The 504,597-nt window shown below is 42.5% G+C and overlaps 3 protein-coding genes and 2 pseudogenes across 5 annotated transcripts; 2 read left to right on the forward strand and 3 right to left on the reverse strand.

The window, feature by feature from the left end:
- Positions 1–89,331: 89,331 nt before the first annotated feature.
- SPRY4 (sprouty RTK signaling antagonist 4) lies at positions 89,332–103,878 on the reverse strand. 2 transcript variants are annotated; one of them, XM_037801461.1, is made up of 2 exons: positions 102,750–103,623; positions 89,332–94,478 (listed from the first exon to the last, which is right to left on the reverse strand). In XM_037801461.1, exon 2 carries the CDS (start codon positions 94,429–94,431, stop codon positions 93,529–93,531), a length of 903 nt encoding a protein of 300 aa, XP_037657389.1. In that variant the 5' UTR covers positions 94,432–94,478; positions 102,750–103,623; the 3' UTR covers positions 89,332–93,528. The 2 variants fall into 2 exon arrangements, with proteins under 2 accessions (XP_037657389.1, XP_037657388.1); XM_037801460.1 differs by lacking the exon at positions 102,750–103,623 and adding an exon at positions 103,703–103,878 and having other exon boundaries at positions 89,333–94,478.
- On the forward strand, positions 98,305–485,815 carry LOC119507776. The gene is made up of 12 exons (XM_037800927.1): positions 98,305–98,314; positions 102,893–103,063; positions 103,228–103,840; positions 127,334–127,526; positions 148,444–148,503; positions 327,704–327,876; positions 378,637–378,715; positions 384,300–384,541; positions 417,699–418,064; positions 466,961–467,093; positions 481,347–481,444; positions 485,223–485,815. The coding sequence occupies exons 1-6, from the start codon at positions 98,305–98,307 to the stop codon at positions 327,779–327,781; spliced, it is 1,125 nt and encodes a 374-aa protein (XP_037656855.1). The 3' UTR covers positions 327,782–327,876; positions 378,637–378,715; positions 384,300–384,541; positions 417,699–418,064; positions 466,961–467,093; positions 481,347–481,444; positions 485,223–485,815.
- Positions 218,312–224,523, reverse strand: LOC119508032 (annotated as a pseudogene).
- FGF1 (fibroblast growth factor 1) lies at positions 368,846–470,365 on the reverse strand. 2 transcript variants are annotated; one of them, XM_037801462.1, is made up of 6 exons: positions 470,347–470,365; positions 469,983–470,069; positions 461,502–461,684; positions 386,888–387,090; positions 376,525–376,628; positions 368,846–372,125 (listed from the first exon to the last, which is right to left on the reverse strand). In XM_037801462.1, the coding sequence occupies exons 4-6, from the start codon at positions 387,054–387,056 to the stop codon at positions 371,931–371,933; spliced, it is 468 nt and encodes a 155-aa protein (XP_037657390.1). In that variant the 5' UTR covers positions 387,057–387,090; positions 461,502–461,684; positions 469,983–470,069; positions 470,347–470,365; the 3' UTR covers positions 368,846–371,930. The 2 variants fall into 2 exon arrangements, with proteins under 2 accessions (XP_037657390.1, XP_037657391.1); XM_037801463.1 differs by lacking the exons at positions 461,502–461,684; positions 469,983–470,069; positions 470,347–470,365 and adding an exon at positions 412,336–412,602.
- LOC119507777 lies at positions 468,427–482,264 on the forward strand (annotated as a pseudogene).
- Positions 485,816–504,597: the final 18,782 nt, after the last annotated feature.

Here is a 504,597-nt window from a genome sequence, read left to right on the forward strand (position 1 = left end):
CCAAGCGCCTTGGCCCTGGCACTCTGGGAATGTGGCCCGCCAGTAATTCAGCCCTGCGGTCACCTTGGTTATGCAGGGGGAAGCTCAGGGATCCCAGTTACCCATCACCCCTCCCTGGGCTTTGGCCTGACACAAGCAGGCAGCCTCGCCTCCTGGCGTCTGGCCTGCCCACTCGGACTCACCCCTCTGGGGGGTGGGCCCCCACCTCTGTCCACAGCCCCAGGGAAAGCCCATCCCAGCTGGAACGGAACCCAGTCTGTTCTTGCACTTGACACCTCCCTCAGACTTGACTTCTGTTCCCCAACGTCTCCTAGTTTTATTTGGACTTGAAGGCTGGTCCCTCTCCTCATTGCAAACTAGAGACACGAGATCCCTTCAAAGGCCTTTGATGTGGCCCTCAAGTCGCCCACTGTGTTCACCCATGGCCACCTCATCTGTCCACTTCCACTTAGCCTCTCACTACAGGGCCTCTGACCACCAGGGCCCTGTACTGTTGTACCTCCCAGGGGTCCAGGTAATACTCCAAGCCTCAAATATGCTTCAGAGCTCTGCCCTTAGCTCCAGTCTACCTGGGTTCCAATCCTGACACCATTACTTACCTGCTCTGTGATCTTAGGCAAGTCACATAACCTCTCTGAGGCTTGGTCTCCTATAAAATGGGAATTATAACATTCCGACTCCAAAGGGCTGTTATGGAGATTAGATGGAGTAATATATGTTATAAATCATTTAGCTCCGTGCCTGGTGCACAGTAAATATTTGTTAAATGGTAATGTTTGTTTTTGTTGTCGTTGTCATTGAATAATAGTATATCCTTACATAGCATTTGCTATGGGCCAGAAACTTTTATAAGCACTTTGCATATATTTTTTATTTAATTCCCCCAGCTACCCTCTAAGATAGGCACTATTATCATCCCCATTTAAATTGAGGAAACTGAGACCAGAGAAGTCAAGTGACTTGCCCAAAGACACACAGCTATTGAGTGGCAGCTCCCAGACTAGGAAGTCTGGCTCCCGAATCCATGGTCTTAACCATGACACACTTGATTTACTTCTCCCATATAACAGGGCAGTGAAAGGACCTGCCTCAGATGTGCATTGAGTGATGGTCCAGCTGAGCTTCTAGTGCTTTTCCTATCACCACATCTCTGCTTCTAGTCTGGTATGCCTGCAACATCTCACTGTTTGCAAAGGGTTTCACAATTATAAAGGATTTTTCACGTACCTATAGTTTAATCTATCTGCCCTTTCCAACAATTAGGTGGGGTAGGCAGAAGACAGTACTTGTTTCTGTTTTCTCAGGCCTCAAAGAGGTGAAGCAACTTATACAAGGTCACCCAGATGGGAAATACTGGAGCTAGCACAAAATAATGGGTCTTTAGGCTCTAGGTGCAAGTTCTTTCTCTATAAATTCTTTCTCATCCTGCCTTTTGCTGATGTCAGGGGTAAGTTATAACACCTGACAACTGTAATAGAATAATAAAGCCCTGGAACTAGAAGGTCCCTTAAAGCCACACAATTTATGCTTGATTTTGCTTGAACACCTACAGTGATGGGGAGCTCACTACTTCCAAGAGGCACCTAGGAAATGGATCCTAATGGTGTAAAAGGAGAGGGTGGTCCAGGGCCTTGGAGATGTCTGCTTGGTAAGGGAGGCCACAGGACTGAGCCTCTGAAGAATGCCCCAGAAGTCAGGCCCAAGGCCTCCTTCCTGGGCCAGCCCCCTAAGCCTTCTCAGTCCTTCCTCTCTAAAACCACAGCACCTCCCTCGGATGGGAGCCCTCTCTGCACAGACTGGTTAAGGTTTATTAGCCCTTAAAATTCCTTCGAGATGAGTTGGTATTTATTTCCCTGCAAAGCTTATGTAACTGTAAGAGGATACTGGGGCTGCCAAAGCTGTCTGTGGTTTGGATGGGACTTGCAGTGGTTTCTTCTGGGAGCTAAATATTATAATGAATGATCTCATACTGTCATTTTCTTTGGAACTGAGTTGTGATTGTCCCAGTGGTACCTGGAGGACCATTTGGAGCTACCTTTCAGGCCCTTGCTGTTTTGATTTTGGAAGACACCTCAGGCCAGAACCAGAGGGTAGGGTGAAGGAGACAGGGAGAAGAATCAAACTGAGTCTCTGAAGGCATCTTGGCCATTCACCTTCTCCAAGGAGGCCCAGATCTGGGTTTTCAGCCAGGGCTGAGATCTGGGTGGCCCACAGTGACTGGGCTGAGGGGAGATTATGGGGAAAGACCAGCCACCATCTGTTTCCATCTGAGCTTCTTGTAAGGACACAGATTTGGGACTTGGAACACTAACTGATTGGGGAGGGTCTGACTGCTGGGAGATCACAGGCCAGCCTGAAGTACTGCCAGAGCTGGGGCAGCCTTGGGCTGGGAGCCACCAGCTATTAACTAAGAAGTACCATTTATAGATCACTTACTGCATACCAGACACCTTGCTAGGCACTTAGTCTGCATTCGCAGGGACACCATGTAACCCAACGGGTTGGAATATAGGCTGCAGTGCAGAATGTCTGGGTCTGTGTTCCAGCTCTACCACTGGCTAGCTATGCAACACTGGACAATGATGTAACCTCTCAATCCTCATTTCTAAAAATGGGAGTGCTAGCTGTCATGGGGTTGTTGGGAGATCAAATGCGAAACTGCATACAAATCACTTAGCAGTGGGTAGCACTAGATGGGCTCAGAAAATGTTAGCAATTATTAGTATCATTTAGTTTAATCCCTATAACAACCCTGTGCGGTGGGGACTTGATCTCCAGTTTGCAGGTGAAGAAGTGAGTCTTAGAGAGGTCACTTGCTCAAGGTCATACAATTAATGAGCCATAGTACTGGGTCATGAAAACTTCATTTCTAATGTCCCCTTGGTTGGAGTTGGTGGAGGATGGGCCTTACTGCATCGATTCCCTCCTTGGGGTAGGGAAGGGAGAGAGCTGGATTTCCTGGCTATCCAGCTCTACCCTGGGGTTCAAATTGTTCTTCGAAAAGACTTTGAGGAGCCCACTAGATCAGGAGCACCAAGAGGGACCAGGGACCATGTTGGTCTTGACCACTGCCATGTCCCAGCTCCTGGCACAGTGCCTGGGGTGCCCAGAGTCATTGAATGAGCAAACAATACCTACAGCGATTCTTTTGGGCACCATCATTTTAAAATGCCTGGCTTCTGGGCCTGGCCACTTTTTCCATTACTGGTAACTTCTTTGGCTTCAGTGAAATGAGACACATGACAGCCACTGGGGCTGATATGTCCCCCTGGGAACCAAGTGCCAGTGGCAGGTGAGGGAAGAGGAGGAACCAGGGCTGGGAGCAGAAGTCTGAGTGGCAGTCAGAGTTCCGGTACCTGAGAGAGGTCACACGAAAGAGGGAAGGGTTGGCTAGAGTTCTCAAAGCCCAGGTCTAGTACCTTTAATTTAGTTGACAATTATTTTATAAAGCACGTACCAGGATCCTGCAGGGTGCTTAGGTGCTAAGGATCCAATAGTGAACAAGACAGACCTGTTCCCTGTGCTGGGGGCCTCCAAGCCTGGTGGGGAAGGGATGAGCAATTGTTCATTGATTGTGATAACTGCTATGAATAAGTTGTGGATACCAAGATGGCAGAATTCCTATTTTAGTGTACTCAGGCTGGCCTCACAGAGGAGGTGACAGTTAATGTCTCTTTGGAAAACATTGTGTGATCTCAAATGTGACTCAGTTTTCCTTCCTTATGGTCACAGGGAAACATAAAGGAAAGCACTCGAGGCTCTGAGGGCTGGGTCTGTCTCTGAGGCCTAAGTAAAGCCATGCTAAATGCATTTCTGACGACAGCACAGGGCTGGAATTAGCAGTGAAGGGGCTTCCAGAGGGGCCTAATTAAAGAAAGAAGTGGAGTCTCTTTAGCCAATCAGGTTAGAGGCACCTTATGTCCCTGGTCCCTGAGGGCATGAATGAGACTTGTTTTCAAGAGTTTTTCATGTTTATCCCCTTGGTTCAGGGTCTTCTTAAAATTTTAAAGTGTCTCCCGGGAAGGTGGCTCTGGATTTCTGCTTTACCGCTTTGCAAAGCACTTCAGCCTCGAGTCCTCCCTTAGGCAGCACACCCGCATCCAACAGGTCCTGTTCTCTCCCCTCCAGCTCCACCTTCATCCAGCCCCAGCCCCAGCCCCAGCCCCATCTCCTTCACTTCCCAGCAGAGGGGATTTCAGTGCTTTTCTATTGTAACTTAGAACCAAATAGTGAAAACCCCTTTCCACGGCCTTGGAGCCCCCATGATCTGGCCCCTGCCCCATCTCCATCTTCATCTTGCTCCCCAACCCCTTCAACCCACTGCTCTTCACCCACTTTCAGGGCCTTCACTTTTGCTGTTTCCCTTCCCCTAGATTGTTGCCTGACTGAGTCATCTCTGATCTCAAGTGTCATGTTCTTATCAGACTAAGAACCGGGTTCTGCCCAGCTGGATAAATCCAGTGTAGAGAATGTTTGCAATCTCAGCTTTAGTGCTTAGTAGCCCATGGGAACTCACTCTGGGAGCCTCAGTTTCTTTATCTGTCAAATGGGTAGGAAACTCTACCTTTGACAGGAGATGGTTAATGAACGTTAAAGCCTCTTTCCTTCTTAGACTGAAACAAAAGTATCCCCTAGTGTACTTATACTTCATACCTTCTGGGGCATTTTCCCCTTATCTTCTTTAAATCTTTTTGAAACCCCGCACATTTGGCAGGGTGGGTATGTGGTCTCCTTCTTATCAGTTAGGAAGTGGCCTCCCCCAAGTGGTTAAAGCCCTACTTGAGGTCACACAGGGAATGGATGATAGTGAAACTGCAACTATGATGGCAGCGGCACGTGACATTCTCCTGGGTGTGATAATGTGGAAGGTACCAGATAGAAACACTGAGGCCCAAAGTCAGCTCACCTCAAAGGGACAGAGGCAGGGGGATAGCCATGCTTCCACCTCAGCCCACCCCCACAAATCCCACCCCACCACCTGGCAACAGGGAGATATTCAGCGAGTCTGCTTCTCTGCAGCCCAAAGCTGGGGCTCTGCACCCACTTTTTCACAATTAGCGTCCTCTCCCAATCCTCTCTCACAGGCACCGCTCCCACCACTATCCTGGCTTGCCCTCTGCTTTCCCTTTCCTGTTGACTCCCTGGCCTGGGGTAAGGCCCAGGAGACCCCAACCCCACCCACCCACCAGGGCAGTGTGAGGAGCTCGGGGCAGGGGTGGGATTTGACTCTGGGTGGGGTGGGAGTCATTGGGTAGCTTAATCTTCTCAAAACAGCTTTTCTGAGGGCTCCACAGTTCAGGGCAGGGAATGGATTTCTTGAGAGGAGCCCAGTTCATTACCCTAAATCCTTCCACGTGGGGAGCCAGAGGAAGAGGGATCTTAAGGTCTTTAAGTTCCAGAATTTGTGTTTTTGGAATAAGGACCTTGCCCAGCTGAGAAGAAAGGATGGAGGGAGTTTAAGCAGGAACAGATTTTGCTCTGGTGCTGTGGTTTTAATGCTCTCCCAGATGGCTGGATGGGCTCCTGCTTCTTGGGGATGGGTAGGGAGAAAGGGAGCCTTCTCAGAAAAAATCCAAAGAGCTATGTAGTGTAGCTACACAGGAGAAAGCTATATTTGAATCCCAGCTCTGCCATTTACCAGCTGCTTGACCTTGTCAAGTGGCTTAACTTCCCTGAACCTCAATTTCCACATCTACATAAAAATGGTACTAATACTTCAGTTATGAAGCAAATATCTTCTGACTGCCTGCTGCATGCCTGGCCCAGGGCAATGAATAAGACAAACAGGGCCTCTGCTCTCAGGGAGCTTACATTCGGGGTGGGTTGGGGTACAAACAAGAAGCACATCAGTGCTAAACAAAAAAAGTAATTTCAAATAGTGCCAAGTATTAGGTCAAAAGCCAAAAGGGGGTGGGACAGAGAAGACCTTTCTGCAGAGGTGATATTTGACCTGAGATCTGAAGGGGGATGAAGGGAAGGTGTTCCAGGCAGAGGGACCAGCATATGCAAAGGCTTAAGGTAGGAACAAGCTGGATATGTTTGAGGAACAGGAAAATGGCCACAATATATAAACTCTAGTGAGTAAGTGGGAGAGTGGTTTGAGTAGAGAAGGGAGAAGCAAGCAAGAGACAGAACAGGCAGGGTTTTGGAGGCCACGATAAAAAGTTTGGGAGCCTTTGGAGGGTTTTAAGTTTAACGGGAATGATATGATTGTACTTGTGTTTGGGAAGTTCACTTCCTTGAACTTTCTGAGCCTCATTTTCCTCACCTCTTAAAATGGGCATAATATACATATCTCGTAGGATCACTGAGGGGATTAAAATGCATGGGAGTAAATGGAACAGGCAAATTGATTAACGTATTAAACGCACAACAAATGTTAGGGACACTGTGAAGAACTTGCAGGAGATACAAAGCCATCTGCTTGGTTGTGGCAGTGGTTCCTAAATGGTTAATCAAGCCTATTTTTAGGAAAAGTAATCCCATTCTGCTAATATAATGTTAAGGGATGCAGTTCAGGCTGTTTATTTTTTAGAGATTCAGTACTTCTGTTAAGCAATCACCCTGTTTATGGCACTGCTAATTGAAGAAAATTGCTTTCTGCAATCAAATTGGGAAGTTCCCTCTTCCGATCATGAACGGACTTGGACTCCGGCTCCTGATTTCCAGTATTTAGTCTGCCTTGAGACTCGCCCTTTAATTAATTGCATACATTCCACTGATTTCCTTAAAGGTGCAGTTGGTTTGCTGTTGGGCTGGCAATGCGTTGATTTTGAAATTGCCTCTGGGATGGGAAGGCTCTCTCTCTCCTCCCCACTCCTCTGTCTTCCGGCTGTTGGGGAGTGGGCTTCAGAACAGATGTGAGAGGCCGAGGTGAGCAGCAGGTGTGACCTCTGTCACTGGGGAATCCGGTGCCCCATCCATGGAGAACATCTGTGCTTTGGAGCCAAAGCCCGTAAATCAGACTGGAAGCATTTCTGGGCCGTGGTGCAGGCTTCCGCTGATTCACTGTCTGCTCTTCCTCCACTTCTGTGAGCAACATGGGAGGAAAGTGAGGGGAAGGAAGGCAGAGAGTAACATAACACTGCAGGCATAGAGAGAGCAGCACCCTCCATCCCCCACCCCATGAACCCTGATTCTCCCAGCTGCCCTGCCACTGCCAACACACACATGTGCACATACACACTCCATTGGGAACATCTGCAGATTTTTTTTAAAAAGCCAGAAGACAGTGAATGGGGCAGTGGCTTGGCATGGAGGATGGGTGGGAAGGAGCTAGAAGGGTATCCCAGGGAGGAGGGAGCCCCAACTCTAAGACCTGGGGCCCAGCTCCATGGTGCAGGACCCCAGTGCCTGCTCCTGGCCCTGGAGGGCAAGGGTAAGGAAGGGGGAGGGAGGAGGGAGGCCTTTGATGCTGGATAGAGCTTCAGGTCATGGTGCCCCCTCACAAGGCCTTTTCCCAAGTTTCTTCCAGACAACTGAAGAAGCAGGCAAGGATTGTCCCCCATCATCCTTCTTTGGCACTGAAAAGTAGCAAAAGGAATTCAGTGCTAGCTGAAGCATCCTATCCTGCAGTATGGCGAAGCATTTCTTTTACGGATCAATCCTGTGTCCCTGCAGAGGGCAGCTCTCCAGGGCCAGATCAACCGCTGCCTCCTCCGTGAAGTCCTCCTTGATGCACTCAGCTGGGATTTCACCCTTCCATGATTCCCATGCCTCTGGGATAGCCCTGTGCCCTTTCTGCCCTGGGATCAGCCCTGGATTGAGTTTCATGAGGAATACATGAGACATTGACAAAGCACTTACCATGAGTGAGAGGCTCTGCTAGGTCTGGGGGTAAAGACAAGAATAAGACACAATCCCTCCCTTTAAAGAGCTGACAGTGAGGTGGAAGAGTTGGACAAGAAATCAGAAGCTAATTATACCAACTATAGTAAGCTCCATTTCTTGAGCTCTTAGAGCAAGCCAGGCACTGTGCTAAGTGCTTTACATGCACTGATTCAGTCAGGCCTCACTGCAGCCAGGAGAGGTGGGGCCTCTTAATATTCTGAGTTTGCAAACGATAAAGTTGAGGCCACTTTGGGAAACACTTTGGCAGTTTCTTAAAGAGTCAGACATAAATTAAACCACATGACTCAGCAATTCCACTCCTAGATATCTACCCAAGAGAATTGGAAACATATGTCCATGCAAAAATTTGAACACAAATGTTCATAGTGGCATTATTTATAATAGCCACAAAGTAGAAACAATTTAAATGATCATTTGCTGACGAATGGATAAATAAAAAGTGGTTTCTTTGTACAATGGAATATTATTTGGCAATAAAAATGAATGCTACAATGTGGATGAACCTCAAAAACATGCTAAGTGAAAGAAACCAGGCACAAAAGTCCACATATCATATGATTCCATTTGTAGGAAATGTCCAGAAAAGCCAAATCAATGAAGACAGAAAGTAGATTAGTGGTTGCCTGGGGCTGGGTGTGGAAATGGGAATTAACTGTATATGGGCAGAAGGGATCTTATTTGAGGTGATAGAAATATTCTAAAACTGGATTATGACAGTGGTTGCATAACTCAGCAAATTTACTAAAATTATTGAATTGTACACTTAAAATGCATGAATTTTATGTTATATATGTTATAGCTCAAGAAAGGTGTTTTTTATTGTTATTTGTTTTGTTTTGTTTTAATTGAGGCTGAATAAGACCAAGTAACTTGAAGTGACTGGCTGTTAAGTGGTGAAGCTGGAAATCAGACCCAGGCAGCTTGGGTCCAGAGACCACATTCTTTAACCATTATGCAGTCTTGCCTCTCTGAGATAGCATTTATCTCAGCCAACTGGCCTGGAAGGAAGAAGGCATTCTTGGAATGTTTCTGGAAAAGGTAACACTTGGGTTGAGTCTTGACATCTTGGGTACAAGTTTGAAAGTCTTCTCCACCAGGAAGCTTTCTGGGCTCTCATCTTTGACCTCACAGCCTTTTTAAGATCTGGATCTCGTTGAGCAAACAGAGGAGGGAATGCCGGCAGAGAAAGCAGGAGGATGCCAATTCCTGGTCTTCCTACAGCAAGCAAAATCCATGATCTGGTGATCTTGGCAGAGCTGGAGACCGGGGCCTGCTGATGTCCAGGGCTGTGAGTCCACCGGCAGAGACTGTCCTCTGCCACTCTTCAGGCTGGCAGGAAGGAACACTTTTCTTCTTTAGGGCCCTTGGGAACTCTTAGCTCTCTTGGGTCTCCTTCAGGAAGCACCTCTGAATTAGTGCTTGGAAGGCAGACGGAAACAAAAGTTTTTTAGAAAACATTTTCCAAAATCCTTCTGGGTTGGTTCCAGGGTGTGCTGAGAGCAGGGTGGTGGCAGCAGTCTGCCCTGGTGCTGGCAACAAGGGGGGGTACGCTGTCTTCAGAGAATGAAGAGTCAAGAATAAAACCAACTGAACGGACTGCTTGCCATACACCAGCTGTTCTAAACAATGTCAGTGATAAAATTCTCTTCCCCACTGGGGCAGATGGCTCCTTGGCCCTGTCCTTGGAATGCCAGTTTGGTCAACACGCTTTCAGTGGCAGGTTAACAGACCCACATTACAAACTGGCGTAAGCCAGAAAGGTAATATATCATAAGGAACTGGGGTCTCTTGTGGAGCAGCCCACAGGCAGTGCCTTTTTCCTGAGCCCTGTGACATGCCTCTGGCTTTCTCTGTGTGTCAGCCTTGATGTCAGTAGGCTGGCTTTCTCGGCTTTACTGAGACAACACATCCTCAGTTCAAGCAACCAGCAGAGACTAATCCTCAGCCCTTAGTTCCAATTCCAAATTCCTGAGAGGCAGCGTCTAACTGGACCAGCTGGGTCAAGTGACTAATCCTAATCCAATCAGCAACCTACCGAAGTTAGGTATGCTGAGGACCAGGGCTGGCCAGACACACCAAATCAGGTCTACTGCATCCATCTGGGTGTCCTTTAAGAGGAACTCGACGGGTCTTATTTCAGGAACCCCATGAGTCTGTTTCTTTATGGTGCATCCTTTTTTACTTAAGTTAGTTAGAGTGGATTTTTATTTCTTGGACCAGGACAATTCTTGACTTAAAAAATAGAGCATAAATTGCTGGCAGAAAGGGACCACATGAGAAAGGCAAGCATCCTTGGTTGTGTGTGCATGTAGAGTAGGGGTTTGCTCACAGGGGTGGGCTTCCCCTCTGCATGATAGATGCCTGCATGTCACAGCAGGGAGTGGTCCTTTTCCGTGGAATGGTTAGATGCTGAGATAAGGTGTAATTATGTGGAAATGACTTAGTGCTCTCCTGAAGGCAGTGTCACCTGTCTCTCTCCCCTCATGTCTTATTCCTTCTTTCCCATGGATTTTCCATTATTTCATCCAGGCAGTGCTCAGTAAGGAACACCCCAGTCTGGGATGCAGACCATTGAGAATCTATCCGTCAGCAAACTTGTCTGCAGCCCTTCCTCTACCCTCAGCCGGGCTGAGGAGCTAAGCCGGGCTGACTGGCAGCTAAGCCTGCAGGCTCTGTGGCCCAGGTGAGAGCCAAGCCCTCCCCATACCAGCATCACTTGTGAAGCCTTCTTGCCGTGTTTAACCTGTATCTAATCAAACCTCTACACCAAGTTTACACAAAATGAGAGGAATAGAGGAGCAAGTTAAATGACACTCTAAGGAAACAAACAGGCAAACTGAGACTATGGATTCCACAGGACGGCCAGCCTGGACTCGTCAAGAAGCCAAGTCCATTAAAAAAAGTTGGAGAGATAGTTCTAGGTTAAAAGATCTAAAAAGACATAACACCCACATGCAGTGCATGAACTTTTGGTTTTTTAAAATCTTTAAAAGGTATTTTGGGGAATATTAGAGAAATTTGACTGTGAACTGGTCATTAATTGATATTAGGGAATTGGTGCTAATGGTCTTAAGTGTGATAAATAGTAAAGTGATTAGGAGAATGACATTATTCTTGGAAGCTATATGCAGAAGCATTTGAATGGTGTGATAATGCAACTTATTTTACATTTTTTTCCAAATATCTATATATTTATATATCCAGATAGATAAAGTAAATATGACAAAGTATTTACAATTATTGAATCTAGGTGGTAGATATTAGAATGCTCATTGTTTTGTTCTTTCAGTTTTTTTCTGTTTGAAAATTGCATAATGAAAAGTTGGGAAATAAATATACAGCAGTGATATTAAGTTGAATTTCTACTCTTCCATTTAATAAGTGGTGGATCTCAGGCCAACTACGTAAACCTCTTGAGGCTCAGTTTTCTTATCTATAAAATGGGGTTAATAACAGTGCCCACCTCAGGGGGATATTGTGGAGATTAAACAGGATAATTTATGTAATGCTCTTAATACAGTGCTTGGTGCATAAAATGAGTTGATTTTATCTATAAACAGCAAAAACATAGAGAAACACCAGTAGCTACTTTCCCTATTAGCTTCATGCTTGGTCGAAGGCCCGCTTCTCAATCACTCAGCCAGTAAATCATTATCAAGGGCTTGGCTGGATATCTTCTGTTGGCCCCTCCAGATCCAATCTCTACCCTTCCCTACCCGGCTTTGTGCTCTGGGAGGCTCACCAGTGTGGACTGCTTCCTTGGGCTCATTCGCTTTCTGGAGTCTGGTTGGGTTGGGCCAACATAAAGCCCCAGCAGGGACTAGAGGGAGGAAGAGTGAGTTTCCTCCCTTCTGGGTTGCCCTAGGTGGGCTGAATTGCTCTACTCTGTCTCTCTGGATTTTGATAACCATTCCCTCCTCTTGCCCCTTCAGGCCTAGGAATGTAAAGGCTCCTTCACGATTGTTAGCCCTGGGACACTGCACCATCCCTTGTTGCTTTCCTTAAACCTTTGCAACTCTGCTCAGTTTGAGTGTGCCACCTATTCCCTACCAGGACCCCAACTGGCACAAGGGCCTACTATGTGCCAAGCATTGTGCCAGGCACTGAGGGATATCACAGTTAGTAAAACAGACATGGTTGTATCACTTCTGCAGTTTATAATGTCTTTACCTCGGTCCAGTTTCCTTGGGAGTTTCCAAGCTGATACTGAGTTCCCTATTCCAATGAACTAGTACATATGGAAGAGCCAGCCTTCACCTGTCCCGTCTCTACCTTCAACACACACATGGAGGAATCTAACTTGGATCCTGGGACATCTTGATCCATCTCAAATCTTCATATCCAATAAAGGGAGAGAGATGTTTGCTACACCCCCATTCTCTCTACTCTGTGTGTCTAGGAGCCTAAGAGCTCAATGGAACATTGACAACAGGCAAACAAATGTGGTAACACTTAGCAGGATGCTATGCACAGCGTGAGGTTTCATTAAGTCAAGTTTGTGGTGAGATGAACTCAGAAAACACATTTGCCTAAGACAATAGGGTTAGATCTTGTTCTTCTCAGATATTTCCTAGATTCTTCAATATCTGAATAAATGACCACCAAATGAGACTAAGATTTACATCCTTGGGGGAGGTAAGGTTCAAGAACTCAGAGTCTTGTTTTATATCTACTCTGTGAATGGATTTACTATTCACACAGCAATTGAAAAGTTGGACATCGTTCGTGGGCTGGATTTCTTTGCAACAATTCCCCACCCTGGTCCTGCCAGACTGTACACAGTAAATTATTTCAAACATCCTTGTGTTCTCCCTGTTGCAAAGGCACCCACCTGTCTTTCTGCCCCAACACCAAAAAGATAGTTGATGAGACTTGAGTCAACTTCTCTGGGTTGGGTGGTTCAAAAAGTGTCCTATCTGAGAGCGCTGCTTTCTCTTAATATTCCAGGGATCCCAGAAACTGAACCATAGGGAGAGTTTGCTTGCGCTTAGGTCCCCTCCCCTAGTTCCATCCATTGGCTGCAAGGTTGTGATTATAGCTCCTAAGTAGAAACCTCACCCAGAGGCTCCTCTGCATTGGCATTGAGCATATGGACAAATGGAAAATTAACAGCTCAAGGAATTTCTGCCTTGGGGGCTGGCTCATGATAAGATGTTGCAGAAAAGGGAGCATTCAGGGTAAGTGGAACTTTTGCACAAAGCCAGAACATAGATTCCTTCCTGCAGACATCTCCCCCCAAGAGGCGCGATCCCATAATGACACCTAATGTTTAGGGAGCAATTATTCATTACATGACTGGCAGTGGGCCAAGCCCTTGACATTCATCTTCTCATTGAGTTCTCACAACCCCTGTGATAGTTTATTATTCCCCTTAACTATAATGCTTATTTCAGTAACAAAGCACCACTTTACAGATGAGGAAACTGAGGCTTAGATAGCTAGGATTAATTTCCCTAAGGGCATACAATTTGCAAATGGGTAGAAGCAGGCCATGAACCCAGCCAGGTTGAGTTGGCTTCAAAAACCCTGCTCCTAACCTCTGGGCCACACTGCCAGACTCCTGGCCATGCAGCAAAGGAGACATCTTCTTGCCATGTAGACCTGACACACAGGTGAGAGCAGAAAAACAAGGGATGTTCCTCTGACAAAGACGTAAGCTTCCTAAGAACAGGAATCTTGGTTTAATTCACTATGTGTTGGGGGTAGGAGGGTGGGCCGACTATAATGGAAGGGTTTGGTTCGTACTAGCAAGCTCCAGTCTGCAGGGCTTTGGCTATGGGAATGGTCATCTTGGGTTTACAGGACTGCGGCTGTGTTCAGGTTTAAATGCTCTGGGTCCTGGCTGCAGATATGCAAGAAGGAAAGCCGCAGACAGCCCCCCAAGGCAACAGGTGACAGGTATCAGAGCTGGGCCCCCTCACCCTGAGCTTCCCGTAGACTGAATGGGGGGATGGGTGAAAGTAAGAAGAGGAGGAGGCGTGGGAAAGCCAGGGGAGGGAGGGAGGGAGGGAGGAAGGCCCCAGTTACTGCGGATCCAGCAGGTCAGACATAGCTGGGCACCTCCTTCCTCCTGCCCCTTCTCCCATTGTCGGGCAGTCTGAGTGAGAACAATGGCAATGGAATCTGTCTGCCCCTCCCGCCTGGCAGGGCCCAGCCCACTTCCTCCTGCCCCTCTGAAAGGAATGCTTTCTTGTCCCAGCTGTGTGGTACCCCCAGGGAAGAACAGCTCTTTGGGCTCCCCAGGGAAAGAAGGCTTTGTGGCTTGAGCCGTAGACAATTGGGGTTGGGGATGGGGGTGGGGGATCTTTTCAAAATTCCTCTACGGTTTCTAATGAGCATTTCTGTTCTTTTTCCTGACTCATTATGGGGTAACTGCAACAAGGCACTGAGTCGTCCCCGAGCCTTTGCTGACTTCTAGAGCCAGCCACTCAGGCAGATCCGTGAGCCCCATGGGCAGCGTCAACCACCCTTTGGAGCGAAGCCCTTTGCGGCAGGTTAGCTTGCTTGGGCGCCTCCCATCCTGGGCGGGATGGCGGAACTTCTCCAGGGCTCGTCTGAGCCCAATGATTCCTGGCTTCCCAATAGCACAGAAGCCGCCGCATTTTGTGTGGAAACGACAGCTCTGGGCTTCATTGCCATGCCCTAGAGGACCCTTGGGCAGACATGATGTACCCCAACCTCTGGGGCACTGGGGTTTTCATTTCAGGTTTGGAAGACACAGAGTTGCTTCTTTCCCCCCTGCCCCCATGCAATGGTCTCGAAGCAGTTGTTTAACTTCCCCCCTTAGTGGAGCAGAGCTTACCCACCACTCTCAACGTCCCTTAAGTGTGTGATTGGCGAGGGCTCAACAAATGCCTGGAAGGGCTGCACAGAGTGGGGGAAGCTTTCAGCCCTTTCTCGGGTTCTGAAGCTCCACCTTCACCACCCCCCCCACCCCACCCCCCCCAGCTAGAGATGCTTGGTGTGGTCAATTCCTGGGCCCTTCCTTGGGCTCTGCTGTGGCTGCCAGGATCTGCTCAGCTTTCTGGGCTGTTGGCTTAGGCGTCGCGTTGTTGGGTCTGATGAGTTAGTGATCACCCTGCATCTGCATTCCACCTTCTTTTTTCTTGTTGTGTTTTTGTTTGTTTTGTTTTGCATTTTGCTGTTGTCTCTTCTCCAGTTCACTTTGTCCTTCTGTCCTTCTGGGTTTATATTTTTAAAAATATCCCTTCATCTTATTTTAATGGCATTTGGAGAATTAAATGCATGTGTTCAATCTTCCGTCTTTGCATGTTTTTTCATTTATTGATCATCTAAAGCTTTCAGGTTTTGGGTAACAAAAACTTTATAAGTTGGAGCTTTTAAAATACATTTCTGGATTTAAAAATTCATTTTGTAAATAAGTAAGTGTGCTTTCTTTCTTCTCTCTCTGTTCCCAAGAGCTTTCCCAACACAATTTTCGCCTCGTTCATGTACTCACAGCCTAGCACAGTACAAGCCCACCCTAGTTCTGAGCTTGGCACCTGTGTTGACTTCAGTCCTAAGTAGCCCATATGTTAGAGAATCTTTTACCTGAGAAGAGACACTCAGCACCCTGTCAAGGGTCAAGGTTAATTTTCATATGCTTATACTTTCTTTGTCAATTACTTTTTGTCATAAACTATTACAAAGATATCAAAAAGTATAAAAAATGTACATGTAGAGCATAAAGAGGACTAATAAACGAAACTGTACCCACCACCCTGCTGAAACACCAGTGTCATAGAGGCCCCGAGGGCCCCTTGCGGGTCACATGTTCCTCCCTCCGTCATCACTGTTTTGTGTTAATAGGCCACTTGCTTTTCGTTGTAGCTGTACCACTGTGCAAGTAAACCCAAACATTGGATTGTTTCCTTTTAGCTATTTTTGAAATTTATATAAACATAATCATACTATTTGTATTCTTTTCTGATTTGCTTATTTTACTCAACATTGTTTTTGAGGTTCATCCAAATTGATCCGGTAACATCAGTTCATTCATTCTGCTACAATATTCCATTGTACAGGAAGATACTATTACTATCTTGATTTGGAAGACTGTTCCCTTCTGGGTTGATCAGCAAAGCCTGAAAAAAATTGAGCCCTTCTTGTAAAGTTTGTAGGGCGTGATTATAAACATTTTCTAAAATGAAAAAAAAAAAATTCCATTGTAAGATCACACCACAATTTATTTGTGTTTTACTGTTGAAGGACATTATATTGTTCAGGTTTTTACTATTCTGACCAACAGAGCTGGGGTTAGGGTGAAGCAAGAGAGATGCTGTATTAGTTTCCTAGGGTTGCTGTAACAAATCGCCACAACCTTAGTGGCTTAAGACAATAGAAGTTAATTTGCTCACAGTTCTGAAGGCTGGAGGTCTGAAATCAGTGTGTCCTGTGTCCTGTGCTCCCTCCACAGGCTCTAGGGGAGAATCGTCCTTGCCTCTTGCAGGAGATCCTTGGCTTGTGGCTGCATCACTCCATCCCTGCCTCAGGCTGCTTACCCTTTTCTCTGTCTCTCCGCTGTGGGTCTCTTATAAGGACACTTTTCCTTGGATTTAGGGCCCCCCTACAGTATTCTCTCATCTCAAAATCCTTAACCTAATTATCTGCAAAATCCCTTTTTCCAAATAAATCACATTCACAGGTTCAGAGATGCAGACCTACCTTGTTGGGTGCCAGCATTCAACCCGCTACAGTGCCTAGGGTGCAAAATTAGAGACCACTCCCTGCAACAATCCTGAGGGTGAGGCCGCCTTAAATTCAGTGCCTCCCTCCAGACCCAGCCCTGCTGAACAGGCATTTGCCTCCTAGTGCCTTTGGGCAGGAGTCTTTCTGGGCTCCAGAACCTAGGAGTGGGATTGCTGGGGGGTAGAGAATGTGCATTTTAATCTTTATTAGGGAAGCTCAAATGCTTTTCCAAAGTGGTTGTACCAATTTATTCCACACCAGCAGTGCCTGGCACATGCTGTTGCTCCACATCTTCTCCAGCACCTGGGGTTGTCCAGCTGTCTAGTTGTAGTTGGGTAGTTAGTCTGCTGGATGGGAGTGTCTCATCAAAATTTTAATTTGTTTTTCTCTGATTACCAACGAGGTTGAGCATATTTTCACATGTCGATGGGTGACTTGTGTTTCCTTTTCTGTGACATGCTTTCTCAAGGCTTTGCCTGTATATATATAAAATCTTTTTCTTTTTGATTTATAATAGTGCTTTATATATTTTGTTTACTAATCCTTTGTTTGTTAAATGTCTTCCAAATATCTTCTCCCAATAAGTTGTCTTTTTATTCCCTCTCTCCCTTAAATGTAGTTGAATTTATCACTTATTTCCTTTACAATTCGTGATTTTTGTTTTTTGCTCGTTTAGAAGTTCTCCTCATCCCTGAGTGTGTAAAAATATTTCTCTATCACCTTCTGAAGTTATAGTTTTGCCTTTCACATTTGTCTGTAATGTCCCCAGAATGGATATATATATAAAAATATATATGTAAAGCAGTGATGCAATTTCACTTTTTTCTATATGGGCAACCAATTGTCCCAGCACCATTTATTAAACAGTCTAGGCTCTAGCCACTGATCTGAAATGCCCACTTGGTCAGAAATCAATTTTCCTTATATACACAGATATCTTTCTAGATTCTCTGTTCTGTTCCGTGGTCTGTCTATCCTGTTCCAATTCCACACTGTTTCTGTTACTGTAGATTAAATATCAGTCATGCTCTCTGGAAGGACAGGTCCTCCCAACTTATTCTTTTTCAGGGGTGTCTTGGCTTTCTTAGAAAGTTTCTCTTCCATATCCATTTGTGAAACAGTCTTTTAAAAATATCTATTGGGATTTTTTATAGGAATTCCATAGATCAATTTGGTTAGAATTGACATAATTATGATACTGAGTCTTCTTATTTAAGAATGTATTTCCATCCATTTATTTAGATCTTTTAAAATGTCATTCAAAGTATGATCATTTTTCCACAAAGTGTTTACCTGCCTTTTATTAGATTTATTCCTAGGTCCTTTAAACTTTTTTGGTGGATACTAGGACTGAATCTTTTTTTAAAATGTGCAATTCTGATTATTGCTGATGTATAGAAATTCTGTAGGAACACAAATAATTCTTTCATCCAGCAATCTTGCACAACTCTCTTGTTAATTCAAATGCAGTATCTGCAGATTATTTTGAGGTTTCTATGTAGCTAGTCAATCGTGTACGAATGAAAGTTTTGTTGCACCCATCCTTTGTTGATTGTGTGGAGGTGCTAACTAAACTTCATCAGAATTAGCTGTTTCTGGTTCCTTGCAGTGGCACAGCTAGGGAGAAGGATAGCTAGGGTGTCGGAGTGCTTCTCGTTCACAGAAGCTAAGGCCCCTTCCTTCCCCAGGCCCTCACCACACCAAGTGGGGGTGAGATAAAACCAGCCCCTTCTTTCCTTCCCCATACCCTGAAGTCCAGCCACAGGAGACTGGGACTGTGTATGTGAAAACATTTTAAATGACTTAAAATATCGCTAGGTTTAATGCGACATGTTAGTCCAGCAGACACAGTAACAAAACAGAAAACTTACTGAATTCAAAATGATCTTTGACTCATTTTGTAAAATTCACATTAGTGCTTAAGAGGTCCTAATCCAAATAGGTAGCTTAACATGTAAAAATAAGTTGGAGCTGAAGCTTCGTTTTTGAGTGCACAGAATTCCGTGGAGATGGATCCTGAGATTGCAGGAGCAGATGCCTCACTATTCTTGGCAGGTCTCTGGCTGCACTGAGGCTGAGGGTGACACTGGCACTAATGTCTTCCTCTCCTTCCTTCTAGGATATTAGACGTCATGGGCTTTAGAGTCAAACAGGTCACTCTCTGTGCCCCTGAGCATGTGGCTTAACCTCTCTGAGCCATAATTTCCTCATCTATAAAATGGTGATGACAGGCACACCTACCTCATTGGTTTTTTTTTTTTTTAAAGTAGACTTTTCTTCTTTAGAGCAGTTTTTGGTTTATAGAAAATTGCACAGAAAGTACAGAGTTCTTGTATATGCCCTGTTCCCCACCCCCACACAGTTTCTCTTAGTATTACCCTGCATTATTGTGGTACATTTGTTACAATTGATAAACCAATACTCATATGTTATTATTAACTGAAGTCCATAGTTTACACTAGGGTTCTGTGTTGTATAGTTCTGTGGATTTTGACACATGCATATTGTCATGTACCCACCATTATGCTATCATAGTTTCACTACCCTGAAAACACCCTGGGCTCCACTTATTCATCCTTCTCTCCTGCTGAACCCCTGGCAACCACTGATGTTTTTACTGTATAGTTTTGCCTCCTCATAGGGTTTTTTGAGAGGATTGAAGGGTCTAATATATGCAAAGCACATAAGACAGAGCCTGGGACATAGTAAGTGCACCATTAATGTTGGCAACCAGAGTTGCTCTGAAACACGGACTCTTAATGATGGAAGGGTCCTTGAGTCCTGTGACTTCATAAGGTAAGGAGTTCGAATCCTTCAGCACAGGTAATAGGATACTGTTAGGATGGCAGGCACGGGCTTTCAGACATCCTTCAGTCCTATGGTTTCAAAAAAAAATTTTCAGCAGTGGAAATTTGGAGGAAAAAAAAAGTGCTTAAAGCCCAATATACAAAACAGCTAAAATAGGTGGTAGTTCCAACGAAGTGAGGCATGAAAGAGCAAGGGAACCACCTCCCCACCCTGCCCCAGCCACTCTGCCCAATCCCTCTGCTCTGGCTCGCTGTGCTCTGGCTTCCACACCTCCCAGCCTCCGAGGCACCTGTATGTAGTCTCTTACTCCACAGCACACGGATTCAGTCCCCTCCTCCCTCATTTTCCAGATGGAGAAACTGAGGCTCTAAGAAGGCAGGTGACTCTTCTCAACACACTTTTGAAAATAGGGACTGAAGCTAGCCCGGTGCCAGTAGAGAGACTGCAGCTCTGGGCATCAGCACAGCTGCTCTGGTGAGCCAGTGGCTGAGCGATGCCCGGAGCTGGGCACAACCTCTGTGCAGAAGCCAGCACTACCCTGGTGCCCTGAATGGTGGGAAGATCCAGGATCACTGTGGGAAGCACTGCAGGCATGGACACTGGTGAGCTGGAGCAGAAGATCTGAACAGACCCCACGTGGTGACTGTGGTCTGTATGCACTTGAGACTGGGGAACACTCATGGAGGGGGGGGGGTGTCTGTGCAGTGAGGTTCCCTTACTACAGGGCTGGGAAGTCTCAGATAGCAGACCATTGGGCTGATTGCAGCAGCCCACATTTGTGAAGCTCTTACTATGTGCCCCACGCTGCGTCAAGTGCTTCATGCCTACATCATGGAATCCTCACAACCACCATATAAGGCAGGAGCTGTTATCATCACAGAGGTCATGTAACCTCCCAACACGACACAGCTAGGAAGTGGTAGACATGACGTGGATGGAGGTCTGTCTGACCCCAAATTCCGTGCCCTTAATGCCGATTGACCCTACTGCCCGGGGCCTCTCAAAACCCTCCCTTTAACTCCTTTTTTCTCCGATGCTAATGATTCTGGTGATTCTGCTGCTGGTAAGGCCTCTTCTCACAGCTTTGTCAGACTTGGATGTTTCTCATCTCCAGGAGGAAAAATAGAGAAGGGAAATGTATGTTGTTCTCCAAGCCCCATCCAGGAGCTAAACAGATCAAAGGCGGGGGGAGGGGGGGCGGGGGGGGGCAAGGCTGGAGCAAAGCTGGAATGTCCCAGGCCGTCTTTTCCCAAGTTGAGGAGCGGAAGCCATGACAGCTAAGGGGATTTGTGGAAATTCCTCGGAGCATTGTTAGCAGGCAAAGGAAGTGGTTTAGTGTGTTGAGCTCTCAGTTTCTGCCCTGGGGAGCCAGGGCCAGTTTCCGCTTCTGAAACTTGTTTGTGGAAATCTATGGGGGCTGTGTCAGGTCCTGGGGAGTGGGGGTGGGGGTGGCTCCAGATAACCCCACCATTCTCCTTCCCAGAAGCAAAGAGGGCAGACAGGTCCAGTGAGCCAGACAAAACAACCCTAGAATATCTGCTCCTCTTCTTCTTCCTTCCACTTTGGGTCGAGGATGGCTCAGAGCCGAGGCAAATGAACAGAAACTTTTTTTCCAGGTCTGCTGGTATTTGTTTCTGGCACAATCGGCACAAGCAGATTAGAGAAGTAAGTTGCATTTTTCAGTCTGTGTTTGCCTTCTGGACTGGCCCTCATCACACTTCATCTGTGTGGTTCCCGTAACCTCGAGTCCACTCTGGAGGGATTGCTGGGCCTAATATCCCTGGCACAGCCACCCGAGCTCTGCCAGCTGGTGAGTCATCTCCCAGTCTTTTGGGAAGGTCGTAATTAACTCACCAGGAAAGGTATACATGCATCTATGCATGTGTCGACATATGGATGCACCCACTTGTGTGCGTTTGGTTAAACGTGTCAAAGGCTGCACGCTTCCTTTCTATTGCTGTCCTTCCGGTGGTCAGATATCCTGTGGTTCCTCCGGCTCTGCTCTCTGATACAGAGTCTGAGACTGGATCCTGGAGGAAGGGGAGTCTGGCATTTCAGAGGCTAACACAGTCCCCTTCCTCCCCCCCAAAACACACACACTGGAAACTCTTGCTGGAAGCCAGATACTGAGGGCTGTACCAGGCTGCTCCACCCAGACCCTGCCAGGAAAAACCTTACCCCGAAAATCACCTTTGAGGTGTGACAGAAATCTGGCAGGGGAAGGAGGGCATGTAGGCCCACAGCATCTGTCTCTTGCTCCTGTGCTCTCTGGCTGGAAAGTGACGGTGTATCCCCTTGGTTTAACTAATCCAGTAGGAGTAACCAACCCGTGAAAGAACATTTACAAGATGAACTAACTGAGCAGGGAGCAGATCCCTCTCTCCATTCCTCCCTTCCTCCCTCCCTCTTTCTTTCCCCTTCCCTCTCCCTCCCTCCGTCCTTCTTTCCATCTTTCCTTTCTCTCTCTCCTCCCCTTGCCTTCTTGGAATGAGCAGAGCTCCAATCATCCCTCCCCTTTAATCTCTGGGTATATCCGGCTCAATTTAAGCAAGCAGGTTGAAGAATGTAACAAGCTGCAGCCCCTGGTCCAAGGGATTACAAAATATCTTTATCCTCCACAAACTTCACCTCTGAGCAAGACTTCAGGATGGTGGGAGTTAAACCTGTTTCATCTTAACTCCAAACACTTTCCTTCTCCAAGAGTGAAGAGAAAGGTGTTTGTGGAGACCAAACAGGCTAAGGATGAGACTGCCTAAGAAAAACGGAATTTGGGGTCATATGTCAAGCAGCATATTCTATCTGGAAAAATTATTGTTTCAGAGTTTAAGAATTTTTTTTTTTTGTAAGTGGTTTACGTCCATAAGACTTCTGGGAAAGGAACAGATTCCCAACATGTAAAATATGAATTTTTCAAAGTCAACATTCCTAATGCCCAAATACACTTTAGGACTATGAAAACTTCATGTACAATGATATGTTGTTATGAACTAAATCGTACTGAACAGTTAGTTGTAAGAGGGCATTTTATGTTTTATTTTTATTTCCATGCACGGTTTATTTTTGCTCTGACATTTTATTATAATTTCTTCCTACAGTAGGTGAAGTGCTTGGGAAGTTAATTTAAACCAGCCTGACTTTCTGTGTGTTTTTAAATATTTGTTTAAGCTTTTATTGAGCTTGTCAGGCAAGTCACTGTGCAAAAATGCAGCCGAAAACCCCTTTTTCCTCCTGTGGTGCCCGCTCATTAATACTAGGTGGTGACAACAAGATTCGCGCACACTTCAAATGGGGGATTATTCTGGGTTTTCAAGGAAATTTGAGCCACCTGTTTCAGAAACCTCTTAGTGACTTACAGGATGATGAAGGTGTCTCTCCTCGCAGCTGTCACTCAGAGTTGCAGCTCCTCTGGCTCCCTCAGACCTTGCTGGAACCTGGAGGGGCAATTTGCAGCGCCAGCTGGAGGCCCTGGGCTCCACGTTGTCCTCCCAGCTTGTGGCTTGGCCTCAGCCTGGGCGGAGAAACCGCTGCCATCTATCTGCCTGTGGGGAACTTTCCAGATCCACAGCAGGCTGGCTTTCCCAGGGGTTGAGGCTGCCCAGTTTGGAGCTGTTTATCATGGACAGCAGAACAACATGGGATCACCTTTGAGGAAGTGGGTTGAGAGAGCCGATTGTGTGGCCTACGTGTCAGGGAGCCACGCTACCCACAAAATTTGTCCAAGGGAGAAATAGAAAGTCAACATTTTCCAGCAGGCTGGGAAGGCAGCTGGATGGTTCTGGAGCCCAGGACTCTGGTAAAACAGTCCTTGTGGTGGTGAGAGGCAGAAAAGGTGGAGGGAGGAGGTGCAGTCTGGTCAGTGGGAGGCTTAGGGCAGGCCCCCTCATCCAAGAGGAGAGACTGGTCCCCAGTCCAAGCTCCCCTGCTAGCCAGGAATCTCATCAGACCTAATCCTAGGAGCAGACTCACAGCATGTTAGGACAGGAAGGGGTCTTGGTGATGATTTAGATCAACATTTCTCAAAGTGTGGACCTGATCATCAGCAGCAGCAGCATCACCTGAGAATGTGTTAGAAGCATCAATTCTTGGACCTCTTCCTCAGGCCCCCTGAATCCTCTATGGGTGGGACCCGGCGGTCTTGGTTTTAATAAGCCCTTCTGGTGATTTTTTTATGCAGAATACAGTTTGAGAACCACTGGTCTTGTTCAACCTAATCATTTGACCAAATGGGAAACTGATGCCTGGTATAGGATGGGAAGAAGGAACGTCACATGCTCATCGTCGCTTGCTTGTGGCAGAATCAGGACAGATTCTGCCAGGCTAGATTTCCTTCTGCCTCTTCTCCTGCCAGCCCAGATAGGACAAGGCTCTAAGTTCTGAAATCCCACCCATGGCCACAGCTGATCTGGCTGGGCTCGTCCTCAGATGATGCTGCTCTCACAGCCATCTGCAAACATCACCTGGGTTCTACTCCCCTTCTCATAGGGGGCATGTTGATAATTCACACTTTGGCTTTTTGGTCAATGTTGTGATAAGAGAGCTAGAGGAGTCCTTTTTGACTTTAAGAAAATAGCAGGTTGAGTTAGCTAAGTTTTGGCATTCACCCTGCCTCATTCTCTTCTAAGGGAGACCTTCATGCCAATGCCCCTGCTGAGCATACAAAACCTTCCACTCCAAGTGACAATGTCCGTGGCCACTGATAAAGATCCGGGATGGGCTCCTGACTGACGGGAGGGGGGTAGCCACAGGCTGGCCATCAATCTTCAAGACACATGAGGCTTGAAAAGACGGGCTGGACCAATCAACTTCTTCCCCTGGGAGTTTATAGAATTAGGCAACTGAGAGGCTGGGGCTGTTAGCAATGGGGACCAAGGCTGAAAGACTTGAATTGCCATGATGTAGAAGGGGTAAGGGAGGCCCTGAGGAGCCAGGTGCAAACTGAGGGAAGGCATGGCAAGTTGAGGAAAGCAGACACTGGAGACAGAACAGAGAAGAAACAGAGAAAAACAGAAACCCCACAGGAAAGACCTGCAGTTATAGTTTTAGGATTCACAGAGTCTAATTTCTCTGTGGCTCAAGTCCTTGTCATCTAAGACCTTCCCTTTTATGTTCTGAGCACAAACATCCTTTGCTTGAGCTATCTTGGGTCAACCTCTGTTCTTTGCAATTGAAAGTGCTGGGTCAGGGGTTGCTAACTTTTTTCTATGAAGGGGGATTAGTAAATATTTTAAGCTTGCCAGCCACATGTTCTCTGTTGAAACTCTTCAACTCTGCCTTGGTAGGGCAAAAGCAGCCATAGACAATATGTAAATAAATTAGTGTGGCCTGCATTCCAGTAAAACTTTATTTTCAGTAAAGGTTATCAGTTCACGAGCTGAGGTTTGCTGGCTACTGTTCTAGATTAAAATATTTGTGTTGCCTAAACCGTGGAAGGAAGATCCTAATTCTTTAGGGCATCTGAAGACAGCTCCCTCCATTCCCTTGAGTCTGGTCCAGCTCTCATTTGACTGTCGATTAGGGGTGGGTGGAATATGCACCACACATGCCCTCCAAACCCTATTTTCTTGTAGAGCTCTTCCATTTCCCCAGGCTCACCACACCCCACTGGCCAGCTACCCTCAAGTCATGGCAGGAGCCCCAACCCCAAAAGTTTATAGGAGCCAGGATTACCCAATAGGTAGGCTAAATGTCCACACAAGGCATCTGCAGAGCAAGGCCACCTCCTAAACTCAGATTTGATGAACAGATTAAAATTTTGCAAAAAGGAAATCTAGAAGGGAACCCTGTAACTTTGACATATGTGTAAGTGCTGTAATATTTTGAAAAAATCAATTAGTGTTTACATTTTTTTCCTTTTTTAAATTTTAAAACTTTTTATTTTGAAATACTTTCAGACTTATGGGACAGTTACAATAATAATACATACCCCATACAGAGAACTCCAACGTACCCCTACTCCCCCAGATATCTAGGTCCACCAATGTTACCATTTTGCCACATTTGCCGTATCATTCTATCATGTATCCATCTATCTGTCTATTTATCAATCCATTTTGTGAACATTTGAGTATATAGGTTGTACACATCATGCTCCTTGAACACTTAATACTGCAATGTACATAACCTAAGAACAAAGATATTCACTTATGTATCCACCTGAAGTGCAGTTATCAACTCAAAAGATTTAACATTGTTATTATAAAGCTTACAGTCCATATTCCAAATTTTTCTTATATTCCAATATTGTCCTTTTGAGCCTTCTGTCCTCCCTTGTTAGATCCTGTCCAGGATCATGTATTGGTTTTAATTGTCATTATCACTTTAGTTGCTCTTTCTTTTTCTTTTTTTTTATTGTGGAAACATATATACAGCACAAACTTTCCCAACTTACCCCCTCCCAAACATACCATTCAGTGGGATTCATCACATTCACAATGCTGCTCACCACTTTCCCTCACTAAAACTTTCCTGTCTCCCCAAACTCAAGCACCCATTAGCATTAATGCCCCATTCCTCCTGACCCCTGCCCCTGACAACTGTACTCAAATTTCCAGCTCTATGAGCTTACATATTCCCCAATATTTTCTTTGTGGTTACCATGGTGCTTATATTTAACATGCTAAATCCATAACAGTCTCATTGGCTTTGACTTCAGTAGTATACACAAACTATGTTCCTATACCCTTCCATCCCTTTATCTAGTTCTTGTCACAAATCACATGTTTATATGTTATGAGTTCAAAACCACTGATTTCTCATTACATTTTATACATTTGCCTTTTAGATCTGTAGGAAGTAAAAAGTGAAGTTACAAACCAAAAGTACAATAGTACTGGCATTTATATTTACCCTGTCATTATCCTTACCTTTTAGAGATCTTTATTTCTTCATACATCTTTGATACACTTTCTATTGTCCTTTCCTTTCAATCTGCAGAACTCTCTTTAGCGTCTTTTGTAGGGCTGGCCTAGCAATGACCAACTCCCTCAGTTTTTGTTAATCTGGGAGTGTCTTAATCTCTACTTCATTTATGAAAGGCAGTTTTGCTAGATAGAGAATTCTTGGTTGGCAGTTTTTTGCTTTCTGCACTTTAAATATGTCATCCCACTGTCTTCTTGCCTCCCTGGTTTCTGATGAGAAATCAGCTCTTAATCTTATTGAGCCACCCTTGCATGTGAGATTTTGCTTCTCTCTCACAGCTTTCAGAATTCTCTATTTTTGTCATTTGATAGCTCAATTATAGTATAGAAAGCTTGATTATAGTATGTTACAGTGTGGGTCTATTTGGGTTTATCCTGCTTGGAGTTTGTTGAACATCTAGGATGTGTATATTCATGTCTGTCATTAAATTGGGAGGTTTTAATCATTGTTTCTTTGAATATTCTCCCTGCCCCTTTTTCTTTTTTTTTTTTCCTTTTGGGATTCCCATAATGCATATATTGGTGTGCTGGATGGTGTCCCACAGATTTCTTAGGCTTTTTTCACTTTTCTTCATCCTTTCTTCTTTCTGTCCACTAGTCTGGATGATTTCAGTTGTCTTCAAGTTCACTGGTTCTTTCTTCTGCCAGCTCCAATGTGCTGTTGAACCCCTCTTGGGAATTTTTCATTTATTACTATGGTCTTCAACTCTGTTTGGTTACTTTTCAAAATCTCCATCTCTCTGTTTGTAGTCTCTTTGTGTTATCTATCACTCATTTTCCTGATTTCCTTTAGTTCTTTGTCCATGTTTTTTTGCTTTGTTTTGTTTTGTTCTTAAGCTCTGTAAACATATTTAGGGACTTAAAAAAAAAAAAAAAGTCCTTGTCTGGAATGTCCCAGGTCTGATCCTTCTTACTGATAGTTCCTAATGTTTTAATCTTCTTTGTCTGGGTCATCACTTTCTATTTCTTTGTATGTTTTGTAATCTTTTGTTGAAACCTGAACATTCTGATATTTTAATGTGTTATCACTAGAATTTAGATTCTGAGACATCTGCTTCTTAAGCTTATATCCAGCTAGTGCTAGTGTTATGACAGAGCTTTCCTTGAATCTTAAATTACATTTTCACCTAGGCTGGTATTATAAACAAGTGGGACAAGGCTGCAATAGGGAGTGGTGGAGACCAGCAAACTGTCAAAGGTCAGTGACAGCTGTTGCCTACCTCTGGTTCTTTGTACACTGTGGGGATCCAGCCTATCTTATGTTGTTAGATTTTCCAATTCTTGGAAATCTGAATTTTTAAAAATATAAAACCTCTGATCTTTTAAAAAATTTTTAATTGTGGTAACATACATACTGTATCACATTTCCCACAGATACTATTTCTTCCTGATTTTTTAATGTTAGAAACTAATTTAAATTTAGGAAAAAAATCTGTTTTCTTTTTCTTCTTTTGGTTGTCAATGGTCCTTTACTGAAATATTTTCCTTTGTAGTTCTCACCTAGCTGGGCATTTCACTGCAGCACTGCTGATATCATCTATGATGTCATGAGGGTGGCATCTATCAACAACGCAGCCCACAGACTGGTAAGTCCCCCAAATGTCATTAATGGTTCCAAAGGGCTCTCTGGCTACAGATTGGCATTTGTCAGGCAATGCTGACAATCTCATCAAAAGTGATATTTCCACTATGCTTAATGTTTTTCTGCTTCTTTCCATCTCTGGGTGGCTCCTTGAGGACTTTGATGATCAGACAGTCAGGGCATGTCTGTTCTGAATAGTCAGTTTCACCATAGTCCTTAGACACTTTCAGCCACTAGTTGCCTTGGTGATATCATAACCAGCCTGTTTTGGAGCAGACCCAGGGGGTTGATCTTGGTGCCAGTGCAGACGTGACACTGACTCCCCCACTGGTGCATCTCATGAATGCAACTCTGATCTTGTTGGGGTCAAACTTGGATGGTGTGGTGGAGGTGGCTGGTGTCAGATGAACCCAGATGCAGGATAACTGAAGAAAGTTGCACCTTGGCTTCCTCTAAGCTGAAAGCTGAAAGCAAGTTTGTTCTTTTAAAATATAGAATGCCCACAAGTCAGATCCAACTGATGGGACTCTCAGGGCCAATTTACCCTTTCATCTGTGCCCACATTGGACTGGACTACCTTTGACACATTCACCTCGCCCATTGGAGAAGAAAGTCCCTGCATTTATGTCGGAGCTCTTAAGAAGGAAACCGAGTCCAGAAAGAGTGAATAACTTGTTTATTACTCACTGAGTCAGGACCAGAGCTGAGCTAAAGCCATACAGGCTCCAGGTTTCCACTTGAAACCAGCCCTGGGCTCAAGCTTAAACTAGCCTTACCAGCATTTCTTTCCAATCCCTCATGCACCCACATCTGGGCTATGTTCACCGTGGTATCCGCTTGTGGTTGCTTAGTATCCGCTTCTGGCTCTGAGAAACCAGAAGAGTTGGATATATTGAATAAATCAGAATACAAGCTGGGACCTCATGCTGCAGGGTGAACAGCTCTTGGCTTTGCCGTTCTAGCACATATTGGGGAACACTCCTTTCCCTAGCCCTCATGCAGACTTGCCCCAAGTCATAGATTATTTCTTTCAAATGAAGAAATATGTTTTCCTCCTAAGGGCACAGCAGGAGGAAATATGTTATTTGCAAAGCTAAAGTTGAAAGTGAGACTTCAGGCAGAAAAGAGACTGAAAAACATCCAGAAGTGTTGTTGACGCTCTTCTAGAGAACCTTAGAGATGTGCTAGCTTGGGGGAGCTTGGAGGGCAGGGGCTGGATCCTTTCAGGATCCTTTCCAGAAAATGTCAGCCCTGGGTGCAGAGAGGGGCAAGTCCAGCTGGTTTAAAGGTAGCTGCTCCTCTGAGAGTATGTCTCTGGCTATATTCCCAAGCCAAATGAAAATGGTTTTTGGATTATCGAGTGTTTTGTTTCAATTCAAGCCTCGTCCTCCTTTCATTAGTCCAAGCCAACCAGTCATTACCAGCATTGTTTCTGTAATTACCAGTTGTCAATCTATTTCTCTATGGCCAGTGGGGGGTAGGTGAGGGTGGGGTGGGGGTGGGGAAATGGGCAGTGGAGGTGTTTAGAATCAAATAGCTGGGGCTCTAATACTAATCTACCATTATTACCCCGTCACTTTGGCAAATTACCTAATCTTCCTATGCTCCAGTTTTCCCGCCTCTAAAATGGGACCAATATAGATAAAGAATGATATGGTAAATGTGTCAAAATGTTAAAAGTTGGTGAAGCTAGATATTGGAGGGGGGGGGGTGCAGATGCCGCGAAATGGGTTGGCTTTTAACAACGGGAATTTGTTAGCTCATAAGCTCACAGTTTTGAGGCCATGAAATGTACAAATCAAGTCATCCTCAAGATGATGCCTTCTTCCTGTACACCAGCTACTGGCGATCCTGGATTCCCCTGGCACATGGCAAGGCTCATGGTGGCATCTGCTGGTCTCTCCCTTCTCTTCCAGGTTTTATTGATTTCAGCTTCTTGCTTCTGCTGCTTTTTTTTACTCCCTCTTATTTATCCCATCTATAAAGGACTCCAGTAAGAGGATTAAGACCCATCTTGAATGAGGTGGGCCACACCTTATCTGAAGTAGCCTCATCAAATGTCCCTCACCCACAGGAATGGATTCTTTAAGAACATTTTTTTTGAGGGTACATGAAGTTTTAAACCACCACATAGGGTATCTGGGGGTTCTCTGTATGGGTTTTGTATGATTTTTGCAACTGTCCTGTAAGTTTGAAATTATTTCAGAATAGAAACTTTTAAAGAACAGGAACAATAATAGTCCCTAGCTCATAAGGTTCTTCTGAGATTAAAATGAGAAATGCATTCATCCATTTCTAAACTTTTAAAGAGCACCTGCTTCTAGGTGCTGGAAATATAGTAGAGAACCAGACAGGCAACACTGAACCTCTCAAGGTGCTAACATTCTTGTGTGTGCTCAGCAGATTTTATGTGTTATTCTTGCTGTTTTTGTTGATGATGTTGCTATTTATTTTCTCACCACCCAACTCATGGAAATGAGGGAGAAGTAATGCTAAGCTTTGCATCTTTAGATTTCCAGAATAAGCGTGGTCTGAAAGATCCATCCTTCGCTGTATCACAGCCACTCTCAGAACTTGTTAGGTGTCAGGGACAAATTCCCACAGGACCTGGGCATTTAAAATATGTGATGCTCCTCCCTTTAAGAGGTGAAGCTTAATCCCCCACCCCTTGAGTGTGAGCTATACTTGGTAATTCTCTTCTAATGAATAAAATGTGGTGGAAATAATGTGTGACATTATTAATCGAGGGCAGATTGTAAAGACATGGTCACTTCCTCCTTGCTGGTTCCCTGGAATCAGTTGTTCTGGGGGAAGCCAGCTCCCAACTTGTGAGGGTGTTCAAACGCCCTGCGGAAAGGCTCAACAGGCAAGGGATTTAGGTCTCCTTGCAACGGCCAGCAAGGCACCAAGACCAGCTGATGACAGCGTGTGAGTGAGCCGTCTGGGAAGAGGTGCCTCAGCCTTCAGATGGCGGTTGCTCCTGCCAGTTCCTGAGGCGACCTAGGGAGAGGCCCTGAGCAGGACCACACCATAGAGCTACTTCTGGATCCTGACCCATAGCAGCCATGGGAGAGTGAGTGTTTATTTTTAAGCCACTCGGTTCTTTTCTGTTTTTCTTTTTAGGTGGCCATAAAGGGGACTTTATTCATTAATTCACCAAACATTGACTTGCCATTCCTGCTGTCACATGTTCCTGTTCTCTTTCCCAGCTGGTGAGACCAAAGCTAGTCCATTGCAGCTTCTAAGTCCTTGAAGGCAGGGAGCATCGCTTATTTATTCATTTATTTATTTATTTATTTATTTATTTATTTATTTATTTTAAGTTGTAGTAACATGTTTAACATAAAATTTGCCATTATAACCATTTTAAGACTACAATCCAGTGTCATTAATTACTTTTAAAATGTTGTGCTACCATCACCACCTTTCATTACTAAAACTTTCTCATCAAGCAAAACAGAAACTCTTTGCCTATTAAGCAATAATTTTCCATCTCCTCCTCCACCCCCACCAGCCCCTGGTAACCTTCAATCTACTTCTGTCGCTATGAATTTGCTTTATCTGATATTTCATATAAGTGGAATCATATCATATTTGTCCTTTTGTGTCTGGCTTATTTCACTTAGCATAATGTTTTCAAAATCCATCCATGTTGTAGCATGTATTAGAACTTCATTCCTTTTCACAGCTGAATAATATTCCATTGTATGACTATAACCACATTTTGTTTATCCATTCATCTGCTGATGGACAGTGTTTTGCTTCCATCTTTTGGCAATTTTGAATAATGCTGCTATGAACATTGCTAAATATTTGAGTTGAATTGTTGGACCATGTGGTAATCATATGTTTAACTTTTTGAGGAGTTTTCCACAATGACTATACCATTTTACATTCCCACCAGCAATATATAAGAGTTCCAATTTGTCTTCACATCCTCTCTAACACATGTTTTCTATTTTCAAAATAATGGCCATTCTAGTGGGCATGAAGTGGTATCTTATTGTGGTTTTGAGTTTCATTTCCTAATGGCTAATGAGGTTGATCATCTTTTCATGTGCTTATTGGCCATTTATATATCTTCTTTGGAGACATGTCTATTCAAGCACATTTTAAAAATTGGGTTGTTTATCTTTTTGCTGTTGAATTGTAGGGGTTCTTTATATATTCTGGATATTAAATCCTTGTCAGATATATGATTTGCAAGTGTTTTCTTGCATTCTGTAGGCTGTTTTTTCACTTTCTTGATAATGTCCTTAGATGCACAAAAGTTTTAAATTTTGATGAAGTCCAATTTATCTGTTTTTTGTTGTTGTTGCTCATACTTTTGGTGTCACATCTAAGAATCCATTGCCTAATACATCTTGATAATTTTCCCCTATGTTTTCTTCTCTATGGTTTTAGCTCTTATATTTAGGTTATTGGTCCATTTTGAGTTAATTTTTGTATCTAATATGAGGTAGGGGTCCAATTTCATTCTTTTGCATGTAAATATCCGGTTTCCCTAGCACCATTTGTTGAAGAGTCTATTCTTTCCCCACTGAGTGGTCTTGGCACCCCTGTTGAGAATCAGTTGGCCATAGATGTATGGGTTTATTTCTGATCTCTCAGTTCTAGTCCACTTATCTATTTGTCTGTACTTATGCCAGTACCACACCATTCTGATTACTATAGTTTTGTAGTAAGTTTTGGAATTGGGAAGTGTAAGTCCTCCAACTTTATTCTTTTCTTGATTTTAAGCCTCTGAGTTTTGAGTTAATTTGCTTTGCAGTAATAGATAACAATACAATGACTTTATCTAGAATACCCCTGGGGGGAAGAGTCTTTTTAAATATTGGAATGAAAATCTGTAGAGTATATTTATACATCAAAATTTCAGTAGATAAGAAAAAAATAATAAAGTGGGGGCTGCTGGAAGATCTGAGTGTAGCCACAGGTCTTATAATGTTGCAGGTATGGAAAATATCCACCTAGTTAGAAATCAGAACTCTAAAGGATTGATGCAGCACAATAGATTGATATTAATTATATATTTCACTGATATATAATGGGTGAAGGTACGAAGAAGGGTTTTTTAAAACTTCCATTTCTGTGTCAGAAGATGGCTTTGCACTGATCCATGTACTCGGTGGCAATGCCAGCAGAACCAAAGAACTTCCTGAGAATGGGGGCAATTTACCTCAGTGATTGGCAGGTAAACATTTTTCCAGGGAAGTGGGAAGAAAGCTATAAGAAGTGATTAGTGCTGAGGTAGTGACTTGGCCTTCTTTTCCAGCAGGGCAGCATCCACTCATCTCTGGCTTCTCCCAGGCCTTCTCTCTCCACTTCTGCCTTTTAGCCCTGAGTTGGGCTATTCAGTGTATTTCTCCTCCTAGATGATGATGCTTTTATTCCTCCTTCTCTCCTTTACCCCCATCCATTCAACCCATCCACTTTTCTGCATCTCTGTGGTCACTCCTCCCTACTCTAATTCACCACTGTCTTTCACCTGCATGACTGCATTAATCTCCTCATTGGTCTCCCTTCTTCTACTCCCCACCCCACCCTACCACCCACCCCCACCTTTTTTTTTTTAACACACTAGACTTATTCTTTCAGTCAAAGCCGTGTGAATCTGTGAATGTCCATCCATGGCAGATGTGGCAGCTCCATGGTGTCATAAGCGGTCCAGCCACCAGTTTTTCTTTTTCAATGTTCTTAGTGGGTAGCTTCATCTTCAAGATCCCAAGATGACTACTGGAGCTCCAGCCATCACATCAGAGTTCCAAACATTGGGAATAGTGAAAACAGGGAATGCAAAAAGGTTTTCCCTCCAACTATCCCTGATTTTATGAAGCCTTTCCAGGAGTCTCACACAATTTTTCCCTACATCCTATGACTAAGTCCTAATACATGAGCTGCAAGGGACACTGGCTTTATCATAAATTTGCAAGGTACAGTGCCTTCCCAAATTAAACAACAACAACAACAACAACACAGGGTTCTGATACTAAGAAAGAAGAGAACAAATATTGGGTAGTCAACTAGTATTCTCTGACACAGAAGTCTTATCTTCATTTTGTATTCATGAAAGTAGGGATCAGTACATTATCCAAAGTCACATGACTGATAAATAGCGATATAGGAATTAGAACACAGGCCTGTCTGACTTCATAGCCAATTCTTCTTTCAATATGTGGTACTGACTCTCAGTAGATGTGCTTCCATTCTTGCTGTGCTGTGATCCATTCTCCCACTCGATAGCCAAAGTGATCTTTAAGAAATGCAAATATGATCATAACTTCTGCTAAATAGCAAATAATGGCCTTTTACCACATTTAGGCACCCACCACCCTCACTCAGCACATGCCAGGCCCAGTGAAAGCTTTGAGTCATTGTCTGAAATGCAACAAGCATTCTCCTGCCTCAGAGTCTTTGCAATTGCTGTTCCCTCTGCCTAGGACACTCTTCCTCCACTCTTTAGGGGGTTGGCCCTTTGTCATCCCTCAGGTCTCTGCTTAAATGTTGCATCACAGAGAGGACTCCTCTGCCCTATCTAATATGCTGTCAAACCAACCCCTGTACTAACTCTGCCATTGCCATGTTCATTCCCTTCATACTATCTGTCACATTGCTTATTTACTTCTGTTCCCACAGAAGAGCAGGGACTGCGTTTGTTTTTTTCCTACTATATCCCCAACATCTAGAACAATGCAGAGTAGCATTGGACAAATGATTGTTAAATGCATGCTTGCATGAACTGCTTCTTTCCATTCACTCATTCATTCAACAATTTTTATTAAGCACTTATTTTATGTTGTGCGTATATCACAGGCCAAGCTCAGTGATAACTGTCAGGTTTTCTTTTTTAATTTAAACTTTATGTATTTTTAAAAATCAGGTAATACTTTCAGTGGAATAAAATCCAAAAGGTAAAATAGTTATTCAGTAAAAGCCTCTGTGCCAGATATTGTTATTATCTCTCAGCTCCAAACCCCTTCTATACTCAACTTTTTTGCTGCTGCGGCTGGACTTTGCCAGCTATTTCATGTCAGACTTTCTCAATAAGGGTGCCAGGCAGATTGAGAGGCCAGAGGAGGAAGAAGGAACTTCCCCTTCCCTGGGCTTCCTGTGTGCTTCCTGCACTGTGAGCATCACCCAGCGACGCGCTGTCACCCGGCGCCAGCACCTTCCTGTAGCAGCAGCTGAATCCAGTTTGTAGTTTTTCCAACAGCAGCTTCTTGCGCCTCCCCTTGAAAACACCAGCCATCTGGTGCCCCTTCTCAGAGGTCTCCACCCCAGCACATGATAGGAGGCCCCCTGCCCAGGCTTCTAAACTCGAATAATTAATTTAATTCCAACTCCTGTCTCTGTTTTCTCCCATTCTAGGGGCAGTGGTTGCTTCCTGCAATTGCTACTCCTGTGAAACCTTGGAGTTTTTCTTTTTACCCATTCAGTTACCTAGTAAGTGACTTTATGTCAATTTAGCAATTCTGTATATTAAATTCTCTTTGTTCAAAAGACTGGTGGGGATTCTGCTCCTGAGTAGACATGGACAGATTCCGGCTTCTGCCCACAGCTCTCCCTACTACTCTCCAAAGGCAACCACAGAAAGAGTTTCTTGTGTGTGCTCTAGAGACAAAATGCGATTGTTGTTTTTTTTAGTCAAACAGCTTCCTCATTTATAGAATGAAGTAGAAATCACCAAACTTTTTCAAGAATTAAAGTATTAATACCAACTTTGTTGTTACTGCTAAGCACCAGGCAGTGTGAAGTGGAAGATATTATTCTCCTGGTTTTACAGATGAGGAAACTGAGAGTGATTGAGGAACTCACTCACGGGCATGCCCTTAGTGTCAGGGCCAGGGTTTGAATCCAGGCAGACCCGCTCCAGCATCTTCACACTTCCCTGCTTTGCGATACTGGCTCCCTGTGGTGCTGAGGTTAAGAGCTTGGGCTTTAAATCTAAGACATGAGGTTTGATTCCCATTTACTGGTTTGTATTCTTGAGCAAACAACCTAATCTCTTTGGGCCCCAGTTTCAGTGTATGTAAATGGGGAAAACTAAATATCTACTTCATAGGACTTTAACAATTTTTAATGAGACAGTATATCGAAGCATCCAATCCAGTGTGTGACATACAGTACATGCTCCATGAATGTTAGCTCTCGTAATTAACAATATCAAGGAAGTGAATCTTCCCTGATCACTCGTATTCTCTGCTTATTTTCCCCTCTTTTGACACATGCAGGCAATGGTGTGCTGGTAAATGTTCAACAACTGGCTTTCTGAAATTAAAACTAGTTTTGATTTGCAGTATTAGATGATTTCTGTGGTGTTAATACTCCCACCGTGGCCAATTTCAGGGTACCAACTTGATGACAACTGGCTTGCAAATTTCCTGAGAACTGAACCTTTGACTTTTGAAAGCTGGCCCGAGCGGCTCTGGCTCACCACCACAGGTGGGTGTTGGTGAGAAGCCCGCGCTCATAAACATTCTTTGTGTGATGTAGGCTTCAAAAACCATCCACCTTAACACTGCCAGGGGTCCGGGAAGGGGAGCCTGAACCCGATGTTCACACATGCATTCCATAGATATTTGCGGAGCTCCCACTACTTGCTCTCTCTGGGAGCACTTATTCCCAAAAACCTGTAATTATAATAATAGTGGTTTATCAGTTGTAAAAAATGTACCACACTATTGCAAAGTGTTAGTAATAAGGAAAACTGTGTGTGTGTGTGTGTGTGTGTGTGTGTGTGTATCTTCTGCAAGATTTTTTCTGTAAACCTACAACTGGTCTGACAAGCCAGTAAACAAATGTTAAATAACTGAAATAAATGGAAATGCAAACCTGGCACATCCTGGTCCCTGTTCCTGCTCCTGTCCAGGGAGACGCCTCTTCCCTCCCCAGCCCGCCCTTCCTTCCTCTCCTCCCACCAGCATCTTTACAGATGTTTGGGCTCCTCTTTCTCTGGGCTCCAAACCAGCACCCAAGCAGCGCTCTCCCCCCAACTCCCCCAGTGCTGGAGGAAGCTCGGTTCAGATGACCCCCTCGTTCATCTGATTCCATGTTTGTTGCTGCAGACCACCTTTTTTCTCTGTCTGACAAGCTTTCACGAACATGCCTTTGGCCCTGCTCCCTGCCTAAGGTACAGTATCGCCCACCAGACATTTGGAAGGGCTTGAGGAGCTGGTGTGGAGTTGTGTACTGGTTTAGAGTGTTGTGGAGTCAGGTGAACCTCGGCTCAAAGCTCAGCTCCTTCATTCACCTGCCATGAGAACTTGGGGCAGGCTATTTAACTATTTAAAAACCTCGTTCCCTTCCTGTTCCAGTTTGCTAACGCTGCCTTTAAGCAAAACACCAGAAATGGACTGGCTTTTATAAAGGGGGTTTATTTGGTTACAAAGTTACCGTCTTAAGGCCATAAAGTGTTCAAGGTACGGGGATACCTTCACTGAAGAATGGCCAATGGTATCCAGAAAACCTCTGTTAGCTGGGAAGGCACGTGGCCGGCGTCTGCTCCAGAGTTCTGGTTTCAAAATGACTTTCTCCCAGACGTTCCTCCCTAGGCTGCAGCTCCTCAAAAATGTCACTTTAGTTGCTCTTGGGGCATTTGTCCTCTCTTAGCTTTTCTGGAGCAGGAGTCTGCTTTCAAAGGCTGTCTCCAAAATGTCTCTGTAAGCTACAGCTCCTCTCTCAGCTCCTGTGTGTTCTTCAAAGTATCCCTCTTGGCTGTAACAAGCTTGCTCCTTCTGTCTGAGCTTATATAGTGCTCTGGTGAACTAATCAAGGCCCATGCTGAATGGGCAGGGCCACATGCCCATGGAAATTACCTAATCAGAGTTATCACCTACAGTTCGGTGGGTTGCATCTCCATGGAAATACTCAATCAAAGAATTACAATCTAATCAACACTGATAGGTCTGCCTTCACAAGATTGCATCAAAGATAATGGCGTTTTAGGGGATATAATACATTCAAACTGGCACACTTCCTTTCTCCCTTTTTTCTTCCTTCTCTGCCCCCCATCCCCCCACTAAGAGTTGGTGGCTACAAAAGGACATTATTGGGACAACTGAAAAAATTGGATTCTGGACTGTATGCTTTATAACAATGTTAAATTTCCTGACTTAGGTTGCTTACGTGGTGAGTGTCTTTGTTCTCATGTCCCTGGAAGTGTTGAGTGTTAGAGGAGCATGATGTTCATATCTACTCTCAAATGTTTAGATAATAGACAGACAGACAGATAGATAAATACATAGATAGAAAGATACAACAAATTTCACAAAATGCTAAAAGTTGGTGAATCTGGGTATCTGTGTGGAGTTCTATGTATTGTTTTTGCACTATTTTTTTTGCAATTTTCCTGTTATTTCAAAATAAAAAGTCAAAAAAAAGAGTTGATGGCGGTATCTTTTTTTTTCTTTTTTTTTAATCAAAGTACCACATGCATATAGTTTAGAGTCAAACACGTCTACAAAAGTTGTTTAAAAATGGCAGGTCCTGCTCCACCACATTTTCTCCTCCCCAGAGGTAATCACTTACAAATCTTTTAGCTATTTCTTTTGGTAGTTACTTCTGAATATCTAAATTACATAATTAGATTACTACTTTTTGATTTTCCATTTTACAGCATTATCTTTGGCTTTCCACTATGAAACATGAGCACATATATCATAATATAAATTTTATATATTTTGTTAGCAATACTTTAACATGGAATAAAATTCAAAAGGTACAATATTTATTTTTGAATTCTAGGTTGGAACATGAGGTTTGAGCTCCCTTAGCCTTAGCATCTCCATTTCTGTCCCCCTATCCCCCTTCCCATCACCCAAAATAGTTACTTCTAATATTTATTAGATCTGCACTCAGCATTTATATTATTTTGACTGGAATACTATTCATAACTGAGCCACGTAGTATTCTTTGAATATTCTTTCTTTTCTTGTAGAATTTTTTTGTTTCCCCTGAAGGTAATGTCTTATTTTTTGTTTGTTACATATTTTACGTGCTTATCATAAATTCAACCTGAAGAATACTTAATTGTGAGTCTCCTCTCAAGGCATTAAAATTCATTAGACATTCTTTCATTTTCACTTCAGAGGAATCTGTGCAGATCCTCTGACCATTCCAGCCTGGCCTGGTTTTGCCCTCGGCCTCAGGCATAGCTACTCTCTTGGGATTTCTCTATACTGTCCAGTGTTGCTGGAATCTCATATCTTTTGGTGGATTCCATCATTCAGTAGCTTCTTCAAGGCTTGCATGTCTGAAAATGCCTTATACCATCCTCCTCTTTAAGTGATAATTTGGGTGACAAATTCTATGGTGGAAGTTGTTTCTGTTCAGAATTTTAAAGACATGGTTCCATCTTCCTCTAACTTTCAGAGTTACTGTTGAGGGATATGATGCGGTTATGAGTCTTTGTATGAAACCTGGTTTGCCACTCTTGAAACCTTTTTTCTCTCTATCCCCAGTTTTCTGAAATTTTACAATGATGTGCCTCGATGTGAATCTATTTTCTTACATTATTCAGGGTACTCTATGGGCCCTTTTAATTGAAAATGTCTTTGTGTTCTGATAAATGTTACTGACTTCTTATGGTAGATTTGTACTATGTCTACTTAGCTAAGCCAGCACCACGTCTTCCAGAATTCCATCCTCTGTATTGTGTCAGGCTAGCATTGGCCACAAAAGACATTTTGTACCAGATTCAGAAGGCAGAAATAAAGCAGCAGACATGTTTTTGTGCTCTGAAGGTTGGTGTCCAACACTAGGCACTGAGGCAGCTTGCCAGGTTGGTGATCTGCTAGCTCACCTAGTTGGTTTGAGGCAGCACCCAGACTTGCAGCTTCGTTAGCTCCCATATGTCCATTCCTTCAGCTTCTCTGAGCTCTTGACCTGTGTGTGTGTTGTTCTATGGTGGTGAAAGGAGCCAGATTCTCCTGTAGGTCGCCCATGGCATTGAGGCTGGAAGTAGTGAGAGAAAGACATGGGTCTCAGTTTGTCCTCATGGATTTCAGCTGTCCTCGGGGGTCCTCTTGGGTTCTAACTCTTCCTTGCTCTTATCCACATCAAGCTTTCCTTCCCAACTGCCAATCTATGGGGACTTCAGGCTCAACATTAATTGAAAAGACCACAGCCTGCACAGAATGCCCTGCCAGCTCTCACAACTGGGTCAGGCCTAACCCCTATAATAAAACCTTAGGCTGTAGCACCTGTAGTAGTTTTGCTTCTCTGTTCAAACCCTGAATGGTTCATTTCTTTAATAATTTATTCTTCCTGGAATCCTTATGAATTGAAGGTTGGACCTCCTGACTAGGTCCTCTAATTTTCTTATCATTTCTTTCTTGTTTTCCACTCTTTGTCTTTTTAATTTAACTTCTAGGAGAGTTCCTCAGTTTTATCTTCCAATAATTCTATTCAGATTTGAATTTTTGGTATGTTTATAATTCCCAGGGGTTCATTTTTGTTTCTGTATATTCCTTTGTTATAGCATACTGTTCTTTTTTTTTTTTTAATTTTACTTTGAAATAAATTCAAACTTACAGGAACAGTTGCAAAAACAATACAAAACCCATACACAGAACTCCAGCATACCCCGACCCTCTCCCCCGATACCCCGATCCTCCAACTTTAACATCCTGTCACACCACCATTTCTTTCTTTCCCTCCCTCCCTGCCTACCTCCCTATTTATCATCTATCATCTATTGCTCTGTCTTCTGAACATATGAGAGCTAGCTGCACACATTCTTGAACAAACACTATAATTCACATATACCTTTCCCATGAACAAGAACATTCTTTTATGCAATCCCATTAAGCACAGCTAAGAGGTTCAAGAAATTCAACATTGATACAAAGCTTACATTCTTTATTTCCTTTTTTTTTTTTTTCCTATGTCCCAAATGTGTCCCTTAGAGCCTCCTCTCCTCCATCCTCAGATCCCATCCAGGATCATCCTTGACATTTAATTGTCATTGCCTATTTAGACTTTTTCTTTTCTTTTCTTTTCTTTTTTCAACTGTGGAAACATATATACAGCCTAAATCTTCCCATTCCACCCTCTCCCTAGCATTCCATTAGTGGGATTAATCACATTTAGAATGTTGCAATGCTATCACCTTCCCACCATCCATTACTAGAAATTTCTCTTCACCCCAAACAGCAACCCTACACTCATTTCTTAACTCCCCATTGCCCCTTCCCCCACTTCTCATAACCCATTCTCTACTTTTCATCTCTATGGTCATATTCTCTGATAATATTTTTGTGTTTACCGTGGGGCTTAAATTTAACCTCTTAAATCTATAACAATCTTGTTTTTCTTTGATACCAAATTAACTTCAATAGGACACATAAACTATGTTCCTATACTCCTTCATTCCACCACCTTTATGTAGTTCTTGTCAAAAATTACATATTTTACATTGAGTCCAAAACCACTGATTTGTCATTAGAGTTTACGTATTTTATATCCTGTAAGAAGTAAATAGTGGAGTTACAAATCAAAAATTATTGACTTCTATTTGTATTCCATTGTTGTCAGAGAATGTGCTTTGAATATATTCAATTTTTTTTTTTTTAATTTATTGAGGCTTGTTTTATGTCCCAGCATATGGTGTATTCTGGAGAAAGATCCATGATCACTAGAAAAGAATGTTTGTCCTGGTGAATTGGGATGTAATGTTCTATATATGTCTGTTAAATTTCTCTATATCTCTCTCTCCTTTCTTTGTTTCTCTGTTGGTAGGGCTCCCTTTAGTATCTGAAGTAGCGCAGGTCTTTTATTAGCAAAATCTCTCAGCATTTGTTTGTCTGTGAAAAATTTAAGCTCTCCCTCAAATTTGAAGGAGAGTTTTGCTGGATAAAGTATTCTTGGTCGGAAATTTTTCTCTCTCAGAGTTTTAAATATGTCATGCCACTGCCTTCTCGCCTCCATGGTGGCCGCTGAGTAGTCACAACTTAGTCTCATGTTGTTTCCTTTGTATGTGGTGAATTGCTTTTCTCTTGCTGCTCTCAGAACTTGCTTCTTCTCTTCAGTATTTGACAGTCTGATCAGAATATGTCTTGGAGTGGGTTTATTTGGATTTATTCTATTTGGAGTTCGCTGGGCATTTATGCTTTGTGTATTTATATTGTGTAGAAGGTTTGGGAAGTTCTCCCCAACAATTTCTTTGAATACTCTTTCTAGACCTTTACCCTTGTCTTCCCCTTCTGGGGCACCAATGAATCTTAAATTTGGACATATTATTTTATCTATCATATCCCTGAGGTCCATTTTGATTTTTTCGATTTTTTTCCCCATTCTTTCTTTTGTTCTTTCTTTCTCTGTTCTGTGGTCCTCAAGGAGGCTGAGTCATTGTTCAGCTTCCTCTAATCTTGTATTATGAGTATCCAGAGTCTTTTTAATTTGGCCGACAGTTTCTTTTATTTCCATAAGATCTTCAATTGTTTTTATTTCCTCTTGCAATTTCTTTGTTATGCTCTTCTAGGGTCTTCTTTATGTCCTTTATATCCTGTGCCAGGCTCTTCTTCATGTCCTTTATGTCCTGTGCCATGCTCTCGTTGTTTGATTTTAGGTCTTTGATTGTGCCAAGTACTGTGTCTCTTCTGATCTTTTGATTTGGGTATTTGGGTTTGGGTTCTCCATATTGTCTGGTTTTATCATATGCTTTAAGATTTTCTGTTGTTTTTGGCCTCTTGGCATTTGCTTTACTTGATAGGGTTCTTTCTGGATATAAAAAATACCAATCTCTAATTTGTCAGATCTGCTGCTTGGTGGCATACACGTTCTCTAACTAGCCAGTAGATGGCATCTGCGAATCACCTATTCCCCTCAAGTCAGTTCTCCACAACTTTGTCTTTGTGGTGTGTGGGGATCTGATTCTTGTGGGGTTCAACTGGTGCACTAAGTTTGGGTGTGTTGTTGGAGCTGTCCACCCTGAATGTGGGGCGTGTGTCTGGGTGGTTAGGGAGGCAAGGGCAGCTTTAATAATCAAACCTCCCAGGTGCTCCTGGAGATTTAAGCCTGTTGTAAGAGTCTAAGCCTTCATTTCAGTTTTGCCACAGATTGTCTCTGCCACTGACTCACAAGTCCTTGGTATTGGCGTAGGGTCCCTGGGATTTCCAAGTGGGTCTCCCTTCCCAGCTGTGCTCTTCCAGGACCTCTGCTGAGGGAAGGCTGTCCCACGTCACAAGTGCATGCTGGCCCCCAGGGAAGCTCTGGGCTGCAGGGCCGTGCAGGGGCGTTCCCAGCCTGCTTTAAAGATGGTTGAATGGGGCGTGTTAATTTCCCCCTTTTTGCACAGCTCCACCTTCCCAGCTCCGGGACAACTAGCTGTGGGTGCACTAAAGGCCACTGTCCATGGCCAATATTGTGGTGTGTGCACGATGCTGTGGGAAACACTCTTGGTGCATCTCTGGGCTATGGCTCTGTCCCCGGGCAGGATTATCTCCAGCCCGCCAGGGAGATGGCTGCAAGGGGCGCAGTTTCTTTCTCCTTTTGGCTCTCCCCTCTGTCCCTCTGTCCCCAAGACAATCAGCAGCGGGTGTGGGAAGGGCTATCCTCCATGCCAGACACTGAGGCATTGGCTACAGCCCGCTCCTGCAGTGCTTCACTGCACAGTTCTCAGTAACATATCTGCAGCTGCTCCTGGAATTTTTTTTTTTTTTAAAGAACTAGTTCGTCTCCAAATGCCAACCCGCGGTTTCCCCACACCGCAGTGCGGCCACCAGACTTCCAGTTAGCTTACTCATTTCAGAATGCAGACTCCCAGTTTCACCAAATGCACAGTCTCTGTGGATTTAGCAGAACTTGTCTGGCTGGAGCATTGCTGGAACTGGTGTTCTGGGTCACTCTCTGGCTTTTATCTAGTATTTTTCACGGAGGTGTTTTTTTTTTGCCCTGTCTCACCTAGCTGCCATCTTAGGTTCTCTAGCATACTGTTCTTATTTCATGGATGCAAAAATCTCTTATCACTCTGAAGCTAGTAATGATAGTTTTTTAGAAAGATTGATCTTATTATGCACTGTTTCCACTACCTTGAAGATACTTTTTAATGTTTGTTTTTGTCTCTGTCTTTCATTGAAAAGGCTTTCCTTGGATGTCTAGTGACCTGTGTTTCTCAATATTTAAGAATAAGGTACTGGTTGGAAGCCTCAAGTGTATGTAGCTGTTGACTGTGATCTGTGCTGTATGTTGATTTGGAGGGAGGGGGCTCATCATTGGGGAACTCCTGATTTTAGTATTTTAGATCTTGGGCTAGTCAGAGTCTCTAGAGAGAGCCTGGCACTGCTGCAACCTTGATTTTGGACTTCTGGCCTCCAGAATTGTGAAACAATACACTTCTGTTGTTTTAAGCCACCTGGTTTGTAATAATTTGTTACGACATCCCTAGGAAATTTTACAGAGCAATAATAATTTTTACCCATGGGCTTGGGAAAAGATTGATTGAGATAATGCGTGTAAAGTACATAGCACATAGTAAGTGCCCAATAAATTGTAACCACTATGGTTATTATTTTAGTTTTTATTGGTCTAAGATAGACACAATCTGGATCTTGGAATTATTGAGACGTTTTGAGGATAGTTATTTTTCATGTGGATTATGTACTTAGTGGATCATGTGGCAGAAGTGTTAATTCTTATTTCGCCTCTCCACAAGGTCATTAGAAGTATGCCCAGTGGGCACACTTTCAGCATGAAGAGAGTTTGCATTCAATTTGGATGAAGATTTGGGCAGGGGAGGAAATGAAGTCAAATAGACATCACTTTAAGATTTTTCACTACTAGTTTCCTCCATTAATATGACACTTGAAATTTGTTCACAAGTGACAGTTTACAAAGCACTGCCACAGTTATTCTCATGTCATCCCTGATATATGGGTAGAGTTGTGGCACTGTTCCTTTTTTTTTTTTTTTTTTTTTTAACTTATTAGAGAAGTTTTGGGTTTATAGAACAATCATGCATAAAATGTAGGATGCCCCATATACCACTTCACCACCAGAACCTTGCATTGGTGTGGAAAATTTGTTACAATTGATGGTAACACTTTTTAAAATAATCTTACTATTTTTTTTAACAGTTGTAGCCAGCACTTATTGAGACACTATGTTCTAGGCACTGTGTGAAGCAATTTACATGGATTCCCACATTTAAAACACCTAATTTACAGGCCTGTGAAATATGTCTTATAATTATTTAAAACAATTTTTTTTTAAATTAGACAAATTGTAGGTTTACAGAAAAATCATGTAAAAAATACAGCATTCCTATATAACTCCCTATTGTTGGCACTTTGCATTACTGTTGTTTTGTTACAACTGATGAAAAATTATTAAAATAATCCTGACTTTAAAGCCTACTATTAGGCCACAGTGGTCAAAATGCTGGCACAAAGATAGACATATTGATCAATGGAATCAAATCAAGAGTTTGGAAATAGACCTTCAGATCTATGGTTGACCAATTTTTGAGAAGGCCCCCAAATCCACTGAACTGGGACAGAACAGTCTCTTCGACAAATGGAGCTGGCAGAACTGGATATCCATATCCAAAAGAATGAAAGAGGATCCCTACCTCACACCCTATACAAAAATTAACTCAAAGTGGATCAAAGACCTCAATTTAAGAGACAGTACCATAAAACTCTTAGAAGATAATGTGGGGAAACATAATCATGACCTTGTAATAAGATGCAGCTTCTTAGACCGTATGCCCAAAGCACAAACAATGAAAGAAAAAGTAAATAAATGGGAGCTCCTCAAAATCAAAAGCTTCGATACCTCGAAGGACTTTGTCAAAAATGTGAAGAGGTTGCCAACTCAAGGGGACAAAATGTTGGAAAACATACATCTGATAAGAGACTGATATCCAGCATATATGAAGAAATCCTGCAACTCAATGACAATAGTACAAAAAGTCCAATTAGAAAATGGGTAAAAGATATGAAGATATTTTTCCAAAGAGGAAATACAAATGGCTAAAAAGCACATGAAAAAATGTTCATCTATGCTAGCTATTAGGGAAATGCAAATCAAAACCACAATGAGATATCATCTCACAGCAATAAGAATGGCTGCCATTAAACAAACAGGAAACTACAGATGCTGGAGAGGATATGGAGAAATTGGAATACGTATTCATTGCTGGTGGGAATGTATAATGGTGGAGCCACTGTGGAAGTCAGTTTAGTGGTTGGTCAGAAAACCAAATATTGACTTACCTTATGATCTGACAATTTCACTTCTCAGTATATACCCAGAAGATCTGAAAGCAGTGACATGAACAGACATTTGCACACTGATGTTCATAGTGGCATTGTTCACAATTGCCAAAGGATGGAAAAAACTCAAGTGTTCTTTAACAGATGAGTGGATAAACAAAATGTGGTATATAACTACTATGGAATACTATGTAGCAGTAAGAAGGAATGAGGTCCTGAAACATAACAACATGGATGATCCTTGAAGACATAATGCTGAGTGAAATAAGTCAGACACAAAAGGAGAGATATTGTATGTTATCACTGATATGGACTCCCTGAACAATGTAATAACAGTGTCTTATGATGTAGAATACGGGGGAATTAGAGATAGACAGAAGCTAGTGAGTGGGGAATGATTACCTAATATGTACAGACATGTTAATGAGGATGAACTTAAAGGTATGGAGTCGACAGAGGTGATGATAGCTCATTAATGGGATTATAAGTATCGGTGCCACATTGAAGGCAAACATGATTGAAAGGGGTTGTTTAAATGTATGTATTCCACAGATTAGTACTAAATATATAAATAAATGCTTGCATGATCTACTTCTAAGGTATGACGCTGGTACAAAGAGTTAACAACAGAAGGTATATGGAAAAAACTACCTATTTGTATTATAGACTATATTTAATAGGAATACCTTACCAGTAGTACCACACTAATACTAGGGGCCGATAAGAGCTTTGGGGTGTTTTGGGTTATGGTAGTTTAAAATTGAGAGTGATGATGATTGTACAATTAAGTGAGGATAATGTGAGACATTGATTGTTTATCTTGGACAGAATATATGCTATGTGAAATTAGGAATCCCCTATTTAATAAGTCAAACCCTCAACTTTGAGGCTTGCTCTAGTGAGACTTATGGCTATAAAGGGGAAGATAAGCCTACCTATAATTGCATCTAGAAGTCACCTCCATAGAACCTCTTTTGTTTCTCAGATGTGGCCTCTTTCTCTCTGTAAGTCCAAATCTGCAAATAAATTCATTAACCTCCCTGCTACGTGGGACATGACTCCCAGGGGAGAGAATCTCCCTGGTGACATGGGACACAACTCCCAGGAGTGAGCCTGGCTCTGGCATCGAGGGATTGGGCATGCCTTTTTGACCAAAAGGGGCAAAAGAAAAGGTAACAAAATAAGGTTTCAGTGGATAAGAGATTTCAAATAGTTGAGAGGCTGTCCTGGAGGTTACTCTTATGCAAACTCCAGTTAGAGATTTCAAATGCCCACAATATGCCAAGCCGTAATCAACAGTAGTCCCCCAAATACTAAAGAATACCTAGGTACCTATCTGAGACTCTATAAAAGTGTGTCACGAAGTTTACTTTTCAGAAACTTAAATCTCCCAGTGTTCCTATGCCAGATAAATACCAAAACCCAGAGGCAACAGCATCTCCAAGAACATCAACCAGATGTAACCCCCTTTCCCATAATGTCGACACCCCTTTACAATATGAACAAATTAGGGTGGTCACTGTCCAGATATCCCTGAAGATTGAGAAAGTGATCAAATGAGAACGAGGAGTAGCAACTGACAAGAGAGGATTTAACAAAGGATTACAAATACTGAATCTTTATATAAAATATGTATTTTTTAGTTTCTATGGTACTAGAATAGCTAGAAGGAATTAACTGACTTGGTGAAACTGTAGAATATAACATGCTACAAAATTTGCTCTATAGCTACTTGTTAAATCGTACTTTGAAAGTTGTCACATTTATGTATATATGTTATATTTCACAATAAGGAAATAACTGCAGTGATGGAACTGTAACCCATAACATTCTTTGAAATTTGCTCTCTAACTGTTTGTTAAATTGTACTTTGAAAGTTATCACTTTTCTGTATATATGTTGTATTTCACAATAAAAAATGTAAAAAGTATAGTACTATTAACTATCATTCATAGTTACCATTAGGTGTATTTTTTTCCAATATTCCACCCTATTATTAACAACTTGTATTAGTGTCATGTATTTGTTATAATTTATGAAGGAACATTCTTATACTGTCAACTATAGTCCTTCATCTATAATGGGGCTCACAGTGGTATACAGTCCTATGTTTTATCTTTTAATTTTTATTCTAGTAACAAATATATGACCTAAACTTTCCCCTTTTAGCCACATTCACATATATAATTGTGTTGTTAATTACACTAACAAAAATGTGCTACCATCACCACTATCCATTTCCAAACATTTAAAATCAACCTAAATAGAAATTCTGTACAAATTAAGCATCAATTCCCCTTTCTCTACCCCCAATCTATTCCCTGGTAACCTGTATTCTAGATTCTAGCTCTAAGAGTTTGCTTATTCTAATTAGTTCATATCACTGAGATCATACAACATTTATCCTTTTGTGTTAGGTTTATTTCACTCAGCGTAATGTCCTCAAGGTTCTTCCATGTTGTCATATGCATCAGGACTTTACTCCTTTTTATGGCTGAATAATATCCTATTGTATACATTTACCACATCTTGTTTATCTACTCATCAGTTGATGGACACTTGGGCTGGTTTCCATCTTTTGGCAATCAAGAATAATGCTGCTATGAACACTGGTGTGCAAATGTCTGTTTACATCCCTTCTTTCAGTTTTTCTGAGTATATAGCCAATATCTTATAGCAGTTCCATACTTAGATTCCTGAGGAACCACCAAACTGCGTTCCAAAGCAACCACACCATTCTACATTCTACATTCTAGATTCTCACCAGCATTCCTATTTCTCCACATCCTCTCAAACACTTGTAGTTTTTTGTTTTTTAAATAGTAGCCATTTTAGCTGGTGTGAAATGACCTCATTGTGGTTTTGGTTTGCATTTCCCCAATAGCTAATGAAGCTGAGCATCTTTTCATGTGCTTTTTAGCCATGTGTATCTCTCTTTGGAGAAATGTCTATTCAAGTCTTTTGCCCATTTTTAATTGGGTTGTTTGTCTTTTTATTGTTGTATTGTAGAATTTCTTTATATATTCTGGATATTAAACTTTTATTGGATATGTGGTTTCCAAATATTTTACCCCATTGAGTAGAATGTCTTTTCACTTTCATAATAAAGTCTTTTGATGAAGTTTTTAATTTTGAGGAGGTCCCATTTATCTATTTTTTCTTTTATTGCTTGTACTTTTTGGTTGTCAAGTCTAAGAAACCATGGCCCAACACAAGATCCAGATGTTTCCCTACAGTTCTTTCTAGGAGTTTTATAGTCCTGGTTCTAATATTTAGGTCTTTGATCCATTTTGAGTTAATTTTTATATGTGATATATATATATATATATCATTCTTTTGCATATGGATATCCAATTCTCCCAGCATCATTTGCTGAAGAAACTATTCTTTCCCAATTGAGTGGACTTGGCAGCCTTGTCAAAAATCAATTGGCCATAGATGTGGGGGTCTATTTTTGAACTCTTATTTTGATTCCATTGGCCTTGTACTAGTACCATGCTATTTTGACCACTATAGCTTTGTAATATGCTTTAAGGTCAGGAAGTGTGAGTCCTCCAAATCCAAGATGATTTTGGCTATTCAGGGCCTTTTACCTTTCCAAATAAATTTGATAATTGGCTTTTCCGTTTCTGCAAAGTAGGCTATTGGAATTTTGATTGGATTGCACTGAATCTGTAAATCATTTTGGGTAGAATTGACATATAGAGATATTTAGTGTTACAATCCATGAATATGGAATGCCCTTCCATTTATTTAGGTCTTATTTGATTTCTTTTAGCAATGTTTTGTAGATTTCTGCATACAAGTTCTTTACATCCTTGGTTAAGTTTATTCCTAGATAATTGATTCTTTTAGTTGCTATTGTAAATGGAATATTTTTCTTGATTTCCTCTTTGGATTGCTCATTACTAGTGTATGGAAACACTACCAATTTTTGCATGTTGATCTTGTACCCTGCCACTTTGCTGAATTAGTTTATTGGCTCTAGTAGCTTTGTTGTCAATGTTTTGGGACTTTGTCTATAGAGGATCATGTCATCTGCAAATAGTGAACCTTTTACTTCTTTCTTCCAATTTGGATGCCTTTTATTTCTTTTTCTTGCCAAACTGCTCTGGCTAGATCTTCCACTACAATGTTGAATAATAGTGTTGACAGTGGACATCCTTGTCTTATTCCAGAAAGCTTTCAGTTTTTCACCATTGAGTATGATGCTAGCTGTGGGTTTTTAAAATATTCCCTTTATCATTTTGAGGAAGTTTTCTTCTATTGCTATTATTTCTAAGTGTTTGTATTAAGAAAGGATGCTGGATTTCATCAAATACCTTTTCTGCATCAATAGATTTTCTGTGTCAAAAATTCCTTCACTTTGTTAATGTGGTGTATTACATTGATTTTCTTATACTGAACTACTCTTGCATACCTGGGACATACCCAACTTGATCATTGTGCTGGTTTGAATGTATTATGTCCCCCAGAAAAAGCCATATTCTTTGGGGCAATCTTGTGGGGCAGACATATTAGTGGGGATTAAGTTGGAATGTTTAGATTAGGTTGTTTGCATGGAAATGTGCCCCACCCAACTGTAGGTGATAACTCTGATTAGATAATTTCCATGGAGGCGTGGCCCCACCCATTCAGGGTGGGCCTTGATCAGTGGAGCCATATAAATGAGCTGACAAACAGAAGGAACTCAGTGCAGCTGTGAGTGACATTTTGAAGAGGAGCTACAGCCAAGAGGGACACTTTGAAGAAAGCATAGGAGCTGCAGATGAGAGACATTTTGAAGATGGCCATTGAAAGCAGACTCTTGCTCCAGAGGAGCTGAGAGAGGACAAATATCCCAAGTGCAACTAAGAGTGACATTTTTGAGGAACTGCAGCCTAGAGAGGGACGTCCTGGAAGAAAGCCATTTTGAAACCAGAACTTTGGAGCAGATACCAGCCACGTGCCTTCCCAGCTAACAGAGGTTTTCTAGACACCGCTGGCCATCCTCTAGTGAAGGTACCCAATTGCTGATGTGTTACCTTGGACACTTTATGGCCTTAAGACTGTAACTGTGTAACCAAATAAACCCCCTTTTATAAAAGCCAATCCATCTCTGGTGTTTTGCATTCCCACAGCATTAGCAAACTAGAACAATCATGATGTATAATTCTTTTAAAGTGCTGTTGGATTGAATTGCAAGTATTTTGTTGAGGATTTTTGCATCTATATTCATAAGAGAAATTGATCTATAATTTTCTTTTCTCATAGCATCTTTATCTGGCTTTGGTATTAGGGTGTTGTTGGCTCCATAGAATGAATAAGGTAGTGTTCCCTCCTCTTCAATTTTTTGGAAGAATTTGAGGATTGGTTTTAATTCTTCTTGGAATGATTGGTAGAATTCTACTGTGAAGCCCTCTGGTTCTGGGCTTTTTGTTGTTGGGACGTTTTGGATGATTGAGTCAATCTCTTTACTTGTAATTGGTCTGGCTTCTATTTCTTCTAGAGTCAGTGAAGGTTGTTTGTATGTTTCTAGGAATTTGTCCATTTCATCTAGGTTATTTAATTTGTTGGCATACATTTGTTCATAGTATCCTCTTATGATCCTTTTTATTTCTGTGGGGTCAGTAGTAATCTCCCCCTCTCATTTCTGATTTTATTTATTTGCATCTTCTCCCTCTTTTTCTTTGTCAGTCTAGCTAAGGGTTTGTTAATTTTATTAATGTTTTGAAAGAACCAACTTTTGGTTTTGTAAATTCTCTCTGTATTTTTTAAATCTCAATTTCATTTATTTCTGCTGTAATCCTTTTTATTTCTTTCCTTCTGTTGCTTTGGCGTTGGTTTGCTGTTCTTTTTCTAGCCCTTTCTTATTTTTAAATGTCAATGTTCAGGGCTAATAAATTCCCCCCTCAGCACAGACTTCACTTGTGCCGGTTTGAATGTATTGTGTCCCCCAAATGCCATTACCTTTGTGGTCTTGTGTGGGGCAGACGTTTTGGTGATGGTTGGATTTGCTTGGAGTGTGCCCCACCCAGCTGTCGGTGATGATTTCAATGAGATGCTCCCATGGAGGCGTGGCCCCGCCCATTTGGGGTGGGCCTTGATCAGTGGAGCTATATAAATGAGCTGACTCAAAGAGAGGGAACTAACTGAGTGCAGCTGGGAGTGATGTTTTGAAGAGAAGCAAGCTTGCTGGAAAGGAACGTCCTGGGAGAAAGCCGTTTTGAGGTCAGAGCTTTGGAGCAGACGCCAGCTGCCTTCCTAGCTGGCAGAGGTTTTCCGGACGCCATTGGCCATCCTCCGGTGAAGGTACCTGATTGCTGAGGTGTTGCCTTGGACGTTTTGTGGCCTTAAGACTGTAACTGTGTAGTGAAATAAACCCCCGTTTTATAAAAGCCTGTCCATCTCTGGTGTTTTGCATTCTGCAGCATTAGCAAACTAAGACATCACTGCATCCCATAAGTTTGGCATGTTGTGTTCTTGTTTTCATTTGTCTCAAGATATTTCCATGCAGTTTCTTCTTTGACCCATGGATTATTTAAGAATGTGTTATTCAACTTCCATATATTTGTGGATTTTCCAGTTCTCTGCCTGTTACTGATTTCCAGCTTCATTCCATTATGGTCAGAGAAGATGCTTTGTATAAATTCAATCTTTTTACATTTATTGAGACTTGTTTTGTGACACAATATGTCATCTATCCTGAAGAATGATCCACAGGGCACTTAAGAAGAATGTATATACTGCTGTTTCTGGGTGCAGCTTTCTGTATATGTCTGTTAAGTCTAGTTCATTTATCATATTGTTCAAGTTCTCTGCTTCCTTGTTGATCTGTCTAGATGTTGTATCTATTGATGAAGCTAGTGCACTGAAGTCTCCAACTATTATTGGAGTGGTGTCTATTTCTCCCTTCAGTTTTGCCAGTGTTTGCCTGATGTATTTAGGGGTACCATAGTGAGGTGCATGAATATTTATGATTATTATTTCTTCTTGGTGAATTGCCCCTTTTATTAAAATATAGTGTCCTTTGTCTCTTTTTCTTAAATTCAATTTTATTGAGATATATTCATATACCATACAATCATCCATGGTATGCAATCAATTGTGCACAGTACCATTAAATAGTTGTGCATTCATCACCACAATTTTTGAACATTTTCATTACCATACACAAAAAAGAATAAGAATAAAAGTTAAAGTAAAAAGAACACCCCAAACATCCCATTCTCCCCATCCCTCCCTATTATTCATTTACTTTTTGTCCTCATTTTTCTATCCATCTGTCCATACACTGGATAAAGGGAGCATGAACCACAAGGTTTTCATAATCACACAGTCACACAGTATAAGCTAAATAGTTACACAATCATCTTCAAGAATCAAGGCTACTGGGTTGCAGTTCAACAGTTTCAGGTATTTCCTTCTAGCTATTCCAATACACTAAAAACTAAAAAGCGATATCTATATAATGCATGAGAATAACCTCTAGAATGACCTCTCGACTCTATTTGAGATATCTCAGCCACTGGAACTTTATTTTGTTTCATTTCTCTATCCTCTTTTGGTCCAAGAAGGCTTTCTCAATCCTACAATGCCAGGGCCAAGCTCATCCCCACAAATCATGTCCCACATTGCCAGGGAGATTTACACCCCTGGGAGGGCAGTGAGTTTACCTCCAGAATTGACAGAGAGAGAGGCCACATCTGAGCAACAAAAGAAGTTCTCTGGGGGTGACTCCTGGGCACAATTTTAAGTAGGCTTAGCCTCTCCTTTGTAGTAACAAACTTCATAAGGGCAAGCCCCAAGATTGAGGGCTCGGCCTTCTAAATTGGTAGCTCCCAATGCCTGTGAGAATATCACTAATTCCCCAGGTGGGGAAATTTAATATCCTTTGTCTCCTATAACAGTTTTGACTTAAATTCTATTTTGTCTGATATTAGTATAGCTATCCCAACTCTTTTTTGGTTACTATTTGCATGGAATATCTTTTTCCAACCTTTCACTTTCAACAAATTTGTATATTTGGGTCTAAGGTGAGTCTCCTGTAAACAACATATAGTTGAATCCTGCTTTTTTATCCATTCTGCCAATCTGTGTCTTTTGACTGGGGAGTTTAATCTATTAACATTCAATATTATTATCATAAAGGCAGTATTTACTTCAGTCATTTTGTCCTTTGGTTTTTATATGCCATGTCTTTTTTTTTTAATCCCTCTTTTCCTTTATTGCAAACTCCTTTTCTGTGTAGTTGATCTTTTCTGATGTGTTTGACTGATCCCTTTCTCATTTCTGTTTCTGTATATATTTAAAATATTTTCTTTGTGATTATCTTGGGGTTTGTATTACACAACCTACATCTATAACCTACTAATTTGAAAAGATATCAAACTAGCTTCAATAGCATACACATTCTCTGCTCCCCTACCCATTTTTCCCCTTTATGTTGTTTTTGTACCACTTTACCATTTTATATCTTGCACATCTGTTATTAGGATATATAATAACAGATACATCCTTTTCTTTTCAATGTTTTCTGATTCTTTTATGAATTAAAAAGTAGAGTTGTATATAGGGGATATGGTACTATTGGGTTTTGCAATTACCCTTTTAGTTATCCTCACTGATGATCTTCATCTCTTCACACTACTCCAGACCACTCTCTCCTTTCTTTTCCCTTCAACCTGCAGAGCTCCCTTTAGTAATTCTTGCAGGGTCTGTCTCTTATTGACCAACACTCTCAGTTTCTGTTTATTTGTGAATAGTTTAAACTCACTCTCATTTTTGAAGGACAGTTTTGCTGGATAAGGATTTTTTGGCTGGCAGTTTTTCTCTTTCAATTCCTTAAGTGTATCAGAGCCCTGCCTTCTTGCCTCCATGATTTCTGATGAGAAATCAGCACTTAGTCTTATTGAAGATCCCTTGTATGTGACATATTGCTTTTCTCTTGCTGCTTTCAGAATTCTCTACATCTTTGGCAGTTGACATTCTGATGTTAGTTTGTGTCTCAGAGCAAGTCTGTTAGGATGTATTCTGTTTGGAGTACATTGTCCTTCTTGGACATTTATATTTGTGTCTTTCATAAGAATTGGGAAATTTGGGGCCATTATTTCCTCAAAAATTCTTTCTGCCCCCTTTCCCTTTTCTTCTCCTTCTGGAACACCTATGGTATATATGTTTGTGTGCTTCATGATGTCACTCAAATCCCTGGGACACTGATCATGTTTTTCTATTCTTTTCTCTATCTGTTCTTCTGACTACCTGTATGATTTTGATTGTCCTGTCTTCTAGTTTGCTGATTCTTTCTTCTGCTTGTTCAAAAATGCTGTCATATGCCTCTAGTGTATTTTTAATCTCTTTTATTTTGCCTTTTACCCCCATAATTTCTGTTATATTTCTTTTTTACTTTCAAATTCTTCTTTATGCTCACATATTGTCTTCTTAATATCCTTTAGGTGTTTATCCATATTTGTGTTCATCTCCTTGAACTGATTTAGGAGATTAATTTGAACTTCTTTGACTAGATTTTCCAAATTCTGTGTCTCCTTTGAAGTTTTAAAGGAGACATATCTTCCTTGACTGAGCCATATCTTCCTGTTTCTTAGTATAGCTTCTAATTTTCTGCTGATGTGTAGGCATCTAATTAACCTGATGAGTTAACTCTGAAGTTCTGTTTCTCCCTCTTGTTTAGGGTTTTATTGTTGATTTGCTTTGTGTTAAGGCTCTTCTTTGATGCTTGGTCCAACTTATTCTAGACCTTTAGAATGGCCCATGTTTATCTGTTAAGATTTTCTCAGCTCTTCTTCATCCGATCCTTGCCCTGGATATGCAGTGTAATTTTTAAGATTGTACTTTTTGTGCAGTTGTTTCACCTCCAGGAGAGTTTCCTTTCCTTTGTTCCTTCTCTGGGAATCTTGATCTGTTCTGCTTGTTTTTGTGCAGAATTTTTCCCCAGCTCCTATGATTTGTTTAAATTCTCTCCCTCACTCAGTGCTGTGTTTCCTTATACTTTTCAGTTCTGGGAACTTCCTGTTTTACCGCAGTACAGTTTATTCCCCACTTTTTTTTCTTTGTGAGTCTCTTATGCCTCCAATTTCTTCTCTGTTAGGGTATCCTGCCATGGGGAGCTGGATGGGGCCTCTTCAGAAAGTTGAGTCACTCCAGAAAAATTTGTTTTGCATTTAGGTGGTCCAGCCAACAGCAACCAGACTGAGCGCACCACTTGCCAGCCATTCTACTGTGTTCCCTTCTCCCCACCCTCCATTTCCCTTTTGTATGCAGCACTCCTCAGCAGCTTGTGCTCTGCCCTGGGTTTCTGCAGACTTGGGTCCCAGTTCTTGGGTATGTGTGGACTTCTAACTTGCTGCTGTGAGTGGCTCTGTGGTCTGTGTTGGTGGTGGGAGGACTGCTGGCTCTGTATGACTCCCAAGCTGAGTGCAAGTGAGTGAGGGGGAGGGGGATGCACTGGTGGGTCCACGACAGGAATTTCCTACCCTATATTTTTCTTTTTCTTTGATTCAGTGTTTGCGGAGTCCTTCTCCAGTCTCTGTTGTCCTCCAGAGTTCTAAGCAAGTGAATTTGTCCTTTTACTTGCTAAGTCTCTGGGCAGTTTTTTTCAGTGGCTGTCTTAAGGTGCCATGTTGATGACATCACTCCTGTTCCATTTTATAACTCAGGAAACTGAGGCTCTGAAAAATGAGGGGCTTGTCTACTGATGAGCAGCCAGCAAGCAAGAACGCCAAGATTAGAACACATTGCTGTTCCTTTTTTTATCTCCTCAACTCTACTAAATTAGAAGAATTTGAGTCCTGATGTTTCATTAGGTAGTCGCAATGAGGTATGGAAATAAATTATTTCTGTGGGTGAGGAATCAGGTAAGCCCTGGATGGGCAATTCTCACTTCAGGTCTCTTATACAATTGCAGGCATCCAAAGGCTTGATGGGGGTGGAGGATCCACTTCCAAGGGGAAAACATATGCCTTCCAAGTTGGTGTTGGCTGATGGTGGGGTGATATATAGCTTCTGTATCAGGTATCTAATACTGCATTAAAAATTACCCTTAAATTTTGAGATTTCAACAATAATCTTTCTTAAAGAAAAAAAAAAGGGATGGAGGCATGGGGTGGCTTAGTTATAAGAAAAAACCTTTATAGGAAATATAGCCTGGATGCCCTTGAAGGCCTTGTGTCACATCTTCTCTGAACAAATCAATCTTGAGGTGAGGCTGCTCTGAAGATAGTGATATATTTCGGATAATATCTGGACTGTTCTGAAATGAAGGCCTTGCTTGGATGACTTTGAGTTTGCTTGGAGATCTGTATTTTTAATATGTTTGAGCCAGAGGAAAGAAGAGAAGCCATTCATGTTCATAAATTTTATCACTCTCTCTCTTTTTCCTCCTCTTATTAGCATTATTATAATGCTTTGCTCTGATCCTGTGCCATGATGCCCTACTGACCAAAGGAGATTGGAAGCCCATTTAAAAAGATGGAGTGAGTCACACTCAATGAATGGGGATTTTTCGACAGAGGAGCATTGTTCAAAAAAGCATTGATATCCTGGTCCCCACACCCACCTTGGTGACTCATTCTGTCACCTCCAGATTAGAAGTGCAGCTGAGGGCACCCAGTCCACAGGTATTCCTGAGAAGGCAGATGACACCTCAAACCTAACGGGCCACTGACAGTTGGCACTGCCCCTTGTAAACCTCAGGGAGGACCTATGCCGGGCAGTAGCAATAGAATCAGTCCTTGGCTGAGGCAAATTTAAAGACCTCTCTCTAGACATGTTGGTCAGTGGTTTATGAATCTTATATTAAATGGACTCATTTAAAATTTTGTTCTGACTTGCTGACAGCTTTTTCATTACACAGACATACTATGTGTATATGTGTCCAGTGTTGTACTGGATATTAGGATACAAAGATGAATATGAGATAGTCATTATCACCAAGGGCTTCCTGATGTACTTAGAGATAAATGGATTCACAGAGATGGCATGTGAATAGCATAGAACAAGTGTGGTAGGCATTTGTTGATTGTTTCTATAGCATCCATTCTACCAATAGTTCCCAAAAAGTCCTTTGGGCATGTCACTCCTCACACATGCTCAGGTTTGGGTGAGATTGGTTTCCAAGTCTTGCTCCAGGGCTGGGTCCTGATTGACCTGAATCAATCAGGGAATCCCATCCCCTGACTACAGTCATTGGTTTGGAGAAGTGCATGTATCCCCAATTCAAGCCAAAAACAGAGAGGGGATATCAACTTCTATAGGAGACACTGATAAACACCCTCTGTATTAGTTTGGGTTCTCCAGGGAAACAGAACCAACAGGAGACATCTGTAAATATTACGAGGTTTTATAAAATTGTCTCATGCAACTGTGGAGATGAATGAGTCCAAATTTCATAGGGCAGGCTGCAAGCTGGGAACTCCGATGAATATTTTTGAAGAAATCCCCAGGAGAATCTGGCCGGCTGAAGTAGAGATGAAAATTCTCTCTTCTGAATGCTGAAATCATCACTTCTCCTTTTAAAGCCTTCAATTGATATAATGAACATCTCATTGCTGAAGACAATCTCCTTAGTTGATTGTAGATGTAATCGGCCATAGATGCAATCAAATTAGTGATGATTTAAGTCCATGAAATGTCCTCACAGTAACTATTGGGCCAGTTCTTGTTTGACCAAATAGTTGGGCACCATTTGCTCGCCAAGTTGACATAAACTTAACCACCATACCCTCTTTCTTCTCCTAGACTGGTTGGTGTAAGAGTGTGTAATTTGGAAGTGTTATAACCTTTTGACAAGAGGAAGAAGCTGACAGAGCAGATAGACAAGAAAGAAATAAACTCCTCCCTGATTTCACTTGAAATGCTGGATCAAACCTCAGCTGAAGGCAGATGCCTCCATGCCTTTCTCAGTTATATCAGCCATTTTATTGTTTGAGCTGGGTTTTTCCATCATTTGTAACTGAAAGTATCCTAACTTTTGGTGAAGAAAGAAATATAAGGAATGGGGTAATAAAAGTGATGAATGAGATTCTAAGCAGGGCAAGTTGATTCTGCATAGACAGCAAGAGTCTAGGGCAAACCATGTATGAATGCAATAGAGCTCTCTGAGGCTATCCAGTATCTAAACCCACTCCTATGCTTAGGTATCTCCCTGCTGATCTCTCCCATGATGAAAGGATCTACCACTGTAGAAGTAAACCCCAGCCCCCTAGATGCTAGGGTAAGGCAGAGTATTGACTCTCAGCCAATCACATGTTCCCTCTGGGACACTGGATCCAACAGGTGATTCAGAGAAGTAGGAAAGAGAATTCATCTCAGGAAGTGGCAACTACATCCAGTTTCCAGCAAAAGCAAAGCTGGTGCCATTGTCCAGTGTGCAGTGTTGGTAGTAACAGCCCTGGTATCCTCACCAGGTGGGAGCTGGGGCCTGGTCTCCCTTGATTCATGCTTATTTTCCAAGCTTGATTCTTTACCTTTCCTGAGATTCTGTGAGCACCCAGTGACCTCTATATAAATGCCTTTTCTGCTAAATCAGTCAGAGTTTTTTTTCCTTAAACTTTTTATGTTGAAATAATCTCAAACTTACAGGAAATTTGTAAACATAATGCAAAAATAATGCAGAGAACTCCAATATAGCCTTTACGTTTTGACACATTTGTTTCCTCTTTTCTTTCTTTCTTTCTTTCTCTCTTTCTTTCTTTCGTTTTCTTTCTTTCTCTCTCTCTCTCTTTCTTTCTTTCTTTCTCTCTCTTTCTTCTTTTATCTCTCTGTCTATCTATCTATCTAATTATCTTTCTAAACATTTGAGAGCAGGTTTCATACATTATACTCCTTTACTATTTAATACTTCCAAGTATGTTTCCAAGGACAAGAATATATACTTACGTAACCACCTTAAGTACAGTTAAGTTCAGGAAATTTAACACTGATATAAAGCTTACAGTTTATATTTCAATTTTTTCATGCTCCAATGATATCCTTTTGGGTCTTTTCTCCTCTATTATTAGATTTAGTTAGAGATCATGTGTTGTATTTAGTTGTCATTGTTTCTTTATTCTTTCTTTTTTTAAAAAATTGTAGTAACATATATACAACTGAAACTTTTCCATTTCAACCACTTCCAAGCATACAATGTTGTGCTGCCATCACCGCCATCCATTACCGAAACTTTTCCATCACCCCAAACAGAAATCCTGCACCCATTGTGCATTAATTCCCCAGATCTCCTCTGCCCCACAACCCCATAACCTGTACCCTACTTTCTGTCTATGAATTTGCATACCTTAGCTATTTCTTATAAGTGAAATCATGCAATATCTATCCATTTGTGTTTGGCTTATTTCACACAACATGATGTCTTTAAAGTTCATCCATGTTGTAGCATGTATCAGAACTTCATTTCCTTGTACGGCTGAGTGGTATTCCATTGTATGGATATCCTGATATATTATGTTTTGTTTATCCATTCACCAGAGCTGGTTTTTGCTGTTTGCAGGTAAGGACCCCAACTGACTAGTGAAGGTGGCTGTCAGTACTGCTACAAAGAGAGGGACTGGTCAGGAAAGAAGGCTGTGAAGATCTCCTGGAAAGGAACAGTCCAGGTGTAAAGTGCAAGGGCTCTGGGGACAGACTGCCTGAATGGCTGTGGGCAAGGGACTAAATCTCTCTGAGCCTTGGTTTTCTCATCTGTAAAATGGGTGTACAATAGGACCTGCCTTACAGATGTTTTAGGATGGTTAAAAGAGATGATACAAATGTACTTAGTCCAGATTCTGGCACAGAGCTGGCATTCAAGGAATTGTACCTATTGTAATTACCTTTAGCCTGAGATGGGTGAGTTTGCTCACATGAGGCTCCTTTTTCTATTTTATTCATACTCCTCCTTTACTCTTCACTCATAGCAGAAAGGGAGAAAATGTTCCTGATGTAGAATGGGAAAAATTTAAGTTGAATCCAGCCAGATGTGTGCTGGTAAATGTTTAATAACTGGCTCTCCAGTGAAATAAAACACTGATTTGTAGCATTTGCCCATTTCCATGGTGTAAATACTCCCACCATGGCTAATTCCAAGCAACCGTGATATTCCTACATGTAAAGGTGGGAAGGGATGTTCACAATCAGCTGCTATGATTGTGATCTGGCTCCAGCATACCATTGGACCCAGAAAAAGACACCTTTAAAATAGTGGGAAGTGGGGAAAAAGTGGTTGCTAAGCTCAGGGGCAGATTGTTAAGTACTGTCAGCAAGATGTGGGTTGGACTCATATTAAACTTTGGCTTAAAACTCCAGAGTTCTCTTTCAGTGAGTCCCTTTGATCCCCCACAGCCAACTACCAAGTGCTGTCTATTGTCTTTAAAATCTTCCCTGCATTTGTCCTTTCCTTCCTCTTCATGTCGGCTGTGGCCACCCCAGCCTATGGGTTCAGATTGTCAACTGCGAGATACTGTCCCCATGCGCTATCCCTTCCCATCCAATCTGTATTAGAATGTAACAGGTGCACCATCCCTAAACCAACTTTCCTTGCATCTTCCCCACTCAAGGTTTGCTGTCATCTGTGGCTCCAGTTTTACTGCCACATCTACTGTTAAGTCTTGCTGCTTGGCTGACCTGACCTTCCACGTGGATCCACTGAGTCTGGAAGGGGTCTGAGTGTGAGTCTCAGACCTACTTTCTAACTATGAGCGCTTGAGCAAATTACAGCACATTCTCTGAGCCTTAACTTCCTTACCCTCTAAAATGATGATAATAAAGAACTTTCTTAGGGTTGTTTTGAAGATTAAATAATTCTGTAAGGCTTGGTATAGTACCCTGCCCCATTATAAATGTTGAATTGGATATTGGCTCTGGGGTGATGATGATGATTGTCTTAGTTTGCCAGGGCTGCTATAACAAATACCACAGACTCGGATCAAACAACAGGAATTTATTTTTCTCACAGTTTTGGAAGCTAGAAGTCAAAAGTCAAGATGTTGGGAGAATCATGCCTTTTCTGGAGTCTGTAGCATTCTGGTGGTATCTTGCTGGCAATCCATAACTCAGTCTCTACCTCCGTCACACAGCTATGTGTCTCCTTCTGCTCCTACTCCTATGTCCAAATTTCCTCTGCTTATAAGGACTGCAGACATTGTTACATTAGGTCCACCTTGATCTTTGAAGATCCTATTTACAAATGAGTTCACATCCCCAGGACTGAGGGGAGGACTTGAGCATGTCTCTGTAGGAGACCTGATTCAATCCATAATGATTGTCACTGCTGCTATTGATGGAAAATGGTAGCTAGTAGAAGGACTATTTTCCTCTCCTGGAATTCTACCGACTCTCTTTGCTATTGCACTTTTCCATCACCTTTAGCTCTATTTTTTCTGATATACTTTTTCTCTGTAATGAATACAGAGCTTCTGAGCTTCTGAGGCAATTATACCACACAATGGAATATTTAATTGAATACTATCCCTTACTGTTCCTTGGCGATGTTGATCTTGTCTTTCTGGCTTGTCTATAATCAGCTTGTAGAGAGCCTCCTGTCTTCTTCATTTTCTCCCCTGAAGGGTCTTGGATGAGCAGCCTCAGACCAGCAGCCAAAGTGGCTGAGGCTGCTAGAGGGCCCGTGCTGTGCTGAGTATTTTACCTGCACCATCTCATTTTATTTTTTCAATCAACCAACATTTATTTGAACACAAGCTATGTGCTAGGTATAGTGAATAAGACATGTGCCTCCATCTTCCGAGAGCTTACAGTGGCTTGAGTGGGGAGGCCTCAAACACACCATAGCCCAAACCAATGTCCAATGACGGAGGGCGCCAAGGGTGGGGAGGCAAAAGAAGAGAGCATGGCTGGAGATTAAATCAGAGGCCTGGTGTGAAGGGGAGGGGAAGTCAAGCCAGGAATATTTCAGCTGGACCTGGAAGGAGTTACTCAAAGGTAGAGGTTTTCCAGGCAGCTGGTACACTGGGTGCTGATGAAATGGCTCAGGGTGCTGGGGACCCCACACAAGCTTGAATAGCTGTGGTCAGGACAGGAGGGAGGGAGCAGCCTGGGATGAAGGGTAGGCAGGCAGGGCTGGGACCGCTGGATCTCCTGGGCCAAGGGGAGCATTTTGGTCTCTATCCTAAGAGTGGGAAGCATTTAGTCTTTTCAGAAATCCTAAGCCGTGGCTGCTATTGTCAGTCCCATTTACAACAGAGTAAACCGAGGCTCAGAGTGATTAAGTAACTTGCCCAAGGTCCCACAGCTAGTCAGCAGGAGAGCCAGGACCCTGCAGACTTTCAGCGGCCACCCCACCAAGTGATTGCTGGCAGTACCGAGCAAAGCAAGTTGCTGGGGCCCTATCCTTTCCACAAGACTGTTTGGAAAGTGTCCTCTAATTGGGGCTTTTCTCCGGGGAGGGCCCGCCTGAGGCCCTCTCGGAAGCACTAAACCAGTTTGGTGGGAGTAAGGATGTCAGCAATCCCGATGTCATAACCGGGTGTTTACAACGCACCTGGCTTCCAAGGGCTTCAGATGCCACGGTTGTAGCCGTTCCCTGGCCCTGGAGACCTAGAGTGAAACTCTGTTTTTTTTTTTTCTTGTTTCGGTTTGTTTACCCCAAAAGCCTGGGGCAGTGATCTTCAGCAGTTTAGCAGTGCTCCCGGCTGGGATGGTCTTGGCAGAGAAGCCAAAGCACAAAGGACCCTGAGAAAGTGCCACATCCTGGTTCTCGTGGAGACAGGATGTGCTTGGGAATCTGTGAAATAGGCAGCATTTATCTTCTTAACTCCTCTGAGTCCCTTTTAGTATAAGACGGCCTTTATTTCACCCCCTACCCCCCAGTGCAGGGAGATTTGGTCTGGAGCCCCCTTCTGTGAGTCTCCTTCAGCACCCTGCCTTCCAGCTGGGCCTCCAGGAACGGTCCCCAAACATTAAAACCTACTTAAGATGCTAACAGGTGATACCTCCCAGGGCCTGGAACCCAGGCTGTAGTTAAGGGTGGGAATTGCAGACACCAAATGGAGGAGGCCTTTTGGCCCGCTTCAAGTCACCCTGGGGAGGTGGCTCCTGCACCTTTTACTTCCAGAGTAGTAAGGGAAATTTCTTTTCATTCATTGTTGAAACCCTCATTTTTGTGGAGAGGAAGAAGCTGGAAGCTTGAAGAGGCAGAGGGGCCACTGGACCAGTGAGATGCGGGAAGAAAACGAAGAGATCAACCCTGTTACCCGGCTTCCTGCCAAGGCAGGCCCCTTTGTTCACCCTGAGCTTGGCTCTTCTGCCCTGACATGACCAGAGGCCCTGGGGTCGGGAGGCTTGCCCCCTTCATGGCCTCCTAATGGACCTTCCTTCCTTCCAGCCACTTGACCAAACACCCCTGCGGGGAAGGGGAGGCCTGCAGCTCTCTGATTGGTTTGCCCAAGCACCCTCCTCCACCACACCCCGTGAAGAAACTAGCACCTCCCGGGCTGCAAGGGGAAAAGGTGCCATACATTCCCACCGGCTCTTTTGTCTGAAGGGACAAGAACATCCCCTGACTCACCAGCCCTAAGGAGATGCTCTCGGAGCCTTTCTCTTTGTAGTTGGGGAGCTTTCAGTTCACAGCTTCCTCTCGGTTGTGCCATGTTGTGGATTTTAAGTCCCACCAATCATTTTGTCCCGATGAGTTGGCACAGAGTTTCCATAAAGCAAAAATGGCATCAACAGGTCCTGGGAGCCACTGATTTGGGCCCTACACACACATGCACACACACATACAACAATGCCTTCAACTCATCTTGATACCCCCGCCTCCTTCTTTGCCTCTACTCAGCCCCTAACATGCCTTTTATATCCTTCCCACCTTTTTTGTCCTCTCTGCCACGTTCTAGCTCAGTGCCTACTCCTTTGCTTATATCAGACCTTCTGTCTTCTGTCTCTCCGATCCAAACTATAAGCAGCTAGCACATTAATTTTCCTAATAATGCTGTATTCATGAGAGTTTAATAATAACAGATAACATTTACTGAGCATGCCCTGTGAGTGATGAAATGTACCAGGTACTTACATAGATTGTCTACTATTACCCCATTTTACAGTCAAGGAAACAGATAGGTATAGTAACTTGCCCAATGTCACACAGCTGATAAGTGGAGGATAAGAGCCAGAATTTGAACCCAGTCAGCCTGGATGCAGAGCCTGTACTCCTAAACACCATGAACACTCAATTAAATTTTTTTTCTAAGTGTTTATTATGAAGAAAATATTAGGCCAGGCACTGAAGGCATTTAAACACAAAACAAACTTGCTCCTACAGTTCCTGCCTCAGGGACTTGATGATGGATATGTGTCGGCTGGGAGGATGAGTAAGACAAGTCCAGAAATGACGTACAGCCGGAGAGGGCACAGGACATGCCACGGAGAATATACACACAAAGGGCCCGGCGTAGAGAGGACAGAGAGACATGTCCGCTTTGGGGAAATCAGGAAGTCGGGAAGCATTCCAGGGAGGTGGTTGGGTGGGGGTGGTTTGGAAGGCTAGGTTGGGTTTGCTGGTGGGGTCGTGGGGTGAGAGGACCAAATGGGAGCGATGAGGGTGGGTCTGATGCCTGGGAACTGCAGAAGGAAGGATGAATCAAACCGAGGGGAAGACACCTAGATCATAAGACATAAATCCCTGCAAATTGAGCCCAGTAGTCGAAGGCAATGGGTTCTAATTTCTGCTCTACCACTTACCAGCTGTGCAATCATATCAATTTCCTCATCTGGAAAATGGGCATAATTCAGGGGTAGGACCACGGTGAAGTGAGATGAGCGAGGCACTCACAGTAATTGAGAGAAATAACACTTTAATGCAATATTTTAGAAACTCAAAATCAATGCAAAAAACCCACAATGAACAAAATAACAAAAATTTAAATGAAGAACAAACCTACCAAGCCATATTGGATGGAGCCTCAGGCAAAAGAAAAAATCAGTTAGTACTGAGTCTCTCTTCATGCAGATAAAGGCACTTACCTCACCCTTTTCCAGGCCCTGATAACAGAGCTGGGTGATGTGTGGCTGAAAGGATTAAATGAGATAATGCATGGTGTCTGACAGGAGTGTCTTGCAGAGTTTTGAGGGCGAGCTGGAGCTGTGTTTTAATAACAGCTCCACCGCTTTGCAGGTGTAAGTCTTGGGTATTTGGCCTGGATCAGGGTCTGCACTCCTAAACACCACAGACACTCGATTTAAAAAAACAGATAATTTTTCTAAGTGTTTATTACAAAGAAAGCACTAGACCAGGCACTAAGGTTTAAACATGAGTAAGACAAACTTCATTTTTGCTTTCTCATCTATAAATGGCGATAGCATCTTGCTCATTGGGCTGTTGGGCAGCATGGCACAGAAGATGCAAAGGGCTTTGTGCAGTTCCTGGCATGCAGCTGTCAAAAAATTGTGCTTTATAGCAGTTACCAGTGTTAACCAGCAAGTGTATACTTAAATCTACGCTTGCTGATTGTTCCTGGTGAATTCTTATGTTCATTGGCTATTTTAATCAACTATTTTCCATTTGATTAGACATTGGGGTGAGAGTTTTATTGAGCGTGCTGCTGCTCCTGACCTGGGGTCCCAGGCATCCCCCTCCTCATGGAGTCCTGGCTGCTCCCCACCTGGCTGTCCTGCCCGGACCCCTTCCCTGTCTGGGTGCTGGGGTGGAGTTTTGGCGGTGATATCTCTTGAATGATAGGAGGCACTGGTCTGGCATTCACAAGCCCAGAGAGCCCTGTTTATTCCTTCCTGACCTCTCCCCACCACCCCACCCACCTTGCTGCTTCCCACAGTTGCTGGCGGCCCACCCTTGATTACCTGTGGCACCCACCTGCGTGTAGTGAGACCAGGACAGCCATTTTTCCATGGCCCTCAAGGCCACTTCCGAAACGTGGCCAGAGCCGGGACGGGAAGGTAACAAACGTGGCCCTGCCCTTCGCTGCTGTTCTCAATGCCCAGCCTGCCTGGGCTGGAATCCTGGCCCCACTTCTCACTCTGTGTGACCCTGAGCACATCACTGAGTGTCCCTAGGCCTCAGTTCCCTCATCTGCAAAAAAAGTGCTTGTCTCCTGGCTTGCTATGAGGATGACGTGAGAAATCAAAGCTCCGTACCCATGTCAGTTATTTAGATTAACTCATTTGATTAGAACATGAACTGTATTAATTGATTCACTCATGCAACAAACACATACTGGGCATGTACTATGTGCAAAGCAACTTTCTAGGTTCTCCGTGGAGATACAAAGAGAAGAAACAATCCCTGCACATAACCAGTGGGCAAAGAGAAAGGGAAACAAACAGGAGCAAAAGACTGCACTACAAGATAGAATTGTAAAGTGCCTGGCACTTAGGGGGCACTCCATAAATATTTTTTGATTGAATCAAAGAATGAAAACCAGTCAGACATTATAGTTTAGAACATAGTTCCATCTGGAACAGTCAGACATGTCTTCATGGAAGCAGCTGAGTTTAAGCTGTCAGCATGCCATCATTTTTTTTTAAATTCATTTTTATTGAGATATATTCACATACCATGCAGTCAATCATTGTTAATAATAGATATTTTATATTATGCTGAGTGAAATAACAAGGCACATAAGGACAAACACTGTAAGGGTTCACTTATATGAACTATCTAGAAATAACAAATCCACAGAGACAGAAAGTAGATTAGAGATTACAAGGGATAGGAGGAGGGGGAAAGGGGAGATGTTACTTGGGAAAAAAACAAAGTTAGTTTGGATTTAAAAAAGGGATCTTTTTAGCAGGCACTGGGCTCTGTACCAGAGATACAGCAACACATATGACAGACGCTACCCATGCTTTTGAGGAGCTTACACTTTAACAGAAAAGATGGGTAAAAGTAAATACAAATAACTCATTAAGCATCGTATACAGGGGCTGGGGGACTATAATCTCCTCAATGGTAGGAACTATACCCTGGATTTTTCTTTCCTGCTGTACTTTTAAGCTAGACTGCAGGACAAAAGGTTTTTAAAGTACACATAAATTTTAAACTCTGTATAATTTTTGAATAGGTGTTACTTGCATATCGCACAAAGTAAGAAGGTACAAAAGGGTATACAGTGAAAAGTCCCCTCTGATCCCTTCCCAGAGGTGAGCAATGTTGCATCTCCTTGTGTATCCTCCTAGAGATAATCTAGCCATAGTCAGGCAAACTCATATATAACTATATTAACTATATACACGGGAGCATACTATACTCACTGTTCAGCACTTTTTCTTAGAGATTGTTTCATATTGGAACATAATTTTTATGGCTACATAATAATTGTGTGGTTCTACCATGATCTATTTAAGAACATCCTACTGGTGGACATGTAGTTTTATCCAATCAGTTATTAGTGGTTCAGCTTTCAAAGCCTTTCACAACCTGGCTGGGATCTTCCTTTATAGCTTCGTCTCCTGCCTCCTGGATCCTGGCCACACTGCGTTGCTTCTGGTCTCTGAAATACAACACACAGCTTCCCACCTCCCAGCCTCTGTCCCAGCCAGTCCCTCCTTCTGGAGCCACTTCAGGGCTTCTCCTTCTGCAGGGGACACTGATTGTTGCTTTAGGCCCAGTTCAAATGTCACCTTCTCTTTGATGCCTTTCACATTCCAATGCCCCCCTGCACCCACAGATTCAAGGCCCCCTCCTCTGTGCTGTTGTTATGTTTTCTTATTCATCTGCGCAACAAATACTGAGGGAGCAACTTCCACAAGTCTAGCATGGAGCACACGAAGTTCAGGTCTCAGGTGGCTAGAAGTTCCAAGAAGAAAATAAAACAGTAATGCAATGAAAATTGCCAGGGTGGACAAGAAAGGGCTCTTGGAGGAGGTGACATTTAAGAAGGGACTGGGGGGGTGGGGTGGGGGGAAGGGTGTTGAAGGTGGGAAAAACAGCAAGTGCTCAGTCACACAGCATTTTATGCCAATCTTGAGGGACCACTTACCAAGGCTCACATAGCCTCCTATCCTACTTTTTGAGGGACGTGAACAATCCTTGGCATGAGCTAACCCAGGTGTGCTCAGTGCCCCGCCCCGGAGCCTGGTACGTAGGGCAGCTCTGGAATGAACAGTGGGCCTGCCTGCTCCAGGGGCCAGGCCCGCCTCTGGGACCCCCATCCTCCTGGCAGCCCACTCTTCAACCTCACTCTCCCCAGCTGGGTGTTGGCGGCTTTGTTTGCTGAAAACATTTGAGGCCTTGAAGCCAAACTCTGATTACCCAAGAGAAGGCTATTGCCTCTTTAAAGAGTTCAAAAGCCCAAGACTTTTTATAAATAGCTTATATCCTTTCACCAGCCTTTAAGACAGCGATTTATAGCCCACTTCCCCAGAAGCAGACAGACAGACAGACAGGTTACTTCCCGTGGAATCCAGATTCCTACAATTGTGGGATGCTCCCCCTTCCTCTTTGCATTTTATGACCTCCTGATTGGCTAATCCTGAGATGAGTTACAGGGGAAGGAGGTGAATTGTGTGGAGCTGCAGCTGCTTCGGAAACCAGAGGCTGCGCAGGAAGGGGCTGGCTGGCAGTGGGGCAGGCCGGGGTTCCCAGGGCCTTTCCCCAGCAAGACACCCAAGGTGGACGCTTCGATGCGACAGGTGCACGGTGGAGTCTAACGCAGAGGGACCCAGACCAAAAAAAAGGTGGTGAAATGAATGAGTTGTCTCTCTTTGCACATAACATCCCTCTTTAACTTTAGAACATATTCCTTGTCACCTTTATTTATTTTATTAGAGAAATTGCTGGTTTACAGTAAAACCAAGCAAAGATTACAGAGTTCCCACCTCACACACACAGTTTTCCCTATTATTAACACTTTGCATTAGTGTGGTACTTTTGTTAAAGCTGATGAAACAATGTTATAATTGCACTATTAACTGTAGTCCAGTTTACATTAGGGTTCACTGTGTTGTATGGTTTTATAGTTTTTAAGATTTTTATTCTGGTTATGTATATACAACCTAAAATTTCCCTTTTTAACCACTTGGAAAGATACAGTTCCGTGGTGTTAATTACATTCACAATGTTGTACTCTCATTACCATCATCTATTACCAAAACTTTTCCACCTCCCCAAACACTAACTCTGTACCTATTACACCTTAACTTTCCATTCCCTACCTTGGTCCCTGGTAGCCTATATTCTAGTTTTTGACTATTGATTTGCATATTCTAGTAATTTCATATAAGTGAGCTCATACAATATTTGTCCTTTTGTGTCTGGCTTATTCCACTCAACTTGATGACTTCAGAGTTCATCTATGTTGTCTCATGTATCAGAACTTCATTCCTTTTAACTACTGAATAATAGTCCATTGTATGGTTATACTACATTTTGCTCACCCATTCATGTGTTGATGGACATTTGGTTGCTTCCATCTTTTGGTAATTGTGAGTAATGCCACCACTATGAACATCAATGTGCAAAATCTGTTTGAGTCTCTGCTTTCAGTTCTTTTGGGAATAAACCTAGAGGTGGGGGTGCTGGGTCATATGGCAGTTCTATACTTAACTTTCTGAGGAACTGACAAACTGTCTTCCACAGTGGCTGTACCATTTTATATTCCTAGCAACAAGGTACAAGCGTTCCTATTTCTCCACATTCTCTCCAACACGTTATTTTCCATTTTTTGAATGGTAGACATTCTATGGGGTGTGAAATGGTATCTCATTACAGTTTTGATTTACATTTCCCTAATGGCTAATGATAGCAAGCATCTTTTCATGTGCTTTTTGGCCATTCATATATCCTCTTTAATAGGGTTGTTTGTCTTTCTGTTGTTAAATTAATTTTTATAGATCTACAATGAGATAGGTCTTATAACATCCTATGGCTTATGAGGAAACTGAGGCCCAGAGACTAGTGCAGGTTGCACAGCCAAAGCGTGACAGGTGCAGATCCTGGCTTCAAATGTGTGATCACATGCTGGGGGACAGTCAGAGCAGTGGGAGGTCAAGAAAGAGAGAGACCTTTTGATGGGTGGGTCAGCTTTAACTAGACTACAAGGAGGGAAAGGGCCTTTAAGGAGGGGACACAGCATAAGAAAAGGTCTGTATGAATAAGCAAAGCCGCCACAGGACATGACCAGACTGGCCTGGACCAGGGTTTGGAGAGGCACAAGCCTCTTTCTGATATTTCCTCCACAAGTCTCTTATGTTCAGCAACTTCCCTCCTTTCCCATAGATTTTCCTCTAATTTATTATCTTTCACCCAAGTTGGGGAGGCAGCAGTTAGGAGCATAAACTATGACTTCAAATTTGTTCTACCAGCCATATGGCTTTGGACAAATGGCTTAACTCTTTAGTGGTCCTTTTTCTCATCTGTAAAAGGAGCTTGATAACAGTAGGATTGGGTGAGCACATGTCTTAACAAATAGTACCTAATATTAGTATTATTTCTATTATTGGTGACACTGGTCACTGCTTCTCTTTCTCAAGTACAGCTCTTAATGTGTCATTTGCCCTGATCATAAAACCAAGACTGAATGTATTACTTTGGCACTGAAGTCCTCTTTTTCCAGTTTGTTAATACTGCCATTTTGCAAAACACCAGAAATGGATTGGCTTTTATAAAGGGGGTTTATTTGGTCACAAAGTTACAGTCTTAAGGCCATAAAGTGTCCAAGGTAAGGCATCAACAACAGGGTACCTTCACTGAAGGATGGCTGATGGTGTCCAGAAAACCTCTGTTAGCTGGGAAGGCATGTGGCTGGCATCTGCTTGCACCCAGGTTGTGTTTCAAAATGGCGTTCTCCAAAATGTCAGTGTCAGCTTCTAACAGCTGTCTTCAAAATGTCCCTCTAAGCTGCAGCAGCAAGCTCCTTCTGTCTGAGCTCTTATTTAGGGCTCTAGTAAACTAATCAAGGCCCACACTGAATGGGCGAGGCCATGCTTCCACAGAAATTATCTAATCAGAGTTATCACCTACAGTTGGGTGGGTCATATCTCCATGGAAACAACCTAATCCAAAAGTTCCAACCTAATCAACACTAATGTATCTGCCCCCACAAGATTGCATCAAAGAACATGGCATTTTGGGGGACATAACACATCCAAACTGGCACACCCCTTAAGGTCTGATTGCAAATGTCCCCTTCCAGCCCTCAGCTACCTTGTTCAGTTGATGTCTGAAATCCTTAGAGATAGGGGACATGCTGTTATTGATTCCCTGTGACACAGTGGAAAGAACACCAGCTTGGGAGTCAAGGAAAACCAGTGTTCAAACCCTGCCTCTTCCTGCAATCCTGGGGTGAGGGCATCTGCCTCCCCGAGCCTCAGCCCCATCATCAGTAGGGAGGCATCCTTCTCCTGTGTGCTGCTCTGGGGGCCGGTACCATGACAGGCTTCATGTTCTGGGGTGCTCTTTCAACATGAGTTCTGCTTTTTTTCCGTAGAGTACTGATTTCATGCCATCCGTTTACAAGGGGCTCTGCTAAAAACCCATAACCGAGGGGCTCATCTGTAGAACCTAATATTCAAATCTGGCATTCAACTATCCCCCCCCATGCTTGTGCCTTGTCTCCCCAACCAGACGGCAAAGCTTCCAGTGGGGGACGTTCCACGTTTGTCTTGTTCACCCCAACTCGTGGGCTTGACAAATAGCTGATGCTCAGTAAATATTTATTGAAATGAATGAATGATTGACGTAAAGCCTTGAGCACTGTGCTGAGCGCCCAGGGGGTGTGTTTGAAATATGTGCTATGAATCTCAAAGGCCTCTGAAAGTAAAGTCTTGCTCTTAATAGTGTACCGTGACCTGGATAACGATGATGAAAAAGCATGTTTGCTTGTGGGGGGCTGGGGTGGGGTGGGTATTCCTTGTTTGAGCAGTTCTCCTCAGCTCTGCTCTGGCCTTCCTGGTTTAGGAGACCCCTCTCCCTCTGAGCAAACAGGACAGTCACTTGACAGTGTGCCTACTGGACCGTCTGTCTTGGCATTTAAGAGTCACCACCCCTCTTTATCCTGATAGCAACCATGTAAGGGAGAATCATGATTCCCATTTTATAGAGGAGGAAACCGAAACAAAGCAGGGACATATCCCTGCCCAAGCTTTCCCTCTCAGCGGGGAGTGGAGCTGGGACTTGAACCCCAGTCGTCCCTGAAACACACTCTGCCTGCATCAGCCAGGTTAGCCCACTGTGGCTTTCTAAATGCACATTTATAACTTTTCTCCCGATGCCCGTTCCCCAGGCTCACAGGACCACTTTGGAAGACCAGCCCAGCCTCGGACAAGCCCAAACGGCTCTGTGGGCCAGGTGCCGGCAGCGCTCTGCCGTGTTTCCGGCAGTCACTGAAGGGGGTTGAAACTCAGGGCAAGTGGAAACTTCCCCCAATGTGGTGTTCAGAGATGGAATTTTTTTCTCTGTCCCGATTTTGAAACAGCCGGATAGGGTCAGGGCTGCAGTCTGGCCCAGGCTCCTCGGGGCTTGAAGATTTATTCATCAGGTGCCTTTGCTACAGACATACTTTCCGCAGGAATTTGTCATAGAGAGAAGTGGAGATGCAAGGGAATCGGTGGAGCTCACCTCCCCCAGCCTCCCTTCCAGAAGTGAACAATAATTCTCCAGAGGAAAATGAGCTCTGCATCCCTACCCCCACCCCAAGCAGGGTGCTTGATTGCCAGAGAGATAGCATCTGGGCAGCAGGAAACAATTAGCTGCCATTGTAGTATTTAGGCTGGAGCCAGAAGGTGGTTAGGGACTGAAGTGGGAGATTTGCAAGTTTATTAGCTCTCTTCTTCCCTTTTACACACGAGTGTACATAATTCCCTTGAGCCCTGGGTTGGCTAAGCCAATAGCAAGGTCAAGTTGATTTCCTTCCTTCCTTCCTTCCTTCCTTCCTTCCTTTTTTCCTTCCTTCCTCTCTCCCTCCCTCCATTCCTTCTTGTTTGAATGCCAGCCCTACCACTTACTATCTGGGTGGTAAATTGATTAAGCTTTGCAAACCTCAGTTTCCTTATCTGCAAAATGGTAAAAATAATAGCATCTCATGGGTTTGTTGTGAGGTGTGGATGAGTGAATCTGTTTCATGTTTGGCACATGGCTGGGCACATGAAAAGGACACTCTCAGTACAAACCTTTGCTATTGCTACTTGGCAGACAGTGATCGCTGACCCACTGGGTTCCAGGCACTGTGCTGGGTGCTAGGTATGGTCCCTGCTTGCGGTAACACCCAGTCTAGAGGGAGGAGACGGACTGTTAAAGAACAATCAGCCTGGGAAGTGAAATGACAGACAGATCATATAGACTCACTCTCTTAAGGTCTTTACCTGTTTCACTTATCTTTGCAATGGTCTCATGATTTTCTCCTCTTCAGATGTGGAGCCTGAAGTGCAGAGGGTGAAGTGACCTGCCCGAGGCCCCCTGTCTGGTGGGTGGTGGAGGTGGGATGTGCTGTGCTGGTGCCAGCGGGGCCCCTGGCTACCTGGGGCAGGGAGGCTGCCTGGAGAAAAAGATGTCTGAGCGGAACTTGAAGGCCAAGAAGGCCCAGGAGGAGTGAGCAGGGGACAGGGAGGGTCCCTCTGCTTGTGGCTCACCCTTCTGTGGAAGGTAGAGGCTTGACCCAATTTCCTTTGACTTTAAAATGGGGATCACTAATGATGCTAACGATGGTGAGGTATGAACAAAAGCATGTGCAAAATGCCTTTGATCTTCACCGATGGTCTCCTGAGGTAGGTATTATTATTTTTTTTAGAGAGAAGGGCAGGGGCGGGGTGCAGTCACTGGCCCACGGCCACCCAGTTCCCTTTGGCTTCAGTGTGGTGACTTCACTACAGGTGGCGAAGGGAGGGCACTGAGATAAGCCAGGTGAGAGAGGGGATGGTGGGGGACTCGGGTGATGGTGGTGAGAATAGACTACATTCTGGATCTGTCTTGAATGTAAAACAGTAAGATTTGCTGGTGGATCAGATGTGAGGTGGGAATGAAAGCGAGGAGCCAAGAATGAGTCCAAGATTTTTGGCCTGAGCTACTGGGCAAATCAGTCCTGAGATGGAGAAAGCTGTGGCAGAGCAGATTGGGAGGGAAAAGTCAAGACCTTGGTTTGTCTTTAAAAATACATGTTTAACAAGCAAAGCTATAGAAACAGTGAAAAGACCAGGGTTTGCCAGGGGCTCGGGGAAAGGAATGAAGAGAGAGAGCACAGGGTGTTTTTAGGGCAGTGACCCTCTCCTGTATGATTCTGTATTGGTGGATTCATGACAGTACGTGTTTGTCAAAGCCCATAGAACTGTCCAACACAAAGAGTGAACCCTCAGGTAAATTATGGATTTGCAATAATATATCAATATCAGTTCATCAATGGTGACAAATGTACCATACTAATGTAAGATAATAATAAGGGAAGCTGTTTGCAGTGGGGAGAAGGGAATTCTCTGTACTTCCGGAGTCATTTTTCCATAAACCTAAAACTGCTCTAAAAAAATAAACTCTTTTATTTAAAAAAAAAAGGAACCTGCTTACTGCATGGATGAAACTGGCTGCTGAACGCCACCCATCCTTCCCATGCTCTTTGATTGTGATTGAGGGGCATCTGTGGTTAAAATGGCTGAAAAGTTCTTTTTAGTGGAGTCCTTTTCACATCCCACCTCACCCCTGGGTGAGAGAGGCCCATAGCTGTGTGACTTCTTCACTTTGTTTTTACACCTTAACTTTGTTTTCGCAGCTTTGACCCAGAGAGGGGAGTTTCAACTCAACTTGTGCTCTGGGGTCAAGTGTGGCATCCACCCTTGAACCCTTTCCCTGGCTGCCCCCACTCCCCACCCCCACCCCTAAGCATTTCTTTGTATGCAGATGATGGTCCTTGATGGCCCCTGGGAAGGCAGAGGTGGGTTGGGGGCTGGCAGTGGGCTGGGAAGTGTGAAGATTCCCTGCTGTCACAGGAAGCCCAGTGTTTCAGTGAGCTGAGTCCCAACCATTAGGAAGGAAAATAGCACACAGCAGGGGAGATCTCTATCTGAGCCATTTGGCTGCTGCCTCCACAGAGTGGAGGGGGGCTTCTGGGGGGGGGGGCAACCCCTCCCAGCTCAGGTCTTGGCGTAGGGGAGGAAGGTGTCAGAGTTCTGAAAAACGTTGGGCCTGCCAATCCATTTCATCCCAGTTATGTCTTATTTGGGCAGCTCCTGCAGAAAGGTCCTCAATTGCTTTTTATGGTGCACGCATGTGTGCATATGTGCGTGTAAGTACCAGGTTCTGGAGGCGCTGCTAAGGAAGACCATTTTTTTATCTTGAAGTTCTGACCTCAAACTTCTCACAGGGGTTCAGCTCAAATGTCACCTCCTCAGAGGCTATCCCTGACCACTCAGTCTAAATTAACTGAGTCACTATTATGTCATCCAGATTCATTTTCCCTGAAGCACTCATCATTCTCTACAATTATCCTCTACACGTATTTCTGGTGTATTGTTGTCTGCTTCTTTCCCTCTAGAACGTACGGGCTGTGGGGTCTTGTGCATTATTGTAGCCCCAGAGGCTAGGACTGTGGCTGACACATCTTAGGTGCTTGGTCAATTTTGGGTGAGGGGAGGGAGCTCATAAAATGCAGCAGTGGAGTGCTCAGGGAGAAGGCCAGTCAGCAGACAATGCCTTTGCTTTTTTGAATCTCTGTTTGCTTTATGAGGACCCCAAGTTATTATTTTTTTCTTTTTGGATGGTGGAATCTCCATCACTCTATCAGCAAGCAAAGGGGACTGTCAGTTGAACATCTGGCCCAATCTCAGTACGAGACCTGGGCAGTCCTGGGCGCTTGAGGACCCCATACCAGGAGAGGAAGCACATGTCCTTCCTTTTCCCCTAAGTAGCTGTTCTAGTTTGCTAATGCTGCCAGAATGCAAAACACCAGAGATGGACTGGCTTTTATAAAAGGGGTTTATTTGGTTACACAGTTACAGTCTTAAGGCCATAAAGTGTCCAAGGTAACACATCAGCAATCAGGTACCTTCACTGGAGGATGGCCAATGGTGTCCGGAAAACCTCTGTTAGTTGGGAAGAAATGTGGCTGGTGTCTGCTCCAAAGTTCTGGTTTCAAAATGGCTTTCTCCCAGGACGTTCCTCTCTAGGCTGCAGCTCCTCAAAAATGTCACTCTTGGTTGCACTTGGGGTATTTGTCCTCTCTCAGCTTCTCCAGAGCAAGAGTCTGCTTTCAACAGCCGTCTTCAAACTGTCTCTCATCCGCAGCTCCTGTGCTTTCTTCAAAGTGTCCCTCTTGGCTGTAGCTCCTCTTCAAAAGTTCACTCACAGCTGCACTGAGTTCCCTCTGCCTGTCGGCTCATTTATATGGCTCCACTGATCAAGGCCCACCCTGAATGGGTGGGGCCATGCCTCCATGGAAATATCTCATCAGAGTTATTACCTACAGTTGGGTGGGGCATATTTCCATGCAAATCTAATCAGCACCAAAACATCTGCCCCACAAGACTGCATCAAAGAATATGACTTTTTCTGGGGGACATAATACATTCAAACCAGCACAGTAGCTTCTCACATCCTCTCAGACTTGCACCTCCCTGACTTCCCTTGGATCTGTGCCCTCTCTGTTTGTCTCTCTCTTCTCTTACCTCCCTCCATCTCTCAGTGTTTTTCTCTCTCTGCTTCTCTATTTCTATCTCCCTCTGTCTCTTTCTTCTCTTTCCCTCTCTTCTTTCACTTACTGATTGCTCACCTCGTGGTAAATGCTGTACACACAGGTCCTTGCTGACTCCTAACAGGGATCCATGTGAAGTAGGCATTATTGTCCCTGTTTTTCAGCTGGGGAAACAGAGGCTCAGGGAAACTTTGTGACTTTTCTGTTCACACAGCCAGTGAGTGGCCCAGCTGGGACTTGAACCCAGATCTTCTGAAGCTCTGTGTTGAGCCATGGATCTCATGAAAACAAATGCTCTCTTGTGAGGGCTTGATGATCTCAAGTCCACTAATCCAATAGCTTCTTAGCAGCATGAAAGAGGAGGTAGAGACAAGGCTGGGAAGGCTGAGGGGCTCTGGCTAGGTGGGCTGGGGAGGTCCTCTGTGCAGGCACCCTCCATGCACACTCGGCCTCTCGAGGTTCTCTCAGCCGGGTGGGAAAACAGGGCACCCTTCTGGGCTCAGTTCAGGTCCTGCCTTCCAGGCCTATGCAGTTTCTTTTTAACTCCAAGTCCAGAGAAACTTGGGTAAGTCCGAGCTGGAAGTGGAAAGGCAGCTACCACCTGCCCCCACCAGCACATCTGTGACAGATGCAAGTTGAAGTCTAACTCTGGAAGATCCTTTTTTGGGAAGAAGTGGTGAGGAGGTCAGGAAGAAACATGCTTATCAAGCTAACAGAAAAATGAGCTCTTCAAACTGTAACATGGGGGTGAGAGGGCCAGGATGAAACCACCTAAATCACCATCTCCCAGACTTCATTTCTAAGAGAAGCCTTGGAAATAGCTACTCCCCAGCTTGCCTGGCATATAAAAAGTCATTGTTAGAGAGTAGGAGGAAAATGCATTTAATGCATTATGCTACTAGCCTCCTGCAGTGAGTGGGCTGGTAGTCCTTATTTACAAGGTTGGCTTATTCATGGCCACTGAAGCCAGGAGAGGCAGGATGGAGACAGAATCTAACAAACGAGTTATTTATATCTACATCCCAGACCTCAGAAGGAAAATTCCCATACTTAGACATTCCTAGATGGCGTGCGACACAGGATATTTAAAGTAACAATGGGCACAAATTCTTGCTCACATTTTTGGCAGTGCTCCAGTCTGCAAGTCCGCAAGAGAAAGGCTTGTTGGGCTGTGTAGCTTTAGGAGAAAAAAAAAAAGAAGACTGTTTCTAATTTGGGACCTATTTAAGATCTGATTTCCCCCGCTCCTTCCTGGAATTACAAGAAAAACATGATTTTGATTTTAAAGACAACATTCCGTGTAATCAACTTCGGAAGATTTTAGGAGTTGTGGCTCTGGGGGTCCACCCTTGAGAAAGAGAGGGTTGTTAATAAACTAAGAGGATACACTTTGAAAAACTCTAGCACTCCTCCATTTCTTCTACCTGGGAGTGGAAATAACCACCACCTATGGACTGTCTGGTAGCCAAATCCCTCCAAATGGGGCAGACAACTGTATAAAGCTGGACATGGCTGTCTACAGGGCATTCATTGCCCTTTAAGACACGGCTTTTTGCCATTAGCTCCAAGGAAAATCTCACAAAGTTGTGAAAATGGTGACATTGTATTAGAGCAGTTATAGTCTAGATGACTTCCTAAGGCCAATTCCAACCCTATGATATTTTTAAACAGTACTTTTCTAAAGAAGGAGAAAATGTACCAGCTTTGGGCTGGAAGTAACAAAAATTACGTGGCTAAAACTGGCTTAAATTATAAGAAAGATTTATTCTCTTATATAACAAGAAGTGTCAGGTATAATGGCTTCAGGATTGGCTAGTATGGCAGCTCAGCAATGTTAAAGATACCTGGGGTCTTTCCATCTTTTCTTTCTGCCATCTGACTCTGGCCTTTATCCTCAGGCTAGCTCCTGTGACAGTGCTAAGATGGTTGCCGTTCCAGTGTGCAAAGAAGACTCTACAACATCCAGTGGAACAAGAGGCACCACCTCTTCCTTGTTTCTCATTTTAAAGATGAAGAAACTTTTTCCAGAAGCCTTCTGGTAGGTTTCTCCTCACATCCCACTGGCCAGGATTTCACCACATGTCCATGCATGACCCAATCACTAACAAGGGGAATGGGACCAATATGATTTGATTAGACCAATCAGGATTTATCCCTGGAGTTCGGACTTGGTTTGGTACCAGAAGTGGGGTGCTGGTGCTGCTGAGTTTGCAAATATCAAACATGTTGGAATGGCTTTTTAAATGGATAAGGGGAAGATTCTGGAAGAATTGTGATGAGCTTGATAGAAAAGGCCTAAACTGCTTTGAAGAACTGTTTGTGGAAATATGGACTCTAAAGATACTTCTGATGAGGCCTTGAACAGAAATGATGAATATGTTGTTGCAAACTGGAAGAGAGACGATCCTTGTTTTAAAGTGGCAGAAAATTTGGCAAAATTGAGTCCTGGTGTCAGACGGAAGGAAGAATTTGAAAGCGACAACCTGGAATACTTAGCTGAGGAGATCTCCAGACTACATGTGGAGGATGTCCCCTGGCTTCTCCTTGCAGCTTATAGTAAAATGCGAGCGGAGAGAGATAAACTTAGAACTGAACTCTTGGGTTCAAAGAAACCATAAGCTGATGGCTTGGAAAATTATGGGCTTCCAGGGGATGGAATCCCAGAAGCTACAGCCCAAAGTGAGGATGTAACCAAACATGGAACCCAGCTGCCATTTCAGTACAAGCCAAGATTGGAAAAGGAGTTAAGCAGAAAGGATCTGTGGAAAGTCCTATTGTCTGACGGCTTTGACCCCTGTGTGCTTCATGCGAAGCCAACAGAATTTTTGCTAGATCTTTATAGACAGAGCTGTTGCTGGTCTGGACTGGAGGAGACAGACAAGAAACAAATTGAAGGAAAAATTTCTTGAAAGACAGAGCCATGGAGGTTGACGTCTGGAGTCAAGAGGTGTCAGGCTGGAAGAGCGGAGCAGCCCACATGCGTGGAAAGGGTGAGTTTGCCCTGGAGGTCGAGGGCGGGCCTTCCACCTCAATGCTCAGGAAATGTTCTGCCACTCCAGGCCCCAAAGAGGGTGGAGCACATTCCCAGGGAACTGGGGAGAGCCTGGCTGCCACCACACTGTTCTGAAGGGGTTGAGCGTGTGCCCCGGAGATGGAAGGGAATCTGGGTGCTGCCCCGATGTCTGAGGAGGGTGGGGCCAAGAAGGTGGTCTCCCCAATGTGTGGGTATGTTGGAGCACTCACCCAAGAGTTCGGAGAGGAAAGGGCTGCCACAAAGGCCCTTAGGAAGGGTTAGACTCCCGCTCTGTCAAGCCCCAAGGATGCAACATCGTTCTGTTAATGACTCTTAGACTTTGAAATCTAATGGAGTTTGTCCTGCGGGTTTAGGAACTGTTTTGGTCCTGTTAACCCTGTTTTCCTTATGGCAATGGCAATGTTTATCCTATGAATGTCCCTCCTTTGTATATTGGAAGCACGTAACTTGTTCTAAGTTCACAGATCCACAGCTAAAGGAGAATTACGCCTTAGAACTGACCATGGCTATAATTGATTTTGATGGGATCTTGTACTTAACTATTGTTACTGAAATGATTTAAGTTTCTATAATATTGTTATGGGATGAATATGTTTTTCTGGGGTTTGGGGGGTGTAATGTGTTGGTTTGAATGTATTATGTCCCCCAGAAAAGGCCGTATTCTTTGATGTAATCTTGTATGGGCAGACATATCAGTGTTGATTGGATTGTAATTTGAGTGTTCCATGGAGATGTGACCCACCCAACTGTAGGTGATAACTCTGATGAGAAAATTTCCATGGAGGTGTGGCCCCGCCCATTCAGTGTGGGTCTTGATTACTGGAGCACTATATAAGAGCTCAGACAGAAGGAGCAAGCTACTACAGCCAAAAGGGACACTTTGAAGAACGCACAGGAACTAAGAGAGGAGCTGCAGATGAGGACGGCCATCAAAAGCAGACTTTTGCTCCGGAGAAGCTGAGAGAGGAAAAATGCCCCAACAGCAACTAAGAGTGACATTTTTGAGGAACTGCAGCCTAGAGAGGAAAGTCCTGGGAGAAAGCCATTTTGAAACCAGGACTTGGAGCAGACGCTAGCCACGTGCCTTCTCAGCTAAGAGAGGTTTTCCAGACCCCATTGGCCATCCTCCAGTGCAGGTACCTGATTGTTAATGCATTACCTTGGACACTTGATGGCCTTCAGACTGTAACTGTGTAACCAAATAAACCCCTTTTATAAAAGCCAATCCATCTCTGGTGTTTTGCATTCCGGCAGCATTAGCAAATTAGAACACTCATGGCAAAGGATAAACTCAGGAACAAACTTGGGGTAGTAAAAAAAAAAGGGCAGAATGGATGTTGGGTATTCAACTGGATTGTCTGTCACTATGCCAGCAAAATATTTGGTAGCAACTTAAATGTCTACCAATGGGGGATGTATTCATCTATTTTAAAAATAAATATATTGATAGCCAATGTGTCAGGTAATGTCTAGACCCTGCAGATACAGCAGGGAAAAAAATGGACAAGATGCCTGGCCTTGATGGGGTAGAGACAGGGAATAAGTAAATGAACGCATGTATATATAATTGCAAATTGAAATAAGTGCAGTGATGGGAGAGACCAGGGTTATAGGAGGGAATATCAGGCAGCCCAGGGAGGCCTCTGTGAGCAGGCAACACTTCAGCTGGGAGATGGAGGATGGAGTTAGCTGAGTCTAAGGGAGGGAAAGAGTAGCAAGAGCCCTTGCAAGGACTCAGAAGCAGGAAAGGGCTTTATAGCCTTTTGGGAGACGGAGGAGTGGGGGCAAGCACAAGACCAGGGTGGGAAAGGTAGCAGGGCCGTCTCTGGCAGGGTCTTGTGGACTGCCATAAGGAGGTTGGCTTTCATTTTAAGTTCTATGGGGAGAAACTGAAGTGTTTTGTTTTTAATTATTTAATGTCTTTTTATTTTGAAATAATTTTAGATTTACAGGAGAGTTGCAAAGAGAGTACAGAGAGTTCCCAGCTCTCCTAATGTTTACCTCTTAAGTAATCATGGTACATTTATCAAAACTAAGAAAAGCAACATTGGTAATATTGCCAAACAGACTTAATTCAGATTTCACCAGTGTTTCCACTAATATCTTTTTCTGCTCCGGGATCCCATGTCACATTTAGTTGTTAACTCTCTTCAGTCTATCCCAATTGGTGACAGTTTCTCAGGCATTCCTTGTTTGTCATGACCTTGACGCTTTTGAAGAGTACTTAGGTATTTTGTAGACTGTCCCTCGATTTGGGTTTGTCTGCTGTTTGCTCATGATTAGACTGGGTTATGAATTTTTGGGAAGAATATCAGAGATGAAGTGTCCTCATCACATGATATCGGGGTTACATATCAACATGACTTATCACTGGTGAGGTTAACCTTGATTGCTCGGTTAAGACAGTGTCTGCCAGGACTCTCCACTGTAGAATTATGAATTTCCCTTTTCCAAACTCTATACTTTGGAAGTGAGTCAGTGAGTCCAGCCCACACTCAAGGGGAGGGAGAAACTGGGGGGTTTTAAGAAGGGTAGTGATGAGAAAGGATTGGATAAACAAATGATGGTCACTGTGGAATACCCTAAGTTGTGCGGACTCAGGGCTCATAGCCCAGTCAAGGCTGTCTATTTTAAAAGAATAGACTTTTACGTTTCCTCCTGTTTATTTTCTTGGTTATCTTTAATGTGAATCCCATAACACATAGGATTTTGCCCTAACTCAGGGATGTCCCACTTGGTGGGGCTTCTGGGGAGGGAGGAATGTCCTGTGCCCCTGGTGATGGCCCCGACAGGTGCTCTGTGTGTCCCCCACACTCAGGGGCCTGAGAAGGCTCCTGTCACTTTTGACCACTGGCCGCCACGGGCAGGAAGCAGAGGGTGTGGTTAGTGTGGTCCAGGTGAGGCTGGGGCTGGGTGGGGCAGGGTATGGAAAGCAGAGCATATCCCAGTGGGAGGTAGGAAGAGGGGGTTGTGAGGCTCTAAAATGAGATACCATGCACCACCAGCTACTACAAAGAAGAAGGTGTAATACCACTGAAGTGTATGCTTACAAATGATTAAAATGGGAAACCACATAAAACAACAACAGACTGTCCAAGTATATCAGTAAGTGGAAAAAGCTTTGTGCAGTATGATTCCTTCTATGGTTTTAAAAATGGAGGACGATGACTAGAACCTAATTTGTTAAATGAATGAATAATATATACCATAAAGTTAAACCAAGGATGGGAATATGTTTCTGATTTTTTTCCTTTTTGTAACCATCATGTTATTTTAAAAGAAGATAATCTGATTTAAAAAATATATATATTTTTAATTAAGTACCACCTTGCTCCTTTCCCCCTAAAATTCCAATCATTATTCTTGGTGTGCCGGCCTGGTCTAGGTGGTGAATGTTCAATACTAGTGCATTAGAAGGTCCTTAATAGATGCTTCTGCTGGCCCCACGTTCTCTAGAAAGGCCAGGAGAACCAAATGATGTAAATTCCTCAAGTGGGCTCTTTTCTCTTCTTCGGAATGTTCTGTCACAGGCAAGTGGTGATGGGAGCTGACGGATGGGAAACAGCCAGAGTCAGTTTGCAAACTATTGGCCCCGAAGACCTCCATAGTCTATGAGTGATTCCCCAGTGGTGCAGCCAGGGCTTCCGGCCCAGGCATCCCCACGTCGGCTGGTCCTATGGCCAGAAAACACCCTGCGGACACCTGCCCCCAGGGCCCATGGATGGGCACCGAGGTGGGAAAGCACAGGCTCCGGAGTCAGGCCTGAATGAGCTTGGGCATAAAACTTCACCTTCTAGAGCCTCAGTTTCTTCCTCTGTAAAATGGGCATAATAAAAGTACTATTACGCATGAGGATGAAATGAAATAACTGTTAAGACACTTCATGGGCATTGTTCCAGGGACATGGTAAATGCTCAAGTGTAAGCCAGGCGAGATGGAAGCTGGTATTCATATCATTATGATTACATCATGGAAACGGATAGCTTTCAGACGGAAATAAAGCCTGAGGCCACTTGTCCTTCACTCTGACTCTCTCTCAGTATATCATTAATGGATTAATTTAGCAAATATTTATTGAATACCCCCCACATGCCAGACGCTGTGCTGGTTGCTTCCCAGCAGGTGTGGGATGTGCCGAAATAGTGCTTCCCTGGGCCCTCAGGGCAGGGGCTGTGGCCTGGGAAGGACAGGGTACCCAGGCTCAGAGAGCTGCCCCTCACTGCCAGTGGCCTTGGTTATCTCGGTAGGCAGCCCAGTATTATTATCTATGTACACTGTGAGAAAGGTCAGGAAGCACTGTAGTACGCACAAAAGAGGTAGTGTTGTGCCCTCACAGAATTTATCCTTTAGTGGGGGGCACACGGGCTGTGAACTGGTAAACAAATCCCCGAGTAATTGCATATTCTCAGGAGTGCTAGGAAAGAATAAAATAGAGAACACAGAGAAATCCACAGGGTGAGAGAGGGAAGATCACTGATACATCATAAAGGCTGATGTCTCTTTTGGAGAATTGTTTTGTAGGAGACACTATAGCTTGGCTCATAAATGCTTGAAAACCACAAACAATTTACTAGAGACAGGAAACCTGGTTCTTATTCTTGGCTTTTTAACCAACCAGCTGTGTGACCTTGGGCAAATCACTCATCTCCTCTTAGGGTCTCAAATTCCCATCCATAAAATGGAGTGGGTAGATTAGACCAGTGATTCTTAACCTTTTTTGGGAGGTTACATACCCCTCTGAGAATCTGGAAAGCATCTCTTAGAAAAAAGCCCAAACACTGAAATTTATCTACAATGTCCATGGGTTCACAGACCCTCTCCTCCTTTAAACCTAACCCCCAAATCCCAGGCTAAGCACCACTGCCTCCAGGACTTCAGAAGTCCTTTCTGGACGATGATTCTGGTACGTGCATCTGAGTGGCATCCCTGCTGTGTGGACAGCCTTAAGAAGCACCCAAATGAGAGTTGGGACATCACGATGTTTTGGGTTCACCCACCCAAGGAGGCCAGTCAGGACTGAAGCTGCCAGCGTCCAGAGTGGAGGCTACAGGTAATAAAAATAAGAGCAGCAAGACATCAAGGTGCAAACACCATGATCAATGGCAGCTGGCAGCTAGCCCGGGACAACCAGGCAGATGCCTTTCAGCTCCAGCCAATTGCTGCTATGGGGAATAGGGGCCCCAGCTCTTTTGACTTCTTAAAGAGAAGTTGAAAATCTGGGTTTTGAAACTTCTTGTTTTCAGATGATGACAACCAACGGTTTTTGAAAACACTGTGGGTCAGTAGTTTGTGACTTGCCGCCTACACTGTTTGACTGCCAGGCTGAAGATGGGGAAACTGAGGCCAAGAGGAGAGGAGACTGAGGTTTTCTATTCTGGGCTCTACCATGCAAGTCAGGTTTCCATCTTTAAGCTCTCCGTAATAAATTCATCAGTGCGGGGCTGAGTGTACTCTTCTAATCCTCTGAGGGCAGAACTATCATTAAAAGGACAGTTATGCTCCCTGGGCCACGGCTGGTGACAGTGGCAGAGCAGTTATAGGGCTCAGCGCTCTTTGCCACCATGCTGTCCTAAGAAGGGAGCTGTGGAAGGAGGCAGTCACTTTGCAGAGAGCCCCAAGGCCCTGGCCATCCCCTCTCTGGCATCTGGCCCTGCCTGGATGGATTAGATCCCGGCATTTCAGAGCGCCTTAGTAATCCAGGGCTGGCTGGAACCTTGCTTAGGAAAGGGCCTAAGAGTAGACTGGAGGAATGGGGGAGGGGAGTTCTGCTTGCATGTGGTGGTCTCCCTGTCCCCTTCCTTCTCCCTCCACTGTGGTTACTTTGGCACACTTGTGCCCTGCCCCATCCATCTGCTCCAAGGCTGGCTTGGAGGGACGTGACCCTCCGTGTGCATGGCTTTCCCAGACAACAGATGTCATACTACCCCAAAAGCCACCAGGACCCTGACTTCTGAATTACCTGAAGCAGTCACAGCTTGCTTTCTCCCCTGTAAGATACTTGCCCCTTCCCCAGACACCGCCCCTGCCAACCCACAGGCCAAATAAAAATGAATTCCATAGGTCTGGGGAAGCCACTCCTCTTTTAGTAGAGAGGAAATCAGGAAGGCTGGTGAGAAGCAATGAAGGGAGGGATGGTGGCAGTGTCGTGTGTCACGGGTTATCTTTCCTGAGATTGGTTTGAGGATGGGGCCTCAGCATTTTACATGCTGTGGTGTGGTGGTTAGACCTGGCTTCAAGGTCTAATCTATTTCAATTAGCCTATGTTCTTGGTCAAAATAAATTACTGTCTCTACCAATTTCTACGGAAGCACAAGTGGAAAGTAAACCCCTTCCTGGGGAACCCAAGGAAGGCATTCCAAGTAGTATCTGGATTGAGTCTAAAAGTTAAAATGAGGCCTCAGTGTACAATACACGGGCTTTGGAGACACATCCTTTGGGTTAAAATCCCAAGCCTATCACTTATCGGCTGTGTGGCCTTGGGCAAGTGACGTAACCTCTCTGAGCCTCGGTTGTCTCATCTGTAAAATGAGGCAGATCCTATCAACCTAATTTGATTGTTGTCAAGATTGTAAATGATAATGCAGTATCTTTGCTCAATATTTGTCATTATTTCATGAGGCCACTTGGCCTTTGGCACTCTGTGAAGGCTTCATAGAAGCAACAAGACTGCAGATATTCCAACTATTGATGTCAGCAATTAGAACATCACCATTGATCTTGCCTTGTGGATCCTGGATTTTCTTCACTCCCTCAATGGGAGGGGAGCCAGCCAGTTTACTGGAGTCTCTTTCCCAAAGAAAGTGGCCAGGCCAGGGGAGGAGAAAGCAGGAGAGGAAAGGGACAGGGAGGGTTCCAAACCTTTCAACAGTTAAATGTGGGTGTGAGCATAGGAAGTATCTTCTAATGTCAGAAGGAAACCAGGGGAGTTTTTCAGTCATCTCCTGCTTAACAGATACAGATGTATTCATAATTGTCCCTGCCTCAGGCCCCGAGGCCAGGTGGGCTCCAGAAGGCCCAGTTCCTGCCAGACAAGAGCCCTTAAAGAACATCATGTAGACAATTGGAATGCTATTTATCCTACAAAACACAATAAAACCCTGAGCTCTCTTCCTGTCTCAGAGACCCATAAATTATGAAAATTATACCTTCCCCAGGCCATGGACATATTGTTTTATTAAAGTTCCGATGAATAAACTTAAGGCTCTTAAACATGTCCTCTTGGCTCTCATTTGGCACACACCTCCAGCATGGAGCCGTCCGCCTGTATTCATTTGACTAGTTCACAAATGTACTTTGGAAAGTTAAGCTAATTTCAAGTTGCAGGTTCTGGTACGCAGGGGAGGCAGGCTGGGGGCTGCCCAGCAGGAGTGGGCTGGGGCCTTGGCGGAGATCAAGGCTGCCCCAGGGGGGTTCTAGTCCCTAGGACTGCCTCCCTCACCCCCTACCCCCAGACCATTTATTTGTAGGCTGAGCACCAGGCTTGTTGGCCTCCTAGGGGTGATGGGTGTGAAAGGATTGAAGTTCTGCTTTTTCCCCTTTTAGAAAATTTGATCACTGGAAGAACCTTTTATTTGGTCCATCCTGTTTCTTCCCCAAACTGAATCGCTAATCTTTCATTCTGTCTTCCTGACACTTATTGGGCATGGAGCAACTTCTCTGAACCTGTTGCTGCATCTGTAAGAGGGAAATAACAATGGTATCTGCTATGCACTATTGTTGGAAAAAAAGATAATGCATATTCAGCATCTGGCAAAACGAAACCATGCAATAATGCTAACCTTTATTATTACCCCAAAGCCATTTCATAATTGTCAACTGAAAGGATCTGGGACCAATTGGGTAAAGAAAAGCAAGGAGGCACGTATAACACAGGCGTCGGTTCCCAAGAAGCCCGTTTGGGAGTGAGGCTTTAGGCACTCCAAACACCAAAACGATTAAAGTGAAACCAGTGGCAGGCCTGCCCTGCACCCCACCAACACACGTCCCAATCAGGAAAGCCAAGACTAAATCAAAGCCTGGTGTACACTAATTGGGACTGATCCGATTATAAAGAAAATCATCCCTGAGTGCCAGTTACTTACCTCGTCAGGAAAGGAAAACTTAGGAGCACTAACTTTCATCCATTGTGTACGGACAGACCACATGATCTGGCAATGGAGAGGGAGGCTGGGGCCCTACCTTTATTTTATAAGTTCTAAGCAGACAAGACCACACGTTGGAAGAACCTCTTTTGTGCCTTCTTGGGCAGTGACCTTGGGCTGTGTTTGGATGTCTTGAAGAGAGGAGCCCAACGCTTTGACAAAGGATCAGAAGAGGCTGTAATTGGTGATTCCCAGAGACCAAGAATTGGACCCAGAGCTAGTGATCTCATCTATCCCTCCATTGCTTGCCCCTTACCCCCCAATTTACTGGTATCAACAGAAACATCTTTTGATTATTTTCTTCCAGAAAAGAGTAAGAGGCATATCTTCACATGTTCAAAATAACGTCCCACTTTCGTTGTGATCTGTGATTGGCATATGAATGATGGTAATGGAAAAGGTTTCCATAGCTATAGAAACTTCAAAGTGTCTCAGTTCCTGTTAAGTTTGAATATATTAGTAAGGCTGGGACACGGGAAGCAGGACAAGTTATTAAGTGGAAAGTTTTAGAGGTCAAAGGAACTGGATTTGTGCAGCAACCACCAATCTAGTGGAAATAAGGGAATCACTGAGGGCTTTTCTGCTGGCATTTTTGAAGCATGTATGTTCATATGTGCATAATAATCCGTTTTGGGGGCACCAAGGTAAAAGAGAAAAAAGCTGCAGAATTTTGGCAAATTGAACTAGGTCAGATTGCTTTCCCACCTCTACCTCTTCCCAGGCTTAGTGCTTTGCTGTGCACCTGTGTTTCATATGCATCCCACCTAGGGGACGGCTTGCCTGGGGAGAAGAGGATTTCGCAGCATCTGGCAATATTCAACTCTGTAACATAATGTGAATCTTTCCTCCAGTGGTCCTCAAGTCATTCTAGAGACCAGGATAAGGGACAGCATTGGCCAAGGAAACCACTCTCTTCCTGCCCCTTTGTCCTCGCAAGTCTTAAGGAATACAAGTCCTTATCAGGGTTTTTGTTTTAGTGCATTTCCATTTGCTGTTGTGGCCGAGTATTCTTTGACAGACTTTTGAGTGAGGATGTCAGGAGTGTGAACACAAACACGAGAAATGGCAGTCCTGCTTATATTTAACAATATATATTTATATATATTTTCTAGATCAGTACATTCAGTTTTTAACTTGTTTTTTCTTCACAAACAGAAGAACTCTTACAATAGTAGACTTTCTAAAATAAATACTATTAAAATAGAGCTTCAAAATAAATATTCTATACAAAGGAAACTTTCTGTGGTAACTTTTGTTGTGGGGTGAGAAGGGGCTACAGTGAAGGGGGGGAAATAAAGTAGGAATGCGGTGGGGTGAGGGGCCTCAGCTTTTCTGTTTGTAACACGAAACCAAACTGTGGGGCAGTGAGAAGAGAAAGCAAGATAAGACACTGCACGCAGTTACCCACAGCAAAATTGGCAACACAAGATTTGTCACTGACTGTCACAGTAAGCAGAGAGGGTGTGAAAATGCTTACCAAAGGCATGAGCCAGGAGGCCGGTGAAGCTTGCAGGATGGGATACCCTAGTGAATTGTACAGTGTGGGGTTGTGCTGCCCAGATGGGAGCAGCGTGGGTGAAGAATATGAAGCTTCGTGTTGAGAGTAATCTGGGTTCTGGTAAAAAAAAAATCAACACGTTCCATATTGTGCAACCTCGGACAAATCATCATCTAACTGGGCCTCACTTGAATGTACAGTGGGGATCAGCGCAGACTTCACAATGCTGAAAGAACTGTGCGTGCGTCCATCACATGAAGTGGTCCTCATCTCCATCAGCTGTGAAGGGGCTCAGATCGACAGCAGGGGTTGGTCTTCACCCCCTTCCAGCCGGGAACTCGGAGAAGCCTTGGTTGTGCCCTCACATCTGTCTGCAAGGGCTTTGCTATGCTAGACCCTGTTCCCAGGGTGCTGGCTGGAGAGCTGGCCTTCACAAACCCACAACCAAGGGCCCCAGAAGTGTCCTGCACACAAGCTTGTGGACCCCGTGCCCAGTTCCAAGCAGAACCACCATCCGCCCCATGTCAAACAAGTGGGAACCAAGTGGCACTTTCCAAAAAGGATCATAATCCAGCCAAGCAAGCTGTTGGTGACAGGAAACGCAGCCAGCCAGAAACAGCCACAGAAATGCATCATGGTTCTGAGCACGTGTCCACGGACAAGCCAGTTTTTTCCTTTTGTTTTGCCAAGAAGCCGGGAAAAACATGCCGAGGAATCACTACACAACAGAGCTGGGAGAACCAAAGATGCTTCGCTCCTTCTTGTTACCAGGGAGCACACGGGACACTGAGGCGGGACTCTCAGGGAGAGTTCTGCAGACATCCACCTAGCAGGTTAAACACAAACCAAAAAGAACAAGCCAAAACAGGGGCAAGAGGAGAGAAAAAAAGCAAACCCAAACCCAGAAAAATCCGTGTTTACAACTATGTACACAAAGAGTCAGGGTTAAGGTGGCCCTTTGTGAGGAAACAGGGTCTCTGTAGGTAGAGGGCCGGTGCGGGTGTGTGTAGGTGTGTGTGTGCATACACAGCTTATGTAAATCAATTCTCCACAGAACGGGTGTGTAGGCCTCCAAGATCCAAGAGCAACTTGCCACTGGGTCTGGTTTCCCACGGAGGCTCGGGGGGAGCCCCTCCTCCCTCATATCGCACGCTGTGCTCTCGGTTTTGGGTTCACTTCTGCACACCGATTCTGAGGAGAACATCTCCAGTCCCATCAGTACACATCTGATACATTCAATTAGTATAAGTGGTTGGCTGAATGTGTTTTTTCTTTCTACCGTTCCCTCCGATTTGTGCAAGAACATCCATACATCCATCACGACTGTGGCAAGGCTAGCTATATGAATCAGCCTTAGAAAATGCAGATGCACTATTTCATATTTGCCTTTTACAAGCTAGCAAATGTACATAAATAATGCCTAAAATAAGACCCTCCCCTCCCTTCCTCCGATCAATAAATACCTATGGTTACAATTAACTTATTCTAAATCATAAGGTGTTACTACTACTCTTCAAGAAGGGGTAAAAAAAAAAAGTCCTTGAGAAGCATTGGGTGCATGCCTCAGTCCTGGAGGCAGTTCTTTTTCCTACAGAACAAACCGGGAAGTGCTACCATGGTCATCATAATGCACTTCCAGTTTCACCTGGGGGAGCTCTTCGGACCCAGGCCACTGCCTTTCATGAAGGGGGGGACCGGGACAAAATACCACACAGAACGAAAACCCCATTCAACAGCTGGGGAGGAAGGACCAGACAGACTACAGCTTTTTCATGCAACAAGTACCTACCCACTGGACATGCTGCACTTTCTGAGTCCTTTAGCACCTTGAGAGAAAGGGTTGCTACGTCTTTGGGGGCTGTCGGAGGGTGGCATGCCCATGCACGAAAGCAGGGCTCAACCCTAGAAGCCCCTGGAGAATTTTTTTTTCCCCACCCACACTCTTCTGACTCCCCCCCACAGGGCTTCTTAACACTAAAATAGACTCTTTTTTCATCATCTCGCTATTTACACTAAAGATACAGACACATCACTATACACGAAAGGCTATGACAGCAAGCAGCAGAATCAGAAGAGAAGAAACTCAAACCCAGCTCGGCTAGACTGTCATTCTGCCAAAGGGAGGTGCCATGTTTCTCTTCTTTGCTGTTAAAATCCTCTTCTTGGTGGGGAGGGGAATCATGTTCCTTGAGGTTGCTCATCCCCCAGATTTTGTAATCAGCCCTTCCTGGGGGTGGCCCAAAAGGAAGCAAGTGTTTTATTATTATTTTTTAAAACACCGTTAACATCTGGTTTAGTTATTCTATAAAAACGACTGGATCCAGAGACCACAGCCTCAGACTCATTGGCAAAACGGTATTTGGTCTCGCATTGGCTGCCCTGGGTCTTCTCTACCCAAGAAATTTCTGGACAGGATCTGGGCACAGAACTCAGGACATGTAGTGGGCAGGTGAGTCTGTGTCTCGGTAGGAACCGAAGGATGGTGTTATGAGTGGAACACCCCCAAGAGTTAGTGATGAAGCTGGAAAGGAGAAATGCACTGTGGAGTGCCTCCTAAATTCCTAAATCCATCCTGTGGCTCTGAGGAGGCAGAGGGAGGACCCAGGCTTGGACCCACTGGCCGTCCTTCATTCTCAGTGGGCTCCCATCACTCCCAAGTATATACACATCAGGGATCGCCAGGGTGTTTTACACCTTCCCCAAGACATTGGGGGCAAACCAGGGCGGAGTGAGGTGGGGGAGAGTGGGGAGAAGGGACAGAAATCACGACTCCAAGGGTCTTCTTCAAAGGTACCCTCCTGGCTACTCAGGTATCGATTCTTCCCAGACAGCCAGCTCCTTTGGAGCCAAAGGGAATGGAAAAGAGGGAGGGAGAAGGAGGGACTGGAAAGGCATTCAAGCAGCTGCAACTTCCGGATATGCGTCCACATCTGTGTTCTGTCTTCGGAAAAAGAAAACTCCCACCCCCACCCCCAAAAGAAAACCATACCTCACCCCTGCTGCTGTCGGTTTGACACAAAGTTCCAGGACCCTGAAAAAAAACCCAAAGTGCTTCTTCATCCTTCTGGGGAGGAGGGAGTGGGTGAGTGATGGTGGTCCATTTCTTCCGAAGCAGGGGGCAGGAGTGGAGATAAGCAAGGCCAGCCTCAGGAAGCTGAAGCCTCTGGCCTTGCTGCTGTGATCTTCTCGGGTGTCAGAGGGAACCAAGTTACCAGGGAGAGTGCTGGGGCTTCGGCACGAAGCGTCAAAAAGGCTTTTCGGGCCCGCTGGCCTTGGCATCCCCAGCGGCCGCCTTGCAGATGACACTGTTTGTGTGCTTGCAGCGGCAGCCGGGGCGGCGCAGGCGGTCGTAGCCGCGCTGGGCCAGCTTCACGCAGCCCGTGGCAGGCAGGTAGCAGAGCAGGCAGGGCAGCACCAGGGAGAGGGCTCCCATGAAGGACCACCGGGCGCAGCAGTTTGAGCGGGAGCAGGAGCAGGGGTGGTCGGCACAGGAGCCCTCATCGTCCTCGTTGGTGCAGTGGTAGAAGACGCCCTGCACCAGGCACATGCACGTGCCATAGTTGACCAGGGTCTGGGCCGAGCACAGGCACTCCTGGTTGCAGACCCAGCAGGAGGGCAACGTCCTGGGGGACGCACACTCCTTGCACTTACACTTCCCGCAGGCCTCGCACAGCAAGAAGTGCTTGTCCAGCTCTGGCGGACCCGCTGGGCCCTTGAGGTCCAGCGGCTTGCAGTGGATGACCTTGGGCTGGATGCGCACAGCTCGCGGGGAAGCCTGGTCGGCCACAGGCGGTGGCGCCATGTGGTCTAAGAGCCGCTGGTCGGAGGAGGTGCTGCTGCTGCTGCTCACGGAGCTAGGGCGCCCGCTGAAGGAGATCCAGTGGTGGGTGGCGTCCTGGTCGCAGCGGGCGGGCGTCGTCGCGGCTGGCTCGGAGGCCCCGCCCCGGCTCCGCTTGGGGCCGGCAGGGGGAGCCAGGCCAGGGTTGTCTATGTAGTCATTCTCCACGTGGCTGGTCTTCATCTGGTCGATGGGCAGGATGGTGAGTGGGTGCTGGAGCCGGCTGTGGGGCATACGGCTGTCAAGGAGGGGCTGGACCATGACCGAGCTGGGTGTCAAGGGGACGCTCTGTGGGATCGGGGGCTCCATAGGGCTGGAGGTCCTGGACGGCTCCAAGAAACAGGCTTCTAGGGGCCCTGAGGGGTGAGGAAAAAGGAAAAGAACGGATTCCAGCCATCAGTTATGGCCTGCCAACACCTCCCCATGAAATCCTTGGGAGCTCAAAGGAAGCAGGAACTGCATTCCTCCAGTGGACCCTCCACCATCTCCCAAGCCTTAGATGATAATTAAGAGTGGCAATACAATAGTAAGTGGCAGAAATAACACTTATCGAACACTTAATATATGCCGGGCACTCTAAGCACCATAAACGTTAAGTCATTGACTCTTCACAATTACCCTAAAACATAGTTAAGGAAAACTAATGTTCAAAATAATTTGCCCAAAGTCACAACAAAACTAGAAGAACTAGGATCTGAACCTGGGCAGTCCAAGTCCATTCTTGTAATCTCTGTGAAACATGCTCCTTATTCAAGATATATAGCTCCATGGCTACAAACAGAGGATCTGGAATCAGACCCAAGTTCGAATTCTCAACTTTACCTAGCAGTGTTGCCTTGAATGAGTTATTTAATCTTGATGCCTCAGTTTTGTCATCTGTAAAATGGGTTCTTGTGAGGATTAAATGAGAAAATGCATACTGAGTACCTGGCATACAGTAAGTGCTCAATAATTTATCATCATTGCAGAGAGTAACAGCTAAGATCTCCTAAGGGCTAATAAGTGCTATGCTCTGAGCATTGCGCTGGGTGCTGAGGACATTGTGAGTTTATCAGCTGAGGAAACAAAAGCCTGTATTTCAGATATTCACAAGACAAGAAGGAAGAGCTGTATCTGGTGCCTGAGGGTCCAGGATATTAACTTATTACAACTACCTCTAATAGCAGCAACCGCCAATGGCTAATAACCCCTGGGTAGGTGAGCTTCTGACAACTCGGATGGGAAATCCTCTCAAGGGGCACTCACATCACCCATTTCCAAGTGCTGAGCTGAACATTCAGCCTAAATGCTATTTACTAGAATAGCTAAGCCAACCCTGGATCAGTTTCTAATTTCACCGAGAGAGTGCAATTTTAAGTTGGAATCCGGCCAGAGATTCAACTGCAGTGCCTGACACGGAACCCCAGGAAGTCACTTAAATCAAAGAGCGGAAACGGCTTGGTTCAAATTTAGAAAGTGCACATTGTTTTCTATTAGAAGTGCCATTTCCTTGCCTACTGACCTTTACATTTGGAATTCGGCTGGAGATCAATTTAAAGAAATAACAGCAGAAGGCCAAGACCTCTGCCCAAGAGGACACGATTTGGAATCCCAGGGAAAGATTAGCCTCTGGGAAGATTCCACCCCAAATCTTAAGAATCCCAGGGGATGGAGGGGAGGGGTGGTAGAGGGGTGGGGGAGAATGGGAAGCTAGTCTTACCAACATCAAAAATTACTGGATTAATATGGTATGGGGTGAGGTTTTGGTAAATGCTTTTTCAAGACACTAATTATGTTCTATTTAGTAGATCTGATTCTACCCTGCTGATGTATTCATCTTGCCTCAAAGGTGATGTGGACAGGTGTCCACTTCCAGTTAGCCAGTTAACCCCATATCTCTTCAGACTTGGGACACAACTGGTCCATCCCAATATTCCAGTGACTCCCGTCTATGGTAAGGAGTGAGAAAAAAAAAATGCATTTAGGGCCACACAGCATTATTCTACTTGAGACAACCATGCGATCAGAAACAGTTAAATTGTTGGGAAAAGAAGGGCTTCCTTGGATGCTTTCCAGCTTGCCTGAAATAAAGAGCTAGCTCTAGATGAAAGTTCATGAAGGGGATGAGTGGGGGGTTATTCACAAGGATCTCATCTGTATATTATCTATATTGCTAAATGCAAAAGGCATTAAGTTTTTTCTACAAGGTTCAATGCTCAGTCAACTTTCCCATTCACACAGGGCATGAACTGTTGGCTTTTCTCCCACTGTCCTGTCTACTGAAGTGAAGCTGGTATTTCTTTACAGACTAGGTTCCCTACCCCTGCCCCTGGAGGGAAGTCTGCCTTCTGCCTCATGTTCTCTTCAGATGAAACCAGGGTGTCACCTTTGAACGGGAGACTTCCTCGTGGCAGAGGTTACGTCAGGTATCTGTCATGAAGAAGTAGTCATTCCTCAAGAGATGCCTCCTGTGCCGGGGGTGGGGAGGGAGAAATGTCACCTGAGCATCGACATAGAGGAGTTTTTCCAAAGATCAGATTGGTCATGAGGCAGCACCTCCAGGGACTGCTACCTCAACCTTGCCACCACCATGACATCAATAAAATTATTTTGAGTAGCGGCTTCACGGCCTTGCTTCCAGAATAAAGGTCTCTGGGATCAAGAGACCAAGATTAGAGTCCCAGTTCCCAGCCCTGGGAATTGTGCCTGGAAAAAAGGTGTGACTAGGCATCAAGAATGGAAAATGCTGACAGAGGCACAGAACAAGGGTCTCCTGCACAGGCCAAGAGGTGGCTGAGCCAGAACCTGCAACACTCGGACAAAGACAACATGACTCTTCTTATTCCAAAAGTCCAGGTCAGGAATACTCAGGAATCCTGCCAAAAAAATGTCAGTGGCAGTTTGAAGATCGTACTGTCCCATGTAAGTGGGCTTCTGTCTCCCAGACCAGGAATGGGACTTGCTGTGCCAAAGGGGGACAAAAGAAAAGGTATTCCCTTCCCCCGAGCAGATTATACACTCTCCTTTCCCCAACTCTATTACCAGGGTTCTTTAACAACAGCTCATTTCCTGTGGGTGAAGCAAAGGTGCAGGCAACGCTCAGGGTAATGAATAGGTCCTGGAATCAGCAGGCAGATTCCCCAATCCATGGAAAAGTCCTACCAGGAAGTCAGGGTGGGAGAAGCCCCTGCAGCCTCTGGGGATGTTGGCATGAGCAGGCTCCCATCTCCCTCCAGAGGCAGCTGTCAACATCTGGGCCTGCAGCTGGGGCCAGACATGGGGGGTGGGAGCTTGGCCTATGACTCAGCTCTCTTCGGACCGGCAGCATCCAAGATGGCTCCAGCAGACATATTCTAGAATTTATCTTTCCCATCAAAACCCTGATGTAGGACTCCTTCCTGCCACCAGCTCAGCAAAAACGAACGGCCAGCTCATTGTTCAACTGCTCAAACCTCCTCGGGCCCTGTGGCCTCGCCTCCCTATTAGCATAGGAGGGCCCTCTAAGAGCCTCTGGTGAATTTATTTGACTGACAACGAAAAACAACTTCCTGAGCTGCCTTTTTGATAACGCTTCAGCACAACTAATGATGTCTCTAAATAAATAAACCAAACCCAACCCTCAACTGGTTTAAAAGATCAATCTCTGTGTTCATCAGGATACACCCATCCTCCAGACTGAAGCAACACTGACAAACTTAAGTGCAGTTTAATATGTACTCTCTGCTTCCTCTGTAAGGAAGGAAGAGATTTATAATATAAATAGAAGAGGAGGCTTTGCCTCATTTAGGCTGTTTGGAAGAGACTGATGGCCAATTTGGAAGGCTGGACAGAGATGCAAAGCCAACACTGCACTTAGCCAGAGAAAGTGCCTCTATCAAGTTTTAGGTGACAGTTTATATGGATTAGCATGAGGGAAGCAAACTTCTCCTTCCACTCAAATCTTGTAATAATAATACATAATAATTATGGGAGCAGCTAGTATTTATGAAACTTTCTTGGTGCCAGGCTCTGTGCTGAGCCTTCAGTGATGTTTTCATTTAATCCTCACAATCACCTTGCAGAGGAAAAAATGGAAACACAAAAACAGGGTTAGCGAGGGACGAGGCCAGGATTGAGCCCAGGCTGTGTGACTCCAGAGGCTGCATCCTTAACCACACAGCCCTAACTTAAGACTTGCAGAAGCCGCCCATAACTTCTGGGGAGATGCATGGAGGTACGGGAACGCCCATCACTTTCACAGTCACGAATTCCTCCAGCTTCCTCAGTCTACACCAGCCTTCAGGGAACCTCCTTAGGCCATCCTTGGGGAAGCAGTAACCCACTTTATATAGAGAAATGAAGCCAGACCTGGCTTACACCATACTCACCCCCAGTTAGGGGAATTTTCAGTGTGGGGAGCAGAGGCTGGGGGTTTGCAATCTCTGCCTTTAAAGGAAAGCTTAGAGCTCAAGGCATCTTCACTTCCATTGAGTTCCTCTGCCATCCCTTCTGTCACCTCACACCACCCCCAAAACAAAAAGACTAAGTATTTTCATTTTTATTTCTTGAAGTTGAATGGGTCTCATTGGTATGATTTCAGTTTTACAAAACAGTCCCTAAAAGGAAACCATGGGGTAAGGAGGGAATCCCCTACCCATAAAGTCGAACTTAAGGATCCTTGGGCACCTGTGCTGTTGGGGCTTCTGGTCCAGGTCTGTGGGGGAAGGGAAGGAGGAGCCAGGGTAAGGGGAAGTCAGGGGAGTCCTAGAATACTGATCAGCAGGATATTGAAAACCCTAGAGCACACACAGCCCCATATTTGCTGCTTGGCAGTCTGGGAACCCAGAGCCAGCCAGTCTGACACCGCATTTGTACCTGATGCGGGGGCGGGAGGGGGCAGGGAGGGGAAGCATCAGGCTGCAGACTGCTCAATACTGGCTGGCTGAAAAGAATCGAGAGGCATGTTAAATGTCCACACAATTGAGCCGGATGCCTAGTCCCACCTCTCACCCCCTCCCCTTGACTTACCCTAGGGATTTGGGAAATATTGGGAAAACCTGACAGCTGTACTTTGAGAACTGTGGGTCGGCTAATGACAAACTGGCAAGGGAGGCTCTGAATGAATAGGCAGTTTCTCTACTGCTCCATTCAGTCTCAGCAGTTCTTTCAGTGAAAGTTGTTTAACCCTTTAACAACACAGAATAAAGGTCTCTCAGCAGAGCCTGCCTACCACCATCGCTTGGCTCTTTGTGACAACATCCCAGTTTAGTTAATTAAGCAACAACCAAATGATGACTTATTGCTTTAAAAAGACTATTGATGGGAGGTGGGGGTGGAGGAAAGCAGGGGAAGCCAGGGACTTGCCCCTCCCTGCACCCTACAGAGGAAGACAATCTCAGCTGAGAATGGCCCTAGTGGGAGAACAAATCATTAGGAAGCCGGATTTGTCTGAGAAAGAATCTTTCACAACCCCCCCAAGGGCCAGCACTACCGATGCTCACCTCTGGTGGTAATCTGTTAAGAGATAGCAAAGGAAAACACCGCCTTTTCATCGCCTTACCCCACCACCAATTATCAGTACCTGACCCTCTTCCCTTCCCTCTTTGACAACCAATCAGCTGAACTCTAAAGCCCCAGCACAAGGATGGGTGGGAGAGGGGGATATTGAGTTATCAGATAGGCAAGGGTCCCGCTATACTCTGGCTTTGGGCTATTTTAAAAAGCTTAAAATTTCAGCTTCACTATATTACCCCCAAAAGTGTTATCTGCCCAGATCCCCTTAAACGGATTAAAAAAACCAAGAGTCCGAAAGAATGGGACAGAAGGCGCCTACTACCCCCTGAGCAGTTTGGCAACTATTGGCCCAAGTCAAGGTTTGGGGTGAGACCAGAAAGCTAGATCCCAGGGAGAGCCCCCTCCTACTGAGGCTAAGATCATTTTATTTGTCTTACCCCCCTCCACCAAGAAATGAACTTAGAATAATAGATTTAGCTTACCCCTGGGATAGGGGCAGGAAATGTCCCCTTTCTCTCAATAGAGGAGGAGTTGGGGTGGGGATGAGTGGAACTCTCGGCAAGGGAAACCAAACCACTCTGCAAGGAAGGAGCCACCTGCCCCAGAAGGGCCCCTTCCCTCCTCCGCTCCATCCAGCACATCTGTGCTCCCTCCCCAGTGTCCTTGCTTCCTCCACTGACTAGGGTCTGTCCTTGGAAAGAACAATCGTGATCACAGCTGAACGGTGGAGACTCTTAAACCCAGCCACATGTCCCGGATGCATTCTCCAGCCTTGTCAGCTGTCCAGATCTGCAGGGTGGCCCCAGACCCCCGAGAGCCAAGAATACTCCGCCTCTTACATCATCCAACCCCCGTACTTTCTGTGCAGGAAGGGGCTCCCTTAATACTGGCCTCCTGAAAGGTTCCTTGAGTAATAATGCAGAGCATAGCCTGAAGCCCCCTCGGGAGGAGTCTGTTTTCTCTGCTCTGCAGATGGGGAAACAAAGGCCCAAGCTTAGTGGGGTTGCCTAGCCACTCAGCTGCTCTGCCTGGGCCCCTAGCTTGGATTGCAGGAGTACAGCTTTCAGTATGTTGCTCTTCATCTTCTCCTCTACCTCCTTTGTAAGAGTAAAAATATATTTCAAAGACTCACTGCTTTCCCTCTGTCAGGGGAGGATCTAGGTTGGCCATGAGATGGAATCTTCTCTACTCTTGCCATTCCCCTTCCTTAAAAACCCTGTTGTCAACATCCCAAACTAAAATTATTCATCTATACCCCCACAGAGGCTTGCGCAAGAATGTGTTCCCGTGTTATCACAAGGGAAACTCCACCCTAGTCGTTGACAGGGTCTCTGGATTCAGAACCAAATTAAACACCCTAATTTTTCAATACTGAAACACTGAACTTCTCTGAATAGAGGGGGCTCCTTCCTAGATTTCTTTGGTACTGACATTCCACCCCTACCCAACAGGATGTTTCAACGAAAGAAAAACACTTGTGGGGGCCCAAAACTGGGGGCTAGAAGACAGCACACTAAGGGACTTTTTCAGCATCAGGAACTGGAAGCTAAGTCCCCAGGGGCAATCCCAAAGTATCAAACCCCAGAACTTGTATCAAGGGTCACAGTGAGAGGTACTGACGGTTTTCCTCTCATTTTTAAATGAAAAACTACTCACCTAAAGTCCGTGCCATTTGTTTTTCAAGAAAGTCTGCCAAACCTCTGGGCACATGCACTATCAAGTTTACCAGAGCTGGGGTAAGGGATATGAAAACTAGACAGAGGGTATAATTCCAAAGAACTGTATCTCTCTAACCTCTTCTAGAAGGACGAGGACAAAAATGACATCCATGAGCTCCAGATGCTCACCAGTCCCTAGGCTCTGCTATGTTTTAGCCTGGAATCTGTCTATTCTGTACGTTGTCTCATCCCATCAGCCACCGTTAAAGTTTTAGAGAAGCTGTCTTCTTGGAGAGTAATCTGGAAATGGTCATGGGGATGGAAAGGAGGGCTGAGGACAGGAGAGCATTTACACTCAACAAAAAGGAGTTACTCCCAAGTTCGGAATCAGAAAAGGAAGATTGCCAAGAGATGTCCTTAAAGCCTCACCCAAGCTGTCCATCAAGGAGATTTCAGAAATCTGCCACCAAAATGCAGCTCAGTTTTGGTCAATGTGTGCACTGCTCACCATGGTGGGGACTTGTTCAGAGAGTACCCTTCCAAGAGCGGAAACGCAATTTCACACTGGACATCTCTACAACTTCTTTCCCGTTCTTCTGCCAAGAAGCGGGGTGGGGGGTGGGGGGTGGAGAGAAAGAGAGAGGCTGCTCTACACCCACACCATGAAAAAAAAAAGCCCTGAAATTTCAGATGTTTATGCTCCAATTTGCATGAAGATGAGGGGAACTCTAAACATTGTGAAATCCACCATTATAATATTGGGTAGGGCCTCAAGCCAGACCCAGTTTATTGAGAGATTAATAAGACCACATTTCCCAAGTGCTCTGAGTCCTTTACCTTCCAGCTTTGGATCCGCTGAGAGGCATGTCAAAAGGTTGGTGAGCCTTGGTCAGCTAACCAGACACACATAGGCCTGTTCCAGCCCCTAGGCAGGTTCTCTGGCCTCCACCTGTGTCTATCCTTGCCCAAAGCTGGAGAGAATCCAGCCACTGATTTGGAGGCAGGAAAGAGGGGATTGCTACTGGGTCCAGGCGCCCCATCAAACACACACCTTTCCTTCCTTGCCCTAACCACGCTGGGGGGGCTCCCAGGAGCCTTTCTGCGCCAGACAAGGCCTCATCCTGTTCTTGCCCTGGCAATATGGATGCCCATCCAGCAGCTGGTGAAGGAGGCAGCCAGCAGCTCTCCCCTCTGCCCACGATCCAGCCTAAATCACCTCTCCTGTCCATTCCTGCAAGCCATGCAACCATTTTCCGCCTCAGGATTCCTCACTCACCCCCTCTGCCCCCAGCCCCCAATCAAAGAGAATTGAGAAGCCGTCTTTTCTTCACAAGAGTAGCTACTGTCTAAACGCTTTTTGATTGTCTGCATGGAGGGGGAACTGGGCACAACCCTGGCCTGATGGAGCCAAGTTCCAGCCGTCCTAGCTGGCCAAACGCACCCTTGCCTCCCTCATTGCCCCGGTGGTCTTGGAGATCCAGAATTTTCAGAACGTACCGTCTCTATCCTTCTGTCTTCTCTGTGATGTCAAGTCTGGTACCACCAAGGAGGACGGAGGGAAAGCAAGAGCCTTATCTCTCCTACGCACGCAACCTCTTCCTCCAGCCCACACGCCCAGCGTTATGTAAACGCATTTTCAGCCCCCAACACAGCCCCAGCGAGGCCCCAAGGGCCCCGGAGCCTGGCACGGTCGGTGCCCGGGGATAAGGAGGCAGGGGGAGGCCGAGGAGCCTTAGGCTCTGCAGAGGCCGGGGAAGGGAAAGCCAACCGAAAGGCGGTTGCACAGCACAAAATGCGGCAGCGGAGCAAAGGTCAGACGGCGAGGAACCGCCTCGCCAAGGAAAGGGAGCAGAAATGCCCAGGCCCGGACCAGTCCCGCACTGACCATTCAAGGGGAGGCAGAAGGGGAGGAAACCTGGTCCGTCACGGCTCCGAAGGGTAAAGAAAAGTCTACGTCGAGCATAGGCCGCTGTAGTGGGCTGGGGAGATCTATGGCAGAGCTGGCACCGTGGGCACAGCACCGGGGGTTGGGCGAGAAGCCTAGGGCGAGGGCGCCCCCCGGACCCGAGAGGTGGCTCCCAGCCGAGTCCAGAGCCGCTCGTTCCAGCGACCCGAAAGGGAGACGGCAGGAGGAAAGAGACCAGGCCAGAGGCAAACTCCCGGGACACGCACCGGGCTTCCCGAGTGGCACAGGGCGGGGAAGCCGTTCTTGGCAATGCCCGGGGGTCGGAAACGGTGCTGCCAGGCTGTGAACAGTCCCGGCGCCGTGCCGGCCAGGCCGAGGGCGTCAGGGAACTGCGGTGCCCCGCAGTGACTGAAGGAGGCGCAGGGAATGGGAAAGAACACAGAAACGCGCCTAGAAATAGCGCACCATTTGCCCCGGCTGCAGGGGGAGACGCGTCGCGGCTCAAGGGGGCAGTTGAGGATTCCGAAACCGGCCAAGGACTTACTTTGAGAAGCCGCAGAGTCACAAGCATCGCTCCACGTCTGTGTAAATCCTTGAACCCAAGCGGGTCAGACGCCGCTGTTTTCGCAGACGCCAGCGGGAAGAACCGGCACGGTTCTCTGAGCTTCGCAGAGCCAGCCCGGTACTGTCAGCTTCGCTCGCTGCCTCCGCGGCGATGTAGCAACCACTGCCTGGGAAAATGGCTTTTTTATGAATGGGAGGGAAAGGAGTTCCAGTGCGCACGCGCGCCGGCCGCGATTCTATGAATGGGTGGGCACAAGAGACCCCCGCGCGCGCATGCGCTGCGCTCCTTTTTTATGAATGGGGGGCCGGAAAGGAACTTAACCCGTGACTGCTGGGGTTGGCTCTCGCTCCTCCTGGGGCCGTCGTTCTTTTACAAAGAGGGGTGGAGGTTCGGGTGGAGGTTGTTGTTGCCTCTTTTTTTTTTTTTTTTTTCAAGTGAATGGAGGGTGGCGGCGACTGCCGCAGCTGGCTTAGCTGCGCGGGCTGTAGCCCCTCCCACCCAACGAAAGGAGGTAAAGGCCGCCTTCACGCCACTGCGGGCCTGGGCAAGAACAGTCAGTGTTGCTGGGAGGCGGGGGGCGCTGCGGCCTCCGGATCTAGGCCGAGAACTGGGGGGTTGAGGGAAGGAAGACACCCAGACTCATCTGGGGATCTCTACCCGCTGCAGGCGGCCGAGGGTGAGGGACGGAAGGACCCCTGTTGGGGCCTTCTCTTTCTCCAGACCAGTGGCGCCTAGGGACGTCGGAGGGAGGTGTCTTGAAGCTGCGTTTACCAAAAACTAAGAAAATGTCAATCGTCCATATCAAAGAAGGGTGGGGTGGGGTTGCTGAGTGAATCTGGTTTCTTTCTTGAGGCTGATCCTCTCTTGAGTGAGTGCAGACCACCCCTCCCCCCTGCTTGGGTGTGGACAGTGACAGGGCTGAGGCCTCTTCCGGCTCCAGTACCCCCCGGGGCGATGCTGGCTACTCCGCCAAAGGAGGCTTGGCCTTCGCCACGCAGCTTCCCTTCCTCCCTCAGCCCCAGTGTAATGCCCGCACTGTCCAGCCGTCCGCCCGCCCTCTGCCGCTCTAGCTGGCTGTCCCCTTCTCCACGCTTCGTCCGTTTTCCAGCCCTCGCAGGACGCGGGCCTGAGGAGCCTCCTCCACCGAAGACCCTCAGCCCTTTGCTGTAGACGCTTTCTTCTCCCCACTCGGTGCCGCCACTCCCCTCCCGGGAAGGGAGAGCGTCTGATAACTGGCCAGGTGGATGGGTGGAGCCGGCCGCGCCGAGGATGCTGCTGGGTTGGCCGCGGGATTAAATAACAACAGGGCCCTTGAGCCGCAGAGGAAATGGAAATGGCCGGGATCCTTTCTTTGCTATTAATGATGGGGTGGGGTGGAGTCGGGGTAGGGGTTCAGCCTAAGCCGGTGAAAAGAAAAGCCCACGCCATTAGGCCTGATTCCGGGCAGGTGGGGAGCCCTCTCAGCAGGCCCATCTCCGCCCAGGAACTGGGCGCTTTAGCCTCCCGGGAGTCTGGATACGGGGTGGCTTTGATGCAGGGGTAAGAGCAGGCCCAGGGCCTGCCTCCCTAGTAAGGTTTGCCTTGCGGGTGCTCTGGCTTCACGGGGATATGGTGAGGGCGTCTTTTTCTTTTCTACGCCACCATAGGATGGAGAGAGACTGCGCTTGCCTCATGTGAGAGGAGCCAGTGAAAGGCTCCTAACCGAGGACCAGAGGTCTGTCCTAGGGTTGGGGCTGGGGCTTCTGAGATAGGCAGGGGTGTGACCTTTTGCAAACCCAAATCAAAACTCAAGGTCACCGAGTCTCAGCCAAAAATGCCTTCTCTCCACTCTCAGATGAGCCTTTTCTGTATGATTACTTCGCCTCCTCCCTCCAACAGAACAGGCCCCCCCTTAGAGGACCTCATTCTTGCTTTCAGGGCGGAGACTTTCTTCTAAGGCCAAGAGAAAAATTCTACCAGGACAATGTGGTATTTTACAGTTGTTCAGGGCTTCCCTTTACATGTATGGAAGTTAAATATAACTTCCCATTTGTCAGATTTAGGAACCGAGGCTAAGGGCCTTTCACCTGGTAGATGAAAGAGGTAGTAGTAAACTGTAGTACTGATTTTCTAGGTCTCTGCAACTCTGTTTTTTCTGCTTTGCTACTACCCCCTCTTAGCATCACAGACCACTAAACCTGTTTCTTGCATCTCATTTAAATGTATTAAAGAAAATCGAGGCAATAAATTTCCAGCCAGTGCTTACCCATAGTCCTTGCTCAAACAATTGAAGGATGGGAATAAATAAATCCTTTCTAAACTATGCAGAAAAGCAGAATTGGGGAAGATAGGGTAGCCCCAGGGGCCCTGTCCTGTTTCCTTCATGAGGGGACTTCACCAAGATACTGACAGAGTTCCATTTCCTAGTCTTTTCTCAGATTCCCTGAAGTAGGAGGTGGAAAGATCCCTGCCCTGGTGGGATGGGGGAAAGATGGAGAAGCCCCTCGATCTGTGCTGGGTGGGGGCTCTGATGCTTAAGTAGAGTGTGATTCAAAATGCTTGGGGTGGGCACTGGGCCATATTCTGGTGTAGTGATTTTAGGCAGCAGTTATGACAAGACTTCATTCATTCATTCATTCATTCATCTGTGCTGGGTCTGCCCTGGCTCTGTGGATTCAGTGGTAAGAGGCAGGCAGCCCTCCCTGCCCTTGTGAATTGCACAATTTATTGGGGAGACAGTCAGACTATGCAATTTGAGGCAACAATAAGTGCAAAGAGGGAAAAGTAAGAGTGATCTCGGGGTCTAAGGGAAAGAAGGGGACAGGAATTTGATTTGAGGATCAGGGAGTATCTCTCAGAGGTGGCTTGTGGTTGTGAGTTGAATCCTGAAGAATGAGGGAGCATTGAGGAGACACTTTCAGGCAGAGGTAGCTGCTGGGTGGAGGCCCTGCGTGGGGAAAGGCCTGGCTAGTTGGGGACACTAACGGGAGGCCTGTGTGACAAGAGCTTGGCAAGCAAGGTTGATGTGGACCTGGCGAGGAGCTCCAATATTATCCTATTAAAGGTTTTAAGCAGGGTAGTGACATACTCTGATTTATGTTTTAAACCTCTCCAGCAGTTCTAGGGCAGATGGTTGGGAGGGTGAGGGAACACAGTGGCAGGTGGTGGGAGAATGTGAAACATTTGCTCCTAAACAGGTTGAAGAAACCATGCTCATTCTTTTGGATTGGGCAGCCGGTTGGCCTGTGCTGGAGTTTTCTTTTATTTGATCTGCCTTGTGTATTCCAAAGCTGCTCAGCTTCTTTCCCAGGTATAACTCTCCTGCTATCCTAATAACCTGCATTCTTGCAGTGCTAGTTACAACACTTTCACCCCAACCCTATTTTAAAAGTCTACATTTCCACTAGATTGTGGCCAGGTGAGCAGAGTAGATTCAGTTCTGGACATAAGCTCCTGGCCTTGGTGGGGCCTCGTTCAAGTAAATGCGAGTGAGAAGAGGCAGGAACTCCAATCAATGAGAGACATTTATTGAGCACTTACTATGTGCCAGTCCTGTGTTTGGTATTCTTTCACATGTAATGTTGCTTTGAAAAGCTATGTTCTACCCTATTGTTTACTTAGCATTTGCACTTATATTTTTCAGGGGAAATAATACTATCATAAATTGTAAATAGTCAATACAAAACTACTGTATGCAGAACTGTGACTGTTAGCATTGTCATCTTGGAAGAAGTTTATTTCCTATTCAAAAAAAAATAAAAAGCTATGTTCTGGTCATATCGTCCCTCCTTTTCCAATAAGAAGCTGAGGCTACATTTTAATAATTGGTTAATTCCACAAACAATTATCATGCATCTCCTGCATGCCAGGCACAGTGCCGGGCATCGAGGTTATAGACACCATTCCTGCCCTATAGAACTTACAGTCGGTGGTGATGCTCCTGTGACTTCTCATTCATTTCCTATGTTCAATTCGCATTTCACAACCTTATATCAAGTGCTAAGTTAATGGAAGTAAAGTGGTCACCTCAACGGATTGGCTGACCACACCTTCAATATAAAAATTCTAGAACCGCCACTGCTTATAGTCAAGTAGGAGAGATAGACATTAAACAAAGAATGATTTAATTACAGTTAGCATTAGTGCTGCATTGGAAAGTACAGAGAGCAAAGGAGGGGGCACGGCATGGGGGCCTGCAGAAATTTCCCTGGAGGTCCGATCTGTAAAATGCAGTTTCAGCCAGGCTGGTCTCAGGAGTGGATGGCCCAGAAGAAGGCAGGAGACTGGGGAGTGCTGGAGCAACTGAAGACAGTTCAGGTGGACTAAAGTCTTTTAAGGAACAGAGGATGTGTCAGAACTGGGTGTTGGGACAGTCTTCCGGCACTAGCTCCTATGCTTCCTGGCTCTGTATGTTCAGCTGTTTCGGCTTTAGGGGCTAGGAGGCTTGAAAGACAAGTGTGCAGATATTGGCCACAGATGTTGGTGTTAAATCCTCTACCTACCTACTAGCTCTGTGACCTTGGAAGAGACATCCAACTTCCCTAAGCCTCAGGTACTTCAGCTATAAAATGATGCTAACAGCAGCTGTTATTCCATAAGGTCATTCCTCCATTCCTTTATTTGAGAAGTGTTTATGGAATGCCTATTGTATGCTGAGCTCTGTTGTAGGCACTGAGGATTCAGGATTGAACAAGACAGATGAGGCTCTGCCCTTACGGAGCTTATCCTCTACCTGGAGGGGACAGATGATAAGCAAACAAATAATTAAGATAATTTCAAATAGTGAAACATGCAATGGAGGCAATAAAATAGGGTGCTGTGGTTGAGCGATGGGGTGAAGGTGGTAGGGAATCAAGGAGGTGATGATTGAGCTGAGATCCAAATGACCAGAGTCAGCCAGGGGTAGGTCTGAGGGAAGAGCATTCTTGACAGAAGGGATAGCTGGTGCAGAGGCTGTGAAGTATGAACAAGCTTGGTCCATTTCAGGAACAGAAAGTAGGTAGATGCTACTGGAGCTCAGTGAGCAATGGAAATGGCTGTTTAAGGTAGCAGAAATAGGCAGGGGCTGGGTTATTTAGGACCTTGAAGGCCATTGTAAGGAGTTTACATTTTATTTTAACATCAATGAGAAGTCACTGGAAGGTTTTAAGCACGGGACCAACATGAGCTGATGTACATGAAGATTGAAAGAAATAATATATATAAAAAACTTAGTGCAGAGTCTGGCCTCGAGTGATGTTCAGTAAATGTTGGTTGCTGCTATAATTGTTTTTATTGATGCCCTTAAGGAACCTAAATGTTTTCATCTTCCTTTGAGGATGAGGAAACCAAGGCATAGAAGATCCATTGCAGTCCAGATGGAAAGTCAATTAAATCAGAGAACAGGATGTAGATTTTATTTATTAAAGGAAATGCTTTTGGTCCCTTTCCCAAATGGGGATTTTAAGGCAAAGGATTTTCTCTATGGTTAGCAATTGTTTGGAACCAACAAAACTGAGTTCCCTTAGCACCAATTTGCCAAAATACCTAGAGTTCAGTCACCCTGGTGCCATTGGTTGTGGCCCTAACTGCCATTTGAGGCCTTTGGAAAGGCCCACAATTGATTGTACTTTTCATCTGCTTTTGTTCTGGACCTAATGGGCTGGGCATGGGGAGGGGCTCCCTGCCTCTGCCCTGAGCTTCCACCAGGTTTGCCGAGATGCCTGCCCCATCTGCCATCCCCCACATGACTTGGGGATTGTCTTACCACCTTCTTGTCATGTAAACAGCCCAGGGTTTGTTTTTGTGTTCAGAAGAGGCCCTTGAAGGAAGCTGCCTTCAATTCTCTCTGATACAGGGAAATGGTAAGTAAATATCTGTGAATGAATGAATGCAAATTGTGTAATGAAAGTGGGCAAAGATCCTTAAGGTATATAGCACTTGTTTTCTGGATAAAATGCCCTTCACTTGGTAAGGCTGTGCTCATCCACTCATTCACCCAGTATTTCTTGTGCTTCTGCTAAATGCCAGATGCCAGATACTATATAGCAGTGAGCAGAAGCAGGTGCCATTCCTACCCTCATGAAGCTTCCAGTCTAGTCTAGTGGGGTAGATGTTCATCAATTAATAGCACAAATATAAATAGATAATAACAACTGCAGACTAGCAAGAGAGGTAATAATGCTTTGAAAGGCATATAGTGAGGGGGAAGTTTCCTCTAGTAAATGATATTTGCGCTCAGAATCAAAGGATGATAGGTGTTGAGTGAATTTGGAGGGAAAGTGAGAAGCATTCCAGGCAGAGAACAGCATAGGCAAAAGTCATGAGGTAGGAGGCCTCACGGTGAATCCAAGGAAGTGAGAAAAGACCAGCGTGACTAAAGGACCAAGAATGAGGTGGCGCTGGCCCCAGAAAAATCTAAAGATATAGGGGGGGAGTGGGGTTCTGAGGACCATGGGAAGCTATTCAGGGGCTTGAAGCTATCGAGGCATGTGCATGTATGTTGGGGAATGTCCTAATTTCCCAACTGCTAAAACAAATACCATAAAATGGGTTGGCTTAACAACAGGAATTTATTGGCTCACAGTTTCAGAGGCTAGAAGGCTTGCTTCCTCCAGGGGTGTCTTCTGGCTGGCCAGCAGTCCTTGGGGTCCCTTGGTTTTTCTGTCACATGAAATGCATGTGGTGGCATCATCTCCTTTCTCTTGTGTTTTCTGTTGACTTCCAGCTTTTGTGTCCAACCTCCTTTGCTTTTAAGGACTTCAGCCATATTTGATTAAGGTTCACCTTCATTCACTTTGGGCACACATTAACTAAGAACATCTTTAAGACTCCTATTTTACAAATGGGTTCACACTTACAGGTCAGGGATTGGGACCTGAACATGATTTTCATGGGGGGCATGATACAGTCCCCTATAGGGAATAGGATCTAATTCACTGCACAACTATGTGATGATACCATGAACCATTGATTATACACTTTGGATGATTATCTGATATGTGACTATATCTCAATAAAATTTCATTAAACAAAAATGAAAAAAAAATCTAATTCACATGTTTAAAAGCTCATTCTGGCTGCAGTATGAAGAATGAATTGGAGGGAGCCAGACCTGGTTGTGGCAACTTCCCCCGGTCTTACCCCTTCAGGCCTTGGTGTGATAGCAGAGCCCTGTTTTCCCTAGTTCCAGAGTACTGGAATATCCCCTGTGGTTTCCTTATAGTCTGCCCATGTTGGCAAATAGTCCCTTTATCAAATGCTCCTAAAATGACCGAGTTTGTTCTGTTTGACTTTGTGGAAAAATCATATTGGCTGGATAAAGCAGGAGGGACCTTTAGCAGTCACTTAACCTAACTCCTTTATTTTTCTTGTAATAAGCATATAACGGGATTTTGTTTTTAATCCAGTCTGACAAGCTTTGTCTTTTCAATACAAAGCAGTACATTTAAGTTTGTTTGTGTTTATATAATACTGAAAATTATTGAATTAGTTAGATTTATTTCTATCTTATTTTCTGCTATTTGTCCTGGTTTTTATTTTTGTTTTTCCATCTTCTTTCTTGTCTTCTTGTGCTCTGAATTTTTTTTTATAACCTTCCCACTTTTCCCCATTGATTACTTCTGAAGTTACAGTTTCTCTGTCTATTCTTCAATGGATCCCTCAGATATTTAAAATGTAATCACAGTTTTTAACCTCATAAACAGTACAAGGACTTTACACTGCTTTAGCTTCAATCTCTGACTGTCTCCGTCTCCCCTACCTCCCATATATTGTGTTGTTATTCAGTGTTTAAGCTCTATCTTGTTTCTTTTTTTTTCCTTCTGCCTTCTGGACAGAGTAGACATTATTATTTTTCCTTTATTGAGTCAAATGTTGTTCAAATTTACCCACAGAACCACCAATCTCTTTGTTTACTATTCCTATTTATAAGAGCTTCCATTTGAGATTGCCTTTCTCCTGCCTGAAATTCATCCTTTAGCATTTCCTTCAGTAAGGGTCTGTTAATAGTAAATTCTCTCAGTTTTTGTTGATCTGAAAATAACATTCTTTCACCTTCATGTTAGAATCGTGATTACCATTATTTTGTCTCAGCACATTTTGCTAAGTTCATGCTTCCACTGTGGCTGCTGAGAAGTTTGGTCAGTCTAGTTGTAGTTTCTTTGTAATTGATCTGTATTTGTCTCTGGTCTTCTGCAGTTTCACTCTGATGTATATAGGGATGAATTTATTTTAATTTATCCTTCTTGGGATTCCTGGATCCAGGGTTTGGTGTCTTACAACAATTTGGAAAAATTCTCAGGAGGTCCAGCACTAGTGTGAAGCCTGTGAGGCACATAGTACACAAAATTTAAGGCAGCACCCATTCTTTTTTTTTTTTTTTTTTTTTTTTAGAAAACTGCCTTTATTCTATTAGTAGTTGGAAAAATTAACTGGTACAGAAAAAAAGTTTAGCTAGAGAGGAGAGAAGTGGTAGCTCCTCAGGGAGGAAACCTGAGGAGAAGCACCCATTCTTGAGGTTGTGAAAGTTCAGACTCAACTCTGTGGGAGAGTCTTCCCCTAAATTTTATGCTCTAGCACCTCACTTGTCTCATCCTAGCCCCAGTCCTGATTCTCAGCCATCTTCTCCACAAATACCTCCTCTTCTTTATTCTCTCCTTTTTTTCTTTTGTGAATACAATTAGACTTGCTCATTCTATCCTCCAATGTCTCATATATTGTTCTTCATGTTCTTTATCTCGTGTCTCTGGGCCACATTCTAGGTTTCTTCAGATCCATCTTCCAGCAAACAAATTTTTCCTTTAACACTGTCTAATCTGCTATTTATTCCATCCTAGTTTTAAATTAATTAATTATTCAAATTGGTTTGGTTACCTTTAATAGTCTTTTTCTCCTGGCTCATACATTTAAGCTTCTTATTTATTTCTTGAAATATACTAAATACACCTATCTATATTCTGTACTTGGTAACTTCTATGCCTCATGTTTTTGTGGGACTGATTATGCTTCTCTTGTTTCTGCTGGCTCTCACTCATGGTGCCTTGTTTTTTGTGTGTTTTGTGATTTTTAACTGTAAGCTCAAGTTTCTTTGTGGACATTCCTTGAGGCATGGATTGAAATTGTAATCCTTCAGAGAGAATTTATATTTGCTTCTATCAGTTACCTGGAATTTATTCCTACTAGGATTTCCTTAAATTATATTTTCTGCTTGAAGTTTTTCATACTACATAGGGTACAGGAAACATGATTTATGCCATAAATTCATATGAAGTCTGGTATGTGGTTATGAATTCTCAGGGAATATTTCTTTTTCTTCTCTCATCCATTATCAAGGTTGATCAAAAAAATTTCCTTGATGCCCCTCTCTGTGCCATGGATTTATTTCCCATTTACCCTCACACAGAGGGTGGAACTCTTTTTTGAGCCTTTGAGATTCTACTGGACTCTCCACCTTGGGTGGTGTGCTAGTTTGGATATATTATGTTCCACCAAAAGCCATATTCTTTAATGCAGTCTTGTGGGGGCAGACATATTAGTGCTGATTAGGTTGGAATCCTTTGATTGAGTGTTTCCATGGAGATGTGACTCAATCAACTGTGGGTAAAACATTTGATTAACTTATTTTCATGGAGATATGGACACTGCCCATTCAGGGTGGGTCTTGATTTAATCACTGGAGTCATATTAAAAAGCTCACAAACAGAAGGACCTCGGAGCAGCTGAGAGAGATATTTTGGAGATGGCCACTGAAAGCAGACTTTTGCTGACACTTTGGAGGTGCTAGCCCAGTGTTTGCTCTGGAGAAACTAAGAGAGAACAAAATGCCCCAAGAACAATATTTTGAAGAATGCACAGGAACTGAGAGAGGAGCTGGAACACAACCCGGGTTCAGCAGATGCCAGCCACATGCCTTCCCAGTTAACAGAGGTTTTCTGGACGTCATTGGCCTTCCTTCAGTGAAGGTATACTCCTGATGATGCCTTAATTTGGACATTTTCATGGCCTTCAGACTGTAAATTTGTATCCAAATAAGCCCCCTTTATAAAAGCCAATCCATTTATGGTATTTGGCATAATGGCAACATTAGCAAACTGGAACAGGTGGGTTGTCCTCCTCACTACGTTTTTTTTGTTGTTGTTGTTATCAGTTCAGCAATGTATTTTTGAAAAAATTACATATTTTATTCAATATTTGGGGTTGTTTTCACTGGAAAGTCTGTCCAGGAATGGAACCCATTCCTTTAAATTCCCAGAGAGAGGTAGCATGGTAGAGAATAAATAATTCTGAGGCTAGACCATACTGGGTCTCAATCCAGTTTCCTCGTTTGAGTGGTGTAAGAACCCTATATATATATATATATATATACTATTTTAATAACCATTTTACAAGTCAGGAACCCTGCCCAAGGCCATGGGATGGAGCCGGAAACCAAAGGCCACTGGAGCCTATGCTGTTACCCTCAGTGCTATTCCATCTTTCTAACAGACCAGGCTAGTGGGGCCTAAAAATTCGGTAAATATCTAAATATAAACGTACTGAAATATTTAAACTGTGTGGGAAAATAAAGATAGAACCAAAACACTGGCTATCAGACACAGTAGTTTGGGATCCACTGGAAGTCCCTGATTAGCTATGGGAGATGAGAGAGTAGAATAAAAGATGAGACCATATTTTTGAGTGTGACCAGATAGATGGTACTTTTGGGGATAGGGAAGTCAGGAAGAGAGCTAAGTTTGCTTTTTGTTTGTTCTGATTGGTGTCTTAGTTTTCTCATCTATAAAGCGAGGTGGTTAGGTTGATCCTTCAAGGATTCTGTGTTTTGAGACCTATCAAGGGTGAGGGATTGGAACAATAACCCTGGGGGAGTTGTCTTGCAGGCAGTTGGAATTCAGAGCTGGAATCTGGATGAGAATCCAGGTCTCAACATGTGGACATGTAGAGCTGAGTGGGAAATTGGGGCAGGTAGGGACAGTAGTTGAAGCCATGGAAGTGGATGAATAGAGGAGGGTGGGTTCTTTGGAGTAACGCCTCTGTTCAGGGGGCAAGAAGCAGGAACTGACGAAGGACATTCAGTGAGGTGGGAGGATGACACAGGAGTATAGTCACCCAGAGAGGCCAGAGAGGGGAGGTGCCGGGGGTGAGGCCACGTATCTGGTACTCTAGGGAGGCTGGGAGGAACAGGCATGGAGGAAAGAGTACCTGGCCTAAGAGTGGGGGCTTCCTGGGGACTACCTACAAAGGTGCCATTTCAGTTGAGACATGGAGGCGACTTTGAGAGATTAAGGCATATGCCAGCAGGGTAAGGGAGTAGAGGGAGCAAGGCCACGCAGCAAGCTTTTGGATTCCCTTCCTGACACAGAAGTGGCTTATAAATTTATTGAATGAATAAAGGAATTTCCTTTCCTTCCTCCTCTGATATTCCATGGCCTTGGGACTTGGCTCCTCTTTAGAAACATTGAGGGCTGCATTCCAGGACTCGAACCCTGAGCTTATTCATCTTATGTGTCCCAGATTGGTTGGGTCTTGAGAATATAATATCTTTTCTCCAGGGAAGCCTGTGTGAGAGAGAAAGAGAGAAAGAGCATGGGTGAAAAACCAAACCATGTCTCATGTCATCACTAAGCTGCCATCATCGTAAAGAAAAGAATGGGGTAACATTTGAGGTTGGTGAGGCCTTGGGGACCATTTTACAGTTTTCCTGTCTGCTCCTTAGAAAGGAAGATGGTGTTTATCCATTCATGCTGTAAAGAAAACGTTTTTAAAATTAAGCACCTACTCTGACTTGAGCACTGTACCTGGCAACAAGGAGACACCATTGAAGCAAATATCAAAGATTTATTGACTGCTTATGTAAAACCAGGTCCTGCTTTAAGCACTTGGTGTACATTATGCTCTCAATGATGATATAAGCCAGGGACTGTTGGTGCTGCTAGTTTACAGATCAGGTAATGGGATAACTGAAGCCTAGGGTGGTTTGGTAACTTGCTGGTAACTTGCTGGGGATCACAGAGCTGTAAGTAACTTGAATACAACCTGGGGACACATTTTTCCAGCCCTAACTTCACCCAGGTCCCTGGAACTTCTCCTGGGGTACAGGAGAAGGTCAAGCTGGCTTGGGGTCCTGGATGAGTCAGGTCAGGCTGAGGGTAAGGATAAGCAGTCCCAGTTCCTGTCATTTCATCCTGTCCTTGGCCAGAAAAGGACGCAGTGTAAGGGGACGGATGTAGGCTGGGACAGTAGTGCCAAGTCACTGCTGATGGAAGCCCTGTGTTTGCCTCCTCCCACCACCACGCGAAGCTCTTCTTAGCTACTGTCCTTGTCAAACTCACATCCCTCCCGGCCCCTCTGAAAACAGCTGACATTGTGTCTCACAAACTAAAAACGTGTTTCCTTCCTTCTCTGGGATTTCCTCATGGCTACCTTAGAACACAACCGGTTTCTGCAATTCCGTCCCCAAATACCCTGGATTTCCTCTCTGTGGCTCCAGAGAAAAGGAGAAACATGGGCCCTGTGAGCACCTACTGGACAGGATCATGAGGAAATAGTCCAGTGATCTCTTTTTTTTTTGAGGTGAGGAGGAAGAGGGTCATGGTGCTGACTGGTGAGTCAGAGGGTCCAGGGACTGAATTCCATGTGCAGATGGAGAACTCAGGAGCACAGAGATATGTGTACAAGGATGTCCAACATAATGTTTTAGTAGTAGCAACCTAAAAGCCCATCAGTAGGGCACTGATGCAATCAGCGATGGCGTTCTCTACAAGGGAAATCTATGCTGCCGTTAAACTGCGTGGCCAACCTATCATGTGGATATCGAAGGATGTTCAATGGATTAAGTGAATAAAGCAAGCCACAGAACAGTGTACATGTGTATATTCTTTTATAGCCTTAGATGACTTCTGGAAATACACAAATAGACATGAGAAACTGCTAACTGGTTATTTCAGAAGAGCAGGAATGAAGACTTGGGTGGGGAGTGAGAGTTTGCTCTTCACTTTATACTCTTCCTTACTTTTTTTTTTTAAATAGTGAACATGTATTGCTTTTATGTAATACAATGATAATGATAAAATAAAAGTAGAAGAAACACTTTTAAAGGTTCACAAACCATAGGCACCAAGAGAATTCAGCCCTGCATCCAGGAGGGCTGAGGGCAGGAGAAATGCTGAAGAGGGGTCTGAGAAGACCCTGCATGAGAGAACTTGCCCTGAGTCTCTGCTTGCAGGGGTGTACTTTGACCAGCCAAGGGTGGACACAGAGGTAAGGACTGGCAGGAAATCACTATTTGCAAGGCTGATTCAGTGGCAGTAAGTCTAAAACAAAGTCAAGGCCAAAGTTCAATTCCAAGAACAGGGATTAGGATATCCATCACACCATGAGCTAACACATATTGAGTACTTAGTATGTATCAAGCAATGTGTAAATTGCTTTACCTAGCATTATCTTATTTAATCTTCATGATGACCTATGAGGGAGCACTGGTATTATCCCTATTTTACAGATGAGGGTACCGAGGCTCAGAAGGTTTAAATTTCTTGCTCAAATGCACAATCAGTAATTGGCAGGGCTTGGATTTAACTAGGTTCATTTGTTTCTGAAGGCAGCTCTCTTATTACCTGAAGAAATCCACTATGTGTTGAACTATAAGGGGCCCTCAAGGTGCAAAACAGGATGTTCTTACATCTTTGACATCAAGGAGCACCCCAGTTAGTGGGGGAAGAACACACTAACCTTTGAGGAGTGTATAGTGCCTAGAATAAGGCAGCCATCCCCATCTAAATGGACTGCAAAGATGATAAGTGCTATTTGGATTTTAACATTGGGGAAGATCAGCAAAACCTGGCGTTGTCAGTGAAGGCCCCTTGGAGGAGGAAAGATTTAAACCAGGCCTGGAAGGATGGATTGGATTAAAAGAGGGGAGGGGAGAACATTCCAGAGTAGAGAATGCACAAGATGTGCACAAGACTGCTCTGTTGTTTCTGAGATAGGGAAGCATCTTGTCTAATCATGATGAGAGTTGTATATGTGAGATAAGTGAGCCGGTTTGTGTAGGGAGGGAAAAACGGAGAACATTAGAAGTAATTCTAGTAGAGGAGTTGTGATAATGGAAAGGAAATTAGGAGTCTCTGAAGATTATTTTGGTCAGTGAAGGGACACTTTGACAGAGGTGCAAGGTGACTTGGAATGAAGGAGGAAGCCATGTGAAAACCTGAGTTTGGGGAGATGAGCGCCTTGATGGGGGTACTTGCAAGAGGAATGGAAAAGGAGAGTCAATATGACAGCTGCTCTGAAGGCAACAGGACTTGATGACTGAAAAAGGACAGACTGTGAAAGAGAAAGTCAGGGCCAAATGATTCTAGGGCTTCAAATCTAGGTGTCCAGAGAAGGGGAGGGCTTATGCCTGGAACAGGGAATTGGGGGATGGTTCTGATATGCTATTGGAGATACGATGGGATGAGAAGAGATGATTTTGCTTTTAATTCCAAACCTTTCTTCTTCCCAGGATGATAAAGCCAGCTTAGGGACTTTTCCTTAGGTTTTTTTGGTGATATAGGACTTTGGATCGGTTCATTCATTCAACAGCTCTTTATTAAGCTGCCCTCATGGGCTGGGTATTAGGAACCAGAAGTGAGCAGGGGAAACTTGGTCCCTGTCTTTCTGGAAGACAGATATTGAACAAGAAATTGCAAGGGTCTTTCCATGCTCCTAGTATCGAGGTAGCATTTCTTCCCCAGACCATTCCTGTTCTCTATCCCCAAATCTGGAGCATGTAACAACTGGGAAAGGCATTTGTCAAACATTGTATTATAGATTATATCTTGTAATAAAAAAAATGACCACAACCACTTTTTTATTTCTTTGTTCTACAAATATTTGAGTGACACTATGCCAATGTATTCCCAGCCTTCATGCTTGCAATCTAGTAGAGGACACAGACAGGTAAACAGGCAATAAGTATAGCCAGCGTATGAGTACCACATATTGTGGGAGTTCCTAGGAGGGATAAAAGGGCAGATGGCAGGGAAGGGAAGTTTCCCTCATGAGAATAATGAGAAGGTATTAGCCACACAAGGGGCAGAGGCAGGAGTACATGCTCCATTCAAAAGGAACATCTAGTCCAAAGACCTGGTCTCTGGAGAGGCCCAGGCATGTTGGTAAGCAGTGATGGTGGTGGCAGGAAATGATTTGCAATCTAGAATTTCATACCTAGCAAAACTATTGATCAAAGTCTGGAGAAAGAAAGTATACATTTTTGGATATGTGAGGTCTCAAAAAATTTACCTCCCATCTCTTTCTTCCCAGGAAACTAGTGGATCTGCTCCAACAAAAACTAAGAGTAAATCAAGAGAGTGGACAACATGGGAATAACTGCATGGAGCTCAGTCTGGAAATGTAGGCAGGGGCTGGATCAAAGATTTTTGTTGGCATGGTAAAAAGTCTGGACTTCATTATAATGACAAAATTACTGAAAGCAACAAAAGAATAATATTATAAAATAGTGATTTTTTTTCCAAATTTTTAGTCCTAGGGGCCCTCTTCAGCAATATCACGATTAGTTTCAATGAGACAGACACAGTTTTAATATTTTATTCATACTTTGCTCTCCTGTGGAAAGCATTTGGCTGCTTTTAAAAAGGTTTGGAGGCTATTGTTCTAGTAAAACCTAAAACTGTGTATAACTACCACTACCAGCCTTGTGCATTTTAGTGGTGGACCTCCAGAAGATCCTAGGGTCAACAGGTCATAAGAATTTTAAGGCCAATAGAAGTGGCCTTAGGGCTATGAAAGTTCCTGGAACAGTACACCGGAGGTTCAAGGGGAGAGTGATATGGGGAGGTGATAAGCTCCAGCTACCAAATTTCAGCAGGACTCTGTTGGCCATTCTTTCTTCAGCAGCAGATGTGAACCCTGGAAGAACATTTCTACTAGAACAGCTCTGCTGCCTACAGCTGGAGCTGCCTTCCCCAGTGACTCTCACACTGCCAACAAATAAATTTTAAAAATGCAAACACGGGGTGGGAGAAACACACAGCATGACCAGGCTGCTCTCCTGCTGAACATTCCCACAGCTGGAATAAAGCAGGGTGTGTATATGTATTCCTGTGTGTGTGTGTGTGTGTGTGTGTGTGTGTGTGTGTGTCGGTGTGTCTATCTGTCTCGTCAGTGAGTGCAGAAGAAATTTATGAGATGTCATATTTTAGCAAATCATGGGTGAAGCCAGATCAGGGATTCGGTTGCTCCCTAAATCTGAAGCCAAGGAGAACCTTCTGTTTATGGATTCAGTGGACTGACCTGTCTTTCTGAAATCTGCATTGCAAATATAGTGATAAAAGATCAGCACTCAAATCAAGCTGCATGGTTTGATGTTTACTGGTTTAGCTGGCCATAAAGAAGGGCAGTCCCCCATTCCCCATCAGCTGGAAGAAATCCTTCCCCACCCTCTCCTGACCAACCTCATTCCCTCCCTCTCAACAAGTGAATTTTAAATACTACTCTAAAGTTGTTGGCTGGTGACCTGGAAAATTCCTTTTGCTTTGTTATGCTGTTAACGGCCCACCAGTTTAAACCACCTACCCCCAGAAATTTTTCTCTCAACTAGACTGGGGAAGGAAGGAGCAGAGGTTAAAAAAAAAAAAAATGAAAGAAAGGATTGCTCTTTCTAAGGGCTTTGGGAAGAATTGAAGGTGGCCAGGTCCTGGATGAATGGAAGACGGGAATTTCATCTGTCTTGACCTGTGTGTACAGCAGGTAGCAGAAGGGCATATGTAAGTAGGACCTGACTGAATGACTTTAGATGAAGTGATAATTTTCAGATGAAGTAATTTCTCAACAACGTGAGATTGTGGTGGACACAGAGGTCTTCTGGAAGATCTCTAATTCCAGAGTCCAAGATTCAGGTTTAGTCTGAGATGTGTAAACTGCTAAGTGTGTGGTCGTCAATGACCTGCTTAGTTCAGTAGCTTCCTTTTTGTCATCTGTAAGTTACAGTAAATAATAGCCCTGTATCTTGTTATTGTTAGTTAAAAGCTAACAATTACCATTTACTGTGTACTTACAATGTGCCAGATATGGTGCTAAGCCCCTCTCCTGTATTATCTCGTTTAATTCTCACCAAACCTTATGTGCTATTTACTATTATTATTCCCGTTTTAGAGATGAAGAAACCAAGACTTTAGAAAGTGGTGGAGCTGGGAGTCCCATCTGTGTTCCCTGTCTTCTTAGCTCATGCTCTTAACCACTATACTGTGCTGTTTATGTATAATAAATATCTAAGTAAACATAAATAACTGGGAGATTAGATGGCCAAACAATTCCTCCTTCTACCACTCACTTGCGTTATGAATATGCTGAGTTATGTCCTAACTGGAGTTTACAGTTCTACACATAATGTTGTAAGCAGACCCCTACCCTTAGCCTTTTGGATTTCTGGAATAAGGTTCTGACCACAAGCTGTTACTGTTTCCTTTCAGGTCTTGGTCTGTCAAATTCCATTTCTCAGCTTTCAGAAGAACAACAGATAGACACAAAGGAGAGTCAGACCCTTTGAACACGAGCGCCACTTCCATCATCTACCTCCACCACCACCACCACTACCACCAAGATTTTCCCTCTCAAATGAGCTTTGTCATCTTTTACATCAATTGGAGCCAGCAGCTCTCAAATCTGTCTTCTCTAACTCAGAAGTTTTGGGGGCACCACCTGTCTGGGGCTGACCAGGTAATAGAAGGCTGCATGGAATGGCAGGCTGAGGAGAAAGCAACTGTGAGAGAGTGAAAGGACCATTGTCACTGCCTAGAAAAATCTGAAAAGATGGCACTACCAGTTATCTGGATAGAATTCCCAGGGCCCAGGGTGGGCCTTTATGTTTCCCCTTTTTACTATTTATTTTTATTACTTGTAAATGGAGGTATCTTTATTTAAAAAAAAAAAATTTTTTTAGTATCTTTGGTTTTTAAAAATTAAGTTAATACATGCATGTTGTCAAGAATCCAAATAATATGGCGATTACTACAGAAAAAGTGAAAGCATATCATTAATACAACACATTCTCCCTCCCATTTCCATGCATCTGCCCATTCACTGATACTAACAGTTTGGTTCAGATGAATATGCATTTGTATGTGAGTTCTGTGTTTGTGAGTGTGCTTGATTGTGTACGTGTGTGAGCGCATTTACATAAGAGGACACTATTCTGTATCTTTTGTGTCACAGGCGTCTTTCTGGTCTATCCATACAGCTCTCTTTGCCTTTTTAATAGCAGCACTGTATTCCACTCTAAGAATGGGCCATTTTCCCTTTTTTCTAGTCTCTCCTTTAATGGATCTTTTATTTCCTTAGGGAAGTTGTCGCAGCCCACACTTACCATGCCCTCCTTTGGGTCCTGCCTTAGGGAACTGCACAAATGGGAAGGTGTTCAAAAGGTGAAAAGGGCAGTGGAGGGCCCCATATGGGAGTGTGTGGGCAGTGGGCGAGTGTATTCTATCTTGGCTGTTACTGGGGTACACAGGAAGTTCTCCTCTCTCCTCCTCACCTTGCCAAATGGTTCTTCTGTCTGGCTGAGGGAAAACTCCCTGTTTTATGGGAACATCTTTGAAAACAACCAAGAGGATCAATGCAGAAACACATAAAAGCCTGTTTTCTTACAGTTACACTCTATCATTTGAGACCTGTGCTCTGGGGACACACCTTGGGGCCTGCAGGGTCACCGGAGGTCATCCAGGCCAATCCCCTGCCTCTGTCCAAGATGCATAAGCAGCCCAGGCTTAAAGCACTTGCCCCATGCTCTTCTCTCAGTAGCTACTCTGTGTGATTAACAAGCCCATTAGGTAGAAATCTTCTCCTTCTCACTTCCAGCTTAGAAGATAAAGGCAAGACCTCTTCCCAATCACCATCACTTGCTCAGCTATGTGCATTGCATCAAATTTCATATCCTCTCTGTACCTCAGTTCTCTCATCTGTAAAATGGGCATACTAACAGTACCTATCTTACTTGGTAGGGTTTTTTTTTTTTTTTTGTAACTTAAATGAGATAAAATATATACATAGCATACTTAGTGCATTATATGCTAGATGCTAAGTGCTCAATGAATGTGAATGATTATACCCGGAATCCAAATAGCATTTGGTGCACTTTAGCTGTATACTGGACTCACTCGGGGATCTTGTAAAAAATGCCAGGGCCCATTACCAGAGATTCTGATTCCTTTGGTCTGATGCAAGGCCAGGGATTGGTATTTTTAAATTCTCCCTGGGGAATTCTAATTTGCACCCAGGATTTAAAACAGTAGTTCCTGATCAGGAAACCATGAGGCCTGAGAGGGAAAGGGACGATTCCTGGTCATACAGCCAGACCAGAAGGACATAGGTCTCTCTTACCCTGTATATCAACCTCCATGGCTCCTCCTTGTGAGGGAAATCCGGCCCCGGGGATGCCCAGTCAGGTATCTTTGAGATGGGCAGAGGCGCTGCTCCTGCTTCCGGTCTCCTTCCTGATACTATTGCTTGGACCCCTCACCCCAGCACTGAGCACTTAGCACCTGAAATCATCATTTTTCTTCCTTCATTTACTTTTGAGAAGATAAGCTTGCTGGGGACAGGGACCGTGTCTTTCTTGTTCTTGCTGTGCCAGAGCCCAGAATGGTGACCAGCACTTGGTACAAAAATACTCATTCAATGACTGAATGAACGAAATCCCGGGAGGACAGTTTCGTATTTATTTTTAATTTTTCTAGTGCTAGCCATCTGATTCTCATTACTCCTATAGTTCGGGAAGCCTCCCTCTACTTCGGCGTTTTATAAACCTTGTGTGTGCACGTCGACGTTTTAACCATAAATACAGAGTTTGGGGGCTGGCAAATTTAGAGGCGAAGGGGATTGGCGGAAGGGGCTTAAAACTACCCGGAGGTCCGAAGCCCGGGCGGTGCTGCCCTGGGGCTGGGGGGAGGCAGGGGAACCGTACGGGCGCCCCTCCGCCCCCTCGGCGGGGGACGGCCCCGAACTGCGGCATCTGTCGCCCTCTCGGCCCCCGGGGACGCCGCGGGGGAAGGGACGCGATCCGGGTCGTGGCCCCGGGTTGGCTCGGGCAGCAGCCCCCAGCATTCCGGCCGCGCGCGCCCCCGGAGGTGGCGCCTTCGGGAGGCTGTATATATATATATATTTTTTTTTTGGAGCCGCGGGGGGAGTGGTGGTGTGGGGGAGGGGCCTGTGTGTGTCCCTTTAACAGCCCGAGCGCTGCCCCCGCCTCGCAGGCGCCCGGAGCCTCACAAAAGAACAGGATGTTGTTGATTTGTCACCAAACCACAGAGAGGAAATGATTGTAAATTTCCTTTAAACATCCCCACCGCGCTCCGGCCGCCCCCGCTTCCGCCTCCGCCGCCCCCGCCCGGCCGGGCGCAGCGGGGCCTCGGCGCTCCCGCGGGGCGCCCGCTCCCCGGCCTCCCCCAGCCTCCCCCGCCAGGCCACAGGCCCGGGCCGGCTCCCGGGCGTCTGCGGGAGGAGTCCCCGGCCCCCGCCGCGCCCCCCGCTCACGTTCCAGTTGCTTTCTTTCGATTATTATTTCAACAGCTGCAGCAGAGAAAGGCCCTCAGCTTTTGCGGGCTCTTTCCTCCTCGCCTTTTCCCTCGTTTAATGAAGGAGAAATGCGCGCAAGATGTTCAGTGCTCTTGCCAGGTAGCGGCTCAGCGCCTGCCATCCCGACGTAGCCTCAGCCTCCAGTGCTGGGGGGTGGTGGGGGGGACCCTGAGGCCCAGTGAGGTTACCTGAGTGGCTGAAAGTCACCAGGCCCTGAAACCTCTCGGGGAGATCCTGTAACCCCTAACCCGGGTCACCCTGCAGCTTATTTGGTAACCAGCGAGCCGTACTGCCGCTGGAACATTCTAGAAATCAACCTACAAAGGTAGCAGTTTAAAGTCCTAAGCAACAAATATCTCGGTCCAAGTTATGACATGGAGGCATCTTGTACCACTTTCAGCTGGATATCCCCTTTTCAGGGCTTCTGGGGTCTCAGTTCCATCTGTGCCTTTCTGCATCCTTGTCTTCCTGTGCCAACCCTTCTCTCACCCCTTTTGCTTTATAAGACTTCTGGAAGCCTTTCTTGGAGTCATGTGTGCTCCCAACCTGTGGCCCGTAAGGGAATGGTGGGGTCTGGTCTGTGGTCTAGGGAAGGGCCGCCTTTGCTGTACAGAGTGTTCTTTTGGAGCAATTATTGCTTATGATTCTGGCATTGGCTGCCCTGGGCTTCTTGGCTTGAATATGAAAAGCAGCAGCTTGTGTCCCAGGCACTGTGCTGAGCCTCCTTCTCTCATTCAATCCTTAAAATAGTTCTGCGAGGTAGATACTGTTCTTCTCTTCAAACAGATGCAGCAACTGAGGCTCAGAGAGATTGAGGAGATGGACCTGCTTATACAGAGGGTAAGGTTAAGCCACAGGACTCTAGTCACCACGTTTTGATCCCTGGTGGTGTCTTTAATAGTTTAAATCTGATTATTCAGTTGAGGGACAGGTAGTGAAGGGAGCACAGGATATTTCGTTAGGTCTTTTGTCACCCCAACTTCCAGGGCACTCTGGGCCAGACTTTCTGGGAATAAAGAACTTGGGTGGCTGAGTTTCAGGCTGGTATCTTCCCTTTTCAGGCCTTATGTGGTCTCCATATCTCTCTTGAGTGCCTTGGAGAAAGAGGAGGCCTGGTGTGAAGTCTGAGCTCTTTCCACTCAAATGGGAAAATGACGGCCTTTAAAAAATTATGTGGTGCTGGATTCCTAAGGCCGAATATCCCCCTTCACTGGTAAGACCCTTGATCCCCAGTTCTAGAGGGTGATGGTAAGAGCTGGTGAGGTGAATGGGGGAAGGGGGTGTGTGTTTGCCTCTGTGTTATAAGTTAATGCTCTAATGTGCCTGCTGTGTGCCCGGTGAGTGCCGGGAGCTGTATGTATGTTTTCGCATTTGATCCTAAAAGAGCATAAATGATGAAGAAGTTGATACCCTTGGAGGTTGTGCAGCTAGGAATGGCCAAACTAGAGTTTGCATCTCTCCCTATAGGGTCCCCTGTGGTGGTGCAAGAGGAGGTCATCCAGGCGGCCCAGAAATGGGCCTGCATTGCTTGCCTTCAGTCAGCACAGCAAGCCAAGAGGATCCCCTTGATGCCGGTGGATTTTAAGAGAGAAATTCAGTGGCCTTTGGCTCCTTTGTGCTGCAGCTGTCTGCAGTTCCTCAAGTCTGAGTGCAATTGTTGATGGATTTTCAGAGCGGGCTGCGGTATTTCCACCTGTCCTTTTTGCTTTCATAGACTGCCAGTCTCTGGGGCACCCGGTTCCCAAGCTCTCAGGAGGGAGTTCTCAGAATGAGGCCCACGAGGTACCAACATTCCAAGTCACTGGTCTTGCGGCAAAGTAAGACACCAGCAGCCAGGGCCTCCAGCCTCCGCCATGACTCGATTCTGGGGAAGCAGGAACCGGAGGGCAGGGCATCTGTCATCTCCTGGCCTCTGTTTCCTGGCCTGTGAAGAACTTTGGCCTGCATGGACTCTGAGTGCCCTTTTAGGCATCTTGAAAAGAATAGCTTCTATTTGTTTATTCAGCTAATATTTATTAAGCCTCCACCACTATATGCAGGCACTGTTATAGGTGTTGGGATACAACAGTCAACAAAACAAAAGCTCTCCTTTCTTGGAATTTACCTTTTGGGTGAAGGAGACAAAAATAATTAAACATATGTATAGCATCAAGTAGTGCTAAATATTATGGACAAAAATGAAGAGTGTGAGGGGGATGCAGTGTGTATGTCTGGGAGGAGGGGGCTCCTATTAGAATGGTAAGGGAAGGCTTGCTGATAACAGGGCATTTGAAAAGGAAGAGAAGGTGTGAGCCAGGTGGCTTTCTGGAAGAGGAGTGCTTTAGGCAGTTGGAATGACAAAGAGGCCTGAGATGTGAGTGTGTTACATAGCACTCACTATGTGTCAGGCATGGTGCTAAGTGCTTTATATTCTTATGTATTTAATCCTGTTATTATCACTGTATTTTATTTGAAGAGGCTGAGGCTAGAGAGGTTGCGTGATTTGCCCAAGGCCACACCACTACTAGGGAGTGGAGGTGGAATTAAAATGTCAGTATTAACCATTATTCTGTTTCCCACTCTGGGATTCTCCTTTTGAAGCTGGTATCTAATTCATGACCTGGTTCTTTTGATTTCTGGAGGATTAAGCATCAACAGTGGCCCAGGTGACTTCTGGCCCCTGAGTTTCGTGGTTTAGGGGAAAGAGCTCTTAATCTAAAGTTCCTTTTTGTGAGTGGGGAAAGGTGATACGTTTGATGCTGGAAAACCCCATGTTGTGTTTATGGCAGAAGGAGAAAAACACCTTCAGATTAGGGTAAACGAGAGAAACGGGAGAGAAGGGTAGCCTGAATCCCTCTGTTCCCCCTTCATTCTTTTAATTTCCCCACAATGGGCCCAACACAGCATGCTGTATTATACAGCGATAATTAAAGCACTTGGATTAGTGAACTGAGATTTATAGAGCAAACAGGAGCCAGAGGAGAAAAGGACAGTCATCTCTTTTATTTGCAGGCAGATATCCAAATTGCTACTTGCTTGCTTTTTCTTCCTGATACTATCACCTACTCTGCTTAATTAGATCCTTTTTTTTTTTTCCCATATCAGTTCCATCTGCCCGCTCAGCCGGCTGCTCAGCAGAGAGTTTGTGAAGCCACACACTGAACCCTTTCCCACAGGCCAGGGAGATGTGACTCAGAAACACAGCAGGCACCCGGAGGAGGAGGAGGACGCCTTGGCATCAGGCTGTCCATCAGCCCTCATGGAGCGGGATCTGAGAGGAGCTCAAACCAGGGTCACGGTGAGGAGGTTCCGCACGTTTCCCAGCTAGCCTAGGACAGTTTTCCACTAAGTGGCTTGTTTGTTGTGGCAAGTGGAGAGGAGAGTGAATTCCCCAAACAGCAGACCACCCCAAAAACACATTCCAAAGCCAAGTAGAAAGAATTATGTCCTGTCCCCAAATATTTGTTGAGTATTTTACTGTTTTCAAAGTATCATTCTAGACCCTGGGGATGGAGGGTGAGGGGTGTTGGCGATGGTAGGAGGTCTCAGATGAATCAAAGGTTGTCAAAATTTACAATCTAGGAGAAGGGACAGTTGAAAATAGTTGATGAGAACTTTTGGCTAAATTCATTCATTCAGTAAATGCTTATTGAGCACCTACTATGTGTCAGGCATTGTTCTAGGGGGAGTTGGAGGGGGGGGCAGGATAGCCATGGCAAAAGACCAAAAAGTACCTGCCCAGGTGGACTTACATGCTACTTGGTGGATAGATTGGGAGGCACAACAGTAAATTCATTACTAAATTAAAAGGGGATAAGAACTATGAAGAAAAATTAAGTGGGGTAGGAAGCTAGTGAGGGCTGGACTTATAATTTTAAAATGAAGGAAGTAAAGGCCGTATAACGTGGTGGAGACTCTCACCCAGATTTGAATCTGGGCTTTGCCACCTACTAGCTGTGTGACCTTTGGCAGGTTACTATAATAGACTGGTCTGAGCCTTATTTTCTTCATCTGTACCTTGGGGCTGGTAGTGGACACTCGTAAGGGGATTAGATGAGGAAAAAAGAGACATATACATATATGGAGTACATACCTCATCAGGGCTCTGTGGACGTTAGTTGTTACTAGTATTTAGAGCTTATAGTAGGAGTGAAGGAGTCACTGAAGGAGAAGTGATTAATTATAGTTGGAAAATAAGGGTTATTATCCACATCACCTTTCCTTTTTACCAGTAATCACAGTTGGACTGTGCACCAAGAAGGCAAGACTGCAGGTGAACTCTTGCAGCCATAATTAAGATAGGGGAGGATTTAGATCATGGTTTGGGATTAGAGGATTGTCAGTATTTTGTGTTCTGTTTTAAAAATTATCCTCAAGATGCTTTGTGGTTCACCAGGATAGTCCACGATGAGCCCTGGGGGGCGGTGGGGAGGGGGAGGCCAGGGCGCTGCTCACTTGACAAATGGGAAAACAGGCACAGGATGTGAGTGCCAGGCCAAGGTCACCTCCAGTCCCCAGAGGAGATCTCCTGCTGGCCCAGCAGGCGATGAGTCATCCTGGAGTCTTGCTCCCGGGGTGAAATCACAAAGGAAGGAAGGCTTGGATTTATTGCAGACAGCCCAGGAAGTTTCCTGTGCTTGAGAAATCTCAGGAATAGCAATTCCTCCACCTGACGGGCCTCTCTATTCCAAGGTCAGCCTCCTGTGTAGCCCCCAAATGCCCAGAAGTTCCATACAGGACCTGGTTTGGGGTGGGGAGGACAATATTAGAAAGCCTTTGGCTATATGCAGAGGAGAAGCAGTAAACAAGAGAAGGAAAGGAGAAGAAAAGAGGGAAAGAGTAGTGGTTGAGAGCTTGGGCTCCGCGGTCAGACAGAACTGAATTTAATAGTTCTGCTCCTTAGCTTGGGCAAGCCCCTGAGCCTGTTTCCTCATTTGTAAAATGGGATAATAACAATACCTAACTTACAGGGTTGTTGGGAGGGGGAGATAAGTGCTTAGCACACTGCCTGGCATGTAGGAAACATTTAATAATGTTGGTAGTTACTATCAGAGAAGATTTAGGCTGTGCGGGGTAGAGTCATCAGGGCAAGAGGGTCCCTATGTTACTCTGCAGCCCTTCAGTTGCTGGGCCGTTTAAATGAGGTCTTGAAGCTCTTCCCACCTGAGCACTTCAAATCAGTAACACATTCGAAGAGATCTTGGCTCTCCATGAGTTTTTGCTGGGACCAGCAGAGCAAGACCAGGCGAGCACTGATGTCTTCCCGTCTTCGGTCACCCTCCCTGGCCTCATGGTTCAGTAGGCATGGAGGGCCTGGGAAGGTCCCTGCTCAGCTCCCCCTCTCCTCCTCACCTTAACCTTTGCTTCTCTGGCCAAGACCCATTATGCCTCCTGTCTCTGTTGACTCTGTGTAATGAAAATAATTGAGCCTGTCTCCAGTGATAACTGTCTGGGAACAAATCAAGTCCACACCCCAGTCATCTGCCTCTGATTGAACACGCCCTGTCTGCTGCAAACCTTCCTGCTGGAGTCTGGTTCATAAACCCAGGCAGTGAGAATCTACACGCTAGATAAAAATTTCACAGTGAATAAGGTAACTTTTGAGGGTGGCTCACATCCTATTGGTCAGCCTCCTGGTTTGCTGAAAGGTGTCTAAGGGTTCTGGGACTAAGGTGCAAAAGCTCTAAGCACTTTTAAGTGTTTATTTAAAACACTAGTTATTATATTTTTTTATTTTGATTGTGCCTTCACAATCTGGCCCTCTTTCCTTGCCAGTGTCTGCCCCCCTTTTATGTAGAAGCTTTCATTAAGAAAATAGATAACAAGCAAGGCTGAAGGTGGGGTGGGGAAACTGTGGAGGCTCCGTATTTTTCCTATTTCTGCATAAATTTTCTCATACATACATAGAGGAACAGTACTTCCCAGCAGACATGGGGAGTACAGAGCTGTCGATTAAAAGAAACATAATTGAGTATATTATTCTAGACCAAAACCCCCATTTCTGTTTGTATATTTTGTTAAAATATCATAATCTTAATTAAAATCACCCATAATCTTCCTGTCTCTAAATTGACCCTCCCGTTTTACTGGGAACCATTCTCACCTTTATCCCTGAACATTTGCACATTATGATAATGTGAACTCTCTTACCATGGGCCAGAGCTGTGTTCAAACCTTTTATATATTTTTTACTGAATCTTTGCAACAACTCTGGAAGGAAACAATTATTTATCCCCATTATTTTGATGAAGAAACTGAGGCTGTAAGAGTTTATGTGGTTCTAGTTGGCAGAACTGAGAGTCAAACCCACATCTGATTGCATCTAAAGTCCAGGAGCTTTGTGATAGATGTGACTTTTGTGTCTGTGTTTTTCACTTGGAATTATATTGTAGACAATTTCTTGGGTTGCTCAAGGTCTAATTATTGTTTAAGATAGAGACATAAGAGACTATGAGCCAGACATATAGCTCAATGAAATAGAATTGAGAGTCCATAAATAAAGCCATACATCTATGCTCAGTTGATTTTTTAAAAAAATTCAGTTTTATTGAGATATATTCACATACCAATCATCACCAAAGTGTACAGTTGTCCACAGTACCATTATATAGTTGTGCATTCATCACCAGAATTAATCTTTGAACCTTTTCATTACCGGAAAAAAAAAAAAAGAATAAAAATTAAAGTAAAAACACCCAAAACATCCCATCCCCCCATCCCTCCCTGTTACTCATTTACTTTTTTCCCCATTTTTCTACTCATCTGTCCATACACTGGATAAAGGGAGTGTCAGTCACAGGGTTTTCACAATCACATCGTCACACAGTGTAAGCTGTGTAGTTATGCAGTTGTCTCCAAGAATCAAGGCTATTGGGTTGCAGTTTGACAATTTCAGGTATTTCCTTCTAGCTATTACAATACACTAAAAACTAAAAAGAGATATCTATATAATGTGTAAGAGTAACTTCCAGAATGTCCTCTTGATTCAGTTTGAAATCTCTCAGCCACTGAAACTATATTTTGTTTCATTTCTCTTCCCCTTTTTGGTCAAGAAGGCTTTCTCAATCACTTGATGCTGGGTCCAGGTTCATCTCCAGAAGTCATGTCCCACATTGCCAGGGAGATTTACACTCCTGGGAGTCATGTCCCATGTAGTAGGGAAGGCAGTGAGTTTACCTGCAGTGTTGGTTTAGAGAGAGAGGCCACATCTGAACAACAAAAGAGGTTCTCTGGGGTGACTCTTAGGTACAACTAAAAGTAGGCTTCGCCTCTCCTTTGGAGTAACAAGCTTCGTAAGGGCAAGCCCCAAGGTTGAGGGCTCGGCCTTCTAAATTGGTAGTCTCCAGTGCTTGTGAGAATATCAGTAATTCCCCAGGTAGAGAAGTTTAATATTTCCACATTTTTCCCCAGTCTCTCAAGGGGGCTTCGCAAATATGCTTTTATTCTCTGCCCAAAATACTCTGGGATGTATCGAGGCTTCACACTAACCTGTACAAACCAGCCAGATCTCACTCCCTGTTCAAATTTCGATGTAATTATGGTGTTTGAGTAAACTGACCATACAAATTAAATTATATAGTGTGCTACAGAAAATATAGATTTGCACCAAATAAACATCTCTTCCTTTAGTTTCACATGGAAGTTGAAGTTTTAAAATACCATTCCCAGTATAATCACATAGTTATGCATTCACTACCACAGTCTGTATGAGGACATTCAATTGATTTTGACAAAGAGTGTCAAGACCATTCAATGGGGGGAAGAATAGTCTTTTCAACAAATGGTCTTTTCAGCTAAATATCCTTATGCAAAAGAATGAATTTAGATCCCCACCTCACACAATATAAAAAAAAATTAACTCAAAATGGATCAAAGAACAAAATGTAAATGCTAAAATTACAAAACTCTTGGAAGGAAACAGAGAATAGCTGCATGACTTGGATTAGGCAACGGTTTCTTAAGTATGACACCAAAAGCACAAAAACAAAAGAAAATACAGAAAATTTGAATTTATCAAACTTAAAAACTTTTGTGCTTCAAAGGACACTATGAAGAAAGTGAAAAGACAACCCACAGAATGGGTTGTTAATCATATATCTGATAAGAGTCTAGTATCAATAATATAGAAAGAACTCTTACAATTCAAAAATAAAAAGTTAAAGAACCCAACTAAAAAATGGGCAAAAGACCTGAATAGACATTTCTTTACAGAAGATATACAAATGGTCAATAAGCACATGGAAAGATGCTCAACATCATTAGCCATTAGGGAAATACAAATCAAAACCACAATGATATACCACTTCACACCTCCTAAAATGCCTATAATTAAAAAAACAAACAGAAAATAAGTGTTGGCAAGGATGTGGAAAATTTGGAACCCTCATGCATTACTTGTGGTAATGTAAAATGGTGCAGCCCCATGGAAAACAGTTTGGGCAGTTCCTCAAAATGTTAAACATAGAGTTACCATGTGACCCAGAAATTCTACTCCTAGGTATATACCCCCAAAAATTGAAAACATACTTTCATGCAATAACTTGTACGTTAATATACATAGCAGCTATATTCATAATAGCCAAAAAGTGAAAACAAACCAAGTGCCCATCAACTGATGAATAGGTAAATAAAACGGGGGTATTTTCATACAATGGAGTATCATTCAGCCATAAAAGGGAATGAAGTTCTGATATGTGCTACAACATGGATAAACCTTGAAAACATTATGGTAAGTGAAGTAAGCCAGACACAAAAGACCACATATTGTATGATTTCATTTATATGAACTGTCCAGAATAGGTAAATCCATAGAAACAGAAAGTACATTCATGGTTGACAGGAGCTGGGGAGGGGGATAGGAAGAGTTATTGCTAATGGGTATAGGTTTCCTTTTTGGATGATGAAAATGTTCTGGAATTAGATAGTGGTGAGGGTTACACACTCGTGATTATACTAAAACCAACTGAACTGTGTAGTTTAAAATGGTTAAAATGGTGAGTTTTATCTCCTGTGAATTTTATTTCACTTAAAAAAAAACTATTCCATCATTTGTGTAACTATTCATTTTGAGTGTTTGTGTTGTTTTTAGTTTTCCAATGCTCTAATGCCCATGGGGCTTACAGCTTTTCTCTCCTTCCACCTCCCTCACCCTATCCTGCATGCCGGTGGCTTGTCAGCCTAAATTTCTGACTCCCTTCCAGGTAGATGACTGAACACGGAAGAAAAGGCAGAGCGGCCCAGTGGTTCACAGGCTTTGTAGTCAGACAAAACTTGGTCTGAATATCTGCTCTGCTACCTCCCAGCAATATGACCTTGGGCAAGTTGCTTAACCTCTCTTTGTCAAATGGGGATAATAATGCCTATCTTGCCAGGCTATGTTATGATGATTCTATGAGCTGAGACATGAAAATTATTCGGACTGGCATATTAAGCACACCTTAGGCCCTGTATACTTAGCATTTGAGATCTGGGGTTGCTAGACTTGATCTATAGATCAGTTTAGTTTGGCCTGTGTGGTGTTAATTTTTTAAAAAATTAATTGGCAACATTTAAAAATAGGGCATTTTACTTAAATATGGATGTCTCTGGACTCTTTTTAAACATTGGAATATCTGGTGACATTACACCTGTGTTTCCACATGGTTGAACAGGCTGGAGCTGAGTAGCCAGTGCCCCCTGTAGATGTGGCAGGAGCCCCCAGGTCTTCTGTCTTAGGCTGAGTTCCCCAGGAGTGGACCATGAAACAGCAGAACCTGGAAAGGGAATGGGAGAAGCAGGACGGAAAGGGGGAAGATGGCAAGCAAAGGTGCAACATCAGGCAAAGGGTGCTTTGAAGGGTGCTTCATCCTGATCCTTCAGGGAGCTCTGGAGTGTAAATGGCACTTCAGAGCCGCCCCAACCTGAGGCAAGGTCATTGGCTAAGGGCCTCTGAGGGATGGTGGTAGGAGAGGGACATAGTGTGGGGGGTTGAAGATTTGGGCTGTTGGAAGCAGAAGCACACTAAGGCTTAGAGGAGCTCACAGAAATGGCAGAAGGGATCTGGTGTGGCACCTCTGTGTCTGCTACACCTCATCCACCCATCTTTACATTAGGCAATTGAGTTTGTGACCCCTGCAGCACTTGGTCTTTATTTCGGCTCCCCTGGACTTCTGCAACACGGCTGCCCTGGAAATGCAGTTATTTTTGTACCAGTAGTAGTGACCAAGCTCTGAAAGGTTCCCTAACAGGAAGTTGGTGGTGGAAGTGGGATTTGAATCTGGGTCTGGATGACCCCATAAGACATGTTTTGCACTACCCAGTCCTGCCTTAAATTGGCAAGTAGTGTAGAACGCCTTCTTTGGAGTAAGGTGCCCTGTTCAAAAGTCACTGTGAAGGAAATGCCGAGATGAGTTTTACTGGGACCTCTCCTCAAAAGACTTGCAGTCTAGGGTGGGGGTGGAAGATCATACTTTATTCCATGGGAACATTTATTAGTTTTTATCCTCATTTTATAGATAAGGAAACTGTGAGTCAGGGAGGTCAAGTGACTTGCTCAAGGACACACAGCTATGATGTAACAAGACTTTTATTAGGCAGCTATTGCCGAAGCCCTCCGCATCCCTTACGCTTATGTAGACCATCTCACCCCTACCTGGGAGCTTTTTTTTTTTTTTTTAAATTATAGTAACATCTATATATATTGCATAAAGTTGTCTATTTTACCCATTTTTAAGTGTACAATTCAGTGGTGTTAATTACATTTACAGTGTTGTGCTACCATCAGCACCATCCATTACCAAAACTTTTTAATTGCCCGAAACAGAAACTGTGTACTCTTTAAGCAATAACTCCCCCTTTCTCCTTCCCCTGGCACCTAGTAACCTCTAATATACTTTCTCTCTGCTAATTTGCTTGTTCTAGATATTTCATGTAAGTGGAATCATATACTGTGTGGTCTTTGGGGACTGGCTTCTTTCACTCAGCCTAATGTTTTCAGGGTTCATCCACGTCATAGCATGTTTCAGGACTTGAAGGGATGTATCACATTTTGTTTGTCCATTCATCTGTTGATGGACATTTGGGTCATTTCCACCTTTTGACTATTATGAATAAAGCTGCTATGAACGTTGACGTCCACCTGGGAGCTTTTAATCCAAGAAGGTCACACTTAGCTCTTAGAGGCCACACAGAGGCTGAGGTTCCAAGTGTTGGAAGGTGTGTGCTTAGTGCTCCTCAACTGAGCAAACTGATTATGTTTGGAGCTTCAAAAACAAATTTATCTTTGAAAGGTGCCTCTAGGGTCCAGGCTCGAAGATTACATGCAGTCGAACTTGTAGGCTTAACCCACCTCTCTCTCCCTAAACAGACTCAGACCTCTCTGTCCCCAAAGATTCTCTGGGAGGGCAGAGGCCATCGAGCACCCAAGTTGAGCTGCGCTGTCTAGAAATATTTTGGTGGTCTAGTGAGACTGATCTGAACTTGGGCTTTCAAGTTAACTGGCCTGTGTGTGTTACTCTGGGCCTCTGCCACACTGGCTGTGGGCCCTAGGGAATGTTGTTGTTATTTAATCTCTCTGTGCCTCTGTTTCCACATTTGTAAAATGGGGCTGAGAATAGTACTTACTTCATAGAGCTGCAGGAATTACTGAAGGTCTTAGTGCAATTGGAGCTCAGGCACTGGTTGATTGTTATGAGCTGTTACCCAAAACAAACCCCAAATCCAGCTGGAAGGGACTTTTTTTTCCCAAATATTATTAACATTTAATGTATCTAAACATTTTTAATGCAGTTTTATTGAGATATATTCACAAACCATATAATTCATCCAAATTATACAATTATTGGCTCACAGTATCATCACATGGATGTACATTCATCACTACAATCAATTTTAGAACACTTTCATTCATTTCATTTTTATTAAAAAGAAATAAAAATAAAAAAGAAAACCCAAAACATCCCATACCCCTTACCCCCACCCTCCCATTATGTATTTTTTTAACAGTTTTATTCACATACCCTGTAATCCATCCTAAGTGTACAATCAGTGGCTCTTAGTTACGTAGTTATGCATTCACCACTACATGGAAGGGACTTTAGATGTGAGGTCTCACCTCTTTAATTTTTAATTAATCAATTTAAGTAATTGGCTATAACAATAGCTAATAGCAAGAGCTAACATTTATTGAGCACTTACCATTTGCCAGGTGCTGTGCCAAGTACTTTTCATATGTTAACTCGTTTAAAAATTTGAAGGTACAAGTGTGATATGTCACCCTCCCACCCCCAGTTTCCCTCCACAGAGGCAGCCACTGTTACCAACCTTCTATGCATCTTTTCAGATAGCTTCTGTGTATGTACAAATATTTAAATCTCTTTCTCCCCCTTCTACTGTAAATATGAGGAAATGGGCTCAGAAAGGCTGTACAGCAAATCATAATAGTTCCTAGTTATTGAATTTTTTCTGTGTGTCAGACATCGCTATGGGTGCTACGTGATTTTCAGTCCTTGCTACAACCCAGCAGAATGAGCTTTATTGTGTAGAAGGGTTCTCCAAGCCTTACTTTACCTCAGTACCTTGAATGAGGATTAAATTAGATAATCCACAAAAAGGGACTCATCAGAGTCCCTGACACATCAGAACTGCAGGGGAGGAACTGCAGGGGAGAGTTGTGGTTTTATGGTGGCCTGAATCTTAGACAGTATGAGGGCCATCTTTAAGATAAATAATTCACAATTATGAATACAATAATAAGAATGCAAGTGAATCTTTATTTAGAATGAGAAAGAGCTCCAATAACTGACACAGTTTAAAGACTAATAAATATACTTCAAACATGATAATATCCAGAATAACAAAATACTTTTATTCATTAAAGGCCTGACACCTCTATAATGCTTTTTATTCTTATACTTTTAGCTTCATACTCTTTGATCACTTCTTCATATGATAACGATTTTCTAAAATACTTCTATAGAGAGAATCAAAGATAATTCAGCTTTTTTCTAGCATGGTTAATCAAAATTTGTTTTCTGTCATTGACACTTTTCAGGCAAAAAATGAGAGAATTCACAGATAGAGACACTGTTTGTAGTCTGTGTCCCACAAACAGGGGAAGTTTGATAGATTCTATTTTGTGTGATTCTCATCAAAAATGAAAAAGAAACTGTAGTATGTTATAATTGTATGTGTGTGTTAGTATTTTCCAGACAGAAGCGAATGTCCATTTTGACTAGGGGAACTTACAGTTTTCCAGATCTAGTAACTGGAAGCGTTTTTCATAGGCTAGAATCATGATTTTCAATCCCCTACTTCTCTTCTACCACACACGTCAGTGTTGGGCTCTGTAGGATGTGTTCATGGTGAGATACAACCTCTTCTGTGCTGTCAGGAGCTGGGGGTGAGTGGGCCCTTGGGTGGCAGGAGTGTTCCTGGGAGTTGGGCCCATCTGGAGGGTCAGCAGTAATACAGCTTTCCATGGACATGGCTCGGACCACATGATCTTAGCTCAAACTTGACATACCACCAACCCATCCCCTCTAGGCTGGGCCACGAATGCCCACGGCCCCTCCAACATTGCCCAACAGCAAGGAGGAGGGACAGAGGACGGCTGGATTGGAGACATAGCTCTGTCCGGTTGTAGTTCAAAGACTGAGCTTTGGCAAACTTGAGAGGAACATAAGACCACACAAACTTGTTTCTTTCCAGACCCACTCCCAGGGCTTTGGAAGGGGCTGGTGCAAGTGAGGGATCCTGAAGCCTCTGTTTAGCTACATTATCATTCATGGTTAGAGCAGTGTCCTGTGAGAGAGACCTGCAGCCCAGCGGGTGCCCTTGTTGGCCTGTTGATGACCTGCCATTAACCTCAGTTCCTGGGTGGGAAGCCTGATACATTAATAGCATCTACATCACTGGGAATGTATACTCCATGAAGGCAAGGACTGGTCTGATTGCTCATTGCTGTATCCTCTGTGTCTAGAACATGTAGTCTGCTCTTGACAAATATTTGTGGTACAGATTGAATGAAATTCTAGGCATCGGGTGTTTTAGCTCCAGGCCCACTGAGGGGAAACCGAGGCACAGCCGGCTTCAGTGCCTTGACTTAAAACCAGGTGTGTCCGGTTCCAGAGTTGCTTTCCTGTACAACCCAACGCCTCTAGTGAGACCCAAGGGAGATCCTGGGTCTCGGGGTCTCTGTTCCTTCCTGCTGACCCTCCCGCGTAAGTTGAATAAGAAGGGGACATTTAACTCACTTCTGAGTGCCTGAGCTGTTTCCTCTCTTATGGACATGAGCCTGGATCTCAGGGTATCATCCCTGGAATTTTGATCTGTTGAATCCACTGTTCCAGAGACTTGCCTGCCTTCCCCCACCTCCGGCCTGGGTCTCTGGGAGGCGAGGAGACAGAGATACAAAGGTGAATGGTTTTGAGCCATAAAACAGTGAGCGTGGAAAACAAGTGTGGAAGATGGATGGCTTTGGGGTTGTGGAGCTTAGCAGAGACAGCTCTGGGAATTAGTGACATTCCTGCCTGGCAACTCTGGAGGCCCACCCAGGAACCAGAGCCCCCAATTTGCGGCTCCTCCTGCATCCGAGGGCTCCTTGAGTCAAGTGAGAAGTTACCTAGGTTGCAGAGCCATGGAGATTAGGCCAGAGAGACCACCTCAGTCCGTGATCATCTTGTCTTTACATGACAGGAGCCACCCTCCAGGGAACCAGGTGTCTGTAGGTGGTCACTCAGCCAGACAAGCAGGGCAGGCACAGAACCTCAGTTTGGGTCTTCCCACCCGAACGTGCTCCTTTGCCCTGCTTCTCCTCTGTCTGGTGCAGATTTCCAGCTGAGCTCTACACTGGCTTCCACCTCTGTTTGTTTTACTTAGAAGCTGCCCAGATGGAGTGGGCCTGTGCCTGGGATGCTTCCCCTTTCTAGGGGGGAGCTCAGGGAAAGGACAAGGGTGCTTGCGTCCTCCCTGTTGTTTAACAAGACAACCGGGATGTTGCAGTCTCTGCTTCCAGTCTAATTCCCTCGAGCCCTGGGATAATATTTATATACAAATGCTGGATCTGATCTCCACCCAGGAAAACACCAGCTGCTATTGAAAAATCTTTTTCCGTGTGATAGAAGGCAGACCGGCTGGGCCTCACGCAGGCCTCCTCAAGCTCTTCTGGAGAATGTTAGGGAACAGCAAGTGAGTTTTATTTGTACTTTTCAGAGACATCCCAGGGCTGTGTCCAGGCTGTGTCCAGGCAACTGAAGGCCTGTCAAAGAACTGAAAATGTCTGATTCCATTTAGGAGAGACAAAGGGATTAGGTGTCCCCGGGACTTTAACAAATGTATTGTTGGTGGTTTTGATTTAGGTTTCTTTTAGAGAAGATGAGTGCAGAAATGAGGGTGCTGGAGATTCAAATTGCCAGTGTTTTGGAGATGCCTGGAGACAGGCATGCATAAGCCGTTGGCAGGGAAGTAAATTAATGCAGCCTTTTGGAGGGGAATTTGGCCAGTTTCATAAAAATGAGTGTGACTTTTGATGCGGCAATTATATGCTTTGGAAACTATCCTAGAGTAATTGTACATGTATACAAAACCCATGTTCAAAATGCTTACTTCAGCAAAAATAGAAAATCTATCAATGGGATTGGCTCAATAAATTATGGTATCCAAATAATGGGATGCTATTGTATTCCATTAAATAAAGAACAGAGCGATAAGAATGGCCAACACTTGATAGTACTTACTATGGACATGTTATTCTAAATGCTTTACAGATTTTACAGTATTAACTCATTTAATCCTCATCCCAATCCTATGGTTGCTATAGTTATATAGATGAGAAAGCAGAGGCACAGAGAGGTTAAGTAACTTGCTTAAGGTCACAGAGCTAGTAAGTAGGGGTTCTGAGCTTCTAACCCTCTGGCCCCAGAGTCTACACTCTTGGCCACTGCACAGATGCCCAAGGTACAGGTATGGGAAGATGACCTTGACTTGTTAGTGGAAAAATTCAAGTAGCAGAGCAGTAGAGTGTGATCTTATTTATGTAAAAAGAAATTGTATGTGCATGTGTGCATGTGACTATGTCATGAATATATGTTTGTAAAAGTAAAGATCTGGAGGACTATATGTTCAATCAGCAGTTGTTTCTTGTCAGATGGGGAATGTAAAGAAGATTTTTTTACTTTTAACTAGATATAATTTTATATTTTTTCTGAACAAGGAATTTAAAAAAATTTTATAAAAAGTGAAGTGGAGCACACTATCAAGGCAATAATAGTAGTAATAATTCTGTTTCCTTTTCTAAATGGTCCCTTAACAGGAGAGACTTCCTATAATCATGGGTGCAGAGTGACCCCTGTGATTAACCCCAAAGTAAAAGATGTGGCACCAAACCTAATAAAAGGCCTTGCGATAAATTAGATAAGGGTAGACAGAGGAATGGTTCTTCTGATTGGCTGGAAGTCAACCTGGGATAATTGCCCTTATTCTCATTACCCTATAAAATCTTGCCTCCTTCTAGAAGCTGTGGCTCAGACCTTGGCAGAGTAATGGTGATTTTCTTGACAGACGACCTTTCCACATTCCACATCCTTAGTCTCCTCTGTGTTTAATATTTTCTTTTCACTTAACACATTATTGCACTTCATGTAAATTCTCCATGTGGCTTTTGTTTAACCACTGTCCCTTCAGGTCATCCTGTAAAAATAGACTCGTGATGCATTACATTTGTAGGTGCTTTACAGTTTGCACATCTTATTCATTACTTCAATTAAGTGAGTTTGGTGCCTCCTCACTTTAATGTACTTTGTACAAGCTGTCTTTCAGAGTTCAACTAAGTAGGGGCTTAAAACAGGGTCTGATGAGGACAATGTGAGTGATGGGCTATTAAATTTTAATCCTCATTTTTAAGCCCCAGTGTTTTAAATATTGATTTGTGACATGTGACCCATCACAGAGAATATAGAATAACAACAGTTTTATTTATTGTGTCAGGTCAAAAAGCACCGAGTGTTTCCATGTATTTTCTTATTTTACTTCTGGCCACAAGTTTAGGAATAATTTTTATCTCCCATTTTCTCCCTAAGTAAAGTCCTCAGAGTTATACACATGGAACTTGGGAATGGATTTCTCAAATAGGTCTGTCTTTCTGCAAAGTCTGTATGTTGAGCCTCTCAACAGAGGAAATAATAAAGAAAAGGAGAAAAATATCATTCAAATTCTACCTCCCTAATATCCTGTCAGCTATTTAGGCTATCAGAGGATATGTAAAATGTTTATAGCCTGCTTTTTTTTTTCACTAGCATGATCATCATTGCCAGCTTCCATGTTGCTTCATAACTGTCATTTTAAATGATTGCATACTATTGGAGTTGAGTGGGGTTCCAAGGAGAGAGATAACTAGCAGTGGTATTGTAGGTCTACGACTATGAATGTTTTTATGTTTTTTGATACATATTACTAAATTGCTTTCTAAAAGAGCTGTATTAATTTACACTTCAACCAGCAATTTTGAGAATATAATTTTTATCACATTCTTGCTGGCATCAGTTGTTGTTAAAAAATGAAAACAAACAAAATCTTACTTGTTTGCTAGTATATACCAAACTGTTAACAGTGGTTATTTTGGGAGAGTGGGATGGAGATGGGGTAGGGGTTGGGACGTCCATTTGTCACTTTATTTAATTTGGTAGTGTGCCAGTTTGGGTATATTATATTTCCCCCAAAAGCCAAATTCTTTAATGCAATCTTTTGGGGGCAGATTTATTAATCTTTTTGATTAGCGTGTGACCTCTTGATTGAATGTTTCCATAGAGATTTGACCTTTCCCATTAGGGGTATGTCTTGATTAGTTTACTGGAGTCCTTTAAAGGATGCTCACACAGAGAGCAGAGAGAAGGAAAATACCCAGCAATATGCTAAACCAGGACCCACAGCTTAGATGCTTGGAAGCCAACAGAGTTGCTTGCTGACACTTTGAGATGCTAGCCCAGAGTTTGTTCTGGAGAACCTGAGATGAAAAAACGCCCCAAGAGATGCTTGCTGAGGCTTAGAGATTCTTGGATATGCAGACAGAAGGATGTTTAGAGATGTTAAAAGCTAAGAGAAACCCAGACACATTTTGGAGAAAGCCATTTTGAAACCAGAACTCCGGAGCAAAGAATCAGCAGATGCCAGCCACATGCTTTCCCAGCTAACAGAGGTTTTCCGGACACCATCGGCCGTTTTTCAGTGAAGGTATACTTGTGTTGATGCTGTAATTTGGACATTTTCTTGGCCTTCGGACTGTAAATTTGTAACCAAATAAACCCGCTTCATAAAAGCCAATCTCTTTCTGGGATTTTGCGTAACGGCAGCATTAACAAACCAGAACAAGTAGTATTAAAAATATTTTATTGTATGTAAACATATGCTCAAACAAATACATGTACACGCATGTTCATAGCAGCACTATTCACAATAGGCAAAAGGTAGAAACAGCCCAAATGCCCATCAACAGATATGAATGGATAAACTAATTGTAGTATGTACATAAAATGGATCATTAAGTCTTAAAAAGGAATGAAGTACCAATACATGCTACAATGTGGATGACCCTCAAGAACACTAAGTGAAATAAGCCAGACACAAAAGGACACATATTGTATGACTCCATTTATATGAAATATCCAGAGTAGGTACATCCGTGGAGACAGAAAGCAAATTGGTAGTTGGGTGGGGGTGAGGAGGGATGAAGGTGGGAAAAACTGCTTAATGGGTACAGGTTTAGGTTTGAAGTGATGGAAATATTTTGGAATTAGATAGAGGTAGTGGTTGCACAATACTGTGAATATACTAAATGCCACTGAATTGTTCACTTTTAAATGGCTAATTTTAGGTTATGTGCCCTTCACCACAATAAATTTTTAAAATATAGAGGCATATTACTTTTGTAATATATAGAGAGTAAACTTTTTACTTTGATATAATTTGAGTTACAGAAAAATTGCAAAAACAGTACAAAGAATTCCCTGTGTACCCTTTGTAATATATTTCTTAAAAAATGAAATAAAGAAAACATCCCTCAAATGCCAGTCCTTACATCAGCAACAAGCCTGTAAATCAAAATTTCTCAAGAGATGGCTAGGGCTCAATAGTAATTTGGGAAATTGCTTATTAAAAATGCAGACTCAGGCCTGAGTAAAATCTATTGAATCAGAATGTTTGTGGGTGAGCTGATTCTGCGGCTGAGAACCACTATAGAAAAGGTTCCTCCCTTTTATTTTATTTCCTCCAGCAATAATGTGGCTTCTTTACTTTGAAAAGCCTCCAGTGTGCATGGGTTGAGAAAAGTGAGACAATCTGAGGCTCTCTGACCTTTTCACACACTCTGCTCTACTGCAGCTGAGCTGCCTGTCATTTGTTTTCCCGAGAGCCTGCACTGTCCTGTAATCTAGAGAAGACCACTGCAGTGGAGGCCTGTCCAGAATGTAGGTGCGGCTGGTGGGTGTTGTCCTCTCACCCTCACCCCTCCGATCCTGGATGTTCTGGGGAGTGACAACTGGACCTTGTCTCCCGGCTCCCTTTGGAGGGGCCGCCAGAGAGGGTTTGAGATGGGGAGGGAGCCCAATTTTGGCTCCAGGTCCTCTCACTATTTCTTTCATATAATGCTGATGCTTTACTGTGGACAGTTTGTTTCCTGTGGACACTGAGGTCATGTGTGTTACACAGTGGCCATTTGCCAGGACCTGTTGGTCATCTCAGTGGGGACCACTATGGGATGGGCCCTTGCCTGCCCTCTCCTCCTGCTTTCTGCACTCTTAGTCTCCACAGTCCACCTCCCTCTCCACCACCAGAGGCATTCTTTCCAAAAGGTACAGCTGACTGTGTCACTCATTCACTTAGTGACTTAACAGCTGTCAAAAAGAATGGGGGGAATGAGATACCATCTAACACCGATTAGAATGGCTGCAATTAAACAAACAGGAAACTACAAATGCTGGAGGGGATGTGGAGAAATTGGAACACTTATTCATTGTTGGTGGGACTGTATAATGGTTCAGCCACTCTGGAAGTCAGTCTGGCAGTTCCTTAGAAAAGTAGATATAGAGTTACCATTCGATCCAGCGATTGCACTTCTCGGTATATACCCGGAAGATCGGAAAGCAGTGACACGAACAGATATCTGCACGCCAATGTTCATAGCAGCATTATTCACAATTGCCAAGAGATGGACACAACCCAAATGTCCTTCAACAGATGAGTGGATAAATAAAATGTGGTATATACACACGATGGAATACTACGTGGCAGTAAGAAGGAACGATCTCGTGAAACATATGACAACATGGATGAACCTTGAAGACATAATGCTGAGCGAAATAAGCCAGGCACAAAAAGAGAAATATTATATGCTACCACTAATGTGAACTTTGAAAAATGTAAAACAAATGGTTTATAATGTAGAATGTAGGGGAACTAGCAGTAGAGAGCAATTAAGGAAGGGGGAACAATAATCCAAGAAGAACAGATAAGCTATTTAACGTTCTGGGGATGCCCAGGAATGACTATGGTCTGTTAATTTCTGATGGATATAGTAGGAACAAGTTCACAGAAATGTTGCTATATTAGGTAACTTTCTTGGGGTAAAGTAGGAACATGTTGGAAGTTAAGCAGTTATCTTAGGTTGGTTGTCTTTTTCTTACTCCCTTGTTATGGTCTCTTTGAAATGTTCTTTTATTGTATGTTTGTTTTCTTTTTAACTTTTTTTTCATACAGTTGATTTAAAAAAGAAGGGAAAGTTAAAAAAAAAAGAAAAACAAGGAAAAAAAGATGTAGTGCCCCCTTGAGGAGCCTGTGGAGAATGCAGGGGTATTCGCCTACCCCACCTCCATGGTTGCTAACATGACCACAGACATAGGGGACTGGTGGTTTGATGGGTTGAGCCCTCTACCATAGGTTTTACCCTTGGGAAGACGGTTGCTGCAAAGGAGAGGCTAGGCCTCCCTATGGTTGTGCCTAAGAGCCTCCTCCCGAATGCCTCTTTGTTGCTCAGATGTGGCACTCTCTCTCTAGCTAAGCCAACTTGAAAGGTGAAATCACTGCCCTCTCCCCTATGTGGGATCAGACACCCAGGGGAGTGAATCTCCCTGGCAACGTGGAATATGACTCCCGGGGAGGAATGTAGACCCGGCATCGTGGGACGGAGAACATCTTCTTGACCAAAAGGGGGATGTGAAAGGAAATGAAATAAGCTTCAGTAGCAGAGAGATTCCAAAAGGAGCCGAGAGGTCACTCTGGTGGGCACTCTTACGCACACTTTAGACAACCCTTTTTAGGTTCTAAAGAATTGGGGTAGCTGGTGGTGGATACCTGAAACTATCAAACTACAACCCAGAACCCATGAATCTCGAAGACAGTTGTATAAAAATGTAGCTTATGAGGGGTGACAATGGGATTGGGAAAGCCATAAGGACCACACTCCACTTTGTCTAGTTTATGGATGGATGAGTAGAAAAATAGGGGAAGGAAACAAAACAGACAAAGGTACCCAGTGTTCTTTTTTACTTCAATTGCTCTTTTTCACTCTAATTATTATTCTTGTTATTTTTGTGTGTGTGCTAATGAAGGTGTCAGGGATTGATTTAGGTGATGAATGTACAACTATGTAATGGTACTGTGAACAATCGAAAGTACGATTTGTTTTGTATGACTGCGTGGTATGTGAATATATCTCAATAAAATGAAGATTAAAAAAAAAAAAAAAAAAAAGAATGGGGGGAAAACATAACCACAAGGATAGCAGAGAACCAGACCGTGGAGAGCTTTGTGTTCAAGATGAAGCAAGTTAAAATTTTTTTCTGTTTCATGTTGTTTTGTCTTAAGTTTATTGTTTTCTACATGAAGAAAATTAATACAACACACCAAGTGTCAACACTGTCAATCTTGTATTTCTGTTGGGACAGGATAGGTGATGAAAGGAAAATTATGAGGGACACACTTTTTACATTCTATTTCCATAAGGCTTGACTTTTTTGCTGTTTTTATAAGCCTGTATTAACTTTGCAATGGTAACAAAGCAAAATTAAACAAAACAAAATTATAAAATGGAATACGTGGTTTGTATAGAAAATTTTAAAAATACAAAAAGAAAGTAGTAGGAAAATAAGTTGCAAATTGTTCCACTAGCCAAATAAAGCCACTGTGGACATTTGAGGGGGAATAGTGTGGAGGAAATGGGCTCAGGCCCCAGGTCAGGCACATCTGGTTTCAGATGCCTTCTTTCCCCCTTATTAGCTGTGGGCAACCATTGGGCAGCTTAATTGTCCTCTTGGAACTTCAGTTTTCTCATTGGTAGAGGGGGGATAAAAATACTGTAGTTCCTAACTGGTAGGCTTGCCTTGAAGATTGAATGAGATAAGAATGTAAAGCAGTTAGCAGTAGTGTTAGTTCTTTTTAATCTTGCGCATTTCCTTTCAGTCTTTTCACTGTATGTAGTTTTTTGTTTGTTTTCACATAGTTGTGATCACATGTCTATATAATTTCATTTCCTGCTTGTTTTAGTTAACATTGTGCCCAAGCTTTTGGCATGTTATTTTCAACTCCTCATAAACATACATTTTGATGGTTGCATAATATACAATTGAATGGACATACCAGAATTTAGTTAACCATTTTCTTATTGTTGGCCATAGAAATTATTACAGCTTTTCATTGCTATAGCCAGCCTCAGGTATGAACATCTTTGTTTGTAAAATATGACCAACACTCCTCTTCTTTGCCCAATATTGGACCATTTCCTTGGGGAAAATTCTTAGAAATTATGAAGTCAAATGGTATAAGCATTTATTAAAGTTTGTGACCCATCCTGCAAAATTGGTTCCTATAAACTCTGCCCCACTTATAATTTCAGGCAGGAGGACCTGGATTTTATTTTGCTGTGAGGGGTATTAGCCAGGGTTGGAGGAACACAGTTGGACCTGGGGTTTTGATGGATTCATATGGCAGCCCTTGGGAGGGTGCATGGGCAGGGTCAATGTCAGGAGGTTACTGTGAGGCTCTGAGACGGGTGATGGTAGCAACGGTGCCGTAACTAGCCATAAACCTGCCCCCTTCCCAGGGCAACAAGGGGTCCACTCTATAGAAGAAGGAAGCCCTGTGGTCACAGTCTGTTTTCTTCACTGGTTGTTCCGTGTGTGTAAACTTTTGCCTTCTTAGTCTACCAAAGTAACTTTATGTTGTTTCTGTGATTAAAATGGCAAGAACCCTTCATCTTTAGGGATCAGAGTATAGGATAATGAATAGGTTTGTGAGCCCTAGTGTCAGCTTGCCTGGATTGGCATTCCAATTCTGTCACTTATTAGCTGTGTGGATCCTGAGCCCCAGTTTCCTTATCTGGGAAATCATACCAGGATTTCCTCTTGGGATTACAGGTGCCTCCTAGGAGTAACTGAAATTATGTATATGCAGTGTTTGACTCATAGTAGGGGCTGAAGAAGTGTTAGGCATTATTCTTATCTATACCTCTTTGCAAATTAAGGCATCTGGTTGAAAGAAACTCCAGTCAACCTCTACATTTACGCCTTTCCTCCCACATAAACCCAGTAGGGGGGATCAGTATTAGGGAACAATACCAGAAAGCCCACCCCCACGTTGCTAAGCCGCCTTCTGAAAGATTTTATTGGCCTTTCATGTATTTTCTTTGGAGAAATGTCCTTTCAAGTCCTTTGCCCAGTTTTAAATTGTGTTTGTCTTTTGTTGAGTTGTAAGGGCTCTTTATATATCATGCAGCCACAGGGATGTGGAGGAGGGGGAGGTTGGGGAGGCTGTGGTGGTGGTGACCAGCCGTCACAGGATTTTCATTGCTAACATGGGGACAGTACCTGGCAAACTAGGTCTGGTTGGTGACCCTAGCATGGTGGTGGTGGGTGATGTGGGGAGAAAACAAGAATCTGGAGCCTTCACAAAGGGTTTGCTTTTCCTTTAATTGTTGTTTGGCAAACCCACCTGGAAGCTTATTTCACCTGTAACATCAGGGAATGCTTTGGCTGCCAGAAATAAGACCCACCTGGGGTGGGGGTGGAGTGGGGTGGGGGTAGGGGAGGGCATTAAGCGTCTCCCAGGAAGCAGGGGTGAGGCCACTTCAGTTTATCAGATTACTAGGTGTGAGATAAGTGGGCTTGCCTGGGAGTGAAGGCTAAGTGGAGTCAACTCTTTCTGATCCTGGCTAGTTTTTCATTCTTAAGAAAAACGTCTTTTTGGCTTCTCAGGAAGAAGAATCCGACAGCCCTCAGTGGACATGGGATGGTTGGTTCCTGCATCTGCCCCAGGTACGTTCCTACTGCTCTGGGGCCTGAGTGTGTCTGTGTGTAATACCCCCAGAGAGGAGGCTGAGGGAGGTGGAAAGTGGCCACCTTAGGCTGCAGGCCAGTGGAGGGGGTGGTCAGTAGCCAGAACTTCCTCTTCCAGCCCTTTCAAAGCATTTTAAAATCGGATTAGCTTTCAACAAACACTTGAAGGTTTGCTCTCTTTGGAGAGGCTCAAACAGCCGAGGAAGAACCTCTATCTGTTTACTTTTCTTTATGTGGAAATCTACACGAGCTGTTTCTACAGGTAGGTTCCCCCACCCCTCTAGTGCCCCACACCCCCAAAATTCAGGGCCGGCTTGAATCCACTGCCTGGGCCTTGGGCCGCGGTGGCTTTCCTGTCAGCTGAACCCTCATTCCTTCCAGGAGCACAGCTTTGAGGAGGAAGGCTCCAGCCGCTCACCACCACCTGAGCTGGCCTAGAAAGTCTGCCTGAAATGGAGCATTGAGCTGAGGGTGGCTGGCCCTGTATACTGCTTCTCCCCCTAATAGGACAGTGAACAGCGGTACAAATACTGGGCTTGGTTTTGTAGATCCAGGAGCTAGTTCTGGGCCTCACCAGGGCTCCTCTTCCTCCCCTTATTGTGCCCCAGCTAGGAGTCTGTGAAGTGTGTGTGGGCGGGGCGAGGTGGTGGTGGGGGGTTGGTGGTGGAGCGGAGATACACAGATGGTTGTATGGCTGCATATACATAGAAAAAAGACTGGGGAGGAGTGGATGGAAAGGAGGGCAGATGGTCAAGATGGACGTCTGTGCTTTATTCTGTATATTAGTATATTAATCACATATTTAACAAATTAGAAAGTGCATATTAAACAAACCAGAGTGTTATCACCTGTGATAGAGTGACTACTGCTAGGCAAAATGCAGGGTCAAAGCCTTGGAAGATTCAGGAACAGCTTCCCAGAGGAGGTGGCAGGTAAAATGAGATCAAGAAACAGGTGGGGTGGTGGTGGTGGTGACCAGGTTCGTTCATTCAACAAATATTTGTTGAGTGTCTGCTGTGCATTTGATACTGTTCTAGAAGCTGGAGGTCCAGCAGAGCACAAAACAGATAAAGATTCTGCCCTTGTGGAGCTTGCAGTCTAGTGGAAGGAAACATGAACCAAAAGATTGTATGGTGTTGGGTGCTATGGAGACAAAGCAGGCATGGGGTGGAGTGATGGGTACTGTTTAATAGGGAGTGTACACGAAGGTCTCTCTAAGGAGGTGATTTTGGGGCAGAAATCTGGAGGTGAGAGGGAGCCAGAGTTTCAAATATCCCATGAGGGAAAGATGTTCCAGGAAGAGGGAACACTAAGCATAAAGGCCTTCAGGGGCATGTCTGAGCAACAGGGCGGAGGAGGCGGTTTGCAGGAGGGAAAGCGAATGAGGGAAATGAGGCCAGAGGTGGGTGGGGTGAGGGTTGATCATGCAGGGTTGGTAGCATGTGATAAGAAGGGGCGAGAAGGCTGGAAGGAAGGGTATTTTGGACTTTGGGTAAGAGAGAGCTTTGCCCATGTGGAGGACTGCAAGGGACTCTGTGCAGGGAGAAAAAGGAGTGTGTGCAAATGGGTGAGGGTAGGTGGGGGTGGGGGGAAGGGAAGAGAGAGGGAGATTAGGAGCCAGAGCTGGGAGGGGCAGATGATGTCACCCCTTCCCATCTTTTCAGTCAGGGTTTCTCAGTCCTTTAAATGAGAGCCTCAGTCTTCGTGTAGAAATCAGCAATAAAAGGAGTTGAACTTGAAGGGGAACTACAGAAGATAGACAGGAGGGTGCGTTGAGATAAAGTTGGCTTGGCTGGTTGCCCTTCCTATAAATATCACCCTCCCATTCCTGGAAGTGCATCATTTAGGGCTGCTGTGAGCTATGAGGGAACATCCTTCCGGTTAAAATATCCAGGAGCTGGCTGCCTCTGTACACATCAGTGTGCAAAGTGCTTCAGAGCAGGGGCTGAGACTGCAGAACCAGAAGTTCTGGCTTCTGAGTCTACTTCTTTTACCCCTGGGGTGGCCTCACTTCCTCGCTGGCACATCTGAAGCTAAGAAATCTGTAAAAGTCATTGGCCAGGCTTGGGAGAACTAATCCTTTGTGCCAAAGGGGCTGATGGTGTGGAGCAAGGCAAGTACCTTGCCAGAGCCAGGAAAGTCATCCCTGGAGAAGAACCCTGCCTCTCCCGGCTGAGCATCCACTGTGTTTTTTTGGGGTAGGGGAAAGGGGGAAATGGGGTTGTGGGGCCAGTGTAATTTGGCAACGTGTGAGTTAAAAAGCAGATGAAAACTCACAGAGTAACCAGACATTCTTCTCTTTGAATGCAAAATCCTGCTGAATGTTGGAAGAGGAAGGAATATTTTTTTTGCTTTTTAGACATTACATCCTGCGAGGGGAAGATTTGGAACAGATGGGGGCCAGGGGAGCCTCACTGGATTTGCTTGTTTCACTACCACCTCCCCCCTCCCACAACCAGGAATGTTTAATTTTTTTTTTTTCCTAGTGAAGTTAACTTTAAAAAAAGGATAAGTCTTGTAGAGCTGGAAAGTTAGGTATCAGAGGTCAGGGAGAAAAATCTACAAGGTTTCAGAAGGAATCCACTTTTCATTGTAAAAGTTTCTTCTAGGAACAAAGATAAGTAGAAATTTCATCTTACCTTTAATTGCTGCTCCAATGACATCTGCAATAATAGGGAGGAAAGAAAGTATCTCCTGACAGATGACAAAGAGGCTCTCTGATTAGTGAAAGGTAAGGGGTATTTCTGAAATCCTGGATGTACAATGTGGGAAAAACAAAGTTCGTCATGTCTCATGGGACTCGCTCCAGTGTTTGCACGGCTTTTGCTCTCACTTCTGTTCAGACAGATGGGTTGCGTTAGAGAAGATCATAAAAGTGGTGATTGAGAGTGGGCCATGGTATGTCTGCTTGGCTGTGGTGTGGCCGTCGTGGAGCAATGCCTCTGGCATACTGCTGGCAGCTGGATGGCTGGCACTGCGTTAGCCCCCACATCACAGCCGGCTCGCTTTGCTGACGAACGTCAGCCAGTGGAGTCGGATGGCCGTAATTAGGCAGGGTGGCCCACCCCAACTGCCCACTGCTGTTTCATCTCTTCTCCAAAGACAACTTGGGTTGATTAGGTTTGAAAAGGAAAGGGCAGGAAGAACAGAGGGCAGCCTCTGTGTTTTTCTCCTAGCACTTTCCTTTTTGGCTTATTGGAACATGTGTTGGGGTTTTCCTCTTCGTTATTAGGAGAGGATTGTAAGCTCTGGGGTCTGGCCAAGGAGACAGATACCAGAATCTCTGACCCATTTGGCCAGGCTGCCTGGCTCTGGCACAGTGTTTCTAAAGCAACAAACTGAGTAGGGAGAGAGTAGAGAAAGGTACTAGGTGATTGGGCACTTAGGGCTCCCAGCTTTTATGGAGACTTTGTCAGGGGGACAAAATCAAACAGACTTACCTCTGCATCCCATGAGATACATCCTTTCCAAGAATGCATGGTTTGAAAATTACTTGACAAGAGAGTATTGTGTTCCACATGCCCAGCTAGGATGGGGTCTCCCATCTTGGCTCTTTACTCTTAACTTGTAGAACTAGACACTGTAACTAGATACAGTGTGATGAGGGCACTAAGGTCTCTCTGTGTCACTAAAGATCCCCAGAGGTATGCATCTGGCCATTGGAAAGGATGATGGAAAAGCTGCAAACATTGCCCAAAGTACTGGTATATACTGGACACTACAGTGAAGAGCATTAGGGGACACATCAGTGACTAAAATATGGGTCCTTTTCCCAGAGAACCCAAATGTAAATATAAGAGCATTTAACGTTGTATGGAATCACTAGGGATAGGCAAATATACAAGCAACAGACATAATTAGTTAATTCAGCAAGTATTAACTGAGTATTTACCGTCTGTTAGATCCTGTGGATTCAGTGGAAAATGGGACCCAGTTCCCACCTTCCTGGAACCATAGTCAGATGGGGATAGGTAGATGGGTAGACAGGCTCTTGAGATACATGCTGTGAGACGGGCTATGATGGAGGGCACAAAAGCTGCCGTGGGCCCTTAATGCAGACGTGGGGAATTGGGAACCCCTTCCCAGAAGAAGTGATAAATAAGAAGAGCTACCACTTGGCAATACATAAATAAGAAGAGCTAATGTTTATTGAGTGTGTCCTTTTAGTTGGCCCAGTGCAATCCTTTGATCCTGGCATAAATTTATTTGTACCTTTCACTCTGCAAAGTGCCCAGATTGAAAGGTGAATTATGTGTCAGGCACTGCTCCAAGAGCCCCATCATTAGAACAGTGCTGGCTCATGGTAAGTGTTCCAAAAGTGAGCTCTGCTAGTCATGTGACTCAGCTCATTTACTCCTCATAACAACCCTATGAGATGGGTAGTATTTCATTAGTTAAGAATGCTTTTGGCTGCAAGTAAGAGAAACCTCACCTTAAGAATGGCTTTAGTCAGATTGGTATTTGTTGTAACTAAACAAGAGAATGGGGTTGGTGGCATTAGCTCACCAATGAAATCGAGGATTCAGGCTTTCTCTCTCTTCTCCGCCATCAAGATTGGCTTAGTAGTTTGTGGGGCCCAATGCAAACCAGCAGGAAAAAAGTGCCATTTGGCCTTTTTGTGCCAAAAAAGGTATAAAACAAAGCTTTTTCCTTTCTTTTGTGATTTCTTCTTGATTTGTCATGGTATTTTCTTATTTGCTAAATAATGTTCTAAGTAATGAAAAATGTAAAAATTAAATTATTAGCATGAATTTTACCATTGGTCTTTCTGTTATACAATGCCAGTTCAAAATGCAAATACAGGAGCATTTAACTTGTATGCCGTATCACCAAAATTACACATTATATTAAAATAAATTAATATGCAGATTCTTTTTTTGTTTTTTTGTTTTTTTGTTGTAAGCTTGTATAAGAGGAACCTCCAGGACAGCCTCTTGACTCTGTTTGAATTCTCTTAGCCACTGAAACCTTATTTTGTTGCCTTTCTTTTCTCCCTTTTGGTCAAAAAGGTATTCTCAACCCCTCGATGTCAGGGTAAGCCTCATTCCCGGAATCCGTTATCTGTTTTAACAAGCTGTTTTTCTTCTAACAGAGTCATATTTATCTATAAAAGGCAAGAAAGAAAGTATGAATTAATGTTAAAATTTTAATCAAAGTTATTTAAAAGCTGAAAAAGTCATTTAACATTTTGAAAATTAAATCTTAGTTTTATTTTAACAAAAATTTTTAATATTGGAAATTCCAGTGCTCAATGTCCATTTAATTTCCAAAATTAATAATTGGTATTATGCTTAGGCATGTTACATTTCATGTATATATTTCTCACACGTGTTTGTGAGATGTGTGTATGGAATATTGTATAATTTTGCAAAATGTTCCTCCGCCACCATGTGCAGCTAATATGGTTGTGCTGCTAATTTGTGAGTTCCTCTGGAACTAGGAATTAGAACAGAAGCAAGAAAATGGTTATTCGGCACTAGTGGATTCCTGTGCTTCATTTTGTCAGAATGTATTGCATTTATGCTGAGAGAAAGGATTTGACATGTTAATTCATTTTTTCTCCGACCTATGAATTTTTGTCCTTCAAATCCTCTTCAGATTCCACTGCAGTGCCTCTTTCTGGTGTTGGCAGTAGTACAACCCACAAACTGTCTCTTCTCGTTAGGAGGCAGTTACCTTTTATTTTGAGGACTTAGGGCAAGAGAAGTGGGGTGTCTCTCTGGGTTTTGAACTGTTAGTCCTGAAAGTGGATTTTGAGGGTTGTGGGTTGTGCTGTGTGACCCTTGGTGGCAGAGGGGCCATGGGTTCTTTAACTTTCACGGGTGGGTTTGTGATAGGCAGGACCCTCTAAAGCCTGGGGCTCAGAGCAGAGGCCTTTCTTGCCTGCATCTAAAGGCAGTACTTCCAGACTTCCTCTTAAATTTCACTGGCCAGAACTAATCACTGACAAAAATGAAGGTGGGTTGCCATAACTCAATTGTGTCAATCATGATTCTTTCCCTGGAATGAGTATGTGGCCCCTGTTCTGGTTTGCTAATGCTACCATAATGCAAAATACCACAAATGGATTGGCTCTTATAAAGGTGGTTTATTTGGTTACAAATTTACAGTCCTAAGGCCATGAAAGTTTCCAAACTAAGGCATACCTTCACTGAAGAAAGGCCGATGGTGTCTGGAACACCTCCGTCAGCTGAGAAAGCATGTGGCTGGCATCTGCTCATCCCAGGTTGTGTTTTATTTCCTGTCTCAGCTCCTGTGCATCCTTAGCTTAGTATCTCCAAATGTCCTTCTGTTTGCAACTCCAAGCATCTCTGAGCATCTCTGTCAGCTCCCAAGCATCTCTCCAAAAGTCTCTCTCAGCTGCTCTGATCTTCTGTCTGTGAGCTCTCTTATTGGACTCCAGTGATTTAATTAAAACCCGTCCTGAATGGGTGGGGTCCATAGCTCCATGGAGATAATTTAATCGAAGTTCTCACCCACAGTTGATTGGTTCTCATCTTCATGGAAACTCTCAATCAAAAGATTAATGTCTGCCTCACAAGATTGCATTAAAGAACATGGCTTTTGGGGGACATAATATATCCAAACTGGCACAGCCCCTAAACATACTGGAGGTTCTGTTAGAGAGTAGGAAGGGGAAAATGGCTGAGTAGTCAACCAATGATGTCTCCACAATTATTATTCCCATTTTACTGAACAGGAAATTGAAGCTTAGACAGGTTAAAGTAACACACCTAGTTAAGTGTTGAAATTATGGTTTGAACCCAGGCAGCTCTACTGTAGAATCCATGTCTTAATTGTTCTACTTGTTGCTTCCCACATGGATTAGCGATGTTGGGTTGGAAAGGAGCTAAAGATGGGTGAAAAGAGGAGACAGCATGTGCAGAATCCTGGAGGGAGGCAATGGTCTGTTTGGGGACTGGAAGATATTGAGTGACTCTTGAGTGTTGTATGAAGGGGCGCTGTGGAATGAGGCTGGAGAGGGAATGCAGGGAATGTGGAGGTCATGTCAGTTGTGGGTTGAAGGAGTCACTCAGGCTGCTGGTGGAGACAGGTGGCGACATTGGAAACAGGCATGGGCTGTGAGGCTGTTGAAAGAATCTAGCAGAGGAGAGATAGTGGTATCCTGCAATGGGGGAGGGAATAGGAAATGGTTGGGATCATGAGATATCAAGGAAGCAGGATTGATAGGATTTGCTGATATGAAGGAGAAGGAATAATCAAGGTTGACAGCTAAGCTTATGGCTTGGAAACGGGTTAATAAATGTGCCATTCAGAGAGAGAGAAAATAGAAGAGGCACGAGCCTCGGGGAAATGAGTCCACTTGTTTTCTCCTTTTTGAGTCTGCAACTCAGGAGAGAATCTGAACGAGAGAGTGGTGTGGGCTGTTCCCCTAGTTCCAGTGTGGGTGAGTATCTAACTTGTGAAGAGGGAGTCTAGGATAGAACCTCAGAACCCAGCATGTAAGGAAAAGGAGCCCACAGAGAAAACTGAGAAGGAGCTGCCTTGAATAGGAGAAAGCAGTAGAGTTTGGGGTCACTAAAGCCACAGAAAGGGGTCTTTATGGAAGGAAGGAAAGACAAGGTCTGAGAAGTGACCACCAATAAGGTCACTGAGTGCTTACTGTAGCAGGAGTGTTCACAGAGTGCTGGGGGTGATAGCCAGACAGTAGTGGGTTAATAGAACACTGGCAGTGGGACAGTGGGAGGAATGTGGGTACTTGTTCAAGGTATTGCAATGTGAAGGGAGGGGTAATGGTAGCTATAGGAGGGGTAGTTTTTCTAAAAAATGGGGAAGGCTTGAGCATTTTCAATTGCAGTGAGAAGTAGCTGATAAACCAGAAGTTGAAGATACAGAGAAGAGGAGGTTACAAGGACCTGTAAAGGCAGGAGAGGGTGGGATCCAGGCTCAGATGGAGGGAGTCTGTACTGAGGGAGGGATGTGGCTTCCACTGGACAGTTGGAGAAGAGACAAGGATAGGGCAGATGTGGGAGAATATATGGGAGTGAGCAGTTGAGCTTCCCTTTAGGTGACTTGTTTTCTCTGTGCGTAGACAAGAGAAGAGAGGCGGTGGATCAGAAATTTGTGAAAGCAGGAAGATTTGAATTGTCTGCTGCATAGACAGGAGAGTTGACTGGGGAGCAAAATTGGTCTCATTGGTGTGTAACCTGTGCATTTCCACAGGGTCCACACTTAGAAGGGCACCACATTTTGTTTAAACTACTGTTGAGGTCTTGTAATTCTTAATAATTGTTTAATAAGGCCACCTCCCTTTTAGTATAAGTATACCCCTTGCAATGTTTGGGACATACTTATATTTTAAAAAATTCATTGTTTATCTAAAATTCAAATTTACATGATATTTTGTGTTTTATCTGGCAGTGGTCTTGCAAATTATGCAGCTAGAGAGATGTAGGAGGATTGCCAAATGGTGTTATGGGTCCTAAGGAGGAAGGAGACTGTATTTGTTGTGGTTCTAACTTGTGAGGCTAAGGAATTGTCTCTGGTAGGACCCAGCCACCTGAATGTCAGTGCAAAGGAGGTGACTCTGATGATTTGGAATATCTGAATTAGGTAGCTCCCTATCTCACTTTCTCTTGCTCACTAATGTAACCTGTGTTCCTAGAATGGTAACTGGGGCATAGAGAGGAAACTTAGGTATTTGTTGAATTAATTTATAAAATAATGATATATGTAGAGTACTTTATGGGTATCTTAGATCAAGCTTTTATAGATGAATGTTTAAAATACCAGTACATACGCCAATGATGCTTTGCAATGAAAGGAACAAACTACAGATTCATGCAACAACATGGGTGAATCTCAGATGCTAAGTGGAAAAAGCCAGACTCAAAAGGCTAGGTGCTGAAAGAGTTTATTTACATGGTGTTCCAGAAAGGGCACAGCTATAGAGACAGAAAGAAAGTCAGTGGTGGCCAGGAAGCTGGTAATCGGTTGACTACAAAGAGGCACAAAGGAATTTGGGGGGAGAGATGCTCTGTATTTTGACTGTGGTGGTGGTTACACAACTGTATTTACTAAAATCTGTAGAACTCTACTAAAAAGGGTGAATTTTACTGTATGTAAATTACACCTCTATAAACCTGACTACGAAAATCACATTCCCACCTAGATTTTTGTAGTAATGTTTGGGCATTTCTTGTGAATGTTAGCTAATAATTTACTTTTTCTGGGTGACAAAGTAACACCAGCCCTATGGTATCATGTATGCTTACTGCTGCCAAGGAATGCCTGTGCCAAAAAACTGATTTGTTTTTAAAGTGGGAGAGATTTGTTTAGGTGGAACTCTGTTGGTGGTTTCCTTTCCAGCGTCCCCCACTCCTTTCTGGGACGAGAACTCCTCTTCCTTCATAGCTAAGGGGTGGAGGGGCTGACCTTGCTCGGTGTCCACTGGAGTGGGCAGGTGATCCAAGCCAGCTGAGTCCTCCCTGGCTGTTTTGCTAAAGCTCTGGGGGAAGATGGTCTGTTTGCTGGGATTGGTTAGATATGAGTCTGGGGCTGTGGTGGCTGTTTTGCCCGCTGAATGTAGAAAGATGGACAAATGGGGCTCTGATGTTTGAGCCTCTAGACCCAGTCATTCCTGAAGCTGGATGCACCCTGGACTGCCTAGAGTGGCATGAGCTAATGAATTCCATTTTCCCGCTACTTAGGCCAGGCCAATTTGATTTCTAGGACTCACAACCAAGCAAGTTCTGAATCATACAGTTCTGGTTGGGAAAATGAGAACTTTTTGACCTAGGAGGTGATGGAATAGCAGATTAGACAGGTAACTGAATTAATGAGTTGTGAGAGGAGCTTCTCCTGATTTCCCTGAACATTTTTGTAATGGGAGCTGGAGCAGGGTCGAGTGTCAAGAGGGGGGCTAATGAGGAAGATGAAGCTTGAACAGACAGGCATGTCCCGGGCCAGATGGGGCCAGGGGTGCCAGGGCCCGTGATCCCCTTCCAGCTGAAGGTCCCTAGCAGTGGCCAAGGAGTAGGCTGGTGGATTGGAGAGAACTCTGGACTGCAAACCAGATCTGGGCTCCTGCCCTGGTTCTGGGTGTAAGTTGGGTCACTCTCTCAATTTCCTAAAACAGGAATGCTAAGGGCTGCCTGCCTATCCCTGGGTTTGTTAGAGGCTTACAGGAGGTGATGAATCCCAGAAACCATTGGGAAGACCATCAGCACTCAATAGCTATAATGGGATTTTTGGTTGCGAACTAATCTTTTCATGAGTTGCAAACCTCAGATCATTCTTAGGTAAGAAGAGGGCAAAAGAAAACATAAAATGTATGGCCAATGGACTGAATATTTGTAAGGGTTCTGGATGTGGTTGTGCAGAGAGTCTTCTGGAGGGTGCCTGGGCTGGGCTTCTGTCCTCTGGGCAGCCTCTGGTCGGGGGCAGGATTCTGGCTGGAGCTGTTAACTCAGTACCTTATACATATTGCAAAGAAGGGAAGAGACTTCTTTTCCTTGTCTCTTAAAAAAGTTTTTCTGAATGCAAAAGAATCACTTAACAGTTTAAGAATTTTGATATGCAGAAAAGTACTATAAGGAAATGAAATATTTTCATGAATTTCCTTCCAGTATTTACTTCAGTGTACCTGTGTGTATTTTAAACATAGATGAGATGGCTCATATATAAAATTTGATCCTACTGTATGTGTATATTTAGAATCTGTGTTTTTCACTTAATACATAATATACACATTTTTCTTTATCGTTACCTTTTTTTTGCAGGTTGATTTCTTTTCCAATTAAGTTTTATTGCTATATATTGACATACCCTACATTAATCCACAGTGTACAATCAGTTGTTCACATTACCATCCAATAGTTGTGCATTCATCCCCACAACTATTGAATATTTTCATTACTCCAAAAAAAAATAAAAATAAGAATACAAATACAAGTTAAAGAACACCCAAAACATCGCATACCCTGTATTCCCCCTATTATTCATTTAATTTTTGTTTCCATTTTTCTGCTCATCTGTCCATACACTGGAGAAAGGAAGCATGAGCCCCAAGGTTTTCACAATCACGTAGTCACACTGTGTAAGCTACATAGTTACATGATTGTCTTCAAGAATCAAGGCTACTGGGTTTCAGTTCAACAGTTTCAGTTATTTCCTTCTAGCCATTCCAATACACTAAAAACTGAAAAGAGACATCTATGTAATGTATAAGAATAATCACCAGAATGACTTCTCGACTCCATTTGAAATCTCTCAGCCCCTGGAACTGTTTTGTTTCCTTTCTCTTCCCCATCTTGGTCTAGAAGAATTTCTCAATCCCACAATACTAGATCCAGGCTCATCCCCAGGAGTCATGTCCCATGTTGCAAGGGAGATTTACACTCCTGGGAGTCATGTCCCACGTAGTGGGGAGGGCAGAGAGTCTGCTTGCTGAGTGGGCTTAGAGAGAGACAGCAACAAAAGAGGTTCTCTAGGGGAGACTCTTAGGCACAATTCTAAGTAGGCTTAGTCTCTCCTTTGCAGTAACAAGCTTCATAAGGGCAAGCCCCAAGATTGAGGGCCCGGCCTTCTAAATTGGTAGTCCCTAATTCTTGTGAGAATATCAGTAATTCCCCAGGTGGGGAAGTTTAATATCTCCACATTTTTCTCCAGTCCCTCCAGGGGGCTTTGCAAATACACTTTTATTCTCTGCCCAAATTAGTTTGGGATGTATCGGGGTTTCACACTAACCTGTACAAACCAACAAGAACTCACTCCCTATTCAAAGTTCCATGTAATTATGGTATTTGGATAAGCTGACCATAAAATTAAATTATATAGTGTGTTACAAAAAATAAAGATTTTGCATACAGGTTGATTTTTAGCTGTTATATTTCATCATATATAGATGTATCCCTTTTATTGAATAGAAGGCTATTAACGGATTTTTAGGATTTTAAAGTAACATTGGGTTTATATCCTTATAGATATATCTTTGGGTATATCCTTGAATAATTTGGAAGATAAAGTTTTAGAAGTAGAATTATTAGGTCAAATGGGATGTCTGTTTAAGAATTTTTTTATTCATTTGGCCAAATTACCCCTAGAGAAGTTGTGCCAATTTGCCTTCCTGCTAGTGGTGATTGAGGCTTTGAATTCTCTGAACCATGGCCCTTGCTGAGTATTAGTGGATTTTTAGGACCTTGCTGATTGATATGTGGGAAAAGCTATCTCATTTTTATTTTAATATGCCATTTTTCTAGTTATCAGTAAGGTTGAGCTTTATTTTCATATAATTCAGTTATTTATTTTTGTGTGTGTGTGAATTGCTTTTCACACCCTTTATTCATTTTCTTTTGGGAGTGTGGTGTTTTATTGATTTGTAAGGATGCTATTTATAGTAAAATATTAGTCCTTTGTGGGACCAATGCATTTTGATAGTGTGATGAAATGTTTTAATAATGAATCTTTTCTTGATGCCAAATAGAAGACTTGATTCTAGAGGAAAATTCTAATGTTGCCTATTCCCTTCCCTACAAATAAAGCCAGAGATACATAGTATCTTAGTATTAAAAAATGTCTTAGAACCCGGCCAGGATGGAATGTAATGTAGCCCAGAGAAGGGTAACTTGCTCAATTCCGCAGAACTTGAGGCTGGGCCCCACCCGTGTGGTCCAATGCACCACTTTTCATTGCCCAAGACTGTTCTGTCTCTTCTACCAGGCTTCCAAACACTCTGTAGACATTTGGTGCCTGGATGATGTGTTTCTATACCAGCCACTCTACTGGAAAGCAAAGTCTGTTTTAAAGCTGTTACAGGTTTTTCCAGAACTTCCAGTTTTTCAGAATCCACCTGCTTCCTTTGCCCCCAGCAATTACCATTTGAATCGCTCAATCTGAAGCTCCCTTTGTACCACTTGTCACTAGGTCCAAAGGGACCCTCTTCTAGGGGATTTGGTTCCTTAGGTGTGGGTAGACCAGTTGAACACTTCCTGCTGACCTTGGGGCCAGCTTCCCCAGGGGGGCTTCCTTTCCCCACTCATTTCTGCAGGTAGCAATGGATGAGTTAGGATGTTGATTCTCTCCTCTCAAAGGTTCTTTTTTTTTTTTTTTTTCTTTCCTCTCTCAAAGCTTCTTTCATTTAAATGTGTTCATACATTTTCTCCTACCTCTCTTTTCCATGAAAGAATGAAGTTAGAGCCTTGGGAAGCTAAATTTAGCACTTGCTGACGCACTGGCCCTCTTGCTAGCAGTCTCCTCTGGTCTTGGTGTTTCTCTTAGCATCACTTGTTTTTGCTGGTAGATGATCACCATCACATCCGACATAATATTTTGCTCTGAGGCATTTCCAGATGGGAAATGCATTTCTGTGTTTTCATACCCATGGCTCCTGAGTGAATGGGCTGTCGTGAAGCCGGGGGCTGGCAGCTGGGGGGGCAGGTAGGGGCCGGCATCTGTCCTGAGGCATAGAACCACAGGGGGTGGTGGGCGACCAGTGGTCACTGTCATGCATTTGCCTGTGGTGGGAAGGGGGCGGTGGTTATTGGAGTAGATCTGAGGATGATATTTGAACAAGAGAGAAATGAATGGAGAATTTTTAGGAAGGAGATCCTCCTACTCGAAGCAAGCCTAAGTGGCCAGGTACTGGTCACTTGGGTGAGTGTTTTGAAATGTCAGCTTGGAAGGTGGCCTGGTGTGGGGCAGGCCTGGGTTCAAATCCCTGAGCCATCACCTCACTAGCCTTGAGATCTTGAACAAATTGGTTAACCTCCCAGTGTCTGTTTTCTTGACTGTGAAATAGGATAGAACAATAAGGCTAATACTGATTATTTCTCATGTGCCAGGCATTGCTGTAAGCATTTAATGTGCATCATCTCTTTTAATCCTCACAGAAACGTAGGGAGGCAGGTAAATTATCATCTTTATTTTACAGAAGAGTAAACCACAGCTTTAATAAATCAAGTCATCCGTCCCAAGGAATTGGTAATTCACAAGTAAAGATTGGAGGTCATGCACTCACAACACCGGCTTGCCACTTACTAGGTGCTTGATAAATGGAGTGAAATATTTTGATTCAAAGTGTGTCAGGGAGAACTGAAGCTATAGAGTATGCCCGAGCCCAGCCAGACTCAGTGGAGGTGCTTAGATGGGACTTTCCCCAAAAGAGGAGAAGCAAATCCTGAACACTTACCAGCCAAAGAAAGCTGCTTGCCATGAGGGTGCTGTTAGGGCCTCTGACCCAGTCCTTGGTGACCTCCAGTAGGACACAGCTGAGGAAGTGGTGGAGCTCTTTGCAAACTCCAGCGTTTGTCCAGTGATGCTTCTCACTGGCCCTGTGCTGTCTGTTGTGTACCTAGTGGTCATGTATTTCTGTTGGATTTGCCCAACTCTGAGGTAGGTGTCCTTCACCATACTGTGCGGATGAAACTGAAGCTGCGAGAGGGTAACAAACTGCTCAAACACACGGTAAGTGGCAAAGCAGGGATCTAAGTTCAGGTCTGTCTGACCCCAGCGCCCTGTGCTGTCCACCCTCGATGAACAAGGAGGATGACCCAAGATGGGGGAGAACTTGCATAGGCAGGATTGAGGCACTGGGACATAGTGGGCAAAGGTACGGCCTTTGAAATCATACCAGGATTCAAATCCAAACTTGGCTACTTCTCAACTGTGTGAGTGTGGGAAATGACTTAACCTCTTGATCTTTAGCCTGTCCTCCCCCCCCCACCTTGAAACTACTCACAAGGAGAGAGTGAGGGCACATGTAGAGCTTTGGCACAGGAACTGGTACACAGTAAACAGTCAGTAAATGGTAGCTGTTGTTATGTGGGACTTTTCATGTCTTGTCCAATTTATCTATTTGTTGGCCTTTAGGAAGGGCAGACTCTAGATGTAAGTCTATCAGATGTAGGGGAGACTGTTAGCTTTTTCAGTCCTAGGATGTGTCCCTGGGAACCATTTGTCAGAAGTACAAACATGAAGATTGGGGGGATGGATGTAAGATATCCCCTGGAAAAGTCTCCCCTCAGAATCAGCTAATAAAAGGGCAAGTTCTACTTGCTTGGAACTTTGGAGGACAATAGAGACTAAGGAATGACACCACAAATGCTGGAACAATGAAAAAGAAAAAGAATCTCTAAGGTCAGGTGGGAGATTTTCTTCCTAAAGTCGCCAGTCTGGACCCCTCCCCCTCACTTGGTCCTGTGCAGCTTAGGAGTTGCACAGAGGCAGCACATTCCGGGACCCTCTTGCTACAGATGCAGACTACAGAGCCATCCACAGCAGCGAGTTAGAACCCCACACATATTCAGGCACAGGGACCCAAGTCCACAGAGACCAGGGTGGAACACAAGCTGCTGAGATGTGATGCATACAAAAGGGACCCCTTGGCAGAATTGTTGGCATGAGGTGTGCACACTCAATCCAGTTTCTGTTGACCACCTAAACACAAAACAGACTTTTCTGGAGTGCACACCTTTCTGGATTGGCCCCATCTGGGTCCATGGGGCAGGATACCCTAACACTAAAGAAACCAGAGGCAGAAGAGCCTGACAGGGAAAAAAAATGGAGGGGGAAGCAGAACTGCTGTAAGACAGGACAGGTCCCAGAACTGAAAAGTATAAGGAAAATGGGGCACAGAGTAAGGGAGAGGATTTAAACAAATCATAGGAACTGGGGAGAAAATTCTGCCCCAAAACAATGGATCAGGTTCCTGGAAAAGGAACAAAAGACAGGAATCTTTCTGTGGGAGATGAAACAATTGCACAAAAAACTGCAGTTTTTAAAATTACACTACAGGAGGGGCAAGAGGCGGCATAGAGAGGTGTGGAATTTAGTTAGTCCCCTGGAGCAACTAATAAACAACCAGGAACAACTGCTGGGGGACAACTGTGACTGTCCACACATCGTACAACAACCTGGATTGGGTGGAATGGCTGAGATTGCAGCATAAAAAGTGAGAGTAAAAACTGCAGAACCATGCTGGAGCCCCTCCCCACCCTCCCCTAACCCAAGCAGGCTGAGCTGCACGACCTCATTTTAGGAGAAAGGAGCATTCCCAGAGTGAACAAATATAGTGTAACCTAGCTCCAACTGGGGTTTTAATTAGCAAGCATGGGCTGCTGAATACAAGCTACAGACATAGACAAACCCCTAACAAGCAACAAAGTACCTAAGGTCGCTCCCAGTGGAGAGGAGGTGGGGATGACAGGAAAAAAAATTAATTAAAAAAAGATAGGCTTTTGGAGATGACTGACCTTAGAGACCCAGAAAACACCTGTTTTCCAGGAAGGGAAGCCCAGAAGACCGGGTGCTCTCTCTGACCAATGGGCGAAACTGGAGGTCTGTGGACTGGCTCTGAAAATGGGCTTTCTTTTCCTTTTTCTCTCTCTCAACCTGAGTGACTCAGTAGAGAAAGCCTCGGCCATTTTCAGTTCGCAAAGCTCTGACCCAGACATGGGTGGAGTTAAAAGAGTCACAGAGACAAAGGAGTAATTCAATGCAGAAGATAACTCTCTAGGGGGTGTATCTTACCTAAGAGGAAGGAATTGGGGCCCAGCTCTAGTGCCTGCCCTCCTTTCAGAACTCAGGCCCCAAGGCCTGGGGGAAAACAGTAAAAACAGAAACAATCTAAGCTGAGAACTAAAGGGACCATACCTCTTTACACCAGTTGGGAGTGACAGACTGACCGGCACCACCTGCTGGGCAGGTTAGGAAAAGCACAGTGGCTAGAGGCCTCACAGGAAAGTCTGTCAGTCTTCTAAGACACACCCTCAGGGAAACTTGACGCTGAATATAGCCCCATTCCGAGATTTGAACCCATTCTGGACTGGGAAAATCTGATTTGAGTAACCAAGGAAACCAGATGCCTAGACAACAGAAAACTACAAATTACACTAGGAAAAACAAAGATATGACCCAGTCAAAGGAACAAACTTACACCTCAATTGAGATACAGTTGAGATATTTTTTCACTTTAATGAAACAATCAAAGATTTTCAAATAAATATGATAAATCAATTCAAAAACCAAGTCAATGAGTTCAGGGAAGATATGGCAAAAGAGATGAAGGATATAAAGAAAACACTGAGCGAACATAAGGTAGAAATCAAAAGTTTGAAAAAACAACTGGCAGAATCTGTGGAAATGAAAGGCACAACACAAAAGATGAAAAACACAATGGAGACATGTAACAGCAGATTTCAAGAGGCAGAAGAAAACATTCAGGAATTGGAGAACAAGACACCTGAAATCCTACACACAAAAGAACAGCTAGGGAAAAGAAAGGAAAAATATGAGCAACGTTTCAGGGAATTGAATGACAAAATGAAGCACATGAATGTACATGTCATGGGTGTCCCAGAAGGAAAAGAGAAGGGAAAAGGGACAGAAGAAATCATAGAGGAAATAATCAATGGAAATTTCCCATCTCTTATGAAAGACATAAAATTATGGATCCAAGAAGTGCAGCATACCTGAAACAGAATAGATCTGAATAGACCTATGCCAAGACACTTAATCAGATTATCAAACATCAAAGACAAAGAGAGAATCCGGAAAGCAGCAAGAGAAAAGTGATCCATCACATACAAGGGAAGCTTGATAAGACTGTGCAAATTTCTCAGTAGAAACCATAGTGGCAAGAAGGAAGAGGTGTGATATATTTAAGATACTGAAAGAGAAAAACTGCCAACCAAGAATCTTATATCTGGCATAACTGTCCTTCAAATATGAGGGAGAGTTCAAAATATTCTCTGACAGACAATGAGTTTGTGAACAACATACTTGCTCTACAGGAAATACTAAAGGGAGCACTACAGACACATAGGAAAAGACAGGAGTGAGAGGTTTGGAACACAATTTTGGGTGATGGTAGCACAGCAATGTAAGTACACTGAACAAAGATGACTGTGAGTATGGTTGAAAGAAGACGGTTAGGACCATGTGGGACACCAGAAGGGAAGAGGAAAGATAAAGACTGGTACTGTATAACTCAGTGAATCCTAGAGTGCTCAACAATTGTGATAAAATGTACAAATATGTTTTTACATGAGGGAGAACAAATGAATGTCAGCATTGCAAGGTGTTAAAAATGGGGTGATACTAGGAAAAAATACAGTCAATGCAAACTAGAGACTATAGTTAACAGAAGTATTGTGTTATGATTCCTTTAATATAACAAAGGCAATATACCAAAGGTAAATGTCTACAAGAGGGGGGTATAAGGGAGGGGTATGGGACTCTTGGCGTTGGTGACGTTGTCTGACTCTTTTATTGTACTTTAGTTTAATCCTATCTTTCCTTTTGTTGCCTTTTAACTGTCATTTTCTTTCTTTCTTTTTCTTCTGTGTCTCTACTTTCTTTGACTCTTCCTTCTTCTTTGTGGAAGGAATAGAGATGTCCTTATATAGATAGTGGTGATGGTAGTGAATGCATGAATATGTGATTATACAGGAAAAAAAAATTATGCCACATATCCAGGGCAAGAATCAGTTGAAGAAGAGCTGAGAAAATGTGAGCAGTTAAACACACCTACTCTGAAGGTCCAGAATAAGTTGGACTAAGCATCAAAGAAGAGCCTTAACAAAGTGAATCAACAATAAGACTTTAGATAAGGGGGAGAAAGTGATCTGTAAGTTAACTCAAAAAGTGAATCAGATGCCCAGACATCAGTAAAAAGTTACAAAGCCATAAGAAAACAGGAATATATGGTTCAAACAAGGGAACAAACTAAAACTTCAGAGGAGACACAGAACTTGGAACAACTTATCACAGAAGTTCAAACAAATTTCCTAAATCAATTGAAGGAGATGAAGGAAAATATGGATAAACAGCTAAAGGATATTAAGACAATGGTGACCATAAAGAAGGATATGGAAGCTTAAAAAGAAACATAACAGAAATTGTGCAGATGAAAAGCACAATAGAAGAGATTAAAAGTACACTAGAGGCATGCATAAAACAGCAGATTTGCACAGGCAGAAGAAAGAATCAGTGAACTAGAAGACCAGACAATTAAAATCATACAGTCAGAAGAACAGATAGAGAAAATAATAGAGCAAATTGAGCAATGTCTCAGGGATTTGCATGACAACATGACGCACACAAACATATGTATCAAGGGTGTCCCAGAAAGAGAAGGGAAAAGAGGCAGAAAGAATATTTGAGGAAATAATGGCCCCAAATTTCCCAGCTCTTACATGTCCAAGAAGCACAATGCACTCCAAACAGAATACATCCTAATAGACCTACTCTGAGACACATACTAAGCAGAATGTCAAATGCCAAAGATAGAGAATACTGAAAGCAGCAAGAGAAAAGCAATTTGTCACATACAAGGGACACTCAATAAGGCTAAGTGCTGATTTCTCACCAGAAATCATGGAGGTGGTATGATATATTTAAGGTACTGAAAGAGAAAACCTGTCAGCCAAAAACTTTTTCTGGCAAAACTGTCCTTCAAAAATGAGGGTGAGTTTAAAATATTCACAGTTAAAAAGAAATAGAGAGTTTGTGAATAAAAGACCTCCCCTACAAGAATTGCTACAGAGAGTTCTGCAGGTTGAAAGGAAAAGAAAGGAGTGGCTTGAAGTAATGTGAAAAAAATGAAGATCTTTAGTAAGAGTAACTAATAGTGTAAACACAAAACCCAGTAGCACTGTATTCTCAATATACAACTGTACTTTTTAATTCCTGTGAAAGTCAGAATACAAGGGAACAAGAAAAAAACATATTCCCTGATAATGGACACAGAAAATATAAAGAGGTAATATGAGACAAAAACAGCATAAAGAGGGGAAACAGAGGGATATGGGAGCAGAGAATGCATACACTATTGAAGCTGAGCAGATATCTTTTCAAATTAAGGTTATGGATATAGGTTGTGTAATTCAGATCCGAGGATAACCACAAAGAGAGTATTTTTAAAAATATACAGAAACAGAAATGTGAAAGGGATCAGTCAGATACATCACAAAAGGTCAACTATAAAGAAAAGGAGGTTGTAATAAAGGAAGAGAGACACAAAAAAAGCCCTATAAAAACCAAAGGACAATATGGCTGAAGTAAGTACTGCCTTTGTACTAATAACACTGAATGTTAATGAATTAAACTCCTCAATCAAAAGATGCAGATAAAAAAGCATGACCCAATTATATGTTGTTTACAGGAGACTCACTTTAGAACCAAAGACACCAACAGGTTGAAAGTGAAAGGATGGAAACAGATATTCCAGGCAGATGGTAACCAAAAAAGGGGTGGTGTGATGGTTAGGTTCATGAGTCAACTTGGCCAGGTAATGGTGCCCAGTAGTCTGGTCAAGCAAGCACTGGGCTGGCATATAGAGAACATTGCACCCTCAAACAGAAGGATATTCATTCTTCTCAAGTGCATGTGGATCATTCTTCAGAATAGAGTATGTATTGGTCACAAAACAAGTCTCAATAAATGTAAAATGATTTAAATTATACAAAACATCTTCTCTGACCATAATGGAATGAAGCTGGAAATCAATAACAGGTAGAGAACTGAAAAATCCGCAGATATATGAAGTTAAATAGCATTTTTAAACAATAAGTGGGTCAAAGAAGAAATAACAAGGAAAATCAGTAAATATCTTGAGACATTTGAAAATGAAAACACAACATGTTAAAACTTATAGGATTCAGCAAACGCAGTGCTGAGATGGATATTTATAGCCCTAAATATATATATTAAAATAGAAGAAAGAGCTAAAATCAAAGATCTGACAGTGCACCTGGAGGAACTAGGAAAAGAACAATAAAATAACCACAAAACAAGCAGAAGAAAGTAAGGATTAAAGCAGAAATAAATGAAATTGAGAATTAAAAAATAGCAGGAAGAATCAACAAAACCAAAAGTTACTTCTTTGAGAAAAGTCAACAAAATTGGCAAAACCTTAGCTAGACTGAGAAAGAAGAAAAGAGCGAAGATGACCCTGTAGAAATAAAAAGGATCATAAGAAGATACTGTGAACAACTGTATGCCAATAAATTTGACAACCTAGATGAAATGGACAATTCCTGGAAACACATGGACAACCTAAAGTGACTCCAGAAGAAGTAGAAGATTTCATAAGATGAATTACAAGTAAAGAAATTGAATTAGTCATCAAAAACCTACCAACAAAGAAAAGTCCAGTACCAGGTGGTTTAACAGGTGAATTCTACCAGTCCTTCCATGAAGAATTATTACCAATCCTGGTCAAACTCTTCCAAAAAATTGAAGAGGATGGAGCACTACCTAACTCATTCTGTGAGGTATTACCCTAATAACAAAGCCAGATAAAGATACTACAAGAAAAGAAAATTGTAGAGCAATTTGTCTTATGAATATAGATGCAAAAAATCCTCAAAATACTTGCAAATCAAATCCAACAGCACATTAAAAGAATTATACACTACAATCAAGTGGGCTTTATCCTGGATGTGAAGGGTGATTCAACATAAGAAAGTCAGTTAAATGTAATATATCACAAGTCAATGGGGAAAACCACATGATCGAGTCAATTGGCTCAGAGAAGGCATTCGAGAAAACCCAGCACCCTTTCTTGAAAAAATTTTTCAAAAGATAAGAATAGAAGGAAACTTCCACAACATGATAAAGGGCATATATGAAAAACCCACAGCTAACATCATAGTGGGATTTATCCCAGTTATGCCAAGCTGGTTCAACATAAGAAAATCAATTAATGTAATATACCACATTAAAAGAATGAAGGAAAAAAGCACATGATCATCTCAATTGAAGCACAAAAGGTGTTTGACAAATCCAGTACCCCTTCTTGATAAAAACACTTAGAAAACTGGGAATAGAGGAAAACTTCCTCACCATGATAAAGGGCATATATGAAAAACCCACAGCTATCATCATACTCAGTGGTGAAAAACTGAAAGCTTTCCCTCTAAGATCTGGAACAAGACAGGGCTGCCCCATGTCACCACAGTTATTCTCATTTTACTGGAAGTTCTAGCTAGAGCATTTAGGCAAGGAAAAAAAAATGGCTTCCAAATTGGAAAGGAAGCTGTTAAATTGCAGATGACATGATCCTATATTTAGAAAGTCTCAAAAATCTGCAACAAAGCTAGTAGTGAAATTGAGAATTAAAAGTGGTGGGGTACAAGATCAACATGCAAAAATCAGTAGTTATTCTATACTTTCGTTAGGAGCAATCGAAAGAGGAAATCAAGAAAAAATTCCATTTACCATAGCAGCTGTAAGAATCAAATACCTAGTAATAAGTTTAACCAAGGATCAAAAGTTATCAGAGAAGGTCTGAATATATGGAAGGACATTCTATGCTTATGGATTGGAAGACTAAATGTTGTTAAGATGTCAATTCTACCCAAACTGATTTACAGGTTCAATGCCATCCCAATAAAAATTCCAACAGCTTACTTTGCAGAAATGGAAAACCCCGTTATCAAATTTATTTGGAAGAGTAAGTGGTCCTGAATAGCCAAAACTATCTTGAAAAAGAATGAATTTGGAGAACTCACACTTTCCTGACTTTAAAGCTTATTACAAAGCCACAGTGGTTAAAACAGCTTGATACTGGCACAAAGATAGATATATTGCCCAATGGAATTGATTTGATAGTTCAGAAATAGACCCTCACATTTATGGCCAGTTGATTTATGGCCAGTTGATTTTTGACAAGGATGCCAAGTCCACTCAATTGGGAAAGAATAATCTCTTCAACAAATGGTGCTGGGATAACTGGATATCTAATGGGGTTCTCTTTCAGTCATTTGCCTATCTCATGTCATATACAAGAATGAACTCAAAATGGATCATAGATCTAAATATAAGAACCAGGAAAATAATACTCCTAAAAGAAAATGTAGGAAAGCATCTTCTGGATCTTGTGTTAGGCAATGGTTTCTTAGACTTTATACCTCAAATACATGCAACAAAAGAAAAAATAGATAAATGGGACCTCAACAACATTATGAGCTTTTGTGCATCAAAGGATTTTATCAAAAAAGTAAGAAGACAACCTCCTTATTGGGAGAAAATATATGGAAACCACGTATCCAATAGGGTTTAATATCCAGAATATATAAAGAAATCCTACAACTGAACAAAAGACAAACAACCCAATTGGAAAATGGGCAAAAGACTTGAATAGATATTTCTCCCAAGAGATTATACAAATGGCTAAAAAGCACATGAGAGGATGCTTAACATCATTAGCTGTTAGGGAAGTGCAAATCAAAACTGCAATGAGATACCATTTCACACCTGCTAGAATGACAACTATTAAAGAAACAGAAAACTAAGTGTTGGAGAGGATGTGGAGAAATAGAAATACTTATTCACTGCTTGTGGGAATGTAAAATGTTGCAGCTGCTTTGGAAACTTTCTCAGGAAGCTAAGTATAGAATTACCATATGAACTGGTAATCTTCTACTAGGTATATACCCAAAAAAAGTTGAAAGCAGAGACTCAAACTGATATACGCACACCAACGTTCTTAGTGGCATTGTTCACAATTGCCAAAAGATGGAAGCAACCTTTTTCAGTTTGCTAACGCTACCAGAATGCAGTATACCAGAAATGGGTTGGCTTTTACAATGGGGATTTATTAGTTTACAAATTTAGAGTTCTAAGGCCATGAAAATGTCCCAGTTGAGGCAGCAACAAGATGATACCAGCACTCTGAAGACAGGCTGCTGGCATCTGGGGTCCCTCTGTGAGATAGCAAGGCACGTGGGCAGTGTCTGCTGCTCCTTCGCTCCTGGATCTCATTGCTTCCAGCTTTTGGTTCCAGTGGCCTCCTCTCTGAGCTTCTGTGGGTCCTATCTTAGCATCTCTGGCCTTTCTCTCCAAGCTCTCTGGGTGTTTCTTTCTCTGAGTGCTCTTTGCTTTTTCTTTTATCTTCTCATAAAGGACTTCAGTAAAGGATTAAAACTCATCCTGAGTGGGCTGGGTCACATCTCAATTGAAACAACCTAATCAAAAGGTCCCACCCACAATAGGTCTGTACCCACAGGAATGGATCAAAAGAACATGACCTTTTCTGGGGTACATAACAGCTTCAAACCAGCATGCAACCTAAGCATTCATCGACTGGTGAATGGATAAACAAAATGGTATATACGTATAATGGAATATTATTCAGCTGTAAAAAGGAATGAAGTCCTGATATATGTGACAACAGGCATGAATCTTGAGGACATTACTTTGTGTGAAACAAGCCAGACACAATAGGACAACAATTGTATGATCTCACTGATTTGAAATAACTAGAACAAGGAAACTCATAGAGTTAGAATTTAGAATATAGGTTACTAGGTGCTGGGTTGGGGTAAGGAATGAGGAGTTAATGCTTAACTTTTGCAGAATTTCCATTTAAGTTTATTGTAAGATTTGGAAATGGATGGGGGTGACGGTAGCACAATATTGTGAATATAATTAAGAGGACTGAATTATATATGTGAATATGGTTAATAGGGAAAATTTTAGGTTGTATGTATGTTGGAATAAAAATTAAAGGATAAAAAAAGGATTGTACAACAGAGTGAACCCTATTGTAAATGTTGGACTATACTTAATAGTACAAGTATAAAGATATTCTTTCATGAATTGTAACAAATGTACCACACTAACGTGAGGTGTTAATAATAACGTGGTATATGGGGAAAAAATATGCCATAATATAAAATATTGACCGTATTTAATACTACAATTTTAATATTCCTTCATCAGTCGTAAGAAAGGTACCACACTAATGCAAAGTGTTAACAATAAGGGGGTATATGGGAATGTGGTTTTTACATGATTTTCTGTAAACCTCCAACTTCTCAAAAATTAATACCAACAAAAAGAATTTCACAGAGAACATTATTAAACATTATTGAAAAATTTCAAAGATACGTAGATGGGGAATTTTCCTTCATAATCGATTGTAAAATGCAAAAAAAAAAAGAAAAGAAAAAAAAAAGATTGAAGGGACAATGAGGGGAAACCAGGTCTGGTACAGCATCCCCAGAGGGCCAACTTCACTCTTCCTAGGGATGGTTCAAAGGCAGAGGCTGGAGGGGCTCAGCTGACCTGGTGGTACCTCCTGAAGAGGCCAGCCAAGTCCCCTAAAATAAGGATACTGTTTTAGTTTGCTAATGCTGCCGAATGCAAAACACCAGAGATGGATAGGCTTTTATAAAATGGGGGTTTATTTGGCTATACAGTTACAGTCTTAAGGCCATAAAGTGTCCAAGGTAACACATCAGTAATCGGGTACCTTCACTGGAGGATGGCCAATGGCATCCGGAAGACCTCTGTTAGCTGGGAAGGCACATGGCTGGCGTCTGCACCAAGGTTCTGGTTGCAAAATGGCTTTCTCCCAGGACGTTCCTCTCTAGCAAGCTTGCTCCTCTTCAAAATGTCACTCACAGCTGCACTCTATTTCCTCTCCTTGAGCCAGCTCATTTATATGGCTCCACTGATCAAGGCCCACCCTGAATGGGTGGGGCCATGCCTCCATGGGAGTATCCCGCCAGAGTCACCACCCACAGCTGGGTGGGGCACATCTCCATGCAAACAACCTAATCCAAACGGTTCAACTTAATCCCCACTATTATGCTTGCCCCACAAGATTGCATCAAAGAATATGGCTTTTTCTGGGGGACATAATAAATTCAAACCAGCACAGATACTCTCAGCACCTACCTCATAAGGATGTGGTGAGGATTAAATGCTAAATGTACATAGAGCTCTTAGCCTACCACTTCACTTGCAAGTGCCCACTTGCTGTCGCACATTAATTTGTTGATTTGGGCACTGTTTTAGGTTTAGAGGTCACCGTTAGGAACAAAACAAAGTCCTTGCTCAGACTGGGTTGTATTCCAGTGGGGAGGACAGACAATAAACATGTGAGCCAATAGATTTGAATATATTCTTGTGTAGTGAAGAAAGATAAAGCTGTTGAAGGGGACAGAGGAACTTTTGGGGTGGTCAGGAGCCTCTCTTAGGAGGTGACATGTGAGAGGCCCAAGTGAAGCTTGGATGTCAACCATGAGAACATCCAGCAGTGGGGGACATTCCAGGCAGAGGCCTTGAAGGGTTGAAGGGGCACGGAACTTGGTGCATGGGTTTGAGGGACAACAAGAAGACCCTCTTGAGCGGGTTGAAGGGGTGGGAAACGAGGCCAGGGTAGAAGCTGCCGGGTCATGTAGGACCTTGAGATTTTGAACAATCTCTATTTCTTGCTTTCCCTAGGCAAGATTAGCTGACCCTTCTCCCTGCTATTCCACTGTTCTGTAACCTGTGCTCACAAAGCCATCGTGGCAGTAATCACGCTGCATTAGCAGGATTTGTTTGTTTTACTGCTACAGTGATTGCTCCTCCAGGCCGGGAAACAGGTCAGCTTTGCTCATACCCTGCACCTAGCACGAAGTGTGTGCTTCACACTTTTCTAAATGGATTTTAGTGCCAACAGATGCTATTTATTGGGGGTTTTCTATGTGCTAGTTACTGTGGTAAGCATTTTATATTCCATCATCTCATTCAGGCATTACAACAACCCAACTTTTTACAGAGTTGGAAATAGGCTCTAGAGGCCATCCTGTGCCCGGTGGATGCACAGCTAGGGTCTTGCTGAGCTGCGACTTGTAGCCAGGATTTTAAGGGCCACGCTTTCAATGATGGCAAAACTGGAAGATGTCCCAAGGCTGTGGGGAGGGTCTTCTTGCATCCTAAGGGATCACTTTGCATTCCTGCCTACCTGGACCATCTCCAGAGCCTGAGGGACCATCCCTTGGACCTCCTCACAATTATGTAATCCACAAATGGAAAAGTGGTACTTAAAACGAATTTATTCAGGTGGGAGCTGTGCAAGACATGAAAATAAGGCTTTTGAGCCACTCCACATAAAACTGAGTGTAAATGAAAAGCTTTTTTATTTGGTTTCTGAGCCAGACGTTGAGAAGCCAGTGGGCTGTGTGGTCTGGAAGTGGCATTCTGGGCAGTGGGTTGGAACAGGGGCGACTCTGAATGGCAAGGAGGGAGAAGCGCTCCTTCGAATGGCCAGGAGGCCGGAATGTCAATAAACGCAGTCAGGACACAGAAAGCCTTTTCCAAAAAGATGGAAGGGGGAGGAGAAAAGGAAAGGCAGTGCCTCCCTCCCAGCGTATTTGAGAAGGAACATGCTTGAGGTAACCCATGTTGGCAGCTTTTATAGCTTCCTCTCAGTAATGTGCTGGGCAGACCCTGAACAGGCTGGTATTTTATTTTCATGTAATGCAGCTGAGTGGACCAGGGGCAGCTCTCCAGCAACGGCTTGCCTGGGCTCTGCCCATGCAGCGAGGCAGGATTGCTTGTCCATGGGGTGGGGAGCAGGATTCTTGGCTTCCTCTGGATGCCTGTTTGGCTGGTCACAGCCCTTAAGCGTGAGGCCCTTTTTATGGCTGGTGCCAGTGAGAGAGGTGGAGGGCTTTTGTGGGAAGGAAGGAGCTGTCCCGTACTATCCAAGTGTTGCTGGTTGTGAGCTGCATGGGGACCTACAGAACAGCTCTTTATGCCCTTGGGTCCTTCTTGCCAAAGCACTTTTCATGACTAGATTTAACCCACACTTTCATTCTCTTCGCTTTGGTAAGATACATGTTTACTTATGAGGTTTCTTTGCACATAAGATTATATGCGTGATTAAACATACACATCCTTTTCATTGGTGACGCACATGGGCATGTTACGTAACATTTTTTTAAGACAGTGGGCTGGGGGGAAACATTCAGCTAGCTACTTTGAGGTATCAGGCAAAGCTCAGAAACATCCCATTGGATGAAGGTATGATCTGCTGTTTTGTATTTTTGTTACAGACTCCCTCTCCCTGTTTCCTTCCAGGTATTGTGTGGAAAACAATTTTATGTATTTTAAAATCAAAAAGAACAAAATATGTTTTTTATCCTAAGAATTTCAGGTTTGTGTTTTATCCATATTTGTTAAAGAAAATTAGTAAGTCTCAGCAAAAATAAGTTAAAAGTCCTCTGCAACCCTACTGTCCAGGGATAATCACTCTTCCTATTTTCATGTTTATGTGCTCTTCCAGATTCTTTCCTAATGAGTTTATATTAATATAAAATAAAATATAATAATTGATGGTGGCTAGCATTTGAGTTTTACTATTTGTCAGTACTTTTTATGTATGGACTTATTTAATTCTCCACAATCCAATGATTGCTTTTATTATTAAATGCATTGTAGAGCTGAGAAAGCTAAGGCCCAGGGTGATTAAGGTACCTTGCTTAAGTTCTCATAGGTAAGTAGCTGAGCTGAGAATTGAACCCAGGTATGCTGGTTCCAGAGCCTGTACTCTTAGCCATTTGCTATGCTTACTCACAAAATAATAGGATAAAACTATCCACATCAATTTGTAACCTGTTTGTTTTTTCCTCACTTAATACATTATGAACTCCTTTTCATGTCATTAACCTTACATCTAAAGCATCATTCAAAATGACTACATTGTGATACATGCATCCAAAAAAATGGAATGCCGTTTTCTTATCTGGCCATTTTGGGTAACAATAATAATTATTATTATATTAAAAAATAGCATGTAGTGAGGATATGTGTTAAGGGCTTTATACGTATTAATCCTCACCTAAATTAGGGCTTCTCCCAGGGGAACAAGTTGTAGGGAAGCAGGGGAGAATTTACCAGGGCATCTCAGTTATATAAAACCTTAAATCTAGATTTTACGTTATCACCAAGTAAGGTTGTATTTGGCATAATATTGTTGTGTGCTTGTTAGTTTTCAAAATAACTTATTTTGAGGTAACTCAGGACTTACAAAAATTTGCAAAAATAGTACAGAGAATTCCAGTTTCCCCCGATGATAACATTTTACACAGTCATAGTACATTGCCAAAACCAGGAAATTGACATAGTAGGATACTAGTAACTCAGGTTGTGCTTGTTATTAATACTAAAATTTTTTATGTAGACATTTAAAATAGATCACACTTTTTTTGATAATCTAGTTTGGTCGTTCTAAGTGAAGATGACTCAGGCCTCTCCTGGCCTCTGAGAGGTAAATGGTAGTATTAATTTCATTCAACAGGTGAGGGATTGGAGGTCTAGAGGGATAAATCACTTGCTCAAGATCACATAGCTAAAGAAGGCATCTGAGCTGGATGCTAATCCTTCTGATTCTAAAACCTACTCTCTGAACCTCCACCCTCCTCAGCATCTTTTCTGATTTGTTATGTTCATGGCAAGTTCAGCGTATGAGTAGGTATCCATGGTTAAAAGAAAAAGTTTTTATGAAAAGTTAGGTTCTCACCGTTTTATTGAGCAATTCACCAGGAAGTTGGTGATAATTGATAAAGCTCTGGCTGTATTTAAATTTGTTCTTCTGGGCAAGTGGAGCATTTACAGGAAATAGAAACTTGCCATGGGGCTTAGCAGGGGCACCTCCGTGTTGGGCCTACTAGATTTTATCTATCAATGTTTACGTGTGTGAATGCAGACACAGATGTTTCCCCACACTTTCGGAGTCCTTTGTCCTAGACCGTAGAATGCTGGAGCTAGAGAGGACCTCAAGAATAGGAGGTGGAGTCCAACTCATTGAGAAACAGAGAAAAAGCCACAAGTATACGGAAGATCCAGGAAATACTTCTCTAAAATCCCATCCAGAGGAAGATATTTTTTTTACCCCCACCCCAGTCAGTACCTCTCTTTTGCTGCCTTCTCCTCTTTTGTTCATAGCTGTCGTGGCCAGCATGATCTACTCTTTTAACCCCAAAGCAGCAAAGGGCCAAATCCCCTTGCCTTCCCAGCCACAGCCATGGCTTTTCAGCTCAAGCAAAGCAGATGTACGGGATGTAACACTCTTATTTTTTTAAGAAATTAGGGCCTAGTTTTGGTGACCCCTGAAGTAATTCTCCCTGAGCTTTTAAGGGATTTTGTACATAGAGCCGTGGGAGTGCAGAGAAATGTTGTTCCAGATCCCCACTCACCCTACTTCAGAAACCCCAGATGGCCTGCCGTTCAGTTAACCTCACAGTTGAGTGTGTGCATGTGTATGTGCGCATGTATGCATGCATAACTGATGACCTCCTGAACAGTCAGGACGGTGCCCTGCTTGCTGTGGCTGATGGCCACTTTTGATGGAGAAGTGAGCCTGGGCTGGGCCTGTACCTGGTAGGAGCTGGGTTGGGGGATGATTAATTCATGGGGGCCTGGTCTGAAACAACTGTGAGCAGGGGTTGCTAAATGGCATCACTACCTCTAACCTCATTCCATGCAATTCCCATCCCCTTGCCATCCTCTGAGGCAGGCAAAGAGACTGTATTTCCTAACAGGAAGCTCCTTGGGCCGAAGAGGAGGGGAAAGAGAGAAGATTATCTTGTCCTCCCCTTGGACCTATACTTCCTTAGCCCCCCAAAGCTCAGTCACAGTTGAGACCTCCAGCGTTCAGGGCTGAATAGCTGCCCTCCCTAAACATACGACTGGGCTATAGAGAGAACATTCCAGTCCAGTAGGTGAGAGGTACCTGCCAGAGAGGGTCTTTTCAAAGGGCAGCTAAGTGCGGGAAATGCCAGTAGTTCAGTTGTCCCAACTTTCTAAGGAGATTCCAGAATTTTAATATCCATTCATTCTTTCAACTTTGCAAGTCACCATGTGCAATACAAAAGAGAAGTCTCAGTCACTGCCCTCAAGAAACACTATGTCTGAGCTCTTGCAACTCAAGGATGGCCAATAGGCCAGCAGCATCAGTAGCCCCTGAGAGCTTGTTAGAAATGCAGAATCCCAGGGCCCATCCCAACTTAGTGAATTGGAGCCTGCATTCAACAAGATCCCCCAGTGATTTCTATGCACATTAAAGTTTGAGAAGCACTGATCTAGCCCATATGATAATAGACATCGCTAGTTGATGAAGGAATTTGTTCAGAATTGACATGAGATGAAATCTGCTTGCCTTCCTTATTGGAGTAGGAGAGAATGGGAAAAAAAAAATAAGTGACTTAAGGGAGGAATGGGCTGTGGACAGCTAGAGGAGGGACCGGCCCTTTCCGTGGGGAGTCAAGGAAGACTTCACAAAGAAAGGGAGTCAAGTGATTTTAGTAGGCACTCCCACAGGGGAGGGCATCTGTGCAGAAACAAGAAAACATGGAAAGGCAGGGAGGTGGGAGAGAGCATGGGCTTGTTCAACTAGCCAGGTGTTGGGTTCCTGGATTTTAAACAGGGAAGGGACAGATTTTGTTGTGTGGAGGAACTCAGCTGAGATGGAGATTGTATAGAGCCACTGGGGGACAAACAGGCAAACACTAAACACCAGGGTAGAAAACAAATGAAAGATAAGCACGAATCCTCCTCTGTAAAACAGGTAGATATTAGGACTTCGAAGTTTTACCTTTCTCTTGGAAAAATACCTGGTATGTACTCTCTGCCTGGCAGACAAGGTCCCTCCCCTCAAGAAGCTTACAGTATAGTACGGGTAGGCAGTAAAGAAACTTCCAAACAAGATAGCTACTGACTGTCATAAAATGCTGTGAAGGAAATAAACAGGGTGATAGGAGAGAGTGACCTTATCTAGACGACTAGGGGTAGGGGGAGCTGAGGCTTAAATAGATAACTCAGGATGGCCCCCAGCTTATGATAGCCATTTGATAAAGTTATTATTATTCCTTCCAGGATGTACATGTTATCTGTTAGCTCTGTCTCCCAGTTTTTAATTTTCAGCAGTAAATGATGGATTTTTCCCTCCAAACAGAACATCTCATTCCTTGGTGTGTTTGGGGAAGCCTACCTAACATTTATCCTACTGCCATGGTGGTCAAATGGATTTCCCAGCCTCTAATAGCAAAAGGCCACCTCTTACAAGGAAATACCTGAAACTGTTGAACTGCAATCCAGTATCCTTGATTCTTGAAGACGATCTTACAACTATATAGCTTATACTGTGTGACTGTGTGATTGTGAAAACCTTATGGCCCACGCTCCCTTTATCCAGTGTATGGACAAATGAGTAAAAAAAGAGGGGGCAAAAAGCAAATGAATAATAGAGGGGGAAAGGAGTCAGGTGTTTTGGGTGTTCTTTTTTACTTTTACTTTTATTTTTGTTCTTATTTTTTGGAATAATGAAAATGTTCAAAAAATTGATTGTGGTGGTGAATGTACAACTATATATATCCACCTCTGCTCAGTCTTTGCCTCTTAAAGAAAGAGGCTCAACTGGGCAGACTGGATTTCAGAGCCCTTCATGGTCTCTTCCCCCTCCACCCTTCTGCTTTCTGCAACCTGCCCTCTCTCGGTGTGATTTTTGACACCTCACTCAGTCCCAGCTCTGTGACTTGGTGAAAGGATTTATTTCCCTCTCCCTAGAGTGCCTTCTGCTGTCTTCCCTTGGAGTCCAGGTCCCATTCTCCCTTTTGAGTTGGACACCTACCTCACCTCACTGTCCTTCTGGTGATACCTGATCACAGAGCGCCCATAAATATCTCCCTTCCCTGACCTCCTGCTTGTTTGTTGAGTGCTCCCTCTGTGCTGGGCCCTGCACTAGGTGCTGGGGGCAAGTCCAGGAGCAAAAGGGCATGGTTCCTGCCCCTGCGGAGTGCAGGCGAGTAGACTGTTACTATTTATACTGTCACACACACCATGGGAAGGAGAGAGGTACCTGGTATGTGAGTCTATAATGGGGGAGATGGGGGTTGGCATGGTCTAGGGGGGTTTCCTTGAAGAACTGAGGTCAGAACCTGGGTAGGTATCAAATTGGTTAAGGGGGTGTTCTGGTTTGCTAATGCTGCCATTTTGCAAAACACCAGAAATGGATTGGTTTTTATAAAGGGGGTTTATTTGGTTCACAGTTACAGTCTTAAGGCCATAAAGTGTACAAGGTAAGGCATCAACAATTGGGTACCTTCACTGGAGAAAGGCCGTTGGCATCCGGAAAACCTCTGTTAGCTGGGAAGGCACGTGGCTGGCGTCTGCTTGCTCCTAGGTTGCATTTCAAAATGGCGGTCTCCAAAATGTCAGCTTTCAATGGCTGTCTTCAAAATGTCTCTCAGCTGCAGCTCTTATTCCTTCTGCTTGTCAGCTCTTTTATATGGTTCCAGTGACTTAATTCCGACCCACCCTGAATGGGTGGGGTAACACCTCCATGGAAATTATCCAGTCAAAGGTCTTGCCCACAGTTGATTGAGTCACATCTCCATGGAAACACTCAATCACTAGGTTCCAACCTAATCAACACTAGTACTTCTGCCCCACAAGATTGCATCAAAGAACATGGCGTTTTGGGGTACATAATACATCCAAACCAGCATGGGGTGGGCAAGAAGAGTTTTCTAGATAGAGGGGAAGGTATGTGCAAAGACATGGTGATGGGAGAAGTCTGGCTGTGGGGGGTGAAAACCTTCACACAGCAACCAGCGATCCTTGCACTACTTGTCTCATACCTCCCCAGGTAGCCTGGCTGCTGCCCACCCTTCTGCCTCCTTATGGTCTAATCTGATGGTCATGTTTCAAATCTCATATTTGATCTGAAGGCAGCATTTGCCACAATTGATAACTCCCTTCTCCTTGAAACAGTTTTTCCACTTGGCCCCCAGGATGCCACACTCTCCTGGTTTTCTTCCTGCCTCCTTAGTCACACCTTCTCAGTCTGCCTTCTTGTTCCTCCTCTCCTCTCTGACGTTTAATGTTGAAGTGTCCCAGGTTATTTTTTTTAATATGGTTTTAGTCACACCATACTATCTGTCCAACGTGTACAATCAGTAGCTCTCAGAATAATCACAGAGTTATGTGTTCATCACCAATTTGAGGTAGTTTTCCTTGCTCCAAAAAGAAAAATCCCATACCTCTTATACCCCCCGTTACTGACATTTAGTATTGGTCTGGTACCTTTGTTACAATTGACGAAAGAAAATTACAATATTAGTGTTAATTGTAGTCCATAGTTTGCGTTAGGTGTATTTTTTTCCCATATACCACCCTTTTATTAACACCTTGTAATAGTGACATACATTTGTTCTAGTTCTTGGAAGAACATTCTGATATTTGTACTATTAACCACAGTCATCATCTACAACAATGTTCACTATGTTATACAGTCCCATATCCTCTAGCTTTCCTTCTAGTGACATACACGACCCTAAACTTCCCTTTTCAACCACACCCATAATTCAGTGTTGGTTATTACACTTACAATAATGTGCTACCATCACCTCTGTCCATTTCCAAACATTTACTGTCAACTTTATTAAAAATTCTGCACAAATTAAACATCAGCTCCCCATTCTCTACCCTCATTTTATCGCTGGGTAATCTATACTCTAGATTTTAACTCCATGAGTTTGCTCATTATAATTAGTTCATATTAGTGAGAGCATACAATATTTGTCCTACTGTGTCTGGCTTATTTCACTCAATATAATGTTCTCAAGGTTCATCTATGTTGTCATATTCATCAGGACTTCACTCCTTCTTACAGCTGAATCATATTCCATCACAAGTATATACCACATTTTGTTCATCCATTCTTTGGTTGATGGACACTTGAGTTGCTTCCATCTTTTGGCATTTGTGAATAATGCTGCCATGAACATCAGTATGCAAATGTCTTTTCATGTCCATGGTTTCAGTTCTTCTGAGTATAAACCTAGAAGTGGGTTGATCAGATCATATGGCAATTCTATATCTAGCTTCCTGAGGAACTGCCAAACTGGCTTTCACAGTGGCTGCACAATTCTGCATTCACACCAGCAGTGAATAAGTGTCCCTATTTCTCCCCATCCTCTCTAACACTTTAGTTTTTTTTTTAGTTTTTTTTTTTTTTTTTTAGTAGTGGCCATTCTAGTAGGTGTGAAATGATATCTCATTGTGGTTTTGATATGCATTTCCCTAATACCTAGTGGTGTTGAGCAACTTTTCATGTGCTTTTTAGCCATTTGTATTTCCTCTTGGAGAAATATCTGTTCAAGTCTTTCTTGGACAAGTACATTTATGTCTTTCATAAAAGTTGGGAAATTTTTGGTCATTATTTCCTCAAATATTCTTTCCACCCCTTTTCCCCTTTCTTCCCCTGCTGGGACACCCATGATACATATATTTATATGTTTTGTGCTGTAATTCAATTTCCTGAGACCCTTGTCAATTTTTTCCATTCTTTTTTTCTTTTGTCTGTAAGTCTTCAGATGTACTATCCTCTAGTTTGCTGATCTTTTCTTCTGCCTTTTCAAATCTGTTGTATGCTGCTTCTAGTGTATATTTAATCTCTTCTATTGTGCCTTTCATTCTCATAAGCTCTGTTTTTTTGTGTGTGTGCATGGTTTCAAATTCTTCTTTATGTTCTCCTAATGTTTTCTTAATATCCTTTGTCTCTTTACCCATATTTCCCTTCATCTCCATGAATTGATTTAGGAGATTTGTTTGAACATCATTGATTAGTTGTTTCAAATCCTGTGTCTCATCTGAAGGTTTAATTCATATGACTGGCACATAGCTTCTTGTTTCTTAATATGGCATGTAATTTTTTTGCTGGTGTCTAGGCATCTGATTTCCTTGATGAGTTTGCTCTGGAGGTCAGTTTCTCTCTCTTGTCTAGGGTTTTTTGTTCATTGGCTTTGTTCTAAAACTCTTCTTTGACACTTGGTTCAACTTATTCTGTACCTTTAGAATAGTTTGCATTTAACTGATCAGATTTAAAAAAAAAAACTTCTTATTCATCTGTTTCTTGCCCTTGATACATGGTACAATTTTTGAAATTACACTATTTGTGTAATTTTTCACCCCTCAGGAGAAAGCTTCCTTTTCCCTTTTCCTCCTCTGGGAATGTTTTTCTGTTCATTTTTTTATTTACTGCTATATAGTTTTAACACTCCTTTTGTTATTTCTAGCTGCTTTTATGTGGGGTGCTAATTCTAGGAGGATGGTTCCCCTGGAGAGGATTTCCCCAAGTCAGTTTTTCCCAGTCAAAACAGGCCCAGGAACCCATGAAGGGAGTGTAGATTGGTTCCAAAGTGTTGTGGGGAGGATACCCAGAAGGATGCCTGTCTTCTCCTTGATGGCTCCCTGAATCTGTGCTTTCCTTGCTTGCAGCAGCTGTTCCCTGCAGTCCTAAAGTGGTACTCTGCCTTTAAGTCTCTCAACCAACTCTTTCCCTGTTGGGGTCATCACTGAGACAGAGGCTACCAGCCACTTTAGGCTAGGGTGGGTTGAAACTGTTGCTCAGATCTCAGACCCTGTGATCTGAATTCTCTAATCAAAAGCTGCAAACTGTACTTGGCTCTGCCCCCTCCCTTTTCTTGGAGAGAGCTGCCCTTCAGCAAACTGTTCCTCTTCACCCCAAGAAGGCACTTTGTCTCTAACTTAGTCCCACTTCCTCTCCTGCCGGGGGCAGGGTTGAAACAGAGGCTACTGGCTGCTTTCTGTCCTGGGCGGGTTGGAACTTTAGCTGTCCTCAGAGCTGGAACCCAGCAATCCAAATTCACTAATCAAAAGCTGCAATTGGTACCTGGCTGTGCACCTCACCCCCCATTCTTGGGAAAGAGGACTTCTGTCTCCAGCCAGGCAGAGGCTCCCAAAGTAGACTGCCATGCCAATAGGGGCTGGGAACCAGCCTTTGCAGCGTGAAGAGTTCTACTCACAGATCTTCACTGCAGTTTATCAGTCTCTTCCTTCCCCTCTTCCCTGGATAGTGTGTGATGATCTTCTGGTCTCCAGAGGCCCCAAATAGTTGTTTCACACAGTTCCTGGCTGTTTAGTAGCTGCTTTGGAGAATAAACTGAATCCTAGAGCTCCCTATTCCACCATTTTGGTTTCCTCTGAGGCTGTTCCTGGGTTTTACCCTTGGACTTCTTCTATTTACCCTTATTCCCTTGGTGATCTCCTCCACCTCATGGCTTTAAATATCATCTTCCATTTTAACACCTCCCACTCTGGCCTCTCTCCTAAATGCCAGGCTCATATGTACAACTACCTATTCAACATCTCTGCTTGAATATTCTGTTGGCATCTCAAACTTAGCAAGGCTCAGATCAAATTTATCTCCCTTTCTCCACAAATTTGTTCTTTCCAGTCTCCCTCCACCCAAGTAAAGAAGAACTTTATTCTACAAGGTATGCAAATCTCAGACCTTAGAGTTATCCTTGATGTAGCCCTGTCTCCTAATCCAATCATATTCAATACAATGACAAATCCTATCTACTCTCTTCTGATGGTTAATTTTATATGTCACCTGGTTATGGTATCCGGTTGTTTGGTCAAACATTGACCTGGTTGTTGCTGTGGATTATATATGGGTTACAATCTACAAACAGTTGACCTTAAGTAAAGGAGATTACCCTCCATTATGTGGGTGGATCTCAGACAGTCATTCAGAGGACTTAACAGTGAGCACCAAGGATTTCAGAAATCAGAAGAATTTAAGCCTCAAGACTTCAGCTTCACTTTTACTGCAATTTCCAGCTTGTGGCCTTCCCTATGGGATTTGGACTTGCCAGCTCCCACAATTGTTTGAGCCAATTCCTTAAAACAAATCTCATATATATGTATGTATATACACATATATGTATACTTATAGATAAATATATATGCATATATGCATGTGTGTGTGTGTATGTATGTATGTATTTTTACACACACACATCCTGTTGGTTCTGTTTCTGTTTCTCTGGAGAATCCTGACTGATACATCTACCTTCAGAGTATATCTAGAATCTTTTCACTTCTCAGCACCTCTGTTGCTACCACTTCGATCCAAGCCACCATTATCTCTTGCCTAGATTATTGCAGTCTGCTTCAAAATCTCTTCTGCTTCTGCTCCTGACTTTGCCATTCTCAGCCAGGATGATCCTTCTAAAGCATTATCAGTTCATATCACTCTCTACTCAAAATCCTCAACTAGCTGCACATGTCACTCAGAATAAAAGCAACATTTTTACAGTGGCTTACCAAGCCCTACCCAGTCTGGCCCTTTGGTGCCTATCTGACCCCATCTCCTGCTACTCTTCCCCCTACTTATTCTGTGTAGGCCACACTGCCCTCCTTCTTGTTCCTGGAACATGCCAGGCATGCTCTCACCTCAAAGGATTTATGTTTGCTCTTCCCTCTGCCTGGAACACTTTTCCCCCAGTATCTCACTTCTGTACCTTCTTCAGATCTTTGTTAAAGTGTCTCTGCCTCATTTGAATTTTTATTCCTTCCTTATCCCCCTGTCCCGCATTATTTTTCTCCTTAGCACATATCATCTGACATACTGTGTGTTTTGCTTGTTTATTTTGTTTGTCTGTCTTTCCATGGGGGAAGGGATTTTTTATCTTTTTCATTACCATATCCCTGGCACTTAAAACAGCACCTGGTATGTTGGAGAAACTAAAGCATATTTTTTGATGAATTAATAAATTCATATAGATAACTCTTTTATATATTCACCTTAAAAATAATGAGTGTTCAAATCCATGAACATGGTACACTTCTCCACTTAGATCTCCATGGAGCTACAAATTCCATTTTTGTAGTTTTCAGTGTACAAGTCATGCATGATTTTTGTTAAATTTATCTGTAAGTATGTTAAGTTTTTATAAAAAAAAAAAGCTACTGTAAGTGATATTATTTTAAATTTTATATTCCAATGGCTTATTGCTGGTATATAGAAATACAAGTGATTATTTTACATTAAATATTTTTATTTTGTATCCCTCAAATTTGCTAAGTTTGATTATTAATACTAGTAAATTTTTGGGGGTAGATTCCATAGGATTTTCTACATATACACTCATTTAGCCTGTAAATAAAGGGTTTTACTTCACCCTTTTCAATTTGTATGCTTTTTATTTCTTTTCTAGTTTTATTTTCCTGGTCAGGACTCCAGTCCAATATTGAATAGAAACATTGAGAATAAATATCCTTGCCTTATTCCTGTTCCTGGGGCAGTTTGCTAGTTAGTTTGTTTTTCCTCTCTCTGCACTTGTCCACTTCTTCTTTTTTTTTTTTTTAAATCTTCATTTTATTGAGATATATTCACATACCATGCAGTCATACAAAACAAATCGTACATTCGGTTGTTCACAGTACCATTACATAGTTGTACATTCATCACCTAAATCAATCCCTGACACCTTCATTAGCACACACACAAAAATAACAAGAATAATAATTAAAGACTTGTCCACTTCTCCTTAACAGTTTTTTTTTTTTTAATCTTCATTTTATTGAGATATATTCACATACCATGCAGTCATACAAAACAAATCGTACTTTCGATTGTTTACAGTACCATTACATAGTGGTACATTCATCACCCAAATCAATCCCTGACACCTTCATTAGCACACACACAAAAATAACAAGAATAATAATTAAAGACTTGTCCACTTCTCCTTAACAGTTTTAAGTCACTGCTGCTTCTGAGGGCTCTCACCAGAATCAGGTTTCATTTTAGTGGTTTGGGATTCCTGCCCTTTGGTGATATTGATATGTTGCAGGAGCAGTGCCTGGATTCTCCTTCTGCTCTGACTGTGATACTGACTGCTTCTTCCACCTTCCTAGTTCATAATTTTAAACGAACCCCAGGGCAAGCATGGGTCTGGTGCAGCTTATTTAAAAAAAATTATGGTGTTCTATTTTTAGCTGGACCATAAGGGTAGGGGATTGAGTTTGGTATATTCCTCAGTGAATGGCATATCATCTTTATTGTTCTGTGCAAGGCTCCCATCCTATGATTTTATTTATTATGTTCCATTCATCCTCATTACCTACTCCCATTTCCTCCTCCTCTCAAAGATTCTAAAGTGTATAGTAGGAATGCTTTTTGTATGCATTCTCCTAAAATGTGTATAATTCGTATGTTTCTAAAACTATTATATAATTGTAATATTTTAATATGTAAATGGTATTGTTATAAATGTCATTCTGATTCTTTTTTTGCTCAGTTCAATGTTTTCAAGCTCATCATGTTGCTAATATTATATGATTACATAACCAGTTACACACAAGATAAAAATTAATTTAATGCTGTAACTGTATTATAAAGGAAACATGAAATTATTTTATAATAAAATATGTAATTCAATATGTAATTCAGCCCAAATATAGAACTCACAATGAAATAGGTGCTTTTAAGGAAAACTTTGGATTTAAGAGAAGCAAGGACAGTCCCAACTAATATTCTTGTAACTTTCCGTAAAGCTTTTTGTATTTTGAAATAATAGATAAATAGATATCTATGTAATTAAAAACAATTTCTACATGAGTGTATTACAGGGTATTTAAAAGTCATATGGGTCATGAGACTTCTTCATGGTGTAGGCGTTGTCCTGCCATCTCTCCCTCTTCCTGTCAGTTGTCGATTTAAGTCCTCTCCAGTCATTGGGGCAAAATATGCCCCCAGTGGTGTCCAAAATGCTCCTTGGAGATGAATCATAGACCTAAATGTAAAACCTAAAGTATTTTCAGTTCTAGAAGAAAATATAGGAGAAAATCTCTGTGACTGAATTTCTCAAGTATGATACCAAATTCATGATCATTAAAATACAAAATGGATAAATTGAGTTTCTTAAAAATTAAAAACTAGTGCTCTTTAAAAGACACTGTTAAGAAAATGAAAAGATAAGCTAAAGACTGGGAGAAAATATTTGAAAAGCATATATCTGATAAAGAGTTTTATCCAGAATATATAAAGCATACTGAATAATGAGAAAACAAACAGCCTGATTTTTAAAAAATGGACAAATAATTTGAAAAAACACTTCCAACAGAGCTATATGTATAGCAAATAAGCACATGAAAAGCTACTCAATGTCATTATTCATTAGGGAAGTACAAATCAAAATCACAATGAGATACCACTGTGCACCTATTAGAATGGCCAAAATCGAAAAGACTGACCACACCAAGTGTGCTGGTATGTATATATATTTTTTGTATATATCCTAAATTTAAAGGGAGCTCACACAGAGAGCAGAGGAACGGAAACACTCTGGAGACCCAGATGCTGACACTTTGAGATGCTAGCCCAGAGTTTGCTCCAGAGAAGCTAAGAGAGAGACTTTCAGAGAGACTGAGATGCTTGCTGATGTTTAGAGATGCAGACAGAAGGACGTTTGGATATGCTAAGCTAAGAGAAACCCAGAGAAGTTTTGGAGAATGCCATTTTGAAATGCAACCTGGAAGCAAAGGAAAAGCAGACGCCAGCCACGTGCCTTTCCAGCTTACAGAAGTGTTCTGGACGCCATTGGCCATTCTTTGGTGAAGGTATCCTCTTGTTGATACCTTTGTGTAGACACTTTTATGGCCTTAGGACTGTAAATTTGTAGCCAAGTAAACCCCCTTTATAAAAGCCAATCCAATTCTGGTATTTTGCCTTCCGGCAGCATTAGCAAACCAAAACACCAAATGTTAAAAATGTGGGAATTGGGACTCTGATACACTGCTCATGGGAATGTGAAATGGTGCAGTCATTTTGGAAAACAAATTGACAGTTTCTTAAAAAGTTAAACATATACTACTACATAATCCAGCCTAGGTATTTACCAAAGAGGAAAGAAAGCAGACCTGTACATGAATATTCATAGCAACTTTATTTATAATAGTCAAAAACCAGAAAAAAACAACTGTCCATCAATAGATGAATAAACAGACAATCTGTGGTATATCTAAATTGCTCCCCCCCCCACTGGGGGTGGGATTTCTTCTTTGAGAACCACTGGCCTCAAATCCAAATTTCTAAACTTATATTCAAGGCCCTTGAAAAACCAATCGCAATCTGCCCCACCTCTTTATAATGAACTTTTTGTTTTGAAATAATTTCAAGCCCAAAAGACAGTTGCAAAAACATACAAAATCTGTACAGAGAACTAACTCCAACATAACCCCCTGCCCTGGACCAGATCTACCAATTTTAACACCTTGACACATTTGCTGTGTCATTTTGTCTATCCACCAATCTCCCCATCCAGCCTTCTGCCTATTTATTTTATAAATATGTTCATCTATTTTATAAACATTTGAGAGTAGGCGGTATACATCATATTCCTTGAACACTTAATACTTCCATGTGCTTTTCCTAAGATGAAGGATGTTTACTTATGTAACCACTTAAGTACAGTTATCAAGTTCAAGAAATTTAACATTCATAAAAGCTTACTGCCTATATTTAAGTTTTTTCATATGTCCCAATTATGTCATTTTGAGCACTTCTCCATTATTAGATACAATCTAGGATCATGTATTTAGTTATTACTTTGTTAGCCTCTCTCTCTTTTTTTATTAATTGTGGAATCATACATACATGAATATTTCCATCTCAACAACTCCCAGGCATACAATTTAGTGGGATTAATCACACTCACAATTTTGTGCCACCATCATCACCATCTTTTACCAGAACTTTCCAATCACCCTAAAGAGAAACCCCCAGCCATTAAGTATTAACTCTACCCACTCCACCCTGGTGACCTGTACTCCTTTCTGTCTATGAATCTGCATATTCTAGCTATTTCATATAAGTGTAATCATGCAATATCTGTCCCTTTGTGTCTGACTTATTTCACTTAGCATGATGTCTTCCTCCATGTTGTGGCATGTACTTACACATCATTTCTTTTTATGTCTCAGTAATATTCCATTATATGGATGTACCACATTTTGATTATCCACTCGTCTGTTGATGGGACACTTGGGTTGCTTCCACCTTTTGGATATTGTGAATAACGCTGTGATGAACATTGGTGTGCAAGTATCTGTCCAAGTCCCTGCTTTCAATTCTTTAGGGTATACACCTAGGAATGGAATTTCTGGGTCATATAGTAACTGTATGTTTAACTTTCTGAGGAACCACCAAGCCATTTTCCACAGAAGCTGCATCAATGTACATTGCTACAACAATGTACAAGTGTTCCTATTTCTCCATATGCTTGCCAACAATTGTTGTTTTCCAGTTTTTTTAAAAAAATTAGCTATCCTACTGAGTGTGAAGTGGCATCTCATTGAAGTTTTGATTTGCATTTCTTTAATGTTGAGCATCTTTTCATAGTGTTATTGGCCACTTGAATTCTCTTCTTTGGAGAAATGTCTATTGAAATCCTCAGCTCATTTCAAAATTGGCTTGTTTTTCTTTTTGTTGTTGAGTTGTTGGAGTTATTTATACATTCTGGATATCAGGTCCTCTATTTCCTTATTGATCTTATGTTTGGATGTTCTCTCACTTATTGAAACTGTTGTGTTGAAGTCCCCAGATGTTATTCTATGACTATATTTCTCCCTTCAGTTTTTGCTTTATATAATTTGGGGCTCTGTTAGGTGCATATTTGTTTATAATTGTTATATCTTCTTGTTGGATTGAATCTTTTATGATTATATAGTATCACTCATTGTCTCCTGTAATCTTTTTGACTTAAAAGTCCATTTTGTCTGACAATAATATACCCACTCCTGCTCCCTTTTGATTACTATTTATATGGAGTATCTTTTTCCACCTTTTTACTTTTTTTCTTTCCTTTTTTTAAATTGTAGAATATAACATATACATAAAAGTGACAACTTTCCAAGTGCAATTTACCAAGTAAAGAGCAAATTTCAAAGAATATTATAGGTTACAATTCCATTTTAAGTTATTTCCTAATTATGAAATGTAACATACATACAAAAGTAATATCTTTCTAAGTATGATTTAACAAGTAGATAGATATGAAATTTCCAAAGTTATTATGAGTTATAGTACCATAGTTTCAGTTATTTCTTTATTGTGTAGTACACATATATACAAAAAGGTATAGCTTTCAAATTACCATTTAACAAGTAGTTATACAACAGATTTCAAAGGATGCTATGGGTTACAGTTCCACCATTTCAATTCTTTCCTTCTAGCCATTCTAATACCCTAGCAACTAAGAAAAAGAAAATTATGTAAATATTCAGTATTAATAATCCTTTGTTAAATTCCATCTTGTCTGTTGCTACCCCTTCCTCTAGTTCAGTCACTTTCCCAATCTTCAGGGATGTCTAGGCAGTGACCACCCTAACTTGTTCATGTTGAAAAGGGGTGCCAACTTTATGAGAAAAGGGGACACATCTAGTTGATGTTCCTGAAGAGACTATTGCCTCTGGGTTTTGGGACTTAGCTGGCACAGGAGCACTCTGAAGGATCTAAGTTTCTGACGAATAAACTTAGTGAGTGAAACCTTTATCGAGTCTCGAATAGGGATCCGGGTATTCTTTAAGGTTCTTGGGACTGCTATTGACATGGGCCTATCATATTATGGTCATTTGGCAAATCTAGATGAAGCTTGCATAGGAGTAACCTCCAGGACAACCTCCTGACTCTATTTGAATTCTCTTAGCCACTGAAACCTTATTTTGTTGCCTTTCTTTTCCCCCTTTAAAACCATTCTCAATCACTTGATGCCAGGGTCAGGCTGAATCCCGGAATCCATGTCCCAGGCTGCTAGGAAGGCTCATCTGTCTTGGGGGTCTTGTCCCGCTTCGAGGGGAAGGTGATGAATTTATGCAGAGTTAGGCTTAGAGAGAGAAAGTCCACATTTGAGCACGAAAGAAGTTCTCTGGAGGTGACACCTAGGCACAATTACAGGTGAGCTTAGCTTCCTCTCTACAGCCATTAGTTTCACCTGAGCAAGCCTCAAGATTGAGGGCTTGACTTGCAAAGTAGGGGATTCCTAAGTTCACATAGCATATGTTATATTCATGATAATCCATTCCTATCTCACATTATTATCACTTAGTTGTACAGTCCTCATCACTCTCCATTTTAAACAATTCTCATGACCTAAAACATTTCGTAGCTTGTGTCAGCCCTTAATTATTTGTCCCTAGTATTTGTGTGGTACTAGTGTAGTATTCCTATTAACTATAGTCCCTAATGTGCAGTAGTTAGATTTTCCCCATATACCCTTCTGTTTTCAACTCTCTGTGCTATGTCATACCTTAGAAGTATATCATGCAAGCACCTATCTGTATTTGTGGTACTGATCTGTGGGAAACATGCCTTTAAACAACCACTTTCATTCCTATTCACCTTCAATACAGCTTTGATACTTACTTATAATTCCATTAACAAACATTCGTCACCCCTATCCATTACCATAACTTTGAATTCACCATCATTAACATACCTGAACATATTAGATTATCATTCCCCCTCACCAGCTACTATCAATCACTAGGTCCCCAATTTTCTTATTATAAGACTGATTTTACATTGTTCAGATAGTTCATAGAAGAGGTAACACACAATATCTCCTTTTGTGTCTGAGTTATTTCACTCAGAATTATTTCTTCCAGGTTCATCCATGTTGTCTTATGTTTCAGGACCTTGTTTCTTCTTACTATTGCATAGTATTTCATTGTATGTGTGCCAGTTTAGATATATTATGTCCCCCAAGAAAAAGCCATGATCTCTTAATCAATCTCTTGGGATACTGGGATTAGGTTGTCTCCATGAAGATGTGATCCACCCAACTGTGAGTGACACCTTTGGTTAGGGTGTGACCTCTGATTGAATGTTTCCATGGAGGCGTGGTCCCACCCATTGAATGTGGGCCTTGATTAGTTCACTGGAGTCTTATAAAGGGGCTCGCAAGCAGAAAGACCAGAGAGCTGCAGCTTACAGATACATTTTGAAGACGGCCATTGAAAGCTGATGCAGACATTTTGGAGAATACCATTTTGAAACACAACCTGGGAGCAAGAAGACACCAGCCATGTGCCTTCCCAGCTAACAGAGGTTTTCCAGATGCCAGTAGCCTTTCTCCAGTGAAGGTACCCTGTTGTTGATGCCTTATGTTAGACACTTATGGCCATAAGACTGTAACTTTGTAACCAAATGAACCCCCTTTATAAAAGCCAATCCATTTCTGGTGTTTTGGAAAACAGCAGCATTAGCAACCCGGAACAGTATGTATATACCACAATTTGTTTATCCACTCGTCTATTGAAGGACTGTTGGATTGTTTCCATCTCTTGGCAATTGTAAACAATGCTGCTATGAACATCGGTTTACAAATGTCTGTTCAGGTCACTGCTTTCAAACCTTCTGGGTATATACCGAGAAGTGGATTTGCCAGTTCATAGGGTAATTCATTCAATATCTAGTTTTCTGAGAAACTGCCAAAATGTCTTCCAGAGTGACTGTACCATTATACAGTCCCACCACCAATGAATAAGAGTTCCAATTTCTCCACATCCTCTCCAGCATTTGTAGTTTCCTGTTTGTTTGTTTATTGGTGTGAGATGATATCTCATTGTGGTCTTTATCTGCAACTCCCTAATAGCTAGTGAAGATGAACATTTTTTATGTGTTTTTTAGCCATTTGTATTTCCTCTTCGAAGGAATGTCTTTTCATATCTTTTGCCCATTTTATAATTGGGCTGTTTGTACTATTGTCATTTAGTTGTAGGATTTCTTTATATATGTGAGATATCAGTCTCTTAACAGATACATGGTTTCTAAATATTTCCTGCCATCGCGTTGGCTGCCTCTTCACCTTTTTGCCAAATTCCTTTGAGGCACAGAAGCTCTTTTACTTTAAACCTCTGTGTCTTTTCACTAGAAATAGGTCTCTCGTAGAAAACATATAGATGGATCATGCTTCTTCATCTAATCTGCTGATCTCTGCCTTTGTAGGGGAGTTTAATCCATTGACGTTTAACGTAATAACTGAGAAGGAAGGGTTTGCTACTGCCATTTAGCTATATGTTTTTTGTACGTCTTGTATGATTTTTGTTCTTCAATTACTCCATTACTGCCTCTTTTTTTTTTTTTTGTATTTAATTGCTTTTCTGTAGTATATCATTTTGATTCCCTTCTTTTCTTTTCTCTACATTCTTAAGTTATTTTCGTAGTGGTTACTTTTGTAATTACAATTAAAGTCTTAAACTAATAACGTAGATTGACTAGTACCAACCTAGTTTCAATTGTATACAAACTCTCTACTCCCATATACCTCTGTCCCTCCCTGATTGTATTGTTATTGTCTCAGATTACATCTTCATGTATGCCCATTAACATAGATTTTAAATATTTTTACTCCTTTGCCTAAGTCATTTAAGGTGAAAAAGCAGTTACAAACCAAAAGTACAATAACATAGGGTTTTATCTTTACCTATGTAGTAGTTTACCAATGTTCTTTCTTTCTTCTTATGGTGTTGAGTTACTCTTTAGCATTCTTTTATTTCAGCCTAAAGAACTCCCTTTAGTATTTCTTGTAGGAAAGGTCTTCTGGTAATTAATGCTTTCAGCTTTTGTTTATTTATAAATATCTTAATTTTGCCTTCATTTTTGAAGGTTAATTTTTCCAGATTTTTAGAATTTTTAGCTGGCTGTTTTTTTCTTAAAGGACTTTAAATACTTCAGCCACTGTTTTCTGGCCTCCATGGTTTCTGGTGAAAAATATACTGTTAAACTTATTGGGCATTCCTTTTATTTGACAAGCCCCAAACCGCTGATTTCTCATTACATTTTATGCATGTGCCTTTTAGATCCTGTAGGAAGTGAAATGTGGAGTTAAAATAAAAAAGACAATAAATTTCATGTTGTTACCATTACTGGAGCTCTTTGTTTCTTTATGCAACTTCAATCAATTGTCTATTTCCTTTCCTTTCACCTTCAGAACTCTGTTCAGCTTCTCTTTTTTGCACTGACTAATGAAGGTGAACTCCCTCAGCTTTTATTTATCTGGGAATGCCTTAATCCCTCCTTTTTTTTTTTTTTTTTGTATCTCATCACTATTTTTCATTGAACACTACTAACATTAATATATTTTACATGTCCATGGCCATTTAATTTTCTCTGTGATACAACTTTTCCTGTCCTTGGCCTAATTTTCTATTGGAATGTTTCTTCCATATTATTTTCTTAGAAAACTCCTTATATTAATTATGTTGTATTTTTCTCTTTCAAACCTTGTATTTTTCCATTAGCCATTTTAGTTTTGATTTTGTTCATATCTTTCCTTTTTTTTTAAAATTTTTTTTATTAAATTCAGTTTTATTGAAATACATTCACACACCATACAATCATCCATGGTATACAATCCACTGTCCACAGTATGATCACATAGTTATGCGTTCATCACCACAATCTATCTCTGAACATTTTCCTTACATCAGAAAGAACCAGAACAAGAATAAAAAATAAAAGTGAAAAAAGAACACCCAAATCATCCTCCCATCCCACCCCATTTGTCCTTTAGTTTTTATCCCCATTTTTCTCCTCATCCATACACTAGATAAAGGGGGTATGATCCACAAGGTCTTCACAATCACACTGTCACCCCTTTAATCTACATTATTATATAATTGTCTTCAGGAGTCCAGACTGCTGGGTTGGAGTTTGGTAGTTTCAGGTATTTACTTCTAGCTATTCCAATACATTAAAACCTAAGAGGTGTTATCTATATAGTGCATAAGAATGTCCACCAGAGTGACCTCTTGACTCCATTTGAAATCTCTCAGCCACTGAAACTATCTCGTCTCATTTTGCATCCCCCTTTTGGTCAAGAAGATACTCTCAGTCCCACGATGCCTGGTCCACTTTCATCCCTGGGAGTCATATTCTGCATTGCCAGGGAGATTTACACCCCTGGGAGTTGAGTCCCACGTAGAGGGGAGGGCAGCGAGTTCACCTGTCGAGATGGCTCTGTTAGCGAGAGAGAGGGCCACATCTGAGCAACAAAGAGGTACTCAGGGGGAGACTCTTAGGCACCATTACATGCAAGTTTAGACTCTCCTTTGTGGTAATGAGCTCCATAAGGGCAAGTCCCATGATCGAGGGCTCAGCACATCAAACCGCGAGTCCCAATGTTTGTGACAACATCAACACCAGTCCAGGTGAGGATATCCAACACATCCGCACCTTCCCTCCTTCATTTTTGAAAGACAGTTTTTCCAGATATAGAATTCTTGGTTGGCAGTTATGTGCTTTCAGCACTTTGAATATGTCTCCCATAGCCTTCTTGCTTCTGTGGTTTTGATGAGAAATGGGCACTTAATCTTACTGAGGCTCCCTCATATGTCCCTCATTGCTTTGCTCTTGTGGCTTTCAGAGTTCTCTCTTTATCTATTACATTTGGCAGTTTGATTATAACACGGTATGGTGTGGGTCTCTTGGGGTTCACCCTATTTGGAGCTCATTGAGCCTCTTGGATGTGTATATTCATGTCTTTTGTTAAATTTGGGAAGTTTTTAGCCACTATTTCTCTGAATATTCTCTCTGCCCCTTTGTCTTTTTCTTTTCCTTCTTGGACTTCCACAATTTTATATTGGTATGCTTGATGGTGTCCCACAGTTTCCCCAGGCTCTGTTCACTTTTCTTCATTCTTTCTTCTTTCTGATCTTCAAACTGGATGATTTTGGTTGTCTCATCTTCAAGTTAACTGATTCTTTCTTCTGCCAACTCCAATCTGCTGTTGAAACCCTCTAAGGAATTTTAAATTTCTGTTATTGTCGTCTTCGGCTCTTGTTTTGTTTGTCTTCAAAATTTCTACCTCTGTTGATACTCTGTTTGTGTTCGTCTATCATTTGCCTGATTTCTCTTAGTTCCTTGTTCATATTTTACTTTAGCTTTTTGAGCATATTTAGGACCATTTTTTAAAAAAAAACGTCTTTTTCTGGAATATCTAAGACCTGATCCTTCCTCATTGATGGTTTCTTATGCTTTATTCTTCTTCTTTGCCTGGGCCACCACTTCCTGTTTCTTTGTATGTTTTGTAATCTGTTCTTGAAACCTGGACATTTTGAAATTTTAATGTGTTGTCACTGAAATTTAGACTCTGAGTTGTCTGTTCCTTAAGTTTGTATCCAGATAGTATTATGACAGAGCTTTTCTTGATTGCCAGACACTAACAAAACAAAACAAAAAAAAAAAAAGAAGGAAGGCATTTCCCAGTCTTTGCAGATTGTTCTCCTTCAGGGCTTAGTCATAAAATAAATTTAGGTAATAGCTTGGGGCCAAAGTGTAGGGACTTCTCTGATCCTTTCTGCATATGCCTGTTGTCGTGGGTATGTGTGTGTGGCCCTAGAAATTTCCCTGTTTATGTGGTTCTGAGTGTCCCCTCTTCCCTAGGAATCAGTTTCCTTATGGTCCCAGGCACTGCACTGTATGTCCTATAGCCAGGCATCTGTTGCCCAAGTAGCATGACTTGATTGTTTCTCCACAGTGCTCCATAGGAGAGCTCTTTGAAGTGCCTTCTACATGCAGGGCAAGTTCTGTGATGGTGAGTCTGTCAGGCCACCACCAGGCAGATTGGGCCAGACATACATGCTCCCTATATGTGCACAGGGTTTACTCTGCTCCATCCAGAACCTGGGCCAGGGATCTGCACTGGTAGTGTGGGCCAGCTCCATGCTAGGTGATGGGGAGAGGGGCCAGTCAGTGTGCTATGAGATCCTAAGCTTTTTACTAACTTTTTTTTTTTTTTTTTGATTTTGCATTCATCCTATTGTTGTAGTCCTTAACTGTTTTCTGGAGCTTTGAGAGAGATGTTTCTGCCGGTTCTTCCTGGTTGTTCAGAACTTCTGTGGGAGGATATAGCCCTGAAGCATCTCATTCTACATCCTTATTGGGGCAGGGCCAACTTAATTTTTGTATATTGTGTGAGGTAGAGTTCTATTTTCATTCTTTTTACAAGTGGATATCCAGTTTTTCCAGCACCGTTTGTCAAAGAGACTATTCTTTCCCCATTGAGTAGACTTGAAGCTTTGTCAAAAATTGAATGACCATAGATGTATGGATTTCTTTCTGTGCTCTCAATTCTGTTCCATTGGTTATGTGTCTGTCCTTGTGCCAGTACCACAGTGTTTTGATTACTGTAGCTTTGTAATAAGTTTTGAAATTGCAAAGTATGAGTCATCCAACTTTGCTCTTCTTTTTCAAGATTCTTTTGGCTATTCGGGGTTCTGTGCACTTTCCATATGAATTTGACCATTGACTTTTTCATTTCTGTTCAGAAGTCTGTTGGAATTTTGATTGGGATCAATTAATCTATAAATCACTTTGGGTAGTATTGACATCTCAATGATATTAATTCTTCCAATACATGGGTGCAGAATAGCTTTCAATTTATTTGTCTTTAATTTCTTTCAGTAATGATTTATAATTTTCTGCATTTGTTTCCTTTACATGTTTGGTTAAGTTTGTTCCTAGATGTATTTTTTTCGATTGCTATTGTCTTCTTGATTTGCTTTTCAGATTGTTCCTTGCTTTTGTATAGAAACACAACTGATTTTTGTGTACTGATCTTTCTACCCCACCACTTTGCTGAATTCATTTGTTAACTCTGATAGATTTTTAGAGATTCTATGATATTTTCTCTATATAGGATTATGTTGTCTGCAAATAGAGGTAGTTTCACTTCATTCCAATTTGGATGCCTTGTATTTAATTTTCTTGCTTAATTGATCTGGTCAGCACTTTCAGTATAATGTTGGAATAGCAACGGTGGTAGTGGGCATCCTTTTCTTGATCTTGACATTAGAGGGAAGATTTCAGTCTTTCATCATTGAGTATGATGTTAGCTGTGGGTTTTTTCATATATGCCCTTTTCCTTGTCAGTTAAGATCTTTTTTTTTCCACATTTATTATATTAATATGATATTTTACAATGATTGATTTCCTTATGTTGAACTACTTTTGCATTGTTGGGATAAACCCTACTTGATCATGGTTTATAATCCCTTTAATGTACAGTTGGATTCAGTTTACTAGTATTTTGTTGATGATTTTTGCTTGTATATTCATAAGGGATATTGGTCTATAATTTTCATTTCTTGTGATATTTCTATGTGGTTTTAGTATTAAGGTGCTGATGACCTCATAGAATGAATTAAGAAGTGTTCCCACCTCTTCAAGGTTTTGGAAGAGTTTGAGAAGGATTGGTCTTAATTCTTCTTTGAATGTTTGGTAAAATTCATTAGTGAAGTTATCTAAGCTATTCCTGGACTTTTCTTTGTTGGAAGGTTTTTGATTACTGACTCCATGTCTTGTTATTGGTCTGTTGAAATCTATTTCCTTTTGAGTCAATATGGGTAGTTTGTGTGTTTTTAGGAAGTTGTTTCATCTAGGTTGTCTCATTTGTTGGCATATAATTGTTCATAGTATTCTCTTATAATCCTTTTTATTACTGTAAGGTTAGTTGAAATGTCCCCCTTCTCATTTCTCTTTTTCTAATAACAATCTATGTTTCCATCATTCTATGCTGCCATTTCCCACCTGGATGCTGTATATATTGAGCTCTCTAAGTTCCCTGAACACTCCAGGTGCTTTTACATGACTAAGCTCTGCAACTCCAGTTACTATGTCTAGGCTGCCCTTTTCTTTACTATAGTTTCTTATCCTGGCTAACTGCTACTTAAGGCACTGCCCATGTTTTTTTTTTTTTTTCTCAGGGCATCTCTATCTTCTCCAGAGTTACATTCACCTTCACTTTAACCTGTTGGAACTCTTAACATGTGTTGCCAAATTCATTTATGGGTCTGTTTTTGTTTTCTTATTAAATTGTATGTTACTCAAGAGTAGGGAATGAGATGTGTTCACTTTTTTTCCCCCCTTTTAATCCTTTGTGCTTCACATAGAGGTCAGTAGACCACAAGTACTTGAATGAATGGATGAGTGAAAGGATGAATTGTTCGGTTATGTGGTTTTACTACTGAGAAACTAGTTTTTTTTTAGCAGCTGGGATGGTTTTATATATGAGTTAAGTCTTTTCTTGAACTGAAGATAAGTTCTATTTCAGTAACAATAGCAAAAGTTGTGACTCTTAATTGTCTGATGGGTCACTGGGACATATCATGTCAACTGCAGATCCTTACAATGTACATGACCATTGCAGAACCAAAATTAGTAATAACCCAAATGCCCTTCAACAGAGAACTGACTAAATAAATCTCAGTTCATCTGTATAATCCAGTTTTTTGTGTTGATTGAAAAGATAGAGGCCGTCTGTACATTTTGATGTGGAAATATGTAAACAAGTACAATTCTTAGTAAAAAGATGTTTCAGAACTACAGATATGGTCCTGATTCAAGAAAGAAAACTGAATATGCATGTATACATCCATATACCTGCTGTGTTAGTATATAGTCTTAGAAAAATAAGTTCCCTGAACTTGATCAGGACTTTCTTTTTTCTTTCCATTACTCTCACCCTCCCTCCCTTCTTTCCTTCCTTCTTTCTATTTATATGCCTTGATATTATTTGAATTTTTATGAATATGTATTATATTGGTAATTAAAAAGCCCTCACAAATTAAAAATATATACCTGACTAGTAAGTCTCATTTTTGTTATTATGGATTTATTTCAGACACCCCCAATAGTATTTTAGATTTATGTAGCATCTTCCTGAAATGTAAATCAATTTTACTTTTATAATCTTATTTTAACCTTCGAAAATTGTTCTTTTAGAAGTGTGGTGAGGAGGAGACTCAAGCCCTGGAATTGTGAATGCTGTTTCCCTAGTCAGTGGCAGATTTAGATTGAGGTTTCAGTCCCCTGATTCTTAGTCCATTGTGGTCCTCAGGAAAGCTGAATGAATTACAACTTGGCAGAAATTGGAAGATCTGCTTTCTTCAGATGGGTAAGAACATGGGCTTTGGAGTCGTAGACTTTGCCATTACTACCTACTGGCTGTGTGAATTTGGGTGAGAGTTTTTTTTTTTTTTTAATTTTTGTTGTGATAGCATATATAGGACATAATATTTCCCACTTTCCGGTATACTGTTCATTGGTGTTAATTAAATTCACAATGTTGTGCAACTGTCATCACCAGCCATTACCAGAACTTTTCCATCATTGCAAACAGAAATTCCATATCCAATAAGCAGTAAGTCTTAAGTCTCAACCCCCACCATTGCCCCTGATAACTTGTATTCTAATTTCTGACTCAACGAATTTACATATTCTAATTATTTCGTATCAGCAAAATCATACAATATTTGTCTTTTTGTGCCTGGCTTATTTCACTCAATCCGATGTCTTCAAGGTTCATCTTTGTGGTAGCATGTATCAGAACTTCATTTCTTTTTATGTATGAATGATAATCCATTGCATGTGGGCAAGTTGTAGGCTTCTAGAAAAATCATGCAGAGAATACAGAGTTCTGTGGATAAGGTCCTTAACCTCTCTGAGTCTGGGTTTCCTCATGTGTAACATCAGGCTCCTAGTAGTTTCTTCAACTTAAATCATAGGCTTGTGGCGAGGCCTGGTTGTGAAGGGCCTAAAATGTGGTGCTTAATAAATGTTAGCTTTTGTTGTTACTACTACCATTGTAAAGGACAGCCCAGCACCTGAAAGAAATTAATCTGGAAATATTTTTAATATGGGTTGAAGATATGACTCCATTTCCCAGTTACTGTCCCCTTCCTCTTTTTTTATTAAGCCTTCTGTTGCTAAGTGCTAGCAGATGTATTACTGGGAGTGCAATAGGAATTGTAGGAAGGCTGCAGAAAAAAATTCTGCAGTGTGGGAAGGATGGGAGAGAATTGCAGGGACTGGTAGAAAATGTTTACAGGCCAAGGGACTTGGAAAACCTCTTTGTGGGACTTAGCAATCCATGAACGAGGCCCTCTAATGGCACCCACTACCCCCAATTTGGGCAAATGATCATGCAAAACCTGGGGAGCAATTAAGTTAAGGAAACTAAGAACGCTGGTAAGTAGGACTGTTTCACTAGCCCAGGACCAAAAAGCTCTTTGAATTCGCAAGCTTTCCGGTGGTCTCTGTGTGCCTGGAGCTTCTCTGTGACTGAAGATGCCATTTGAGAACCTGAGAAGTCATCCAGAGGCTTGTCTGCCTGCCTGGAGGAATAATCCCAAACCCACTTGCATCCCTGGGGAAAGAAGATATGAAGCAAGGAGGGGCGATTGGGGTACCATTTAATATGGGAATACCCAGCATCCTCCTGGGGTGTAGTCACATAGTACTCCTGGTTCTCTGGACTGCTGGCAGGGGGAGGCAGAGAGAGATTTCTCACCCAGACTTCACAGCTGTTTGAGTCTGAGGTTAATGGTCCCATGAATATATTAGAGTCCAATGGGTTAGAGCTGAGGTCTCAAAGTGTTGGCTTATACAGGACTCTCTTAAGGGCAGTATTTTGTTTGTTTTACATGGTGTTGGCAAAAGTAATGAGGACAACAGCTAAAACTTACATGGTGTTTGATATGTGCCAGGCACTGTTCTAATCACTTATATATATTAACTCTTTATTCCTCACGGTAGCCCTGTGAAGTAGGTCCTGATATTATCTCTTATTTTTCAGGTAAGGAAAATGAGACATGAAGAGTTTAAGTAAATTGTCCAAAGTTACATGTGGGGAAATGGCAGAGCTGGGACTCAAACCCAGCTGGTCTGGTTCCGGAGTTCATGCTCCTAACTGTTGCACTATATTGCCTCAATATTTTTGAGCCAACATTTAAAAATTGGGAGATTGTACATCAGAGTCTGGTGAGTTAGCTTCTCTTGAAAAATCAGAAGAACCGGAAACCCTGGGCGCATCCCTTAGTGGTAACAACTGGCTGGGGCCATGCTGGGCCCCTCAGTGGACTGTGTTCTGGTTCACCTGGTCCCCACTGGTCCCTCTGATTCCTAACTCTGAGGCCCTGCCTACCTGAGCTGATTCCCATACCTATTTGTACCTGGAGGCATTTAACTTTCCAATTTCTAGGTTAAAACCATATAATAATATTTGTGAATATGAATGTTTACAGGCATTTCTCCTCTGAGATAGGGAGTGTCTTCACCCCCATTTTATATGTGGGGTAAGTGAGGCATGAAGAAGGTAAGGAACTCACTCTGCCACTAACAGCGAGCTCTGACCTCTGTCTGCCTTGCCCCAGGCCCTCTGCTCTCAGTTATGGTGTTATTTCACCTCCCTTATGGTCTGGGGATTTCTCAGACCCTGTTAGGGATGCTAGTGGTAAAGCTGATAACTAGAGTGGAAGAAATTGTAGTCCTGAAGGAATTGAATGTGAAACAGCTTTTGTCTGTTTTTGTTGAATTATGTCTATGCATGGTATAGACAGCTTTCTAGAGATATTTGTTGAATAAAAAACAGAGGGGAGATAGTTATCTATTGAGGGTCTTGAAGATAGAAAAGAAATCTGACAGCATTTTAAAAAGTGAACCAGTACCTTGTATAAGTTAAAAGATAATTTACTGAACCTTTAAATTTTTTTATAATAGAAGGAACCCCCCCCCCCCCCCCGCTTTTTCTAGCCTGTAATAACAAAGGTTTTGTTGTTGTTGTTAATAAGAAAACAATATAATTCTGGAAGTTTGTTTTAAAATTTCCAGAATTTTCTTTAAGTGTTCTGGGATTTAGAGCAAGTGATAACAAGAGCAGCTGAGAAATGAGGTTTTGGTCTGGTTATTGTCCAACCAGGTGGGTTGGGGTCCCTGAATTTTAAGAAGCTTTTCTGTTTCCAGCTGAACCGGGGGGATTAGTGGCTTAGTCCTACCTCAGGGGAGCAAGTTTTATTGTTACCTCTTATGAGGCTGAAACCATAATGTTATGGTTTTCTACACAGCACCATCTGCTTCAGGATTTCAGCATGCTAAGAGTTCCCCCTAACCTCCACTCCCCAATGTCCACCCTTCAAATGAGTTCAGTATCTGGAAGAGTGAATTCACTTTAGACATAGCAACAGATGTGCATAGCGATATGTAAAATGCAAATGGTTAGTTATCAATCAATTACGTAGTCAATGAATATCTAGTTCAGGCAAGGCAGTATGTTAGAGTACTGTGATGGAAATAAAGAACTAAAATGTGGGGCTGGCTCCTGAATTGTATACTTGAAAGTGGTTAAAATGGGAAATTTTGTGTTGAATATATGTTACCACAATAAACATTTTTTAAAAAAATGTGGCTCTGCCCAGACTTCAATTAGTGATATGAATGAAGCAGGTCTACTTAAGACCAGGGCAAGCCAGGCCAAAGGGTAAAGGTTGAAACTGACTGTGTTTTAAAACCTCAACTTCCATATGAGACCAAGGGAATAGATATCTATTTGGTACAGGATCTAAATTTTCTAAACAGTACAACTCTACAGTCGATTTGTTCAAACACCACAATTGCGTGGAACTTTGAATAAGAAGTGAGATACAGTAGGTTAGTATTGGCTGGAGTGAAATAGTGACACATCCCAGAGTAATTTGGGCAGATAATAAAAAATATATTTACAGCCTCCCCCTCCCCAGCCCCGAGGATCTGGGGGAAGGTGCGGATGTGTTGGATATCCTCACCTGGACTGGTGTTGATGTTGTCACAAACATTGGGACTGGCGGTTTGATGTGCTGAGCCCTCGATCATGGGACTTTCCTTTATGAAGCTCATTACCACAAAGGAGAGTCTGAACTTGCATGTAATGGTGCCTAAGAGTCTCCCCCTGAGTACCTCTTTGTTGCTCAGATGTGGCCCTCTCTCTCTAATTGAGCCATCTTGACAAGGTGAACTCACTGCCTTCCCCCCTATGTGGGACCCGACTCCCAGGGGTGTAAATCTCCCTGGCAATGCAGAATATGACTCCCAGGGATGAATGTGGACCCAGCATCGTGGGACTGAGAGTATCTTCTTGACCAAAAGGGGGATGCAAAATGAGACGAGATAGTTTCAGTGGCTGAGAGATTTCAAATGGAGTCGAGAGGTCACTCTGGTGGACATTCTTATGCACTATATAGATAACACCTCTTAGGTTTTAATGTATTGGAATAGCTAGAAGTAAATACCTGAAACTACCAAACTCCAACCCAGCAGTCTGGACTCCTGAAGACAGTTATATAATAATGTAGATTAAAGGGGTGACAGTGTGATTGTGAAGACCTTGTGGATCACACCCCCTTTATCTAGTGTATGGATGAGTAGAAAAATGGGGATAAAAACTAAAGGACAAATGGGGTGGGATGGGAGGATGATTTGGGTGTTCTTTTTTCACTTTTATTTTTTATTCTTGTTCTGGTTTTTTCTGATGTAAGAAAAATGTTCAGAGATAGATTGTGGTGATGAACGCATAACTATGTTATCGTACTGTGGACACTGGATTGTATACCATGGATGATTGTATGGTGTGTGGATGTATTTCAATAAAACTGAATTTAATAAAAAAAAAAATGTGGCTCTGGTCTTAAGGGAGCTAATTGGGGTATATAAGGCAAAAGTATACAAAAAGTGAAATAACAAAATAAAAAGTTAAGAACCATAAGTAGAAGGAAGAATTTGCAGCACATGATTAATTTCCAAATGAATGTTGCAGAGGTCCAGTACTATAGGAAGTCTGAGTTATCTTTTATAAAGTTCCTCCTTGAGAAGCTGCAAAATCCAGAATGAATGTTCACAGTACAATTAGAGGGACACTTTGAAGGGAAAGAAAACTGCTTGTGTAAGTGCAAGGGGGATGCTAGTCTCTCTTCCATATAGTCTGGAAATTCATTCTGTAACAAAGAACTGTAATTCCAAGTCAATGACATCTTCTAAATCTGCTCAGACTATGCCCAAAATTATAGAGAAGGAATGGCAAGTCAATTCCGTTCATCCAGAACTAGAGAGCTGTGTACTTTGCTCAAATGCCTGGGATCTAATGGAGATGGGACAGCAGCCAGGAGATAAAGCAAGTCAATACAGGACTGGGAGAACTCTGACGCTGGAGCAGATAATGAGGAAGGGGCCAGGATTTGAAAGCGTGACCTCTAAGTCTTCCTGTGTAATGAACTGAACATAATGGAGGGCTGAGATCTGAAACCTGGTGCACCTGTGTCTGTAGCAACCTGGCCAGCAGCCTACCTGTGTCCCTAGATAACTTGGGTGAGCTCTGTGGGAACCTAACTGCCTTCAGGCTACCTTTACTGTTGACTGAAAAGAGAAGGCAAGAGATTTCCTCTAAAGGGGATAGTGTGTGGCTTAGTGGTTAAGGACTTGAACTTTGGCATCGAGACCTGACTCCCTCATTAACCAGCTGTGCAGCCTTGAGCAAATCACTTACCCTCTCTGAGTCTCAGATTAATCACCTGTATAATGGGGAAAAATGATAGTACCTTTTCTGCAGTTATTGGGAGGATTAAGTAAGATAAAGGATACAAAAAAGCACTTAGCATTATATATGGAACATATGAGTACCCAATAAATCATATTATTAAAGAGGATGATTAGGCAGATAAATATTTTTAAATTAGTTTTTCCTTCTTTAATTTTTGGAACTGGATTAAAGACAAAGGGATAATTACCCCATTTTCCCCCTTAGTTCTTCATTTATAGCCATTCAGAGATAAAGAAAAATAGCTCAGACAATGGTGAGAGTGTAGGATGAAGCTTTATAGTAAAGCCCTTGTTCTATAGCTTCAAAATGCATGTTTTTTAAAAGGGCACCTCTCTGAAGACATAGGTGGCAAACTGCTGCTGAGGGACCAGAATATTTTTGTTTCCTTCCCCTTAAAGACTTTTACAGTTGAAAGATATCTTAGTGCTTTTTAAACTCTGACATGCATACAAATCACCTGAGATTCTGTATCCCTACAATACCCTAGTCCTGATTATACTGATTATATCGTCTCCCCTAACAACTAACCTGTCCAGCTGAGGGTCATCTTAAAATCTGTCAACAGTATGCCAGGAAATTAGAACCAGACAGAGTCAAGGACAGAAACTAACAGAAAACCCCCAGACACTCCTGGCAGGGTTGATGTCACATACTCTTTGGAATTGAATGAACATTTTTCAAAGTACATTCTAAAGGCCACTAGCCTGCAGAACAGTCCCCCAAAACAGAGCCTTTTAATAAATAAATTTGGATAGTGCTACAGACCACCACTCCTTCTGCAAGATTCACAATGCTTATGAATATATTAAAAAATTTGAGAAAAGAAATTGTTAAACATCATTTTCTGAACACATTTAACTGTTAAACTCTGCCTGCCCGCCACCCCATGCAACACCTAATAATCATCTGTGAACAAATATTGTAGAGTGAACGGTCTGAGAAGTCCTCATGTAGATGCTCACCTGACCACATTCCTTCGTCGTTGACCACAAGGATGAAACAAGAGCTGTAGAACGCCTTGCTAAAAGCCAGTTTACCTTGCCAATCCACCCCCGTTCAGAAAGAAGACTAGCTTCTGCTAAAAACTCTTTACCCCAGGCTACACTCATCCTGTATCTGCCAGGTGTTCTGTTAGGAGCAAGACTTAGACATACTTGGAAGCTCTCAGGAAAACCCAAAGCCAGGTAGGAGCCAACCATCATTCACGGGAATAATAGTAATTGAAATATAGTAATAATCATAGGTCACAGTTAATGTTTACCTTGTGCCAGGCATGTTTCTAACCCTTGGCATGTAATACCTCCCTAAATCCTCACAAGAACCATATTAGGTGGGCGATACTACTATCCTTATTTTTTGAATGAAGAGCCTGAAGCATAGAGAGTTTAGATAAGTTATTCAAGAGGACACAGCTAGCAAGAAATACAGCTGGGTGTCAAACCCAAGTTTAAGGTCAGAGCCCATGTGCTCAACAAATTCATTGTGTTGTCCCCTCCCTGCCCCCTGACCACGTAGTCATTAGGCATTTATTTAAATGTCTGCTTTGGGTACAGGGCTCTATTTGGTGAAATTGAAGACACCAACAAAATAGACACAACCCTTGCCTTAGGAGCTGATCTTTTATTTGTGAGATTTTTTATAGTTTTGATGGAGAGACTACTTAGCAAATAGAAGCAAATGCATGAAAATGAATGCCAAATGCCACATAATTGGCACAGGATGTGGAATGGAGAAGAGAGCCCATCAGTTTTAGCCTACAAGTCTTTCTGAGTGGACCTGGAGCCTGCTCAGACCTTGCCAGCCATGTCTCTCCAGCTTGCTTTCACAGAACCCACTGGGCTGTGGTGGATGTCTCACTTGCATTCTTGCACTTTATCCATGCTCACAAATTCCCCTCTTAGTCTTCATGCTTCCTTTCGTGCGATCTCTACTTGTCCCAAGGGGAAGCCACTAACCTCCTGGCTCCTTGATTCACATCCTGCGGTGTACTCCCAGCTGACATATGCACGCTTGGAGGTGACCTAGTTTTAGTGAAATGTTGGCTTTTCAGTTATATCTTCAATAGGCTGAGTTGGCAGCTTGTCAGCAGGCTTATGTCACCTAATGACTGTGTCAGTTCCCTCCTGGTTTCCTGTTAGTAAATATCCTCAGGATGCTCTTGGAACCCAGAGGTGTAGGAGTCCTGGTGGGGAAGCAAAAAAGAGAAGAAGGAAAGGGAGAGGAGAAAGAAGCAGAGATGATCACTATATCCCCTTCCTGACCTGCGAGAAGAAAAAAGAAAAAAAAAGAACACTGGGAAAAAAAATTCTGTAAAACAGAGGAAGAGGGAAACTTGTAAACGTGTAGTGAGGTGTCTCTCTGAAGAACAGTTTTGCTCCAAGAAGGATATTTATTTTTTTAATTTTTTTTGCTGGCTCTGACCCACCCCCCATGCCTTTCCTTCCTGTTTGGCCCTTTTAAGGTGGTATAACTTCTCATCCACAATAATGGCCTGCTGGGAGTAATAGCAGAGACGTTTCCTCTCCTGTGGCTCTCGTATTTTTAATAACAATCTCTCCCTACTTTCTCTTTTTCCCCTCTGCTTCTCTTCATAAACATTTTCCTAAGGCTGGGTGGAAAAGCTTCAGGTGTGCACATTTATTCCCCTCAAAGTTTAGCTGTGTTGGGGGCTTGATTTCCTCCCCTCTTCAGGGGGCTGCAGCAGCTGGACTTCCTCAGCGTGACCTCCCTTTCGCACGGTGAACTGCAGCCTTGAGTTTGGATGATACAGTCTCAGAGGTTTGGCTCTTGCATTTGTGGGTAATAGTAATTCCGTGAGCTCATTCCCATGGGAGTTGCCCTAGAGATTCTAGGCCCTTCCAACCCTGTGGAGTTGGGTTAAAGGTTTCAAGCTGCAATAGGGGCACTTGGCTGGGGCCACACAAGGTCATCCTCTCCAAGGTCTCCTCTTTAGAAGCCTATGTAAGCCGATGTTCGGGTTGCACCAACTCCTAGAGCAGATATAGTCTCCATCTGTCGCTTTCTCTAAACAAGCAAAAACATGTATTCAAAATCCTGAGGTTTATTCTAAAAATTTGCCACCAGAATACACCTAGTGTTAGTGAATGTGTATCTCTGGGGGTTGAGGACCTTAAGGCGAGAAATCCCCCCTCCCAAGGGCCCTGTCTTCCTTTGCTTCGTTAGTTCCCTCATTCGTCCATTTGTCCATTCTCAGTACACACTTGTTGGGCACTTCATTGCCAGACACTGGGTGAACCAAACAGACCAGGCCCCTGCCCTCAGGATGTTTATGGTCTGCTGGGGGAGACAGACCAACAAGATGTCAAAAACATACATGTGACCACCCTCTGTGAATCCTGCTGGGGAGGGGCTGGCCAGGGTGCCGGGAAGGAGAGCAAGGGGAGGCCCACCCGGGTGGGCGACATTTAAGCTCAGATGGGAAGGACAAGACTGGATGGAGAGCAGGGAGGCCCCGCGGAGCGTTCTTGGCAGAGAGTCAGCATGTCTGGAGAGTCTGAGGCAGAAATGAGTTTGGCACTTTTCAGAAACAGAGGGGAGGCCACATGGTTTGTGTGAAGAGAGGGAGGCAGTGAAACAAACTTGGAGGAGTAAGTAAGACCTGAGAGTTGAAGTCTTGCATTGTTTCTAAAGACAGTCATACAAAATGTACAACTAATTCCATTGTCTAGCTCTTGTTTTACCATAAAGTGGGTTTTAAGAAAAGCAGTGCTATGTAGTCTTTAAGGGTGGGCTCTGGAGCCAGATGCCTGAGTCTGAATCTCATTGCTACCACTCATGATTTGTTTAACCTTAGGCAACTTATTTAATCTCTCCGGGCCTCAGTTTCCACATCCCAAATGGGGACAACCAACTGTACCTTCTTTATAAGGTTGTTTTGAAGATTAAGTGAATTGACACATGTGCCCAGTACATGGTAAATACTCAATAAGTGTTAACTGTATTTAGAAAGGTTTTCAGTATTAAATAGATTTTCTAGGATAGTGTTCCTTTTTATCCTGTGGCTTTATCCTTTTTATCCTGTGGCTTTATCCTTTTTATCCTGTGCTCCAGGGTATCTGCAGGGATGTGCAAAGCCCACTTTGAGATGGACAGTCCTGAGACCACTTGGCTGGAGCATTGGACCAGGCACCTGAGGCAGCTTCTGGAGTCAAGTCTGGCTCTATCCTTAGGCAGTGCTTGGGTGTCCTACCTACTGCTCTAAGCACCTATATCCAGGAGCTCCAGTGGTCCAAGTGCTGGGCTCCTGTGGTCTGCAAGCCTTCTTTTTCTTCATTTCCAGATGTAGAGGGCTCACAGTCAAACTGCCCATGGAATTTCTGTTTGGGGGTTTGAAGTTCAGTTCAGTTCAACAGACATGCATTGGCTATCTGCAGCGACCAGGCAGTGTGCTGGGGAATGGGGTAAAGCCCACTAGTTACCAGAGAAACAGACTATCCAGGTGGGGAGTCAGGCTCTTGTATACATAATTCCAGTTGAAACAAGTTAAACTGGGGATTGTGGGACCACAGGGGAGGGGTCCTTGGCCAAACCTGGGGCTTCAGAGAGAGTGTTCTGGAGGAAGTGATGCCTGAGCTGAGTCACAAAAAGTAATAGGAGTTGTTGAGTGAAGAAAGGGAAGGGCTTTCCAGAAAGTAAGAAGACACAGCAAAGTCCTGGAGGTGGGAAACAGTATAGAGTATGTAGGGGAACTGTAAGCAGTTTGTTAAGACTGCACAACGTCAAGTTGAAGCTGTAGAATTAAACAGGGCTTGTGTGCCTTCCTGAGGAGTTTGGGGTAGAGCCCTTAGACCATGGGAGCCACTGAATGATTGTAGGAAGGGGATTCTGTGATCTTTCATTTTAGAGGGAACTTTCTGATCACAGAGTGGAGGATGGATTTGGGGATTGGAGGAGATGGAGGAGGACATAGCAGCATACCAGAATATGCTGGTTTGTATATATCATGTCCCCCAGAAAAAGCCATATTCTTTAATGCAATCTTGTGGGGGCAGATTGTTTAATCTTTTTGATTAGCGTGTGACATCTTGATTGAATGTTGCCATGGAGATGTGACTCAATCAGCTGTGGGTGGACCTTTGATTAAATTCTCTCCATGGAGCTATGGACCCTGCCCATTCAGGGTGGGTCTTAATTAAATCACTGGAGTCCTATAAAAGCCCACAGACAGAAGGAGCTGAGAGCAGCTGAGAGATACTTCTGGAAAGACCCTTGCTGACACTGATGCTCAGAGACGCAGACAGAAGGATGTTTAGCTAAGAGTTGAATTTGCCCCAGGATATGCTAAGACAGGACCCCCAGGCAGTTAGAGAGAAATGTCCTGGGAGAAAGAACCAAGAATGCACAGGAGCTGAGAGAGGAGCTGGAACACAACCCGGGATCAACAGATCCTTAGCCACGTGCCTTCCCAGCTAACAGAGGTTTTTTCAGATGCCATTGGCCATCCTTCAGTGAAGTTATAATCTTGTTGATGTCTTAGTTTGGACACATTTATGGCCTTAGAACTATAAATTTGCAACTTAATAAATCCCGTTTATAAAAGTCAATCCATTTCTGGTATTTTGCGTAACAGCAGCATTAGCAGACCAGAACACAGAACAAGGAAGACCAGTTAGGAAGCTGTTGCTATAGTCTATATAAGAGATTATGAGGGCAAAAGCAAGCTCTAGTAGTTGGTAGAGAGGAGAGGGGATGGATTAATGAATATTCAGATGATATTGGCAGGACTTGGTGGAGGAGGGCTCTGTGGGAGACGGGTACCTCTGGGAGATAGGCTTTCAGGGATGTTGGAACACTGGGGACAGATATTGTTCAGGGACTCTGGGTACTGACTCTGTCCCCCCTCCCCCATCCCCCAGGTGTGATGATGTGGCCTGAGAGTGCTGAGTTTGGTTCAAGGACCCAGAGAGCCCCATGCTGGCAAACATTTCCTTAAACAGAAACACATGGGATTTGGCTCAAATTCTTCTGCGTTGGTGGGGGGTGTGTGTGTGTAGACAGTGATATACAAAAATTCAGCAGTCTTCTCAAGTCTGGCAAGCTTCTTGATTGAAGAATGTCACCATATCACCTGCTTGGATTTTGAAAACCTAGGGCCTGGGGGTAAGGGGTAGACAAGAAAAAGATATGCAGATAAACAGCATCTACCACTCCTCTGTGTACCCACCTGGCTTCCACCAAGTTTTATATCTTTAACTAAGTACATTATGAACTTCCAGAAGCTATCTGTGTGTAGTCCCTCCTGGCCATATCCATACCCCCTGGCAACCCTGCCCTGTCACATTCTCTCAGTTCCTAGTGCTGATCCATTTAAGGGAGTGTTATTGCTGAATCCTGGCCGAGTTTCATAGTATTTTGCAGCTATAGTTATGATAGCAAACATTTTTATGATGTATTATATTGAGTTTACAGAGTGATTGTTTCTAGATTATCTTCTTCATTTCTACTTGCAGTCCTGTGAGGAAGGTATCACCCACCATTCTGGAACTGTAATTTTGAGAGGTTAAATCTACCAGGCTCACACTGCTAGTGCAAGGGAGGAGCTGGGGGTTGAGCTCATTTTTCTGACTGTAGAACTGATGTTCTTTCCACCACATTGAGTTGCAGTTACTGTCATGGATACCAGTAGAATACTGTCTCTGTTTGGAGTCTTCCTGGGAAAGGGTAGAACTATCAAAAAACCACTCCCCAGTCAAATCCACAGAATCCGAAGAATGCATATTCGGCAAATCTCCTGTCCCTCCTTCATCCCATTCTGTATGTCCCACCCAGGCTAGACTTTAAAGCTGATCCCTGAGCTGAAATGACTGGATGGAGCAGAGCTGCATGTATTATGCTGTTATTATTTAATAAAGCATGTGTTGTTCCCTGCTTGGCAAGGGGCCCATGTCGCTGTTCTAACAGGTGGTGGGTAACTGGACCCAAGCCCCCGATCTTCACTCAGGAACTCCCTGCTTGAGCCTTTGATATCAGAACAAGAGGAGAACACTGTGACACCGGACACTTCCTGTCCCAAAGGGGATGTGATACAGGACACCTGAAACAACAGGCAGAAGAAAGTTTAGAGCCATTTCAGTAGAGCTGGCCTCAGCCTGCCCTCCACAGGTTGTCTCGGGTTTGGGGTAGTGGGACAGCTGCCTCAGTTAAATTCAGCTCAGTGTATTACTGTGTCCCTGTGGGCTGGGCACTGACATCCTGGCTCCCACCTTTGTGCAATCCAGGGAGACAGATGAACAAGCAAATAGGTACCCGAAATTAGGTAATGAGGTTTTATTTTAAATGGGTTGTGGGAGCCCAGAGGAAGGGGAAGCCGTGGAGGAAGAGTCTAGGCTGGGACCTGAAGGATGAACAGGAGTTTGACCACATATATTTGTACAAAATCCAAAGATTCTAGGTTGAAAAGAAAAAGGAAAACTTAAGAAGTTTAATAAAAATAGAAAATTAAAAATGTTAATAAAAATAGAAGATTAAAACAGTGCTAGGCTTGTCTCTCCCTTACTCCCCCAGTTGTCTAGCAAGAGTCCTGCTGATTCAGATCCAACTAGTAATTTACTTCAGGGCCCTGAAAATTTTCTGTTTGGGTCTGTCACAGGCCTAAGAGAGTTGTTTTATGCAGTGGAAATTCGAAAGACCTGAGAATTTGGATATTTTGGTCATCATCTTGACTCCACCCAAGACTGTCCATATGACCTTATATAAATCACTAAACTTCAGCCAAAAATGAGAAATAGGACTCTTCAATGTACTTGTTTGTTTGGTGGTTGGTTGGTTGGTTGAATTTTTCCCCCAACATTTTACTTTGAAAAATTTAAAACCTGGAAAAAAATTGCAAGACTAGAGCAAATGAATGCCTGCATACCCTTGCTAGGTTTGCATTTTCTCTCTTTCTATATCTGGGTGTGTACTGTAGACATAAATATGTGTAGACACACATGTATCTATTTTTGCTGAACCATTTGAAAGTAAGCTGCAGACATCATGACAGTTCCCTCCTAAGTATTTCAGCATTCATCTTCACATTCTCCTACCAAACAACGTGTTTATCAAACTCAGAAAATTTAACATTCATGCAGCACTCTTTTCTAATGTACAGTATTGTACATTAAAAATGACTGTGGCAGATTGAATCATGTCCCCACACAAAGACATGTCAAGTCCTGACCCTGTGGTCCTATAGGTGTGAACTCATTTGTAAATGGGCTCTTTGAAGAGCCTATTAAGATGAAGTCAAACTGAGTCAGGATGGGCCTTACTCTGGAATGACTGGAGTCCTTATAAGCAGAGGAAATTTAGACACGGAAGCAGAAGCCATGAGGAATAGAGACAGAGACCATGAGACAGAGGCAGAGACTGATTGCCAGCGAGCCACCACCAGGACGCTACAGACTTTGGAGAAGGCATGGCCTGTTGATACCTTGATTTTAGACTTCTCGTTTCCAAATTGTGAGCCAATAAGTTCCAGTAGTTTACGCCTACCAGTTATGCAGTGCTTGTCCTAGTAGCCCTGGCAATTAAGACGCTGTACATATTAAAATTTCCCTTATTGTCTCAAGAATGTTCTTTATTATTATTAATATTTTTTATTCTTGATCCAGGATCCAATCAAGAATACATATTGCATTAAACTCTCATGTCTCTCTAGTGTCCTGTGGTGGTTTGAAGCTATTATGTATCCCGGAAAAGATTATGTTCTTTTAATCCATTCCTGTGGCTGCAGACCTGTTGTGGGGGTACCCTTTGGTTAGGTTATTTCAATTGAGATGTAACCCACTCCATTCTAGTGCATCTTAATCCCCTTTCTGGGGTCTTTTATAAGAGGATAAAGGACACACAGAAAAAGCCCAGAGAGCTCAGAGAAGCTGAGGGACAAGGACACACCCACAGAAACTGAGAGAAGAAGACACTGAAGCCAGAAGCTGAAAGCAATGAAACCTGAGAGAGAAGGACCAGCAGACGTCAACCATGTGCCTTCCCATGTGACAGAGGTGTCCAGGTGCTGCAGCCTGTCTTCAGAGAAGGTATCTTCCTGTTGATGCCATAATTTGGGCATTTTCATGGCCTTAGAACTGTAAATTTATAAGCTAATACATCCCCATTGTAAAAGGTAAACCATTTCTGGTATATTGTATTCCGGCAGCTTTAGTGAACTGAAACTTATCTTTTAATATAGAATGGCTCCCCCAGCCTTTTTTCTTTTTTGTTTTTTTTTCGTGAGTTGATGTATTTGAAGAAGCCAGGACAGTCATTTAGCAGATTACTCAATTTATTCATTCAACAATTAGCAGTAGTTGAATACCTGCTGTGTGCCTGGCACTCTGCTGGGTGCTGGGAAACATCAGCAATCAAGGTAGATGTGGTGTTTGCCCTCTAAGCACAGTCTAGTGGGAGAGCCTGATGCTAAGTAAGCATATTATAGACAACTGAAAAATACCATGAGGGTCTGAAGGGAATATTGATTGGGCATGCATCTCCTCTAAAATAAATAAAATAGGGTCCTGAGATAAAGGCATAATAGAGTGGGGGCTGTAATTAAGCGAGTCCTCTCCCTGAAGAGGTGATATTTAGGTTGAGACCCAAAGGATGAGAAAGTGCCAGTAGGCAGAGGTAATGGTGGTGGTGCAGAGTGGCGGTGTCAGCATTCCAGGCAGAGGGAACAGCATTGCGAAGGCCTGGCGGCAGGGAAGTGTTTGGCCTGCTTGAGGAACTGAGAGAAGGTCAGTTTGACTGCAGAATGGTGAGCAGCATGAGGGAGGTGTGAGATGAGGTGATGCTGTAACAGGGGCTGGTCATAGTGTGGCTTTCCATCTAATTTTAGGTGTAGTGGGAAGCCCCTGGGAAGTTGATAACAGGGACACATTATCAACCGAGGCATACTTTTAAAAGTTCAACAGCTGCTGATAAAAGCACCTTTGAGAGTGGTTGCCAGGTTGGAGTGAGATCTCTTCCACATGTTAAAGAGGACATTATAAATCTGAGGTATTATTTGCAAGAACTTAGAATTATCACAGAAGGTGATTTAAAAATCCTTATATGGTACCATATTTGAAATAATATCAGAGTAATTTCTGAGACACAGACTTGGTCTTCCTGAGAGGTTTGTAGGGGCATTTCTTGTTCTTGCTGTCTTTCATCTTCTCTTTGGTTTGTCCCCTTTGACTGGAGCTGACTTCATCAACCCCAGGAACAACACAGTGGTCCTATTGCGTCCCAGGCAGCTTCTAGTTTGGTCATGGGCTAGCATCTCTGGGAACCCTGCCACCCCTGGCTGTGGAGGCCTGCCTCCCTTCTGCTCTCTCCAGTACCCCTCCTGCAGAGCCCACCCACCAAAGGTGAGTTCCACCTACTCTGGAACTAAACCAAAACCTAGGAGAAAAGAGAACAGCAGCAGAGAGAGGCATCCACCTGTCCCTGGGTAGGTCCCTGTGCAGCTGGGGGCATGCTGTCAGCCATGCCTGCACTCCTTGGCCTCCTGCCTGAGTTCGGCCCAGCAGACGCTGGGGAGGAGGTCTTCCAGGTGTGTTAGCAGCAGCAAGGACAGTGGCAGCCAGGTCCAAGCTTCAGAATCAGAGACAAAGAGGAAGGAATACAGGTTCACCAAAGATTGTCTGCAGGGTTTAGCAGCACTGAAATTAGAGTTAGCTTTATCTGTCTGCTCCAGCTTTATGCTGGTCATTGTGTATTTAATTCACAGACTTGTCCTGGTTCCTCTGCTTGTGTGTCCTTCACAACATCTGTCCTCAGGATCATTTTTTCTTTTCTTTTCTTTTTCTTTGTATTGTATTTATTTATTTTTTAATAACCGAAACAAGAAATATCTAAAACTGCAGCTTCTGGAAGAACCAGTTGTTTTTTCCCATCTTGTGCTTTTCCTTGAACCTGACCTTGGCCTTGTGCTGGGCCTTGTGTTTTAAGAGCAGGGCCTCTGAAGATCTCCTTGTTAATGACAACTTTGTCCAAGGGTATAGTCACCGAGTACCTTGTGGGCGTGAGGTGATTGTACTTATAAACTTTCACAGAGGACTTGACCTTTGACCTCTTGGTGATTTTCTTCTTGCCCATGGCAGCTGTCATTTTGCAGTAGATTCCAACCACCAGAGCATGACTGTAGGGACAGTCTGAGGTGCCTCCCCCATAGTCCTTCACCATGATGGCTTTGCATCCAGAATAGCATCTGACCAGGACCAATACCACCTTGAATTTCATGAAATTGCCCGTTTCTACAGCAACCGTTGGGTCCTACAGCAGAAAACCATGGCTCTTCTCGTATACTCATTCAGCCAGTATGTACTGAGTGCTTCCTATTTGCTGAGAACTGTGCTGGGAGCTGGGGAGAGGTCAACGAAGAGGTACCCAATGGAGGACCTGGGAATTGTTAGAAGAGCTTTACTGCAGCACCACAGGCAGAGAGATGCTTATCAGATGCCACCCTGGCCATCCATGCCCTGCTACCAGAGCCCTCTCTCAGGTCCTTATACATGCTATGCTCTCCTCTTTAGGTTCTTGGCACCTGCCAGTCCCTCTGTTAGAAGGCTTTTCCTGTCCCACCCCCTTCAACTAGCAAACCGGTACTCGGGGAAGCCTTTCCTGACCACCCTGACTAAGCCTGATAACTACGACATATGTGCATAGGACTATGTCTTTCCTTCAAAGTAGGCAACTCAGTTTTGAATAATATGTGTGTGTATATGTGTGATTATTTGATTACTATTTGTTTCCCCTACTCAGCTGTAACCTCTCAAGGGGTGGGGACACAGCTGTTTGCTCATTATGTATCCTCAGTGTACCCCATGCTTAACCCTTTAGAGGTTGCCTTCCCCAGAGAACTCCTGGTTATGGATTGAAGCTTGGGAAGCATGTGCCTGGTGGCTGGCTTCTGTGAAGGCTGGAAGGCTCCTTCCCCAGTGGACTTGTCTGTTACTGACACATCCTCCATGGACTTAAGGGAATCCAGTAAGAATGAGCTGAAACTGCTGAGCCTTAGTGTCTGGAGATCACTGGGTGTTTCCCATCCTCCTAAATAACAAGGACACAGGCCACCTGAAATAACAGCCATCCCTTTACCTTCCCTGCAAGTTACAAGGCACCTCCCTCTTCATTTCACTGTTCTCTCTTTCTCTCTTGACTCTTTATTTCTTGGCTTCCATGCTCCATGTTGGGATTTTCTGGAGAAGAGCAAGAGGTGTGTTTTCATTTTTCTGTCCTATGCCAAGCCTCGGCAAGGGTGGGAACTTCTGTAATCAGACGGTTTTTTCCTCCTTGACTCTCTTGCCTGCTGGGACCATTAGGACCCTCCTCTGAAAGAATGTCCCATTTCATTGAAGATCCGAGCCAGCCTTGGCATGAGCCCTCGTTTCATTTGGATCATATTTCTTCCCAAATGGTGCTGGGCAGAGATGCTTCTGTGTCCCCAAGTTCCTGGGATGTTCTGCTGAATAGTCTTTTAAATTATACTTAGAATGTGTGTGGTAGCAGGTGAATAATTCAGGAACTGGAGGAAGGGACTGTTCCTGGGTGCTCCCAAGCTGGGTTCTAAGCATTACTGTCTAACTAGACCTTCTTCTTTACCCAGTCAGGGGTTAGATACTCAAAGCTTACAAAGATGAGGAAGGTGGAGCTACTCTTTAGTTGATGACTCTACTCTCTAGCCCTGGTCCCCACCACTCCTTGTTTCCCCAACAAGAAAATGCCTGCTGGTTTTAATGGAACAGACTTCCTGGGTGGTCGTACATTTTAGCTTCTGTTTTGGTTCTTAGATGTTTGGGGTGGGGTCTGCGGTGAACTGGAAAGCTTGTGCCTAAGAGGGCAGCTGCTTCTCAGCTCAAGATAATTGATGCCACGTGAAAATGTGAACCCAATGTCACTGAATAATCTGGTTTTTCAAGAAAAGCCACATATCTGTTTTTGTATGTAAAATCTAATTTTTAAATATTGACAACAAATCCATGCTTCAAAAAAATTCTGCATGGGTCAAACAAAACTTACCTTTGCGTTATATTTTGCCTATGAGTTGTCATTTAGCAGCCCCTGGGCCAGTGCAGGGTGGGCCTTCCTAAAGGCAGAACACAAGCAAATGGGAGCAAACGAGAGAGGAATTTGAGCCCAGAGAAGAGCTGTAGGGAAGCAGCATGGGTTGAAGGAAGAAGACGGGCTTTGGTCCAGAGAAACCTGGACTTGGACCCTAGATCTCCCATGCACAAGTATGTGAACGGCCAGGTGTCTCCCCCTCACTGAGCCTCAGCTTCCCAATATGTAGGATGGAAAGATTGACATTCATTTCATGGAGCATATCAAGGTGGCCAGCGCTGGGCTCAGTAGCTGTGGCACAAGCAGGCGTTACTTTCAGCATGCTCAAAATCAAACCCCGTCTTCCTCTTGGCTGTCAAATGGCCTCATCTCCCAGTTCCCAAGCGTGACTCTACGCTCCCTTGGCCTCTAGGCATCCCTGGGGTCCTAACCCAGCTGTCTGCTGTCCCTCTTGAATTCTTGCCTCCTCTTTATTTCTCTTGCCACCCCCCCCCCCCCAAGATACGCATTACCTTACAACCTGAATTATGTTCATTGTTTCCAACCTGGCTTCTTCCCAAACCATCTGACAGTGCATCTCCAGACCCACCTTCCTGAAGTGCATCTCTGCTTGTGGATATGTTTGGATCCCCCAAAACTATTGGTTAAAAGTTTTCTTACCTGGCCTTGTGAACTCCCCACAACCTGTCTTCCCATCACCTTTTCCATCTCTCCCCTGACAACCTCTCCAGACTCACTCTTACCACCCTCTGCCTCTCTCACCTCCCCCAGGGTGCCCCAGTCTCTCAGATTTTCTTTTAATTCCTCAAATTTGTCACATTGTTTCCAGGGTCTTTGCAGCTGTTGCTCCAGATTCTTTGTATGTAGATCACTCTTCTCTTCCCCCAGCCGACCCACATTCCTCCATTGGGTGTCACCTTAGATTTTTCTGCCTCAAATAAGCTTTCTCTGATCTCTTCTCTTATCTGCTTTTATCACGCCTCCATAGCTCGTATCCCAATAGTAATAGCATTATTTGTATAGACTTGTCCATCTCTGTCTTTCCTATTAGACTGACGCTCTGGGAAGATGGTTTTGTTCTGGATTATTTGCTGATCTGTCATGTGCTTATTGAATGGATGTGGACACTCCTTCCCCATCTCTTCATACACCTACTGCTCAGAGAAATTGAATCACTCACTATTCCCTGCACATATCTGAGAGTCCCTATGTGCATGTACTCTGGTGGTGTCTGCTTAGGTTTAAATCCTCCCTCTATACCTTCCTGGTGGTCCCACATTGGACAGGTCACTTTCTCTCTCTGGGTCTTAATTTCTTCACCTCTAAAATGGGGCTGATAATAGTACCTACCTCATAGAATCCCTGTCCTACCATGTGCTGGCTGTGTAAGCTTGAGCAACTTCACCTCCCTGAGCTTGGTTTTCCCCAGCAGTAAAATGGGGATGGTGATAACAATGGCATTGTCCCCACTGAGGGAATGCACAGGAAGTGCTCAGCTGATGCCTGGTGCAGAGCACGTGCTCATAGAATGACTGTGGCTTTTTTGATGGTTATTAGCCTAGTGATAGGGGCATGGCACAAATCAGAGAGACCAGTGCTTCTGGTAATGTTGTAGGGCTGTCTGTGGGGATGTGGGTTAGAGCCTCCTAGGGTCTGTCCTGTGCTTCCTTTACATGGTTTAGTGGAGAGGGGGAAGAGACTGATTACATCGAAAACCCTCCAATCTAGTGCTTCTCTTTTTAGGTGGCTCAAGCATTTATTCCCTTGGTCTGTTTTCTGTCTTGAAAGTAAGGATTTAGTGAGATAACCTATTTTGTGTGGCTACCACAGCCTTGAGTCATAAATTGCTTCCTCAGGGAGGCCTTCCCTGATGGCCCCATCTGAGGCTACTCTCTCTCATTACCACTTTATTTCTTTCATAGAAATGTTCCTAATTTATGACATCATGGGCTGCCTTCCCTCCTAGAGAATAAGTTCCACGAGGGCAGAGACTTTGTGTTATTCACTGCTGAAAGGAAGGAAAGAAAAGAAAAGCCTCTAGAGATGCTTGAATATTCTTAATGAGTCTAGGATTTAACCTGGTGTCAACCCTGGTTTGGGGATGGGAAACTATACGAAACAGAGAAAGAGCTCTGTCAGTACCTGAGCAGTTTGACTAGATGATTGGTCATTAATTTCACACAGCGCTTTCCTTCTGGGTGTGGCCTGCTGCTCTCCAAGGAGGCCTCCAACCTCCTTATCCTGTTCCAGCCGAGGATATTTTTCTCCTTGGGCTGCTCATGTCCTCTCAGAGCCTGCTGGCCCACCTGTATTTGGTCATCTCTGGATGACCTGTACCATAGGGTGGGAATGGAACAGGTAGTTGAAATAGAAGCGGCTAACATTCATCTGTGGAACTTTTTCTAGTGCACGGTGCTTTGCATATATTATCTAATTGAATTCTCTCAGTAACATGATGAGGTAAATACTATTATTGTCTCTAGTTTCTGGAAGAGGAAACTGAGGCGTTAAGGGTATAAGTTATTGGCTTAAAATAATAAAATTTATGAACAGCAGGGCCAAGGTTTGAACCATGTCATCTGTTTAAAAACTACTACTTAACTGCTGTGCTGCTGAACTGCTAAATATTTCAGATCATTGAGTTTTGTCTTTGGGACATGTTGTGGGCAGGGAGAAAGAGAGGCAGAAGGGGAAGGAAATGTTGCAGATTTATCTTCCTAATTTTACTTGGCTTGGGCTAATATTAAAATTATTTTGAGCACTCCACTGACAGAGGCGGAAGAGAGAACCCAATTTGATATTAAATATTTGCAATGGAAAATTCACAAAGTCTTTTTGAATGGAAGATATTTCCGTGTAATTCCCGTGGGACTAATTTAGCCAGTTGTTCCCTTCTGCAGCATGTTTCCTGTGGTTGCTTCACTGTTCTCAGAAATGAACATTCCTGACTTTGAAGTCCTGGGGTTACGTCAGGCTACATGCTGAACTGTGCCTTGGTTTCCCTGGCAATGAATGAATAAAGGGTAGAGGGTTGTGAATTGCACTTAATTGCTTGAGTTATGATGCTGTGATTTATGACAATTACATTAAGCCAGGCGCCTGCAGCCAGGGGAGTGGGATATCTTGCAGTCATAATGGTCATGGTAGCTGATGCTGAGTGAGCATTTGCTGTGTGCCACACAGGGCACTAAACACTTTACATGCCCTAACTCTTTTAATCCTAACAATGACCCTGTAGTGAAGGTCCTAGTTACCTCATTTTATAGACTAGGAAACTGGGGATCAGAGAGGTTGAGTTATGGGGGGTCAGAGAGGTTGCTGAGTTGGCAAGTGGCAGAGCTGGGAATCAAACAAGTGGCTTTGTTTGCTGCAAACTCCCATCCCCTACACTGCTCTGCTCTGTGCCAGAATGACCTTCAGAACTTAGCTGGTCAGTGGTGGAGCTGGCGTTTGCTTCCAGGCCCCTGCCATGGTGGGCCATGATTCCTGCACAGAGGGAGCACCTTCTCATTCTGCTTGGTGGCACTATAACCTGCTGTATTTCCACAGGTGATCTTGGTCTGGCAGACACCCAAGGCTGGGAAGGAATGAGAGTAGCTCCTAACTTTAAGTTTGGAAGCACAGGCTGTGAACCCTTCAGATGAGAAGTGGCACCATGGGTTTCTTCACTACGAGTATGCATTTTGTGTTATTGGTCTCTCTGCTGATGTCTGGTTTCCAACTAGGTAACACCTGGGTCGTGAACCCCAGGAGCACAGGGACTTTGTGAATTGTGCTCACTGCTGCACTCCCAGTGCTCAGAACAGCTCCTGGCAGGTCATGGGGTTCAGGGCGCCTTTGTTGACTGTCTCCTCCTAGCCGGTCCCCTGTTGACTGGCTCCATTCTGTCTTCTCTGGAGCCAGGCCTTCTCACATGCTGTTCCCTCTGCATAAAATGCCGTTCCTCTACTCTTTGTCTGCCTAGCTTCCTCGCCCCTTTTAGGCAGGCCTTCCCTGGTCTCATGTTGCCTGTCCCCCATGTCCAAATTGTGTGTCTGTATTAAATGCTCTTATAACACTGTACTTTTCCTCCAGGGCATGTGTCCCAATTTATACTTACACGTGTACCAGTGGACCTGTTTGTATAACATCCGACCTCTCACTGAACTATTAGCTCCAGGAGGTCAGGGCCCCTGTTGCTCACTCCTGGTGCTTAGAAGACACTCACTAAGTATTTGTGAAGGAATGAGTGATTCCCTCCCTCACTTCTGATACCAGAATCCTTGGGAGTGATAGAGGCTGATGGGCTTCATATTAACAGTATTAGCCATCAGTTGAAGACTTCTCTCCCCAGCCTGATTTGCCACCACTTCTTTAGCATTAACCAGACTCACCACATCATGAAAGGGAGTGATTTATTTTCCCTTTGAATCTAAAGAAAACTCTGGTTCATAGGAGGCTTTTACCTTAGTTACCTGGGCCCAGGGCAGAGGATGCTGCTTGGATGGCCACTGGCTGTTTGTTTCCTTAGTAAAGTAACTTGTGATTCTTGAGGGTCATATACAAAAAGTCTTAGTTTTCACCCATTTACTCAGTGAGCAAGGTGAGAAAGGTGTGTCTGCTGCCGGCCTGCTTTCCTACTTTGCACTCTCTCTTTTGTTCCTTTATCCCCCCTCATTGTATCTTGTTAGCTTTGAAATGAATGAATCTTTCACTAGAAAGGGGGAAGCTGGAAAAATCAAAACCGGTAATACTTTTCATCAAGTTAGGAGCTGGGTTAGTGCAGGAGTCTGAGAGTGAGCAGAGAGCTCTGGTGTCTGAGGTCAGGGCAGGAGGGATACACCTTTTGCAGGCTGTGAACTGTCACTGGGCTCAGTACCCATGGCCACGCTGAAGGATAAGACATGGAGGCAAGACCAGAAATCCTGCTCAGGTCCCTATCGTCTTGTCCTTTCCTTCTTTCCTTCTAATTGACAAACGCAGCTCAAGCCCTTCCTCACTCGGCCTTTCCTCTTCAGTATTGACTTTCAGTTCTCCCAGCCTGACATCCTGTGGACGCTGCAGTTCAGACAAATAGCAAGATCATCAAAGAGAGGAGCATGAATGAAAAACTGCTTTATGACATGCCTTCAAAGTGTCTTTTTAGAAGTTCAAAGGATGTGGAGAGGAGGCAGGGGAATCAAAGATGGGGGGAGAGCCATGAACTCTCCAAGGAATTACTGGGTTTTTTGTTGTATATTTTCTATGATGCTTGTGATGTAACAATCAAAAGTAATCCAGCCCTCCAGGGTTCTCTGTGTGTAGAACTGAAGTAAAGGAGGAAATAACCCACCTTGTTGGTGGAGGGCTTTACCCTGGCTTTCTAAGTCACCCCTTTTATATCTGCATTTCCTGTTTTGATCTCGATCGAATATTTTGATCTGGGAAGACTGTGTCCAGAGATGGAGATTGAATGCTGCTTATGTGGTTCGATGGAGATGAATAATTTAGTCTGAGCAGAAATTCCCCATTACCTCTCCCATTTAAAGACAAGCCAGAGTCCAGCTGTAGCAGTGGATATGCAGGACTTAGAAGGTCACAAGATCCCAGAGACTTCTGTTCAGACATAGGAGAATGGAGATTCTGCTCGAGGCTGGAGCTGGCCCTAATTGATATGCTGTGGGGATGCCATTGATATTTTCATGCAGAAATGCCTTATGACCAATCCACCCAGAATGTTTTGGCGTCTAACGTAGTGCCTAGTACAAAGAGGATGCGTGAATGAAATGAATGAATGAACAAATAAAGAGCTTTGATTTTGTAACCTTAGAGTAGATTTTTTTTGTGGGACTGTTTCTTATTCTCCATGAGCCACTTGGGCCCAGAATACAAAGACAGTCTTGAGGATGAAATTTGAATTATTATATTAGTCAAGTCTGCAGGGGATTTCAACAGCAAGGGGCAGATAACCCAACTCAAACTGGATTGCAGTAGAAGGAATTGTTGAACAGTATTGTTGAAAACTCCAGGAGTATATTTGACATCTGGTGTGACTGGTTCCAGGGGCTCCAAAAACAGCCTCAGAAGGCTCTGACTCTCTCCATCTCTCAGCTCTCCTTTGCGGTGGGTTGGTTCTGTTTGCAGGCATACTCTCCCCCAGGGGTGCTGAGGCAAAGGAAATAATGTTTGTTGGTTAAGAACAGTCTCTGGAGCCAGAAACTTTTTTGATTCAAAGCTCCAGTCCATCACTTACTGGTTGTACAACCTAAGACAAGTTACTTAATATTTTTGTGCCTCAGTTTCCTTGTCTTTAAATCAGAAATAATGATGATGATAATGATGGTGATAGCCTTTGCTAAAATTTATTGAGCACTTAATGTGCTCTTGGTGCTTTACATATCTAGACTCAACAACCTGTGAGGTAGGAACTATTATTAGCCCCATTTTATAGATGAGAAACTGAGGCAAAGAAAATTCAAATAATTTTGCCTGTAACACTGCTAGTAAATAATGAAGCCAGAATTCAAACCCAGACAGTCTGGTTCTGGAGTCTGCACCACTGATGCCCAAACTATGCCCCTCGGATAATAGAATTTACAACTTGTAGGGTTGCTGTGGGAATTGAATGAGATAATATATGTAAAGACATGGTAGTTCTTGACATAAGGTTCATTTCATTTCTTCTTAAAAAAAAAAAAAAAAGGCTGCCAGTAGCTTTTGGCCTATATTCTCTCATCTCAGTAACCTCAGCAGAGAAGAGTTCCACAAACCCCTCAGACCTGGATCTTGTAGACTGTGATTGGGCCACATATCCATTGTTGAACCAGTCATTATGGTCAAGAGCTTTTGATATTCTGAGTAGCCAGGCTGGTTCGTAGGCCCACCCTGGAGCTGGTGGTAGAGTTGGAACCAACTGAACCACATGGACTGAGCGACAGAGGATTGTTTCTTCAAAGAAAACAAGTGCAGTTACTAGAAGCAGGTAGAGAATCGAGAGAAGCCCCACAGAGGCTGTCTGGATTTCTTTGGGAGGAGAGGAGGCATGGAGGCTGGTGAACTAAAAGAGAAGGTGATCAGAGAGACCCTGCAATCCTCCAGCATAGAACAGTGAGGGAAGGGGGCTGAATGGAAAGGAATGCCATCTTTAAGGCTCAACTCAATTTATCACTCAGGATGGCACTCAGAGATTTTGTCAAGAAGTCAATTGCTAGTTCATCCAAAGCTGCAGAATTGTAAATAGGACATAATTACCCAAATGGCATTTGGACTGGCCCTGAAGCCATCTTGTGAGAAGTGCTGGACAAGCACTCACGACCACTAATGATGCCCTTTAAGGCCCTGGTGATGTGCAGAGATGGCGCCACCAACCTCCAAGTCCCCATTCCCGTGTCCGGGGTGAGTCAGGCAGTGTTGAGGGAGGGCCCCTGCCTGATTCACCAGTCCCACTTCCTCCACTTCATGGTGGTCCCCACCCACACAGCCACCGCACCCAGGTTAGCACTGACCAGTGGACCAAAATTAGCTTCTAGGCTAAATGGGAATCTTTGTCCAAAGTCCTGTGGGTGTTAGATGCATCCATCACAAAGGAACCCAGAGACAACCAGGGCCAGAGGTGCAGCTATCAGTTCTCCAGTTTCCACCCAAGTCCCTACTGCCTTCCACTTACTGGGTTATTTACTGTTAGAGTGGGCATAAGGAGATCTTTCTCTCAGCAGCCAAGTATAAGCAGCTCACTCCTGTCAACCATCTCAGCGTTAGGTTGAAAATGTGAGTATGTGATGGGTACTATTGTTTTATAAATGACTTGATGATATAAGCTCAGCTACTTTTTCACAACTGTGTGTATATATGTTCAGGTGTCTAGTCATATCTGAATATTATTTCCCATGCTGGTTATTCCAAAGACTTCCCCATCTCCTGCCATTCCTTACCTTATCCTCTCCCTTGCGTTGATGACCTTGCCTAATAATTAATCAAAAAATGAGTCCATCAGCATCACAACTTTCTCTCTCTCAGTTCTTCACTGAGGTCCCAGCACCATATCTTCTGCAAACACTGGGTACTTAATCCACAGTATTGCCTTCTTTTTCTCCTCTGTATTATCAGTCTGTCTATTCTGACTCATTCCTTTAAGCCTATAATAAAATGACCGATACTAAAAATAATCACCTTCCCTCAACTCTTTGCTGTCCCTCTCATGATCTCTTTCTTGTCACCAAACATGTTGAAAGAAGTGTTTGTTAGTCCCATTTCTCAATTCCCATTACAGTCTGGTTTCTGCTTCTACCACATCACTGAAACTGCTCTTCCGTGCTCATTAACCACTCACTCTGAGGTCTCCAAATGTTTTAAATGATTCATCTCTATCAGTGAAAAAAAATTGCCTCAATATGTGAATATTTACTTATAAATTATATAGATATTAATTTTAATGCACAGATATATTATTATACTATAAAATATACACCAAAATAGATATTTTTAAAGATGTAAATATAGACACTTGAATAGTTTCCGTAGTGGAGAGTCTCTGCCCTTCTCTTTGGTCTAATTACTTTTTCCGGTATACTTTATTTTTGTCAGCTTTATATTGAGATAAAAGTTACATACAATAAAAATAATCAATTTCAAGTGTATAATTTGAGATTCAACAAATGTATAGTCTTGTTACTACCACTCCAATTATAATACAGGGTATTTACATCACCCCAAAAAGATCCCTCTTTCCTCTTTGCAGTTAATCCCTTACCCCTGCCTCTGCAACTGCTGATCTGCTTTTTATCACTGTGATTTTGCCTTTTTTAGAATTTCATATAAATTGAGTCACACATGCAGTGTGTGTGTTTGCGCCTGTGTGTGTGTGTGCACGCCTGTGTGTGTGCCTGGCTTCTTTTACTTGTAGTGCTTTTGAGATTCATCCAGGGTGCTGTGTGTATCAGTAATTCATTCCTCTTAGTTGCTGAGTAGTTTTCCATTGTATGAATATACCACAGTTTCTTTATTCATTCACCTTTGTTCGACATTTAAGTGGATTCTAGTGTTTGACTATTATGAATAAAGCTGCTGTGAGTTTTCATATGTAAATCTTTGTGTGGATATATGCTTTCATTGGGTAAATAGCTAGGAGTAGGATTGCTGGATAAGTGTATGTTTAACTTTGGAAGACAATGACAAACTGTTTTCCAAAGTGGCTGTCTGCTATTGTGTCTCTCCATTAGTAATTTAGGAAAGTTCCTGTTTGTTCTCGCATCCTCATTAATACTTAATATTGACAGTCTTTTTAATTTTAGCCATTCACGTAGTGGTGTCTCATTTTTCCAGGTTGTGTGGTATGTGTGTGTTTAATTTTTATAAGAAATTGCCGAAATGTTTTCAGAGTGGCTATATCACCAACAATGCATGAGAGTTCTGGTTGCTTCGCATCCTTATCAACACATATGTCTTTTATGCTCCATATGCTTAGTGGCTCTCATTGTGCTTATTTGCCATCAATATTTGCTCTTTGATGAAATGCCTATTCCAATCTTTTGCTCATTTTATTTTTATCAGGTTCTTGCCTTCTTCTCAGTTACTTTTAAGAACTTTATATTCTCTAGATACAGTCTCTTATCACATATATATTTTGCAAATATTTTTTCCCAGTCAGTAGCTTGATTTTTCATTTTCTTAACAGTGTCCTTTGAAGAGCAAAAGTATTTAATTTTGATGAAGTCCGATTTGTCAATTGATTTCCTTTATGGTTTATGCTTTTCATGTCCTAGTTAAAAAAATCTTTACCTAAACCAGCTTCATTCCAATTTTCTCCTATGTTTTTCTCTAGATGTTTAAGAATTTTAGCTCTTAAATTTAAATCTCTGCTTAATTTTGAGTTAGTTTTTATATATAGTGTGAGGTAAGTTTTTTGTTTACTTGTTTTTGCATATGGCTATTCAATGACTTCAGGACCATTTGCTGAAGAGATGATCTTTATTCCATCGAATTGCCTTGGCATGGTAGTTGAAAATCAATTGACCACATACGTGTGTTGTCTCTTTCTGGAATCTGTTCTGTTCCATTCATTTGTATATATCTGTCTTTATGTCCATAGCATACTGTCATGATTACTGTAACCTTATAATGTCTTAAAGTCAAGTAGTATAATCCTCCAACTTTTGTTTTTCTTCATCAAAATTATTTTGGCTTTCCTAGGTTCTTTGTATTTCTATATACATATTAGAATCAGCTCATAAATTTCTAAAAAGAGAGTCTGCTGGGATTTGGATTGACAATGTGTTCAACCTATAGATTAATTTGGAGAGAATTGACATCTTAACAACCTTGAGTCTCCCTCCCATGAACATGGTATATATCTCCATTTATTAGGTTCTTGTAGTTTTCAGTTTATAGGTGTTGAACACCTTTTGTCAAGTTCTTTCCCAAGTATCCCATATTTTTATGTTATTTTAAATGGTTTTTTTAAAAATTTCAGTTTCTGATTGCATGTAACTAATATAGAGAAAAACAATTGATTTTTTAACAGATATTTATTAACTTTTTATTTGGAAGTAATTTTAGACTTATAAAAAAGTTGCAAAAATAATACAAGAATATACCCTTCACACAGCTTCCTCTAATGTTAATGTCTTGCATAACCATGGTACAGTGATCAAAACTAAAAAAAATTAAGGTTAATACAATACTATTAACTAATGTACATACTTTATTGAGATTCAGTTGACTTTTGATTTTGAACTTGTTATATTGAATTTTATCCTTGGGATTCTGTGAATAAAGATAGATTTTAGCTTCTGTTCCAGTCCAGATGCCTTTTCTTTTTCGTGCCTTATTGCATTTGGTTAGGACCTCCAATATAATGTTGAATAGAAGATATGTGAGTAGATGTCCTTCCCCTATTCCTGATTTTAGGGAAGGAAGCATAGGTGTTGGCTATAGGCTTTTTGTAGATGCCTTTATCAGTTTTAAGAAGTTTCCTTCTGTTTCTAGTTTGCAGACAGTTTTTTTCAAAGATGGGTGTTGGATTTTGTTGGATGCTTTTCCTACACCTATTGAAATATTCATATATATATTTTCTCTATCAGTCTGTTAATGTTGTAAGTTATATTGATTTCAGATAGGAATTTTCCTTGGTCATTAGGTATTATCTTTTTTATATGTCATTAGCTTTTATTTACTAAATATTTTAAAAGAATAATTGTATTATAATCATGAAAGATATTGGTCTATAGTTTTCTTGTAATGTCTTTGTCTTGTTTTAGTATTATGATAATGCTGGCTTCAATCAAATGAGTTGGAACGTGTTCTCTCTTCTATTAACTGGAAGAGTTTTTGAAGAATTAGTGTTATTTCTTCATTAAATGTTTGGTGGAATTTACCATTGAAGCTGTGTAGAACTGTAATTTTCTTTTGGGGAAGATTTTAACTACAAATTCAAATTTCTTTTAGATACACTACTTGTGTCAGTTTGTATGTATTGTGTCCTCCAGAAAAAGCCATGTTTTTTGGTGTAGTCTTGTGGGGGCAGACATATTGGTATTGATTAGGTTGGAACATTTGGATTGGGTTGTTTCCATAGAGATATGCCCCACCCAACTGTGGGTGATAATTCTGGTTGGATGGTTTTTATGGAGGTGTGGCCCTGCCCATTCAGCGTGGGCCTTGATTGGTTTACTAGAGCACTATAAAAGCTCAGACAAAAGGAACGAGCTTGCTACAGCCAAGAGGGACACTTTGAAGAATGCACAGAAGCTGAGAGAATAGCTGTAGCTGAGACAGACATCTTGAAGATGGCCGTTGGAAGCTGATGCAGGCATTTGGGAGAACGCTGTTTTGAAACGCAACCTGGGAGCAAGCAGATGTCAGCCACGTGCCTTCCCGGCTAACAGGTTTTCCAGATGCCAATGGCCTTTCTCCAGTGAAGGTACCCTTTGTTGATGGACACTTTATAGCCTTAAGACTGTAACTGTGTAACCAAATAAACTCCCTTTTTTAAAAGCCCATTTGTTTCTTGGTGTTTTGCGAAAAGGCAGCATTAGCAAATCAGAACACTACTTCTCAGGTTATCTGTTTCTTCTTGGGTGAGCTATTCCTTGTGACTTTCAAGGATTTGGTCCATTTCATATAAGTTGTCAAAATTATGGGTATAGAGTTGCTCATAATGTCCCTTATTATCCTTTAAATCTCAGTAGGATCAGTTGCAATATCTCCTCTTTCATTCCGGATACTGGTCATTTGTGTCTCCTCTCTTTTTTTTCTGATCAGTATGGCTAGGGGTTTATGATTTTCTTGATCTTCTCAAAGAATCAGCTTTTGGTTTGTTGGTTTCTCTGTATTGTTTTTCTGTTTTATTTTTAATTTATTCCTGCTCTAATCTTTATTATTTCATTTATTTTGCTTACTTTGGGTATACTTTTCTCTTTTCTAGTTGCTTAAGGTAAAATCTTAAGTCATTGATTTTAGATCTCTTTACTTTAAAAAAATTATTGTGACAATGTATGTAACAACCCAAAATTTCCCATTTTAAATCACTTTCGTGTGTACAATTCAATGATGTTAATTACATATGCAATATTGTACTACCATCACCATGATCCATTACCAAAACTTTTTCATCGCCCTGAACAGAAACTCTGTACCGATTAAGCAATAACTTCTGATTCCCTTCTTCCCTCCAGCCCTTGGTAACCTGTAATCTACTTTTTGTCTCCCTATATTTGCTTATTATAGGTATTTCATATGTTGTACTCAAGGCTTATCCATGTTGTCACATATATCACAACTTCATTCCTTTTTATGGCTGAATAATATTCCATTGGATATATTTACCACATTTTGTTTGTTCATTCTTCTGTTGATGGACACTTGGTTTTTTTTCCCATCTTTTGGCAATTGTGTATAATGCTGCTATGAAGATCTGTGTGTGTTTGAGGCCCTGCTTTCAATTCTTTGGGGTTTATACCTAAAAATAGGATTGCTGGGTCTTATGGAAATTCTATACTTTCTAAAGAACTGCCAAACTGACTTCCACGGTGGCTATGCCATTTTAAAGACCTACCAATAATGAACAAGTGTTCCTGTTACTCCATATCCTCATGACACTTATTTTCCATTTTGAAAATAGTTTCTATTCTATAGGACATAAAATGTCATGTCATTGTAGTTTTGATTTGCATTTCCCTAATGGCTCATGATGCTGAGAATTTTTTCATGTGCTTATTGGCCATTTGTATATCCTTTTTTGGAGAAATGTCTGTTCAAGTCTTTTGCTCATTGTCTAATTAGGTTGTTGATCTTTTTGTAATTGGGTTGTAGGATTTCTTTATATATTCTGGATATTAAACCCTTATTCTATGTAATTTCCAAATACTTTCTCTCATTCTATAGGTTGTCTTTTTACTTTCATGATGACGTCTTTTGATGTACAAAAGTTTCTAATTTCGATGAAGTCTCATTTATCTCTTTTTTCTTTTGTTGCTCATGCTTTTGGTGTAAAATCTAAGAAAGCATTGCCTAACATAAGGTCCTAAAGATTGTTCCCTATGTTTTCTTCTAGGAGTTTTATAGCTTTTGTTCTTATTTTTAGGTCTTTGTCCCATTTTGAGATAATTTTTGTATATGCTGTAAGGAGTGCTCCACCTTCATTGTTTTGCATATGGATATCCTGTTTTCCCAGAACAATTTGTAAAAAGAGACCATTCTTTCCATACTGAGTGGACTTGGCACCCTTGTCAAAAGTCAATTGGCTGTAGATGTGAGTGTTTATTTCTGAACTCTTCAATTCAGTTCCATTTGTCTAAATGTATGTCCTTGTGTCAGTACCATGCTTTTTTTTTTGATTACTGTAGCTTTGTAATGAGTTTTAAAATTGGGAAGTGCGAGTCCTCCAACTTCATTCTTCTTTCTCAAGATGATTTTGGCTTTTTGGGGCTCCTTGCCAATCCATCTAACTTTTTTTTTTTTAATGATATCACTGAGATGCACTCATTTATTTCTATTTGGCTGTTGTGTTTCTAGGCTCGGTTGTAATTCCCACAGCGAGGCTGTTCCCACCCTTCCTGTGTCCCTTGAGCTGAGCAGCACTTCCTGTCCTATTGGAAATGAAAGTTAGAGATTGGGGGTGGGGCAAGTGTGTGTATTTATTTGCAGAATGTTAGTACTCTCTGTTCTGTTATCATGACAGGAAAACTAGAATAGAGGCTAGGACTTCATTTTAGGGAGAGTTTGGGCTTAATGTTTGTTGTGGCAAAGCAGACAAGGTTAATTTATATCTTGAGAACGGCCGTAATGGCAGAAAGGTGGCCAAGGCTTCTGGGTCTATATCCTTGTTCCACTTGGATGGGTAAGGATTACTGAGTGCCTTTTTTTTTTTAATTAGAGAAGTTATGGGTTAACAAAACAATTATGCATAAAATACAGGATTCCCATAGACACCCCCATTAACACCTTGCATTGTTTGTACATTTGCTACAATTGATGAAAGCACATTTTTATAAGTGTACTATTAACTATAGTCCATATTTTAAATTAGGGTTCATTGTGTGGTGCAGTTCCATGTAATTTTTTTTTTAATTTCTATTCTAGTATCATATATCTAACCTAAAATTTCCTTTTTAAACCACATTCAAATATATAATACTGTTGTTACTCATGTTCACAATGTTGTGCTGCCATCTCCACCATCCATAACCAAACCTTGCCATCGTTCCAAATAGAAACTCTACATTTTAAGGCTTAACTCTCTATTTCCTATCCCCACCCTATCTCCAGGTAACCTATATTCTAGATTCTAACTCCATGAGTTTGCTTACTCTAATTATTTAATGTTTGTGACATAGTAAATATTTGTCATTTTGAGTCATCCATATAATTTTGAGAATTGGCTTTGCCATTTCTGCAAAGAAGGCAGTTGGATTTTGATTAGTACTGCATTGAATCTGTAAATCACTTTGGGTAGAATTGACATCTTAACTATAATTTTTTAATCTATGAATACAGAATGTTCTTCCAATTTATGTAGGTTGTCTTTGATTTCTTTCAGCAATGTTTTGTAGTTTTCAACACACAAGTCCTTTTCATCCTTTGTTAAATTTGTGCCTACATATTTTATTCTTTTAGTTGCCTTTGTAAATGAATTTTTTTCTTGATTTCTTCTTCAGATTGTTTGTTAGTGTTGTGTAGAAACACTACTGGTTTTTGCATGTTTATCTTGTGCCCCGCCACTTTGCTGAATTATTTTATTAACTCTAGTAGCTTTGTTGCAGATTTTCAGGATTTTTGATCTATAGGATCATGTCATTTGCAAATTGGAAACGTTTTACATCTTATTTTCTGATTTGGATGCCTTTTATTTATTTATTTTTCTGTGAGAGTGGACATCTCTGTCTTGTCCCTGATCTCAGGGGTAGAGCTTTCAGCCTCTCATCATTTGAGTGTGATGTGTGAGCTGTGGGTTTTCCTATGTGCCCTTATTGTGTTGAGGAAGTTTCCACCTATTCTTTGTTTTCTGAGTGTTTTTATCAGGAATGGGTACTGGATTTTGTCAAATGCCTTTTCCGCATCGATTGAGATGTTCATGTGGTTTTCCCCCCTTTATTCTATTAATCTGTACATTATATTAATTGATTATCTTATGTTACACCAACCACACATTCCTGGGATAAATCCCTCTTGATCAAGATGTATAATTCTTTTAATGTGCTGTTTTGTTCACTTTGTTGGTATTTTGTTGAGGAGTTTTGCATCTATATTCATACAGGATATTGGCCTCTAATTTTCCATTCTTGTAGTATCTGGCTTTGGTATGAGCTTGGAAAGTATCTCTAGGTAGTAAGCTGGGGCCCTCCTAAGGCACACCTTGTTTGTTTCTTTCACAGAATCACTGTCTTGTGTTTCCTGTTGTCCAATGTCCAAAAACTTCTGTTTCATAAATTTTGTGCTTTTTCTAGTTGTTTAAGGTGAGGGAGTAAAATCAGTCCCTATTATTCCATCGTGCCTAGAAGTTGACACCCCTCAACTTTTGTTTTCTAACCTTTTTTTCTGGTTACAAAAATAATGTTTTCCTAACCTACAGGTTTCTTTGCAACATTGGATCCCATTGGCCATCCCTGACTTTTTGTAATTACTCCATTTTCACAATGATATCTGTTTCTTCAGTTCTTCTTTGCTAGCCCTGACTCTCTGGCTGCCTCGAATATTAGGATATTTGGTAGTGCTGATCCTGGTTTGTCCTCTTTCTTTCCTCTTCCTGTATCTTCACTCACCATCTGGATGTGGATGCAGTGGATGCTTAGGGATTTACAGGACAGCTTAGAGTTGTTCAGTGCTGCCTTCAAATCTTGCTTATTGTGATGTGGGCAAATTTTGGCTTATGGAAGTTAAGAATAATTTCTAACATTTATTAGGCTTGGAGTACACACCTGGCAATGTGCTATGTGCTTTATATATATCATCTCTAATCTTCCCCAACAATCCTGTGAGGCAGGCACTTTTGTTATATTCATTTTAGAAATGGGGAAACTGAGATTCTAAGATCTTAAGTCATTTGTCCCAGGTGGACAAGCCAGACTTTGGACCTAGGTTTGTCTAAACTAGACCAGGGTGACCAACATCCTAAGTTGCCTGAGACTTCCCCATTTAAGCACTGCAAGTTCTACATGCTGGGAAACCCCTCAGTTCTGGATAAACCAGGGTGGCTGGTCTCTATACCCATTTCATACTTTCTGTGTAGTTTAAACACTATAAATGAAGTTGAACATTTTAAATGTCTCATGACACATAGTAAGCACTTAAAAGTGGGAGCTGTTATAACTGTTTCTGTTTCTAAGCTTCTGGCTAGATTGTAGCAGGTATTTGTTATTCTTTTTGGTGTCACAGCATCTGAGCACCATTGCTGTGTGTGTGTGTGTGTGTGCGCGTGCGCGCGCGCACCGGTTTGAAACTGTTATGGACCCCAGAAGAGCTGTGATCTTTTAATCCAATCTTGCTTGGTGGAATATTTTGATTGAGTGTTTCCATAGAGATGTGACTCACACAACTGTTGGTGAGACCTTTGATTAAATTATTTTCATGAAGGTGTGGACCCCAGCCATTCAGAGTGGGTCTTGATTAGTTCACTGGAGTACTTAAGAGAGCTCAGGAGCCAACACTGATGCTGACGCTTGGAGATGCTTGGAGATGTAGACAGAAAGATGTTGGGAGATGCTAAGCTAAGAGAGGACCCCCAGACACTTAGAGAGAAATGCCCTGGAGTACAAGCAAAGATGCACAGGAACTGAGAGAGAAAATCTAAGAGTCAGAAGCCCAGAAACACTTTGGAGAAAGCCAGTTTGAAATGCAACCCAGGAGCAAAGGACCAGCAGACGCCACTCATGTGCCTTCCTAGCTGAGAGAGGTGTTCCAGACATCATCGGCCATCCTTCAGTGAAGGTATCCTTTTGTTGATGCCTTAGTTTGGACACTTTTATGTCCTTAGAACTGTTAATTTGTAACCTAATAAATCCCTTTTATAAAAGCCAATCCATTTCTGGTATTTTGTATAACCGGCAGCTTTGGCAAACCAGAACAGTGTATGGGGGGATTAAGGGAAATCTTCTGCCTCACAAGGCAGGACCCAATTCCCACTCTGGAGGTGGCCAGTCCCAGAAGCCCACTCCCCATCCAGCCTGGCAGCTTGAGTATAGGCTTGTTGCCCAGGGTTTGCCGGTTAGATGCACATGTTCCGACTCTGATCAGAAGCAGGGAAGTGAAAGGAGGGCCCACATACAATCCATCCTGCTGAGGATGGCAGCAGCGGGGGCCACATCCTGGTTCTTGGGGCAGTGACTTCTGGAAGCAGAGGTCCAAGTCAGCAGTGAACTTCGGAGTCCATTTCCAGTGGTGTCAACAAGAGGTTCCTCACCACAGTAGGCCTGGAATGAATTTGGTGCTTGCTCCTGGCTGCAGAGGCACCAGGTTCTCTGGCTGTTCTGGAAATTCTGTGAGCTGCCAGATATCCTTTTGTAATTTCCTTATCTGCTTAAATTAGCCAGAGTTGATTTCTTTTCTCTGCAACTAAGAACCTTGATTGATACATATACCATCTGGATATTGTGGGTACTGTAAACCTAATGGGTCTTAAATGGAACTCATTACCTCTCCTACAGCACTTGTATTCTCCGTCTCAAGCATAGTTCCTCTGTGCTTTACTGAATCTATGATATTAGAACCCAAAGAGTCACCTTCAAGTTCTTCCTAAATCCCATGGTCCTCTTGATATTTGCCATAGAAGGGTCAGTCTCCTCTGGTTTTTCCTCTCCACCTTTTCTGCTAGTGCCTTCACCCAGGCCCCCAACTCCTTTTGCCCTGGGAAATCTTTGGATCTGGTCTTCTTTCTGCCATTCTCCCACAGAGATACAGAGCAGGAAGCAGAGAGGGTCTAACATGACTAGTGAGGGCCAAAAATGAGGGCAAAACAGCAGAGAGGGAGGTGGGCAATGTGGATTCAAATGGGAGAAATTGATGCCGGGGATGGGAGAGTAAAAACTGTTTTTCTAAGGGCTTGACCCAAGAGAGAGGAAAAAATATTCTAGTACTCATGTGCAGCCCGTTGATCCCTAACGTGTGTGATATGGAAAAGAGGTAGTGGCCTCATTGCATCCCCAAGTTAATGCTTCTGGGAGATGATTGTATCAGTCAGAATTGAACCGGAGAAGCTGAAGTAGGAGACACTATATATTCAGAGATGCATTACAACGAATTGGCTTACATAATTGTGGGGACTAGCTGAGTCCAGAATCCACAGTGCAGGCTGGCAGGAAGGGAGGATCACCAGCAGGCAGGAGCCCCACAGACACAGACCAGAGCTGCTGTCTATAAGCAGTCAGGAGGGGACGTCTAGAGAAGGGAGAGTGTAGACCCAGCTGCTGTTCAGAGTCTTATTGCCAGAAAAAAGTCAATCCCTTGTAAGAGCTCATCTGATTAGGCCCACTGAGCATAATGTCCCTAGTTTAAAGTTAAGTGCTTCGAGATCATAATTACATCTGCAAAATCCCTTCACAGCAGTACCTATATTAGTGTTTGATTGAATAACTGGGAGAAGGTATGTGTACTACAAAATGGCTGCCGCCTCCTTCTGTGCTTATAGTTCAGCCAAGTCAGCACATCTAAAAACCATCACAGTAATCACATCAAATGCAGGCTTCAATGCATTTGATGCATTGATATTTCTAGGAGTTGGAGTGATGCATTCTGGATGAGTATAGTCCCATGATTTTACTTGGCTATCTTCATATCAATCTAAGGTTCATGAAACTCCCTCCTCTTTGCTAGGAAATCCTAGCATCTCTGTTATCTTTTTGACATCTTCTCCCTGTTGTCATGCACTCAGAAGGATGTGAAGTTGCTGAATCCTTGTGGACTGGGGAAATGTTGCTTTTCAGTGACCAGAAAGGCTAGAGAGGGGATGGATAAACTGAGGGTAAATATGGGCAACTGGAGGGCAAACGTTGGGAGCTGAGAGTTACCAGAAAATGTTTTAAATAATAATATGTGCCAGGGACCATTCTAAGTGCCTTCCACAATTGGTTCATATACATCCTTACAATAATCCTTCAAGAAGTTAAGGGAAGAGAAGTTGGTGCACAGAGAGGTTAACTTACTCTATCTACTGAGTGATAGAGCTGGGATTTGAACCTAGGCAGTCTGGAATCAGAGCCTATGCTCATAATCTTCATGCTATGCTGAGTCTTAATATAGCATAGAAATAAGTAATTTCTATTCCAGACCCCTACATGATTTAGGAGGTTGAGGTCTGTATTGGTGGGAAACGAGGACTTGTGATCCTTGGTTATCTGGTAGCAGAGGGAGCATAATCTCATTGGGTACATTAGTGTCACTTGTAAGCCATGGAACCTTAGACTCTACTTCTGGAGCTCCAGCCCCTCTGGACCTTCTCCTGGGACAAGGCTAAGAATCCCTAGAAGCATCTAAGCCTCTGAGCCCTGAAGATTTCCCCCTTGCCTATAGTCAAGCACTATTCCACAGAAAGTCTCCCAGATTTGTGTCTTGAGACTTCAACTAAAGCTCCTAGCCCAGTTAGACCTTCCCACAGAACTTTCCTGCTGGGTACTGGGCCTCCCACTCATTCACTCATTCATTCACTCATGCCTTCATTCATCCAACCAACCAATGTTTGAGCATCTACTCCATGCCAGGCATCATGCTAGGTCCTGGAAATACAGCAGTTAATAGGATAGACAAACTCTCAGTGCTTTCACTGTGATCGCAGTTCTAGGTCCCAGAGAAGAACTCTGGGCAGGAGGATTACTTATCAAACAGGAAAGCCAGGCCCATTGTACCTTTCTTACTGCCTTTCTTCTTCATTCAGCAGGTGTCTGTGTGTGTCTGCATTTTCCCCTTATATAGATGAATGCATTTGTTTTGGTTTGCTAATGCTGCCGTTTTGCAAAGCACCAGAAATGGATTGGCTTTTATAAAGGGGGTTTATTTGGTTACAGAGTTACAGTCTTAAGGCCATAAAAGTGTCCAAGCTAAGGCGTCAACAACAGAGTACCTTCACTGAAGTATGGCCAATGGCATCTGGAACACCTCTGTTGTCTGTGAAGGCACATGGCTGGTGTCTTCTTCCTTTGCTCACAGGTTGTGTTTCAAAATGGCTTTTTCCAAAATGTCAGCTTTCAATGGCCATCTTCAAAATGTCTCTGTAAGCTGCAACTCCTCTTCAACATGTCACTCTCAGTTGCTCTGAGGTCCTTCTGTCTGGATTCCTGTATATGACTCCAGTGATCCAATTAACACCTACCCTGAATGGGCAGGGTAACACCTCCATGGAAATTATCCATTCAAACGTTTCACTCACAGTCGGACTGAGTCACATCTCCATTAGAAACACTCAATCAAAGGATTCCAATCTAATCACTAATACATCTTGCCCTCACAAGATTGCATTAAAGAATATGGCTTTTTCTGGTGGACATAATATATTCAAACTGGCACATTCTACCCCATGAACCCCAGAAAAACATATTCCTTCCAAATACAAAATACATTCATCCCATCACAATATCATAAAAACTTAAGTCAGTTCAGTAACAATAGGTAAGTACAAGAGCTCATCAAAATCGGTCACAGGTGTGGTCCCCTCAGGCTCTGTGCCTCTGAAACCTAGAAGGTATGTGCTTCCAATATACAAAGGAGGGACAGTCCTAGGATAAACATTCCCATTGCCATAAGGAAAAACAGTAAGAAAACAGGGTTTAAGGGACCAAAACAGTTCCTAAAACCTGCAGAGCATACTTCATTATATTTCAAAGTCTGAGAGTCATTTAGAGAAAGGCGTTTTATCCTTGGGGCTTGAGAGAGCCAGAGTCCAACCCTTTACAAGGGCCTTTGCGGCAGCCCTTTTCTCTCCATATGCTGGGTGTGTGCGCCAACAGCATTATAATGACTTTACATCAGCAAAAGTCCCTCTTCATTATCCTCCTGGCCCCCTTTCCTCCCCTCCTCCACCCACTATCCTCCCAAAGGTGACCCCTGTTAAACATTTAGTGTGTATGTTTCTGAATCTTCCTTCCATAAATTTACATACTTATGAATCTATTGTGTTTGAACAAGTATTTATACTTGGCATTTTATATATACTTGGTATATCATAAATGCTTATTGGTAGATGGATGGATGAATGAATCTGTTTTCATGTGTGTTTCTCCCCAGTTCCCTTTGTGCCTCCCTGATTTCTGTACCCTTCCCAGGCAGAGTGGCTAGGCAGATAATAATACGAGTAAGGTGTCTGGATTCTTGGTTTTCCTTGTGAACCATGTTGACAGGACGTGGACATAGAGCTTGTTGTCCATGTCTATACATGTCTCAGGGCCCCCATATACAGGTCTGGGTTGCTCCATTGCCCCTAGTTCAGGGCTCTGCCACCAGAGGGGCTCTTTGGATTGTTTGTTGACTGGATGCCCACATACGTTTCTTAGAGTAGAACTACTCTTTTCCCTGGGACTAGAGGGAAGCTGAGGGCCTCCCAATGGCCTCCATCCCTAGCATTCCATTTGAATTAGTGGAAATTTCAACCACCACTTTGTGAATGGTTCCATATGTACAGGCTTGGGGAGAGCAAAATAGCTGGAAAGCCAACTTAAAATTAAAAGTTATATTAAGCTTGGGGTTAAGGGGTGGGGGTGGGGCAGTCACCATCACCTAAGGATCCAAAGGGGGAAACAGTACTGTCATGGGATCCTTCAAGTCCCCTTACAAATGGTGGACTGGATATATGCCTTACCAAACAGGTGGCTTGCTAAACAAATAATTAACCCTGCCTTGGCTCAAATTTTGGTAAGTTTTAAAGGCTCAGAAGGACAAAGACAGAAGCAAGAGAAGGAAATAGAGTGCTTACACAGAGTTATTGAGAATAGTTCACTGAGAGATTTGAGGGCTAATTAGTCTTTAGAAGGAGAGTTCAAAGGAGACACTGTCACAAGTGCCCACGCAGAGATTTTTTCGAAGAGAGTCTGAGTCATTGAGGATGGCTCTGAGAGCTGAGCCTGTAGTGGTTGAGATGCCAAGATGAAGTAATATGATGTAGGGATTTAGAGGGGATGGAGTGGAGGGCATTTGTGTAAGAATATTTTGGGGGGAAATGAACTCCTGGCTTGATGCAGCAAGGATGCTTGTAAGGGAAGCATCCGGAAGTGGAATGGCTGCTTTGGATGGCATAACCATGTAGCAAATGTGACTGCAAAGTTAGATCTGCAAAAAACAAAGGGTTGATTTGAGAATGAGCAGGGAATAAGGGCTATAAGACTGGGGAAAAGGATGAAACCAGCCACCTGCTCTCACTGTAGATTGACGTATCGATTTAGAAAAGTTGCTCAGCATGAGGAACTCATGTTGGAAATTCACTGTTGGTCATCTGACAGTAGGGAAAAGGGTAGCAGTGTAGCTAAAATCCTAGTCTTGTTTCAAGAAAGCTCCAACACTTCTGTGGAGAAGTTATGTTCTCTCAAAACCTCAGTTTCCTCATCTGTAAAGGTGGATAAAAATAGTACCTACCTATTGGCTGTTGAAGGGACCTAAGGAGGAAATGCACATAAAGGGTTTAGTTTATGGTTAATGCTCAATAAATGTTAGCTATGATTATTAGAGGCAAGCAATGCAATTTGTGTCCTTATGATGAGGAGGACATTTTTATTTCAGTTTCCCAAGTCAAAAGGAATAGGCAAGTGGAGAAGGAAATAAGTAGAACACAGGTACAATCCAAATGGATTTTGGCCGAAGTCATGCAGAAAGACACATATAAGAGTGTTCAAGCCATGGTGGAAACATTTACCAAATTAGTAGGGGGAATTGAGTATCAGAGGTATGGAGGGTTGACGAGAGACAGAGAAAGAAAATGAATGTATTTTTCTGTTATCCCGCCTGTCAACAGCCTGTATACAGCATCCACTAGTGTGGTATGTCCCAGTAGGTATGGGATTATGTGGAAATGGATGGGTTGGCCCCTGCACACATGGAGTTCACATTACAAATTGTCATCATCCACAAAGTGAGGGTAGCAATGATACAAGAAAAAAAACACAGTAAATAGGCAGGATCACAAGCCCAGCAGAAGCCTTATTTTATGTGACTGAAGGCCTGTGACCTCGGTCCTTGCACGATTTCTGACAGAGTTTGAGTGCCCATTTCTTGGGCACTCAACTGCACGGTTGTAGGTGCTCCATTAAACAAGCAGCCTGAACCTTGATTTTAGGCCCATTTTGGAAGAGCGTTTAAGTGGGGAGACCATTCAGGAGGTTTTGATGATATGCCAGGTAAAAGGGGATAAGTCAAAACTAGGGCAATAGGATTTAAAAAGAAAGGACAAATACAGAACCAAGAGATACTGAATTGTAAATATCAGTAGACCCAGCAAGAATGAGGGATAAAGGGGGAAAGACCCCAGGGTTCTGGCCTGTGTGACCAGGAAGTCCATTTAGAGGACACTGGTGGACTGGGGACCAGTGCTTCTCGCATTTTAGAGTGTTTAGGAGTTACCTGCAGAGTTTAATACTGCAGACTTCTAGGTTGCACCCCAGACCTACTGAATCTGGATCTCTGGAGTGGGCCTGGGAATCTGCCTTTTTAGCAGGCTCCCCAGAGGATCCTCATACAAGTGGTCTGCAGATCACACCTTGAGAAATACTGGATTAGAGAAAATAAAGCTCTTGGTCTAGCCCTCCCAAAAGGCAGGGACTAAGATGCTAATACTTTATTTGATAGGTGAAAGCCTAGGATAATGGGGTAGGGGAAATGAGCAAGGCAGGGGAAGATGCAGTAGGATGCAATGATTTCACATGTTGGTTACCATTGCAAAATTAGCAATGAAGAGATCAAACAGGTTACTCAGCATGTGGCCTATTCCAGAAAGTTTGCAGGGAGGAATCAAACCTTAGCATGGTTAGAGGGAGAAAGAAATAGGGGAATCTGTCTCTCTCCCCATCCTGCCCTGGCTGCCATACCCCATTGGTGAAATTCACCCCACAGGGAGCTAATTCTCCTACCTGTCAGGGTTGTGTCATCTGTCCCCTAGGTGGCTTCTCAGCAAGCCAGGTCCCATACCTCTGAAGCAGAGGGGTAACCCAGGCAGGTGGGATGCTGGCTACAGAAAGAAGGAAGCAGTTGAGGGCCTGGAAGAAGGTACACACAAGTTTGTGTCCTCAGAGAGTAAGGAAGTTAGACTGGGAAAGGTAGGTTTCCAGTTCCCATACTGAGTTAGAGTTTTGAAACTGGGTGTTAAGAAGAATTATTACTAAGGAAATGACCTAAATGGAATTGTTAACAATGGTAATAAGAAAGGAGGCCTAGATTTGTATCCATAGAGTTGTTAAATTTTGCTTTATTTGTGTTTTTCACCCTAGAAAAACTTTCCATAACAGAAGACACTGATGATCAAGTGATTTGTGTGAGTGGTTGCAGACTTTTGCAAAAAAGAGGCTGCGTGAATCCAAGGTATCATTTGTTTATTTTATATACTGAATTAACTTTCCACCTTCCCCATCCAAGTTTCTAATAAAAGGTTTCGCTTGGACTAGAGAGCAAATGAGTTTGTGAATCTCCTCCAAAATCCCGCAGCTTTTTCTCTGAAGACCTGTAAGTTCCTAAGACACTCTAAAAGGGATATAAAAATAATAGTTGTAATTCTTAAGGGCTGCCAACTTCATACTGGGTTCCCGAGAGTAATAGCCTTGTTTAACATTTACGTGAAGCTTTCCATCTGTTGGTTACCAGAACTTGGCTAACATTATATGCTGGCAAATGGCATTAATCTGTCATAGAAATAAGGGGAATTTAGTCACAGGAAGTTTGAATAACTGATCGTGTCATATAAGGAGTCAGCAACAAATAGGCTACTAAACTTATTTTCCACCAGCATCCTGAACTATTTAAAGATATTTTAGATGGCTGTGAGATCTGATCCTAGAAAGTAATATCTTGACAGTCATAAAGTTGTTGATAACTCAGTTGTGAGAAGTTGATTTTTAGTTGGATGCATGTGATCGCTGGGGATGGGGGGGGTAAAAAAAATTGCTGCTTTTTTTGATGCAATTGAATTACTTAGGAAGATAGATGAAGGATGGGTGAGAATGGGTAGACACTCATGGTTTGAGGCAGAAGTTAAAGGAGAAATTAACAAGGTAGGCTTTAGGCAATGTAGACTCGAATAAAGAAAAGGTTTTGAACAATTTAAAGGGCAAAATGGGGAATAGTGAGAAATGAGAGGCCAGTGTCAAGGAAACGAAGAGAGGAGGAAGGAGAGAGGGAGATTGTTGTGGGAGGTGAAGGTAATCTATTAAAGAATTTCCTGGAAGAGATATTTTGCATACAGAAAGAAGAGATGAAGAGTGTTCAGTAGCTGCATTTTTGAAAGAGATTGTTATTCTGCATGGGCCTGTAATGTTCATTCAACAAGGTTTTGTTGTACACTAACTGCATACAAGGCATTGAGGCAATCATAGGAAGAAGAGTTTGTAAACTCTTGCTTATGGTGAACTGTGTGACTTCCTTCCCCGCTAGGTCTTGGAATACATACCTGTTTTAAAAAAGACAGCAAAGGGGGTTCAACAGGATGTTTTGATCCACAAGGTCTTTGCCAGCTCTAGAATTCTTTGATTCTGAGACAAGATCCCTAGGGCTCCACAGAGGCTGTAGCAAGTATATTCTTTGCAGGCTGAATCCCCTGTGGGGTTGAGCAGTTGTTTTAACTTCCTACATCATAATTTTATTTCTATGAGGTAGGATTATTTTAGTTGCAGATCGACAGAAAGCCTAAGCCAAGTTAAGCAAAAAAGGAGTTTATTGGCTCATATAACTGAAAATTCACAAGTGGATTCATTCAGGAATGGTTTGATCTAGGACCTCAAATGTCACAAGTGTTTGCATTCCTCTTTCTCTCTCTCTCTGTTCTGTTTCTCTGGGTCTTCTCCATTTTCAGATCTGCTCTTCTCTTGTGGCAGCAAGGTGTCTACCACAAGCTTCGGACTCATTACCTTTCAACCCCCAGCTTTGAGAGAGAACATGTCTACCCAAGCGGAAGATCCTGGAAATCATGCTGATTATACCTGTTTGGGTCAAAAGCCCATTCTTAATGCAAACACTTTGACCAGAGGGTTAAAATTGTGCTGATTGGTCAGCACTGGGTTGCATACGCCTCCTGGGAGCCTGAGGTGAGCCCCTGCCTGAACCTGTGGACTCCTGAGTCGGGGAGGATATAACTGGGAGATGGAGGAATGGGATCTGGAAAACCAAAATTCAATACTGGGTTACGCCAGGCACAATGAAGCCTAAAAAGAGACTCAAGGTCCTGATCAAAAACAACAATAAGAAAAGGCAAGAGGGACAACACAGAATTCAAACCAGGAATGGCCCCGGAATCGAATGACATGTCCGGGGGGCAGCTCCTTGCCCACTCAGGATGCCCTTTGTTCCGGGGGCTGAATCAAGGATTTTGGATAACCCTGGTACATAGTTACTTTCAGGAAATCAAGGGGGGTGGGGGGCATACTCCACAATTCCTTTTTAGGATTACACTCTTAACTCTCCCCTCCCACTCAGGCCATATGTTCCTCCTAAGCCTCCGCATCCAGCCAGAAAAGCCCTTTGTGTTTTCTTGGCAAAACTGGGGCCCAGTAATTAAAGTCCATATGCAAAGCTGCTACCTCCAGCCCACACCGAAGTCTTTTAATTAGTATGTAATTGGTCAGAGAGGTACTATCAAATAGCTCCCAGTCTGGTCGGCTGGAAGTGCAGTGTTTGAAAAGTCCCAGACCAGAGAGGGAGAATAAACGCTCTAAGTCCCATCTGCTGGAGTGATTTGTTTAAGGTCTAAATTTCTGTTCTGTTACTATTTTTAACAGTTCTGCTTATAGGATTTCTTAAAACACTCTAACAATGGCCAGAGTATTCGTTGGTGGTAGGAGTGTATGTCAGTGAACTAGAAGCAGGCTTAGCAAATCCATATTTTTCTCGTCAAACAAATGTATAAAATGCAGTAGGGGTGGGGAAGGAAAGAGGTGAGTGGGTTGTTTGGTTTGAGAGGCGGGTCAGGCCACTCTGGGGCTAGGTCCTTTCATGGGAACAGCCATCAGGGAAGTAGGCCTGTTAGCAGTTTGTGGTCTTTGACGGGAATAGCACACATGTCCTTTAGCACTGCTCCAAATGTTCTGGGTGTGAGAGGGTCTCTTGGTGTGTGGAGGGCTCTGAATTCACCTTTGTAGCCCAGGACCATCAGCTGTGGAGAAGCAAAGGGAGCATAGAAGCTGGGAGGTGGCAATCTGATTGCCCCTTGGAAGCCATGTCAGGAGTAATAATGATGACAGTGTTGTTGTTATTGTTATAGTAGAGCTAGTAATAACTGGTATCTTAGCAGCAGCCGCAGCATGATGGCTGCATTTTTGGTGTGCTCACCACGTGCTCACCATGTGCTCAGCCTTTTACATGCTTTGTTTCATCTCATCTTCGTTCCGGTCTATGAGGTTGTTGCTGCTGCTCCCTGTTTTAGTTTCTCGGCTGCTAAAACAAATACCATCCAGTGGGTTGGCTTAAACAATGGGAATTTATTGGCTCACAGCTTTGAGGCCAGGAGAAGTCCAACACTGAGGCATCAGCAAGGTGACACTTTTTCCCCAAATACCGTGGCATTCTGGGACTGGCTGCCAGTGATCCCGGGCCCTTGGCTTTTCTGTCATATGGCTACGTATACGGTGGCATCTTCTCCTTTTTCTTCTGGGTTCCGTTGACATCCAGTTTCTGGGTTGCACCCCTGTGGCTTCTCTTCCTTGTCCAATATCCTGTGCTGATGAGGACGACAACCATATTGGATTAAGACCCACCCTTAGGTATACTTAGCTAGTAACATCTTCAGAGGTCCTGTTTACAAATGGGCTCACTCTCATAGGACCAGAGGTTGGGACCTGAACATGCCTTTTGAGAGGGACAGGATTCAGTCCCCAACACTCCTACTGCTTTATTCATGAGGAATCTAAGTCTCTGATGGGTTGACAAACTTGCCTACGGTCACCCAGCCAGTAAGAGGCAGGGCTGGAGTTTGAACCCCAGCAATCAGGCTCCAGAGCCTGGGCCCTGTACTTGCTTCCTTATGCCAAGCATCACTGAGGGTGCCTTGATTTTGCTTGAAGAACATATCATGGAAGAAGAAAGGTAGAAGGAGGAGATGGCTAAGCCCTTTCCAGGTTTTTGTTCATTTGTTTGGGCAAACCTATAGTTAGAATTTATGGCTTAGAAATGCAGGTAGCTGTGCAGTTGCCTCTGTGCCTTTCTGCACCCGCTTCCCAGTCTTCCCCCAGGTGTGGACATAGGGGACGTGATTTTGATACACCAATGGGACCAAATCCCAGAGGAGGGGGTGAGAATGTGTGCCTGTGTGTGGAAGAGTTGGGGAAGGTTTGGGAGGCGTTACTGACACAAGAAGGCCAAAACAGCCTTGTTCCTTTGCCTGTTTGTTCATTCATTCGTTCATTCATTTATTCGTTTCCATTCTTTTCTTTAAGCGCATTCACTCTCTCTCCTTTGGGAGGGAAAGTCTAGGAGGTGGCCTCGATTCATTCCTTTCTAGGCACCATTTCTCTTGCTAGCTCTTCTCTGTGGTTTGTCATGAAGGTGTTCGGCTCTTGTTGGAGGCTCAGATTTGGGCCTGGGAGTGAACATTCAAGGACAGGCCTTTGAGGCACTCTGGAAAGGGAGCTCCTGGCTGGGCCACTATGGCTGTGGATTTCTGCTCAGGGCCTGAGGCCTACCCCAGCCAAGAATAAAGTGTTGCTTTGCCTTGTTTTGTTTTCTTTGCATCCATGTCTCTCAGGGGCCTCATTGGGAGGGGTGGCTGATTTGCAGCAGGGCTTGGGTTTTCTTGTGTCCTGGCCAATCTCATCTTGATGCTGTGTCACTCTCACTCCTTCAGGCTCCCTACTCATGCACCCAGCAGGCAAGAGTACTTGCCTGTGGGCACTGGACAGACTCTGTGAGTCAAATAATATGGGACAGTCTGGGTGAAAGGGGTCTGGATTAAAGGAGACAGAAAGAATTTAGGCTAAAGTCATGATCTTGGAGTGGGGAAGAGAATGCCGTAGAAGAAAGCATTCAGATAAATAGCCTGGGGCAACCCAAGCGTCCATCAGCCAATGAATGGATAAACAAAATGTGGAGTATACATACAATGGAATATTATTCAGCTGTGAGAAGGAATGAAATCCCAATGCATGCGACAGCATAGATGAACCTGGAGGATATTATGTTGAGTGAAATAAGCCAGACACAAAAGGATAAATGTTCTATGGTCTCACCAATATGAACTAAGTATACAAAGCAGACTCACAGTGTTGGAATCTAAAATACAGGTTATCGGGGGATAGAATGGGGGTGAGGAAGGGGAGCTGATGCTTACTTTGTGCAGAATTTCTACTTAGTTTGATTATAAATGTTTGGAAATGGATAGAGGTGATAGTAGCACATTACTGTGAGTATAATTAACAACACTGAATTATGTGTGTGAATGTAGATGAAAGGGGTATTTTTTGGTTGTCTGTGTTACTAGAAGGAAAGCTTGAAGATAAAACACGGGACTGTATAACACAGTGAACCCTCGGTGGATGAAGTCTATGGTGAGTAGTACAAATATAAGAATGTTTGTTCATGAGCTAGAACCAGTGTACTTCACTAGTAAAAGATGTTAATAATAGTTTGCATTATGCCTAATGCAAACTATGGACAATAATATTTTAGTATTCTTTAAATATAAATAAATCTATAGAGACAGAATTAGACTAATAGTTATGTAGGGCTGGGGAATGATAGAGGGATTGGGATTCTTTTTGGAGTAATGAAAATGTTCTAAAATTGATTGTGGTGATGAATGAACAACTCTGTGATTAAACTAAAAGCCACTGATTTTACACCTTGAATGAATTGTATGGGATGTTACTATATCTCAATAAACTGCTAAAAGGAAAAAAAAATAGTCTGGAACCAGGAAAAAGGGAGGGGAGAGCTGTAGGAATTGACGAGAAAGGGAAGAAAATCTGGCTTCTAGATAGAAGTCCTAGTTGAAGACAGGACTAGTGATGGTTTAAAACACCATGGTCATCATAAATTAAAGGGGATTAAGGCTTCAATCTGGGGGATATGTTATTTGTCAGGCACTTAAATCCTTACTTCTAGATTGCTGTCTTCTTGCAAAATAGCTATATTTCAGGTTTTGGTTGTAGGACCGTATTAATATATCCTGGCTTAGAAGAATGATTAGCCCCATATGAGAGTTATTTAGTGTATCTTTTTGTAACATCTGAAACAAAGGTTAGTATTTAAAAAAATAATCTTTGTAGCATTTTTGATAAAACTAAGGGCCTTGTCTGATGGTATCACTTCATATAGTTTGGTTTTTGACACAGGGATGGTTCCAGCAGGCTAAGATTCACCTGCCAGAGATCTGGCACATCTGTTGACGTTACAAGGCAGCTATTAGCCACAAACTGACACCAGGGTTAGAAATTTACCTCTGAATAGGTTTAAACGGCATCATGTGTCCACCAGGGCAGAGAGCAAGCGGTGGGGGTGGGGGTGGGGGTGCAGCGTGTATTTGGCAAATAGTAGGAAGTCACTCTGGCCCAGGAGGAAAGTCTTTTAACAGTGGAAACAGAGACAAGTGGGTCAAGGTGGGTTTGTGAAAAAATCCTTGAATCTGGAGTCATGGAGGCCTGTGTTCTGAGTTCTGACTGGTAAGCCTCTGTTTGTCATCCTGAAAATGGGAACAATACTCACTCTATAAAACAGAGAAGATAGAATTAAATACATATGAATTCACACTATTCTTCCTGAGATAAATGCAAAAAAGTCAGATGGAGCTGCATTCATAGAAAAATAGCAGCAGTAGAATTCACCTGGAAGAAGGAGAACTTTGTAGAAACAGCCAGCTTGCTGAATGGGATACAGTGTCATTGAGAGGGGGTAAGTACATGGCAATGGCATCTTGGCTCAAATGCTTACTAGCCAGGTGACCTTGGGCAGCCTCTCTGAGCCCAATATTTGCAAATGCCAGAATGAGACTGTCTAAAGGGAGTGGGTAAGGGTTGAGCTGTGTATTAGTTAATGTAACACTAGCTGGTATAGCAGATAAGCATCAAAATTTCGGTGGCTTCATATATATGTTTGTTTCTCACTCATGAAAGTCTAAAATGGATATTCCTGATCAGCAGGTGGTTCTTCTCTAAACAGTGATTCTGGCTTTCAGGTTCCAGCCATCTTGTGGCTCCATCCTATTCAATATATAGTTTCCAAGGTCACCCAGAAGGGGAAAGAGCAATCTAACTGCAAAGGAGGCTGGGAAATTTAGTCTAGTTATGAGCCCAGGAAGATGAAACTGTTTTTGTGAACAATGAACTGGTCTTTGTCACCATCTTCAATTTAATTGATCCTGGCCCTTTTTGTTATTGGGTTCATGTGTTTTTTTTTTTTTAAACCTGTGGCCTTATGTTTATTCCTTAAAAAAAAAAGGCCAAAGATGGGAAGTAGTTGAATTTTTGTATGTTCACACGTGGCATAAATAAATGACACACCTAAAAATGGTTCATTGCTTTTACTTTTTTTAATGTTGAGAGTTAGGAATTTATGTTAATTTGGATTCTTAGCCTACATGTTTGTGTATATCCAACTTACCTTTCACATAGTTGTCAGTCTGAAAAGTCAGTAGACAATTTATAATTTATAAACCTTATCTCCATTTGGAAGGGGAATTGGGTGTGTAGTTAGCTTTAGAGAGCATAAGATCATTTGATTTTAGAGGCCACTTATCCTGAAAACAAGAAAGGAAAGGGTGGAGTTCAAGTTCTTCATGACCCAAGCCCTCAGTATCCTGTCTCCATCCTTAATAGCAAAAGGGGAGGATGGGAGGAGCAATAATGGGGGCTGTTTTGAGAGTTGTTAATTTTCTTCTAGATAATACAGTGCTATGAAATGTGAAAGATGTTAGAGACTCTAAGCATGGTTCCCCTAAATGCCCCGTTGCCCATAGGGAACCAGCCAGAGGGCTAGGGCTGGTGTCAGATGGCTGGACAGGTGGCCCTGTAATTAAAACCTTTCCCTTCTAACTGCAGGCCTTGTTTTGCCAGGAATCTGAGGTGAAGAAAATATTCTGGTTATGTGCCTATACCAGCTGCTTTGAAAGCTTCCTTACAGCTGTCCCCAAACCACAACAGACAACCACATCTCTACTTTCAAAATCTTGGGGGCTTAGTATTATTTGACATAGAATAAGCAGGCATAGAGATGAAGCAAGATTTCTTTCTGATCTCAAATGTACTGAGTCTTTTGGAAAAATCAGCACAAAAGGAAGTCTGGAATGCATTCAACTCTTATGAGATAGGGGCTATTTATTAGTCCTTACTTTATAGATGAGAAAGCTGAGGCACAGAGGGGTAAGTGATCAAGGTCACACAGTTACATGGCAGAGTCAGCATTCAGAGCCAGATGGTCTTGGTCCCCAAGTTCAGGCTCTGGAAGCCTCTATTCTTAAGCACTTGCAAAATTTAACTCTTGATTTTTTCCTAAAAATTTGCTCCACCCTCAGTTTTCTTCCATCTCTGTTCATGGCCACTCTGTCATTCCAGTTGCCCAGGCAAAAACACCTTGGAGTCATCTTAGATTCTTCACTATCTGTCACATCCCAAGTAGAATTTATCACGAAATACCACTGACTGTATCTTCAAAATATATCTATATTCTGAAGATATCTCACCATTTCCAATGTTACCACTGTTGTCCAAGTTACCATCTTTTACATAGATTTCCGTAGTAGCCTTGTCACTCATCTCTCTGCCTCTAGTCTTGCCATCCTCCAGTCTCTTATTACACCAGCCAGAGTGATCCAGGATTGATAGGAATCTTTGCCTGATGAGATCCTTCTGGAACCAAAGTTCTTTCCATCTTGTTTCCCTTCCCTAGGGTGCCATGTTCCTCTGTATGGTCAGAACTGGCTCAGCTCCATGTCTTCATTCTAGCCTACAGAAAGGGAATTAGGGAGGAAATGGTGGGAAGCAATTTCCTTTTAACCAAGTGATATAACATTTGCACAAATCACTTCCACCAACATTTGATTGGCAAGTACATGGCTACGAGACTAACCTAGCTGCAAGGGAGTCTTGAAAATGCAGTCTCTGGGTAGATGGTCATATTCCCCACTCTCTGAGAAGAGGAGAATGGATTTGGGGAATAACTAGCACTGTGCCAGAATGGCCAAGGCAAGAAGTGGTTAGACCAGTAAGGAGGCTGCTCAGAAGCCTAGGTGGGCACTGATAACAGCTGGACCTAGGGAAGAGGCAGTGGAGATGGAGAGAGGTAGACAGATTTGAGATGTATTTTGGAGATAGAATGCCACAATATACAATGGGGGTGGGTTTAGGGGCCCAAGGAAAAGCAGGAATCAAGGATGAGTCCCAGATTTTTCTGTGTTGAGAGACAGGGTGGTGTATTTCCTGGGATGAGGAAGCCGTCATTAGAACTAGCCTGTCTCTGGAGCAGCCACATATAAGCAACCATAGCCCAAGTGTGAGTCTGAGGTGCAGTCCTCCAGGTTGATCAAATGCATTTTGTCTTTAAATGCTTCAGAGGAAGGAGGAGGGCAGCCTATCTTTGGTTCATTGATAGGCCAAGGTATTGGGCAAGGTAGAGGTAGATTAAAAGAAGTATGGTTGAAACCCCTACTAGTCCTGGATAACTGTTTTTGATGTTGGAGAAACTATGGAGAGGCACTATTTCAGCACCTGGGCTAGAAAGGGTCATGCTCCCAGCACCTTGTTGCTTCTTGACCCTGAGGGCACACTTGATCTTAAGTGTTTTTCTTTCTCCTCTTTGTCTGGGTTGGATTATCCTGTAGGGAAATGTGTTTGCAATTAGAATAGTCAAGAGACTGAAGGTCAGAAGGATGAATAACTCACACAGCTGGGCAGTTATGAGGCTTGCTATGGCCATTTTAGGAGGCAGCGTGGATAAGAGTATGGACTCAGAGGTCAGACACACCTTCAGCCTGATCAATATTGGAAAAACCAACAAAGTCACACTCCTCACTCTGAGACTGGGGGCAAGATGTGCAGCCTGAGGTGAGCCTGGGTGGTGCTGCCTACTATGAGAATGTGCCTGCGGCGTTGTCAGTTCCTACAAGTGTTGGCTAATATAAAAACACTGCATAGTATTAATTCCCAAATCACTTAGTATTGTGCTATGTAATTTTTTACTTTTTTTTTTTTTTTTAACCTCTCTATTTTAAGCTGAGAAAGCTGAGGCTAAGTAACTAGTCCAAAGTACCTTGGTAAATTAGCAGAGCCAGGGTTTGAACCCTTCCTTGTAAGCACTCTGGCATCCAGTTCACACACTGGGTTTTTTTGGTGCTTTGAGGGTTTTGTGCCAATAGGGCCAGGGTGGGGGAAAGAGCTCCTGGCATGAGGTCAGCAGCCTGGGGTTGAGTCTAGCTCCCACTTCAGTAGCTCTGGGTCCCTGAATCTGTTCCCTCGTCCTTAAAATGGGGAGTGACCGTTTTCCTGCCTGCCTTTGGGCATTGGGAGAGTTCTGGAGGCAGAACCCATGAAGGCATGTGGATGTTGGTAAACCCCAGTACAACACAAGACCTTGCTCTGATTTCAAAGAAGTGACCAGAATGTGCACATGGGGTCCCAAATGCTTGTAGTTTAAGCCCATGGCTACTAATTGTGAGTGGGGAAAGGTGATTTGATGTTGGAAAATCCAACTTGTGTTTGTGGTAAAAGAAAAGAAAAAAAAAACAAAGCTCTTTTTAGGTTGATAAAAACAAGAGGAGTGGGGAAAGGTATAGCCTGAAAGCTTGAACTTTCCTATGATGACGGATGCTATTTAATGATAGCTGAACCTCTTGGATTAGTGAATTTTAGTTGATATAACCATCATCTCACCTAATTGTCACAATGACCTTTGAGTCATAGGGATTGTCATTGTCCCCATTTTACGGATGAGGTGAAGGCAGAGCTGATCTGTTGATGTGGTGGCAGCATCTAGTCTAGGGGCTCATTCTCACACTCACCCGCTGAGGCACCTCTGTTTCACCGATTCATCCAGGGCTGATCAGGCTTGGCTCCAGGGACGGATCCTCACCTACCAGCTTGATTCAAAAACCTGAATGCTAAGTTAGTGATGTAGCTAAGAAGACAGACAAAACGATGAGAAAGTCTATGATTATTATTCTGGGACTCTCAGTCCCAGTAACAAGGACTTGGGGAGCATGAAATCAAAGCAAAGATTTAGCAAGACTTTGTGAGATATTTTATCTATCCTATCCTGGCGCTTTACCTTCATCATTTACCTTTCGACAGTCCAAAATTCTCCAGTCCACCAGGTGCAGGGCTTCCAGGGAAAACATCAACAGGGTCTTCTTATCCAGCGCTCCCATTTCAGTTTTCCCTTTGAGTCATCCAAAACTTCTGTCATCACAGCTCCTCCTCTCCACAATCACATGACAATTTCTGAGGTCAGACCTCCTCTACCATTAGCCAAATTTAAATTGATATCCTACTTTTGACAGCCTAGGAGCTTTTAGGAAGTGCCCTTGTGATAAGAGGCACACACTTACACATCATTTCTCAGGTGGGAAATTTGTACATTCAACAAAGTTCATATCTTTTATGCTGGTCCTGTTCAGCTTCCTTCCCAGAATGTGTCATCTTCTAACCCTGTCTCCAAATTCTAGGTTACATTCTCTTTGGGCTTGCCCCTTCCCCGACACTGAATTTACTCAATTCAATTCAGTGAATATATGTTGAGGGCCTTCCTGTACATATTGCTCTTGTGGCTGCTAGGGGCTTAGCCAGATTAGAATAACATTTTAGTTAAAAGGCACAGGCTTTTGGATCAAACCTGGGTTCAAATCCCAGCTCCATCACTTACTGGCTGAGTTATCTAAGCAAAGTGCCCAATCTCAGTTTTACCCCCAGCAAAGTGGACTTAATGAGAGTACTCACCTGAATAGGGTTTTTGTGAAGATTAAATGAAGTAAAATATATAAAGTACTTAGCTCAGTGCTTGGGATATAGTAAGTGCTTAATAAAAGCAAGCACAGTTTTAAAATACATAAAAAATACACATAATGCTAGGTACATTCATTCATGCACTCCATAAGAAATAGGTATGGCAGTCCCTCCAAGGCTGACCTCTTCCCTCCAAGGCCGACCTGTTCCCTCCAAGGCCGACCTGTTCCCTCCAAGGCAGGACCTGTTCTGGATGCTGAGGATGGGCAGTGATGAAAGCAATGTCCTGTCCTCATAGAGCCCACAATTTAGCTGGCAGTGTAAACAATAAGCAAATCAACTCATAAATATATCAAATAGAGAAAAGTGCTGTGAAGAAGAATAGAGCAGAACGAGGGGCAGAGTGACAGGGCTGGGGTGGAGGTTTTCTTCCTCACATGTAACCTCCTGCCCTGGGGCCTTCCCTTTGCTGTGCCGTCTGCCTGGAATGTCCCCCCCCCAACCTCCAGAATCGTTCTCCTTTATTTCAGGTCTCTGAAACTTCACCTCTTCAGAGTGGCCCTCCTTATCTAAAAATTTATACACACCCTCCCAAAATATACAGAGAGACACTATTCCTGCCTTTGAAGGAGTTTACAGTTCAGTAAAATTGACAAGACTAGTGCACAAACGACGATACGTCCAGATTAAGGTAATTGCCTTAAGAGACGTACAAATAAAAACATTCAGTTAAGGGAATCAGGAAGGACTATACTTAAAAAAAAAACATCATACCTGAGATGTTGCTCAGTATAAAAAAGAACCACCAGGGTTCAAATCCCAGCCCCGCCCCTCACTAACTTGGTGACTTGGGCACCGCCGAGAACACCTACCTCTTAGGGTTGTTTTTTTAAACGGGGAACATGGTAAGCCGAGGTGCCCGGGGAGGTACAGGTGGTGGGCTCTCAGTGGTGCCCGTGTTTGGTTTGGGGTTCCTGTCAGCATTCTGCTCTCACGATCTGGTCCGATCTTGTAATTCTGTCTGAGCATCTGGCACTGGCAACACAAGGGGAGCTTTTCAAGGACAGGGTCTGTGGTGTTCCCGACTGGGTGGGAGCGGAGCTGGCCTGCAGGGGGCTGTGGATCGAGGCTGAATGAGGACATGCATCTAGCAGAGGCAGAGCTCTTCTGTACAGGCAGGAACGTCGAGGGAAGGTCTGTTTTATTCTCCATCTCAACACCTCAGTCCCCAAAAATGGTTTCTGATGGATGGGTGTTTAGCATGTTCTTGAAGGAAGATGATCCCAGGTCCCCTCTAGGGAAATGCATGCTGGGTCTAACCGCATAATTCAAAGCATGTGAAATGCCGGCATGCCAGCCTTTTTCTTGTAGCCCTGATTCCGTTTTAATATCCCCAGGTTTTAAAAGGAATTAAAGAGTGTTGATTTTTCTGGTCACAGAGGGCTGATACTAGAAGATAATTATTTTGAAAATCAAATGGAGATTTAGATCAGCTAAGTCTTTGTTATTCCAGGGATGCTTTTCCAGTCATAATTCTCCTGCTGCTTGTTCCTGTTTGCTTGTTGTTGTTGTTGTTTTTTAAAGAGCTTTCTGTGTGTTTGTGTTTGCCTCATAACTCTACCATAAAGTAAATAAGATGTAGGAGAGACAAAATCCAAAGAATTATGCTTAGAAAGTTTGACTAAAATATGAATGGGAAAAGGGAGACAGGGAGGCCATTTCTTACTCGGATGCTCAGGGATGACTTGTTGATGTCAGCCTGTGTCACCCCTCACCACTGTCCTCCAGTAACACCCAGTTTAGGGGAAAATTCACGTCTTACCTCAGTGGGAATTTACAGATCACATCTGGAAGTAGACGTCACAGGGGCCTCAGTGTGTCGTTGTGGGAGCTGCTGGGACTGGGTGGCCTTGCTTCTGGGCACTTCCACCTGGGTCACCAGATGGGCACCACCAAGGCCCAGCCCCAGCTCTCGGCCTCAAGGCAGCCCAGAAAGGGCTGCAGCCCCAACCCATGAAGGGTTTCGTGTGTCACAGTTAAAGTCTCCAGCCTGTGACAATGAGCTGTGAGGAGGATTCATTGCTTTGGACTCTTCCTAACTCCCCAGGACAGAAAAGAAATATCTGTGAAGTGCTTTCGAACACCTGCCCCTGAGGGGAGTCTGAAGACCTTGAATACAGGAGGACTAAAACCTATTCTGCTTTGGAATTGAGTGCAATAATGGGCAAAGGGAAATGCAGACTTGTTTTCTATAGATGGAGGGGTACCACCATGAGGAATTTCATGCCGAGGCTTTGGTGGAACCACTTGCGTCTGCGGATGGGCTCCTGCAGAGGGGAGTTGTGTTTACTGCTGTCTTGATTCCTGTAGGTGCTTCTGGGGTAAAGTAAGCATGGGAGAGGGCAGACCCAGGATGCTTACCAGAGATGGCCCAGAGGCCCGTTGTCCTTGGCTCTCAGTCCTGTGGGAAGTGCTATGACTACTTCCCCTCCACCCTCAGAGCTGCTTCCCCCGGGAGAATTATCTTTCCCACTGCTGATAGGAACTTGGCCACCAAGGGCTTGGAAACCAACAATGCAGGGCTTGTTCTGCCCTATACTATTGCTGCTTATCAGTTGGGGGCCTGTGGGTGATAAGTCTCACCCTCTTCCTGTCTCAGCCATCATACCAAATAGAAGTGTGTGGGCATGTTAGAGCAGCCCTCTGAAAAGTTACCGAGCCACCCTCCTCACCTTGTGAAAGGTCAAATGACAGCCATCAAATTTCTGACCTGCCCATCCACATACCCATCTGGCTACAGGTTTATCATCCTTTCTTTCTGCCAGCCTTGGAGGCCAAGATACCTCTCCTGCCTGTCTTGGTGAATCCAACCAACCATGATCTAACCCTTTCCGCCCCCATCTCCTCTGGGACTTTGTTCATCCCTCGATGTCACGTTTGTATAGCCTCCTCCTCACTGTCAGCTCCTTTTTCCTGTTAGGATGTCCAAGTCTCTCTGGCCCTAAGAAGGGACCCCACATCCTGGCCAGCTTCCGTCCCCATTTTCTTTGCCCTTTCTCACCCACATAGTCTGCACTCACTGTGTGAACTTACCTCTCCTCCTCTCCTCCCCTCCTCCCCTCCCCAACACATCGTCATCAGGCTTCTTCCCTAACCACGCCATGGCTCACTGGGCCACCCACAACTCCTGTCCCCAATGCTGTGTCTCCTTGAATCCTTCTCTCCCTGGACCTCACTGCTGCATCTGATCCAGGTCAGCACTGCCACCAACTCTAAACCCTCCTCTCTTAGCTTCTGAGATGTCCACTCTCTTGGTTCCTCTCTAATCTCTCTGGCTGTTTCTTCTCTCTCCTGCATGAATTTCTCTTCCTCCTATTTCCAAAATATTGATGGCTTTAGGGTTACCTCCTTGACCCCCTTCTCTTTCCACTTTCTCTCCGGGTGACAGCAGGGCTTCAGCCGACACCTAGATGTTGATGACTCCCAGATATATATCTGCAGCTCAGACCTCTCCCCCCAAGTTTCTGAGCAAGGGCGTCAGATGGAAATGCCTACAGGGGCTAGACAGATAAACTAAATGAACTAAACTGATTGTGAGTGAGTGTGGCCGGCAAGAGAACCGCTTATGCTAACTGAAGCGGGTTGGCTGCTGCTGGGCTCCAACCAACTGTTGACATGCAGGAATTCAGGCCCAGGGTTGCCGAAGTTTTCAGTTTTCTCAGAGAAGCCAGAAATATACAATGCTGTTTGGAATCTCTCAGTTATTAAATGTTCAAATTTAAAAAGAAATATCTATCTGAAACAATGTGCTTCTGAGAATCTTGCCTGACTGTGGACCATATTCCACTGACTGCCCAGCATCTTTATGCTGATGCCCATAAGCCCTTCAAATTGAACATGTCTTGTTCTGGTTTGCTAATGCTGTTGTTATGCAAAATACCAGAAATGGTTTGGCTTTTATAAAGGTGGTTTATTTGGTTTCAAATTTACAGTCCAAAAGCCATGAAAATTTCCAAATTAAGGCATCAATACCAGTATACCTTCACTGAAGAATGACCAGTGGTGCCGGAAAACCTCTGTTAGCTGGGAAGGCACGTGGCTGGCGTGTGCTGATCCCGGGTTGTGTTCCAGCTCCTCTCTCAGCTCCTGTGCATTCTTGGTTCTTTTTCTTAGGACATTTCTCTCTAAGCGCCTGGGGTCCTGTCTTAGCATATCCTGGGGCAAACTCTGGGCTTCATCTCTTAGCTAAACATCCTTCTGTCTGCATCTCCAAGCATGTCTAAGCATCAGCGTCAGCAAACGTCTGGGCCTGTGTGGCTCTTTTTAAAGGACTCCAGTAAACTAATCAAGACCCATGCTGAATGGGTGGGGCCACACCTCCATGGAAATAATCTAATCAGAATTATCACCTACAGTTGGGTGAGTAACATCTCCATGGAAACAACCTGATCCAAATGTCCCACAAGATTGGATTAAAGAATATGGCTTTTTCTGGGGGACATAATATATACAAACCAGCACATGTCCCAAACCAGCTTTTTCCCAAACTTGCCTCTCCTCCTCCTGTGTACTCAGTCTCAATTAGTACCATTTCCTTCTACTCATCACCCAAGCTAGGAAGACTGATAAGGGTGTCCTTTCTTCCTTCCTCTCACTCATCCTCCACAGTCCATCCACCACCAAATTCTACAAATGTAACTCCCTAAATATTTCTTGATTCTTTTCTCATCTTTCCATCCCTACCACCATTATCATAGTTTAGGCTTCTAGCACCTTTTGCCTTCTACTTAGGAGGTGAAGTCATAGTCGTTGACTTCCCCACATACAAATTATTATTCTAAGCCAAGCAGTGATCTTACTCCCTTGACAGTGATTGATTTTTTTTTAATTCAGTTTTATTGAGATATATTCACATACCATACTGTCATCCATGGTGTACAACCAGCTGTTCACAGTACCATCTTACAGTTGTGCATTCATCACCCCAATGTATTTTTGAACATTTTCCTTACACCAGAAAGAAACAGAATAAGAATAAAAAACAAAAGTAAAAAAGAACACCTAAATCATCCCCCCATCCCACCCTATTTGTCATTTAGTTTTTGTCCCCATTTTTCTATTCATCCATCCATACATTGGATAAAGAGAGTGTGATCCACGAGGCTTTCACAATCACACTGTCACCCCTTGTAAGCTACATTGTTATACAATCATCTTCAAGAGTCAAGGCTACTGGGTAGAGTTTGGTAGTTTCAGGTATTTACTTCTAGCTATCCCAATATATTAAAACCTAAAAAGTGTTATCTATATAGTGCGTAAGAATGTCCAACAGAGTGACCTGTCAACTCCATTTGAAATCTCTCAGCCACTGAAGTTTTGTTTCGTATCATTTCACATCCCCCTTTTGGTCAGGAAGATATTCTCAATCCCGTGATGCCAGGTCCAGATTCATCCCTGGGAGTCATATCCTGCATTGCCAGGGAGATTTATACCTCTGGGAGTCAGGTCCCACATAGGAGGGGAGGGCAGTGAGTTCACCCGCCAAGGTGGCTTAGTTAGAGAGAGAAGGCCACACCTGAGCAACAAAGAAGCACTCAGGGGGAGACTCTTAGGCACAATTATAAGCAGGTTTAGCCTCTCCTTTGCAGTAACAAGCTTCATAGGGGCCAGCCCCAAGACAGAGGGCTCAGCACATCAAGCCCTCCATCCCCAGTGTGTGTGAGAACATCAGCAACAATCCAGGTGAGGAAGTCCAACACCTCTGCATTCTCCCCCAGCTCTTCAGGGGAGCCCTGAATATATATTTTTATTCTCCACCCAAATTACTTTAGGATGTGTTGCTGTTTCATTCTAGACAGTGATTGGTTTTTGAATGGGCCGGGAGGTGTGAGGAAAAGTTTGCTGGGAGGCTTCTGGGAGAAACCTAGAAGAGAGGGTTCCCTTCTGTCTCTGGTCCTCACTGTGTCTGGATGTCACTCTGGGAACTGCTGCAGCCATGTTCTCAAGAGGAAGAAAGCCAGCCTGCAGGCAAAGCCAACCACAGAGAATGGCAGAGTGGGGAGACCGAGGCAACCCGGGTCTGTGTGGATCACTCTCCTCTGCGGTCGGTCATCTCAGAGCCTATGGCTCTGTTGGATAATAAATCGCTCTATAGGTTCAGCCAGGTGGAGTCAGGGCTTTCTGTTTAAGGAAGCCAAAAGCATCCTGAATGGTAGCCTTCTCTCCCTGCCTCCAGACCTGTGCTTCATCCCTGCATGTGATACCTGGCTGCCAGGGTGGTCCTAGATGCTAATCTGGCTTCTTTGCCTCCTGCTCATGGTTCCCCGTTGCCCACAGGATAAAGTCCCAGGACCTTGGCAGAATATACAAAGGCCCCATGACCACGCCTCTGCCTGCCTCCCCGGCCACATCAACTCTCACTCTTTAACGCAAACCTTATGCTCTCGTTAGTGATCTGCTTGTAGTTCTCTCCATAAATGATGCTGTTTAACTCTTTTTATCCATTTGACAAATGTATACAAGCACCAGCTCTGTGCCAGGAGTAGTTCAGGGTGTAGGGATACTGAAGAGAGCAAGATGAATGAGATCCCTGCTTTCCCTGAGCGTACCAGCTCCTGTCCCCAAAGCCCCTGCCATGCCTGCCGCCTCTCCCTGGAGTACCTTCCCTTCTGTCTTTTTCTGGCAACCCCCTACTATTCTTTTTCTAGTCCAGTGTTTAGCCTTTGTGATGTCTTTATTTATATTTAAAATAGTGCCTCTAACTTTTTATTTTGCCTGTTTTCACTAATTGTTAACATTTTGCTGTATACTCTCTCTGCATATACGTTTGTATACACACTTACAGACATCTTCTTCTAGCATAGATATCCTAACTTCTCACCCGTAAATAGTTCAGCATGTTTCCTAAGAACAAGGACACTCTCTTACATAACCACAGTGCCGTTATTGTACCCGAGAAATTTAACATTGATACAATAATATTATCTAATATATAGTCCATATTCTTCAATTGTCCCCAAGATATTAATGATGTTTATTTTTCCATCCAGCATCCTACTTCTAGGCCAAGTTCACGTGTCCTTCAGGAGGCCTTCTGTGAAAGCCGTTTGCTGCTCACCTCCTTGGTCTTCCCACTGTGGCTTATATAGGTTGTTCTCATGGTAGTAACCACTCTGTCTGCTTACCTTCTTTAGACTGAGTCCCTTGTCAAGCTCATCTTCGTGTCCCCAGTGCCTAGCACAGTACACGCATGGCGCATTGTAGATGCTCAGCATTACCTGGTTGAACTGCTTAATGAGTGGCAGCTTGGAGACAAAGCCCATAGCCTTATTGCTGTATTCTTACTTGCAGATTTAACTGCTTTTCGCAAACAATGATGTTAATAATGTAAGAGCAGAAAGTCCCATCTGCCAAATAGTGGCAAGAAGAGAGAGGAAATCCAAATAGATAATTGTGAACAATTGAAAGAGCCAACAATTACTGATACCCAAGGCCACGCTCATTTTCAAGTGTGTCTCAGAGATCTGGGGACATCAGTGGAGAAGAACGCCAGCCTTTTCCAGCGTTTGCAAAGCTTCCATCGTATTTGCAGCACTATCTTATAAACAGAAACCAGGACTTCTTCCAAGTGAAGTTACTGTGAAACACCACATCTACCCTGGAGCCATATTTTCTCCCAGAATGAATTTGTCAGCCATCCACGATGGGTTCGATCACACCAGGAGAATGTGTCCCTAGTTCTGATGCAGCAGTTCTTCCTTCTCTAGTTCTAACTTTATTTTTGGAGGTAGCTCTGGGAATTTTGTTGTTGTTGTTAAGGACACTGTAGCTGATAACATAAGTGGTGTTTGGATCCAGACACTCCAAAGTTGAACCCAAAGTATATTTCCATTCTACTGTTGACTCTTTCTTAACCAAGGAGGGTATGGGAAAAGGATCAGGACCAACCAACACATTCAGAAAGTCACTGGTCATTTGTGGGAAAGTGACCACTTTTGTCCTCCCTAGAGGAGTCATTTTCCTTTTCTAACCTGGTGTATTTTGCTTGCTTTCTCAATATTCATGGGTTCCTAGGAGAATTCACCGATGAATTAAAACAATTCCTTATAAACCACTAAAAACACATGCGGATAGGGTCTTCCCAGCTGCCATAGGAACAATGAGATGCCATCACCATCTCATTGTCCTGCTGGGCACATCTCAGAACACTTGCTCTGGGCCAGGCATTTTGGATACAAAGGTAAATAAATAAGCCACTGCCCTCAAGGAGCTCATTGTTCACTGGTGGGCAGACACAAAAAGAGCCTCCAGACTCTTGGGGCATGCAGCGAGGGACACATATGCAGGACACTGCAGACCACAGGGGAAGGGCTGCCTGGAGAAAGCGGGGCACAGAATGAATAGGAATTAGGCAGGCAGGTTGGGAGACATTCTAGAACAAGGGAATGGATGACGAAAATAGGGAAACATCTGTCATCATGGTGAATTTGAGGACAAAGTGGTCATCGACTATGGGCAGATGATGCATGGAGAGTGCCGTTTTTGACAACACAAGATGCCAGCGCTAGAAGTTCAAAGACTATCCCTGAGCCTACTCGGGAAGACTGTGCCTCCCTGGCTCAGGATCATCTTTTAAACTTATTCCCACCAGGGGTTAAAGGTAGACGACATTCCCTGACAAGTCAGTGAAGGTAATTATACCACCATCTATTTAGCTGCTGAAGAATTTACCATTCAGGGAGATGGGACCCTGCCCCAGCAGAGGCGTTTAACAATCCAACACTATCACATTACCCAGATTGTATACAGAGTATGAATGATTTCCGCTCACAGACCTCTAATGGAGGTATCTCTTTACAAAGCCCCTACTTCAGGCCAGCTGAACGCCTCAGCAGTGCCTCCGAAATCCCGCAGCCCTAATCCCTTTAGCAACAAAGGTCTGTTTCTTTGCTTAGCATGAAGTAGGCCTCAGAGGCCTGTGTGTGTCTTTGCCTGTAGGCCAGAAGCCTCCTGTTTACAATTTCCCTATTCCTGTTTTTAATGTTGTTCTGAGAGCAGCCACAAAGGGCTAGTTTTGTCCAGCAGGAACAAGGGAGCTATTAGAGAGAGACGGAGGAAGGAAGGAAGGGGGATCGCAGGAGGACTCCTCCGGGGATTAGCAGGCACAGCTGGTCCCAAAGGGAGAGGCGCTTTAGGCTGTTTATAATTTCCGTCACATTTACATTTTTTAATATTTTGTTTCCTTAATTCTCCCCCCCCCCCCCAATCGGTTTCCTATACACCATTTGAAGCAAGCATCTTGCTGCCATATTGACAGTCTTGGGGTAAATGCTTTAATACACTTAGTTGAGATTTAGTTTTCCCTTTCAGCGTGTGCAGCTCTGGGGTGGTGGTCTCCAGCTTTCTGTGAGGTCATGGACCCCCAAACCATCAGGTGCCTGATGAAATCAGTTGTTGTGGGGAGTGGTTTCATTTCTTGTTTCCATGTGTGTGCACAGCTGGAATTCTTCAGGCTGTGTCTGATTCATTTTGATCCCATAGACCACTGCCCATCTCCACGGGATCTCAGACCTACTCGTAAAATGCAGTTCATTTTTGTCTTCATGTTGTGTATCTTGTGTGCTTACATGGGTACCATCTGCAGGTAGACGACCTGTCATATTCTGAATTTTTGTAGTACCTCGTTGTAGATACTTCAAGAAAATTAGCCATGATTTCGTCCTGAAAGCAAAAAAAAAAATCTGTTTGTATTACCTCTAGTTCTTGTCTGTGCATATGTTCAATTTTTTCTCATTTATAATAACACCATGGATAGAATTTTATAGTCTCAGATTTCCATAATATTATGGCATGCATGTTTTTCTCTAGCGACAGTCTGTGTCTTTCTTCACCTCTTTATCCCCCACCCCCTTTCCTCTACCCCTCTCTGTTGTGAATACTAGCATCCTTCCATACCTGGCTCCTGCTCAATCATATGAAAAATATGAAAAGATTTTTCATATGAAAAATATATATTTATCTTGAATTGGGTGGGTCATTGTTTATTAAAATAGAATCGTATATTACCTATTTCCCTAAATCTTGCTTGCTTTTCTTACGTAACAATATACAGAGGAAATTGCATTATATATATATATATATATATTTTTTTTCTCTCTGCAGAATTACACATTGGGGTTTCATATTCATTAGGATCATGAACATTTAATATATTTTTAACCTAATGTGGTTTGTGCAGATTCATTTTGTCTAAGAATACTCTTTGACTGAAATTGCAGATGCCCATCATATGGCAATTTCATTTTTACTCTGCTTTTACTCAGTTTTACTTTTTCTTAGGTAACTTTAGTTAAGAAATAAATGACTTTCTCAAACGTCCACTCAGCCCATTGCTGACCCTTTGAGTTCTTGTTTCCTTGAGGTAAGTTTCCAGACTTGAGTGTCTTTCAGATCTGGCTGACATGCTACTACTGTTACAGAAATATTCCTCACAATAGTATCAAAAGTTAAGTGTATGCGGTTTCCTTTTGCAGGGGCCTGGGATGTGAGCTAATCTTGAAGTAAAGGAGAGAAGGGACAGTGATTAACATTCTCCCAACTCACTCAGGGACAGCTGTTCCAAACCTTTCCTTCCTGCTCAAAGTCATAACTAGTTTTCAAGAGGAACTTTAAAAAAAATTTTTTTTAAAGAAGAATATGAAATTCTTCCAGGATTGCTCAATTTTTCTCTCTCTAGTGTAAAAGAGTTTCAACTATGTGCCAATCCAAAAGCACTTTCTGAATTCAGCTTTGCTGGAAATGTGGGCCATAAGATAAGATGCATAACCTCTGGAATATTGTTTTTTAGTACTGGCTAGGAAAAAAGCCACAAGTTCTGCTACTTTGATTACCCAAATGCTTTTTAGAGAGGAATGCTATGGGTATTTTAGGGAACATAAGTTTCTGCAGCCCCTTGTGTAATTACTGCTCCTATCATACAGTGTTCTTTGGCAGAATTATAGACTTGAGGTAATGTTTATTGTTTTGGTGATAACATGCATTTTTTGGAATCATTTTATAGATGTCTTTATAGTTTTTATAGATGTCTTCCCATTCCAAGTATAAATTAAAGGCTCTGTGAGTTTAACTAAATGTTTTTAATAAAAAAACATAGAATTACCAAATACACGCAAATCTTTTAGGTTACAAGTAACATGATTTTATTAGCCTATGCCAAGGGCATGCCTTGATGGAAGAACTATCTTCCTTCATCTGCAAATGTGGTTTTCTCTGATGGGATGTGGTAGGAAGCATGTATGTAGAGTCATGATGGAGGGCAGGCCTTTCTGTTGAGCCACCCAAGGCTGTAGAATCAACCCTGACCGTCAGTGAAAGATAAACATTGCAGTCCAAGCATCTTACATCCATACAGACTAGGTTAAAATGCATATGGGATAATGCAAGTGACCCTTTTAAAGCTTACACACACACACACACACACACACACACACACATACGTATGTGTATATATATATAATATCAATTTGACTAATTCCTTAGACAAGTGTTATTGTTTGATCAAATTATAAGTGAAGAAAAATGGAGGAGGAGTTTCTTTTACTCTTTTCCATTTGCCAATATAGAAACAATCTAAAAGAAAAAAAATCTAAAAAGACAAAAATGAAGCTTGATAAAATATTAATGTTTTTTAAGGTATGTATTTTAAAAAGTAAAACCTGCTTTTTTGGGTAAAAATGCAAATAATACAGAATCAAGGAAAATGAAAATGAAAGTCAACCCCCACCCCCCCACTCCCAAATTACACTCCCTAGTAACTAGTTATGTGATCTATTAAAATTAATTTAGGAGAAGCAAGTATATGCTCATGTAAATAAAAACTAGCTCTAGATGATACCAGTTCAATGTGTTGAAAAAATTTTTTAATTCATCCTGAAACTATTTCTGTAAGTGTGTTTATCCAGATAATCAGTAGGAAACAAAAGGATGGGGGAGAGGAGTGGGAAGATGGGGCTGAGATTCCAGGACCCCTGCTTTACTAGAGCAATTTCTTTTTTATCTATTTTCTATATTTATATTCTGCCCAAGACTTTGTATATGTTTGGGAGAGAGGGAGGTAGAAAGGAAGCATTTGCTGCTGCTAAAAACCATTAGAAATTAACAGCTTTATCTAGAGGATAACTCATCTTTCTGAGTTTTTAAATGCTGCAGTAGTTTCCTTGTTGTGTTGACTAGTAGTATTGGAGCCCTATGCAAGCAAAGCCATAGTTATGGCTATGGATAGAGTTTTGAAGAGGTGCATGCTTCAGAATCTTCCAGAGTTTATATCTTCCAAAGATGGGAGATAATTGAAGAATCCATATATTTCCATGTTGAGTATGTTCTTAGGGTGGGTCTGTGGGTATGGACAGTGAGGGTCCTGGCAGGGGTTGGCTGGCCAGTGTGAAGCCCTCTCTGCAGGAGCAGACCCTGAAGGATGGGGTTCCAGACGGGGCCTCAATGAGCTCCCTGTCCACCCGTGGCTCCTCGTCCTTCTGCTAACCCCTCCCTTCTCTGCCCTTTGGTCCCTATGAAAATCAAAGCCACTTACAGTGCCCTCACAGTGCCTGAGAGCACATAGCTGTCCTTCTATAAACATTTGTTAAGGGCGTGGAAGAAAAAAGGAGAAAGTGGGCTGTGAATACTCCAGCAGTATCTATCTATGTTACAAAGTGTCCGGAGATAGGAGAATGATTGTCTGTAGGAAAGACCATGGTGGCCATCCAATAAAATGTTCACTTCAAGCTGTTGACAAATGCTTCTAGAACACAGCTGTGGTCCAGCAAACTGCATGTGTGGAGCGGAGGACTTAAGGGTCTTCCTTCCTATTACTGATTGTTCCCTTTTCTCACTCTGATAAAACATTCTTTCTTTGGGTTTTGACCAGTGACATGGTGCACAATTAGATCCACATGTGCTGATTTTTCCATTCTATTTATTGCCATTTGTTTTTTCTTAGAGTCTGAAACAAAGGGAACTGCAAGTCAATCTTGGATTGCATACGTCATGAGAATCTTTTATATTAACAAATATGCACTCTAGTCTTTGTAAACTACAAGTGCTGAAGTTACAGTAAAATATCCATTATAATCCCCATTTTCATTTGCTTCTAACTTTCAAATAAGGTACCCTTTGGGGCTGAAACTTTCCGTGCTTAGTTTCAGCTTAAAGGTGAATTTATTTTGGAAAGTTCACACTAATTTAATTCAGGGACTTGGAAGGGATGTGAGAATAAAAATATACCTTTTTCTGTTTTACAAATAAATGTAAGACTTCGGGCATAGATAATTCCAGAACAGCCGAGCAGCAGAACAATAAGTAGGTTTCTGTTCAAGTACAGCGGGTTGAAATGATTAACCACAAATTTCCTGCCTGCAGTGAGCAGCTTGGAGTTCCTTGAGGCTCTCTGTTCTCTTCTTAAAGACAATGGCCAGAACGTGGAATTTTGGGGTCTGAGTGGAAGCAATGGAAGATTTAGCTTGGATTAGGGAAAACTGCTTTATGGTCTACAAAGTTTCGGAACACACTGATTATCGTTGAAGGCTATTCTTTTGAAAGGGGTAAATTGAAATGCCACAGAGCCTAAATTACTCAAGGCTGTAACATGATGTCCAGGAGACCTAGGATGCTGAAGTATAATGGTCTAGAACAGAGTTTCTCAACAAGGGCACGATGGACATATTTGTCTGCTTAATTCTTTGTGGTGCGGAGGGGAGCTGTCCAGTACATTGTAGGATGTTTGGCTGCATCCCTGGTCTCTGCTCACTAAATGCCAGTAGCACTTGCCCCACAAGTGATGACAATAGTAAATGTCTCCAGACCTTGCCAAACGTCTCCGGGAGGCTGGGGAATAGCTCCCAGTTGAGAACATCTCATCTAGTAGATTCCCTCGTTTGGGTGTCGTCTGAGGTGAAACTTTGAATTTGGACTCTTCTGAGATGGCATTTACAAGAGAGGGCAATCCATGCATGGAAAACCTGGCATTTTTAAGAAAAGCTTCCTGAAAAATAGAGTTGGCATTGCAAAAAAGCAGCAAAGAGGGATCCCTCCTGTCCACAGTTACCTTTCCACCACTTGTGCCTTTAATTCCCTCTCTCTTCTGCTGCTTTTGGGACCTAGAACCATTAATTTTTACTTTTTTCCTTTTTTAAAGCATCTTGCATTACTGCTTCTCCAATGGCTCCTTTCTCTCAACCTTCAAACATGTTGAAGTATGTCCATCTTAAAAAAAGATTAGTTTCTGTCGTTATTGTAATTTTTAATGCAAAGAATAGCATTAATCCATCCCTTCAACAAAACATAGCACTAATAATAGCTCTCATGACTGCATGTGCCCATGGGACTTCTCTGTTTAAGTGCTTGCATGCCTAATTTCATCTTTCCAGCATCCTATGTAGTGAGTATTATCCTTATCCTCATTTTCCAGGTATGTATGTTAGGCACAAAGAGGTGAATTGTCTGGTCCAAGGTCACATAGTAACTGGCACAAAGAGGATTCAAATCCAGGCTTTCAGACCCTAGAGGTTACCTTCTTAACCGCTGTGCTATAGTCTCCACTTACACACTTCTATAAGGCCTCCTTACCATTATTGAAAGGTAAAGTTTAAAAGTATGTCTTTAAGCATCCAGCAACTATTTATTAACTACGACAAGGCCCACACTGTATACTGGGAAATGCAACGAACAACGTAGCATAATCCCTGTACACAGTGTGGCCAACAGACAGAAAACATAAACAGATGTGAGCATCAGAAAGCAGTGCAAAATGTGAAATGTTATGATAGGAAAAGTACAAACCCTAGACTATTGGAATAATGAGAGTATAGAGAGTGTTTAATCTGGAATAGGAGAAAATCAGGCATGCAAGTTCCCTGGAGGCATAACACTGCCTTGTGCTGGTGCTGGCAGCCTAACGGGTGACAGACATGGGTCAGATGATCACACCCGTTTCCGTGGGAGGTGTGGTGAGAGGAGGATCGTGGTGCCATGGGGATGCCTGAAAGGAACTGGACTAACTGTGGGTGGGGTCTCAGGAAAGGTTTCCCTGAGGAAGTGATGACCAAGTGAGATCTGAAGGATGAGTAGGCATCAGCCAGGCAAAGGGAGTGTGTGTATGTGTGAGACTGCGTTCACTTGTGCATGTACACATGCAGTTTGGTGGTAGGGGAGTGAGGATATTTGATGCAGAGATATTGGTATATGCAAAGGTCCTGTGGTTGAAGGAACGCAGGAAGCATGAGGTGCTAGAAAAAGCCAGTGAGACCAGAGGGCAGAGAATGAGGGGAGCAGGAACTGGAGCTGTGGGGATTTGTGGGCCATGGTAAGGATTTTAGTCTTTATTGGAAAAGCAGTGGACTGTCATTAAGGGATTTCAGAGAGATGGGTGACCTGATCTGATTTGGGTTTTCAAACGATTCCTCTGACAACAGTATAGAGAGTGGATTGAAAGGCGGCAGAGTAGATTTGGGGCCATTACAGCAGACCATGTAAGTGATGATGTTGCATAGAGGTCCACAAGTATATTTGCTTTTATTCTTTTCTTTTTCATTGAAAGACTTAGCTCCTTTACAAGCCAAAAAATAAAAAAAATAATCCAGTTGGCTCCATTTTTAGCCACCACCTACCTTATCATGGTAAGAATATCATCTGTTATCCTATATTAAATATTTTCAGGTATTTGTAGGCCCTGCTAGTGAGTGTGTGTGTGTGTGTGTGTGTATAATCTGTGTATACATCCGTATGTGGGGGGGAGTATAACCTCCAAAGTCCGTGCAAAATATGGGAATTTTGAAGGTATAAACCTATTAAATCTACTGTGTGATTTAACTTTTTTCTAATAGATCTAATGTGCTCTTCCAACAAAGTAAAATCATCTTTTAGTTTTCCTGGTGATTTTCAAATCATCACCACTAGCCGGGGATGATGTCTATTCACAAGAGCTGTTGGAAAGAATGTCTTAAACTTGAACAACTTTGCCTTTGTAGGGAACCCATTCAAGCTGGCTCAGAAAAGGGAGTAGTTTTACCGGAAGGATATTATAAAGTTTTAATATAAGGACCCAGGAACAGTATGCCTCTCAAGACCTGGGAGTTTACTAGGTGCCAAGGCCTTTCCCTCTGTCTGTCTGTGGTTGATCCCGCTCTGTGAACTTTTTTTTCTCAGATTTTCCTTCATCTTGGATGTGGCTGCCAAATGGCTGCCTCAGCCCTTGAATCTACACAACTTTCCTGTTCCAGCACCCAGACATGGCTGTGCTGGCAGCCACTCCTGGATCCCTTCAGGATCTGATTGGCCCAGCTCACGTGTGAGACCCAGGTCCTAAAGTCTTAAGATTGTTGTCTATCTAGCGGGTTCTGTCTTTGAATCAGGTTTCTATCTTAGACCATGGCCCAAGAAGCTGGGCATGGGCCTGGAGGGGTGGGGGACCTGTGGATGTTCCTTCCAGGGACTGCAGATGGGGCAAGTGCTTTAAAATATATCTCTCTCAGTGTGGAAGGCATATCATTTTCCAAAAATGCTGGACACAGTATTCCTTTTCCCAAAGGAAGCTCTGTCTTTGTTACCTACCATTCTGTAAATGCAGTTATTGTCATCCTGTGCAATAAGGTCTACTGACAGTCCCTAGTCGTTCTCTCCAGCAGAGCACCCAACTATGTGAGACAGGGTGTCCCTGACAGGAAAACAAGAGTTACCCCTTCTCTTTACAGAGAGGAGAGTTCTGTGTTAACACATGGGGAGACGTTTTACTTCACTCTTGGGCTTATTGTAGAGATCATTTCATCTTCTGGGAAGCATGAGCATCACCTCTTCACTTTCTGTGCAGGGAGTGCCTGCTCAGCGTGAGGGAGTGGGATCTGGGGATAGGGGAGGCATCCATGGCCCCTCAGAGGCTGCATGAGGCCTGGTTGGGTGACTGGGCTGAAGACACTGCTCCGGGCATTGGGGAATCAGCAGCCAGCAAGACTGGCAGGCTCTACCCTCAGGCAACTTCCAGGATAATGAGGAAGATAGCTATTAAACAACTAATTATCTTCATTGTCCACAGATTAATGGTCTAGGGCTGAATCTGGCTGATAACTTGTTTGCTTTGGCCTGAACAGTGTTTAAATCTTGAATTCATTACCCACCTTCAAAATCAGTTAATTTTACATAAAATTCCAGATTTTTAGCTTCTCCTTAAAAAAAAAAAATCAGAAAATCATCCATTACCTTGGAAACAGACCATCCAGACTGGGTGTCAGGGCATTGTTTATGGACTTATTTCAATCAGAGATCTCCGCCAAGAACACTGTTCCAGAAAAGCATTCTAAGGTTAAACTGGGATGGAGCCGAGAGTGGCTTCTCCCGCTAGACCAGCCGAGGCTCTCTGGCTAGCCTCCTAGCCTGCTTTGTCTTTTATATTGTCTGTCTGGCTTCTGTGGATATTTGAGTTTGCAATCCCAGATTTACAGTAAAAAGTGAACAATATTATGATGCAGGAAGAACAGGAGGCTGTTGGGAAGCATGTAGCTGGGGGACCCGGCTTACTAAGCATTGCCGAATGGATGGATGGCTCTATTAGAAAAATGCAGTAGGGTGTTCTGGAGACTTTATCTCTAGAAAACCACAGATGATGTCTATTATATCCCCATTCATCAGCCATTACCTTGGAAATGGGCCATCCTGACAGCGTGTCAAGGAAGTTGTTATAAGGAATTATTTCAGCCAGAAGAGATCTCTGCAAGGCAATCTGTTCCAGCCTATTGTGTCATGGAGTGGTCCCCACATCCCTGATTTTTTACTGGAAATGCAGCAGCAACCAGCATGAAGCCTCCACCTGTCATAAGCTAATGTGCGATTCTTGCCAAGGTTTGCACTTGGGCTCCATTAACAGGGTAGAAGAGACCTTCCAGGGAGGCGTGTTAATGTTTAACCCTTTACCCACAAACTATCTCTCCTGGAGAAACCTGCCTTTTGCCAAACCTCTGCAAGGCTATTAAGGATTTTGCTTTTAAAAATTTTTTGGTTTTAGAAGCAGGCTGGAGAAAGGAACGTCAGTAGAAGCTGACCTTCAAGTGCAAGGTCCATAGTCCTTTTTTAAAAAAAACATGTAAGAGTGAGGTTGAGCCTTGGCCTGGAGAGTGTTCATTGGCAGAGATGATATAAAGCTGAGGCAGGAACCAAATCTCATTAGTGTCAAATGCCTCCTTGCTCTCCAGCTGCAGCCATAGCAGAACCTAGGGATGTGTGGTTGGGAGGTCAGCCGATCCCAGGTCTTATGATAACAATCCAGTGGTTTCTGTATATAGCAAGCTGGGAATTGGGGGCAGTTTTCAGATGGGGGATTGCGTTTCACTGTGTGTTTTTCCACCATGAGACTTTGTGGAGGAGAGTAGTAGGGAACAGCCTTCCCCCTTCCCAACTTTTGTAGGCTTGAGAACATTCCTCATCTGGTCAGGTTTGGAGTAAGTAAACTGTAGGTAAGTGGTGCAAAGGCTGATGGTTATATTAATGTTTCTTGAGGAAAAGCTGAGTGCCTGGAAGAATTACTTCCCTGGGTCTGGTGGTGGTGGGGGGCAGTGGAAAAAAGCTTGGGTTTAAGACTAGTGAGTTATGGGGAGTATCAGGGAATGAAGAAACTTTAGGGTAGGAGGCTCTGTGCTGAAGGAAGAGACTAATTTATAAACAGGGCATGGCACACAGTAGGTCTTCAGGAAATATTTGTTAAATAAGTGAACGAATGATAAATGGGGAAATTATGCCAGCAGTTAAGTTGATGTTCCTGGAGAAGAGAAGAATGTCATTTTGTTTTATTTTATATTTTATTTTTATGTGTGTTTGGGGGGGGAGTGGTCCATTGCTAATAAAGACATATCTGATTTATTTAAACATTTTAAAGTTATTTCTAATTGTATAAATAATGTTTCCAAGAAAGACTAAATCTCCTTTAACCACTACCCTGAATCACACCAAGGCCCTTTCCCCACACTCCAGTGATACTGAGGTTTCCAATTTGATGTGAAGCCTTAGAAACCCTTTATGTGCCTTTACAAATCTATATGTGGGCTATATAAAAATATGATTTTTGTTAATTAGTGAGGCATGGTGACAGAAATTATTCTTCAACTTGCTTTTGTCACTCAATAAAATGTGCTAAAGACCTCTTCCCATCAGTCTGTATAGATCTACCTCATTCTGACTGCTGAGTAGTGTTCCGTGGATAAACTGTACTCCAGTTTGTCATTCACCTACTGAGAGACATTTAGGTTGCTTCCAACTTTTTGCTGTGATCAACAATGTTATGAAGAAAATCCCCATAGGTGCCTCATTGGCAAGCGTGAACTTGGTGGATCATGAGAAGTGAATTGCCAAGTCATAAGGGTACATGCATTTAAAATTTTAATGGATGCCAACTTGCCCTCCAAGGTAGGAGTACCTGTTTACATGGAGGAGAGTAATTTAAGTTAGAAATGAATGGAAACCCAAGGGGAAAAGAATGTGAAATAGATTTGGCCTGGACCAGAGCTTAGAAAGAAAGGTGGACTATCAAAGAAAGGAGTGGCCTGCCAGAGGTGAGCTGGGCTGCCTACCAGTTAACAGGGGTTTCTGGAAGAAACAGCATTGCTTTAAGTCAAGTCAAGCTGAATTGAATTACATGATTTGATACCAGACTGTGGTACTCTGAAGAACTGGATTTTTTAAATTTCTTTTAATCCTCCATAGTGCCTAGCACACTGCCTGGCACATAGCAAACCCTGGGGGAGAAAATGCATATTGAATTTAATTGCCCATCTGGAATAAGCTTGGTATTCTGAGATACTTAAAACCTTAGTAAAGTAGATTTTAAACTTTAACAATTGTGTGCTCTGTCATAACTGAACTTTACAGGGAAGGGACAAAACAAGAGAATTGAAAGGTAAAAGATAGTTACCCCAAGGCTAGTGTCTGGGGGAAATAACTTACCCAGCAGTGTCAGCAGAAAGGTCCAGGGGCTAGGGGAAGTACATGTAATTATAGGACCCTTGAAGGGTCAGGAACATAGACTCACTTGTGAGCAAACCACAGAAGAAACTCTGTGGATTTGATAGCCATGGTTCTCAGTCCCAGCAACCCCTTCAAGCAGGCTTCCTTCCAGCCCCAATCTAGGCCTCCATCACCAAGGGCCAGCATCATTCTTTGGATGACAGATGCAATGTATCTATTCACTTACGTGTGCTTGTATGTATTTTGTATTGGGGGTGTGTGTGATGTGAGTATGTATATGTATATGTATGTCACCCTGCAAACCCAAATTTCTTTGTTTGTGGTCGCTGTATATGTTGTGGGGAGTATTCTGCTATAGGTGGGGAAGGTTCCTAATGGCATTTGGCTCAGTCATGTAACATAGAAGTTCTTTCATTCCATCTGAGCTGAGGATGGAGCCTCCATCAATGGGCTCTAACTCACCTCCTCTACTGAGTGACCAAGATTGTGATTCTGTTTTAGATACAGAAATCATCAGGTTTCTTTGGTGATCTCTTGTAAACTGAAGCATTTTAATTTTCTATCTGATCCATCTAATTGTCTTAACTTCTTTGGGACCTGTTGTTGCCCAGTATGATATTTGCAGATCATTTGAGGACCAAGTTAATAGTCCCATCACTAACATCCTTATAGTCTGCAAAGCATTCTGTAATATTTATTATCTTTCTGGACAAGAAACAAACAAATGATGTGTTGCCATTTCTTACCATATCTGTGTATGCCAGACTCCAGAGCCAATGAGTCATGTGCTGAAGGGATATGGTAAAGAGGTTATTGGCCAAGGGAATATTTTCCTTTCACTGATTGGAAAGAGTAGAATAAATACAGCTTTTATTTCTACCCTTTAGGAAATATCTCCTATGATCACCTCTAATCATACCATTTGCAGATTCTTTCAAGTCCTCAAAAATGACAACTAAGGACATGATATAATCTGTTTACTCATTTTCCTTATTCACCTTTGACAGACTTCTCTTAGGCAACTCAGTTTACTGAAACAAAACTTTGAGTTCCAGGGCAACCCTTTAATAGGCCTCTCATATTTTTGTCTTTCATAGTCCTGTCCAGGCCCAGGAACTTTTAAAAAGAAAGCTTCCCAGCTTTCTGTTGCTAAGAAATCAATTGTTTCTTCTATTTGGATTCAATGAATAATCTACATACTCATGAAAGTTTTCACCCTGGGTACTGAAATCCCATCAATTTTTAATAAAATTCTCTGTGCCGTTGAATCTGGTTTGGGTTAGCTTTATATGAAGGCCAAGTTTTCAAATCTTTCTCTACTTTTTCTAGGTTGTACCTCAATTCAATCATTATTTGGTAAAACAAACAAACACCTCCCTTCGCTCTTTTCTGGTTAACTGTTTAGGCTCTGGAGTTAAAGAAACATGAGTTTGAGTCCTAGTTCCATCACATTCCATCTGGGTGATGTGGGGATGCCATTCAATCATTTATCACCTGTAAAATGCTGACAATGATAGTATCTACATTGTGTGTTCTGAGGAGTAATGAAGTTATATGTATAAAAAACATGATGCCTGGCACATAGTAACAGCAAAAATGAAGATGAGAATGATGAAGATGATTTTATTAAATAGTTTGGAGAAATCACCAGAGAGGAAGCTGAAAGAACACCTTGGGGGCTAAGAGCTGGGGGTAGTAGTAATTGTTACTGTTCCCTTCCCCAATTTGCGTAGCTCTGCCCTCCTTCCATGTCCACAAGGGATGAGACCCAATCTTGTCCTTCTTCCGATGCCCTTTAGGTTGTTTCCTAGCAAGCATCAAGGCCAAGACCTACAATAGACAAATTTTCTTTCAAAAAATTCAGAATTCCCTTTGAAAATTGGGCAGAATGCATACTGAACCCTCCCCTCACCTCTTATTCCTTCTGACAAATTGCATGTCCTGGTTTTATGGGATTTTCCTGGGTCTGTTTCAATAGAACAGATTCAAGAATCCACCCACTGGCCATTCACTGAAGTCAGAAACAACAGGTCATAGAGATGACCCGGCTAAGGCATTTAAAAATGATTGTGGAACTCAAGACCTCTGAAGTCTCTGATTCAACCTGAGTTGGTAAAATTGCAGTCTGTGTCTTTGGAGGATTTCCTTATTATTTGTATCAGCTGCTGAGAATTTTCTGAGAATCACTTTCCATAAATCAAAAGGATAGAGAGTGAGAACGTCTCCCTGAAAAAGGCATTTCTCCAGCTCACCCTACCCTGCCCGAATATTTGGCAGCTGTGCCAGAGTCAATATAATCTGTTGGTAGATTTCGGGCCAATCTGATATGGCCGACAGTGGTATTGAGGTTGAGTGATTTCCTCTCTCTCTCTTTCCATTTTCATCTTATGTCTTGGGCTGAACAGCTGAGAACCCATAGAAACTATTGTGCCCTGCTAGTGGTTTTCAAGCTTTCTGTTTGTTATTTTTCTTGATCCGATGTCCCAGTCTGTAGGCAGGACCTGGAGGAGGTGGAACGGGCACAAATTGAATACCACCATAGAACACAGTTTGAAAACCAATGTAGCTTTACCCACAGCCCAAACAGGCAGAAATAGGATAGGGTTTGACTGTGGGACTAGTGGACTCTTTCCCAAGGTGGACTTGCTCAACAACCCAACTGAAGACATGCATGGCTTCCCACCTCACAGGAAATTAGTTGTTTCTTACCAAGCAGTGGAATTTTTAAATAGTTAAAAATTTAACTATTCTGGACTATTCTTGTCTTGCTTAAGTTAGGTCAGAAGAGCTAAAGCCACATTGTTGCCATCTTCTGTGGGTTCCATTGCACTTGCTTTTCTTTTTTTTTGTCTAGGAGGAAACCAATATTCCTCAGAAGCAGGTTTTATGGTTGACATTGAATTCTTGGAAATCCTTTCCCCTGTTATTTGTAAAGCGAAGATTCATGCAAAACCTGGGAAAGGAATTTGTTTCATTCCCATTTGACAGTTTTGGCAGTTGTAAAAGATGCAGGGAAGGAAGGTGGTGGAGTGCCACGGGCACTGAACCTGGAAAACAGGAACTGCAGTTATCCTGAAGTCATGCAAAGCTGGAGGAAAGCAGGGGAAGGGCACTGGGGCTTACTGGCGTGTCACAGAGAGATGAAAATCAACGGGAAATCTTAGCAATGAGTTCCCCTTCAGAGAAGGAAATTGCTTTTCAGCTCAGTGGGGCACCGTAAAAATATATCAATATCTATTCAAAACTGAGCAGAGTATCTCGTCTGCATTGCCTGAAGCAAGGGATAGGGGTCAAGATTTGGGCTAGAATGTAACTCAGAGCCACTGTATTTCCTTTTACCTAAAACATGTTGATGTGACCTGAAGAGAGGGTGAACAAAACCATCTTAAGAACATATCCGAAAATCGGTTCCCCAAAGCTATTTCTGCTACTCTCTTCTTGTTGCTTTTGCTTAAATAATGGCAGGCTCAGGCAAAACTCCTGCCGGTGTGTGAAAACAGCAGGTCCCTCCTGCCAGCACGTAATTTACTTATCAAATTCAGATGGATCCGCCTTTGGTGTCTACCTAAATGGATTTATTTCCTATTCACATTGAGTGAAGATGGTTGTGCTATGTGTGTCATAATCAAAGAACTGAATAAGGACAATATATACAGAAAAGAATTGTTGCCAAAATTGGTAAATGTAGTTTTATTTGCACACTTTTTCCCCCAAAAATTTGCCTATGAAAGTGACTAGGTCTTTCTAAGTGACTGTTTGTGTGGGTTTTAATTCCTCAAATATAGTTTAGAAATCCTACAAATGTGAGCCAAACATCTTTTCATGGACTGATAAAAGTTTTTCTTAAACAGTGAGCTTTTAAACATTTTTCCTTGTGAGCTCTTTGTCTTATTCATCTTTATCATTAAACACAGTGCATCATATGAACACAGTGCACAGTAATGGATGTATGGAGGGAGAGAGCAGGAAGAAATGGAAGGATGAGTGGATGGGAGGGAGGGAAAGAAAGAAGAAAGGAGTCCATAGGTAGCATGTGAAAGAAAAGTGGTTTTCAAACTTGGGAGTCTATAAGAATCCCCAGCAGAGCTACCTTAAAAATGTAGATTCCTGAGCCTCACACCCAAGAAATTTTGATTCAGCAATCTATATTCTCAACAAATTCTCCTGGTGATTCTGATGCAGTTAGTCCACAGGCCTCACCCTGAGAAACATTGTTATAGAAACTGTAAATGTGACTAATCAAATTTACTTCATGGGGCATGAAGCGGGTTTATCATTAGCTATACATGGTTTCCAGATTTACAGTCATCACTCTCTACAGAGAAGGAGATTCTTTTATAGAATTATTTAGAAGCTGGTAAGGGAACAAACTGATTACCATTTCTGCTTTCAGAAGGACTTAGGGTTGTAGTAATCACTGAGAGGTTAGCATCTTTTCTACCACAAGTAATATTATCACTGCATAGCTGACATTTTCCTTTTCTTGAGGTTCTTTGCTTTCCTTGAGATTCAAGCCAACCATGTCACAATATGTTATTCAGAAAACAAGAAAATACAGTATATCATAAATTTCAACTTCTCAGAAATCTCCACTGCTGGAGTTTGCATACTCAAGATGGAGATGTTATATAATCATGCTGCCATGATTTGTCCCTTTCCCCAGCTCTTTTCTGTAACCGTATTACTTGCAAAGTGGAACCTGCCACTAACTGGATTCTTCTGCAGGTATTTTGGTCCCCTGTCTGACCTTCCTCTGCCCTTAACTCCCCACATCCAATCGTATGGGGCTGCCACAATAATGTCTATGCCAGCCTAAGTAGCTAGAGTAAATGGCATGTACTTTGCTCTGCATCGATGTTTGTAACGGTTTTGTGTGGAAAAAAAAATTCTCCATAAATTAAGGCACTTGTGTGCTGAACTGCTTTCCACCCACAAACCTGTTGGCAGGCACAAAAGATCTTTTACCCTGGCACTATCCTTGGCTTCTTGACTGAAGCAAATGTCTATTACTCTTGACTTTTTATGTGTATTGCTGCTAGAGAAGTCAAGGCTCCAAATAAGCCCTGTAGTTTGTCTAAGTAGGAGACTGAAATGGTTCCTGGGCAGTTTTATTTGCAGGCTTCTTCTGCTTTTTGTGATCCTGTGATCCCGTGATATCATAATACTGTCTCTGATTTGGAAAGATTTCATTCAGGATGCTGGCAATTTGATGTGGACATGCTGGGGGAAGTCTGTATAGACTATTTTATTGGAAAGGCCAGATGGCAGCAAACTCTAAAGTTCTAAGTCCCACTTTGCTCCAAGGTGCCTGAGGAATAGCAGCCTACTGACAGCTTGAAGTATGGTGCACTGGATAATTGGCTTCCTCATTTAGTAATTTGTCTGCTTTCTTTCCTCTTCCTCTGCTTCCTCTCTACTTGTAAACTGATAGCCTCCTGCCTCTTCAATAGACTGAAAGAGAGTCCCTTGAGCAACAGCTGAAGGGAGGGGGTGACCAGAGCCCCAGGTGGAGGGTCATTTGGAAAACTGACATAGAAAATAACCATTTTTTCTTCCCCTACTTTTTCTCTGGTTACCTATCTTGATTCTAGTCTCTCTCTTCCTTTTATTTCCCCTTATCTTCTATCGCTGCCTCTTGCCACTTCATCTCACATTTTTCTTTCTCTTTTGTGGATAGGTTTTCTTGTTTTGTCTTTCTTTTTATATTCATTCTACCCTTCCTTCCTTCTTTTTTTTTTTTTAAATTCCCCTCATTCTGTTCCTTTTGCCTTCTTTACTTTTGCAATTGATCTAGTTCAGTTCAATTCTAAAAAGAAATTATACCGCACTTATTCACGTTAGCATAACTTTTTCTTTTTTTCCAAAGGAAGAAAAAAAAATTTTTTTTAACACATTTCTGGACCTTTCTGGCACCTTCAGCTTCTCAAATATGTGTGTCTTTAGGTGTCTGGAGTCCCAGGGCATGGCATCTCTGCTTCATTGATTGTGCAGATGCACTACTCAAAGCTTCTAACATTGGACCTGAGGAATTACGTCTGGTTTCATTTAAAAGGTCATTTTCTTCTCCAGGTGGAATTCATCTTATTCTGTTGTAAACTCAGCGACAGATCTGACCCTGGGCCTGGAAGGTTTAGGTCAAATGTCAGCCTGCCAGCAATCTGGAGAGGCAATGTCGGTGTCCAGCAGCTTCTCAAGGTGTTCTTCCCAGATGTTGGGTCATCCCGACAGTAAGGGTGAAAGACAGTCTCTGCCTCTGACCTATGGTCACCCAGTCGTCTTCCTAGTCATGTGCTGTTTCTGCCATTGTGTTTCCTTCTGTCATCACAAGGCAGCCTGAATGAACCCCACTGACTCACCTGTACCCTAGGTTCCACAAGAAGGACCTTGCTCAGAGGTAAAGTGGACCGGTGCTGCAGCCCACCGTGCTTCCTTAGTTTACATCTTTTAGTTGTAGTTTGCAGGGGGCATCTAGGCCTATGGCTCCCATTCTGTTTTAGAGAGCAGAGCGCAGGCTCTGGATTCAGGATGCAAAGGTTCGAATCTCAGCTCCACCGAGTGTGTGGCCTTAGGCAAATTACTTGCCCTTTTTGAGCCTCAGTCTCACATAAGTGTCATTTGTAGCTGTATTCCCAGCATCTAACTTACCTGGCACTTTGTAGGTGTTCTGCAAATATATTTCGGGGATGAATGTGGGGGTTAAGAGCAAGGACTTCAAGTTAGACTTCCGGGCTTCAACTTCCAGTTCTGCCACTTGCTAACCATGTGAATTTAGGCAAGCCACTTCAACTTCTGGGCTCAGTTTCTTTTTCTGGGAAAACATCTAAGGCTTGTACTAGTTTACTAGGGCTACCATAACAAATTAGCACAAACTTAGTGGCTTATAACCACAGAATTTTATTCTCTCATAATTCTAGAGGCCAGAAATCTGATATCAAGGTGTTGGCAGGGCCGTGCTCTCTCCGCAGGCTTAGGGAACAGTCCTTCCTTGCCCCTTCCAGTGTCTGGTGTCTCTGGGGTTCCTTGGCTTGTGGCTGCATCACTCCAGTCTCTGCTGTGTCTTCATGTGTCTGTGTCTTCTCCTCTGTCTCTTATAAAGACATTAGTCATTGGATTTGGGACCTGCCCAGATAATCCAGCATGGTCTCATCTTTAGACCCTAACTTAATTACACCTGCAAGGACTGTTTTCCAAATAAGGTCACATTCACAGATTCTGGGATTAGGGCATGGACATAGCTTTCTGAAGGCCACCAGTCAACCTGTTCGTACAGGGCTGTGACGATCAATTGAGTTAATAGACATAAATGCTTAGAGCAGTGTGTTGCATGTAGTAAGAGCGAATTAAGTTCTTTTTTTAGATCTTACAATAATCCCATAAAAAAAACTGAGACAAGTGTGTATAAAATACAACAGCATCTGGCACACAGTAAGAGTTCAGTTGAATGTTAGTTATTTATTCAGCAAATTTATATGGAAGGTGCACTATTTCCAGGTGCCCTGTTCTAGGTGCTGGGAATGCAGTAATAATATGTAATATGTAAAAAGAAAGAAAGAAAGAAAGAAAGAATAAAGAGCACAGGAAAACTTTTACCTTGATTGTGCTTCTGTCCCAGTGGTTTTGATTAATACTGTCTTCGTCCCAAGCACCACCACCATCATCATCATGGATGCAAGTTTCATAATACTGAGGCACCCTAATCAGAATCTGAAGAATGAGTTTCAGAAGCAGACAAGGTCAAAGAAAACAGCCCACAGCCAAAACCAAAATTCCTCCTATAGCTTCAGAAGCATGGAAGATCAATTTTAGTTTTAGCAAAACTGACTTCAAAGGCTTGGGGTTTGGTTTTCTGGGGAGACTTTTTTTTTTTTTTTTTTAATCTGTTGAAATCTGGTAGAGGAATAAGGAGCATCAATCTTGTTTGAAACTTCCACTGCTCTTGGTCTTGCTGCGGTCCCCAGGCTGCTGGAGGGGAAGGGTGGGGGCAGCGTTCCAACCCAATGGAGGCTGGGCTGTCAGAGATGGGCCACGGGTGCATCAACCTCCCAGGGCGCCATTGCTGTCTTCTGTTGCCGTGACAACAGCAACCTGCCCCTGGAGACCCAGGGAACGAATTAAACAGAATGAAATTGCTGGTGCCCTCAGAAGAAAAAAGAAATTAAAGCAGGCTTCTCAGGAATCCTTGGGCATCTCTTTGACCTCCTCTCTCATGTTGAACATGTCAGCAAGGAAGGGACTTGGTTTTGGGTGCTGGGAGACCTACCCTGTCCCCAGGATGTCCCTCAGAGGAGGAGTACGAATTGCTCAAGTCACAGAGCTAACTTTCCCTGGCTAGCCCCAGAGCAAGAAACTCTGCTCAGCAGTGGCAGCCTGTGCTCAGCCATGAGGGTGATGGCCTGTTTTATCTTCCAGCTCATCCCACATCTGTCGAGTTTGCCCTGATGGGACGCGGTGACCTGGAAACTCACACAGTGCTCTATTTCAGAATAGACTGTATAGAAAATAAACATGTGGGATAAATAAAGCAAAGGGCAGGAAGTAATGGTTTTAAAAAGTTACCAGGAAAACCACGGGTGAGGTCAGGTTCAAAAATTGTATGCTTTCGGAGGCCCTTAGTACTGACATCACTCAAATTGCTCAATTGAGACCTCCAAGTGGAACAGTTGCTTTTGGAGTTTGCCCAGTGCTCAGCCCACTACCAGGCAGAAGAGCCCTGACCTACTTTCTCTCTCTCTCTTTTTTTAAAAGAAAATTTTGCTGCTTGTTGTGAGGCCTCCAACAGGGCAGTGAACTCGAAGTGTTTTGGGTTTGTTTGTTTGTTTTTTTTTTTTTTTTGACTATTTAATATGTCAAATTGTCTCCCTTATGGAGGAGAGCCAGCCTCCCAAATAGGCTGTGTTGGGATGGAAGCGAAAGCCTTGGGGTTTGGTCAGCCAACTTCCTCTTGCTCCTTCAGCTAGCCTTCTATCCCAGGACACTATGATTCTGCATTTAGGGCTCTGCCCTGCTGATGAGTTAAAATGGTCTTTTTGATGGATTGAACTAAAGGGCAGACTGCAATGAAACCTCCTAGTCATTGGATCAGGGTTGTTATGCCCTCCCAGGCCTGTAGCTTTTCTTTGCACTTAGAATAACATTCGAACTCCTTGCCTCGGTCTTCAAGGCCTTACACAAACAGGTTCCTGCCAAGTTCTTTGACCTCATCCACCACCTGCTGCCTCTCCTGCACTCTCCAGCCCCACGCATGCTTTCTCTGTTCAGTGGCAATCTTGTTTCCTCCCCGGAGTCTTTGCACGTGGTCCTTACCTCTGCTTGGAAAACAGCTCCCAGTCCCCTCGTACTTGTTCCTCTTCTGATCATACTTGGATGTCACATTCTTAGAGAGGTCGACACTGCCAACTGGTCCAAGATGTCCTGTACCCCCTAGTCATTGTCAGGCACAGGGTCTGCTTCCTGTCCCACATGGCACCCCACAATATCTGAAGCCATCTTCTTCATGTATTTGTTTATTCCTTTATTATTGTTGCCCCTCACCCTCAGAATGTCATCTCCACCAAAACAGTGGCTTTGTACCACTACTATACCTAACTTCTAAAATAGTGCCTGGCTTATAGTAAGAACTCATTAAATATTTGTTGAGTGAATGAAGGCTTACCCAAAAAGTGGGCTTTCTAAAAGGCTACCCAGAAGAAGAGAAATTAAAAATCCTCAAGTAACAAGTTTCTCTTGACCCAATGAACCAAATTTTAAAAGATGTAGTTGTCTACATGGAGACCCTTTTGGCCAAGGGTTTTCCTGATGGAATCTGATCATAGTTGTTTCCGATTGGAGTATACCTGTTAGGACAGTTTCTGCTGCAAGAAACAGAAAGCCAAACTAAAAGTAGCTTAAATAGGGCATGTAGCAGCTCATTTAACAAGAAATCCCAAGGTAGGGCTGTTCCAGGGCTAGGTAATTCAGTGATCCAAGAAATTATCAAATATTCGAGTTCTTTGTATCTTTCCATACTGCCATTCTCCACATGTGGCTTTTCCCTTGGATTTTTTCCTTCATGTTACAGGATGGCTGCAGTAGCCAAGGATATCATCTCACACAGCTTTGAAAGATAGGAAAAGAGAATGAACTGAGCAGATTTTTCCCTCTTCATTGGCCAGAGTTGCAACACATGTTTATACCTAAAAAAGTCACTGGTAAAAGGAATCATGTATGGCTTTGGCTAGTCAAAATTTATCCCCTGGAATTAGGAGACTAGCCTTCCCTGATGCACCTGGCCACTAAATACCTGAACCAAATAGGGGCTGTTGGGTTGGTGTCCATAAGTTCTATTATAGTACGAAAGGCCTTTCTGACCGAAGTGCTTTTCAAAGCACAGCGAGTGATGGATTGGAGACATCAATAAAAACCTGATTAAGTAACCGTTGGGACAAGCAAAGAAAAGCCTAAGTAGAGGATAACAGGAAAATGGAGATGAGGAGAACAAAAACAGAAGTATAAAAAGGGAATGAGAATATAGAAAGTATATGACCCATGATGATAGAATTTCACCCAGAAGAATTAATTGTCACACAGCTTTGCCCAGTTGTCACAGTTGTCTTCTACTTAACAAGGCAGTTAAGTTCAATCAGTGCTTACTGAGCTCTTACTATATACTAGATCATGCACCAGAATTTATTTTCCCAAGCAACATTTCACTTGATCATGAAAGTTGTTCATTCTCAAAGATCTCCAGAAAAGGAGATTCTCTTATTTACCTAATAGCCCTTAGTCCTTGACATCAAGGGAAACTTTTGTCTAGAAGATTAAGCCCTCTGGGTCTCAAGAACATGATTTGATTGGAAACCAGCCTCTGACATTCTATTGCCTGCCCAAATGCATATTTTCAGGACACCAAAATAGTAATATTTCCTGAGTCCATTTGGGTATCTGTTGTCACCTTCTTTGGGAGGACTTGTCTGTTGGCTTGTGAGTCAGTGTTAATGCTCTTTATGAAAGTTTCAGCTAATCCAAGCTATCAGGAACTTTAGTTTTCTGGATTTCAGATGTTAGGTATCCTCACTGATTTTTTTTCTTTGGTGCTATTTTCTTGGAAGATTTATTTTGTAAGAAAAAGTAGAACTCTGTTATCTCCTATCTGCATAAAGCACTTGGTATTAAGACAGCATTCCATATGCATCAACATCTCATTCCTCTCTCCATGAGTAAGTACTGCTTCTCATATTTTGTTTTAACCATATTTTATATCCTATAGGACTTAGCTCTTGCAAAATTCTTTTTTTTTTTTTTAAATTTCTGCTTCCTACCATCTTCCTTTGATAAAACTGGTGATCCAGTCTTTTTTTCTCTTTCTCTCTCTCCATGTATCCCAAGACTATGATGTATTGTATGAGTCTTAGCTAACTTAGCCATATCCTTGGAGTTGATTGTTTCTTTTTTTTTTCACCTTAATTTAATTTAATTTAGTTTAGTTTTACAAACAAATACTCCCCATTCCCCCTTGTCCCCATTCCCTGGTAAACTCTAATCTGTTTTCTATCTGTGTACATTTGTTGTTTCTAGTCATCTCTTATAAATGATACCATACAATATTTGTCCTTATGTGCTTATTTCACTGAGCATAATGTTTTCAAGGTTCTTCCATGTTGCAATATGTCTCAGAACTTCACTCTTCCTTATGGCAAAATAATATTCCATTGTGTGTCTGTAACACATTTTGATTATCCATTCATTTGTTGATGGACACTTGGTGTGTTTTCACCATTTGGCTATTGTGAATAATGCTGCTATAAACATTGGTGTAGAAGTAACTGTTTGAGACCCTATTTTCACTTTCTTTGGATAAATACCTTGAAGTGGAATTACCAGATCAGTTGGTAATCTATGTTTAGCTTTTTGAAGAACCACCATATGTTTTCCACAGTGGCTGCACTGTTTTACATTTCTATCAACAATGCACTAGAGTTCTAACTTCTTCACATCCTCTCCAACACTTGTTATTTTCCTCTTTTAAAAATACATGTCCTTGTATGAAGTAGTATCTCATTGTAGTTTTGATTTGCATTTGCCTAATGCCTAGTGATATTGAGCATCTTTTCATGTGCTTACTGTCTATATGTGTATTTTCTTTGTAGAAATGTCTATTCAAATCCTTTGCCCATTTATTAATTGGATTGCTTGTCTTTTTGTCATTGCATTATAAAATTTCTTTATATATTCTGGATATTAAGCCCTTATTTGATATATGGTTTGCAACTATTTTCTCCCATTCTGTAATTTGTCGTTTTCCTTTCTTGATAATTTCTTTTGATGCACAAAAGTTCTAAATTTTGATGAAATCAAATCTATCTATTGTTTTTTGTTGTTGTTACTCATGCTTTTGGTATCATATCTAAGAATCTATTGTCAAATTACAGGTCATGAAGATTTTCCCTTATGTTATCTTCTAAGAATTTTATAGTTTTAGTTCTTGTATGCAGGTCCTTGATCCATTTTGAGTTGATTTTTGTATATGGTGTGAAGTTGGGGTCTAACTTCCTTTTTTTCGTTTGTGGATATCCAGTTTTCCCAGCAGTATTTGTTGAGGAGACTATTTGTTCCTCACTGCATAGACTTAGCACCCTTCTCAATAGTCAATTGGATGTAGATGTTTGGGTCTATTTCTAGACTTTCCATTCCGTTGGTCTATTTGTCTGTCTTTGTGCCAACGCCGCACTGTTTTGATTACTGTAGCTTTGTAGTACAATTTGAAGTCAAGAACTATGAGTCCTCCAACTTTGTTCATTTTCATAACTGTTTTGGCTATTTGTGGCACCTTGTATTCCTAGTGAATTTGAAGATAGTTTTTTTTTTCCCATTTCTTAAAAAAAGGCTGCTGGAATTTTGATAGGATTGCAATGAATTTGTATATTGCTTTTGGGAATGTTGACACCTTAACAATATTAACTCTTCCATGAGCATAGGGTGTCTTGCCGTTTACTTAAGATGTTTACACTGAATTTCTTTCAGCAGTATTTTGTAGTTTTCTGTGTCCAAGTTTTTTATGTTGTTGGTTAACTTTATTCCTAGATAGTTTATTTTTTAGATGTTATTGTAAATGGAGTTGTTTCCATAATTTCCTCTTCAGATTGATTGTCTAGGAACTGTGCCAGTTTGAATGTATTGTGTCCCCCAAGATGCCATTATCTTCGATTCAATCTTGTGTAGGCAGACATATTAATGTTGATTAGACTGTAATTCTTTGATTGAGTGTTTCCATGGAGATGTGACCCACCCAACTGTAGGTGATAAATCTGATTGGATAGTTTCTATGGAGGTGTAGCCCCACCCATTCAGGGTGGGTCTTGATTGATTTGCTGGAGTACTTTAAAAAGAGCCTCACAGGCCCAGATGCTTACTACAGCCAAGAGGGACACTCTGAAGAATGCACAGAAGCTGAGAGAGTAGTTGCACATGAGAGACAGTTTGAAGACGGCCATTGAAAGCAGACTCTTGCTCCGGAGAAGCTAAGAGAGGACAAACATCCCAAGAGCAACTAAGAGTGACGTTTTTGAGGAACTGCAGCCTAGAGAGGAATGTCCTGGGAGGAAGCCATTTTGAAACCAGAACTTTGGAGCAGATGCCAGCCAGGTGCCTTCCCAGCTAACAGAGATTTTCCAGACGCCATTGGCCATCCTCCAGTGAAGGTACCCTTTGTTGAAGGACACTTTATGGCCTTAAGACTGTAACTTTGTAACCAAATAAACCCCCTTTTATAAAAGCCAATCCATTTCTGGTGTTTTGCATTCTGGCAGCATTAGCAAACCAGAACAGGAACAAACTTGATATCCATGTTGATCTTGTACACTACCACTTTCCTGTACTCATTTATTAGTTCTAATGCTTTTCTTGTGGATTCCTTTGGATTTCTACTTTTAAGATCATGTTGTCTGCAATAGAGATAATTTGACTTTTTCCTTTAAAATTTGGAAGCCTTTTTTTTTTCCTGGTCTAATTGCTCTGGCTAGAATTTCAAGTACAGTATTAAATAGCAGAGGTGAAATCAGGTGTCGTTGTCTTGTTTCTGATCTAAGGGAGAAAGCATTGATTATGATGTTTGCTGTGGGTTTTTCATAAATGGCCTATATCACATTGAGGAAGTTCACTTCTATTCCTACTTTTCTTAGTGTTTTTATTAAGAAAGAGTGCTGAATTTTGTCAAATGTCTTTTCTGAGTCTATTGAGATAATCATGTGTTATTTTTTTCTCTTTCATTCTATTTATGTATTGCATTACATTGGTTGAATTTACTTATATTTTATCACCCTTGCATACCTGGAATAAATTCTACTTGGTCAGGAAATACAAGCTTTTTAATATGCTGTTGGATTCAGTCTGCTAGTATTTTGTTAAGGATTTTTGCATCTAAATTCAGAAATGAAATTGTTTTGTAATTTTCTTGTGATGTCTTTACCACGCTTTGGTATCAGAGTAATACTTGTCTCATAGAATGAATTAGGAAGTGTTCCCTCCTCTTAAATTCTTTGGAGAGTTTGAGAAGAATAAATGTTAATTATTTATTAAATTTTTGGTAAAATTCACTAATGAAATCATCTGATTCTGGAGTTTTCTCTGGTAGAAGGTTTTTGATTATTGATTAAATCTTTGTATTTGTTACAGGATTGTTGAGGTTCTCTCTTTCTTCTTGAGTCAATATAGATAAATTTATTGGCATACAATTGTTCATAGTATTGTCTTATAATCCTTTTTATTTCTGTAAGGTAAGTAGTGTTATCACCATTTTTTCCTTTTTGATTTTAGTTATTTGTGGCTTTTCTCTCTTTTTTTAATCAGTCCAGCTAAAAATTTGTTAATAATATTGATTTGTTCAAAGAACCAACTTTTTGTTTCGACTGGACTCTTCCCAGGTTTTAAGCTGAAAGCTTCTCAAATCTGATGAAAGATACAAATATACAAATCCAAGATTTTCAATGAATCCCAAGCAGGATGAACACAAAGAGAGCTACACTGAGACACATTATAATCAAACTGTTAAATGCCAAGGATAAAGATGGAATTTAAAAGCAGTAAGAGAGACATGCCATGCCACATATAAGGGATCCTTAATAAGATTAACATCTGCTTTCTCAGTAGAAACCATGTAGGCCAAGAGGGAGTTGGGAGTATATTTAAAGTGCTAAAAGAAAAAAAAAATGTTTTCTATTAATAATATATCTGGCAGAAATGTCCTTAGAAAACTAAAGGAGAAATTAAGACATCTGGATAAACAAAAACCAGGAGAGTTCATTACCACTTGATCTGCCTTACAGGAAATGCTAAATGGAATCCTTCATATTGAGAGGAAAGGATGCTAGATAGCAACTTGAAGCCATAGGAAGACTTAAAGACTTCTGGTGTAGTTAACAACATGGGTAAGTATAGATGCCAGTGTTATCTCATTCTTTATTTGTAATGCTTTGTTTATTTTTTATATGGCTTGAAATCAAATCCATAAAAACAAGCAAAAACCTTTGTTACTGGACACACAGTGCATAAAGATGTAGTCTATGACAAGAACAATATAAAATGGAGAGACGGACAGATATAGGAACAGAGTGTGTGAAGGCTATTGAAGTCAAGTTTTAATAGAATTCAGATATTAAATGTAATCCTCATGGTAACTATAAAGAAAATATCTAAAAAGTCTACACAAAAGGAGAGAAGTAATTCAAAATGGCTCATTATGAAAGATCATCTAAATAAGAAGGGAGGCAAAATAATGGACGAGTGGAGGGACAAAAATGATATAAGATATACAAAAAAAAATTATCAAAATGGCAGAAGTAAATATGGCTGTTACAGTAATTACCTTAAATGTAAATGAATTAAACTCCCCAATCAAAAGGCAGAGATTGGCAGAATGATAAAGAAATATGACCTAACTTTCTGGTGTTTACAAGAGACTCATCTTAGACCCACAGATACAAATAGGTTGAAGGTTAGAGGATGGTAAAATATTTCATGCAATTGGTAACTTAAAGAGAGCAAGGATGACTATATTAATATCAGACAAAATAGCTTTAAGTAAAAAAATGTTACAAGAGGCAAAGAAGGACATTCTGTATTGATAAAATGGTCAATTCAACAAGAAAATTTAAAAATAATAAACATATATGCATCTAACAACAGGATGCCAGAATGTATGAAGCAAACAATGATAGAATTGAAGGGAGAAATAGGCATTTCAACAATAATAGTTGGAGATTTCAGTATAGCACTTTCAATACCAGATAGAACATCTAGACAGAAGATCAACAGGAAATAGAGGACCTGAACAACACTTAAAACTAACTGGATGTAACATACATTTATAGAAAAGTTCATCAGACAGCAGCAGAGTACACAGCAGAGTTCTTTTCAAGTGAACATGGGTTATTCCCTGGGATAGACCATATGTTAGGGCATAAGAAAAATCTCAAAAAATTTAAAAATATTGAGATCATACAAAGTAACTTCTCCAACTATAGTGGACTGAAGCTAGAAATCAATAATAAAAGGAGAGCTATAAAATTTACAAAGAAGAAATTATAAGGGAAATTGGAAAATACTTAGAGATGAATGAAAATGAAACACAGCATACCAACTTATGGAATGTAGAGAAGGCAGTGCTAGGAGGGAAATTTATAACTATGAATGTCTATATTACAAAAAAAGAATGATCTCATGTTCATAGCCTAACTGCATCTTGGGAACTAGAAAAAGAAGAGCAAAGTAAGCCCAAAGTTAACAGAAGAAAGGGAATAATTAAGAATAGAATGGAGCTAAATGAAATAGAGAATATAAACCAAATTATTTTTTCTTGTTTTGTGTTTGTTTTTTTTTAAATAATACACTTTATTTTTAGAGCAGTTTTAGGTTCACAGAAAAATTGCACAGTTCCCACATATCCTCCTACACACAATTTCCCCTGATATTAACATCTTGCATAATTATGGTACATTTCTTACAGTTGCTGAACCAGCATTGATACATTATTAGTAATTAAGTCCATTGTTTACTTTAGGGCTTCACTCTCTGACTTGCTTAGTTCTATGGGTTTTGACAAATGTAGAATGTCACGTATCCACCCTTACAGTGTGATACAGAATACTTTTACTGCCCTAAAAATGCCCTATACTCTACCTATTCACCCCCCCCACCACCAAAATCATGGCAACCACTGATTTTATTGTCTGTATAGTTTTCCTTTTCAAAATGTCATATAGTTGGAATGATACAGTATGTAGCCTTTTCAGACTGGTTTCTTTCACTTAGCAGTATGCGTTTAAGGTTTCTCCATGTCTTTTCATGGCCTATAGCTTATTCCTGTTTTTGACTGAATAATATTCCATTGGATGGATGTACCACAGTTTGTTTATCCATTCACCTATTAAAGGGCATCTGGGCTGCTTCTAGTTTTTGGTGACTGTGAATAAAGTTGCTGTAATCATTTTTGCGTAGGTTTTTGTATGGATATGAGTTTTCAACTCCTCTGGATAAATACTTAGGAATATGATTGCTGGATCATATGGTAAGCCTATATTTAGCCTTTAGAAACAGCCAGACTGTCTTCCAATGTGGTTGAACCACTTTTCATTCTCACCAATAATTAATGAGAGTTCCTGTTGTTTCACATCCTTACCAGCATCTGTTGTTGTCAGTATTTTGGATTTTAGCCATTCTAATTGATGTGGATTTTGTTTTGTTTTTGTTTTGTCTTTATTTTTTCCTTTAATTATGAAATAATTCAACCTATACAAATAATATAACAGCCCTTCATTTACCACTCAGATTAACAAATGTGTTTACATTTTTGCCATATGTACTTCAGATGATTATTTTCTTAAGACATGAAACATTACAGCAAATGTCCTTCCTTCCCTCTTAGGAAGTAATTGTTCACTGAAAGTTGATGTGCTTCATTTGTACACATGCGTTATACATTTTACTGCAGCTGATTGTTCGTATAACCATATATAGTACTATCTGTACTTTAACAATTTACTTAAATGATATTATCCTGAACATACCTTTTTGATACAGGCTTTTGTGTGTGTGTATGAGAATGTGTGGACATATTTTGCACACTTAGCCATATTAATTCAATATTCTAGTTCATTTTAACTGCTGCTAGTAATCTATATGAATATAGCAGAGTGTGTTAATTCACTTTCCTATTGATGAATATTTTGGCTTTTATAACTTTTTATGATTATAAACAATGCCAAAATGAACATTCATATACACATTTCCTTTTGCACATAGATGGAGGTTTTCTTTTGGTTATGTATCTAGATGTAGAATGGATGGGTCATAAAGTATGTGCATTTTAAAATTTATTTGATATTAGGAAACTGCTCTCCAAACTGGTTAAATGAATTTATAGTTCCATAAGCAATATATAAAAGCTGATACCTAATATCAGATTTTGAATTTTTTCCCCAATCTGATGAATATGAAAATAGTATCTAATTTTTTAAAAACTATTTGCAATTGCTGGATTGTTAGCGAGATTGAGCATATTTTTATTTATTTATTGGACATTTCAGTTTTCCTTTTAGTGAAAATTTGCCTGTTTATGTTCGTCAACTATTCTCTATTAGGTTATCTATTTCTTAATGATTTGTAGGAGTTCTTCATTACCTATGGTAGTAATCTTCAGTCAGATATATGTAGTCCAAAAATCTTCTCCAAATTGTTCACATATATTTGTGTGTGGAGTGTTTGATCCTACAGCATTTTAAAATTTTCATGTAGCACAATTCACAGATTTCTGTAGTTGTTCAAAAAATCCTTCCCTACCACAATATCATAAAAATGTTTTCCTATCTTTTTCTTCTAAAGGTAAAAGATTGCTGATTCTTCACATTTAGGTTTTTAATTCATCTAGAATTAATTTTGTGTATGGTATGAGACAAGAATCTAATTTTTATTTTCCCACATGATGGATAGTCCCCATTTATTGAATAATCTCACCTTTGTTATGTATCTTAATAGGTCCTGTGACATAACCTTAGTCTATCTAAAAATGGGGATAAAGGAAATGTTACTTGTTTTATTTCAAAATCTCAAGCATATAGTAGTTCTTCCCACAACCTGTGTTAGTGATTCTCAGACTCCAGAGTACCTAAGAATCACTTGGGGAGCATGTTAAAAATACAGATACATAGGACCCACCTCAGATCACTAAACCAGAATTTATGGGGGGAGAACCTGGGAATCTGTATTTTTAACAAATGCCCCAGGTGACTTGGTTTTAGGTGGTCTATTGACCGCATTGGCAAACCCTGCCTTTAGTTCCAGGAAGTATAGTTTTTCCTTCCCTGTACTTTATATTTTCCAAGGGACACAGTTTAAAATATTCTCTCTTACACACACACACACACACACACACACACACACACACACACGCACGCACGCACGCACGCAATTATATATTAAAGGGCCCAGGACACCCCTTTAAAGAAAATGGACGATCCCAAAACTAAATCTTCTGTGATCATTGGGGACACTTTGATTCTCTTAAGGGAGCCAACTAATATTTGTTAGCCTGGTAAAAATGATCTGCTGGGAGTCCAGAGAGCCTAGAAATCCATAGCACATGCTAGCTTTCTGCTCATCGGAACATCATACCTGTTTTGTGCTAGTAACCCTTCTCTGTGCAATTTTATTGTTTCATGCAGGATCCAAGCTGTTCATTCTGGTTGGATACCTAGAAGGAGTTTTGCAATTTGTCAGATAATCTAAAATAGTAACGATCCCTCCAGAAGCATCCACCCTTGGAGGTGTTTTCCATTGCTGCTGTCAGCAGGCCTTTCCCAGGGGAGATGGTGGGTGGGCTGTGCTCTAAGCCCTTTTGTGGGATACCTAGACTTCTCGGCACCCTAAGGCCAAAGCAGAGTTTCATGTTTTAGAAGCAGGAAGATTGAGTTTCTCATGTATGTGTGTGGAAGTGGTAATGTGGATGAGTTGCTCATGGTAACAAAGGCTTGTCTGCTCTGCTCTTTTGGAATGTTAAAGAGTCCAGGGAAGGAATGATTTTTAATGCAAGAGTTTGGGAGCTCTATTTCACAGGGTGTAAAACTAGAAGAAAACTCAACCTGGAAATTTTATTGTTTGACTTACAAGAGAGGCACTCACTGTTTTCTCTTTTTTTCTTTGAGGTGTGCTGTTAGTTTGCTACTATGATGCTTTCCACTGTTAGGATAGCACATCAAATAAATATACAGATTGTTAGAATACATCTGTTCTCCTTGTTGTTTCATTTTCAGGCAAACTCGAGGCCCAAAAATGAGAACAAGGAGAAACCTAACCCTTAAATAAATGCCTCTTAATATAATTTCTAGAAACCAAATATTATCACTCTCAGAGCTTTTCCTTTGACATTAGATGGAAAATCTTATCCTTCCCATTGATGCAGAGGGTACCCTGTCTTTTTATATGTTTCATGGGAAAATGAAATTTCTACCTTTTTCTTTGTTCTGGATATTATAAGCTAAGCTAAGTAAGGCAGAGAGGGCACAGAGTGACTTATGAGAATTTGACCAGTTGTTGGAAAATCAGGAGGAAAACCCAGGGAAAAGGTAATCTTTCTAACAGGTGTGTTTCTCTCTGACTTGTCTCTCTGGATTTCTCTTGGCAAATGCTTTGCTGTCTGTGTCCCTGATGTTGACAACATGGAGTCCACCTCCTTGGCCACAGATAAAATAAAATTGTTCATTATTAACCTCTTGGACTTTGCACACACACACACCTGCTTATGCAATTTAGCAATCCCTGGTGGCTGGAAACCGTTAGAGGTGTGGACTATCTTCACATCCACAATACAGATACCTAGTGCAGGGCTCAAGTCACTTTTACACATGGTTTTCCAGTGCTGAGGTAGAGTTTAAAGTGGTTATAGTGCACATTACCTATATTGATATGTACAGAGCAAACATTGAGTAAAAGAATGGAAAACCAGATGCATTAATGGTATTAATGAAATTGAGAACATGTGCAAATATTCAGCTAATGATCTGCATTTCATATCTTTAAAATATGTACCGCATTAGGAAGAGGCAGAACCAGGGCTTCAACTTGGGTCCGAGTGATACCAAGGATTGTGTCCTTTCTCCCTCTTTGGAGTCTTGTGGAAAAGGGAAATCGACAATAGGTAGGCTACATTTGGAACCAGCTATGCTCACACAGGAAAGATATTGTGGATTTTTCCCATCAGTATACAAACATGCTCTTGTAACTCCAATATCAAATTTAAAAAATGTATTTCCTTGATGCACACACCCCTTCATCCACTGTCCTGGTTCTTTTTCTCCCATTCACAGTGTAACTTCTACAACTATTGTCTGTAATGATCATCAGTTTTCCCCTCAATCCACCCTCAGAGGCTTTGGACCCTCATTCACTGATGCCATCCCACAATACTAAATCTAAAGGATGTTTTTTGTCTTCATTTTCCTCAAACTCATAGCAGCAGCATCATTCCTCCTTGAAGTACTTTTTTTCTCTTGGAGTTTCTCCCAGCTTACTGGATACCTCTTATATTCTCTTTTGCTAGCCTCTTCTCCTTTGCTCAGCCTCTAACTTTTGACAAGTGCAAGCGTTTGTTCCTGTGGCCACATCTCTTCACCTCCACTTCCCCCAGGTGAGCTAATCTATTTCCATGATGTCAAATACCATATATAAACTGAAGACCCTGAATCTGTATCTTCAGCTCTAACCTCTGCTTTGAAATCCAGAGTCATATATCCAGCCATCTTCTTGCATATCTAATAGACACCTCTAACAACATGTCTTAATATACCCTGTCCCCAACCTACTTCTTCCTGAGTCTTCTCCATCTCATTAAGATACCTTTATCTTCTTAGGTGCTCAGGCTAAAAACTTATGCGTTCTCTCTTTCATTCACCCAGAATGTCTAAACATGTTGCCCTTAGTTCACAAATGAATTTGCCCATTTCTCTGCATTTCTTCTGCTCCTACCATATAGTGCAAGACACTGTCATCTCTTGCTTGGACCATTGCGGTGGCCTTATAATTGGTTTCCTTGCTTCCACTATTGATCATCCTTAGGATTCATTCCCCCACATAGCAGCCAAAATTATTTAATTAAAAAGTAAATAAGTTCTTGCCACTCCCCCATTTGAAAGTTTCCAATGAACTGCTTCTAGTAATGTCTAAGTAGCTCCTATCACATGAACCCCCTCATAGATAACAACTCTAAACTCTGGGGAGAAAAATAACAACCACCTAGATGGACTGGAGAGTGACCAAAAGCAGACAAAATTGGACAATGGGGGAGAACAAATAGGGGATCCCCAAATTCTGTGAATAACTCTGCCCCATTTTCTGGCTGATCTCTAAATTTTGCATGCATGGGACAGACTACAAGCAGCCTAGGATAAGACTTAAAGAACCAAATAGAGCTATCAGCTGCCAGCTGATAACTTAGATTTTAACATCAGACAAGTCAATTGGTCTGCTAATACAACAATAAAATACTAATAATATACATGATTTAGAGAAATATTATGAAATCCAGAGGCTCTACAACATTGCATTCTTACTGTTCAGGATATAGTCCAAAATTACAGACATGAAGAAACAGATTGATGTGACTTATATTCAAGCAAAGAGAATCTTTGTCTACCTACCACTAGATGACCCATATGTTGGATTTAACAGACAAGAATTTGAAAGCAGTTATTATATCTACATACAAGTACATAAAGGAAAACATGCTTGCAATGAATAAACAAATAAAAAGCTCAGCAGAGAAATAGAAACTATAAAAAGAACCAAGGGGAAGTTCTGGAACTGAAAAATGCATTATCTGAAATAATAAATTCACTGAATGAGCTTAACAGCAGATTGGAGAACAGAAGAGTCAGTAAACTTGAAGATAGACCAGTGGAAATTATCCAAGCTGAAGAACAGAGGAAAAGATTTAAAAATAGGAACAGAGCCTCATGGACCTGTGAACAATATAAAAAGTTTAACGTACATTTAAGTGTAGACTTAGAAGTAGAGGAGAGAGAGAGAACAGGGCAGAAAAACATAGTTGAACAAATAATAGTTTTTCCATATTTAGTGAAAGACATGCACTTAACAATTTATGAAACCCAGTGACCTCAAAGTACAATAAATGCACAGAAAACTATACTCAGGCACAGCATAATCAAACTTCAGAAAACCAAAGTTTAAAGAGTGAATCTTGAAAGTATCAAGAGAGATGTGATAGAAATGACTAGATTTCTCATCAGAAGCAGCAGAGGCCTGAAAACTTTGGAATAATAACTCTAACATGTTAAAGGAAAAAAAAAATCTGTCAACCAGAATTCTATGTATAGCAAAAATACCCTTTCAGAATGAAGGGGGACAAAAAGGCATTTTCAAATAAGAGAGAATTCATTGCCATCTGACTGCACTACAAGAAATGCTGAAGGAAATTCTTCAGGGTGACAGGAAATGATACTAGAAATCTGGATCTTCAGGAAGGAATGAAGAACACTAAATATGGTAAATATGTATATAATGATGAAAGACTTTTTCCTTCCCAAAGTAAAATTTATAACATCCTGTTTTGGGTTTATTACATCTAATAACTATGACAACTACAGTGTAAAGAACAGGGATAGAGAAAATGGATCTATATAGTTGCAAGGTTCTTACATTTACAAGGAATGATATAATATCAACTCTAGGCACCCTGAAAATGTTAAGGATATATATTGTAAACCTTAGAGCAACTACTGAAACAAAACAGAATAAAACTGAAAAAAGGAATAAGTAAAAAGCTAATGGATATATTAAAATAGAATTCTAAAAATATCTTATTAACCCAAAAGAAGGAAGGAAAAGATGAATAGAAAAACAAAAACAGAGAAGACAGGCAAAAGCAAAATAGTGAAATGTTAGACTTAGATTCAACCATATCAATGATTACATTAAATGTAAATAGAATAAACGTTCCTGGTAAAAAGCATAGATTGATAAAATGGATTAAAATGCAAGATCCAATTATATGTTATCTACTTGAAGTATAAAGACACAGATTAAAAATAAATGATAAATAAAGATATAATGTGTAAATAAACATAAGACGTCAAGATAAAGAGATCAAGAGAGATACATTATGAGAATAAAATGGCTGATTTATAACAGAGTAATCAAAAATGTGCATAATCTTAGTAAAAAACTTCGAAATACATGAAACAAAAATCGATACAATTCAAGGGAGAAATAGACATATCCATAATCATTTTGGAAAATTTAACACTGCTTTCTCAGCAATTAATAGAACAACTAGACAAAAATATAAGTAAAATCATAGAGAATGTGAGCAACGCTGTCAATCATCTTGACCTGTTTAATATTTATAGAACATTATGCAACAACTGCAGGATATACATTCTTTTCAAGTGCATATGGTACATTTATTGATAAACCATATCCTGGGCCATAAAATAAGTGTCAATAAATTTGTAAGGACTGAAATTATACCAAGTGTATTTTCTGACTACAATGGAATTGAGTTAGAAATCAAAAACTAATGTATTTAGAAAAAAACACAAAGATTTGAAAGCTTAATAAGACACTTCTGATTGGCTCATTCTTGTCATTTGTGTCTTGGCTTAAATTTTACCTCTTCAGTGGGTCCTTCCTAGATTGCCAGTTTAAGGGAAACTCGCCAATGAGGCCCTAATGCATCACTTCATTTTACTTTCATTGTAGCACTATTTGCATTACCGGATGTTTTCTTGTTTAGCCATTTGTTTAACTGTCCTCCCCCATGTGCCAGTTTGGATGTATTATGACCCCCAAAATGTCATGTTCTTTCATGAAATCTTGTGGAGGCAGACATATTAGTGTTGATTAGCTTGGAATCTTTGGATTAGGCTGTTGCCATGGAAAAGTGACTTACACGACTATGGGTAATACCTTTTATTTCCATGGAGGTGTGGCCCCACACACTCAGCGTGGGTCTTGATTAGTTTACTGGGGCCCTATAAAAGCTCACAAACAAAAGGACCTCAGAGCAGCTGCAGCTTAGAGATACATTTTGGAGAACACCATTTTGAAATGCAACCTAGGAGCAAGCAGATGCCAGCAAAGTGCCTTCTCCCTGCTGACAGGTTTTCCAGATGCCATTGGCGTTCTTCAGCGAAGGTACCCTATCGGTGATACCTTTGTTTTGACATTTGCATGGCCATAAGCCTGTAACTTTGTAACCAAATAAACCCCCTTTATAAAAGCCAATCCATTTATGGTATTTTGTATAATGGCAGCATTAGCAAACCGGAACACCCCACTAGCGTAAAGTTCTAAGGGGATAGAGACCTTGTCTTATTGTTCCCTGCTAGAATGGTAGCTGAAACATAGTAAATGCTCAATGGGAATTATTGAATGAATGAAGAGTGACTGAGTCCTCCACATCATAAGCCTATCTAGATGTCAGTGATGATGATGATGATGATGATGATGACGACGATGACGACAACATCACCTCCAGTAATAATAAAAATAGCAGCCTACTGGTGTTATTGCTCAGTCTCTTTAAATGCTTTATCTTATTTAATCCTCACAACTACCTATACAATATGTATTTTTATTATCCCAGTTTTACAGAGGAAGAAAAGGCAATACGAAGAGGTTAAGGATTGTAACAAATTGGCTAGCAAGTGGTGAGCCAGGATTCAAACTCAAGTTGTCTGATCCCAGAGTATTCATTCTGAGTTATCAGTGGTAAATTGGTGATGGGGTAGAAGGGTAAAGCTAGGCACGGGTTGTGCACGCACATGTGTAAGTGAGCCTGCATAAGCTCTGTCAAGTATTGGAATCAAGGCCTTGAAGCCACAAGTGTCTTTTTTTTTATTTTTAATTTTATTTATACACACTCATATCCACCAAACATAGACAACCCTTCACCACTCCTTTTATCCCCTGGTAACCACTAATCTACTTTCTGTCCCTGTCGATTTGCTATTTCTAGACATCTCTTTTAAATGATATCATACAGTATTTGTCCTTACGTGTCTTGCTTATTTCACTGAGCATAATTGTTTTCAAGCTTCTTCCATGTTGCAGCATGCCTCAGAGCTTAATTCTTTCTTATGACTGACACAACTGACTTTTAAGATATGGAAAAACCTTCTTAATGTTAAAGACAGTTTTATGTTTTCATGTACCCCGTTCCATGTATCCAGTTGTGTGTTCCCATGTTTCTAAAACATCCAAAAAAGACTATTACCATTATGTAAAATCATTCTAGGTAAACATCCCATATTGTTTGTCTCTCCAACGAAGTCCAGCTTAATATTTCATCCTCTCCAACTAACCATAAAAGTAGGAAAAGAGAAGACCCTTCTAGCTTTTAACTCTGACTGTCACTCTCTCACTTCCTGCTTTCCTGAATCATTTTTTTAAAAGCAAACAAACAAAAACCCAGAAACAGAGGATCCTACAAACAGATGTACAGTTTGAAGTTTTCTAAGGCAAACACCATCCAGGTCAAGAGATATAACTTTGCTGCTCACCCCAGAAGCCCATCCCTGCGCTGAGTCTCAATCACAATCTCTCCTTTCCCCACAAAAGTACCAGTATCCTGGCTATAGTAATCACTTCCTTGTATTTTTTAAAATAGGTTTATCACCTAAATGGGCATCTTACTATAGCTTAATCTTTCCCATTTAGAAAAAAATGTCTTTTAAGACTCTTTAGACTACAGATTTCCCACCATTCTTTCTTTCTTTTTTTTAATACAATCTACATGTTGACAGACGCAAGGAACTTGACCTGTAGAGTTTCCCACAGCCTGCATTTGGTTGATTGGAAGCCCATGGTGCAGTCATCATGTTCCTCTCTCCTCTGTATTTCCTGCAAATTGGCAACTAATTCAGAGGCTTGTTCAGATTATGTTCAATAATTGGCACTGTGTTCTTTCACCAGGAAGCACTTAATGTCTGTCTGTCTCTTATTTTATGGTGTTAGTAGCTATTAATAACTCATTACCTAGATCTGAATTCATTGGGGTTACAGGTGGGTGATTTTCTAATTTCTTTTTCTTTTTTAGCGGGAATGCTTCCATTGAGAGGTACTTTACTTTATCTGCTGTTTACTTACATAGTGATATAGATCATATGGAAAGGCAGGATAAATTCTAATTTCCCTTTATCTCTCAAGAATTCTAGATAATGAATGAATGAATGAAATGAATCACTTCCCTATCATCTTCAGAAGATGACGTTTAAAAATATGTGTATCTTTCAGTTCATGGAGGTGCCTCATCCTTAAGGAAGCAAGCTCTGTTTGTTCACCAAACATAGTATTCCAAGCTCTGAAACCTCTCCAAGTTGAGGCTAAAAAGTCATACAAGGTCACTTGTGCCACATTCGATTGGTAAAAGCAAGTCACAAGGCCAGCCTAGATACAAAGAATGTAGGTATAGACATAGGTACTTAGTTGGAGGAACTGCAAAGGATTTGTCGCCGTGTTTAGTCTATCACACCTAGTTTTGTTGTAAATATCTTCCGTGTTGGTTTGGATTTGCTGTCTAGTGGCTCATTTGGTTTTTGTGTGGGGATTCAGAGAGATTCAATCACAGTTTTTAAAGAACTTATTATTCGTGGGACCAGCCTTATGTAAACAAGAGAGCATCAGGCACTATTGCTGCATGTTCTGCTCTGCACTCTGTTCAGAAGTGGCTTTGTCACCTCAGTGGTGCCTTCTCTTGGAGATATCTGTGTGTTCCTGTGCTCTGAACTCCATAAGCCCCTCTGGGTGACCATATGTTCCCTTCAGGGCTCACTGTGCTAGGGCCACACTGTGTTCCTAGCAGAATTTTCCCTCCATGGGCGTTCAGATATGATCCATAGGGCCAGGCCAGGAGCTTCATACCATAACACCCGGTCTATTTCAGTCAGTATCTAACTTCCTCCTGCCATCTCACCCCACTCCAAGTGATGTGCATTCGGTTTCTTTTAAGGACCTTTTGCCTCCAAGCAAATTAACACCGAAACATGTGCTTTTCTTTTCCTCCCAACCCACACCAACTGTACTAGCCCACACCACATACCAAACAGAACCAAACTCTGAATCCCAATTCAGGCTCAACTGGAACATACTAATACACTTAGAAAGACCACCCCAATTTAAGATTATATAGTTTTCCTATGTATTTTTCTAATACCTTTGTGTATGATTTCCTGTCATAGATTCAAACCTTTAATCCAGCTGGAATTTGTTTTCATATATTGTAAGAAGTAAGAATCTAAGTTTGCCCCCAAATAATTAACCAGGTCTAACTAGACTATTTATTAGGTTATTTGTTGAATAAGCTGTCTTTGCACCACTGATTTGAAATAGCACCCATTTTTCATTTACTGAATTCTTAGGTACATGTGTGTGTGCACACATTCACTTCCAACTTTGGGGCTATCTTTGGGCTTTCTTCTCTGTTCTCTTGATCTGTATGGCAATTTCTGCATAACAATTTATTAAAATGTCATAATGTCTTAATTATAGCATTTTAATATATTTTGTTGTCTTTTCCTTATGCTTTCTTTTCCTCCTATGCCCTTCCAGGTATCTCTGGTCTCTATTATTGATTTAGCCCCTCCCTCTCTAATGGCTTCTTCCTCCCCTCTACCTGTAAACATTCTTATGCCCCACCTGTCAAACCAACCAGAAGTCTCTTGGATCCTTCTATTTTCTATTCTTCCCATGCTGCCTCAGGTGAGCTTTCCTGGGAGTAGAATTCACTCCATCTCCACCAGCTCTGCCATCCCGACTCCAGCAAAATTGAGTTCTGAGCAAGGGCACCAGTGACATCCTAATTGCTAAATTCAGGTAACGTATTTCTTTTCTTTTCTTTTCTTACTTGACCTCTTGGCTGAATTAGACCATTTGACCACTTTTCCCTTCTTGAGATCCCCTCTTCCTTGGTGTCTTGCCACAGCCTTTCTTATTGTCTCTTGTCTCTTAGATTGTCCCTTCTTATGTTCCTTGTCTAGCTTCTGTTGCTTCATTAGGCCGTTAAAAGTCAGGGTTCCCAGAGTTTCAGGCCTGGCTGTCTTCACATCTCATTCTCTCTTGTTTCATCTCTCCCCATGGCCTCAACCTGAAAGGTCATTTTATATTCCCAGCCCAGTTCCTTCCATAGTTCCAGTTGTCTACTGGGTGGTACCAGCAGGATGGCCCATCAAGTGCATCAAGACCAGAACCTCTCTTTTCCTTTATGCCTGCTCATATATATTTCAGTTAGTGGCCTTACCATTCATGTCATCTCCTGAGCAAGAAACCTAAGCCTCATGCTCAGCTCCTTTCTCCCTTTCCCTTTTCTTCTACCTCTAGAGCAGAAGGAAACATGTTTTGCCGTGAGCAAATTTGGATTCCAATCCTGGCTTTGCTTCCCAGTCACTGTGTGCCTTGAATGAGCTCCTTAACTTTCACAGCCTCCGTCTCCTCTTTGTGAAACTGGGATGATGATGGTACCTGCCTCGCAGGGATGATGCGGGGGATAAATGAGATGATGTGTGTCAGGTGTCTACCCAAGACCTGACTCATTTCTGGGGCTCATCCAAGGTTGGTTTCCTCCCTAATCAGTACCTCATAAAATGTTCAAATTAGTATCTTCCTCTCCATTCTCTCTGCTGATTGATCTTTACATTCTGGCCTCCTCCCTCTTGTCTGGATTATCCCAGCAGCCTCCCCCATGGTACCCTTTCCTCAGGTCTCATCCTCTTCTAGTCTACATGCCACACTTGGGACACAGTTCTTTCTTTCTCTTTCCTACCTCTTCCCCATATCTGGGCCTGCCTCTGACCTGTGAAAGATATTGAGAGCTCTCATTGGATAAAAAACATCCTCCTTAGCATGGTTTTCAGGCCTCGTGGACGTCCAGCCCCTGCTGACTTTCCCACTTTCCTCTCTGCCTCTGTCCTGTGCAGTCTGTGCCCCAGCTCTATCCATTGGTGCTTGCTGTTCCTCTAATATGCCATAATGTTTCACCTCTCCCTTGTCTTTTTTGTATGCTGGACTTTTTGCCTACCCTGGACTCTCCTTCTTTCTTCTTTCCCCATCCTTGCTTCACACTCGGTGTCTGGTGAACACCCACTGATTATTCAAAACCTTGCTCACTCACAGCTCCTTAACAGTCTTGAGAGATGGTTGGCCCTTCAAATCTTTCTCACAGTGTATTCCATATTATAAACTTGTAGAGAACTCTGTAGTCACAGTGTGTCCAATTATTTGTTTCCCATGCCTTCCTTCTCTCTACCCCCAGCCCTCACCCCCAAATGACTGGGAACTGCTTGAATAAGCAGTCCGGTTAAGAGCTGTGTGGAGCGAGTTGCTATGTGGTGTGTTGAAGGAACACAAGCTCAGGCACAAAAGAAACTTGCAGCAAATGACCACTCTATTACTCATACCACACAAAGGGTCCAAAAGAGCGGGGGAAGAGATCCTACCCTGGCCAGTCTCCCAGGGAGGCCAGCTGCTTGGGTTAGGTCAGTGGATGGCAGCTCCACATAGCCCACTTTGAATAGGAAAGGAGAGACAAATCGGTGCTGCCTGAGGGCGGGTATTTATATAACTCTAGCGTGGGGGGGCGGGGGGTCCTTGTCTCTGAGAGTTCCCACCCTGGTATCCAGGTTTAAGGTATGGTCAGGCCTTTTCATTAGATCCAACATTCCCTCCCACCCCCTACCCTTGCCCTCCATCCCCGGCTGTGGAATGGAAATATACTGAAACATCCCCTAGCCTAGCCTTCCAGAAAAGTCAGGGACATACCTAGCAGCAATCTCCCCCTCCCTTCCCCTGCCTCCTTTTCTATAGTGTTTGGATGTTTCAGTATATAGAAAAGGAGGCAGGGGAAGGGAGGGGGAGATTGCTGCTAGGTATGTCCCTGACTTTTCTGGAAGGCTAGGCTAGGGAGTCAGGTCTGGCTGGGTTCAAATCCTGGCCTTACTGTTTATTCAGTTGGTGATACTGGGCAATTACTTAATTTCTTTGAACCTTAGTTTCCTCATTTTTGAAACGGGCGGTAATAGCACCTACATTCAATGATTATTTAGAGGATTAAAACAATCCACGTAAAGTGCTTAATCCAGCTCTGGACACATATTAAATGCTCAACAAATGTTAGTTTTTATTACCACTATTGTTAATTTTATTACTAGCGTTATTATTTTTGGAAGTGAGCATGTCTTAGTCATCTTTACATTCCATTTCTAAGTATGTGGCTCATATTGGATCATCGTAAATATTTTTGAAGGATAAATTTATAATATCAGTCAACATTTGTTGAATACTTAATATTTTTCAAGTACATGCTAAACACTTTACATATAGTATATTATTTAATCTTTCTGACAATCTTGTAGGGTATGGACATTATTCTCTTCATTTAACAAATGAGGAGATCAAGAAAACTGGCTCAGAAACTACATGGCTAGATCAAAATCATATAGTTAGTTGTCAGTAGCAGAGCCTGAATCTGACTCCTATGTTGGTGTTATTTACATTTGGCTGCAATCGCAGTGTGACCTTGGGCAAAGTCACTTTCTCTCTCTGGTACTCATCTTCCTCATTAGAAACTGATTGGGGTGAACTGGACCATCTCTAAGGCCCCTTCTAGCTTTGGTATTCTATTTTTCCATTAAAAGTAGAAGACAAAGTTATAGCAAATGCTTTAACAATGAAAATCGCCTTCACAAAAAGATTTCCAAGCCCCAGTAAGTACTCCATTTCTTTCCAAATACTTATAATGAGATTGAAGTTTCCATTGAATCAAAGAGTTTTGATGGTTTCTGGAGACTGTGATGGTTAGGTCCATGTGTCAGCTTGGCCAGGTGGTGCCCAGCTGTATGGTCAAGCAAGCACTGGCCTGTTTCTGTGAGGACATTTCGTGGACTTAAGTCATCAGGACATTGATTGCATCTGTGGTTGATTACATGCAGTTGGCTAAGGGGAGCGTCTTCCGCAATGAGAGACATTTAATCAGTTGTAGGCTTTTAAGCGGGGAGGTGATGACTTCAGCAATCAGAAGAGAGAACTTTTGTCTGTACTTTGGCCAGCAGCCTCTCCTGGGGAATTCATCGAAGACCTTCATTGAAGTGCCAACTTGCAGCCTGCCCTATGGAATTTGGACTCGTGCATCCCCACAGTTGTGTGAGACACTTATAAAATCTCACGCTATTTACAGATATCTCCTGTTGGTTCTGTTTCCCTAGAGAACCCTGAGACTGTTGACTTGGTATTTGGCCAACCAGTGGACACACCTTGAGCAGATCAGTGAGGTTCTGATATGCCATCTCCAGAACTCACTCTGATTAGGTGAAGCAGAAATGGAAATTTATCAAAGAATATTAGGTGGCTCACAGGCTGTCCAGAGGGCTAAAAGAGTGGCAGACTGGAGGCCACATAGACCGGGACAAACCAAGCCACACTGGGAAGACTCCAGGGTTGTCACAGTCAGATGCAACAATTACAGCTTGCACCACTGGTACTGGGCTCTGGGCCTCTGGACCTCCACCACAGCTGCTCCAAACTTGTGCCGCCACCCTCAACAGAAAATGGACACTTCATGTTAACTCTTGCAAATAGAAGTCTCACTGGATCTGTCTGATTAGAGAAGACTGGTCACACACCTATACTCCATCCTTAGTGGAGGCCAGAAACATGGGAGGAAGGCTTCAGGCTTGTGGAAGGACTCACGAAATGGGACACTCCCCAAACTGAGAAACACCCAGAACGTGCTGGTGGCCACCCGCTGGGATCATTGTCCACTACACAGATTTATTAAATTGGCTCTAGGAAGTTAGCTGGGCATTGTCATATAGGTGTGTATCTTAAAGGTGAGAACTTCTTTGTATCCAGACATTGAAATAACAACAGCTAACATTCACTCTGTGCCAGACATTGTGCTAGGCTATTTACACGTGTTTCCCAGTTTATTCTCGCAGCAATCCTCTGAAATACCTACTGTAATCCCCGGTTTGTATTATCATCTCCACTTTACACCTGAAGAAACAGAGGCACAGAGAAGAAGTTCTGTGTCTTACTCCACTCAGCTAGTGAGTGGTGGAGAATGGGCCTGGCCACTGTCAACCACTGTCCTTTTCTGCCTGTGGCGAAGAGGCTTGTTGGCTTGAAGACCAAACCCTGGTACCGGGTCACCCTGGCACTGGCCCTCCTTAGGTCTGAATTTAGGGTGAAGCCGAAACCAAAGTGAATTCCCTGAGAAATTAAGGTTGACCAGATTTAGCAGTATGCATAATTCTTTTAATGTTTTCTGAGATTAGCAGGTTTTAAATAGTAGGATGCTCTTTCATCTAGTTAAAATTAAAGAGTTGAAGTGCTTGGTGTCTTTGTGTTTCTTCACCCCAATCTGCAGGGAACTGGGTCCTGATAGAAAAACATCACATGAGTTCAGTTCCCAGGGTTCCCCACTAACACTTGGTACTATGTAGTAGTGGCCTCAAGTTCAGAGACTCTCTGAAGTTCTGGAAAACCTCAGTAGAAATGGTTCCTGTTCTCACCCCTTCACAGTTATTCTTTCAGTTTTTCCAGACAGAGTCAGCAGCCACTTTGGAGAAACAAATATTTAATACAAAACAACCCGCACCTCCCACCTTGCCATAAATACATGAGCATAAACCCAGGTTGTGAAATTCAATGCTTATTTGGCCTGAGGTTAAATCATAAAGGAGCTTTATGGGCCCCGTTCAGGATGGAGATAAATGCACAAATGAAAATGCACATAATTTGGGGAACACAGGCAATTAACCGTGGCCCGAGGGAAACACCTTCCCTCCCAGGCTTGCTCTCCTGTCTGGCACTGCTTAGATGAAATTGGCAGGAGGTAGAGAAGGAGGGGACGCTGCTGCTTAGGTCTGAGATGACAACTGAAACTAGGAGGGGAAGGAAGTGGGAGGAGAGGCTGGGAGCAGAGGGCCATAATTTCATTTATGAATTCCTGCCTATTCTGAGCAGATTGTCCCCAAATTTGCCATTAAAAGTGCAATTTCCTCTATGAAAACTGTCTTTCTAAGGACCACAGGAAAGAAGATGGGAATAGGAAGTGGAATATCCAATTATTCTTGTTGGTAATGAACATTATTCATTATTTATGAATTCTACATTCTGTCCAATCTTTGTTTACTAATAAAGTTAGCATTACTTTTTATTTCTTTATTTGTTCATTTATTCAGCAAGCATTTATTGATTGTCTGTTGTATGCCATTTCCTGTGCTAGGCACCGTGCACACCAAGAAGGACCTGTTCCCTGCCCTCTGGTCCTGCCTTCTGTCAAGGGAGGCAGACATGAGTCATCTAATTACAGACTGAAATTTTTAATGATCAGGTTGATGTGTGCTATCAAGAATCAAAGGGTATGATGACAGCAGGTAACAGGAGAGGCTGCTGCTGTCCACAGAGGGTCAGGGAAGGCTAACCTGGGGAAGTGATATTTGAGTTGAAATAAGCATGAATAGGAGAAAACAAGGTAAAAAGATGACGGAGAGAGGAAGAGGGAAGAAAAGCATTCAGATGCAAGGGATGATCATGACAAGATGTCAAAGCAGTTCCTAAGCATGGGTTTATCATCTCTTTTTTTCATCAACTTTACATCACCTATAGCAGAGTTTTTCCAAGTGTGATCTGTGAACCACCTGCATGAAAATCACTTGGAAGCATAGTGAAAATTCAGATTCTTGGGTCCCATATCTGGCTACTAAATCAGAATCTCTAGGCACAGGGCCTTAGTAACCTGCACTTTAAAATCAGTACATACACACACAAGTAATTCTTATCCACACTTGGTTTGGTTTAAGAGGCACTTCTGTATGTTGAATGAGCTATATAATTTCAACGAAGGCTTCTGCTTATTTTATACCACTTCATCCCATAGCAACCTACTATAGTATACAATGAAGTATCATTTTTCTACTTTCATAGATGAGAAAACTGAGGCCTGGGAAGGTTCACCTATACCCACTCATTGATTCCCAGGCGTGTGCCCTTCTCGTTATACTGGGACAGGCCCAATTTACAAATGTGATGTAATAAACCTAGGAATGGATTGCAAAATTGAAGGCATACTTCTATTTCCCTCACAGTGATTGTTCTTGGCAAAACATCACCTAGTACTACTTGAGCAGGTCCAAAGTCTGACAAACCTAGAGTCAAGTCCCAGCTCTGCCACTTACTAGCTGTGTGATCTTGAACAGTACCTAACCTCTCTGTACCTCATTTACCTCATCTGATAAATAAGGATAAATAATAATGCCTACATTAGTGAGTTGTTGCAAGGATTAAGTAAAGTACTGTGTGCAGAAGACCAAGCACAGAGCTTTTGGGGACTTAGTAAGTATTAAAAATATGGCAGCTATTACACCTATAATATTTAGGACACATTGAATATGCAGTAAGTGTTACCAACTAACTGAAACCCAGATAAAGATCACAGGAGATGTTTCACGTGGAAAGCTTAAGTAAATGCGAGAGTCATTCAGGCAAAATCATTTGAGACAATCCAGTAGCACTGAGTACACCTACCACCCAGATTTTGGTCTCTAGATAACCATTTCTCACTAGAAGAAACCGGATCATTACAGAGAAATGCTGATTTAAGGAGAAGGGAAAGTACAAGAGAAGTCTGGACCATCTTAGTGCAGCATAGAGTAAGGAAGTGCTGAAGACTGAGGGGAAACTGTAAAAACAAAACAAAACAAAAAAAACCATGAGCTGACCCAAAGTGGCTCCCCGTGGCCAAATTTGGGACAGTTTGAGCATCAGAAGGAATAATGACAGTGATGTTGATTATAACACATTAAGTACAAAAAATAAAATAAAATCCGGGTGTCCATAGTGATGGGGGACATGGGCAGAGCAGGGAAAGCTCTCTTTTGACAGAATGCCAGTAACTATATGTGAAGGAATTACAGAGATAGAAAACTCAGAAAATTACACTAGAAAATGTAACACCATTGTAATAATGTATTCAGGCAAGGATCAACAGTAGATGCTAAAATCATTGGTTAAATGTTGTTGCGAAACAAGATATTCACACAGTCTCAAGGATTGCTTATATTAATATTACCTACTGTAAGATTATAGAAAGAGAAAAATGTGTCTTTCCAATGGAGAGATCTGGCAAATACCAACTAACCAAATGGCCAAATTTAGCATCACCAATTGTGAAACAAATTAACATGTATCTTCTGATGTGATACAACAGAAGTATATTATCTCACCCACATAGTATTTTTACCAAAATTGTTGAACCCAAATCAAAAGATAGGAAACAATCAGTTAAATCTAAAAGGCCATTCTTCCAAGACAATCTTCAAAAATTTCATTATTGTGAGAGATAAAAAGAAAAAGGAAAAAAAGCGAGGGGGAATGTTCTAGAATCTAGACTAATGTTCTAGAATTGACGTAGATCTAGATTAAAAGAAACTAGAGATATGACAACTAAATGAAATGTGTAGTCTTGATTGTATCCTGGATTAAAATTAAAAACTATAAAACAACCTAAGTGTCCATCAATTGATGAATAAATAAACAAATGTGGTATATCCATGTAATGGAATATTATTCAGCTTTAATAAGGAATGAAGTACTGATACATGCTCCAACATGAATGAACCTTGATGACATTATGCTAAGTTAAAGAAACCAAACACAAAAGGCCACATATAGTTTGATTTCGTTTATATGAAATATCCAGAATAGACAAATCCATGGAGTCATAAAGTAGATTAGTGTTTGCCAGGGACTAGGTGGAGGGGAGAATGGGAAGCTACTCTAATGAGTACAGCTTTTCTCTCTGGGGTGATTAAAATATTCTGGAATCAGATAGTGGTGATGGTTGCACAACCTTGTGAATATACTAAAAATCCAAATTGGGTGAATTTTATTATATTGAATTATATCTCAATTTAAAAAGCTATAAACGACATTATTGGGACAATTAGGGAAATTTGAACATGAACTGTGTATTAATATTTTATCAGTGTTGAATGTTGACAGTATTGTGGTTTATAGGTATTAGTTCTCGTTCTTAGGAACTATTTAGGGATGTGTTTAAGGATGAAGTCTTCAGTGATGAAGTGCCCTGTTATCTGTATTTTACTTTCAAATGGATTAGAAAAAAATGATTGGGGTAAAGTAAAAATGGCAATATTTTAACAATTTGTTATCTGGGTAAAGAATATAAAGAGATTAATTGTATTATTCTTTTTTGCAGAATGTAACTTTTTTGTAGCTTGAACTTTTTCAAGATAAAAAGATTGGGGGTGGGGGGACCATTAATTATCTATGACAAGCCAGATAGGAGATGATAGATTCCTGTGGGTTGTGACAAGGAGGTTAGGAACATTAGGCACAGTCCTGCCTCCTTTGTGAGTGAGGCATCAATGGAGAGTGAATTGTACACTTTCCTTTGAAACTTCTCTTGGTTCCACCATCATTAGAGACAGACGGTCAGGCTGTCTTCCCAGGAGAGTCATTCTTGTACTTGTGCTTCATAGTAGAGTACATGCCCTGAACCATGGTCTCTGACTTGATAGCAGTGGCTGGGGGAAGTCTTAAAGTCTTCCAGAGAGCTAGTGTTAACTTTATTAGTGAAATAAAAAGGGTGGTGAGACATGAGTTGGTTGGGGGTGAAGGCCTAGGAACCAGAAGGAAGAAAGGGGTGGGCACGGGCTTCTTTCATAGGAAAGGCAAATGATCAAGGCCAGAAACTCAAAGCTGGGTAGGAACATTGGTTGTTTAGTTTGGTTTATAAACAGGAAGTGGGGTGAGCCAATGCCTTTACCCCATTTGCAGGCTCTGAATAGTAAAATTGATCCATGTGAACTTCCTTATTCAGGCCCCAGCTGCTCCTGCTGGTGGTTAGAAAAGGGATAATTTGGTGTCCCTGATTGTCCCACCTACTCATATTATCTATCCCTCTTAGCTCAGGATTCATTGTCTTCTGTTCACCTCTTTTTTTTTTTGTCTTTGTTCCATTATTTTCCCCTCGAGGATGCCAGTCTTATAGAGCTGAACTTATTCATGTTTACCTTGGGGCAGAGATTTGGGGTCTTAGTTTGTAGAAGGGTTTGGGAGGTGTGGAAATGGCTGAGCTGCAGCAGCAACGACACAAGGAAGGTTTTGTGAGGTTAACTGGGGAGGGCGGGGAAGACTGAATTTCTGGTTCACCCCTGACCACTGGTGCCTTCTGTTTTTAAAACAGACGTGCTTCATCCGTCCCAGAGCAGGGGCCAAAGATGGGAACTCAAAATGCAATGTCCCAGTGGGTGAAATTAAGCTGCAAGAGCTCAATGCCTGAAAAATATTGACTGTTTCTTTTTTTAAGCTAATATTCCAAATTTCTTATGAAAGTCAACTTAGACATCTAGGACACAGGAAACAAGGCAAGAGGCCACAGCCAGCTACCTCAGAGGACTTGGGACACTTTCTTAATAACATCCAGATGGTTCCACAAAAATTGTTAACATCTTGAAAAAAACAATCAGTTGCAGGAGAAATGAGATTCAAGTGGTTTAGGAAGGACAGCCTGGAGGAGAGTGCTAGGGGACCAAGAGTGGGCCTGAAATACAAACCTCTGTGGCAGGATTACTGCTTCCTACAGCAAGGCTGGAGGGGAGAGGGGGTAAAAAACCATGGCTTCTATTAGAGCTTTGGGTTAACAAGGGACCCTCAACAGAACTGGTCTTCTGGGCATGATAATCCATTCATTAGTCTGGGTTTGCAAAAACTTTTTATGTAATAGTATTTTCTTTTTTTTTTTTTTTCTTTAGAGAGGACTTACTACCTCCTGGTCGACTATGTCTATTAGACTGTGTCGGTTCAGGGCTCAGCCCTACAGGTCTTAAGCACCCTTAACAATATTTAAACCTGAAAAAGCATTACATATACAGTATAGATATAATAATATATATGATATAGACATTTATAGAGATAGCAAATTATATTTTCCAACATATGAAAAGAAACCCACAAAATTGAAATGAGTAAATGTCTAGTTAAATGCCTACAATAGCTAATATTATGTTAATTCAATCAGTTCTTAAGTTTAGCGTTCAGTAAAAACTTTATTTCGTTTGAAAACATTTGTACTTTAGATTTTCTGACTTCCCAAGAATTGTTTAGACATCAATTCTATGAACCACGTAATTTTAAAAGTGAGCATTTAAAAATCCTTCCATAATTTTTACAGCCAAAAAAATAATTATTTTCAACGTGGGATGTGAGTGCTTTATATGTTTATATCATGTAGGGAAGAGAGGAGAGCCCTCAAATGAAGAAGCCCAGGTCCCCTGAAGGCATTAAAACAATCCTGGTTTTCTAAAGAGGTGTGTGGCTAGTCTTCCTGCTCCTCCCCCTTCCCCCAAGGCAGAGGAAATGACTTGTTTGTGGAATGTAATTGTTTGCACGCAAATTGCTTATTTGGTACCAAAAATGGGGGAGAGAGAACTAGGCAGCCACTCTCTTACCTGGGCCACTTCAAAGGCCTTTAGAAGCATCTGCTCCCTCCCACCCTGTCTGAGGTTACCCCCACCATAATTGGATTCGGCTCCTTTGTCTGACTGTGACAGTAGGGGATTAGAGCCTGAGACGGTGGTGAGTCTTTCAGTCTTCCTTTGCAGTTCCGGCATCCTAAATCAGGAAGCATGCAGGAGTGGGGAATGAACTGCTAGAAGATTCATATCCTGGAACTTTCAGGCTGAAATGCCTAGGGTATTTAATGCGAAAACTCTGTGTATAATTGCAAAAAACCCATCTAATGCAGGAACTAGAATTTTCTGTAACATTACCAAAGAAAGATGAGCAGAGAGAGCTTGCCAGAACTGGTTATGGAATGTTAACCAGGTAAACTCATTAGATGGAGCCATCTCTTTCCTTTGGGAGAACACAGACATTTAAGCATTGGCTTCTTGGGATTCAGCTGGAGGACTCTTTGGAAGAATGCAATGACTCCTTCCTTCCTCCCCAAACTGAAATTGGGGCTCTTGCAATTCCAAATGGACAGAGAGTTCCTGCCAAGTTTATAGGAAATTGGAATGACAGTGGGTTCCCACCACTAGGGATAGCAGAAGCTGAATGCTCAGGGAATAAGGAACATTTCCCTCTTGATTCCCGCATGGGTCTATTTTTATTTTAAGGGGCTCTGTGTTTTCTTTCACTTACTTTCTTGAGTGGAGAGATCCATATGGAATTTTCACCAACTCTATTAAAACAATGCTGAGATACGGTGGTAGGTGGGAAACAATTGCAGGCATTCACTTTTGAAGATCTGTGAGAAATCATCCACTTTTTTTAACCCTAAAATTTCCCATTTTATCCACTTTTAAGTTTATAATTCAGTGGTGTTAATTACATTCACAATGTGGTGCTTCTGTCAACATCATCCATTACCAAAAGTTTCCCCTCACCCTGAACAAAAACTCTATGCCATTAAGCATCAACTTCCCTTTCTCCACCCCCCACCCCTCTGATAACCTGTATTCTAATTTCTGACTCATCAACTTATTTTTAATGAGTACCTTCTGGGCAGAATACAATATCAACTGCTAAATCCAACTACAGGAGATAATTCTCTTTGGCATGCTGTAGCTCATCATTTAAAAGTAGCTAAAAAGTAGCTGCTCTAAAATGAGTAGATTATATTTAATATATATTAAATATCAATATATGTGTTATTTAAAGTGCAGGATTTTGAGGGAGGGGTGGGGAAAGAGATTCATAAGCAAGTCCCCGTGCATAAAACAGGTTTTTTTAAATTGGTAATTTTTCAGTAAGTGTTCTTAAAAATATACATTATTAAGAATTATTTGAAATTATCTTGTTGATTTATTTATTTGCTTATTTACAATATTCTTCCCAGCTTCTTCAAATTCCACTTCTACCCCCATGTTCCCTTTGTAATGTAGGTTCCACAAAAATAGGAAGGCTTGCCTATTTTTATGTTGTACCCCCAGAATTAGACATAGCCAAGTGCTCAATTGTTTTTCTCCCTAATTCATTCCATGAAAAATTTCCTTCCCATTCCTTTTTCAACAGGCTTGTTATGAAAAAAAAAAAAAAAAGACATTAGTCACTTGTTTAGGGAACTGGTTATTTTTTGTCTTGTGCTGCACAGTAACTGGACAAGCTGCAACATCATTCATTTTGAAAAATATTTGCTTTGCACCAGGCACTAATCTAGAAGAGAAAAACTATCCGTAGAACTTGCATTCCAATGGGGAGAGACCAACAATAAAAAGTAAATATATTTTGTCAAGTGGGGATAAATATTATGAAAAAAAGTAAAGTAGGATGAAGGGATGGTCAGGAAAGGCTTCTGATAAGGGGACATTTGGAGACACTTGAAAGAAGTGGAGGAGCTAGCTAGCCTTGCAGATAGCTGGAGGAAGAGCAAGCAGCTCAGGCAGTATTAAGTACAAAGGCCCAAAGTGTACTTCACTCGTCTGTGGAATAACAAAGGGAGTACTGGGACTAGGGCTCAGTGAGCAGAGGGAGGTATCAGATGAGGTTGGAGAGGTAGGCAGATCGTGGAGGGCTTTGGAGCCTTGGTGTGGATTTTGACTTTTACTCCAAGTGAGATACGACAGCCCCTAGAGGGTCCAGAAACAAGGAGTGTGGTGGGGATGACAAGAGGGGAGCAGGGAAACAAGTCAGAAGGCTTTGAAGTAATCCAGGTGAGAGGGACAGGGGCCTGGACTAGTGGAAGTGATGAGAAATGGATTCTGGATATGGTTTGAAGGCAGGGCCAATAGGATTTGTTAATGGATTGGAACTGGGATGTGAAAAAGAGGGAGCCAGGGATGCGCCTGAGCTTTCAGATTGAGCAATTTGCAGAATATCATGGCCACTTAGTGAGATTGGGAAGACTGGGAGAAGCAGGTATGGGGAGAACTCAAGAGTTGATGATTTGGGGCCCATGTCATGAGTTTGAGAAGCTCTGTGGAACCTCTACGGGAGAGGCCAAGGAGGCGGTTGCACACATGAGGGTGAAGTCCTGGCTTCTGGACTTTGCTGGCGTGATAACCACTTAGCCCTGACCTGACAAGGGGTCCAAGTGGATGGGGCCAAACATGGAGTCAGCATTAAGCTACACAGATGTTGGAACCAGAGACATCTATAAAGGATAAAAGATTTGGAATTATAGATTTGGAATCTTGGAGATTCTACCTCTCTGAGTAATCTGCAGGGGCCTTGTTTAGTATGCTACCTTCATATTAATGTTCTTTCCCTTTATCTCTACATCCTTATGCTATTTATTGATCAAAGAACAATAAAGTTACTTGTTTTTAACAAGACATAAGGCCACAATATGGAGGTTAACTTTAGGGGTGAAACACTGGGCTTTTTAGTGCTAATTGTTGGGCCCACAGGCCAGAAGACGTAAAAGAACCCATTCTTATTCCTAGTGAGGAGCCACCGGGTGTGTAGGAGACCTGACAGTAAATGATAGGTACAGCGGGGTCAGGCATGCTTCAGGTTCCTATATGCAGAGGTTTAATGAGCCAGACTTTTGATCAAACCAAAGATTGCTGGCAAAAGAATGCCCAGAGAGCCAGCCATTTTTATGCTTCAAAACAGGATTTAGTCCTTCTTAACCCTGGAAATCTCTGGAGCCCCAATTCCTTTATAAATGTTTACTATCCTTAGTCTCCAGAGATCCAGGTTAATCAGCTATTGAATTCCCTTTTCCTTGAACCTATGGGCCTTTCCCATACCATAAATAGCATTCTATTCCTGTGCATATTGTCTCACTCACAGGAAATAGTGTCTGAATTACATCACAGGGCTGTTCTACTGTATTCTGTTGACGTTTATTATGAAACCATTGAGGGAATGACATGTTTCCTGTTCCCGATGTCTAGTATGTCCCATCCATTGTGTTCAAGATTCTAGAGCAGGTGGCAGAGATGAGAGAAACACAGGTGAGTGAAATTTCAGGATGTCTCGCCATCCTTTACGTGTTAATGTTTTAGCAGAACTTTTCTCTAAATGTTTCCCTAAGCTCAGATGTAGGTGTGGCAAAGCATGATACTTTACCTTACCTATGCCATTTGCTGAGATGACAAACATTTGTCTTCGAAGACTAGGTTAGGGAAAATTAGGTTAGATCTGTGTTGCAGAAACTACTAGTCTTTCCCAGGATCCACCCTTCCCTTCTGTCTTCTATGGTAATGACATAGAATTGCCCATGTTAAGCTGGGCGTGTGGCTACTTGGCATAAAGACTACATTTCACAGCTTCCCTTGCAGTTAGATAGGACTGTGCAAGGTAAAACTCTAGTGGCAGCTCCTAGAAACCCCACCTTAGAGACATTCTCTGTTTCCGTGTCTTCCTCTGCCGTGCCGCCTGAGATGCAGATACTGCCATCCTGGACTATGAGCCTGAGGCCATGCATGATGGAGCAGAAAAAGAGAAGGGGCAGCACACCATGGCCTGACTGTCTTCAAGTCCTTTGATATGAGAGAGATCAACTTTTATCTTGAGTAAGCCACTGACATTGAGATTTTCTGGCCCTAATCCTAACTAATATAAATAGCTCAGTTTTCCTCTAGTGAGAGTGCTCAGTGATGTGCTTCACAGCATCCTTCCCAGCCTCTGAGAACCATGTGCCAAGTTGTAGAATCTTTACTCCAAGAGAGTTACTCCAAATTGGTTACAAAAGGTGGTCAAGATCATTCTTCATAAAAGCTAATGTAGCCAGCATCACCTATTAATTAAATGTCAAAAAGTGAAGTCCGTGGCATAATATCTGTGATTTGAGTACTGATATCCCCTCCGTCACTGGGGACTTGCCCTAACACATACCACTGTTTTCAATTTTTGAGTTTCTATCACTTGGACTATAGATGTAGATAAATAAAGCCAACAAAGTTTCTAAAGACTGATGAGCATAGTGCCTACCACTCTTTGAAGCTTGTTTTTACTATTACAGAAATAACACGTGAAAATTCAAACAGTACAAAACTATGTATGGTAAAAAGTACCCCATGTTCCTGGGCCCAATACCTAAAAGTCACTGTATCAAAGGCTTTTGGAATATCCTTCCAGAAATTTTCCAGGTATATAAAGTCCTTCTTAAAATATATGTAACAGATAAGAACATACCATATACACTGTCACACTGAAATATACTTTACTTTTTAAAACTAATAATAATTCAAAACACCTTCCCAAAACAGCATATGCACTTTGATGTCAATCTGGCTGCGTATTATTCCGTTGTACAGTAGATGTTCCGTAATTTATTTAAACAGTCCCCCTTAGTGTTCATTTGCCTCCAGAGTTTTGATGTCACAAACATTGCAGCAACAGATTTCCTTGCACATATGTCTTCATGCATATGTACCAATGTATCTGTAGGAATGATTTATAGAATGAGAATTGCTGGGTGAAATGGTATGTTAAGTATATAACTGGTGCTTTCTGCATTTATGCTCCCACCCACAGTGTAGAGGCTGCTTTTTAAAATCAGCTTCCCATCAGGAGCCACAATTTGACATTAGGTTCATTTCCAATTCACTTGCTACTTTTGTATTTGGGTTTCTGTTCAGGGAAAGCGTGATGTCTGACTTTTCAAAAAACAAATGAGAAGCAGGTGACTAATCAGCTTCCGTGTAATACTGTGTATTGTTTAAAGTGTATTATGGACAAAATGTTTCATCGTATTGCTGAAAAGATGCTAGAGGTCATTCCTATTTACGGATGGATGTATTATGCTCTCAAGAAATGAAGGAAGTAAGTGAAGATCTTCGGGAGGAAGGATCAAGGAGGCAATTTCTAGACCCCAGGCTCCAGAGAAATCATTCCTCCACAAAGATGAGAGACTTTGAATGTCACTGGAAATAGAAAAATATCTTATGTAAGGGCTGGGAAAAGGTCCAAATTTAGGGCTCATTCAATATCCTGTGATCTCTAACTATCCATCCCCACACTAACACCTCCTCTTTTCTCAGAACCTATCAAAAGCAACCTTAGGGTATGCATCAGTAAAAAGTATCAGTGGCTAATTTTTAAATGATCCCCAATGCCCAGTGAGCTGCTTTGGATACATGCTTAGAACAAAATGAGGATATCTGCTCGAAATCTCTACCTTCTTTGCATCTGCTTTGCTTATATTTTCATGGGCCCTAGACTCCTGCCTGCTGTCTAGCTAATTAAGAAGAGTTATTTGTATCAAAGGAGGGCTGGGGGAGTTAGAACATTTCTTATGCACTGGTAAAAGGGCTGCACTGGAGCCCGAGCCCCAGTCTCAATTCAGGGACAGGCTGTTTTGGAAGTAGGTAGCACCCTCTCCTGGGCTAAATCCAAGTGTTTTCTATTTGTCCCAAAGTCATCTAGGGTAATAACCAGCATTTCTTTTTCTCTGGCAAGCTCTGCCCCATCACTGCCCCCTCCTGGCCCCTTGTATTTCTTATTTGAATTAGCACTGGACCATTTGCAAACCCAAAGAAGTAACATTGAAGATTCTAAGTAGGATTTGTCAGGGAGCAAGGATTTACTTAAGAACTTACTACATGCAGGACACTGGGGCAGAGTTATGAGTACAAAAGAAATAAAAGCGTATTTATACATATTTATCATGTATAAATATGAAGTATACATGATTAAATGCACATGAAATACAATTTTAAACAATTACAAAGCAACACAAGTGCTAAAGAAGCTATGTATAAGGCAGCAGTCCTAGAGGTGAGGTGATGTTTGTCACCTGGCAGTCCCTCCATAAAGAGGCAGGCACTGGGAAAGGAGTGGCCTAGAGGATGGGGACAGAGCCTCAGCCCTGAGAAGTCTCTGGGAAGAGATGTACTAGAAAGTTCTTTTATTGAACCAGTTAACATAAAACTGCAAGTCTGAAGTCTTTATAACCCCCCTACCACCACCTTCCACATACTTCTTTTTTCTTCCCCAATCATTTGTTTCTTAAAGAAATTTGCAGAAAACAGGGATTTTGATGGTTCCTCCTCAATCTTATTTGCACCCCTGTTTCCATTTCCACCAAACATTTACTCTAGTGGGCATATAAACACTGTTTTATTTAGCTCCATCTACACACTGACGACCATGGGCATGGCTCATTTTCTCTCACAGCTGCCAGGATGGTGTCTGTTTTGCTTGTTCAATTTTTAATACAATAATAATAAATAATAATGATAATAGCTGTCAGTGAGCCCTTAACCTGAAGCCAGGTGTGTAATAATTTTACATTCTTTCACTTGATGCTCACAGTTACCTGATGGGTTAAGTTCTATTATTATTATCCCTCTTTTTATAGATGAGGAAATTAAGGTTCAAAGATGTTAACTCACTTGCCCAAGTTACCAGAATGGGATCTGGACCTGGAAGCCAAGCTCTAGAGACCTTATTCTTTTCCACCATGTATTTTGTGCCCCTTAACATTAGCAAGCAATTAATAAATATGACTAAGGAAATAATCATGTTACCAGAGTTAATTACAAAATGATTAATGTGACTTTGGGTATCACAAAATCGAGCTAAGAGGAAGTAAAACATTTTTGATATCTTGGGAGTGCTTTGTTACAAGAAAAGTCTTTGAGAGCAAGCTTGGCTGACTCCAAGGAAGCACAAAGCACAGATTTCCGGGGTCATAACTGAGACTTACTGAATGCTTACTGTGTTCCAGGCAGCACACTCAAAGCCCAGCATGTTGTTGAATCTAATCTGCATGACAGTCTCACCTTCAGAGGAGGCTCAGAAAGGGGAAGCAAGTTGCCCAAGGTCACACAGCTATGGATTGTTCAAGGCAGGGCAGTTGTCTGCTACCCTGGACTCCTCTCGGGCACCACTGGGGAACTTCTAAGAGCAGCAAGCTAGTCTTTCTCTCCCAGCCTGTCTGGGAAAGGTCAGGTTGTCCCACAGGCCGCGAATAAGTGTCCCACTGCATCCCAGAGGATTCCATCTCTGAATGGGGGGAAAGAGAGGGATCAGAATCTGCCAGGACCCTGTCAAATATGGGCACTGGGAAATGCTCCAGGCAAGCCCAGAATGGGCCAAAAGAACAAGGTCAAGATCCAAGAGAAGATTGCAGACGTAGTTAGAGTTTCTGTAAAATGTGTCCTTTAGTCTTCTGGAGCAGGAGTGGGTCTTGTAATTTTAGGTTACCTAACTGTGCTGGTCACACCATAGTACTTAATAGATACCGATGAATGAGTGAAGGAGGGAGTGATGGACCAAGGAGAAGGCAGCCCCCTGTGTTCGGGGAGTGGTCTACTGGGAGCCTCTTTCCTCTGGATGCATATATAAAATAATGGTTCCAGTCGTTCTCAAGAAAAGTCTCCATAAACTATCACTTCAGCAGGATATGGGGTGTGGAACTCTTAAGATGGAATGCCTGTGCTAGCTCTGCCAGACGTAGTTACTTGTCTGTAACAAGTCCTTCAACCCCTCTAGGCCTGCAGGGCCGTTATGAGTGAATGCTCTGAAGCACCCAGCTGGGGCAGGCATTTGGTAAATCACAGCTCTGGTAAAAGCAGTACCAAAGGCACCAGGGGATGGTTTTCCTCAGCATGTGAGAGTAAAATCCTCAGTCCCAAGTTGAACCCAAATGTGGAGGAACAAACATCTGGCCCCAAATATAATTTCCTTTTGCAGCGCGGCGAAGCCCTGAGGAAATTAACAGGGAAGGGCCAGGGAGTGCAGCAGGCCCATAATTTCCAGATCCCTTCTCTAGACTGACACGTAATTGTCAGATTGTTTTATTAGAGCAGCTTCCTGCCCCCTTCCCGCTTCCAAATGTGCTCATTCCCGAGGAAGCCTCGCTTCTCCTTCTCACCCTTAATCGCTCCTTTCCTGCCCACCTGGGCCCCAAGGCAGGGGTGATTTCCTAAATCACTGGGAATTGGTTTCCAGTGCAAGCACCGAGGGTGGGCTTGCCTGAGAAAGGGGAGAGTTCAAAGTGGCTTGTGACCTGGAGGTCAGAGATGCTTCATTCTGTTTGATGTCTTTCCCGGGGAGGGGGTGGGGGGCTTTCCTCTGGAGCTGATTTTCCTTTTAAGTCAGAAAGAGATGAGGGCATTCAGTCTTGCTGCCAGTGTGGCCACCGGCCGGGGTTGGCGAGGGCCAGGCAGGGTGGAGGTAGTGGTGGTAGGTGAGGCAGGAGCCCAGGCTCAGTTCCTCAGCCCTTTAGCAGTTTCCAGAGCCAAATCTGAGGAGTTTCAGAATATTCCACTCACAACTGAACAATGCTAGTTTCAGCCAAGAGGCTCTTCTCCTTATGGGCAGTTCCGTCTCTCTCCAAAAGCTGACAGTCAGAAGGAAGCGATAAATCCTAGTATTTTTAGCTTAACTTCCCCCATTTGAGGAATTTCAGTGGAAGCAGCATGGGGCTTTTTATATTTTAACTATACTTTTTTTATTATTGAAGAAATACACAGTTACGGTAAAAATTTCAAACAGAATCGTTTCCAGACATAACCACAGTTAACAGCATTTCGTATATCCTTCCAGAAATGTTCTATGTACATACAAGCCTACATGTGTATTTTTTTTACATAAATGAGATAATATTAGACATATTGTTCTGCAACTTGCTTTTTTCACTTAGCACATTTTAGACGTTTTCTAAATCAATAAATCGAAATTTACTTATTAAAAATTTGCCATACAGTGTTTTATTGGTGAATGCACTAACGTATTTAACCAACTCCCTGTTATTAGAATATTTTGGTTGCTTTTGTTTTAATACCAACAATGCTATAATAAGTATCCTAAAAATATCTATCACCTATATTTTTGGGATGACTTTCACTTAGAAGTGGAATTTTTGGATTGAAGGGTATAGGAGTTTAAATTTTTGAGAGATGTTGCCAATTGTCTTTCAAAAAGGTGATGCCAATTTAAACTCCAGTAATTGTGTATGAGAATGCCTGGTTGCCCACACCATCACAAACATATGTATAAACAAACTTTTAAACTTTTGCCAATCTTAAAATAAATATATTTTATTATTATTTTAATGGGCATTTCCTTAATATTGGGCTTTCAGCCATATTCCAAAGTAATGACCGTTTTTTCTGTAAATTGACTGCTCGTGTAATTTGATCATTTTTCCATCATATTATTTATGTATCTTATCGATTTGAGGATCTCTTTATATATAAAGGAAAATAACCTTTTTCTGTCATAGGTATTATTAATACTTCAAATTGTTATTTGATTTTATGATGCTCTTTCATGCATTCCATGCAACATATGAAAAATTATTTTAATTGCATGTTTATCAATTTTTTTCCTTTCTTCTAGACATACAGAGAGACTTTTTCATACACTAAGATTTTTTTTTTTAATCACCCATGTTTTTTCTTTTTTTTTTTTTTTGATAGTGTTTTTTTTTTTTTTTTTTTAAATTCAGTTTTATTGAAATATATTCACAAACCATACAGTCATCCATGGTATACAATCAACTGTTCACAGTATGATCATATAGTTATGCGTTCATCACCACAATCTATTTCTGAAGATTTTCCTTACATCAGAAAGAATCAGAATAAGAATAAAAAATAAAAGTGAAAAGAGAATACCCACACCATCCCCCCATCCCACCCTATTTGTCATTTAGTTTTTACTCCCATTTTTCTACTGATTTTTTTTGAATTTTTTAACTTTGTTTATCCATGTTTTCTTTTATATTTTTTACATTTAAATTTTTAATCCAACTAAAATTTTGTGTGAAGAGTAAGTCATACAATAGAGGTCTAACTTTTTTTTTCTGACGACTATTCATTAACTAATTCATCTTTCCTTGGCACTTTTTAATATGAAACTTCTTAATATAAGGAAAAAACGTTTCATAATGATGGCTTTCCCAATATGTGGAGCTCTTTAGAGAAGAAAATTATTTGATCCTTGACTGATGTTAGAGATGCTGAGACCCATCTTCCAGAAAGAAGCACAGGCTCATTGCTAATCTTTGAGGTCTTTGGGAAATAAGAGGGTCATTAGATGGATTCCCAGAGGCTGCGTTTTTCATTCATTCACTCAACAAGCATTCACTGCCACTCTATAGGCAATGGTTTCACAGAAATGATTATATACCATTTTTGCCCCTAAGAAGTTCATAATCTAATAGAGGACTGTCAGGTTTTTCATTTTGTGGAGGCGTATGTGTGTGTGTTTGTGTGTGTTTGTGTTTATAACTCATTAATGTGCTGTCGGTTCCGGAGCCCTTGAAAATGTAAGAAAAGAAGATTCAAATTGGTTTGATTGATTATTTCAGGAAAAAAGCTGATGAATGGTTGAAAGTTGGAATAGGATACCAGAAAAGAATGTAAAATATTATAACTGCATTTTAGAAACGTGTACTCTGAGCATGATCCTGTATGTTTTCATTTTTCTCAGAAACAAAGGTCCTTTCTGAGGAGAGTCCCTCAGGTTTAGAGTTTCAGAGTTGGAAGGTTGGAATGAACTATTAGTATTCCCATGGTACTGAACTAAATGAATCAAGGCTCAGTGTCTTGCCCAAGGTCACTGCTAAGTAGCAGAGGTAGATTGTAATCCAGCTCTTTCTACTCCAAAATTATGGTAGATACTGTTAGTTACCTACCCAACAGCTGCTCCTCCCTGCTCATTTTGAATACTGATTTTGTATAGAATGAGAATGCTCAGCCTAAGCTAATCCTGCCATCTCATTTCCTTTCCTTAAAGTCTCCCATTTACAGGCTTTTGAGACCTAAAGAGAAGTCTACTGGGATGAATTTTCTTCTCAGAACAATAGAACCTTGAGGAAAGAAAGTTTTATTCACCTGCCTGCCTTTCCAGCTTGGGGTGCTAGTGCCTGGAGCTTTGGCAACTGTATTGTGATCACGAGGTTAAAAAGTGTAAGTACAAAATCCTCTAAGCTGAGTATGGTTAAGCAGAAGGATGGACGGACCTGCGACCTTCACAAAATTGTTGAGTCACTGAATAAATCCTGAGATTATCTATCTCCAGTGTTCTTGTTAAGTAAAGAAAAAAATGTCTGATAGTTTGCCACTGTTTGTTAGATTTTTCTGTTATTTGCAGCTGAAGACATTCCTTACTAATACAGAACTTCATTCGTTTTTTCTTCACTGAACTATACTGACTTCAGGGGATAACATGGCTGAACTATCTAATGTTAATTTTAAAACATCAGGATGCTGCTTAAACCTTTCCAGCTTTCCTTGGCAACCTGATAGGTGTTATCAGCCATGAACTCATCTTAAACTTTCCTGAGCCTGTTTACCTTTTCCATTTATGTAACTCCCCAAGTAGAGAGTTGCAGGAGTTTGCTTTCTGCTAAATAGGGTATGACCTTTGTTTCTTTCTAAAATTACTTCTCATTGTCAAGGATGTGATAAACAAATCTATATTCTCTCTATGCATGAACTCTGATTTCTGTGGAATTTAAATATATCCCTTCTTACTGTGAACATTAGAACAAGAGGTTGGGTGTACCGGGATGGTTTTCATTTTTGTTTTAGATCCTTCTCTGTAGTTTTACTATGTTTAATTATTAGTTTTATAATTTAAAACAGGAATGAATTGTGATAACCTGGAAGGGAGGGGGAAAAAACCCACAACTCATCTCTCAGTCTTCCCCTTTCTAAACAAGAGCCCTACTTTTTTACTCCTTCATTAGATGCTGTTTTATTCATTTGAGTTAATGTGGTGGCTTGGAGTTATGCACCCCAGAAAAACATGTTCTTAATCTTAATCCATTCCTGTGGGTGTGAACTTCGGGATGGGTCTTAATCCTGTTACTGGAGGCCGTACACAGAGAGAAAGCTATGGGCAGCAGCCAAGTCAACAGAACCCACAAAAGTAAGAACAGGCCGCCATGTGCATTGCTCTGTGAAAAGCCAAGGAACCCCACAGATTGCCAGCCAGCCAGAAAATACCAATCCCAGTAGGAAGCAAGCCTTCTAGCCTCTGAAACCATGAGCCAATAAATTCCTGTTGTTAAGCCAACCCATTGTATGGTACTTGGTTTAGCAGCTAGGAAACTAAAATAGCTACCTTTCAAGGAAGAGTTTGCCCCATCTAGTGAAGGGTAGAAATGGTGGGATGGTAGGTGCTATGGTATGTATGGTGAATAAGAAGTGGCCTTTGTGATTCTCTCTGGGTCTGAATCCTACCTCTGCCCCCTACCAGCTCTGTGACTGTGGACCAGTTACCTAGCCTTTCCAAGTTTTAGTTCCCTCTTCTAAGAATTGGGGATGAAATTAGTATCAGCATTATAGAGTTGTTAAATGGAGTCAATATCTAATGCTGGTCAAGTACTTGAGTCAGGGACTAGTTATCATAAACATTTGCAAAGTGTCTTCTGTTGCCATTATTGCTGTTAGGCTTTTTGGTGTTTCATAGAGTCACAGATTTGCATTTTTTAATACTTTTTGTTTTGGTATAATTTTAGGATTAAAGAAAAGTTGGAGAGATAGTATAGAGAGTTTTCTTATACCTCCCAGTCAGTTTCCATTATTATTAGCATCTTACATTACCATCATATGTTTGTCAAAATTAAGAAGCAGATATTGGTATATTACTATTAACTAAACTGCAGACTTTATTTGGATTTCACCAGATTTCCCATTAATGTCTTCTTTCTCTTCCGGAATCCAATGCAGTGTACCATAATACATCTACTTGTCTTGTCTCCCCAGTCTTCTCTGGTCTGTGAGAGTTTCTCAGTCTTTCCTTGCTTTTCATAACCTCAACAGTCCTGAGGAATGACTTGTGGACTTTTGGGTGGAAGTAGGAAAATCCGTGCCACTTCCCCAAGTCCATACTTTTCTTTTCCAGTCTTTTGAGCCTACAGACAAGAGCAGAGAGCATTGATCAAAGGAGGTGAACCACAATCTTCCCCTCTGAAGGTGTACGTTGGTCTGTGGAAGAGATCCTTTTAGAAGATTCTGCTTGCAAGTGGATTCTGTATATTGATGAAGGACAAAATGGAGATACGTGGGCAGAGTGGAGTGTCCCAGGGGAAGATGTTGATGTATTTGTGATGAGCTGAGGACTCTTGCTTTTCATTTCTGTTGAGTGTGGAGGATATTAGAAGCTTTCTGTCCATCCTCATCCTGAACCCTCATCCTTGGTCCGTGTTGTGTAGCCCTACAGTCGCCCCTTCAGGTTCCAGGTGTCCAGGGGAAAGAATTCATCTCTGAGAGAAGAAGAAAGTCTCCAGTTTAGCAAATCCAGAGCTGTGTACATGAATGTCTTCTGGGGCTTAGCACTTTTCCATTCATGGTCATGTTCAGACATCCCCCAAAGGACATGTGAGGCCCATTAAGTCCAGATTTACATTCTTCTCCAACAAATGGCAGGGCTTCAGAAAGTTTGTTTATTTAACATAAAGTACGATTTAAAAAAGGTTTTGGCCCTGAGAGTACGGGAGTTTATGTGATTCCATGCCTCTCTTTCTGGGGTGGAATAAATAGAACAGGGAAACGGCAAAACCTATAGGGTTTTTCCTTCCTTCTCGTGGATGCCTGTTTCTTTTCTTGTTATTTATAATATGGTGGGACGAAATGTCTATAGAGGAAGGAAAAAAAAAAAGGATTGTTTTCTCTTGAGCAGCGTTGTTCACGTTCATACTTCTGGGAACTGATTAGTTTTGGAAAACCTAACTCTCTGATCATTTTTTAGTTAACTTCTTTCTACTTCAAGTTAAGAATTCAGTTTCATTTCCTGTACATGTCAAATCTTGGGAGGGATCTTAGACTTGGTAGAACTGAAGAACCTAAAACTGTTCCATGGGCCAGTGTGTGTGTGCAGTGGCAGTGGGGAGGCTGTGGTGGGATGGGTGGTACCTGAACAGATCTCCTTAAGATGCCATCACAGCCTGAAGGGTTGACCCGTGGCAGCTGACCAAACCCAGAACCAATAGCCACGAGATGTTCTCCGAGCCACGCAATCCTTCCTCAAGTGAGTTTTACACATCTCTGAAAGAGTCTTCTAGCCAAAAGATGCCATCTTAGGGTAGAGCAGGTGTCAAGACGGAGGGCATGGAACAGGGAGTGGTGGGAGAGATTAGAGTCGGGGTGGGGGAAGAAAGATGGTAAGGAGATAAAAACTATGATTATAGTACTTGAAAGAGAAGCAGGTCTTAATATTAAACTTTGTAAAGTACTACAAAATTGTCTGATATTGAGGGGACTAGTTTAAAAAAAAAAATCAATGCTTGTCTAAAATTTTTTCCCTCAATGTATTAGTAGGTCAAATTCAATATGAAAAAACTCCAAGGATTGTCAGACTCTTTGATTGTTCTGGAGTTAACGTGGTATCGCTAGAAATAAGTGGTCACTGGTAGGAGTTTTGGATTATTTTTGTGTTGAAATAATATTCACTGTGATGGGATTTGGTTGCCTGGAGCCAAAAGTTCCTGCCAACAGCTTTGAGTTAAGATTCGCACATCTAATTGAAGGTTTTAACCTATCATTTGAAGTCATTCTTCAGAATAGTATGAAGAATTGGATAGTTCTCATTTCAGAGGTGAAAGACACAGATTGAGAGACTTGTCATGAAGATATATTGCAAATTGGTGACAGGCACAACTCCTGGCTGCACACCTTTTAATGGGCTCTGTGACTCTGCGTTCTGAGCTCCTTTCCTACTTGAGAGCCTGGCTGCAGTTCATAAATTATACTAGGAGCAACAGTGGGTGCAGTGGGACTGAGGATCCATGGGTCCTGGAGGATGAGCCCTGATCGTTCTTGGAATAAACCATCTTGGGGCACGAGGGATATGTAGAGGCAAGACCAGAACCTGGTGTAGTGGTCAGCCTGGAGGTGTGGCTTGATGTTGACCATTAGCCCTCACCACTCACAGCCACCAAGGCCCTAGGCAAGTGTGTAAAAAAGAGGCCCTACCCTTTAATTTTCCTCTTTCAGTCTCCGTCTTGCTTTCATGCCGCTTTCCCTAATGTCTTTTCATCATGATTCTAACATCCATGATGCCTACATATTATCTTTTGAAAGTTGTTGAAAAGGCTCCACTTTCGGGGAATGTGCCAAGGGGAGTGAGGGTCGCTCCCCATCCCACCCCACTCCTGTGGCTCCTCTCCCTAACAGAGCCCATTTAGTGAGTCAAGAATATTCCATTAACCAAACGTGTGCAGCTGCCAACGGAAACGTTCCAAAGAAAATAAATGAAAACTCGTCTACTTTGCACTGTTTTGATGGGCAGTCTCTTTCTTTAATCACACTGCCTGGGCTGCCTCTTCTCAGGTTGTAGCATATTAGAACAAACTTACACTGAAAAGGCTGGGAATGTTTTCATGCAGTGATAATTCCTAGCTCAAAATTTATAATACTTTATGTTCCCCTCTCCTCAGTGCCTAAGGCAATGCCTGTAGGAAGCTAAACATTTAAGGAGGCACGTTAACTCCTTGGAACCATTGGCTTACCAGTCTGAACACTGAATGCAATTGTAATAACAGCAATGATAGCAATTATTATTATTTTCAGATGTTATCTGTGGACTAGACCTCATCTAAATGCTCTTATATCTCCTTCGATGACAAGTCCACATCAAATGAGTTTGGAGCAGTAAAGAAAAGCCCAACAACATCAAATGACCAATGTTAATCATTTTCTGTACTTTAACAAATATGGAGTTCTCTTAGTGGAACTGAGGGCCCCCAAAGCTATGCCTTGAAAGGGCTAAGGTACCTATGCAAGCTCCAAATTCTCCTGCCTGGTTTTATCCCTAATTTTCAGATGAAGAACCTGCTTATCTTTGACTGATCAAGAGAGGCCACGTAGTACAATGGATGAGTCTAGAGTTTGCCTTAGACCTTAGTGCAAGCCTCAGCTCTGCCTCGCATAGTCTGTGTGGCACTGAGCAAGTTATCTTAACTCTCTGAGCCTGCATTTGATCAACTGTAAAGTGAACTGCTGTAGAATTCAGCAAGATCACTCATGTGGAACCCAAGGAATAGAATAGAGAATTGGAGCTAGTGTGGCAAGGTGATTCAGAACAAAGTCTTCAGAGTCAGCCAGTCTTGAGTCTAAATTCCAAGTGTGTGACCATGGACAAGTCACTGAACCACTCTAAGCTCAGTTTTCCCATCTAAAATATGGCGATAACAACAAAACCATCCTCATCATGAGGATTAAGTGTCACGTACTAAAGGGGTTTATGGGAGAGATGGAAAGATGAGAAGATCAAAGGAAAAGCTAGAGGACCAGGCTTGGAGGACAGGAACCAAGGCAGATCTGGAGACAACTCTAATGTTGTTAGAGCTTTACCAATCATCCCTGCTGCACAATGCAATAGAAGCACAACCCCTCTCTCCATACAGCACGTAGTCTCTTGACCATTTGAGGGACTCAAGTTACCCATTCTGATCTGCTCAAGGTACCAGATAAGTATTGATAGTTGGAGTTTAAGTCCTCAATTTTGTTCTTATTCAAGATTGCCAGTGAAGAGAATACTTAGCTCTTTGTATTTCGTATGAAACAACCACGTCAAGATTTTTGTACTTGCATTGAATATCCTCATTAATTTGAGGAGATTGGACATCTTTGCAATGTTGAACTTTTCTGTTCACAAGCAATTCTTTGTTTAGTCAGGTCTTGTTTTTCTCAGTAATATTGTAGTTTTCAGTGTAGAGGTCTTATATACATCTTTCATTTAACTTATTCGCAGGTATTTCATGCTTTTGATCCTATTGTAAATGGCATCATTTTTCATTTTCTGTGTTTGTTGCTTATATATATAGCTAAATTAACTTACTAAATCTTATAGTTTCTTTTATATTTTCCACATAATCTTATCATTTCCAAATATTGACCGCTTTACTTTTTCCTTTCTAGTTCTTTAGCCCTTTTATTTATATTTATTGCCTTATTATACTGATTAGGAACTCTAATACAAAATTGCTAGTAGGTATTTTAATCTTATTACAGATCTCAGGGTAAAACCTTTTAATATTTTACCAGTATTTCAGTTAGCCTTTTTTGAAACAAGCCTCCCCAAAACACGGTGACTTAAAACAATAATTATTTATTATTTCTTACCATTCTGTGGATTGGCTGGGTAGTTCCTTTGCTGGTTTAACATAGATTCACTCATGTGGCTGCTTCTATCTAAGGTGGAAGATCCAAGCTTCATCTGCATGTCTCTGAGGAGTGTTGGCTTGGGCATTCCCTTTTTCCTTCATGAGGCATCTCATACTCTAGTATGTAAGGCTGGTTTTCTTGGCAGCAGCCAAAAGGACACCTCTCCAAAAGGCAGCTTGTCTTTTTAATAAACCAAAGTTGATGGTAGTTAACAATGGCAGTTACACATGGCAGTTATAGAGAGGGAGAAAGCAAAACTACAGACCTGGAAATTCTATAGATAATTAGCTTATGAAAAATCTAGTACCAGAATCTTTAAAGAAACTAAAAATCTTTGATCATTACTGCCAGGCTGTGGTGAAAGGCCCCTCTTCTCTAGGCCTCCACTGGTATCACACCAGGGAGGGGGGTGCATTTTGTCATCTCTGATGGGGTTGGAAGTCCAGTCTCCCCATGTGCTCTAACCTCAAACTGAGGGGTGGGGGAGGGCTCAGTTTTCTACCTGCCTGACAGAAATGAAAATCCTCTCTCCCCATTTAACCTTCTCTGATACCACCCCAGTGGGGAGAGGGCCAGAGGCCTTGTTACAACCTGGTGAAGATGGAAATCTAGGCTTCCTGCTCAGTTTTTGTTGGTGGGGGTAGAGCTGCAGTATTTTCTATTGTCTTTCACTGGAGTAGTATAATGGTCATCTGAAAGTTTTCTGTCTTGCTAGGCTGCCCCTCTCCTGGTCTTTTCACTAGAGAGAGCAAGCTTGCCTTGGGACTTTTCTGTCCATGTCTGCTGGTATTTCTGTGTTGCTAGCTTCTTCAACACTTCTTCAGTCTGGGATGTATGAGTGTGCTGGTTTGGATGTATTATGTCCCCCAAAATGCCGTTATCTTTGATGCAGTCTTGTGTGGGCACAAGTCTTGGTGCTGATTGGGTTGGAGACTTTTAATTGGATGTTTCCATGGAGATATGATCACTCAACTGTGGATGAGATCTTTCATTGGATAATTTTCATGGAGGTGTGGCCCCACCCATTTAGCCTGGGCCTTGATCAGTTCACTGGAGCACTATGTAAGCTCAGACAGAAGAAGGGAGCTTGCTACAGTCAAGAGGGACACTTTGAAGAATGCACAGGAGCTGAGAGAGGAACTGCAGTTTACAGAGACATTTTGGAGACGGCATTTGAAAGCAGACTTTTCCTCCAGGGAAGCTAAGAAAGGACAAACACCCCAAGAGCGACTGAGAGTGACATTTTGGAGAGAAGCTGAAGCCTAGAGAGGAACGTCCTGGGAGAAAGTCATTTTGAAACCAGAACTCTGGAGCAGACGCCAGCCACGTGCCTTCCCAGCTAACAGAGGTTTTCCAGACACCGTTGGCCATCCTCCAGTGAAGATACCCGATTGTTGATGCGTTACCTTGGATACTTCATGGTCTTAAGACTGTAACTGTGTGACCAAATAACCCCCCTTTTATAAAAGCCAATCCATTTCTGGTGTTTTGTATTCTGGTAGCATTAACAAACTGAAACAATGAGGCAAAAAGAAAACCCAAGGAACTCACATTCCAAGTCTCTAGCTGCCTGCCTTCTCTCCACCTTTCAGAGTCTTTTGCTTGTTTTATAAATCATGTCCAGGGTTTTTAGCTGTACTTAGCAGGAGAACAGAATTTCATTTTTTTGACAACATCCTTGCATTTGAAACCAAAAGGAAACATCAAGTTGTGTCAGTTACAGCCCAGAGGTTTGTGTCATCCATAGTTCATTTGTAGCCAGTTAGAGCTAAGTATCAAGAGCCATGTCCGCTGGTTCCCAGAGATAAGCTGCTGGGTCGGCAGGTGGAAACCACCAGGCTGTAGGCTTCACGTGACTTTGAAGGAACCAACATTTTAAGCTGGGGAAACACCAGTATTTAATTATAGATTTAAAATTTGAAAATGGAAGATAGATTTGACTGAGAATATAAACTATAAGGTTAAAATGGTTTCTTTATATCTTTGTTTCAAGAGTATGTGAGAACCACTGGAGAACTGGATTTAGAATTTTGTTTTATTCATTATGTGTTATCTATATGGATACCTATTCATTTTAATTTGATATATAACACATGATACCGTAGAGAACGAACAAAAGAAGAATGACAGTAATTGGGATTTAGGACAAGTCACTTCATCCTTTTAGGTCCCTTTCCTCATTTGTATTTTTTTAAAAAATGTAATAACTACCTGAGAGTGATTAGAATTAGGTAGATAATGGATACAATAGTGATTTGTAAGCTATTGAGTGCTACGTAACTATTAGATATTGTTGATATGATCATTTATATGAACCGTCCATCGTGTATGTCTTTTGATGGTATGCCGGTTTGAATGTATTATGTCCCCCAGAAAAAGCCATATTCTTTGGTGTAGTCTTGTGGGGCAGACGTTTTGGTGCTGATTAGATTTGCTTGGAATTTGCCCCACCCAGCTGTGGGTGATGACTCTGATGAGATATTCCCATGGAGACATGGCCCCATCCATTCAGGGTGGGCCTCGATCAGTGGAGCCATATAAATGAGCTGACTAAAAGAGAAGGAACTCAGTGCAGCTGTGAGTGATGTTTTGAAGAGGAGCAAGCTTGCTAGAGAGGAACGTCCTGGGAGAAAGCCATTTTGAAACCAGAACTTTGGAGCCAACGCCAGCCACATGCCTTCCCAGCTAACAGAGGTTTTCCGGACGCCATTGGCCATCCTCTATTGAAGGTACCCAATTACCGATGTGTTACCTTGGACACTTTATGGCCTTAAGACTGTAACTGTGTAGCCAAATAAACCCCCTTTTTATAAAAGCCCATCCGTCTCTGGTGTTTTGCATTCCACAGCATTAGTAAACTAGAACTAGATGGTATAGCCTAATAAAAATGACTTTGAGTATTAAAAAAAAATCTTTGGGAGATTAGAAATAATCTTAGATACAGAGGAGTGGGTGAAGAACTAGAAAGTATGGAAAAAGGACTTTGCTTTCATATTATGGAATTGTCATTTGGCATTAGGGAAGAATAGGATCTTCCTAGCCACTCACCCTTTGAAAATGTTATTTCTCCTAGTGAAGACTGAAAATATAACTCTGGCTCAAGCAAGCCCATTACCCAGTGATCAATGGGATATCCAGGCACCACATCCATCATTTCTCAAACTTAGATATAAAATTTTAAAAATCGAAACCCTTTGGACTAATGTATTATAAAATCTGTATTATTCATCAATTTTGATTTATTACTCAAATAGTTCTAAAGTTAGGTTTTGGATTGGTATAAACTCCATTGACTTCTGAGAGGATGTGTGTCAGTTTGTGCCTCTCTAACAACAGGTTTCTAAGCAAAATATTTTATTTAAAATTTTATTTAAAACTTTTTAAAGGAAAAAAAGCACTTAATTAGTTGCTGTCACATGGTGGCGAAGAATTGAGAGAATATTTTACAAAGTACTAAGAAATCATTTTGAATATATCTGGAAAATCCCATCTTTAAAACTGACAACCTTGCTTAACCTAGGGACTTTGTAGTCTATTTATAAGGTTGATGCACTGAAAATCTTGCGTCTGGGTTTTAAATAAAGAATAATTTTTTAAACCAAAGTTAATTCTGTACATAGAATAATATGTTAAACTTTCCCTTGGAAAACTCAAGTCTCTTAGCAAAGTACAATTCCATCCTGTAATCAAGAAAATTTCAAACCTTTTACCTAGAGAGTCAACTGTAAAGATGTCAAACCTCTTCCGTATGAAAATTTCATTTCTTAGAATTATTCAGGGAAGGTCAAAGGGAAAAATTGGGAATTCAGTGTCAGGAACATGGATGGATACATATATATATAAAATTCTTTTCATCATGAAATGTGAAAGTAAAGAAACTTATATTAGAATAGTGAAATTGATTCCCTTTCCTCTTTGGTTTCTTCGGTCTAATAAAGTCTATAATATTCCCATGTACGGTTACCATTGTTATAACCTGAATTAGTTTTTTATTGCTGCCGTACATATTACCACAAACTTGGAGGATTAAAACTGTATGAATGTATTACTTCACAGTTTTTGTAGGTCTGGAATCTAGGTGGGCTTAGCTGGTTTCTCAGCTCTGGGTCTCACAGACCAAAATCGAGGTGTTGGTGGGGCTGAGTTCCTTGATGGAGGCTCTGGGGAAGAACCCACTTCCAACTCCCTCAGGATGTTGGAGGAATTCAGTCCTTTTGGTTGTAGGATTGAGGTCCCCGTTTCCTGGCTGGTTGTCCTCTGGGGGCTGCCCTTGAGCTCCTGGAGGCCTCTCTCCCTCCCTTGGATGTGGCCCCCTGTATCTCAGATCAGTAATGGCCTGGTAACTCCTTCCCATGCTTGGGCTTGCTTTCACGTCCTCTTGTGCGGCATCTCTCCTGCCTCTAGCCAAAGAAAGTTCCCTGCTTTTAAGGATTCCTGTGATTAGATTGACCCCATCCTGATAATCCAGGATAAACTCCCTTTTCTTAAAATCTGTAGCCTAAAGTCTCTTTTGCCATACATTTGTACAGGTTCCAGAGATTAGGGTGTAGACATCCATGGGGAACCATTCTACCTATCACACAACTAACAGGAGGGATCAACAGCATATAGAAATGCACATACATGTACACACATGTGGACATATATACATATATATTATATACGTGCACATATACATAAATAAAATTTAGTTTATCTATTAAAATATAGCTTTATTGTTTTCTTGATTTGAGTAAGACTATACAGTCACTATAAAAGTAAAAGCTTGAAGAAATTCTAACAGAATATTAATCTTTTTCTTTTCCCACCTGCATATACAAACTTTTGTGTTTTAGTAAATTTTATAAAATAGAATTCTTGATGTTTAGGCAAGGAGCTAAAAGCTTAAATTGAGACTCCCAAGAAAAATAACTTTTATGAAAGATCCCTTCTTTACCTTTCAAGCAAACTTTAGCTCCTTTTCCAACTGCCTACAGGATTTTTCCATTTAAGTTTCTCACACTGTGAAACTTAACATTACAGAAACTGAGCCTATTGACATCATAGACCTGATATGACACATTGAGAAGGCAACGCCATCATTTCTGTGGTAATCTTGACCAAAATGCATAACATCAGTCCAATCCTGAGAAAATTATAAGACAAATCCAAATTGAGAAACTTTCTCTAAAATAACTAACTAATACTCTTCAAACGTGTCAAGGTCAAGAAACACAAGAAAAGACTAAAGAATTGTCACAAACTGAAGGAGGCTACGGCAACCTGACAACTAAATGCAATGTGGGATCCTGGATTGGATCATGGAATAGAAAAAGGACATTAGCAGAAAAACTGATGAAATTTCAGTTAAATCTGTAATTTAGTTAATATTATTGTTTTGCTATTAATTTCCTGGTTATGATGGTTGTATTGTTACTATGTAAGCAGTTAGCATTAGGGGAAACTGGAGGAAGGGCATACAACCGTTCTCTGTACCGTTTTTGCAACTTTTCTGTAAACCTAAAGTTATATTAAAATAAAAAGAAATTCAACAGGTGTTACTACCTTCTTCCAAAGAGGATCCATCCATCTACTTCTTTTCTAATGATGACATCATTAACATGGACCAAAGTTTTTGGGTCATCTTTGTCTTTCTGCCTCATCTGAATTTTTTTCTGCACCATATCTATCAAATTTGCCTTTTACTTTCTTTTCCTACCATAGTCACCCTAGTTAAGGACCTTATTTCCTCATGTCTGAATTATAGTAATAGCCTCCAGTTCTTCCCCGAATCACATGTGTATCTTAGACTTTTGTGTTTTTCTTTGTATCACCCCCTTACTTGAGAATCTACAGTAGGTCACTATTACCTGAAGATTAGTTCTAATAATATCTTCATATTATTTCACTGCTTGTGGTTAGGTTAAAACATTACTATCATAATTTTTGAACATGGATTTAATAGAAATAAACTAATTCTGGATCCCTGTGCAATCCAGAAAAATCAGTTTGGAACACATTCATCCTGGATTTAGCCTGGAATCCAATCCCTCCTCCCCTTTTTCCTTCAAGATCTATTGCCTTAGTCAAACTAGTGTATTCACAATCCTTCTAGTATTCTTGCTCTTTTTCTGTTTGTCCTCTTTTCGAGAATGCCATTTCTGTACTTCCCTACATAACCTGCCAGTCTTTGAGGATCCAGCTTAAATCAGCTTCTTCTGAGCAGCCTGCTCATTGATACTATGCCTCATTCCTGGGGTTATTTGTGTATTGCCTAATATTGTTATTTATTCATAATTCAACTTCTGAAGGAGTCTTAGAGATCTTTGGTCTAACCCTGACATTTTTTAAGATATGAAAACTGTAGTTCAGAGATTTTTTTTTTTTTGCCATTGACTTTTTTTTTAAAATTCAGCTTTATTGAGATATATTCACATACCATACAGTCATCCATGGTGTACAATCAACTGTTCACAGTACCATCATATAGTTGTGCATTCATCACCCCTATCTATTTTTTGAACATTTTCCTTATACCAGAAAAAGTAAAAATGAGAATAAGAAATAAAAGTAAAAAAGAACATTCAAACCATCCCCCCCATCCCACCCTATTTTTCATTTAGTTTTTGTCCCCATTTTTCTACTCATCCATCCATACATTGGATAAAGGGAGTGTGATCCACAAGGTTTTCACAATCACACCATCACCCCTTGTAAGCTACATTATTATACAGTCATCTTCAAGAGTCAAGACTGCTGGGTTGCAGTTTGATCATTTCAGGTATTTACTTTTAGCTATTCCAGTGCCTTAAAACCTAAAAAGTGTTATCTATATAGTGCGTAAGAATGTCCACCAGAGTGACCTCTCGACTCCATTTGAAATCTCTCAGCCACTGAAACTTTATTTTGTTTCATTTTGCATCTCCCTTTTTGTCCAGAGGTTTTTAGTAGGTCACCCCAGGTGGCAGATGGCAGAGCCAAGACTCAAACCTAGATCTTGTAATTTCTCTTCTATCACATTGCCTTAGTAGATACTTGATAAATACCTAAAAATTCAGACCCTTGGTTCAGGGATCGGGGGTGTGGCTATATCTTTGTATTATTTCACGAGTTGTGGTTAAAACATTACTATCACAATTTTTGAACATGAATTTAATAGAAATAATTAATTAATTCTAGGTCCTTAAGCCAAAAAAAAAAAAAAAACAACGGAATTTTTAAAAGAAGAGTCAGTAACAATGGCAGCCTACTGCTGCAGAAATATCATGTACATTGGGCCCATTGGATGTGGCCATTAGGAAGTGGTTGGTGATGTTAAGAAGGGCAGTCTCAGTGGAATGGTGGTGACAGAAAGCAAATGGCAGTGAAAGGGAAATGGGCAAGTGGAGACAATCTACATAATAGCTCTAGGCAAGTTATAAATATTTGGAGCCTCTAGTCCCTCGTTTTAAAAAAGAGTAGACTATTTATAACCTTCTATTAAAAGAGCTGAGATTACAGTGAATAGAAATATAAATTAAAAATAGAAAAATAATTTAAAATTATTTAAGTATGAGAAAGGCTTGCAACTAAAAAAGGCTTTTAGAATTTGGAGGAAGGATTTAACCCTCAGAAGCCTCAAATCCTGAGATCTCAGGGACCAGTAGGTACTTTAAGCCCATGGCCTTTTTTAAAAAAAACAAAAAACCTTTGATTATAGTAACATGTATGCAATTCAACATTCCCCATTTTAACTGCTTTCAAGTGTATAATTCAGTGGTATTAATTACATTCATATATTGTGCTAATGTTAACAATATCCATTATCCCAAACTTTTTATCACCTCAAACAGACGCTCTACATCCATTAAGCAATAATTTCCCACCCCATCCACCCATCCCCACTTCCCCCACAGCCCCTGGTAACTTCTAATCTACTGTGTGTCTCTATGTAATTTGCTCATTCTAGGTATTTCACATAAGCAGGATCATATGATATTTGTTTCTTTGTGTCTGCTTATTTCACTCCTCATTATGTCTTCTCCATGGCTTTTTATTTTTCCTTTCATAAGATTTTATTGGTGTTTTTAAGATCAGCACACAGACATTATAAACAATTTGTGTACAATTCTTAATGTACATACCAAAAATTTAAAAGCCATGCAGATGTAATTCTTTTCTAAAGTTATTTCAGTGACTTTCTAGTGACTTAAAATTTGAAGGCAAATTTTCCTCAAGAGGATTCAAGCACCAACATCTTCAAATGTTGACAAGCTGTTACATTGTAGGTACCACCAATTCACAATTTAATACCCTACCCACCACACACTCACTTTTCCAATCTTTCACAGCATATAACAAAGTTATTAGGAAAACTGGACTACCACAACCAAAGAAATATGTTGCAGAGTACACAATTTTGACAGGCAGGGCCAAGATCAGGGAGTAGTTTCCTTTAAAAAAAAAATTCTACTCAAAAAACAACATGGGAATAGAAATCATTTAAAACGTGGCCTTAGGAATTCCCCCAGTTACATGGATCCCAATGTCCCCTTTTCCTTAGGAAACAGCATCTTCTCCCAGTCCTAGGTACTGCACTGTATGTATATCCCACAGCCTGCAAACTCTTGACCCAGGCAGCTGCGATTTAACTGTTTACAGCATTCTGTAGGAGAGCTCTGTGTGCTGCCTTCTACACGCAGGGCAAGTTCTGGGACCGGTGTTTCAGTCCTTCAGGATGCCCCCAGACGTACATGCTCCTGTTACATACACAAGGGTTACCTCTGACCTTCTGGACCCAGGACCAGGGAATTGTACTGGAAACATGGGCCAGCTCTGAGACGATTTAGTGAAGAGATGGGGGTGGGGTAGGGGCGCCGAACCTGCCAGGGCTCCAGGAAATGATAGCATTTTTAAGTTGACTTCTTTTTTTTTTAAATATTATTTTTTATTCAATTTTATTGCGATATATTCACGTACCATACAGTCATCCAAAGTGTATAATCAGTTGTTCACAGTACCATCATATAGTTGTGCATTCATCACCCCAATTTTTTTTGAACATTTTCCTTGTACCAGAAAAAATGAAAATAAGAATAAAAAATAAATAAATAAGAACGCCCAAATCATTCCCCCCCACCCTATTTTTCATTTAGTTTTTTGTCCCCATTTTTCTACTCATCCATCCATACTGGATGAAGGGAGTGTGATCCACATGGTTTTCACAATCACACTGTCACCCCTTGTAAGCTACATTGCTATACGATCATCTTCAAGAGTCAAGGCTACTGGGTTGCAGTTTGATAGTTTTATGTATTTACTTCTAGCTATTTGTTCTAGTTTGCTAATGCTGCCGGAATGCAAAACACCAGAAATGGACTGGCTTTTATAAAGGGAGTTTATTTGGTTACACAGTTACAGTCTTAAGGCCACAACATGTGTAAGATAATGCATCAACAATCAGGTACCTTCACTGGAGGATGACCAATGGCATCTGGAAAACCTCTGTTAGCTGAGAAGGCATGTGGCTGGCATCTGCTCCAAGTTCTGGTTTCAAAATGGCTTTCTCCGAGGACGTTCTTCTCTAGGCCACAGTTCCTCTTCAAAATGTCACTCTCAGTTGCTCTTGGGGCATTTGTCCTCTCTTAGCTCCTCTGGAGCAAGAGTCTGCTTTCAATGGCTGTCTTCAAACTGCAGCTCCGAGGAGAACCTAAGATGGCGGCTAGATGAGATAGGGCAAAAAAGCACCTCCGTGAAAAATACTAGATAAAAACCAGAAAGTGACCCAGAACACTAGTTTCAGCAATGCATCAGCTGGACAAGGTCTGCTAAAACCACAGGGACCATGCACTTGGTGAAACCAGGAGTCTGCATTCTGAAATGAGTGAGTAAGCTGACTGAAAGTCCAGGGGCTGCACTGCGGTGTGGGGAAACCGGGGATTGGCATTTGGAGACGGACTAGTTCTTTTTAAAAAAAAAAAAAACTACCCAGGAGCGGCTGCAGTTATGACGGTGAGAACCGCACAGTGAAGCATGGCAGGAGTGGGCTGTGCCAACCTCTCGGTGTCTGGCATGGAGGATAGACCTCTGCTGATTCCCTCAGGGCCAGGGGGCAGAGGGGAGAGCCAAAAGTGAAAGAAACCGTGCTGCTTGCAGCCAGCTCCCCGGCGGGCTGGAGACACTCTTGCCTGGGGCTGGACCCACAGCCCAGAGCCATGCCAGGAAACCAAGTGTGACGGGGAGTGTATCCCACATCACCGTGCACACGCTACAGTATCGGCCGTGGACAGTGGCCTTGGGTGCATACACAGCTAGTTGTCCCGGAGCTGGGAAGGCGGAGCTGTGCTGAAAGGGGGGGGGGTTGAGATGCCCCATTCAGCCACCTTTGCATCAGGCTGGGAGTGCCGCTGCACAGCCCGGCAACCCAGGGCTTCCCTTGAGGGATGGCGCGCACTTGTGATATAGCACAGCCTTCCCTCAGCAGAGGTCCTGGAAGATCACAGCTGAGAAGGGGGGCCCGCTTGGAAAACCCAGGGATGCTACGTCAATGCCGGGGACTTGTGGGTCAGCGGCAGAGAAAATCTGGGCCTGAAATAAAGGCTTAGACTCTTGCAACAGCCTTGAATCTCCAGGAACACCTGGGAGGTTTGATTATTAAAGCTGCCCTGCCTCCCTAACCACCCAGACACACGCCTCACATTCAGGGCGGACAGCACCAACAACACACCCAAACTGAGTTCACCGATTGAATCCCACAAGAATCATTTCCTCAGACACCACAAAGACAAAGTTGAAGAGAACTGACTTGAGGGGAATAGGTGACTCGCAGATGCCATCTGCTGGTTAGTTAGAGATCTGAAAAATTAGATTGGTATTTTTTACAACTTGAAAGAACCCTGTCAAGCAAAGCAAATGCCAAGAAGCCAAAAACAACAGAAAATCTTAAAGCATATGATAAAACCAGATGATATGGAGAACCCAATCCCAAACACCCAAATCAAAATATCAGAAGAGACACAGTACTTGGCGCAATTAATCAAAGGATTACAATCAAACAACGAGAGCACGGCACAGGATATAAAGGACATGAAGAAGAGCATGGCACAGGATATGAAGGACATAAAGAAGACCCTAGAAAAGCATAAAGAAGAAATTGCAAGAGTAAATAAAAAAACAGAAGATCTTATGGAAATAAAAGAAACTGTTGGCCAAATTAAAAAGACTCTGGATACTCATAATAACAAGATTTGAGGAAGTTGTACAATGACTTAGTATCCTAGAGGACCACAGAACAGAAAATGAAAGAACAAAAGAAAGAATAGAGAAAAAAATTGAAAAAATCAAAATGGATCTCAGGGATACGATAGATAAAATAAAACATCCAAATTTAAGACTCATTGGTGTCCCAGAAGGGGAAGAGAAGGGTAAAGGTCTAGAAAGAGTATTCAAAGAAATTGTTGGGGAAAACTTCCAAAACCTTCTACACAATATAAATACACAAAGCATAAATTCCCAGCGAACTCCAAATAGAATAAATCCAAATAAACCCACTCCGAGACATATTGTGATCAGACTGTCAAATATTGAAGAGAAGGATCAAGTTCTGAAAGCAGCAAGAGAAAAGCAATTCACCACATACAAAGGGAACAACATAAGACTTAAGTAGTGACTACTCAGTGGCCACCATGGAGGCAAGAAGGCAGTGGCATGACATATTTAAAATTCTGAGAGAGAAAAATTTCTAACCAAGAATACTTTATCCAGCAAAACTCTCCTTCAGATTTGAGGGAGAGCTTAAATTTTTCACAGACAAACAAATGCTGAGAGATTTTGCCAATAAAAGACCTGCCCTACTTCAGATACTGAAGGGAGCCCTACCGACAGAGAAACAAAGAAAGAAGAAAGAGATATAGAGAATTTTAACAGACATATATAGAACCTTACATCCCAAATCACCAGGACACACATTTTTCTCTAGTGATCACGGATCTTTCTCCAGAATAGACCATACGCTGGGACATAAAACAAGCCTCAATAAATTAAAAAAAAGAAACAATTGAATATATTCAAAGCACATTCTCTGACGACAATGGAATACAAATAGAAGTCAATAATTTTTGATTTGTAACTCCACTATTTACTTCCTACATGACATAAAATGCACAAACTCTAATGACAAATCAGTGGTTTTGGACTCAATGTAAAATATGTAATTTTTGACAAGAACTATATAAAGGTGGGGGAATGGAGGAGTATAGGAACATAGTTTACGTGTCCTATTGAAGTTAAGTTGGTATCAAAGAAAAACAAGATTGTTATGGATTTAAGAGGTTAATTTTAAGCTCCACAGTAAACACAAAGAAATTATCAGGGAATATGACCATAGAGATGAAAAGTAGAGTGTGGGTTACAAGAAGTGGGGGAAGGGGCAATCGGGAGTTAAGAAATGAGTGTAGGGTTGCTGTTTGAGGTGTAGGGAAATTTCTAGTAATGGATGGTGGGAAGGTGATAGCATTGCAACGTTCTAAATATGATTAATCCCACTGATGAAATGCTAGGGAGGGGGTGGAATGGGAAGATTTAGGCTGTATATATATTTCTACAATTGAAAAAAAAAAAAAAAGTTTAAATAGATGACAATTGAATGCCAAGGATGATCCTGGATGAGATCTGAGGATGGAGGACAGGAGGCTCAAAAGGGCACAGTTGAGACATAAGAAAAAAAAAAAGGAAATATAGACTGTAAGCTTTGTATCAATGTTGAATTTCTTGAACTTCTTAGCTGCACTTAATGGGATTGCATAAAAGAATGTTCTTGTTTGTGGGAATTGTATATGTGAATTATAGTGTTTGTTCAAGGATGTGTGCAGCTAGCTCTCATATGTTCAGAAGACAGAGCAATAGATGATGGATGATAGATAGGGAGGGAGGGAGGGAAAGAGAAATGGCAATGTGACAGCATGTTAAAGTTGGATCGGGGTATTGGGGGAGGGGGGTCAGGGTATGCTGGAGTTCTGTGTGTGTATGGGGTTTGTATTGTTTTTGCAACTGTTCCTATAACTTTGAATTTATTTCAAAATAAAATTCAAAAAAAAAAACACACACACACAGAACTGCAGCTCCTCTCTCAGCTCCTGGGCATTCTTCAGAGTATCCCTCTTGGCTGCAGCAAGCTCACTCCTTCTGTGTGAGTTTATAATGCTCCAGTAAACTAATCAAGGCCCATGCTGAAAGGGCAGGGCCACACCTCCAGAGTTATCACCCACAGTTGGGCGGGGCACATTTCCATGGAAACAACCTAATCCAAACGTTCCAACTTAATCCCCACTAATATGTCTGCCCCACAAGATTGCATCAAAGAATATGGCTTTTTCTGGGGGACATAATACATTCAAACTGGCACACTATTCCAATGCATTAAACCAAAATGGGTTATCTATATAGTGCATAAGAATGCCCACCAGAGTGAACTCTCGGCTCCATTTGGAATCTCTCAGCCACTAAAACTTTATTTCATTTCATTTCGCATCCCCCTTTTGGTCAAGAAGATGTTCTCAATCCCATGATGTCAGGTTCAGATTCATCCTCAGGAGTCGTATCCTGCATTGCCAGGGAGATTTACACCCCTGGGTGTCAGATCCTACGTAGGGGGGAGGGCAGTGAGTTCACCTGCTGAGTTGGCTTAGCTAGAGAGAGAGGGCCACATCTGAGCAACAAAGAAGTACTCAGGGGGAGACTCTTAGGCACAATTATAAGCAGGTTTAGCCTCCCCTTTGCAGTGACAAGCTTCATAAGGGCTCAGCACATCGAAACCACCAGTCCTCAGTGTTTGTGAGAACATCAGCAACAATCCAGGTAAGGAAGCCCAACACCTCTGCATTTCCCCCCAGCTTCTCAGGGGGGCCCTGCATATATATTTTTATTCTCTGTCCAAATTACTTTGGGTTGTGTCTCTATTTCACAAGAACCTGTGCAAACCTACCAGGTCTCACTTTGTATTAAAAGTTCCATGTAGTTATGCTATTTGAAGAAACTATACTAATTAAATTGTTTAGGAAATATAGATCCTGCACCAACTAAACATCTCTTCCCTTGGTCTCACATGTAATTTGAAGTTTTAAAACGCAGTCAGTATTGTCCTTTACTCTTTGGCCCGATTTGCCCTAGTCCTAACCACGTCTCCTTCATTCATATCTCTAATTGAAGTCTGGACTCTTTTTCAGTTTTTTTTTTTAACAGTTGCTATATGTGCTAATACTGACATTCATATCTGCCAAGTTCTAGCTCTGAGTTTCAGGTATCACACAGATACCCAAAGTTCCAGGGATCGATCAGGTTATACACAAAATGATCAGCATCTCGGGATCTGGAGATAGGCCTTACAAATTCAGGAGTAGATGTGACTGCTGTAAGAGCTTACAGTCTAGAGACTATTACAATAAGCATTCCCCTGATAAGCTGTGCTCTAAGGTTCAGTTCTGAGTTTACACATTATAGTTAGTCCATATTGGTGAGGCATTATAGTGTTCGCCATTGTTTCTGGCGTAGTTCACTCAAAATGCTGTCTACACCACATAGTGTATCATTCTACAGATATGAAAATTCCATCATAGGCAGATCTGTACAGTCAAAAATCAATTCGCATTTTCTAGGTGCTTGGGCAAAGGTGGAATAGGGAGTGGCTGTAATGGGTACAGGGTTTCACTTTGGTGGTGATGAAAATGTTCTGCAATTATATATTGCTGATGGCTGTCCAACTTTGTGAATACGCTAAAATCCATTGAATAGTACATTTAAAATATGAATTCGCATGGCTGTGCATATACATGAATAAAATTCTTTTATATATAAAAAAAGAAATGCTGTCTAGAAATTCCATTCACCTAGTTGCGTGTTTCACAGCTTCACTCCTTGCAGTTGTTCAATATTCTGTCGTATGCACACACAACAGTTCACCATTCTGTTCCTCAGTCGATGTATCCTTAGGCCATCTCCACCCATTGCAAGTCACGCATACTCTCTCCATAAACACCAGTGTGCAAATGTCCATCCATGAAGTTGTCTTCTTTTTGATTTGGCATTTGCCCTGTTATTGCAAACTTTTAATTGTTTTCTGGAGCTTTGAGAGAGATGGTTCTGCCAGCTCTTGTTTTGCTACTTAAGGTTTCTGTGGGGAGACAGAGCCCTGGAGCGGCTCCCTAAACCATCTTAATGACCAGAAATTTCTGAATTTATGTTTATGATGGATAATGGTCTGTAGTTTTCTTTTCTTATAATGCCTTTGTCTGGTTTGGTATCAGGGTAATACTGACCTTATAAAATGGTTTGGGAAGTATTTTGGGTATTTATTGCTATTTTCAAGGGCTTTTCTTGGCCATGTGTTGGGCACTACTGTCCCAAGGGGCCCGGAGATATCCTCCAGACTCAGGAAGGCTGCAGAAACCCCTGGCACTGCTCTCAAGGTTTTGTGGCTTAGCAGCTATTCCTCATCCCTGTTCAGGATATGGCATGCCAGTGGGGCACAGATGTTCAAACACTATACACAGAAACTCTGACCCTTCCAAGGAATTCCAGCCATCCTCGTGAGTCTGGCTGCTTCTTCTTCATTGGTACAAGGCAGTGGCGTCCATCTTTCCCTCTGGAATGATCCGCTATAATCCCTCTAAACCAGAAATGCAATTTACTTCTGACAGTAGGGGAAGCAGAGAGTGAGAGAGATGGGGGTGGATGGTGAGAGTGCAGGATCATCAGACCTTTAAAAACAAATTCAAGCCTTGCTGAGAGTGGAATGGGAAAAGGAGACACTTGAGTCTTCCCTGGCAAGTATTCAGCAGCAAAAATTCAAGACAAAACTTAGTTTTTCCCTTAACACACCATGTAAGGCAAACCAAGGAAAATTTAGATCCATACATAAACTTCTAGAAATGGAATCTTACACATCATATAATGTCCAACCTCAACCATTTGTCATTTATAAATGTGGAGACAGTCCCTCATCTTCATCCCTCAGACATAGCCAAAAATATTTGAAAACCACTCTTTATGAGGTTTTGGGGGCTTCAGGCAAATAAAATTCCTACTGACCTAGGCTGATTCCCCAGATATCATGCGTTGACATGCAGATTAGGCTCCCAGATTTCTGGCTAGCAATATCTGGACAAGGAACACTTGATATGATGAGTTCCAGCCCAGGACTGAATCAACTGCATCATGCTATATAAAATCCCATGATCCTCAAGTGCCTTTTTAAAAAAATTTATCTAAATAGTACAGTAAGAACAACTATCCTCAAAATGTATGTTCTAATTCTTATTGCATGTATGTGTGTGCATGTAAACTACACATACATATACATATACAATTATAATGGTTATTATGTGATTAAGGCATTAGTATATTGACAGTATAATATAAGAAACTTTTAGAACTCATTTCCTTGGGTGTGTGAGAGAATTACTGTAGACTGCCAGAGGGGCTGAGATTAGTTACCTGAGTCTTTTCACCAGGACTCAAAGATGCCAGTCCCTGTTACCAGGTTCTGCCTTTATCAGCCAGGCATGTTACTCAGATGGGAATCCAGAACTGAGTGGAAGGTTTACAAGAAAGAAAAGAGTTTGGTTTGCAAGGGGAGTTGGAATTTGACCTTGAAGACAAAGATATTCAGATGAACCAGTTACCAAGAGCCAGGGAACTGAGATGGTAGCAAGCCAAGGAGAAATGGACATTAGAATGGAGCATATGGGTCATTTCTAAGAGAGGTAGCTTGACAGAAAGAAAAGGACATGAGATGGGGAGTTAAGTCACCAAGTTCAGGTTCTGCCTCTGCCACAAAATAGTTTTGAGGTGTCAGATCCTTCACTTATTCTGTCTGGGCCTCAGCTTCCTTCACTGATAAAAAGAAAGTTAAAGAGGTTGACAATTAGATTATGTCTAGATTTCTTCAATCCTAAAACTCGATGTGAAGAAATAAGTGCTCCTTATTTTTGTTTTTGTTTTTGTTTTAAGGTTTTTATAAAATTGCCGGATAGTTTTAGACATTTTAAGTAGTAACAAAGAAAGGGAATACTGTTCATGCTTCAACTAGTGACAAGGGATCAGGCACGGCAGAAGAAACCTGAAAGAAGAGTGCAGAAATTCACAGAGCAAGAGGCAAACGTTTGCTGAACATTTGTTCCTTCTAGAAGATTTCTCTCTCATTCTTTAGATGTCGCCTTTTATTTAAGTACATGGTAATTTTATTAAAGGAAGCTATAAAAGTCCTCATATTCCAAAGACTTTAGCAAACTCCACGTACATTTTGTGGAGTTTCCCTACCTTATAAATAATAAGGAAGTCTTATAACAATAATGTTGTATAAATATTGATAGCTCTTGCAGTCTGTAGTGGATTTTTTGACCAGCCTCCCAAACTTTCAAGGAACCACTTCCTGTCTTCTGGGAACTGATCCCTATCCCCACATAGCCCCAGTGGGGAGCAAGCATATTTATACAATGGCATCACCTCCTAGCCTCCTTTGTCTTGCTGGAACTCTGCTCATTTTGAGACTGATGAAGCCTCACAGGAAACATTTTGGAGTAAGTTTTGCTTCAGGGCTCAGAATTTGCATGAGCGAATACAGGAAGAGGAACAGATTTGGGGCTGGGAAAGTGAAAGCTGATGACTTCCAGGGTGTTTGCAGAACATCTACTCAACAATGTCCAGCAGGCACTTGAACATACTGACCCACAGCTCCCAAAAGAAGCTGCAGACACAAGTTGGGAGCAGCTGTAGCTACCCAAAGAGAGTGGAAGAGGCCAAGAACAGACCCTTATGCAAAAGAGAAGGAAAAGCCCACCAAAAGAGATTGCAAATGATGGTCAGGGCTGCGAACAGGGCCTTTATCACTGTCCTTTTCTCTCTGAATAGACAGCCTCTGGCTCATACACATGCCCTCTATCTGTTCATCAAATCACTGGTGTTCAGCATTTTTTGTCTAATGTCAAATTGCCAGGATACATTAGTGTTCCTGTTTGTCTGCTCATCTGTCCACATGCACCATTAATTCCTAACTAGGTGAGATAAAAGGTCTGGCCTTGCTGTATCTGCCACATTTAGCATCCCTTCCATTCTGTCCACATTGACAGAGGTGCCCAGCAGAATCTTTGGAAGGGATCCACGTGACCAATCTGCAATATCATAGTTTTGGTAACTTGTTCTAGGCCAAAGAAAATAGTAAGACTTAGATTTTGGTCTCTCAATTTCTCATTTTAATTGAAGAAAGAAAAGGGCTATATAAGTTTCCTTTTGTAGGGGCTAGTGAGATTATCACAGCTTCAGATACCACCTAGAATTTTACATCCTGCCTCCAGGCTTTGGTGGACCATTTGGGACTAGCTCCTTTAAGTTACACCAAATTCACACCAATAGAGAGAGAGAGTTGAATTCCCTGCTTGGATAAAACCTCATATCTTCCTCCAATTTCCATGATGCCAGAGAGGGACTCAAACAAATGGAAATATTAGTTTTAGTTGGATGAACATTTTTATGCTTCAGCTCATCGGTCATGGAAAATAAATTGACATGGTTTCAGTTTGAACTGGTTCCCTAGGGTTTATTTATGTATTTAAAACATAAGTTTAGTTTTGCAGTTGAGTAAAAAAGGAATACTTTGGGTTCAATTCAAAATTCACAAAGTGTGCAGCTTTTGGTTCGCAGTATGGCGCAAATCCATAGCTATTTATTCTTAGCTGTCTTTTTTTCAGAGAGAAGTGGGGAACATCTTTCCCTTTACTAGAAAGGTCTATGAAAAATGGATTACTTAATATTCCTGCTCTATTTTCCTCTGGGTAAAGGTGAATATTCCTAAATTTAGCAAAGTCTAAGTAGATCTTCCTCTCCTTGTCATGTCCTTCCTGTTCTGTTCGTGATCTGGCACAACTCTTGTTATTTTTTAGGTCAAGTGTTACTGTTTCTTTTTCTGCTTGAGCTTTGAGGATAGGTCCTAGCGAGTAATTCCTGAGCCTCACGTCCTCAAAGGATGAGGTTGATGAGGTGTTGGAAAATGGCAAAACCAGCTCCAGCGTTAGGCTTTCCATCTTTTTAATTAGGAATTCTGATGAATGGTTTGCTTACAAAATAGTCTTTCACTGGGTGACACCTCACTCAGCAAGAAAAGGTGAGGAAGTACATGGTGAGAGAGAGCTGGGCAGTCGGTCTCTGTCTGCCGTCCCAAGATTGTCCAGCTCACATCCAGGGCCTATAGCTGCCTGTAGCTACCATAAATAATGTCCGAGTGGCTTCCAGAGTGGCCAGCATAGCATGAATTACCACAGAAACATGAGATAGTAGGGATCTCCTCTTAATACTATTCTTCTCCTACAAACCATTGGTTTTGATCCAGAGTTTCTCACAACTTTTCTGTGCCTTTAATAGATGGAACCTAATTTGAGCTCTAGTGGGGCTGGCTATTTCCAGGAACTCTAGTCATGAAATGAGAAATTTTCGGAGGCTATCATTGTTAAATGACCTAGAAGTCTTAAACTGTGAGAACAAAAATTTTGCCAAGTGTAGGGATTGGATGTTTTACCTCAGAGGAAGGACTCTGAATGTTCCTCTCATTGTGTTATGACAGATGTGTGTTCTAATATTTCCCAGGACTCTGTGGACATTATCACAATTCTTTTTCCCAAGTGAATAAAGTTTTTCCCAGGAAAGGCATTGAGGCTAGAAAGATCAAACAGTGTGATTATATGTGAATGGATGAGGTGAAGGGAAAAGGAAAGAAAACCTCCTAGGAATAGAAATATAGACCCTTCATTATAATTTTACCAAACAAGTTTTCCAGACTGTGATCTTTGGACAATTTTAAGAAACAGAGAAATCCATGGGAAATACAGGAAACTTGAGAGATGAAGTCGTTACCAGCAGTTATAAGAGCAGTGATAGTGATTATGGCCATTTCTCCTTCCACCCCTGACTTTGCAATTTAAATTTGTTTGCAGGGATTCCATTTTCTGAGAATCATGTGTTCTGTGTGAATCTAGTAACTTCTCATTGTATGTAGTGTTCTTAAAAAGTTTGGGGTGAATTCTGACTTGCAAAGATGTACCTTTGGGACCAAGAGCTGAAGAGACTTTCTTTAAGTTCTTAAAATACCTGAAGAACTCCACCACTTTTTTGTCTTTCTCCTTCGTGTCCTAGAGAGGAGGAGGAAGGCAGCCACATTGGGTGATGGTTAGGTGGCCCCTGATAATGGGCCAGGGCCCACCAATAGAACCAGCCTCTGTGTGCACCTTCCTTGGTGTTGGATTGCTTGGGTATGGAAGTGGTCTTTGATAAGTGTTTCACATGATCGACTTTATCTGTCCTTTGCTTCCTATCACCACATAATTTTCCATGCCATTAGGAGAAGACTTCAGGATGGGGGAAAAAGTACCAAGTAGAAAGTTACTTTCTCACTCTGTGTGATCTACTTTTATTTGTAGGGTATGTCTGAAACTTCCTAGACTCCAGCAACTCAGCTTATTCCTCACCCATTTGGAGTAATTGGTAGTAGGACCAGTCTGAATCATAAAAAGTTTGGGGTGAATTTTTTTAAATTCAGTTTTATTGAGATATATTCACATACCATACAATCATCCACGGTGTGCAATCAGCTGTTCACAGTACCATCATATAGCTGTGCATTCATCACCCCAATTTTTGAACATTTTCCTTATACCAGAAAGAATCAGAATAAGAATAAAAAATAAAAGTAAAAAAGAGCACCCAAATCATTCCCTTCACCCCACCCTATTTTTCAGTTAGTTTTTGTCCCCGTTTTTCTACCCATCCATACATACACTGGATAAAGGGAGTGCGATCCACAGGGTTTTCACAATCACAGTCACCTCTTGTAAGCTATATTGTTATGCAATCGTCTTCAAGAGTCCAGACTACTGGGTTGGAGTTTGGTAGTTTCAGGTATTTACTTCTAGCTATTCCAATACATTAAAACCTAAAAAGGGTTATCTATATAGTGCGTAAGAATGTCCACCAGAGTGACCTCTCGACTCCATTTGAAATCTCTCAGCCACTGAAGAGATTTGGTTTCATTTCTCATCCCCCTTTTGGTCAAGAAGATGTTCTCAATCCCATGATGTGGGATCCAGATTCATTCCTGGGAGTCATATCCTGCTTTGCCAGGGAGATTCACACCCTTGGGAGTTAGGTAGTTTGGGGTGAATTTTAATTTTCAAAGATGTACATTTGGGACCAAGAGCTGAAGAGATTTTCTTTAATTTATTTTTATGTTGCTGCATTTGTATACAGTAGGGGTAAAACTCCTTAAAAATAGTTTTATTTTTCAGTAGTGAAAAGTTAGTTTGTTATTAAGTTATTAAATTATTACTATTAAAAGTAGTGAAAAGTTAGTTTGCTTTTAAATTTCCCTTGATAAATATTGTAAAGGTAGAATTTCAGCCTAGCCTTATAAATTGCCATCCCATAGAGACTACAATTAAAAGGTTTTATTCTGTACAACTGTGCTTGCTTTCTATGTAGACTAGAAACATGATGTGGTTTGAAGATTTGTAAGCATTCGTTCACACCTAAAGTATACCCTCACCTTTACCAATGCCCTGCTGTAGCCTGCCATAGACACTAAGAATCTCTCCACTGGAGTGACTCCTTTGGCTTAAAACCCTGCATTTCCCGAAGCTGTTGAAATCTAAATTGTTGTGTGTACGTGTGTGTGTCAGTGTGTGTAACACCATCAGCATTTCTCAAACCAGGGTCCACAGATCTATTGTTAAGTGTCAGGGGTGTGTGAGCGTGTTTCAGGGAGGTCTTGTAAAAGAACTGGAAGTGTCTTCAGGATCACCTGGTTTATCGCCCTGTGACCTGGTCTGGCCACGGTCTTTCGGTTCTCAGGTTTGCATGGGACTTTATGCTCACACTGGCACAAAGGGGAACCACTGGCATTGCCATGGGGTAGACTAAACAGGAAAACATGGTGTGAGAACTGAGCATCCAAAGGCTCACAATGGCAGAGGCACGGCACACTCCCCGCCTCTGTGCGGGTTGGTGGACGCCGCTTTCATTGCAGGCAAAGGTGAGGCACAGCCCAGCCTCATGGTCCCCAACTTATTAGGATTTTTTCCTTGAACGGAATGTGTTTTTTTTTTTGTGGTATTGTATTTTGGGGTACATCATTAAATTGACTGGCCTTTCAAAACAATGGAACAGAGGTTAAAATTGGTAAAGCATCAAAAAGGACAGATCACAACAATGATAATGATAACTTTTGAAGCCCTTTTTACATGCCACGCACCGGGCTCAGTGCTTTCCTTGGAGAATTGTGTTTAATCCTTTCAACTTCCCCCATGAGGGAGGTACTCTATTTCCATTTTGCAGGAGAGGCGATGAAGACTTAAAAATGCTGAGTCACCTGCCCAAATCACAAGGTGGGATTTCAACCCAAGTGGTCTGATTCCAGAGCCCTCCTTATGAACCACTGTGCCAGCCTCCCTCGATGAAACAGAAAACACACAGCTTTGTCTTTCTGCTATTAAACACGTCAATGATTTAATCTCAGCAATCTGTCACATTTATGTCAGTATTTAGAATCTTATTGGTATTATAGTTATGTTTTTAATTTATTTATAAATAAATTATATATCTGTAGATTTGTTTTGGTTTAATAGTTGCATAAGAACTAGAGGTTTGTACTTAGTTTTATATTTGTGCATATTTAAGGAATATAATTATAAGTTATAATAATAATTATAGCAGTCCATTAATATTAAATCATTAACACCCTCAACATGGTAAAGCTGTTTACTTTAAATCAAATCCCTTAACAACCTAAGAGGGTGAACATATTTTGATGGACCAGGAGTGAAGAGGTAAAGGGAAGGCTCAAAACAGGAGGTGCTGTTCAGAGATGGCTGTGCAGCTACTCACAGGGTACCAGCAGAGAGGGAGGGGACAGTTATTTTCTCTCTACCTTAAAGACAAAGAGTCTGTTATCTCCTGGATTGAAATGTCTGCTGCCAGTAAAAATGCCACTTGATAGGTAATCACTCTTTTCTCCTGCTCTTCTTAAGATATTCTCTGTGGGGGTCTCTGTCTTCACAACTAACTGTGTGTCCAGATGTGGATTTAGTTGTATTTATACTCCGTGGGAGTCAGTGTGCTTCCTGACCCTGAGGATTCATGTCTTTCATCAAACCTGGAAAATTCTCAGCGATAATGTTTCCAAAGACCTGTCTCTCCCACATTTCCACTCTCCTCTCCCACTGTAACTTCTCATTCTGCTCTCTGTGCGCCTTAACCTCTTTCTTATCTCACTGTGTTACTTCTTGGTTAATTTTTTTCAGCTCTGTATTCCCGTTTACTAATCCTCTCTTCACAGCTAATTCACAGATAGGCTCCATATAGCTCTATGATTTAAGAGTCGATTTCTCACTAGTTTCTGCCTGTTTTTTCGTCAGGCTCCTTAGGGCCTCCCACACATGCGTAGTTTAGCTCTTGGCCAGAGATTTGGGCAGAATTTATACTCCTTCTGTGGTTTTTCTTCTGCCAGTATTGTTCCTTTAGATTTCCAGCTTCTTTTTCAGCCTTGAACTCTGATCTTTGGCACTTTTAGCTGGTAAGACTGTGGTTTTCCACTGCTGTTTTTCGCAGCCAGAGCTGTGGAGGTGGGGCATCACCCTCAGGCCAGGAAGACATAAATTCACAATTCTTACCCCTTCCTGTTGTAGTTGTTTGAGATTATATTCTCCCCTGGGTTCTGTCTGTTTTTGGACTCTCTCCAAGGTCCTTAAATAGTTTTTAAAAAAATTCAGGTTTTGTCATTGTTATCTGTGGGAGGGTTTCATAACTGCTTCATTCTCTGCCATTTCTGGAAGTAGTCCATCCATTGCTTTTTTTAACTTTTTATTTTAAGAGACTTTCAAACTTATAGGACTGTTACAAAAATAATACAAATCCCATACAGAGAACTCCAGAATGCCCCAGATACCTATATTCACTAATTTTAACATTTTACCACATTTGACATTTCATTCTATCTATCCATCTATCTAAGAACCATTTATCTATCTGTTCTACTATCTGTCTGTCTATGAGTCCATTTCTCAAACACTTGAGTGTAGGGGGTATACATCATGTTCCTTGAACATTTAATACTGCCAGGTATATTTCCTAATACCAAGGATATTAACTTATGTAATCACCTGAAGTGCAGTTATCAAATTCAAGAAATTTAACATTGATTTTTTTTCATATGTCCCAATAATGTTCTTTTGAGCCTTTTCTTTTCTATTCTTAGATCCTATCCAGGATCATATATTGCATTTAAATGTCATTGTCTGTTTACTTGCTCTTCCTTTTTGTTTGTTTTTTTAATTGTTAGAACATATATACAACGTAAACTTTCCCCTCTTAAGCACTCTCAAGCATACCATTTAGTGGATTAATCACATTCACAGTATGGCAGAACCCTCACCATCTCTCCAAATAGAAATCCTGCACCCATTATGCATTAACTCCCATTGCCCCTGCCCCTGGCAACATATGCTTTTATTTTTAATGTCTCTATGAGCTTACATATTCTCTGATATTTTCTTTGTAATGGCCATGGGACTTAAATTTAACATCCTAAATCTATAACAATTTCCTTTGCCTGATATCAAGTTAACTGATAGTATATGCACACCATGTTCCTATAACGCTCTGTCCTCCCACCTGTATGTAGTTCTCATCACACGTCACATGTTTTGAAATTATGAGTCCCAAATTGATGATTTCTCATTACATTTTATGCATTTGCCTTTTAGATCCTGTAGGAAGTAAAAAGTGGAGTTGCAAACTGAAAATACACTAGTACTGGCATTTATATTTACCCATGTTGTTACCCTTACTGAAGATCTTTATTTCTTCATGCAGCTTTGATCTATTGCCTATTGTCATGAAGAACTCTCTGTAGCATCTATTTAGGACTGGTCTAGTGGTGACAGGCTCCTTCAGCTTCTGTTTATCTTGGAATGTCTTAAAATATCCCTCATTTTTGAAAGACAGTTTTGCCAGATGGAGATATAAAGTGCTTTCAGTACTTTAAATATGTCACCTCACTGCCTTCTTGCCTGCATGGGTTCCAATAAGAAGTTATCACTTAATCTTATTGAGGCTCCCTTATAAATGAGATTTGCTTCTCTCTTTATCGTTGGCATTTGACAGTTTTATTATAATATGCCACAGTGTGCCTCCATTTGGGTTTATCCTGTTTGGAGTCTTGGATGTATATAATTCATGTATTCATTAAATTTGGGAAGTTTCAGCCATTATTTCTTTGAATATTCTCTCTGCCCCTTTCTTTCTTTTCCTTCTGAGACTCCTACAATGCATATTTTGGTATGCTTGATGGTGTCCCACAGATTCCTCAGGCTTTATTTCTTCATTCTCTTTTCTGCTCTTCAGAAGATTTCTGTTGTCTTATCTTCAAGTTCACTGATTCTTTCTTCTGACAGCTCCAATGTGCTGCTGAATCCCTGTAAGGAATTTTTCATTTCTGTTACTGTGATCTTCAGCTCTGTTTGGTTCCTGTTCGTAATTTCTGTCTCTTTATAGATATTCACTCTGTGTTCATCTGTCATTTTCCTGATATCCTTTAGTTTTTTGTCCATGTTTTCATTTAGCTCTTTGAACACATTTAAGACCATTTTTGCAAGTCTTTGTCTGGTATTTCCCAGGTCTGGTCCTCCTCCTCAATTGTTTCTAATGCTTTAATCTTCTCCTTTGCTGTTTCTTTGTATGTTTTGTAATCTTTTGTTGACACCTGGACATTTTGAATATCTTAGTGTGTTATCACTGGAATTTAGGCTCTGAGGGCATCTGTTCCTTAAGCTTGTATCAAGCTAATGTTAGAGCATTCCTTGAATGCCAGTAACTAACAGCAATTTAAAAAGGAGGAAAAAAAAGAAAACACCTTTCCTGTGTCCTGTGTGAGTGTTCTCCTTCAGGGCTTATTCATACAATGAGTTTATAGAATAGCTTGAGGCCAAAGTATAGGGGCCTCACTGACCCATTTATTTTTTAAAAAAATTATTTCTGCATTATGTTCCATTGAATGGATGCCTCAAGCCAAGCCATGATTTATTCAAGTGACAATTCAGTAAAACTGTATTTGGATCCATAGAGAAATAAATGTATGAATATATTTAGGAAATTGGGAGTCATCTTTGCATTGACCATTGCCTTTTATCATAATTCTTTAGTAAGTGTTCTCATCAAGTATGATTAAGGTGTGTTCTGAAAGTAATGGCTTTCAGACTTTTATCCAACTAGTTTACATGTGAGACACAGTTCCATGGATTTACTCAGATATTGACAATCATGGACCCCTCAAAAAATTGTTACATAAAGCACAACACTGCTGTTATTCCAGTTCTCTGGACCTCTCACAGTAGGAACACTTTGCTGAATGAGTGTGATCACAGTGCTTAATTATTCACAATATTCAAACAAAATATGTTGTCCCCCAGAAGCATTCCAGTGACTTCCTCTGGCGCTCAGCTGAAGAAGCAGTTATGTGTTTCTCTGTGGAAAGAAGAAATGGCTGTGATGGTATGTCCTCCCTGTGGACTTTCCAGTGGTTGTTTTGACCATGTGTAGTTCTCCTTTTACAAGCTCTCTCTCTCTAGTGCCTAATCCACGAGTTAGGTGAAACTCCATGGAACTGCTTCCTTTTCCCATTTCTCCACCTGGTAGACCTACCTGCTCATCTCCTCTGACAGACCTCGAATGTTACCTCGTCTGGGAAGCATTTCCTAATTCCCCTGGGAAGAACTTTTCCTCTCACCTGTGTTCCTGTAGCATTTTGTACATATTTCTTTTAGTCCCTCCTATGTTAACATTGTAGCAGCTTGTTTATACATCAGATTCTCCAGCTAAACTGTGAACTCCTCCAGGGAGTCCTTTTCTTTCTTTATTCTTCCATGTCTGTTACAATCTCAGCTTCATAGCAGGGATTCAGGAGCTATCTTCTTTGTCAGGTAATCAGGTCTCAGAGCCTTCTAGAAAAACTGACCAATTCAGATAGTTATCAAAAAGAATCAGCCGTGTTTCTTACAGAATCTGGAATATTGAAAATATCCTATCTCTATTCTCTTTCTCTCTCTTTGGTTCCTTTGTTCGTGGGGTCATAATTTGACCTTGGGGCTTTAACAAGCCAGTTTCTGATGGGTAATGTCGGCTGTTAAGTTTTCCTTCTTGGATCTGTGTAAACATGTTTATGATATCTATTTTCATACCCAGATTAAGACATCTCAGACAGACAGCCATATCCCCCCAAGGCTGGAAGCTGGCATCATCTCTGAAGAGTCTCCAAGTTGTCTCTCTGTTTTACTGTCATGTGAAGGATGTGTTTTTGGTTGTGTCATTCTTTTTAAGCCACTTCATTTGTTTTTGGACTGATTAATAGCATAGCTATCCAAACTTGGACAGAAAAATCAAATTCAGAATCTGTGAAAGCACAGCAATAAGAAGCTAATTACTTCATGCTTTCAATATGAATGAGACTCAAATACACAATCACTGCTTCCCTTTTCTATTTTTCACTCTTGGCTATGCTGGCAAACCTTGTTTTTGAACATGAAGGAATTTGTTGAGAACAGAAAGCATTTTCCTGTACTCCATCTGCTGGATGGAATGAATAAAAGCCTCAGGGAAGGATCTAAATATTTAGCAAATACAAAGTTTCAAGTCTGGAATGCATTTCACCGAGTCTCAGATTTGAACCTAGGCCAGAAACATGCCTACTGATACTGATTGTTTGTGTCCTTTGACAGAGGGTTTAGAAAGTGTTATAACTCAACTGCAGGGGAGAGGGGTGGAGCAAGGGGGACAGAGAATGAATATGAATATATTTCTTCCACTTGGTTACCTTCAGATGTTGCAGAACCGAGTCCCCCCCTAACTTCCCTCTTCTGTCACTGGTCTTGACCTCCCTGTCTGGCCTCAGCTCACACTATGCCCCCCACCCCTCACTCTCCACTCTTGAGCCTACTGGTGCTGTGATCCCTCCTGCCTTGCTCCTGCTGCTGCCCTGTCTGGTCTAGTCTTCATAACCCATGCCCTGCCTCTTCACCTGATCAACTCTTCCTCCTCCTTCAGATATCAGATCCCTTCTTCAGGGAAGCTGTTGAGTAAGAGCTTGTACTTCTTGGAACATTTTTCTTTTAGTTCTTCCTATGTTATGGTCATAACCATTTGTTTATATATCATGTCCCCCAGCTAAATTATAAATTCAGTTGAGTTTTCAGCCCTGAAATTCCAGGCAGAGATGAGAAAGGCGAGAAACATCCGAGATCCCTGTGTAGTTACAATCTAGGAGTATGAGTGGCAGGCAGTGGACATCCCGAGTGCAAGTTGAGAATTCTAAGAGCTATGTGGGATGCGTGTGAGGCTGGAGGAGTGGCCGCCGGTCATCTTGGTGACCTCTGCTCTGTGTGGGAAGGCTTCAGAAAGTGTTTGTCTGCTGCATGGATTCCTGATCATGTTCATCTGAGCACTGGGTCACCTCCTTAGAGAGCCTTACCCTCAGTGCCCCCACATAGAGTCCCCTAAACATCCAAACTTTTCCTCCATGGCATTTAGCTCTGTTATTATTACCTGCTTGATTTGTTTTTGTTTGTTTTTTGTTTTTACATTTATTGAGGTAAAATGCACATAGAGTAAAATTAACTATTTTAAGTGAACAACTCAATGCCATTTAGTACGTTCACAATGTTACAATGTACATTCACGATGTAACTCAGTGTCATTTAGTACATTCACAGTGCAAACCACCTCTATCTAGTTTCAAAACATTTTCAGCGCTCCAAAGGAAAACCCCCTACCCAGTAAGCAGTTTCTCCCCATTCTTCTCTCCACCACCCTGGCCCCTGGCAACCACCAGTCTGCATTCTGTCTCTATGGATATACCTATTCTGGACATTCTATATAAATGAGTTCATATAATATGTGACCTTTTGTGTCTGGCTTCTTAAACTTAGCATGATGGTTTTGGGATTCATCCATGTTGTAGCATGTCTTGGAACTTCATTCCTTTTTATGACTGAATAATATTCCTTTGTATATATAAACCACAATTTATTTATCCATTCATCTACTGATGGACATTTGAGTTGTTTCCACCTTTTGACTATTGTGAATAAGAGTGCTGTGAAAATGAATGTATTTGTACTTGTTTGAGTATTGTTTTCAGTTCTTTTGTATGTGTATCTAGGAGTGGAATTGCAGAGGCATATGATAATTCTATGTTTTAGTTTTAGAGGAATCATCAAACTATTTTCCAAAGTGGCTAACCATTTTACATCCCCACCAACAAAGTTCAAGAGTTCCTATTTCTTTGCATCCTTGCCTAACATTTATTTTCCATTTTTAAAAATTCTAGCCATCCTAGTGGATGTGAAGTTGTAGGTCATTGTGGTTTTGATTTGCATTTCCCTAATGACTAATGATGTTGAACATCTTTTCATGTGCTAGTTGTCTGTTTGTGTATTTTATTTGGAGAAATGTCAAGTCCTTTCTCATTTTTTAAAATTGGGTTGTTTTTTTGTTTTGAATTGTAAGATTTCTTTATATATGTTGAACACTAGTTCCTTATCAGATATATGATTTTCCAACATTTTTTCCCATTCTATAGGTTGTCTTTTCACTTTCTTGATAATGTCCTTTGATGCATAAAAGTTTTATTTTGATGAAGTCTAATTTATCTATTTTTTTAAATTTTGTTGCTCAAACTTTTGTTATCATATCTAAGAAATCATTACTAAATCCAAGGTCATGATGATTTCCCCCCTATGTTTTCTCTTAAAAGTTTTATGGTTTTAGCTCTTATGTTTAGGTCATTGATCCATTTGGGGTTAATTTTTGTATATGGAGTGAGTGGATTTCCAATTGTCTCAGCACCATTTATTGAAGAGACTATTCTTTCCACCACTGAGTGGACTTGGCACCCTTGTGGAAACTGGATTGGCCATCTATGTATGGGTTTTATTTCTGGACAATCAAGGCTATCCCATTGGTCTGTATGTCTGTCTTCTGCCAGTACCACATGTTTTGATTACTTAAGCTTTGTAGTCAACTACTTTTTGTTTTGTTTCTGTTTTTCTGTATGTTTTTCTGGCCCTTCACTATTTCTGTCACTCTCTACATAACATTTTTTTAACTTGTCAAACTTCATTTACTATGTGATATTTTGAAGGAGATACATTAACCCAGATGAGGCCTGGCCAGCTCAAATTACAATTGGCTGTAATCTGGGCCTTAATTTGGAGTCAGTTAAAATGCTCGTCTTTTTCTTTTGAACTGCTGTCAAGAAAGGTTTCTCAAGAAATTGATCCCTGGGAACTTAGATGGAGAATCAAAAAGATTTTTATCCCTATTTTATTATTATTTAATATTGTGCATAATTATATTCATTATAAAAATAATTGCAAATATTTAACTTCAAGGCAAATATTGTGTTAAAAATACTTTACGTGCCTCCGTCTCATTTATTCCTCCCCCAAACTCTGTGAAATTGGTACTGTTTGTATACTCAGAGGAGGAAACTTAGGCACCGATAGGTTAAGTAATGTGCCCATGATTATAAAGTCAATAAATGGGGGAGCTAGAATTCCAACCTTGGCACTCTGACCCCAAAGATACCTTCTTCTATACATGTATATTACATTAGGGTTGATTTAAATTAGGGAGTGATTAACAATATGTAAAGACAGTAACTTGAACATACATAGTACTCTTCTGAGATGCTCAGAGGGCTTGAAAGACAGTACCTTTTTTAAAAGGGAACAAAGATGAAAAAATGGACAGTTTCACATAGGGACTTTCTCCACTACTACAATAAGATTTTTAAGAATAAGGACCATATTTACTCATCTTTGAATGCTCTGTGCCAGTTGATGCAGTGTAAGGCTTGTTAGTACATTGGAGGGACACTGGAGGGACACCGCAGGAGGAAGGGGCTTCACTTTCTGGTTCCTGTGCTTTCCTTCTTGCTCCTATGGCTTGGCGGCCAGAGGGCAGCAAACTGTGGGAGACCTAGTGGTGCATACCCTCCTGTGAGTTTTGCTGCACCCCAGGGATGGCCTCTCAGAGCTTCTCAGTGGGAAGCTTCCTGGAGTACCTCAGTGAAACTCTCCACCAATCAGGGGGCCACAGCCACACCTTCTCGAATGAGGTCTGAATATGATCCTTGAGAGGATGCCCTCTTTCAAGTTTGTTTCTTCCTTGAACATTCTCCTTGGCCTGCATCTGCTATTCCAATATCATTTAAGAGATATCTTTACCCGTCTTAGTAGTTAATCCTCTTTCATTAGTTACTAATTATTTCCATTAAGATTCCCCATTCAAATTATTGGTGTGGTTTCCATCTCCTGACTGGACCCTGACTAATACTCAGTAAATGATGAATGAATGGATGAGTTAGTGAGGAAATTGAAGAAAGATGCTTCATTTTCAACTGACTTCTGCTGTTTATTGTTGAGGACTGGACTGAACTCTGTGACCCCTGCCCATGTGCCCCTCTGCCCTATCACCCATTTCCTGTGTGTTCAAGTTGCCTGGGAGTTACACATTTTCAATCTATAAAATCCATCTTTCTTCTTCACCTCAGTTAAATATAACATGACAAACTGCAGTGTTACCAACAAGTTTCCCTCTCATTTGTCCTCTGTGAACACCGTCCTGGATTTACAATTTTGTCCTGTTTTATCAGAAATAATCTGGCCCATGCTAAAGCCAGCATCGTTTCCCAGGTCAGCATCAGTTCTCTTAATGCAGGTGTTCTATTTTGAAAAGGCCATGGCTTTTGCTACTCATTTCCACAGGAAATTACTGAACTCTACAAAGCTGACACTCCCAGGCTTTGAACAGTCCTGTTTTTTCAGATCCACACAAAACAAGTTAGTATGTAATAACATACCTATAATTTGTTTTGGAGAATAGAGAGTTTTGCCTGAGGTTTATCAGGAAAATAATATAAACTCTTGCTCCTGTATGTATCTCTAGGCCAGACTAAAAAATTTTTTTCCTAAAACAGGAAAACATGAAATGTGAAAATCACAATGAAGTGTGTTTCTGTTATGATTTGCATAAATTTTCTGTCTACATTTACATCCCCAAACTCTGTGGTCACGTGAACCATATCCTTAAATTTGACAGTTCCCGAAAAGGAGTGTCCAACCCTTTATCAAGGCTGATAGAAAAACACATCAGGACATGATGAGGTTTTCCTTGCTTATGCAATAAAACAGATACCAAAGTTTAGCTGCCGAATGTGTAAATTTAGCCTGTGTGACAGTGGGAACTAAGGGGGAAGAAAGCAATTTGGGAAATACCTCTTCCCCTTATCACAAACATTCTCAGACCCATTAGAAGACTTTAAAACTAGGTCCTGCAATATATCCATTTTATAAAGGAAACCCACCCTCTGGCTTTAGGCTGTGTGTGACCTATTTTCTGTTTCTTCTTAATGTTATAACTAGGGTGGAAAAACTAAGTAGTATGTCTCAGTCAAAGTGTCAACTGCTAACTGGGCACACCCTTGCAGAAAGATTACAGTGGTCTTCAGTCCATTTCTTTTGTAACTTGAGCATTATTAGATGACTCGTTGGGGTACAGAGTGCTAAGATGTCAGATCCCAAGTCTCAAGCTCTAAGTTCCCTGACTGGATTTGAGAGTCAATTTTATGTATAACCAATGGCAAAGGGAGTTTCTTTCTGAAGGCGGGGGACAAGTTTAGAGATCGGAGTAGGAAGGAGGGTGCGACTTTTTAAGATACATCATTTCAGTATAATGGCTGTCAAACAAGTCATCTCTTGTAATGTTGAAATAGAGAACATATAAATCCCACTGCTTGGTTGGGCTTAAAGATTCCTACATTGTTACTACTGGTTCTGAAAATAATCTTTGTTGATTTGGGAAAGTGCAGTTGAAGGCACATATTTGTTTGATGTGCTGCTGTTACCGTACTTCTTAATATAACAACCCACAAAAAGTGCTTGGAGTTTGAGATTCCCCTCCTCTACCCACCCCATGGCAAATAGGACATCACACAGGTAAATATGAGAAGCTATGAGTTTGTTTCTATTTTTCTCTTTGCAATAAAGTTCTCTCATAAGAGGCCAGTTCTCCACCACCCTAACCTTCTCAAACATTTAGGTTGTAGAATTGCTTTTTTTAGTTGGTTCAGCAAAGGTGGGAATTTTTAAATCCCTGTACAAGCTGCATTCCAGCAGCAACGGCATTTATCTTATTACTGAGTTACAAATGGTCAACTATTTTTTAGGTAGATACTAGGTGAGAGGATCATTTGTCAAAAGTGAGGGAGTGGGGCAATGCTTGGAGGGCCCAGGTTTGTAGCCTTTTCCTGGTTCAGTCTACATTTTATGTTTGGCTGAGAAATGATTATGAAATTCAAATTTTAGGGGCAGGAGAGAGAAATGAAATGAAGATTGTGGGAGTTAGGGAGGCAATGACCTCAAGACCCAAAGGAGAATTCCATGGGACAGGGAGGGGTCAAAGTCTCCAGACTTTCTGAGAGCAGAAATCTGCTAAGACCAGCACTGGAGGCAGCAGCGGGTGGCTGTGGAATCTGCATCATGACATTCACTGTGCATGATTAGTCGCAAACAGGCTAGAAGAATTCAGAAGCTATCAGAACGGATGGTGCATGGTGACAGGATGTCCCCATGTCTTGTTTATTTAAGAACAAACCATGTCTTTGAACTCGCTAAAGTCATAACACAAGAACCCCAGTTGGGTCTTGCCATCTTTCAGAAGGAGAGTGGTTGCCTTAAGCCAGTGTTATTCAGAATGTGGTTGTGACCCATTAGTGTAGGGAAATCAATTTAATTGATTTTTGACCTGCATTTTTTAGTGGAATGTAATAGAAAAATCTGGGTGAGATTTTTGGTAATTTTTTTTTCAGTTGTCTATATGTATAGGGCATGTGTATGTGTGTGCAGGGTTGTAATGTAAAATGTAATTCTCATTGTGGATCACGCCCAAAAAAGTAGAAAAACACTGTGTTAGGCAACTTTGAAAGGAAAAGGAGGGATTGATTGTAGTATGTAATTAGCAGAGTGAGCAAACCCTGCCCAAGTGTTTTTTTTATAGGTGGTGCACCCATGTGTGTAAGTACAAATGTGTGTGGGATCTCATTTTGCTGTGATGTGTTAAGTACAGCATACTTCCTCCTAAGAATAAGAAGCCATAAGATTCAGAAATTTACCTAAGGAGACTTTGCTTGGTCTGATAATTCAGAAAATCTGATGTTTGAACTTCTAGCCCCACATCAGGGCTTATGAGATGCCAGAGATACACCCTTTTGCCATTGACTTAAAATGGCAAATAAATCCTTGATTTTTTTTCAAAAAAAATCAGGTTACGTATCTTTGTGTAAGCACAAGTTGGTCAACTCCCCCCCAAAAAAAACAAACATAATTTTTTTATGTCTTAGACTAAGAAGGAAAAATATAAACTGAGTTACTTATGGTAGCTGGCTGTTAGGGGACTCATTTCCGCGATGTATCTATTTTCCTGACAGAGCCCTAGAAAATCATCAATATGGCTTTATGTTTTCAAACAAAATGAAAAATGTTTCTGCCTTAGCTTTTTCTGTCTGCCTTAAAGTCTCATACGTGGTGACGAGATATGTGTAGAAAACAAAGCAGATACACCTCAGGGATGCTGGGGAAATCCTTTGATAGAAAGATGATGCGTCGGTATGCTGAGAAACTCAGAGGAATGTCCACCTATTAATGGAACATTTATTAATATTTGTCAGGTGTAGACTGTGATACAGGAAAAAAAGACAGTGATACAAAATGGCAGGCATCTTGTTCACCAGAGGTTTGCTTTACATCCCAGGATCTCAGTTGGCTTAGACAGGATGCTATACAAGCCTGAGGACAGGCTCCATTGCCTCCAAAGCAAAGCAAGGACTGCGCTCTTCAGTTACAGATTGTGCTCCATCAGTTTTCTTTAAGTACACACTGTTGGTCCTAGGAGGCTTTAATTAGCATCCTTTCCAAGGAAACAGAAAAAGAACCACCACCGTCACCACACTGAAAACAGCCGAAGCACATATACTCCTCACACTTTGTACCGTCAGGCTCATAACAGTTGGCCTGAAAATGAGTCCACGCGAGAGGCACAAGACAGACAGACTGGCTACAAGACTCACTGCAGGAAAGAAGAGAGCGGCAAACATCCTCCATGTTTAAGGAACTAGAGCATGTTCAAAATGGAGCAAGGAACGGCCCACACTCCCTTCTTACAAGATCCAACAGATTATTTTCCTGATTTGAAAGCTGTCCCCCTAAAGCTGTTATGTTTCTACAATTGAAAATGTTAGCTTTGCCTTGCCATGTCCTCTGAGACTTTGATAGGAGTTTATCGTATGCTGGGGGTTGCTAATTCTTCCAAAACCTGGATTTCTGGTACTTGCTAGTTGCTCAATAGGAAACGACAAAGTCTATAGTTTTACTTGACCAAAAAAAAAATGAACCCATAGCATCTTTCATCATAAATATAATGCCCTGGGAGAGGAGACAGCAGCAAACCAGACAGGTTCCCAGTACCCAGCACAGTGCCTGGCACACAGTAGGCACTTAATACATGAATGATGACTGGGCTGAGGGTGTCAAGGTCACAGTGGTGTTTCTGCTACAATGTTTTGGGTTCCTGAAACCACAGACTTCCGCCTCATCTGTTAGCAAAAGTGTATAATTTTTCTTGGCCAATATTATACTTGAATTTGATTCATACAATCATAATTATGGACCACTATAAATATCTTGGATTTCCTCTCTGGGTACCTTTTTCTGGCCAAATCCTCATATAAAGAGATGATAAGCCACACTGCATTATCCCCAACTTGCCTGCAAAGATTTACAAAAATAAACCAGAATCTTCTTATCCAAAGTTACCAAAACAAAAAAAGTTGTGAAATTGTTTTGCTGTACAAATGCAAAATGACACTATTAGCCATAACATTAACTTGCTTAGCTCATTTCCTCGACTGCACTATCACATTGAATTTTCACACTGTCGTTTTTCTGCCATTCTAAATACGACAGTTCAATTACTAAGGAATTATCTTTCAATTAATTATTTTGAACTTTGTATAAAACATGAGCTAACATTTTCATCAATTTTTATCCATAATTACCACATCATTGCTTAAGAGTTCCCATTTTCAAAGGAAAATTTGTTACAGCACAATGGAAAACAAAGATAAATCTCATTTCATAAGTAAATGTAGTATAAGTAGAAGATAATTGAATAGCTTATCCATTGTATCGTTATTATTATCAGTCTCAGTGGCTGAATGCTAACATTTTAACTGCCTTCCAGCTATATATTTTTAAATGTGATTAAAGCATACAGTCTCCCAATAAATTTAAACAGCTTATGAAAGGTCTTTACACGGCATCACTACCATACATCAAGAGATGAATGGTTTGTCTAATTTGCTAGCCACTTGGGTCAAGTTTACTTGAAGCAGGAAGCATATTTATATGAGGAATCATAACATAAATGGTCTCTTGGGAAAAGCTGTTTGTGAGGGTTTAACATTTTTGAAGTATGCTCTTGTATATATCTTCTAAAAGGGCATTTTGTAGGCATTGGGTCAAAGCGCCTTAAAACCTCAGTGCAGTCAGACATATTTACCATAGACGCTGCCTGGCTGCTCAGGAAGACTGACGGGTGTGTGTTTTGAAGGCTGAGGCTGATGGGAGGGAGGAGGGCTTGAGCCACCTTCATTTGAAAAACATTCTTTAGGACCTTGCTATTTAAAGTATGTTGGGGGAAGACAGCAGCATCACACAACTGGGAGCTTGTCAGAAATGCAGAAACTTCACCCAGACCCACAGAATTAGAGTCTACATTTAAACAAGATCCCCAGATGATATACAGGCACATCAGAGGTGGACATGCACTACCCCCGGGACCCAAGGCCTCTGCTTACAGGTGGCCCAGCCTGGCCTATGGCGTCACTTTCTCTTTCCTTCTCAGTTATAAAATCGTCCTCTTTGAGAGGCTAATTTATCCCTTTGGCCAATGTTTCCATTTCTGTCTCATCACTCCCACACTCACTCACCGTACCCAGATGAATTTATCATCATTCCATGTCCCTGCTTTTATCAAGAAACCGCTTCTCATACCCTCTACCTGACATCACCCACTGGCTTCTTGCTGCTGAATAACCTTGAGAAAGTCAAGGAATTGCAATGACTCCCAAAGCTATGAATTTAGTCTGCCTCCCTCCCTCTTCATTTCCCATTGAGATCCCATCCTTCGAAGTTGTCCACTCAAATCCATCTCCCTATCCCATTTTAAATCCCTTCTGTTCTTGAGGAGGGGATTTTTTTGTCCCTGTTCCCACTCATGGATGCTGCCCTCCTCTAATTTGCTAATATTTGTGGGGTGTTGAATAGAAGAAAGGGAGTCATGCCAGATGTTTGGGAGAGGAGCAGACAGGATTTACTCAGTAGAGAGAAATTGCATGCAGTTACTAATGCCTCATTTGGCAGACCCCTTATCCCCCTTCATATGGCCCCACCTTTGCACTGAGAGGCTCAGCCTGTAGCGGGTGCCTAGAACTCTGCACGTCTAAACCTGGACCCAGACTGGCCAGCCATTGGCCCCTAGAAGCAGTTTGGTCCCTCTGTTCCAAACTGTGCTGGGGCAGAGGGCTCTGCAACAAAGTGAGCGGGGCATTTAGAAGCACGTTGCTTACAAATTCTGGTCCTGTGGACTAGGGGTTAGCGCAGCCAATGGTCAAGGGAACATTCTGGGGTCAACAGGATGAAGACCCCTTGAGACTCCTCTGGAGTGGTCAGTGCCCAGAATAGATTTCTTTAATCAGAGGAGACTGGCAGGGGAAGAAACAAGATGGCTTTCTGGCCATAGTGAGTCCGGGGGCCACGTTTGCTGCTTCCATTCTTCTTTAGGCCAACAAACCAGTTCTTCTCCGCATGCTTCTTGGATACGTAGGTGTTGTAATGGTTTTCCTCCAGCCTTTCTAGGAACAGGCATTCCTCACTTGGTGTCTGCTAAAAAGGTAGCACCAAAAGAGGGGAGAACCGTTAGTGAGTGGTTTTAAGCAGGCCTCCTCCATTGACTAGCTGTGTGCCCTGGAGCAAGAACTGAAGCTCTCTGTGCCTCAGTTTCCTCTTCAGGAGAAATGGGATAGTTATGGTGTCTATTTCAGAGGTAACGAGGACTTAGAACAATGCCAGCACATAATGAACCTTCACTCTGTGTTAGCTGTTGTTCCAAGCTCCCCTTCCATTTGCCTCTGGACTGTGGAGCCTCCTGTGGGGACATCCTGCTTGACCAAAAGGCGGGCCCTTTTGTAGAGGCCTGGGACATAGGCGTGGCCATGAAAACATTCAAAATCGTTAAAACCAGACTGTGACATAGTGGCAGTATTTCAAGTTTGGACTTGAAGAAAAACAGGAAAATCTAATATCACTTTTTATGCCAGTGAATTTCACTAATGGTATCAGGATTTTACCTCAGTGTTGTTATGAACATAAAATCTTGTCCAAAATTTGTGCTAATCATGAAAAATATCCTGGATTTTTTCTTAAATGAGGATTTAAGAAACTGAAATGACTTAGTATTTTTTGAAATGTATGAAAAGAATATATACTCTTCTGAAAATCACAACTTTACTGAAAATAAAAAGAAAAAAAAGGAAAAACCACCTCAAAAGCCACCACCCAGATATAGGCAACTGTTGGCAGTTGGTGAACATCCTTCCCTGCATCTCTTTATGTAGACATAGAAAGATATACATAAGGCTAAATGGATATAGATTTATGATATTACCAAAATGCCATGTTTGATCCAATGTTTTACAAATGGGCAATAAATCTATGACGCTATGTTCAATCTGACTAGCAAGAAAAATGCAAATTAAAACAAAATTGTTTAACATATTTTGGCTATAGTATCTGAAAAAACTAAAAAGATATACAAGCCCTAGTATTGGTAAGAGTATGGGAAACAGGCACTTTTATGCACTGTTGGCAAAATAGACTGGTGGAAACTTTCTGAGGGTAGTGTGGCAGTATGTTCCAAACTGTTAAATATGCATTACCTTGAAAGAGCAATTTCATTTCTAGGAATTTTCCCTTAGGAGAGAGTTGAGCAAGGACAAAAATATATTTTCAAGGATGGTCTTTGAAGCATTGGATATAATGGCAATAAACCAGGAGCAAACTAAATATCCATTAAAATGTGATTGGATAAGCAGATACTAGTGCATTCATACAGTGGAATCCAATGTAACTTTATTATGCTGGGAAGATAGACACAACATATTGAATAGTACAGTTATTTAAAAAATTTCTACCATCCACTACTTTGTTTACTTGTAGTTCATCTGTGAGAGAGGGGGGAGAATCCCAGTTATCTGTACTTTCTGTTTGTCAAGAGTGTAGGAAACATTTATTATATTTGGATTGAAAACAATTAGGTGTGTGCCACCTGACACATCTGCCTTTGGCCTATTCCAAGTCATGGGCTGTCTGCATCCTCTTTTCACCCACAGTGGTTGATGATTACCTTTATGGTGGTTTCCAGTCGTATTGTTCATTGTTCTCTAATTAATGGTGGGCATGTTTGTCCCATTAGACTGTAAGCTTTACTGAGGGAAGGGATGAGTCTTGGCTTTGGTTCCCTCCCATGTCTAGCACAGATCCTTGCAAATAATAGGAGCTTGCCAGCTTGGTGCTGGATCGAATTTGAATCTTGGGAATAACGTAAAGCACTTTAAAAAGTTTAGCTTTTATTAGTAAGGAGCTATGTAGTAGGATGTTTCCTGCTTCTTACTCATATATAGTCCCCTGAAATGACAACTGGGTGAGACACTTTAGATCATTTTGGAACAAGATGGGCTATAAATAGAATATTTAATTGGATGACTCTGCTGCCTCTAGAGAATCTTGGTCCAGACATTAGTGTTTGAAGCACATCATCAGGGGTAGGGGAAGAGGCGGTTTTGGACCTATGTGGGTTGCCCACTTCCCCGTAGGGAGAGCTCACCCCAATGATGCCCCCAGCAGGCGTCAGGCCCGTCTTCCATGACGAAGATGAGGACAGTCATTCTCCCCACCTGATATCTCTATTACACTGGCGTCCTCGACGCACACAAAATCACACAGAATGGCTGAGTCACAGATGAGTCAGCCAGCCTCACGGGAGGTACTCCCTCCATCCCACAGCCAGAATTTGTCAGCACTTGTTATGCACATGGTTCAACCCCAAGGGCATGTGGATTCACTATTGATTCAAGTCTGTTGTTTCAATTGTTTTCTTTTTTACATTTGTCGTGCTTTTTTTCCATTTACCCAAGTGACTTATACCCACTGCAGAAAATTTGAAAAATACAGGAAGGCATTCATGCATTATAAAAGCACCCATCTACCATCTCCCCCAGAGATAAATATATTAATATTTTGGTATATAGCCTTTCAGACTCATTTTTAAAATAAGTATATCCTTTCTGCACACACAAACATTGGAATCAGGATGGATTAATATCTAAAATTGGTCAAGAGCATGAGGCAGAGCTTTGAAATATTTTAGAATGTCTATCAAATTTTCTATGCAAAAACTACTATGCATAATATGTTAAGATCACCCTCTGAATATTTCAGGGGAATCACAGTGACAGACAGGGTTATGGGGGAGAAGGAGGTGTCTGGAGCCTATCAAACTGGAGGGGTTCTCCAATATTTTTATACAAGCAAGAGAAGGTTATAATAAACATCAAGACTGATTTCAAGGTGGGGGGGAGCCATCAAACTGTCACCTGTAAGCTAAGAAATAATGAGGGCAAGGGATTTATCGGCTGATTATTTGTCTTATGGCCACCATGGATCAAGTGCCTCCAAGATGCCAGACCTCTGGCTGGTGTGTTCTGTGTGTTGTCACTGAACCCTCTTAAGCTCTGCAAGAGATAATTATTGTCTACTGCTCTCCCCATTGTAGACAAGCCTCAGAGGGTGAAGTAACTTGCCAAGGTGGCAGAGGCATGAGATGCAATTACATTGAGCCTGAGATGGATAGATAGATAGATAGATAGATAGATAGATAGATAGATAGATAGATAGATGATGGATGGACCACCTTTTAAAAATGTCTACAGACTACAGAGCAGTCACCATCTAGTGCCAAAGAAACCTCTTAAAGTTGGCCTGGTTGATCTGTATTTTGGAAAACAGCATGTTAGAGGCTGCCTGTTACCCTGATGATTTCCTCTCCTGACCCTGAGCTGGCAGCATGAAAGAAATGAACTGTGTTCATACCCCAAACCTTGGCAGAGATGACAGCTTCAGAGAGGGTTTCCTGTGCCTACTGTCACGTGGCAATTTGAGATAAGTCAAAGGGAGCCCCAGACTCAATTCCTCTGCCATGCTGGCTGCCATTTTGTAGGCATCTCCATAAAAGGAAGGAAGGCGGGCTGTGAATTACAGCCAAGTCTTAATTATCAACTGTTAGGAGAGAGAAGGGATAATTGAAATCCAGAAATAATTCCAAAACCTGGGGCTATTGGCTTCAGCTCTCTCTCTAGTCAAATCTTTTACCAGAGATGCCAATAGGGGGAAAATCAGATTACCTCTATTTCTATTCTTTTCTCACACTGACCAGTATATACTGGGTCTAAAATGTGTAAAGCATAAACTATAAGAGGGAAAGAACAGATGTAGAGATTTTGGCAAGTCAATAAACTGTTAGACTAACAGCTTCTCAAGGGTGGTGACTTGGCTTATTCATCTGTGTATTTTTAAAAAATCTAACACAGTACCTAGACACAGGAGGCATTTGATAAATGTCTGTTGAATTAAGTTATTAAACTTTTCATCTTCTTAGGTGACCCTTCTAGAATAAAGGAGGTCATTTTCAAACTTTTGTAACTTTTAAGCATGACATATAAATTACTACAGTCTGGGCTCTGCAGTTTTTGCAAAAAGCTTAAGAGACACACCTGGAATGACCTATAGTTACTAGAATACCTTACAAAGACAAGCCTGTCCCAAGTGTCAGTTGCATGACAGGAGAGAGCTGTCTTGTCATCTTTGTACATCCAGCCCCCCAGTCCAGTACCAGGCTCATCATAGACACTCCAGAAACATTTTTGGAATGAATGAATGAAAAGGGAATAGGTCTTCTCAAATGAGTGACCAGTGACTTACCAAAATCTCAATCACTATTTCCTCTATGTCTATGTCATAATGTGTTTGAGTATTTTGAGAGAATACCACAAGAAACTCTTTTATGTTTGTGCCTAAAATAAGGCAGAATAGAGGGTGGGAATCCTACTGGAAAAAATAACAAACAGAGACTAATTGTTGCTTTATAGACTGGATCACTCAATGAAACAAGATTTCTGGAAACCTCAGACCTTGGCTGTGTCTGGAAGCTTGTCAGCCTCATACTTACTGAGCCGTATAAAAGCCCGCCGGTGTCCATGGCTAAGTACTGGCCGGTCTCCGCACTCTTTATATACACCTCCCCCACGCTTTCCGCACTGAGCTGCAGCTGAACTGAAATAAAAATAACATGAGCAAAAGTAAATAAACACTAAGCTTTTGTAGGTAGGGCCCAATGGCCAGGACAGTTAGCCATGGAAAATGATGTTCCTTCATTTTGCATAGGCCTCAAGGATACACCACAAATTAATAAAAATTGTAGAAATTCAGTTTCTTTTTCTTCACTCTTGGATCCCCAGCACCTCACACAGTGCTCTGCGCTGGGACAGCCAATATATATTTGTTGAATGAATGATATTAGGCTAGTATTTGCGGAGATGATTCTACTGCTCACCACCAGTAGCTATTCTCTTTGAATTGTGTCTCCACCAATGCTTTCTGGAATGAAGTGACACGGGACAAAGGAGAGAATTGTATGGCTCAAGGTTTGGCTCAGCCACCAACCAGCTGAATGACCTTGGCTAGGCTAGTTAATCTCCTTTGACCACAGTCTTCTTATCAGTAAAATGGGAGGGGCTTGGGTTCATTCGCCAAAGTTTTCTCCAGCTATTACATTCTCTAAAACAAAGATACATTTAATAGGAATGCCTTAGACAAAGGAATATTATTCAGCAATAAAAAGGTGATGGGGGTGATGTAAACGTTCAAAAATTGATTGAGGAGATGGCTGCACAACTTTGCAAATATACTAAAAGCAATTGAATTATATCCTTTAAATTAGTGAATTGTATACTATTTGAATTGCATTTCAAAAAAGTATTTTTAAGTGTACTATATTTTCATTGTTCTTTACAGTTTTAAGGAAAATTTCACATACATTTTTAAAAATCAATTTCTCAGTATATCACCTAGTATGTTTAGTAGAGATCGAAGAAGGGGAATAACTTTTTTGATCACCTACAATTTGTCAGGCAGCATGCTAGTTTCTATCTTGGTATAAATAGATTTAGAGTGTGGGCTCCAGAATCAAATGGCATGGAAACCACACTGAAATACCATTTCAAACTCATTAGAATGGCTACTATTTAAAAAGCCCCACAAAAATGGAAACTAACAAGTGTTGGCAAGAATATGGAAAAATAGCAACACAGGTACATTGTTGGTGGAAATATAAAATGGTGCAGTTGTGGAAAACAATTTGGCATTTCATCAGAAAGTTAAGTACAGAATTACCATGTGACCCAGCAATACCCACTTCTAGGTATATACTCAAAAGAATTGAAAGCAGGGACTTGAACAGTATTTGCACACTGATGTTTGTAGCAGCATTGCTCACAAAAGATGGAAGCAACTCAAGCGTCTAGCAATAGATGAACAGATAAACAAAATGTGATATGTATATATGTGTGTGTGTGTGTGTGTGTGTGTGTGTTTATATATGTATATATATATATGTCTATCTATAAGGGAATATTATTCGGCTGTAGAAAGTAGTGAAGTTATGATACATGCTACAACATGGATGAACCTTGACAACACGTTGAGTGAAATAAGACAGACACAGAAGGACAACTATTGTATGATCTCACTGATATGAAATACTTAGAATAAGGAAATTCAGAGAGTAAGAAACTAGAATACAGGTTACCTGGGGTTGAGGTGGGGGTAGAGAGTGGGGAGTTAATGCTTAACTGGTATAGAGTCCGTTTGAGGTGATAGAAAAGTTTTAGTAATAGATGGTGGAAATGGTAGCACAACATTGTAAATGTAATTACTACCAGTGAATTGTATATCATAAAATGGATAAAATGGGAAAATTTAGATTGTGTATATATTACCAGCATAAAATTTTTTAAAAAGCCGATCTAACTATACAACACAAAGAATGAACCCTAATGTAAACTATAGACTATAGTTAATGGTATAATTATAATAATATTTTTCATCAATCGTAACAATCTTACCACACTAATGCAAAATGTAAATAGTGGGGAAAACTGTGGGAGTGGGCGGGGAGAGGGAGAGGGGCTGTGAGAATGAAATGATTTCATACATGAAAGTGCCCGAAACTGTCCTCATCATTTCCGTTGTGATATGTGACTTCACCTGCTCCATCCCACAGGTGAGGAGACTGCAGCTTGACGAGAACATGCTTTGCACAAGCTTATACTACTAAGGGGCAAAACCACACACAAACCCAGGTAAGTATCTTGCTTTTTCCTCTCTTTCACACAGCCCCTTGAGCTCTGGATATGGAATGGATTGCTCCAAGTCCAGCGATACCCCCTTTCTTGGACCCCATCATGTTCAAGGTCAGATAAGATGGTGGTTGGTCATTTGCAGCCATAGAACGGAGTTAGTTACCTGGGACCCACATACGTAGGTATTTAGTCAAGCACATTATAGGTGCTAGAGAAATCCCAAAAGGCAGGTCCTTGTGGAGGGGGTAATCAAGGAAGCCCTATAAAAAGCTTTTCATTTCCTACTTCATTTCTATTCTGCTGCCTTAGACAGTACCCACTGGTCTTGCCCTGGGAGTGGGTAGCGTTTACTCTGCCATCTGGGGAGTCCCATCACAGCCACATCCAGGCCTCATAGAGGTAGACAAGAGCCAGAGGCCTGCTTAACACATGCCTTCAGCCCTCCACCACGAGCCCCACCGCCAGTGTTGTTGTGCTGGTGAGAGTTCGTCTCAAGAGTTTCCTCTGTAAATATTATTTCTCCAGGATGTCCAAGTTTCATAGCTCATTTTCACTGGATTTCTTTCTGGCTAAGTTTCTTAAACATATATCCTTCTGCAAGTGGGGCTGGCAGGAAGGAGTAACACCCAGCCTGAGCTGCTTGCAGAGTTGACGAGGTTTCCAACTCCCTAGTGAGATTTCATTCCAGTTTTCCAAACATACATCCTCTTGCAGCTGCTGCTGAGGAAGAGCTAGGAAAGAGAGAACAAGAGAAGGGAGGCCTCGGCAAGAGAGAGGGGACGACCACCCAGCCTCATCTGAAGCAGCAGCTCTTTCCTCTTGTAGTAGAGCTGGGCCAGATGGACAGAGAGCCATTCAGGCAACATGTATTTATTGAGCACCTACTATGTCCTGAGAACTGTGCTGAATACCAGGTTCCTCTGTAAACTGCCTTCGGGGTCCCTGCCTTCAAGAAGGTTACACACAGTTAGGGATATAGACATATGAACCTATGAACAACGAACCAACACAATAGCAAAAGCGCCACTCATTTTTGAGCTAAAAGCAAACAAAAGTTTAAAAACTACTATTAAAACTCCATGTGTGTATATATATGTGTGTGTATAAGCATTTCTGTTTCAAAGAAAAGCAGAAAATAATATACGTGAATAAAGAAAATGGAAGAATACTTAGAGTAAATCCTTGATGAAGATTTTGTAAAAAGCACAAAACATTGTGCATAGATCATGAGTCTATATGTAGTAAAATATAAAATATGCTCTAGATACAGGCCAAATTCATACAAGTTGTTGCTCTGGGGAGGAAGAGAAGAGTTAAGACTGGGAGGGGAATGGAAGGAACTTCACCTTCATCCTAACATGTATTTCTTTAAGAACACAATTCTGAGTCAAGAAGAGCCAGCTGGTAATACTGGGTAACTCTGGGTGATGGGGTGGTTGTTGAATTACCCTTTGTACGTTTAAGGGGGTGGGGGTGGGGTAGTTGATGTTTAAAGCAGGGTTGTCAGTCAATGTGCAAACATGCAGAGCTGCCCGAGCTCCCGGTTGTGCTCCTCTGACCCTTGTGCTGCTGTGTGACCCAGCTCAGTCCTGCCCCCAGGTAGCATCTAGACTTGAGCATAAAGGTGGGTATTCTTGGGGGCAGACGGGGAATCAGGAAAACTAGGGAGGCAGGAGAGGGGCAAAGGGACCTAAAGCCACGTCTTGTCCATTCAGTTCCCTTTTCCAACCCCCTCCACCTGACTTAGCACCCAGAGCAAAGGAAGAGGCGTTTCTCCTCTTTATCCCACACAGGAAATTTAGGGCTTCTCATCTATGAGCAGGGGGTTCAGTGGGTATAAAGGCGCCCAAAGAGGAAGGGGCAAGTACTTTTTAGTAAAATGAGACAAATACATTTGTTCATAACATACTTATTTTTTCCCCAATTCTGAAATGGGGTCAGCAATTTTTGACTTAACCGAAGAAATGGAAAGCAACTTTTTAAAAGGTGCTGTTGTGATAGATATAAATTTCTTAGAGAAATTCAAATGTGTAAAACATTGTAAAAATGTGCCAGAGGAGGCTTGAAAGTGTTTGCTTAGTGGATCTGTGACGACACATGTCCCCATTATCATCCAGAGTTCTGCTCCTTTATTAGGAATGCATTGGGGTGCGGTGGTTTGGGAATGGCCCACTTACCTAAAATAAATGTCAAATAATGAAATGTATAGAAATCACTTGTGCAGATCCCATATCTACCTTGTCCCTATGATCAACTTTTGAACCCCTTCCTGGAACCCTATGTACTTAGTCGTAAAGGGGAACCCAGTGTTTTTGATGGAATGTACCAGCCCCCAAGTGTCTGTACCTTTTTTTTGAGAGACTATAATTTTATATCTCTGGTTTTTCTCCTCTGCTCCCCAAAGCCTTTCCATTAGGTCTTAGAAGTGGTTTATTTGTGGTAAGACACGTGATCCCTTATTTTCCAAGGACAGAAAGAAGGAAATGGAGTTAAGAGCCTGCCAAAGCCAAGAGCAGTGAGCTTTGGGGTACTGCGCCCCATTTCTGAGCACCAAGCCACCTTAGCATCTCTCAGGAATTCTTTAAAAATAAGGTTACAACTGGTGCCTTCAGTGGGGGGGAAATGCGGGGAGAGGGAGGTTCTGCTTCCGTAGCATGTCCGTGGCCTGTAGGTCTACTTTCCATTTCTTCTCTCAGAGAGGCCAAAAGGGACTACGTGCCTGGTTTATTCTGGGTTGGAGACTTCCTGTCCTTTGCTGTGTTTACCCAAAGTGAGGTCAGCCTCATTCAGAACTTGGTGAGGTTGTTTTATGTCAGTGGCATTTATAATTAAAACGTAGCCACAAACCGGGCTCTGTGCAACATTAGAGAAAGATAGAGAAGAAGAAAAATTGCATTTGGGAAAAAAATTCCAGTGGTTTGGAATATATATACGAAGAAGACTTTTCTTAGAACCTGTAAAGGTGTCTGCCTCTCCTTAAGGGCCTAAAAAAGGTAACCTGGAAGATTTTTATATTGTCCAGGGACTGTATGATATTAAACAAAAAAACAACTTTATGTATAAAAATCCCCTCTGTATAATGAGATGAAGGATTTTGGGGAAGGGGGCAGGGAGTCCTTCTGCATCACCCAGGACCTAGGTTACCACGCCCCGTGAGGGCTGCCCTCTGGGAGAACGTTCCTGCCCTAAAACCTCCCTCTCCCTCTCTGACTTCTGACAATAGGATCCAATACTGCCTGTCTTGTTCATTTGAGAACAAGCGGGAAGCAGTACTTACGGGGGTCTCAAAACAAAGGGGAGGGAGGGCTTTCACAGCAGAGGAGGAGCCTGCCCTTTATAAAGGGCTGCAAAATGGGGTTCTTTTGGCCCGTGAACTTCCCCAGTGCAATTAGATGTGGTTTGATTTGTAAATATTCGATTGGCACACACTTTTCTCAGGTACCTTTCCACTCGTGTGGTGGGAGGGGCTGATAATCCAGCTCCCCACATGGCCTGCATGTGCTCAGTGAGACAGGTACCAGGTGGAGGCTGCAGATTTCAGGCCTCGGTGAGCTCTGGCTATTATTTTTCAGTTATTTTCCCAGTTGTTAATTTCATTGAGGAATAAGTCATGGCCACCCTTCAACAGGGGGAAACTCCAGCAGAAAGATCAGAGTCAAACGTGGAGCTCCTCCTTGCCTCTGGCCAAGATGGCTTGTTCTGTGGGAGGGTCTGACAGGGCAAGGCTTGCTGAGCCAGGGCCTGAGCACATTACACCCTCATGCCAGGCCTCGAGAGCACCAAACCCAGATAGCCACAGAGAACCTGAAGAAGACTCATCCTCAGCTTGGTGAGCCATCGTAGCATTAACTGAACTGACTCGGACCATAAGGTGATGATGATGATGATGACGATGATGATAGCAACTACCATTTTTAGTATGTACCTGGCAGGGTGCTAAACACGTTTACAAGCATTATTACACTTAAAACCCCAATTTTCCTGTGAGGTGGGTATCATTGTCATCCGTGTTTTAAGAACAAGGAAACTGAGGCACATCGAGGAAAAGTAACTTTTCCAAAGTGACACAGTGGCGATGGAACCTGGGCCTGCACCCACCTGACTCCCAGGACAGGCTGTGTGGGTCCAATAGGTTTCTTGATTTCATTTTTTGGGGTGAAACCACCATCATAGTGATGGTACAGCTATAGAAAGAACCTTCATCTTGGAAGCAGACAAGTTGGGTCTGTGCCAAGGTCTCCCAGTTAATAGCTGGTCACATGCCCTGTCGGCATCAGTGTTCTCAGAGTGATGATAATGAATAACTTCTAGGGGTTGTGGTTAGGTGGAAATGAAAGAGTCTAATGCAATGCCTGTCAAATATCAGGTGCTCTACAGATATTTATTGAATGTATTATTTTATTTGAATTTATCTGCTGATGGATGCTCCCTGGATAACTGGGATTTGCAAAGCCTGGTGAGGAAATGGGCTGTAATCCTTGGCCATTAGTTTGGAACTAATGTTTACTGAACATTTTACCAAGTAACAGGCAGTAGGCTAGACATGAAAATTACGGTGTTGAATGATAAGGGACAATGCCCTTGTCCTCAGAGAACCCAGTGGGAGAGAAAAAAACATTAAATAACCATGCAAATAACCGTGCAAGGAGAGCTGCCCTGTACACAAGGCACCCCTCAAATGCTCTGTGTCCAAAATGGAGCTGATCAGGTTCCCCTGCAGCTGAGCCTCTTCTGGGAATCTCCCTCTCATGGTGACACCACCAATTACCCTGGGAGTCGACATACATCCTCTCCAACCCTGTCCTCCCCACCCCGCCCCTGGTCCCCCAGGTGCTGCAGCTCTTGCTCTCTGATTTTGCCTAGCAAATGTCACCACAATCTTACCGTAAGACCTACAGCCATGCTTTGTGGAGTTGTGAAGGGACAAATCAAAACCATCTTCTCCATGGGCCAGAAAGCCCCATCAGCAGAGACATTTTACTCAAACCCATATTACCGAGGCACATGCACAAGCCTACGATTATATCACTATGAGGAAGGCCCGCTGGTCCTTGGAAGTGGATTCTCCCAAGGGTATGAGAAGACAGCTTTTGAAAACTTCTCAGTTTTGCCCAGGGCAGATCAACTGGTTGGGGACAAAGAAGCTGTGAAAGGAGTGACTTTGCCCTGTAGAGCTCAAAGGCAAACAGTTCTGTCTTGCATGATTGAGGTAGCTTTATTTAAATATTTGATTGGCTTTTAGAAATGCTCATAGTGAAGGGAATCTTAGAGTGTGACTGTCTACTTGGCACCTCACTTTCTAATCACGTTCCAAACTAATGATCAAGGATTACAGCCCATCCTCTCAACAGGCTTTGCGAATCCCAGTTATCCCGGGAGCATCCACCCCTGCCCGTCTAAGGTTGATTCCTTTCCTGAACAATTCAGAAGAACTTGCGGCAGTACCGCCACTGGGCAGAAGAGGGCGACGGAACCTCGTTCGGTGGGTGCCTGCAGGTCCAGTAGGAACCTCCCTGAGTGGCTCACACAGTAGGCTGCTGCCTTGTGAGGCACACAGGGCAGTGCTGTTCTTCCCATTCCACAGGTGAGGAAACTGAGGCTCAGTGGGATTAAAGGATTCCAGCTGGGAACACTGGAGACATCTGAATTTCTACACAGGAGTGTCAGGATGACTGGAAGGTCATGGGGCTGGTGGACTTGAAGCTCCTTTTGTGCAAGACGGAGAGAATGTTAACTGTCCAGTGCTCCTCCAACTAGAAAGTGGACAGCAGGAATATGAACACAGGGTTTCTGACTCTAAATCTAGAGCAGCTGACTCTGCAGAAGGTAGGTGGATTATCCATTTCTCCTGGTATTGACAGGTGCAGGGCTGAATTTCTGCCCACCACCCTATTCATTCTAATTTCTGCCCTCACTGACTTCTGTTCTTAACACAAGAGTAAGCAAATGGCCAACAACAATGCTGAATGTTGGCGAAAGGCCCTGAAGCTAGACCTTGGTGTTCCTGGAGGCGGTAGTATAGAAGAGAAGACCATGGAAGGTCCTTAGCTACTCTGCCCTCTTTCCATACTGAGTGGAATATATGGACATCTTGATGGTGGTGATGATAGTGGTGGTGGGAACAGCAACATTAACCAACGTGTTGAACTCTTACTCTGGCCCAGACACTGTGCCAAGAACATTCCCTGCATTATCTCATTTAAGCCCCCCCCAAGAAAGCTGTGAAGCAGGCAATATTGTTTTACAAGTGAGGAAAGTGAGGCCAGAGAGGTTAAGTAATTTGCCCAAATTCACTTAGTAAACAATGACTCCAGCATGACTTGGATGCAGACATCCTCACACACACTATGGCTATATCCCACTGCATTCCAAGCGTCCCTGACATCTTAGGTCAGGTGGCTGAATCGGCACAATTCAGAAGTCAGCTAGATGTCACATACCCAGAGCACAATCTGTAATGTTAATGATGGAATGAGAATAGAGACATCAGGTGCCATTTGTACAGAAATTCCAGTAACTGTAGCCTCTTGTTACCCTAGAATTTAGGGTTTCTCAGAAAAGCTAATGCCATGTTGCCTTTCCGCTGGGATCCTGAGGACCAGAGAAAAGTCTCCATTGGATAAGAAAATTAGTAAATAAGACATAAGAAATGTTGCAAACCCAAAAGAACTAAAACTTCTTTTCCTTGTGTTATGGTGGAGCAGATCGTGTGAATTGTGTACCATTGACTGACACAATGGATTACAACTAGTCCATTTATTTGAGTAAATGTTGCTTATATGTGTGTTTGAGGAGTTAGTCTCTTTTTTTGCCTCACTCTTGTACCTATTTTTCATTGAATATAAGGCATTCAGCAGACACATTTGAAGACAAGCCATCCAAACAAAGCAAAAAAAAAAAAAAAAGAAGAAAATTAATTCTGCACCTGCAAACCCAGCTTTGTCCTTCCTGCTCCCTGCCTCGCCAATCTGTGTGATGGGGAGGGTGGGAATGGGAAGGGACAACCACCTGCTCTGCTTATGCCTGTTTCCACTACAGGGAGATGGTGAACACCATCGAGGTGGTCATTTGTACTTAAAGCCTGCAACCTTTGATGCATATTCCACGAATAATTACAACTATCCAGAATATAAACTACCACAACACGAGCAATGGTTTGCATTCCATTTTAAAATCAGTTTTACAAGACCTTACCTGCTACCTGGGCTATTTCATGCCTCCTGATTTTACTTACACTTTCCTTCCCTTAATTTGTGACACACTTGACTTTTTAGATTGTTGACCCTCTAAATTGGGACCAGATTGGACTTTTGACTTCTTTAAAATACCCAGTGCCTCAATGGAACTCAGGGAATCTCTGATAATATCACAGTAGGACACAGAAACTGAATATCAAACATACACCCCACCACCAGAAGTACTAAAGCAAAAGGAAGAGATTTTTAGACTTAGGTAATCCAGAAGATTCTTTTCTCTAGTCATACCTTCATTTATCAACATCATCTGAGAGGTTGGCTTGCAGGAAGGTCTGCAAGAGATGTTTCAGCATTTGGCTCGAATCATTCCTGCTCTCCAGTTGCTATAGGGTCTGGAGAATGACTTTACCCTTCCTGGTTACCACAACCACATCTGCATGATATGCAGAGCAAGAGTTGCATAATTTATGATGTGTAAGACTACGATTATGAACTAGGATTTCACAAATCAAGCCCTATAGAAACATAACCTGGAGAGTCAGTTCACTTGAAATTGAGCCCACATTTTCGTGCAGGATTTACCACCCCTGACCCATCTGGCTCTTTCCATCGTGGAGCAAGCAGGGCCCTCCCCAGCCTTAGGGGCCAGACCTTTAGCTAGTTACAGAAACCTGGGAAAACACAGAGGCATTGAACACTGGCAGCCAAATCTGACCTCAAAGCAGTTTTGTTTGGTCAGCAGAGTCCTTTAAAAACTTGAAATAGAACACTTTTAGGTAGGCCAAAGGCCCCATCACTCCCTATTTTCTGCACCCAGACCCTCTACACATTTTGTGTAACCCTTGCCCCTGAGGGAGTTGTTCCTGAAGAGGACCTCGGAGCACAGGGTACCGGTACTTAGATACCCTCCCTTCTCCCATCCTTGACGGAGGAAGGCAGCAGAAAGCCGAGGGCTACAGTAGAGATGAGTGCTTACTGTGCAGGTCGCTCCTGTCCCTTGTCCCATCCACCGTGCCGTCTGGAAGGATCCTCAAGAAGTGGCCCCCGTTGCTACAGTAGAGGAGTTTGGGCTTCATGTAATTCCCTGGTGGCAGGTTAAACTTCTCCATCAGAGCTGTGAAGGTTGTGATTTCCCCTTCAGCCATGGCTCAGTAGCTCCCGGTTGTGGCCCTTTCAAGACTGTAAGAAATTAAACAATCCCATAGAATGTTCTTCCAAAGGTACAACATACACTTTCAGAAAGGGCAGGAGAGCCTCAGGGCTCAGGGCTTCTGGTTAGTCACTAACCACAGACTGCCGAGGTGATGCCCACAGCAAACGGGCTGTGAGGAAGGAGGGTCCCGGGGTGGGAGGGATTCTCAAGGCATTTCCCAGTTGCCAATTGGACACAGCTCTGGACCAAGCTGTGCATTTTTTAGAACTTCAAATTTAATCATTTTGCCAAGGGGAAAAAAAAACAATGTTTTGGTCCCTCCTGATCCACACACATCCTCAAATTAAACACCAAAGCTGCACTAAAATAACACCTGGGGTCTGGCTGAAACCCACAAAAGCCGAGAGGCCGGGACTGAGGTTTTGCCCTCCACCCTCACACTGTTTTGACTGGGTCCTGCGAGGCCGGTGGGTAGCAGATAGCACAGCCTAGCCTTCAGGTCCTTAGGCAAAGGCACAGGAATTCCCACAGCAGGGACGGCAGAGGGTTAATATGTAAAGGAAACACTCCGGATATGCTGGTGGGAACTGGAATAAGCAGCTCTTAAGGGTCTTAGGTGGGGTTCTTTTAAGGGCAAACCCTGTAGTGAAGGAAATGCTCTGAGACCGATCATTATGAAGGATATGTCTGGTTACTGCCTGCCTCCACAGCTTTCCACATCTCATATCACAGAGAAGATGGGTCTTGCCTAAAGGCTGTCTTCATCCTAATTGTTTTCTAGGATGAGGCATACTTATTGCGACATAAAAAGCACTGTATAGTGTTATAATCCTCTAGCATTGTACACACCCACTGTATCCAAATTTATACTAGTCGTATAAAAATGCATCAACTCTACTTCTAAGGATGAAAAAACAAAACCAATAAACCTTAGAATTTTAAAGCATCTACTTGCCCCACCACTTAAGAGCATAAAGTGCTGGTGCACAAAACGCCTATTCAAGAAAGAAGCCAAAAAGAGACTAAGAAACTAACTTGGGAGCTCCTCTTTGTAAACATGAATCGGTGCTGATTGTACATACCAGTTATCAAGTGATCTTATATTTCAGTGCTCATCATCATCATTAACACGTTCTGTGCTACAAATTAATTAACCCATGGAATCCTCCTGGTAACCCTCCAAGGCGAACACTAATATTATGCCAATTCTGCATCTAATGAAACCACAGCTTAGAGATGTTAATTGGCCTGGGCAAGGTCAACAGCTAACAAAGGCTGCAGCTGTGCCTCAAATACGAGTCTGTAAAAACAAAGCCCTTGACCTTTATCACCATGAAAAGGTTAAGTCATCTGCCCCCATAAGCTCGTCATTCCTTGTTATTCATTTTGTGGCCCAGATGTTGGTTATCACAACCAACAGCCTCCACTTTTGCCCTCATGCCAACCGGGAAGAGCACTCTCCTCATCTCCCAGGAGAAACCCCTCCAGTTTCACAGGGAACCATCTGCCCCTCTGCATCGCCCTGCACCTGCAACCCGCCATCCCCGCAGCATCCTCGTGGAGCTGCCCACGTGGAGAGCAACTCCGTCATAAACCATAAACCCACCTTTGTGACTTTGGAATCAGGGTCCATGTTGGAAGCTGCCTTTCATTTCCTACTCCCAGTATTTTCTTGTTTCTGGCCCGTCTCTCCCAATCTGCAGCCACCTGGGCTACTCACTGGCTTCAGTTTCAGCCACTGCTTGAGCCTCTCCAAGGAACCTTCAAAGAGAATTTTGCCTATACTGTGTAAACTATATTAAACTGGGACCTTCCAAACATACCCTCCACTTACATTAAGACTCTGTCCAGCTATTTTCACATAATACAGTAACAGGGAATTCATTTATTTGCATTGATTTCACAGGGAAGACTGCAGAGAAGTTCACCTGCTGCATTTCCCCATCCAGATCTTATGTCTTCCAAACCCTTCTTTACACCCACAGGTCTTAAGTCTTTCTGTGCCCACCTCTATCTCTCTCACTCTGTCTCTCCCCCAGCCCTCTCTCCATCCAGCCTCCAAATCTCCCTCGCACTCCAGTCCCTCACTCCACTCCCCTTTCGACATAAAGCAATTTGGCTCTTCCAGACATGGTTATCCTCAGCCATCACCTCTCCATTAGTGCATTAAAGTTGTTGTGATCTCCCTTTCTTAAAATATAACTAAGAGGTAATAAATAATACTTATTCTGTCACTTATCTTTCCATGCACTTGTTAAGTTCTTGGTACAGGAGACAATAATTATATACTAGTGGTTGCCATTTACCTGACAGTCACTTACATTGACAATTTTAGGTGAGCATAACTCTCTTGTCATCTCTGGGTTTCCTCAAATGGAGGTCCCGTTTGCCTCTGATTGTGCAGCAATTGCAGGTTAAGGATGGTTTTCTTTCTAGATCCAGCTAGCAGGGAATCTCCATCAAGAGGGTGCCTAAGTGTTGGGCAAAGATTTATATTCCTTCTTCCTTGCACTGGAATGAAGGGGAACAGATGCGCCAGAAGGCTGGCTGAGGTGGGAGGCACTAGCTCTGGCCAAGTATTGTCCTAACACTCACATACAACTGTGTGTGTAAGCTACACAGCCTGAGCTTCATCACAGCTGTGCTCTCACCTGCTCCACGACCTTAGCCAGAGCTCAGCAGGTCTCAGGCATCACTTCACTCCTGATTGCTGTGCAGACAGTGGTTTTATGAGGCCATGACTCCACTCTCTGCCTGCTCCCGCACCTTCTCCAGTAGGAGAGTTGGTCAGGAGGGTGGGGAGAATTCCTTCCTGGCTGACTTCAGATTGCTCCCCTAATCCGTTTCAGTTCAGATTCGTAGGCAGAAACCTGAAGGGGACATGTTAACCCCCGAAAATAAGGAGTCAGTATGAAGCTGACAGATTGTGGCCGTGGGATGTCTGCATCAGGTGAAACATACCAAAACATGAAATTGCTTTTTGTTGCTGAAGGAAACCCCAGGGGCCTGAAAAACCCTTATTTTTAACTTCATTTATAATTTGCTTATATTTTAAGAGGTGGTTGGTACAAAGTCCCCTGCCAATCCAGTCCTTATTAAAGGATAGAAATAAAGGAAGTACCCGATGCCGTAAAACCATGAGGCAGCAACCTTTCACAGGCCCTTGAGATTTACACCAGTTGCTCTAATGAATGGGTCCATTAGCTAGGCATTAAGTGTGGTGGAAATGCATAAGCCCTGCTGCTAGTAACTACTATCTTTTTGCTGGCTGTCAGGGGAGGGAGTTGTCTGAGTTTGTTGGGAGATGGAGAAGATCAAGCCCCAGGATATCAGTGGTGTGTGCTAAGCCTGGCCCTCTGAGACTTAGGGCACTGGTGAGATTCTGGGAAAGCCAGAAAAGATTTTCTTGATTTATCAGTGACACCAAAGTGAGAAGTACACCAACCCTTTTGGAACAGCTGCTGATGTGTCTTGTCAGCTGTAGCCTCTGGAAGGGAACACATGAGCGGGATGTTAAGTGGATCCTCTTGCCCAGGGATGGATCAGCCGCTTTTCAGTTTGGGGCGTGAGCACCATGGCACAGTCTCCACAGTGTGCACGTCGGCTCCAGGAACCTGGACAAGGCATTCACCCCTCCTGAGGTGTTTCCTCTAATAACCCCCACCTTGCCTACCTGAAGAGTGAAATGGGCACAATATTCACAACATCACTTGAAAAGTACAAAAAGGTGACCTGACCTAAGAAGGAGATATGATAATTGGTTGTGTTGAGGCCTGTGGTGGTCTAGATCAGCATTTAAATTAAATGCTTAATTTAAAATAATTTTCATCTGGTTCTAAAATAGAGTTGTTCATTCCCTTCCATATTTAGCAGAAATTAGCAAAGCCTCCCTGCCCCCCTCCCCCGCCTTTGCCTCCATTAATTAAGCTACAGACATGGCAGAGAACCTGGTAAAGGCAAGGTAAGCCCATGGTTATGTGAAAGAAAATCCAGGTCATCATTTCAGACTCAGTTCTCAGCTTATCAGCAGTTATTGAAGTGGCATTTGTGAAGCCTGTTATTTTTATGAGGCATTTGTGCTCTGCTTGGCCCTAGTGACTAAGCTAGAAGGAAAGACTTGTGGTTCTATCAAGAGAAGGCAGACACTAATGCTTATTTTTGTTCCTGTTTTTAACCCCTGTCACCGTGTAAGCAATGCAGAATGCCTATAAAGGAAGACTTTGGGGAAAGCGTATAAAGCCACGGAAGTTATCTGTGTAGGCATTTGTTAAGGTGTTATTGGATATGTGTCCTCAAACCCAGCTTATATAAAACTGGACTCGCCCTCAGTCCCAAATGTATTCTGAGTCTTTTCTCCTTGCCCCTAAGGCATCATCCAAAAGCCTTACCTCCTCCTCAGAGATATTAATTAACCTTAGATTGTGTTACATCAAATATGCATGTTAAATGTTAAGGGTAACTACTTAAAGAAAACAAATAGAATGTACTAGTTTCAATCAGTAACTGGGGGGTGGGGTGGGATGGGGAAGATGAGGTGGAATAAATAAAATTCTATGGAGATTTTTGGAAAATGGAGGAGTAGAAGCTCCGGGAATCAGTCCCTCCACTAGAACAACTATTAAACATGCAGGAACTATCTGAAACAACTATTTTGAAACTCCGGAGTCCAATAGAACACTGTACAGCATCCAGGGAAGAGCGGGAGGAAGAGGCTGGTAAATTACGGTGAGGACTAGAAGGGACATTGCTCTCTCCATGTGGCGGTTGCTGGTGCGCATCCCCCTCTCTTGCAGCAGGCCACCTTGGGGTACAGCCACTGGCTAGCTCGCTTGTGACAGAAAAGGACGCAAAAATCCACTTCCCCAAAATCAGGGGTGGGCACGGCTGATTGCTGATCACAGACTTTTTTTTTTTATCTTTATAAAATTTTATGTTTTTTAAAAATATACTTTACGTACAATAGAATGCACCTATATTAAGTACACAGTTTAGTGAGTTTTGACAATTCTACACCCAAGAAACCAGCTCCCTGAGCAAGATATGGAACATTTTCATCACCTCAAAAGTTTGGGATGCCTTTTCCAAATTGAAAGCCTTCTCCCAAAAAACAACCATTCTTCAGATTTTTATTACCACTGATTAGTCTGGCCTATTCTTAGACTTCATATAAATGAAATCACACAGAATATACGCTTTTGCATCTGGTTTCTTTCACTCAACTTAATATTCTTGCAATTCATCCATGTGGTTGTATGTGTCCGTAGTTGCTCCTTTTATTCATTGTATGGATCTGTATGGACATTTGGATTGTGATTACAGCTTGTGATTCGTGACTTTGGATCGCTGGGGGCCCAGGTTTAAGGGTAGCCATTGTTCCACCCTGCCCTGCACAGAGGTGGCTAAGGAGACTATAAGATGCCATGCTTCCACAGAGCTGTGGGGGACAGTTCAAAGGCTGCATTTGGAGGTCTGGTTAGGAAGCACAACTCTGGGAACTGGGTAAGAAGTTCCTGGCAGCATTACAGATCCCCTCCCTAGGGCAGTTTGGAGCCAGTCTGCTCCACCTTCCGGATCCCTAGCCTTGTTCCAGCTGGGAAAGACTGACTTGGAAAAGTCCTCTCTGGCATGCCTCCCCCTCTCCCAGATTCTGCCCTCCAAGCAAAAGCAGCTCAAGACAACCAAAGCAGTGTGAGAAACATCGAGGTGGACAGCCTGGGGCAAAGGGTTACCTGTTTTAAACATGGGGAGAGGGAGATAGTCTGTCTCCTGGGAAATAGAGGGGCATTCAAACTTCTGTAAACAGGGGAACTCTGAAGCAGCTAATAAGCACAAGCCAGCATGAGACACAGGCCCAGAAAAGACAGGGAGAACCCTGCACTTTGCGTTCACCTTGGGCAGACCTTCCTGATAGGAGGGCTGACACTCAAGAAAATCTGTCATATCACCAGCTGGTTACAAAATCAAGAAACAGACATTTCAGGGAATAAATCCCAGAGCTATCATTTAAAAATATTAGAATGTACAGTGTGCAACAAAAGAGTACAGGACAAAGAAACAGGAAATGATGGCCATCCAGAAAACACCAAAGAAGAAGAATAGAATGTGGACACACCAAACAAAGACTTTAAAAGAATGATCTTCAGTCTGCTCAAGGAGGTGAAGGAACATACAGAGAAAGAATTAAAGGATATCAGGGAAACAATGAATGAACAATTTGAGAATCTTAATAAAGAGATAGAAATTTTAAAAAGGAACCAAACAGAACTACTGGAGTTGGAAACCACAGTAACTGAAATAAAAAATTCCCAGGAGGGTTTCAACAGCAGATTGGGGCTGGCAGATGAAAGAATCAGCAAATGCAAAGAAAAGACAATTGAAATTAGACTGAGGAACAGAAAGAAAAAAGAATTATGAAAAAGCTAAAATAGTCAAAGAGACCTCTGGGACACCATCAAGTGCACCAATATGCACATTATGGGATCCCAGAAGGAGAAGAAAGAAAGGGACAGAAGGAAAACTCAAAGAAATAATGACAGAGAACTTCTGAGACTTAGCAAAAGACATGAATAAGCACATTGAAGAAGCCCAGAGAACACAAAACAGAATAAACATGAAGAAAATCACACTCTGTCATATATAGCGATCAAACTGTCAAATTCAAAGGACAAGGAGAGAGTTCTGGAAGCTGCAAGACAAAAACAACATGTTATGTACAAGGGAGTCCCAATTAGATTGGGTGTTGATTTCTCATCAGAAACCATGGAGGCAAGAAGGCAGTGGGTTGAAATACTTAAAGTGGCTGAAAGAAAATAACTACCAACCATGATTTTTATATCTGGTAAAATATTCTCTCAAAAATGAGAGAGAGATTAAGACATTCCCTGATAAACAAAAACTGAGGCAGTTCATCATCAATAGATCTGCCCTACAAGCAGTACTACTGGGAGTTCTTCAGACTCAAAGGAAAGGACACCAGACAGTGGTTCAAAGTGGCTTAAAGAAATAAAGACCTCCAGTAAAAGGTAACCATTTGGGTAACCGTAAATACCAGTATTATTGTATGGTCTGTAACTCCACTTCTTATATCCTACAGGTGCTAAAATACAAATGCATAAGGAGTAATGATAAATCTATGGTTTTGGACATACAATGTACAAAGATATATATGGTAACAAGTACAAAAACAGGTAGGGGGATGGAAGGGTGTAGGAAAAGTGTATGTGTATGCTATTGAAGTCAAGTTGGTACCAAGCTACATATGATTTTTATGTATTTAGGATATTAAATTTTAATCCCCCAGTAACCATAAGGAATATATATTAAAAATATTTCAATAGAAATGAGAAGGCACTCAATATATGGTACAACACACAAAAAATCAAATAAGTATAAAGGTAGATATTGACAGAAGAATTGAGGGACAAAAATGGCATAAGAGTTACAAAATAGCAAAATGGCAGAAAAGAGTCCTGCATTATCAGCAGTGACTTTAAATGTAAATGGATTAAACTCTCCATTCAAAAGGCAGAGATTGGCAGAATGGATAAAAAACATGACCCAACTATATGCTGTCTACAAGAGACTCTCATTAAATTCAAAGACACAAAAAGTGTGAAAGTGAAAGGTTGGGAAAAAATATACCATGCAAATAGTAACCAAAAGAGAGCTGGGGAAGCTATAGTAATACCAGGTAAAATAGACCTCAAGTCAAAAATAGTTATAAGGGGCAAAAATTGTCATTATATTCTGATAAAGGGGTCAATCCAACAAGATGATGTAACAATTATAAATAGATATATACACCTAACAGCAAACCCCCAAAATATATGAAGGAAATACAGACAGATTTAAAGGCAAAAATTGACAGTTCTACATTAATAGCAGGAGACTTTAATATACCACTATCAATAATGGATAGAACATCTAGACAGAAGATCTACAAGGTAGTACAAGACTTAAACAATACATGAAACCAGCTGGACCTAAAAGACATATATAGAACACCTCACCCAACAGTAACAGAATACACATTCTCCTAAAGTGCATATGGATCGTTCTCCAAGATAGACCATATCTTAGGTCACAAAACAAGTCTCTATAAATTCAAAGTGTTGAAATCATACAATGTATCTTCTCCTACCACAATGGAATAAATCTAGAAATCAATAACAGAAGGAGAAATGGAAAACATCACAAATATGTGGAAATTAAACAACATACTCTTAAAACAACCAATGGGTTAAAGAAGAAATCACAAGGGAAGTAGGAAATATCTTGAGATGAATGAAAATGAAAATACAACATATCAAAACTTATGGGATGAAGCAAAGGCAGTGCTGAGAGAGATATTTTTGGCTCTAAATGCTTATATTAAAAAAGAAAGATTTCAAACCAGAGACCTACCTTCAAAACTGGAAGAAATAGAAAAAGAAGAGCAAACTAAACCCAAAACAAGCAGAAGGAATGGAATAATAAAGATTAGAGCAGAGATAAATTAAATAGAGAAAAAAGCACAATTGAGAGCTTCAACAAAACCAAAAATTGGTTCTTTGAAAAGATCAATAAAATTGACAAACTTTTAACTAGAATGATGAGGAATAACAGAGAGGACACAAATAACTAAAAATCAGAAATAACTAAAATCAGAAATGAAAGGGGGAACATTACTACCACTGAAATAAAAAGGACTATAAGAGGATACTACGAACAACAGTATGCCAAGAAGTTAGATAACCTAGATGAAATGGACAAATTCTTAGAAACATACAAACTACCTACAGACTCAAGAAGAAATAGAACTCAACAAACCAATAACTTATGAAGAGATTGAAGCAGTAATAAAAAAATCTCCCAATAAAGAAAAGCCCAGGACCAGATGGCTTCACAGGGGAATTTTACTAAACATTCCAAGAAGATAACACCAACCTGCTCAAACTCTTCCAAAAATTTGAAGAGGTAGAAGCACTCTCAAATTCATTCTATGAGGCCAACGTCACCCTCAGACCAATATCTCTTATGAATATAGATGCAAAGTCCCTCAACAAAATACTAGAAAATGGAATCCAATAGCAAATTTAAAAAAATTATGCACCATGATCAAGTGGGATTTATTGCTGGTATGCAAAGGTATTGCAAAAAATTTTGTTGCAAGAAAATTAATGTCGTATAGCATATTAAGAGAATGAAGGAAAAAGACAACAGTCATCTCAATTGATGAAGAAAAGGCATTTGATGAATTCCAGCACCCCTTCTTGATAAATAAAAAACTTAGAAAACTAGAAATAGAAGAAAATTTCCTTAAAATGATAAAAAGGGAATATATGATAAACCCACAGCTAACATCCTACTTAATGGTGAAAGACTGAAAGCTTTCCCTCTAAGATAAGGAACAAGACAAGGATGCCCATTGTCACCACTCTTATGCAACATTGTACTAGAATTTCTTGCCAGGACAATTAGGCAAGAAAAAGAAATAAAAGATATCCAAAGTATAAAGGAAGAAGTAAAACTTCTCATATTTGCAGATGACATGATCCTATATACAGAAAAGCCTGAAGGATTCACAGCAAAGCTCCTAGAGCTAATAAATGAATTCAGCAAAGAGGCAGGGTACAAAATCAACACCCCCCAAATCAGTAGAATTTCTATACACAAAGAACAATCAGAAGAAGAAATCGAGAAAAGAATTCCATTTACAACTAAAAGAATAAAGTATCTAGGAATAAATATTATCAAGGATGTAAAGAACTTGTACACAGAAAACTACAAAACATTGCTAAAAGAAATCAAAGAAGATGTAAATAAACAGAAGGATATTCCATGTTCATGGATTGGAAGACTAAATCTTAAGATATCAATTCTACCCAAAGCAATCAACAGATTCAATTCAATCCCAATACAAATTCCAACAATCTTCTTTGCAGAAACAGAAAAGCCAACCATCAAATTTATATGCAAGGGTAAGGGGCCCTGAACAGCCAAAGTCATTCTGAAAAAGAAGAATGGGTTTGGAGGCCTCACATTTCCCAGTCTTAAAACTTGTTACAAAGCAATAGTAATCAAAACCACATGGTACTGGCACAAGGATTGACATATAGACCAATGGAATCAAATTGAGAGCTTAGAAATAAACCCTCACATTCATGGCCAAATGATTTTTGACAAGGGGGAAAAACCACTCAATTGGGAAATAATAGTCCCTCTTCAACAAATGGTGCTGGGAAAACTGGGTATCCATTTGCAAAAGAATTAAGGAGGACCCCTACCTCACACCTTATACAAAAATCAACTCAAAATGGATCTATCATTTTAAACTATCAAACTCCTAGAACAAAACGTAGGGATGCATTTTCAGGACCTTGTGTTAGGCGATGGTTTCTTAGACGTCACACCCAGAGCACAAGCAACAAAAGAAAAAATAATACATAGATGGGACCTCAGCAAAAGTTAAAACTTGTGCACCTCAGAGGATTTTATCATGAAAGTAAAATGACATTCTATACAATGAGAAAAAATATTTGGAAATGGGGAGAACCTAAGATGGTGGCTAGGAGAGACAGGGCAAAAAAACACCTCTGTGAAAAATACTAGATAAAAGCCAGAAAGTGACCCAGAACATCAGTTTCAGTGATGCACCAGCTGGTCAAGGTCTGCTAAATCCACAGGGACTGTGCACTTGGTGAAACTGGGAGTCTGCATTCTGAAACGAGTGAGTAAGCCTGCTAAATATCCAGCAGCCATGCTGCAATGTGGGGAAACTGTGGGTTGGTGTTTGGAGGTGGACTAGTTCTTTTTTAAAAACCCCAAAAGCAGCTGCAGATAACAGCAGTGAGCAGGAACGGCAGCATGGCAGGAACAGGCTGTGTGAACACTTCAATATCTGGCGTGAAAGATAGCCTTTCACACACCTGCTGCTAATTGTCTCAGAGCAAGGAAGGCAGAGGTGAGCCAAAAGGGGAAAATAACCACTCCCCTTGTAGCCATCTTCCCGGCGGGCTGGGAATGCTCCTGCCTGGTGCTGGCACCACAGCCCAGAGCCATGCCAAAACTCCAGTGTGACAGGAAGTGTTTCCAGCAACACACGCACATGCCATAATATCAGGCATGGACAATAGCCTTTCATGCACCCACAGCTAATCGTCCCGGAGCTGGGAAGGCAGAGCTGTGAGAAAAGAGGGAAATTAACACACCACATACAGCCATCCTTACAGCAGGCTGGGAATGCACCTACACGGCCCAGTGGCCCAGAACTTCCCTTGAGGGATGGTGCGCACTTGTGACGTATCACAGCCTTCCCTCAGCAGAGGCCCTAGAAGGGCGCGGCTTGGAAGAGGGACCCACTCAGAAATATCAGGGACCATACGCCAATACCAAGGACTTATGGGTCAGCGGCAGAGACGATCTGTGGTGAGACTGAAATGAAGGTTTAGACTTTTGCAACAGCCTTAAATCTCCAGGAACGCCTGGGAGGTTTGATTATTAAAGCTGCCCTTCCTCCCTAACTGCTCAGACACACACCCCACATCCATGGCAGAGAGCACCAACAACACACCCAAACTTGGTGCACCAATTGGACCCCACAAGAATCAGACCCCCACACCACAAAGACAAAGTTGGGAAGAACTGACTTGGGAATAGGTGACTCGCGGATGCCATCTGCTGGTTAGTTAGAGAAAGTGTATGCCACCAAGCTGTAGATCTGACAAATCAGAGATTAGTCTTTGAATAATCCTACATATCCTAAAAGAACCCTATCAAGTAAAGCAAATACCAAGAGGCCAAAAACAAAAGAAAATTTTAAAGCATATGAAAAAACCAGAGATATGGATAACCCAAACCCAAACACCCAAATCAAAAGATCAGAGGAGACACAGTACTTGGAGCAATTAATCAAAGAACTAAAGACAAACAACAAGAGCATGGCACAGGATATAAAGGACATGAAGAAGAGCATGGCACAGAATATAAAGGACATGAAGAAGACCCTACAAGAGCATAAAGAAGAAATTGCCAGAGTAAATAAAAAAATAGATGATCTTATGGAAATAAAAGAAACTGTTGACCAAATTAAAAAGATTCAGGATACTCATAGTACAAGACTAGAGGAAGCTGAATAACGAATCGGTGACCTCAAGGACCACAGAAGGGAAAATGAAAGAACAAAAGAAAGAATGGGGAAAAAATCGAAAAAATCGAAATGGACATCAGGGATATGATAGATAAAATAAAACATCCAAATATAAGACTCATTGATGTCCCAGAAGGGGAAGAGAAGGGTAAAGGTCTAGAAAGAGTATTCAAAGAAATTGTTGGGGAAAACTTCCCAAACATTCTACACAATATAAATACACAAAGCATAAATTCCCAGCGAACTCCAAATAGAATAAATCCAAAAAAACCCACTCCGAGACATATACCGATCACACTGTCAAACATAGAAGAGAAGGAGCAAGTTCTGAAAGCAGCAAGAGAAAAGCAATTCACCACATACAAAGGAAACAATATAAGACTAAGTAGTGACTACTCAGTGGCCACCAGGGAGGCGAGAAGGCAGTGGCATGACATATTTAAAATTCTGAGAGAGAAAAATTTCTAACCAAGAATACTTTATCCAGCAAAGCTCTCCTTCAAATTTGAGGGAGAGCTTAAATTTTTCACAGACAAACAAATGCTGAGAGACTTTGCTAATAAAAGACCTGCCCTACTTCAGATACTGAAGGGAGCTCCACCAACAGAGAAACAAAGAAAGGAGAGAGAGATATAGAGAAAGGTTCAGTACTAAAGAGATTCAATATTGGTTCATTAAAGGACAGTAAGAGAGAGAGGGACAAAATATATCTGACAAACATAAACCAAAGGATAGGATGGCTGATTCAAGAAATGGCTTCATAGTTATAACGTTGAATGTAAATGGATTAAACTCCCCAATTAAAAGATATGGATTGGAAGAATGGATCAAAAAATATGAACCATCAATATGTTGCATGCAAGAGACTCATCTTGGACACAGGAACACAAAGCAATTGAAAGTGAAAGGATGAAAAAAATATTTCATGCAAGCTACAGCCAAAAGCAAGCAGGAGTAGCAATATTAATCTCAGATAAAATAGACTTTAAATGCAAGGATATTATGAGAGACAAAGAAGCCACTACATACCAATAAAAGGGGCAATTCAACAAGAAGAAATAACAGTCATAAATGTTTATGCACTCAATCATGGTGCCACAAGATACATGAGACAAACATTGGCAAAATTAGAGGAAGCAATGGATGTTTCCACAATAATTGTGGGAGACGTCAACACATCACTCTCTCCTATAGATAGATCAACGAGACAGAAGACCATTAAGGAAATTGAAAACCTAAACAATCTGGTAAATGAATTTGATTTAACAGACATATATAGAACATTACATCGCAAATCACCAGGATACACATTCTTCTCTAGTGATCATGGAACTTTCTCCAGAATAGACCATATGCTAGGACATAAAACAAGCCTCAATAAATTTTTAAAAAAAATTGAAATTATTCAAAGCACATTCTCTGACCACAATAGAATACAATTAGAAGCCAATAACCATCAGAGACTTAGAAATTCACAAACACCTGGCGGTTAAACAACACACTCCTCAAATAAATGGTTTATTATGTAGAATGTAGGGGAACTAGTGATAGAGAGCAATTAATGAAGGGGAAATGATAACCCAATAAGAACAGATAAGCTATTGTGGGTAAATTTAACATTCTGGGAATGCCCAGGAATGACTATGGTTTGTTAATTTCTGATGAGTATGGTGGGAACAAGTTCATAGAAATGTTGCTATATTAGGTTATTTTCTTGGGGTAAAGTAGGAACATGTTGGAAGTAAAGTAGTTATTTTAGGTTAGTTGTCTTTTTCTTACTCCCTTGTTATGGTTTGTTTGAAAGGTTTTTTTTATTGTATATCTTTTAAAAACTTTTTTTTTGATATAGTTAATTTTTTAAAAAAAGTTAATTTAAAAAACAACAACAATGAAAAAAATATGCAGAGCCCCCTTGAGGAGCTGGTGGAGAATGAAGGGATGTTGGGCTTCCCCACCTTGTTGGTTGCTGATGTGCTCAGAGACATAGGGGACTGGTGGTTTGATGGGCTGAGCCCTCTACCATGGGACTTGCCCTAGGCAAGACAGTTGCTGCAAAGGAGAGCCTAGGCCTGCCTATAAATGTGCCTAAGAGCCTCCTCCTGATTGCCTCTTTGTTGCTCAGATGTGGCCCTCTCTCTCTAGCTAAGCCAACTTGGCAGGTGAAATCACTGCCCTACCCCCTACATGGGATCTGATACCGAGGGGAGTGAATCTCCCTGGCAACATGGAATATGACTCCTGGGGAGGAATCTAGACCCAGCATCGTGGGATGGAGAACATCTTCTTGACCAAAAGAGGGATGTGAAAGGAAATGAAATAAGCTTCAGTGGCAGAGAGATTCCAAAAGGAGCCGAGAGGTCACTCTGGTGGGCACTCCTATGCAGAGTATAGACAGCCGTTTTTAGGTTCTAATGAATTGGAATAGCTAGCAGTAAATACCTGAAAGTATCAAACTACAACCCAGAACCCGTGAATATTGTAGACGACTGTATAAAAATGTAGTATATGAGGGATGACAATGTGATTGGGAAAGCCATATGGACCACACTCCCCTTTGTCCAGTTTATGGATGGAGGAGTAGAAGAATGGGAGGGGAAAGAAAAAAAAAGGAAGGCACCTAGTGTTTTTTTTACTTCGGTTGTTCTTTTCCACTTTGGTTTTTATTATTATTGTTTGTGTGTGTGTGGTAATCAAAATGTCAAAAAGTAATTTTGGTGATGAATTCACAACTATATAATAGTACTGTAAACAATTGAATGTATGCTTTGTTTTGTATGACTGCATGGTATGTAAATATATCTCAATAAAAATGAATTTAAAAAAATATTTGGAAACCACATATCTGATAAAGGTTTAATACCCAGAATATATAAATAAAGCCTTCAACTTAACAAGAAAAAGACAAACAACCCAATTTAAAAATGGGCAAAAGACTTGAATAGACATCTCTCCAGAGAAGATATATGAATGGTCAAAAAGCACATGGAAAGATGCTCAACATCATTAGCCATCAGGAAAATGCAAATCTAAAACACAATGAGATACCATTCACAACCACTAGAATGACTACTATATATAAAAAACAAACAGAAAATTGTTAAGTGTTGGAGAGGATGTGGAGAAATAGGAACACACGTTGGTGACAATGTAAAATGGTGCAGCTGCAGTAGAAAATAGTTTGGCGGTTCCTCAGAAAGCTAAGTATAGAATTACCACATGACCTGTAATTGAAAGCAGGGACTTGAACAGATATTCATAGTGGCGTTACTCACAACTGCCAAAAGATGGAAGCATCCCAAGAGTCCAGCAAGCAATGAATGGATAAACAAAATGTGGTATATACATGCAATGGAATATTATTCACTTATAAAAGGAATAAAGTACTGATACATGTGACAACATGGAAAAACCTTGAAGACATCACATTGAGTGAAATATGCCAGACACACAAAAAAACAAATATTGTAAGATCTCACTGATATGAAATAATTAGAATAAGCAAAATCGTAGCGTCAGAATCTAGAATATAGGTTACCTGGAGATGGGGTGGAGATAGGGAATAGGAGTTAAGGCTTAAAATGTACCAAGGTCCTATGCGGAACAGTGGAAACATTTTGGTAATGGGTGGTAGTGATGGTAGCACAGCATTGTAAACACGATTAACAGCACTGAAATATATATCTGAATGTGGTTTAAAGGGGAAATGTCTGGTTGTATATAGGGTAGTCAAACAAAAAAAAGTTTTTAAATCTATGGAACAGCACTACACAGTGAATCCTAATTTAAACTATGGACTATAGTTAATAGTACAGTTATAAAAATGTGCTGTCATCAGTGGTAACAAATATACCACACCAATGCAAGGTGTTATCAATAGGGTGGTATATGGGAATTCTGTATTTTATGCATATAAACCCATAATTTCTCAAATTAAAAAAAAAAAACAAAACAGTAAAGGATTCAGTGCTAAGTGAGTGGGCCAGAAAAAAAGATCACTGTGGGCTAGTGTCTAACCCTAAAATATATCAAGTGAAAAAAAAAGCCTATACATATTATTATGTTTCATTTCTCTTGGGAAGATATCTAGGGAGGAAATTGCTGAGATACATACATGTACATGCACACACAGACATTATATAAAGTGAGATATTAAGTTGTGTTGGGTCTTAAGAAATAGAATTTGCATGGTAGAATATAAGTATAAGGTCATCTTCAAAGGGGTAGATGAGGTAAGCAATATTCAGAGGCCATGAAGCTTATCATGTCATGTAAAAAAAATGAAAAGCCACCTTCTTTTTGCTCTTTAAGGTTAAATTCTACTTCAGCTATGATTCTGAAGCTTCTTACAGGCACCATTTCATGCTTGTGTAAAATTACCTGTTTTAGACCCCTGCACCTATTTTAACCTCCGTGCCTTCAAATAAAATGTTACCCTAAAAAAAAAAAAAAAAACAAAGCTATCCATCCAAAAGAATCCAGAAAAATAGAAAAAAATAGAAAATCAGGATAAATCACTCAAAACTAGGTGCCAAAAGTAAACCCAAATATATTTATAATCACAATAAATGTAAATGGACTAAATTTACTACTTATTGGATTTTTAAAAAATCCATCTACACCAATTATGAGAGATACATTTAAAACATAAGGATACAAAAAGATTAAAGGTAAAAGGGTGGTGGTAATGGTAGCACAACTTTGTGAATATAATAAACAGTACTAATTATATATTTGAATGTGGTTGAAAGGGAAAATTTTAGGTTGTATATATGTTACTAGAATAAAAATTTAAAAACAAATCCATGGAACTGCATAACACATTCACTGAACCCTATGTTAAGCCATGGACTTTAATTAATAGTACAATTATAAAAATGTGCTTGTGCCAATTATAACAAATGTACTACACCAATGCAAGGTGTTACTAATAAGGTGATATATGGGCACCCTATATTTTATGAATGGTTTTTCTGAAAGCCCACAACTTCTTTAATAGAAAAAGTTTTAATCTCCCAAGAACTAAATTCTTCTGAGTTTTCAAAGGCATCATGTGTTGGTAACTGATTATAAGTGGAGCATTTCAAAACAATAACAAGTAAACCAAACTCCACAAAATCCAACTCAGAGATTCATCTGAAAATTTCAAGTGATTGTTTTGAGTTCCCAAAGAAGTTTTGAGTTACCAAAGGCTGAGAAAAACAAGCCTGAAAGTCACCATAAGATGATCTTAACATATTTATCTCAGCTAAGATTTTTAAATCTCATCAAATAGTTATAATGAAAAAATTACTTTTTATAGTTTTCTTATTATTGTAGAGGTGCTTTGAGAAAATTATTTGTGAAACTTTTTTTGTTCTAACTCCACAAGATAAGCAGGTTCTGTTTATTTTTAAATGAAGTGAAAATTAACCAGTTGTGTTAGATAAGCTTTCTCTACACAAGTCTAAATATTGACAAAGGGAGATGTGTCACTGGAAAAATCATCAGTCTAACAATTATCACATTAGCATGTTAAGTGGAAAAAGACGTGAAACTTCCAAATGTGTCAATACAGATTATTTCATTTCCACTAGCTACCAGCTGAAATGTGAGCATCAGTTCTTTAATGTACACTGAGCAAGCGGATCAGCTAAAGGGATTTATCCTTTGTGTATGAAAAAAAATCGAAAGGTCTTGTGTGAAATCACATGTGTTTCCAACTACTGCTTCAAATGACCTAAAAGAGAAGAAGGGGGTGCAAGTACTTTTCTGTATTGTTTATTTTTATAAGAACTGAATTGGACTCATTTTTTATTGGGTTAAGTGGGTGTTCTCCACAGTCCTCATCTGTTCCAACCCCACAACCCTTTCAGAAAATAGCAGTTGCGCTTGCAGAGTCAGATCACATTATTATACATATTGTACTGAGAAAATACTGAGTATCTCAGTAATAATTATCTTGTTGCCTACTTTCAATGACTTCTAGACTCTTCTGAACTGCAGTTGAAGGTGAGAGAAATTGCCATTAATTTGGGGTATTATTAAGAAAGAATCAGGTGTACATAATAAATTCTGCCAATAGGAAAATTGCACCTTCATATCTCTAAGTGATTAAGTAACCAGGTAGGACAACGCTGTTCCTTCTAGAACATCCCTAAAATATTCCTTAGTAACACATTTGGCCCCTTTTCATTTTTCTATCACATCTTTCTTCTTCCTGTACACTCAGTAGAATTTGTATTTACCAAACTGCTGTTCCATTTGTTACTTGCTGTTCACTGGTCCTCACCTTGCTGCTGTGTACAACTCATCTCTGGCTTCACCAGTCTCCAAGATGCTAGCTTTTCAAACTCCCTAAAAATGAAGCATTAGTTCTCTCTGTCCAGGAGTGGCATATTTGAACTTCCCACTGAGTTTTCAGACTTATTTTATATATATAATTTTCCAAATTCTCATTGGATTCAGCATGTTAGTACCCTAACCATCAACACTAGGACATGTGGATTCTTCCACTTTGGTGTCTTTCCAATCCTGTTCCTATCACTCTTGTTCAAGCAATTATTCCCTTTGCCTTTGAGTAGTTCTCAAAATGAACCAACAGCATCAGCATCACCTGGAAACTTGTTAGAAATACAAATTCTCAGGCCCAACCTCAAACCTACTTAACAAGAAACCGTGTGGTGAGGCCAGCAATCTGTGCTTCAACAAGATCTCCAGGTGGTTCTGATGTGCACTAAAATTTGAGAACCATCTGACCTGGATTACTGCAGTTGAACGTCAGTTGGTCTTTCTGCTTCCAGCCTGTCTCATGCCCCCACGGTCCTCCCCACCCCATCTCCAACCCCCACAACACCCCCATCACACACACTTTATTACTCTGAGAATTATCTTTATAAGGAATAACTCCAAACATGCCATTCCCTTGATTAAAAACCTCTGACTCTGTATTGACAATAAAGAAAAGCCAATCTCCTCATTAAGGCATCAGAACAACTCCAGGGAACTTAAAGGAGGAATATCAAACAGAAATGAAGTAAACTATAATGAAGCACACATCTTAAGCAGTTTGAAGTCAGATCTGTGTTTCTTTTCTCTTCTTTTATTCCAGATTAGCCCCTGTTAGGATCCTCCTAGCCCCTCCAATTTCATATCTATTAAAAAGAACAATCAAGTAAAATCTTTACATTTTCATTTCATCCATTTTTGTTGGTCATGGGGAACAATTCTCATAAAGCCTAAGGCTAATAGAATGCGAAGAGCTTGAAAGTGATAAAAATCCATGTGAAAACTTTTCATACTATAGGGTTTTATATCCATTTCAAGTTATCATTAATACATAAAAATGTAAGAAAAAAGTAAAAGGATGAAAAGTAGATGGCAGGCAAATGTTAACGAAAATTTAAAGTTTCTGGAGTTATACTAATATCAGATAAAATAGCTTTAAGACAAAAAGAATGGTCTTTCAACAGAAAGAGATAAAAAGCCTAAGCTTTGTATATACCTATTGATATATCCTCAAGATATATAAAACAAAAATTGACAAATGCATTAAAAAGAAGTAGACAAACCTACAGTGATGGCAGGAGATTTTAACACATTTCTCTCCACTGATAGCTCAGAGACAAAAGGTATTGATATGGATTTAGAAGACTGAAACACACAGTTACCAAGCTTAATTCAGTGAAAATTCAGAGATCCCTGTACCCAACAATTAGTGAACACCATTCTTCTCAAGGACGCATGGAACATTTACAGAAATTGATCATGTGTACTAGCTCATAAGATAAGACTCAACACAAATTGAATTAGTTTCATTGGGTAGAGTAGACATCACTCCTATGCATCTAGTTGGTGACAGTCCTTTCAGTATTACCTTTTTGATGTCTCCTAAAACCATCCTCTCTTCTCCATCCTCACTCTTGGTGCCTTAGTGCCAATGACAGGTGGCAGTGGTCTTTCTTAACTAGTACTGCTCCCTTCCAATCCACTTCCACTCCTGCTGCTAGAGACCTTTCTCACACGTGAAAATGATCACCACTTCCCTGCTGAAGACCTTTGATGGGTCATTGGTTCCCTGCTGTCTTCAGGACAAAACCCAGACTCCTGTGAGCCCTCATCATCTGGTCCCTGCCTATCCCTGTTGCCTTTCTCCCGTTGGTCTCTTCCAGTGCAGTGCCTGGAATGTCCCACACTCTCACATCACCTGGCCTTAACCTAGGAGCTCATCCTTCTGCCAGCAATGTTTTCTCTCTTCTTTCTTCCACCCTTCCACCTTGCCTGGCTAAGTGGTACTCATCCTTCCAAAATTCAGCTCATATATCTCCTCCAGAAAGCCTTATTTGGACACATCCTCCAACGCTAACCTCCCTACCCTTCCTTTACATCAGACACCCCGGATTATGTTTGTTGGTTCCCTTGTGCTCCCATAGCATGCTAAACTTTCTTCATCACGGCATTGAGGGTTATTGCCATGGATACTCTTCTGCTTAAACCCTCAGTGGTTTCCCATTGCTCTGGGATTAAGAGTAAAGCCTTACCGTGGCCTGCAGCGCTCTTCAAGGTAGAGCCCCTGCTTCCTCTCCTGCCTCATCTCCCACCTTGCTTTCTCCAAACTGACCTTTCATTTCCTTGAAACCACTGTACCTGTTCCCAGGACCTTTGCCCATACTTCCCCCTCTGTCTGAAACACTATTCCTTTTTCCTTCTCTCTACCCTACTCACCTGCTTAACTCCTACTTCTTCAAATTGTAGTTCAGTTGTCAATTCCTCCAGGAAGCCTTTCCTGACTTCCCTTAACTGGGTCAGGTTCTTTCAGTTCTCACAGGGCCATTTAACATCTCTTTGGAGCTCTTACTTCAGTTTTCAATTTAACATCTCTCTCCATGACTGGACTGTCAGCTCTATGATGGTATAAACCAATGTCCTGCTCACCATGGTATCCCAATGCCTGGCAAAATACCTGGCATCTAATGGGAAGTTGATAAATATTTGTTGAATGAATGAATATAATTTAACTATGTTTACTTGGCTGTCTCCCTCATTAGTCTCTGAGGCCCTGGGGCAGGGATTGGGCCTTTTTTCTCTAAACCCAGAATTTAGCAAGTGCCTGAACATAAGCCATGCCCTGCACATGCTTGTTGATTGGATACCAGGCCAGTCCCTTCTCAAGAGCCTCTAGTGGAGACATGTTATCAGGAGACCTAATTAGAAGCCAAGCCAAGAGGTAAATGTATTTTAATTGGGCTCATTTGGGGTTGGAATACCCCACTCTTGGCTAAAAGCATGCCCAAACTCTGCTCCTTCCTTGTAACAAATACTTCTTTAATTCTTCAAAGGAAAAGCTATGGAAATGAAGGACCTCAGAAAGGAAAGGATCAGACCCTTTTGGAGTCTAAGCTCCTTATCTGACCAACTGAGAGATTTGTAGGACCTGGAAAATATTCCAGGTTTTGTTATTTCTGCCAGGGAGTGTCAAGTTGGCAGGGACCCACCTCACACCCTCTGGTGAAAGAAAGCTTGCTTGAAGAATGGTGGACAGTGTGTTCTTGTGTTTCTCTTTTTCCCCTACTCCACCCTCAATGATCTGTACTGGGCTTGAGTAGGAGGGGACCCCTGGCTGACAGGCCTGGTCCAGTATATCAGCATGTTGCCCCCAACCCAACACTGTTCTGTGAGCTGAAACCTCATCTACTAACATCGGCAGTAGACTGTGGGCTTGGCTATGGGATAGCCTAGACAGTGATGTGTGGGAGCCAGCTTGCACAAGTTCATGGAAGCTGATTATTATACATTCAGGACTTTTGTAAGCCAGTTGTTAAACCGTTGGTAGCTTCATATCAGCTGTGATGGGAGTGTTTATACCACAGAAATCAGTGAATGGTACCAATCAGGGCTTTTTCTTTCTTTCTTTTCTCTCTACCCCCCATCCACTCTCCACCCTCATCCCTCCAATCCCCACCACCACCACCACCCACCTCCCCAGGTGGTTCACTAACACATTGCTAGATTTGGATTTGAGTCCTGGTAGGACACTCATTAGTAAAATACTCAATCTCAAAGAGCCTCAGTTTCCTCATGTACAAAATAGTAGCTTCTGCACAAAGTTGCCAAAAGTACTGCATGATAATGCATATAAAGTGCTGAGTCCAGCCCTTGAAAAATTGTAAGTACTCACTAGATGTTAGCTTGATTATCATCGTCCATGCATATTGTTGTTGGCTTTGCCAATCATTTGTGCTATTGATTTAGGATTGAACAAATTTGAGTTTTAGCATGTGGTAATGTTTTAGCAGTGTTTGGAAAATATACTTTTCTAAGTGATACGTTTAGACTTTTTCCATGATCACTTATGTAAAAGCTGTTCGCTACTCATTGCTTAGGTGCTAAGCATTATATCCTAGTGAAGGTTCTCAGTGTGTTATTTCATGGGATTGCTTATGTTACTGTCCGGAAGACAGAAAACCTATAGGTTGAATAGTTTTTCTCTCCTGTTCTTTAATTTAGGATCCTCCTGTACAATCTCCAAATCCTGAGAATAAACTCTCCTCTGGCTTTCAGAGGATCAAAGTACCATAGTCTGCATGTCAACAATTTCTACTCCATGCCTGCCACGGGCAGAATGCTGCATTAGATGTCCTGGGAATTAAAAAGGAAAGAAAGGCTTGAAATCCCTAATCTACAATTCTGAAATGCAAAAAGCTCTGAAAACCAGTTCTTCCGTGACTCAGATTGGGGCAAAACCTGCCCCAAACTGTCCTGAGACCATTAATAGTCTCTATCCCATTTTGGATTAATATTTATATAATTCTGGTGCAGAATTACTAACAGGCTTGATTATGGGGTGCTGTCACAGACCCCATTGGGGTTATTATATATTCTATATTCTATTATATATATAATATTCTATATTATATATTCTATATATATTCTATATTATTATATATATAATATTCTATATTATATATTTTAAAATCCCCCAAATTCTGGATTCTGAAACATATCTGGCCCCAAGGCTTTTCAGATAAAGGACCAGTGGTAGAAATCACAGTTTCTGCCTGTAAGGAGTTTACATGCATCCATACCAGACACATCAAGCAATGCTTTAGATAAGAGAGGCACGTATGCTTGGACTGAACATTGCTGGCAGGAAATCGGGGCTGTTAATCTAATCCAGCTGTACCACTGAACAGCTTAATCGCAGCCTTAGCTCTCAAACGCCTTAATGAAGAGTAAAAATATATAAGCAGGCACACACACTTGCCCAAAGGGCTTCATCCAATATCCTTTATCCCTTCCCTTGATTCTGGATCTTTAATTTTCAGCAGCCTGGGGGCCTGTCCATCCCCATCTCCTCCCAACCCTACCCCCAAACACTTCCCTGCCAGAAGGCATCATTCAATTGGAGGTCAGGAATTCTTTTAAGAACCTAGAGAAAACAGTTTCCGCTCTAAGAGGAAAAACAGAGCGCTCCCTGGCTCGGTGGCGGCTGCACTGCGGGCCCCAGTTCTGTCTGAACTTTAAATGTCCGCCCCGGGTCCAGGGTGACCTGTGGGCTGTCGGCCATCCGGGGACCTACACACATCTTAAATGGAAAGATCCTTCCTGCAGCCTCAAGGATTAAAGTCCTAGGGCTTCGGGCCGGATGCAGAATGATTCTCCAGGGTTGCTGGCAGCCCTCACACCCCTTCTTTTAACCTCTTACTGATGTGTCTCCAAAAATCATTTGAATCTGTCATGCAAGATACAATCTCCAGAACCAGCCCAGCAAGGACATTCCTTTCTCGAAATCAGCAGACTTTCCAGCTCATAGGAGGACGGTCTTTTTTCCTTCCTCTCTGACCTAGAAAATTTTTTTCTAACTTTTGAAGTGTGTTCATTATCTCTTTGGAGATGCTATGGGCTTGCCGTATCCTATGGTTCCCAATAGCCTGCACTGGACATGTCCATAAAGAATAAAAGTGACCTTTTCTTGAACATTTATTGTGTGCCAGGTACTGTCCTAAGCACTTTACATACATTATTTTACTTACTCCTCACTGCAATTCTGTTAGGTGAGCATTGCTTTATTATCCTCATTTTACAGCTAAGGACCCTGAGGCTCAGAGAGTTAAACAATTTGTCTAAGGTCACACAGTTAAATAAATGATAGAGCCGCCGTCTGAAGGCAGGGTTTTTGAACTGCAGAGTCCCTGATTTTAATCATGAAAGAAATGTGAGAAAAAGAATAAAACATCCTTTGGGCTGAGGTGATTCTTCAGCTTCTCTCTTTTTAACTCCATTAACCTTTATAACTTGTGTAGCCCCACTGACAATGTTCTAAAGGAGATACTTGTTTTCACTGAAATGGAATTTTTGCAAGTTCTTCCTTGACGCTGAGGAGTCCTATTCCACAGCTTTACTACAGCCAGCCCATCAGGGCTTCCCTTGATGGTCACCTCAATACTTCCTCAAACGGACGCAGCATCACCTGAGCATTTGTCCTGGTTGACTAATTTGCCCTCGGGTTGAAGCCATAGACCACTAGGAGCTGCATACCTGGTCCTACTTCAGACTAGGTTGCATACACTGTGGGAAAGGGACGTTCTCACGACCTGTCGGCTGTGCATTCAGCTAGTTGCATGGTGAGCAAAGCACTCAACCTTTCTGATCCTCAGCTGCCTCACCTGTAAAATGAAGCTGTTACCAGTAGCAATCTCATCATGGCATGGTAAGGAAGGAATAAAGCAATGCCTGCAAAGGACCTTGCATATAGTGAGTGTTTTGGAAATGGCAGGTATTGTTATTATTGATAATAGAAGCCTATGTTTTGGTGGGTTCTTTGAATTTTTATAGCCCTTGGGGTTTCACTAAACATTTCCTATGAGTCAACAAGGCATCTCCGGGTACATCTCGTAGATACTACATTAGGTACTTTATAATCATTTTGGATTTGCTCTTCCTTCTATCACACAGCATAGGTTGTTAACACTTGCCCCTCTTCTCTAGACAAGAGGACTGTGATGCAGAGAAGCTGACCAGTTTATTAAAGCAAATCTGTGGCTTGGCTAAGAGTAAAACCCTCAGTCCCAAGGCATCAATTTATGATGTCACCCCTCTTTTGGACGGCCTCATTTCCAAGGGCCCTATTTTCACTCACAACATTAAAAATAAAAAGAACAAAACTCACATTTCTGCCAGACAGATGATATCCAGGCGTTTCTGGAAGAACAGTTAGCAATCCCAGAATGCGGTTTTGTGTTTAAGGTGCTTGGATACGAAGAAGGAATGTAAACCCCATCGCGTCCGTGTCACACGTCGGAGTCTATTCCAGATCTTAAAAGTGGGCCTTGGAGGCCACAGCTGTGCCCCAAGATCCGTCCAGAGGCATCCAGCCCCATGCAGGGCCAGGATGTGTGAAGGGACCCGGTGGGTGTCACAGCTAAAAAGGGCAGGAGGAAAATAATCACCTGCCCCAGGGCCAGCCCTTCAGGACCCAGTTTTCGCAGAGCCTGCATTAGGATGGTATAAAACTTGTTTCCTTTCACTTTATTTCTTTTTAAGGACTTTGGCTATTTTTAGAGGTGATTTCACTTGCCAACTCTTTTCGATCCCACGTGAAATGTCAAAAAGAGACCATTCTTGTATTTGCATGATTTGCCCTGTCTGGGCAGCACCAAGGACGCTCGGGGCTCTCTGAATGCGTCATCTGTATTCCACGCACAGGTCCACACACAGCCCAGCAGCTGCTGGCGGGAGCCAGGTGGGGCTTATGCGGGAGAGACAGAGCAAGAGAACATCACCAAAGGCCCTGGGAAATGGCTGCTATTTGATAAGGGATGAAAGAGCTCGGAAGGGAGTTGAAATCTTATATCCCAAAAGCTAAACTAAGAGATAAATCTTATTTACCCCATAGTATCTAGCATCTCCGGGAAGGTGCACATGGCAGTCAAGATGCCATTTATCAGGAAGACCACAGGATAGGTAGATATCAATAACCAGGATAGCACACCCATTAGTCAAACATGGCCGCTTAAGCGCATTTTCTGTAATTTTGGCAGGTAGCTCAAAGCATGGTTTGCTTTCATCCTGTCAACTCCTCAAGGTTCCCTCCTTGTTTCTTTTTTCTAACTGAACTTCCACAGCCATTTATATCCTTCAACGTCCACTGCTCCCTTCTCAGGTTTAAGAAATCAAAGGGCTGCTATGTTAGGTGGGGTTGTTTGAAAACAGAGGATTTCTAAGTTTTTGGCCTTTGAAAGCAGATTAGGCAACATGAAGTAAGGGGAAGTGTCAGAGCGATTTCTCCTAACTTCTCTAGTGCTGCCATCTTTTTGCACATAATTCCTCTCAGCTTTCAAAGGCCCTACATTCCTTGGCTCATCCTTGGCCTCGTCAGGTTCAAGTGGCTCCTCTGGAATTACATAAATCTGGACGTCTAGATAGGCCCATGGGGTGGGGCAGACAGAAGGAAGAACATTTCCCAAGATTTTCATAATACGCTATTCTTGACTCTGCAGTGGATAAGCAGCTTTTTATAGATCTGTGGTTATAGAAAAATAATAAAGTGGTGTTGCTTTTCAAAACTATCCTTCATAGGAGCAAGTCATTAGGTCATAAGATTTCACACTGTGTAGGGAATTTTGATTGATCTGATTTCCAGAATTCTTCCTAATGCGTAGCATTTTCAGCAACATGACTATTAATGCAAAGCAGGGCACTTGCCTCTCTGGGACCATGACATCAACAGTAGCCCCCCTCACTTCCCTGCTTTCTGTCCCACACCCAAATATGTTTCTTTCTTAACATTTCTGACAATTTATGATGATTTTATTTAATTGTTTGTTTACTTGTTTGTCTCTCCATTCCAACACATGCACAAATACCCACACACACTCATGAGGCTCCAGATCAGGGTTTGTTTTCTGTTCTTGTTGTTTTTGGCTCACATTGTATTATCAGTACCTAGATCCATGCTTGACATCTACTAATTTCTCAATAAATATTTGGGAAAGAATGAGTTCAAGAAATTTGTTCTTATTGAATATGGGTTTAAAACCCCAACTTACCAAAAATAATGGAAAAGTGATGTTTAAGGCTAGTTTCCTTTTCTTCTACAGATCCTTTAAAATGTGGTCACTAGTGTTTGCCAGGGAACTGGAATCATGGTGATTCATAAAGGAGTTTTAAGGAATAGTGTGAGACCCACCACTGTTCCTTTCTCTCACTTTTTCCTTCTATCTATCCATCACTTCTTTCTTGCTATATTTATTAAATACCAATCAAGAATCTGGCCAGTCATCTGTAAATGGGGGTGATACTTTACCTTTCTCACAGGGTTGTTATGAGGATTGAATGAGATACTTGCACTTAATCGTTTTGACAAAGTAACCCTGATATATGAAGAGCCTGATAAATGTTGACCATTGACATTATTATCATAAATGTTTATGGAGCAACTCCTATGCACCTTCTGGTTCTGAGTCTCCAAAGTATGGTGGGCAGATACAGTCTATACCACCAGGGAGCTGGTGATCATTTGTTTTGTTCAATTTATTTTCATAGTATTTATTCTCAGGGCAGAGGGTTATACAGTGGCCTTTTCATTTTACAAGTAGGGAAGGTCAGCTAGCAGGGCCAGAACTAGGATGAGGCAACAAACAAAATGCCAAAATTTTAATAGAGGCTGGTTCAGTGTTACTGAATTTTTCCCTTTTGTCTCATGCTTTTATAATGGCTTGGCATGGCACTATTTCTGATACTGTCTTTATTTAAAATTTTGACATTTTGCTCATCATGGATTCTTTTGCATTAATTTAAATACTGCATGAACACATTATTTACTTTGACTAATGAGATTTTGGGTGCTCCCTTAAATTTTGCTCCCCAGTCAAGTGCCCCATTCTTCTCTCCCTAGTCACAGCCCTGTTAGCTCGTTGATTTCCCTAAGGTCTCATCATCAAGTCCTTTGACTGTAGTTAAAGGTTATCAAATTTATTCACTTATTTCCAACTCCACTGCCAACACCCAATCCAGCCCAACCATCAGCTCCTACTGTAACTTCTGAAACAGCCCTCTCTTTTGGTTGTTGGTTCCCTACCTCTCCATCATCTCTACACACAAAGCCAGAGGGATCTTTTAAAGCCTACATCGGATCTGTCACTCCCATGGCTTCCTATTTCCATAATCCTGACCATGGCTATGACACACCACACTCCCCCCGCCCCCACCTTAGCCCACTACACTCCAGCCTCCCTGATCTTCTCTTGGACCTTTGAATTCACTATTGGGTTCTCCACATGGCTGCTTTCACATAAATTGTTCTCTTTCCACAAATGCCCTTCCCCAGCACTTCCCACTGACTGGCCCCTGCTCATCTTTCAAATGGCAGCTGGAGCACCACCTCCTCAGAGGTATTCCCTGACCACCTGATCTAAGTTGCCCCCCCACCCCAACCACATTATTTTCTTTTGTAGCCTTCTATTCTTTTCCTTCCCAACACTTAAAAACCACCATTTGTAATTGGTTGAAAATCCATTCATGTGCTCACTTGTTGGATGTCTTTGTCCCCACTAGACTGGAAGCTCCTGGAGAACAGACGGCATGTTTACTCATCACTTTCTCCCCAGCCCCAAAAGGATGCCTGGCACAGAGGAGCTTTCAAATATTTGTTGGATAAGGGAGGGAGAAAGGGAATGAGTGAGTAAATCCATCTTCAGCTTGCAGAATCTTGACCCAAGGACTCTGCCACGCACTCAGGGGCTTTCACACTCCGTTCTGCTCTTTGGTGTGAGAAACTTTGCTCTTCTAAAGCAGGTGTTTTGCCCCTAGATTATTTTTATAGAAAAAAGCAAAGCAAATATAGAGATAATTATTGATTCTCACTCATCAAGTCCCTGCTCCCTATCACCAACATCTCCTGAGAGCCTGCTGCAGAATTCCTGGGAACCACAGGAAATAAGTTCACTAACCACTTGAAATGCTTTTATAAAAATAGACCAGACTTGACCTCCTTCCTGTGGAAGGGCCTCTTCCCTCAGGGTAAACTTTGCAAAGAGATTTTATCTGTTCTTGGAGCCTCTCTCTTCAATCATTTTAGAGCAGGATTTATCTGGCCATACTCAGAATCCTGTTCTGAATCTGTTCCCTGCCGCTAGTTGGGTCAACAGTTGGACAAATTGCTTATTTACTATTTCCATGCTATTATTTTATATTAAAATGATAAGATACCAGAAATCAAGGCCTGGGGGAGTATTATGGTCTTGAACAGACCAAATGGGATATTCTAGGTTCCAAGTTGCCAGGTGTACACTGATACTCCATTATCAGGGGAAGTTTTACCCTCACCAGAGCTTACCACCACTTTCCCAAGACTCCATTACAGGTGTGCTGCCTTCATCGTTTCAATTGTTATCCCCTTACCAAATTCCTTCTTTCAAATTTTTCTTTAAATTGCTGACAAGTGGTTTTACTTACATTTAGTTCACTTGTTTAAAGGAAAAATTTTCTATTATAAATGCAAAACCTTCCCATAAATAGAAGGCAGTCATAAAGATAGATACAATACAAGGAAAGAGATGGATGGCATGGACTTCTATTTAGATGCTTCTGCCTGCCTGTGTGCTCTCTTGGTTACAAAGAAAGAATAGCAATTCTTATAGGAGAGTTGAGAACATAATTGTGCCAAATCAAAGCTTTCTCCTGGAAGAACCAAAACGACTGAATGAGACTTAAAAGGGGGCTACCTTTCTCTCTGCAGTTATTGAACGCTATGTCTTTGCACCACCCGGAACTTCTGTCCCACCAGGGGCACTGACGCATACAATGTAAGCAAAGGGTTTCTATTTAAGGACTGTTGCTGTACAGCTGTAGCAATCAACGAACAAACAGGGGCTGTCAGTCCTCTTAGAAATCCTTAAATATAAAGGAGTGATAGAAAAGAGTTTAAATACACATAAACAACAATAAAAGTTTGTAAACATTGTCCATGATCCCAGCAGCCAGCGATATATTCTGTTAACATTTCTATTCATAGAGATGTGTTTTGCAAAAGTGGAATCATACATTTCTATTGTTTTATCATCTGCTCCTTTATAACCTGACTTTACTCAATAAAGTAGGAATTTTTTCTCATTGATAAATGTAGGTCTACTGCTCTATTTGTAACAGCTGCATAGGATTCCATTATATAACCATGGAAAAATCTATTTTTTGGAAATTTAGGTTGTTTATTGTTTGTTATGCTATTACAAACAAATCTGTAGTCACCCTTGCACACTATCGATATTTCCTTACAGAGAATTTATAGAAATAGAATTGCTGGAAGCACATGCATTTTTTGTTAAGGTTTTTATTAAGAAAAATTTCAGAAAGTTTCTACCTCTTATGATCTAGTTCATTCCAATTTTACTGCTTTGCTTATCTGTACTTCCTTTCCCACATATATGCCTGCTCTTCAAGGTAGACGAGAAGTTAATTTGAAAGTTTCAGACCGGTAGGCTTTTATTTCAAAGTCCCCTTGTTAAAAAAAAGCGGACCTTGCTTTCTTTGCAGAAACTGGCTCCGAGGCCACCAGGCAGCCATCCCGCCGTTTCACTGCACGCGTCTGCGCATTTCTCAAGCCCAGGGGCGCTTTTCCCGCAGTGTGAGCCGGGAACCCTTGTCAAGGTGCATCTTGAAGTCACTTAACGCTGGGCCCCGGGTACTGAGGAGCAGCCTGCCTGAGGCAGCACTGGCAGAAGGCAGCCTTGGCCTTGCCCTTTGCCTCTGACCCTTCGGGGCCGCTTTCCTGCCTGGGCGCCGCCCTCATCTCTCCGCGCTGACAGACCACCCTTAGCTCTGTTCCACGCTCGCCTCCAGGCACTGGTGACTGTTTCAGCCAGCGATTCCCAGACCTCTTGCAAAATCACCTCTACGTTGGTAAGTCCCTTTTAACCACTGTAAATTTGTAAACTTTTGCAAGGGAACTACATCACCCGCTTGTTAAATATGGGGCTCCTGTTGTGCCTGTTGGGGAGCAGAATTTATGGAAGGCAGTGAGGAAATACTTGCTGGAATAAGACTCCAGTTAGTCCCCCAGACTGGGGTGAGTCTTGGCCTAGCCAAGTAAAAAATGGGAGACAATTGAAAACTCTTACTCATTTAGCATTCCAAATAGCATCTGTCCTTGTATTTAAAATGAGGCAGCCAACATGCTGGGTGAGAACTCTGGCTTGAGTCAGACCACCAGGTGTTCATCCTAGCCTCACTACTTAGTAAATATGTGACTGTCAGCAAGACCCTTAGCTTCTCTAGGCCTGTTTCCTCATCTGTAAAGTGGTAAAAATAGTACCTATGTCACAGAGCTGTAAAGATCAAACTAGATAATAATATATAAAGTGAATAGCACAGTCCTCAGCATGTCATAAGCTCATAAATAGTATTATTAATGTCTTTCAATTTTGAGTTATCTTGGCAAAATAATAAAGCCACCCTCTCTGGGTTAGGCTGTCGGGCTTCCTCACTCCTCTGGGATGGGTGGAAATGGGCTGTAAAGACTGCTTGGCTCTCTGAAAACAGGCTGACTCCACTCTCCCATGAAGGAGAGAAAATAGTCTTTGTGATGGGCCTCTCCTGGAGCCAGGTAACAGTCAACCAAGTAATTAACCAGAACGGATGAGACTCACCAGATGCCCCCAGGTTCATTGCTCATTGTTTCATAAAGCCATGTCATTTGCACTTATTCTCTTGAGTTCCCTTGTGCCTTTTCCATTGGTCTGTAAGCCTCTGAAAATTAGGGGTTCTGGGTGTCTTAAGGAAGGCTTATACTATAATGGTCTCCAGAACTGGAGACCTGAGTTCCAGTCTGTCTCTTGCACTTGCTTGCTAGGTGACTGTGGGCAAGTCACACCACCTCCCTGTGCCTTGGTTTTCTCATCCATAGAATGGAGATAATAAAACCTCATAGGGTGGTGAGGAGGATTAAACAAGATGGTGCATATGAAGCCTGCTGTCTAGCACATATTAAAGTCTTAATAAATGTGAGTTTCCATCGTCTTCATCAGTTCCATCACCATCATCACCTTTCTGTTGAACATAGCACAGGTCCTTGTCTGTGGGGTCAGCACAATCAGTGTCAACTTAAGCAAGTTAAATGAGTAGAATATGCTCCACCTCCAACCTCTTGCTGGAATATAAATTCAACAATCTTCATTCTTCTTCACCTCTTAACTATAGTTTGTGGTGTTTTAATTTGAACCAAGTTTTCAGTGCCTAACTTTGAATTTCCTGGGAGTAAATCGTAGTTTCTTAACTGAGCTGCATCTTATGTTACTAGGCACATGACAGTCATTGTCCTCACATCCCAAGCTTTCTTCCTCAAAGTGGGAGTCCACCTGCATGAGGATCATCTGAACGTGGCCCCCACCTCCCCTCGGGAATTCTGTTCACTGGGTCTGAGTTGGAGCTGGCACCTACAAGTTCAGCAAGCCTCCCCAGAGGATTCCAATGAGCACTGGAGTTTGAGAACCACTGGTCTAGGTCATTCTTTTTTCTGTGTCTAGTTAGAAGAAAGGAATTCAGCCTAGAAGAGAGGGGTGAGTTTGATTATTTTTCTTTTAGCAAAGTCACTGAAATTATCTCCAAATCCACTCTTCTTGTTTTCTTTAAAAGGAATGGCCCAGGGGGCACTGCCCATTTTGGTATGTTTGTTTCTTTTCTTTCTTTCCATTACTCATATTTCCTTTACTGAATTACTATTTGTCCCTGCTATAGGGAAGAAAATAAAACAGAGGATGAGGTGAAGTAAGTGAAGCCCCAGATCCTTATCACTCCGTTTCGCTGCAGAAGGCTGGGGCAGGAAGGCATACGGCAGAGGGGAGAAGCCACCAGCAGGCACACCAATGCATCTTGACTTTTATCTGGTTTGCTTCAAGGCTCTGGTTTGTTGATCCTGGTGATGCCTGGTGAAAAGGCCCAGATTTCTCTAAAGTGAGCAAGAAGAAAAAACGCCGTTCTCTGATGAAATTAACCGGAGTCTTATCACATTCCCAAGCCCATGATGAGATAAAATCAGGCCTCCAGGATGAGGAGGTCACAAGGCTCAAGATTGCAATGGAATTACATTTTAGTATCTCCCTCCTTCTTATTTTATTTGGTAACGTTGTTCCAAACTGTTCGAAGCTCTGGGTGTTCATTCATTCATTTGACACATGCTTAATGAGCACCTATTATGTGCCAGCCATGAGGAATATAGCAGAGAACAGTGTAGAGGCAGTTAGGCTCTCCTGAAGATTACATTCCAGTGGAGAAGATCCCACTAGGGATTCCAAGTGAACTGAGTGTCATGGTGGCAAAGTCCAGGGCACCATGGGAGCCAGGAGGGACCTACAGAGCCTTGGGAGTTGGCAAGACTTCCTAGAGGCAGGGACATTTATGCTGAAACCGGAAACTAGTGACTAGGAAGAAGGTAGCAGGAAGAGTATGTGCAAAAGTCCTGGGTCAAGAAAGAACATGGTTTCCTTGGAGAATTGAAAATAATTCATTCTCGATGAGGAGAGAAGGCTAAGGCTAGAGAAGCTGGCAGGGCCAGATCCACAGAGCCCTGTAGGCTTTTATCTGAAGGACTGTGGGAAACCACTGAACGGTGCAGGCTCGGGTAGGATACGATCAGATTTGCATAAAACATCACTGTGTCTCCTGCATGGAGAAGCATAGGAGGAGAGAAAGAAGCAGGGAAATTAGATGCAATAGACCAAGGAACAGGTAGCAGGACCCCAGATAAAGTAGAGATATGGGTCTAGGCTAACTGTGGTGTCCACTCTTTAAAGCTTCCCAGGCGGGTGTCTTGGATACACAGGCCCAGTAGCCTTCTCTGAGGGAGACAGTGGCTAGGAGACAGTGGTCCTAGGAGATGAACTAAACTCAGATTTAAAAATCCCACCACCAAATATAATTTCCAGGTAAGATGTTGCTGTTTGGAAATTTGTTGCTTATTTATGTTCAGTAACAGATTTGGAAATGAGGCATCCTGATGTCTTAAAAGGTGACAAACAATACTGGGGAACCAGAGCTCCCCAGCTGCCTGCCCTGCCAGGCTGGGCATGAAGGGCCACTGTCACTGCTCTTCTCCATCCTGCCCTTGACTCACTGGATGACTGGACAAATCATCTCTCCCTCAGAAACATGGGCATGACCTCAAAAACTGAATTTCTGAGTCATCCTACTATACTCTATAAAATCTACGAGAAGGTGTCATTTCTAGGAGGTGTAAGAGCAGGACAGACTGCCTGGAGGGAAGGGAGTTCACCAGTGGGCTTCTCCTGGCCTTATGATTCTGTGGGACTGGCTGATGCCAGAAGAGATGGCAGAGGTGATCTGCAAGTGCTTATTCATTCATTCATTCACCAAATGTTTAAGAAGAAGCTACTACATTCTTGGCCCCGTTCTCAGCACAGGGGCTACGGCAGTGAACAAGGCCGACACAGTCCTACCACCGTGGAGTTTCCATTCTAGTCCTTTTCTGAGGCTTAACTGTTGACCCACACTGCCTCCAAGCTCTAGTGGTCTTTGTATTGAATAAAGATGGGCCAAGGGTTCCCTGACGTCTAATCCATCAGAGGCCTCTCACAAGACCGACCTTCTTCCAGTTCTTAAATGCGCCAAGTTTGCTCTCACCTCTGGACCTTTGAACTTGCTGTTCCCTTGGCCTGGACCCCTCTGTACCAGCACTGCATCCTGCCCCACACCCCTGCTCAGCATATTCCTGCTTCTCCTTCAGGCTTCGTCTTAAACGTTACCTAGACCAGCCTTCCTTGACCACTGCCCCCTGCCTGCATCCCTCCGTGTCAGAGTGGGCCTCGTGCTGGTTGTCATCACCTATTTATTTGTTAGTGGTTTCCCTGCTTGGCCTTGCCCCATTAGGGTAGAGCCCTTGTCTCCCTTGCTCAGCTTGTATCCCCAGTATCTAGCACTGGCCTGGCACATAAGTTGACAAAGGAAGGGTGGGAGGGAAGAATGCATCAATTTCTCTGAAAAGCCATGTGCCCTACCTGGAAGTCTCCTCAGGAACCAAGCTGGATAAACTATACTAATTTGCCAATTGCCATGCCAAATCCAGCTACGAGTACTTTAAGTTGATTGGATCAATCCAAAATTAATCCTATATGTTTTCTAAAACTTTTGATCCTAAACTGTCCCCCTACTCTCTTCCCCACCCTCAAAGAAACCCAGAGAGTTAAAGAGACAGGGGAGGAGATGAAGAGGTTGAATTAGACAATTATTAGTAACGAATTCATTCAACAAATATTTATTAAATGGTCAGATTTCTCAAGCCCTGGGAATACAGAGGCAAACAAGAAAAGCAAAGTCCCTGCTTTGATTGTCTTATTTTTCCCTCCCAAAGAGGGAGATATTGAAGTTTTAAAAGGGAACAACTGAGTAAGAAAATCTGTTGGAAGGAGAGAGCCTGGAGGTTGGGGATGTATCTGTGGATAGGGAGTAGTTGAGGGTCTCTCTGAGGAAGGAACATCCTAGCTGAGGCCTCTGAGGATGGGCAGAAATTTGCAAGTGGGGTTGGGGATGTTCTCAGAGAAGCAGCTGACGCTGGGCCTCGGGGCTCATCAGATGGATGCAGTGGGTAGTAGCATCACCTCACTGAAGAATGGTCCAGTAAGAAAAGGGTTACATGGAGACAGGGGAGGAAAGAGAAGAACCAGGTGCTTCAGTTCCCTCTTGGCCATAGCTTATTAACTAAACTCAAGTTCATTTTCCTTTTCCCCTTGGACTGGGTGTAAAGTCCAAATTGCAGCCCGAGGGGAGAGTTCTGTGGGGCCTTCTTGGGGTCAGAAAACTCACATGCAAGCAGCTTTGTTTGCATCAGCAAATCCAGCTGCCTCGTGCAAGCACTTGGCCAGCCACTGGCTCCCAACACAAAACAGATGTCTGGGCTACACAGAGGGAACACATAGGCTCCTGAACTGGTAGGACTTTGTTTTGATAATTTGGGAAAAGAACAGGGGATGGGTAGCATTTAGAGTGCTGGGTTGACAATGGCGTCAACCCCACAGGCCTGGCTTTGTCCTGGCTTGATCCATGTGGGCAGGCTTGTGGGTTCTGAGAGGAGATGCTGGGGAGCAGAGAGGATGGGGAAGAACAAACTGTATTCCTGCTGGAGAAAGCCAAAGTGCTACATGTGTTGGACTGTGGAGGTTTTGAAGTGCCTTTGGCCAGGATGTGGAAGGAGATGGGGTGCCCTAGGCCAGTTAAGGGGAAGTGGACTGAGAACTAGGATTCCATTTGGAGCTCTGACCTAGAAACTGCGCTTCTTTTTGTCTACGTGACGTTATTGCATGTCACGCGTATGTTAAATTGTGGAATAAATCTCAACAATAAATGGTTACTTGATTAGGTTATTGTATTAAACATTTTTCAAGAAATGCTTAACAGCTAGGAAAAGCAATAGATGATGAAAAACCAAGTCCTCCTTAAAGGAGCAGGCCCTCTCACATATATTATATCCAGTGCACCCCAGGAAGCCCCCATGTTTTCTGCCCACTCATTTATACAAACCAGTTTGCATTCCATATCTGCTCTATTCTCTTAACTGATACTCATTTAGTAGATTTGCAAAATTGAATACTGTGATATAATTCTCCTTTGAGGAAAAGGACTAAATAGAGGCAATAACAATTATGTAAGATATTAAGAACTGAAATTTGAAAGACAGTACCTCTATATGTGCCTTGGAATAAGAGACACAAATTATATACACACATACACATACACCCAAAAGTGACAGCAGCCATCATTGCTTGGTAATAAGTGATTTTTGTTTTCTTCTTTATAGTTTCCAAATTTTTATAAGAAGCACGTATTATTTGTAAAGTCAAAATAGTGTACTGCTGAAAGTTCCTCACTCAAGGCACCCTCAGGAAAATAGGGCTCTTTCCTCTTGGATAAAATTTGAAAATATCTCAGTGGGACACAGCTGACCTTAAGATTCAAAATGGCACCTGTGACGGTTGAGTTCATGTGTCAACTTGACCAGGTTTTGGCATCCAGTTGTTTGGTCAAGCAAGCACTGGCCAAATTGGTTACTGTGAGGACATTTCTTGGACTTAAATCTTTAGTAAGTTGATTGCATCCATGGCTGATTACATCTACAATCAATTGAGGAGACTGCCTTCAACAATGAGAGAAGTCTTATCCAATCAGTTTAAGGTTTTAAAAGAACTGATGATTTGAGCAAAGAAAATTTCCATCTCTACTGCAGCCAGCCAGCTTCTCTCCTGGGGATTTCATCGAAAACTTTCATTGAAGTTCCCAGCTTGCAGCCTGCCCTATGGAATTTGGATTTGTGCATCCCCACAGTTGCATGAGACAATTCTTACAAAAATCTCGTAATATTTACAGATATTTCCTGTCGGTTCGGTTTCCCTAGAGAACCCTGAATAATACAATACCCATGAGAGAGGTAATGGCTGTCTCCAAACACTTAGTAGGCACTTAGCATAGAAAAGAAAGATTTTTTCTTTCTAAGGCGACCTTTTCATGACTATTTTCTGTCCTCTGACCCTCACTTAGCTTAGAAAAAAAAAGTTTTTTCTTTCTAAGATGACCATTTCATGACTCTTTTCCATCCTCTTACCCTCACTTTTTCATGTCTTCTGTCAGCAGGCCGTTATTTACGGTAAAGCAGATCTGATTTTGTATTCCAGCTTTACAATTTACTAACCCTGGGATCTTCGCCAAGTCATTTAAAATCTTTGTGCCTCAGTCTGCTCATCTGTAAACCAGTAGGCTTATTATGAGGATTAAATGAACTAATGCCTGTAAGCTCATGTTAGCACAAGCAGTAAATGTTGGCTATTATCATTACCTCCTTGGCTTGTCCTAGTTTTCTTTGCTTACCATCATGTGAGAGCATTTTTCTGATTTAGCTGAGCTCTGTAATCTCAAGGAACATAGTGAGAACTGTGGCCTTCCAGAGTGGCCCCAGGAGCACTAAAAAAAGATGGAAGCCTCAAAGCATAGTTCCTACCTACCTGTTGACAGACGACTTCCCAGCAGGGGTGTCCAAGCCTTTGGTTGGGCAGCAAACTTCACTGCCTAAGGAACCCCCTGAGAGCCTGGCTGCCTTGCTCCAGTGCCTGCTTGCCTCAGTAAGCCACTGCTCTCTTTAAGCTGTTCCTTTTGGCTTCTCTGACTCAGAATGTCTTAGGTCACTCTAAGACAGCTTTCCCTTCCCCACCTTCACCTGCCGTCTTGGACATTTGTCATCCTTTTTGACCTTCCAGCATTCACAGCCCCATCATCTCATGTTTGGTGGATACCCCTCCCACACACACACACACACACACACAGGTCCTACTTAGTCTGGCTGGATCAGTACTGCAGTGTGATTTGGGGCTGCCACACCTTCCCAGCAATTCTGCAAGCAACCCAAGGTTCTTTACATTTCTTTTCGCTTCTATCAGCCAGAGTCGACTTGGTTGTTTACGAGTAAGAAACCTAGCCAGCTCCTACCCGTCCTTCATCCTTACCTGCTATTGGTTCTCAAAACTCCCTGAGCTCCCCATGTCATATCACTTATCACACTCTTTTGGATATGACATTTTATTCGAATTGTCTGCTTTCCCCTCTAGACTGTTAGCTGCCTGTGGGCAAGGGCCTGGGCTGAGTAGGTCAGCCTCTCCATCACCGAGCATAGTGCCCGGCACACAGCAACCCTCAGCAGGTGCCAAATGAATGAACAAACAACAAAACCTTAGCACACAGGAGGGGATCAGAAACAACCCTGGTAGTTGCATTGGACAAAAAATGAACTTGCCAGCTTTGTGATAACTTGGCACCATTCCTAGTCTGATTCCAGGGAAAACCAGATTTCCTTTAGGCTTTGGCAGGGAAGAAGCTATTCCAGCAGCATCCTGAGTGGGAGGGTGTGATGTTGGCTGCTTCTTGAAGTGGGTGAGTAATCCTCCAGGGAGCACTTAGCTTTAAACCCTGGCTTATAACACGGTCATCCCCTGAAGCTCCTAGCTTAAAATGGAAAGTGGCATTAGTCATGGTGAAGAGCAGACAATAAAAAAACATTTAGGTGGGGCCAGACACAATGGACTGAGTATTCACTGAGGAAGGATGAGAGCACCGGCTCTGAGCACTCACAGCCCAGGCAGACAGCTCTGTGTCATGGCAGGGCTTTTGGACTACACCTCCGAGTTAGTTCATCACTCAGCACCTCGCTCTTTGGGGTGTTGGAAGACATTGCTTTTCTCGGCCTACAGCAGGCATGGTGGGAGGAAATGGCCCTGAATGCATAGCAGAAGGTGGAATAAAGCTGTGGTTGAGAACGTGGGCTTTAGCCTCAAAGAATCCTGAGTCTGAATCCCAGCTCTTCTAGTTGATAGCTCTGTGACCCCAAGTAAGCTAATTAACCTCTCTGATCTTCAGACTCCTCACCTGTGAGATAGGTAAAATGACAGTACCCACTACAGGGTCCTTAGGAGAAGTAAATAATTTTATGGGTAGAGCCCTTAGCACAATGCCTGACACATAGTAATCACCCAGTGAACGTGAGCTACTGTTTCTGGCAATGTTCTCTTACCATCTTCCTTCAACAACCTTCATTACTTCTCAATCATTTTATGTTTTTATTTCTTTTTTAATCACACTCAGGCTCTGCACCCTTACTTCTTCCAGGAGTCATCCTTGACCTCCAACACTCTTTTGAGAGCAGGTCACACCCCAACCTCCAGCCAGAGACACTCGGTCCATTTCTATAGTGCCTTTCCCCCACGTTCTAGTCTGTCAGTTTGTGTGCCAAGATCCTTCACCCAGTATCTGACCACTTTACCATCACCTCAGAATCTACAAACTGGCACACTGTGAAGCAAAATGCATTAGAATAAATCAGTCAGATTTTAATCAAGCCTCAAAAACGGTTAGGCCCTAAGGCCGTAAAATGATCAGGGCTCAACACCAGTTTCCAGTGCCCCAGTGTAGTGTCCATGCTCCCGCAGAAACTTTGACTGTGCAGAGTCGCAAAGCTTACAGAAAGTCAAGTGGACAAAAGTCCAGTCTTATAAAATTGGGCATGAGGTGGCAGTTGTGATGATGAGAAAATTACAAATATAATTTTTTGCTTAGGAAAGAACATACTGTTGGCTTTTCTAATAATAAGGTGCTTTCATGAATTCATAATTAGATTCCAGTTTTTTAAAGAAACATACCCTTTGCCTTCAGCAGGTTACACACATTACTATCTAGAGATAAGTGATGTACATGTTTTGAGACTCTTAGCATTCCGTGAGTCAGTCCTTATTAGAAATGTGGAATCGTCCGTCCTCACCCCAGACTTACAGAACCAAAATCGGCAGTTTAACAAGATTCCCCAGGTGACTCATAGGCATATTAAATTCGAGAAGCACCGATCTCACAGAAATATGGAATTCCTTTAGATTTGGCAGCTTGAGTTTGCTGTATCTGCAGGACTGCGAGGTGTGCATGTCCCTCAGCATGTTGGAAACATGGTTCTGAACCACAGAAAGAGAAACAAAGAGTAAGTGCACATCACCAGCATGATGTTCATGGATGGTTGGGGTCCAAGGGCGTGGGGAGACTATCAATGGAGAGAAGAGTGAAAGAGAAGAGAAGAGAGTGGAGTTTGGGACCTTGTTGGAGCACTGGTCTGGGCCAGGAAGGAGAAAGGAGAGCTGAGTAGGAGGAGTGAGAAGAGAAAGAGACTGATAATGAATGATTACAAAAGCCGGACAAGAGAAAAGGGGTGACTGAAAGTATCGTTCTGCAGAAAAGTCAAGAATCATACAGACCAGGAAATAACCATTGGGTGTTGACCCCGTTGATGGGCGGATGGGGAAACTGAGGGAGGGGAGGAAAGGCTTGAGTTAGTGTGAAAGGTGGAGGCAGTGAGTCCACCCCACCCTCCCAGGAAGTGCTGCAGTCACACAAAAAGAAGGATCATTTCTTGGCGGGGTAAGAATCCAGAGAACCTTTTCTTGAATGAAAGACCTGAGAATGTCAGTAGAGCAGAAACCTGCAGAGAAAGGGGCGGAATAGATTAAAGACCTAAAAGAGAAGTTAACTGATAAAACCAGGTCCAGGAGGAGGTAGGAAAGAACCAGATTAAGAAAGTAGGTTCAATTTTTATGCTTGTTAATGCATAGACTGACCTAGTAGAGAGGAAATAATAGCAGGCTGCCTTCAGGGGAGGAAACTGCGGTGGGGTGGGGGTGTGGTAATTTAGGAAAACAAAAAAGAAAATAAGAAACACCTGTGTGCACTCTGCCCAGCTTTAAAAGATGTTAACATTTCCTCAAATTTGCTTCAGATCTTTTTTTTATATAAAAGAAATAAAACAGTGAGAAAGTTGGACTGACCCTTGTTTCCCTTTTTCATGCCATTTCCAGCCCTCTTCCTCTGAGGCAACCACTTTTATGAATTGTGTGTGTGTGTGTGTGTAATGTACATACACAGAGTGTTCTGTGTGTATGGGTCTGTACTTTGCTTTTGTTCACCCAATATTATTTCTGAGATTTTGATTCATTATCTGTAATATTTGCCGTAAGTACAATAAGTAAATTCCCATCCTACAGATGGCGACATTGTATTTCTATGTATTCTCTAGGGATGGACATCTATAATACTTCTGATCTTTCACTATTATTAAAACTGCTGCCATGGGCATCCTTGTATATGAGGAGATAGATTTTTCAGTCTCTACCCTTTTGAACTTTTTGGATTTTTAAATAAAAAAATATATATATCTATAGTTTTCTTTAAAAACCCACAGATTAGTGTTTCTCAAAGTATGATCCAATCAGAACTACAGGGGGCATTTCTTTTAAAATGCAGATTCCAAGGCCCTGCCCCAGACCTACTGAAGTAGAATCTTTGGGGGTCGGGCCTGGGAACCTACATTGTGATAAGCTTCCCCAGGTGATTCTTCTGCCTCTGCCAGCTTGGGGAGCACTGGATAGACAGAGAATTCCTCTGAGAGGAGAAAGAGAAGGAAGGAGGAACAGACAGAGGGTGGAGAAAGGGGGCATGCCGGGGAGGGCAAGAGGTAATGTTGACTGACTTCTGTGCCAGCACCCTGCTAGGGCATGTCATTTGGGTTGGCTCATTTAAAGAAGAAGGAGAGGGAATCCATGTGATTTATCAAGATATCAGATGTAAAATATTAAAAGGACAGCAAAGGTGAACATGGCAGTTAGAAAGTCTGTGGAGCCCAATAGCCCTGGGTTTAAATTCTCACTTAGTGGCTGTGTGCCCTTGGGTAGTCATGTAACCTCTCTGAGCTTCAGTGTCCTCATCTGCAAAATGATGATGGCGATAGGGTCATCCTCATAGGGTTTTCTTTGAGGCTCAAATGACTTAAGACACATAACTTGGTTTAGCTTCATCCGTGGCCAATAGATGCTGCTGCCAGTGATGGGAATGATGAGTCCCACTGTTCCTGGCTGGCTTCCTTTATAATCAATACACGGACATTTTATAGAGTTTGGTTCATAGTCGCAGTATTTAAAACATTAACAGAGGCTTACAGTAACTGGATATTGCTTTAATATTGAATTGTGGATGGAAATCACTCTTTTATTCCCATGGAAATATAATGAGCTATGAGACGAAGTTCTAGACACGCATTAAAGTAAAAAATGGGGTTTTCTTGTGTTGTTGGGAGTTGGGGTCCAAGTCAGAAGGGTAAACATTCGATACTATGAGGATATGACTTGACACACGCTTACCCCCAGCGTGCACACAGTCCAGATTATGCCCTTCTGAGAAGCTGGGGTAGGGGGAGAGTCGTTTTAGTGGGTGGGGGGTGTTAAAACCTGCCTTTGCCACTGCTTAGAATGAGGCCAGGGGACCAGTGGTAGAGGGGAGCCTGCTGCAAGGGTGGAGGTTAGGGGTCCTGCCTGTAAATCAGGAAGCACATAACGATAACTCCGGTGGTGCAGATGTCTTTCCTTCCTGAATTTCAAACCACTTTTCTGTAACCTTCTCCACTGCAGCACCTCCACACTGCAGCCGAGAGAAGTGGGTAAGTTTCCTGGGTTGCATCTCAGCTCTTCCCCTTAAGAGCTGTGTCACTTAACCTCTCCTAGCCTCAGTTTCCTTGGCTGTACTATAGGGGAATGGGCGGCATAAACTGAGAGAATAAGCAATAATGATTTGCATGAACGTTTATTAAGTATTCAATTATCAGGCACTCTGCTAAATGCCTCTTCCCTCACTATCTCCTTTAGTCTTTACCAAACCTTATGATGCAGGTATTATAATTCTCTCCACTCCCTTCATTTTACCAATGAAGAAACTGAAGCCCAGGGAGGTTAAGTAATCGTTCAAGGTCACATATCTAGGAAGGGATGGGTCTGGAATTGGAACCCAGACAGTCTGACTCCAGGGCTTAGCGTCTGGGCCATAACCTCCCAGGAAGGTTCTTAACAGTGTTTGGTACATAGTAAAAACACGTCACTAAATGTTGCCTCTTATTATATGTCAATATTTAGGAAGTGGAGCCATTTAAATTATGAGGTTGCAGTTTTTTTCCCATGAGAAATATGAGGCACAGAGGTATAAAGAAACATGCCTAATGCTACACAGAAGTAGGTTGTAGACCTGGAACTAAAAGCCTTGGCTAGTGGAGGCTCTAAGTTGTCCTGAAGAGTGTGCTGATTAAGTTTTTAAGTTAGCACTTGATCACTTGCTAGTTGGATTATCCCATTCAATGCTATGACACCCCTATGAGCTAGTAATCTTAAGAACCCCTTTTTAGGAAACACAAGGGCCGCAGGAGCCCAGCAGGCTCTTCACAGCCCCTGAAGCTTCCCCCCCACCGTGCTCCCTGTCTGCCCCAGTTCCCCACTCCCCATCTCAGTCCGAGGGCCAGGATTTGCCTCCTGGGTTCCTGTCCCAGCACAGCAGCAACCCCGGGAGTTGGGCACACCTGCTCACTCCCTGTCCCTTCCACTTCCTTCTGCCCTGAGTTTCCAGACAGAGTCAAAAATGAGTTCACATCAAATGACATTTGTGTTCAGTGTAATTTTCCATTTATAGACCACCTTCTCTTGGAGGTCTCTACTCCTCTGTCTCATTTTTTTCCCTTGGTATTTGGGATAAGCTTTCGGTGGTTGTTTTTGAGCCCTGTGGTCAGCAGCCCAGCTGGTCATTCATTCAGGATGTCTCCAGAAAGCCAGCGGTTACTCTTACAGTTTATGCTAATTTCTGTGGCCTCTGAGTCTGCTCCAGAACTGTGCCCGCATTTCCAGTGTGAATTGTTAAAAAGAAACGTTTTGACCTGGACCCAGCAGGGTCTTCATCCTGGTGAGAATGATGAGAATGATAATTACAATGATAATAGTGGTTGATGCTTACCATGGACTTCTATATATGCTTGTCTAAGATGGACTCGTTCATTCCTGTACGGTAGGTGCTTTTCTGATCCTCTTTGTACAGACAAGGAAACTGGACAGAACAGACGTGTAGACCACGGCCAACAAGGCCCCACATGGGGTCTGACCCTGCCGCCCTCTCTGCTCTCAGACCTCCCCGCTCTCTCCCCCAGCACTGGTTCTGTCCCTTGGAGACACTGTGTGTCCTCCTGCCACCGTTCCTTTGCACATACTCTTCCCTCTGCCTGGACCCCTGTTCCCTCCACACTATAGCCGGTTCACCCCTATCTACTTTCATCTCAGCTCAACTGCTGCTCCTTCAAAGCTGCTTCCTGGACCCCCATGAAAGCCCTCGGAGCACCGCATGCCTCCCCCACAGCACTGACCAGAGTTTTAAATTCTACTTTTATTTGTGCAATTTTCTGATTAACATCTGGCTCCCTCTCCAGAACATAACTCCGTGAGGGCAGGAGCTTGAAAGTGCTGCTTTGTGTATATTTCTGTTACACTCACCACACTTGACTGATTTGTTTGTTCATCTGTCCCATCCCTTGGTCTGTAAATTCCTGAAGGCAGCATCGAGATCCTTTTCTAACACAGTGCTCGGCTCAATAAATATTTGGGGAGTTGGACAAATGAACTGAATTTAATCGAACAGTGTAACTTGGGAAAAGGCACCTGAAAATTGGAAATTTTGGATGGAGCAAGCCCACAAAATATAATCCTTTAGAATCACCCTTTTGTAAATTTGGAGTGATTTAGAGAGAATGTGAGCTTTTCTCTAATTCTAAGCTTATAATTTGGATAACAGAAGTATCAATGGCTTTCTCAAAGAACCATATTCAGTATAAATCCGAGAGAAGTGAAGGAGGAAGAACGTCTGACTCTCCAAGGTTTATCTGAAGTTTAGTAAAAGTCAGGCTTAAATAACTAGTGGAATATCATTGGTGTTTGCATTGGGATTCGGTTCCTTGCAGCCTTTGGCTTTGCGTCATTTCTTTATCTCTCTTGGATGACCTTGCCTGGCTCGTTCACCAGTGCTGTCACCTGCTGTCTTCAGCTCCATAAATGTTGTGGACTGGTTGCAAGGAAACATTCTCTTCTTTGGAGTGGGCCTTTTGCAGGGGCCGACTGCCTTCTGTTAGTTTCCTAGGTTGCTGTTACAAAGTCCCACCAACTGGGTTGCTTAAAACAACAGAAATTTATTCTCATAGTTCTGGAGGCTACAAGAGTGAAATCAAGGTGTCGGCAGGGCCATGCTGCCTCCTCCAGGCTCTAGGGAAGAAGCCTTCCTTGTCACCTGCAGTTCCTGGTGGCCCCAGGCGTCCCTTGGTTTGGGCTCCATCTCTGTCTCCATCTTCACATGGCTGTCTTCTCCCTGTGCATTGGTATCTCTGTGGAGTCATATGGCCTCCCTGTAAACTCATCAGTCTTTGGATTTTAAGTTCCACCCTAATCACATCTCCAAAGACCCCATTTCCAAATAAGGCCACATTCTGAGGTCCCAAGGGGACATGAATTTTGGGGGACACCATTCAAGCCAGGACATCTGCTGTCTGGCATATGGGCTCCAGGGCTTCCACACCTGAATGAGAGAGAGAGAGAGAAAGGGGCTTCTCTTCTGTCTAGAGGAGGAGCAGGGCTCTGGGCAAGCAGTGAGTTATGGGCCTGGAGCTCCCCCAGCAGGGTTTGTGAAGGTAGCGCCAGGAACCCCCATCCAAACAGGGCTCTGCCCCTGTCCACCTGGTTCCAAGGAAAACAGGCAGTTATTTGGAAAAGTTGCTTCCTTTCATGCTGCTTCATCCTTCCTATCATAACAGATTTTGAGCATGTTCCTTGGAGGATGGAATAGCTCCTCTTAAGAAGTTAGAAAAAAAGCCATTTCTGAGTTGAAAAGATTCAAACTTAGTTAAATTCAGTGGTAGTAGCATGTGACAGAGTAATTGATAATTTGAAAGAACATTGCCAGTCTAGAAACCCATCATGACACTCTTAGATTTCCAAGGATTTTGTAATAAAAAGAGCACTAGTTATCAGATGTAATTGATTGAAATGGCACTATCCTCATCTTGTCCACCATTGGGAACCAGCTCCGAGCACACTCCCTGGCACATAGCAGGTGCTCCACAAATAGTTGTTAAATGAATACATGAAATATGAGGTTGACTTAAGGTGCTGACAACTTTCCAGAAAGGGACAGAAATCTTAGCCATACTTTGCTCAAATGCCTTGGGTAATGATACACAGAACTGTTTACCTTTCCCGTTTGGCTTCTAGACCTAGTTCCCACTGATCCAAAATCATGAATTTTATTCTCAATAGTTAATGAACATAATTGGAATCCAATGGTTTAACTCAGATCTAAGAAGCTGTTTTTAAAAAATAATAACCAAGCAATTATTCTTAAACAGGAGACAGAGCCACTTGTAACCTGAAAATAGAGCACACATATTGTAAAAGAACATCTTGGGGTTTCAGTGGCTAAGGTAGAAAAACTCAAAGATTTGTTGATGTTAGAACTGGAAAGCCAGACCGCGTTCTGAACGCTGATGGTCACTGACAGTCACACTAGTCCTTCATCTGGGTGGGTTGGGCCCTGACCGGTGCAGTGGAACACGTGTCCAGCAGAGGGCGCTCTGAGCCAAGCGTGCGGAGTGAGCCACAGTGCTGAAATCAGAGGGCCCTGCAAAAGGGCTTATGTTTCATCTTTGTTTTTCTTGCATGTTTTTGTGTTCTCCATAGGCATGAGAGGGTTTTTTCTCTGTCTGTGCCAAAGAATGATCTTCTGGTAATATAATTAAACTGAGGATTTGACAGATTTAAATACCAAATCGTAGGAGTATAATCATGTTAAATTTGTTTTTAATGTGCTTCAACCTTTGGTCTCCCTAAAATCTGTGAACAAATTTCCCACACCATAACTCTTTTAACATGTTTAAATCGGCTGCCTGGAATCAGTGTCATCTTCAAGATGTTGACTGTAAGACTTAGAAGATTGGTTGGTCAAACTAAGGTAGACTTCTAAATTTAAAAAAGTCCCTTTGACGGTTAGTTATATTTGTCCCGTAATTATCAGGTTAATAAAGAGTTTACTTAGGCATAAATACGATCCTACCCCAATATCTTGATTATAAAGAATAGCAGTATTCATTAGGTAGGGATACTTGAAACCCCTTGTTTTCTATCTGCAAGTGTCACTGGAATATGGTCTTCTTCCCTGTGTTTTTCATCCTCATTCCCTGAGGGAACACAAGACAAATTCAACAAGCCCTTCTACCCACCACGACAGGGTCCTGGAGAACCTCCCAGGCCAGGGCTGCACACCTGTGATCCAAGAGCCAGGTGGGGCCTGAGCTCTGCTTTGCTTGAGCCTCACGTAGGTTATAGTGGTGGTTCTTAACCAATTTGACATTCACCAGTTGGGCAATTTCACACAGAACACCCACTGGCTGACTTTTCCTTGACTGTCAGAAGATCTGACCCATTGCTCCTGCCTTCCTGTGTGGTCGGAGCTGAGAATCAGTCTGAGCCTGTGTCACACTCCCTTGTGGATTCTCCTGGTCCACGTGGGCAGGAGAGCTTTTATTCCCACTCTAGACAACCCTCTCCTTTTTGAACCCCCCCTATCTTGTTTCAACAATAATGCTGTCTTCTGGGTCTTCTTTCCTTCAACTTGCTCCTTATTCCTGCCCAGTTTCTTTTCCCTGGTGACCATGCTTTGAAGTAGGGATGGCATCACTCGGGGCTTGCCTGGTCCTCAACTCTGATCAATGCCTGTGCTCTCCCTGGGTGCCCCTCTGTGCCTCACATGCCACCCATGCCTCCCAAATCCCACTCCTGCCCCTCCATCCTAATTCCAGACTCACAGCTCCCGCCGTCTCCAGGAAACCTTCCTAGAAACCTGAAGACCTACCCCCAGGTAAACATACCTCGGTCCCCTGTGAGCCAGACCCTCTTGTTTCCTCTGCTGAACTAATAACAGTGCCATGACTACAAAGGAGCCCAAGCTAGAGACCCCCTTTCCCTCAGTAACCACAGGCCTCTCTTAATGACTCCACCAAATAGTCCTTAATTTCCCTTCTTTTCCTTCCTTATCATTGATGTCTTGGGTCAGAACCAAGCAAAGGTCTCACCCCTCATCCATGACAATTGCTTCTAAAATTTCTCTCTGTAGCTTATTCCTCCTACTTCATCCACACACATCTGTAGCTTGGTCCTCCCAAAACCACAAACCTCTTCAGGCCTTGCCCCTGTACTGCCCACAGGCCAGAGTCCAAATTCCTTAGCTTGGCATTCGAGAAGACCCTTTATGATCTGATTCCAACCTTTATTTGCAAAAACTGAATGCCCACGACGTGTTGGGCCTTGGAGATAGCTTTGTGAATAAGACAGTGATGGGCTCTGCCTTTTTGGGACCACATTGTAGTGGAGCCTTACAGACCCAACACACACGTATGAGTAAAAGGACAAAGAAAGAAATTGCAAATAATCCTTTCAGTGTCAAGGAACCAATATAGAAAATAAAGAATGGGACTGACTTTACAATAAGTGATGGGAAGATTCCTTGAGGAGATGACATTTAAGCTGAGACCTGAAGGAAGAGAAGGTACAGCATGCAGAGATCTGGAGATTGTTTCAGGCAAAATCCCTCCTTCTCTGCCAGCTTCTCTTCAACACCCTTCCTATTTACTCTGTACCCCACGCGTGCTGAAGCACCCTCTAGTACCCATATACATTGTGCTCTGGGGGTTGTTTCTGCCCTACTTGTGAGCTCCTCAAAGACACCTGCCTTGGTCATTTGGGTCCCCAGTACCTGGCGTGTAGTAGTCTCAATAATTTGAGATGAAAAACTGTATGTATGTGTGCATGGATGGATGGACGGATGGGTGGGTGGGTGGATGGATGGAAGCATGTGTGCGTTGAGCTGAGCTACGTGTAATGCCTTTTGGGGAAAATTACATAACCAAGAAAGCTGAGCCTTGAGTTTGCTGGTATTGGTTTGTGCTGGGGGAGAAGTGACTGAAAAGAGTTCTCACTCAGGTTCTCTACCACCTTGATAAATATGATTTTTCTTTTTAGCCATCCTTATTATTGTGAAATAGGCAAGTGTTTTTTTCATTAGATAAGTTGTAGGTTTAGAAAAATCATGGATAAAATACAGATTTCCCATAGAATATCTTAACACCCTACATTCGTGTGGTATATTTGTTATAATTGATGAAAGCACATTTTCATAATTGTACAATTAACTATAGTCCATGGTTTAACTTATAGTTCACTGTTTGTATAGTGCAGTCCAATGGATTTTTTTTTTGATATGGAGATTTCTTTGTCTTTAGTAAAAACAAAACTGTGTCAAATAACTGAAGCTATTTTGATTGGCGCCTGGCCCACATTCTTCTTTCAAGGCTGGTTCTTGGGGACTGAGTCTGATAACTTTTTTTTTAAAGTTTTATTCACACACCATACATCCCATCCTAAGTGTACAATCAATGGCTCCTGGTATAATCACATAGTTATACATGCACCACCACTATCTGTTAAGTCCCGTGGGTTTTTTTTTAATTTATTCTACAAATGTTGGAGATGATGTGGAGAAATTGGGGCTCTTATTCATTGCTGGCGGGACTGTATAATAGATGGCCACTCTGGACGACAGTCTGGTGGTTCCTTAGGAAACTAGATACCAGTTACCCTACGACCAGCAAGAAGAGAAGCTTCTCGGTATATACCCAGAAGATCTGAAAGCAGTGACACAAAGAGATATCTGCATGCCAATGTTCATAGCAGCATTATTCACAATTGCCAAGAGATGGAAACAACCCAAATGTCCTTCAACAGATGAGTGGATAAATAAAATGTGGTATATACACACGATGGAATACTACACGGCAGTAAGAAGGAACAAAGTCGTGAAACATATGACAACATGGGTGAACCTTGAAGACATAATGCTGAGTGAAGTAAACCATACACAAAAGAGAGATATTGTTTATTACCACTAATGTGAACTCTGAGAAAAATGTAAAGTAAGTGTCTTATTTTGTAGAATGTAGGGGACCTAGTGATAGACAGCAACTAGTGAAGGGGGAACGATAATATAATAAGAACAGATAAGATATTGAGGGTAATCTTAATGCTATAGGAATTCTCAGTAATGACTATGGTTTGTTAATTTTCTTGGAGTATGGTAGGAACATGTTGGAAGCAATGTAGTTATTTTAGGTTATTTGTTTCTGTTATTCCTTTGTTTTGTTTTGTTCGAAATATTTTTCTTATTCCTTTTTTGTTTGTTTGTTTGTTTGAAATGTTTTTTTTAATTTTTTGATAAAGTTTTAAAAAAAAGAATAAAAATTTATTCTGTTACCAAATATACAACCTAACATTTCCCCTTTTAACCACATTCTGATATATATATTTCAGTGCTGTTAATTTCATTCACAAAGTTGTGCTACTATCACCACCATCCATTTCCAAAACATTTCCATCATTCCAAATAGGAACTCTGTACATTATCAACCTTGACTTGCCATTCCCTAATTTCTACTCCCTGTTCCCCATCCCTTTGTAAACCGTTTTCTAGATTCTGACTCTATGAGTTTGCTTATTCTAGTTATTTCATATCAGTGAGATCCTACAATATTTGTTCTTTTGTGTCTGGCTTATTTCACTCAGCATTACAATGTCTTCAAAGTTGTCAAGTATATTTGAATAAATAAAAAATAGCATTTTCATATTTTCTTCAATTAATAGCTCTTAATCAGATCTTGCTTCAGTTGTAAGGGTTTCTTGTTAGTAGAATAATGAGCGGGGCAGTATGCACAGTGTTGCCCAGCCTCTGTAGTTAGGGCAGAGCAACCCCATCAGACTAGAACAGACTTGAGCCCATGTTCCTGGTCTCATTAACCCTGCTGTTGACAAGTTCTTACTGAGCTAACCCGCAGTGTTCTCCTGCAATGTGTCTGTAATTTTCCATAACTTGTCTGTCATCTGGGCTTCTTCACAAACCCTCACCTGTTAGGTAGCGGAGAAAGCAGCTTCACTCTCATCCAGTGCAAGAATTTAAACAATTCCGTGAGCTAATGCTCCATCTTAGGCCTCCCTCCCTGGCTCCTCACCAAAGTGGCATCTGGCTGTAAGGGGGTAGGGGCCACTCATTCTCTCACTGGAAGGAAGAGTTGGCTCAGTGTCCTCTGTTGCCCAAGGTCTCGGGCATGGAGCCCCTTGCCTGCCCTCTCACTCCGCCCTGCTACCTTTACAGAGCAAGTTGGGACTGCTGGTCTCTCTTGACTCAGTCTGGGTCCAGGGCGGCTCCTTGGCTGACCAGCTCTTGCTGGCTGTGGGCCTCTCTGGATCTCTGCCTCCCTGCCCAGGAGGTCTGCCCTGGGCCCCACTTCAGGGTCACCCCATCATGACCTCTGACTCTCATCCAGTATCTGCACCACCACGAACAGCAGGAGACGGGAGAGCAAATTATATCATATCCCTTGGCCATCTGATCGCATCCATCCACCCTCTCAACTTTCTAGGCCTCTCCATGTTGCAGGGTCACTCAGCCCTCGGTGCTCCCCTCAACTCATCAGGATGTTTCTAAAGCTACCACCACCACCCCCCCACACACACACAAACACATGCATTGTGATAACCACCCCCCTCCCCGAGGCAGACGGGGCACCCGCCCAACTCCAGCCCTCGATATGTTAAATGGCAACTCAAGCAGTTTTACAAATCTTCTCCCCGCGAATCTTCACAGTTGAGCCTAGCATCCTCTTTATTCTGGTTTCTGCTCTCCCTCTCTGGCTCTGGGCAACAGGCCTCCTGGCCCCACTGAGAAGGGAGGCTCCATGGTTTAAACGCAGTGGGATGGGGTGAGAGGAATGAAAATACACCACTTCATATTTTTTTGAAATATTATCCCTGATACAACCATTCCACTTGCAGGCTGGCCAAAACTAACGGAACCAACATCCTGCAAGGTGCTTTTCTTTGTTCCACTCATGGTTATGTTCATTCAACAAATGTGACTGAGTATCTACGATATACAGTTACTTTGCTGGGAACCAAATCAATAGCTCCTCACAATCATAGTGCAAATATTCTCATCTCCAAATGAAAAGATGCTTAACATCATTAGCCATCAGAATAATCCAAATCAAAACCACTTCACACCCAATGGGATGGTTAAAATAAAAAGATGGAAAATAACAAATGTTGACAAGGGTCTGGGGAAATTAGAACCTTCATACACTGTTAATGGCAGTGTGGAATGGTGCAGCATCTTTGGAAAACAGTGTGGCAGTCCCTCAAATAATCAAAGTATTACCATTTGACCCAACAATTCCACTCATAGGTACATACCCAAGAGAACTGAAAATTTGAAAACATATGTTCATGCAAAATCTTGTGTACAAATGTTCATAGCAGCTTTATTCATAATAGCCCAGAAGTGGAAACAATTCAAATGTTCATCAACTGATGAATGAACAAACAAAATGTGGCATATCCATAAAATGGAATAATATTCAGTAACAAAAATAAATGAAGTACTGATACATGCTCCTGGATGAACCTTGGAAACATTATGCCATATAATAGAAGCTAGATACAAAAGGTCGCATATCATATGATTCCATTTTTATTAATTGTCCAGAATAGGCAAATTCACAGACAGAAAGTAGATTGGTGGTTGCCAGGGGATGGGGGGGCAGGGAATGGGGTAGGTAATGAAACCTTTCTGAAATCGGATAGTGATGTTGATGTTGGTTTCACAACTCTGTGAACAGGCTAAAAAAAATTGAATTGTGCAATTTAAATGGGTGAATTATATTTCAATAAAGCTGTTTAAAATGTTGTCATCTAATTCTCTAATGGACTCTCTCCCAATTTCTTAGCCTAGAACAAATATGAATTCAACTTTCCGAAATTTCAAGACTTTCTCCAACACACTTACTAGAGTCTAATATTAGGTGGCTAGACACTGATTTGATGATTTTTAAAGTCACTTTCCATTGAAAGCTAAACACCAAGAGGGCAGGGGGTTTTGTTTGTTATGTTCACTCTTATATTCATAGTAGTTGATGTTGGGCTTGGCACACAGTAAGGTCTCAATAAATATTTGTTGAATGAATGGATGCCTTCATGCAACGTACCTCCTAAATGTTAGGTAGCAGCAATGACTGCTAGTCATTCAGCAAATATTTACTGTAGCCTCCTCAGTGAGTGGAGTGAATGATTGAAGCAGGGAGCCTCTGCCTGGGGAAACTTAGAGCAGAGGAAACCCCTACCCAGCAGGTTTAGCATTTTGATCAGACACTGAAGACAGATAATATATAACACTCAATAAAGGTCTGCGTACACTGAAATTGGAAAATTTTTTAATTTCCCTTAGTGGTGCTTTGTGGGGCAATTAGGCTGAGTTGAGGCACCCATGCAAAGAAAAAGGAGAGAGGATTCTGTTGAGGACATGGGAGAAGAAGGTTAGTCAGGAAAAAAGAAAATAGGCATTTTCTGATAGAATGATTTTACAAATTAGGAAGCATTCCCAAGTTGTCTGATTTTAATTTCTTGGTGAAGTGGGGAGTAAGATCAGGAAGGGGGGAAACGCCAAGTATCATCCTTCATCTCCAGTGTCAGGAAAGTCTTTGGGAGGAGATGTGACGGGAAAGAGTGACTCAGCAGCTGGAAGGAGAGGGAACGAGGATGTTTCAAAGAGATGGAGAAGATTTAATTAAAATACAACTGCCTTCTTCACTACGGAAAATTACAGGAAGGATTGCCAAGAGGTCAAGAAAGAGGGCAAGAAGATACATGGTGATAATACAAGTTGGGCAACCAAGGCCAGTTTGTAGATACACAGCCCATGGTAGAGGATGGGGGTCTCGGGGTCAAAGATGAAAGCAAGGGAACTCATCCAGTTGAGTCTTTTCCACATCTACATAAAACCCCTCGTTTTACCTTTCCCTTGCCCATCTTAACACATGGAGATTTTAGGAAACCTGTATCGAGAGGGAGGTGTGCAACGAAGTCAGAAAGTGATTAAGACATGAATAAGGCTCTCGAAGGAGGCAGGGTGAGGCTGGAGAGTAGAGACGCTTGGAGAGATGGGAGCAGGCAAGGAAGACGTGGGAAGAATGAAGTTCAGGGTCAAGGATGATGCTACAAAATCTGGCACAAATCACAAGTGGAGTTTGGGAAGAGGGAGAGATGGGTCAGAGAAGGACCTTGGACCGAGGAGGCTTATGAACTAGCGAAGGAGTGGCCAGAGCTGCCAGAATCTTTCTGAAAGGGTCACTTGACCTTGCAACCAGAGGACGCATCCCCAGTGTCCAGGCAGAGCTCAAGACTCAGAGGGATGAAGCCAGGTTTTCTTTTTTCCTGAAGCTGGGCCCTCCCATTGCGTTTTCTCCATTTGCCCAGCTGGCCACCCACCAGAAGGAACAAATAGCAAAGATGGCCCATCTCCTTCAGAAGCAGTGTGGTCTAGTGGTTAAGGGCAGGGATTTGGGCACAGGAAGTGGCTCCGCAGCTCTGTGTGACTGACCGTGGGCACAGACGCCCCTGCTCTAAGCCCTGGGTTGCTGGGATGACATGAGTGGAGGCAAAGCTCCTAGCACAGCATGTGACATTTAAAATATTTCATCAAGCCTAGGATACCCATTTTTTTTCATATTCCAACATTTCTGAAATCAGGATGTGCATCATTTTTTCTTAGTGGTACATAAAACGGCAATGTATCTTATGTTTGGAGGTATCTTAGATTTGATAAAATATAGAAGTAGACATCAGGAAGTGGCAGTTGGGGTGTTTCGTGGTGGTTCTACCTGTCTGATTCATGACACCTTGGCTGGTTGAGCCTTTTCCCTGGTGGATAGGAGACAGCCCAGCTGAATCCGAGCCTTGATGCTGCTACTATTCACCAGGAGAGCTGGGCTAGGAGACCTCACCTCTCCGAGCCTCAATGTCCTCTCTTCTCCAGTATCACCTACACTGCCGGGGTTAGTGTGAAGATAAAATGGGATAAAGTTATGTAAAGTGCTTAGCACAGTGCTGCATTGTGTAAACATTAATAATAGTGATCAAAATACTAATGAAAAGTATCAGATATTACATTATATAATAATATTTGAATATATAATAATATTTTATATAAACTGTTACTATTATTAATATTATTCCTGAGATACTTCAGGGGTCCCACCACAAAACACCCACCTTGGGCTCCCAGTGGAAAGGGACCTCAGAACCCGTCAGCTGCCTGCTCTGCAGTGGCCTCCAGGCTGCTCCGTCGTTAGCACCATCACCCAGGTCACCACCGCCCCAGCCGCCCGCCTCACCTGGCACCGCTCACTTCGGCCGTCCGCCCTCCTGCCCTGCCATCCTCCTTTCTGAGCCAGGGTCTCTGCCTCCCCACTGCTCCCCCTCAATGACTTTGGGCCCTTCTGGACACACTACTTCAGGAACTGAAGTGGAAAGAGGGCTGGCAAGTGCCTCCTTGGAAAAGGCCAACACAGATCCTGGCTGGGGTTTTCTCAAGCAACTAATGACCCAAGACCTCCCCCCGGCAGAGTTCCTCTCTGTCTCTTCATCTTTCTGTCACCTCTCAATGCCCTCGCTCATTTCACCATTCATCGGCCTCTGTCCTTACTGGAATTCCCTGAATGCTCAGCAACCTAAATAGAAACAGCATGTTTTTCTCAAAGCATCTCACTTCTACCTAAGAAGACTTATTTATCAAAATCAGTAAGACTCTATGTTTATAGCATTAATAATTCAAATACCCGAGGTCTTTCCCCTCCGAAGTTCTCCATGGTCCTAAGAGTATGGCACAGCCCTCCTCTCCAAGCAGAACAAATAAGCTTTTTGTCTGGGGAGACAGGTGAGGCTCACAGGCAAACAGGGTTTTCCTATTCTTTTCTTGATCCCTCATCTTTCTCAGCCTTTCATGGACAGTAAAGATGAAATGAATGACTTCTCCACTGGCTGGCTTCCTGGCAAACACTTCTCTTTTGGGGTGACCCTCTGCCATGTTCCTTCTTTTATAAATGGCCTGCCTCGTCACATCAAACCCAGGGTCAGGAAAACCCAGACTCTTGTCTGCAGCTTTGCCACCGAACATGTGCCACTCTGGCATGGAGTTTCATAAAAATCTCAGGCTTTGTTGGAGGAAACTTTCCACTGGCTCAGCCTCCGGATCTTGTTATCAAGTGGTGGATCTGAAACAGCTTCACGGACCTGGAAGATGCCCTTGGGAGGCTGTGGATTAGGACTTTCCACCGGTTTTTGTAATAAAGCAGAATAACTCTAATGGCCTAAGGAGCAAGTCAAATAGGTCTAAGCCCCTCAAAACTGCCCACTTAAAAAATTTAAGGACATAGTGCCACGCACTGGCTGAGATGGGGTGTAAGTTTCCATGAAACCCAACAGCATTGTGGCACCGTTGTCTCTAAGAAGCTGCAAAACACAGAGTGTTAAGACAAAATTCCCAGCGTTGACTCATTTGTCTCTCTGTCCATTGGCCCGCCTACATATCCTGTGACAGTTTCCCAGAAAACATGTACCATTTAAGCCAGGATATGAAGGACAAAGCGGCAAAAAGAGGTCCTTACTACAGCAAGACAAACCACACTTGAACCAAGTGAAGAAAATGGAGCAAGGAGAGGCCAAAGGAAGACTAAAAATGTTTGAGCCCCCCACGGGCTGGATGGGGAGAGGAAAAGGGGAAGCAGGAGGGAACTGTGCTTCTTCTACCCAAAGGCCCCGCACTGTAGACATTTTCTGTCCTGTAGGCTTTTGGGGGGCTCCAAAAGACCAAGGTGCCTGATGCTGTCAGGCTGGGAAAGTGGGGCTCCGTTGCTCCAGGCTCTCCGTGACCGGCTCCCCCTCATGAATACACATTCCTGTTTGTGCCCCGGAAAGGAGTGAGGGAAGCGCCCTAGCCAGCCTGTGTACGGTTCTCTGGGCAAACATCCCTTTCTCTTTCCCAACCTTCCCATCTCAGCTCTCCCCTCTGGCCCGGCTCCCACTGACTTGTGATGTCACCAAGGTCCTGCGCAGATGGTGAGGCTGCCCGCCTTCTGTCCGCTGCCCACCCGCCGTCCACCTGCTGTCCAACGCTGGCTCCCACAAAGGCGGGTCTGTCGGGAGTGAGCAGGGCAGGCCGCACTGGGGGAGGGCCTGGGCTCCATAGCACTCCCCTTTTTTAAGGAAAGGGACTGGTCCAGCCCAGTGAGGGAGGGAGAAGGTTCTCCCCCTCTTCAAATATCACCTCTCAGGCTCAAGCAGAGGCAGTGGTGACTAGATGAAAAGAACGTTCTTTGCTTTGAGTCCCTGGTTCAACAGGGCGGTGTGACTGGGGCAAATCAGATTACAGCCGTTTAGGTCAACACACTGCCATCTCATCCTTTGCCACTGAATCAGTCAGATATTTTTAGTCTTCCTTTGAAAACCGTCCTCTGTTTCTTAGTTAATGAGTGTAGAAGAAGATGCTGCCGCTATAGTTCCTGCTAAGGAAGACGTTCGTCATCTCTCAGTGACTGAGGCTTGCAGCGTGACCTTGGGGAGACTCCCCTGGGCGTTGCTGTCCCTGTTCACTTAGTTGAGCCACCCCGATGAAGGGCTTGTTACTTACAAGGAACCTGACCAGGCAGGGGAAGCGAATTGAACTGGTGTCATGGTTAAGGGCGGGGACTCGGAAGTCGGGCCTCTTGGATTAAAATCCAGCAAATCATTGCACGTCATTACTTCATCTGTCAAGTGAGGCCGGGGACAGTACCTACCCCCCATGTTTGTTCCAAGGATATGATGAGATAATGCAAGGAAAGCACTTAGCACAGCGCCTGGCACGTATAAAGCATCCTGTCGTTATAGCTGTTACATTTGTTGTTGTGTCTATTCAGAATGAATAAAACAAGCTCTCTGTCCTTGACGCAGGGTGAGGAGCAGAATGGTAAATAACACGACAGACTATGATAAGTGTTGTGATGGAAGTTTCAAAGGCGGGGGATGGGGGGACCGAAACAGAAGGGATGCAGGAAAGATGTGGCCTCTCAGCAAGGACAGACTTTACACATGTGGGCATGGAACAAAGGAAGAGCTTGAACAAAGGCCCAGGTTTGGGTGATTCAAGGGCATCTTCTCCCAGCCGCGTGTGGGTTGATGCTGCTGAGCAGAGGGGCCTGCAGGGCTGCACTCCAGGAACCAGCTGCTAAGCTAGTTTGGAGTCAGATCACGGAGTGATGCCATTCAGAAGAGTTTTTTACTTTTACCTATAAGCAGTGAGGAGCCACTGGAGATGTTCAAGAAGGAAATTTGGAAGATGCTTCCAGTAACCCTTTCATAGGAAAATCTTGGTGAGTGGGAGAGGGTGGGCAGAGGCAGAGCAGAGATGGAGGGGCCCAGTGCCCTGTGCTTCTGTCTCAGAAAGTTCACCACTCCTACGTCTGTCTCCTCTACTAGATTGCTGGCTCCACCAGCACAGAGCTGTGTGCATCTTTCTCACGGTGGTGGCCCCACCCTGGCGCCCAAAGTGTTGTTGAATTGAAGTAGGCCAAAGATCCTAAACTAGAGTCACGAGAGTAGAAGGGAGAGTATGGCTCTAAGAGTCTCTTGGAGAGAATGAAGAGGATTCTGCAAATGATCCGAGGAACCGGGGGAATAAATGGAGAGGCTGTTAACAGAGAGAACGGATGTGCCCGGAGGAGCCCACTCAGCAGAGCAAATGCTGAGCTCCATATGGGGTGTGTGTCACCGGAGGTGAGTAAGAGTTATCCACACTGAGCTGACTTTCTGGGAGGTGGACAAATGGGGTCTGGAGAGAAGCCAGAGTGTGAGGCAGAGGCAGGAGAGTCGAGCAGAGGGGAAAAATGAGCTCTTCAAGGGAGAACAACCTGATGCCGGAAGAGAGACAGACAGAGACAGCCACCTGGGGGAGCCTGGTGTTCCCAGAGATACCCCTGCAGCTGATGACCTCAGAGTAGGAGCCACGAAGTTTCCAAGAGCCCAAAGTACAGGATGACAGCCTTCAAGGGGAAGGGGTGTGTGTGTGTGTGTGTGTGTGCGTGCGCACAGGGGCATCAACACTGTCCAAAGTTACAAAGAGGTTAAACAAGGGAAAATGGAAGCTGCCTCCCAACTCCTGCTGTTCCAGTCATGTCTTCACACTGTCACCGAGAATGGTCCACTGAAGGGAAATCTGCCCACTCTAACCCTGAGCTCAGAAACTTCCCATTGCTTCCCACTTCCCAGATAGATATTAAGTCCCAGGTCCTTGGCATAACAATTACATAACCCCAAATCTGGCCTGAAAAGCCTAGCTTTCCACTATATCCTTCCACATCTCAGCAGTCTGAGCCACTCCCCCTTCCCTGTTGCACGTCATGTACATCCAAGGCTCCGAGTGTTGCCTCATGCTGTCCCAGCCTGGAAGACCCTTCTACAATTTCTGCTCATTAAAACTTTGCTTGTCCTTCAAGGCCTACATCAAATGCCACCTCCAGTTTCTTGATCTCTCCGGTAAGAATGAACCCACTTCTTCCTCCTTCACAGCCACAGCGCATTGCTGTTCTTCTGCCCAGGAATTATCTTGAGAGTCTACTGAATCGTTGACTTGTCTCTCCCCTCCACTAGCTTGTAACAACATGAGAACAGAGAATTCATTTTATCTTTGAATCTCCCATGGCATGGTCTCTTACATACAGAAGGCACTGAGTCAATACCAGCAAAGCATATGAAGAAGCATTTAAGAAAAAATAACTGAGACAGGTAGATAATGGCAGTGCTACCACTTTCAATAGTTTATTTGGAAATTATGGGGTACATCACAGTTACTGGACTTCAGGGGTTTGCCCTGCAATTAATATTTTGACCGAGTGTTGGGCTGCTTCACAGTTAAATATGTTATCTGTGATTCTCTGGGGCCATTTCAATATTGAGGATACAATATAACACATATGCCAAGACTTTGCTGAACATTTCCCATAGTTACACAATAATGGAAAAACTTGGCCTGGCCATCAGAAGTGCTTTATCATATATGCTCCCCATAACTGTGGTTTAGAGAAATCCCTACACAGTTCCACCAGGATCATAAACATATTTCGAGAGCCATAAGTTAGGTAAAAAACTTTTCTCAATGCTCAACTTACAAACTCAAAAAGCATCTGTTCATTTAATCATCTGTCACCTTCTTTTGACCCTTTGAAAAGATTCTGGTAGTATTTAGGTTAAATGAATAAACTGTTTTATGACTCAACAGCTTTCTGTTTGTAAAGAAAACACATCTTCAAGAAATTTATTCAACAATAGTTCAATGAGCACCTACTAAGTGCCAGTAGCATATCTGTTAATGAACAACGTATGAACGATGTATGATATGTGAGTTAGGTTAGTTCCTTCTGTGGTCTGCATTTCAGGGGTTAGACATTTTCTGTACAGGAAAGTGAAAGCAATTTAGAATTGATGTAGATAGCCCTGCCTTAAAATTTTTTTTTTTCTAATCTATTTTAAACTTTAGGTTAGACAGTTATAAAACACAGCTGGCCAAATGGAAAGGAAGGCTACATGCCTTATGCAGCTGCAAACAACAGAAATTTAAATATATCTCCAATCCAACAAACCTGATTCCTGGGCAGGAAGGAAAAAAGAGCTAATTGTTTCTAACACTTTAGACTTTTGAGACAAAAAAATGGAAAAAAGGGTAATATGCCAGAAGGTACATTGAGTGATTTTTAAATTCATTTTCCTTAGATCCTGCAGAGTAGGTTGGGAGGCACTTTTCCAAGCACTGAGCTCGTGAGGGAATGCTTCCTCCAATATAATACTAATGGCAAGAACCATTTCCTGAGCATTCATTCCATGCCAGGCAGAATGCTGAGGGGAGCTGACCTCATTACCAGCCTTGTCTCATTATCCTTTCTCAGGGATGTGCCGTTTATGCATGCAGAAACAGACTCAGAGAAATTAACTTGCTTGAGGTTACCCAGCTGCTAAGGGTAGGATTGTCTACTCCAGAGCCCACATTTTAGCCACAACCGGGGTTTCTCCTAACCTACCCCCATTTGTGGTGGAATTGCACCAAAAACATACTTGAGAAGTGAGTAATGACCAGCACTGGGGAAATGGGGAGCATTTTAAATTACATCTCCTCAGCTTTAAGTTATTCTCTAGGACAAATGTAAGAAACATGCTAGTTTGGTTTGTACAGAAAAAACCCTAAAAATATGTGTCTTTCTCCCTTCTGTATTTGAATATATAATGCTTTTCCCTATAATATTATGCATAATGTTTAATAGTATCCATAATGTATGTATAACCTATGCATAATGCTTTTGTTGCAGGGTGCTCAATATAGCATATTAATAATAGTGACCACAAAGTGAATATCCAAATATAAGGGACTGCTTAAATAAATTATAGAGTGAAGGATGCATTGTCACCATTAAAAATTATATTTTAAAAGAATATTAAATGGAGAATGCTCATGATATATTAAGTGAAAAAAGGTAAGTTAAAAACCTATAAGTACAGTATGATCCCATTTTTGTTAGACAGATGGATAGAAAGATATAGATGGTAGATAGATAGCTAGGTAAAAAGAGAGACAGATACAGACACAAACAGGAAAAAACTGGAAAGGTATAAATCAGCATGATCAATATTTTGATAGTGATTATTTCCATATCACTATCAAATTTTTATATTCCTGTACACATTTTCTGGTACTAACTACATCTCCTACAGTGAAAAATATTAATAATCCAAAAATGATTTTTAAGCAACACTCATTAACTGAACAGTTTCATGAAACAAATAGTTATTAAGTATCCACTATGTACCAAGCACTGTATATTCAAAACATTAAAAAAGTAAAAACAAAAAGAAGACAAATTTACTCATATTAGGGCTCTGCTAACCTTTTGGACGATCACCTTCAGGTCTTTTTCCCTGCAGTTTTTAAAACACAGAGAACAAACAAGTGACCAGACAGCAGTCGAGCCTCAGTGTGTTCTTAGGGGCTCTGCCAGGTGAGACAGACCAGCCTCCAGGTCCAGACTCTGCCACTTGCAGCCATGTGACATCACTTCTCCCTAAGCCTCAGCTCCGTCATCAGTGAAAAAGAGTAAGAGTGGTACCTACCTCATGTTTTTTTTTTTTTTTGGAGGATTAAGTAAATTAATGCAAATACATGCCTTGAGGTATGCAATTAATCATAGCTAGTATTATTATTACTCTTGGTAGAATCTCTACATTGCCGTTTTGTTGAACGTTCCATCTGCTTTCTTCAAACGTGTGCGCGCACACACACACACAATTGTATTTCCTTTGGAGAACAGTGATCACCATTCAGGCCACTGAGGTATTTAAAGTCACCTTTGAATTTTGCAGGTAAGGGAGATCACTTAGTCAAAGCAAGTTCCATCAAGGTCAAGATTTTTAGACTTTTTTCATGTTTCATTGCTGGTTGAAATCAAAGCAAGGCAAATGTTGGGCAAAGGTTTTTACTTAATTGTCTTTGGAGACAGTAAATATGGCTAGGTACAGGCAATAGGATATCTAAACTCAATCGCTTATTCTGACCAACTCTATGACTTTTGGCCTTGGTGTTCTGTTCTGTCTTTTGATTGTGAGCTATTGTTCAATGAGATCTTGGGTAGGAAATGTTCAGTAGAAGGTTAATTACTGGAAGAGCCAGGCTGTTTCTAGTTGTGGCACTTCTCCCCTGCAGCCTAAGTCACAACATTTCTTTTCTGGGTGACTCTGTGACCTCCTCACTCACGTCCCTCCCTTCCTTCTTGCCCCTCTTAGAATCAGTTCTCCACTCAGGAGTCAAGTGAGCACCTTAAAATGTCTATCAATGCATGTCACCCCCTACTTATAATCCCCCAAAGGTTCTCCACTGTACTCAAAATAAAGCCCAAACTCTTTGCCTGACTACAGGGCTCTGCAAGAGCTGCACACCTCTCCAGCCTCACCTTGACCACCTTCCCCCTTGTCCACAGTACTTTAGGTATCCTGGTGCCAGCTTTTAGATTCTAGAACACACCGAGCCCTTGCCCACTTCAGGGACTTCCCTCCATAATGAACAATGTTCATGCCTACTCTTTGCATGTGTGGCATGTCTCATTCTTCCCGTTTCCATTTCTTTGTCACCTCCTTAGAGAAGTTTCCCTCTCCACCCAATTTATAACAGCTTCCCCCTGGTTTGGTGCCTTGTTTGTTCTCTTTGTAGCTCTTCTCACAATTCGTACTTATTCTGTGTTATTTGTTTGTTGTTATTTGTTTGTTGACTTGGTTGTGTGTGTGTGTGTGTGTGTGTGTGTGTGTGTGTGTGCATATGTGTACGTGCTCTGTCCCTTATGCTCCTGCCCCATTAGAGGGTAAACTTCTCAAGGGCAGGGACTGTGTCTGTCCTTTTGTCCTTGTAACCCCAGAGCAGTGCCCCTCATGGGGTAGATGCTCAATAAAGTGAAAGGGAGGCAGGTGGAGGGAAGGAAGTCCCTGAAAAGGGGAATAGTTTTCCAGGCAGCCCAGTTTCCCGTGAATGTGGGCAGTGTGTCCTGCTTAGCCCTAGTATTACTGTAAAAGTTTAAAAATAAAACCCATGGGTGGAGTGAGAAGCCTTTAAAGAGGATGGGGGAAAGATAATGAGAAACATAAGCTGGCTAACACAGGTCCAGCAGGATGTGGGACTGGCCAGGAAGAGAAAGGGACCTCGACTTCGGGGCTGCAATAGTCTGACGAATTTAGGACTCCTAATTAGTCATCAAAGGTCCTTCTCTTGATCTGCTGCCTATGAAGACTTTAAAGTAGCCACTCCAAGATATGCTTCCATTCTGGAGCAAAAAATGCTTTGAGATGATGTTTAAAGAGATATTCTTTACAATTCCTAAAACAGGGGCCTCCACACCCCTCCCCTGACTCCTGAGCAGTTGGAAGAAGAGGGAGAGACCGGAGGTAACACAGCAGGAGTTGAAGTGCTCCTTGGCTCACCCTCCCCTGACCTCCCCCAGGACTCAGCCCAGCGTGGGAGCTGAACCTCCCACCACAGTAGGGCTCCAGCCAGGCATCCCAACGTGTAGCCACCCTCCAAATGCTTGGCTTCTTTCTGGACAGTGCAAGGCAGGAGGGTCAGGTCAATGGGTCACTAGAAACAGCTTGGACTTTGCGTTGGAAACGGTCTCCCTTGCTTGCACTGCATGTATCTGGATCCACCCCGAACCAGCTGTGTATGAAACGCTTAGTGGGAGGTGGTGAGGGTCAGAGTGGGACAGGAAGGGGTCCACCTCTTTTATAGGAGAATATCAATCTTCAATCTTAGTGAGAGATGTAAAGACCTAGGAGGGCAGCAAGCTTAAAATCAGCTTTCTGGGCCTGGCGCCCTGGGGAGAAAGGCAGGGCTGAGCAGAGTGCCGAGGCTGCCAGCATCCCCCCGCCCCCCTCCAGGCTGTGACTTGGACTCTTTCCCAGAATCCTTCTCCCTGTGCTGCTTCAGAAGCCAAGTGATGTGCTAATGGTCACCTGGTCAAGGGAATATTTGCAAGCCTCCTAAGCATTGATCACCACATCCACAGCTCTGGATGGCCAGGAAGGCCACAAAGGAAGGGGAGGCAATAGTAAGTATGCGATGAGCTTTACACACCACTTCTCATTAACCTCCACAGCCGCCCTATGTGAGAGGCACTACTGCCATCCCTGTTCTATAAAGGAGGAAACTAGTTCCTCACCCAAGTTCACTCAGTGAGTGAGGGGTGGAGCTGAGATTCAAACCCTGCAGCATCAGGCAGTCAAAATGTAAGATGGCTGTGCTATTTACAATCTCCAAAAGGCAACGACTTTAATCTCTGCAGTCAATTTTCAAATAATTTGAACTCAGGATCCAGGACTAGGGGATGTTGAACAGAATTTTCGAGGAGTCCATATGCTAAGGAAACACCTACAGCCTTAAAACTGCTTGCAGAAGTAGCCTGTGTCTGCTCTGAATTTAAGTTCTTGAAGGGAGGGCTATTGCTTTCTTGCTAGTTCTAGGTTCCTGGCATCAGGATTTTAAACGCTATCAAAACACAAAAGGACAGTCTTCCCTTGGAACAAAGAAGGCAGACAGGGAACAGCAGCGTGGCAGGTGAACTTCATGTCTTAGGACCTGTGTTTTAGTTCAGATGGTTCCAAAAAACCTTAGCCAGATTGCAAAGTTTGTCAGCAGTAACAGTTTATTGTGCAAATACTGCATGCTTTATGTTGTGTACTAAATCACCCTGAGCACATTACATGTATTCTCTCACTAAATTCTTACACCAACCCTGTGAATAGCAACAACTAACACCAATATCACACTTATACTCACTATAGACATTACATATATCAACTTACATATTCCTCTCAAAAACCCCAGGACATTGGTGCTGTTATTGTCCCTATTTCCTCCTTACACATCACATGCTGCCCTGAAATAATGTAAGGGGAATGAGAGAGATGGAACCATCAGAGAAATTCTTGATCCTCCAAGTCAGTTTTCTCGGTGTCCTTTCCGAGGAACTTAGGACTCTGCTTCAGCAAAGACCAGCCTGGAGCGATGGCATCCCTTCTCCCAAAAAGCCTGCAACTAGGTACCCAACCCCCAGAAATTCTGTTACAGCATACCACCCCACTAAATTGGATCCCAGAGCCTTTGCCATAGTCCCTCTGCTGGGAAGCCACTTCTCCAAGTCTGCACACGGCTGGCCTCTTCTATCCCTCAGCTCAGCTCAGATGTCACCATCCCAGAGAGTCCTTCCTTCGCCTCCAGTCTAAACCAGTCCTCTCCCCTGCCAACACTCTCTATCCCTTTTTCTGGTCATCCCCCACTTTTTTTCAAAGTACTAAATACTGATAGAAATAATCTTGTTTGCTTGTTTACTTGTTCATCCACCTCCCTCCATAGAAAAGAGGCTCCGTGAGGCACAGCCTGTTCACTGCCCCGATGGACCCCAGAATTGGACCTGGTGCATGATACATGGATGCACTTAACCAAGCCAGTGATTAACATCATCTAAACACAAGGACAGCTCTGCTCAGGGAAATGAGTTTTGCGTGGTCCTTGGAGTGGAGGTTTTATTCTGAAGCAGACTTGCATCTCTGTCATGTAGAAACTTTCCCATGATCACTTCAAATATGAAACACCAGTCAAGGCTTAGGGGGAATATTTTGTTCCTAGAATTTAAGCGCCACGTTATCCCTGAAGGCAATACAGCCAACCGCAAGAAGCCTGCTGCCTGCCTTCGGGCTGACCCTGCCGGGAACTCTTGAACCAGGGAAACACTGTCCTCTGGCCCGTCTGAGCTTGCTGTTGTAGACTCCAGGGAGTGACACTGCAGCAGCCCCTGCACAGCTCTTCCCCAGCTGCCATTTCTAAATTCTGACAAAGATTCTGAGGAAGGACAAGGAGATTCTCATCTTCTAGAAGCTCTTTATGTCCCAGAGGCGCTGGTGCGCACTTTGTACACATTGATTAATCAATGCAAACCACTTCCTCTGTTTCCTTCAGACTGAAGGGGGAGGCAGCCTCTATGGGTGCGAGAGCCGGAACGGGCTGGATCGATGTCTCCCTCCTGGGTGCCTGACATCACTTGTTTGCCTTTGACGCCCACCAGCCAAAAGGAGTTATTCCTCTTTAAGCCCGAATGATACCTCCAGGATCCCAAAATGAGTTGTCTGCAGAGATGAGATTAAGTCGACTAAGCCAGAGCAGCTGACACATGGCAGGGGTCCTGGGAACTGCAAGGGGGCTGTGCTGCCAAGTTAGAGTCAGAGGCCCTTGGTGCAAACTTTTCAGCTTTCCCTTTCCAGAGCTCCAAGAAACAGCAGAAAATGGGAGGTCCTGTTGCTTTCCTTGGTCTTGGCTTTCTCCAAACCCAAGATTTAATGATTGATCAATGTGTTCACCAAGCTGTATTTATTGAGCACCTGCGATATGGCTAGGCATTCGGGATATATCAAGGAAAAAGACAATGTCTTGCCCTCATGAGGCTTATATTCTAGTGGGAAAGATAGGCAGTAGTGAAGGTTTTTAATTTTTTAATTAGCAAGAGAACTACAGACTGGGATATGTGCCATGAAGAAAACAGAAGAGAGATAGAGAGTAACAGAGAAAACCCTTGCAGGGGTTGACATGAGAGATAAGACCTGTGATGGGCTGAAAAATGGCCCCAGTATATTCACATCTTAATCCCTGGAACCTAGGAATGTTGCCTTATAAGAAAAAGTCACCTTTGCAGATGTTATTAAGTTCAGGGTGTTGATATGGGGAGACTGTTCCAGATTATCTGGATGGGCCCTAAATGCAATCACGGGTATCATTATAAAAGGGAGGCAAAGGGAGTTCTGATGCAGCAGAAGAGAAGGCAGTGTGCCATAAGGCAGAGAAAGGAGTGATGTGGCCATGAGGCAAGGAATGCTGGCAGCCACCAGAAGCTGGAAGAGGCAAGGAACAGATTCTGCCCTAAGGTCTCCAGAAAGAACCAGCTCTGTCAACACTGTGATTTCAGCCCCACAATACTGATTTTAGACTTCTGGGCTCCAGAACTGTCAGAGAATAAATTTCTGTTGTTTTAAACCACTAAGTTTGTAATAATTTATTACAGCAACCATGGGAAACTAAGACAAGACCCGATGAATGAAAGGGGTCTGGTATGTGAAGAACCAGAGGAAAAGCATTTCAGGCAGATGGAACAGTAATTCCAAAGTCTGAGAGGCAGGGAAGGATATGGAGCGTCAGAGGAACAGAAAGGAGGCCAGCACGGTTTTAGGGAGTGAGCCTTTGGGAAGGGTGAGAGGCGAGGGGATCCTGCTTCCCAAGAGGCCTCCTGGCTGATTTCTCTTCTTCCTGAAAATTCACCTCTCTTCTCCAAAGTATTCCGCCCACCCCAAAAACTTCATCCTTTCTTAGCCAAATCCAGTCCCTGTGCTTAAAGAAAAGGGGAATTCTTTCTGAGGCAGGAAGGATTGGGTAGCAAAGGCACAGGACTCGATTTTATGTCAGGAGTCATATTTATGGATTATGCCAATAACAGCCGGTATTGGTGAAAAGTTTCTCAATGATGAGAATAGTGGATGTGTTTGGTGACCCAGGGACTCAGGTGCATGGGAGGGCTGCAAACACCTGCTGAATTTCACGGCCCTAGACCCATCTTGTGGCTTCTTGTGTGAAATCATGATTAAGGAAAAATTTGGCTTCAGGTCTTTTGCACTCCTCCTTTTTGCTCCCTCTTGTGCCTTTTCACCCTCTCTGCCCACTTTATTCCCTGGTGTCCTCAGGGTGTCCGCCTGGCTTCCTGCTTCCTCCCCTCCCACCTTTCCCCTTCTCAATTTGAATCTCTGCCATTCTCCACAGCTCCTGCTGAATAATTAACCTCCTGGATGCACGCCTGCTCCTGCAAACTTCAGTTAAAGTACACACTGGAAAAGGAAAGGTTATGTTCACGAGGCTTTTCTGTGTCCTTCGCATGATGCCAAAGAAGGGGCTGCCTATTCAGCCCAGTATGAGCCTGGTCTTGCCGACGTGCCTGCTAAATAACCTTGCCTCCAGGAGGGAATTGCCCCTACTTAGAGCTTTCCCATTCAGGCCATTACAGATTCCCAGAACTTGTTCTGTTTTGGAGGACCCTGAATAGAATACCACTTGGAAAGTGGACTGGAATTTCATTTCCTGTAGGTGAGGTAGCTGCTCTCAGATGTGTAAGCACAAGAAGCCAGATTCTTGATTCAGGACCAACTCATTGCTGAACCATGCCATCAGCATCTCTGTCCCAAGGTCCGTTTCTGAAATGAGAGTTTGCTGTATCATGGGATCACCTCCTTTGGTTTTTCTACAGCTCTCAGTTTAAGTACTGAAATCCTCAACATGGCCTGCCCCTGGGGCTCTGACTTGCCCCCTTGCTCCTTGCAATACAGCCACCCAGTCTTACTTTGATTCCTTGGCTGTGCCACTTCCTCACACCATGTGAGGTGCTCTTTGCATGTGCTCTTCCCTCTGCCTGAAACACTCTGACCTCACCCAGTTGATGCCTGAAGATCTCCAGACCTCAACCCAAGCATCACCTCCTCACGGAAGCTTTCCAGACCTCCCTGCCTGAGTCAGGTTCCTCTGCCGTGTGCTCTCGCAGGGCCATTCAGAGAGTGCCTAGTTGGTTGATGTAGATGGGGACTGTGACGGTTCCAGACTCTGTTGTATCCCTGTGTCTACATACTGCTGGACACACAGAAGGTGCTTCTAACTTCCAGGTGAATGAGCTGAATGGACCTAAAATAGGCACTAATGGCCCTCAAAGATGCCCCCATCCCAATTCCCACTCTCTCTACTCCTTTTCTCTCTTCCCTGTTTTCCTTTCTTTTCCCTTCCCTCCTTCCTCTTCACCCTTCTGTTTATTCCTTCTCCCCTCCTGAGCCTTGGGCCCAACTGTGGCTCCCAAGAGCACTGCTTAGGTCAATAGAGAGGCCCAATGACTTGGCCTTCAGCTAGACCAACCCAAAGTCAGGGCCTGCTGGGTCAACCAAGGGATCTGGTTTCCCACCTTCCACCCAACCATCGCCTCAACCCTATTTGACTCATAGAGTGGGATAAAAGTAGGGAAACACAGGGACACATCACTTCCTGAGGAAATTATATGGGAGTATGGGAATGGGGACAATGAGATAGAAATGTGAACTGGGGAAAGACACTCAAGAGTGAGAAAGGAGGAACTGAACCTGCCAGAGTTAAAATTACTTCCATAAAATAGCACAGAGATTATGTATTTGGGCTCTGGTAATCTGCTAGACCTGAGTTCAAATCCCAGCTCAGCCACTTACTAGCAGTGTGGGTCTTTACCCTCATTTGTAAAATATGGATAATAATAGTACCTAACTTATGGGATTGTTGTGATGATTGAATGAGAGAATAGCGTAAGTGGCGACAGCGTAGCATTTTGCCTGGTGCATAATAAGGACTCAGTGTATGGTAGCTGTGTTGTAATTATTATTATATCAGTTGGAGGTCAGTCCATGGGAAGTAGTAATTCAAGAAGAGGGTGATGGCAAAGAAGGCTGTGGCCGCTGATTCACTGAAAGGGAACAGCTCCATCCACATGGCTCCCTCTTTCCGCTCATAATAGAGAAGAGAAAAAAACCAGAGCAACATCAAGACTTGAGCTTCTTTGTTGTGGTCAGTGGACCAAAGGCTTTAGAATCCCCTGGGACCCACCCAGATCGTGCAGAACCCCAGGTCCCTCATGAGCCTAACCGAATCGGTTCTTCAGGTAGGAGTCAAGAACCTGATTTTAAAAATAAGCTCTGCTGTGATTATAAGGCAAGTTAAAGTTTAAAAACCACTGGACCAGAGCAAGTCCTAGAAGGGCAGAGATCCCCCAACAACAGTTACCCCTCAACGTGTACATAGCCCTGGTGCAAGGTGGGCACTCTCCTCACACCTGTTCCCATCACTGGTATTCTTTGGACAAAGTCAGAGAGGCAGACTTGAGAAATTAAGTATAAAATAAATCTCTGTAAGTCACATTTAAATATATTATTTAGAGGGACCACATTTGGAGACAGGATTCTTTTACATTACTGCAAACTTCATGCAAAGACTCAGTTCTGGATCATCCATTCCTCCTCTCCTAGCAACTGGGATACTGTATCTTGACCTCAGACTTAGCTCAAGAAGACCTCTGACCTTAGCTTGAGGGGTGTGAGAAGCCCTGGCCCAGCACCGTTGCCTTTGTCTGTGTTCTTGGCCACCATCCACTGCCTGGCTCAAGAAAATCTGAGGCGCACCTGCATTCACACCTTGTTCCCGAAGGCTGCAGTCCTCTCAAGGTTGAGATTCTGTCCCTGGGCCAAGCTAGGGACTGGCCATCTGTTGTGAGTTTCCAAATGCTGGTTTATTTTCTAGGGTCTTCAGATATCACCTGTTGCTGAATTCCTGTCACCAAACCCCACCTGCCTCTCAGGACTCCTCAAGCGATCCCCCAAAACATACACAACATGCCAGTGGAGAGCCCAGGGCTAGGGGGCCTGGTGGGGAGCTTGGCCTTGTGACGTAGTAGCTGTGTGACTTTCAGCACCTGGCCTACATCCTGAGCATCTCTACACCAGCCCCGACTTCATAGGGTTGTCATGAGAATTCAGTGTGATGATACACACAAAGCCCTGGGCACACGGCCTGGCCCATGGTAAGGACTCAGGAAACACCATTGACCATTACAGAAGCTCTTCTATTTCTAGATGCTCGTAGCTGCAAACAAAGCTCCAGGCCAAAGCCAAAGCACCTCCATGCTGTCCAAAAGGTGGTACAAGTGCTCCCAAAGAGAGTGGCACTTTGGGATTTGCAATGAAAGGACTTATGAGCAGCCTTTTTAGTCCAGACTTTTCTGTTATAATAATAATTAATATTCACATAGTGTTAATAGCACGGATAGTGCTCGCTGTAAGCCAGGCACTGTGCTAAGGGCATTACTCATTTAGTCCTTTCAATAGCAAGGTTGGTACTTTATTACCCCATTTTACAGGTGAGGAAATTGAGGCAAAAGGTCACAGGACCAATAAGTAGCAGGAGCAGAATTTGAACTCCAGGCAGTCTTACTTCAGAATCATTTATCCATTATGTTATGCTACCTCTCTTAAGTAGTGAAACTTAGGAATTAAAATAATTCCTGTCCCCTCCCTGCCCCTCTTCTCTCGCTGTTGACTAGTGACCCAGATGCCAGCTACCTGGACTCCTTTGCCTTTCAGCTGATTGGACCTCCTGTCGTCCCAGGCCGACCTCTCTGTTACCTGCCCACCCGATAGGGACCCTCCCTTTTCCATGGTGGATCGGGCTGGATCCAGTCACAGCTTGAGAAGGGACACATCGAGGGTACCCAATGAATCTTCACTGATTTGGTGAATCCTTTCCTAAGGAAAATACTCTTTCACCCACAATGTATGTGTTGTAGTAGGTGTTAGATTCTAGAACAGGGTAAGTCTGTGGCGCAATTGACTACAAATTATTTTTCCAGTAGCCTAAATCAGGAAGTATTGCATTAGCCAAGCAGTCTGCCCAATACCTAATTCCTGGCAGCTAGCAGGGCAGGACAGGAGCTCCATGGTCCTTAGTAGTTCATTCAGGGGCCACAGAATGCCCGTCAGCACAGTGAGCAGCATGCCTTCTCTCCTGGAATCAGACATCCCTTCTTGTGGTGCAGATGGAGCATATGGATGTCCGTCCACCATCTCCATCGAAAATATTATCATCACAGTTGGTGCGGCTCGCCTATCAAGTCAAATCACTTACGTAACCAGACACTGCTTCCTAAAATCCTTTTTGGGATCCTGCAAGCCATAAATGTATATGTATGCGTCAGATTTGGGAGTGAGTTTAAAAGAAACTCAATGTTTTCTCTTTTAACTTTTTGGTTATTAACGTTGCTTTTGCTTAAGTATTTAAAATGCTTAAAAAATTAAAAAAAGGCGAGGGGCAACAGAAAAATGTCTCCCAGCCTCTGCCAGCCAACCTGAGCCGCAAATTTGGTGATGTTGCCTTCAGAGACATATAATCTTAGGAGACGCATTTCCCTGGAAGCACTCAATGGCCAACGCAAAGAAAACAAAGGAAAAAGGAACTTATGTCTATGAATCAGAACCTCCACCAAAATCCACACATGCTCACACAGACAAATAGCCCCAGTAAACAGCTGGCCAGCCCTTCTCTAGACACCACCTTCCAAAGCAAGGTCCATTTCTTTTCGCCCTTTGCCAGGGTCAGGCTGGCTGGTCCTCACCCAGGCATGTGAGGTGCAGCCTGGCCCACCCTCTGCTGGGATGCTCATGTCATCCCACTGGTGTTTGTGGAGCTAAGTCATAAACAATCACATCCCTGTAGCAAATGAGAGGGAAAGTTCTGGTCACCAAAGCAGCAAAGAAGGCGGAAAAGTGGGGGTGGATTTAACACAGCTAGAGAAAGCACCGAGTGTTTGAATTCTGCTGAGACAGAGTGCATTGTTGGGCCCGAGAGACACAATGAGGTAGATTCCCTCTTGGGTCTCTGAAAAATGAGTATTTGAGTAAATGCCTGAAATTCCCATCCCAGCACCTGGAGGCCTGAATTTTTCAACTGCTCCTCTCTAGAAGCCCTGAATAACTTGGCAGGTTATGGGGGTGTGGATGTGGATGGCATATGTGCTCTAGAACAAGCCCAGTGGTTAGCCATTCAGCCTCCTTTTCCACTGGTACTACTGGGAGGGGTAGTGAAATGAGGATGTTATTTTCAGAGGCAGTCAGAGGCAAGACAAGAAGTAATCCAGGTGACCAATGGGGCCATCAAAATAACACCCTGTCAAAACCTTGAGCTGACACTCTCAGATAATCCTGTTTCAGGCAAACGCTTATACCGAAAGGCTGATAAAACCTAAGGTGCCTACCCAATGAGCAGGTATTGCAGGGCTGTTGAATTTCCAGGCTACCCAAAAAAGTGAGTGTGACACAGCCAGATAATGCCAGCCAGACTCAGTATGGCCACAGCTTTCGGCTTCTGCAGAGCCACCAGGCCCCATCCATCACTAAATGCAAACATTCCTGACCTTTCCAGACCTCATCAGGGGGGTAGGAATGGAGATAATGGGGCAGCACTGGTGCATTTTCAGTTTTACAAGTCTATAAGGTAAGGGCGATTTTTATCTGTATGTGCCCTCGGCAAGCCTTCGCCCAGAGTAGCAATCTGCACCAATCTGAACGCAGCCATAGTGAAGTTGGTTTTTTGTTTTTTGTTTTTTGTTTTGGTATTTCACTTCTAGGAGTGCTAGTTCCTGTTGTAGCTGCTTAAAACATTTTTGCTGCCTTACTTTTCTTTCCTCTCCAAATAGCCTCATAATTGCACTTGGAGACACACAATAAACACACACACACACACACACACACACACACATCCCTTGGCTCTGGATGTAACCAGTTTTCTCTTCCCCAGAACAGATACCCTGATTCTTACCTGAAGCTCTAGAGCCTGCAGGCTGAGGGCTGTGCCTCTCTCCACGCTCAGGCTGTCCCAGGGGAGATGGTGTCCACTTGGAGTCCTCTGCTCCGTCCTCGTCCCTGTCACTGAGGGCTGCTGCTGCAGTGCCTTCCCCAGCAGCCCCGAGCTGGCGCTCTGAACCTCTCAGTTACTGCAGCTCTGCGTGGGGAGAGGGGACGGGCTGTGGCATGCACATCAGGTTGTTGGCCCGCCTCCATGCACCATGCCACAGAGCCGGCTACCAGTCCCAGAGGGCTGTGGGGGAAGGAGGGAGGCAAGCTGGGTGGGTGAGGATGTCAGCCTCCAGATCTCTCTCCGGCCCTTGTTTATCAGTAGAAGGGATCTGCCTGTGGACAGAGGCCCATGCCCACCCCACTCCCAGGGTCACAGACAGAGCTCTGAATGTCCTGATCCTGCACAGCCAGCAGCAGGCCCAGGAAAGCAGCGCCGTTGGCCAGCAGGGAGGTGAGGCAGAGACAGCAGACAGTGGCAGCAACTACCCTGGGTGTTATTTTAACGTGGTTTGTCTTGGGGCAAATGGCTGTGCTTAAAGGACTACTAGCTTGTCTGAGAAGACTCCTGTTTATTTTGAGACCTCAGTCACCAGGGAAACAGTAGGTCATGGCTCAGAGAAGCTTTCTGGAATGAGAGGCTGCTGGATGAGAGGAGATCCTTTTCTGTCCTGTCAACTTGTGTCCATGCACAGGGGTATAGGTGTCTGTTTGTGGCAGAGTATGTGTGTGTGTCTCTCTCTGTCTTTCTGTCTGTCTGTACCCAGAGCCCAGCCTTGCAAGAGCCTTTTGCAAAGCCAGTCAAGGCAATGGCCATCCAGTTTAGGGCTGCGGAGGGGCTACAGAGAGAATATTTTTTTCATTCCTTACCAGGCTTCAAGCCTGTCCCTGTGGGGCTGGGTGACTCTGCAGGTAAGCTCAGCATCAGGGGTGGAGATTTCTTCAATGGAGCCTTGTGCAGCATCTTTATACCATTGGCCAGACAGGGGCAGGAGAGGGAGGTACCTGCCTGTACAAATAATTCTTTGGCTAGAAGGTAGGAAATGAAGCTGGACTGAAAGGACATGGATCATGATGGAAGTTTTTTGGAAGAGACCAAATGGAAACATGATGGATAGTTTCCTATAACTGATGAAGAGCCCCTCCTCCTTGTGCAGGCATTTGAGCCTGGGAGGTATGAGCGTGCGTGTGCACTTGTCTTTGTGTGCACATCTGCTTGTATACCTGCCTGCCTAATGATTCAGATAGAGAGGTATAGGTTGGCCTGTCGGGAAGGGAAACAGGCGTGCTGGTTTTTCTCTTTTCTGGGCAGTTGCTCCGGTACAGGGAAGGTGCAGCAGCTGGAAGCCTCTGATCCAAACACTTCATGGAGCACCCTGGCGAAAGCCATTCATTGCCTTTTGATGGGACGGGCCTGGGAGAAGCTCATTTCCTATAATAGGGAGCTAGAAGGCTCAAATATCACAGAAATCTAATAATGGATGGGCAACAACTCTCCTAAAAGAGACTTGAAGGTACAGAAAAAGTTGATTTCTCCAGACTCTATTAGCTAGACCCTCCATGAACTGACATTTGCATGTATCCAAAAGATGCTGATAATTTGTTTTAGAAAAAGAATAATCTCCCTGAGACTCTGCAAGATTCCCAAGGACCTTCTGAATCATTGAAAGATAACAATATTTCGTACAATTGTCTACTAAATATTGGAGAATTGTTATGCTATACGCAGTATACATATTAACTCTTTTTTAACCACATGGAATGATAACTTTTTAAGTTAGGAAACACCCTATAAACCCTGAGGATAGAGATGCAGGCTCAGAGTCTCACTTAAGGTTTATGCTCATAAAGCCTTCACTTTGACTAAAATCAGGTCTCCTACCCCGGCCTGGCACCCTAGCCTGCCCACTCTGAGGTTTTGAGAAGTCCTGGGCAACTCAGCTCTTCAGCACCCCCAATTCCACCCTTCCTCAAGGGGGCTAATAGGACTTTCCTCATCATATCTTCCTTGCAACCCTCGCAGGATTGTCATGACCACCAAATGTTTTGAAAGTATGTAGGAGCACTTTGAAAGCTGATAATACAAGAGCATTGTTTTATTTTTATTTCTTCATTATACCCAGCTGGGAATCACTGTTAAAAACCAACAACAACACAGCTTTAAGGGAAACAATCCCTAGCTACCGATATAAACTGATTTCTTGACTACATATTGGTATTAGGTGTTTGGCAATGCTACTGTCCAAATATTGAGAACTAATGAATCCTCAGTTCCTTATTTACTGTAAAATAATTTCCCCCCAATGTTGACATTTAAAAAAATCCATTTTAGCATCCTTCAATTTCTGTATTTCATTTCCATGTCAAATATCTAGATTTATCTTCTAAATAACATACATTCAGATTTTTTGAGTCCCGACACATGACGATGCTAATAGTGTTTGGCCCCACTGTTATCTAGAGTGGGAGGGGAGCTGGAGGTGACCTAGTCTGAAAGTCTGGCCTCAGAATAGCCCTCCAGCTGTATGCAAGGAAGTAGTCAGTGGAATTAATCGCTGTCAAAGCCACTTACTAGCATCCACAATATGCTAGATCCTATACAGAGTATGTAACAGAAACCACGTCTTCCCCCAAAGCACTTATACCACACTTTACGTCATTTCTGCAGTGATTAAGACAGTCTATGAGTTTACTAGAACTGCGGGGGAGTGGGGAGTTATCAGGAAAGAGACCCACAAAAGGCCTCGTAGAAGCCTCGTATGTTTATCCACAGAGACTGGACTTGCCTAGAGTCGTCTACATCTAAAACATTGTGGCTAGTGCCAGAGGTGACATTTTTCCTCCCCTCCCTAGGAGGTTGATTTGCTACAGGGCACTTCAGTGATTGCTATTACAGAAAGTGGCTCTAAACCTTTTATGAGAGACTGTAAAGGGTAATAAAGGTAGAATGTGACATTTCTGTGGTTTTAGTTATTGTGCATTCAGTGCCTCTGAAAATCAGGCATAAAACTATCTTTTTAATTGCACCAACATGAAAGAAGCAGAACTTCTTCAAAATGCCCCCAATAAATAAATTTTCTAACTCTCCAGGCATAGCATATAAGCCCTGGCTTCTGCTCCTTGAATTTTGAGACCGATTTTCAATATTTGCTTTAAATTGTCCCTTTCATTCATCCCATTTACATAAATAATACAGTTTTATGAAAGGCACACCAGACACACTGCATTTTCTTTCTAATCTCATTTGACCTTGTTCAGACACAACAAATCCTAATCAGCTGACAGGAGAAATTAGACGCTGCATGCCACTCCTTCCCCACAAAGCATTTCCTCCTGTTTATGCCCAGTCATGCAGTTAGATGAAGAGAATCCTGGACTCACAAAGAATCAGCTGCCAAGATGACCAAGGGGAGTGATTGACATACAGGGCACTGGGAAATGCAGCAGGTGGACATTCATGGGGCATCATATTTAGTTGCCCAAGGAGATCTGACAGCCACAAAAACCACCAGAGCTACAGGACAGAAATGGGGTCCAGCAGCTCGCAAGAGAAGGTGCCTCTCCCTGATGGTGCTGTGAGCCAAGAACGTTGGACGTGCCCCACTTTGTCAGCCTGGCTCTCCAGCAACTTCCATTAGGATGCTTGAAAAGGGCCAGAACCATGAGAGGTGGCCTTCCTTTCTTCTGATATTGATTGTCCATTGCCTATTCTATGTTTTCCTTGATCCCAATTTTTAATTTCTATTTTAAAATATTTTAACCTCGAATGTACATAATGGTTTGCACACATGATTAAAAAAAATTACACTATATGGAAAGGTATAAAATGACTTCCTCACTACTCCCCTTCTCCCCAAAGGTAACCACTCTTAACTGATTTTTGTGGACCTTTTTAGGAAAAAATATGCTTGTATGTCTGAATGTGTGTATACATGCTCACAGCTAATCTACCTGGACCCCAGGTTATGAATGTAGAAAGTCCAGTGGTTTTTCTGTGAGTCACAAAACCCCTGGAGAATCTGACAAGATCTATGAACTGTTTCCCCAGAAAAAAAAAATGCCTGCACATATACCCATCCATACATGTTTACACTTAATTTCAGTAATTTCCAAGATGCCCCAAAGCCCATTTTAACCCCAGGTTAATAATTGGTTAGCTGTTTGGCAAAAGAAACAACTAAACAAACAAACCCCCCAAAAATGGATCTATAGTTTATTATTTAAATTACAGTGAATCAGAGATTTAAATATAAGAAGACAGACAAAACATTACCATAAAAGGAAAGTAAGGTTTATAATCTTAGAATGGGGAAAAGCTTTTTGAAGCATGATTGGAAACCCAGAAATGTAAGTAGGAAAGAATAGTAAGATGGATTTTACAAAATTTACAATGATCTGTACAGAGAAGAGGGAAAATGCCTCCCAGTTTAGACTCCAGGGAGAAATCTATGGATCCCATCTTTTCCCACCTATACTGTTTCCACTTGAATTATGTGGATGGCATGCAGCCAAGCTGTGTGCAACAAAATATAAGTTTATCAGAGGAGACAGGGTGAGACATCCTTCATCAGAGCCCTGTGGCTGAGTTAAATATTTCATAAGCAGTGGTTTGTTTCTGGTTCACATAATCTTTTTTTCTAATTAAATTTTTTTAATTAGAAAAGTTGTAGTTTTACAGAAAAGTCATGTGAAAAACACAGTGTTCCTACATACTCCCCCTCCCCATTATTAACACTTTACATTAGTGTGGTACCTTTGTTACAATTGATGAAAGAATATTATAATTGTAGTATTAACTATAGTCTGTAGTTTAAAGTAGGGAGTATTTTTAACAGCTTTATTGAGATGTAATTTACATACCATATAGTTCACCCATTTAAAGTATACAATTCAGTGGCTTTTAGTATTTTCACAAGGTTGTGCAACCATCACCACTATCTAATTTTAAAACATTTTTGTCACCCCATAAAAAAAACCCCATATTAGCAGTCACTCCCTGTTCTTTCCTTCTGCCAGCCCTAGGGAACCACTAATATTTCTGCTTCCATAGATTCATGTGTTCTGGCCATTTCATATATAAATGGAATTGTACTAAACAGACTTGCCCTTGGCTTAATGCTTTCAAGGTTCATCCATGTCACAGCAAGCATCAGAACTTCATCCTTTTTTATTATTGAATAATCTTCCATTGTATGGATATATCACATTTTATTCATCCATTCATCATTTGATGGGCATTTGGGTTGTTTCCACTTAGGGCTATTATGACTAATGCTGCTATGAACATTTGTGAACAAGGTTTTGTGTGAACATATGTTTTCATTTATCTTGGGTCTAGTAGTGGTTCTTCTCTTCAAGATTTACCCAACAAATTTTCCTTAGCCCATATAATTAAAAAAGGTTTTTTTTTTTTTCCCATCATAGCCTCATGGAGAAGCCAGTAGCTTTGGATCCTGAAGATCTGAGAGCTCTTCTATCCCCTTCCGTGACCGTCTGCATAATCTTGGGACCTGACTCCACCTCACTGTGCTTCACTTGTACCCTCCATAAAAGGAAGGTAAGGACACCAGCTCTGTGACACTCTAAGAGAATACTGAGAGGATAAATGAAATGACACATATCAAAGGCAGTCTGCTCTTCAGAAGATGCTAACTCACATGAATGGGTTAGTGTGCCTCAAAGGAACAAGATGTACTTGAACTGAGGGGTTCAACGAGACCTGCTCACCAACCCCGCAGGGACCACATCAGCACGAGACCACTGGGCAGATGTGGGGGCATGAATGGTAAAAAAATACTCAACATTTTCATCTCAAGATTTTGGGTTCTTCTGAAATCAGAATTTGGTTCCCTTCCAAATTGTACAAGCCTCCGTCAGAGTGAGGACTCCTGCCTGGTCAGCTGGTCAGCAGGCAGGGGAAAGGGCAGGGCCATGCCTAGTGCCAGAAGGCCCAGCTTCACTTCAAAAGCCCACCCTCCAGCCAACATTTCCCAGAAGACCAGCCGCCTCCCATTTAATTAAAGAGCACCCATCTCTCCACCAGAGCCCCAGAGGCACCTCCTTTTGTGAAATCCCTGTGCCCTCTGACCTGCTTATTGGCTCTGGGACAGCAGTGTACCCCCTTACCCTGGATGGAATCTAATGAGGCTCCACCTTGTAGAGGCACTGGGAACCTGGTGGCTGAAGAGGGATCTGAAATAGCTGAGCTTTCTCATGTGCTCTGACCAGTCATCTGTGTCCCTTGCTCTTTAAAATCAGGCAGCAGGAAACTCTACTGGTAAGCAGGTAAATAATGAATGGAAGGGGAAATGAAAGGGCAAGCAAGTCCAAGTTCTAATCATGACACCGCCAGTTACTAGCTTTGTGGTCTAGGACAAGTGACTTAATTCCATGAGACTCAGTTTCCCTATCTACCGAATGAGATGATAGCAGCATTTGCCTTATAAGGTCACTGTAGGATCACCAGAGATGGTGCCTATAGGGGTTCTGCCATACGTTAAGAGCTCAACAAATGTTTGCTATAATTATTATATTGATTATATTATTTTTAAAATGAGAATTAAGGACCTCGAGAAATCTGGCCATCCTCCCTAAGCTATTTAGGGAGGTTGGTTTCCTACTGGTCAGTTACTTAACTGGGCACCTACTATGTATTAGACACCGTAGACGGGGCTGGGGACAAAACTTCATTTTTTCCCCAGGAATGTATAATCCAAATTGGAAGAGAAACTAAGAAACATGAAGTCATTAAGTAAGATGTAATGAGTAAACAATAATATTGACAGTTAGTATTTGCCAGGTTCACAGAGAGGAAAGAGCAAGAAAGGCTGGATGGTCCAGAAAAGGCCTCAGAGGGGAGGCAGCACTGAGGCTGGCCCTTGAGAGGCAACATGAGTTCACATCAGCAGAGCAGGGGAGACAGCACTGGGCACGAGGGGGAGGCCATGGCCCGTGAGCCCGGGTGGGTGGAGCCCAGGCAGGTCTGGGCTTGGTGGGTGGTCTGGGGACTGAACCAAGAAGGACAAGCCTTCTGGTGTCTTTCCCACTATCAAGGGTTTCTGGGAAGGACATTCCACTGGGTCTTTTAATCATCTGTTCCATTAATAGGGTGGAAGGAAGAAGAAGTTATTTTGGAGGAGCTTTGACTCTTACTCTAGACCACTGCATAAAGAGCCACACAGAGTTACAGCCATTGAGCTTGGCTGTCCTGCCTCTAGTCCCCCTTCCCTGAGACCAGCATCTTGCTTGTCTTTGGGAAACCACCCCTTTCATTGCTTCCAGTCCGTGTGGTTTGGATGGGGATGACTACGCTTCCATCACAGGGCACAATTCCCACACTGGTTCAGTGAGATGTGACCCTGAGCCTCCAGCTAGCAAAACTGGGAACGTATTAGAGGGGCTAGGCCAGTAGGAATTCACCCTGGAGCTGCTACAGCCATCTTGCCACCACAATGGGCGAGTCTGCCTGGGAACAGAGCAACACAGAGGATGCAAAGCCAAGAAATGGAGTGAGACAGATCCGGGACTCCGTCTGTCCTCTGGGCACCTGGGCCCCACCTCCAAAGCCCTGGCTTTTACAGTTACATGAATCAAAAAATTTCCGTTTTTTCCTAAGTCTCTTCAAACTGGGTTTTAGTCCACTGCTACTAAAAGGATACTTACTTATTCAAGTAATTATCTTGTTTCCACTAAAATTCTGTGGGCTTCATCTCAGCATGGATATTTGTAGTCCGCAGCCGAGGGTAGCCTGTATCGAGGAATAATCACCCTGAGTGCAGGGATAATGGCCTCCATAGGTTCGAGTAGATGTGATGTGCGAGGTTTGTTTCTCGTTTTTGGCCCTTAACTCTGCTTGCAGAGCAATTCTCCCTAAAGCTTTGATTGTATTCCTCTTGTTCTCAACCAAAGAAAGGAGCTCTTGGATCTGTTAAGTGTATTTTGCAGAAATCCAAGAAGTCAGGAAGAGGTAAGGAATGGTGGGGAAAAAGGAAGCACTGCATATTCCTTTCTGGTGTTTTCCTTTTAGCCCCAAAGCAAAGAATCAGCTGTTATCCTTTTATTTATTTTCCATTTCATGCAAGGCTTTTTAAGACTAAGCATTAACTCTACTGTAATGGGATTTGCCTAATGATTTCCTGGGAATCTTCTTGGATCTTAGCAAAGATAATTCACTTGATAGGAATCGCTTCCTGAATCCCTTCCCCACTATAAACTAGACCTACCCAGTTGCTTCTGGTTGCAAATTGACTTCTGAAGAGAGCAGGGAGTACAGGAGTGTTTCCTCTTGCATCCGTCACACAGACTCAAGCCTGCCACCAACTCAGATCAGGGAGGAGAAAAGGAGAGAGAGGGGTGTGGGGAACAAACGTTCATGCTGAGCGCAAGTAGGAAGCCAAGCAGAAAATCTGTAGTCATCTGAGCTCCTTGGAGAGACGGATGCACTCACCTCTGCTCTGGCCCTGGGGTGCTTTCTTCCTGGGGCGGCAGCTGCTGCAGTGTCCCACTCCTTCCTAGGAGGTCTGCAGCAGGCTTGCTGGTGGAGAAAGCAGGGAGTTCCCACTCACCATCGGAAGGGAGTCTCCTTAAAGCAAAGGCGGCATGCCCTTATCCCCCTGGAGTGGAGGCTATTGGATCCACTTGTCCTCTCTCTCCCACTCCCTCTCTGGTGTGAATGGAGCTCTGAGGAGCCCCAAGAGGAGGGCTGAGAACCAACCACACACCACACCCACCCTCTTCCAGGTTAGCCTCCGGGCCTTGGGGAGCCTCGGGAGGGAGAGCCCACCCTCCAGGCCACCCTCCTGGGGCTCTACCGTGCAGCTGAGGCTGGTGTGCCCACGGAAAGCCCAAGGACAAGCGCTTGCGTAGTTATTTCTCCCCTTCTCATGTGATCTTATTTTTGGATTGGACACAAAAGCTATTTGGGAGCTGGACAGCGGCCAGGTGAAAGGACAGTTATCTCATCCAAGTTGTCTCCATGCCTCTCTCTGAGCTCCTCTGCATTACCTTTCCCAGTGTGAGGCAGAGGCTGGGGCTTTTACTCCAAGCTTTACTTTTAGTACATCAAAGTAATCTGTCCAACTTACTGATTATTTTTTTCATCCAGTTCATTCCCGCTCTTTGAGGTTTCACAAAGAAGTAAATGTAATGAAAAAAGTCATTACTTGGTATGTTTCAGGCAGGTGACTCTTTCAGAGGCTGATGGGCCTGTCATCACACACACAATTTTATGCCCTGGAGACCCTCCTATCAACACTGGGTGGACCCCGGGCCCCGTCGAAGGCTCCAGGCTCTACCACCGAATCACAGTGATTCTGCTTTCCTCCCCTGGCTTTCTCTGTTTCTAACTCCTGGGCTTGTAAAACATTTAAATAGCTTGATTTTTCACCTCTCATTCTTCCTCTGTAGACAGAGGGCTGGGCAGTCAAGCTTGACAAAGTGCCCATTTAATATCATCTTCACCATCATCACGGTTATTTATTGATCTCTTGCTAAATGCCCTTCATACGCGGAGCTCTTTTCCTGCATTGTCTCATTCGATCCTCTCAGCAGCCCTATGAGGCTGTTCCTGTCTGACAGCCAGGGAGGCTGAGGGTGGGAAAGGTTAACTGCCGAGTGCAGCGGGATCTGAGCCCCATCTGTCGGATTCCAGTTTCATCTCTTAGCCATTTGCTCCTGACGCTGTAAGTCATTGAGATTTCACCTTTGTTTCCTTTTCATAGGGGAGAAAACAAAAACCTCATGGTTGACTCAGACCCATGACTGCACTCCCCGGTGGCGTTCCTAAATTCAGTTCTTGAAGGAGTAAGAGGATGAGGCTTCTGTCTGTTTATAGTCCGAGGCCCCGATTCTAGATATAGCATGGAGAGTCTCAGGCCTCCGTTTTTCCTTGGAGCCAGTTTCCTACAAATAATTCACAGGGCAAACACACACATGCCAGAGAGGACTGCGCTGGGCCGCCAGGCTGGGCTCCCATCTATCTCGGCTGAATTGCCTGTTCTTTCTCCTGCTCTGAGGAAGTCAGGGCATGAGCCCCAAAGCTTGTCCAACACTGTCCTCTGCAGGTTACTGGGCTACATTACCCCAGGATGGTGGTCTTGGAGATTTTCCAAAAGGCACAGAGGATTATTTTTTAGAGAATCAATTTCCAGCTTCTCACTTTTTATAGGTACTCTTTCCTAAAACGGAGTTGCCTTAGAATGTGTCTGTATTCATAAAGAGCCTTCCTTTACTAATAAAAGGAAAACATATCCATCACCCTTCCCAAATCTTACTCAGGTACATTGCCCCAGTGTAAAAATCTCAAGGTCCCCAAACAAACTGGAAGCTGCTTCTTTTAATGATTTAATTCAGCTTCCTTTAATGACTAATACGGCATTTTTTTCATTTAACAACATTGTCTCTTCCATCCTTGAATTTTGAGGGAGAGTACTGTGAAAGCAAAATGAAGAGAATCTTGGAAATAATAATAATGATAGATTAAAAGGTAAATTTTAAAAATGATGTTACTGTTTAATTTTTAAATTCCAATTTTTACAATATGCTAGAAGTTATAATCTTAAAACCTTATGAACTTGATGAAAATTTAACATATCAATTTTTAAATGTGACAGTGGGTGATATCATTTTTCAATATTGTTTTAGAAGGCATAGGAGCAAAAATGTGTGAAGACTGCTGCACCCAAGGGCTTACTATTGCTGACTGATAACAGGTTGTCATCCATATATCCATCCATCATCCATCCATTCATCCATCCATCATCCATCCGTCAGCTATCCGTCTGTCCATCCATCATCCATCCATCTGTCCTTCTGTCTATTCATCCATCATCCATCTATCCATCCATCCACCCATTCATCTACCCATTCATCCATTATTCATCCATCCATCATCCGTCCGTCTTTCCATCTACCTATTCATCCATCATCCATCTATCCATCCATTCATTCATCCCTCTTTTCATCCATCATCCATCCATCCATCCATCTATCCTTCTATCTATTCATCCATCATCCATCTGTCCATCCATCCATCCATTCATCCACCCATTCATCCATTATTCATCCATCCATCATCCATCCATCTTTCCATCTACCTATTCATCCATCATCCTAAATGTCTGCAAATGGGGGAAAGGTTACAGAATTAACAGTATACCTTCACTGTCCTACCTCAGGGTATAACAACTCTCCAGCCCTATGTCATCATCTCATCCGCAGGGACCTTGATCATTTCTCCCTCCCACAAGACCTTACACTGATGCTATCCATGTTGATCAGACCTAGTGAGCAAGAAGTAGCAACCACTCTAGACCTATTGGTAAGGCATTTGTGTGTCAGAGGATGGGAGAGAAATCCAGAAAAAATACAGGGGCCTTCCACCTCAGTAAAATTTCTAGGTGGCCAGTGGTATGTGGCATACTGAGATATCCCTTCTAAGGTGAAGGGTAAGCTGTTGCATCTGGTGCCTCTTACAACCAAAAAGGAGGCACAGTGCCTAGGTGGTCTCTTTGGATTTTGGAGACAACCTATTCCTCATTTGAGTGTGCTGCTCTGACCCATTTACCAAGTGTGATGGTTGGGGTCATGTGTCAACTTGGCCAGGTGATGATACCCAGCTGTCTGGTCAAGCAAACACTGGCCTAACAATTGCTGTGAGGACGCTTGTGGCTGGTTAATAAACCAACAAGCTGGTTTATTAAATCATCAGTCAATTGGCTGTACCTGTGACTGATGACATCAACAAAGGGCGTGTCTTCCACAATGAGAGAATGCAGTCAGCTGGATTTAATCCAACCAGGTGAAGACTTTTAAGAGAGACAGATAGAGGACCTTCACTTCTTCTTCGGCTGACCAGCGAAGTGTTTCCTGAGGAGTTTGTCAAAGTTGCCGGTTAGTTTCCTGAGGTGTTCATTGAACATCTTCATTGGAGTTGCCAGTTTGCTGCCTGCCCTATGGAATTTGAACTCATGCATACCCACAGTTGCATGACACTTTTATAAATCTTATATTTATAGATATCTCTCATTGATTCTGTTTCTCTAGAGAACCCTAATACACCAAGTGACCAGAAAAGCTTCTGGTTTTGAGTAGGGAACAGAAAAAGTGCAAGCTGCTCTGCCCCTTGGCCCATATGATCCAGCTGACCCAATGGTGCTGGAAGTGTCAGTGGCAAATAGAGATGCTATTTGGAGCCTTTGGCAGGCTCCTGTAGGAGAATCATAATGCAGGCCCTTAGGATTTTGGAGTAAAGCCTTATCATCCTCTGTAGATAACTACTCTCCTTTTGAGAAACAGCTTTTGGCCTGCTACTGGGCCTTAGTAGAGACAGAACACTTAACCATGGGCCACCAAGTTACCATGAGACCTGAGTTGCCTATCACGAGCTGGTTGTTGTCTGACCCGCCATGCCATAAAGTGGGGCATGCACAGCAGCACTCCATCATAAAATAGAAATGGCATATACGAGATAGGGATCCAGTGGGTCCTGAAGGCACAAGTAAGTTACATGAGGAAGAAGCCCAAAAGCCCATGGCCCCAAATGCTGCCACATTACTTCTCTTTCCCAGCCCAGAGCTATGGCCTCTTGGGGAGTTCCTTACATTCAGTTGACTGAGGAACAGAAAACTCAGGCCTGGTTTACAGATGGTTCTGCACAATTTGCAGGTACCACCTGAAAGTGGACAGCTGCAGCACTGCAGCCCCTTTCTGGGATGTCCCTGAAGGACAGTGGTGAGGGGAAATCCTCCTAGTGGGTGGAACTTCGAGCACTGTACCTTGTTCATTTTGCTAGGAAGAAGTGGCCAGAGGTGTGTTTGTATACTGATTCATGGGCTTTTGTAATAATTTGGCTGTATGTTCAGGGACTAGGAAGGAGCATGATTGGAAAATTGGCAACAAAAAGGTGTGGGGAAGAGGTATGTGGATAGACCTTTCTGAGTGGGCAAAAAACATGAAGATATTTGTGTCCCATATGAATGTTCACCAGAGGGTGACTTCAGCAAAAGGAAAGTTATAATAATCAAGTGAATAAGATGACCCATTCTTTAGACACCAGTCAGCCTCTTTTCCCAGCCATTCCTGTCTTTGTCCAATGGGATCATGAACAAAGTGGTCATGGTGGTGGGGCTGGAGGTTATGCTTGGGCTCAGCAACATGGACTTCCACTCACCAAGCTTACCTGGTCACAGCTGCTGCTGAGTGCCCAATCTGCCAGCAGCAGAGACCCACACTCAGTCCCCAATATGGCACCATTCCCCGATCAGCCTGTGTGCCGGTTTGAATGTATTATGTCCCCCAGAAAAAGTCATATTCTTTGATGCAGTCTTGTGGGGCAGATATTTTGGTGCTGATTAGATTTGCATGGAAATGCACCCCACCCAACTGTAGGTGATAACTGATGAGATATTTCCGTGGAGGCGTGGCCTTGATCAGTGGAGCCATATAAATGAGCTGACGGGCAGAGGGAACTCAGTGCAGCTGTGAGTGATATTTTGAAGAGGAGCTACAGCCAAGAGGGACACTGAAGAAAGCACAAGAGCTGCAGATGAGAGACAGTTTGAAGACAGCCGTTGAAAGCAGACTCTTGCTCCAGAGAAGCTGAGAGAGGACAGATATCCAAGTGCAACTAAGAGTGACATTTTTGAGGAGCTGCAGCCTAGAGAGGAACATCCTGGGAGAAAGCCATTTTGAAACCAGAACTTTGGAGCAGACACCAGCCACAAGCCTTCCCAACTAACAGAGGTTTTCCAGACACCATTGGCCATCCTCCAGTGAAGGTTCCCAATTGCTGATGTGTTACCTTGGACACTTTATGGTCTTAAGACTGTAACTGTATAACCAAATAAACCCCCTTTTATAAAAGCCAGTCCATCTCTGGTGTTTTGCATTCCAGCAGCATTAGCAAACTAGAACAGCCTGCTACCTGGTGGCGGGTTGATTCCATTGGACCACTTCCATCATGGAAGGGGCAGTGATTTGTTCTAACTGGAATAGACACATACTCCGGATATGGATTTGCCTTCCCTGAATGTAACGCTTCTGCAAAATCTACCATCTGTAAACTTATGGAATGCCTTATCCACCGTCGTAGTATATCACACAGCATTGCTTCTGATCATGGAACTCACATCACAGCAAATGAAGTGCAGGAATGGGCACTTGCCCATGGAATTCTCTGGTCTTACCATGTTACCCACCATCCAGAGGCAGCTGGGTTGATAGAATGGTGGAATGGCCTTTTGTAGACTCAGTTATGGTGCCAACTAGGTAACAATGCCTTGCAGGGCTGGGGCAGTGTTCTCCAGGAGGCTGTGGATGCTCTGCATCAGCGTCCACTCAATGGTTCTGTTTCTCCCATAGCCAGGATTCACAAGTCCAGGAATCAAGGGGTGGAAATGGGAATGGCACCACCTGCTATCAACCCTAGTGATCCACTAGGAAATTTTTTGCTTCCTGTCCTTGCAACGTTAAGCTCTGCTGGTCTACAAGTCTTAGTCCCAAAAGGAAGAGTGCTCCCACCAGGAGACACAACAATAATTCCATTGAACTGGAAGTTAAGACTGCCACCACTTTGGGCTTCTTATGCCTCTTAATCAACAGGCAAGAAAGGGGATTACTGTACTAGCTGGGGTGATTGATCCTGACTATCAAGAGGAAATAGGACTGCAACTACACAATGGAAGTAAAGATGAGTTTTCCTGGAATACAGGAGATCTCTTAGGGCATCTCTTAGTACTACCATGCCCTGTGATTAAATTCAATGGAAAACTGCAACAACCCAATCCAGGCAGGACTACCAATGGCCCAGAAATTTCAGGAATGAAGGTTTGGGTCACGCTACCAGGCAAAGAACCATGACCAGCTGAAGTGCTTGCTGAGGGTAAAGGGAACATGGAATGAATAGTGGAAGAAGGTAGTCATAAATATGAACTATGACCACATGACCAGTTACAGAAATGAGGTCTGTAATGGTATGAATATTTCCTCCTTGTTTTGTTACATAAAGCAAATATCTTTGTTTTCTTCTCTATCTTATCCCCTTATCATATCATACAAGTTGTATTGTTCATTTCATAGTATTTAAGTTATAGGATATCAAGTTTAAGAGTGAATGCTACCCAAGGACTTGCACCCTCTTCTGGAGATATTTAGTGTGTTTCCGGTTGTATATAGGACAGCTGAGTATTGTTAGGCAAAACATATGTTTGTTACTGTGTTCTATTTAGAGATTAAGTATGGTTTAAGGTGATGTGTATGGCTGCCAAGTTGACAAAGGTTGAACTGTGATGGTTAGGTTTATGTGTCAACTTGGCCAGGTGATTGTGCCCAGTTGTCTGGTCAAGCAAACACTGACCTAACTGTTACTGCAAGGACATCAGTCAATTGATTGCATCTGATCACATATGCGATCAACTAAGGGAGTGTCTTCCTAAATGAGAGAATCCAATCAGTTGGATTTAATCCGATCAGTAGAAGACTTTTAAGGGAGAAGAGAGAACTTTCATTTCTTCTTTAGCCAGCCAGCCTCTCCTGGGGAGTTTATCAGAGACCTTCATTGGAGTTGCCAGCTTGCTGCCTGCCCTATGGAATATGGACTCGTGCATCCCCACAGTTGTTAGAGATGCTTTTATAATATCTCATATTTATAAAATCTCATATCTCCTGTTGGTTCTGTTTTCCCTAGAGAACCCTGACTAATACACCCCTATCCTGACTTACAGGCACTTGTTATATATTTTAATTTTGTATTTATTTTTAACCAAAGAGGATTTGGTTATACTGTTTTGTACAGTCTGTTTCATTTGGATTTCCTCAAATTAAACTTTCATTGCTCTTCACTCCTTCCTGTGTCTGTAACCTACCACCTTAAATCCTTTTCCTTCAGCTTGAAGAACACCCTTTAGTATTTCCTGCTGGTAAAGAATTCTGAAAATGTCTTAATTTTACCTTTATTATAGAAGGATATTTTCGCTGGGAATAGAATTCTAGGTTGGCAGTTATTTCAGCATTTTTCTTCTTTTTTATGTTTTATTTCCTTTTTTTATTTCAGCATTTTAAAGATATTTAAATTCCACTCTTTCTGGCTTTCATTGTTTCTGAAAAGAAATAAGCTAATAGTTTATCACTTTTTTAAGTAATGGTGGCTACCTTTGAATTTTTTTCCTCCTTATCTTTGATTTTCACCTACAATTATTCCTTCCATATTGTGGGGGGTAGGGGCATGGTGCTACCGTAATCTGAAAAATCCGCATAAAATTTTTTGGCCCTCCCTTTGTACCAGAGAAGAAGTCTGAATATTTTATTTTTCTTTTATGGGGTGTTTACCTTATTGTAAAGTTTGGGTTAGGTATTTGGTCAAAGACTATATGTAGGTCAAAATTAAATAAAAATACTGTCTGAAAAAGAAATTTTAAAAATACAAAATAAATATGAAAATTTTAAAAATAATAAAGCAGCTTGTACTTGTCCTTTCCTTTCAAAGCTCAATGGTTTGTTAGCAGCTTTATATATCAGGGCTTTATTTACGCACCCTACGACATTGGCACAAAAAAGCAGGGTTACCCTCTCCCTTGTGACTTTAAAACCTAGGGCTCACTTCTCTTCTTGGCTGATGTATGTCCTCTGAGGCATTTTTTTTTTTCCAATATAGGGCAGTTTTGTCAGCAGTGACTGTCTGTTCTGGTTTGTAGCCCTTCTCTGCAATCAGTTTCTTCAGGATTTCAGGAAACTCCCTAGCTGCCTCTTGATCAGCAGACACTGCCTCTCCTGTTACTTTTTCTGTGTCATCTGCTGACCTTTGTGTGTCGTCTCCTGCTTCTGCAAAACTCCCCCCAAATTCCCATTTAATTGCTTATAGCAGCCTGTGATATATCAAAACAAAAGATGGGGAAAGTTGCAATGTAGAAGGATAACTGTATTTGGTTATGATGTCTCTAGATGTGACTTTCTTTTGATTTATCCTGCATGTGGTTCTTGAGATTTCTTGAATCTGTGGCTTAATGTCCTTAAAAAATTTTGACAATTTCTCAACTGTTTTCTCTTCAAATATTGCTGCTGTTCCCTTTCTCCCTCTACTCTCCTTCTAGAGCTTCAGTTTTCAATTTATCTTCCTTGTCTCTTACTTTCTCTTTTGTATTTCCCATCCCTTTCCTTTGTCTCTCTATGTTTCATACTGAATATTTTCTTCTAATCTACTTCCCAGTTCATCAATTCTCTCTTTGGTTGTGTCTAGCCTGCTGTTAAACCTATCCATTGAGCTCTTTTGTTATTAAATTTTTCAGTTCTCAATTCCTATTTTCTGCCAGAATTTTCCATCTTGTCTTTCATCTCCTTATTCTTAGTAACTTAGTTATTTTAAATTCTGGAGAACTCCAATAACTGGAGTTCTTCAATTCTATTATAGTTATTTCTACTAGATCTCATTCATGTTGTCTTATTTTCTTGTAGCCGGGTTATTTTCATTTTGTGTTGCAATTGTATGTGAAAAGTTGATAGAAGTAATGTGAGACTTATAATGGTGTTATATTCCTTCAGAAAACATTTATTAGCCCCCAGATTGCTAGGGGTACTAGTAATCTAGGATCATCTTAATCCAACTTTATGAATTAAGCTCACTGGAAGCTGGATAGGAGCTCTGAGATAATCTGGTCTACTTCTGATCCATCCAGACTTAAGGTGCAGCTCTTCAATGTCCTAACCAAAAATGAGGGCTATACATCCCCCTCTCCTTTGGTGGGCACTGGATTTCAACTTTTGTCCTCCTAGGCATACATAGCTGCCTACAAGCTGCTTAGTCTCTGAGCTTCTTGGTTGTCTCTCCCATAACTGGCAAATGTCCCAAGGGAAAAGGAAGCCCCAATTGTTAGGCTTACCATCTTTCCCAGATCTTGATTTGGTGATCCTTTATTATCTTGTTAACTTTCTGATAACTTCAGACTGATCTATGTTTTGTCCAGCTTTTCTAGTTGTCCTCAGTGGGAGAGTAGGTCCAAGTTATCTGGTCTGCCTTTACCACATGGTAGGGAATGTAAGCGCAGGAAGGGGCCAGGCGTATGTGTATGTGCCCACCTCATGTGGTCCTGGGACTGGAGGGGTGGAATTGGGGTTAACTTGAGAGTGTGAACCTAATTTTGTCTTGTGGGGACTGCGGATCTCTTGTTGCCAAATTTTCCAAATGTTTCAAGTAGGAAATGCAGGCTTTTAAACTGTGAAATCCTGATTTTTTAAATATTGGCTAAAAAAAAAATTACTGTTCAACAAGCCAAACAAAACATATCTGGGGTCCACACCCAGCCCATAGGACACCAGTATAAAATGTCTAGACTACCATCTGTGTTGGTAGAAGTGGGTGGAGGGTGGTACTCCCCATCACTAAACACTGGTCCCCAGGTAGTCCCAGGCTGCCTTGAATAAACACCAGTCCAACATACAAAAAATAATCTGTAAACCAGTTTATGTTTTTACTGAAATCTCTTAAAAAGGCCAAAGTGTGTGTGTATGGTAATGGCATTGGGTTATATTCATAACATCAACATCATCTCTGAAAAATCCTCGTCTCCCATCTCTCTCCCAAAGCCTCCTCATGAAAGCCCAGCAGCAATGCCAATCCCCCTTAATTTATCTCTTGAATTCCTCCAAACTTAGCCCATCCCTGGCTGTTGTCTCTTTTATCATCCCCCTCACCTTCTGATATACTCTGCTTTCTTTAGTACGTAACTTCCTGCCTTTTCTTAGATGAATCCATCAAGTCATCCTACCCACAGTGCCACAGAATTCAGAATTCCTTCTCACCTTTTCCCTTGTTCTGCATAAGAAATGCTCCAGAACTTAGCTGGTCAAGACTACATCCTCCTTCACGGGAAGTGGGGGTTGAGGGGAAGATGCTGTAGATACTCCAAAATACGTATTTTTTTCCTGTCACATTTTTTCCTGCCATCGGGGATGGGGTGAGGCCAGGACCAGATGCCATTTTCAAGGAGGCAGGTCCCGTTTCCAAGTTGCTTTCAGAAGGCTGCCATTCCTGGTCACATCTTCTACCGAAGGAACACGGCCCCGGCCCAAGCCACCACCCCTCCCACAAAACAGGGAAGAGGCCGAAAGGGAGAGAAATCAAATGCAGACCTTTCCTAACTTGTCTAATAATAGAAAGTTGCTGAAGCATGTAACAGAATAGAAAGTATTTCATAAAAATAGCATGTGTTAAGCTTGGGACTCGAGTTGGAGATGTATGGAAAGTAAATTTATTTCTTCCTTGAGTATTTCCATGCTAGTTTAACAATTCTGTCTCTCTCATTAATGAGAGAAGTTTAAAATGCTGCTTTCTGTGACCAAAATGACTTTCTTCCCCAAGGCCTGATAGTAGAGGAGGTACAGCTGAATTAAGGAAAACCCAAGCTGAAAGGCCCCTGGACTGGTCATAGGGTGAGTCCTGACCATCCTCTCCCCCACCCTTGACATTGAGACACTGTGTCAAGGGCCTCTCTCACACCAGCATGCGAGAGGAAAGATCTGGGAGAAGGTTTTCCAAACAAGCCAGTGTTGCTGACTCACAGGGGCCTAATAGTAACTGCTCTGTAGTATGATGACACCCCCAGATGAAGGCTTCTGGCTGGTGACCCTCAGTAAAAGGCAAAAGAGACTCCTCCCTCAGGCAGCTCCCGAAGGTGCCCAGGGCTTTCACATCCTCCTTCTGCCAATGGGGACCTCACAGGGGTGCCCCCGTCTGATCAGAATGGGAACCCAAGAACTTCTCAAAGCATATCTTAGAGGCGAGTGACTCATTATCCTCATAACTATCATCTTCCATCTCCAGCATTACAACTCATCTTTTCTGGATCCTGGCTTCTTGAAGTACTGCTCTTGGCTGAGCTTCCTCCCCTGAAAAGCAAAGCTGTGCCAGACGAATCATAGGTGAGAACAAGTAATAAAGCAGCCCCCTGTAAATGATGTGTTTGTGTTTTAACAGGATTCTTCAGGAAGGTAATCCACATGATAGCATATTTCAAGGACCCGAGGAACACTGGTGAGAGCTGGTTTTGGGTGCAGGCAGACCTAGTGTGCCTTGCATCAAGCCGTGTCACCTACACATGGGGCTGTCCTGTGATACGTGTTCTTTTTTTTTTTTTGTATCATGGATTTTCTCACTAAAAAGGATAAAAATTTGTACCCAGGAGGGAAAACTTTTCTCACTGGAAGCAGCTTCCCGAGCTGCTGGGCAACAGAAATTTTTGATAGTGGTTGATTATCAGGCAGTGACAGTGAGAGGCAAAAGGGGCAGATACAAGCACAGGCTTTGGAGGAAAAACTGGCAAACATGCCCCACCCCCAGGTGGGCTTTAATAAGTTTCAATCCTGACTCTTTGGGGTCCTTGCTTATTTAGCATCTATCCCATGCCCTCTTAACTTTTCTCTCATCTTAACTTTTCTCTCATTGCAGCATGCTCAAGTCTTTTAGAAAACAAAACTAAAAGTCAAAAACACAAACCCTCCCATGACCCTAATCACCTTTGGCTCCCACTCTCCCTCTCTGCTCCCTTTCAAAGCCTGTCTTCCCTGGTTTCCACATCCCCACTTCCATCCACTTCTAACTCTGCTGCACCCCGATCTCTGCCCCTACACGCTCCAGCACCCGCTCCTCATGTGAACTGTCTGGGGCTCCTAGTTCAAGCTCCTGACAGACAAGAGCTGGACCCTCAAAGTCCTGGCACCTTGCTTCGGAGGTAGTCCCTAGAACACCCAAAATATATTCATTTATGCCCCATCAAGAGAAAGGCTGTGGTAACCTGGGAATGGTGTGTGTTCTATGAAATGACATCTTTATAGACTCACAAATGAAGATATTTGTGGATCATATTCCTGGCAACGGAGGATAGAGGTTAGGAGATGAGATTCTGTCATCAAACAGACCATCATATGAGAGGTCCAGCTCTGCTGGTTGCCACTTGGGTGACTGTTTTTGTTTCCCAGCTGCTAAAACAAATACCATTCAGTGGTTGATTTAAGAATAAGATTCTTGGCCCACGATTTTAGAGGCTAGAAGGCTTGCTTCCTCCCAGGGTCGGTATCTCCTGTCTGTCTGGCAATCCTTAGGGCTCCTTCGCTTTTCCAGCACATGGCAATCACATGGCAGCATCTCCTCCTTTCTCTTCTGGGTTCCGTTGACTTCCAGCTTCTTCCTTCTCTCATGGCTTCTCTCTCTGGGGCCTTCTCTATAAGGCCTCCAATAATAGGATTGAGATCATCCTAATTGAGTTGGTCCACACCTTAACTAAAGTAACCTCATCAAAAGATCTTATTTACAATGGGTTCACACCCACAGGAATATATCAAGATTAGGAACATTTTTTTTTTTTGGGGGGGGGGGGATACATAAATCCAAGTTAGCACAGTGACCTTGGGTAAGTTTCTTAACCTCTCTGAGCCTTCTTCCCTCATCTCTAAAATGGCAATAATAGCTCCTACCTTCTAGCTCATTGGGGGAAATCAGTAACATAACAAATGGTAAGTGCTGAGCACAGCACAGTGGCTCATAGGAAGCATTTGATAAGGGTTAGCTATCATTACTACATTTTATTGGTATAAATTGGCCTTAACATTTAAGTCTATTTTGATTTTAATACCTGTGAAATTGGAATGAACAACATGGACTAAAGGATTTACTGCTAGTTTCTCTTGAGAATAATTGATTCCCCAAGTGTTGGGGATTGAATCATGTCCCCCTAAAAAAGACATGTTTGGATATCAACCATTGGCCCTGTAAATAGGAACCCATTTGTAAATAGGATCTTCAAGATGTTGTGAGTTCAGGTGTGCCTGAACTGATGAGGGTAGGCCTAATCCAATATGCTGAAGTCCTTACAAGTAAAGGAAATTGGAGATGGAAAGAGAAGCTGTGCAGAGCAGCCAGATGCTGGAGCTCAACGAACTGGAAGAGAAAGGAGACGACGCCACCATGAGCATCGCCATGTGGTGAAGAGCCGAGTATCAAGATCACCAGCAGCCAGCCCCAGATTGCCACCATCTTTGAGGAGAAAGCATCGCTTTGCTGACAACTGGATTTTGGACTTCAGCCTCAAAACCATGAGCCAATAAATTCCCATTGCTTTAAGCCAACCTATTGTGTGGTATTTGTTTTAGCAGCCGGGAAACTAAAACAGTTTTTGGTACCAGAAAGTGTAGTGCTGCAATGACAAATACCTAAAAATGTGAAATTGTCTTTGGAATTGGAGTAGATGCTGGAAGAATTGTGAGGCACTTGATATATGTATTAAAAAAAGCCTAGATTGCTTTGAAGAGAATGTTGGTAGAAATATGAACCTTAAAATTACTTCTGATGAAGGCTTAAAAGGAAATGATGAATGCGTTATTGGAAATTGGAAGGAAGGCAATCTTTGTTATAAAGTGGCAGTGAACTTGGAAAAAAAACTTCTGATGTCAGATTGAAAGTTGAACTTGTAAGCAATGTGCTTGGATATTTAACTGAGGCGATTTCCAAGCTAAGTGTTGAAGGTGCAGCCTGGCTTCTTCTTGCAGCTTATAGTAAAATGTGAGAGGAAAGGGATAAGCTGAGAACTGAATTCTTAAGCACCAAGAAACCAGAAATTGATAGTGTGCTTTGAGACTAGGGCCCGAAGTGGCTGTATCAGGGACTCCCTGAGCTTTCAGGAAGCGACTCCCCAGAGGACGGGTCTCCATGGGGTGGCTTAACGGAACACCCTTTGCTAAATAGGGTGAGGCTGAACATGGATCCAGTCAGCCACTGCAGTGGAAGGCAGGATTGTAAGTGCAGTTACCCAGGAAGGAACTGCAGAAAGTCCTATTGTCTGATGCCTAAAAGTCCTGGCATTGCATACAAAGTCAACAAGTGTTTTGTGAAATTTGTATGAACAGAAGTTATGCCTGAAAGGGAATGAGAAGAGACAAATCAAAGGAAGAATTACTTTAAAGGCAGAGCCATGGAAGCTGAGGTCTGGACTGAAGAGTTATTGGGCCAAGAGGACAGGCCCACCCATGTGTGTAGAGAGGGCAGGTCCATCCCGGCTCTTGGATGGGACAAGCCACCTGCCCTGGCACTTAGAGGGGTAGGCCTTGTGCCCCAGCGTTCACAGAGCCTACCCACCTTCCCAATGCTCAGAGGTGGTGGGACCTATACCCCAGGGTTTGGGGGAGAGCATTGCTGCTGAGCTTGCTTGGAAGGGGTGGAGCTGCTGCTCCATCAGGCTTGGAGGACAAAAAATCAAGTCACAGATGGCTCTCAGGCCTTGGGATCTAATTGAGTTTGCCCTGCTGCTGTTTGGACTTGTTTGGGACCCGTGACCCTATTTCCTTCCCATTTCTCCCTTCTGGAATGAGAATGCTTGTTCTATGGCTGTTCCTCCATTGTATATTGGAAACAGATAACTTGTTTTCTATCACAGGTCCATCACACAGGAATTGTGCCCTAGGGCAGTCTACATCCATAAGTGATTTTGATGAGTCTTTGTACTTAGCATTGTTCTAAAATGGCTTAAGGCTTTTGGAATATTGGGATGGAACAAATGTATTTTGCATGTGGGAAGAGCATGTCTTTTGGGGGTCCAGAAAGAAAGATGCGGGCCTGGGGAGGAAGCAAGCCTTCTAGCCTCTGAAAGCACAAGCCAATAAATTCCTGTTGTGAGGCCAACCCATTGTGTGTTGTTTGTTTCAGCAGCTGAGAAACTAAAACACCACGGGATCAGAAACATCTAATAAAGACCAGGTGAGTTGCTGCAGGGAGCAACATGGTGAGGGGGCTAATGAAAAGGCAGAATTCTCCAGTGAAGTTTGACCACGCCTAGATGTTGCACAATGAACAAAACAAAAGGCATTTGCTGTGCCCCTGCATGATTAGCTCTCAGATAAGATGAATGATCTCTGCAGTGCAAGTGCAAACACAGACAGTGTTGGAAAACAGCCGCAGGAAAAGGTACTGCAAGTAAAATGTGATCATCATCAACACCGCCTGGCCACCAGATAAGGTAATCTATGGTTTGATAGTTGCGTAAAACTGTAGACCCCTTTTGAAAATAAGTCGAAATATTCCAAGGACAGATTGCAGATAAATACGTGTGTGAGTCTGATAAAAGAGCTGAAATACAGGCAGAAATGGAGGAACATTGAAGTAAGGTGAGCTCATGTTGTTCCACATACAAAGGCTGGCAGGCAGTCGCACAGAGGTGAAGAGGGTGGACTCAGAGCCCAGAGATGCATTGTCCAGTGTGACAGCCAGGAGCTATTTGTGGCTCTTGAGCCCTTGAAATGTGCAAATTGGGATGAGTATAAAATATACACCAGATTTCAAAGAAACATAGAATATAGCAAAAATTTTTAAAATACTGATTACATGTTGAAACGATAATGTTCCGGATGTTAATATTGGGTTAAGTAAAATATATTAAGTTCATTTCAGCTGTTTCTTTTTGCTTTTTTTAACAAGACTTCTAGAAAATTTAAAATTGCGTACGTGGCTTGCAGGTGTGACTTGCTTTGTATTTCTAATGGGCGGTGGTAGTCCCAACAGATCCAAGTCATCTTAACCATGGGACCTTGGGCAAGACATTTCACATCCCTAAGGTTCAGTTTTCTCATCACTAGAAGAGTGAGAATTAAACGGGGTAATTAAAAAGCGCTAGCAGAATGACTTGCGCATAGTAGGTACTCAATATGGGTAAGCTATTATTTATTTTGTTATTGAAAACCAAAGAGCTGATACTTTATTGTATGTCAGGATCATTAGGTAAGGCAATACTTCAGGATGCCCTCATGTTCTACCAAGTGGGAGAGGAAAACCTTCCCACTTTTTTAGAGCAGTGGTTCTCAACTGGAGGCAATTTTGCCTCCCAGGGACACTAGAGCAAAAAAGAGGGGGTGCTAATGACATCTATTTGGTAGAAGCAAGGATGTTGCTGAACATCCTGCAGTGCACAGGGCAGCCCCTCACAACAAAGAATTATCCAGCCCATAATGTCAATACCACCAAGATTGAGAAACCCTGAGTTAGGAGCTCTTGATTATATTTAGACTTTGAATAATAATCAAGTTCTAGAAATGTGTGATACAAGGAGAACCCCAAATGCTTTACCATTGTACTGTTGAAAGCAGGGTCCCCAAACTAGCAGTGTCAGCATCACCTGGGAAGCTATTAGGAAAGCAAATTCTTCTGGGGGTAGAGCCTAGCTACCTATGTTTCAGCAAGCCCCCCAGGTGAACGTAATGCACACTGAAGTCTGAGAAGCGCTGCTAGCAGAGAGTGTTTCCTAGTTCCTGACTCCTGCACATCCCAGGCTGGTGGGGTAGGTAGCAGCAAACCCTGTAATGGCATCAAAGTGGCTGAGATAAACCGAGAAGTTTCACACTTACACCAAAACAGGTGGTGACAGAGCTGGCCTCCAGAAGGTTTTTGCACTAGGCCACAGTTAATGATGCCAGGAAAGTTAGCAAAAACGTAGTTTACACTCATTCTAAGGTCCCTTCTCAGTCACACAATATTTCAAGGTGTCAAAAGAAGCAAAGTCACCAATATAATCAAAGCTGCAGGTTTATTGAAAGAGAAACTGCTCAAGTAGGGAGATCTCAAACCAGGGAAGTCAATGAGAGTTTCAGAATGACAAGCAGCTTACAGTGGTTTATAAGGGCAGGAGTAAGGAAGTTTACAGTAATTGGTTGACATTTAGGTTCTTCATTAGGTAGGAGGGTCTCACAGACATTCGTTAGTATAGTATAGTTGCCCATTTTTGATAGGCTATCCCTACCGGGCTGAGACCACCTTATCATTAAATGTTGCTCAAATTTGCAACTTATCAGGAAAGCTCTGCCTTCTGGTCTGTTTTTGTCCTTGGTCAATGTTTTTATCTTCTAAAAAGTATCTGCCATTCCTTGGAAAGGGTATGTGCTCCCCGCAACTCCCAATGCATGTGGCTGTTTTATTTTATTTAACAAAGGGCTTTTAAATTATTTGGTTCTAACTTATGTTACACAGGTATGTTCCCCATCAGAAAATTTAATGAGTAACTGATTTGGACTATTCTCCTAAAACACGTCTCACCCTGTAAAATCCTAACCGTCGTGTTGTTAGTCCATGAGAGCAAATTCATTTCTGCAGTTCTCGGGCAGTTTGGGGCCACACATTACTTGACCCTCACATGCCTGAATGAACCTTCAGTCCCTCCTGTATGTGTGACCTAGATCTGGTGAATGATGAACATCTCAAGTTCCCTGGGTCTTTTGTCAGGCAGATAAAATTAAATCTGTTCAGCGAACTTTATAAGGGGACGTAGCCCGGGCTTTACAGTTCAGGTAATTTTCTCTTTGGGCCACAAGGGGGCACCCTCCACTCAGCCATGGGTACTACAGTCTCCGTAAGGGGCTGAAGAGGAAGGTTATGGCCTATTAGGGGGTGAGGGGGCAGGGGTGCAGCTGTTACTTTTCTTCTGAAGAGTGACTGAGTGACAGGCCTTCTGGGTAAGACCTCAGTCCTGGACTTGAGCCGGGTTTCTCAAAGTGTGGTCTTGGGACCAGCAACATCAGCAGCACCTGGGAGTCTGTGAAAAAGGCAAATTCTTAGACCCTACCTCAGACCTGCTGAATTGGAAGCTCTGGAGGTGGGGCCCAGACATCCACCACCAGGTGATTCTGCTGCTCGCTCAAGCTTGAGGACCTCTGCTTTCTGGCCAAGAGCATCTCCCTGATTATACTCCTGGAACACCAAGCCTGGCTGATATCTGATTTCTTCATGCTGCTGCCTGGAGGTGAAACTTAAGAGCCCACATTCTTGATGCCCAACATCTTCAGGTCACTTACCTGAGAACACCTGAGGACACTGAGGTCAGTCATTCCACATGCACCTGGGCAGCCGCTGAATAGCCCCCTGGCCCAGGGGCTCTGCTCTCAGGGATATGAAGGAGCACAAAGTAAGATCTCAGCCCTCGCCGGGCTTACAATCTACTGTAGAAGGGGGTTGCCACAGAGAAACGACGACCCCGTGGGGCCCAAATGGTGAAGTTCAGACTGTGCCCGTGTAAGCAGAAGGGAAGCTGGGAGCCACACGACGCTGTAAGATTTCCTTTTCCTCTCTTCTGGCTCCTGCGTTCTCTCATGCCAGCTGCTGTCACAGCAACCCGTCCCCCTTCCTCCTTCACTCTCAACTGCTAACCCTCGGTTTGCCCCGGTTTTCTCTTCCTTTTCTCTGCCTCTTCCTCATCTCTTGTCATATCTCCTTCCTCCCCATTCTGATACTGCTTTGAATTACAAAAGTCCAGGAATAGGTCCAGTAAAGAAAGGGACTCCAGAGGGCAGGGGGGAAAAGAGAGAAGTTGAGTGGATATGGACAGATTTCTTTTCAAAGTAAAGACTGAAAACACACTGCCCCTCACCCCAGTGTACTGCAAGCCTGGGGGTAGGAGGCCCCCTGGGAGTTATGGGGTGTAGGAGAAGCTCATGAGGGCGACTGGACGCAGCGAGGCCTTGGCAGGCGAGGGTGCAACTGAGCAGAAGGGGGTGAGGGATCACCCCAGCCTGCTGGGGATGGAGGGTGTGATGGGGGGTTGTGGGAAGTGAGCTGGACAGCAACCCCGGGGCCAGATTAGGGAAGGGGGCAGTCCAAGTCTGAGCTTGATGATAGGAGTATTAAGGAGATACAATAGATTCTTGACCAGAGGAGGGCTGTGCATGAGAATAAGTAAGCAGGGGTCACAAACGCAAATGCCTGTAGCACGGGGCTGGGAAGGCAAAGCAGTAAGGGCTGCAGGATGACTGCCCACCTCAGCCTCAAACTGGGACAATTGTCGGCATTCGAAAGAGAAGCCCACAGCTGCCGTATGTTCAGGTTGTTCAAGGGAAGTCAGACCCTGGATATATTTTCAATTGGAAGCTTTTTAGTTTTTAAAAATGGCAGGTACGTTAAAAAAAAAAAAAAAAAAAAAAAAAAAAAGCTGTGGACCTCTGGTTTGTAGTTTCTGACTTGCTTTTTTTGTCTGACCAAAGGATTTTTTGTCTGACCACACTCTCAAAATACTATAACTATTGTTTCTTCTTAGTTTCCTTTCTCACCCTTTCCTATCAGATCCACTTACTATGAAAAAAAATAACACTTACTTAGCATTAACAATGTACAGTTTTAAACACTTTTCATGGAATATCTCTCTTAATCCTCACACAATCCTATAGAATTGGTTGCTCCAATTTTATGGATGAGAGAACTGAAACTCAGGTCTAATTACTGGCTCCAAATCATGCGGGTAGAACGTTGGGGGCAGGGGGTTGACAGGACACCTCTGCGGTGAGATTTGAGTCATGTGTTTAACCTGTATGTCATCTACTTTCCTGTATGTACACTTCTGTTACCATGTTTCAGTTCTGTTTTTCTGTCTTTCAAGTAGGAGTGCTATTCATGAGGTTGTCTTTACCTTCTCGTGCTAAAACATCAAGTTCACTTTTTTGCCTTTGCCATATGAGTTCTGACCTGATCAGCTTGACAGACGTTTATTAAGTACTCATAATGTGCTACGCACAGAGCTTCATGAAAGTCTGTTTTAATAGGGGATACTGATGACATAGAAACCAAAAAGTTCAACGTCATGTGGGATATGTGGGATAAAGGCATCTTCAGTATGCAATGAGCTCACACAGTGAAGTGGTAACTTGGGGTGGGGAGTGGGGTCAGGGGCGACTTCCTGGGAGAAATGTCTTGTGGCAGAGTCTTGAAGAACTCGAAGGAACACCAAGGTTCCCGGGGTCAGCCATTGGAAGAGTCAGAGGGGTGTCGGGAAACTCAGGAGAGTGGTGACAAGGGACAGGAGACAGGGCACGGGTTCAGTCTACCTGAGGGAGCTCATACGATAGGAGGAGGGAAGGGGTCATCCCAGAGGGGCTGAGGGGTCAGGGCCGGAAAGACTCATACACATTGATAGACCCATAGAGAGAAAGAAGGTTTGTTTATTGAGTGAATGAATGAGATGAATCAATCCAAAAGCAGGGAAGGGGCATTGCATCAGCTCAGCTTGGCACACAGAAAGGTGATACACTCAGTCTGATAGGCTGGTGTACCGCCTCTACCACCCACTGGTTGTGCGACCCCAGGCAGGCTGCTTTGCCTCTTTAATCCCCAGTTTCCTCCTCTAGAAAATGGGGTTATACAAATATCTACCTCAGACACTTTGGTTGTGTTGAATAAGAAGATACCCACGCTGAGTCTAGCACTGTGCCTGGTGCAGAATTATCACTAGGCAATGTTAATTGTTATTATTGTTGCAGGAACTTGGTGTTTGTTGAATGAATGAATGAAAGGTAAAAAGGGCTTAAGCGACTCCGGTGGTGCCCCCTGGATTTGGGAGGTCAGAACAGCAAGTGTAAGATTAAACCAGGCCCATGATGATTGCCACTTGTCTTTTGAGGCCTGTGAAAAGGGGTTATATGAGTTTGAAGGAAAGACTTTAGTTTTCGCATAAACTGAAGGAAGAAAAAAAAAGCCGTTAGGTCCTTTTGAGAAGCAGCCTGCCGAGACAGGCAAGTCTGACCACAGACACTGCAGCTGAATCAGTCTTAATTTGGTACTGAGGCTACTAATTTTCCCTGGAGGGCCTGTGTGCATTCAGGTGAATCTAGCACCCCTGCAGGTGACATCATTCCCTCCAGGTGCCGGCAGCTTCCCTAACAGAACACTGCCTCCCAGGCAGCTGCAGCCGCTTGGCGGCCTTGTGCAACCTGCTCGGGAGGAGAGCCGGCCATGCTGGCTCCCCGGTGATAGTCGGATCCAGGTGCCACACACTGCCTGTGTGGCTGCAAGGGGTCCCTTTCACCTTTGGATTCCCACTGGACCAGAAAAAGACAAAAAAGTGCTCTTAAATGATTGCAATCATGTTTGCCATTTCTGGAGTCATTTTTGTTTGAGGGTCTCACATGCTGGGCCACATTTAAGTTTTTCTCTAAGGCTCTGTGCTGGGACATGGCACAAGCAGTGTGGCAACTGTTTGTCTTGATTTTTCAGACTGTGATGAAAGATTCTGGAGCGGGAGGCCTCAGAATTGAAAGTCTAGTTTATTTTTCCTGAGTGAAGTAATTTCTGCAGCAGTGGGTCTCAAACTTAGCTGCCTACTGGATTCATCTGTGGAGTATGTCATACACGGGGCTGGAAATTCGGAATCGGTAGGTGTGTGGCCGGACTCAGACCCCTGTGTTGTTAACCAGCTCCTTTTGATTTATTTCTGACAGCGTGGTATGTAGGCTGCTTGCCTCCAGCTGCCTGGGGCGCTTGTTAAAAATGCAGGTTGTTTGGCCCCACCCCAGACCCACTACCTCAGCAGCTCTTCGGTGTGGACAGCTTCATTTTTAACAGTTGATCTTAACTATAGGTGTCTTAGTATCTTGAACACATTGAAGTTTGAAAACAGTTGCATATTCTGATGCACCATGAGGCTTACAAATCATTGCTCAATAACAATCAAGCTTGAATTTCCTTCTTGCAGACCTTAGATTGTTTATCCTGACCCAACTAGACTTCCCTCAGCAACAGACGAAAGTGTTGGCCAACATAACACAAAGAAGCAAAGAAAGTAGAAAAGTGATGCAATCTGAGGCCGTGTTGAGTCTGAGGCCAAGAAACGGTGATGGAAAAACACCAGGGCTCCTCACCTTGACAATGACAGAGCTTTGGGACAGGGAAATGGAGTGCAAGAAACCCTCTAAAGACAGTTGACGCGCCTTTGGCAAAAGGGCTAGTGGTAGTTATGCCTCCTCCTGGTAGCAGTGGTGGCTGCTGCTTCCTCTGAGTTTGCTAGGCTTTTTTTTTTTTTTTAACCTTCCCTCGCAGTCTTGGGGGCAGCAACTGGGTGAGCAGAGAGATTGGAAACTGGATCCCAAAGATGAGGTGCCGGAGCCCTGGCCTCAGCCTTCCCAGTCCAATTTCCAAGGGCGCAGAGGGGCACAGTCCGTGTTTCGCCGAGTTGTTTCAGGCCGGGCTTTGCTGCCAGCCCCACCGAGCTGTCCTCCTCCGTGTATGTCTCCGGGCAGGCGGTTGGGAGGGCAGGGTGAGCCCAGGAGGCGAGCAGAGCCTTCCTCAGGAACCAGCGGCTGCACAATGGCAGCTCTGTGCCAGTGTCTCCTGGCACCCACGGAGTTAACCCAGAAACTGCCCTCATGCCCTTTGGGGCAGGCAAACTTTAAAGCTCTCTTTTCAACTTTAACCCGGCATTTCATAGGCTGAGGAAGATGCACTTTCCTCCCCCAAAGAGCAGTTTTTCCATACTCTTTGGCCATGAGGCCTTTGAGGAGGTATCCTTTCTTCCTCTGCAGCTGACGATCCCTGGGAGAATTTGTGGATCTTCAAAAGAATTCTCCCAGGAACTTCTGAGACGAGAAGGACTTATGTCCACTCTGGCACATGGACTGGGCACACTCAAGCTGCGTCTTTCCCCCACCCTATCACAGCCTGAGATCAACCAGCTCATCCCAGACAGCCAGAAACCAGAGGAATATTTAAAATTTGTTTGTAAGTTTATTTCATTCTCCATATCATTTCAAAAATTAAAACAGCTTCCAAAAATGTATACAGGTATCTCAATAAGAGGAAGAGAAGCAAAGGGAATCTAAAGGAAGGGAAATAGACAAAACCAGGTTTGTGTATAAAATCCCTTGTATACTAACTAGAGACAGCCACAGATTTGGTGCTGAGCTTTTTAACAAGGAAACAAGTGATCAGTCTTACAGATAATCTAAATATCCCCAATTCCTTTGCCCTTTCTTTTAACTTTTTATAAGAATTCTATTTATCGAACTTGTCAGGCACTGTTCTAGACACTGGAGGATTCAGCCATGAATGAAATAAAGTCCTCACAGAGCTTACATTCCAGCTGGGGGAGAAAAACAATACACAAATAAACAATGAAATATAAAATCTATAATGTGTCAGGTGATAGTAAGGACCTAAAGAAAAATGAAGCCATAAACGGGGATAGAACGCGACCAGGGGAGGGGTGTGGCCATTGTAGATGGCAGGGTGAGGGGAGTGCTCTGAAGAGTGAGGTGGTGAGCCACGTGGATGTGAGGGAGGAGAGGGTTTTAGGCACAGAGCTCAGCAGGGCCACAAAGCCGGAGGGTCACTGGTGTGTCTGAGGAACTCAGAAGAGGTCACCCTGGCCCAGGCCTGGTGAAGGGGCCCTAGGGAGGGAGGAGGTGGCTTGTGCAGCCCGCTGGCCCTGGGGAGGGAGTGAGGCTAGGCGGAGAACAGGAGCTGCAGGCCGGCGATGACTTTGACTTTTGCTCTAAGTGAAATGGCAAGCAAGGGAGAACGTGAAGCCGAGGTGATATGATTTTAAAAGATCACTCTGGCTGCTGTGTGACTAATAGGCTGCAGGGGCAAGAGGAGAAACAGGGGCACCAGTTAGGAGGCTAATGTCATGTTCCAGGCAAAAGGAGGTGGTGGCTTGGACCAGAGCAGTCGATGTGACTAGTTAGTGACCACACGTGAGAAGGGGTCAGATCTTGCAACTATCTTAAGGTTGGGTAGGATGCACTAATGAATGGAATGTAGGGTGTGAGAGAAAAAGGGGAGTCAAGGATGGCTCCAATTTTTTGGCCTGGGCAACTGGAACCATGGAGTTGGCATTTATTGAGATGGGGAAGACTGTGGGAGGAGCAAGTGTTGGGGGAGGCAGAGATTAAGGAGTTCAGTTTTGGACCTGGTAAGTTTGAGATACCTATTAGGCATCCAGGTGGAGGTGTCAGGTAGTCAGGAGGATACACCTGTATGGCATTGAGGGGTGTGAGGGAGACTCATGGTTCACTGACACATATAATTTCCCCCAGTCTTATGGTTTCTTTCTTTTTTTAATAACAGCTTTATTAAGATATAATTCATATACTATAAACTTCACTCTTTCAAAGTGTGCAATTCAGTAGCTTTTAGTGTATTCACAAGATTGTGCAGCCATCACCACAATCTAATTTTCATCACCCCAAATTGAAACTGTATAACCACTGGCAATTGCTCCCTATTCTATGCTCCCTTTAGTCTCTGGCAACCACTAATCTACTTTTTGTCTCTATGGACTTGCTTATTCTGGACATTTCTTATAAATGAAATCATACAATATGTGGCTTCTTGTGCCTGGCTTCTTTCACTTAGCCCAGTGTTTCAAGGTTCATCCATGTCGTAGCATGTTCATTCCTTTGTATGGTTGAGTAATATTCTGTTGTCTGGATATACCACATTTTGTTCATCCATTCATTGATTGATGGTCATTAGAGCTGTTTCCACTTTTTGGCTATTAGTAATGCCACTATGAACATTTGTGTACAGGTTTGTGTGTGAACATGTTTTCAGTTCTCTTGGGTATATTCTTAATGGAATTGCTGGGTTATATGGTTACTCTGTGTTTGACATTTTGAAGAACTGCCAAACTGTTTTCCAAAGTGGCTGCATCATTTCAAATTCCCACCATGGGTATGAGGGTCCCAATTTCTCTGTATGTATTGCTGCAGGGCCCACTGACTTTATGACTTGGTGGATCCAACATAATGGGCAGTTGCAGGTGCATAAGCACTTTTGCCCCAGGTCAAGCATTCTGTCTCTACCAGGGCCCAGTAACACACCAGGAGTTGTTTCTCCCAAGGCGTATACTTCTCTGCTGAGGATGGCAGGGCTTTGCTCTAGAATCCCAAGGTGCATTATGATTTTCTATCAGGGCTTACAGCAACTCATCTTATACTGTAGAGGAGATATTCTGGCACACTCCTGACCACTGGGCCCCTAACAACTTCACTGAGGTAGCAGGTCCCTGTATCTGCACAGCATCCATCCTCACCCTGTGCAATGTACTTGTCTTACCAAAGTTTCCGGTGGTTTAGCCACCTCTTGTTCACTCTTTATGATCAGCATGATACCATCAGTATAACGGATGAGCGTGATGTTCTGTGGGCTGTCCAGATGGGCCAGATCTCTTGGGACTGCATTATGACAGTTGTGGGAGAGTTAAAATTGCACAGAGGTAAAACTGTGAATCAATGTTGTCTGTTCTGTGTTGATGCAAACACTTTTCTAATCAGAATAGAAAATAATGCATCCACCAAATCAATGACCACATACTTATGAATCTGGCAAACATACCACAGCCAGCACAGCAGCCGCCATCTGGATTCCTCCTTGGTTGAGCTTGTGGCAGTCTACAGTCATTCTCCAGGATCCATCTGGTCTCTGCAGGACCTGACTGGCAAATTAAATGAAGATAGGAGTGGGGCCGCCAGTCCTGCATCCCTTAGGTTTTTAATGGCAGTACTAATTTTCTCCTTCCCTCTAGGCTCAATATTATTTTTTATTTATTATCCCAGAAGGGAAAAGGGGCAGCTTCAGAAGTTAACCACTTGAACTTTTCCACTATGATAGCTCTTGCCTCATTGGGTTGTCCCAATGTGAGTGTTAAAACAACTATTAAGTCTATCAATCAAGTTTTACATTCAGGGACTGGGGAAATGATCAAGCAGGTGGATCACACACCCAGTGGGCCTACCATGAACCAAGCTTCAGCTATGATTCTGTTTAGAACCTGATCCCTACAAGCCCCCACTTTAACAGGGAGATTGAGTCTCTCAGAATCAACATCACCCAGTTTTCCCTGTGCGAGTTCAGGTTCTCTGAGATGAAGATGCCAAGATGTGATGAAATGCAAGAAATGTATTTGTTGAAAGGAGGGAGAGCAGGATTAGATAGGGAAAGTCTTCAGACTGTGATATGGGTCTGACACCTGTTTAAGGAGGTGGGAAGGAAGAGGGATTGGTTAGGAAGTCTCAGACCTTAGTACAGTTCTAAAAATGTTTCAGCCATGCCAATAGCGTGTCCTCAAGCCAGAGTTAGAGGAGTCCTGCACCTGTACTCGCTGTACTCAGTCATTGGCTGGGAGCAGCTAGGAAAATGAGGTGTTGGAGCAAACAGGAAATGCTGTGGAGGGTCCAAAGGAGCAGTAACTGGGGCTGTCAGTCAACTCCACGCACTGCACCCCCATCTCCAGGCAGCTGGAGATGTGAGCAGCTTTTTCTTGCTCTACTCACCAGCAAGTGCCCTGACTACTGAGAACACCAACCTCCCTGCTAACTGAGCAGGGTAAGAATATGCAATGCTTGGAACCACCAAGTATCTGAATTTGAGGCCCTCTCTTCCCTGAAAACTCAGTCAAATGCTCCTCCTGACCCCTTCACTCCCACACTGGCTCTGCGAACATGCCTGGTCTCAAGAATGAAAATGGTGGAGCATGGAACTGTGAGGTAGGGTGGGCAGAGCGAGAGAGTGGGCGTATATGGTGTCCTTGGTGGATCTCACGTAGGATTCAGTGGGCAGGCTTGAGGAACCTGAGGTGCTAAAGCTCCCTACACAGCCAAACAGATTCCCCAGGTATAAGTCCCCAGCGAGAGACTTTATATTGTGATTTGAGGAGATCCTGGATGTGTTCCTGTCCTGCCCTTGTGGCCTGAACTTCTACCATTGGAGTCCTTTGACTTGAACATAATTGTCTCCAAGCTCTTCTTTTTAAACTATATTCCTCACCCCATCCCCATTCTGCCCCCACTTCCCAAGAGTACAATGATTAAGTCATGAATACTTCCATATGAACTCATTTTCCTGGTCCTTTCCTCAGTCCCAGGAACACCCCTGGGCAGTAGGAATGCCCTGAGGATGGAAAAAGCGAGGTACAAAAGGGGAGGGAGGGGGGCGAGGAGGTGTGGTTAGGGCAGGTAGACAGGGATCTCGTGGGGCAAATGATCTATTTCCAGGTAGATTGCTGTTCCCTGCCAGGAGGGGGCATTCAATTACAATTTTATTTTCATGTGGTATTTGGCCACTTTTCACCTGGCTCTTTCTAGGTATTCTCGATCTTTGAGACAAGAAAACAACCCTTAATGTCATGGGCAGGGGTGGGCCAAGAAAGGAATAAAATCAGGCCCCATATCGGTCTCCTCTGGTACAGGAGAGGATGTCAGAGCCAGCTTATTCTATCTAAGCACTTTCCTGCTATAACCCCTTCATGGTGAAAACGATGCCAGCCCAAAACTCGGGAGGAAAACCATGTCCTCTTCCCTGGCCCAGCAGCTTTGCAGGACAGAACAGCTTGTCCCGCCTGGTGAGCTGACCACTGCCATTGCTGTCTTCCACCAACCGGTAAGCAGCCCCTGTTTGTTTCCAGCAGCAAGACAAAGAACTGATGCTGAAAGACCTAGTCTGGGAATTGGCTTTTGACCAGGGTTGCTTCACACACCTCTCGAGCTGAGAGGGTGAGGGCAGGTGTGAGGGACTTCAGGGGCAGAGAAGTGCATAAACAAATATAAAAGTGATTTTTACCTAGTGTTAACGTCTATGAAGAACATAAAACAGAGTAATAAGATAGGGAGTGGGGGCGGGGAGAGCTAACATTGGGTTGGGTGGGCAGAGAAGGCCTCTTCAATGAGCCAATAGCTGAATGTTGACTTGAATGCCAAGAAGTCAGCCATGCAAAGATCCGGGGCAGGGACAACCTGGTGGAAGGGAATGAACATGGCCTGTTCTGGAGCCAAGGCCCAGATGGCTGCACAAGATGAGGTAGGCAGAGGCCAGATCATGACCTTTTGGGTCACAGCGACAAGTTTGGATTTAAGTCCTTAGAGAGTATTTGAAAGAGAGTGGTAACATAATACAATTTCTATTTTTCAATATGAATGGCTGCTGGGTGGAGAATAGTTTGCTCAGGGACAAGAGTGGAAGCAGGAGACCAGGTGAGAAGCTGTCCCCATGGTATACTACAGCGAGGAGAGTGCCACCATCCTGCAACATGGTATGGCCATCAGGGTTCCTGTTTTGGTATTGGGCTACTAGAGTACCAGAAAAAGAAGTAGGGTCTCCTTCCCCCTTCCAGAAGGCATTTTAATTGTATTCTTTCATATTTCCATTTTTATTTAGGAATAAGCATATACAGTTTCCTACTAAATTATTTTTTAATGTTATGGCTCTGTCACAATCAAATTAATTTGTCTTTATGAATTGAGATGTATTATCTTAAGGGCTGTAGCTTTTCTTGATACTTTATCTTTTCCCATCTTCCACTCCTGTTCGGTGTTTCAGATCTTTACCATTAGCTCATTCATTCTTACCCCTCCTTCTCTTTTCTTTTATCTTCCTGTAAGGCTTGTCTGTGGCCAAGTCCTGTCCCCATGCCTCTTTGTGCCCTTTGCCATTCTGCAGCAAGAAAGGGGATAAAAGGTTAAACATTGCAACCATAAGACAGATAGTCACAATCACACATTTCTTTAGTACTTGCTATGTATCAGGCACTAAGCTAAAATTTATCTCATTTAATTATGGCAATTCTCTGAAGTGGGTGTTTCCATTGTTCCCATTTTACAGAAGAAGAAAAGCTCCCAGAAACTAAGCACATTTCCCCAGTTCTCATGGCTGGAATGAGTGGCAGAGCCAGCACTCAGACCCAGAGATGTCTGACCCCAAGGTGTGTTCTTTCTTGACCACCTCACCCTTTACTGCCCCCAAGGCAGGTTATTTCCAGGGTTGGCAAACCCAGTTTGAAAACAGATTGAGCATAGATTACAATTGCATTCTTTGCAGCTAAGAGAAATAAACAACATACAAATTCAAATTATAATGCAAATAAGCACCTATTTGTTTTCCAAACCAACCATTCAGGCATTTTCTATAACAGATCTGTAGCTCCTTGGGTGAGGTTGGGCCCTGATTGAATGTGATGTTGCTGTCAGTATGGATTTGTGTTCACATGTGTGATGGTCTCTGGAGGATGTGGGGCATTCAGTTGAATGCAGCCCAGCAATGGCTCCTGCCCACTGAACCACGAATCTAAAAACATAAAGCTGGTGCAGCTGGTAAGCCAATCTAGCCTAATGACTTTCTTCATTTTCATGACTGGCTATTGTTAATGACATTAGGCATCGTACACACTAAATAGAATTAGATGTGCTGGAAAATTTGACTTCTGCATAGGAAGTTGAAAATCCAAAAATTGCCATCTGGATTTTGTGTTTTCTTACATAATAAGACAGCCTCTCATGACAGCACACTTTGGGGACAGCTTGGCAGCACTCATCTGCAGCTTGCTTCCACTCCATCCTTCCTGCTCCCAGCTGAGTCCAGCTCTGTAGCTTGAGTTAGAGTAGGAGATGAGTCCGTGGATGAAGAATCTGAGGCTGTGTCTTCCTTATTGTGTGATCGTGACCACTGACAGGCCAGGACTCTCCTCCTTGTCTTTGCTCATGCTGCCAAAAAGGCTTTTTCTCCCTTCTTTGAAACCTTAATAAAACCGTCTTCTAACGGAGTCTGGCCCTCACTCTCGGCTTAGGCAGCCCTTTAGTTGTTTCATGTATTTTTATGAAGGCTGGTACAGCTTCCCCAAGGAAGGCAAGTACAAAAATAGTAAGCATAAGCTCTCACTAATGCTAGTCATTACTGCTACCACTAGTAAAATCCTTGTACTACTACCACTAGTAAAATAAGTTTTTCCATGTACCATCTAAGAACTTCTCCCATGTCACCTATGAAATAGGACATTGATGCCTGAGCTTTACTTGAAGAGGGCTGCAGTTGAGGCTGTCAGTGCCCCCACATTCAGACCTTACTATATCACTGTGCTCTGGATACTTCTAACTACAGTATCTGCATCTCTTTGCCTGATAACTTTTTCCAGAACCACAGAAGGCCTCTCTGACCTGCAGAGCAGGCTGCAGGGAATTAACATCGCTAAGAGCAGCCCTCATCCAATGACTGAATGGGAATTAGTGTAAAAGTACCCAGCTCCCTCATCTCTCTGGTGAGATACTTCTGAGGCATGCCTTTTACAGTTTCCCAGGGTTTCTCCATGGCATTCTCCTCAGTCATGCATCGTAGTAGCTAATTTAATAACATACCCTTTGTTGACTGCTTTCTATCACCTCCCCAATCCCTGACTAATGTCCCTGCAATTCCCAAATGATGTACTTGAATCCTTGTTTCCAGGTCTGCTTCTGGGGAATCCCAAACTAAATCAGGGCCTTTTGGCAAATCAGGTCTGTGGGATGTGTGCTTTATACAATGGTTTGTTGCTTGTGCAAATTTATCAAATGATGAATGGAAACAAGTACAGTCACACTTAGACAAAAATTTTATCCAGGTGACATTTGTCCCACTGAATAAACAATTTGAAAATATTTTCCAGAAAAAAAGCTTTCTTAAAACTAATGGCCTAAACAGTTTCCAATAGTAATAGCTTTTCCCAACAACACAACATGAGGCAAAAGTTTTATTTGGATAATGTCCTCCAATGGAGGAGAGTAAATGTGTTTAAAGCGTGGGAGTTAATAAGCAGAAAAGTTGGTAATAAATGCAAATAATTACTTTGAGAGAATATTTGAAGGAGATATTTCTCAAGTATTAGCGTCACCAAAATAGTGATTGTGGTTACTAATTAGTTCCAAAACCTCATGATTTCATCATTTGTGCTCTCATCTAATTAGACCCTCAGTATAAAAGTTTTGCCATTGTCTCCTGCAAACACTCAGTGCAATGAATGAAACAACAATGAAAACAACTAAGTTTAAAGGGTAGGTTCTATACTTTGCTTTGTTGGTCTACTTATTTTCTCCTTTGCCCCTTCAGAGATTTCAGCATTACTGTGGCTCCTCTTAGGGACTACTGCTTGCTTACTTGATAGTCAGACTTTTTTCAGCAATTGGTGGGGCTCCTTACCAATGGATTTCATTGGTTACTACCAAAGTCTAGTTGTCCAGCTTTCTAGCTGCTGGGAATATAGCAGCTAGTAAAGGAGACCAAGCCCCAGGCTTCCTGGAGCTTATAGACCAATGAGAAATTTAAGTGATTAATCAAACAATTATAAGATAGATGTGATATGAAGGAAGAGGACAGTACGCTTTGAGAGAAAAATAAAAGTTCTTATTTATTTGGGTGGAGGGGGTATCATCTGGAGGTTGTATTCGGCTGAGAGTATCAGAAACCTGATAAAACAGTAGCTTAAACAATTTAGGGCTTGTTTCTCCCCCTTAAGGGATGAGAAGTCTGGAGGTGAGCAGACCAGGATTGGTATAGCAGCTCCACAATGTCATTAGGGTCCTAGGTTCCTTCCAGCTGTTTGATCTGCCATCATTCAAGCATGGCCCTTGACCTCTTGACTACAAGAAGGCTGTTGGAGCTTCAGCCTTCATGATGGACGTTCAGACAGGCAAGGCAGAAAGGTTGAGTGTAAACAGGGCCTGCTTGCCTGTTGAATTGACCTCGTTTATGGGAAATTTTCCAAAAGTACAATCTAACAACTTTTGTTTACATTTCATTGGTCTGAACTGTCACGTGACCACCCTCAGCCACAAGGGACACTGGGAAATGTAGTTTTCACTCAGAACTTCTCTGCCACCAACAGCATCAGAATACTGTTAGTAAGAAGGTGGGAATAGAGAATGAATAGGCAACTAGCAATCCCAGGGTGAGGGTCAGAGAAACCTCCTTTGAGGAAGTGCTATCTAAGCTAAGACCTAAAAATGAGGAGGAATCAACCACGTGATGAGAAGGGGGAGAGATGTTTCAGGAAGAGGTAGCAGCAATATACGAAGCTCCGAGGGGAAAGGGGCTTGACTTCATCACCAGTTTGAAAGAAGCCCAGTGTGGCGGTGTGTTCCATGATGAGCAAGGTGAGACTTTTCTGGTTTCCCATTGGTAGGCCCAAGGACTGCAGTCAAATAATAAAAGAATTCTGAGCTGAAATACTAAATGACCATTCCCAGAAAGAGAATATCATATATCATCATTCTTCCATGACTCATCCTTTCCCAAATATCTTCAATTTTGAGCAACTTCGTACTTTTTCCACTGGAAGTATGAAATGGTGGGTCCTCTTCCTGCCAAACTCCTCAACAGCTTTGTTCTGGACATTGGAAAAAAGAAATCCTGTTTCCTGTCTTTGCTTCCTGGCTGTAGCCTCTGGTTCCACCTCCTTCTTGGTCTCACCATGGTTACTTCTGCCTGAAGCCCCAGAGCTTCTAACAAGCCCATAGATCACTTTTCTCTTCCATAGTTACTAGTCACACTGAGTTATCAAAGAGGAAAATAGCTTCTCTCCCTCCTGTGGGTTTTTTTTTCACCCTGGGATCACTGTGCTTTGTTTTTCTTTTTTTTCTTAGGTTAATTTCCCAGGCTCTTCTCTGCAAAGGCAGGAAGAAGCTAAGCAGGTGTTGCGGGCCTGGTTCTCTTGGGGAACATACTAGAGCCATGTTGGAGCCAGAACCAGAAATGATGTAATTGGGTCATTGGCAACAAAATGAAGACAAGGAAAACCCTAGGGTTTGTATCATCGCTGTGAGGATTGAGATATAACTCTGGCCAGGAGGTAAAATGTGCCTCATCTAAGAGAAGAGCTTCTTATTTAATGTAGCTTTTCCCACTTATAGGCTGACTGACCTTAGGCAAGTTACTTGACCATTCTAAGTTTTGTTTTTCCCCATCTGTAAAATGGAGGTAATAGTTCTTACCTAACTGAGTTGTAACCACATGTGTAAAATGCTAGTCACGGTGCCACAGAGTAACCACTCAGCAAATGATTATCAGTAGTAGGATTTAGGTAGTGTGTGTGTGTGTGTGTGTGTGTGTGTGTGTGTGTGTATGTGTGTTAAAACTATGAATAATGTTTTCCATTCCAGCTAATGAAAAGAAAACATTGGAAGGGCATTGATTACTTTGTGGAGAGGCTGGGCTTTAGGAATAGATGATCTGCAAAGATTGGCATCAACCCTGAGTGCTTCCTCCCTGGTGACTTGAGGGACAGAAAAACTCCCTAGGGTGAGGGCTACTCAGGATGGATGACATAGCCCTAGATGTTCTCCATTTGCGCTGGTCTAGCTATCCAACTCACCTTCTTCTGGGACATGCCTGAGGACAGGGGGAGAGAGACCCTGCTCTAGATTTTCTCCAGGGAAAAGCAGATTTGTCTATTGACAGATGAGAATTCCAGCTGGGAATTCAGATTTAGGAATCAAGTTTCTCACTCGTAAGATGGCATGGAGAAGATACTACTTTTAATCTTTCTGCCAGCCTGATAAAGCTATTGTGATGGTGAATATAATTCAGAGCTTCATCTCTCTATCCCACTAAGCAGCTAGCTTCTGAAAAATGAGAGGGTTTAGGTGTGGCAGCATGAACTATGAAGATAAGATAGCTGTCCTTTACAGGGACAGGATACCCACAATCAACAGCCCTGTTTAGAAAGAGGAGTGGAGACGCACAGCAGTCACTGGTCTACAGTGATGTTGGGTAGACTCTGTAGGACCTCCTGAGCTGGGGTGGGGGCTGTTCCTTGACTGGGCCCTGATTCCATTTGGGGAGCAGCTCCTTTATCCATTGTGATCTGACTGTGACCTCTTTGGTCATTCTCTTTGGCCATGTCCAACATGCACTTTAGGGAATGTGCCCTTTTTTGAGGACAGAGCAGCTTTCTCAACTCACTATTTTAAAATTAAGATGTAATTCACATACTATAAAATTCACCCTTTTAAAGTGTACAATTTAGTGGTTGTGCAACTGTCACTGCTATCTGATTCTAGAATATTTTCATCACCCCCAAAAGAAACCCTATACACATTAGCAGTCACTCCCCATTTCCTGCCCACCCCGGTCTCCAGGGACCACCAATCAACTTTATGTCTCTATGGACCTGCTATTCTGGACATTTCATATAAATGGAATCATACAACATGTGGCCTCTTGTGCCTGGCTTCTTTCACTTAGTATAATGTTTCAAGGTTCGCCTGTGTTGCAGCATGTATCTGTACTTCATTCCTTTTTAAGGCTGAATAATATTCCATTGTCTGGATGTATTGCATTATGTTTATCCGTTCACTGCTTGATGAACATTAGGATTGTTTCTACTTTTGGGCTATTATGAAGAATGCTGCTATGAACATTTGTGTACAAGTTTTTGTGTGAACACATGTTTTCACTTCTCTTAGGTATATACCTAGGAGTAGAATTGCTGAGTCCTATGGTTACTCTATGTTTAACATTTTGAGGAACAGTCAAATTGTTTTCC

The sequence above is a fragment of the Choloepus didactylus genome, chromosome 13 (assembly GCF_015220235.1).
Source record: "Choloepus didactylus isolate mChoDid1 chromosome 13, mChoDid1.pri, whole genome shotgun sequence".
Classification (NCBI taxonomy): domain Eukaryota; kingdom Metazoa; phylum Chordata; class Mammalia; order Pilosa; family Megalonychidae; genus Choloepus; species Choloepus didactylus.

What these genes read in the sequence shown, in the direction of transcription:
- SPRY4 (XM_037801461.1), bottom strand. Translation starts at nt 94,431, where the DNA reads ATGGAGCCCCCGATCCCACAGAGCGTCCCCTTGACACCCAGCTCGGTC.
- LOC119507776 (XM_037800927.1), top strand. An exon ending in AATGCGGCAGCGGAGCAAAG is followed by an intron (nt 103,064 to 103,227) that starts GTCAGACGGCGA and finishes AGGCCGCTGTAG; the next exon opens with TGGGCTGGGGAGATCTATGG. An exon ending in GAGCTCAAACCAGGGTCACG is followed by an intron (nt 127,527 to 148,443) that starts GTGAGGAGGTTC and finishes TTGGCTTCTCAG; the next exon opens with GAAGAAGAATCCGACAGCCC.
- FGF1 (XM_037801462.1), bottom strand. Translation starts at nt 387,056, where the DNA reads ATGGCTGAAGGGGAAATCACAACCTTCACAGCTCTGATGGAGAAGTTT. An exon ending in GGACAGGAGCGACCTGCACA is followed by an intron (nt 376,629 to 386,887) that starts GTAAGCACTCAT and finishes TTTTTATTTCAG; the next exon opens with TTCAGCTGCAGCTCAGTGCG. An exon ending in GCGGGCTTTTATACGGCTCA is followed by an intron (nt 372,126 to 376,524) that starts GTAAGTATGAGG and finishes CTACCTTTTTAG; the next exon opens with CAGACACCAAGTGAGGAATG.